General features: G+C 41.1%; 11 protein-coding genes, 1 long non-coding RNA gene and 1 other non-coding gene across 39 annotated transcripts; 7 read left to right on the top strand and 6 right to left on the bottom strand.

The window, feature by feature from the left end:
- Positions 1-76,857: 76,857 nt before the first annotated feature.
- Positions 76,858-249,371, top strand: caska (calcium/calmodulin-dependent serine protein kinase a). 13 transcript variants are annotated; one of them, XM_026144181.1, is made up of 29 exons: positions 76,858-77,839; positions 136,243-136,355; positions 152,349-152,454; positions 157,017-157,094; positions 157,252-157,324; positions 184,215-184,317; positions 188,675-188,850; positions 189,871-189,993; positions 200,251-200,334; positions 200,462-200,561; positions 200,965-200,982; positions 201,764-201,885; positions 211,065-211,142; positions 217,054-217,101; positions 221,957-222,037; positions 225,936-226,124; positions 226,526-226,604; positions 226,988-227,073; positions 228,946-229,014; positions 231,113-231,181; positions 232,068-232,103; positions 238,418-238,459; positions 238,917-239,113; positions 239,792-239,907; positions 244,658-244,723; positions 244,804-244,884; positions 244,980-245,182; positions 245,263-245,346; positions 247,911-249,371. In XM_026144181.1, exons 1-29 carry the CDS (start codon positions 77,781-77,783, stop codon positions 248,085-248,087), a joined length of 2,856 nt encoding a protein of 951 aa, XP_025999966.1. In that variant the 5' UTR covers positions 76,858-77,780; the 3' UTR covers positions 248,088-249,371. The 13 variants fall into 13 exon arrangements, with proteins under 13 accessions (XP_025999966.1, XP_025999965.1, XP_025999972.1 ...); XM_026144180.1 differs by having other exon boundaries at positions 76,859-77,839; positions 244,643-244,723; XM_026144187.1 differs by lacking the exon at positions 231,113-231,181 and having other exon boundaries at positions 76,859-77,839; positions 244,643-244,723.
- LOC113007530 (uncharacterized) lies at positions 175,870-185,772 on the bottom strand. Of its 3 annotated transcripts, none has more exons than XM_026144195.1 (7): positions 185,749-185,772; positions 182,090-182,638; positions 181,506-181,998; positions 179,421-179,493; positions 177,430-178,253; positions 177,164-177,298; positions 175,870-177,073 (listed from the first exon to the last, which is right to left on the bottom strand). In XM_026144195.1, coding segments are annotated over exons 1-7 (2,319 nt in total). In that variant the 5' UTR covers positions 185,751-185,772; the 3' UTR covers positions 175,870-176,830. The 3 variants fall into 3 exon arrangements, with proteins under 3 accessions (XP_025999980.1, XP_025999981.1, XP_025999982.1); XM_026144196.1 differs by lacking the exon at positions 185,749-185,772 and adding an exon at positions 183,023-184,174; XM_026144197.1 differs by lacking the exon at positions 185,749-185,772 and adding an exon at positions 183,121-183,126.
- Positions 249,372-254,850: 5,479 nt separating the features above from the next.
- Positions 254,851-268,336, bottom strand: nyx (nyctalopin). The gene is made up of 5 exons (XM_026143825.1): positions 266,737-268,336; positions 266,475-266,539; positions 257,705-257,991; positions 257,120-257,424; positions 254,851-256,619 (listed from the first exon to the last, which is right to left on the bottom strand). Exons 2-5 carry the CDS (start codon positions 266,494-266,496, stop codon positions 255,791-255,793), a joined length of 1,443 nt encoding a protein of 480 aa, XP_025999610.1. The 5' UTR covers positions 266,497-266,539; positions 266,737-268,336; the 3' UTR covers positions 254,851-255,790.
- A 49-nt stretch (positions 268,337-268,385) lies between these two features.
- ddx3xa (DEAD-box helicase 3 X-linked a) lies at positions 268,386-284,609 on the bottom strand. 10 transcript variants are annotated; one of them, XM_026143817.1, is made up of 23 exons: positions 284,261-284,609; positions 283,454-283,505; positions 283,116-283,163; positions 282,207-282,266; positions 281,241-281,297; positions 281,042-281,134; positions 280,876-280,947; positions 277,620-277,727; positions 277,096-277,231; positions 276,590-276,694; positions 276,410-276,509; positions 276,186-276,321; positions 275,917-276,014; positions 275,738-275,836; positions 275,497-275,657; positions 275,245-275,389; positions 275,007-275,151; positions 274,670-274,720; positions 273,390-273,571; positions 273,104-273,221; positions 272,870-273,023; positions 272,533-272,651; positions 268,386-271,592 (listed from the first exon to the last, which is right to left on the bottom strand). In XM_026143817.1, exons 1-23 carry the CDS (start codon positions 284,303-284,305, stop codon positions 271,507-271,509), a joined length of 2,370 nt encoding a protein of 789 aa, XP_025999602.1. In that variant the 5' UTR covers positions 284,306-284,609; the 3' UTR covers positions 268,386-271,506. The 10 variants fall into 10 exon arrangements, with proteins under 10 accessions (XP_025999602.1, XP_025999599.1, XP_025999601.1 ...); XM_026143814.1 differs by having other exon boundaries at positions 277,554-277,727; XM_026143816.1 differs by lacking the exon at positions 281,241-281,297 and having other exon boundaries at positions 277,554-277,727.
- A 14,427-nt stretch (positions 284,610-299,036) lies between these two features.
- On the bottom strand, positions 299,037-304,735 carry nup35 (nucleoporin 35). The gene is made up of 9 exons (XM_026145892.1): positions 304,416-304,735; positions 303,646-303,813; positions 303,404-303,540; positions 302,686-302,743; positions 301,408-301,516; positions 301,261-301,330; positions 299,574-299,702; positions 299,334-299,462; positions 299,037-299,241 (listed from the first exon to the last, which is right to left on the bottom strand). The coding sequence occupies exons 1-9, from the start codon at positions 304,426-304,428 to the stop codon at positions 299,164-299,166; spliced, it is 891 nt and encodes a 296-aa protein (XP_026001677.1). The 5' UTR covers positions 304,429-304,735; the 3' UTR covers positions 299,037-299,163.
- Positions 304,736-306,895: 2,160 nt separating this feature from the next.
- Positions 306,896-322,782, top strand: dnajc10 (DnaJ (Hsp40) homolog, subfamily C, member 10). Its single transcript, XM_026145489.1, has 25 exons — positions 306,896-307,129; positions 308,090-308,346; positions 308,464-308,626; positions 308,778-308,828; positions 309,985-310,067; positions 310,304-310,435; positions 311,097-311,190; positions 311,342-311,419; positions 311,621-311,664; positions 313,023-313,088; positions 313,540-313,605; positions 313,686-313,775; positions 313,907-314,017; positions 314,100-314,214; positions 316,179-316,306; positions 317,718-317,834; positions 317,926-318,027; positions 319,441-319,501; positions 319,993-320,087; positions 320,781-320,914; positions 321,097-321,150; positions 321,281-321,428; positions 321,617-321,739; positions 322,219-322,326; positions 322,401-322,782. The coding sequence occupies exons 2-25, from the start codon at positions 308,137-308,139 to the stop codon at positions 322,410-322,412; spliced, it is 2,385 nt and encodes a 794-aa protein (XP_026001274.1). The 5' UTR covers positions 306,896-307,129; positions 308,090-308,136; the 3' UTR covers positions 322,413-322,782.
- Positions 322,783-329,623: 6,841 nt separating this feature from the next.
- On the bottom strand, positions 329,624-358,412 carry frzb (frizzled related protein). 2 transcript variants are annotated; one of them, XM_026145188.1, is made up of 9 exons: positions 357,964-358,412; positions 349,250-349,498; positions 341,722-341,757; positions 340,835-340,885; positions 335,917-335,982; positions 333,440-333,644; positions 333,061-333,124; positions 332,250-332,310; positions 329,624-332,015 (listed from the first exon to the last, which is right to left on the bottom strand). In XM_026145188.1, exons 1-8 carry the CDS (start codon positions 358,166-358,168, stop codon positions 332,266-332,268), a joined length of 921 nt encoding a protein of 306 aa, XP_026000973.1. In that variant the 5' UTR covers positions 358,169-358,412; the 3' UTR covers positions 329,624-332,015; positions 332,250-332,265. The 2 variants fall into 2 exon arrangements, with proteins under 2 accessions (XP_026000973.1, XP_026000972.1); XM_026145187.1 differs by having other exon boundaries at positions 329,624-332,310.
- Positions 358,413-367,564: 9,152 nt separating this feature from the next.
- Positions 367,565-376,272, top strand: dusp19a (dual specificity phosphatase 19a). 2 transcript variants are annotated; one of them, XM_026144514.1, is made up of 5 exons: positions 367,565-367,790; positions 371,106-371,354; positions 372,366-372,412; positions 372,567-372,719; positions 375,877-376,272. In XM_026144514.1, exons 2-5 carry the CDS (start codon positions 371,129-371,131, stop codon positions 376,075-376,077), a joined length of 627 nt encoding a protein of 208 aa, XP_026000299.1. In that variant the 5' UTR covers positions 367,565-367,790; positions 371,106-371,128; the 3' UTR covers positions 376,078-376,272. The 2 variants fall into 2 exon arrangements, with proteins under 2 accessions (XP_026000299.1, XP_026000300.1); XM_026144515.1 differs by lacking the exon at positions 367,565-367,790 and adding an exon at positions 370,997-371,024.
- Positions 376,273-384,060: 7,788 nt separating this feature from the next.
- Positions 384,061-430,852, top strand: LOC113007690 (phosphodiesterase 1A, calmodulin-dependent). Its single transcript, XM_026144513.1, has 16 exons — positions 384,061-384,858; positions 400,827-400,853; positions 411,035-411,148; positions 411,239-411,421; positions 417,353-417,419; positions 418,793-418,909; positions 419,009-419,149; positions 419,470-419,570; positions 420,061-420,186; positions 420,857-420,958; positions 423,160-423,280; positions 424,253-424,334; positions 424,937-425,057; positions 426,075-426,259; positions 427,467-427,631; positions 427,708-430,852. The coding sequence occupies exons 1-16, from the start codon at positions 384,128-384,130 to the stop codon at positions 427,758-427,760; spliced, it is 2,436 nt and encodes an 811-aa protein (XP_026000298.1). The 5' UTR covers positions 384,061-384,127; the 3' UTR covers positions 427,761-430,852.
- Positions 430,853-455,384: 24,532 nt separating this feature from the next.
- On the top strand, positions 455,385-503,721 carry LOC113007639 (SH3 domain-binding protein 4). Of its 2 annotated transcripts, XM_026144366.1 has the most exons (5): positions 455,385-455,671; positions 478,609-478,830; positions 479,605-481,961; positions 500,387-500,575; positions 500,991-503,721. In XM_026144366.1, exons 2-5 carry the CDS (start codon positions 478,707-478,709, stop codon positions 501,213-501,215), a joined length of 2,895 nt encoding a protein of 964 aa, XP_026000151.1. In that variant the 5' UTR covers positions 455,385-455,671; positions 478,609-478,706; the 3' UTR covers positions 501,216-503,721. The 2 variants fall into 2 exon arrangements, with proteins under 2 accessions (XP_026000151.1, XP_026000152.1); XM_026144367.1 differs by lacking the exons at positions 500,387-500,575; positions 500,991-503,721 and adding an exon at positions 482,192-485,644.
- LOC113008544 (U6 spliceosomal RNA) lies at positions 467,273-467,374 on the top strand. The gene has a single exon (XR_003270036.1). It is a non-coding gene; the product is annotated as a U6 spliceosomal RNA (small nuclear RNA).
- A 28,766-nt stretch (positions 503,722-532,487) lies between the features above and the next one.
- On the top strand, positions 532,488-534,157 carry LOC113008406 (ADP-ribosylation factor-like protein 4C). The gene has a single exon (XM_026145781.1). It carries the CDS (start codon positions 532,934-532,936, stop codon positions 533,510-533,512), a length of 579 nt encoding a protein of 192 aa, XP_026001566.1. The 5' UTR covers positions 532,488-532,933; the 3' UTR covers positions 533,513-534,157.
- A 13,802-nt stretch (positions 534,158-547,959) lies between these two features.
- LOC113008539 (uncharacterized) lies at positions 547,960-554,490 on the bottom strand. Its single transcript, XR_003270032.1, has 3 exons — positions 554,273-554,490; positions 548,897-549,060; positions 547,960-548,780 (listed from the first exon to the last, which is right to left on the bottom strand). It is a non-coding gene; the product is annotated as an uncharacterized LOC113008539 (long non-coding RNA).
- Positions 554,491-576,716: the final 22,226 nt, after the last annotated feature.

A 576,716-nucleotide genomic window follows, 5' to 3' on the forward strand; every position in this document is an offset into this window, starting at 1 on the left:
ATGTCTCTTCCACGATGTTATTTCTCTCCCCAACAACGTAGGTTACAATTAGATTAGCATGACCAATTATGCAAATTAGGCGATGACATCATTTAGCGACTTCTAGCAACTTTTAGAACAGCCAATAGCGATTTTCCTTACTGAGGAGTTGGCAACACTGTACCCGTTATGTGTCTGTGAGCGCGAGGAGGGAGAAAAAAAGAGAGTGGGAAAGTAGGAGCTGTCATCCAGCAGAAAGGGGAGCTGGAAGCATGTAAATATAACTAGAAAAATTTGCATTTCCTGCGAAAATGCAGTGTGGATGCTTTAAAGCTGAAGCTGTATGCAAAACCTAGCTGAAAAAGCTGAAAAGTTGCAGAAATTGTAAAAACTTTGCAGAAGCAAAAGAACTTTGCTAAAATGTAATAACTTTGCAGAACTGCAATATCTTAGAGGAAACATAATACCTGGCAGAAATACAATAGCATAGCAGAACTTAGCAGAAATATTGTAACTTGCCAGAAACATGATAACTTCTCAAAAATACAAGAATTTAGGAGAAATAGTATAAGATAACAGAAAGAATATATATTTAGCCAAAAATACTTAAACATTACGGAAACACTATGATTTAGAAAAATAGTACAACATAGCAGAAATACTGTGATTTACCAGAGACACTGTGATGAACTATGAATATTGTAATTTTAAATTAATACTATGTTTCAGCACAAATACTCTAGTTTAGCAAAAATATTACAACATAGCAGAAATACAATTATATAGCAGAAATGCTATATTTAGAAAGAAAAATATAATATAGTAGAAATACTATGATTTAGCAGAAATACTACAATATAGCATAATAACAATGATTTAGAACAAATACTATTGAGCAGAACAGTAATAACTTAAGTGAAAATACTGGAAAAGTAAAATGACAAGAAATAAAAAAAAAAAAAAGAAAAGAAATTCAGAAATGTAAAGAGAGAGACACACACACAGGGTCTATGCCAGTCAGCCATTCTGAATATATTATATTTTTATCAAACTATGAGATGCTGCCCTAAAGAGGGTCTTTCTCTCTCTCTCTCTCTCTCACTCACTCACTCACTCACTCACTCACACACACACACACACACACACACACACACACACACACACACACACACACACACACACACACACAGGGAGAGAGAAGCAAGTTTCTAGGTCAGTGAAGCAGCCTCGGAGCTGCTGAATTTGAATCCACCAATCAGAGAGGCTGTGTACTTTTCCCCGCCAAAACAGGTGTACACACGCAGCACAGAGAAACAGGATTTTTGTAGTCTATTTCTCATAGTGAGGATTCCCCTCAAACAAATGGCCATAATTACCTAACTGTTGGGGTTAGAGCGGTCGTTCTTAGATCGTTTTGTTCAGAAGAGATGGGGAAATCGTCAAGTGTTGACAATTTATCATTAAAATATGAATTTTTAGAGATATATGACATGGATGACGGGTTGGTTTAGAAGCCACGAAGACCCCAATATGCAAATCTGAATGCCTCAGCCCACATATATGATTGGCTGGCTGGGAAGCCGTGCAGGCCCTGATTTGTAAATTTGAATGTCTCATTCCTAAGATATGATTGGCTGGCTGGGAAGCCGTGCACGCCCTGATATGTAAATTTGAATGTCTCAGGCCTCACAGAGGATTGGCTGCCTGGGGACCTGGCAGTAATATATAGAAATAGTATGATTATGCATAAATACTACATTTACTAGAAATACTATGTTTTAGCACAAATACTATAAAAAGCAGAAATACTATATTAAGCAATATAAATATCCTATAAAAATCCTATAAAAAGCAAAAATACTATACTATGATTTGGTAGAAAAACTATAATTATTCAGAAATACTATATTTGGCAGAAATACTATATTTAGCACAAATCTTATAAAATAGCAGAAATAGTATGATTTAGCACAACAGTAATAACTTAAACAGAAAAATTGGAAAAGCAAAATGGACAGCTGAAAAAATGCTGAACATGCTGAGGGTCCCTCAAATATACTTGTTAAATGAAAAAAATCAGCAAAAAAAAATATAACAGCCACACAATCACAAATATGTACACATAAGGAAACACACATGCACAGAGACACACACACACAAGATCCAATTCAGTCAACCAGTCTACATATATTGAATTTAAATCTTACAATGAGATCATCCCATTAAAAGGCTTTCTCTCTCTCTCTCTCTCTGTCACACACACACACACACACACACACACACACACACACACACACACACAGGGAGAGAGAAGTGAGTTTCTAGGTCAGCCTGGGAGCTGCTGAATTTGAATCCACCAATTAGAGAGGCTGTGTACTTTTTCCCGCCAAAACAGGTGCATCTTTTTACACACGCAGCACAGAGAGACAGGATTTTTGCAGTCTATTTCTCATAGTGAGGACTCCCCTCAAACAAATGACTATAATTTCCTAACCGTAGGGGCTAGAGCGGTCATTCTTACACCGTTTTGTTCAGAAGAGATGGGGGAATCTTCCAGTGTTGACAATTTATCATTGAAATATGAATTATTAAAGATATTTGACTTCTAATGCACCATAACTGAGTAGAGCGAAGCAAAAACTGCCTTGACTTGCCCTCAAAAAACGCTTTGTAACTCTAAATCTATTTGGCGTATCGATATCATTCTTTCACCGTAAGAGACAGCAGGCTTTGGTGAACAGTCATGAAAATTTTCAGGTCGCTGTGGAAATCCAACAAAAAGTTATGATGAAAGAAAAAAGTGGTTCATTTCCAGAGTTTGAAATCTGAGCGAAGGACGAATTTCCTACTCTCAAACAAGTCCAACTCATTTCAGAACGGTAATAGGTGAGAAAGAAATTCTTGAATTGTGAGCGTCAGGAGTGTCTGAAGATATACGGGGACAAGCCTCATGTTTTAACTTCGCTTCGTTAAGGAGATATGACGATTCGAAAATGCCTCTCATTACAGAAATGCAGCGGTGATTTTGAACAAACTCCATTGACTTTATATGGAGAGTTTTCCGACTTTGTGTTGGTCTGAGGAGATTTGCCAAAATTCTATAAATCCCACAACAATGATAGTGACATTTTCTGAAAGCCAGCAAAAATACCTACTTTTTGATGTATAATTTGTGGAAGTTGAGTGAAAATTGAGCAAGTAGCAAACAGTTGTTCGGACATGAAGAGAAGACTGCAAAACCTTCAGTGGCACACTGGAAGCCAAGAGCATAGCAACCATAACAACGCATGTATTTTGTGAAAAATCACAATTTTGCAACTCAAGACTTTAAGAGGCATAAAAGTAAAACGGTAAAAGATTTGAAAAAGCTGATTTATACCTGAATAGCCCAATAATTTGAGAACATTTTAAAGTTTGAATGGTTGTTCTAGGTGAAAATATGAGGAAGTAGTTATATTTCAAAAACAAGAAAATTTTACCAGAATTGCAGAAGTTTCCCATTCATTTCAAATTAAAGGAAAAAAGCTTAATATTTTAAAAAGTATAATAGTGAAAAATACCAAAAGACATAGCCGTCATTAGCAGAAATAGCAGAATAGTTTAAAATTTGAACGGTGAAAATAGCACAAAAATTGTGGAAGTAGATCCACGGCGAAAAGTGTACGGAAACATCAAGAAGGAACTCAATAGTGTGGATGCTTAAAGCATCCACACAAATAACCACTGCAGCCAAACCACTGCAGCCAAGAAGAGTGCCTGACAGCCCAGTTGTAAGTAAGCTATTAAGACTCGACTGTACACCGTGTTCCTGTTTTCCTCCGGAACAATAAGTTCCGTTGCAGCAGCCTTTCAACGCCTCTCTCTGTCTCAAACTTGACCCAGACAACAAAGTAAAGCTATTTTTCGGCTACGAGCCCGACACGAACCCGACGTATTAGTCAGAGGTCCCTTTACTACGGTTCGGAGCCGTGGACCTTCAATAATAGTAATAAATCACACAGCAATAGTACATTCATGTAGTTGTAAAAAGCATGATAACATATTAAGTAATCCAAAGTATTCAGAATACGTTACTCTCATTGAGTAACATAACGGAATATGTTACAAAATACATTTTGGGGCATGTATTCTGTAATCTGTAGTGGAATAAAATTTAAAAGTAACCTTCCCAACACTGTTCGTAAATAAAACCAGAATCCAATGATTTGCAAACAAGAGAACATATATGACATATCAAATGTTTAAGCTGAGTCAGTGTGCCATTTTAAGAAAAATAAAAGCTCATTTTGACTTTGATGGCAGCATCTGGTTTAAAAATAGTTGGACTTCATATTTAGACTTTAATGACACTCCCGGAATATCTGCTTCTGTTCTATGGGAAGCAGGGAAAGCTGTGATGAGAGGTAAAATAATTTCTTTCTCATCACACAAAAAGAAAGAAGAAAACAAAAATATTCAGGAATTAGAAAAAAACATCAAATCACTAGAAGAAGCCTACGCGTGCGACCAAGATCAGGAAACATTGAACAAAATATGCAAAACAAAACTAGAATTAAATGAAATTATTAATAAAAAAACACAATTCCTTATACAAAGACTTCGCTTGCAGAATTTTGAACACAGTAACAAATCAGGTCGATTTCTAGCTAACCAGCTAAAAATAAATAAAGAAAAAACAACTATATGTGCTGCTAAAGATTTATCGGGGAACATAATATATGATCCTGGAAGAATAAACAACATTTTTAGGGATTTCTATGAAACTTTATACTCACCACAAATAAACCCATCTAAAAATGAAATTGATCTGTTTCTTGACAACGTAACTCTTCCAAAATTACTAGATAGTCAAGCAATGGAACTGGATTCGCCACTGACGCCAAGTGAACTCCAGGAAGCCCTGATAAGTATGCCCAATAATAAGGCTCCAGGTCCAGACGGCTTCCCTGCAGAATTCTACAAAGAATTCTGGATAATTTTGGCACCAGTATTCCACGGCATGTTGCAGGAAATCGAGGAAAATGGCAGACTACCACCAAATAATCAAATCAAATCAAATCAAATCACTTTTATTGTCACATCACATGTGCAGGCACACTGGCACAGCACATGCGAGTGAAATTCTTGTGTGCGAGCCCCACAAGCAACAGAGATGTGCAAACACAAACGAGCAAAATACAAGAATGGCCAACCTGAAACTAATAAATATATGTACAATATATAATAGTGTATGCATTTCTGGATGTGTATACTAAATATTTTCCTACGTGTGTGTGTGTGTGTGTGTGTGTGTGTGTGTGTGTGTGTGTGTGTGTACACATTTTTACAAATTAAATAGTAAAAAAAATAAAAATAAAATAATAATAATAATAATAATAATAATAATAAAATATATAAAATATACAGAGTTGAATATGTGCAAAACAAGTGGCATTTATATACAGTATGGAGTGCATAATGTTAAAGTTCCAGTAGTGAAGCTGAGGTGTCTATGACGTGTTCAGCAGTCTGATGGCCTGGTGGAAGAAGCTGTCTCTCAGTCTGCTGGTACGGGACCGGATGCTGCAGAACCTCCTTCCTGATGGAAGCAGTCTGAACAGTTTATGGCTGGGGTGACTGGAGTCCTTGATGATCCTCCCCGCTTTCCTCAGGCAGCGCTTCCTGTAGATGTCTTGGAGGGAGGGAAGCTCACCTCCAATTATCCGTTCAGAGCACCGCACTACTCTCTGGAGAGCTTTGCAGTTGTAGGCGGTGCTGTTGCCATACCAGGTGGTGATGCATCCAGTGAGGATGCTCTCAATGGCACAGTGATAGAAGGTCCTGAGGATGCGGGGGCTCATGCCGAATCTTTTCAGTCTCCTGAGAAAGAAGAGGCGCTGCTGCGCCTTCTTCACTGTTTTGTTTGTGTGTACTGACCACGTAAGATCCTTAGCCAGATGTACTCCAAGGAACCGGAAGCTGCTCACTCTCTCCACAGCAGCGCCGTTGATGGTGATGGGGGTGTGTACTTCTCTGCACCTCCGGAAGTCCACTATCAACTCCTTTGTCTTTGCGACGTTGAGGGTGAGATGGTTGTCTTGACACCAGTGGCTCAGGGCGCTAACCCACTGGCCAACATTAGTCTCCTGCTAAAACCAGGCAAAGACCCTTTATTTCCCTCAAGCTATCATCCAATTTCTCTTTTAAATGTAGACCTTAAAATAATCTGCAAAGCTCTCTCAAAGAGATTAGAGAAAATGACCCCCCTCTTAATTCATCCTGACCAAACTGGTTTCATAAAAGGTCGGCACTCCTCAACAAACACTCGTAGATTACTTAATTTAATAGACTACTCATACGATAAAAACATCGAAACCATAATATTATCTCTAGATGCAGAAAAAGCATTTGACAGAGTTAACTGGAAATTTTTATTCGCAACTTTACACAAATTTGGTTTTGGAAACTCTTTCATAAACTGGATAAGAATATTATACAATTCCCCAACAGCTCGTATCAGAACAAATGACCAGACATCCTCCAGCTTCTATCTCCTGAGGGGCACCAGACAGGGATGCCCACTCTCCCCTTCACTTTTTGCAATTTTTATCGAACCTCTAGCAGCAGCATTTAGACAGGCTACAACAATTAAGGGCATAAAATGTAAGAACATAGAACATAAAATCAGTCTCTATGCGGATGATGGGTTGCTTTTTCTGCAAAACACACAAACCAACCTCTCTGAGGTAATTACTTTAATAAACTGGTTTTCAAGAGTTTCAGATTATTCAATTAACTGGCCAAAATCTACAGTTCTCCCCATTAACTGCTCCTTCCATAACTCTTCCTCTGCCCCACTGCAATCCGGAAATATTAAATATTTAGGTATTAATGTCTCTCCTAAGCTTTCAGACTTAACTAAATTAAACCACATCCCACTTCTAAAGAAAGTAGAAGGCGATCTGACTAGATGGAAATCTTTACCCATATCACTCATGGGAAGGGTCGCCACTATAAAAATGATGATCTTGCCAAAAATAAATTACTTATTTTTGATGATCCCTAACAAACCATCACAAGATTGGTTCAGATCTCTGGATTCATATATTTCCAAATTCCTTTGGAAAGATAAACCCCCGCGTATCAGCTTAAAAACGCTACAAAGAACCAAGGATAGAGGAGGATTAGATCTGCCTAATTTTCACCAATACTTCTTAGCCAACAGGCTTCAGTTCATCTCAGAATGGTCAAAACATACCTTCTTAGTTGAGCCCTGGCTAGATGTTGAACAGGCACTATGCAAGGATCTAGAGATTTCAGACCTACCATTTATTAACTCAAACATCAAAAGACATGAATGCTTTAAAAGTATCAACATCAGCTTTTCTCTGACAGCATGGTGGGAGTTTCTAAAAATAACGGAGTCTTCATTAATCCCATGCAAACGTACACCTATCTGGAATAACCCTGACATATTACAAAACAATAATATGATTAATTTCCCAGAATGGAGTTGTAAAGGAATTAAATACTTAGAACATATATTAGAGGGAACAGAATTTATTCCATTTGACAGACTAGTTTCACAATATGGGATCAACAAGACAAGATTTTTAGAATATCAACAAATTAAATCCATGGTAAAAAAGAAATTTAACCTCAGTCAAGTTGAATTACAAACACCACTAAGTGCGGCACATTTTCTTACTCTTAAATCCCCCAAATTATTATCTAAAATATACAGAACACTTTCTAAATTAGATGAATCAATATCCCTTCCTATTGCAAAGTGGGAAGCAGATTTATCAGTCAGCTTAGACCAAAACTTCTGGTCTCAGATTTGCTTAAAAACCTTTAAATTAATTAAAAATCCCAGTCTGCAATTAATTCAATACAAAATACTACATAGAGTGCACTATACAGGTCATCGGATGTTCAAGATGGGCTTTACATCTTCCAACAACTGCTCACACTGTCAAGGCAATACACCAGACAATTACATCCACGCTCTTTGGTTCTGTCCACCAGTGCAAAAGTTTTGGCGCGAGATATGTGAAGACTTATCAAAGTGTCTGAAATGTAACATTCCAACCTCCCCCTTAGTGTGTTTACTGGGCAGCTTAGATAATGTCACTTCAGAAAAGAATATAGCCCATATGATTTTCACTGCCCTATGCATAGCCAAGAAAACAGTCCTCATGAACTGGAAAAATAAAAATAATCTTAATTCTAACCAATATAGAAATTATCTATTAGATTACATTAGTCTTGATATAGCCTCTGCCACCACATCAGATCAATTGCTCTGGACTCCTTTTATCAGCTCCATCACCTAGTGGGGGTGGGGGGTCATAATTTGGTCCCACCTTCACTGTTGTGATTGGTGTGGGGGTAGGGACAGGCTTAGGGCGTCGGGGGGTTCCCCGGAGGCATCTTCCTTGGGGGGCTCAACCCGGGGTAGCGGTCATGTCCGGTTGGGGGCTCTGTTGGCTCTCAGGTGACTGTTTCCTCGCGGCTGCGTGCAGCGGGGCTAGGGGAGGGTCTGTGCTGACGGACGTGAATTACTGACCTGGTAGCCTGGCTGGCCCTGGGTGGGTCCGGGATGGGCGTGAGGTTCTGGGGGCGCTCCATCTCTGGGCTGGGGCCCGGGCCGGGCCTCGGGGGCTTGGATCCTGGTTGGTGTGTTGCCGGGGTTGTGGGCGGGTGGGTGCATGGGGGCCCGGCCCTGGAGCAGGGTGCCGCCGGTGCGTCGAACCGCCTGGGGGGCTCTTCAACTGGTGGGGGAGATGGTCACATCTTGCAGGAGCTTTCCTCTCTTCAGGAACTCTCTCTGCAGGAGGGGGAGATACAGAAGAGGTGGAGGAAGATCTCAGCCTGGGCGTTTACTGTCTTATGTAGTCTGGAAGATGAGTGGATGGTGGGGTGGGTGCAGTTTTCTCTGTGGTGGGGTTGGGTGGACTGTCCCGGGCTCTGTGGGGCCGGGAGGCGCTGCTGCACTGGGCTGGATGGGCCTGGGCCCCCTTTCCCTGGTGGGTCGCAGAGTGTGGGAGTGCCTACTGGGGTCAGCGGGGGAGCTGGCCCCAGGGAGGGGTTACCTGCCCCTCCCTTCCTTCCCTCCCCATCTCCAGCTGCCTCTCTCTTCCCGCTCCACCACAACCACCCACACATGCAGGGCCTTGGAGTAGGGGTATGTCACCAGGGTGCAGAGGAGGCTACCCCCCCCCCCCCCCCCTCTGTCCCCTTCTGGCTGCCTCTGCCTCAATTTTATCCCACAACTTAGACATTCACATTATTCATACTCTCATTACACATACATATAGGATCTTGGGGGTGGGCACAATCACGGAGTCCAAATTACCATCAGGGTGTACACCTCACCCCTGGCGTCGTTGCCCACCTCTCAATTTTAAATACACTTAGACATTGAGGGCTATCAGGAGGGACTATGCGCTTACCTGCTGCTCCTTGGCAGGTAGCTCCATGTCCTCCTGGGTTTTAATTGCACCTTAGAACACACATGCATCAACACTACAATGAGCGGGTGGAGGGAGGTTTGGAGTCTTCTCCCACCCCCATTCTCTGCGGCCTGCTAGAGCGGGAGGGCTAGGTGGAGTTGGCCCTCCGACTGCGGTCTGGGGTGTGGGGCCTCCCTGCTGCTACGGAGTCGGGGTGGTCTGCCTCTCCCCACCGCAGGGAAAAGGGTAACACCACCTGGGTCTGGGTGCAGTTCCCCCCTCCAGGGTCAAGGGTACCTAGACCCGGTTCGTAGAGTACGCTTGGGGAGTGTGATCGTGTGTACAGCGTCTCTTTATGTCTGTCTCCACGTTAGTTGAGTGTGGAGTGAGTGCATATGAGAGCATGAGGGGGGGAATGGATGTTTGTGTCTGTGTGTGCCTGTATGTCTGTGTCTATATGTCAGGTTGGGTATCAGACGCCACCTCTCTGGGGACACCTCAGGCCCTCCAAGGTTTGGAGGCCTATCTCCCCCTACCACCACTTCCCCTGCCAGTGGCGGACTCCCTCGGGTGTCGGTGCGTTGGTGGTTCCTTGTGTCTGGGGGTGGGCGTCCAGGTACACACCGGCTCACTCCTTGGCGGCCGCTTGTCGGGGCCTGGAGCCTGGGGCTCGCTCGGGCCCCTTCGGGGGTGGGGTGCCCCCGGCCTCTCGGCCTGGGGCTCGGTCACTCAGGCACAGCTGGCGGCCGGCGGAGCTCACGGGCGCGTCACTGCAACTCCCCCTGACTTCTGCTCCGCGGCTGCTGAGTGACCCCTCATCTGGGACTCTCCTCAGCTCTTTCTGGGACAGTGGCGCGGCTGCCCCTCTGTTGGTCTTCCATGGTTTCTTGTGTTCTGGGGGCCTCTGGATGTCTGGAGTTTTGATCTCCTCCATACCTGCTTCACACCCTGGAGGACGGGGCTGTGGCCCCCCCACACTCCCTAGCAGATCGTTACATGGAGAAACCTTTGGAATACAAGCGCGCTGATCCACACAGGTATGCACACAGGTGTTCACTGCTCGTAGACCCAAATTACACCTTTCTTGGCTGCTACTTCGAAGCACATCTGTCCTGCGTGCTGCACAACAACATTGAATATTTAGTATTTACTGCTGTTTACACTTAGCTAGATTAATGCGATGGTGTTGTGTTTAGTATGTTGCTTTGTTTTGTTTTGTTTTTGTCTTTTTTTGCTTGTTTTCTATTCTTCTCTCAACAGGTGATCCAGGAGATTTTTATTTTTTTTCTCCCCCCCTTTCTCACTGTCCCTCTCCCCTTCTGTTTTTCCTTTCCTTCCTCTTTCTTTCTCCCTTTCCTATCTCTCACTCATGTCTGTCCCGTCTGTAACATCTGAAAATAAAATATAATAAATAATAAAAACAAAGATCGACCAAATGGACCAATACGGCAATGCCACGATGATCCATTTGGCAAAGTAAATCCATTGGGTATCCTTGTTGGTCTTCAGACAACAATTCTGATGGCTAAAGAACCAAATGGGACAGGCGAAAAGAAAAAAAAAAAATAGTTGAGACGGGGCAACAAAAGCCAGGAAAAGTAGGTAGTGCTAAAAAGAAGGTTAGGTTAAACAGCATCAGATCAGTAACATGACTGGAGTGTAAAACGAGCGTTTCAGAGGAGCAGAGCTTCTCAGAAGCAAAGGTGGATGGAGGTTTACCAATCTGCAAAAACCTGCCTGTACAAATTATGGAACAATTCAGAATAATATTCCTCAACATAAAATTGTCTGTGTGTGTGTGAAGGGGACAAGTCTGACAATCAGTATTGGATGTCTGTGATCTTTGGGCCCTCAGATGGAGCTGAAGTGAAAACAGATGTGGTTCTGTCATGAAATTCACTGCATTAGCCCCAAAACACAGAAATCACCCGCTATGAACACTATGTGTCGGTCGCTAACGAAACGGCTCAGACCCAGCTTAGAGCCGGGTCTTTGAAGTGAACGACGCGAGCCTACTCCTTATTGGGACCCATGGTTTTTTTTTCTTTCTCTCACCCTCTCTCACTTTTTTTCCGCTTCACTCCGCACACGAGCCTTGTGCTTTGCGCTGGGAAGACGGGGGAGGGGCGGTATTTACACTGGCAGTAGCACAGGAACAGAGCAGGAGGGAGAGAGAGAAAGGGACAACAACGTCACATTAGAAAGGTATAGTAATCATCCACAACTATTTTCAGTTGCGGATGATAAAGGATTCAGAAAGTTTATTCATGCAGGCCCATATGACAGAGAATATGCATCTTCTCTTCCTTTGGAATTTGAATGTGCTTTGTCTCTAGGGGCCACCATATATATTTATATATAAACACATATAAATAAAACCACAGGTTTTTTTACATTAGTAATTCTTTTTGTGCATAATTTTATATTACTGTTAATAATAAATTAATTAAAGCAACAAAACAACCTGAAGAGCCGGTTGGGAGTCGAAAGAGCCGGCTCTTTTTAGTGAGCCAAGCCGAAAGAGCTGGTTCTCTAAAAAGAGCCGGAAATCCCATCACTAGTGAACACAGTTCACTGTACCACCCACAAATACAGGCTGAAGCTCTACCGCGCAGAGAAGAAGCCATACGTGAACATGATCCAGAAACACCACCATCTCCTTTGTGCCAAAGCTCATTTAAAATGAAGTGACGTAAAGTAATTAGTCAAACTGACATTTCAAATTCTTTTATGGGAAACACTGATGACTCCATAAAGAGGGACCATAAGGTTTATTATCAGCACACAGTTCAAAAGCCAGCATCTGGTATGGTGTGTCAGTGCCTGGCAGATTGTACATGTAGAAAGGCATGATATGTGCTGAAAAAATAACAGCTCCCTCTTGTTAAATCATGAATTTGCTGTGATTAACCAAATTTGTTGGAAAGCTGAGTTTAATTCTACCAGCCACACTGAGGCCTGATTACTGCCAGAGCTGCTGAATAAAGAAATCATCTGACAAAGTGAAGCAGGTTAAAAGTTCTCAAAAAGCAACACATGATGTCACGATCTAAAACTCAAGAACAGCTGAGAAAGAAAGTCAGTGACACCAGTCTGAAAAGAGTTACAGAGCCAGTTCCAAGGCTTGTGGGAGAAAACTTGGAACATTGGTCAACCTTCCGGGGAGTCGCCAGCCTACCAAAGCACATCAACAACTCATCCTGGAGGGTTGCAAAAGACCCCAGAAAACCATCTAAAGAACTGCAGACCTGCATGCCTCGGTTAAGGTCAGAGTTCATGATTCAGCAATAAGAAAGACAGAGGGCAGAAATGGTAACGTTCTAAGGAGAAAACCACCGCTCACCAAAAAAGAACACAAAGGCTCATCTCACATTTGTGTGTTGCCTCCTTCAATGGCCAGTGAGAGTTTGAGGAAGATATTTTGTGCACTTATGAGACAAAAGTTGAACTTTTTGTAAGGTTTTAGTCCCGTTATATATGACTTTTTGTAACTGATGGAGCCATGAATTCTGCTCTCTACCAGAATATCCTGATTTTTATGCCCTGAAGCTCAAACACACATGAGTTATGTATGAGTTATGGTGGTGGTGTAATGGTGTGGGGGATGTTTTCTTGCTATACCAACTGAGCATTAAGTCCCACAGCATTCCTAAAAATTGTTGCTGATCATGTCACTCCCTTTATGGCCACACCTGTCTTCTAAGCAAGATAATGTCAAATCATCTCAAACTGGTTTCTTTAACATGGCAATAAATTGGAAACATCTGGGTCCACACCTCAAAGCCCGTACGGCCCTGATAGGGCCAGGCAACGTTGCTGAGAAAGCGAAAGAACTGACACACACACATGTTTCACTGACAAGTGGGTAATTAACTTACTGGTTTTGGAAACTATAACCAAGGGCACTGTTGAGAGAGCATGTTTAAACCCAAATGCATTCAAGCAAATAATATAATCCTAAAGGTTGGAGCACAACTGGGGAAACCAGGAGGCAGACAACTGGAAGAGAGACTGACAAACCAACAAAGTTTGAGGGTGAGATGGAACTAGATATACACTGGGGGACAATGGAGACAGAGACAAAGGTGGCACCATGAAAGCAGCAGAGGAATTAGACATATTGTCTAATGAATAAATGCTTGAACAAATCCTACAACCTTTCATGAATGTGAACAAAAGTTCCTGGTAATCATCTGAGTGCTGTAAAGGCAACAGGCTTCAGTGTAACAACAAGTGTAAAAGAAAGAAAAAGGAAAAATAAACTTGCTCTGGGAACAATGTGTGCAAAAATGGCAGTGAACACTCTGACCAGGTGGTGGAGCTATAGGACAAGTCAGTGGATCACAAGACATTAATTTTCATCATCTGGAAACAGTGGGTGTTTGTGCACAAATTTGTTGCAGTGTTTTATTATTGCTGTTTTGATATTTCATTTCCAGGTGGTTGACAGAGGAGTTGACACTTGAGCCAGCACGGTAGCGTGGCTGGAAATATTCTGGCCGCTTTCTTCGTGACAATGTCACAATAAACAGAAAGCAGTCAGCAGCCAAATTACTGATAAAAGGACTCAATAACAGATGGATAAGTGTTTAGGACTTTCATTTAGTGAAATTTTAGGCCTCTAGCTTCTCGACTGGAATTCTCTGTAGAGTGTGTATTTGCATAAACCAAATACCATCAAGATCTCAGCAGGACCCCAGGAGAGCTGAGGCTCAGAGAGTAGTGCTGGGGTGGAGCAACAGAGGGAAAGAGTTCATCACGCAAGAGACTAGACCAAATCTGGGCCAGGAGGGCAAGAGAAAGGGTAAGAGTTTGAGGCCTAACAATACCACTTCCACTTGTCATAAATGTCATACACCACATAGACAACCTTTACTTCTAGGTTTCGCAATACAGCCTGCTTTTTGAGACAAAACACACTGTAGCTTATCTTTTTCAGGCCAGTCTTGTCCCCTCAGTGTGTGTGTGTGTGTGTGTGTGTGTGTGTGTGTGTGTGTGTGTGTGTGTGTGCCTGCATGTCTTCATGCCAGGACTCTCTGCAGTGATAAGATGCCTTCCTCTTTTATCTCTTCAGCATTTAATTGAATCTTCCACTTTGAGCTCCTCACTGAGGGCTCCTTCAGACAAATTCAAGAATTGTAAAATCGGGATAAATCACCACAGTGCATGGATGTCAGTGCTGAGATTATTTAAAAAATTCCCTTATGAAGTGAGACACACAGAGTAGCAACTACCAATGCGTTTATTTTACTTGGAAGGAAGCATGTAAAAATAGTAAACAAGAAGAAGTGCTTGTGTGAATTGATGAATGAGAAGTTGTCTAAAGTGCTCTGAGTAGAAAAGCGCTATGTAAGAACCAGTCCATTTACCAGCTTGCATACACATTGAAAGCAAGTGCTCACCAGGGCAATACTACAAGATTAATTCTTCCAACACTGTCATGGGAACAACCTTAATGCTCTTATAATTATATAGAAACAGCTACATGATGTACTCGTACATGATTGTTACTGTGCGGTGGATCACAGATAGCAGAGGAGCTACGACAATGCCTGAGAAAAGGACAGATTAGTGGGACAGAAAGGGAAAGATTCATTCAGAGTGTACCAAAAAGACTGTTGCATAGCTTTAATTTTAGAGTGTTGCATAACTTCAATAATTTTCTATTAGTGCTTCTGCTGCCTTTTTCTGTTCAGTCTCATTATGAAGTCCAGCATAGAAGCAGTGTTTTATTATTGCAGTTGTGCGTTCTGCCACTAGAGGGCAGAGAGAAACCACTAATGCAGATTCAATAGAAACCAGTAAATGTTGTCATTCAAGCACATGTCATTTTTGGATTCATTTATTTTTTTCCACACGTGATGCCCTCGTTTGGTGTTTTAAGAATTATTTGCATGCACACAAGACACATGGGGGGTGGTCTTGCTGTCACATTAATCCTGAACTGGGGTTAGTCATGTTGTCCCTGGGCTTCTTTTGCTGGTTGACATATGGCACTTATGTTGCTTTCATCACTCCATTCTGAGCTGTGATAGCCAGAGGCTCATCCAGTCTCGGATTGACACACCAGGCTTAGTCACTGTAACCACTTTCCAGTCCCACGCTGCAAGGCTCTGACAGCGTTTGCTTTCCAGTCTACACAAAGGTTGTGTAACTGCAGCATGCACCAGATCAGCTGCATGGGAAGTAGCAGCACCACATCTGCTGTGGGGCTGCTGTTTTTGCTTTATTTTACATAGGTGTCAATGCAGGTGTACACACGAGCACACACCCATGCTCCAGCACCGCCACCTTTAGCCACACCGTCTCTCTCTTTATTAGACTATAGCTCTGCTCCTGGCTCCACTGCAGCTCGCTGTGATATGAAATCTGACACTGTCAATTTACCTCCCAATCCGTCAGACTGTGAATTGGATTCAGATGGCAATGTGGTGGGGACAGGGGACTTGGAGCTGTGGCCTTGGCAACCACTAGCCATCCATCCGTCCACATCCATATCCCAACAAGTTCCTTCAACGGTGAAATCGTTTGCAATCTTCCGTTAAATGTTCCCACTGCATGCTCGGTGTTAGATTGTTTGTTTGTGCTGGGGTATCAGGGGACGTCGGTTTCGACTCCACCATCGACTGAATGTGAGTATGAATGGTTGACTGTCTGTCTATGTTAACCCTGTGACAGTCCAGGGTGTGCCCTGCATCTGGGATAAGCCTCAGTCCCCCTGTGACCCTGATAAGAATAAACGGAAGAGAATCGAGGGATGTTATTGAATCTCTTTTAAAAGAAACCCAATCAAGATCCATTACTTTTTAGCAGCTACAGTGGGGAAAATAACTATTTGATCCACTGCTAATAAGTTTGCTCACTTACAAAGAAATGAAGGTTTCTCATTTTTATGGTAGGTTAATTTTTTTGGAGAGAGACAGACTAACAACCAGATATCCAGAAAAACACACATCAAATAAACGTATAAATTAATTTGTGTAAAATAAGAATTTGTTTTAGCCAGAATTCTGACTCCCACAGATTGGCTGTATGCCGCTATGACACACAGATTACTATCTATCAATAAATTACAAATTGAAAGTTTGATTTGAAGTTGTAGACCTGCACAAGGCTAGAATGGACTACAAGACCATCAACAAGAAGCTTGGTGAGAATGTGACAACTGTTGGTGTTATTATTTGGAAGTGAACAAATGTGGATGTCTTCCAGTGTGACAATGATCCAAAGGCAACAAAAGAGTGGCTAAAGATTGAGCATATTAAGGTGATGGAGTTGCCTAGCCAGTCTGCAGACCTCAGTCCTATAGAAAATCTCTGGAAGGAATCTCCCAGTTACCAAGCAGCAGCCAGAAAACCTAAAGGATTTAGAGAGTTTCTGTAAAGAGAAGTGGTTCAAAATCACTGTCTCCAGTTGTAAAACCTCACTGGATCGTCTGCAGCTTGTACAAAATACTACTGCAAAGCTCCTTACCAGATCCACATCACACCCCTCACACTGCACTGGCTCCCCATTAAATTCAAAATTCAAAATGGTCACTGCACCCATTTCCCATTTTTCTAACAAAATATAAAGAAATTAAGGGAGACTCAAGGAGAGTGAAAGGTACCTGGAATGCTGACTTAATTTGAACAATTCAGCTTTGAGGAAGTAATGAAGGTAAATAGGGAGATGCATTTTGTTCTGGTTTCACTGACTATCTATAATCTTAACACAAATAAATACAGCTTCCAAGAATAGGAAGAATTAGAAAGAACAACATTGTCAACATGTCTGTGAAGGTTCTCAGTCATCCAGGTCATCGTAGTCAAAGGAGCTTGGAAAGAAAAGTGTCTGGACTTCTTTAAGTTACTTGAAGACGTTTCACCTCTCATCCGAGAAGCTTCTTCAGTTCTAAGGTCAAATGGTGGAGAGTCCCAGATATAAACCTAGTGGGAGTGTCCCCCCACAGAGGGACAAAGGACCCCCTGATGATCAGACACCAGCGAGGGAGGATAAGAAAGACAGACGCAACAACATTGTCATCCTCTATGTAGCCGGTGTATCGGAAAAACTCAGGAGAGTTTTCTCCAAGCACGACATCCCAGTGTATTTCAGACCCAGCAACATGCTCAGACAAAAACTGGTTCACCCGAAAGACAAAACGCCAAAACACAGACTTAACAATGTGGTGTATGCTGTACAGTGCAGCGAGGAATGCCCAGACCTCTACATCGGAGAGACCAAACAGCCACTTCACAAGCGCATGGCACAACACAGAAGAGCCACCTCCACAGGACAAGACTCAGCAGTCCATCTGCATCTTAAGGATAAAGGACACTCTTTCGAGGATGCCAATGTGCACATTTTGGACAGAGAGGACAGGTGGTTTGAAAGAGGAGTGAAAGAAGCCATCTATGTCCACTGTGAGCGACCATCTTTGAACAGAGGCGGGGGTTTACGACACCAACTCTCTGCCATCTATAATCCAGTTTTGAGATCCCTTCCCAGACGCCTTAACGCCCACTCACATCCTGGGCCATCTGACCTCAGGAATTCGCATGATAAGGTGGGGCCAGGTTTCACAATGAACTCACCCGAAACTCTGGCTGATTGGGACCCACACCCAGTTTCACACCTTGGCTCAGGCGATTAGAGGATCATCAGGGGGTCCTTTTGTCCCTCTGTGGGGGGAAACTCCCACTAGGTTTATATCTGGGACTCTCCACCATTTGACCTTAGAACTGAAGAAGCTTCTCGGATGAGAGGTGAAACGTCTTCAAGCAACTTAAAGAAGTCCAGACGCTTTTCTTTGCAAGCTCCTTTGACAACATTGTCAACGTACCCAATGTACTCGATTAGTCACAAGTCAGTCCAATTATCAATACAAAATTAATAAAGTATTTCAGTGATACAATGTTACTACAGCCTGGGATTAAGAATCCTCAGCATTCCTCTTCATCAATGGAGCAATCGTTTTAAAGTATTAGCAGTGTTGGGAAAGGTTACTTTTAAAATGTATTCCATTACAGATTACAGAATACATGCCCTAAAATGTATTCTGTAACGTATTCCGTTACCTTACTCAATGAGAGTAACGTATTCTGAATACTTTGGATTACTTAACATATTATCATGCTTTTTACAACTACATGAATATACTATTGCTGTGATTTATTACTATTACTGAAGGTCCGCGGCTCCGAACCATATTAAAGGGACCTCTGACTAATACGGGTTCGTGTCGGGCTCGTAGCCGAAAAATAGCTTTACTTTGTTGTCTGGGTCAACTCTGCTAGGGAGAGACAGAGAGAGGCGTTGAAAGGCTGCTCCAACGGAACTTATTGTTTCGGAGGAAAACACGAACACAGCGTACAGTCGAGTCTTAATAGCTTACTTACAACTGGGCTCGTCAGGCACTCTTCTTGGCTGCAGTGGTTATTATTATATTTACATGCTTCCAGCTCCCGTTTTTGCTCGATGACAACTCGTACTTTTCGACTCTCCTTTTTCTCCCACCTCCCGCTCACGGACACATAACGAGTATGGCAGTCCATTCTCCCTGCAGCACGGACTACACTGCCCATGAGGCTACATTCTGCATTCTGCCTATTAGCTTAGCACAACAACAACAAGGCGCTCTCTCACCCAGGAAACACACAGAGCGAGAGCGTCACCCTGTAACCATGGCAACCGCAACACTGCCGCCTGGAACAACAGAACGTAGCTGTCAAACAAAACCCAAACAGTCCTGACCCGCCACAATATGAAACAGGAAAATACCGCCGTGTAATCCATTTATTTTAACAAAGTAACTGTATTGTAAATACCACCTTTTTAAACGGTGACTGTAACGGAATACAGTTAGTCATATTTTGTATTTTAAGTACGTAACGGCGGTACATGTGTTCCGTTACTCCCCAACACTGAGTATTAGCATAGCCAAAACTCCGGCTCCTCTGTGAACACAACTAACAAACACATTAGGGTTTTGCTTGCAAACAGATTCCACCACTGTTTTGTGTTTTCCTCTTCAGGGAAGCCACATAAGCATTAGGGAAAAAATCGATACTGTGTAGTATCGTGATATTTTGTTTGCTAATAATGTATCGATACAGGGACAGCAGAAATCGATATTTTGTTACAAAAAAGGTTTTTGTGCTCTGACTTCAGAGCATGTTGATCCTTTTTCTGAGCAAGAATCCTGACATTCCTTCACTGTCCAAATGTGTTTAACTTTTTTTATGGCAGCAATAAAAATGACAGTTTACTTATTTTAATTTAAGACACATTTTATTTTAATTAAGTTTAAAACTTTTTTATTTAATGTAAAATTATATTTTGTTTTAATTTACTTTCAAATTCTTCAGTTGCTGAAGGGGCTGCATAGTTTTCATAAATTGCATAGTTCAGAATAGCTATAATCAGTGTTGGGGAGTAACGGAATACATGTACCGCCGTTACGTATTTAAAATACAAAATATGAGTAACTGTATTCCGTTACAGTTACCGTTTAAAAAGGTGGTATTCAGAATACAGATACTTTGTTGAAATAAATGGATTACACTGCGGTACTTTCCTGTTTCAGGACTGTTTGGGTTTTGTTTGACAGCTACGCTCTGTTGTTCCAGGCGGCAGCGTTACGGTTGCCATGGTTACAGGGCGACGCTCTCTCTCTCTCTGCGACTGTGTGTTTCCTGGGTGAGAGAGGCCTTTTTGTTGTTGTTGTGCTAAGCAAACAGGCAGAATGCTACAAGCATAGCTCTAAAGAATGTAGCATCATGGGTAGTGTAGTCCGTGTTGCAGGGAGAATGGACTGCCATACACGTTATGTGTCTGTGAGCGCGAGGAGGGAGAAAAAGGGGAGTGGAAAGGTACGAGTTGTCATCGAGCAAAAACGGGAGCTGGAAGCATGTAAATATAATAATAACCACTGCAGCCAAGAAGAGTGCCTGACAAGCCCAGCTGTAAGTAAGCTATTAAGACTCGACTGTACACTGTGTTTTCCTCCGAAAACAATAAGTTCCGTTGGAGCAGCCTTTCAACGCCTCTCTCTGTCTCTCGCAAGAAAAGTTGACCCACACAACAAAGTAAAGCTATTTTTCGGCTATGAGCCGACAGGGACCCCGCCGTATTAGTCAGAGGTCCCTTTACTACAGTTCGGAGTCGCGGACCTTCAGTAATAGTAATAAATCACACAGCAATAGTACATTCACGTTGTTGTAAAAAGCATGATAATATATTAAGTAATCCAAAGTATTCAGAATACGTTACTCTCATTGAGTAACGTAACGGAATACGTTACAGAATACATTTTGGGGCATGTATTCTGTAATCTGTAATGGAATACATTTTAAAAGTAACCTTTCCAACACTGGCTATAATTGTACCAGATGGTTGCATTCAGTTAAGTTGGACTAGACTGTAATACAAACCGTTCAGTTTGTCAACAATAAAACTAAACTGAAATGAGAGAAAGACTGAGTGTGAGACTTTGATATTAGATAAAATGAATATTGATAAAGTTTACCTTTATGTACAGAATCTGAATATTGCAAAATATTTTTAAAAATTGCAATAATATCGTATCGTGGGATGTATGGTGATTCCCACCTCTAATAAGCATCACTTTAGATTTATGATTGAAAAAGCATCTTCGAGAGCAAAAGAGCAAAGCTTTCATAGCCAGACATGTCAGTGTGTGTGTGTGTGTGTGTGTGTGTGTGTGTGTGTGTGTGTAGTACAACAGCTTGCAGTGTGATACTGACCATCCCAAACCCTTGTGCTTTTCTCTAGGTGAATGAAATTCTTGTTTTATTAGTCTATTACTTAGACCTAATTAGCAAATATGTGTTCTCTGTGTTTCACCTTTTACAATTTATGAATGTATTCATAAACAGGTGGGTGGGCATCCTGCTCAGGGCCAGACCTGTAGCTTTTCCGACAATGACAATATCACTGAACATTGAAATAACAGAAATGAAGGGAAAGAAATTCTTTTTGTTATAGTTTATTCTTTGCATTTGAAAATACAACACACACACTCATGCACACATGCACACACACAGGCAGAAAAAATGTGAATGAATGAGACGTGTTGTATGAAGCACTTTAAATGCTCATGTAGAATAGAAAAGCACTGTATAAGAACTGGTCCATTTACCAGTTTGCGCTGTAGTGTTTTAGTGTTTCAGGATGTCCTAAAACTCGCTGAAAAGCCTTCAGCTAATCCAAAATGCTGCAGCAACAGTACTGACAGGGACTAGAAAGAGAGAGCATGTTTCTCTTGTATTGGCTTCCCTTCACTGGCTTCCTGTTAAATCCAAAATTGAATTCAAAATCCTGCTCCTCACGTACAAGGTCTTAAATAATCAGGCCCCATCTTATCTTAATGACCTTGTAGTACCATATCACCCTATTAGAGCACTTCGCTCTCGCTCTGCAGGCCTACTTGTTGTTCCTAGAGTATTTAAAAGTAGAATAGGAGGAAGAGCCTTCAGTTTTCAGGCCCCTCTTCTGTGGAGCTAGCGTCCAGTTTGGATTCGGGAGACAGACAGTATCTCTACTTTTAAGATTAGGCTTAAAACTTTCCTTTTTGCTAAAGCATATAGTTAGGGCTGGACCAGGTGATCCTGAATCCTCCCTTAGTTATGCTGCAATAGATGTAGGCTCCCGGGGGATTCCCATGATGCATTGAGTTTTTCCTTTCCAGTCACCTTTCTCACTCACGTCGGGGTGGCTGTAGCTCAGGCGGTAGAGCGGATCGGAGAGTTGGTGGTTCGATTCCTGGTTTCCCCTAGACTGCATGCCAAATATCCTTGGGCAAGATACTAACCCCAAATTGCTCTCCGATGCATCCATCGCAGTATGAATGTGTGTGTGAATGTTAGTTAGAAAGCACTTAGAAAATGTCCGTGTGTGAATGGGTAAATGCACAAATTGTGTAAATTGCTTTGAGTGCCCAGAAGAGTAGAAAAGCGCTATGTAAGAACTATGTAAGAATTTACCATTCACTTGTCCCTTATGAAATAAATTTGGTCTAGTTACTCTGTAACTTGTAGTAGTTAAAAAAGGGTCAGAAATAACAGCAGTTTGAAAACTATAACTTGTCTCCAAGAATACCTTCTAACTGCGCTTTAGTATATTTATTAAACATTAATTAACTTCAAAATCCTGAACTGCTAACCCAAAGTCATAGGGTTTCAATTTCTTTAAATACCAAACAACTATCCTTCCTTCACCGGCACCATCAAAGAACCTTGAGTCCTCAGTTAACCAGGGAACAGAGCCAACGTTGCCTCTCCTGACTTACAGAGCTGGTCCTCTATGAAATACTGGGGCCAGGATGGAGCTATCCCAGCCGGCACTGAGCCTGCGGTCTTCACCGTTCTCCTCATCTCACTCTGCTATAGGCTTTCTAACTTATTGTCCAGGGCTGGTGGGACCGACGCCAGATTTATTGCAAGATCCTCAATTGATTACAGCATCGTCTCTTGTCAGACATTTCAATTTGGTTGGAAGAGGAAAAAAATGAGCTTTCCAGTTGTCTGCCATCGTGATTTATGGAATGTGTTTGCAGGTATGTTGTCATGCACGGAGAAAGGAAAAACTGACAAATCTGCCTCCAGGTTAGAGTAGCATTGCTGGGTTTATAACCACTTAAAGGAGTATTATGTTTAATTAAGAATATCCCATTCTGTTTGGTATGATGGATATGACTTTACTCATAAGGGAGCCGTGACAATGGATTTTATTACCAAAGGTCAGGATTCACAGTACCAGGGTTCAACATACATATAATAATCATAGTCCAAAAGTATCTCAGTATTCTTTTAATATTACCCAAAAAAGTGTTTGTAATATCCAGGAGCCGAGTCTGTTGCTTATTTTTACTCTAGAGTTCCACAAAGATCCCAGTACCTAGCAGGACCATTAGCCTCACAATGGCTTCTTGGTGACATTGACAGAGCACTGAGGAGAATTTCCTCTGATATGGAGCCATCAGAGCCTAGTAATGATCAACATCAGTCACTCTGTCAAAGCACATAGACAAAAGAAAGTGAGTGCGACAGGAAAAGTTAGTGAGAGGTAAGATCTTTAGAAAGGTGAGAGGACAAAGGAGGTGGCAGTGCAGAAACATTTAGAGGAAGTGAAGAAGAGAAAAGGGAGAGAACTGGACTTGTTTTCTTTCTGACAGGAGGAACTTCTTCATAGTTTGGAAGGGGTGTTTTTTTAGCTCTTACCTTAGGGTAGATAACTTCCCAGCACAAGAGAAAGATCCAAACTGTAAAGAAATACTGTTTGAGGTTCAACATTTTATTTTTTTAAATATATTTTTTGTATTTTGAAAGAGAGAATTGGTTCATTATATTTAGAAAGTGTTCTGCTGGAGGAGAGTGAAAGTAAATGACACAGCTACAGGATCTCTTAAAAGGACATTTTCTGACAGGTGACACAAGAACATCAACCCAAAGCAGCAACACAGAGGGCTCTGCATCCTCTCAGCTTCCTCTGATGGTGGGTGAGAGAGTAGTCAAATCAAATTATACGAGCTCGAGAGTTTTAATTCCAGCTGTGGCTGGTACGTCACTCTCTCTAGCCCTGCAGGCCTTTCCATCAGCACTCTAAAGTGATAAATAAATGGGGTAAATAGTAAATCCACCAAAGGCTGCAGTGGGAAGGAGGAGAGGGAAGGAGAGTTGGGGGAGGCTCTCTGAGTCTTAATCCCTCGAGTGAAATAGCTGCAGCACAAGTCGAGCCCTGGAACCCAATATAGTTTATTTCACTCGCACTCACTCTTGTTTTCTCTCTATATACAATACCAGCTCTACTCTCCTGTCTCCTGCACATGTAGGTAAATGGTCCATTACAGTGAAAGCAGAGAAATAAACACTCAAGTGCAAGACTTGAGGAAATCAGCAGACATTGTCATTTTCCCAGCTGGTTAAAATGTGTTCCATTTTAAATGCGTAATGCCCTTGAGGGTGGAAATAGCTAATCACAACTCATTCTAAATTAGTCTTGACAAATGGCAACCTGGCTTAATCATATCGGAACGCTAACTATGTGGAGTGTTATCAGATTATTCTACCTCAACGAAGACCCAGCGTGAGAGCTCACTTCTGCAGGGGGAAGTTGGGATTTGTTTGCGCATACATGGAAATGCATCATTGTGCAACGACGCAAGAGCATGATCACATTCCATCTGCTCACCTGTAGAGCCAACATCACAGGGTGGGAAAGTTTCACAACAAGACCAGGAAATAATAGGAAGAACGTGTCAGGGTATAGAGGCTGGGCTCTATCACACCAGGCAAGACCCCAGGTGCAGGCTGTGTAAAGATGCCCCTGAGACAATCCAGCACATAACAGCAGGGTGTAAGATGCTAGCAGGCAGGGCATACATGGAACGCCATAACCAAGTGGCCGGCATAGTGTACAGAAACATCTGTGCCGAATACGGCCTGGAAGTCCCGAGATCAACATGGGAGACGCCCCCAAGGGTGATGGAGAATGACCGAGCTAAGATCTTGTGGGACTTCCAGATACAGAGGGACAAAATGGTAATGGCTAACCAACCTGACATAGTGATGGTAGACAAGAAAATGGCCGTAGTAATAGATGTAGCAGTTCTGAATGACAGCAACATCAGGAAGAAGGAACATGAGAAGCTTGAGAAATACCAAGGGCTCAGAGAAGAGCTTGAGAAGATGTGGAGGGTGAAGGTAACGGTGGTCCCATGGTCACAAGGTGCGGTGACTCCCAAGCTAGGGGAGTGGCTCCAGCAGATCCCAGGAACAACATCGGAGATCTCTATACAGAAGAGCGCAGTCCTAGGAACATCCAAGATACTGTGCAGGGCAAGAGGGGAATTTATATACATTAGTCCAGACATTGTTCAAGAGGCTTCGTAGTAGGCCGTGCTGTTGTGTTCCTTTTAAAAAACAGAAGAGGCTTCCTTCTGGCAGTACCTCCAAACAAGCCATACTTGTTTGATCTGTTTCTAGCTCTACTGTCACGAACTTTAACATTTAAAAAGCTAATCGAGGCCTGAAGCCTCTGACATGCAGCTCTTGGGCTTTTTGGAGTTTGACTGAGCACTGCATGGAATGACCTTTGGTTGAATTTCCTGGGACGCCCACTCCTTGGAAGATTGGCAACTGTCTAAAACATTTCCCACAATTGAATACTCTTTCTTACCATAAAATGAGCAAACCCTGAAGTGTTTGGAAACAGCCTTATGATGTTTCTTACTGAAGTGTTTGTGTAAGGTCATTACGCTGGCTGGGGCACCAGAATGCTCCAGACCTGAAAACATCTGAAACCTGAGCTTCTGTGGAGGTTAATCACCAGTTAATCAAGTACAGCAGCACAAGGCTGTTAGTTTTCTTCTTAATTTCTATGGAAGTAGTAAGGGTGTACTTTGTTACTCTGTATTTTGCTTTAGTTGGTGCATTACTTGCGTAAGTGCTCAGAATGGGACTCGCAGGTACTGACCTGAAGTCAGCAGCAGCACTGGAAGGGGCCCGGAGGTGCACAAGGAGAAAACCATGGAGGAAGATTAGGAAATTTAATCAAAAAATCAATTTTTGCAGACAGACCGAATGATTGAACGTTAATATACAAACTGGCAGAACCCATAAAGTAACTGAACATTTATCTTTGAAACAATATTTTCCGTTGTTTTGGAGTTTTTAACACAGGATGTCATGCTGCATTCTTTGTGTTAATGTTGTTGTTGTTTTTGTTTTGTTTTTACGAGCTTCCCGCTATTCACTGAAGCCCATTAATCTCAATCTGAGTGCAGCTGAATGCGAGTAAACCATTTCTACACAAACCTTGCCAACCTCCAAGTCTCTCTTTTGTTCCTCACACCTTTGTGTTCTGTGCACCACTCCACCCGTTTTAGTCACCAAACAACACCTCAGCAGGGCCGCGCATTTAAGGTGTAAATGCAGCTCTGTGTGTGTGCGAGTGTGCGGTAGTTTCCCTGTGATTAGCATCCATTAGCATTCAACTTGACTGCAATTATATGCTTTCATTTTCTCTGTCACACGAAGAGTCATTGTTTATTATTATGGCTCCGTTGCGTGCCTTTGTGGCGCTGCCATATTCTCGTCATCAATAACGCTGATATGCCAAATGGGGCAATGAACTACTGTCACCTCACACTTTTGGAAATACAGAAAGATTGGAAAATACTCCTCAGCAGATTCAATTTTTTTTTTAAATGTTGCTATGGGCCCACTGCAGCACTGGCAACCTTCAGCTCTCTGTGTTTCATACTTGATGCTCAGACATGATGACAAGTCTGTGAATGTTACAAACTTGTATGTCTTGATTTTTCTTATCATCAACATGGATTAATATAAATGTAAACCCTGGCAAGGACGAGTGAGTAGAGAATCTAACATGACGAAAGTGCTTGTAGAAAAGCAAAGCCTCGGTGCTGGCCTAACTTAAAATATCTGGATTCTTATTTAAGGAGTTCCTGCAAGTTCAAAAGAGTGTGATGCATTTTTCACAGAGGTTTCATCAGGATAGGTAAAGGAAAAAAACACAGGCTGTCGTGACTGAAACCAGCTCCCAATATTTTTTGCATGATTTTACCCCCTTTCAACCTGCTGATCAGTAATGCTTCCTCTTATGTTCAGGGCCCATTGTTCCCCTCTCACCCTGCAGAGCTCCCTGTTGTTTCTGACCTTCAGCCATCACTTGACTCAGCCACATACACACCTGTTCACAATTCCCTTTTCAGTTGCCTGCAACTCTCCCTTAGCCACTTACATTTTCCTTCCTCTTTCCTGCCTCTCTTGCTGTACACACACATGTATGTAGTTTGTATGTGTTACCAGTATGCATTGAATTAATTCTAATCTATAAAAATGCCAAAGATAACACAGGTTAGTAGATATGAAACAGTATTTATGTGTAGTATGCATCCCAAAAACCTGGCTTATGGCTGCATGGTGTGCAGTGTGTCCTAGAAAACAAGTGGAGGACAAAAGATGTTGTGGTAGGTATGAAAATAACTGTACAGCAGATGAACAGGATCTGAAAGAGTAATTAATATAAATGCTTTTTACTTTCCTTCCATTTTCCACTTTCAAGTTTCTTGCTTGATCAACATGTACTGAGGAGATAAGGAAAGTGGAAGGAAAGTAAAAAGCGCTACATCAGACAGAGCAGAACAGAACAGAATCAACTTCCTGGGATTTCCTTACCTGGATTATTGACCATGGATCAATACATCACTTGCAAATATTTCCTAAGTAGCACTAACTAGCAGTAGGAATGCCATTGGTTTTTCAGGCACTAAAGTTTCACATCAGTTCATCCTGATTTTTTACAGTTTATCTTAAGAAGCATCAGTGAACGTCTGTACCAGATGTCATTCAAATTGATTCAAGGTACTGATTCAAGATATTTGTATCAGTAGAACAACATTGCCATCTGTTGACTCATGTTACTGCAACACATTCTCACTCCTAGAAACATGTAGATTACAATACTGAAAAAACTAGTCATATTTTAAAGCAGCATTTACCTTTACCATCATTGTCCAAGGCAAAGGGATGGCCCTTTGGGATCTGCCTTCAAGGAGAAATCTTAAAAAGACTTGGAGAGGAGTAGCAGATATCCAGTGGTGGCAAAAGCACAGATACATGTTTTAAAATCATAAAACGTTGAAGTGCAGATTCAACAGATTTACTCAAGTAAAAGCAGAAAAGTACAGGCTCTGAAAGATACTCAGTCTAAGAAAGCAGCTCTTTGAATGACGTATTTTGTGCAAACCTCACTGAAACTTTCCTATAGTGATATACTAACATTAGTATGTGGCAATGCAAACTTTCTTTCAGTTTGCCAAATCCAGGAACAGAAAAGTGAACACGATCAGGGATTAAAGAAAGATTTGGCAGTTTGGGGAAACAATAAGATCATGTAAGAGTCAATATCTGTGAATTTCCCAACACTGATACAAATCTTTTCTTAAAAAAAAATCAGGAAATTACACATAAGCTTTAAATTTACAGTTTATCAAATGCCACTGAGCAGTCCTTACCTTTAAATCTAACATCTTTTCTTTCTCTCCTGTCCTTTTACTTACCTCTTTCTCCATCTTTAAGTGAAGTTAGCGCTCATTCTGTTTCTCTCCTTGGGAAATATAACATCTGGACCTTTAGCTAGCAACACAATGGGTGACAAAATGCACACAAACACAAACGCTAGATTTGGAATGACCTGCCACTTAAAAAAACGTTACTCCCTTTATGTTCACACCTCTTCAGTAACACCAGCTAGATACTGAAGCACCTCAACCACAACCCATGGACAAAAATGCTGTTCAGTCCAATTTAACCCTGAGTATAGCACTATAAATTATGCATACATTATATGATTTTTGCCTTTCTCACTCCTTTGTTTGCAATAAGTAAGTGATTAATGCACCAATATGACTTCTCTGACCTTTGATTACCATCGTTAGACTTCCTGTGATAGTGACACCAATACAGCAATTTTGCCTGTGGTCTCATTGCTTGTATTTCAGAAGAAGACGGGCTCCTGTTGAAATCTGTTGCACATCCAAGTAAGCTGAAAAATGATGCTAAAGGGGGTTTTGGTGTATCACTTTGTGTGTTTGGAGTAAGACCGGGATAGACGCTAGCATTCTGTGTATTCAAGGCAAACCTCTAAAAAGTTAAACAGGAGGCATTTAGGTAAAGAACGCAGATAATACTCAATAAACAGCACAATTAGAAAGGAAGAGCTTCATTTGAGGTGCTGAAAATATAATTACTACACTGGTGTATATTCATCTTCATGTCATTTTTATACACACAAAGGATACTCTGGAGATCTGTTCCCCCACCCACGCTGTGAACCCAATTGAATTTTTTTTTTAAATTCAGAACCTGTGAGGAGAGGGTGAATGAATCCATTATCCTGCTAATTAAATTCAAATAGTGGAAAGCTGTTGAGTGAAATCTTTTTTTTTCATTCATATCACGTTTATGCTGCCTCTCATCATGAAACAGTGATAAGAGACATCCATTTATATACAAATGGTCTGAGGTACGCTGTGGAAAACAGAATAATCATTGCACCAATCAAAAATGGATTGGAGGGGCCACCTCATCTTCCGCTAGCATTTAAGGAAACGAATGTCAAATTTTATACGGCAGCAGAAGAATGCACACTTCCACTTGCTCTTGTAGACATGCACGAGCACTGCTTCCTCCTTTAAGCATGTGGAGGAGGGACAAACAATCAAGAGGCACACTATAGGCCAGGGGTCCCCAATCTCAGTCCACGAGGGCCGGTGTCCCTGCAGGTTTTAGATCTCACCCTGGGTCAACACACCTGAATCACATGATTAGTTCTTTACCAGGCCTCTGGAGAACTTCAAGACATGTTGAAAAGGTAATTTATCCATTTAAATCAGCTGTGATGGATTAAGGACACATCTAAAACCTGCAGGGACACCGGCCCTCGTGGACTGGGATTGGGGACCCCGGCTACAGGCTCTCAGATTTATTGCTGTTGCAGTGGAGACAGCCTCAGGAATTGTTATCCCTCTCTTCCCTATTCACGGATGGCGGCTTCATTCTCCATCTCCCATCTCCCAGGCATGACCCCATTCACACGCTCCACTGGCTACTTGCATTGTGGGCAAACGCTGCTGATAGCTGCGCTGCAGAGCCTGGTGAGAGGCTGACCTCACCTCTATCGCTGACACACAGATGAGACTCCAAGAGTGGGAGGGTGGGCTGTCTACGTAAGAGAGAAGGAGGCAGCCACTGGGATGGAAGTGAGAAGAGACAGTTGAGAGAAGTTTAGTGATAGGTGTAAATCTAACTGTATGAGTAGCTTTTCTCTTGACCTCTGTGGTGCAGCATGCAGTCTGAATGACTGCAGCTAGCTTTAGCTGGCTGTCATTACTGTAATCATGACTGTTATTGTCACGGACCTGGGTTTGAGGGACACAGGGTTATTGAATATGTTATGGGCATGTGTATTTTTGGTGCTGCTGTCCCTCGTCTTCCTGGTTTGTGTGTGTGAGGGTGTGTGTACAGAGCGCCGGTCTACAGGCCTGGTGGGTGTGTTCAGCCTGCCGGATTGTTGCATAAGACTCCACGTCAGTGTCTTAGCTTAAGTTAAAATCAGTTTATACATACCTGCGAGAATGTGTGTCTTGGCGGCTGCCTCTGGTATTTTTCCCAGGGAGCACACCAGTGGCGTCGTTAGGCCTATTTTAGGGGTGCTGAAGCCTCCCTAAAATATTCTTAAGCCCCCCTAAATAATTTGGTGGGGGTTTTTTGGGGTTTTTTTTTTTTTTTAACTTATTCGATTTTTTTTTTTACAGAACTTGCAGACAAATTCAATATAAAGATGCAGGAATATGAGTTTAAAGAAATAATAATATAAACCTGTCGCTATTCACACAAATATGATCATAACTCGGTTGGTCCCTTTCGCTTTACATTGTTAAGGTAGCGTCAGTGCTTCGTTATCCAATCCCTTCCAGTTGTTCACAGGGGACATCCACATGACTGAAAATCCAGTCCTCGTTTTCACTGCTACTTTACACTCCGCTCGTATACACCTGCGGACACACTAGCGTACATGTGGCAAACGGCAAGAAATCATGGATATACGCAAGTTTTTCAAGAAAGTAAGTCTTCATCACTGGCTGGTAGTAACAATTAGTTAGCTCCAGCTAACAGCAGAGAGTCCCATGTAAATAATGAACCAGGTGCTCCCCATTTTGTAAATAAAAACCTGGCTAGCGCACTAAGTTAAATTGTTAGCATAATTTTAATTTCTGTCACTCGTTTTAGCTCTGAAAAATCCAGCTGAGCTCATTCAGGTATGGTTATCATCAGTGGAAATAATAATAATCACTCCATCCCCATTAACCTGTAGGAGTCAGGGCAGAGGAGCACAGAGAGGCAGAGGGGAGAGATGTCTGCTGGAGAGGTGAGTCAAAGGATGGAGTCATTTGTGATGCAGACAGTCTGATTAGAATTTTATGGGACTCAATATGAATATGAAATATGAAACATTTCAGTCACGGTACAACATATAAGACCTGTTTAACTTGAGCTTTTATTTAGGAGAGTCAAGGTTAGAAAGTGGAGAGAGCAAAGAGAGAGAGATATATATAAGTCAAATTAGCCTGACTCACATATTTTTGAGGGTTCTATTTTAATATTACTTCAATTCAAGTAATTTAGTAATATTTTTCAGGGCTTTAAATTGCAACCATTTTAGTCACATGCATGCTCAAAATATAATGTTTGTAACTTCAAAATATTTGGGAGCAACAAATTACTGTGGAGCGGGAGCAGAAGTCATGATATTAGCAATTTACATTACAATTCAGTATGTTTTAATGTATCTTGAAGGGTGAGGCAGAAGGAGTGGCTGAGGGAGAAAAAGGTCAACAGGCAAGTTCAAGTCAGAGAGAGCAAGGAGAGACAGAGGAGCTGCAGCAAATGGATCGAGAGGCAGAGGAAGATCAAGTTATTACAGAGAGAGGAGAGCAAACAGGCCAAGAGAGGGAAAATGATGAAGCAGCTGCAGCAACTCATTCTACTACAGGGTTTGATTTAGGTGACAAAGACACAGGGCCCAGACAGGTGAAGCTGAAGAGCTATCCACATGATACGTTTGGTACACAGAAGCGAGCATTTAACCACAGCTGGTTTGAAAAGCACAACTGGTTAGAATATTCAGTCAACCAGAGTGCAGCTTTCTGCTTCCCATGTAGAGTGTTTGGCAAAAAAATCAAACATGATAGTTTGGTCAGTAACGGTTGCAAGAACTGGAAGAAAGCTTTAGTCATCTTTGGCAAGCATGAGATGGCACAAACACATAAGGACAGTGTTGTTACATGGAAAAGCTACCAGGGAACCAGCAAACAGGGAAACGTTGCACAGATGATAGCAACTGCAAATGTGAGTGAGATAGTCGAAAGAAGAGAGTATCTCAGACGAATTGTTGCAGTCACCTCTATGTTAGGGAGACAGGGACTCCCTTTTCGTGGCCATGATGAAGGTGAAGACAGCCCAAACAGAGGGAATTTTCTTGCATGCATGGAGCTTTTGAAGGAGTTTGATCCTTTTCTTCAAAAACATAATCCCCCATAAAATGCACAGTATATCTCACCAACATCCCAGAATGACATGATTGACTGTTGTGCCCAGGAAGTTACTAGTGTCATTGTATCTGAAATGACAAAGTCTAAAGTCTATTCCATCATGGTGGATGAGGCAAGGGATAAAAAGGCAGAGCAGTTAGCTGTTTGTGTCAGGTACGTGTCAGAGGGGGCAGTGAAGGAGCGTTTCCTTGCACTTGCAGAGATAAAATCATTTGATGCCCAGTCCATTGCAAATGAGATTCAGCAGCAGATCCAAAACTATGGTCTTGCAGAGCTTAAGTGTGTAGCACAAACATATGATGGTGCAGCCGTTATGAGTGGCTCCACTGGAGGTGTACAAGCACATTTTAGAAGGCTCCATCCTGAGGCTATCTATGTGCATTGTTATGCTCATCAACTCAACCTGGTTTTGTGCAATACTTGCAAGGCTGTCCCAGAGGCTGTGGAGCTTTTCAGCTTGTTGGAGTGTGTGTATTCTTTCTTCAGCACCTCCCTAGTCAATCATCATAAGTTCATGGAGACTCAGGCAAAGCTTGGATTGACAAAAACTGAGCTTGTGCAACTTTCAAACACTCGCTGGGCATGTCAGTTGCGATCAATCAGTGCAGTTCTTGAGACATTGCCTGCCATTTTGGAGTGCCTATCTGCAATTGGATCCCCCATAGCTGTTGGTCTCAAAGCAAAGCTCTACAAGTTCTCAGCAGTCTATGCACTACTGATGTTTCAGTCGATTCTGTCTGTAACCGAAGGACTCCACAAATTCCTGCAGAAAGAGACTTTAGACCTGGCAGAAGCTTTTATCTGCAAACAAGCTGTGTGTGACACACTTAAGGGCAAACACTCAGATGCATTTGCTACAGAGCTGTATGAGAAAACCAAGGCCCTGTGTAACACCCACAGTATCCCTGAACCAGGTGCCAAGACAAGGCACAAACAGAGGAAAATGGAGGATTTTGTCCTGGAGGCAACTGTGGGTTCACGCACTGAATTGAACAACTCAGACACATTGAAAAGAGAGTTACTTTTCCCTTGTGTGGATCGGATGGTTGGCGAGCTTGATCAAAGATTTTGCAGTGTAGATGCAGGGCTGCTAAAAGGCGTCCAGGCATGCAGTCCTAAATCTGAGAACTTCTTGAGTGAACCACACTTGAATGAACTTGCAAAGCACTACAGACTTGACCTGAAAAAAGAGGAGGTTCTGGTGGCCAGAAACTTTCTTACCCGGAAAACAGAGGCTGGATGTCCACCCAAAAATATGTTGTCTGTGTACAACCTCCTTGATTCAGACATGTTTCCCTCTCTGAAGGCAACCATCCAAGTTGCCCTAACAGTGCCTGTCAGCAGCTGCTCGTGCGAACGGTCCTTTAGTGCACTGCGTCGGCTGCACTCCTGGCTGCGTCAAACAATGGGTCAGAAAAGACTTCACAGTCTTGCAGTCATGTCTATTGAAAAAGACACGCTTCAGCATCTGAGTCAAAACAGAGTGATTGACCGATTTGCCACTCTTAAAAACAGACGTCATTCTTTGATGCTTCCACCCACCAAGTAACTGGTGATTGCAGCCAGAAAAATGTACTCCTCCACTTGGGGCAGGAACTCATCCCCGACCCGGAGTGGGCACTCCACCCTTTTCCGGCTGAGAACCATGGCCTCAGATTTGGAGGTGCTGATCCTCATTCCCGCTGCTTCACACTCAGCTGCGAACCGTTCCAGTGCGAGCTGGAGGCCCTCACCCGATGAAGCCAACAGAACCACATCATCTGCAAAAATCAGAGATGAGATTCTGAGGCCACCAAAGCGAAAGCCCTCCGCCACTTGGCTGCGCCTAGAAATCCTGTCCATAAAAACTATGAACAGAACCGGAGACAAAGGGCAGCCCTGGCGGAGCCCATCACCCACCGGGAATGAGTCCGACTTATTGCCGGCAATGCGAACCAAGCTCTTGCAACGGTTGTATAGGGATCGAATGGCCCATAGCAATGGGCCAGACACCCCATACTCCCGCAACACCTCCCACAGGACACCCCGAGGGACACGGTCGAATGCCTTCTCCAAGTCCACAAAACACATGTAGACTGGTTGGGCAAACTCCCATGCACCCTCAAGTATCCTGGAGAGGATAAAGAGCTGGTCCAGTGTTCCGCGACCAGGACGAAAACCGCATTGTTCCTCCTGTATCCGAGGTTCGACTAGCGGACGAACTCTCCTTTCCAGCACCCTGGCATAGACTTTCCCAGGGAGGCTGAGGAGTGTGATCCCCCTGTAGTTTGAACACACCCTCCGGTCCCCCTTCTTAAAGATGGGGACCACCACCCCGGTCTGCCAGTCCACAGGTACTGCCCCTGATCTCCACGCAACATTGCAGAGGCGTGTCAACCAGGACAGCCCTACAACGTCCAGAGCAACTAAACTCCTTAAGTTTAATAGTAGCAAATGTGTCATTACTGGCAAAAGCACCATTTTATGCAAAATTGTGCAAAAGTCTTGAGCCTTGCATGTTCTTCTATGCTAGGATGCTTTTATTACATTGACAGCGTTATTTGGGATTATTGTCATGCTTAAAATAATACCAGTGAGAGGCTTTCCATCCAGTACTGCAAAATCTGATTGTACTTTTCTGCATTCATAATTTCCCAGCAAACCCTAGGAGAGCCTCCACCATGTTTTAAAGATGGCTGTAGATGCTCACTGATGACCTGCTCTGTATCTGCTGGCGATGGCTTGAACCAAAAAATGTCTGGGTTGGATTCATCACTCCAACACCCATTGACTCTGATATTCAGTCCAGCTCTTATATAACTTGTTGTGCCTCAGCCCTTTCTCCATGTTATCCTTCCTTAAGAATGGCTTATTGGAAACCACCCTGAGGCTTTTCTGATGAGGGCAACAGTAGATGGATGCCTGGGGCCAGGACAGCTTTTTAAATGTAACAAAAAAAAAAAAATTACTCAGTATATCTTTTATGATATTTAAATTAGCTTGAGCTGAAACATCAAAGTGTGACAAATTCTTCATATAAGAAGAAATGAGGAACGGGACAAATACTTTTTCACAGCAGTGTAGGTGGGTTAACAACCCCTGAGAGAGCGTTGGAGTTTATTTACATGCCTCTGAAAATGGTCCCGTATAAGGACTGAACTGAAAATGAGTCAAAAAGCAGCAAATGAAAAATTTTAAACTCTACTTTAAAAATTAAAAGTCTGACTTTTTAAAAGAAAAATTAAGACCTACTAAGTACCAGATGATTTGTTATTAAATTCTGAAGCAAAACTTCAGAATGGGAAACAGTACGTTCCTTTTTCATCCGACTACATAAACAACTAAAAAAAAATACACGTAATTAAAAATACAAATGCCCAACCAGAAATGGAGCTGCAGTAATAGCATTAAGCACAACCGTGGCTTCACTCACCACAGCCAGACAGAGAGGCAGCATCTGTGCTAGCAAGCACAGGCATTTGAAATTAGTAATGAGCGATAAACACATCATGTGAAATGTCAAATTGTCTGTAGTTTGTGGAGAGCAGACTGTTCATTTCTGCTTAACTAAAGCTCACTACTTACCTGTTCTCGTTTATAAAGTTTATAAAACTACACTTAGTGTCTGTGAATAGTCGGACATATAAAAAATTGGAATCACTTCATTGTTAGTTTTGATTCTTGTGTGGACCTTGACACTTTAAGTAACTAATTAAATTCCTCCAGTCGTATTTCAGAGGTGAAAAGCACTGTTAGTGCTATTGAAGAAAGAGGCACCACCAGCGCAACACCAAACACATTCTGTCTTCTCTTTATCTGTTTCATACAGTCACAGTTATGCACACACACACACACACACACACGAACATTTTTTTTTCATAGCTTTAAAAAAATTGGGTCACTTGCATAACATCAGCACTTAAGAATTATTACCTATATTTCTAACTTGGAAGTGTAAGCAAATCCAGGCTGTGCATAAAAAAAAGTTGCTTACCTTTGTGATGAAAGTGTGATTTTAAAAAATGGGTGACTGTTCCCATTTGTGACACAGAAAAGAAACTTTGATCTTAGAGCCAGCCTGATACGGCAGTGGCATATTTACTGTATTACACCCATGCAGAGAAAAATCCTCCACTTAAAAGTCTTTTTTTACTCTGTGTTCTCTTTTTACATTTACTTTGAAGTCCTCTTCAAGAAGGAAGAGATGAAAACCAGGTGTGACGTTAGGGTTAATTAAAACATTTTTTGGGGGAAACTGCAAAGCTTGAATCAGTTGCAGGGAACCACACTGAGCTATTTTACCATGCTTGGTTGTGGTTCACATTAACGGAGTAAGACAGCAGATTGCTGCAACAACATTTGACCAGCTTCATGTCATGATTGCTTGTCCAATGTACAACCCTAATTTGCAAAAAATGGGACGCAGTGTAAAATTGAATAAACACTAAATTAAATAATTTGGAAATCTCATAAATGCATATTATATTTATTGTACACACCAGGGGAAATGTTTGAACTTGGAGATTTTACTCTTTTGTAAAATATGAGCTCTTTTTGAATTTAGGGGCAAAGGCACATCTCAAAAATTTTGTGACGCTGGAAGAAAAAAAGGCCAGAAAAGTAAGTGTTGGTTAAACAAAACAGCTGAATGTAGCAATCAGGTTTATTTGCAAGAGGTCAGGAACATGATTGGGTATATAAAGAGCATCTTAGAGAGACAGAGTTTCTCAGACGTTAAGATGGGCACAGGTTCACCAATCTGAAACGAACTGTGTCTACAAATTGCGAAATAATTTCAGAATAATGTCGCTCCGTGTAAAACTGTGAATACTTGTCATGATGTCAGTCCGTAATCCTCCAGTAATGGATGCCTGTGATCTTTGAACCCTGAAGCAGCACTGCAGTAAAAACAGGCATGAATCTGTCATGGAAATGGCATCATGGGCTCAGGAACACTTTGAGAAATCAGTGTCTGTGAACAGTTTACTATGCCATCCACAAATGCAGGTAAAGCTTTATCATGCAAAGAAGCCATATGTGAACATGATCCAGAAATAACGGCATCTTCTCTGAGTCAAAGCTCATTTAAAACAGACTGAAGCAAAGTAGGAAATCCGTTGTGTGGTCAGATGAAATTTCATTTGGAAAACATGGACACTGGATCCACCACATCTATAAAAGCACCATCAATGCTGAAAGGTATATAAAGGTTTTAGAGTGACATGAGCTCCGACACAGATGACTTCTCTTCCTGAAAAGGGATCGCATATTTCAGAATGACATTCCTAAAACTCCAAATGGCTTTGTAGTAAAAGAGTTCGGGTGCTGAAATGGCCTTGCTGTAAGTCCAGACCTTTCATCAAGTGACAACATTTGGCACCTCATACGATGAAAAGTACAAGAAAGAAGACTCAAATATCAAACAAGAACATTCCTCTCCCAAAAGTTTAGCAGCTGCTCTCCTCAGCTCCCAGATGTTTACAGACTGTTGTTAAAAGAAGAGGAGATGCTACTCATCAAACGTTTTAAAATGTACCGTTTAAAACAAAAGCACTGTGTTTTCTATGTTCTATTGTCAACTTCTCTTTAAACTCTGGAGAGCCACTAATGGACCTGCTAGTCTTGAACTCACAGGTTTAGGTGATGTACTGAAAAAAATACAAGATTTATTATAATTTTTAAATGTTTTTAGGTTTTCTCAGATCATTAAACTGTCTGTGAGAATTACTCCCTGTATCTGTGGAGTTTGGTCAGAGAATAGGTGCCGTTAAATGAGATACGAGGTACTACTGTGTCACACCTTTGAAGTGTTAAGCAGGAAGACTTAAAAAATGAACAAAAGTCAGTGATGGGATTGGGGCTGCCATGCCTGGCCTGAGCAGCAATCTTTCTCAGTAACACATGTGGCCTCTTGGTATTCCGGTCCTCAACGGCAAAGACTCAGCATTCAGCCTGATTCATCGTGCTCACCAACAAACACCACTGGCCATGTTTGCAGATTCTCAGCCTTCCCACCCTTGTTGCCGCTCTCACTGGTGCGTCCACAGGGACTGAGGCCAAGGAGTCTGAAACAGTCCACTGTCAGCAGTAGCAACAACACAGAGCCACTGCCATGCACGTTCATCCTGGGTACACAGCCCTCAGCGGCCATCCTCAATCTCCACCTGCAACGTCTGACACCCAGATGTTGTCTCATTCAGCTTCCACTGCCTAAAGGCTCAACAGCAAACAACCAGCTGCTGATGCCTTCATTTCAGCACGCACCATTTACCAGCCAGTCTCAGTTTTGGCTTTGCTGTCAGGAGGAAAAATGTGATTTTTTTTTTTCTCTTTTAAATCTGAGTGTGATTGTTTTTAATGTGCAATTAGTCGTATTTAAGTTTCATTTACAATTTTGTTCTTTGGTTCCCAGCAACTATTAAAATAAGATAATTGGGGTTGAAATGATTATTGTGTCACAATCTGTTTTGCAGTGATGTTCTCTTTTTGCATTTCAGATAACAAACTTTCTTCTTAAATCCACTCCTCACCAGGCTGTGGCATGTTTCGTTTGGGCCATGAGTCATTCTTTCTTATTTCATTAATTTATGTTCAATTACAGTGAAAGGAATATATAAGATAAATATTTTTGTCTTTTAGTTCAATAAATCTGCTGTTTTTACACAGACTGACCAATTATGTTAAAAGATTGTGATCTTAACCTTGAATAAACTTGTTGTGATTATAGATTTGCCGTGATCAACCAGTCCTGCTTTGCTGTGACTAACTTTGCTCACCAGAATATTTTCATTACAAGGACTTCGTCTGCTTCAAACACTGCAATTTTATTACAGGGGTTTTGTAGTTTCTTCCACCATATTGTCTTTATACATTTACTGAAGGCTAGAAATCATGAATGAATAACGACAGCTGGATAATTCACACTTTTCGCCCCACGAGCTGCTCTTCAACACCTCAAAAGAGAACAAGTTATTGTGTTTGTTGGCTTTCCAAATGTTCTTAACAATCTACCTTCACCTTCCAAACAGATAAATGTTAAAAACTGAAATAAAAACATCATAATTTGGCCCTAAATGGAAAAAAAAAGTGCTTTTCTGGTTGAAAAGTGTCTTTAAGTTCAGTGGTCAGATGATTCATGGTTGTACCCAAGCATAAAGTTCTGAAGGAGCTGTGTCTCGTGCACAGTGACTGAGGCAGGACACAGACGGCCACCTTTGATCTCGAGCTCTGTGAACTCTGTTTTCTTGGAAACAGATTGACAGATAAAAGAACTCAAATAAAGGAGGCCTGAAACATTTACTACAAGCCACTATTAAATACCTACCTATGGCAAGATATTATTAGATATAAGATATTATTCTTTTAAGTGTGTCATGCCACTGTTGATGTCAACTTATGATCATATAATCCTTGTGAGCGGCCAGTATGCGCTCTCTCAGTTATAAGACTCCTATCTGAATCTAAAAGCAAAGACGCCAGAGCCAAAGAAATCTTCCACTGAGTCTCCCCCACTGAAGCCCCAGGCTCATTCATTCATCAGTTTCCAGTTCAAATACTCTGATTCATCAGTGCATCATTACTTCATCAATTTTTTTTTCTAATTGGACTCAGCTTTCCAACATAAAAAGACTTCCCAGTGTGCTCATACCCAAATTAAAGTTCCTTATTGTACATTTAGAAGTACAGCAGCTTGGAATTGGACCAGTCCCCACTAAGGTATTGGTGCTGTAGCATTGACATGTACTTTGCAGCTTAGAGAGGTCAGCATTGAACCTCTGATGACAGTTTCTGCACAGTCAGAGCAAACTGAGCACAGGGAAAACTGTTCCTGGCAAATTCAAACCCAGAAGCAAATACAATACAGCTAAAGAGCTGTAAGAACGTATTAAGTGCTTTACACTTAATATAAGGGGAAAACATCTAAGAGAAAAAATTTATAGTTCAACTTTATTGGACGGTTCCAGCAAAGGGGGGAGTATACACAGCAAAGGGTAACAGGTTAGACTCGAACCCATGCTGTTGCTCTCTGGCCATGCTGCATGTGGTCGCCTGCTTACCTGCTGAGCTCAGCCAGCACCCTGTTGGTCGCTAGCTGACAGAAAACAGAGTGTATCCTGCTTTTGCATTTGAAAATGAGGGGTGGGAAACTCCTTTTTCTACCTTTTCTGTACTCAAAAAAATTACCTTCAGGTCCAGTAATTAGTCCTAGGGAGTATGTTTAACTTTACACAAATGGACTTTTAATGTACCCCTATTCCTGAGAGTGCAACAGTATGCCCACAAACCCTAGATAATGTGCTGCAATGGGCTGATGTACTATTTCTCGAGGTACCACTCATTTTATTTGTCCAAAATACACTCAGCTGTTTGTTTATTCAAGCACTGCAGCTTTGTATTTCTGTTCCCCATTGTCCTTTAGTGTGTTTAGTTTTAGTTGTAGCAGTTACTAATTGCTGTGTTTTTCACTAGAGCATTAATAATAGCAGTCACATGTAATCAGAGTGTTTGTTTGGTTGTTTTTTCCTTTCTCTATTTTCTTGGCCTGAAAGAAGTTATTATTGTTACCATTTCAGCATCGTAGATTGCTCGTGTTAAAATAAGTGCTAAAGAGTTCCATCCATTCATTTCCTTCCATTAACCCAGTTCAGGGGGGTTGGAGCCAATCACAGCTGTCATATAGCAAGAAGCATAGTGCACCCTGGACATCCTTTTCCTAGACAGGTCATCAGTCTGTTACAGGGCTCTGCTAAGAGTTGAAAACCTGAAAATTACTAATAGAAGCTCTACAATAGCATATATTTTCTCTCTGCCAGCTCTTTGGGGCTGTTTGAATAACTGTTTCCTCTGTATGTTGACCAATATTATCAGCAGAAACCTGTGGTCAGCGTTGGTCTGTCTGACCCCTCTCCCTATACCATCCCCATGTTTCTCGTTCTCTCTCGACTCATTGCCACTGTCTCTTCACCCCCCTCCATGTCTCTCCCCTTTCAGTTTTCGCTTCTCCATCTGCCTCCCTTACAATTTCTCTCAGTGCCAGCTCAGACCTGACATTTGGTTTCGTGCCGCAAGCAGCAGGATAGATAGAGAGTGTGATAGGAGACTCAACGTGAGGAGGAAGAACACGGGGGGAAAAGTGGTGCTACTAAAAAGCCTTAGTAGAAAAAAGAGGTGATAATGAAGAGATAACAATGAACGTGATGAATGTATGGTATGAATGAAGGTAGAAAGATGCAGGATGCAGGAGCCAGACCAAAAACAACTGAGGAGGGGTGAGATGGAAAGAGGGAGGGAGGAAAGTAGTTTCCATAGTAACATGTAGTTGTGCGAGTCTGGGATGAGGTAGGAGGAGAGAGAAAGGTGGAGGGAGAGACAGAGATAGAGAGTTGTGTCGTGCTTTAATTGCTCCTCTCCAGTCTAATCTCCTGTAGGCCCAATGAATTTCTAAAAGCCTCCTCTGTCCACAAAGAGGACGAGACTCCCCCTAAAAAGCTGTTCGAGCTACAGTCTGAGAACAGCGTTTCTAAAGCTTATAAGCCTATAAGCTAGACCTGCTGCTCTCTGAGGTATATAGTGTGTATTTACTGATGACAGATAATGTACAGAGAAGAAAAATGAGACAAATGCTTTATATGTGTTAAAGGGCAACACCAGTTTCTTCACATAAACACATAAACATACCGAAGCCTTACTAAACTTAATCTTCTATTTACAGAAGGCTTCAGTGTCTTGATTATTGGGTCACTTCACCTCAAAAAGAGCAACATCTGCTCGACCATCTAATTGACTTTCATGCCGTTTTTCTTTTTCTTGCACAATTTTAAATCTGAGGCAACCTTTGAACACGTACAGAGTTTTTCTTATTATTAACGTGAATCAGCATCTGTTGAGATAGATGCATCATAAATTGTCTGAGTATTGGCTAGCTCCAATATTTGAGCCCACGTTATTAGAGAAAATTCACATGGCAAAAGACAAGTAGTGACTTCTGAATGGTATATAGTTGAATTTCACAATAACGCAAACTAAAGCTTGTAGAATACTTTTCAACAAGAAATTCAAGAAATGTGTTTTACATGAGTAGTTTTTGAATGTGCCATGTGCATATAACATAATTGGGGAAGCTAGTTAGCAACATTCAAAAACATCATTTAGTTATATAAAAAAAATCTATACACTCCAGAAATTGGTTCAATTTGAATTCAACTATCTGCTGATGTTTTTGTTTTTATGGTACAACTTGTCATATTTGCTCAATCCAGCATTTTCTTTGTTTTAGGAGTTAAAAAGTATTCTACATGCTTTATTTTGCACTATTGAGAAATTCAGCCATTCAGAAGTTGTCACTAGTCATCTTTTGTAATGTAAAGTCTTTTATTAATGTCTGCTCAAATGTGGGACTTTTTGGGGATGCTGGAATTCTTTTTTCATATTTTAATAAATCAGTAGCCAATGCTCTAACTTTTTTTAATGCATCTGTCCCAAGATCCTTATTCCTTTTGATGGTAAGAAGCACCAGTGAAATATTCAGGCTTTTATCTTCAATAATTTTTGTGATATTAATGTTCAAACATTGCCTCAGATTTCAGTGTGTGGCCTCAAAGTGGGTCAATGGACCATCTTTAGAAAAAAAAATTGTAAAGTTACTGGTATACGAAACTAAAATTTCACATCACTCATTTAAGATCATTTTTATGCAACTCTCAGCTATCTGAGCAGAGGGTCCATGTTGATTTAAGATGGAATTACTCAGTAATGCTGTTCAGACCTCTAAAGAGCAAAATGTTAACTTTTCCCTTTGCACAAGCTTGGGAGGTTTGTTAGCAGAAATGTAGTTTGTTCAGTTTGTTGTTTGTCATCCCTAAGCTATACTCTTCATTTCCCTCTTTCCCAGAGCATGGTGGAGATCATATAACTATGATGTTGAAGGATCTTAACCTTACAATATAAAGGTAAATATAAAGTTTATTTTAAGAATGTTGCCTACACACTTGGACAGGGTGAAGTTAGACAGGGCTGCTAAGTTTCTTTGGTTGGTCTGTAGCCTCAGTGAAATCTGGTTCTTTCTAGGTGGATTCTGTTTACTTTAGCTCATGTCCAATACTTCCAGCTTGTGTACAAAAGCCCAGCTGGCATAGATGAGAAGGATATTATTTAGCAGTTGCTGACTTTGGTATTTCTCAAAATGTCAATCTATTCTTCAGAGTTTAGGGAACAACTGGCCACACACCCTCTTTTCTCAGGGGTGATTCTGCCACTTCCTTCAAAAGTATCACACAGTCTCGTACCAGTAAAACCATAAAAGCTCTTATTTTCCATTTTCAGGAAGAAGAAGAAGACCGACTGCTGTGTTTTTAGCAGTCCTTTCTTCTCCTCTGCACACAGTTACATTTACAGTTATCAAGTGTGTGGCATTGGGCCCTTGCATTTCTGCCAGAAAGCATATGAGCTAGGTCCAAATGTGTTGCTCTCTTCAGAATCTGGCAGTGGTTTGAGGTGAGTGTATGAGTGTGTTTGTATTGATGCACCGAGTGTGTATGTGACCTGTATGCACAACTGTGTGCATGCATGTGTTTGGTTTTTAATAACCTAATTCCCTTCAGAGGAGAGTAGACAGGCAGTGGCCCAAGCAGCTGAGGAAGATAAAGCTCTCCAAGAAGGTTCTACTGCAGCACACACCCTCAGCACCCAAATCCACTCCTCATTTATCGCCCTGCTCGGCAGAATCTGTAAGAATATTCCAAATATTCCAGTGTGGGGAATCTCCTTAGCTGCTGTTTTTGCTGGCAATCCATACTTGCTTATGTTTTCGGCTCTGTGATTGACCGGTGTGCAAAATGACAGCCGTGTGTGTGTGTGTGTGTGTGTGTGTGTGTGTGTGTGTGTGTGTGTGTGTGTGTGTGTGTGTGTGTGTGTGTGTGTGTTCAGTTTACACACAGATTTGTGTGTATGCGTTGTTTGTGAATCTGGCCCACTCGCCCATTTTTACTGCTTTCACTGTCGTCTTCTGTGTTCTCCTTTATGTCAAACAATGTGAATGTGGCTTTATACTTACTAGACATGGAGTGCAACTATAGTGGGCATGAGAGTGGAAGCAGATGGAAAACCCTGGTCTTCCCCTTGTCCAAATGTAGCTAAAGCTACCCGATGCTAACTAACTAACTAACTAACAACTTATGTTGTTTAGCTTGTTTATTCAGCACATAGAAGTCCAAATATGATATACAGCAGATATAAACAGATCATATGTCACACTATGTATTGGACCAGTGTAGCGAGATACCATTGTTTTGTTGTTGTTTTTTTTACTGTACCTCTGGTGAGTATTAATCTTACCAGCTATGTGGAAACAGGACAGGAGATCAGCAAACGTCAGCACTGAATTGTTTGAGTCTTCAAATCGTTTTTTCCTTTCTTCCTTGAATTTCTCTCCAGCAGTTCCCACAAAGACGGAGGTTTCTGGTGTCTGAGATGACCAATATTTCAAAACTAGGAGACGGTTGCTGGCTGGAACTTTGACCTGCTGCACGTCCTTTCCAGCTCATTCTCTCTGCAAACTCAGTTTTTCATTGCCTTTGCCAACTCTCTCTTTCCTGTGCACCTTGCCTCCCAGTACTCCTCTCTTTCTTCATTTCCCTGACTAATCCACCTTTTCTTTGATAACCTCTTCCTTTAAGTATCTAACTTCATTTTTTCATTCCACCACCAAGTCTACTTGTCCTTTTTGACCATACACCAAACACCTTCTTGCCAGTTTCTCTGAGCACTACAGCTGTACTCCTCCAATCATCTCATCAACTCTTCTCCACCAATCAGAGTTGCTCTTATCTTCTGCCTAAACTCTGAACAATGTTCATCCTTCTTTAACTTCCCGTACTTAATCCTTGCCTCTGCTTTTACTTGCTTCCTCTTTTTGATGCTAAACTACACACTATCATCCAATGCTGCCAAGCTACCACGTTGCAGTCTCCTATCTCCTATCACCTTCTGTGTGAGTTGTTCACCCGTCTCCACCTTCCTCCATTCTTATATGTTACCCTATGTTCCTCCCTCTTCTTAATTTATATGTTCACCACGCCCATTTTCCATCCTTTTCCCAAAGTCCACTACCATCTGTCCTCCTGCATTTCTCTCCTTAACACCATTCCTACGTAACACTTCCTTAATTTTAGCTGCCGCAAGTGTGACTCCACACAGAGTTGCAATGTACATATGCTTACTGGAATGGAAGTGTGGATACATGCCTTATTGTCTTTGGCTATATCCTCTTATGCACAGGTATCTCTTTTGTTTTGTTTTTTGTTTGTTTTTAATTTAGTTTTTGTTTGTTTGGTTGTTGTTTTTTTATTCTTTCCATATGAGCACTGTTTTGTCTCAATCCATATGAAAGTGCAAAAACACAACGTCACGTGCTCCTCACAGCATGTGTTTGTCAAGGTGGGAGGCCAGCAGCATTTTTCTGTTCCAGTCTTGGATGGGAGTGTACCAGGCAAGCTGCTGGTGGTACTGAGATCAGTTACCATCTGTGCTTTGAGTGGTAACAGAGCTAGCATCAGCAAGTAGGGAAGGGAGTCGATAAGAATTTAGTAATTCTGATTCCATTATCGACATCACTTATCGATTCGATTCCTTATTGGTTCTCACTGGCTGCACTTTGGGAGACACCACAATGTGCACGTTATTTGCACGCTGTGTGGTTATATTTCTGTCAGGCTCAGGAGGGACTCGGAGGCAGACCGTCACTAAGGTTCACAATTTATTTACACGTAGACACCCATCCACGAGCCGGGCGGGCGGAGGGGGCCCGGAAGGAGGGCACAACGGGCTGGAGAGCACGGGCTTGACCTGGGAGACATGGAAAACATTATGGATACGCATGTTGCGAGGCAGCTTCAGACGGACAGATACTGGATTGACCAGGGCCTCAATCTCGAACGGACCGATGAATGCCGGGGAAAGTTTCTTTGACTCGGCACGAATGGGAACAAAGCGTGAGGAGAGCCATACCTGTTGCCCGACTGTATAGGCAGGAGCAGGGATCCGGCGGCGGTCGGCGAACACCTTATTGCGCTCCGCCGTCCGCAGCAGAGCGGCTCGGGTGGACCGCCAGGCCCGGCGGCACCTGCGGAAATGATGTTGCACTGACGGGACGGTATGCTCACCTTCCACGGCCGGAAACAGGGGTGGTTGGTAGCCCAGCGAGGCTTCGAACGGCGACAGTCCAGTAGCTGAAGAGGTCAGGCAGTTGTGGGCGTACTCAATCCAGGGGAGCTGCTCGCTCCAAGTGGTCTGGTTGAGAGAGACGACACAGCGGAGTGCCGCTTCGAGCTCTTGGTTGGTACGCTCGGCCTGTCCATTGCTCTGAGGGTGGAAGCCCGAAGAGAGACCGACCGCGGCACCGATCTGCATGCAGAACTCCTTCCAAACCCGAGAGGTAAATTGGGGTCCCCGGTCGGAAACGATGTCCATCGGAATGCCATGAAGCCGGAAGACGTGGGTGGTGAGCAGCTGGGCGGTCTCCAGGGCTGTAGGGAGCTTCGGGAGGGCGACGAAATGAGCTGCCTTGGAAAAACGATCAACGATAGTGAGGATGGTGGTGTTACCTGATGATGGTGGGAGCCCCGTAATGAAGTCCAGCGCTATGTGGGACCAGGGCCGTCCTGGCGTGGGGAGCGGTTGAAGAAGCCCGGCGGGTGGTCGGTTGGGACGTTTGTTCCGGGCACATGTGGTGCACGCCATAACGTACTCCCTGGCGTCCTTGTCCAAGGAGGGCCACCAGAAAAACCGCTGGAGGAAGGTGATGGTGCGGCGGGCTCCTGGATGACAGGTGAACCGGGCAGTGTGGCCCCAGTGGAGCACCTGAGGTCGGACAGCACTAGGGACAAACAACCGACCGGGGGGGCCTGTGCCCGGGTCGGGGTCAGTATCCTGGGCCTCGTGCACGAGAGCTTCGATCTCCCATGTGACAACACCAATAACACAGGTAGCTGGAAGAATCGGTTCTGGATCGGGGTCTCCCTCCGTACTGGAAAACTGACGGGAGAGTGCATCGGGCTTCACGTTGCACGACCCTGGTCTGTAAGTGATGGAGAAGTTGAATCTTGTGAAGAAGAGGGCCCACCTGGCTTGTCGTGAATTTAGGCGTTTGGCGGACCGGATGTACTCAAGGTTCTTATGGTCGGTCCACACGATGAACGGGTGTTCCGCGCCCTCAAGCCAGTGCCTCCACTCCTCCAGGGCCAGTTTGACCGCTAGCAACTCCCGATCACCGATGCCATAGTTCTGTTCTGCGGGTGAGAGACGACGAGAAAAGAATGCACAGGGATGGAGCGTACCTTCAAATCGCTGCGACAGAACTGCTCCCATTCCAGAGTCCGAAGCATCCACCTCCACCACGAACGGTTGCCTGAGGTTGGGCTGACGGAGGATGGGGGCGGTAGTGAACTTCTCCTTTAGCAGGGAAAAGGCCTCCTGAGCAGAGAGGTCCCACTGAAAAGGAACATTGGGGGAGGTAAGTGCAGTGAGAGGTGAGGCAATCTTACTGTAGTCCTTTCTGAAGCGTCGGTGGAAGTTGGCGAATCCTAGGAACCGTCGGAGTTGCTGGCGGTTCGGCGGTTGAGGCCAGTCCACCACGGCCCGGACCTTCTCGGGGTCAGGTTTGAGGTCCCCCCGAGAGATGATATAGCCCAGGAAGGCCACCGTGTCGACGTGAAATTCACATTTCTCCGCTTTCACGAACAACCGGTTCTCCAGGAGGTGCTGCAGGACCTGCCTCACGTGGCTCTCGTGCTCCGCCTGGGACTTAGAGAAAATGAGAATGTCATCTAGGTACACAAAAGCACATCGATCAATAAAATCCCTCAGAACATCATTAACTAGGGCCTGGAAGACCGCGGGCGCATTGGTTAAGCCAAAGGGCATAACGAGATACTCATAGTGTCCAATATGCGTGTTGAAAGCGGTCTTCCACTCATCTCCCTCCCGGATTCTCACCAGGTGGTAAGCGTTTCGCAGGTCTAGTTTGCTGAACACCGTGGCCCCCTGGAGTAGCTCGAAAGCAGAATTCAGGAGGGGAAGAGGGTACTTGTTCTTTACAGTGATCTTGTTGAGGCCGCGGTAATCAATACATGGCCGGAGCGTCTTGTCTTTTTTTGCAACAAAGAAGAATCCTGCCCCCACGGGGGAGGATGACGGGCGAATTAACCCAGCAGCCAGAGAGTCGTTGACATATCTCTCCATGGTTTCCCTTTCGGGCTGTGTGAGGCTGTAGAGGCGGCCAGAGGGGAGAGGCGCTCCAGGGAGAAGATCAATGGCACAGTCATAGGGCCGGTGTGGGGGAAGCGAGCCCGCCTCATCCTTACTAAAAACTGCTGCGAGGTCATGATAGACGGAAGGAACCAAAGATAGCTCTGGCGACGTTGAGGGCTTCCCGGGGGGGGAAGAGGGAGCAGACGGCGTGGCGGCCCGAAGGCAGGTCATGTGGCAGCCCATACCCCACCCCATAACTTGCTCTTTCCTCCAGTCGATGTGTGGGTTGTGTTGTGAAAGCCATGGATAACCTAGTACAAGCGGGGTCACTGGTGCCTTAAACACACAGAAACAAACGTTCTCAACGTGGTTACTGGAGAGAGTGAGTGTGACAGGTAGGGTGATGTGCGTTATGTCAGGCAACCGGTGACCGGACAGGGCGGACACGCGGAGAGGATGAGGCAGTGGCCGTGTGCCAATGTTGAGCTTGGAGACTAGCGACGCATCAATGAAATTCTGTTCTGCACCAGAGTCAATTAACACAGAGAGGGAATGGGACAACGACCGGAGGGTGAGTTTTGCAGGCAGCAAGAGACGGGGAAGAGGCTTGTTGCTGGACAGGTCGCCCACCAGTACCCTCTCAATTTCTGGCGGGCGCCTCCTTTTGCCAGCGCCGGGCAGGCAGAGATGAAATGCCCCTTGCGACCGCAATACAAACACTCACCCGCGGAAAACCGGCGTTGTCGCTCCGCAGGAGGGAGTCGAGAACGTCCCAGCTGCATGGGTACCTCCTCCTCAGTTCCAAACGCTCCAGCCTCCCGTGCGTCGGGTTGGGGCTCCCGAGAAGCCAGAGGCTCGCGAAACTGCCGCCTTCGTGAGCTCTGGCGCGCCCGCAGGCGATCATCCACCTGAATACACAGGGACATTAATGCATTCAGAGAGGCAGGAAGCTCCCGCATCATTATCTCATCCTTGAGCTCTTCGCAGATATTATTTAACAGAGTGGTCTTCAGAGCCTCAGGTCCCCATTTGGTCTGTGCAGCTAGGGTCCAGAAATCAACAGAAAAGTCAGCCATGCTTCGCCTACCTTGCTTCAGATTAATCAAACGATAGCCAGCTGCCTCCGTACTAGAGCCTTTATCAAACACCGACTTGAAGCGCGACAGGAAGTCGTCATAAGACATTCCGGGGCAAGCCTGCAGCTGGGCCTGGGCCCAGGCCAGGGCTCGATCACGTAGTAGCTGGGTGACGTAAGCGATCTTAACCCCGTCAGAAACAAACACATGGGGCAGTAATTGAAAGTGCATAGAACACTGCAACAAAAATCCCGCACATTTTCCATTCTCCCCAGAAAAAGCCTCAGGTGAAGGCAAAAGCTTATCCAGCGAAACCGCGGAGGCTACTGACGCTACCGCGCTAGCAGCCTGGGTAGCTGTGGCTGTTGTAGTGACGGCAGGAGCGTGCGTTACCTGGGGAGGGGCCGAGGGAGGCTGGTCCTCGGCCAGCGGAATCCGTTGGGCGAAGGCCTGCGTTAGAGACGCCACGTCTCCGCTGAGCTTCACCAGCATTTGTTCGTGTCGGTGCAGAAGCTCCTCCAGAGACATGGGGGCTGTCGCTGCTGAGGCTGGGCCTGCTGAGTCCATAGCGGTGGCTGGATTATTCTGTCAGGCTCAGGAAGGACTCGGAGGCAGACCGTCACTAAGGTTCACAATTTATTTACACGTAGACACCAGGTGCGAGTATATACAAGTGAGGGGGCACAGGAAGAGGGTCTCCAGGGAACACAGGCACGGGAAGGGAACGGCTATATACACAATCCACTGAAGCTCAGGTAGCTCGGGCTCCGGTCTTTAGGTCACCGAACGGCGGTCCTCAGGCTGGCGAGAAATCTGGCACAGAGAGGAAAGGCAGGTAAGTAGTGGCACGACAGAAACTCGGAAAAAAGGCTCAGATAGGTGATGACACTGACGAGTGTTACACAATAATCCAGCGAGGAAGCACTCCCAGCAGCTGCCTTAAGAAGTGAGTGGGATGATTGTTTGCAGGTGTCCGAGCCAGGGGCTGGAGCCGTCACGACTCCGCCCCGGTAGAGCGCAGTGCGCGGAAGGGGAGAGAGGGAGATGCAGCACAACAAAAACACTTGTAGCCATACAGAGTCAGCCGAGAAGGCACAGGGTCATGACAATTTCCATGCATGTTGGAGGTGTTTCCCCTCTTTGTTATTACAAGTGTTCAGGTCCTTACACCCTATGTGTAAAAAAAAAGCTTAATATTACACATATTACAAAGGACACTTTGCCTAAAAGTAATGTATTAGTTTACTTAATTACTCACCGGAGAAAGTAATTAGTTAAACCAACACAAGCCAACAAACTGCTTTCATTTTTCATCAACATTTTTATTATCCTAGAAAGTATTGACGATATTAACCATGTCACACACTGCTTACGCTGATTTTTTGTTATTAATATATTGTAATATACTTTTATTTTGATCTGAGCTCATTAACAGCTACTTTTTAGAAACCTATGTTCCTCACTGGAAAGCCACTACAAAGATGATTTTATGTATGAAGAGTATGAAGGGTTTAAATGAACGCCTTGAACATTTGCAGCAGTAATATTAATCCATATAACACTGGCTGTCCTGTCCTGCAGAGTAATGTCCCTCCATGCGTCACAGTCCATAAGCTTAGGTTCAAAGCTTGTATGAGCATGAAAATGGTGGAACAACCAAACAGCTGTCCATCCACCCATGTTCTGCTTGTTATCTGGATCTGTGGGCCGCAAGGCAGCAGCCTAAGCAGAGAAGTTCTGGTCTACTGAAAACACATGCCTGAAACAGCTCATCTAGGAGGCATCTGCCTGACAAAACCAAAAGAACCTCATCATCTGGAAAAAGCAAAACCTCTGCTGTTTGGATGGTCCTGGGAATTCTTTCCAAAATAGCTATGAACAGAATCAGTGACAATGGGCATCCCTGGCAGACTCCAACTATTACAGTGAACAGGTCTAACAACCATTAGCTGGTCAGTGTGGTTGCAAATTTTGCAAAGTGTGAACTTTCAGGAAACATTATCTTTGCAAACGAAAGGAAACTAAACACATTATTTATACCTGAAGGATACACAGAATGCATTTAGGCTAGAAATACAGAGTCTGCTCTCTTTGGAAAGAACCTCCTCTGAGTTGTCAACTGAGCATTTCGAAAGCTTACAAAAGAGCCTGAACTCTTACGAAAAAACAGTTCTTTGTAGAATCATTTACCAGAACTCCACTATTAAGCTGTCAGCATATTTGTCAAGCTGTTGTCTTTTTAAACCCACCCACCCGACTAACCAGGTCTGTTTCTGTTTGATGTGAAAAATGAACCATCCTTTAGATGAGTAAGAAGAAGCCAGAGGAGGAGAAAATGAAGTCATATGGTGAGTGTGATGGCAAGCAGTGGGAAGAAAGGAAAAGAGAGGGTGAAGAGCTGCAGGAGGTGCATCCTTGTGGCCCGAGGGTGAGATCATGGGGAATGAAAGTGATGAGCTCATTTAAAAACAGCTTCCTCTGTTGTTTGTACCACATAAGGAGTGTACTACTAAAGATGTGGAGCTCAAGGTCCCCACTGGGCTAAAATTTGGCATCTCCACAGGCAGATACTGTCTTTATCAAGATGTCAATAATAATGAGAATCCTCTGCGGTGTTAATCATCATTTACCGTACAACACGCGGGTTCTTGAAGGATATGATAAAGAAAGCAGGTCATATATGAGCAATCGATGGAACTCATAGAAAAGATATGGACACAATAATACAGTACTGTGCAAAAATCTTGATGCACCCCTCAATTCTTTACTTTATTTACAATTTATTGAAACATTCATGAAAATAGAGCATATAAGTGAAAACTTGACTTTGTACAGTTGTAATGAGGTTGAAAGTCAAAGAAAAACTGAAGTCGTTACAGCTGCAAAGGGTGAGCTAACATCATATTAAACACCATGTAAGGTAATAGCAGTAGCAATAGCACTTTTTCTGTAGAGCATCAGACATGACAGCTTCTATCCATCCATCCATCCATCTTCTTCTGCTTATCCAGGGCCGGGTCACGGGGCAGCAGCGTAAGCAGGAAGCCCAGACCTACCTCTCCCCGGCCACTTCCTCCAGCTTGTCCGTGAGAACGCCAATGTGTTCCCAGGCCACCCAAGAGATATAATCTCTCCAGCAAGTCCTGGGTCTTTCCCAGGGCCTCCTCCCCATGGGACATGCCCAGAACACCTCACCTAGGAGGCGCCCTGGGACCATCCTTATCAGATGCCCAAACCACCTCAGCTGGCTCCTTTCGATGTGGAGGAGCTGCGGCTCTACTCTGAGCCCCTCCCAGATGGCTGACCTCCTCACCCTATCTCTAAGGGAGAGGCTACCCACCCTTTGGAGGAAGCCCATTTTCTGCCACTTTCATCCACGATCTCATTTTTTCGGTCACTACCCACAGCTCGTGACCGTAAGTGAGGGTAGGGATGTAGATTGACCAGTAAATCGAGAGCTTCACTTTTACACAGGCTTTATGACAGGTTCCTTCACCTTTAAAAGAGGGACAAGTTTTAAAATTCGCATTATGCTGAGCTCATTTATCATATAACATGTGAAAATAATGTATAGATGTAATAAATAGTTGGGAAAGAAAGTATTATTCCATTAAAGTACTGCAAGATTATTATGGTCAGTACCTGAAATAAGCAAGATAGTAGTAAGAATGCTCACTATTCACCATATAGACATACCGTCTAACCCCTTGGTGTAAAATATTTATTTCTATTTGTATTTTAGAGTCCCAGTTAACCTCTTGGTTAGGTAATGAGTAATGTGAATCAGTCAGAAACTGACAAGAATTTTACCCCTTCGTCTCCCCATGGAGGTTAATCCTTGAAATGGATATAGTTCCATTTACTCACATGCTTTAAACTGGCTCATTACTTTAAATCTGCTGAGTGCTATCCCAGAGGCCCATTACCATTTCACAGGTCGAGTCCTGCTGGTGTAACAAGGGCACATCTCAGTGTGACGTCCTCCTCAGCTTGGCCTTTTATCCACTTACTGTACGCCACCACCTACATCATGAAAGGAATGTCAGCTCCTGGTGTATGTGCCGTTTAATTTTCTCTATTTTGAGAACATCTTTCAGTAATCTCTTATTCAGGTTCCTTGCTTGTAGCTTCCTCCCATCTTTGCATCAGTTTTAGCTCATTCCCTGATGCTACTGGTATTTCAACCAGTGCCTCCTTCATTAAACCATCAGCATTAACCGTTACATATTTATGTAAGTAAAGTTAGCATCATTAAACAGTTTATTACTTTGGACTTGGGGGTTTTATTAGGAAGATATATTAATAGCATGCACAAATAGAACCTGGTGCACTCACTCCTTCTCTTATCGATGTGGACGTTCAAAACACTAAATGAAACCCACTAAAAGATTTCAGTTATGATCCTGCGGTGCATATGATAGCTTAGCTGACAAATGAATATCAACACAAGACAAACCTTTCAGTGTCACCATGTAATTTACATCTCTGTATCATCAACATTGCTGACTTTGAGGAATAGAGGGCACTTTCTGTCTCTACTTTATCTGTAGTTGTACAGCTTGTTAAAAAGTGACAGTAAGGTTTTCAACTCGCAACAGCCTGGGAAGAAAAAAGAAAAGAAACGCTCATTGCTTTAAAGACTTTCAGCTGCATGTGGCAATCATGCCATTTTTAGCATCTTGTAAAAGCACGCCACTACCGTTGCAAACGATTGACAAACAATAGCCTGGCTGAAAATCCAGCTTCATACTGGAGGCAGGCATCCACAATCAGATTTATGAAACGTGTACATCAGACTATTTGGTTCTTAGCAACTTACGTGAGTCATTCTAGATGAACAATTAATGCTTGCAGGCCTACAGGCCGCATTGTTCTATACAAGGGAGCACGTTTACCTCAAGGTGAAGTGGAGAAAGCAGTGATGTTACTACCTGAGCAATACTAAAGCAAAAGAGCAGGAAAAATATCCAACTGAAGAAACTGAATCAATGTTGGCTAAGGAGGAAGGAATAAAAATCACACTTTTGAAGACAGTTAAAAGAAAAAAAAATGTTACAAATAATGCAAAGCTTCAGGTGATGATGGATATCAAAACAAGCAATGATATTATGTCTGTGTTTAATATATGTTGTTGTTTGTGCAGCGGCACTTCAGGCTAACTGGAGTGTGACGTCATGCATGGTTATAAATAAGAGTTCATCAAACAGTGATGCTAATAGCGTCTATAATAGATTACTTTGTCTTATACAATGAATATATTGTATGTCTTTTCATTACCACAGAGGCTGTGTTTTTGGTAGCGTTTGTCTACAAACATGGTAGCTCGAGTGGGCTCATCTTAACAATCGATTAGAGTCTTACATCCACCCAAGGTCCTCAAGGTCAACTTCATGATTTCTTGGTTGAAACTTGGCAAAAAGGTTTAACTTGGAAATTATGATTCTTACAAGTTTGGTGCGTACTGTCAACATATTGAAAGTACTGTATAAAGATTTAAAATATCATGTCACATCTGACCTCTGACCTCTCTTTGAAGGTCAGTAGATTGACCTGAAGGTCAAAGTGATAATAATGTTATAGAAGCTTTTCAATACCATAACATAAAGGCATACAGGGAATGATATGTGGGGATGGCTTTCAGGTGTGTGTGTGTGTGTGTGTGTGTGTGTGTGCAACCTTTGTATGTTCACACAGATTTATATGTATGTGTTGTTTGTGAATCTGGCCCACTCGCCCATTTTTACTGCTTTCACTGTCATCTTCTAAACAAATTTAACAGAGAGAACCTTTTTGTGGCTGGTGGAGCGGGTGTGTAGGTGTGTCTCAGACGAACCAAATGCAAGAGCAGTAAAACAGGTTTCTGAAATCATGACAAAAACTGGAAAGTACCTTGTTTTTTATGGCTCACTTTCCAGCACACTTGTTTTTCAGTCTCTTGTTTCTTTGTGTTTCACTGTTTGCACCACTCTTCGCTTGTACTCCATGGATACTGTCAAGTTAGTAAATGTGTTTTTCCTAATCTGTCTATTTTGCGTCGCGCAGTGCGCCGGGCTCTTGAGGCCACTGTTAAATTGTATCTGCCGAATCCAAAACACACTCAGTGTAGCAGCGGTAAAATAATAAAAAAGGTAATGGACTCATTTTGAGCTTGATTAAAGTAGTGAATGACAATCAGTTTATGTAAGCTAGAGAAGGGTTTGTGTTTTTGTATAAATATGTAAACCCCGCAATTGAATGACTGCCCCACTGAAGGTCTCGAACATTATTGGATTTAAATGACACAGAGACAGCACACTTTAGGGAACAAATCAGAGTAAATGAAATTAAATAACTGGCCTCAAATATTTCCTCTTGCAGCTGTACCACTGGGTCATGATGCCTCAAGGTCATCATCACCTGAGTGTTTTCCAGCTGGAATGTGCAGTAAACAAAAAGTGTGAAATAACTCAAAACACGTTTTAGATGTTAGATTCTTCAGACTCTTTACTTTGATAACTGTTTTGCACACTCTTGGCATTCTCTCAATGAGCTTCATGAGGTTGTCACCTAAAATGATTTTCCAATAGTCCTGAAGGAGTTCCTAGAGATGCTGAGCACTTGTTGGCCCTTCACTGTTGCCTTCACTCCATTTCATCCCAAACCATCCCAACTAGGTTTAGGTCAGGTGACTATGGAGGCCAGGCCATCTGGTGCAGCACTCCATCACTCTCCTTCTTGGTCAAATACCCCGTACACAGTCTGGAGGTGTGTTTTGGGGTCATTGTCCTGTTGAAAAATAAAATGATGGTCCAACTAAACGTGAACTGGATGGGATGGCATGTCGCTGCAGAATGCTGCGGTAACCACGCTGGTTCAGTGCCTTCAATTTTGAAATAACCCCCAACAGTGTCACCAGCAAAGCACCCCCACACCATCACACCTCTTCCTCCATGCTTCATGGTGGGGACCATGTATGTAGAGACCATCTGTTCACCTTTTCTGCATTGCACAAAGGCACTCCAGTTGGAACTAAAAATCTCAAATTTGGACTCATCAGACCAAAGCACAGATTTCCACTGGTCTAATGTCCATTTCTTGTTTTTCTTGGCCCAAACAAATGCTTTCTGCTTGTTGCTTTTCCTTAGTAGTGGTTTCTTAGCAGCTATTTGACCATAAAGGCCTGATTTACACCGTCTCCTCTGAACAGATCTGTCTGCTACTGGAACTCTGTGTGGTCTCTAATCGAGCATACTGTTAACCTGCGATATCTGAGGCTTGGATGGATTTATCCTCATCAGCAGAGGTGACTCTTGGTCTTCCTTTCATGAGCGGTACTCATGTGAGCCAGTTTCATCACAGCATTTGATGGTTTTTGCAACTGCATAACTCCACACTGACTGACCTTCAGTTCTTAAAGTAATGAATGATGGACTATCATTTCTCTTTACTTAGTTCATTGGTTCTTGCCATAATATTAAGTCTAACAGTTGTCAAATTGGGCTGTCAGCTGTGCACCAACCTGACTTCTGCATAACACAACTGATGGTCCCAACCCCATTAAGAAGGCAAGAAATTCCACAAATAAACCCTGGCAAAGCACCTGTGAAGTGAAACGATTACAGGTGACTACATTATGAAGCTCAGTGAGAGAATGCCAAGGGTTTGCAGTGCTGTCAACGATGTAAAGGGGGGCTATTTTCTGGAATCTAAAATATAAGACATATTTAGAGTTATCTATCTTTTTTTCTTTGCTACATAATTCCATATATCTTCCTATATTTGATGTCTTCAGTATGTATCTACAATGTACAAAGTAGTAAAAATAAAGAAAAGCCATTAAATGAGAGGGTGTGTCCAAACATTTGACTGGTAGTGTATGTCAGATTGCACCAGTGTGGTGTAAATAAATCCCCCCTTGAATGAAATAACATAACACTCACTATGTGGTGAAACAGCTACGCTATTCTGACACGGAAAGCATCTTTGCTGTAATTTTCAGAAGTAAGAATACTGTGGAATTCACACCTTATAGTATATTAAAGCAGCATTAAGTGACAATTCAATTCAATTTTATTTATATAGCGCCAAATCACAACAAAAGTCGCCTCAAGGCGCTTCATAGATACAGAGAAAAACCCAACAATCATATGACATTTGGTAACAATACGATGTTCTGTTGGCTTATATGCAAACAAATGAATTCATTACACAGTATTATTGGAAAACAAGAGTTATGTTTGCACCTGATTTCTTGGAAATCTCTTTAATTGTGTCGGCTTGTGTTGCGAGGAAACATAACAATAGACTTGCATCACGAAACCAGGGAGAAAAAGAAAACTGCCACTCCACTCTACCACAAGATTCAGATGTCAAACACAGCTATTTAAAGCAATAAACTAAAAAGGTGGGGTCTTTTCCACAAGTCCATGCACTCTTTTAATGATATCTTCCTGGAACAGCCGTGTTGGGAACAGGAGATTTCAAAAAGGCATTAGTCATTGTCTGCCTCGCTCTGACAAAGCCTTTAGACGTTACAGGTCTGACATTAAAGAGGCTCAGGCAATGAGTGCAGTAAACATTTTTACCAAAATTCCAGCTTGCTTCAAGAAACAAACATGCTCAGACAAAAGCTAAATTGTCAAGGCGCTGAAAGGAAACTCAATACTCCAGGAACAGGGTGCCTGAGCTTCTGTCGGCAAAGTGTAAAGAAACTGGTGGCCTCAATTTACTAGTTTCATCAACTTGAGAATGCCAGGAATATGGTCAGATGGAAGCAGATCATCTACTGTGGTAACCTCTCACAGGAACAGCCAAGGGAAGAAGACAAAAAGTATATAGTCATCACTGATTATGAGCAATCGAGAACAGATACTGGTTTTACAAAACTTATTCTGCAGATTACCTCATTTTTATTGATAGGTAACACAGAGTCTGGAAAATGATGTTTTTTTTCTGGATTGTTAGAAATTAACTGCTTTGTGTCTCTCCATAAAAAAGAAGTATATCTTTGATAAAAACTGTTCACTATGAAACTACAAAGCAGGTGCACCACGATGGCTGGGTTACCATGGTGACATAACCCACTTACCACCAAGCCACCAACCTCAGACACAAGAAGCCGAAGCTAAAAGTGCATCTGACTTCACCATGAAATGACATTACTGGGAGACAGATTACATCACAACCACTACCAGACTTTCTTTATGTGCTTCACCAAAGGATGAACACTACATTACTACCCCGTAATGTCATTGGTGCGATCACTTTTGCAGTGACTGAATGTTAAGTGATCAGCCAGTTGTCCAAAAAGTAAGGAGTGGGTTCTAAATGTTGAGACTGCAATGAAAATCTGTCTTATTTTCACAGAACCCTGGAAATAATCAGTGAAGAATATTTTCACACAGAAGTTATGACATTGAGGACTATTGAGGTTCTGCTTTATCTCTGTGTCAGTAGTCAAACTGAACTGCCCTCTGTTAATTTATTTGTTCAAAAGGTCACACTTCATTGAGCAGTACCCTTCCAGTGAAGCAGCACTCAGAGGGATTAGATCAACTGCAGAGGCAGCTCACCTGTAACTAATATAGATGTTAACTCCACTGAAATCAAAACTATGCTTAAGTGTCAGAGATCAGAATCAGTTGTATCCAAATCAGGATCAGGAAACGCAAACATGAAGGTCAGTATATTACAAAGCAACTTCATACACTTGCATATACATATAGGTTCTGTAGGGATCTCAGAAGACGCTGTGCCACTTCTTAGGAGAAAAAACAAGCATTTCACAGAGGCAGAGAACCATGGCTGTGGTATTAATCCTGGGGGTGTTTTACTACTACAGGACCAGTCACCTGCTGCAAATCAACTCCACCCTGACTAAGGAGAAGCAGCACTCGATTATTCAGAGACATGCTCCACCCTTTGGTTTGCATGTGCACATTGGAAAAATTCACAAACTCTTAGAATGTTCAAAAGTGTTTTTAAGCTGAGAAAGATGCTGCCTGAGGCTGAGGTGGTGTGCAGTGACAGGACGTCAGCAGACAGATTTATGGAGGAGTGGGTTTCCAGGGAGAAGGCTGACTGACTGGGATTTAGAACACAGACAGCTGAAAGTAAGTACAGAAAACAAAGCAAGCAAAATGACTGAGCTTGAATGTGTAACCACTTGAACTACTGTAACAATCAGTCAGATAGCCCTTAAGTACTTCAGATGGATGATTAGCTGTGCATATGGGGTCAATCAAAGATCCAGCCGGGACTAGGATTCTCACAAGACCTGACATCCTCAGGAAAACCTTTTCACACACAGATACACCAGGCAGAGTCAAACAGAAAGCAAGAGATACAGAGACAGAGGAAAGGAAGGAAAAGCAGAGGTCCACTAAAGACAAGGGGAGACCATGGCAAAAGAAAGAAAGAATATTAATATAAATATTCTGCAAAATGAATGAGGAGACAACAAAATCTGGGATCTATTTTTTCTTCTTCAGTGTGCCACAATAAATACAACTATATTCTGTTGATAAAATTGTAGAAAGAGAGTCCTAGATGCCTACATTACAACTATACTCATGTATAGAAGCAAAGCTTGGAAAATAAACAAGAAAACTGCAAACACCATCAATGCAGCAGAGATGTGGTTCATCAGGAGGAGGATGAGAATATGGTACACCAACAGAATGACTAATGTAGAGGTTTTAAAAAGTATCAAACACCAACAGATCACTTTGTAGGAACATTGGACAGAGACAAGCAAGATTCTTTGGACACATTATGAGAAGAGGAGGGTCGGAATGTGACGTTACATGTGAAAAAATCCAAGGGAAAAGAAGCAGAGGCAGAAGGAGAGAACCCATCAAAATACCAAATTTGGTTACCAAGAGGTATTGCCTCTTTGAGAGATAGGGCGTCTTGGAGGACCATTAACCCTAACCCCATTCAGCAAGACTCTTAAGAAGAATATAATCCTAAGCTCTGGATCATAGAAGTAAAACAACACAATCCAAAATTCTGCCAAATAGACTCCCTTTCATGTGTCTCACCTTGATTTGGTTCACTAGCTTCCTTTCCTTAACTTAACTTAAAACAAAGGATGTGTAAGACATTGTACTTTACAATAAAACATGTTTACAGTTTTACCTAGGCTGCAGTTTTTAGCTTCATCGCCTCACTGTGAAATCTTGCGCTTCAATGTAGCCGTCACACGTCCTAGTGAGTGTTTATGGTCCCATATTAGTGTCTGCATGTGTTGCTGTTTGGCAGTCAAACGGTTGGAGAGGCTATGGAGCCACACTTACATGCCAAAAGCCAACAGTGTGTACCCCGAATAGGCTGAAACTCGAGTGTCACTCCTGAGTTGAGTATGCCATTCATGCATCAGTTTTGTTTTTGTGCATACAAACACACCTACTGTTTGTATTGAGATAGTGGACTCTTATAGGTACCTGGGTGTTCACCTGAATAATAAACTGGACTGGAGCCACAACACTGATGCTCTTTACAGGAAGGGTCAGAGCAGACTCCACCTGCTGAGGCGGCTGAGGTCATTTGGAGTCCAGGGAGCGCTTTTAAAGACCTTCTATGACTCTGTGGTGGCATCTGTCATTTTTTACAGTGTTGTATGTTGGAGCAGCAGTTTATCGGCAGCTGAGAGGAAGAGGTTGGATAAACTCATCAGGAAGGCCAGCTCTGTTCTGGGATGCACCCTGGACCCAGTGCAGGTGGTGGGAGACAGAAGGACTCTGGCCAAAATAACATCTCTGATGGACAGAGTCTCCCACCCCATGCATGTTGCTGAACTGCAGAGCTCCTTCAGTGACAGACCGCTGCATCCTCGATGCATGAAGGAGCGTTTCCGCAGGTCCTTCCTCCCTGCAGCTGTCAGACTGTACAATCAGAACTGCTCCCAACAAACAGATGTTTACATCTGCGCTGTAATTGCAATAAGTTAATTAACCGATTCGTACTACAACCTGCTTTACCTCTTATCTGTAGTTATTTTTATTTAATTTAATAACTGTACAATACTCTCTGTATATAGTAACCATTGTCCTTAATGTAAATATGTAAGAAAAATTGTGTATGTTTCTGTTCTGTGTCCTGTGTACTGTTTGTTTGTATATGTGTCTTTCTGGCTGCTGTTACAACCAAATTTCCCCTTGTGGGACAATTAAAGGATTATTCTATTCTATTCTATTCTACTCTATTCTATTCAGCACTGCCATCTTGGATTGTTAACTCCGTGTTGGTGGGTTTGCTGCGACTTTCTGAGTTGGAGCTGGAACACAGCATTAATGCATGTTTATGGAGGCAGTAGGTCTGTCCACAATTAAAATCATCAAATGGATGAAGTGGTTATGTTCAATATTTATATCTGATTGAATTTTCTGGTTTTCTGGATACCCACCACCCCTGTGCTACCCATGTAAAGTCCTGGAAACACCCCTGGCATCAGCAGCATAATAGTCTCAAACACAACTCAAACCAAGGAGTCCACTGAGGATGTCCAGAAAAAAATCACCACCACTAAAATGCCTGGGAAAGCCGAGCACAAGAATCTCTTTGACACGATGTTAAAATCAACATCAATAATATCCGAACGCAATAAAAATCTTGTAACGGCATCTGATTTCTGAACCTGCTGAAAATTCTCCCAACTGCTTCAGACAGACGTGCGCGCCTTCATGGAAGAACAGGCAGAGTGAATAATTGTGTTTTCCCCTCCTTCGTCTCTGCCGCCGAGCAACAGCCCATTAAAATGTGTCCATTACATTTCTTCAGCGTGTCTTTCAACTCATCTGTCTGGGGACAAAGTACCGCGGGGCACATGAAATTGAGCAAACACCAAAAAGAGCTATTTTTCAATACAACATATTCACTTGGTGGTTGCCACGCCACACAGCAGAGCTGGAAATGCACACATGAACACAAGTGCAACGATTAATTTCTCTAATAGTTTTTTAAGATGTAACATGAGCCTGCCCAGCTGATTAAGTGCATGTAAACACACATGTAGATGAAAAAAAGGGTGGTTTATGTCCTTTGTTTGCCCTCTCTCTGGGAAGAAACACCAGAACGAGTTTACTCAGGTAGGCTTTTGTGTGTCAGACCCCAGCAGGCAGCATGTGATTATCTGTGACAACTAGTTTTTTTCTACTTCTTCTTCTTTGTGATTTCATTAAGCCGACTACCCCTATGAAGATGAATGCCTTTGAGTAAAACCTACTCAACACAGTACCTCGTGTTTGGGAGTGAACTTCAGGAAGAAACTGAGGTGAAGATTGTTCTAAGGCCATCGTGAAAACAAACCAGAGGAACATGCTAATTCAGCCTCAGGCTTCAGCAGTATGTCGTGTCATGAACAAGGCCCAGTGGATTAAAACCTTGTGCGGTTTTGAGCCTTCAAGTGCTTACTTGTGCTCCTTTCTTTGTGACGTTATCATGGGACATGTAGACTCTCTGGGCAGCAGAGAGTCTCGTTTTTGTTTTTTGTGTGTCTTTTTTTTCACTCAGAGACACCATTTGCCATTCATCTCATACCTCCTCCTCTAAGCCCTTCTCACCGCCTCTTCCTCCCCGCCTCCTCCCCTGTCCCCGATAAGCACCCTGCAGACAGCACTTCTGCTGCAGCCAGCTAGACCGATGAGCTTCCTGTTTCTCTTACTCACTCACACACAATTATAAATGAATGCAAAGACAAACGCACACATCCACACACCTTGGTTTTGATTCATTGTGTCAGCCCCACCGGTAACCAAATTATTCATCTATCCTGCAGGCTGTGGTGTCTATTGATCCGTCCCATGTAAACCATCATTGATTTCTCCTTTGTTAATAACAGATGAGCTGTTGTAGTCAGTATGAGGACAGATCTTTGGACCAGGAAGGCTAATAATGATCGCCTCCTGTGTGTTGCTTTTGTTTGCCCCAGGGACAAGATGAAACGTAATTAGTCTCAACTATACAAAACAAAATTTGTACGCCAATTACCATTGGCAGGTTTTGGGTCGGCACGGTAACACAGTAAAAAAAAAAAAAAAGTGTAGCGTTCTTGACTCTTGAGTGCTGAAACACAACTCATTGATCAAATTTTGAATTTTTCGGGTCAAACTCACAGAAAGGAAAGATACAAAAACATTAAAAAGTAAGACCGCGTGTTTTTGTATGAAGACTGTAGAGTCAGATGGAGAGACTGTGGAGCCTTAAAAAACTCCTAAATGGATTCCTGCAGCAAAAAGGATGATGCATTCCACATGCAATACTTTTCCTAAAGCCTCCTAGTGGGGGAGTTTGGTTTACTCTGCTCTTGAAAAATGGAACAAGCTTTGCTTTAGACTCAGCCAGGGGCAAGACTTAATACTCCAAAACCCAAAACCAGCAGAGGATATCATTAAGCAACACTGTCATGATGTGCCTGTGTGATGTGTACCAGTGTGCTTCTTGGGGCTGCATACAGTGTTTCACACATCAGAATCAGTCCCCAGCGACGGGCTGTTTAAAGAGATGTGTACAGAGCAAATACAGTTAGTTCTGAAGCAAGTAAATTAAGCATTAATGGACTGTGTCTGCCAACAATTTGAGTCATAAACCATCTGTTTTTGAAAGCTAATCTCACATAGTACATTCAAAATTTGCTTGAAGTGCCTATATTAACATTTCTTTCTCTTCTGTCACAGACTCCTGCAGAAAGAACAGAAAAAAAAAATCAGTAGCTTGTAGAGATACCTTCAGCAGAAGTAACTTGAAGCAATCATTTTCCACATGACTTTATCAGTCTGTCGAGTCTTTGTGGAGGAATTTTGGCCTGATCTTGTTTACAGTGTTGCTTCAGTTCATTGAAGTTGGAGGGTATTTGTTTATGTACCGCTCTCCTAAGATCCCACTACAGCATTTCAATCAGGCTAGGGCCTGGACTTTGACCGGACCATTCGGACCACTTTGGCTCTTTTTGTTTTTAGACATTCTGTTGTACATTTGGGATCATTTCCTGTTGGAGAAACCAAATATATCGAAATAGAACAAAATTCTGAAAGATGCAGATGGTACTCTGATTATACCTCACTCCCACTAATCTCAAATCATCAAATTTGTTGAATATTTTCTACTCCAGCTTCACCAATTTGTATAAACATTTTATGGTTCAAACTTATACATTATATAATGATTGATGTTCATTTTAGCATCATATATCAAATTCCTTTTTAAAAGGCCTGTCAAGCCACTTTCATAACATTTTTCTAACACATTGAAATCTAAGGCAATGTTTGAACATGACTATCAAATACTATACATGTTTTAGGGGCTGTAGTATAAGACAGATAACAATAATTTTGAAAAGTGAGTTTTGAAAACGTAAAGTATGAGGCAGTGTTTTAACAGAACCAAAATATCATGAGATAATCTAATTTGAATAGAACAAAACTCTAGAGTTTTCTGATGGTATTTTAATTATAACTTGGGAAATAATTTGGTTAAATATCTGCATATCTTTCATTTTCAACACCTGAAAGTGGCAAATCCTCAGATTTTTAGAACAGCTTCTGTTAAACCATCTCCAATTTGCTTAACATTTTTCTGATCCACAGTTTGAACATATATAATGAGTGATGTGACATTTTAGCTTCATATATCTAGATATTTTTTAGAAGCCAGCTAAGCTGACTTTCAGGGCCCCCCTTATTTCGCCTACTTTGAAATCTGAGGTCATGTTTCGCAATATGCGACAGACTGGCGACCTGTCCAGGGTGTACCCCGCCTCTCGCCCTATGACAGCTGGGATAGGCTCCAGCACCCCCCGCGACCCTGAAAAGGAGAAGCGGAAGAGAATGGATGGATGGTTTGAAAGTGGGTCAAAGGACCATTTTTCAAAAAGATTTGTCTTGAAAAGCATTGGATATATGACATTAAATTTTACATCACTCAGTCAAACTTTGTCCCATGAAATTTGTATGCAAATTGGAGAAGGCTAAGCAGAAGGCTTGGGTGATTTGAGATGGACTGACTCTACTTTAATCTCTGGCTCTCTTCCACAGCATGTCTGTCATCCTGTCATCCTCCTCTCACCCCAACCAGTCGCGGCAGATGGCCGTCCCTCCCTGAGCCTGGTTCTGCCGGAGGTTTCTTCCTGCTAAAAGGGAGCTTTTCCTTCCCACTGTTGCCAAAGCGTTTGCTCACAGGGGATCATATGACTGTTGGGTTTTTCTCTGTATGTATTATTGTAGGGAGATCTGAATGCTTTTCTTACTTTGTATGCTTGTGTAGCCCTAATTTAGGGTTGTGCACATCACTTCCTTTTCCCTTCTGTTGCCCTAATTCAGATGTCATCACCGGGTTTCATTTCAAACAGGGACAACAAACAAAGAGGAATGTCTGCTGTCCATGTGCAGATTCACATCGCTCTCGTAAACCATTTTTAGCAACAGCAGGCAGTGTGTACAGTGCACACTCAGCACCAAACTGCAGACAGAAAAGGAGACTGAAAGGTGTTTAAATTGAACCTATTTTGTTTATCCTTTCTGGAATATATTTATATACAGTCATAGGCGTGGGTGTTCATCTTAAATATGGGAAGACTTGCAGTATTGAGACTGTCTGAAGGATGTCTGAAGGTAAGGCATCACATGACTATAAACAATTTTCCCCTAACTAACTAATATTCTAACTGACTAATATTTATTTTAAAACATTTACTAAAATGTCAGTTTAGTTATCTTAAGTTGGTTGGATTTTACAAAACCCACTTTGACCCAGTGTTCTGTCAGTGCTGGCCTGAATATGGAGAATAATGTGAACCGGCAAATTATTATTCTTTTAGCGCAGTTAAGCACAGTCTGTGTGTGCTTACATGGAAGAGTGCAGCTACCTGCAGTTTAACTGAATATGTGACACAGCTTACCCTCGGGGTCACCATCTTGTTTATGTACTGGAAGGGAGGACCAAAAAACAATATTCAGCCAGTAGAAAGAGGATATGTCACACAGTACTGATAGTGACGCTAATGCTAGCTTAGTAAGAGCAACAGATTTTTACGTAGCATTAATGTTACACATGCAGTGAATCTGTAGTCTTCGGTGTAACAGAAGAGTAGTATTAAGTGGTTGGCTGGATGACAATTAAATGTAAATTTTGGCAAAACAGCGCTACAATTAAGCCTTGATACTCAGTTCCATTAAGAGCACATGCTGTGTTTAATTTGATACAACAGTACCCAGTGGAAATTCCCTCACAATGCAAATAAATACAGCATGCAGGTATGAAAGTGTACCGACAGAGGTATCATAAACTGAGGAACAATGTATGACTATGCAAACTGTGTTCAGTGTTCAAAACATTCAGTGAATCAGCCACAAAAAAAAAAACCAACTAAAAATACACCTAATTTAAAATTGTCTCTTCCTTTCAGGATTACTTTGTTACGCACCTCTTTGTCACTTTTAGTTCACTTCCTTTTTAAGGTCACTTCCTCCTGCACTTGTGGCTCTGCATTGGATCTCCTCTGGTATGTCAGAACATCGTCCTCATTGTCATGCACCACAGTGCAGAGTGATTCTAATGAATGTTCTCCCTCAGACATTGAGAGTCTCAGGCTGAGGGACAAATTCACGCTGCAAGGCACAGCGAATGGTGGACGAATCACTCCAGATCATGCGTATTCCCGCTCAACTCTGGACACTGTGGACTGTGACTGAAATATGTTGAAAACAGTTCAATTTTTCTCTTCAATTCAATTTTATTTGTATGTCACCAAATCACTACAACAATTACCTCAAGGCGCTGCGGAAATCCAGCACTCACCACCAACATTCACAGTTCAAGTAACTTTAAAAAGAAATTAACATTTCTTTCTCTGTGCGTGTTTAATAAACGTGGTGAAATCAGAAGGAACAATCCAAGTGGTCACAGCAAGGCCTCCAGGAAGCAATGAGGGAAGGGAACATAAGAAGGGTTCAGATGATTATGGGCTAGTTCCAAAAACGTTCTGGTCACACTTCTCATACTGAATAAGCAAACCAGAAGAATGACGATTCATGTGATGATTCGTGGTTCATTGTCAACAAAGAAACAGAGCTACAATTACTATAATGACTTCAAACACAAAGAAACGAACGCAGTCAAATTATGATCTCATGAAATAAAAAAATCTATATACATACTTAAGTGTGCTTCCTTGACAGCTACGCACGGAGTGCTTACTCTGCTCTTTATCATAGAAAATTCATAGTTGAGGGCGAGGAGGAGATCTAGGAGTGAATAAAAACAGATTGTCAGCAGAGTTTATTGAGATCCTGTCACTGTTCAGCAGACGCTCCAGGGTAGCTGATGACTTCCATGAGATCACAGGAAAGCTGAAGACTTGAACACAGTCTCTGATCATACCTCCTCACATCAAAGGAATCACACAAAGAACACACACTGTATTCTTTATACTCACCCTCACTCAAAGTCTTGTCATTTTTACAGCCAGTGTTTTAGAAGTGATGTTACCGTCAAAATTACTTCTTCTTTTTTTTTACACATTCTAAGTCAATAATGAACTACTCACATCAACACAACTCTGTGTAACAACAGAGCACGACATGTATAATATATACAGTCAGGTATATAAGGTATATAAGTTTGTGGTTTTGCCTCTATACACCACCACAACTGATTTAAAATCAAACAGAATAAGACTAAAATGCATATTTTCAGATTTAATTCAGGGGCCTAACAAATGTTATGTATTGACTTTGTAGAAATTTGCAAAACAGTCCCCCATTTGTAAAGGCTAAAGAAAGTTAGGTAACTGACTGACAAGTAGTTTCATGACCAGGTGAGGCATGTTCATTCATTATCATGGCAAATTAAACAGAGACCTGGAGTTGATTGAAGCTGCATTTGGTAGCTGCTCACGGGAACTCTCAATAAGAGGTCAAAAGAAATGTCAGTACAAGGGAAGGAGGTCATTATTAGGATGATAATCAAAATAAACCTATCAGAGAGACCTCAGTAAAATCACATAATAGGGTGGGGCTAGGTTTCACAATGGTTTCACCTGAAACCTTTGCTGATTGTGACCCACACCTGTTTTCATACCTTGGCTCATGTGATTAGGCAGAGGATCAATAGGAGTTCCATGTCCCTCTCATGGGGACACTCCCATATTGCTCTTAGAACTGAGGAAGCTTCTTGGACCAGAGGTGAAATGTCTTCAAGGAAGCTTAAAGAAATCCAGACACTTTTCTTTCCAAGCTCCTTAGACTACGATGACCTTCACAGACACATCAGAGACATACTAAAAACTTTAGGAGTGGCCAAATCAAAAATCCAGTTTATTCTTTAAAAGTATTAAGTCACTGCTCAACAATACCCAAAGCACCAGACAGTTGGTGTATGACCACAGATTTCTTGCCTTGGTCAAAAAAATAACTGCACAACATCTAGTAAAGTCAAGAACACTCTCAAGTAGTATCACTGTCAAAGTCTGCAATCAGATGCCTTCATGAATGGAAATGCTCACAACAGGAAGGCAACGATATGGCAAGAGTATGGCTGCCAGTGACAACAGGCTACGACTGTTTATTGATGATGTGACTGCTGATAGCAAGTAGCAGCATGGATTCTGAAGTGTACAGAGCTATACTCTCAGACTGTGCTTCACAGTGCAAATGCAATAATATGATTATTATCAAAATGTGATCATTTGCATAATGACCCAAAGCATACTGTAAAAGCACTTGGCCATTCTTCAATGGCCAAGTGCTTTTTTATTGAATGCAAAAATGCATTCTATTCATCCTATTTAAATGTATGTTAGTCTGTCCCATTAATTTCGAAGTTGAAATACAAGACTGTAAAAAATGGTTGTAATTCTTAAAATACTAAATGGAAAACTTTTATTAAAAAAAAATCTTGAATCAAAGCTGAAAGTCTACGCTTCATATTGTCTGATTTAAAATCCACTGTAGTGGTGTACAGCATCTTCTCTCGATCAGACTGTGTAATGCCAAAGGCTTTGAAGCATCAGTTATCTGTCACATGCACTGTTCCCTGAAACATCACTTTCTAGCTTTGCTGTTTTGTGCTTTTAATGGAGACAGTGATCAGCTTCCCTCTGACCAAGATGGATTAGAGATGACAGTCAATCTGAAGACTTCAGTCCTTGCAAGAATGCAATTTTGTGAACAAATTTTCAAAGTAAAGATTCCAGAGAATCTCCACTGTAGGAGCGAGCAGAGCGGCTCCTTATCAGTGACTGAGAGATCGCCATTGGCAGGGCCACCAAAACTGCAGGGCCACCAAAAATGACCATAATCTCACAACTAAGTGGGAAATAACTGGTTAGTGGGCCTTTAGCTTTATTGGCAGTGATTGTGTAAACTGCTTTGTGCAAAGTAGGGTGAAAAGGTGTCTCAATTTACTAAAGAATTTGTACAACATGTCCCACATATAGTTTTTAAAAGTTAATTCTACCTTTTCCTAAAGTCAGGCTTTTATTCAAAAACAGATCTTGGAAAAGCAGAGAAGACAATGATCACAGGTGAACTGCATGTTAAAGGGTAATTTTGCTTGACCCAATGGAGAAAACTTCAAATCATATACAGACTTCTGCAGAATAGGAAATGGAGCGTCAATAAATAACTGGGCGAGGCCCGTACAAAGCAACTCTCACAAGTCTTTCAATTTCACACTACGGATAATATGATGTGGAGTCCTGCAGGACATCTAAATCTCACAAGAAATGAGATGTGGTGATCTATGGACTAGCTCAACCTAACCATGACTGATTGCAGTGGAATGAGCATTTTAACAGATGTGATGAAAAAAAGAAAGCATGTGAGAAGGATAGCAAACAAAGACTGTACGAAGGTTTTTTTTAGCTATCTCACTAAGATATTTACTTAGTGATGAAGTTGGGAAATTGCATTAATGAAAATAATATTTGTCCTTCACATGCACAGGTTGAAAAGGTAACATGTAGTTGGCTTTTTCTTTTTCTTTTTAACTTTTGAAAGAAGTGTAAAATGTCCCACAGCACCCATACAAATACAATTGTTGTTCGACATTGAGCTCTTTGGGCTTTGGTCACTTAGCACACACTGAAATGCACAGCTTTGGCTCCCCAAAATACTGCAACTCTAAATCAACAGCTACAATGTGTCAGACAGTAGGACAGTAAAGCTGTGGTAATACTTGTTTCTATTTGATATGTTTTCATACTGAGAGCCTGCAATTCAGAATCTTACAATGGAGCACTGTAAGAAAACAAAATCCTATACATCAGTTTGTGTGTGTATGTCTTCAGATCCTCTCTGAATCATGAACAGTGACTTCTGAATATTTACATTTTTCAAAATATTGTTTTTATTCCATGCATTTCTTTAGCTTTATTTCTTCTGATTCAAAAACCGTCAGCACTCAAGAAACAAAACATTAACTCAAAAGGCAGTTTAAAAACTTTACTCCCTTGGAAACACAAATAATCCAAAAAGTAGGGATTTCAGGGAAACGTGGAAGAAGGAAACACACTACTTAGAAGGACATGACAAAGCACACTGGGAGACTAAGACAATAAACACACACCAAGTAACTGGGAGATGGGAAACACTAGGGAACACTAGATATCAATAATATCATCAGGATAATCAGAAAAACTAGAAAGGGAAGGTGAAACTGGATACCAAACACACAAGACAAAGGCTACCAAAATAAAACAGGAAATAACTGAATTAGTGAATGTCACAGTTGGAGATCTGACAGCACACTGGGAACAGCGGGAAGGTAATCTGGGAGAAGGAATATCATATCATAGCCATAACTGGAAGCAAAGTGCAAAGTACAAAGTACAAAGCAGAAAAGCACAACAACTTAGAAACAATTCAAAGATAACCCATCAACGAATCTCACAAGTCTAAAACACAAAACCTTGGGTCAGTGACCCAGGGAGCATGACACCAAATGCTGATTGTTGAGGCTAATGTTTAGAATGTCAGTAAATGCATAATTCCAGCAGGTACTATCATGTGACATTACAAACAACATCTGTTCAAAAATATATAAAAATGCCACTAATACACAACTGAAAGCCACTTCTAATAAGATAATGGACAAAGGTACCATTAAGTAATAGACCCCAGCATAAAAAACGTATAAAATGTTGAGACTGGTATCAGTAAACTGTTCATTGACAGCATACAGTGATCATGCTGCAACATTAAAACCATGTGTATAATATTGCGCAAATACTTCTTGAGTTGCCAGAGCAGGTTCGACCTGTTAGATGTTAGAGCTCTGTGGGTGTGCTGAGAGTGTCTTGCACATGGAGGTGGGAAGCTTTGGGTTGGGCTGCTCTGAACTGGCCTTGATCACATTGAGATGTTTCTCAACCTACCCCCGAAATTTTTTAAGAGTCTTGATTTGGAGAGGTGTAAGTGTGCTTCATGGCTCAGTTAACAGTGACCTTAAATCTGTGCTGTCCACTAACCTTATCCAACGATCTCTTGTTTCTTAAGCACTTATTTCTTAAATCCAGCTAGACAGACAGTGTAACATCTATGTCAGTTTTTGAGAGCAGGGCTCAGTGGTGTTTATTAGCCTTTATACAGTATGTGCAGCATTTCATGTCCCCTTTAAGGCTAACCACACATGGGAATCAGATGGGAACAAAGACTTTGCATACCTGCACCAACTCGGATCGTTGGTTCTCACTGGTATGAATTAATCTGACTGCTTCATTGAAATTTTAAAAAATAAGAACAAAAAAAACCAAACCGTTTTATGACAAATGTTCTAATGAATATTCATATAGTACACACACAAAATGTAATGATCTCATGCACTTTCACCTGCAGCCCAGAGGAACACATACCAGCCTTTAGCCTCTACAAACAGTGATGGGAATTGTACACCCTGGTTTTTGGTGGTTGTCTGTGTGTATGTTTCTGTTCTGTGTCCTGTTTACTGTGTCTTTGTTTGTATATGTGTCTTTTTGGCTGCTGTTACAAACAAATTTCCCCTTGTGGTACAATTAAAGGATTATTCTATTCTATTCTATTCTATTCTAAACTTTAGCATAGCAAGTTGTTTTTGTATTATTATTATTTTTTGGAAATGCAATACTGAATTGGTTAAGCAACACTTCCAGTAAATATTGAAGTATTTTGACTACAATAGCTCAGCATGTGAGGTCCCTTGGCTCTATAATGAGCTGGTGTAATTAGTGATACAATTGAGAAGAAGTCTTTCATCGGCTCTGAATTGCTACACAAACTGAAAAAAAAAGCCAGCTCAGTTTGAGTGTCAAGATTTGTGTGCACGTGTACAGTAATTGTCATGTAACGATGTATGGCAGGCAGAGGTAGGACATGGGAACAAGACTGACTGGGGAGACAGAAAGGGAACACCGAACTTGTAGACAAGAGTTAAACAAACATGAAGACGACGCTGACAAAACATGGAACATGGAACACAGGAGACGCATGGAAACAGAACCTAAAGGCCAGATGACAAAACTAAGAGCAGAAACTACAAATATAACACAAAGCAGAAAAACAACTCAAAAAACCAGAACCTGGAATATGCAATATTAAATAAACCAAAAACACTGGGTCACAGACTCAGTGCCATGACAGAAATACTACACCGTCATTCAGCAGAAAAAATCTATAATACATCAGCTTCAGGTGTAATTCTTTCTTTTTTTAGACTGGTGAAAGAGTCTGAAGAGCATCAGGTAAACACACACAAAAAACCCCGCACACACACATACAACTGCTGCCCCACCAGCCGAGTCTAGAAGGGTGTGTTGGTTAGAGATAAGATTTCCTCTGATGTCCTGATTTCTCTTATTCCTAAGCCAAATTGCCTCCTGCTCATCACCTCGCAACATCCTGACTTCCTTGCCTGCACACACAGTCTTGCGTGATCAGCAAGGGCACTTTTTGAAAAAATTATTTTTATTTTATTTATTTTTTGTCAAGACCCACACAGAAGATTTTAGTGCAACCTAAGCAACCATGCACCAAGGGAATAAAACAATACCTACAGTAATTGCTCTGGGGCTCATTTAATTACATCTAGTCCTTTTTGTTGAAAAACCATAAATAAAAGAACAAGCTCATCATCTTGGGTTTACTAACTCTGCTTAATTATTCACACGGCATTAATTAGGCAATCGGCTGGCAATGTATTTATCCCACCAGAGCCCCATGAAATATGAATAGACAGCGCTTGTCTGTATGTTGTGCCTAGACACTAGCTCAGTTTCAGGCTGTATTTTGGTGGTAGCTGATTAAAAAGCAGTTTAAGATTATGAGAACTGCCATGACAGAGGATAAAAGGGCAAACTGATATTTTATTTAAAGTGTGTCAAATTATGATTGTACACAGTGCTTGAAACTGTGTTTAGAGGTTGTTACTATATTAAGTTTCAGTCTTTCTGTTGTTACAGTATAATGTTGTGATGCAGTTTTCACTATAAATTGCAACAGCTTCTCTCCATATAGAAATGAAGCAGCTGGAAATGTGTACTCATGAACTGTATCCTTGCATCACCATTAGCATTTTAGTAATAACGTTACCCCCTATTATAGCAATCACGCGATAAGCATCTATGCGTTTCAGTTTCACAAAACAGATCTACTGTCATTGTGGATGTTAACACTAATGGTTGAACTAGGTGTTTTTATAAAAGGGACTGAAGTGAGACCATTAGTGATGTGCAGCCGGCAAACAAGCTAATGTTTGATTTGTTTTTTGTTTTGTTTTTTTGCTTGACTGGTAGACCAAGTAGTCAGTTCTTTTGATTACTAACTCTTATCATTTGCTTATGCAGGCCATGTAGAAGAACACGGCCTGCATAATGGTAAATTTAGCATTGTTGAAGATTGCAGAATGTTACTTAAGCTTTTAAGATAATGACTATTTAAATATGTGGATGCATTCATTAAAATGACAGACACTTAATAGACCATTGGCTATGAGGGTTGGCCAAACTCATATATTGAGACTTTAAAGTGGATTCCCGCTATGAGGGGTTATGAATGTCCTGCTATCAGGCCATAATGATAATAATAATAATGACAGAAAAGTGCATTTATGCAGACTTTGTCTAATAAGGGAATTACTCACAGTTTATAGATCTGTGATTGGGCCGCAGGGTACGATTTGAAACTTTTAAAAAACAAAGCAAAATAAAAACAGTAAATAGACAGATGGACTGACCAACCTAGAAGTGATAAGAAAAATAATGAGGTTTGCATGAAATCAGTGGAATGTGGCTTGTGGATTTTTACAAAACAAGTTTATTTTATTTTATTTTTAATAAAGTCTTTTGTTGATCTTTTTTACAAAATGGGTAACTTTATTACTGAATAATTACCTCAGAAAGCATTTTCTTTATGTTCCTTTATTTTTATGTAAAAACATAAATAAATAATTCCACACACAATAATAAAAAATACAATTCTGTGTCATCAGGTTACATTACATCATTTTCATATCATTTTGCGCCCCTGTGAAATCACACATAGACATGATAACATGTGAAGGAAAATTCACAAAGACAAGACAAGACCTTTATTAGCAGAGCAGGAATTCAAAACAACACACACTGACCAACGTGCTAAGAAGCAGCTGGCTTCTTTTGATACTCTACCTGCCTCATGTGAGTATCTGGAATGACCCAAGTCTGAAGGCTAACGAAGCCAAATGAAAATCTAAATATATACATAAACCAACACCAAACCAAACTACAATAGAAAGAATGAATTTTCGCATATATACAGATCTCTGTGAATAATTAAATAACACATTTAATCAGTTGGATATTAGAAATGTTTTGTTTAAACTCCTCTAACCTGTTACTTTGGTTTGCCCCAGGGGCTCTTAATAAGCAAGTGATTGAACTTCTTTTACTCTTTTGCTCCACATCCTGCTGAAAACCAGGAAAAGGTGAGCACTGCTAACATCTATATTAGCACAGTTTTTTTTAATAAACTATGAAATGCTAACTGAAGTTTAACAAGCCAAATAATTGTCGTGAGCAGTTCTGATTAAGGTTTTCTTTTCAACGCAGGAGGGCCAGCCACACTCTGTTTGTCCACCTTCCATAATCTGTCAGTGCAATAATGCTCAAAAGAATCAACTGAACTCAATAAAGAATTTCTCAAAAAATAAATGTGTCTGTGATTAGACTTTCTGTATTGATTGTCCATAAACTAGTAAAAAAATAAAGGTCAATATAATGGAACCCCTGGTCTCATTAGATTTTGATCAGTGATTTCTGTAAATACTATCATGGCTGCCACAGTGAGACTTGGGTCACTTCATTCAGTTAAAAACCGTTTAAGCAAAGCTATTTGAAAGCAGTCCCAGTCTGTGGTGGCCATACCTCTGACTACTGCTGAGCAGCAAGGTTAGATAAATGTCTCAGGACAAATGGGTTTGCATTTAGACCACCGTATTTTAAGGATACTCAATAGGGTGAGAATTCAAAGCTATTTTAACTTGGTGAGTCTCCAATAAGTGATTACTTGTACGATTCAAATTGGCACAAAAGCTTTGTCACATGTTCCCAGGACAATTTCTTTTTTGTCCAGGCAACAATTCAAAAATCTAAATATTCACTTACAATCTGCAAACTAAAGAGGCTGGATCCAGGAAACAAAGATTCATGATTTGACAGAGGATAATTCCTCAAATATGTGGGCTGTTCATACCTAGAGCCCATTGTAACTTCAGGGTCTTGTTTTGTACAGATCCATTCATTATGTAAAACAATTAGGCACAGGCTCAGCCCGGACAACTAGGGAAAAAAGTTAGATTTTTTTTTTTAGATGAAAATTTGTTTCAAAAATAGTTGCTGATTATTCTTTGACAAATTTAAGCTTTATGTACCTTTAATCATTAAAGAAAAAAGTTAGACGTGACTTCTTGAATACTCAACTTAAATAATATACTTCCTAACATTTGCGAACATTCTTCATTCATACTACTCGCTTCCGGGTGGGAACTCCATTGAAAAAGTCCAGAGGAAACTGCGGGTTTAGAGAAATCTTTACGGCGCCACCGGTCCGCCATATTGGCTCAAAGCCTATTAACCTGACAAGGGAACCGTGAGGAAAGGCTTGGCGCCAAGATGGAGGGTAAGGGAGCAGTTTCATAACTCCCGTGTAGGAGGAGCTTGGTTTTCTGGAAGCTCTGTAGAGCTGAGCGTCCGGGCCAAACGGGCGATAGTGGGAAGAAATAAAAGGTAAACCAGAGGCTGCAAAGTCTTGTCAAGCCGAGGTAAAAGACGAGGAGTGCGACGCGCGTGGTTTTGTACGCCAAGGACTTGAACCAGGTCGTCCGTTACACTACAAGAGGACTCTGTGTATATGCGCGCGCACACCCCCGAAAACACTGAAGAGTAAACCCGCAGCTGTTTGGGATGTGAAGATAACCGTAACCCACCTGGTTCAGCGCTGTAACCCGAACCTGATGCACAACACTGCCTTACCGGCTCGTTTCGCCCTCTGTCAGCACAACACTGAAAACGGTGACCATGTCTGCGTCGTTACGGGGATTGTCACGCTGGTGAAGTAGTTTACTATGTTGTTTGACAACCCTGTGAGGTTTGCTTTTTGAAACGGGGGGGCACGATACCGGGAAAGGCGGGGCAGAGCCCTGGAATACGCAGCTCTTCCCTGTGCCGGTTCACTCGCAGCGGGGGATTTTTATTTTTTGGGGGGAAGCGGGTACAGGGGGTCGACGAAGGAGGCAACAACTGGGATTTGGAAACCTTTCTTTGCAACTCTTTCCCGACTTACCCTGCTGCTGGCGACACGAGCGGCGTTTTGTCAGTTATTCCTGACACTGTCGTCTGCCCGTAGCACTCCTTTTAGGACCATAAATTGAGGTTTGGGACGCATTTCTTTTTCTTTTGGTGGGGGGGGGGGGGGTGGATAATTTTTCCCCAACCGGGGTCGGACTATGGCGGACGACGACATTCTCTTTGAAGATGTGTACGAGCTCTGCGAGGTCATCGGCAAGTAAGTGTTGCTCTGCTGCTTTTTTTGTTGTTGTCATTTTGCAGTTTTTCTCGTTGGCTTTCCGATTGCCCCCCTCTGATGTTCCTGAAGATCTGGCACACGCGCTCCTGCACGCGCAGCCTGAAGCGTCCCCGTGCGCGCCCACAACAAGCGTGGCAATATTTGTGTAGGAACTAATGGCGCGTCCTTGGTCATCAGAAGTGAACGTAAACAGACCCTAATCCTACTTTTGCGCCCTATGTAGCACTATATCGTTCTACAGAGGCGCAAGCCTCCCCCGAAACAACTTATCACGGGAGATGTAATTGTCTCTTTATGATGCCACGAGCTCATAACACCAAGTTTTATCGCCCTTATTCCCAGATGAAGCTAAAGAGCCGTTGTGCCTGCGTGGGTTGTGTGTTACAGTTGCCCATACACGCACTACTTGGCTACGCGGCTGTGCTTTGACTTGGTGGCACTTGTCAACTTGCTGCAGAGATTAAAGGGCAGGGCACACACCATCCATGAGTCATGCTGTCCGCACATCTGGCGAGCGTTAGTGACCGAAGGTCTAATCCAGACTACTTGGGAGTAACATTCCCTGCACGGGTAAGCTGATAGCAGTGCATGCATTTTGGGAATGTTTTTGCACAGAGAAGCTGTATTTCTAATTACCCTTCTGAGGAATGGGATCCAATATTTAAGAGCCGTTATGCTCACACTATATTAATAAAAACTGCGAGGCTTTTGTTGCATCTTCTGGGACTGTTACAGTCGCAGTATAAATGAGCAGTAAGACCACTTTAAACTCTCAAGATAATATCTTCGTTGTTAAATGTGGCTGGAATTTCACAAAGTTTGGTGTAATTACTTTTGTGTAATCCTGTTTGGCTGTAACAAAGCTGGGTATATCATTAACCGTTATCCCTGTAATTATAATCTGTTGCAAACCAAGCAGAATGTATTGATGGTATCAGTGTGTGAAGGCAGGTGTGGCTGTGAATGTTTCCATGCTGCTGTTGAAATTACTAATAACCAGCTCTACCCACCAAATAGATGGTCCGGTTCTTTCTTTTCCTCCTCCAATCTAACAATCTGGATTCTGTAGTCCTTAACCTTCATGGTCTTTCAGTTTCGCTTGTCTTAATGGCTGCAGCACTTAAAAGCATGCCTGGGGCTTCCCAACTTGTCATTGCAGCGCTTCATAAAGGAACTGAGGATGGTAAGAGAAGAGAAGCGGCTGCTTTGTTTTGTTGAGTAGTGGGAATCTGAGGGGAAAAACTGTTTCTGCTCTGAATAACTGAGTGTGTCATCCAAACGTCTGGTGCTGAATGAAGCACTTCATTGGGCGCACAAACAGAAGCTCCGTGTGAATCAGTTGCTTGGCAGGCCCAGGCAGACGTAGTCAGTCAGTCATGGCAGGGCTGACTGGTTATGGGACTTCTGCTGTGTCACAGAGATGGTTGGCTGTGTGACGGGGTGATAAGACCTGCAGCGCATGCACTACATGTTTAGGCAAGCCTGAAAACACAGAGTGTGTTCTCTTTATCCCCATACAGTCACAAGCAATTTCTCCCTCACTCCCCCCCCCCCCCCCCCGAAAAAAAAAATCCTCCTGTCCTCATGTAAAAAATACAATCATTAAAAATCTTGAGCCAGGATCTGAGACAAGCGGCTTTGAGTCAGCCGCACATAGACACACTCGCCCCCAGTTTTGCAAAGCGCAGCCCTTCCTTAGTGTTTCGGACAGTCTGTGATTTACAGTTTGCATGAGGAGAGACAGCGGCCCTTTTATCAGCCGACCTGCTGTTCTCCGTGTGGAGGGCTGCTGCAGCCACAGCTTCTTTTTAAGTCTCCACTGAAGCACCAATTGCGGCTTGTCATCCTGAAAGAGACGGGCTTGACCGGAGGAAAACCCAACCAGATGACGACACCGCAGTCAGCAAAGGCATGACTTTTAAAAAGCCTGACACCCTGGATGCTCGTGTGTGTGTGTGTGTGTGTGTGTGTGTGTGTTTGTTTTCGGCAGGGTTAGACCCACATACAATTCAGAATAGCCTAAAAATAGGCTATTCTGAATTGTGCTCAGATAACACTGTGTGTGTCCCAGATCGTGTGCTTTGTTAGGTTTAGGGATGGTCTGGAAAACGTGCATTGTTTGAAGAAAATTTTGTACCACGCTTGTATTTCATTTTATTTTTTTTCTTAAGCATGCTGACCTCGGACAAAAGCCTGTCACCCACGCGTGCGTGAGTGCATTGTGTGTACATCTGTCTTGTTGCTGTCACATTGATCCCGCCTTCTGTGCTACTGCATTCTGAGGCATAAAAACAAAAGGATGGGGCAAAGGAGGGAGTAAATAGAGTTGTTTGGGGCTGGAAGACGAGAAGGAGCAGAGGAAATTTGGGTTGGAAGATGAGAAAAGAGAGGCTGCGTTGGAGATGGGATGAGCGAGGGAGCAGGCGAGGGCAGGGGCACAGTAGACGGAGGCAGTCCATTAGTTTGAGTCACACATTAAGAGACATCCTGTGCCTTCGGGCCGTGCTCTTTCCGAGTTCATCCTTGGAAGAAGTTGTCCGTGTGTGCCTGTATTTCTCATGGCAGGGGGCATAACACAGCAGTGTGCATAAAACAATGGACTCCAAAGAAGAGGCTATTTACCATTGTTTTGTTTTTTTAAATCCTTGCAGCTCTAAACTGTACTGCAGTTAATGCTTGATGACAACAGAAACATGCTAATTTCAATGCATCCAGCCTATGATGTCATGCTGTAGCTGCACGGTGTGGTCTGCGCTGTATTAACAGCACCGATGCCACAGTCACAGGCCATTGAGAGTTTATGCAGCGAACCATAGGGTGTGTGTGCTCTGACATCTCCTCTGTTAATGAAGCCCGAAACAGGAGCTAATATTACCCAGCTGAATTGATCAATGGGCTTCCTGTCCTGAATATTTGGCCTTGCTGTGGATTCAACAGTGGATATTGTTCTAGAACATACATCACCGTGGAGCCGATCCGCTCCACTGTGAATAAAACAAATTACCCTCCATTTGCATACCTCATAGCCTAGGAGGACACTCGGGGGTGCTGTACAAAGCCTGAATGTCATTATAACTCTCAGCCCAAGGAGGTGTGTGTTAAAGTTTGTGTGTGTTTGGTGCCTGTTGTCAATTCTTGCAGTCGTGTGGTCTTATGTGTCCTTTTTTTTAAAAAGAGGTGACAGGGAGTTTTAGCCCTAAGGCCTGGCTCCATCTCCTGTGCATGTGTGCCATTCGCCTCATGGAGTGAAGTGCCACTGCTCTGTAACCCACAGGGAATGAAATACCTGCTAGTTCACTGTTTTACTGAAGACCTTTTCTGCTTCATGTGGAAGGAATTATGGTAATAACAAGGAGGTCTGGTAAGTCTCCCTTGTCCTTGCACTTTCCTCCAACTAACCAGATTACTTAATTACATATTTTAGAGGCTGTGTTTTGTGGATTTTTTTCCCCCCACATTACCCGTGTTAATTAAGCATGTGCAATGCTGACCTAGATCAGGACAGACCCATTCCCTACAGGAGTTGAGTTGTTCGCGGCCTTGCGGTTGGTTTTATTAAGTGGTTACAATTGTGGCTAGCTTCTGCTAGCTAATGTTGAGAATGACCGGTGGGCAGTATTAGTGTGGATCAATGAATTGGCCAGAAGGGTATGACAAAGAAACAAACACAGTCATGGCACTGCAAGGCCCATGGGCTATGAGTCAGTAGGTCAAACGCTGCTTCGTTTACATTGTCAGAAAAATTGCATTTCAAAAGGCATCCTTCTAATAATGGGAATTAATGGCACTTGGGTTCACAGTTCAAAGATTATTCCCCCAAAGTAAAAAAAATAAAATAAAAAAAAATAAAAATTGCTTGTATTACTGTTGACATGCTTCCCAACACAACAGCTATTTGCTATGTGTCACTTCATTGAGTTTAAGTTATTGAGTGAGACATTAAGACCTGTGTTTGAAGCATATTAATAGAATAATTTGACAAAAACTGAGCTGCTGTGCAGTGCAGGCAATCCAAGGAGTTTACGGCCAAGCTTTCCCAGATGAAATTCTAGCGTTTAATTCTTTTAGCTGGCTTTAATTAGAAGGATTCAAGTTGCATAGTCCAGAGAGAAATGGGTGATGCCACAGTTGCCTCCCCCCCCCACAGGGTGTTTGCTGTGACTGTTCTTTAGCACCTTTTCCATAAATCCATTTTAATTGGGAGACAACAAAAGGTAGAGAATAACATCAAATTACCAAAAAAGGTCATTTTGACAATTTTTAAATAATGTGTCAACAGTAATGGTTGTGACTGAATTGGGACCATGGCCTTGTGGGAATACATTCATAGTGTTGTCTCCAGGGCCTATGCCTGCTGCACTGTTTGTGTGTATATGCAGGCAGCTTGTATTATGTGATCTTTGCCTCTCTGTCGGGTTTTGGAGGGAAATATCTGCTGAAAGGCTGGTTCCCGCATGCACAATTAAACATAGATGATTTAACAGAGATCTTGCTCTGAACCACTAAAACATTTATCTGTCTTCATCAAGCTGGGGAAAACACCCTTAGCAGATCCTAGCAGCTCTACATGTGCAGCCCTATGTAAATAAAACTACATTTGCTATCTTGTTGAAACCACCCTCACAAGAACAAGGTTTCTTGATGTCACACAATGGCTGCCTCCTGGAGAATGCCTAGTTTGTGGTCACAGGTATGGCTTTCACACTGAGATGTAGAATTTCTTCGAGTGGTATTCCTCTGTTTGAGAGTAGGGCTGCCACGATTAGTCGACTAGTCACGATTACGTCGACTATCAAAATCGTCGACGACTAATTTAATAGTCGACGCGTCGTTTGAAGCTTTGTAAGATCCCAAAAGACGCAGGAATAAGTAGTAGGATTTAAGAGTGTAATAACGGACTGAAACAGAAGATGGCAGCAATGCATGTACAAGGATGCCAGCTGCCGTTAAACCCCGAAGAAGAAGAAGCTGTGTCCCAGAATTCATAGCGCAGCCCAGCTCAGTTTCCAACAATGGCGGCAGCTAGTTAGTTTTAATATTACTCTTATTATTCTTTCTGGGTCACAAAATAAACGTTTAACATATTTTCAGGCGAGAATGTAGCTGTGTAAACCTCAAATATCTGCTCAGTTTATCAGGACACCACATATTTTAAAAAGCGCTCTGACGTTTTCAGAGACGTCTGTTACCCACTAGCTCGATAGCGAGCCGGGGGCAAGGCTAACTAGAGCCGTGAGAACACCGGACTCCTGGCAAATCGTTTTCAAACCCACCGCTGTCTTTCGCTACTCAGGTTAAACATGATATATAAGTCACTTAGATAACTTAACAATGTTATTGTTTGGCTTTTTTTAGTATTTTATTTGTTCCTGAGTAAATCGGTTTGGCTGAGATTAAAGTTATAGTTTTTACACAGCTGAATAAACATCAAGCAGACAGCTGATTATCAGAAGTGTGAGATGCTCCAGAATTTACTCCGGTGTCCTGTTATATTTTAGATAGCAAGGAGTTTATTAAACTTCACCGAAACAATCTGCAAATTTCATTAAAATTTAATAAACTATCATCTTGTCTTTATTTTTAGTTAGCACAGACCTTAAACACTTAAAGCTGTAAGCTAATGATAGTTATATTAGACCAGATGCTGCTGGTGCAATAAGCTGTAGTTTTACGTCCAGTGGATGATGATCTGATTAGTCGACTAATCGCAAAAATAATCGGTGACTAGTCGACTATCCAAATAATCGTTTGTGGCAGCCCTATCTGAAAAGATAAATGGATCTTGCATATTTCAGTGTTGCATTCCAGGCTTGTGTTTCTAAAAAATAAATAAATAAAAATGCTTTTTTAGGGTAGACACAACCTATTCTCTACTAAACACTCAGTCTGACAGGCATGGATGGAGTCACAGGTTCATTTTAGGTTAAATACAGATGTTTTTTCACATCACTGGGGTGTCATGTATGCATAGCAGTACTTTAGTGCAGCATAAATGAAGCTGTTTTCTAGGGACCTCTTTGTACTTCTTGTTTCCAGATGTTTGCATAGTGGGAAGGGAAAAAACGTGCCACCTGACCTTTTTACTAATAGAGCAATCAGTCATGTTCTTGAGATGACACGAAAGAGAGGCCTGTTTTTATGTGGTCACTTTCACTGTTGTCAGATTGCAAGAGTATTTCACTTTCCTTAGCAGTTGCTTTTAGGACTAAAACATTCATACAGGCTCATCCTCCTGCCGTGCCTTGAAATTTGGATTGAAGATCTCAAATGTTTCTATAACTCTTGGCTCCTGGCTCGCTTTACAAGTGACATGGTAGCATGTTCTGCCTGGAAATGGTCTAAAATGGGAATTTAAACTTGCTGTCAACAGTTATTTAATTTGCTTGGCTTCAAAACATTGGATAATTTCCTTAGTAGAAAGACGTGTGTTTATCATCACAGACACTGGTATTCAAGAAGGAGGATGATCATTTTCAGTGCAGTAAGTGCCTAGATTTTGCACACATTACTAAGGTAAACTCCTTTTCTTGGTTTCCATATTTCCTAGTTTGTGTCTTTTCTTCATTCTGGAAGGATCAGCTGTCTTAGCGTGTATCACTATAACCCCAATACCAAAAAACCTGGGACATTGTGCGTTCTGTTTTTAATTTACATTTTTCAAAATGTAATATAGAAAACATCAAATGTTTGAACTGATAAAAATGTACAATTTGAAATTGATGGCAGCAACATGTCTCAAAGTTGTGAACAGTTTTACACTTTGCCTCGGTTCCAGTCTTTTGTTACTCCTGTCCCAACTTTTGAGATGTTGCTGTCATCAGATTCAAAGCAAACTAATATTTATCATGTAATAGTAAATATTGGATTTGTTGTTTTCTGTGTTCTATTGTGAATAACATAAGGGTTTTGAGATTTGCAGTTCTGTTTTTATTTACATTTTAAACGCTGTCCATTTATTGGACTTGGGGTTGTATATTCATAGGCTGTGTTCACACTCGTAAAAGAACGCGTTGAAGAGCCTGTTTAAGTGCCAAAACATGCTGGTTTGAAAGAAGTATAGTCGGAGCCACCAAGTCAATAACCATTCACATAACAGACACTTTTACCTCCCGTGGGGAAAAATGAACTGTTCTTACTGCAGTCAGCCAGCTTTTTCTCACAAAGAAGAAGTAGACCTTAATCTACCAGCCTCCAGTGATATAAAAATAATTTTACCTGGCAGAACACAGAAGTTGTTCATTTGCTGGTGCCTTGATTGGACAGTTATTTTGTGGTATTTTATAATGGGTGATTTTTGACCCCAAACGAATGCAATAAAATCTAAAAGTCCCACAAAGAAGAAGAAGAAAGAAGAAAGTGTGTACATTATTGTACTTTATTGTAACCCCCATTTTCTGATGGGTGAAAATGTCAACTTTTGGTTGTAGTCTGATGCTGAAAACAGCAATTTTTTTAACATGCTTCCAGAAGCCAATAAACTGTCAAGTTAGAGCTCTTATTCATTGATGGGCAACGTTATCTCTCTCGCAAAAGAACTTTGAAAACAAGTTTGAGGCACAGAGGTACTTGCATAAACCTTTACTAAGAAAAGATGCACGTATCAGTATAAATGATATAATCCAATTCTGTATCCTATTTGAAAATAATGATACAATTTAAAGCATTGAGCAGTATTGGCCTAGAACTCCGTAGGAAATTGCTGGTAGCAAATTGTTTGACTTTTGGAGTGATGAGGATTGTTTTTACATATTGTGAAAGGGTTTAATTTTCTTGGTAAGCATGCCGACCTAATCAGCTCCAGTCTGGTAGGAGTATCCACAGAAAATCAAACAGTTAAGTCACAATTAAAGACAGTGTAGAAAACACTGGTCACTGTTTTTTAGCTTGATGGGACGCCTGTACCTCACAGACATATTGCACAGAAAATAGTTGCATTGAATAGAATAGCTTTTTATTTATTTTGCCACTTTGCAAAAAATTAATTTGTAAAGTGCACGGCAATTTCTGTTAGATGTTTAGACTCTTACGTCAGGAAAACCGTTTTAGCATCAGCACCATAATATTCCATGCGCTCTCTCTGGACATGGGCATAAACCTCATGACCAGATTTGAAGAATTCACAAATAATAATAATGATCTGACTTTCAATGAATATTTAACAGTAAATTAAAAAAAACAAACCCTGCTATACTAGCAGGAAGTTGTTGTAAAGCGATTTATGTTTAGTTGAGAGAGGGCCCTCAGTGTTCAACCAGCTGTCTTGTCCCTCATACCTGCCCTGAGTCCCAGATGAAGGGCACTGAAGCATGGCAGGCAGTGCACACAGTCACATAAGACGTACCCACCAGTTAACATGTGCACTGTTTTGTATGTGTGAGCACATGTGCCTCCAAGTCAGGAGTTTGCGGTCACAGCAGGTTTCTGTTGGCTAACAAGGCTAAAGTGGCTTCATTAATGCATTATTAATGCAATATCATTCAGCTGACCCGCATGTCCGAATACCCTCCCACAGAGCTTTCATGTGTGTATAATTAGGTTTAACAGCAGGTTATAACACACAAAGGTTCATTTACAGAGGTGATGACATTCTTTGGAGTTACCAAAAGCTGCTGATGCAGTAAGTGATATTTCAGAGCTTTACCTTCACATCCTTTCTTTTGTTTCGGGTTTATTTTCACTGCCCTCGTGTCAGTGTTGGGACCTCCTCAGTCTAAACCAGTTTCCATACCGTATGCCAAAGCACACACTGTCACCCGAGTTACAGCTGAGCCTGAAGGAAAATAAAACACCCACCTTGTAACACACAGGGAAAAGGCATTTCTGCTGTTTTTGTAGGAGTAGCAGAAAACGGTGTTCATTCTTTGAACCAGCACAGACTATCAGAAGCCACTGGCTCAAAAATGTGTTTACTGGTTTCTTGCAGCAGCCAAATGAGAGCTGTGCCTAAATCAGAAAAACTGCTGGGCTTAATGTCTGACATGTGCTCTCAGTGACAGTTGGTCCTGTTTGTTCAGTGGAGGAGGAAGGAGGAAAAAAAATGTAGGAAGAGAGAGGTTAGACTTACACACTCGAAGCGGGAACCCTCCTGTGCTAAAGATGGTTTGCAGATGTTGAGAGACTTTGCAGTGATTTCATCTGTGTTCACTTTCATCTCTTTCATATATGACACAAAAACACAAAATCTACCTGTTGCATAATTCAGGCTAAGATGTAGTGTCTTGCCACACAAAGAAAAATTGCACAAGCTGAGGACAGTTACAGAGGTCACAAATAACAGGTCTGCATTATGTGTTTACTTTCTGGGAGACATAACAAGAATCACAAGAACCTGGAATGTGTGCTGTGTCTGTGATATAATGAGAGCTGAGAGGTAGAGCTGTGCTGGTCACGATGTAAAGCTGTGCTGCTGCTGTGTTTAAGTACCTCATAGTGTCTTAGCATGCATATTAAAGGAGCTCAGAGTCATGTGATGTGCTCAAATATCGTGGTTCTGGTTAGGATTATAGCAAAACTAACCAAACTATTTTTGTCAAGGTTCAAGCATTAGGGGGATTACTTAAGGGGACAGTGTAGGGTGGTGGTGGGGGAGGGGGGGGCTGCTTGGGAGAGATGATTGTGCAAAGGCTTTGGATTGTATTGGAGAGAATAGTAGATGCTAACATATCCTGTGGAACTGAAGTGTATTTGTGGCAGGGGCTTCTTGTGCAAAGGCATATTGATGCTTTATTAAATAAATTCATGAACGATATGTGTACATCATGACAATAACAGAGTAATAATCAGCAACTCCCTCTCCACTCAGTTCATTATTCTGTTGATGGATTCCAACACTGTCGTCTCATATTGTGAGAAGGACTGCAGACCTTGTGTTGCTCTGTAGCCTCAGTAAGCCAGTCCGTGCTCACTGCAGATTCTGCTTGGAGTGGTCTGTTTATTTCACAGTGGACTTGTAGAGAAGAACAAAACCTACACTCTATCTGCAGTCCACAGTTGGAGAGCTTTGTCCAAACATGGCTCAAAAGACTCTAGAGAGTAGCTGACATCAATGACCACTCAAAATAACATTGTAGATGAGCTAAATAAAACTTTGACAGTATTGCTGATAGATTAAAAAGTAAGATTTTTGTTTAAACCTCTTTATTTGTATCATCCACTAATATACTTCCAACTGTTTTATCAGCATTAAACAAAAATACAGACATGCTGAAAGACTAAGAAGGCTGCGGACATTTGGCCCTTTAGCACACATACTGTAATTTTACACTCTGTGTGATATCAGAATTTAACACCATCTTTAGATAAGTGGTCGTATGAATTTGCACTGAAAAAGAACTGGACCTAGGGTGGATCCCCGAGGCTTGCCAGGCTCAGTTGCAGCAAACTGCTGAAAACTTTGTCAAGTGCACAGCAATTTCTGTTAGATGGATAGAAGTCAAACTGTTTCCTGCCTTAAGGCTTTCTCTTCTTAGTGGCAGGCCCGTGGTTGATGGAGATGGACATGAAAGCCTGCTGATATACTGCTGTTATACATGAGGTTTCCCCCCCTGCTGTATTAAGCTAATGCTCTATAAGTGTTTCTATAGAGCTACATGACTAGAAACAAGAATTACTCATTAACTTTACGGTTAAATATCAGCCCACTTTGCTCCTTATGTGCTTTCTGTCTCTCAGATCCTTCTGTTCTTCACACTGTCTCTCTGATGGCTGTGTGCAAAATGCAGGTTTATTTAATTAACCTCTATTTAGCGAGGCAGGTCTATTAAGAAGAAATTTATACTTTCAAGTCAGGTGGAGGTGGAAAACATTTGCATTTCTCTTCTTCAGTGAGCTGGTGCTGTGTTGATTCATTTAAATGTACTGTGTGTCTCAACACTTAACAGGATAGAAGTGGTGATTCATGTATCTGTCGTAAAGTGAAACAGAAAAAGCTGTTGCTAAATGGCTGAATTGTAAACAAAGAATTACAGGGCTGCACCTTAGTGTAGGAATGACCTTTGGCAACTGATAATTCATTCTTTGTTGGATCACTGTTGATCAAACAAACTCAGATCCACCTTTTATATGTGTTTGAGTTTCATTTAAGATGAATGTCCCAGGCGAGCATATATTGACATAAATTCAGTATTTTGACAAGGGTTGAGACAAAGTTTATCATTTAAATGTGTTTTCTTAATAAGCAGGAGAGTGGCCATGAATTTCTTTTTAAATCATTTGAATAGTCAATGTTTTAAAAAAACAACAACAAACAAACAAAAAAAAAACTGGGAGAGTTTTTACCTTCACAGGTGGGATGTAACACTTCCACCAGAAGGTGGTGATTAGTGTACCTACAAAGCCCCAATCAACAATAAGAAAAGAAAGTGAATTTGCTCTCACTACCAGGCCTCGGGAAAACTCACGTACGCACAGGAAAAACATGGAAGACCAAATACTGCTGCAAAAGTTTAGAAATTCATTCAGAAAATTACTCAACGTTCAAAGCACCTGGTAAAGCTAGCTCATTGCAGGTCTGCCACTATTATGTGTAGTCAGATCCTGGAGTCTGTTAGTCTGACACTTAATTCTTTACAAACCTATAAAGACTTCTAGGCTCTAACAAGTTACTACTACATTAAAACTGTTAATTGGACAAACACACACAGAGCTACCTTGCTTTGCTGCCCTGGGGGATGAGTATGAATTTGTGTCTAAGATCTACATAGCCGTTAGTTAAAACATTAGCATTTACCATTCAGATCAACCGATTTTCACTTCATATTTGATTTTGTGATGGGCCTTGTCACATGAAGCTGGTTGTGTTTACTTTAGTGCATCCAGTTGTTCCAGCATCTGGCTTAAATGCCAATTTAATTTGTTTACACTGTAGCCGATTCATACCTGACTACACACGCGCGCGCGCGCACACACACACACACACACACACACGTCTGTATAGCTACAAGCTGTGTTTGTGTTGTATGTGCGGCATGTTCACATGCCTGTGCTCTGTGGCTGCATGTGCAGTCTGATACGTTCTGATGGTGGCCCCAGTGTAAATGAGAATAGATGAGCTCCATTTATTTCATTCAATTAGTCTGTGTTGTTTCTGTGTTTAGCATGCTTTTGTCTGAATGGTAATAACGGGCACCTGAGAGAGGAAGTGCTTGTGTGGTTGGAAGAATGAGAAACCCTGATCACACTCTTGCCACCCTGCCACCCAAACAATGGTGGATATTGATTAGATGAACATTGAAGATGAAAGTTGACTTGAAATGCACAGACAAAAAGGAGGCAGGATACTTTGCCAGAACTGCTTGTCAGACGGTACCTTTAAAACCACCCTGCTCTCACATATATTTCCATATCAGATCGGAGGAGAATTGGGGGTCTATTCAACCACACATCCACGCTGGCCTCATATTGTGTTAACCAGATATGAAGAGTAGACTGCTTAAAACCAAAGAACATAAATATTCAAGAACTCCTGCTCTTTGGACTTTTGTTCTATTTCTACTTCATAGAGGAAGTTTATAATGGCTGGGTTCTGTTTAACCACATCCCCAAAACGTGCATTTTATAGGGTAAATTGTTTTCTTCTACAAAATGTCATTATGTTTTTAACAGAAAGGGTCAATACACTTGATAGTATCAAGGATGTTATGGATGTATGGATGAATGTCATTCTGCATTAGGGATGTGTTACTTTGATTTCACATATTAAAACAAATACAACTTTTTATAAATACATAAGTTTCTGTTTTGATTTCTCTGTTCTTCTAATGGTTGTTTTATTTATCATTTGACAAAAGGTGCCATCAAAGAAACTATGTATAAATCTATAATGATTACCTCCTCGCCATGCTGTTGAGTACGGCTTTCGTGAATCACCTTGAATTCCAATACTTGGAAGCGCCTTTTATATATGCACGTTCATAAACACTAATTTTCCCACTGGACATCACCCTGTACCCGTTGACCTGTTGTAGCCCATGGCTGTGGTGTAGTTTAAATTTAAGTTTAAATATTTATAATGGTGGAAGATGAGATGCAGTTTATGGTACACGTGGTTGTCAGGCACAGGTAATGAATATTACATCTTTAGATTTCAGCGTGTGTCTGTTTTATTCAGCTGGCTGTATATTGGGAAGATGTTTAGCAGTCAGCCGCTGAATGTGGCTGCACCCACAGAAATCGGAAGAAAATGAAAAGAAACAAGATGGATGAGAAAGAGATGAAGGTAAAGTGATAATGTGGAGGTTAGGAGGCTTTTAATATTTGGAGGAGCAGCAATGTGGAGGGTCTTAACGGGCTGCAGCCACATTTAGCATGGGGTGTTATGGCTGTGTTGACATATTGTCTGACAGATGGGTGACACATGCTCAGTGTCCCAGCCCCATTGTAACTACAAGGGGGACTTGGTATCAGAGGCACAGAGCAAGACTTGCTGAAGGGAGCCTGGTGGAAAACCACATTGTCTTACTTCAAGCTGCCACAATCTCACAGTACAGTGCACAATTAGCACCTTAGTTACCCCTTTATCTGGCTTCCTGTTCAGTGTCTCTGCTCTCAGGTAAAATGCCACTTCAAAATCAGTAAATCCTCAAAAGCCAACAAGTGTGCACTGGCAGCATGTTTCCTGTTTTCTGTCTTTGTGCTTTATACGTAAAAATCGCTGAACCACAAAATAATACTACTCTGGAAAGTCCAAACTCTGGTGTCATATTTGCATCAGTCTCGTCTGTCTCCTTTCAAGATGGTCAGCCTCGAGTTTGAGTAGTAGGTGGCATGATTCGGCTGTCCCACTCAGGATGATAAATGGATTATCAGGAAGCTCTATTCTCTTCCTACCTAAAAGCCACGTGATGTGTACTGAACCACACGTACACCAGCACTCCACGCACCGTGGGCTCTCTGACTCTTTTGTGTCACTCCCACTGCTGCCCTTGTGTGGTGTCTCAGCTCTTATTTGTTCCCTTTTTCTCTGTCTGTCAGTAGCTTAAATGGAGCTGTCATTACTCATCCCTTCCATACAAGTGCTCATATAACTCCTTGGAAAGGTGGAAAAGAACGGCACCACTGTCATTTTTTTTGGCCTTCTCTGCCCTACCATCTGGAGCATGATGGGTATGCCCTGTGAGCGGGTGCGGTGAGGAAATATGCTCCAAAATATCTCTCATCTAAATCTGTCAGCTAAAGGCGCACATGCACAGCAGCATGAATGTGACAAACACTCAGTGACCGTGTTCACCTTCTCCAGGACTAGTGTGCTCTTCATTGTGAGGAGCCTGTAGTGTTAAATCACTGCTTATTTGTTTATTTTGTCCATCCATTATGGATGCGTTTGTGCTTCGTGGATGCATGCGATCGTGGCTAATGAGTTGGCAGTTCGTCTTGTAATCGGTAGGTTGCCGGTTCGAGCCCCGGCTTGGACAGTCTCGGTCATTGTGTGCTTGGGTAAGACACTTCACCCGTTGCCTACTGGTGGTGGTCAGAGGGCCCGGTGGCGCCAGTGTCTGGCAGCCTCTCCTCTGTCAGTGCACCCCAGGGTCGCTGTGGCTACAATGTAGCTTGCCATCACCAGAGTGTGAATGGGTGGATGACTGGATGTGTGGTGGGGTCCTCGCTTTGGGGTCCTCAGGGACTAGTAAAGCTATACAAATACAGTCCATTTACCATTACAGAGGAAATGGACTGCTAGAGATTCTCATTCACACACATTCTCAAATATTTGCCCTCTCTTCCGGCCTCTGACTATACCTCCTAGTAGAGCAGGGCGATATGGCCAAAAATATTTATCACGATATATATTTGAAAATTTGCGATAACGATATAACCGACGATATAATTGATGCGAGACAAAATACAACTCCACAACATTACTAGCGCAAAAAGACAACCTTCCATTTATTTTCACTTAAACAAGAAGCTGGTTTTTATGTACATTAAAGCTTTATAAAAATGTAACAGTGCAAATGCAAATTCCTTGCTGAAAGTTTAACCAAAAGGCATTTCCAGTAGAAATGGGCTGACATATACTGAGCATAACCATGTATAATATCCACTGAAGTTAAAAAGAGGTGCTTTGCAACATTAAACTGCAGTGTGCAGTACGTATTTTTCGCACCATAAGGTGCACGGGATTATAAGGCACATTAAGCGAAACAAAGCAGTCAGATAAATCAAACTTTATTAAACTCATTCTTCTTGCTTCCTCCACTTCTGTACCATTGATTCATTAATGTTGAATTCTCTGGCAGCTGCTCTATTCCCATGTTGTTGCAGTATATTAATGACTAACCTCGTATTGTGGATGGATTATCTCAGTTGTTCTCCTGACTGAAGTTTGGTCCGTTTACAGCATCCTGCCATGCGATTGCATTTGTCTCTAACCATGAAGAACCTTCACGTTAACTTTTATAAGTGGAAAAGTGTATAGTGTTCGTCCTCCAGCTTCACTGTTTATGTTATGCTAACATAGCTGTGTCGCTAGCGATCACGTAGCACATCATTATATACCAGCTAGCCCAACTTCAGTAACCCTACAAACGTCACTGCTGTTTAGTTTCCTGTCTTCATTTATGTTGGAAGTGATAGCAGAGCTGTACGTTTTAATTTGTTCAGAAATCTCTCAGTCAGAACATGCTATATCATGCTTAGGTAACTAGCGAAACTAGCGAGCTAACTTCCGCTAGCTTCCTGCTAACTTCTAACTCCATTAAATGTAATAACTTTTGTTTTCATGGATGCCTGGAAGTTAAACTTTATAGTTACACCTGGTAAAGCAGCAATGCTGATCGTTTTACTAAAGATGAAAGAATTTAGACAGTTTTTAACTCTCAGTGATGCTGCAGTGTTGTTTGACCTGAAGCATACGGAGTTTAGGACCCAGATTACTCCCAGATTTAAGAGCATTTTAGTCCGACAAATACGACAATAACAACGGCCGCTTGCATGTTCTGCAAAAAAAATGTGCTTTGTTGTGTATCTGACGGACAAACACCAAACCAGTTCCACATCACGGAAGTTGCACCATTTTTACAAACCAATTCTGGTTCATCTGTTTCACTCAACAATCAGCCATGTGCGTATGAAAACAAAGGCACTGCGCATGCGCGCTTTACTCCCATTCTATCGCGATATTTCATTTTCCTATCGTTGCCTAACATTATACCGGTATTACCGTGAACGGTATAATATGGCCCAGCCCTACCTACTAGTTGTTTGCTGCTGGGGCTGGTTGAGCGGGAGTGATGAGAAACTCAGTTGAGATCAGGTGAACTCTGGAAGAATGAGTCATTGATGGGAGGAGGAGTGGGGAGGAGGATGCCTGCGTGAGGCATGATTACACCAGCTTGTTCTCTGGTCGAGGACAGCAGTGTTGCAGCTGCCTTTAAATCACCTGCTGAGATGAGAGAGGGAGTGTTAGCTAGTGTTATCATCATGGATTTTAAGGAATACTGCCATTATAACTATAAGATTAAGATTATGAAACAATACAGTTGCTATAATATAAATCTAATCAGTGGTGTAAAGTTTAATTGGGCCATACCTCGGCACCATGGGACAGGGTGAGCATGCAAACGCTGCTCAGCCAGAGTTCAAACCAAGAAACTTCTTGCTCTAATACTTCTTTCTAGTCCACAGAGTTCGTGTGAAGGATGCATATGCATGTTTTTTTTGTTTTGTTTTTCCCCCCCCCATTTATTTAACGGGTTACACTGAAGTAGTGGGTAGTAATTGAAAGGCAGGGGGGTGCAACCGGAAAGCTGAAGCCCCTTTTCCATTAGTACCTACTCGGATCAACTCGTCTTGGTTTGCCAAGGTTTTCAGAGTTTTCCATTAGGTCATAGTGCCTTGTACCAGATACAGTCTTAGTACCTGCTTGCCCGGGGTTCCGAGCAATCTGAGTAGGTACTCATATGTGACAGCATCAGACTGCATGCCACCGATTGGCTGGTCAGTAGCATCACTCAGTAAGTCATGAGAACGTCTCATTTATGAATTAGGAATTTTTTTTTTTTTTTTTTAATTACGCCTTTTTTTTTTTTTTTTTTAAACCCGGCAACGTGGGAACTGGCTAAAAAAAACCCCAATGCTGTATTCCCTGAGTCTGACAAAAAGCCACAGACCGAGCAGCTGGAGCAATCATGCTTCGACGTCCACCTTTTCTGTAGTGTTCGTGTCGCATATTAATTACATCATGGGATGTTCGGACGTGTTCCTATGATGACAACCATGGACGTCAGGTTGTACCGGAGGAAAACCATTTGATCTATGTCGTGGCGAGGCGATCCGAGTAGGTTATAATGGAAAAGGGGCTTTAATGACCAAATCCACCTATTTCTATTTGTGTTTATGGGCCCCAAACCTTCTTAAAAGGAAGCTTTTTTTTTTTTTCAAACATAAGGACATCAGTCCATAAAAAAATATGCCATGTTTAAACAGACAGAAGCTTCTTCATTCACACCTCTGGCAGAGCTGTTCATCTGCCAATAAGGTAGTTGGTAGGTCAATCCCTGGCTGCTCCAGCCAAAGTGTCCTTGGGCAAGATACTGAACCCTGAGTTGCTCCTGATGCGTTCATCAGTGTGAATGTGTGGAGCACATAGAAAGAAGTGCTTGTATGAATGTAAATGGTCTGATTCTTATATAGCGCTTTTTTTACTCTCCCAGAGCACTCAAAGCGTTCTATACAACATGCCACATTCACCCAATCACACCCATTTACACAAGCACTTTCTTCTAAGCTAAGCTTCAGTGCTTCCTACCTAACATTCATACTCTGATGCATGCATCGAAGAGCAACTTGGGGTTAGTATCTTGCCCAAGGATACTTGGCATGCAGACTAGTGCTCGAGTAGAGTAGAACAGTGCTATATAACAACCAGGCCATCTACCATTTACCACATACAGCTGTCCAGCACTGGATTAAGGGAGTTTGTGTCCAATTGTGTGTCACATCCACATTAGCTGCCAGCTGTGCAGATGTGAGAAGGGACCCAAGATTTCGACCCCCTTCAGTGCTTCTTTCTTCCTCGACAACAACAGTTTTAGCAAACTTTAATGTGAACAGCTGAACACTACAGTACAAAAAACTTCCAGGAAACAGCAGGCCAAGCTAAGCACTAATACTGGCTCTTGCTGTGCTTAGTGCAACTTTACAGAGGGAACTGACTGCTGTGTTTTAGTCAAAACAAGAAACAAAAACCACAAAAAGCTGAAATGCTGCTGTTGAATGAAGTCTTCAGATCCATTTCCCAGCGCCAACGTGTTCTCAGTTTTGCATCTCTGGTCTGAAACTACCCATAGAAAAACTGAGCCTGCAATTCAGAAATTGTTTTATTTTCCTTCCACCAAGTGGATGCAGCTGGAACTGCTATTTATAGACAATGTGCAATGAATGACTGCACACATGTGGTAGGCTGCTTCATTTTGTTGCCTCTTCCCAACATGTGCAACAACAGAAAAAGTGATGGGTTTAGCTATACTGGGAGAGTGCCTGCTCATAGACTGTGTAACCCAGGAGCTAACATTTCCAGATGTTCCCTGCAGACGTCACATGCAGGCAGTTGGAGAATTACTGTGATGAAGGGGAGGACAGAGCTAAGGATACACTCAGCTTTCTGAGAACCGCTCATCTAAGCATGAGTGAGTGACTGAAGTGATTTGTCATGGGAAATGGCAGAAAAAACTAAAATGCAAATATCTCCAGCTGTCTTTGTGAGAAGCAGTTTAAGATTTGGACCATTAAATTATGGAACTATATAAAAGTTCGTGCTCACACTGGTGCTGCCAATATATAATCTGGTATTACCTGTGTTGGTAAGCTAATATTAACTACTTGCAAATTTAAATTAGCCACAATGGGCACTGCTCCCCCCCCCCCCCCACCCATGGATTTCCTGAAAAGCTCTGAACTCACCTCTGCCAAAGCATCTGACCAAGCGGTGCTCCTGGCTTGTTGTGCGAGTGTGTTCCTGGCACATGCTCAGCTGGTGTCAGGTAAACATACTGAGGACTGGCATTTGAACTGAGAGGAGCACATGCTGTTTAAACACTTTGCTTCTTCACAAGCCCTCTGTTTGGTAAACAAACATCGCACATTCCTGAGTCCGCTGTCACACACACATGCATACACATATATACATACACACACACATACGCACATTCTCACTTACATGCTCACAAACTCCATATGGTTGGCCAGACAGTAAGGCAGGGTTTTTGCTCATCTCTCAGTAGCGCCTTTTCTGCCATATGTGTGTGTGTGTGTTTGCTAAAGCACTGGAGGAGGAAGAAGTGTGTGCTTGTGCAGGCTGATGTCTGTGGCTTGGGTTTGTCCCCAGTCATGCCCACTGTGTGATAGTGTTTATACACATTGAGCCAATAAATGTAATTGTATCTAAATAGCACTCAGCTATATTCTCATTTCTGCATAAAACAGTTGACGCCTTAGGCCCTAAACTTACAGGAAGGCCCACGCTTCTGTGTAGACTGTGACCTTCAAGGTTCTGTGAAATTATGCACATTGAAATACTGTTGAGAAAAACGTTCTCACATCCTCACATTTGCACATTCATACAGTTTCACTGCATGACATTACTTAACACAAATTAAGAAAAGACCTGCAGGGGGGGCATTCACAGTTTTTTTTTATCTCTTTTCTGTCTTTCTGGTTTTCCCTTTCTCATCCCACTGTTCTTTAAAAAAAAAAAAGAAAAAAAAAAGCAATAGTAAATGATGCAATGATGATGTAGATGCTGAAATTAAAGGAAGGTCTTCTGCTGCTGATGTCCGTGTAGCCAGAGATAAAAGTGGGGTTGTCTTTAAATGCTGCAATAACTCAGTGAGTACAGGAATAATAACCAAGCGGCTTGGATGGCAAGGAGTTGATGAGGAAATCAGTGATTCATGTATCACAAACTGCACAAATATCCTACGTCTCCGAGATTTGTTGTCATGTTTGCTGCAGACAGTAGCAGTCTTCACTTCACCTGGCACTTTCAGGCAACCTGCAACCTGCCATCCTGTCCCACCTGTCAAAACTCCTTAAGTGTCTGGGATTGGCCTGTGGCAGATGAGCTGACATCTATCTGTCACAGTCTCCCTCACACTAACACACTGGAGATATTGTTAGGTTCTACACTGGGCACCTGTGACACTTGGAAGTGCTCTTACAGGTCACAGAGATTTTATTAACGCTTTGGAAATATGGTTTTGAATTAAAGGGTCCTTTGCTGATCTAGCAGCTTGGTGTGAGTTGGGTTAGACTCAGCTTCCTTCTTTTTGTTCCAATCAGACTCAGTCACCTTATGGAGGGAAATGTAAGATAAGATAAGATAAGATAACCTTTATTAGTCCCACACGTGGGAAATTTGTTTTTTCACAGCAGGAAGTGGACAGTGCAAAAATTATGAGGCAAAAATTAGAATACAATAAGAATAAATACAGTACACAACTGTACAGAATAGAATAAAATACTATATACAGTAGAATAAAATAAAATAAATATACAATAAGATAAAAATAGAATACAAGTACAAATACAATATACAACTGAGTAAAAATACAATGATGACAGAAAGGATTATTGCACTTAGTATTATTGCATATGTATGGATGTGTGTGCTTGATCAGTTAAAGTCTTTATTATGGAGTCTGACAGCAGTGGGGAGGAAAGACCTGCGAAATCTCTCCGTCCCACACCGTGGGTGCCGCAGTCTCCCACTGAAGGAGCTGCTCAGTGCTGTCACAGTAAGTTCATTAGCTCGCATTAACTTTAACAAGGCCCGCCTTCAGGATTCTGAGATCATGTGCTCCATTCTGGCAAAAACTGGCCTAAATAGTCTCTTTAAACATCTGTTCGTTCCCCTCTTCCACTTGCTCATCAGCACTACTTCATGTTTAGCCATTAAACTTCAGGAGTTTTTCAAAAAATGTCAAACAGAATTACCCAGAGTCCAACCAAAATGTTTTAGCCACAGTTGCGTAACACAGAGGAAAATTAAGGCAGCAAATCCTCAGGTTTGATGAGCTGCAGCCAGAGAACGAGGTGCATTTTTCTTGATTAGTGACTCAATTAACTGAGTAATTTTAAGAAGTACAGCAACCACTGCACTAACTGAGTAATGGCCTGTTCATTTGAAAATAAAGAGGAAAAATCACTGCATTCATTATGTTGTTTCCCTATTTAGTGTTTCTGTTGTCAGGCGACTGAACCAGCATAAAACACTTAATTTAATCATGGCATGTTAATACCTCTTAATCGCACTGAAGGGCAATTGTTGCTCTGGGACACACATTACTGTTTGGTGATTGCCAAGCAGCAACTTTAGGAGCTGGAAAGTTAAACCAGCTCTGAATTGATAAATACAGTTAGCCAGACTAACCAGGCTAGACTGGCTTTAGCTGAAGCTTGGCACCCCACCTTGTTCAAATATGTTTAGTTCTTGCTAAAAACAAACAAACAAACAAACAAAATGGGGGGCAAATGTCATCAGTGTTTTTGTTTTTCCACCCTGTTGGGTATTTTTGAACAGCTCTGATTATACATGTAGAAACTGCTGGCTTACTGCGGACCTACATGCATTTTGATTTTGCGTGGATAAAGTCTGTGCGGTGGACTGTGAGAAGAAAATTGACCAACTCTTAGTATTAATATTTGTCTTTATGTGGTCACTTGGCTGTGTGAAGTATGTATGTGAAAGACTCGGCACTATTGTCCCAGCTGAGCGTCGACACCACAGGGTGTAAACTGCTCTCTTTCACTAAAGTAGCCAGAGAGAAGAAGCAGAGTGCTTGGGTTTGTGTGCATGTGTAATCATGTGAGTGTAAGTTTGTGTCACCCTGCGTTATGCAAGGCGTATGTGGTCTGTGTGTGTTTGAGGGGGTGTATGTTCATATATGTGGGCTAATCTTAGCTTTAGCTTTGGATTAAGAGTAATAAGCACATGGTGAGTCCCCCTGGACATGGCTGAGGAGCTGCAACAAGCTATACACCAAGAGGCAGACCTCCGTAGCATGAAAATTTCACCTAAACATTTAAAGGCATCCAAATAATTAAGGAGTCATACATACGAGTAGGGATGGGTACTGGTATCCGGTGCCATGATGGCACCCGTTCTGACATAAACGGTAGTAACCAGACCAAAAAGCAGTGCACATTTCGGTGCTTTATTTCGGTGCTTTTTTTCCCCTGAGCTGTGATACACTTTGGATTCTAGCCAATCATTTTACGTTTCCGAGGATAGTAGGCGGGCCCAGGTATGTACGTCCTTTTAGAGCAGAGCTACAGATTAAAAATGCCCAAGGCGAAGCGGTCAAAAGTCTGCCTTTACGTCACAGCAAAATATGCAAACTCAGCAGCCTGCAACAAGTGCTTTAAGCTGATACTGTGATACTGTCAAAGGAGGTAACACCTCAAATCCGATGAAACACCTGGCAACGCATAGCGTTTTTTTAAAAGCCGAAAAATGCGCTGTATTTGATAGCTTGCTGCGAGACCTCACACCGAGCACATCTACTGCGGGTGTGGTGCCTGTTATCGGACCCGGAGTTAGCAACATCCCCCAAGAACCCGAAGAGGAGAGTCCTGGCCCCTAGCCCTGCCAGTGCAGCAGAAATGATGACGGATAATGATGGCAGCAGCAGCCGTTCTTCTCTGCGTGAGTAGCTTAATGTTGTTCATGTGTAATTTACGTTGAGTAGGCTAATCACGTTATTACATTAATGCATGTAAGGTGAACTAGCAAACATCATCATAGCTACATGCGGCTGTCTTCTTGTTTGATGGCAGATACTCCCTTCACCCTGGCCAAAAAGGCTAAAATGACCAAAGAAAAAGTGGAAAACAGTTAAACATGAGAGGTTTTTGGACAAAGTGTGTGTTTATTCCATTGTTTAAGCACTGCTTCCAGCCAAGAGTGATACCATATATGCCCCATAGCTGCAGAAAAGGCTAACATTGTTATCTTTTTACAAAAAAACAGCTGAACATGAGAGGTTTTTGGACCAACTTTGTGTTCTCCATTCTTTAAGCACCGGTTTGAGCACCATTTAAGCACCGGCACCGTTTCAAAAGTACCGGTTTCGCACCAGTAATGGATAAAACCTAAACGATACCCATCCCTACATACGAGCATTCAGTCACCAGACCTCAATGTGAATTGTTAGCTATTTTGGATGGGCATGTTGGCAACATCCATCCATCCATCCATCTTCATCCGCTTTGTCCGGGGCCGGGTCGCGGGGGCAGCAGCCTAAGTAAAGAGGCCCAGACCTCCCTCTCCCCAGCCACCTCCTCCAGCTTATCCGGGGGAATACCAAGGCGTTGCCAGGCCAGCCGAGAGATATAATCTCTCCAGCGTGTCCTGGGTCTGCCCCGGGGCCTCCTCCCGGTGGGACATGCCTGGAACACCTCACCCAGGAGGCGCCCAGGGGGCATCCTTGTCAGATGCCCGAACCACCTCAGCTGGCTCCTTTCGATGTGGAGCAGCAACTGCTCTACTCTGAGCCCCTCCCGGATGGCCGAACTTCTCACCCTATCTCTAAGGGAGAGGCCAGCCACCCTTCGGAGGAAGCTCATTTCTGCTGCTTGTATCCGCGATCTCGTTCTTTCGGTCACTACCCACAGCTCGTGGCCATAGGTGAGGGTAGGGACGTAGATCGACCGGTAAATTGAGAGCTTCGCTTTTACACTCAGCTCCCTCTTCACCACGACGGACCGGTGCAGCGTCCGCATTACTGCAGCTGCAGCCCCAATCCGTCTGTCGATCTCCGGCTCCCTTCTCCCATCACTCGAGAACAAGACCCCGAGATACTTGAACTCCTCCACTTGGGGCAGGAACTCATCCCCGACCCGGAGTGGGCACTCCACCCTTTTCCGGCTGAGAACCATGGCCTCAGATTTGGAGGTGCTGATCCTCATTCCCGCTGCTTCACACTCGGCTGCGAACCGTTCCAGTGCGAGCTGGAGGCCCTCACCCGATGAAGCCAACAGAACCACATCATCTGCAAAAATCAGAGATGAGATTCTGAGGCCACCAAAGCGAAAGCCCTCCGCCACTTGGCTGCGCCTAGAAATCCTGTCCATAAAAATTATGAACAGAACCGGAGACAAAGGGCAGCCCTGGCGGAGCCCATCACCCACCAGGAATGAGTCCGACTTATTGCCGGCAATGCGAACCAAGCTCTTGCAACGGTTGTATAGGGATCGAATGGCCCGTAGCAATGGGCCAGACACCCCATATTCCCGCAACACCTCCCACAGGACACCCCGAGGGACACGGTCGAATGCCTTCTCCAAGTCCACAAAACACATGTAGACTGGTTGGGCAAACTCCCATGCACCCTCAAGTATCCTGGAGAGGATAAAGAGCTGGTCCAGTGTTCCGCGACCAGGACGAAAACCGCATTGTTCCTCCTGTATCCGAGGTTCGACTAACGGACGAACTCTCCTTTCCAGCACCCTGGCATAGACTTTCCCAGGGAGGCTGAGGAGTGTGATCCCCCTGTAGTTGGAACACACCCTCCGGTCCCCTTTCTTAAAGATGGGGACCACCACCCCGGTCTGCCAGTCCACAGGTACTGCCCCTGATCTCCACGCAACATTGCATCCTCCACGACAGTCCCAGTTTCTTATGTACTTTTTTAGGGAAATATTATTTGTCCACCCAAATAGGCCTTTCTTCATTTCACTTGCTGTTTATTACTAAACATTTAAATTTGCTAAATGATAAAATAAATGCTACACATGCTAATGTATTGATATAATTAAAAATAATTGTACTCAAACTGATGTAAAGTGTATTAAAATGGGTTTGAACAGGGCAAAAAAAAAAAAAGCGTGCACGTTGCACTAGTATATAGTATATTTAAAAAGAAAAGAAAGTCAAATGAATATATAGAAGATACAATACAAGAGCACATAATGTTTAGTATTGGCAAACCTTCCAGGCACCTTTTAATGGCATCAGTTGGAGATCAGCATCACCAGGTCACAGTAGTGTGTAGAACTGCACTGTTACTTGCCAAATTCCTCAAAATTCTGCTTTTTGATAAATATTTGAAAATTAGGATACCTCTGTTTTAATTGCAAAACATAAATAAAGATGAGAGATGCCCAGAAATGTTGATATACACATCTTTCTGGTCATCCTTTTAAATCTGGCCTGTAATTGTCACAGTTGCACAAATTAGTTTAGGCTTGTTGTGGTGGTGTGTGCCTGAACGGTATAATTTTCTAAACAGCATTGCTACTGTTATTAAGCTATTTTCTGAAAACCCTCAGAGCACTTATTGAGCCCTGCTGCTGTTATGGAGCACCATTTTTGATTAATGACAAACGGAAACAAAAGCTCCATCCACAGTAATAAATTGCAGCTTCAAGTGGGAGGAATCCACGGTAATGTCTGACCATACGTCTGTGCAGGCAGTGAAAACGGGAGACAAAGCCGCGGATAATTATTCATTTCAAATGAGCGGTGAGAGACGAGCGGTGACATTTAGCAGGAAACGCTTTAGAAAAACAAAGAAAAGGCAGATGGCAGGCTTGCACTGGCAGCCAGTAACAAATGGAGCTTTTGCCAGAACTGCAGAACGCAAAGTGGACTGTCCAAGGTAGGAAGTGCCAAAGAAATGATGTCACCACAGACTGATAAAAATCAGAGAAAAATTTAAATGTTCCTCGACCATCCACAAGGATTTTAAGTAAAAGTATAAAAATTTTAAATTTATAAACCTTTAGAAATGAACACATTGGTATAAAACAGAACATTTGAAAGTCAGGCATATTTAAAATGTGAAGAAATGAAATAATAAAACCAAAGAAATGCAATGCATTAGCAAAGTATTTACACCCCTTCAATTTTTGCACTTTCCATGTTGCAGCCTGTTTCTAAATTAATTAAATATTTAAATGTTGTTCCATTCCTTGCTGAAAACCTGTCAATTAGGTGCTGTTTTGCACACTTCAGACAGGAATTTTGTGTCTTTTAAGGAGGAGAATTTTCTGTCCATGATGTTGTAGCGCTGCAGTAATGTTGATTATGGAAGTTTCGCCCATCTTCAGTGTCCCTGGAGCTCAGCCAGAACGGCCATTGAACTGTTGATCATTTCTCTTACTGAGGCCCTCTGGATGGCTACATGGATGAATGCATTTATTTTCTCGATTTATGTCATATCATGTTTCTGTAATGTTTTCTATTAAATATATAAGCTTCAGAGGAAACCTGCTATTTTTATTTCCAATATTTTTATTTTTTGTGAAATCCACCAGGGCGCCTTTATATGAGTAGCAGTAAAAAATAATGCTTATTTACATTACCCTTTTTGCTGACATCATACCGACAGAAACGATGTTTAGAGCAGTCTGAAGCGTTAGGATTAGTTGTGAACGCACTGACATGTTTAATGTGAGCAGCACCAACTGCATCTGTCTGTCAGTCTGCCTGTCTATAACACAGTGGGAGTAACTGATGAGAAACTGAACCTCGTTACAGTTTCATCATCAACGCTGAGCAGCTTCTCTCGTCATCACCATCTAATCCTTTGACCCTGCCATAGCTTGAAGGAGTGCGTGGGCTTTGGGTTGTACTGAAGCTTTCACACTCCCACAGATGGTGAAACATGAACAACGGTAAAGGTCAGAACTTTTCTTTTCACTCATAGGTCTTGCTAGGGTGGTCAGAGGCCGAGGCACTTCGGTCTGTTTATAGTGCAGAGAAGCTTGTTCGTTGAGACGGGGCTGTAACCACAATGCACTAAGGATCAGAGATGGCCTTTACAAGCACACAGGAACTTATTGTGGTCCAGAGAAAGGCTTTGCTCATAGCTTTCTGCTGAGTGTCGAGTTCCTCACCTCTGAATACACACACAGACACGCACCCATTTTCTCTCGGACTGCGCTCTCAGACAATTGACCGTGTTACATAGATTTTGTGTATTCTGTGTGGAGTGCTGATTGGGCCCGGGCTCTGGAGAAGCATCACTGGCATGTAGATCAATGCCCACTTGCACAAGAAATCAGATATGTCCCTGTGCCGTGTGGCTCTGCCTTTGACTGTGGGAGGAGAGCATAGAAATGTGTGAAATGTACATGTTGAGGTCAGGTTGTATGTCAGGAAGAAGATTTAACACTGAGCAGAATGAAAACGGCATGATAAGAGAGTGTACAAGAAGGTGGAGTTAAGAGGGAATACCGTAAAGATGCAAAACAAGGTCACTGTGTTGCACTCAGTCCAGTGGTGCAGCGCTGGTGTTTTGATGAGATGGTAGGTGCTGACCATTTGTGACCTTTCACTTGTCCCCTGATAAGGAAGCAGACCACAGAGGAAGCTGTTGGATATAGGCAAGCACTGCAGATGTAAAAGGGTTGATTGATCTTCAGGGTTAAACTGCATTTCTTTTTAAGTTACTGGTCCTCAAAAGACATTCTCTTACCTCTTTTCGTGTAATTTTACTTTGGCTGCTTTTCTTTTTTCCCTTGTTGTTCACCTTGAAGACTACTAAACGTTTTGTTAAGAAAGAACAGAATGGCTACTTTCAGGTCTGTCTGAGAACTTGGAACAAACTAGCGCAGTGGTTTTCACAGCCTGTGGCAGGCCTGCTTAGTCCTGGAGAACTTGTAGAGTTGGCAGAAAACTGTGCTCAGGAAAGGCTGATGCTGTTCTGAGTATAATGATATTGTGGATGACTCAAGCCAGTGCTGGAAATGTAGCCAGAACCTTCATTTTCATGATATACTGAAGCCATTATTTAGGTTATTGCCCAATGTAGGTTTCGGACTCTTGTATTAAAGCTTAAGTGAGTCAGTTGTAGTACCACATCTCTTCTATTCTCATATACTGACTTGCATTGAGAATATTTGAATGAACAAACAGGCTTTTATAGTTAGGACTGCAACATTTATGTGGTTCACAGTAATGCAAGGGGAAACAAGGTCAGAGGATGTGGTTTAATGGGAACCTGATCAGACGTCCAACCATTTTTCCAGATGTGTTGTGGTTTGGTGTTTGCACATACCAACACGTATGAAAATGTGACTTATTATAGGCCGGTTACAGTTTATGACAAATCAGTGGTGTTTATGCTGGCTTAGAACTTAAGCAATTAGAGCAAGGAAAAAAAAAAATTTAAAATTATGGAACAGTTGAGACAACAATTGCATTACAGGCTAAAATGTAGCTGAGTGACTGTGTTCCATGGCTAACTGTAATTACAGGCGACTAAGATTTATTAGCTAATATGTGGTTCTGTGTTAAAAATGATTTTAAAATTATAGTCCAAGGTTTTTCCTTTTTTTTTTTTTAAAACTTGTACTAATAGCTTGCTGAAAGTGTTAGCTAATATACCTTAAGCACTAATAAATAAAATTATAACACTGCGCTCTATGCTTACCATTTCTTTGTACAAATGAATAATTGCAACTGAGCTAATAAGATATTGACTATATTGCTATATCAACACACTCTAGCAGGCCTAACACACAGAGACAGACATCCATTTATACCTACTGTCAATTTAAAATAACCAGTTAACTCTATTTGCATGTCTTCGCACTGTTGTAGCGTAACCAGAGGAAATCTATGCAGGGCTTCTTGTTATGAGGCAAAAGTGTTAACCAACACTTTTTTGTTTTTAATTCTTTATTATAAAACAAAAAAACCCCACTTAATTTAAAAGATTTCTCGAATTTCTTGACTCCTCCTGTGTACCAGTGGGCCGATATTGGCTTATAAAGATGTTCAGGCAATGTATTGGAACGTCTTTCCCACTGTTGGGCTAAAACAAAACCTACGTACTGCATCTCTCTCTTTTTTTCTTTTCTTTTTTTTTTTCTTTTTAAGTGCTGCAGCTGCAAATAGTCTTCAGTACTAACAAATACACAACCATCAATTTTCTTTGATATCATATAGGCACAGATGGGGAGTGAAAGTGTCATATATGTGATTATTTATTTATCTTTCCCATTGTGGTTCAGACAGTGTGTGAACAGGAACCTATAGAAAAAAACATCACCAGTTTTGACTTGCACGTAAACATCGGTGTAGAATAGCGTATAGTGTGACATCTGTTTGCATTGCTGCTCTTTCCCGGTTCAGAGAGCGCTCTTCCTGTTATTCACAGCACAGAATGATGAGATCAATTTTCCCCAAGATGAGCTTGTTTGTGTTATCATGCCTGCTCTAGATTACCATACATCTCTGTCCCTCTTCCTTCAACGGTTTTTCAGTTTTCAGCATTGACTGTGATGAAACATAATGATTCCTCGGTGCTTCTTTAACATCCAATGCTGCCATGCTTTCTTTTCATTAGTTTCATTAGTTACCTCATCCACCTTTTCTTCTTCCCTTTTGCTCCTCTTTTCTCCATCCTTTGTTCCTTTCCTAATTTGCTCAACCCTTCCTTTACTCTGCCTCTACAATGTGAGGCCACAGTATGCATGTTTATCTTTTGCCACCTTTCATTCTTGTTGCTTTGTTCTCGTTCGGCCCTAACACGTCTCCTTGCTTTCTCTTTTAGGCAGTGCACTAAATTAGGTTCAGGACATCGGCAGTCACATAGAACAGTGATTACTGACCAGTGAAATGATCCTCATGGCCCAGTGAATCATACACACACACACACACACACATATTTGTGCACAGACACCGCAATCTCTGGCAGCTCAGGGGAAGTTTGGGAGCAGTGTTATGTAAGGAGGCTTACAAATGAAGTGTGTGTGAAATTTGAGGAGACAGGGAGGAAATCTCCTTCCCCTGACTCATGTGAGCCCTGAAAGACAGGACTGCGAGACTCTGTGAAATGTTTGTTTATGTGTGGGAGGAGGATTAATGGTGCACGTGTGCTCATTTACATGTCTCTTGATTTATATAAACACACTGAATTGTATGCTTGCTTGGGGTTTTTTTGGGGTTTTTTGCGTGCCCAGTTTTAGATCAGTGGGGCCATTAATTTTTATAGACTGCAGAGGATATGGCAGAGCCAATATGCTGACCGCTGTGCAGATTCACTTCAGAGAGGACTCAAAATGCACACGGACGCTGTTTTCTCTCTTCGCGCTCAACCCTATCTGTCTTGATCCTGATTAATAGTTTGGAGAAATAAGATTGAACCTTTAATCAGCGAAAAGACAAATTCATAGGTTGTTTTGTCAGTCGAAATTCAGCAGCTTTTCTGTTGCACTTCACTCCCCTTTCATCATTTAAATGCACCGCAGTGTTAATCAAAAGTTCGATTGATTTCATCGATCGCTCCATGCCGACACTCTGCAGTGGGAGCCATGTTTTGGAGTTGGGCTCGGCATGGGGGAGGGTGTCAGAGTTTCCACTCCTTATTTCTGAGGACCTTGTGGTCACTTGAGTGCATCTGAGCAGCAGGCTGATGGCTGTGGTTGGGTTCCCAGTAGAGGAGCTCCAGGCTCCTGGGTCTGGCTTAGTGTAATAAAACCTTTAGAATGTATTTCTGCTCTGCATACAAGGCCGGGCAGCTGTCCACTGTTTTAATGCTGTTTTGGTGCCATGTGCAGCACCACCCTAAATATTAACCTGATCGAGCAGTGACCACAGAAGCCCTGCATCATGAAAAATAAAGTTGGAGAAAGTGTTGGATTTTTTTGTTTTATTACCTCACTCTTCATTGTGATTAGACTATGACAGCTTTATAGCCCTCTCGAGCTGTTTATTATTGGCATAATTTACTTTTTCCCTGCTCTGCTTTTGATGCAAAACTATTCTGCACTGGGAATGCTCCCAAATTAAATCAAATGAAAAACACAAAGCAGATAATCAGGCCTTCTGTCTAAGATTTCACAGCACTTTGTTAATGACGTTGGATCAGCAATTGATTTAAAAAATAAGATTAGTTTTAGTTCTTTGCTGTAACGGGGTCTTTAAATTCTTAAATAGCACTTACTATTTAAGAATTTAAAGACCCCGTTATAGTGCTGATATTCAGATTTAGTTTTAATTAGTCAAACAAATGAGGCCACGGTGAAGACAGAATTTATTTTAGATCTGGATTTATCTCATGCCTCTGGTTTGTTTGTGCCAGTGCTGTCTGGATAAAGAACACTTAACCATAAATTCCTCTGCTTCCTGTAATTAAGATGCCTCTTCGTCAGCTGAGAGTTTTCCAATTTGTTCTACTAAAGAGGGTAAATATTTCACTAATGATATTTCTTGTGTTTTTCCACTCCAGTCTGCCACACAAGAATAATTTCTGAAATCTTGAGCTCAAAACCATTTCACTAAAACTTTGGTGGAATATGTCATCAGCATCGAGGGAATTATTATTATTATTATTATTTTTTGAATAATAACTACATTGGAATATTTGGTCCAGTAAAATGTGAAAAGACTAGAGGAGTTCACAATTTATATCCTATTCCTATGTAGAAGGAGGCAACGAGAGGTCTTAAACATCCATGAGTGTGAAACAGTGTTGCATTCGGTTCGAGGGCTAACAAGTTACCAATTCAAAAGTTCTTTTTAGAGAACCGGCTCTTTCGGCTCCCAGCCGGCTCTTCAGGCTGTTTTGTTGCTTTAATTAATTTATTATCAACAACAATATAAAATTATGAAAAAAAGGAATTACTAATGTAAAAAAGACTTAGTTTTATTTATATATGTTTAAATATAAATATATACAGTAGCCACTACAGACAAAACACGTACAAACTCGAAAACACATTGCTAGATCACTTAAATTACACAATTGAAAGCATATGTGTATTATATATTCAAATAATTTAAAAAAAAAAAGTTAATTTACCTGTTACTACCACACACCAAATCCGGTCGTTGGTACTTCCTGGCTTGTGTAGCCACTACGTGTTTTGGAGTTTGTACGTGCTTTGTCTCTAGGGGCAACCATAAATATACTTTTATTTATTTACGCCACATAAAATGTAATAAATAAATTATATAATACAAAAGCCAACCATTTACATTTTCAGCTTTTTCCTTTTAAACTAATTTAAAGTGAAACAACACAAAACACTGCAAACCACAACACAATTAAATATAAATTAAAATATAAAAACAAAAAGAAGATGCATATTCTCTGTCATATGGACCTGCATGAATAAACTTTCTGAATCCTTTATCATCTGTAACTGAAAATAGTTGTGGATGATTACTATACCTTTCTAATGTGACGTTGTTGTCCCTGGCTCTGTTTCTCTTTCTTTTGCTCCGCTCTGTTCCTGTGCTACTGTGAGTGAAACTACCGCCCCTCCCCCCTTTGAAGCTTGGGGAGGGAAAACAATCTGTCATTTCATGAAGTCTTATTTGCAGATGGCTTAAAAAAATGAATCGGTATGCTCATTATGAGTGGGAAATCATTAGCAAATGAGCATATCCTTGATATTCCTCATGTCTGATACCTAAATTACAAAAATTTACAAGGTACACTTGATGTTTCAAAGTATCATCTGAAATGAGCATTTTCCCATAGAATTTTATAGCACCTGATGGATTTTTGTGTGTCACCCCAAACCTTTTTTGGACTGTGTACGGCATCTGAGAGAGAGAGATCTCCAAACCACAGATACAGTGGGGCAAAAAAGTATTTAGTCAGCCACCGATTGTGCAAGTTCCCCCACTTAAAATGATGACAGAGGTCAGTAATTTGCACCAGAGGTACACTTCAACTGTGAGAGACAGAATGTGAAAAAAAAAATCCATGAATCCACATGGTAGGATTTGTAAAGAATTTATTCGTAAATCAGGGTGGAAAATAAGTATTTGGTCAATAACAAAAATACAACTCAATACTTTGTAACATAACCTTTGTTGGCAATAACAGAGGTCAAACGTTCTTGCACAATCGGTGGCTGACTAAATACTTTTTTGCCCCACTGTAGTAGGAAGCTCCATGCTGTTGTTGTTGTGGGCAGCTCTCAGATTCTGTACCTGTGATGGATGTAGATCCTGGTTAAAAGGTTACATCATGTTATGCTATCGTGTAAATACCTGTTCCGGTCCCCTCTCTGACCTGGAATACATCACTGCGCTACAAGTAGAACCAAAACACCCCGAGGCAGGAAACTCGCTTTCAGATTGTGTTTGTGCATTTTTTCAGGGAGAGCCCATGTAAGTACAGTTGTGTCAGTGTGCAGTGTGGTTTTGATCCCAGCACATTATGAGAAGGAAGAGTTTGTTCAGGGATCCTGGCTGTGTGGGCACAAACACACCACAGACATATGCTTGTGGGGCTGTGAAGCCTTCTGTGGATGCTGCAGGATGTGATCATAAACATGTTCCTGACCTGAGGAGCTTGCCCTTTAATGCTTTCTTAATGGGCCCCTTCTGATCTCACAATGGCCCTGAAGCTCATCAATGATTTACCAGTGGGGATGATGGTATAGGACTAATGGTGCATCCTCCCCATTAATGATGCAACACATGCACAAGAAGATCATGACATCAGGCAGTGGTTGGGTTTTTTTTTTTTCTTCCTTTCTTTCTTTCTCTTTTCTGGGGACATCTGGAGATTTTCAGTAATTTTCACCTCATGGAAATGTGTAGCTCTTTGGTTCTCTTTTATTTATTTTTTAAAGCAATAATTTATAACAAAGTCAGGTTTCACCTTTAAGTTCTCTGAAGTTCTGTTGTTTCTCACCCGAAATGCTGCCAGTAGGACACATGTCTGCTTTAATATTTGTCATAATCCTTGATATGGTATCTTTAATGGCTTATAAGCCATTGAAGATAAAGAAACTCCTCTGTGGAGTTTTCCCCCCACAGAGGAAAACTCTGAAATCAAATGAGCTTTTGCAGTTGTGAATAGGTCCACATAAAACCACTGGAGGAGCTGCTAGTGAAAAGGTGTGTAATTCTCTTCATAAACCTGTTTTGGTGGTTTTGTAGTACCTATAACCTATAACAAAGTAAATAATGAATCAAAATGGAAGTCAGGTTTAAAAAAACAAAAACAAAACTAACAGCAAGAATAAATAATTAATAATAAATATGGAGTTTGGCACCTTGTGCATGTTGATTGCTAAAATAGTAGTGACTGGAAACTGGAAAGAATGAGCTTAACTTGCTCTCCTGATCAACAGAAGCCTCTGCTTGAAAAGCTTAGGAGACTTGGCAAAGGGGTGTGATAGGTGTGAAGTGTTAGGACCACAGTGCACCCACTTACTGTGGGTCATTCAATAACATTCAATAACAGTAAGTGAATCATTCAATAACACAGACTATTAGAGTAACAGGTATGTAGCATCGCTAACTAGCTAGCAACAAGCCCCCAACACATTGCGTATGCTAGCGGCTAATCTAGCAAACGAATTAACAACAGAGTGATTTTAGATGTTGTAGAACTATAAGATGATAAGCTGTGCGTCTTTTTCATAACAGTGACGTGGTTGTATTTACCTTAACTTAACGAGTCGCCAGTCGCAGTAAACCCATCAGCAAAAAATGGCGCAGCCGGGCTACGTAAAAAGTGTAAGGGGACGTGTTTGCGGTCATGTCCAGTGGGTGTGTGGGCGGGAGCGTGATGCAGTCCCTCCACCTCAAGTCACTACTGCGCAGACTACAGCTGTGTCCAAAACGTCGGCTGCATCCTTCGGAGGACCCAGCCTTCGCGGTCTACGTGGGCCGGGTCCTTTGAAGACCGAGAAGGCCGGAAGTGCGAGGCTGTGAAATGGGACGGTCTAGCCTTCACGTCTGCGTCACCGCTGTGTCGGTGGAGTTTAATAAACTCTGCCGTCTGCTCCTTGCTATCTAAAATATAACAGGAGACTGTCGTAAATTCTCGACCGTCTCACACTTCTGTTTAATCAGTTTTCAGTTTAACGTTTATTCAGCTGTGTGAAAATCCCGGAGGAACCCACCCGATGGATTAATGAAGTTGTATTTAATCTAATAATCTAATAACTTTGATCTCAGCCAAACCGATTTACTCCGGAACAAATAAAACACCAAAAAAAGGAAAACAATTACATTTTTAAGTTATCCGAGTGACTTATATATCATGTTTAACCTGAGTAGCGAAAGAGCGGGGGTCTGAAAACGATGAAGCCGGGAGTCCGCTGCTTTCGCCGGCTGGAGTGACCATTGAACCCCCCGGCTTGCTATCGAGCGGGTGGGGAACAGACATCTCCGAAAACGTCGGCACACTTTTGCAAATATGCGATGTCTTGATAAACCAAGCAGATATTTGAAGTTTATACAGCTACTTTCTCGCCTGAAAATATGTTAAAAGTTTATTTTGTGACCCAGAAAGATTAATAAGAGTAATTTCAAAACTTAGTAGCGGCCGCCATTGTTGGCAGCTGAAATTTGGCTGGGCCGCGCTATGAATTCTGGGATATGGTGGAGACTTGGGTAGCGACAGATGGGTCGGGTGTGTCCTTCGTGGCGAAGGACACACCCGACCCATCTGTCGCTACCTGATCCGTACCGGAAACCCGATCGGTACCCCGCATGCGCAAATCTTACGTCGCTTCCTCTCTTTGCCAACATTGTGACATTCATTGGTCGTGTCCAAATTCATGGGCTGCATCCTCCTGAGGACCCGGCCTTCGCGGTCTACGTGGGCCGGGTCCTCAGATGGTCGGGTAGGCCGGAAGTAAACGGCCGTGAAATTGGACGGTCTAGCCTTCTGATTAGTGTCACCGCTGTCTCGGTGGAGTTTAATAAACTCAGCCGTCTGCTCCTTGCTATCTAAAATATAACAGGACACTGGCGTAAATTCTCGACTGTCTCATACTTCTGTTTAATCAGTTTTCTGTTTGACGTTTAGTCAGCTGTGTAAAAACCAAGGAGGGGGATTAATAAAGTTTTATTTTATCTAATTTAATCTAATAACTTTAATTTCAGCCAAACCGATTTACTCACGAACAAACAAAACACTGAAAAAAAGCCCAACAATAACATTTGTAGGTTGTCTAAGTGAATTATATATTACGTTTAACCCGAGCAGCGAAAGTCCGCGGTGATCTGAAAATGATGTGCCGGGAGTTGTGCCGTTCTCGGCCGCATCAGTAACCCTCGAGCTCCCGGCTAGCTGTCGAGCTGGTGGGTAGCAGACGCCTCTGAAAACGTCGAAGCACTTTTGCAAATATGCGATATCTTGATAAACCGAGCAGATATTTGATGTTTACACAACTACTTTCTCGCCTGAAAATATGTTAAAAGTTTATTTTGTGACCCAGAAAGATTAGTATGAGTAATTTTAAAACTTAGTAGCGGCCACCATTGTTGGAAACTGGAGTTTGGCTGGGCGGCTCTATGAATTCTGGGATATGGTAGGCCACGAAGGACACATCCGACCCATCCTTCAAATTCGGGGAAAAGGAGGACGCATTTGTCGGCTACATTCGGAGGAGTCTACGAATTTGGACAGCCTTCGGCGCGTCGCTGTGACGTAATCGGTCTACAAATGCGGCCTCAGGAGGATGCAGCCCATGAATTTGGACACGACCATTATATTTGAATGACATGGTTGGTGCCCAGTTAGCTCTTAGCATTTCTCAACAGCTCTGCCTCCTTTTTGACTACCGGGACATTTAAAAAATGGATAATCCGTATCCGCAACAAATTTTTGCTTTTCTCCTCAACAGAGAGCGTCCCCCGATTGAACAACAGCGCTGTAAAATAAGAAGAATGGTGCCTAATGACAGAGTTAATAATACAGATTTTGTAATATGTCACGTGAAGATTCAGCAGCCAGATGAAGTGTTTACTGGCAATTGACAGTGATAGCGCACATCATCATCACTATTCCAACAATCCTCTCCACACAGACAAGCATAAACACACTCGACTATCACTAAATCAAATTTAACACACGTTTGTAATGACGCTAATTCAGTTTACAATAGGGTTCATTCGCTCAGTCAGCAGGTGGCGGTATCCTCGTACACTGGGGAGTAAACTGCCATTAAACAAACAGAAGAAGAAGAAAACCCCTGCAAATGCGTGGTACGGATCGGGTAGACCCGATTTGTACGGTCCGACTTTGCACATGCGCAGTAAGGATCGGGAGTCTATTTTTTTGTTTTTGTCTACATTATATTAAATGTTTCATTATCGGAAACATTTTAAGAGATACTTGTTATTCTTAACATCTTAACAGATACTCTGACCTGTAACTCGTAAAATGCTTCGACCGGAAGTAGACACCTTTCGCGCATGCGGGGTACCGATCGGGTTTCCGGTATGGATCGGGTAGTGACACCATCCTTCAAATTCGGGGAAATGAAGGACGCATTTGTCGGCCGCATTTGAAGGAGTCGACGAATTGGGACAGCCTTCGTCGCCTTGCTGTGACGTAATCGGCCTTCAAATGCGGCCTCCAGAGGATGCAGCCGACGTTTTGGGGACACAGCTTCTGGCTCCAAAAATGCAAGATGGCAGCCTCCACAAGCGGGATATTTTGGCTTTATTTTTGCACAATGGGAAGAGGTGCTGTCACGTCGTCCATGTTTTCTACAGTCATTGGTTCTTCATGTGTGTAAAATGTAGAAATCCACATAAAACGTGGCAACCCTACCTTCTCTTTTCAGCTTGATGCTTTGATTTTGTGATCATCTAGCATGAACTACTTCCAATATACTATAAAGAATGGGCCCTTCTCACTCTACTGATTAGGTACTTACTCAAAGTTAGGCAACAAATCAGCCAGTTAATCCAGAGAGTGCCTCCCTCCCTCTCTCTCTGTCTGAGGGCAGCCTCGAGACAGCATCCGGCAGCAAATCTCACACTTGGCTCTCGACCCAAAACACACAGGGAATTTGTACAGGAGGATTTTCTTTCTCCTGTCTTGTTTTAGTTTGTTTTCTTATTCTTTTTGGTTTCTTCTGTTTCCCTGCCTCTTGTGTCCTCGCCATGTCCCCTTCACTTTTTTTTTTCTTTTGACGTCCGCTCACTCTTCTGCTATTGTTAATATTCTCACATCCTTGTGGGGTTTTTTGGGTTGTGTTTTTTTTCTGAGGCGTCATTTACTCCTGTTCATTTAACAGAATGTGAGTTTGCACTCTCACAGTACTGTGTGCAATAGAGGGCACGAGCTATATATCACTGCAGTTTCGTCAGCAGTTGCTGCAGGCTATGCTTGACCAGATCAAATGGAGCTGGATACAAAGGTATCATGGGGACGTTTCAAACTGCAAACACAAGTATAAGCATGATGGCCCTGATGTGAAAACGCACATTTTACACACTGTGGGGATGGAGCTGAACCTTCTAATGTACAAATACACACCGCAATAGTTAATATCACATCCTGTACAGAGAAAATAACCAAGTCAGTTTGATAAAAGGGGCACTTGAATGTCAACCATGTATACTGAATTAGTGTAATATGCTGGAATGCTTATAATTAGACCGATTTATATTCATTAGAGCTATTTTGTGACTTTGTAATATATTGTATGATTGAATTTAGTTTAGTTAGTTACTGTTCTTACTGTCTTTTTGTACACAGCTGTGACCACATAGGTTCCTCAGGGATCAATAAAGTGTTCTGGTTTAGAAAGCAACCATGTAGCTGAAAATACAGCCCAACCTGAAAAAGTAACTACATTAAAATGTGTGTTTTTGGCAACATTTCAGAAAAAGTCACTTCAGAAATTATGATGCAGATGGCATATTTTGTATTTTTTTTTTTTTTTTAAACCTGACTAAAAAACAAACAAACAAACAAACAAACAGGTTTTTGGGGAACAGACCAAAACAGAAAACACAAAGGCAGTTTGGGAAACTATGCAACAAAGCCTAAATAAATAAAGCATCAACAAATTGAAAGCCATAATGTGGAAAACACGACAACTACGATGGCAAAACCAATCCTGAAAATGCAACAACACTTTGACATTGTGAAAAATAATGAATTTTCAAAACTGGCAAAAATGGCTAATTATATAACTCTTATATAACACTTTTCTTTTCTATTAACCTCTTCGACATGTCAATGGCTGTGAACAAAGAGAAACTTGTAAATAACTCATGAAAGAATAAAGTTACGTTGAAACCAAGCACACCATTGTTTTTCTTGTGACATTACCAGTAAGTTTGATGTGTCACATGGCCCTCTTCCTATTGAAAAAAAAAAAAAAACAAACGTTGTATCCAAGATGGCCGACTTCTAAATGGCCACCATGGTCACCACCCATCTTGAGGAGTTTGCCCCCTCACATATACTAATGTGCCACAAACAGGACTTTAATATCACCAACCATTCCCATTTTATTACGGTGTATCCATATAAATGGCCCACCCTGTGTAATGAGGGCATATAATTAAAGGAATGTTGTCTTTTTCTGTAACATGAAATGTTTTTAAATGTTTGCAGCTCAAATCCACACTGTAAGAATGCAGCAGTCAGAATACATTAGCCAGAACTGTGTTAATAAACGAGTGCAGAGTGGTGCTGATATAAGGCATCAGATGGCGAAATTTGAAGAACAGTCTGTCTGATTAAAAAGTCAAAGAAATGCAAAGATCAGTTTAAGTTATGCAAATTAATTCAGACTGAACTTGCTTTTAATTCAGGCTGAATAAATCAACGGTGATTGACTGAATCGCTCGTCTTGTCGGATCAGTTAGTGGGGATCTGAGCTCAGGATCAGAAATCACTGAAAAGGGATGGGAATATAAGTGAGGTCCTTTTCTGTTCAACCACCTGGCAACTGCTGCTCGCTCATTCATCCACAGCTGCGTGGGAGGATGAGGCAGGAAAGGCCTTGAACTGCAGGACTCAGACCTGTCACTTCTTTCTTCTTCATAAATGTCCAAAACACATACGCACAACAGAAAGAGATTGAACAGGGATATTTGTTCCCATGTTTTGTTTTTGTTTTCCCGTTTTCTTCACAATGAAATGCAAGCCAATGACGTGCCTGCATGAGCCAGTCATTAGCTGTTCTGTGCACTATGGAGCTTGAAGTTTCCTGGATGAGTGAGGACAAGTAACGCTACATTAAAAGACACGTATGCAACAAAATTAGAATTTTATTTTGATGTTGGTTAAGAGTTTGTTCCTAAAAAGCAGCTCATCGTCCTTTGTTTGGAAAGACTTTGGATTTAGGACAAGTGACGCTAACAGAGAAGAAATGATTGGTCACATCAGCTCAGACATCCATGAAAGCAAACCGATACAGCTCATCAATATTTCCATCAGTCTCACAAAGATCACATTTCATTCATTTGGACAAATATGTGTCCAGTAAACACAGTGAGCAATAAAGGCTTCAGGGAAAATGGTCAATAAACTGGCCAAAAGATGTTATCCCCTTTTGCAATTATTGTTCCACAGTGAAAAGTCTGTGTTGTTTGCAAAACCTCACAAGGGAACTGGAGAGGGGTCTCACAGCTACGAGTTTACATCAGTCATACAGATACAATGAATGGAGCCAAATATTTTTCTTTTAAGAGATCCAATAAAAAATTTTTTTAATGAATACTTGTGATCAAAATCATTTTGATCATCATTTTGGCCATCATCGTGCAGATCTACCTGTGGTAGAGCAGGGGATTGCAAGTATTGGTTGACAAGGCAGGCTTAAGATAAATCTGTGATAGGTGACCATAGTCGGACGTCCTGTCGTGAATAATCCTTCTCCTCCACCTCCCCTCACCCCTTTTGCTCTTTCATTTGCTCTCTCATCCTTAGATCCTGTGTTTCTGTCCTCCCTGTGCTTTTTTTTCCTCTGGGTCAGGGAGCAGGTAATGTGTGCAGTGCGTGCACACACATCCTCATTTAGAATACATTTTGTTTTTGATGGGCCTCCCAGCATGTGTTCCCGTTTCTTCCTAATGTGTGTAGATTTGTTGCTGCTTTGGCCTTCTTCCACAGGCCAGCACAGCCTCAGCCAGAAGGAAAGCAGAAAAGAAAAGCCTTGGCTCACAACCACAGGAGGAAATGCTGTGGTTCTTTTTCCACAGAGCTCCTTTGGTTTTGGAGCGTAGTTGGGTCGGTTAAAGGGCCGGATACTTGGGAGTTTGAATCTCAGTGAACACAAAAGGGGACCAAGGCAGGGTGCTGACATTTTCCACCTCAATTTTACTTTCTTTTCTCTCCAGCTCCATCTCCACTCTCCTGTTTCTCCTGGGTATTTGCAAGTTATTAGCAGCTAAGTCAAAGCTGTTGCTCAAGTCTTCCACTGGCTCTGTGGGTGAAAAGGGGAAAGATGAAAATACAAGTGGAAAACCCAAAGCTGGAGTTAGGGCTGCCACGCTTAGTCGACTAGTCAGATTACGTCGACTATCAAAATTGTTGACGACTAATTTAATAGTCAACGCGTCGTTTGAAGCTTTGTAAGATTCCAAAAGATGCGGGAATAAGCAGTAGGATTTAAGAGTGTAATAACGGACTGAAACAGAAGATGGCAGCACTGCATGTACAAGGATGCCAGCTGCCGTTAAACCCCGAAGAAGAAGAAGCTGTGTCTGGTGTCGTAGCTGTGTCCAAATTCAGGTACCGCATCCTACTGTGCCCGCATTTGTAGGCTGATTACGTTACAGCGACATGACGAAGACTGTCCAAATTCGAAGACTCCGACAAATGCACCCTTCATTTCCCCAGATTTGAAGGATGGGTCGGGTGTGTCCTTCGTGGCCCAACCTATCCCAGAATTCATAGTTAGCTAGTTAGTTTTAATATTACTCTTATTATTCTTTCTGGGTCACAAAATAAACGTTTAACATATTTTCAGGCGAGAATGTAGCTGTGTAAACCTCAAATATCTGCTCTGTTTATCAAGACACCACATATTTTCAAAAGTGCTCCAACGTTTTCTGAGACGTCTGTTACCCACTAGCTCGATAGGTAGCCGGGATTCAAGGCTCACTAGAGCCGTGAGAACACCGGACTCCCAACAAATCGTTTACGAACCCACAGCCGTCTTTCACTACTCAGGTTAAACATGATAAATAAGTCACTTAGATAACTTAAAAATGTTATTGTTTGGCTTTTTTCAGTATTTTATTTGTTCCTGAGTAAATCGGTTGGCTGAGATTAAAGTTATAGTTTTTACACAGCTGAATAAACGTCAAGCAGACAGCTGATTATCAGAAGTGTGAGATGCTGGAGAATATACTGCGGTGTCCTGTTATATTTTAGATAGCAAGGGACAGACGGCTGAGTTTATTAAACTCCAATGAAACAATCTGCAAATTTCATTAAAATTTAATAAACTATCATCTTGTCTTTATTTTTAGTTAGCACATACCTGAAACACTTAAAGCTGTATACTAATGATAGTTATATAAGAGCAGATGCATGCTGGTGCAATAAGCTGTACATTTTACGTCCAATGGATGCATGATCTGATTAGTCGACTAATTGCAAAAATAATCGGTGACTAGTCGACTATCAAAATAATCGTTTGTGGCAGCCCTAGCTGGAGTATAAACCTGCTCTGCATTTAGGACCGCGACTTCCCCAAGTCACCTTTGAAATTACAGGCAGAAAATCAGAGAACCCGAAGATGTAATGGCGAAGGAGCCGTTTTCCTCTCCTGCATCTGGGTGCGTCTTTGTGCCGACTCGGTAAGAATTCTAATGTTTCCATCCCTTCCCGTTTCCGTTCATTCGATCTGTCATTTTCTCTGTGATCCCACATTAACACATCAGAGCTGAGAGCTGACTGACACTGTGCACAGGAAGCAAATCAGACTTAGCATTTTGCATTAGCTGTGCATCACAGTGGCAGCCTGAACTCTCGTAACCACTGTAAATAAAACTCTTTGGCACTCTCAGCAGGGCCTTGTTTTCTGCTCTGAACTTTGAAGCAGCTTTAGGCAGACACTCGCAGAATCCAAAACAGAGCAAATGAAATATATTACACCTTAAAATGTACTTACTGTCCTTAAATACATTTCTCTCATGAAAACGGTTGTGTAAATGATCCCAGCCATACAGAAGCCTTTGACGTCAATTGTAGCTGCAGCTGATACTGCAAAATCAAAGTCGAGAGCATTAGAATGACTACCAAGTGAATTAACAAGAGTGAAAAGGAGTCTTAATGAAATGGCTGGGTTGGCATGTAAGTGAGAGTTGTAAAGGAGCAGATGAATCGAGTAGATGCTGAAGCACAACGGCTGCTCTTGGGGAAAAAGATTTAGACTTGCAGCATTTTGTTCCTCTGATATTTTTCTTTTTTGCCAAGAATAAAACCCAATGGTCTCTCTCGCACAAGTTGGGTTTGTTTTCATCTCTGCCCCCTGTGCCTGTGCGCAGTTCTCCGTATAATGTAGTCTTGTCATTTGTTGATACAACTCGGGAGCACTTTGGTTTGATTTGGCAGCTCTTCCTGTTATTATTCTCCTTGTCAGTGTTTCTCTCACTTGCATCTTTTCTTTGCACTTTCAAACCAAAAATCTGAGGAAGACGTGAATCAAGGTTACATTTTGAGAGGACCTGGATGTCATTTGGTCTGTGAGCTCAAACAGCTCTGAGCCATTTTTGTATTTGTACGTTAGTTGTACGTACATTATCTGGTAATAACCCTAACTAGAATTTGTGATTAGTGTTTTAGACCAGTAAATGTGCAAAAGTTGTCTGGAAAATAGCAATTGTTTATATCATTGCACACCAAACTACAGTTTCCATTTTCATCCATCTGCCAGTGGCTGGAATCATACCCAGATATAAAAGGTTCTCTCCAGATGTAGTTAACCTGCACCGTAGTGTACACCATACTTTCCACACCTGCATCACCATGATGACACACTAATAAATAAAGGGTTTAGAATAAACGGCAATTGTTTTTGGCTTCCTGACAATGCATTACAATAACCAGTAATCTGCAAAAGTGTCAGTTCCTAATCATGTTTATAGTTCTTATTGCAGTATTTTATTTTATTTTTCAGTTTCCCAAAGGGGCAAAAAATATTGTACTAAAATTGCTGACACTATGAAGAGTCAGCTGATTGTTGTTTAATAACTTTGTCATCAGTTTATTAAATATGCTAATGTTTACATGTGAATATTTTCTAGATTATTGGCACTTAGAGTACATTTTTCCCCACATACAAATTTCAGGGCTGAAAAATACACATGTCCTTTTATGAAAGAAAGATGGAAATCAGATGGGAGTTGTAGAAATGGATCCAGCACCTGGAGAATTAACAAAATACAGCTCCCTGATATCAGGAATATTCATAACTGATACGGAGCACTGCTAGAATAAACATGATCGAGTCCAGGCTGCATTCACTTGTACCTTTTTCTACAGCAAAGCCCCGTACATTCACCAACTATCATTACATCACACATCAGAAAACACACTGAAATATTACGTCATTGTTGTGGGGAATGTTCCTTGGCCTCTTACCTCAAATGCAATTTATCTAAGCCCAGTGGCCTGCTACTACTCCTGGCACTGCATGAGTACATCGAGCACACAAGTATATCACACCCTCTGACTAGCCTCTCTGAGAGGGGGTCTTCAGGAAAGCCTGTCACCTGTGCTGGTGTGTGTGTGTGTGTGTGTGTGTGTGTGTGTGTGTGTGTGTGTGTGTGTGTGTGTGTGTGTGGACTGTGAGTGAGCATTCAGGTGCTGGCATGTCCAGGCTTCTGCCTAGTCCTCATGGGAGGCTAAATAAGCTGCCCAGCTCTACTTCCTTACATACCCACTCTGACACAGACAGGAGGGAGAGATGACAGCAGGAGTACAGTTAGAGGAAGATGTGGATGTATAGGTGCAATTTCTTGATTTCTTTCTTTTTTTTTTCTTTTTTTTTTAAACCTTTTTTCCCCTCTTTTCATTCCCTTCCTGTCACGCTCCATCTGGCTACACTTTCCTCTAACTGCTGCACTCCTCACTCTCTGTTGTTCTTCTGCACACTTTGCCATTTCCCTGTGTCTGTACTCTGGAGCTCCTGGGTGGATGCTAGGAAATAAAATTTAATTGAATTTGTAGTGATGCTGAATCCACTTGAAGTGATCGTCGGCAGCACACAGCAGTACTCACTTGTTGCATTATTGGTAGCTACTCCAACATGGAGACCATGGACACCCAGCTATGATCAGAGACGCAGTTGTGCTGTGAGTTGCTGTGTGTATGCGTGCGTGCGTGTGTGTGTGCGTGCATGCGTGCGTCAGAACATATTCAGCAAAGCTTTGATTTTCAACAACTGTTCATTAGCGTTCTTGTCTCACTCAGCTGCTCATGCCTAGCGGAAGTCTGCATCCTATTCAGCTTAAACCATCAGCGATATCAGGGTGGATAATTATTTTGTGCAAGGCAGAGCAACCTACATTTTTACAGCTGCATCATGGGAGTCAACTGAATACGATGTCAAGAAACACTTGAACCGTCCCTCCTCTGTCAACATACACAGAGAAATTCAGTGTCGCCTCATAACAGGAAAAAAAGAGAAGCGTAACCATTCTTTAGAACTTTTTGGGCAGTGCAGACAGTGTGGACCAGCATGGGTATGCATGGGTCAGCTTTGCAGGCATGTCATCATGTTGGAGATCAAAGCATTTCAGAAGCGTGCTATTTCATATGACTGCCCTCTGTCTTTGTTTCCACAGCTTCCCATCACAGTGAGGCACCATGTCATCTTAGAGCTAACATTGAACATTTAACCACATTGCTTTAGCCAGCTAGTCGTTAGCTAGGGAATTTAAACAAATCATCTGTCCCTAGTTGGCCGCTGCACAGGTGCCTTACAAAGCTATAATTGAACTGTAGTCAGGACACCAGTGTGCTTATATCACAGGTGATGAACTAAGCATGTTTTATTTTGGATTTTAAAAAAAGTCCATCTTAGTTAACTTGGTTAAGCTGTAACTAGGCAGAGGAGCTGGTAATAAGGTCTTAAAATAAGAGGCAAAGTCATTAGAGCAGTGGCTTCCCACCTGCACGCTCTTTATTGTATCATGATGCTTTCTTCAGGATGTGAGGCAGATTAGGAGGGAACAGGGGGAAGGAACTCTTTCAATAAGATGGCTTATCTGTGTCATTTTAACATAAAGTGCTTAAAATGCTGAAGAAAAGTTATCTTAAGAGGCCTTAAAGGCACATCAGACTTCTGCTCCCATTCATCAGGCTCTCTCTCTGTTTCTCTTTATCATATCACCAGTGAAATGAAATCATCATGCTGGGCAGGAGGGGCGGTGGGGAGGATTCTTTGAAGTGGGGTTGTATGAGGTACTTAACATAGTCAGTGTGTTGCCTACAGTTGATGGTGCCCCCAATTTGGAGGAGCAGACAGTAGGAGCAGCAGGGAAGCTAAGAAATGTGGCGCCATAGATGGGGTCAGTAGCAAAATGAATTCTAGCCATATTTAAAAAGAGGCCCAGTTGTACAGTGCAATGAGAATACTTTCACCAGTTTACCCTGTGATCAGAGAGGCCGTTACATCCATCTGTGACGTCTGCAAAGCCACCAGACTTCACTGGCATTTTACTACAGCAAATCCATGAGCTTCTAGACTGCTTCTGCTAGTTCGTGGTCTAATACAGCATATATAGATATAATGGCTTTAATCCGCATTGGAAATTCCAGTCTGAAGGCCGTAAGGGTAAAATTGAAATGTTATAAATGTAGAGTACTCTCGCACTGTGTAGATTTATTTATTTATTTATTTATTTTTAATATTTTGCAGACATTCTGCTTTTTATAAACCAAGTAGGCAGTTGTTGCTGGTGTTGAAATATCAAGGGTACCTGCATGATTTTCTGCCATTGTATCAGACTTGCCATCACACGTCAACTTTTTTGGAGAAGACCTGCGACTGGCCAAAATCTTCTTTCCCCAACTAGATTTACTAATGCCTAAAAACAGAGTGTAGAGGAGGAGGTGCAGGAATCCAATTTCCTCTCTGATTGCTTGATTTAGAATATGCTGAAAGGTTAGAATCAACTTTTTGCACAGTCATGCCAGATCATTAATCTTCATAAGGTTCATGGTAAAGCACTACAGTGGAGGATATGTCTGAAAATGTGCAATGTAATACCCTCCTTTAAACAATTTTGTGACTCGAGTAAATAAACTTGCTCATTAGCACTGTAGTGTTTCTAATATTCCCTAAACCAATCCCCAAGCCCACAGTCACCTATACAGTATAACAGACAGAGCACGAGCCGGCAAATATTATGTGCTAACTCCTGTGTGAGATATAGGTCAGTGGTTATTCTGTAAATAATTATTCTTCACTGCTTTTGAGAGGCTTGTCCCTAACAACTGAAGAGAAATCATTACCATCCCGATTATTCACACATAATCTGTCGTTGCATCCGCCCTAAGGTTATACCTTTTTCTCTCGGGATATTTGCATTCCGCAGCTTTCTTTTTTTCTTTGTTTTTGTACCTCCCTTGCTTTGGGAGAGGTGGAGACTTGTATTTTTTTCTTTCTTTTAATGTTTGCTGTGCCTCTGCTTTGTTCACCTTAAACTGCAGACTCAGGAGTTTTCTCACAACACACCACCAGTGCCTCTGTTCTACGTCCCCATTGTACTTAGCTGCATTAGTGTCTCATGTACGCTGTTTTTGCTCCAATTTTTTTTATCGCTTTACCATAACTTCTTTTTATCAGGATCAAATGCCCCAGCGGCAGCTGAGTGAAGGCTGTCTGAAACCTTGCTAGCGGCAGCTGAAGCATCTGACTGGCTAAGCTGTCAATTACATGCTGTTTAACAATTCCCCCAGCATCAAGGGGGACCACTCTTTGGTTTTCCAGGATGGAACGACTGGGGAGAATAATTGGATGGCCAGTCAATCTGGTTTCTCATAGCTTGGCATCAGATTCCTTGGAGAATAATTTCTCATGACCATCTTGCCTTTCAGCTAACACGGTCTTCATCTCATTTATCTGTTGACCAGCCTTTTTTGTAAAAACATGGTAACTAACAGGAAAACAAATCTTCAAAGAACAGATAAAAGTAGAGGCCCTAATCACCAGACATCCCACAATACAATATTATCATGATATGGAACTGAAAATCATGTGAAATCAATTCTTTTTTTCTTTTTCTTTTTTCTTTTTTTTTTTGCTGCTAAGTGAGATTGTCAAGCATACCAACACACACGTCACTAAAATCTGCCATAAATGTTTCCAGTCAGTCAGAAATTCACATCACATTCGCGCTCATCAACCTTCCTGTTCTTCAGAAATTTAACCAGAATGCAACCAGCTAGCAGCCAAGTGAGTCGAGCCCCCTCGACTTGGGCTTATTGACAGCCTCATTCAGACTGATGGCAACATGTTAGCAAGTTCTCTTTATAAATTACACCGCAATTATGTACAGACCTTTGACAGGCTCTCTGAGAGTGATTGCAGTCAGTCTGAGTCAGAAGCTTTGCCTCCTATCAGACAAAGTGAGCCCTCTTGTTTATAGTATTCCCAGACTGTTTTAATTTACTTAAAAAATATGAAATGATTTAGATTTGGTATCCCTGTATCGATACAATATCACCATGCAAAATATCATGATACTATGCTATATACTGATAATTGCTGATTTAATTGCTGTTAAAAGGTTCAGTATAAATATTGAGTAGTATCCCTGCTGCCGAGCCCAGACAATAAAGGGGTTAATCCTTCATACCGTGGTCCCTGTGGCCTGGATAGACATTGCAGCAACGCTGTGAGTTGTCATTTACAATAAGTTTTTAATTTCAAGTTTCTAAGTTTGAAATTACCGTAAATTTTTTATGAAGAAAAATTTACTTTCAAAAAAGCAATCAGAACTAATGAGACAAAGCCATTGGGCTTACATGCTGAATTATCTGATGGAAACTATCCTGAACCCTAAAAGAGGGTCAACAAAGGGATTTGACAGAGAAGCAAGAGAATACCAGGTTCAAACAGAAAGACAGATATGAGTGCCAAAAATGGATTAGTGGCTGTCACACGGCAGACTTTGCAAAAACATTATTGCTTTCCCATTTCCACGTTTCCCACAGAAATGGAGAAAGTACTTCACACAGTTTCTTAGATAAACTGATAATGGAGCAATAGTAGTTGCTAATCAGTTCCTCATCCCCTCATTGGACTCAAATTCCACTGTCTTGAACTGTGGGTAATGAGATGGTGGTCCCTGGTCTGTTCTACAGAGTCAATGAGCTTCAGTTAGCAGCACATGACCCAGTTTACGAACTGCAGCAGGTCCTGTATGGAGTGGTTCTTTAGCTTTAGTCGGCAGCTCCACTTTCACTGTGCACATACAAGGTGAACAACATTAGGTGACTTCAAGTCACTGCAGGTGAAATGAGGACTGGCAACGAGAAGTGGGCAGGGCCTTGACATAAACTTTTCTCAACCTCCAGGCAAAAGTGAAGAATACCACCGAGATTTGACCGGGTAGAAAATCCATTTGGTTACCTCAACGACTGGAGCCTGGAATGTTTGCAAGCAGTCGGCCATCAGCTGCAAAGCCTCATGCGACAAGCGAATCATTTCTAGTATGGACGCAGACCATAGTGTCCAACCTGTCAGTACTGAATCGCAACTGAGCAGTTTTTCCTTCCCACTGTCACCAAGCGCTACTCATCGGTCTGTGGGTTTTGGAAGTTTACCTCACATGCCTTCAGGCAACTGCTGTTGTGAATCAACGCTGTATAAATACAACTGATTTGAATTACTTTCAAAGTTTTTGTTTTGTTTTCTGCTACTTTGCATTTGCCTGCAGAATGACCAGCATATGATTGTTCCATGCAGGCCTCAGCTGTAGGTCACAGCGTGCGTCACAGTTTCCAATCCAAAAAACCCCCCACTGAGTGCGTTACTTTATAGTCATCATCACTGGCAGGCCTTTAACAGTACATGGGATTTCTCAGACACATGCCTGCATCTTTGTGTGCCACTCCCTCTCACTTATCTCTCTGACTTGCCCCTCTCCTGCGGCTCTGTGGGAGGTGTAAACATGCTAATGACATTCATTTACTGTCGATTCTCTTTAATGTTTCCCCCAGGCTGACGTTTCATTATGGCTCCTGATAACATGAAGTCAGATCCAGTCCTAAGCTTTTCAGTTCCTCTTCATTCTCCTCAGATCAGGCTTTTGTGCGAATAAGGATGTGATTCTATACCTTTGCAGGAATACACAGGCTGGTTCTACTTTGTCTGACGATGGCATTATTTAGCTGTATTCACATTATTTGTGCTGATTTTTGGGAAACAGATCAGTCAGCTGAAACATGAATCGACACGCTAGAAGTGGCAGGCTAATCTAATAACGCGAGAGAATGTGACTGTCATCTCCAGCTGAGAAGAGCAGCCCAGTTTAAAGCAGCTTAGTGCTACTTCCTCTTTTGCTGCTTCCAGTGACCTGCCTGACTGACATGCACACATGCCAGGTTAGAGTTGGGTGTAAGTGATGCCGTAAACTTGTGTGTTGTAAAGCTGGTGACACTTACAGAATAAGACACAGGGTGATTGATGCACTATATGAAGTCGGGGCAGAGTACAAATCACCTTTTATTACAGTAACACACACACAAAGATGCAGATGGATAGGGTGCCCTATATTGCACACCATCTTTTTGATGTTGCAGTAAATTTTCCATGGTTACCCTGAGTTGGATTGCAGTGAATGTTTCTCTGTTCCAAGGCTTTCCCCCCTCATCCTCTCACTCAGTCAGTTATTGTATGAGCAGAGTAAGACTCCGGGCTACCTGTGAGGTCAGCTGAAGTGCAGGGATTAAAGGTCGGGAGCTGTTGTACAGTCATTAAGTGCTTATGGCTGTGAACTGTGGGACTAAAGGTCACACATGTTTGGAGCCAATTCCCTTTGCTCGCCCCCGCATCTAGTTAACCCACTTTCTCTTTCACTTTAGCTCATGTGCTACAGCTCTATTTGAACACAGTTGGGCAACCTTACACAGTGAATTTAACCCCGATAAGCTTTGGATTTGTTGGCTCAGCTTTCTTTTACAGTATAAAGGCAAATTTTCCCAGAGAACTGCACCTCACTGGATATTTTCCTTTTTGGTCTGTTCTTTGTAAACCCTTCAGATGGCTATGTAGGAAAACCCCAGTAGTTAAGCACTTTTTGAAAACTCAACCCTGCCCGTCTGGCATCAACAACCACGCTATGTTTAAAGTCACTTAAATCAGCCTTATTCTTCATTTTTATGCCTTTGAAGCAGGTCGTGTTGATCTCTTATGCTCAAATGCAGTGAATTACTGCCATGTGATCGCCTGCTTAGATATTTGTGTTAATGAGCAATTGAACAATTAGTTTTCCTGGTTTTCTTTTTTACTGTGTAACTTTTTGTGTTTGTCTGGCTGGTGATTCTCATCCTCATCTGTAGCTGCTGACTGTCATCAGGAGGCAGTGTTCAAAATGTGTTGAACAACTGGTAACTTATTTTTTTAAGCTTTGGATTGTTCTGATCAGCTTGTGGTAAAGTGAAACCAACAATAAATGTTTTCCCATTTCAGTCTGTTTTGTTTTTTTTTGTTGTTGTTTTTGTTCGTTCTCACTCCCCTCTCCTGTTCTGCCATTTTTTGAGCCAATAAGCATTTCACCTACTCAGTGTCATTACGTCATGCCTGTGTTCGAATACAATGCAATGCAAAAATCCTACGTTAAGCTAATTGTTTTCAAATTAGATTTTAAACTTGAACTATTCTGGGGTTTTTTGTTTTTTACAATTCTCTAACATACACACAGTTAAAATGAGGGTTATATGAAACATTGCCAAAGTTTGAAATATTGGGGTCAGTGTATGTACAAGTATTCCCTGTGAGCCAAGCTAAATACACTGTTTCAGATTTTTTTCCTTCATACTCTTGAGTGTATGTACAGACAGACGATGCCCCTATTACGGTTATCCAGACACTCGGGTGTGACAGTGAGCTGTGGACCTACTGTCCAAACCTTTTAATGAGGGGCATCCAATCAGAAGACAGCTGATTTAAAGAAAGGGGAAAGGAAGCTAAAAGGCTTGTTGTAAACAGAAGCTGAACTGAGGGGGCTGCATTAAGACCCAGAATAACATAAACAATAATCGTTTTTAACTGTGAATCATGCAGTGCTACTCTGGTGGAGTCCAAGATAAATACACAGATCTGGGTGTCAGCATAATGACATTGATTTATTTTTGAACGTGGTTCTTATAGCATCTGTTTTTACTGGCTTAGTCCCATAACAAAAATAAATGGCTCTGCCAAAGCTTTGCATACGTAGTTGCTCATCTTTTAAAAGGTAAGAGTTACATTTTCAGCTGCAGTAATCATCACTATAATCTGATAAGTGGGTAAACAACATGTTGTGACCCTGAGGAACCCACTGTGTGTAAATACTAATTGATAATGAGATGATGAATCATAAATGCAGGGAAAACCAAAACAACATATTGCTGTAATTACATTTGAGTGACCTTGTTGAACCTGTCCTCCATATATTCTAGTGTACTGGTATCTAATGGGACTTCATGTAAAGCATGTTTCAGTAAATACTTTACTGAAAACGCTGTGTTACAAATGAATAAAGGTGGCATCCTCACCCTCTCACTTTTCCTCTCCTCTTCCTGTCCATGCTTCTCTTCTTTCTGTCTCGACACCACCTCCCCCCTTCGCTCTCATCCTCTTCCTGTTATTTCAATGAGGGTGGATAAAGTGCAGGAATCATCAGAATAGCCCATGTGCAGCTGACTTCTGTTCAGAGCCATAATGCCTGACACTGCGTGCAGCTGAGCCCCATTCAGAGCCAGAATGTCTCCTCCATGTGCAGTTTGACTTCTTCCAAGACACCCTGTTCCGCCACTTCAGCTGTCTGTAGTTCAAAGCCAATGGATGAGCTATGTCTATATATGTGGAACTCTTTATTTGAAACTGTGTTCATGTTTAATATGAATATCTACCAGTAGTAGTACACATGAGAGTAGTTAAGTCATTCAAAGGTGAATTTCACACTTCAGAGATATCAGCTGTTCCACCAAAGTGAACCTGCGACATAAACATGGGGTAGAGTGAGGGCCTGATGGTCATGTAGTCACATAGTTATTAGAATGGCAGCTGTCCCACAGTCACCTACTGTGAACATGGTGTGGAGGCACATGGAAATGGAGCATCGTCACATTGCACACATGTCAGGATTGGCAGAAAGGGAACAGTAGCTTTAAAGTAAAAAGTAGTGACTTTTGCCAACTGGATCGTGAGCCCTGCACCTGAATGCATCATTTATAGACACCAGTGGAGGATACAAGCTGCTGCTTATAATTAAATAGACCTCCAGAGCTAACAGGCTAAGCGCAAGTACATTACGTCTCCTGCTGTGGCACTTCTGGGTAACGTTCAGATTCGTCCTATCATGAGTCTCAATTTTAAACCCAAAGCAAGTACACGGCTGAAAGGCTGAAGCCAATCACTGAAAATGTTCAAGTCTTTAAACGTCAATCCCTAATTACTGTTTAATTTTCTGTCAGCTGACTAATGGTTGAATGTACAGCTAATTTCAGCTGTAATTGTTAAGTGATGATATTAAATGAATTCTCAGAGTGGACTGCATTTGACAAAACTGTCTGCAGCTTAGTTGTGATAAAACATGAAGATGCTCCTGCACTGTTTTTGAGCTCTGCTTGCGTCTGATGAAGTGTATATTTGAGCAAAGCAGGGCATGACACAAACAGCTGGAGTTGATGAAAGAGATGAAATGATTAGAACGTGATGGCTGAAGATCAGGGTCACTTCCTTGTGTTTTCCTGGTCCTCTTGGGACGTTTTTCCCAGTTCATGTTATTTTTATATTTCCTCAAGTGAGCTTTTTTCTTTTCTTTCTTTTTTTCTTTTTTTTTTTTTTTTTTTTAAAATCACATGACGTCCCATCTCACCTCCTCCTCCCGTGTTCTCGCTTGTTTTTGTCCCGGCTCCTCTGGGGCCTCTCGTTCGTGGCTGTGTAGAGCGCAGCCTTGAGCGAGTCTTGACATTTGAGGCGCTGCTTGCAGAGGCGGGTGGGGCAGAGGTGAAGTGACTGGACTGTGGCGCGGGGGGACGATAAGGCAGACGAGGAGATCCCAGCTGCATTACTAATGAATTGTCTTTTTTTTTTGGACTTGGTGCACCTGGTCCAACAAAGTTGAAACTCAAATGCAGTGTGCCAAACTTCCAGAAATGGAGGAATTCATTGTTTGCGAGCTGTTGTTAGCTTTTAGTTGGAAAGGTAGATTTCCCCACAGAGCCAGTCAGTTCCTTTCAGTCCAAAAAGCTTTAGAAAAAAGCTGGAAGAAAGCCATCATCTTATGTGTCATTCTGTCCTCTCTTTCAGTACACCCTGTACGCTGACAGTTAGGAAAGCAGTGAACAGTTTTTATATTAAATAATTAGACTGACACTTTGCTTCTTTAGGGCGAACAGGCTAATCACAAATGGTGCATCTTTCTAATTAAAACTATCAGTCATCAGCAGATAAGTGAATATAGTGATGGGCAAACACATGGATTTTAACAAGTGAATGTGGAATTTACCACCTCGCACCTCGTGTGTCTTGCTTAATTGCATTTAGAAGCGCCCTATAAAATAAATGACTATCATGGGATGTTGAAGGGAAAAAGAAACTGAGGAATGTTTCTGTTCACTAAACCTGGTGGTGTGTGTGTGTGTGTGTGTGTGTGTGTGTGTGTGTGTGTGTGAGCGTGAGCATGCTGCATGCGTGCACCGAGCATATAAACATTGTACAATCATTCAGGTCAAAGCGGCGGTTTATTCAGCAACACTGCTCATGGTGTTTATTTCAGTCTCAGTTTGATCTATGTTTACACCGCTTGCGTGCACAGAAATGGAAGTGTGTGTGTGTGTGTGTGTGTGTGTGTGTGTGTGTGTGTGTGTGTGTGTGTGTCTGCATGTTTGGGCGCCGTGCCGTCCTACCTCACCCTTCTGACGCTAAGCTGCTTTAGCTTGATCACCATCTGTTCAGCCAGTCTGTGTTTGTGCACAGAGACTCACACTCTTCTTCACCCACTTGTGTGAACACACACAAACACATACACACAGACAGAAAAACTGGAGCAGCACCGCTTGCGTTCAGACCTTAGCCAGCCGCCCCGGTGGTGCCTGCTGCAGAGACAGCGTGTTGTTTAGCTGTGAAATGGGAGTTTTCACATTACTGCTGAGGCTGTGCTGAGTGCAATTTGCTGTGGGATGTGTAATTCACAGAAGGCTGCTGCAGGTAGTGAGAGTCATACTGGAGGGTAGCAGTGTCGCTAGTTAAAAGCTGCTCTTCTAGTGAACCCAGCTGACTATTGCATTTCCCAGTTCACCCACAGGACAGTGTGGAAAAGATCAAAAGCCACAAAAACATGCGGTGGTGCTCAGCAGTGAGCTGTCATTTTTATCCAGTCAACTTCAGACTGGCTCTCAAGCCATGTTTTGTTTTTTGTTTACTTATAGTTTTTTTTTTTTTTATATGTGGATCGTCTTTACATGTGCTTTCAAAGTAGCTTGAGTTGGGGGTATTGTAACCAAGGCAACAGATGGAAGATGACAATTTTTCAAAATCTCTATTCTAAAGTTGGGTATTAATATTCAAGCAGGTTTTAAGAAAAATGGCGTTCGGTATGGCTGATTCATTATGACAGCATTGTTGATCATAGTTATTATACTCAGTATTGCAATCTCAGTTATTTAATATGACAAAATCAGGCCTATTCCTACATTACTGGGGATATCCTGCAACCTTAGATGCAACTGAAACAAGAAGACATCTGAGAGCTCCGTGAAGGCAGCTCACTCTCTGGGCAGGATTCACTTTCAAGGAAATCATTTAGTATTTTGTAAATTTTCATGCATGTCAAATATCTACTTAGATTACAGAAGTACAGGATTAGAGAAACCTTCTGAAGGTTTAAGTGATGGATAATAAGTATGATCTGTAAATAACTGGATGAATAACTTCATTTTATTATTTAATATTATACTGCAGTATATTTCTAACTAGGCAGCTCATTTTCTTTCTTTAACGATAGAAAACATTGTGAGGTCAACCTGAAAGAAAGACAGATTTGAAATGCAAAAGTGAGGTCAGAGGTCAGATCTGTCATGATATTTAGATGCAAACTATAATGTGATGTTTAGAGTCCCCATATACCAGTATCAATTCATAAATGCTTTTAAGTGTAGCTTGAAAGATGAGACATTTCATGAAAGTTTGACCTTATTTGACCTTGAAGAAGAGGTCAAAGGTCCAAAGTAAGCAATATTTAGAATCCCCATATATCATCCGCTATATTCCCCTATATATGACACCTATATGGTGTCAGTATAAACAATGGCATCAAGTAACATAGTTTTAAATAGCTCTGTATAGTATTATCACTTTGAGATTCATATCAATCTACTGACCTTGAAGGAGAGGTCCAATGATACTTAAAATCCACTCTATATACCTACAAAGATTTATTGTAAGGAAAACAACAGTTATTTGATGATGTTTGTATGTTTATTTATTTTTTGCTTTTAATGAGAAATGCCAGATTTAGACTATTTACCAGCTGCAGAAATTCTTCTAAACGAGAGAGGGAAAAAAAGTTTTGAGTAAAAACATGTTTTATTCTGATTTAGTTCCACAGTGAAGACAAAAGGGGACAATTTGCATGTAGAAGGAATCACAGTTGGTAGTTTTTTGTTTTTTAAATCCCAATTCTCATCAGATAGGAGAAGAAATATATTTGCATACCTCCACTAATAAAGGAGGTGTGCGCAGAACACTCACCTCCGTCATTTTGCTGCAAAACCTGATGGAAGATCAGCATAATTCATGCTGCTTCTCACTCTCTGTGTGGTTATACGTACATACACATATGATTACATCACAGTCTAAAAGTCCAGTTCATTACTTCTCATCCTCCATCTCCTTTAAATACCACCTTACTAACAGCAGTCAGTGGACCTCGACTGTGTGCTCCTGTTAAACTTGGTGCATCTGGGGACAGTTTTCAGGGCTAATCAGACAGAAAGAACGTGGATGGGACTATGCTCCACCATGACTATTCTTATACATTCTTACTCATTGCTTCATGTGTTTGAATCTGCCTCCACTCTCCGCTGCTAAACCTTATGCTGTCAACACGTTCGCTTTTTAATCACACATCGATACACATTATTCTTCAGTGTCCGGGTCACTTCAAACCTATTACCCAGGCGCTGTGAGTGCACCTGCAGCCAGGCGCTGTATTTAGCCGGTGTCCTGCTGCTGTAGTGCACTGTAACCCTGACCTCCTGGCTTGTTAAATCTGAACCATCGGTGGTAGACCTGTGTTTATCCCAGTGACTGAATCGGATGATGCACACGCTCTGCAGGAGGGATGATTCATGGTGTGGACCTCAGCGATGAGAGCCATAGTCCAGCTGTGGCTTAATTGCATGTACTGATATTCTGCTGCACTCAGTACACTCCCCTGGGGTTACTATTTCAACACTATTTTATTTCTTTTGTGTTTTAAAAACAAAAAAAACCCCATCCTTTGTTAAGTCTTTGAGCTTGTCATCACATAATTTTGTAACAGTTCACTAGCAGAAAATTGATGTGACACAATAGAGGCATGGGCTTAATGGAGCCTTCTTTCCCCTTAATGCAGCTGGCATGAAAACTTTTAAATTAATCATGCATCAAATGACTGTTTGTATATAATGTGGTCACTCACGGTAATGAACACAGAGATTCATCACATGACTCTGAAGCCCCCCCTCTCTGGAGTATTCAGCTCTTCACTTTGCTGGTTTTGGTTTTACATCCCGTGTTTTCAGTTGCACAGTAACAACAACTGCAGTTTTCTGCACTCACTTAAAAAAGCTACCTTTGTCTCCTGGGCACAGCATAAAGTAAGTATTTAGTATCTACAGAGCAGACATTGCCCTCTAGAGTTGCTGGAATCCAAAACAAGGTTTACTTCAGCACAGAGTGCCAGCTCTGGATCTTTGTTGGTAGCCTGCAGGTGCATCACTGTGCTCTGGAGAGCCATATGTATGTGGCATCTTTAGCTCAGCCTCAGACGAAGAGGAGCTGTATTTGTAAAGGAAGTTCCTTGTAGATAAAGTGAAACTGTTTGTCCACTGCAGCCGTTCTCTCTGCTTCTCATGCATGCTTTTTGTTGCAAGCCCCACTGTTATTCTGTTTTCTGACAAACTCAGCTTTTTAATAAATCTCCATTAGAGACGTGCACAATATCTGGTTGTCAGGCTGCAGAATGGTGCTACTTTTCCAAAGACTGTACACAAGTGGCTGCATGTAGGTTGACAGCCCACAGTCCCCTTTTCTTTGTAGCCAAACACAAGCGCAGGGCCACAACTTCCACCTAAGTTTTAAGTGTGTTACATAGTCGTGAATCGAAAATGTGATGTGGCGACAGCCCTGCCGTGCACGCTGAAAAGTGACACTGCTCATTGCAGCAGTGTTTGAAATACGAAGCTTATTTCTGCTGCCACCATGTGCCAGTTTTTGTTCGCTTAATGGATTTTTGTTAACAAGCCACGTGTTCCCTTTTTTCTCCATGTGTTCTTCAGGGGTCCCTTCAGTGTGGTGAGGAGATGCATCAACAGAGAGACGGGGCAGCAGTTTGCTGTCAAAATCGTGGATGTGGCCCAGTTCACCTCCAGCCCTGGTCTCAGCACAGAGGGTAAGAGATCACTTTTCTGTCATCCCATTAGTCACTCTCTGCTGTTTGGGCTTGTTCCTCAGTATAGCTGGAGGTAAGTGCTTTTATTTGCCTTGCTTTGTTAAATACTGAAAGTTGATGCAGAGGAGAGGTCAGATGCTCGCCCTTGTTTGCGTGTGTGAGTTTTTTTTGTTTGTTTGTTTGTTTGTTTTGTTTCAAACAAATCCTCTGAGCACACTTGCTCTTCTAAACACTGCCCTACTTTTCATTCACTTGGTTGCTCACAGCCACACCAGGGAGATTCCCAGTTCAGTCATAGTCGTCTGATGTTGTCTTTGGGCTTTTACCGCTGAAGCAGTTAATTACTGAGCCATTCTGAGGGCACCTTGAGAGTGATTGTTCAGGAACGACGTGTGCTGTCTCCACTGTTCACTGCCTTTAGCTTTGATTTTAGTGAAACTTTCCAAATCAAATGAAACACGATTTTCATACCATTGACCATATTTTTAGCTCACACTGGATTTGTGGATTCAGATGGTAAATTTATAGTTCATGTGACTGTTAAAGTAACAAAAATGTTTTAAAAAAAAGCATTATTTGCATCATTGGCATATTTATTACTTTAATGTGTTGATGTAGTGTGGCTCCAGTCCAGGAAATTCTAAAGTCTAAACAAAACATGCAGGTCTTATCGGATATCTCCCGCAGGCTGAAGGAGAGGTGGAGGGAAGGGCTGAGAGAACAAGAGAGGAGGAGAGATTGAATTAAAGATATTTGTAGGGTGGAGTTGAGGTGATAAGAAAGAAACTATTAGGTGAACTGAGAAAGGAGAGATGGTAGAAAGAGAATCCAAGTTGTGTGTGTGTGTGTGTGTGTGTGTGTGTGTGTGTGTGTGTGTGTGTGTGTGTGTGTGTGTGTGTGTGTGTGTGTGTGTGTGTGTGTGTGTGTGTGTGTGTATTTGGAAAGGAATAAAGAGACCTGCTCTCTTCCATGATGTTTGCTTATGAAGGTGCTGGATGGAACAACACTATTTAGCCTATTAAGAGACAAGCAGACAAAGAGACAAAGAATTTTATTCACTCAGTCTTGTGTTTAACCCTTTAAAGACTGAACCATGAAATAATTGCTGGAAATTTTTAATTTTCATATTTTAGTTTTTCATTTATTTGGATTGTTTATTTAACCTTCTGACATTTTTTTTAATCACGCTAATGATGTAGGAATCTCAGAAACTCATGTATGAAGTATGATACACTAGGCATTAAGTGGTTCTTTAGGTCAATACCGGTCCGTGAGTTGTTTGGTACCGGGACGTGAGAGTTGAGGCTCGGGTGTGAAATTTATGGTTTTCAGGGTTTTTATTGTTAACTCAGTTTCCCTGAGTCTTTTCCTGTGTGTTATGAATACATTTTCTATACATTTTCATGTACTTTATATTTGTTTTGTAGTTGTGTGTCTTATTTTGAAAGAAATATTTACACGTTACCATAGTGACCAGAGAGCATTAAGATGCAGAGAGGAGGATGCTACTCTCAGTGTTGTTGGAGGACGCTGCTAGTAAAGTTACACAATTACACAGTAAATTCGTGTTTATGATATTTACAAAATACCACAGTTTTTGTCTTGGTCGTATCGTTTTATTTTGTTGTATTATCTGCAACACCTTAAAGGCCGGTCTGTGAAAATATTGTCTGACATTAAACCAGTCCGTGGCGCAAAAAAGGTTGGAGACCGCTGCTCTAAGCGATCAGTGTGAGCAACGGGCAGAACGATTACATTCTCTTCCACTAGAGGGCAGTACTACTACCTGCTCTAATAAAATGGGTTGCCAACTGCCAGTAAAACAGAAGAAGACAAAGTGGAAATTACATAATAGTCATGCTGTGAGTCAATACAATGCAAAATAGCAATAGATAAATATTAGAAAAGAAAAAGTAGTCAATCTGACCTGGGTCCTGGAGAAAATTCAGGCTGAGATGAAGGCCCTAGCAAGAGTAGTGGTCAGAAGCAAAAAAGGTATACTGGGGACAAACCGAGACAATTCCACTATGCCTGGTGTGGGGGAAAAATTGTCTATATGCTTTTCGTGAGATTTTTGTTGGTGCCGTGCCGTGTGATTTTTCTAATGTGAAATATGTGGTATGGCTTCAAAATGTTGGGAAACACTGTCGTAGAGGATGTTCTGATTGTTCTCTCTAAAATTGTGTGGTCTTTGTGAAGTGGCCCTACAGAAATATGAATATGAAAATATAAAACTGAATTGAACTGGGTTATTAATTAAGGTTAAAAGTGTTGCGTGTGCTTTGTAACTGTGTATTACTCCATATATTGCCACTGAAAGAGCTGGCAAGTCTTTGATTGGCCGTGTGACCGTGCATATATGCTATGCTCTCGAGACAATTAATGATTCTCAGAGCGGCTTTACTGCCACATTACGCAGTAGCCTTCTTTACCTCGTGTAATTCATTCTCACTGATCTGTGCTACATAATCCAGCGTGAGACGCTGTAGTTTAGTAGAGCTTCAATACAGCACACATAACATGCTCAGCCAATTGTGCAGTGTGACTTTAGAGTGTGACTTTTAAAGTGATGTCTACAGAAAGCTGCAGATCTCACTTTAAGCAACTGCATATTCCAAGTCTGCGTTTGAGTCTAGTTTTGTGACAGTAACGCATAATAGGTTTAATAAACCTAAAATAAATAACAATAATCTAGCAAAGTGAGGAAACAATGGCAAATCTGAGAGATTTAAAGAGAGAGCAGTGTGTAGGTCTGGTCTCCTAATGAGAATCTCACATCCTTTTTTTTCATGTCTCACCCTCTTGTTTTACATCTAAACAAGTGTTACTTCAGAAGAAAAGATAAAGAGCTTTTTTTCATGTTACTGACTGAGTACAGGCCCTCTGTTAAACTCAACAAAATTATAACACACATCTAATTGAACAGTTAGTAAGTCTTGCAGCCAGTTAGAAAACAAGCCCCACAATGAGATTAAAACAATGGAAAACAATGATTTTAAAAATTAATTTCTGTTCTACAGTACTGTGCACCAATTTTGTTACACTAATATATCCACACATGCATATGTAAAACGTATCACAACTTAGCTCTAACACTGGTTGTTTGCTGTTAGCTCTTAAACTTTGCATATTTCAGTCAGGTGTGCAGTGTATTCACTGAGGCCAAATCAGAAATACTTTCAAGAAGCCATTCTTAAAGAAGAGAAATGATGACACGCCAAATTACACAAGAATTGGACTCAAAAGCAGTGACAATGGGTCTTTTAAGTCTACAGCTATCTGTAAAACACGTTGGACCCCCTATCCGGTCGTTAAGTGATGACGTGACGAATCCTACTTCCAGGCCTAAAGTAGTCTGCGTTTAATATGGCTTTTGTGTTGTTAACATGTTTAATGTTATGTATTTTCTTCTATTTGATCTCAAAAAGCTCCTAAAACAGTCACTGATCACTGTTGACCTCCCTCGGCTTTTATTACTGCTAATCATTTATTTAAGCTCAGTTTTTAAAACCTTAGGATGTAACTACAGCCCAGCCCATGCAGCAGTATATGAATGACTAACCTCGTATTGTGGATGGATTATCTCAGTTGTTCTCCTGGCTGAAGTTTGGTCCTTTTACAGCATCCTGCCATGCGATTACATTTGTTCCTGACCACCGAGAACACTCCCGTTAACTTTTGAGTGGAAAAAAAGTTAGCTTGTTTATATTATGCTAACATAGCTGTGTCGCTAGCGGTCACGTAGCACATCATTATATACCAGCTAGCCCAACTTCAGTAACCCTACAAACGTCACTGCTGTTTAGTTTTCTGTCTTCATTTATGTTGGAAGTGATAACAGAGCTGTACGTTTTAATTTGTTTCCAAAACCCCGCAGTCAGGACATGCTATATTGTATTTAGATAGAAGCTAGCGAGCTAACTCTGTTTTTGCCTTACATACTATACTATTTGCATTTATGTTTGCATGTCTAAATAAAACACAGCGTAAAACCTTTGCACAGCACTGTGCATCCCCAGCAAACTTAAAAAAAACAAACAAAGCATATTTCCAGACATAAGACAAAGTTCGATAATTAAATATCTGCCTGCCTTGTTTGTAGTTACACTTCTTGCATGAATATACGTCCTCCTGCCTTCTATGTAAATAAAATGGTTAATATGCAATCCTGCCATCCCCTCCTTATTCTAATATGACTCCATGACTTTAAATGCATTCATGAGCTGTTTAGGAGGCAGCTGTTCTTGATTTGACCTGCTATCTCCTTCTGTGCTTCACCTTTGAGCTTCTCTACATTGGTGCTGGCTGGTAGCTAAATAACTGTCAGCTTTCACTGTTGTCTTGAGCTGCTTCACAGTCCATCAGATTTTTCAGCACCAGCTGCTTAATTGAAGGTCAGTGCCTTCAGAATGTCAGGGCTCTTTAGTCTCAATTAGGTTGTTTCCACAGTTCTGCAAATACAAGTGTGCCAGGAACAATAAAGAGGAAGGCGGACAGATTCGGAAATAGAAAAAACTCAGAAAGCAGTAATTTCATGGCAATTAATAGTGTTTGAGCATAGACAGCCAAGGTCTTGATGCATTCTCAATCATCCAGGAAAGTAAATCTCCAAAAAGTTGATTCTCTTCATCTGGACGTAGCGTTTTGTGGGAGAAATCCTTCATCACTCATCCAAATGACTTCTTCAGTCTCAGCTGACTGCAGGTTTCCCCAATCTTATAAACAGTACATTTGCATACTGACTGAAACCAGCCCACTGAAGGAACAATGGGCTGGGAGGTCGGTTCCTTAACCTCCTAAGACCCGAACTCTTCCACGGCATGCATTTTTAATTTCTCTTTGATATTAGGGCTGATTGGGACCTGATGAATGTAAAAACGAAGAATTAGTATTTTATTTATTTTTTACCTAATTTTTGTTTCTGAGAAAAATGAGAGCCACTTATGAGGATATTCGTTTAAAATTTCGATAGAACAGTAGCAATATAATGTCCTCGTAAGTGGATATCAGGCCCTTGTAGAGCAAAATTGAGTATTTTGGTCTAAATAACCCAAAATGTATGGAAGCCCGTTTCCGCCACTAAAAAAAAAAAGGATCCATAACTCAAAATTTCGAGTTATTTTCTCGAAATTTCGATTTATTAACTCGAAATTTCGATTTATTAACTCAAAATTTTGAGAAAAGTAACTCGAAATTTAGAGTTAGCGCTGCCAATCAGTAATCTACGTGAATGACGTCATTTCCTTGTTACCCGGAAGCTGAAGCCCTCAGCTACAAACGCTACAGCTAAGCTACCGGTATTACATCCAGTCGTGAATCCACAGATTGCTGAGTGTTTTCAGCCTGGCTTCACAAATGATGAAATCCCTGTGTTATTAGCTGAATCACATGGTGTTACTATCAGCAAACGTACTCGCGAAAGCGCCAATTTGTTGGGATCCGTTTTTGAGTGTGCGTTCCTCTGCGCCATATGCTTCCGGGTAACAAGAAAGCGACCTCGTTCACGTATATTTTTGATTGGCAGAGCCAACTCGAAATTTCGAGAAAAGTAACTCGAAATTTTGAGTTATATTTCTCGAAATTTCGAGTTACTTTTCTCGAAATTTCGAGAAAAGTAACTCGAAATTTCGAGTTATGGATACTAGCTTTTTTGTTTTTATTTAGTGGTGGAAACGGGCTTCCATAAAAATGTGATGTCCACATATGTGGACGCCAGATCCTAGGAGGTTAAACTTAATTATGCAAATTCTCATGACCATTGATCAACAACCACTGACCAAAACCCACTGATCAAAGACCACTGATCAATGGCCATGACTACCAGTCACAGAGAGTTGGGGAACTGACCTCCCAGCCCATTGTTCCTTCAGTGGGCTGGGAGTGGACTCATGGATTTTTGATTAGCTGTCTATGAAGTCATAAATTTGAAATACCAAAAAAGTAAAGCACAGTGAAGCTGAATGAAATTATCACTAGTATTCAGGATTTAGTCAAACTGTTTGTGGTACCAGTGGTTTTATTTTGTTTCACTGCCACTTTGAATATTGTAGAATACTCTCTAGATCATGTCCTGCTTTCTCACCTGGCACACGATTGAACTAAGTTGGTTTAAATCATAATCATAGAGCAGAAGCTTCTCCGGGAGCCTTGTTATGTTTTTACCTGCCCTGTGGTATCCCACAAAGGTCCTCTTCTTTTTTCGTCATACCCGTTCACACTAGGATCTAGTTTTAGATGACGCAGCTTCCTCTTTCTTTGCAATGAGGATGGCACCTGGTTCTACCATTGAAGTCCATTAACTCAAAGTCAAAGTGGTCGCTGTGAACTTAACATGACCTAAAACCCTGGATGTCCTTAAACCTGCACAGGAGCAAAACTGAGCTTCTGTTATTTAATAATTGGTGACGACCTGTGCCACTGATTTATACTTTTACATTTAATCTCTGGATTTAATTTAGACTGTGTAAGTAGTAATAATTAGTTCAGTTTGTAAGGCCAGTTTCTGTTACAGCCAGGTGGCCAGTGTGTCGTGTGGGTACAACGACAGACAAAACATGGAAACAAACTTAAATTTAACCAAGGGTGAGATGTTTATTATTTAGGCTTAACACAAGGATACAAAATAAGGGAAAAAACAGAATGCAAAAGTAACCTAAACTGTGAAAACTACACACACAATAAAAACACACGAGGGTGACGAAGGCAGTGGAAACACACGGGGAGCACAGCTGGGATGAATAGACTAATGACACAAGAAAAGGCAAGACTGAACACACTGAACACAGGATGAGAGACTGTCAAAATAAAACGGGAAACACGCAGACACACAGACTTGACAATGGGAACATGGAGACGAAACACAAAGACATGACCTGGGGAAGAAGGGAGCGAGGGACACGGAACGAGAGTGAGATGACGGGCTGGGCAGAACACATGAACAGACGGGGGAGACATGAAATGAAACATGAGGACAGAAGAAGGAGACGATACACAGACATAACTTAAGGAACATACGAAGAGGACACTACAGACTCGCACAGGAAACAGGGAATGACACACTGACAAGAAAACACGGATCATAAGTCTAACTTAACTTGGAACATAACCAGGACTAAACTCCATACTAACTGTAAACACTAGAACTTGAACTTTTCCCAAAAATACCAAAAAGGGATCAAAAGTACAAAAGACACTCAGATTTCTCGGTCAGTGACCCAATACACTGACAGTTTCTTCATGCTCAGGTTTCCAAGATGAAATCATTCCTTTCTTTTGAAGACCTGCGGGCAGTTGAGCTGTTTGAACTGTGGGAAGAAAACATAGCACAAAAAAGCTTTGTTTTTTTTAATGTCTGTGATGTAGAGTAACAGAAACGAGCGGTGTCTCATCTTAAAGCCATGATTCCTCCTTTGACAAAATAATTTTCTGCACAGCCATTGATGGGCGTAAATGGACCGATTCTTCTCTGTGCCGTTTTTCTCTACTTGAGCACTCTAAGCACTTCATACAACATGTGTCATTCACACACACATGCATACAATCACTTTTTTTCACTTTCTACCCAACGTTCACACTGATGAACGCACTGAGAACAGCTCAGGTAACATGCTCAAGGGCACCTTGTCATGCAACCTTGTATCAGTGATTGAAGATGCAAGTCCAGTTTACCCAGTTTGCTAAACTTTAGAGAGGGCTTTTTGATTGCAGCATTAAGTGCAGTGTCGTGTGACCCAGGCCCCTCTGCATGCTCATTGCATAGAAAACCTAATTATGTGGCACAAGATGCTGTCTGACAGAAAGTGGGACATCTTGTCACCCTAATAGCTTCTGAATAGACCCACCTATCTGCTGCTGGTCCTCATATGGACCATATGTAGCTGATGTTGGGGGGCATAAATCACAGCAGATAATTGGACACCATCTTAATCAAAGTTCCATCAAAGGATGAGCTACCTGGAGTTTTCCCATGTGTTTCTATCCTAACATGACTCCACGATGCAGTGGGAGAGTGGAGGGTTTGGAATGGTGAAGGGCCTCTGTGTGATTCCCTGAGCGTGCAGCACTACTACAAGATGCTCTGCAGCGAGGGTTTCTGTGGGGGAGGTTTAGCACAAAGCTGTAGCCTTCCCCTTTATCACAGTCAACTTATTTTTAAACTGAAGATGTCTTGTTAAGCTCTGAAGGCAGCAAGGGTTTCTGCAAGTTCTGCTTTTAATGCCACTGGCAGCAAATAAATCACTCATATCCAGCACTGTGTTTCAGACTGATGATTTAGAAACTGGGGGTATGGTTAGCCATTGTCCTATTCTTCATACACAGCATCTGCTACCACAGTTATGGCATTCACATAGTCAAAATAGATCCTTTACATCAAGAAAGGTTAAGGAGGGGGAGGATTTATTTGAGAGATCGCCCATTATCAGGTGTCATTACTCAGCACATGCTCTCTTCTTTGCCATCTCTCTTCTAACTTTTACTCACAGAAGTGAAAAAACCTGGCCTAAACGATCACTAAAAAGTGTGTGCTAGCTTTCTGTCTGTGTATGTCTGCACTCTTACAGTATAATACATGGTTAGCACGCTCCCTAGTCATTCATATCCAGTCGCAGCCTCTCCCCTGCACTGCTCAGGAATCCATCAAATACTGCGCTCCCTCCAGATACCAGCCGGCTGTTCTCATTGTTGATTTGTTTTTATTCTCCCCCCATCCCACTCCCTCGCTCTGTTGCCTGTAGAAATCAGAGCAGTTTCACTTGAGCGGGCGTCTGTAACACAGCACCGCAGTAATCAAGCCGCCTCGCACGTACACGCACGCAAACACCCTGCACACAGCTCAGACCAAGGGAAGTGGGTCAAATGGTTCGTGTCTTGGCAATGGATTGGTCAGCAGAGGCCTGTACAAAGACACACACACTAGCACACTCACACACACACAAGCTTATTTCTCTTCAGCCTGTCCGGAGGTCTGTCTGATGAATAGGTCAGCCCTCTGAGGGGAGGAGAGAGAAAAGCAAGCTAGAGAATGAGCAAAATTCATCATGTGCCATCGCCTACTCACTTCCCTCCACCTCCTTTCATTTTTCCACCTCCCTGATTCCTTGTCTACCCCCCCCCCCCCCCCCTCTAATCTTTCTCTCCTGTCTTCCTTATCAATCATAACAGCTTCAGCACTGCTTGTGTTTTGATTTTCTTTCCCCTTTTTTCTTTCTTTTTTTAATAAATCGCCGTGACTTCTTGTCCTGAGTATCTGCAAATGCGCAGTTGGGACTCAAATGATGCACACATGCTCACATACACCTACTACTCTGTGTGTTGTGATAGCAAAGCCTCTTTTCGATGTAGACTTTGACTCCCAGCAGGAGGAACAGGGGTCACTGAAGATCACATCTGTTTATCACCTCCTCTTTCTTTTTCTTTTTTTACTTGGAAAAAAAAGTCAGTCAGTCCACAGCTAGCAGCAGTTTGTGTGCGCACAGGCACTACATGTAAAACTGTGGGAGTAAGATGCATTTCCCGACTGTAGGAAAAACATTACTCCAAATGTTTTTCCAAATTTCCAGTACACTCAGGCTCAGGGAGGGGCGGCCATCTACTGCGACTGGTTGGGTGGAATGGGAGGAAGACAGGACAAAGACATGCTGTGGAAGAGAGCCAGAGATTAATAATAACTATTGATTAAATGCAGAGTGGTGTCTGATGTACAGTGAAAAGGTGAGCGAAGAAGCAACTGACAATGCATCATGGGAAGCCCCTGTCAGCCACCAGCATAGGTGTATTGGAGCGTAACAGAGAGAAATCAGTCACTAGATCCAGGCCTAGATATGTGCTTTGTCAAACAGGAGAGTGTTAAGCCTAACCTCAAACAGATGGTAAACAGGAATCATTATACCCACCTGCTGGTGCGAGCCATGCTTTTGGTGGTTGTGACTGGGTGTGGTTTGTGGTGTAGCTGCACCTCATGGACCAGGTGCTGCATCCACACAGTCATCAGCGAGAGACCGGTGATCAGCATCGCGGAGCACGACGTCCGAGCGGCATTGAGGAGAGTGAGCACAAAGAAAGTGGCGGGGCCAGACGGCATCACCAGCCGTCTGCTGCGCTGCTGTGCTGACCAGCTAGCAAGTGTGTTCACTTCCATCTTCAACGAGTCCCTGGCGAAGTCCGCAGTCTGTGGTCCCCACATGCTTCAAAAGATCCACCGTCATCCCTGTGCCCAAGAACAGCAAACCCTCATCCCTGAACGATTACCGGCCAGTTGCACTGACCTCGGTAGTAGGGCGATCGTGGCTCAAGAGTTGGGAGGTCGCCTTGTAATCGGAAGGTTGCCGGTTCGAGCCCCGGCTTGGACAGTCTCGGTCGTTGTGTCCTTGGGCAAGACACTTCACCCGTTGCCTACTGGTGGTGGTCAGAGGGCCCGGTGGCGCCAGTGTCAGGCAGCCTCGCCTCTGTCAGTGCGCCCCAGGGTGGCTGTGGCTACAATGTAGCTTGCCATCACCAGTGTGTGAATGTGTGTGTGAATGGGTGGATGACTGGATATGTAAAGCGCTTTGGGGTCCTTAGGGACTAGTAAAGCGCTATATAAATACAGGCCATTTACCAGGCCATTTAATGAAGGTGTTCGAGAGGCTGCTAAAGAGAACATCATCTCCTCCTCCATCCCAGACACCACAGATCCGCTCCAGTTCGCCTACCGACCACCTACGACAACTGAGGAAGTGCAGGGTCTCTCCAGAGATCCTCAGGATTTTCTATGCAGGCGCTGTTAAGAGCATCCTCACACAGAACATCACATCCTGGTTTGAGAACAGCTGTGTGAAGGACCAAAAAGTTCTTCAGAGAGTGATCTGTACAGCTGAACGCTGCTGCAGAATTGCTCTCCCCCCGCTTCAGGACACCTACACCAGGAGATGCCGGACTACAGCAGCGCAGATACTGAAGGACCCGTCCCAACCTGGCAACAAACTGTTCCAACTTCTGCAATCCGGTAGAAGGTTCCGCATCATCCGGGCAAGGACAGAGAGACTCAAGAGGAGCTTCTATCCCCAAGACCCCCCCCCCCCCCCCCCCCTTCCCAGCTGTTTGTGCACCTATGTTTTTGTAACCTGTCCGTGCAGCAAGGCCAGCACGGACAGGTTGAAAACCTCAGTGCACGTATGATCGTATCAGTGAGATCAGTGCAGGAGCTCAGAGGTTCCCCTGGATTACGGGGGGGGAGGAAATTTACTGCTGATGCAGAGGTTTCTGAGTGAGCTACGTTCATCTACTGCAGCAAGTGACACCCGCTGCTATAGATAGAATAGCATTTCACACCAGAATATGGTGTGAAATGAAGTGGAGCTGATGCATTGTTTGGGAGGTTGTGGAGTAGCTTTAAGCTGGGTTTGCTGTTTATGGTATAAGAGTCAACCTCAGCATAGAATGCCCTCCACTGCTTTTTCATTTCCACACAGTACTTTATTTACAGCTGTCCACATGAACCATTTTAGCTCTTGTGGCCTGCTAAGTGTGTGCTACATGAAAGGAGAACTTCGGACAATGCCCCCACTGATTTTCCTACCACTTCACTGAGTTCATGTTTGGGGAAATAGTGTATCTATTTATCTGAGGCGCTGGAAGAAGCTTGGGAGAGTAATTAAGATGGGTTCAGGAGTTTCATATGCCATTGATTTTAATTTCAGTATGTTTCCATAGGCCCACCCTGTTGCCTTTACAATTTTCTACACCTTATCTGTAGTCTTATCTTTCCACTCTGTTTTTTGGTTTTTGTTTTTATTTTTACATTTTAAGTCATTAAGTCTTTTACTCTGTCCTGCCTCACGTTTACACTTTGGATCGTTTAGGATCGATGGCATTGTTCCACCTTGCATATGCACGCACGCACGCCAAACTTAACGAATTAGAAGTTTCTTCCTTTAACTTTTTTTTCTTTGAGCTGGATAAAACTGGTGTGACAACAGCTGTTCATTTGTTTAGGCAACTTCTGCAATCTCCAGCAGGAGTTACAGTGCCGGGCATGAGCAGCCCAGTTCATCAGATGACATTAAAAGTGGCGGACCGCATTGCCCTTAAGGTAACACTTATCCCAGCTTTAGCGGCATTAGCATCATGTTAGAGCTAGCTGACGCGTCGCGCCTGTCCTCCAAGGGTTGGCTTAATGTTGGTGCTCAGGCTCACGGCAGCACAAGTGGCTTGTGGCTTCAGCTCCGAGCTTAATTAAATGTCACTGGATACATGACGGAACAATACGCTAACTTTTTGTCATAGCTGGGGTGTGTGGGTGTGTGGTGATTGTGAGCTAGCTCATGACATCTTACCAGAAGCATCTACTCAGCCTCGCCTTTTTCACCATATAGTCTTCCTGTCCATAAATCACCTCCAGCAGCCACAGCTGGGGAAATATCTCACTGGGGGGAATATTTAGCTCTCGTATACCACATACTCGAGTGTTTATATATAGGCTCAGCTTAGCTGTGCTTCAGTTAGAGATGGATCTTAACAGTTAATACAGTTAAGTGCTCTTGATTGAGACTGTGCTCATGCAGAAGGGTTACGTACATCATGCATATTTCTCTGGTTGGCTTCAACCTTCAGAAGCTCTCAGAGCAGCTGCCAAGCATGACTGAATAGATCAAAGGAGCGGGAAACTGAATGGAGGGACGAGAGAGCGAGATAGAAAGAGATGTTCAGATGTTCATACTCAAGGCAAATCCCCATTGTGTGTCAAATCCAATTTCATAACCTGCAATGGCAGAAACAAGCGGTGAACAAAACACTGACGTGTCACGTCACCTTTTAAGCTGATACAGCGAACTTATTAGCAGATGATTACGCAGCCAGCGACACTGCCCACCTGATGAATGCAAATGTTCCCTCTCTTGCCTCTCACTGTGTCTGCGTGAGTGGCTTTGTGGGGCTTTTTCACTAACGGCAACTATACAGTGATGTTGATATTTATTTTCAATTTGCCATCAGAACCTGAGCAATTCATGTCCATGCAATTTTGGTAGCTTAGCTGATGAGAGTTTTTAGGATGGATACAACGACACAGTGTTTTAAGGCTGTTATTCACTAATTGCCTCATTTAGATTCATGATTAGGCAGAAGGAAAAAGGGGTCATTAGCGAAAAAGCCTAAGGTTGTTCATATTTGCCTCACAGATTTGGAGCTGCGCCTGATTTGAATGGCACTGGGGAGGGGGGTGGGGGGTCCAAAAAATATCTTCAGGCTAATGATGATGAAGGGAAATGAAGCAGGGAGAAGGAGTGTGTGAGATGCTTTTCAGTAGCCACTGTGTCGTTTAGTTTTCATGCAAGTCCCCTTTTGTCCGCCGATATGCTGCAGATTCATGTCTACCTTCCATCCTTGCTCCATCCCATCTACATGACAGAACCATTTTCATTTGCAACAGACACAGTGACAGAATATTGATTGTCTGAGCTGTTTTTTCTCCTCCCTGTGCGCATCATTCTTGTCAAAGCTTCCATCAAATATCCAGTTGTCTTTTTTTTTTTTTAGCTGTTCTTAATCTCATGAGGAGGAGGGATTTGTATGGTTGTGGGGGTTTGTGGGGGTTTTCTTGTTTTTTGGTTGGCTTCTTTTTGTGTGTGCATTTTCTTTTGTCTGTCATCTCTCCCCAGCGGTTCCTCTAAACAGCCAGCCCGCATTGTTCTTTTCAGCTTCAGTAACCCTCTCCATTAACCCTCCTCTTCATTAGGAACCAATTAAAGTGGTAGATGCTCATTGCCAAGCAGCAGTAAGAGGATGTAAAATAATGGGATAGATACAAACTGCACTGCACTTGAACCAAAGGAGAGCAGAGACTTACCAATTTGCCAATTTCTGGAGTTCAGGCCAAATGCAGCAATGCATTTTCTATGCATTTTACACAAGTTAAGCTACATAACTTCCTCTGGGATTCTGAAACCATGATGTAGACAAGCTCACGTCGAATGCTGAGGCAGAGAGACGGGAAAGGTTCAGTTACTAGATTAATGTAAGACAAACAGCCATACGTGTCACAGAGATATGTGGTTCATAAAAGGCATCTCATCCCTGATAAGAAACGTAGAACAAAGGGGAAAACACATCCTATACATTTCTCTCAAAATGCTGCTAGTGGCATTGCTCTGCATGCCAGCAAGGTGCTGGAGTAACCAGATGAGATGGTGTTCACTTTTCATGGTGAAGCCAAAGCAGGCAGAAGAAAACAATCAACTGGTGACACCATAGCACCTTCACACATTGCAGCTGTCACTTTTATCAGCGTTCAAGATAGAGCCATATGTGAGAATGCACATGTGCACTTCAGTGAGATCATATCATCAATCTTTTAAGCCACATGACAACAGAGCAGCTAAATGTCCGAGCGAGCTAACGGTGACTGGCGTCTCCTGTGCGTTCTGTCCCGACAACAATCCTATACCAAACGGAGTATTTCCTTTTGAAGTTTCTAAGGAGTTTTTTGAACTGGAACATGGATCCAACTCCAACTTCTCTGAGCAAGTACTTGGTGACAGTGGAAAGGAAAACCTCTCTTTTGATTGGCAGAACCGATAGAGGAGGGGCAGCCACCTGCTGCTCACATCAGTTGTAACTACACTGATGCCACCTAAAACTTGGAAATGTTTAATGAGAACAGTCACCACTCTAGTATTATAAAAGTGACAGAAAATAATAAAATATATCCCGTTTTTTAAGACTAGGTTCTTCTTAAATTAGCGTGGCCAGAGGGCAAAATCTCTTCTACTTAAATGGTACTTCTTAGGTAGTACAGCTACTCCTTTATTTTCCATGAGTCGACACAGAAGATGGATCTGCATGTTTGATTTGACACAGTTTTTACATCTAACACACGCCATCCCATTTATCCAGGCTAGGTGTCGCCACTCAGACAACACCTTCAAACCATTTTTTATTTTATTTTAAAGTTTTAAAAAAATGTATTAATTTTTTTAATTTGTAACCACCAAGACTGCTTCAGAGAATTCTGTCTTCTGTGTTGATGTGCCATCAAAGGAGAGGTGGCAGTGACTGTGGATGTGACGTCAGTTATAAATTGGTTTACAGTCAACTTTGTCACATGGTGCCGTTCGCCAGGCCCCACATGGCAGTTATAATGGAGCCCTCAGTCAAGCTCAGGCACCCACAACAAAATTGACTTCATCAAGAATGCAGGCTGTGCACATTCAGAAACGGGCTTGTCACGGGAGCTAACACCCACGCCTGAAACACGTAATTGTGAGGATAACTGGTGTTAATTGGGAAATGTACATTGCGCATCAGTAGGATGTGCAAAGTCAATAATTGTTGGTCTTTTGTTTTGTCTTTACATATTTAGATATGTAAAGTGTTTAAAGAAAAGTTTCCTATCAGTCACATTGACAGAGAGATCCATGTGTCCATACGCAACGGTCTCTGTTTTTAAAGATCATCATTTGCTGCATGCTTTTGATGTTAGAATCAGCACACCAGCAGAGATCTGGAGTCGTGGGCAGGAAACACAGGCTTCAGAAAGTTTCTGTGCAGCCTGTTGAGGGCAGAAGGTTAGGCTGTATATTACATGTGAAATATGTGATCAAAGAGTTTTTCATTTTTACTTTTTAATGAAAACCAACACCTACTGAGTTGTCACTTTCAGGCCTGTGAAAGGGCAATATGAGACTTGATTTACAAAATGCTTTGATTTTACTTGAGGGTACGCAGCTGACTGGTTGGATGGAATTGCACGCGAGGTGGTGTAATTTTCAAAGGAATCACAGGGTATCAATAAGCTGAATACTGTGTGTCTTGCTCTTGATGCGGGGGGTCTAATTTCCCCGCTCAAGTTGAACCCAGTGTGGCCTTTAGTGAAATAAAAAGAACACCCCTGTCCTAAATGCACAGTTGTCTTCAGCTGCAAAAAGTATTGGCCTAATGTTACACTCTGTATACAACACTGCACCACTTCTGCTCATCTCCAAACTCTCTCTCTCTGTCTGTTCTCTGTGTTTTCAGATCTGAAGAGGGAGGCCAGTATCTGCCACATGCTGAAGCACCCCCACATTGTGGAGCTGCTGGAGACCTACAGCTCAGATGGGATGCTCTACATGGTGTTTGAGTTGTAAGTCCCAGGCTGTGATTCAGCAAACACACACAAAATTCCTCACACCAACACATATGTAGGCTGAAGATAGGTAATGGGGGACGGGTGTCACAGTGGGGCACATCTGTAAGAGAATGCGTAGTGGGGATGGTACAGAGGAAAGAGGACACAGAGCAGAAGGATGACAGTGTGAGGAGGGCGTGGAGAGAAAGTGAACCCTGCAGTGGTTTTATGTAATCAAAGCTGATATGAAAAAGCTTGTTAGATGAGGGGTTTTTTGTGGGGGGGCAGTGTGCAGAGGATGAGTGCAGTCTATATATATATGAGGGGAGGGGGGAGAAAAAAAAGATGAGATTAAGATTTCACACTTGCTGCTACTTCCAGCTTTTCCAAGAGCTGCATCATCCCCTGGAGCTCCTCCCAGCCTGCTCCGTATCTTCATCTTTCTCCTCTTCCAGAACTAATTCCTTTATCATTTAATTCTGTTATCGCTGAGCAGGCGAACGCTCGGGTTTCGTGCGTAGTTCTATCACATGGCTTGGTGCACCGGGAGAAAACTTTCAAGGATATGCAGACGAGCGCCATTTAAAGAGATTTTCATGGTTTTTGGAGCTCATTTGCACACACACACACACACACACACACACACATACACACACTGACACGCTCATGAGACCACAGGCAGATATCGGAGCGCTACGGGCCTTGGAGAGGGGAATGGATATGGGAGTAAATGCAGTGGATAAATGTGGAGGGCCTCGTGCCGCTCTTTTTCTCAGGTCTCACTCCTCACTAATCACAGAGGCTAAAATGTGAACGTGGTGCGTAATAGGAGTGCAGAAAAATATGGATGTGCTGTAGCCAAGTCCTACATCAGAGTCCTGTTTAATTGGCACAGAGACTAAGTGACAATAAAGAATAGGCTTCCAGTAATTGGGAACAGAGCAATTATGAGAGACGGGATCAGCTGTGGCTAAATGGCCTGGCTGCAATTGTGTGCGAGTTGTGTGCATTTGATGATTGTCATTCCATCATCTGTATATGTGTGTGTTTTTTTTTAAAACAGCCACCTAAGGAAGACTGAGCCTGTGCGCAAAGGCCTAATTGCCTTAAAGTCTGCTCCCAGCAGCTTAATGATCGCGAGCGCACCGCTTTCCTGTGCATTGAGACGCTGTGGCCGGAGCCTTGTTTCAGCTCGGTTGAGGAGCGGTCGTTTTTAGAGCCGTGCTGTTATTGTGAATCCCTCCAGAGGGCTTTCATGAATGCATCACCATTACAGCAACAGCTCCTCCTCCTGAACACTTGGATCATAGTGGGGAGCTCCATGCAAATGCTATCATCACTGTGAAAAGAACATGATTGCTTATGATTTACAAAACTGAACCTCGCTTTAGCGTGTAGACTATAAAATTAACCGATTTTATGTGACAGTCAGCAAAAATCCTTCATTTCACTCATTCCCATCCAAATTCATTCAAGAGAATGAATGTGCACCAATATGGAGTTTTGCCTGTTTTCTCTATGCATAAGCTGCAGAACAAGTCTAGTCTTGTGATGTCAGAGCACGTGATCTAACCTCTTGTTCAATGGGAAAATCTAAGATGCAATTTATTTATACCAGATTTTGGGAAATCGTTTCAATTATTGGAAATAATTTCCCCGTTCACAAATTTGGTTATAGCAGATTAAAAAAAAAAGTATAACAAATAGCTTAAATATGCTGACCAGTATGTAGCTCAATAAATTAGAATGCAGTGTGGCCAAACCAGGAACTAAATCTAATCTAAACTCTAAATAAATACAAGGCAGTAAAATCAGAGTAAAAATATTAATGTATTTCACAGTTAACTAAGCAGAAACAGAATAAAAATTCACTACACACACCCGTGTAAGAGTCATTACCTCCTCCAAGGACGTATTCACTGTTAGGCTGCTCGACATGACTGAATGTTTTTGGTAGTATTTGTTATTATGTCTGTAAACATGAGAGCTTAAAAATGTTTGAATGAATTCTGATCAAACTTTGTAGGTGTGTAGAGTGGGCTCATGTTAACAATCTATTTGTGTGTGCATTACATCCACTGAGATCTTCAAGGTCAGCTTCATGATTTATTGGTTAAAAATGGTCAAAAAAATATTATAAAAACTATGATTCTTGCAAGTGTGGTGTTGACTTATAGAATATACTGTATAAAGTTTGTCTTTAAACATAGTGTTTTTGCCTAGTTAGTTAGAAACATAATTTAGTGTAATATTAAATAATAATAATAAGTTATTAGTTATTGGCATCCAGTCATTTACAAATCTTTACCTATTATTCATTACCTACTCACAAACGTTTTTCTAAAAGTAAATACTGTTCAGAGTGTGAGCTGCATTGGTGGAAGTTCTTGTTTGATATTTGTTAGAGTTGTTCAATGAGATATGAAAGATATTCAGAAGCCTTGAATCAGTTTGTTAGAGAACGTGCTGACTGTCCACTGAGTGGTGTAGAAGGCTGTCAGGACTATCCGTGATGGATATCAGTTTGTTCAGTGTCCTCCTCTACATCTCTGCTCTGATGCAGACTCAGCAGACTACAGCAAAGTGTACGCAGCAGTTTGATGGAAAATCTCTAACATTTTCAAGAATCTTGACTTCTTTAGGAAATCGAGATGGCTCGTCGCCTTCTTCTGTACAGTCTCTGTGTTAGTCTTCCAGTACAGTGTGTTGATGTGCTGTCCCAGGATAGACGCAGGCTGTTGTGGGACAGCTGATCACCATCTCTCTGGTAGTTTTTACATTTAAAAATATTTCTGCTACACCACGCCACCAGTAATGCTCTATATCCTTCAATTATACGTCTAGCAAGTTGTTGTTTTTCCTAAGTATTTGACAATCATAAGTTTTCTTATTTTCTTATTGTTGCTTGAAGCTTATCAACGTCATCATCCAGTCACTGATCCAAACTACCTGAGGCCCAACACTGATTGCGTAGAATTTGCTCATTAGGTACAGTCACCAGAGACTGTCTGCTGATGCAGACATGGACAGACTGCTCGTCATTCCTCTTATACTTTCTAGTGCAGTCTCTCCATGGAGAAGACAAAGAAAAGAAAACTGGCAGGCACAAAGTCTCCTCAGAGCCTCGTGCTTACCATTTGAAGATGAAATTTAAGTCACTTGTGGAGCGTAGCACTCACTAACATGGAATCCATGACACGCCTTGAATTCTTAGTCTATATGGCTATGGGTTTAACTGATAGGGCAGCTCAACATGGCTTAGGTGGAGCTGAAATCCCTTATTGGGACAGGAGATTCAATCCAGAGGCTCCTGAAAATACAATTGAGTTATTTATTACAAAGCGGTTTGTGAATATTTGCAGTGGAGCCTCTTTATATTATATTATTTAATTTTTATTTATTCATTTATTAAAGAAGTATGTCTTGTTCAATGTTACAAAAATCCCTGACATCAAGTAGAATTCTAATATTTGGATAAACACTTACAAACATTCAGAAAAGTCGAGTACTACAAACAGAAGACGTTCTACACAGGAAAAAGTAGGTGAAAATACAGCAAAAACGTAGACTGTATTCAAAAGATGGACATAGCCACCACAGCATCATTCAACGGTCATTTTAAACCGTCAAGTTTAAAGTTTATATGAATCAGATGTACTAAGTGTACGATGTGTCTGACTGAGAAACTCACAGCATGCTCATACGTTTGCAACCTGTCAGTCAAAAAGTAGCCAGGCGACAAATCACGACCTGCTTCACTTTCGTTTTAGTTTAAATAGGACATCGAGTGATAGATACGATTTAAAACTGGTGAATGAGACCATAAACAAATCAGGAAAGTCTTCACCGAGTTCACAGGTCCGATTGTATAGCTGACTACATCTTTTATATACTGTCTGTACTTGCTTTGATGTTCTTGGTGGGGTACTCTGACCTGCTGAGCTAACCTTTTTTCATGAGATAAGATCGGCTTCATTTATCTCCGTATTTATCTGTTTATAGTAATATTTTATGGGTCTTTTTTTGTATTTAAATATTCCCTCAGGGTTTCAAATAAGGTTTAGGTAAAATGTTTTTGTATATTTTATTAATCCCCTGTAGGAAATTACTCTCTGCATTTAACCCATTCACTCAGTGAAGCAGAGTATAGGGACGGTACCTTGCTCAGGGGTACCTCAGGATTTGAACCCCTGATCTTCCTACTGAGCTATCTCCTCCCCCAATAATGGTGCTATGAAATACACTTTTCTACTTCCTAACTCTTAATAGTTTCAGAAGAGAATGCTGAAGCATAGCAGAGGCTTACAGAAATATTACCAGCATCATAGCAGCTTTTTTTGTGCTACATGTAGGCGAGCTGGTCCAGCTGTGCCTACCTCAACTCGCAGACGCTAAACACAATTACTGCTACTGACCTGTTTCTCCCATTTCACCTTCACAGCCAATCACAAAGAAGCGCAGCACTTGAAGTTTTAATAAGAATAGCCTTTCCTTCTTACTTGTATTTGTGGCCTGACCTTCATGCTAGTCTGACCCTCTCTCACCGTGAGTCTCTTTCTAATTTCTGTGTGTGTTAGTATGGATGGAGCGGACCTGTGTTTTGAGATCGTGAAGAGGGCAGACGCTGGCTTTGTCTACAGTGAAGCCGTGGCCAGGTGAGATTTTATGGCTTTGATTTACTTCCCTGAAAGGCTTCCTGATGCTTTTTTAAAATTATTTGAATCAATATTTGCAACCATGATTTACACAAACACATAACTCTGATGTAACAATGACCTTGCACTTTCTCCCCCCCCCCCCCCCCCCGCTTAGTCACTACATGAGACAGATCCTCGAGGCGCTACGCTACTGCCACGACAACAATGTCATCCACCGAGATGTCAAGGTATTTTTCATCTGCTTAGGTGTCCAACTACGAAGTGCAGCAGCCCACATTTGAAAGTTCAGTTGTTTCTGTTGTCACGTGTGTTTAAATGCAGTTTATGTTATTACATTTTCCTGCATTTTGGTGATGCATACTAAGTGATTAGACTTTTATCTAGTTTTGTCCAGTTTTGCTGTTTGCTAAATTAGAATTGTTGTGGCTCTGGATTGGCTTGTCTTAAATTTCCAATCCAGCTTAAATGGCCTGTATTTGTATAGTGCTTTACTTAGTCCCTAAGGACCCCAAAGCACTTTACACTACATTCAGTCATCCACCCATTCACATACTGGTGATGGCAGCTACATTGTAGCCACAGCTGCCTGGGGCGCACTGACAGAGGCGAGGTTGCCAGACACTGGCGCCACTGGGCCCTCTGAACACCACCAGTAAACAACAAGTGAAGTGAACGGGTGAAGTTTCTTGCCCAAGGACACAACGACCGAACCGGCAACCTTCCGATTACAAGACGAACTGCCAACTCTTGAGCCACGATTGCCCCGCTAAATACTTTTTGGATTGTTGGCCACGCAAAACAATTGGGTAGGTTGGGTGGTTGTACAGTTGACAAAATTCTTGACCTCCCCAAGTTTATTGAATCCTTGCAGCGCGGAGGCAAAAGCAAACATTTTCTATAAATGGGAATGGTGCAACATCAACTGTTAAACGTGTGACCGATTTATTTTTTTTGCCCATAAGTAAGTTTGCTAATAATGTTGGTTGAAGCTAAGAGAAGCAGTCAACGGAAAAAATAATAGCGCTGCTTTAAAACATTTTATTTAAATTTAAAAAACCCACAATGGTGGCGAGGGAAACAAAGAGTAACTGGCTTCTTTTTCACAGGCCGTTTCAGTGTTTATCTGTCTCACACACTCGACCAAACAACAAATACAAAATTAAACAAAAAGGTAAAAATCAAAATGTCTCTTCCAGCAAACATAAAATTAAAAAAAATCTCTGACGTAAAGTTAAGTCTTTTGTGCGCATCTCAAATAAATAAATGAATAATCCAAAAAGTAGCTATATTAATACTGAAACAAACAAGAAAAGAAGGTAAAATATTCCCTCCAAACAAAACGTATAAATTCTAAATGTGCAAATCAGTTTATATCGCCTGTCGTCATTTACTGGACTGACAAATGCCGGTTGGAAAATTTTTAAATATCGCCCAACCTTAATCCTCCTACAGTGTTGGTCAGGTTGTGTACGTGAAACACATACACAGTAACTACATGGTGGGTCTTCACCCAATTTTTGCTTAAGGTCACATTTGTTGTTTTACTGGCTCTTTTTGTACGTTCACATATATTCAACCTTTTGGTGACCGTATTTACTACTCACCACGTAGTTTTTATACTTCTGAGTGAAAACACTTTCGACTGGTGGTGAATGACATTAGTTTCGTCCTGGATTTGACTGTTTGTCACCCATGTCAACTTCTCAATACACTTTCATTTTCACAATGACAAGCAAAGTTTCGCATTCTTTTTTGTACTTCACACTAGGGCTGGGCGATATGACCCAAAATTCATATCTCGATATTTTTTAGCTGGATGGCGATATAAGATATATATCTCGATTTTTTTTTTAAAGCCATAAGTTAAGAACAAAAAGAGAGTTCTTAGTCACACTGTGTCCCAGATGTCACACGGGCACTTTTATTTACATACAGCATAGATGTACATGAAGAAATTACTCAAAAATAAATTATCAGCATTTATTAAATAATCATGGTCCATAAATAAAAGAAAATGTTGTTTTTGTGCATAACAAAAAGCTCACAATTGTGCAGTGAAAATGTAAACTAATAGACGCTGAGCAAAATAACAAAGAGACAGATTTCACAGCTGCACCACGTCTCTAAACAGGTGCCATTTGTGGTCCTTATACACACACAGTACGTATCACTCCGCGAGGCTCCTCCCCGGTAGCTGTAATCCTCCGACAATCCATCAAGCGGTGCAGCTCCGTAGCTTAGCAAAGTCATATTAAAAATTTTTTTGACAGATTGCTGAGCGCTGTGTACCACATAAAATCGGTTCGCGGTCAGTAAGCACAACCAGAATTCATACATAAGGCGCACTGTCGATTTTTGAGAAAATGAAAGGATTTTAGGCCGTCCAGCCCCTCCGGGCTGCATGTCGTTAGCGCGGTTAGCTCGCTAACACGTTGACGCCGTCCAGCCCCACGCACGGTAACTCGCTAATGGAGATTTTCCGCTTTCATCTTGTCATTGCCTGCAGGTGAAGCTATGGGGGAGGCGGAGTTGTGTTCAGTGAAGGAGAGGCGAGGCCGAGTAACGTTGCGTAGAGACAAAAGTGGACGAAAGAGGCAAACCTGCGGCTCCACAAGTATAATCATAACGTAACATAGACTATATCGATATAAACGATATTGTCACATTTTATATCTCGTATGAAAATATATCGATATTTTTAAAAAACTCGATATATCGCCCAGCCCTACTTCACACAGTTCATTAACCTGTAAGTCGTGGTGGGTCATAATCTGGGTCAGCCGCAGCATTATTGGCATTCTGGTTAAGTATGCTGTTTTGACAGCGTTTGGCTAGCTGCTTGTTTCCTACTACCTATCAACAAGCTCTGTAACCATTTCAGACCGGACGAGCCATTTGCTCGAGTTTTGAAAGCTAAGAGACACGCTTTATCCTGTCTTCCTTTGTTCTCTCCAACCAGTTGCGGCAGATGGCCACTCCTGACCTGGTCCTGCTGGAGATTTCTTCCTGTTAAAAAAAAAGGGTTTTTCTTCCCCACTGTCACCAAACGTTTGCTCATAAGCGGTCATATAATTGTTGGGGTTTTCTCTGTTATTATATATTATTGTAGGGTCTTTACCTTACAATGTAAAGGGCCTTGAGGTGACGCTTGATGTGATTTGGCGCTATATTAATAAAATGGAATTGACTTAAATGTTTGTCCATTTTTGCTCAGTAAAGGAGTTCAGAAGCTTAATGACACAAGTTCTCCTTTTTCAGGTTTTTCATTTCGTAATGCACCAAAATTTAAATGGATCTGAATGTGCAGGCGGCCACTTTAGAATCTCTTCTATGACAGAGCCATGTTGTTGGGGTTCATGCAGAATGTGGTTTGGCATTGTCTGGCTAAAATAATTAATGTCTCGCCTGAAAGGTGTTTGGGTGGGAACATATAGGTCTGCAAAACCTACGTATACCATTCAGAAGTAAATTCACCTTCCCCTGGTACATTCGCAGATGCTGGTGTAAGCCCACAGAGAACAGCTATGATTTCTAAAAGGAATCTTTAAAAAAAAAATGTATTGGTTATCGTCACGGACAGTTTTTCACTTTGCTTAGTTATCTTAAATAAACTCAGGCCCACAGAAGATGTGTTTCTGGCTCTGATTTATCCAGTCTACTTTTACCTTGCAGTCATGGATGCATTAAGTGACGTTCAATGACGGTGAGTTTTTGAGCACATGGTGTAATTTTAAGGTTGGAATTGTTTTCGGTCAATGCTATAGGCCACAGTCGATCAAGTGTTTCACAGCCTTCATTACAGAGTTTGGGTATACTTAATATTTCATTGATGTTATATACCGGAGATGATGAAATCCTCAAGTTTTTTTTTTGTTTGTTTGCGTTGATGAACCGATTGTGAGATTTTCCACTATTTGTTTTATCAGTAGTGCACAAGCAGTCGTACCCCTCTCCCAGTGAATGCTGGTATCAAATTGGAAATAAGGAAACATTTTTCACGTTTTAAACGTTTGATACGTTGTCCTTGTATTGCTTTCAAGTACATTTTGGGTTGTTATATTTTCCAAAGCATCCCAGTTTTTTGGGGATGGGGTTGCACCAGTTTACCACAGTGCACTTCCACTATTATTCCCCCCCCCACATTCGAATCATTGGGGCAGTTCAACAGTGTAGAGCTGTTAAATATGAAGCAACAACAGGAGTAAAGGTTTGATTTGTATTAGCCAGTCACTTGACACAGTTTCCAATATGTTTTAAATCGAAAAAATTAAAGTTCAGTTAGAACTAATGTTTGAAAAACCGTAGTCCTTGAGTACATATTTAGGGTTGAAAGAATTTGAGTAACAAATGGACATGTTTTTCACTGCAGAAGACACAGAGGGGAGGAGATTGGTTGGCTGTTGTTGGCTCTGGTACCAAGCAGGTCCACAGCAGTACAGCTCTTCTGCGTGAGGCTGTAATGGAAAAGAATGTCAGCAGGGCTTCTCTCGAAACACTGCGGCTAAAGCTGACATAACAAGCTATGAAGGGAAACTCTGTGGATCATTTGTGCTGCTGCTTTTTTCGCTCACGTCAGACTATGTAGAACTGGTCTGACATGAGTGATGAATGAGTGAGGAATGTGTGATCGAAAGTAGATCAGTGTATCATTCTGCTTATGATGCCTTTTGCATCTAAAGTAGTCTTCTGTACTCTCTCAGTTCCCTGTCGTTGTGTGGAAATGAGAAACAATAGAGTTGCTAGTGGGTGTGGTTGGACCAGTGTCACACTGATTCAGTGACTCTTAATGTGCTTAAGCAGAGAAAGCTAATGCTATTACTGTTTCAATTAGTTACATGAGGGTTGAGTTATTCTGTAACATGTCCCGACATGCAGTGACCAGTATGCCCCTTTGGCTGCACTCTCTGACACACTCCCTATCGTAAAGAGGCTCTTACTGCTGGCCGTGGGGGTCATACTTTTAACATCACTCTGGGTTGTTTACTGCTAGCTTTGGGTTAGCTGTCTGTGCAGTTGCTTGCAACAGGCTGATGTATTATCAGCAGTTGTTTCTGGCCTGGACATAGTCTGCACTTACTGTCGCATTCTCAGTTTTTCATTGCTTCACTATTTTCCTCCTCCCTGAACACAAACTGAAATCAGCTGACTACGTTACATGTGCACAGCGTGGAAAAGGCATGCATGATTTTTTTCTCTCTCTCTCTTATTGTGCAGATAACTGAGGAACCTTGTAGCACAAGTAATGACACAACTGTAACTATACTGTGACTACAGTAAGGGAAACTGATCATGTACTTTAGATGTCATCACGCTGCTAGATGAGGACAAATCAGCATCAAGGCTCCTCCACCGGGATCACAGTCAGACTTGGTGTGGGATATAAAACGCTTTAATCAGATGTCATGTATACAAAGTGAAGCAACTCGTAGTGCTGAGTGTTCCTAACGAAGCTCTGGCTCCAGCCTGCTGTGTGATACATGGCAGTAAACAGTGGACTGGCAGCTCCTCTATAGTTTGTGCAGTGCAGTGGTAAATCTAGATGTCGTGATATGCCGTGCGATTGATATGTAATACCTTCTCTTACGTTTCCCGTCAGTATCTCTCTAACACCGTCTGCAGCTATTTGATTATGTGCGTGCCTGTGTGAAAAGGTCAATGTAATCGCTTGCGTCAGTGTGTCAGTTGTTTGATTGCACGTCAGTCTTTGGTATTTGTGTGTGCTGCAAGCAGTAAGTAGCTATTGTGTCAGCTTAGGGAAAAAAGAAAAGAAAAACTGTTTTGCATTCACATACCCTGCTTCACATTTTTCTTTAGTGTAAAAGCACTAAAATCCCCTCTGCAGTTAGTGAGGTTAATGCTTTTACGAGATATTCACAGAGCTTAATTAGAACACTTTAATATAAGTACTTTACTGAGTTGGACAAGGCCCATATGCATATTTTGTCACAGTCAGCTCCCAGCTGTTGTATTACTATCTCTCTCTTCAGCATTGTGCCTTGGTATTAGTCATCATAGTCTATATAGTCATATCTCTGTCTTCACTCTGCGGCGCCCCTACATGGATCCCTGCTGAATCACCGGCTTAGTCTTATTGTCTTGATGTGAGCAATACCAGCCTGTGAGTTTGGAGGGGCATAACGAGATGATAAAGCTGCCTGTTTGCAGTGATAGTATGTGTTTCAGTGCCATTCACTGAATTACAGCCTTTTTTATATACTGTCCACACATTTCAGCAATTTAGAACAGAGTGAAATCATTGCCTAAAAACTGTATTTTATAATGCTAAATAGAGTGGTTACTACTACTACTACTACTCTACCTGAGCACTTTATACAATATCCCTTATTCAGCCATTCACACCAACATAAGTACATAGTACTTTCTGTCTAACATCCACACCCATCCAGTGCATAGGAGAGCAACTTGGGGTTAGCATATTTGGCATGGAATCAAACCACCAACCTTCCAGTTGAGCTACAACTGCCCCCCTACTACTTTTACGTCCTTCTCTGTGATCTGGTTGTATTTGTGACAGAGTAGTTATATATTCTACTGACTGTTTTATTTCTGGAGTTCAATGAACCCGATTATTATCCAAAATCCTGTCAAAGTCCTTTTCATTTTATATTTACATTATTACTCATCGACATCATTGAGCATTTAATCTGAGGAGCATAAAAATGGTTGCTCAGATCCTGCCATGATGTTTCAGATGTCAGAGTTAGCTTTTAATTTCACTTTTGTCGTTGTTGTTGTTGTTGATAATTTTCCATCTGATGTGCAGCATCTTAAAAAGTTTTAATTACTGCACTTCATTTCTGTGGTAAAAACTTGGTTAAATACCATGTTGGTATGTGTATCGCAGCCTCTGTGTCAACAAGTTTTCTCGTATGGAGAGTACAGAGTAGGTGTTACCGACACTGTGCTGGTGATCAGCATGTTTGTCTGCGGACGCATTTAAATTCAAGGCTTGTTGTTTTTTGGCCTTGTATAATGTGTATATCTGTATAACGCTGTTTAAATGTAACACAGTGACCCAGACCGCTCAAACTGAAACAACAAATGGAACTCACTTCCTCCTGCTTGTTGTTTCACCTATTTGTAGTCTCATGTAAAATGTCTCACAGTAAAGGCGGAGAATTTCCTGGAACTGAAAGATAAGTTGAGAGTTCAGGTATATATTAAACATGCATGCATGCTGCTGTAGCTTAACAGTTTACAAATAAAGCTTAACAATCAAATCCACGTCAATACTAACCAGTCAGATAAAAGTCATTGATCACATTGGTCCTTTATTTTTATTTAAGAGTGTTAAATGTTACCTCCAGCTTGTCATTTGTCAGGATTTACCACTTTTTTGTCTCATAGTTTGTTTTGGTATTAATGTGTGAATAACAAAACTGTATGTCTCAAAACCAACACGAGGAGGTCGCAGCCACCACAGACATCTGATTAAAATAGACAAGTCTAGCTCATCACTCTAAAATGGCTCCATCTATTTAACTGCAGGATGTTGACTTGTAATCAGCTGCATCAGCACAGACTTGCTATGATCAAGTTATCAACACAGAAACAAATTAACTGCAGTTACTAGTGATCAATAAACTTGGTGATTTTACTGAGTTGTAGTTGACTTTTAAATGTGACACATGAATTACAAATAACTAGTTTGTTATGTGATGCAGTAACTATGGGATGGTTGATGACTGAGTTACAGCCCCTTTAAGATTCAAATTTCCCAGCTGTAATGTCTCGTTTTTGCCTTCGACTGTGATGAGGTCAGACTGGAGCTTTTTCTCAAGTTTGACAGATTGTTTTTTCTTTTTTTAATGAATTGATGCAGTTGTTGTCACCAGTGCCTCCGAGCTAAAAAAACAACAACAAAAAACTAAAAATACACGCACGTAATGTTATTTAATTGCATTAATTATCTTTACTTTCATGTGACTAATGAGTTTAGTTCTCTAGAAATCTGCCTCTGATACACAAATTTGAGCAGACATGCTTTCAGTGAGAACAGCCTCACAGCTGCTACTCCAAACAGTAATTCTGATCACAATTTAATGCATTTAATGGGAAGCCTGTGAACTGTAGCTCTGAACAAAACCTGGTTTACATGCTTCCTAAATAGTCACTTGTTGGGTTAAATGCTGGTATTTGTATAGACAACCAGAAAATGTTCACCTATACATGAAAAAGTCAATTTTCTCCAGTCGTGTTGCTGCATTACATAATAGACATAAAAATAAACATCCTCTACTACGAGAGCTTAAAATGAGCACTGCTGTGATGATGTGTGGCGTTTCACGTGGCGTTCTGTTGGGTAATTCCTAATGTCAGCTTCACTTTGCTTTAGGCAGCTGTTGCCAGGTTGTCAGCTAGTTCCCCTGCACTAAAACTATATTTAGTCATCGCTGTTTTAAATGGAACATCTGTTAATATTTGAATCTAAAATTAGCCAGATTATTAATCCCTGGATTGAAAGAGCAAAACCCGTGGACTAAACTAGTCAAGTCATTATTGTGGAACAGACAAAGCAAAAATCAGTTTGTCTTTATAAAGTTTTATTTGTCAGATTTCAAAACGGATGCATTTCAGATTTTGAAATACTTTGATTACACAATACTAAAGCTAGCACAATATCACACTATACATATAGAGGGGGAACATTAATGGAAAATTAATTTCCTCTCCCCTCAGTTGCCCTTCACAACTGCAATTACAACAGACTTAATGTGCTTTAGAGTTGATTACTCTGCAGCAAAAAGGAGCCATCATTCAAGCCCAGCTGTGCAGCACCAACATTTTTTCACAGATTTAGGAAGACAGCAGTTGTACAGGATAACTTTGAGATGGCTTCAGGACGTGCATCGTGTTGTAAAATCATCCCCCAGATATGGTCGCGCGTCTTGTTGTAACCTTGCTGATCTCTTCCACCAATTCGGAGACGGGGGTCTTCCTGCCAAGTAGACGGCAGCATGATGTGTGCTGGACAGACTCGGTGAAATCTTCTTCAATTTTAAGTTCAGTGTCCTGCACAATGTTTTAAATTTCAGTCGATTTCAGATTTAGTTTCATTACACAACAGTAAAACAAAAACAATATCACACTGTATATAGAAGGGGAACATTGTACATCTAAATAGGAATTGGTGGAAACTAATTTTCCACTCTGCTCTCAGTTGTCCTTCGCAACTGCAATTACAACAAGCTTGATGTGCTTTAAAGCTGACGGCTCTGCAGCAGCAGTGGGGTTTAGATCCATCTCCTCAAAGAAGCCCTCGTCAAGGCCCAGCCGTGCAGCAGCAACTTGGTTGGGTTTCTGAGAGCGGCGTTTGTCCAGGATTTCATGTAAGATGGTTTTAGGACATGCATCATGCTGTGAAATCATCCCCCAGATGTGAAGTTTGATGACACGTCCCGGCTGTGGTCGATCGTCTTGCTGTGGAACTTCTGTGCTATCATCCCAAATCTCCCCAGACTCGATCCTCTGGAGAACTCGTTGTAATCTTGGGTCATTGTTGATCTCTTCCGTCATTTGGGAGAAGGGAGTTTTTCTCCCAAGGAGTCGTCGAGCGTGGCGTACACTGGAGAGGCTCAGTGAAACTCCCAGATCTTCCTCAATTTTTAGCTGAATGTCTTGCGCAGTCATCTTGTCATTGCTTTTTGTTATCTCATCAATGGCAGCCAAGATATTGCTGTAAAATATTAATAAGAAACAAGAAAACATTAGACAAACAGAAAAGCAAAAGTTATTTTCTGCAGGCTACCATTCAGTAATCCAGTCCTTTGATTACTTACCGACTTTCGCGGCAGGGTTGTCTCTCCTTGTAGTGAACCCTTGCAGTTCTCACTGAAACTTTAATGCCCAGGCTGGCGAGATATTGCTTGAAATCGTGTACTTGTCTCATTGCCCTCATGAGATGAGTCTCCTGGGATTCCTCCTTGCTGATTTGTGCCATGTCTGCTGTAGTACAGTATGTTGCGATCGGCAGCTTGGTAAATAACAGGAGCTTATCTGCTCTCATTTATATAGTTCAACTGGGTGGGTTCCAGTAAACTTCTGAAATACCCCATACTTGACCTAACCAATAGGAGTTCATTTACAATCTCTGTTCAGCAGAAAAGTAGTCAATCATGTAGTGTGTAAATTGTGGTCCTTAACGTGGATGACAAGGGGAGGTGTTAAAATGGCACGCCCACCAGGTGCAGGCAGAAAGGCACTGAAATGTTAATGATGTCTGGCTTGTTTTAACTGCCAGACAAAGAGCTCAAAAAGCCCCAATCAACTTCAATCAACGACTGACCCTTGACTAGGCATCACTGTCGTTGATGATCCGATATGTATGTGAAAGAAACTGCTGTAACTGACAGAAGCTGCAGTTTCAATGGGTCCCAGGAGCAACAGCAGTGTCTATACACAGTGAGCCAACAGCTAATGGTCACATGATTACTAACGATACTTATACAGAAATCTTACATGTGAACTAAAATACATGGGCTTGTTTGTTACCAAAAAAAAAAACTGCCCGACGAGGCATTGATGGACATGTTTATTCAGACTCTGGATGTCAATAAGACTGCAACTGCTTTCAAAACATTATTCATGTGTTTTATTGTAATATTTTTACTGATTTTCTTAAATCTTTGAATCTGACATGTGCCCTCCATAAAATAATTAATAAATTAATAATTAATAAAAAATTAACACTAAATCTAATAAAACTAAACTGAAACAAGAACGCTCACTCTGGACACTAACTGAAGCTAAACTGAATTTACAGTTAAAAGTCAAAAATGAAATAAAAATAAAAACGAATTATAAAATATTAAACTATAATAACTCTTGAAACTCTTGACACTTGAAACCAAGGACCAGCTGGACATCTAAAGTTGAGCCCTGCAACGAAGCAGTCCAAAATCCATACGGTAACGAAATAGACTGTTATAGTTCTGAGCGGTGTTATGACTCAGACACGAATGTATGAAATTGTCCTCATTTTAGTCTTGGACCCTTAAGTCTTAGAATTTAGAGGGGCCCTAAAAGTGTTGACCTTTTACCTTTATTAAATCTGTTTAGAGAACGTTTGAGAAGTTTTTAATCCTGTCACTGAAAAAAAATTCTAGCATAATGCAACTGTCATTAGAGCCGGGCTATTTTTGGAACAGGCCAGACTCTTATCCACGCTCCAAGCTATACCAGCGAGAAAATCACGATAAACTGACTCAAACCTGCAAGTGATTTAACTTGCTTATCTTATTGAATATAAGTGTTGAGTTAGCAGCTAAATTGGTAAATTTATATCAAGTTATCACATTTGCCTGGTTCTTTTTTTAATTCCTAGAACTTCCTCACAGTTCAGTTAACTCCCTGAGGCTGTTTTCATCAGAGTTACAGAGATACATTACATAACTTACAGCATATGGCTAAACCTCTATGCTTGGTCTGGTGAGGGAGTTAACTCAGACCAAACCTGTTAGTCAGTCTGATGATTTAGTTTTATTAAGTCAAGCTTAGTGGACTGCTGGGATCATGAGGGAAGCTTGCCAGCCACACTCCTTTATGGTTAGTAAATGAATAGTAAATATTAAAAAGGCACCTTGTGTTAGAACAGTGAGGTAAAAATGCAGCTTTGACATTGTCCCACTGTTAGATACTTCTGTTATCAGTATCTAACAGTGACTCTGAGCCCCTGTCTCCAGCTCATTAGATGTACTGCTGAGACGTATGCCCTTTACAGGGGACACAAACAAAATAGAGCATACACATGCAGAGCTTCGGCAACAAAACTGTGCTTGTTGAATATGGAACAGTGTGAACGTGCCACAGCTTTCCATGCATAAAAGTCACTGAATTCATCGCAATCCTCTTGTTCATAAATCACCATGATGGCTGTGTATTCATCTTCCCACTTGCTTCACCACAGACCTCCACCAGTGACAGCAGCACAAGCGCGCTTGTATGTCTATTTTTGTGGATCTGTGTGTTTGTCTTTGGCCTCTCTCACTGCTACAGATTGTGTGCATGCAAATGCACCGCAAACAGCAAGGCAGGATGAGTTTATCTGCGTCAGCTTTGAAAGCAGAAGTTGAGAGATGAAGAGAGAAGCCAGCACAAGATTGAAGGTGAACTTTTGTGTTGTGGGACTGTTCATATATCTGGTGTCTGTGCTATACAGCCAGCTGTTCTGAAATAAAGTCATGCTGAATGTTGAATCTGCAAAGCATATCCGGGCTCTGTGTTGAGCCGTCTGAGGAAACCATAAACACAGCAACACTTTGATGTAAACCTGAGGAAAGAGAGTGTGGTGCCGACACAGACCTATACCTTCGTTTGCAGCAATAGTATTTCTTCATTCTCCAGGTGCGCTAAGGTGAGATCTGCAGTCAGATCTTCTGAATGTAAGGAACAGGAAGTGTTCCCTCTGTAAATTTTATAGTGTCCATGTCTTGCATATAACATTGTGTGTCTGCAAGAAAACATTGCACAAACTTCACGCTTCAAGCCTTCTAGTTAAATTTGTGCTCGGTCAGACTCTGTTTGTGCTTGTCCCTTGTTGAGCTTCTGGTGGTCTGTGATAGGTCAGTTTTTCTTACTGTGTTGTAAGTCTCGAATGTATACCTGTGGGTAATATCTGCAGAAAGAAAGCAGCATGTTGGACAATCTTGAAAGTAAAGATGAGTCTGTTCAGAATACAAAATATAGGAACAGTGAATGTGTCTTTAAATGTTGCTGCGCTATTATCTGCATGTAACTCTATCCATTAGATTAAATGTAGTCATTCAGTCAACTGTTTAGTACGTAGTCGGCAACACACATCTGACAAAAGCATGTGTAATATCGCTAGACCCACATTAAAGCTGTTTTTACTGAAGCTCTGGTAAAAAGTGATAAAGTATGGTGCTGCACGGAGACACCGAATAGCGATATTTTATTAAGTAAATAAAATATTCTGGGAATACTATAAACAACAGCACAAACACCACAATGCTAAGATAGCTTTAGGTGAGCAAACTTCTATTAAATCAGCTCAACTGAAGTGTGTCAAACACTGGATACACTGATTGTGAATGAAGTATTGTGATTAGAGCAGGGCGATATGACCAAAAATATTTATCACGATATACATTTGAAAATTTGTGATAACGATATCCTCAGCATAACCACGTATAATATCCACAAACTTAAAAAAAGGTTATACACACAGAATACGGTAATATTACGTTGAAGCACAGTACGTATCACTCCGCGAGGCTCCTGCCTACGATAGCCGTAATGCTCCAACAGTCCATCAAGCGGTGCAGCTTTGTAGCTTAGCAAAGTCGTACTAAAACATTTGACAGATTTTCGAGCGCCTTGTTCCACATAAATTAGTTTCGAGGTCAGTAAACACAACCAGAATTCAAACATAAGGCACACTGGATTATAAGGGGCACTGTCGATTTTCAGAAAAATTAAAGGATTGATTTTAAGTGTGCCGTATTTTCCAAAAAACACGTTAATAACGATGGCCCGCTAGCATGCGCTACCAAAAATAGTGCTTTGTTCTGTATCTGAGGGACGAAAGCTAAACCAGTTCCACACCACTGAAGTTGCAGCATTTTTAAAAACCAATTCTGGTTCATCTTTTTCATTCAACGATCCGCTTTCGCCCTTCTCATTCTCTGTTGCCGCCATGCTTTTTCCTCCATGTGCGTATGAAAACAAAAACACTGCGCATGCATGTTTTACCCATATTCTATCGTGATATTTCATTTTCTTATCATTGCCCAACATTATACCAGTATTACCATGACCAGTATGATATGGCCCAGCCCTTATTGTGATAATCTGATGATATATATTGTTTATTGGGGTTTTCTGGTCATTTGCACCTCGACTCTTAATGCAGCAAAACTAGAGGCAGCGATGGCTGCTACTTTTCAAAGGACAGGTTTGTATTTCCTGCTATGGCATCGTACCATTTATATATTCAAGGCAATCACTAATACTTTAAATGTTTTATTATTCTGATTCTGATTATTACATTTAAACATCTTAAAATGTCAGTGACGCACAGTTTTGTAAATATCTCAGCTTACTGGTTGCTAGTTTCAGCCTGTTTACTGGAAGACAGACTGAGGTGATACAGATATCTGTCTGTCACTGTGCTTACATGTTAGACCCTATTCTCGGCTTTATTTGGGGTGGCTTTGAAGCAAATACCACTTTCTACATTTGAATGGGGAAGTGTGATTGATAGGAGACTCATTTCCCCACTGACTGCTTGTCAGTGACTTGAATGTCAGCTGTTTTTACAAGGTAAAACGGTCGTTCTCCTCTCGGACCTCTTCGTGGTACACTTGGAGGACTATTAGCAGCGTCGTTAGTGCTGTTTGTGTGTTGATGGGTGGAGTGAATGGCTTTGTTAATGGCTTTCAATGGGCCTTGAGGTGTCGACCATGAAACTCAGTCATTACAGTTTCACAGTTGAGCACAAACGTGCACAGTAATATGCATGGGACGTGCACTGCTGCTTTTAATGTGTCTGTGTATGATGGCAAAATAACACCTCTGAGTAGCCCAGTGCTTGTCAGTTTTTCTTATGAATTTGCAGCTACATTTGTTTGTTTGTCTAATCTAAACGGAGATGACTTTAGTTTCCCCTACCCCGTGAAACGTGCTGGGAGATCAGTTAAATCAACCAGTCCATATATATGTATAAAAACAACGCTGGTTTCCTTCAACTTCAACAAAGTGGGAATCAGTCCAAGATTGTGTAGTCAACCAGGAATAAAATATTTTTCTCTTTCCCCTGTCCCTTCGTCCTCTCACATGTATAGACACAAATTGAGTAACAGCAGAAATTAAAAATTAGTGCGACAATAAAACGATTGCAGGTTGCTGCTAGTTTGCAAAGTTCACCTTATGTTAAGCCTTACAGCTGATTAAAATATAAGGAACATCAGGTGTTGTATTAATGGCAGTACATAGGAGCTGCTTCATTTGAACTTTGACTGTTTCATGCAATTCCTGTATGAGGTGCGCATTCGAAAACCTAAAGACTTGCAAAAAAAACCCCTAAATAAAACAAACCCCTGCAATCTTTACTACAGCTCGCAACTTTTCAGACATTAGCAGCAGAACACCTCCTGAAGCTGCTGGCAGTAATGCACTTTTGTGTCCGAGTACATGTTGCATGAGCCCCACAAAAGGCATAAGAAACCACAGTCACAGTCCTCAGCAGCAGCAGAGGAAAACCACAGGAAATAATACAATGTCTGAGGAGACCCACAAACAATGCACACACCCTTGTGTAAACAGAAAGTGTATACAGATGCAAAACACGCAGAGGTCTTTTGTTGATACTCCCTAATGCAAACCTCTGGCGTTTCTAATGAAGCTGAATGATTGGGAGAGTGATGTGAATAACATTGGCAATCAGTGGGCTGCCACGGGTTAATGGGGGTAAGTAAGTGTGACTTCATTTATTTCAGCTCCCCTTCTTGCTAATATATTTCAACTGTTAATTGATAACAAACACAAACGAATACACAGGAAAACGAAAATAACCTCCAGCCATAATATTACACCAGACCACAAGTCCTGACCATCATGTTATGTCATCACGGAATGTGTTTTATTACAGAGGTTGGCTAAAGTTTACAAGTTTACACGTCAGCCATACGACTTCTGTCCCATATAGCCTGCAATAATTGCTCATTTTTTCTAACTATAGTCTGCGAGCCACTACAGCTAATGTGGCTATCATGTAATTGCTACTAGTTAAACGGCTAATGTTAGTGTGTGTGCCTTAAAGGTAATTGAAATGGGAAATCTCTTAAAATTCAATGTTGTGAATGTCCCAAGTATGAGCGACAAAACAGGAATATGTAAGGCTGGGTGGTACTGTTAGTAACGGGCTGAGTGCATCTTTTATGCATGGAAAAAATTCAAAATCTTACCAAGTACATTTGTCTAATTTCTAGTCCAAAAAAATCTTATGACACTTAAAATAAGACACAATCAGCTACAGAGTAACATTTCAGTGAGATGTTTGAACTTGTTTTAGACAGTGCATCTTGGATATGGAGAATTTTCATTTGTTCCATTGGCACATTTTTTTCACTTACTAAAAGATATTTTTGCTTGAAATAAGTGAAAGAAAAATCTGCCAATTGAGCAAGTGAAAATTCTCCAGATCCAAGATGCACTGTCCTAAAAGTTCATCTATCTCACTGAAATGTTAAGATTTTGAATTTTTGCAGTGTGAAGGCCTTCCTCAACACAACACTTTTAACCTAACAAGAACAAGAATTCCTGTTCATGCTATATTTAAACCACACTGGGTTGTTTTGCTTTTGTTTTCTGCTACTTCTCTGTCTGTTTCCCCTTATAGAGTTTTAGAGATGTGAAAGACCCCAGTTAGCACTCATGTGTCAAGGAGCCCTTGCCTTTGCAAGCTTAAATAAGATGTGTGAGGTGTCCAGCTATAAAGTAGAAGAAAGTATTTAACAATTCAAAAGCGATATCTCAGCCGGTGTAGTCACCAGTTACATGAAAACCTTCACTTATTTTCCGGCTAGCAAAAAGCTCCAAAAATGGCCTGCAGCTGAGCTTAGCACATCTCCACTTGTTATTTTCCTCTTCTTCCAACCACCCCCGACTCACTGTGAATTCCTTCTCTCCTGGCTATGTTTCTTTGGCGTTGATTTATTTACTTATTTATTTTTTTCCTCTGGCCTGTGCCTGTCTGTCTGTGAGTATTTGGGGGAGAGCACACTGGAGGGTATCTGATACTCTCTGCTGCCTGCTTCAGTCTGAATAGCTACTGCGGCCCCTGGGGGCCAGGGGATACACATCTGCAGGAGCCACACTTCACAGAACATTGTCTTCTTGAAAACTCCCTCAACACACTCTCACACAACATCAGCACAAACAATAGTGCACAGTCTAAACCCTCAGAATCAATGGACACACAAATACTGAAAAAGACTTTTCACACACAGGCATCAAACACTGATCGCTTGTTGTTGCACATGAGGACCTCACTACAGACATTTTCATGCATGCACGAGTGCAACACCATGATGTCACGTCACAGCATGTGAATCAGAAAGAGAGAAGAGTGATTTTACCATTTTACCACTATTAAGTAATTTGTATTTGTAATGACTTGTACTTTCAGTTTACACCTGAAAGGATATTTCTTTGTTGCAATGAAATACTATCTACTGTACTACCTTTAAAACCTTTATTTATCATATACATTTTTTATTATTTAATATACCTCAAAAATAAACTACGAAAAATATCTGAGTCTTTCTGTTTTGACTGTTAAGTCTGTTTTATTTATAGTCAGTAGCACATTTAAACAGCAGAAGCTGACCTGGCCTGTGCTTTAGAGACGGGCACATTTACATTCCAGGTCTCCAAAAAAGCCTTTTTCACAATACATGAAAAGCTTAACGGTGGGTTTTGCTGTATTAACTAATTATTATTAGTTAATTTTTATGGAAAGTGAAAATCACAGTGATCATTAAAATGTGTTCAGAATTAGCAAATTATTATCATAAGTCATGACACGCTGCTCTCCCCTATATAAGCTTTACTTAGTATTAGATCAATTCCAAAGTTTGTGGTATCAAACAGAAATAGGTAAATGGCAAATGGCAAAAGTGCTGTATTTACATAATGTAAACAGTTATTGATGTCAAAGTTAAAGAAACCTGAAACATCAGAATAGATAACAGAGCAGACAAATGAAATGCGTGGAGAGGAATACAGCAGAGACCTCCAAAAGGACAAAGCAATACAACTGTGGGTAGGAGCTTTAAGGTTTGAGATGAATCTCAGATATAGAAATAGTAGCAACAACAGAAAAATAAGGAGTTGATTCAAAAGTAAAAACCTACTTTTAGCTGCAGTATTTCTCTTATGGATTTTCCTTTTCTTTTTTTTTTAAAAAAAAAAATTGTTTTCATGACCGTAGAACAGTCAGAGGTGTTTGTCAAGAATTCAAAAACTAAGCTGCACTTCGGGTTTAGAAGTGTTGTTTCTAAGCTCTTGACTGACTAATCTTAGATGTTTCTTGCCTTCTTTTTTTGCAGCCAGCCTCAATAAGTTGAGAAAACCATAATTCCTAATGGTCCTCTAAAACACAAAGATTTAAACGTCCAGAATGTTTGAGCAGAAATCTTGCTTAGATGCACCTGGGCTGGTAAACTCCAGGGGCAGACAAGCACAAATCTATTTGTTGTTACCTTAAATGCATATTTAAAAAAGCAACTTCCCTAAACACAAGACATCAAAGTTTTCCCGAAACTGAATTAACACTGAATTGTCAGAGCCTCGCTGCGCATACCGAACTGTTGCCTGGTGACTTTTTCTTTTTTATGTCGCAATCAATGCAGTTCCACCGTACACTGATATAGAAGACGGTAGCAGTTTTACCAGGATGCAGAGATAGAAGTGTAAAAATTTTTAAAAATTTCTCGGAGGAAGTCCCACGCTCGCTCAGTCCTCAAGTGAAACCTACACTATTGTCTACCAACTGCAAGGTCGGTGGTTTGATCCCCATGTGGCGACACATGCCGTCCCAGTGTAGGTTTCACTTAAGGATTGAGCGAGCGTGGGGCTTCCTCCAAGAAACACATATTTTACCCCTAATGTATTTATCTGAGTGAGTGTGTGAACGTTAGCTATAAATATAAGCACTGTGTGATTGTGTGGTATGTTGAATGGGACTGAGAAAATGCTGTGAGTATATAGAAACAGACAGAGCACAAAGTGATACAGGACATACACATATTTATTGCATGATATAAAAATAACTTTGCAACAGTAGCGAAATGTAAGTAGGACCAGAGTGTGAATGTGTAGAAGTGGTTACAGAGAGAGAGGGAGGGAAAGAATGCAGCTGGAGGCACAGAGTACTTTAACTTCAATATACTGAGACTTCATTTCAAATAAACACAAGTAAGGATATCACAAAGCAAAGGAGTGTAATTCACAGAGCTTCACAAACAACAGTAACACCACAACCAAAGTATCCATATTCAACTGAAAGCTACTTTAGGCTGCTCCATTGTCACAGGTGGTCCAACCTGATAATACAGGAAAATGAAATTTGGAATTTCTTTAGTTTATTCCTCAGGTTCAACTAATGCGTGTGTGTATGCGTGCAGTTCTTTTAAAGTCTTAACTTTTTAAAAAACATTTCTACATTTTAAGTTTTCAGGGACTGACAGTCTGACATGTTCTTGGTGCTCTGTTATCTTAGTGCAGTCCTGCAGTCTCACAGCCGAGCAATGGCTGAAGCACAGCAGGACAGAGCACGTGTGGCCAGTGGCGAGTGCTGATATTAAAAGATCACTGCACAGAGGACATTGAGCTTTAACTGTTAACGTTTGGTCAGCGCGTGTCTGATATGCTGATTTCTTTGTGAAGTAATAAGATACTCTCAGACATAACGAGGACATCATTTAAATGAAAACTTGGATTAAAGCTGCACGAGAGAGAAATTTAGACTGTGAATGCAGTCCTGGTGTATTTGGTTGAAACTGACCGTGTTACTCAAACTGACCAAGAACTTCTTGCTTTGAGTTGTAGTAATGATACAGACTTGTGAAAAGGGAAGTGTTGTGCCACTACCTTTCTCCTACTCACTGCTCGAGTTTTTTCATGAGCTGCTTTGTAAGCAGAAACTTGAGTACGTTTGCTTTCCCATGCAGTCAAAAGATGAGTATTATTAACTATATAACACTTGCATGACTGCACTCCACAGTGCCACAAACTGCGGTTTCCTCCTTCTGCTGTTCGGACTTCGGAGTGGCACTTCCTGTACCTGAGCAGAACACCTGCAGTGTTGTGGAGTTTTTCTGGTTCCACCTTAAAATGTTGAGGGTTTTATTGCGGAATGTCCTGTCCAGCACAAAGTACATGATGGGGTCAGTTGAGCTTCTCAGTGCAGCAAGAAGAAACAGGCAGTTCTTCAGCTAGAGAGGGACAAGAAAACCATCATCATGTCAGATTTCCACATACTGTGGGACATTTTTACTTTCAATTTGTATATGAAAAGCAGTCACCTCGATAATGCCGGAGAATGGGTGGCAGCTGGAAGTTTCTTTGGTGGGGGAACATTGAAGGGGAGTTTCATGGACCAGAGAAAAGAAGATGGGTTTGAAGATATGGTGCGGCAGCAGGCAAACAGAAAGAATGACCTGTGTGGAGTTGGTTTTTTAAAATTTAATGAAATATGTGAAGTATATTGGAAATTTATTTGGCTCAAGAGGAGGGAATTAAGTGACTAAACAATAACATTATTTTAAAGTATAAAATTACTCATAGCCACCTGGATGACCACAATGTTTCGGAACACCCTGCTCAGCAGTCTCTGGGAGGTTGTGACTGGTGTGTTGCGACGTGAGCGCCGGATATGCCTCAGCACCGTGACGTAGGACAGCAGCACCAGCAGGTACATAACAAAGAAGAAGGCTGTAATGACCACAGTGGCAGTTTGAGACATACTGCCTCCGAGTTCCACAGCAGGGCTGTAGCATACCTTCCCACGTCCTGATTTGTCACTTTTGGTGGTTTGGTTCATAGCCTCGTGCACTGCGTAATAAGCAGTCACTGGCACTATGCTCCCCACTGACATTAGCCACACAGTGATGCACACGACGTTGGCGAAGGACACTTTTTTGAGGCTAGCAAAGAAGGTGTGTGGCAGCAGGGTGGTGCAGGCGCTGGGCCTCGAGGCGTGGGTGTTCTGGATTAGGGACGCAAAGCGGCTGAGGGCCACCCAAGTGAGCATCATTAAGCTTATATAGATGTTAACGTGGAGCACCGGGGTAATGCCGTGCAGGACGAGCTGACACAGGACATCATTCAGACCCCAGACCAAGCCTTCGGCATAGTAGGCTGCGAGGAAGGGCGTGGTGATGGACAACAACACATTGGATATACTCAGGTGGCACAGATACATGTGGATGGGGGAGAGGCTGGAGATGCACCGCAGGAACACCCAGAGAGCGAGTGCATTCCCTGGGAGGGCGGTGAGGAAGAGGAGCGCATAGACGGAGGGAAGGAAATATAACGTTGCAGCAGTCGGGCAGAGGGAGAAGTTACAGGTGGTGGACGAAGTGTTTTCTGATGGAAACGTGCTCTCCATTTGATCTAGAACACAGAAGCTGGCTTTTAAATCTTGTTGACATCAAGGCTTCCTGAACTGTCAAAACATTTTTATTTACTTATTTTTTAGCAAAATCAGACTTGACCATTACTTCAGAATGTCTATGAGGAACTTTGAGTCTATTCAGTGACAAAGCTCCAAAATCAGCAGCTCAGATAGTCAGATGTTGTAAATATAGACTTGACCAGAAACCCTTCTTAACCGTACACCGTAACCTGACGTGCAACTGAACGTACGGTGGGCACAGCCCGAACCGCTCTGAAGGCTGCAGCACAGGGTTAAAAAGAGTTTAAGGTTTCCAGCTGAGAGCATAACTCAGGCACAGCATGTGTCCGAGTGTGAGAGGTGTGGGATCATGACAGTTCATGATATCTTAGTAACCCACTGCAGGCTAGCATGTTATTGTTTTAGTTTTTTTTTTCTGGGTGAGAAGCTAACCTCTTATGTGTTATGTGCATGGCTTGTCAGTGCACTGGTGTCTGTGGGTGCAGAACTCCTCAAACCAACATGTACTTTCTTTAGTTGCATAGTTTAACTTACTCTTCTACAGTTCTGCTGTGCGTAGATGTAGCAAATATTATATAAATTAAAACTAAAACATGCAAAATTAATTTTGAATAACATTTTTTTTAATTGTCAGGAGGTTAAACAAACACTCCATTTTCAAAAACAAAAACTTTGAATTTTCCATCAATTATTTTACAGTTCAGGCTTTAAAGGGTTAACCTGAGCTTTGCAAGCAGTCTAACTAAATTTGTCGTCTTATATCAGAGTTGTATGCTTAGAGAATGGGCAATACCGAAGTGTCAGGCTTGTAAAATAGACACATTTTAATGCATGTTTTACAGGGATGACTGGAGAAACTGATATGCTCCTGTGTAAAACACCATAAAGTATTTAAAGAAGTAGGTCACAGAGATGACAGTTTCCTGTAGGTTTAACATTTGATCGGTGAGGAGATGATGATGATGCTCTCCAGTCTTAACTTGAATGTCCAGCACTTCTCAGTACAAGTTGTTGGAAAAGCAACAAAATTGTCAGCAATACTTTCTTTCTTTCTTTCAAAGTGATAAAATGTAACATTTAACAAATTAAGTGCACTTGACTAACACAACATTGCTCAGAGATGCGTTTGGCTTCATGATACATACCAATAACAGGTCCTCTGAGATGTTTCAATAAAAGGCTGCAGGCATCAGATGACACTGCCCCATGTGAAGTATTCTGAGGGTAGAGTAGAAACGGTGGTTTTAACAGCAGGCATGACACGCTGCTTCTCTGCAGTGTCTTCCTTGTCGAAGTGGCGCTTTATTGTAAATGGCAAGTTGTCGGTGGGGTGTGGTATTTTCGTAACTAGAATACTATGTTTTGTCTAGCAGGCTTCCTCATTTGGTTTCAGGGTATGCTGTGTATGACTTGAAAATAAGGAGCAGTTGTGTGTTGCATGTTAAGCGTTCAAATCAGTGATTCAATTTGATATTCACTTTTAAATAAAAATAAATAATTTCTCTCATTCAAATTAGTTTCCATCTTTCTGCTTATTTACTCATCCGTTCATCTTTTCTGCACACAATGTTTGGCTTGGGTTGCAAAAATGTCTAAACACTGTCCCTTTTCTGCCTTGGGGTGGCGCTGTTGTTCTAGATGAGAAGCAGAAAGAGTTGTTTGGTTCCTACACACACTTCCCTTCCATAATAAGGGACACACTGCATGATAAACATTGATTAGCACAGGACTATTTATATCCTACTTTATTTCGAAAAGCACAATTTGGCACATTAACATAAGCTTTATGAAATAAATCACACCAAGATCCAGAACAAACTTTGAAAACAGACTTCTGTAAATGTCAGAGCTTTTCTTAATACGTAAAAGGCATTTTGCCCTGTGAGAAGTGGTATTTAACAGTGAAGCCCCATGCTTTCACCTCAGTAGGCGTTTCCCTGGGTTTTTTTTCTAATGCTGTTATAAATATCATAAAGTTCAGGCTTTGATCAAATCTGCAAAGTTCCCATCACCTTTCCTTCACTTTGTCTTCAGCGTGTTTTGTTAGTGACATATGGCCATCTGCAGGGTCACACACACGTTTATATTTAAACAGTATGTGACAAATGTTTTGATAAATGCAGTGAGGGGAAGAGTATTGACTTGTTGTCATGTTTCTATCTGTGTAATTGTGGTTTGTGTCTCTCGTTTATCAGTGCTTATACTAGATTAATGCAGCATATGGGTGTGAAAGGAACTGCTCAGTCCCCGATTAAGTTCACAGTTTCACTCGAGCGGTGTAGTATGAAAACATCAGCTTATGCAAAAAAAAGCATTAAAGTCCAAGTGGTCCTGCCTTTGATGGACTTAAGTATTTTTATTTTTGCTTTTTTACTGTCACATCTGGCAAAGTCAAACACCCCTAGCTCTCTCTGTGTGTGTGTGTGTGTGTGTGTGTGTGTGTGTGTGTGTGTGTGTGTGTGTGTGTGGTGAGCGGTTGCCCTACTACTTTGCCCTCCATCTTTGAAACTATTTGGATTCAAACATCAAAACGATGCTGATGATGAAATCTCAAAATGTCTCATGGCACACAAGTACATTCAAATTTCTCTATAATAAGAAAGGACATATTTTTTAATTTGCAGGATTACTCGTAACATTAAGGACGGATTTACATGAAAAAAGTTTCCAGAGGTGGGTCTCAGGAATTTTGGGGGATTCTTTACCATCGAAGACGACACATCTACAAACCCAGTTACAGACTGGGTTTGTTACAGAAAACAAAACCCACAGTAACTTGCGGGACCACCAGCTTCAGTGTTCCTTGTCACTGCGTGTCCAAGTTTCTGGTGCAGATAGATATTCCTCTGTCGTTCCAAGTCTTATATATTGAGGCTCAGTGGAAAGAGCCCACTCCCATCATGACACAAATGTTTGATCACAGGACTAATCATAGGCCCTACAGTGTAACAGAGCCAGTACTTTTCCTCTGCATAAAATAATGCGAAGTTGTCCTAAACCTTTTCAAAATAAGCCTTAGTTCAAAGGTTTTTCTTAGGTAAGCACCAAGTAAAGGCGCACAGGCAAGAGCAGCAGCTGCCCTGTCACGCTCCTCTTCTTCTGCTGGCTTCTGTCATATTTACGTTTACGTCAGTAGAGTTATCGCTCTGCTGTGTGGGGATTTATAAACCGCTTTCTATCTTTGTATTACTAATTAGACTGGTGTTTGGGTGTTCTCTGTCAGTCCTTACATTTCTACTATCCATCTCAGCAGTGGAGCTGCTCCCACTGATGCCTGTAACATCTCTTAAGCAGATCATGTTGTTCACCAAGCGCAGCACCTCCTTCCTCACTGAAGAGGATAACAGGAAGTACATGACAGGGTCCAGGCAGCTGTTGAGGGCAGAAAACAGCAGAGCCACCTCGTTGGTTTTGTCAGCGACACACATCCAGAAACACGAAGTGTCTGTGATCTGCGTTTTTATGTAAAACACTCTGACCACGTGATAGGGCACAAAACAGATGCAGAAGAGAAAGAGGATGAAGAAGGACTTCTTGGCCGTTCGAGTGTAGCGAGTGGAGTTGGGCAGATCTGGATTTGCTTGTGATGTCCTCAGCAGCTTGAGTGCGATCTTCCCGTAGGACATCATGAGAGAGATGAAGACTAACCAAAAAAGAACCACCATACACATGTTGATGTAAGCCTTCCACTTTGTATTATCCAGCTTCTTGTAGTGGAAACACCTGGACACAGGAAATACATTTTGTCACACAAGTTGGCCACTGCAGATCTGCAGTAAGGTAAAAAAAAAGAAGATTTAAAGGTTTTACCAACCTGCTCACATGTGGAGAGTCATTCGTTGATGACACCATCACTGAAATGATACAAGTGGACACAATCCAGACGATGGCACACAGGGCGAAGCTGAGCTTTGTGGAGCAGAGTTTGCGCTGCATTCCTACACTTTGGTGGATCTTAAAGTAGCGATCCACACTGATCAGCCCTAACAGAGTGATGCTAATGTACATGTTCATGTAGAAGAGGTGTCCCACTACATTACACACGGTGGGATCCAGATTCCATTTGTCACCTTGGCTGTGATAGAGTATCCTGAATGGCAGACAGACCACCAGCAGCAGGTCTGCCAATGCAATGTTAATGAGAAACACTCGAACAGAGTTCTTCTTGGAGTGGACGCAGAAGAAAACCCACAGAGCCACCAGGTTCCCGACTAGACCCAGGATGAAGATTATAGAGTAGCTCACTGCCAGCAGGACCTGCAGTGTGTCGTCATCTCCACACGGGTCAAGGGTTAAGTTTGTTGTTTGGTTCTTACAGGAGAAGTTTTTTGCCATGGTGTCTTTTTTCAGGGGATTGACAGTCCTGCAAACAGATGAGGGGCACACATGGAATAATTTGCATTTTGGGAAAGGGCTTTCATACGTACAGGTTTGTGGGTGTGAGCATTAATCTGCCCTGCAAAACACAATCTTACCATCATAACCTCAGGAACTGGAAAGCCCTAGAAACATGTGAATAAGCTGTTCAAGATTTCTTTGGTATCTTTTGCACATTACCGCAGCCAAGCAGTTTTAAAATGATGTGTATGTGCTCAGTCAGTTTACTTCAAGAGAAGTATATCAAAAGATCAGTAAATGAAATAGCAGTAAAAGGAAACTGCTTACTCAACTCAAAGGTCAGCGCGATTGTGTTGCACACAGTGTGAAAAAAAAAAAGAAAAAAAAAGGAACTTTTCAAAACACTCACCTAGTTATTGGAGTTCATTAAAAAAGAAGTATGCGTTCCTTTCTTTGTGTAAAGGGCTGTGTGAACGGTGAGGATCAGTTCCAACCTCACACACTTACAGGTTTTGCAGTCTTTTTGCCTTCCTCTAAGGTACTCCAGGATATCCCTGTAAGTTGAACATGCAGGAAAAATCCAAATTTGCCGCTCTGAAAAAATGGAAATAGTTCCTTGTGTCATCTCATGTTCGATTTTCTCCTGTAGTCCAACTCGCGTTGAGCAAATACTATCATCGTCACAGAATAGTACTGTGTAGACTCAGCTTCAGTTTTTTCTTTTTTTTCTTTTTGGCTTCCCTAACTGTCCTATCTCACTTTCAAGATAAGCGCCTGTCCACAGCTGTGCAGTCAGAAATGCTGAAGTGCAGAATGCGGTAATGTTGCACAGAGGAAATTTCATACTGTGGTCACCCCCCCTCTTTTCTTCCGAGCACCATACAGAAGCAGAGAGAGAGAGAGAGAGAGAGAGAGAGAGGCCTTCTGATTATACATATGAGGGGAAATACTCACAGGGCATGCTTCACTTGTGTACAGTATGCTTTCCACCTTGGACTCTGGCTACTGTGGTAATCCCCCCCCCCCCTTTTCAAAATGGTATTTAATGTCCTCACGTAAGATTTTTAGAAAGAATTTAGAAAGGTCTGAGCAAAAGCAGAAATTTTAATACTCCGTTCAACAGCTACCGCACGGTAAAACTGTTTCTGTCTGCTGTTTTTCAGATCCGTATCAGTCCACATTAAACCACAAAGTAACACTATATCATAGAAAGGATGCTGCAGATGACCACAAATGTTAATGAAATGAAATGTGAATCTAAATAGGTGTTGCCATGTGCAAAACTGCTCGACTGAAATGTTGTGGTTGCATTACTTGATGCTTTGGGAAGAAAATAGCGATCTGTGTTTTCATGGCGTGTGACGACAGCATGATCAAAAAAAGCAAAAGTCAACGTTGTATTTAAAATAACTGGAGTCGTATAAAGACACTACAGCAAACTTCCTACTCTGATCTTCCCACACTCTCAGTTATTTGTGTGTGGCCGTGGTGGGTGGTGGTTTGGGGTGTGTCTGGCTCGTTTAATGTCTGTTATTTATAGGAGAATTTCACTCTTTAATTTGCTAAAATCTCTGTTTCCTTCTCCATTCTCTCATTCTCAGCCTCACTGCGTGTTGCTGGCATCTAAAGAGAACTCGGCTCCAGTGAAGCTGGGCGGGTTCGGAGTGGCGATCCAGCTCGGAGAGTCAGGACTGGTGGCAGGAGGTACAGTAAACACCACAACACAGCGGGATTCTCCCTGCATGCCTTGTCACCATTTGTTTAGGGAGATTTTTATTTTTTCTGACTTGTGGGAAAAGTTCCACTAAGATGGGATCAAAGAGACAGAACACGTCTCTGCTCCATAATTGAACTTATTGTTGAAGACACCATTTAAACACTTGTGACATAAGGGACACAGGGTTTATGACTCTTGTGACATAAAGAAGAACTGAGAAAAACACATAGTTATGACGCATATCGATATAATTTAGAGTGACTTTCCCAGCATATTATATATAAATACTTTACTTGAAATTATAGAATATGATATTCATGATAACTGAGCGTGTACATTCATCAGTACATCATTAATAGGATCTGCCAAAAGCTTACTGGACATATTTTTTGCTTCCAATTTGGCTGACTGGAAACAATTACAAGCTGGAAACCATTTGAATTGTTTATTCATGGATTCCAGTTCATAAATGAACAACTTAAAACTACAACAGGCAGAAACCTGTCCTGAGCCCCAATGACCATTCACAGAGACAGTGCACTCCCCTGGGTGAAAGTCATGCCTTTAAGTCATTAAGCTACCACATCTCACTGGTAAAGAAGACTTTGGTTGGAGTGAAATAGTCAGTGAGCAAAAGTGAAATGACCAAGATGCTGTAGTATAAGATACAAGATATTTTAGCGCCTCCTTCATGTTCTTGAGCAGAGGATACTCTGGAGCGTTCTTTATATAAGGAAAGGCGATGTTGGCAAGTCAATTCTGTATTACTGTGTTACTCTTATGCATCGCTAATATGTGGATATTTTTTTAAATCTCAACAGCTGTTAAACCCACAGATGATTTGTAAAGATTATGGAGCTTCATTAGTTGTGTCCTGTGTGAAACACTTTGTAAGGTGGGTTTATCAGAGTGAATTAATGATTATAGTGATTATAACTCTTGGCAGCACGGTGCCACGGTGGTAGGGCTGCTCAATTAATCGAATTTTAATCACGATTACGATCTGGGCTTTCAACGATCATTAAAAATGACTGAGCCGATTATTAGCCCCTCCCTCATTTATCCGCGACACCTTAAAGGCCGGTCCGTGAAAATATTGTCGGGCATAAACCGCTCCGTGGCGCAAAAAAGGTTGGAGACCGCTGATTAAGAGGACCCGAGGGAAGCTCGGAAAGCTAAGCAGAAGTTATTTTGAGAGGAGAGTGACTGCTGTTGGTTGAAAAGACAGGTTAAAAAAAACTTCAGTGGTGTTGCACACTATTTTATATTATTTTTTTAAAGTCATTGTTAACCCTTTAAAGCCGTCAGAGCAGCACGCTCCGTTTTGTGTAACTATTTTTTAAATCCCTGTAGAACCTGAACGCGTAAGCTAGCGCAATAATTTGTTTTGCACATGAAACCGGAGGAGTTGTACTTACATCTGATGCCATCAGCTTGTCCTCGGTCACGGTTTCGTTCCACATATAGCTTTGCAAAAATTGCATAAAAAGCGCTTGCAGGAACAAAAACATAATATTCCAGAAACACGCTTTGCCGATCCGACCAGCTGTTCGTAACACTTCCCACAGTGAAACAGACACTATCACATGTCCGCCATTTCCTGGCCGAAACCGGAAGTGATGTCATTTTCGCGGAAATTGTAGTTTTTTACTTGTAGGCCTTAAACCTATACTGGTCATGTTTGACTTTTCTGAATAGTTGCTGGGATGCTTAGAACTCGAATTGCACTGCTGGAAATAGTTTATTTTGATGCACCTGCTGTTTTCTTTGCAAATTTGCATCATAGGATTGTTTTTTCGTTTTTCCTGCAGTATATAAAAATTGGTGTATCTCCAAAATAAAACTATGAAGACACTCAAAATAAATTTCCTGTTGTTGTAAACTATTTCTTGCAACTTTTTTGTATTTAAAGCTTTGAGGGATAAACCTCTTAAATTTCTCCAAGTAGAAATATATGTACAAAATACAAAAAACGATTTTCAATTTTTTTGTAGTTTATTGCACTTTTTTTGCAATTAATGTAGTTACTGTGGACTTAATGCATACATATTATTAAAATATGGGCTATAACAGTTGTATAGCAACTTGAAATGCTCCCACAAATGGCACTACAACATGTAAAAAAATAATATAAGCTCTGGCGGACTTGGTTCTATGGTAGGTCTTAAGGGTTAAATAAATATCGTCAAATAATCGAGATCTCAATTTCAGTGAAAATAATCGTGATTATCATTTTTGCCATAATCGAGCAGCCCTACACGGTGGTTAGCACTGTTGCCGCACAGCAAGAAGGTCCTGAGTTCAATTCCACCATCAGGCCGGGGTCTTTCTGTGTGGAGTTTGCATGTTCTCCCCGTGTTTGTGTGGGTTCCCTCCGGGTACTCCGGCTTCCTCCCACCGTCCAAAGACATGCAGCTTGTGGGGATAGGCTAATTGGATAATCCAAATTGCCACTAGGTGTGAATGTGCGAGTGAATGTGAGTGTGAATGGTTGTCTGTCTCTGTGTGTTAGCCCCTGCAACAGACTGGCGACCTGTCCAGGGTGTACCCTGCCTCTCGCCCTATGACAGCTGGGATAGGCTCCAGCGCCCCCCCGCGACCCTGAAGGAGAAGCGGAAGCGAATGGATGGATGGATAGTGATTATAACTCAATTTATATAGTTTTCTCCTCATTTTGGTGTTATTTAGAATTAATTTCACTTCAGAGATCCTAAATGCTTTAATAAAGGCGAGATTTAAAGTGTTTTCATCTTAATGATGTTAGTTAAAGCACAAAAATATGAGGGGACTGCAGAGTGGGTAATATTTGTTAATATAATAATGATATTTTTAAGTTGTAATGAATGAATTGAAATGAATGAATGCTAAATGAGTAATGGGGGAGCTAAATAGCTTGCAAAAGACAACACATTGAGAACACATGGATTTCCGTGGTGCATCTTTAGGAGATCATACTTTCAGCACATCGTGCTTTCAGGCAACCTGGGTAATTTCAGTCAGGAGCTGAAAGTCCTTTCCTTCACATCTTTTCTTGACTTTGTGATATTTTCCTCTAAATTTCAAGTTAAAGGCTTTTATGAAAAGAGATAGCATGCAATTGTTTGTTTGCTTAAAAGCAACCTCTCTTTTTAGGCTACCTCACCTGATCCAACCTGAAAGTGTACCCAGTCACAGCCCTAAAGCCTTAAAACACAGGAGGAGGTGCAGAATTCCACTTTCGGTCAAGAGCACTTAATACAGTTTAACACTCATGACACTGTGTTAAGATGGTATCAGTGTTTGTTCAATGATGCCAGAAACTGACAGCCGACTTGACTTTTAAATGGAGAGCTGTCACATGGAAATTTAATAATTTTTGCTTTTTAAGAATTCATCGTCAATCTGTACACACTACGCTTAAGGTATCAACTTGGTGAAAACATTGTGTACCATACCTCAGCTAGAAAAAGAAAATCAAGTCTGAGTAAAGCTCAAACTTTCCATGTGTGGGAGTGCTCATGGCAGAGGGAGGCTTCCTTTGTCAGGAGGTATACTGGCAACTTCCTTTATAGACTGCTGATCACAACCACATCTTGCAGATTTGGAATCAGTGTGTTGGTGCTGTTGCTAATTCTGACCAGACATTGGTTTTTGTGCTGGTTATTTCAGTTATTTCTGAGTCAGTAGTAACTCCCATGCACAGTAACTGATGTCCCGTACAAATGAAGTACCCGTTTTATGGGTCAGATTTTGTTCAGCATCTGTCAAATGCAGATGTCTAAAAGACTCACAGTCTTAACAGTTGTAGAATTTCTTAAACCTTTTAAATTAATTCATTTTAAATTAAAAGTCTTTACTTGGAGAGAAATGCACTGCTCAGCTGGCCTGTTTGACTGTTGAAACCAAAGTAATTAAACAGTTTTGCAGCATTTAAATTGCTGCAACTAACTTGGGATAACATCATAATTTTAGTTTCACTCTAATAAAGGACAGATAAAGTAGTAGACAGTATCAGCTACTGAGAACTTGTAAGAAATGTAAGAACGCTGCACATTAGAAACTGTCTTAGTTTTAAACCTGGATGAAAACCGTGCGCTTCCTAGTTTGCATCAAAATAGGAAGTCACCCAAAGTAAAGTATCATTTCCTCTTTTCACTTGATTGTGAGACATTACTTTCTGGTAGTTGGTAATTAGGGAAAAACAAAGGAAATAAAACTTGAACTACTTCCTTTTCAATTTCAGCAAACATAAGAATCGAAATGACTGGGGAACCAACAAGGAAGTTTCGCTGTGCGTGTTTTATTGTCAAAATGTTATTATTTTGGAACTGTTACCTGACTTGCACGCTCTGTTTGTAACTCCAGGTCGCGTAGGAACTCCCCACTTTATGGCCCCAGAGGTGGTGAAGAGAGAGCCGTATGGTAAACCCGTGGACGTGTGGGGCTGTGGCGTTATCCTCTTCATCCTCCTCTCGGGGTGTCTCCCTTTTTATGGCACCAAGGAACGTCTGTTTGAAGCCATCTGCAAGGGCAAATACAAGGTCAGGGTCTATTCAAAGTGCGGCCACAGTCTGAGCGCCGCTGTGTGTTCCTTATAAATCCTACAAAGACAAGAATCACCACATTAAGAGCAAACACTGTAGAGGTGGATTCATGCCTTATCTGGTAGATGTTTCAAAGTTCAGTCTCCTATTAAACTGCTCAAGAGCATTAATACTAACATTCATTACACATTCTCTTTAATAACAGCATTATTAATACTGGATGGAGCAGATGGCTGGGTCTGCTGAAGGTGTCTTCCTGTTAAAAGGGAGTTTTTCCTTCCCGCTATTGCCAAGTGATTGCTTCAATTTAATTCAGTTCAATTCAGTTGTATTTATACAGTGCCAAATCACAACAACATGGCCTCATGACCCTTTATATTGTCAGGTAGACCCTACAATAATACATACAGAGAATAACCCAACAATCATATGATGATTGCTTATAGGGCATCATCTGATTGTTGAACGTTTCTCTGTACTATTGTAGGGTCTTTACCTTACAAAATAAAGGCGACTGTTGCTGTAATTTGGCGCTATACAAATAAAATGGAATTAAATTATTTTTATGGAAACTAATCCTGTACCAAACACCCAACTTCTTTTAACCTGGAACTGTTGTCAAGTTGTGCATAATAATACGAATACCACTGAATATGATTTTGGCCTTTAACTTCTATCTGTTGGACTATTCACCTGTTTCTTAAAATGTTTTTTATGCCTGTGAAGCAACCTAAACCTTTATGAGATACTGGGCAATACAAATACAACTGAATTATATATATATATATATAATTCAGTTGTGTGTGTGTGTGTGTGTGTGTGTGTGTGTATATATATATATATATATATTTATATATACTATCACACCCCACATAAATGGCCACTGGAGGGATTGCAGTATTTGGCTTCATTTATTATCCCCAGAGACTGCTGTATGTATAGCACAGGGACAAATGGACGATGCCAACATGACACTTATGATTTCATATTCCTGTTTTGGTATTTTTGTGTGTGTAGATGAATCCCCGCCAGTGGAATCACATCTCAGAGAGCGCTAAGGACTTGGTGAGGCGTATGCTGATGCTGGATCCCGCCGAGAGAATCACAGTCTACGAGGCTCTTAACCACCCCTGGCTCAAGGTACTGCAGGGCACTGAGAAACATCCCATGGTGGTTGGTGTTGTGAGATCTTAAAGTCTTTGTGTCAAATCTGATATAGTTTGACCATTATGCTGGGCTCCATTTTATCCCTTTGAGGAATAGTAAGCGTGCACTGACATGTATCCAAAGTTTTGACTTCTGTAAAACTTTTAGCCTTTTTTTGACACAAGTGGAATACTAATGCCACGTCGCCTGAAGTTGACACGCAATGATCAGTCAGCTATTCAAGCAGGAAAGCAATGACAGGAAGTGCCAGCTCAGTGGTGTTGGCGCTTGTCATGTGTTGTCAGAGGAAGCTTTTATTGTGTCTTCTTCTGTGGGCAGGGATGGAGGGGTACTTAAAAATGATTTCTTGACAATTCTGCCAAGGGACTTGGAATTCATCTGGAAGTGGTCTGACACATCAATCAAATCTCTGAGTTTTAAAGGACACCCCTACTTTCAGCGTTGCACTTTACTCCGTTATAGGTGTCCCTGATTTGCTAAAGTTTAGACACATCAGTGTTTGTCTGAGAGATCGAGCTGGAGCAGTGCAAGACTCTGTTTAGTGTTGATTGCGTTCCCCTTTTTAACAGAATGTCACACAAACCCACACAGTTGTGCAGTCCATGAAACCTAACCTGAATTCTTCTTTTTACCAAATTACATCAGAGGCAGAGAACCAAAAATGTGGCAAAACTCCCACTGCAGCTTTCTGACAGCCTGACGGCAACACAAACACTGTGAGGCAGCGCCATGTGGCTAATTAGCCAGAACCACGTTACTTAATAAGGTTCTGGCATAACGTTTTTGTTTGCAGCAGCCTGCCTGCAAGTGATGTTACTTTGTGTGATTTATTGTTCTCATCAGAACAGTACCTGATAAACATGCTACAGCGTTTGTTTACTTGTACCTTTAACCTGTTTCCACATATAATCTGGAATATAGATTTTAAAATGCACATAGGTTTTTACACCTGAAGAGTTCTTTTTGGAAGTTGCATCAGAAAACATCCAGCCACATTTTGCCACTTATACCCTCCAAAGTCTGTCGTAAGATGTTGAAGACATTTAATTACTCTCAGTTCAGCGATCTGCTCCTGCTGTGCATCTGCCATCACACGTAGAGTTTTCAAATCAAATCAAATCAAATCAAATCACTTTCATTGTCACATCACATGTGCAGGTACATTGGTACAGCACATGTGAGTGAAATTCTTGTGTGCGAGCTTCACAAGCAACAGAGTTGTGCAAAATACAATAATGTAAACAAGCAAAATACAAGAATGGCTACATCTGAAACTAATAAATATATGTACAATATATAATAGTATATGCATTTCTGGATGTGTATACTAAATATTTTTCTACGTGTGTGTGTGTGTGTGTGTGTGTGTGTGTGTGTGTGTGTGTGTACACATATTTTACAAATTAAATAGAGTAAACAATAAATAAAATATATAAAAATATACAGAGTTGAGACATGTGCAGAACAGTGGCATTTATATACAGTATGGAGTGCATAATGTTAAAGTTCCAGTAGTGAAGGTGAGGTGTCTATGACGTGTTCAGCAGTCTGATGGCCTGGTGGAAGAAGCTGTCTCTCAGTCTGCTGGTACGGGACCGGATGCTGCAGAACCTCCTTCCTGATGGAAGCAGTCTGAACAGTTTATGGCTGGGGTGACTGGAGTCCTTGATGATCCTCCCCGCTTTCCTCAGGCAGCGCTTCCTGTAGATGTCAGTGAAACATAGAAAAGAAGAACAGAGTGCATATGTTAATAGAGCAGCAAGCATCATAACATATTGTAACATAGAAGTGATCGAAGCTGTAACAGGCCACATTGCTGCAACATGTGGCTTTCTTGAAAGCCTAAGGTTTGACTGCAACCACATTACTTTAATTCATGCTTTAGCCTTTAACTGAACTTTCTGTTGCAGTGCATTGTGGGTAATGTAAGTGCTAGTTTTGGGCGAGGAAATGTTTGGAATTTTTGGTGACTGTCCACCACGAGTCTGGGAAAATTTCAAGAGTACAAAATTAAATTATTGGACAATTTTTATTAGATTTGCAAGAGAACATGGACAAGCCTTCATCTTCCCAGGTGGATTCTTTATTTCCTCAGAGTATGAACACTGTACAGATTGTGTGATCTGTGGGTTAGCTGGTCTTGCTTTGATCCCAGTGGATTTTACTACCATTTATATCTGCATAACAGTTTGGGGGGTTTTGTTCCTTGTCCTCCAGGTACAGACAACATTTTAATTTCAGGTGTTGTTGGGGGAAAACTCTGTAAAAGACCCAGGAGAAATAAAGACACAATGAGACAAAGTTACTTTCTTTATCAAACGTGTACACGGGTGAGCTGCTAAGAACAACTCACACCATGCACAGTGGCTTGGTAATTTTTATAGGAAAGACAGTGAGAACAGGATAAGAAAATACAAAACAAATAAAATAAACAACTCCATATGTGGCGCTAGTCTCGTCAGCAGAGAGCTGGGAGAAGGCTGTGAGAGATAAAACAATCTAAAACAATATGTCCCAAAACAGTATGTCTTTGCTGAGAAAGTCTAAAAAGATAATTCTAAACTAATCTAACCATAGGCAAAGGGCAGACAAAAGGCATCTTTGTACATTTAAAAGAAGGTAAAGAAACATAGAATCATTTTTCCTGTAACATTCCCCCCTGTTTAACTTATTTTAAATGTATACAACAATTGTCTATGAAAATTATTTATTAAGTATGTTAGGCAATTTTTAATTTCCAAAATCTTCAAAATGTCATCATAGCAGAAATGGCAGTCATTTGGTCTAAAGAATAAAACAAAAGAAAATAATAAAAAGAAAAACATAGTAAATGAAAATCATAGTAAATGAAATAACAAGTGGAATAAACAAGAAAAAATAATAAAACTAAAACTACAAAAAATAAAAGGATGAAAACTAAAATGAAAACTTCAAAAAATACAAGGATGAAAACCTTATATTTAAAATGATGCAAACCTTAAATTGAAAACTTTATATGTAAAATAATGAAAACTTCATATTTAAAATGAAAACTTTATGTTTAAAACTGAAGACTTCAAAAAAAAATAAGAGTATGAAAACGTTATAAAAATGAAAAACTTTATGTTTAAAAGTCAAGACTTCAAAAAAAATAAAAGCATGAAAACTTGCATAACCTACTAATGTGTTAATCAGTGCGTGATCACTTGACAAGTCATTTTTAATCACCACGTCATTTATTAGCAGCTAGTACAAGTTCTCCTCTAACAGAATTGCAACGGGATGTTGTTCTTCTTCAGGCACGGCAACATAAGCAGTCATTGTAGTTGTTATCATCTTTGAAATCATTACTCTTAGGCATGGCAACACACACAACACTACTATGAGCAGTGCTATCATGATGAGACCTAGAAGAAAAAATGGCTTTGCTACAGCAGCCAGCCATGAACCGCTGAACAGCCAGTCAAGCCAGCCTTGTGCTGTAGCTGCTCCAGGTGTGTGGTCAGTGACATATTTCTGCAGAGCGGTCAAATTCTGCAAAGCTTCATAAATGTCTCCTCCAGTTTCGTATCCATCAGGGATAAAAGTGCAACATGTTTCCCCGATCAGCTTGCAAACTCCTCCTTGTGATGCTGTTAGCAGGTCTAGTGTCAGTCTGTTCTGCAGCACCATCGTTCTGATGGCCTGCTGTTCTCCTGCTAAGGCAGTTCCCAGGGTCTTAGTCAAGTTGATGTGTCGTAGCAGAGCATATCGGTTGATCTCCACGTGATCCCGCACCTCGGCAACTCCAATGCCGGGGATCAAGCTCTGTAAGAATTTCACTCCTCCTCCCCAGATGCGAAACTCTCCCGGCACTCCAGTGTCCACGGTAATGCCGAAAGAATTGGGGGAGGCGATGTCCACTTCACGTCTCTGCCGGCTGCTTGGGTGATGTGCAACACTTTGCATGAAGAAAACGTGATCTGATAATTCCACCAGGGCGCACAGACCTCCCCAACCTTCAGGGAGTGACAGATAAGCCTTGTTGCCACATAGGAAGTACCAGTCAGCCAAAACTCTGGTTCCTCTGCTGCTGGGTGCCGTCCGTGCACATCCTGTCTGGTACTGAGTCTTTGTTTGTAGTGGCATTCGGTAGCTGTAGTCGGAGCGACAGTTTAGGCCCATCAGCGTCGTGTTACTGGCACAGGTGGCGTTGATTGAACAGGCCATACACTTCCTCTCGTTCCTTGGTGGGCAGAAAGTGTATATGTGCTTACATAGGTGAGTAGGCAGCTCCCCCACTGCCCGCGAGCCATTGTTCATCACACATACTGGCAGTTGTGATGCGTTCAGTTTGTTCAGTAGAATTACATCAGGCAGTGGGTCTGAGACTTGGGGCCAGGTCAGTAGGTAGGTCTGTCCGGAACAGTTCACATTTGTGAGTGATGATGACCTCCAGGTTGCTTTTGCTGGGATGCTGTAGTTGGCTTTGGACCAAAGAGTACCGTAGCCTGGATGTGTTGCCAGGCCCAACAGACACCAACTGCGATCTTCAGGTATGCTGTACGGCCACAGGCCAGACGTCTGCGAGGATAGGGGCATATGGGTACATGCATAGCAGTCAGTTTTGTTATTCAGGTGAGCTGTAGTGTTCATAAACTGCCACCAGAAGTTGGTGGCGTATCCATGGGGAAACTTGGTGTACTTTCCTTTGTCATACAGTGTCTGCCTTTTCTCCATGTAGCGTGACTTGTTGTCCCTCACGGAAGCAAAGGTGAGGAGCCCGGCCATGGTCAGGGCCGCTGCAGTTGATAAGAGCCACCACCTCATGACGACGGAACACACCCTCCTGTCGCGAGTAGACCCCCCGGCCAGGAAAGCTGACCCCTCCACCGGGCGAGATCACAACAAGCGGGCAAGCCTGCCGTCAGCTGTGTTTAGATGGCTTCACTGACACGCCTGCAGTGACTCTGATGGATCCAGGATGGTCGTTCCGCAATTTTGCAAGCTCCAGTTTTTCCTTTGGAGCACTTTGATCAGAACCCAGTCACCGGGCTGTGATCTGCAAGACACTTGATAGACATCATTACATTCTTCGTCATTTACAATCATCTCTTTATTTTCCTACAACTTAGACATACATTTTGCTACTGAAATTGTATCTGCCTTTTTCACTGGGTAGATTTCTGGCCACTTTGAGAATACATCTATAACCACTAGGGCGTATTTTTACCCTTGGCATTCATTTAGCTCAATAAAGTCCATATGGATTGTGTGGTCTCAGGTTTCCCTGAGCATTATATTTTTGACACGTCATGCACGTTCTGACAAATTGTTTTGCTGAGGTTTCAAAATTTACAGTGTAGAAATGAGAGTTGACAATACTGGTCAGTCCCCCCGTTGACAAATGCGTACAGCCATGAGTCACTAATGCCGCCATTTTGTGGAGGAATTTTTGGCAACACTGGCTTGCCATAACACATCATTAAGTCGTTTGTCAGAACTGCACCGTGTTTTAGCCATTTTGCCTGCTCTGCTGTGCTTGCTGCTTTTTGTTCATTTTTCAACACATCCAGTGGAATCTGATGTGTGTTTACTGCCATCAATGTGATGTTTGCCTGTTGTGCCGCCTATTTTGCTGCTCTGTCAGCAAAATTGTTGCCTGTAGTAATGAAAGAGTCAGTAGGCGTTGTAAGAGGTTGGCATGCTGGTTTGCCAGTTGGTGTAATCATTCCTCTGTTATGCCAAATTTTTTGCAAAATGATGCACAGCAGAGAAAACATACTGGCTGTCTGTATGTATGTTTATTAGTTTGTCTTTGTGTATTTAGCTTTCGCGTATCACAGCTATCAGCTCAGCGCTCTGTGCAGGACATGAAGAAGAAAGTGGTTTTGCTTCTATTATTTTACTATCTGTGGTTACTGCGTAACCTACACAATTTCGGCCTGTGCTGTAAGGTCAAATGCTGTTCTCCTAGCTTCCACACTTGCTGATCATAAGGTGGATCTGGGCCTGGAGTTTGTTTAAATCTCAGAATGTTGTGATACTCGGTCGGTTTCTGGCACTCAGGTGTAATACCAGAAAAGAATGGCATGACTGCTATCTTAAGTTTTGTCAGAGCGTCTCTACCTAGCAAATTTACTGGACACGATGGGTCATATATGCATTTAATAAAGCACCTGCGGCCACTTGCTGTGTGTACTAGTTCTAAAAGGGCAGTTAATTGTTGTACAGTTGTGTGGCCTGAAGCTGACTTTACAACTAATTTGTCCTCTACTCCTACAATCTCGTGGGAAGTGACCTTCCTCTCCACGGTTCTAGCAGGCGTTGTCTCTATGTTATCTGCTGTTTCTGCGTGGCTGTCTGCAGCCTTGGTGTTTGTGACTTTGCTCGCCTCTCTGTTCCTGATAGCCACCTGCGGATTAGTGTTTTAGTCTATTGTCAACAGTCAGCCTTATTTTGAAGTTACAGAAAGCTTCTTCTTTTTTGTTTGTCTTGGTTTGGGAGAATAGATGCAACACTACATTTTCACTTAAGGCAGTTTTGAATAATTCCTAGTTTTTCAAACAATTCATGGATCTCACACATTTCAAACTTTCAAGTTAGGGTTGTTTCCCATTTATACATATATATATATATATATATATATATATATATATATATATATATATATATATATATATATATATTTAACTTTGCATAGCTCACAGCTCTAAACCTAGGCATTTTTCAATCATATGCCTAATCACTATGTGTCACTGTGATTCTCAAGTATTGTCACAAGTTCGTTTAAATTCGTTTCCAAAACCAACAAAATAATCAAACAAAAACAAAAAACATAAACGTGTCAGGACACAAAAGAAAAAAGAAAAATGCTGCCACCCGAACAAGGCAGAAGTCTGCATATGTTGGCTTGTAATAGCATGCAGCTTGTAACATGGTAGACTAATGTGCCTGTGTTAATTCAGCTCCATATTATTGTGTGAAGTTGCACTGGGCTGGGAGTGGTTTTGTGTGTGTCACATTTTTGGTGAGCCAATGGCTGGAATGAGGTTGGACTAATTAGAGGCAGGTGTACTTGATTGCACTGATACACTGGTCTACATATAGCCCACACTACAACCACTGCTGTTTTGTTTTGTCTCTCTGTGCAGGTATGTAATGTGATGAAATCAGATATGTTTGGGATGGACGGGTTTTGCGCTATGAATTTTATATTAAGTGTGTCGTTTTGTCTCTCTGTGCAGTCCAGGGCCTATTATATGCCACAGCCTAAAGGCAGCAGAGTTGCAGAGGCTTGAGTGACCACTGACTATATGCTTGCAGGGTGGTGGGTCTCCAAGGACAACTTCTAACCCTGTTAAAGGCAACATGTGGAGTGCAACTTGGCTGTGTGGCATAGCTGGCTCTGGCCTTGGCACTGTGTGTTTTTATACAATTCTTAAGTGGGACACTGGACTGTTTTATCTGTTATCTCTTGATATTTTTTTTTGTCAATAAATTATCTTTTAGAATTTTATTGACTGACATCTTTTTGCCCACGACTGAGACGGTTGGTCAGACCTAGAGTCTTTCTTTTGGTGTGTTACAGCAGCTTCTGCTCTAAAAGAAACAAATAAATAAAAAGAAAAGAAAATGTGGAACATGTTCATCAGCTTAGCAGTGTCTACATATTTAATTCAGCTTCTCAATCCTGTAGTTTTAGCTGTTGTCTACAGGGTTTTGCTTATTGGTTGTTATTATAGGTGTGCTCTATCTCAGCAATGTGTCATTCTAGGATGATAGGTTTCAAGCTGGTCAAGTGCCTCTATGCACTTCATTAGTTTAGTTATTCTCTGTATTGTCTTCATCTCACATGTCATTACACTGAGTTTCAGCAAACCTTAAGCTTGATGCAGACTACTGCTTAACAGTTATTCACCTCACATCATAACCGATTAAGGTGCCTCTTCATATTAATATTATGTCATTGTTAATATTATCCTCTTTGTCTTATATAACAGCAATAGCATATTATATTTTATCAGTGTGTACCACTATACTACTACTGAGCCAATTTGATAGTTAGGATCATCTTATTTAGCAAACAAATAATTTTGAATTCATCCAATCTGCGGTCACATTTGTTCTCTCTGTTGCATGGTGGACCAGGCAGTTCTATTATAATATATTATTTATATTTTATTTTGTATCCATCAAGGGCTTCAGATGACCTGCAGAATCATCCTTTTCCCAGGGTGGAGACAGTTACCTTTTCACACACTGTCCTTGGCTGAACAATGACACAGCCTTAATATACCTTATTAAAATATTTGTGTGAATTATTTGCTTTATATTCATTTTATACATGCTGGGCATGGTCATCATGCCAACTGTGTTTCATTGTTGATATCACTTTACAGGTTGTTATCCTTGCTATTATTAATTTCAAATACTCTAAAGATCATTTCTACTGTAATTTTCCCTTTGTTCATCTTTATTTCGTACTTTTTATATTTATATCTACTCAGTGGGGTCTGTTTTCAACCCTTTTAAACTACTTCAAACTACTGTGATCTCTAGTTTTCACTTAATAAGGGATTATTAAGTTCTTCCTGATATGGGTGGTGCTGCAGATGCGGCTGCAGGAGTGAGTGATGGTTTACTAAAAGGATTGTGGGAACTGCACAGTGTCTCGTCTTCTGGTTTTACTAAACTGGCAGTTGAGTTCTGTTCTTCTGACTGTTTATATTTTGTTTTCTTAAATCTCTCAGTTTACAGACACTGTTTTTGTCCGGCGTCTGGACTTTTCTTTTCTCACCCCTGCTCGTCAGCAGGAGTGAGTTTTAATTTCACTTGCGTGATTACCCATCTTATTTATGTATTTACTTATTTTTGTTTAAGTAATATATACACAATACAGCTGCTATCACCTTCGCTGGTATTAGAGACGAGAGCGGTTGCTCACACGCCCTTCTACTTTCGGACTATTTCCAAAAGCGGTGTGAACTTTACGAGACGGAACTCGACCGTTCTCTCAACTCACCAGCACGTCAGTGAATAGCAGTAAAAGAAAAACACAGTAGGAGCAGCTCAGTCTCTTATTGGACCGTGAAAATTCAGCTTGCTCCATTAATTAAAACAATACACACACACACACACACACACACATTCACAGCTTCGACGCGCGCGACCGGAACCCTTATAATAAGGGGAGCTCCCAGAGCTACTTACTCCCTAGACCCAGTCTAGACCCAGCTGGGGGAGCTACCCAGAGCTCCAAAGCTACCAGTCGACGAGCTTCCAAAGCTTCCAGTCGACGAGCTACGCTACCAGTCGACGAGCTCCCAGAGCTACCAGTCGACGAGCTACTTCCGCTATTTTAAATTCCCTGAATTCAAAATGCGCTTTTACGCAAGATTGTGTCAGTGTGTCTGTATCTACCGGGTCGGTGTCGCCGGGTCTGGTCCACCTCGATCGGGTCCCACCACCGTGGGTCGCTTTCTAAGACGTTGGCCAAGACCCGAATTTAACGCTCCTGGTCTTTTTCCACACACCTGGTGTGTGGGCTGTCGACAGGCGAACAACGTGGACTGGTCACGGAGATGGGACACGATGGAGGTGATCCGGCTGTCGAAGGACCAAGAAATGTTGGGGGAAAACTCTGTAAAAGACCCAGGAGAAATAAAGACACAATGAGACAAAGTTACTTTCTTTATCAAACGTGTACACGGGTGAGCTGCTAAGAACAACTCACACCATGCACAGTGGCTTGGTAATTTTTATAGGAAAGACAGTGAGAACAGGATAAGAAAATACAAAACAAATAAAATAAACAACTCCATATGTGGCGCTAGTCTCGTCAGCAGAGAGCTGGGAGAAGGCTGTGAGAGATAAAACAATCTAAAACAATATGTCCCAAAACAGTATGTCTTTGCTGAGAAAGTCTAAAAAGATAATTCTAAACCAATCTAACCATAGGCAAAGGGCAGACAAAAGGCATCTTTGTACATTTAAAAGAAGGTAAAGAAACATAGAATCATTTTTCCTGTAACAGGTGTGAATGAATTATTTAGTCCATACATAATGCATGTCCTTTAACACACCCTTTTTCATTTGACCTTCTCTGACTGGTAAAAGCCCACTGCTTTCAAAGTGTAGTGTCCAATAAATGGTCCATGCTATAATGACAGTGCCAAACATGGCTCAGCAGAACTCAGTAGAATCATCCCAGTGTAAGAAGTCAGTTTAAGCTCGTGTAAGCAATTTTCCTCTCTGTGTTTTCTTTCTAAGGAGAGGGATCGGTATGCCTACAAAATCCACCTGCCGGAAACCGTGGAGCAGCTGAGAAAGTTCAACGCCAGGAGGAAGCTCAAGGTTTAATATTACACTATCATATTGTAATATTCAAGACTTCTGTTCATGATATCATCTCAGTGTGTATTGATGATATACGTAGCTGGGGCCACAGATGCACGTGCTCATGTTCCTGCTGTGGTTTCAGGGGGCCGTGCTAGCTGCAGTGTCCAGTCACAAGTTCAACTCCTTCTACGGAGATCCACCCGAGGAACTCCAAGACTTCTCCGATGATCCCACATCCTCAGGTAGACAAAGACACAGAAGTCAAACTCTTCTTTGTTGTCTTTTTGGCTAAATAATCACACGTTCTCCGTCTAATTTCCTTCCTCTTTTTTTCATGTTTGAGTTCTCCTTTCTCTGTAAGGCCCTGTGCAGGTTGTTACAAGAAAGTTTGTGCAACAAGCTCTTAAATATACACCAAAGACAAGAGCTGTAATCAGAGGATCTACTGAGTATCTCTTTATGAAGATTAAGTCTCATACAGATTCCAGCAACTGAAAACACAAATCATTTCCAGTTTATCAGTGTTAATCTCAGAGGCACTTGTGAAGCAACTGCTTCTGAATGTTTAAATGTTGATGGCAGCATATGCACAATGCCAATGTTTTCATTTTTTGTGTATTTTTCTTAATGCTTCCCACATGCTAGGACTGCTAGCAGCAGAACGTAGGTACCTGTTTGTTCTCTCTGTGCTGTGCTTTGTAGTAGTTTGTGTAGCCCTGTCACCATAACTGCCTTTGCTATTTGATATGTTGTTTCACATTTAACTGTTAAAAGCAAGTTTGTTGTGGCCATTTTATGCCACCTAAAATAAACGATTAGATGTTGTGTCCTGGAATGGTAGTGCCAGTCCTGCTGTTTATTCTGGCACGATCCCTGAAGTGTAGTTATTTTTATATTACAAACCCACACTTAAACACAGGAGCTGTTATAACAGTTTAGAGGTCATTGCCCGTGTATGAGGAGTGATCACAACCTTACCTGATATCAAATTAGTCTCTTTTTAAAAAATCTTCTTGTGCCCCTCCTCTAAGGCTTGTTCTGTCCCATTGCACATGTATGCATTGTGCGCTGTGTAGTAAATTCAACTTAAGTCTTGTAACTCTGATAAGTAGAAGAAACTAAATTAGATTCTGTTTTTGAAATAGATATTTTCTCTAAATGAGCTGTGCACCTGCCCACTACGATAATCTCACGCTGAGGGACGAGTTCACACAGACAGCCCTGATGATCTTAAAGTAGAGATGTGCTAAATTTAAATCGGCCAAAGTTTTGGTGGCTGAGGAACTGAACTGTAGAACAGTATTGAAAAGAAATGGAGGTCATTATTGTGACAGACCTAATCGAAAGTGCAGCCAGGCTGAATAACTGAGAAACTGTTTTGGCGCTTGAGAGCTGTGCAGATTGGCTGAGTGACTGATGGACTTCTGACGTGCGTGCTTTGCAGGTGCTGTGTCTCAGGTGTTGGACAGTTTAGAGGAGATCCACGCTTTGACGGACTGCAGTGAAAAAGATTTAGATTTCCTCCACAGTGTTTTCCAGGACCAGCATCTACACACACTGCTCGATGTAAGTGTCACACAAGCAAATGAGCGATTGTCAACACTTCACTCTAACAGCTGGAACAGTGGGAGATAGTGTGTTTTATTTTTGTTGTTGTATTTTTCCATTAATAGTTTTTTTTTTTTTTAAATATTATTTATAAAAAATGAAACTTTAATATCATTTTCTGGTATTTGGTTTACAGTTGACTGTGCGTCGTTAACTGTAAGGATGGGAGTTTTGTGCAGATCGCACAGTGATGTGTGAACTGCGTGAACTGAGCCTAAGCTAAAAATAGACATTGAGAACTAGCTCTGTTCCAGGTCATTGTCACTCAGATGATTATTCCAAAAGCATGCACAAATGTTAGATGTATAGCCAGATGTCCATTTTATTTCAGTTGCATCCCCTTATTTTAAAGAGTCCACTGTGGTTGCCTTTCATAGCCTACAAATCCAACGTTAGGCTGTTGCAGTGCACGGAAACTTCTGCACCCATTCTATCGCACATGAAGCTTGATCTAAAGATGTATTAATAACCCTGTAAATGTCAAAGGAGCTTGCAAAGAAAAGCGTCTGGACTTCTTTAAGTTGCTTGAAGACGTTTCACCTCTCATCCGAGAAGCTTCTTCAGTTCTAAGGTCAAATGGTGGAGAGTCCCAGATATAAACCTAGTGGGAGTGACCCCCCACAGAGGGACAAAAGGACCCCCTGATGATCCTCTAATCGCCTGAGCCAAGGTGTGAAACTGGGTGTGGGTCCCAATCAGCCAGGGTTTTGGGTGAGCTCATTGTGAAACCTGGCCCCACCTTATCATGCGAATTCCTGAGGTCAGATGGCCCAGGATGTGAGTGGGCGTTCAGGCGTCTGGGGAGGGAACTCAAAACTGGATTATAGATGGCAGAGAGTTGGTGTCATAAACCAACCGATCCGTAAATCGCGGATGAGAGGTGAAACGTCTTCAAGCAACTTAAAGAAGTCCGGACGCTTTTCTTTGCAAGCTCCTTTGACTACGATGACCTGGATGACTGAGAACCTTCACAGACAACCCTGTAAATGTGTTTTTCGATACTTCAGTAAATATGTGGACCTGTTTTTGTTTTTCTTCTTTACTTGCATTGTACTTGCTGTAATTTTACTGGCTGGCAGAAATTCATTGTTCTATCCTTTCATCTCCACTTTAAACAGCTGTCAAGCAGAAACATTAGGGATTATTCCACTTAGTGCTTTTAAGGAATCTTAGGTTTACAAGAAATCCTTTAATACACTGCTCTAAAAAGAATTCAGGAACACTTTGAAAACACATCACATAGGGCTGCTCGATTATGGCAAAAATGATAATCACGATTATTTTCACTGAAATTGAGATCTCGATTATTTGACGATATTTATTTAACAATAACAATGTGTTGAATAATGGCTTTAAAGATTGTCAAAAAATAATACTGATAACAGTGCAAATGTTTGCAATATAAAAAATAAATTAAAAATGTAAACATCTATGTTTAGTGAACTTTGCAGTGTTGCTCTGTGGTGCAGCACGACACCGTAGCAAAGTTTACACACGTCTGACTCCACGAACCCATAATGTTTCCAACCACTGAAGGTTTTTTTTACCTCTCTTTTCAACCAACGGCAGTCACTCTCCTCTCCAAATAACTTCTGCTTAGCTTTCCGAGCTTCCCTCGGGTCCTCTTAATTGTTGTGACGCGTGTTCGAAATGCAGAGAGGTGCGCTCGATTTGCCACACGGAGCAGCGCGAGAGTAAAGCACGAGGGAGGTGCTAATAATCGGCTCAGTCATTTTTAATGATCATTGAAAGCCCAGATCGTAATTTAGATTAAAATTTGATTAATTGAGCAGCCCTAACATCACATGTAAAGTACAGTGTGTTAATACACAGAAACTGTTGATAAGCCCAGCTGCTCCTATGAAATCGTCACTTAATACTACAGCTCTGTTTTACTGTGAAACAATTTCCACAGCCTCTTCTTACAGGTGTTGTTAACAAAGACCTTTTTAAAAATATGTGTTTCTTACTGCTACATAATCATGTGTTATAAACTTTATTACCTCTTTATTCTGCTGCTCGTCTGTGAGTTTGGTTTGGACAGAGCAGCCACTCTTTCTGCAGCGAGGGGATTTGGAAGCAGCCTCACGCATGAATATTAAAGCCTTTTTCTGCTCATTTCCAGCTCTGCATTTTTTTTAACTTTGGCCTCTGATAGTGAAGTTTTGCATTATTCATAGTTCAATTTAATGTTTTAGGGTTGAACAGCAGGTGCGTGCAGCGTCTGTGGTCAGGGACAGTACTGTATTATAAAAGGGATAGGTCCTCTCGGTGATATCATACACAGGTTAGTGTAGAAAAAAAGTGTGTGAAATGGATCATTTAGAGCAGACAGAAGCCTGAGCTTTTGACGTACAGCCATAACTTGTACAGCTATGGCTTTCAAACTTTACATGTTTAATATAGGCATGAACTTTTGTAACAATAAATAAAAGACAGAAAATAAGGAAAAGCCTAACAGGTCCACTGTAAACATGCTTTGGGTTTTAGGAAAGCATTTAGTGCCCCCATTCCACTACTGTGATGTACCTCACAACCAGTGTTTTTGGAGGGGGCACAATGTCTTTGTGGAAATAACCCCTTAATAAGATTCAGTCATTGCTTGTGATATAAGGCATAAATAGCATCTTTCCACACACGGGGATGCTCTTTCCTCTGGAGGCATTATGAAAAGGTCATGTTGTTTTTTAAGATGTGTCCTTAACACAGCAGCAGCAGCAGCAGCAGCTCGCTTGGACTTGACAAATGGTCCGGTTGCTGCTTGTTTCCGTGACTCAGGGATGTTGACAGAAACATCTGAGTCGTAGGTGACAGCAGCAGACCGTGACCTACAACTGGTGCGCCACATTCAAACCGTATTGGGTCACAAAATCGCAGCACAGGGGCCAGACCACATTTAAGATTTAGTTGGACTCCGAGCACATCATTTTGCCTTTGAGGCAGCTGTGCTTTCTCTTCCTTTGATCCACTTTGTTTAGTCTGATTTCTGCGCTGTAGTTTGTTAAACTGAAAAAGCCGGTGTGAGCGGTGTTTTTATAGTAAATGAGGCACATCATTAAGTGAAAGATAATTACAATGAATATGAGCAAATGCCAGTTAATGTGCTCTGTGTTGAGATTTAGCTCAGCTACTTTAATACACATATTTCTGCATTTAAAACAAATTGGTTAAAATCAATGGGAGAATTTAACTTAGGATTTGACTCAAAGTAGGATTGATTGGTCAGCTCTCAGGACTGTTTTGGCCAATTATGTGTTTAGTTATTTTCGCTCTAAAGTACAAGTGTGGACAAATCTTTAGATACACTTCATCATTTAAAAGACAAACTCTTGTAACTAATGGTATCCCCTTAATATTTTTCCATATTTAGCATGGACACCAAAGATGGTACCCTTAATTTAATATCTTCCGGAGAACCATTGAACTTTTATGGGGATTTCCTTCCACTTTGGAGCTAAAAGAGGCCACCCAAACACATGAGATATCAGTGGAAAGCCCAGGATGTCCTCTATTTAGTACATCAGGACTTAGTAGGATAGCTCAAATAAGTCAAAAGATATAGACCAAAACCAAATGTCCACAGTGTGACATAAATGTATAGGCTGGTTCTCGGGAGAATATTTTGTAGGACCACCTTTTGCAGCAACTGCTCAAGCTGTCTCAGCTTTGAAGGCCAGCGTCTCCAAGCTCCAGTTTTCAGAGTATCAGAGTAGGCATGGTGTTCTTTAATTTTTTCCTTCTGTAAACACAGAGCTCATCTGAAAGGTCAAAGGCTCCAGTTTCATCTCATCTGACAAAAGGACATCCTCCCAGAAGCTTTTGGGCTCATCAGCATGCATTTTGGTGCATTCCTGTTTTTGATGTTCATTAGTGTTCAAAATTAAACAGATGGTGTGATCAGAACACACTGGTTCGTTGGTTTTGGATGATTTCGTTGCTCTTGTTCAATCATCCAGACCATGCTTCTGATCAACCTGGTCTTGCATTTCCTCTTGAGTCCCAGGAGGTTGACCACAGTCTCATTAACCTTCTAATTTGCAATACTATTGTCAACTTTGGTCACAAGAACATGAAGCTGCTTGGAGATTGTCTTATGGCCTTTGTCTTTAACATTGCTATCTATAGAACTCCTCAACCAGCTCTCTCCTTTGCTTTCTCTCATCCATGTTCACTGTACACAATGATATCAAACTACAGTTGCATGTTTTTGCCTACAAATAGGCCGTACAGCAGCATTTGTTTTGATAATTGTACTCTATTACATCCCAAAGATAATACAGGTATATATTTGATAACTGCTTTTAACTGAACCATTTTTCAGGAGAAATGAAGCATTGTTTCAATGACAAATGACAAATTTGTCCACATCTTTGAATATACAGTTTCCAGTCAACAGTGCCAAGCCCTTTTACAAACACTCTGTGTTGTAAGCAGCTCAAATACAATAACATGAAACAGTCAAACATGCATCTCTCCTGTTCACCCACACTTTCACACCCCAGCCCTGCTCTGAGGAGGGGGAGTCAGGAAAGGACAGAGCATCACAGGCCAGCCTCGGTCATTGAAAATAAACAATGGCTGGTATTGTCAGGCCTCAGTGCCATTCACAGCAAGCGCACCCTTCATCACTGTATGCGCGGCTCAAAGTCGCCTGCACATCGAGGGAATACACAAAATCCTGAAGACTGTGAACGGATGGAGCCTCCTGGCTTACAAAACTCATGTCTGTGTGTTTGCGATCTATTGGCTGTGTTTTTGTGACACTACACTTTCTGTCTTTTGGGTGAGTTTGTTGTCTTCCGTTTTTTTTCCCTTCATCTGATGTGTTAGCACAAAGAGTTTTGTCAAGACATGCCTCAAGCTAATTCGAAGTCAACCCGACATCCCCCAGTGTGTGTTTCTGGTGTTTGACATGTATAATGAGGCATTTTAGTCGAGTGCATTTGTATTTGTATTTTTCTTTTTTCCTCGTGTATCCGAAACTCCTCAGGCTTTCGAGCTAATGGAGGCGAGGAAAAAGAAGTTACCCTCAAGGAACTGATGTCTGCATTTACTTGTCACTAATAAGAAATGAGGAAATCGCACTGTTTCTCATCATAAAATAAGAGCCGTCGCTTGTTTGTCGTGGCTGTTGCCACATGCACACGCCGTCACGAGATCATGATCGAATGTGTGCCTGTGTGTGACAGCTGTAACAGTGAAATCTGCATCTGCACATATCTTTGAGTGTCTCGTTGGTTGGTTTGTCTTTTGTTACCCTTAATTCAGACTTCGGTCTTTGCTACACTTTTATGTAAAACTCCATCAGAGGTCAGCTCACGATTGCTTAACACTCAACAAAACCAGAAAGATGTTGAAAGCATGAGGACATGAGCGCAGTAAATATGCGTAAATGCTCAGTGGCTGCGGACGGCGTGTGGCACAGCACGCACTCGTGGTGCCAACCGCCATTCAGGTTTCCTGAGGAGTGTGCTGTTTGTCTTTTGAGGAGTTTGTTCAAAAAGAATTGGATACAAATGCACTCTTGAGATGTGTGCGTGCAATCTGTGTAGGTTTCTTTTGGGGCTTTTTTTTTTCCTGGCGATGTCAGGTTGTCACAGCGGTACAGGCATTGGAACTCTACCTAATGTTGTAATCAGCATCTTCCTCCCCAGTATACTGCTATTGACTCGCAGTCCCTCCTCTCCTACGTCTCTCTTCCTTTGTCTGCCAGCCCTCATTCCAGTTTAGAGGACTGATGTCCATGTGTGGATGAACCATTAGAAACTTACAGGAATGTACCAGATGTGTCTTACAACTCATTCCTTGCGATAGCTGATGTTTTCTCGTTTCCCCCTACAGCTCTATAATGGAAAGAAGTCACTGTTCCCTTATCCAGAACTAAAATTAACACTGCATTCCAGATTTGTGTGTCATTACTGAGCCTCACCAACGCTACAAATAAAGGCTGTTCTTTATTAATATGTATGTGGAAACATTGTTACCCTGTGCATAAAAGTGCATATGTAAAATTGGATTTATGAATCATGCACACCAGCTTGTTGTGCCTACCCAGGCTTTTCTTAACCACCTGAACCAACAGGTTTGTGCATTCAGTCTACATACCATCTGCATATTTCCACACTTCTATTTCTCTATATAAAAAAAAAAAAAAATTAACCTGGAGGTGAAGCAGAAACAGTGATGATAATGTTGTAAGAGAGAAGGCTGCACCGCTGAGACAGGAAGGCAGGAGAAAGTCAGACTGAAGAGACTGAAACAATTAAGTGGATGCCAGAAGAAGCACAGCTTTGTGTTCCCACTGGAGCCATGGCATTTGAAACCAAAAAATAAGGCAAGGCTCTGGTTGAAACAAAGCAGATCTCAATGTTGTTTCCCCTGAGAAATACTCACTGTGGCTCAAGTGAAAAAGCCAAAAGTTCGAGCTTCATGCTGCTCTAAGTGCTCCAATTCAGACTGGCTCTATATCATCATCTCAGGTGCAGAGCTCTGGCTGTAAACATGTAAGCCCCGCCCACCTGTTAAAATCTTTAGTCTACCTGGGATGGCCAATCAGAATCAAGCTTGCTTAAGGGAAGAGGAAGGGAGCTAAAATGGATCATTTCAGACAGAGGATGAACTGATGGGCTGCACTAACACCTGGAATTAGGTAAAAAAAAAGGATTATTTCAAGCTGTGAGTCATGCAAAGCTACTCTAGTAAAGGCCATGTTAAAATATGGAGTTGAAATGAGCATAATGGGCTCAATTTAAATACAATTAGAACACCAGCCAAAGAACACCTGCATGTCTTCCTGTAAATTATTCAGAGGGAAATTAGGATTGTCATTGTTTAAAAAATATTTTTTTTAGAAATATATATATATATATATATATATAAATAAATATAAATATAAATATTTTGGGGCTTTTTTTGTGATCGTGAACCAGAAAATAAGAATCTGGGGCAGCCGAGTATTTAGTCGCACAACTTCAAACTTCAGTTTTGGGCATGTGTAGCACCACAGACGACTTCTGTTTGTGCATTTCACCCCCTCCACGAAGGCACGCTTTTCTTAAGACAGCTGCAGACACTTTTGATTCAAACTAGAAGCAAAGTGAATGTCTCAGTGCAGTGAAACAGCAGCTACATGTACTTGGTGTACAAAATGCAAAAAGATTTTTTAGGTTAATGTTTATCATTGTGCGCTGCATGATGTCGTCTGCTGTCGTGTTTGTAAGAGGGAGAACAGAGCAGCGTTGAGTCTAGGGCTGGTACAAACACAGTTTGTCTGTGACTCTGTGTCTGCCTCCGAGAGTGCTTTTCTTTGTACACATTATGCAGCCCGCTCATGCACTGCAGAGCAGGTTAAATGAAAACTACAAGTTGCTCCTCAAACATCACATTGTTGTTGCTTTGTATATGATTAGAGCTGCTTTCCACAGCTGTGGTTGTCTGTGTCTTTTGTTCCAAAAAGCCACCCTCTGCTTTGATTTGAGCTTCAGCTGCTGCTTTTGTTTGGACTGTGTCCAGGGCCACTTTTCTATCCAGACATGCAGTCTCGTTAATAAACATCGGCGATGCAGAGCAGTGCTGTTTATTAGTCACAGGATTTTTATAAGCTTGTGTCTGTTGTCTTTCAGTCAGCGTGATGAGGAAACAAGGTTGTGGCGGTTTTAGGACGGGGGGGGGCAAACTGTAAAAGTGGCATCAGCACTCAAGCTTACGCTTTTTCATAGAAACTGCTTTAAGTTTAAGTGTTACATCAATTTTAATTTTGTGTGCACTTGATGCAGCCAAAGAGAGAGATGTGGTTGTTGTTGCTGCTGAAACCTTGTGAATTTCTACTCATAAAACTTGGAAAGGTGTACTAGTTGAGCAGTTTTGTGCACATACGCACATTGACCGTGTTCTGATAAACATTAAGGCTCTAACCATTTTCTGGGTTTAAATATAATGTATATAATGTGTTTAATATAATATATAAAAGGGAAAAACAGCCTGAAGAGCAGAGTAAGGTGTTGGGCCACCGCCTACTGTCAGAATGTCTTTGTGCTCTTGGTTATTAGTGAATGAAACATCAATGTTCCTAAAACATCCCCCTCATTCAGTGGTTTGTTGAAGGAGCTGAGAGCAAATCTAACGGTCAGAGGATGGAAGTGGTTGAATGGTTCTAAGGTGCCACACATTATTTTGCAAATGTGTGCTGTTCTTGTGGATTTCGCCTCTGTCAGTGCGCCCCGGGGCAGCTGTGGCTACACTGTAGCTGCCATCACCAGTGTGTGAATGTGTGTGTGGATGACTGACTGTAGTGTAAAGCGCTTTGGGGTCCTCAGGGACTAAGTAAAGCGCTATACAAATACTGTTTCGCTTAGCCTTGGCCACAGAAGACATTATTCAAAATACATTTATCCATTCTTATTTGGTCTTTGAAGAGTTTTTCTTTTTTGTTGTCGTAGTGTTTTTTTTGTTTTGTTTTTTATTAATATAGTTTTCTCTCCATATCTTATGTGTCTCTATACACTGATCAGGCATAACATTGACAGGTGACGTGAATAACACTGATTATCTCTTCATCATGGCACCTGTTAGTGGTTGCGTTATGTTAAGGATTCTCTTGTCCTCAAAGTTGATGTGTTGGATGCAGGAAGAATGGGCAGGCGCAAGGATGCGAGCACGTGTGGGACACGGGCCAAATTGTGATAGCTGGACAACTGGGTCAGAGAATCTTAAAAAGTGCAGATCTTGTGGGGTGTTCCCAGTCTGCAGTGATCAGTGATTAAAAAGTGGCCCACGCGGTCCGATCCAACAGATGAGCTACTGTAGCGCAAATTGCCAAAAAAGGTAATGCTGGGATTTTTGTTGTGGTTGTTGCTCTTTGTTGGGGTTTTTTGTAACTCGTATATGTATATTAGAACTCAACCGTGAAAATAAAGTGGAAGCATGTACACATTCCCACATTTTCAAATGTGTTCAATAAAGCGATATTGATGTAGCATCAGGAAGTTACTATGTGAATGTTGCAGCCATGAACAGCTTTGTCTGATATAGCAAATATGTAGAAGACGTGTCGTTGGTCGTGTTGACCTCAGTGAAAACTCATTTCTGGTCACAGTCTCGCTGTCCAGCTCATTGTCCTTGTGCTTTTTATCTTTCAGCTCTACGATAAGATCAACACCAAGTCATCCCCACAGATCCGAAACCCCCCCAGTGATGCCGTGCAGAGAGCCAAAGAGGTGAGAAAACGTGCATTATTTTCCTCCCACGCTTACATTCTTCACATCAACACTTGCATTCATGCGATGTGTGTGATGAATTTAATACCTCGTATGGATGACACACTTACTGCTTTTCTCTTGTTCACCACACACTTCTGTTTCTGCTCAGGCTGCATTAATCCTCTTGCTCACTAAAACTCTCAACTCTTCACTGCCATCGATTGCTCTGCTCACCTTTAAAGAAGCTGCTGTTTGTTTGTGGGTCTTGGCACAACCAGGGGTCCTTAAAGTGTGTCTGGGGTGGCCTTAACAAAATTGAAAATAATTCCCTATGATTTTCTTGTTGCTGTTATTCTAATAAGACATTAAGCACTAGAGTCTATGGAGTCGTATTTGTACTTGAGGTTCTGTTTCATTAAGGTCTGTTTATTTAAAAAAAAAAAAAAAAAGAGAGGGGAAAAAAAGCACCTTCTGTTCTGTGAAGGAGAGGAACGAGGTACAAAAATACAGTATATTTTCCCCCCTTTGTTTACATGTGATTACATATGTGACACCTGCACTGATAGCCCCTGTCGTCTTCACAGTTATCCCTTAAATATCGGCTCTTCACGGAGTGCAGCTGTGTGGTGGGGCGACTTGGTGCTGTACTTAGTGTCTCTCCTTCAGGAAAAATCTCTCTCATACTACCAAACAAGAGCCTAACCACCAGCACCCTAGTGCATGACAGAAAAGACAGAATGAGCCACTGAAGGAGCTTTCACATCCAGCTGATAGTCGCTCATAGAAGGGCCCATGAGGTTGCCATTCCCCTGGTAGAAAGTGCTTGCACACCCTGAGGCAACAAGAGATCTTTGGTACTGTAAACTATAAAGATGGCCTCCACAGAACGAATGGAAAAGCCTCTGTTTAGATAAAGCTTTACATTTGGCTAGTAAAACAGAAGAATATTGCCTGGTATGTGTGGAGCATGGTGACAGACCTCATGATGGAGGCACTGAAGACTGAAGTCTAATAAATGTTGTCCACCTGAGATGCAGTGCTTAGACGAAAGACTTTAGAAGCCACCATAGGGCCAGATAAGCAACCAGGCACAGCTCAATATGTGTTCGGTTAACTAAGCCATCTTCCACCCCACCGTCCAGGTCCAGTTACTATCCATAGCAAGGCACAGGGATGTGGGTAGTCACTGATTTGACCCTTGTAGAGGCTGGCTCTAAAACAAAATCCGGGAACAGGGCCGCGTGTATTTTTACAATTGTTAAGGGTAGGAAGAAAACCCTGAAAACCAGTGGAGTATGCCACTCCACCTGCAGCTTCACCACTGTGTGGCAAAACAGAGAAAACAGATATGTTGTCTTTCCCAGCACTTCCTACACAAATGTCACCCGTCTTCCTCAGGGTTGAACGCTAGAGCTGGTGACAAAACACATTTTCTTTGGGTTCAGTCAGCATTCTGCTAGTGTTGTAGACCCCAGACAGGCAGGGCATCCCTCATGCTGTTTCTTCTCATGTAAAGAGAAATAGTATTGAATAGAAGATCTCTTCATTTGCTTCAATTTGATAATAATAATAACTTTATTTATAAAGCGCTTTCAAACAAAGTGCAGAATATACCAAAATATTGAGCATGTCCATCCAAATAAGAATGGATACTACTGCATGGAAGACTTGAAATGAATGCTTCACAGGCAGCCTATGCCCCATCTGAAGAGCAGTGGCTAACTTCAGCACTGTCAGCTTAGCAAACTTCATATTTGTTAGAGGTTTTCTGAGGAATGATTGTGATGACAGCAGGATATATGCTGGCAGGGTTTCATATATGTCATCTGCCTTAAAGGGGTGAATATACGTGTTTTAAGATAGGAAACCCAGTGTTCCTTCTGATTGGCTACCAAACAAAATGTTTAAACAACAGGTGAGTGGGCTGTGTTTTTGGATTTCATGCAAAGCAAAGAGTAGAAAAACTGTCTGACACCAAGTGTTTAGAGCAATCTGAGCTGTTGGCTCACATAGATTAATTATACATACACTGACCTCATTATTTGAAACCTTGACCTTGTTTAAAATGAACATCGACCATTGGAGCATTATTTGATGGAAAATAAGTGAAAGCATAATAGGAGGAGCATAATAGCTTCCTTAAAGCTGCTAAGTGTAAATTTGATTCTGTTTGACCTGCAATCAAATCAGTCTGACAGTGAATTATACTTGATACAAGGGTGTAATGGCAGTCCAGCCATAAACACCCACAGCATCAACTTTACACGTTGATAGCTTAGTTGCAGATCTTACATTCCTAAATTTAGCAGCGGTGTGCTTTCACACTTTTCTGACTATTATTAAGCAACACTGGCTCGTCTTATGTCGTCAGCGACATTTCTCTTGTAAAATTAAAGTAAGTATTTTTTTTATCAGCAGCAGCAAGTGACAGGAGAGTTATCTGTTATAGATGCCAGTGCTGTACTCTCTTATTGCTGGAAGATGAACCTGCAGACACAGTGTAGATAATACTATAAAATCTATTCAAATAAATAAATAAATAAATAAATGCATGCTAATATGTAGAGCATACATAGCAAAACCTGCATAGGTGGCCTGTAGCTGGTTACTGTAATGCTGAACCTTTGGTCATCAGATTGCCCCAATCAGAGTAAATAACAGTATATTATTAGTGACAGTATAGATTATCTGTGAAACCACTGAAAAGGTATCTTAGCCTATTAACACTAGCTAGCTAGTCAATGGCACCATGCTACCGTTTTCACTTATTGACTACATATAAAAGATTGATATGCCCACTATGACATCATCCACCGGTTTCTGGTCTCTACAAGTTGCATCCATAAATTGTGTGGGTGCTACACATGGATGCAGATACCTGCTAATCAGTGCTAAATAACATATAGACACAGTACAATAATGTCACTTACCTAATCTGGAACATATGTGTACCACACAGCAACCCATATTATTTGTCATAGTTCACTTAAAAATAAACATTGTTGAGAGGCACAGTATAGTAACTAACAATTGTGGATGTGAAGAGGAGAGCAATCTGCTACATTGGTCTATGTTACCACATCAGCCAGTCGTCCCTTAATTTAAGCCTGAACAATATCCAAATGGAGAAGTTTAAAGTTAGGTAGTTATTTTATTTTGTTGGCTTATTTGGGGCATGGGGTCTATGGTGATTGCTTTTGCAGCCATCCTCTAGTGGGATTAGAGTAATTCCATTTTCTCAGTGAGCTGCTGTCATTGATGACACATTACCTAATCTGAAGTGTGAATGTGTTCCAACAAGATGCCAGTAGTGGCAGCATTATTGTGCAATAGTAAATCTCTACCTGCTGCTATACCTGGAATGTTGGACCTTGGGTTGAGCTTTTTAACCAGCTACTTGAAGCCCTGCGTTTTCGCTGCATAACCACATGAGTTATTTCCAGCCACTGTTTCCTCTTCCTGTCTTATGGCGTGCAGCTAGCAATGCTTGGTTAAATCATTTACTTTTGATTTGCACATATTTTCTAGTATTTGGGTTTGAAGGAAGTTGGTTTGGAAACATATTTGACAATGCTTTATCTTCTGCTTTGAGTTTGTGTGGGAGCCCCATCAAAAACCTGTCCATTATGCTAGCTGTGTCCAAGTTTGTTTGTTTGTTTTTTAATTCATACCGCACCCCCACTGCAATTGCTCTGCGTCTCGGCTCAAACTCCACTGAGCTCGTGTGTGTTGTTAGCCCAGGCCCCGCCTTAAGAACACACTGGCCTGTGTGTTTTTAAAAAGAGACCTACAGCGTCTGTATTTGACCTTCCTCATTACACTCTGCTACATGAGGCATAGACACAAAAACACTAACAATGATGGGTTTGTTAATGCTCTTAGTCTGATTTTTCTTATAATAGTCTCCAGCATCTGACGGTGACTATGATGAGCTGACAAACATGCAGTTAGTCTGGCCTCACCATCAAGCAGGATGCAGAGAGAAGCTGCTGCTTAACAAGAAGGCTGAAAGAACAGGGAGCATGTGAGAGGAAAGAGTGGGACTGTGGTGTGCATTGTGAGTAGTTTTCTGAACAGCCATGCATGCAGGCAGCTGCACAAAATGTTGCTGTGTTTACGTGTGTGTGCTTTGTTAAGGGAGCAATTAAAAAGTCCGACAACTGAGAGAGTGGGCGAGGGCTGGCGTTGTAAATCCCAAAGCTCTCCAGACGGGGAAAACCATTTACTGGGAGCGGGGCTCTGTTTTTATGTAGCTTTGGTTCATGTCAAAGAGATCTGGCTAATTAACGCAGCTCTGTGTCTGTGGACTTCATTTGGGCTTATAGATTCTGGTTCACATTTTCAGAAAATGGATCAAGAGTTCGCGATGAAGCCACACCAGATGCAGTTAGTTTGTGGGAATAAAAACAGCGTTTTAGTGTTGCTGTCGCAGACTTTCATCTGTCTTTTATTAGTTTTAGATCTGTCTCTACAGAAAACCTACTGTCAGATACTTAAATACACACTAAATGGTGTCACCAAACTTTTTTTTTTGTACAGAAGTATCCTGTCTGCTTATATTATTATTAAGCCATATAATTTGCCTGAGCCAAGAAGTGCAGTATATGGTGGTTTGGTGCCCTTACACCAGTATATGTGGAAAACACATGTTCACCATCGATTTATTGTTTTTAATTTATTGAATGATGGTTGTTTTGATTTCAGAGGAATTGGTCATGCTTTTTCTTATGAAAGTGTCATGTAAATACTGTTACAATGGTGCATGTTCATCCCAGCCATCATAGGGCAAGGGGCGGGTACACCCTGGACAGGTCGCCAGTCTGTCCCAGGGTTTTTGTTTTTCTTAATTTGAAACTCTGTTGATTACTTTGACCCCAAGTCAACTTAGTTTCTTTCAGCTGAGACTTAAATGGCAACAAAAAACTTAAAATAGTCCATTTTCAAAGACTTTCATATGATGATATGATTGAAACTAGGGTTTGATATTACATGGATGGATAGATGGGATGAAAGCAAACCGATAGGAGTTGGTCTTTGAATGATCAACGATCAGATCGATCACAGAAGATCGATGTTGCTGATCGTTAGTGGGATGATTAGATCTTTAATATATGACCATATTGCTAAATGGATGCTGCTGTCTCTGGATTATCTCTACCTTCTCTCAGATTTTCAAACTGCTTTGTCAAGTGAAGACTGATATGTTCCCCCTAAATTGGCAAGTTGGGAGCTACTTTTAGTCTTGATTTGTGAATATTGACGATGGTATTTAGTCCTAGACCTGTTCATGCTCTCCTCCAATTTGGCATTTCCTGACTGTATTGCACTGCTGTGCAAGGGAATTTTTAGTTCAAGTAAACAAGTAAACTTGTACTGGCCTCTAACTTCTCCAGCATAGTTTGACCTCAGAGTAACGTATTGTTTAATCTTGGCTGTGCTTTCAGGGACTACCCTGCCTTCCTCCTCTGCTTCACCTCTGTCTCTGCTGATTCACTCTGGCTAACGCTGAATTGCTTTGAACCAATCAGACGGTAGCTTCCAGTGGGCTCCTGTGGGTTTCTGCTGCAGCAGGGCAGTTTGAAGACTATTCAAACTTCAGCAAAGCTTTTTCTTGCGGGCTGCACTAATACGCTCCTTTTTACCTCTACACTGTCATGTCTAATCAGTAAAATGAGTTTTGTTGGTGTAGTTCTGGAACTGTTCTCTCTCAGGAAGGGAAGGTTTCACTTTGGCTGTTGATACTAATCTACACACAAACTACCCAGATTTACAGCCTGTTTAAAAAGCGGCTTGTACTGATTAAAGGCAGGGGTCGAACTTGATTTAACCCGACCTCTGTCATTACTGACCTTTAACCCTTTACCTGTGAGTCCTGAAAACAAGAGTCAACAGCTTTTATAATGCTTCTTTGTGTCTTCCTCCACTTAAGATTTCCTCCCAAGATGGAGCCTGTGGCGCTTTGAAACTTCTGGAAGATGTAAGACCTCATTACACTACTGCAATGTTCACTGGGCATCAGTTAGAAGTAGTTTCCTTGGCTTTGAAAGTGTTACAGTATTGGATGGAGTTTTACTTAAGCGTGACTGCTGCAGTTTTGATCGGTGGGTAAATGATCACTCTTCTTCAAGTCCACATAAATATATTTTATAATCAAAATTTTAAGGGCAAACATTAAGCCACAACATTCTGTAATAGAGGATATAACCTCATAGAAAACCAAGGTGAACACTGCACTAAATTTAACTTTTCATTTTCTCACATCGGAGCTGTGTACCATATAAAAGATGATGTAACTTCACTCATTGATTGGCATTCAGTGTTAGCAATCTGACTGCTGCCATGGAGCTAGACGCTACAACATACAGATGAAAGACTGGAGTCTTAAATTATTAATTAAGGGTATCTAGCTTGGTTAATTTTGTAACATATTGTAAGTATTGGTTTTAAAACAACAAATTTTGACATGAGGCTATGAGGCTTGACTCCTGTCCAGGCAGCCTTAAATGGAACTGTAGTTTCTGCTAATTCCACATTGGCTCAGTATTTCCGCTCTGGAGGATTGCCCCTTGGCCTAAATACAATTGTGACATGGGGTCAGAGAAAATGACCTTCTGCCTGTCATTTGACAGAATGTATGAGAAATGATCCTCAACTTACACTGTGTATATATGTTGATCCATGGATCACCCCGTGCTTAGTGAGGCCCTCAATTTGAGGTTATCAAGCCTCAAACCGGGTGTTTTGATTGTCCCCACATTAGCTTTTTAAAACCAGTTTGACTGAAGGGCACTGCGTGTGACTTGTCAGTCATTGTGTAGGCCTTCTCTGAAGCATCCCCCCTTTTAATTTTGATGGGGAATATAATTACTGAATAAAACGAGTCTTATTTTATTAAGAACTAAAATTGGTGATTGAGATCATAAACTCATCAAAGGTCATGGGTCAGAGGAAGCGATGTGCACTTCTCTCATAGACTTCTAAACCATCAGAAACTGTATCTCTTGCCCTCTGCTGGCCACGAGAAAGTATGCAGGTTTGAGTCACTAATGCAGTGGTTTCACTTTTTAGATTCAGAAAGGTTATCCATATTTGTAATCTATTATCCTGGTATTACTCCAAAGCTGAAGACAACTTTTAAAATATAGATGATTCTCACGTAAATTCATAACAAGAGCTAAACATGTGATTTAGACTAAACTTGCCACATGTTTTCTCTTCAGCAAGTAAAAAAATTTAAAGGTCCACCGCATTTAGCCCAGAAAAGAACATCTGGTGCCTGGTGGGTGTTTCTAATTTCTATGGACATTTGTTCACCGTTGACATGGGAGGTGACAACACTGTTGGGGTTTTTTCTGTTGTTGTTGGTCTTTTTTGTTTGTATGTTTGTTTGTTTTTTAACTCGGATTCACATAACTGTGCATTTGCCTCAGCTTTTTCTCTTTGTCCAGCTGGTGGAGTTTTGTTTCTCATTGTAACTGATGGCCTCACAGTGATCCCTGGTGTGTAACTAATAGAGATGGACCGATCCGATATTACGTATCGGTATCGGTCCGATACTGACGTAAATTACTGGATCGGATATTGGAGAGAAATAAAAAATGTAATCCGATCCATTAAATATCAAAAAAGCACCTCACAAAACTTGCGACATGGCATAACTCAGCTCATAACCGTAGCACGTCGGAGCAGTGTGCTCACGTGATAGAGCGGCTGTGTGTATTTGTAGCCTTGCTACCAATCCAGCATTTCATCTCCGAGGAAGTTATCCCAGAGAGCAGTAAAGCAAGTGTGTGAGTTTATCTCTGAATGTTTGTAAAGCATTCCCACATTAAGCTTAACAACCGATATATGGAGCGACTGCCTCTCTCACTCTCCTGCTGCTACTTCAATGGTGAAACTGATCAATGATCAGCTGATCGGCTTTTCTGTCGCGAGTCCGTCTCTCTTGTTTGTTTTTGGCCCACTTTGCACCAGAAAGAGGAAACCAGCGGCTGAACAACAGCAGCACGTTTAAGCTTGATAAGCTGTTGTTAGAATTTATTTAATATTACTTTCTACACCTGGATCTTTTTCTACGTCGCTGACGGCTGGTAACTGTGCAGGGGCGGATCTAGCAAAGTTTAGCCAGGGGGGCCGATAGGGCATGAACAGGGAGAAGGGGGCACAAAGACCTACTTTTCTTTCTTATTCTCATTTAAAATGTCTAGCTTTTAATAAATAATTATTTGAATCTTACACCCAAAGTTTTAATCTGATGTAAAATGTATAGAAGTCCGTTACTGTATATAGTAACTATTAAGTCTAATATACCCTAGTAAGCTATAGTAGGGGAGACCGGGGATAGTTGTAACATTTTTGACATTTCTGTCTGTAAATTGGAGCTCTTTTAAGGTAGTGGATTCAAAATGTAATGCAAAGTATTTACATGTCTCTGCTATTAAATAGTGCAGCTATTTTCTCTGCAGCACAATTACCCATTGCATGGTATGGTCTCAAACACGAAGAGTGAAATGTTACAATTAACCCCATAGTCTGGGTTAGTTGTAACATATCCTGGGGTGAAATGTAACACAATGAAATAAGGGTACTAACAAAACATTAATGTGTAATCTTTGTTTATTCAACACATGAATGCACTTAGAGCCATTTATGTAGCTGTGTGTGTGTGTGACAGAATGCAGAAATCTAGCTTTTGAACATATTCCAGCCCCCCAAAAAACACAAATTATGGAATTTTCTGCAACTGAATATTTCATTAACTTTGGTTGGTCTTCCTTGGGTTTGGCCTCATTGGCTCAGTGGGCATTATAACCTACAACTCTTGCACCAATTTTGAACATAACAATGAAGCTGAAAAATTGTAGTTGTGCACCAGCACCGCAATTCCATTACTTTTTATCATGGCTTACCTTGGTGTGGTTTGCAAAGTGCTTCAGAAAGATGAGGAAATCTGTTTCTTGCACCCATCCTGATTTATTTCCACTACCAGTACTTCCTACTGGTCCATCTCTGACACAGTGGTCTGCATAATGTATGTGTGGGGAACACAAACAGTGGAGGAATTGTGTTGCCAATGGCATTAACCGCATATACAAATGCGACCAGTGAACCTCTCTCTGCTGATGTCGTTGCCCCAACTTGTTTAATATAAGTTAAAGTAATAGTGTGGTAAGTTTTAACATCTGCATTATTGTTACAACTAACCCAGACTGTTGCTGTTACAACTGACCCAGACTCCTATAGCCATGAACTAGCTAACATTACAGCCAACGGCTAAAACATTAGCACTAAAGACCTACACAGAATATATCCCCATAGACATACAAATAACATAATTTAAGTTTGATGAGTTTAACTGCAAAGCAGATAATGCTATTACAAATTGAAATAAAGTAGAAAAACTTACTTTTTGGCATACAAATTACTTTTTTCATGTTAAATTGTCTGTGTTCGACAAAATGTGCTGATTTTTCACATGTGATAGCAGAACTGAATTGGGCATGCACAGGATGAGTCACATCATTTGAAACTTAGCCCTGATTGGAGAAATTGAAAGTGTTACAACTATCCCCGGTCTCCCCTACTTTTTCCTTTGGGAAGGTACCATCTGTGCAGTCTGCAACTCTGTTGAAGAAAGATGTTGAATCTATTTAATTATTCTTGAAAAATAATTTATTTCTGGGCTTTTTTTTTTTCACACTGCATCAAATTGATTACGTCGATTAAGCATCATGAGGTGGGGGGTGGTTCCTTATTTTTTTTGCAGGGAGTTTTAGAACCCTATTAGTTAGGGTGCTTACTCTTTAAAATACCAGAATAGGGAGGATGGAGTAGGTTTAAGTTTATTAGATTGATCAGTGTTGCTAAACTATGAAATATTTTGGGTGCAGTGTATTTTTTGCATACAGGTATAACAGAATAGCTTTAGTGTTTTGTTTTGTTTTTTGTTTTTGTTTTTTAACTTGAGTATAAACTTATACAAAAAGCACCAAGATATTAAAATAACAGTTTTATTGATTAAAAAAACATTATATCGGATTCATATCGGTATCGGCTGATATCCAAATTTATGATATCGGTATCGGACATAAAAAAGTGGTATCGCGCCCTAGTAACAATTAATGGATGCAAATCTATCTATCTCCGTACACACATATTTTTAGTTCAATTCACTTGCCAAGAAACAAACAAAACACAGGGTTAAAGGTGAACCTGACCGTTTTTCCTCTATAGTTTAAACAATAATGTTGTCCTGTAAAATGTCCATGCAGTTCTCTTAAGTGTTGAAATAGCATCCATATCTGGCTATTACAGAGGAGATGCGATTTTTATCTCATTTGGCTGTACTTGTGACTTAGTTGCTGATGTATTAATGCATGTTGCTTTGACATGCCAGTAAGTGCCAGCTCTTGAGGGTAACAAGTAAATGTGATTATTACAGTGTAGTGATAATGAATACCTGGACCCCATGCACGTTCGTGAACTAAACACTGCTGTTTGATATGGAGAAGTACATTGAAACTCCTCAATGCAGAGGCCTCACCTCTACAATGCCACATTCACCAGTCAGGCGCAACATAACTGGAGCTGACATCAAGCCAAGTGGCTTCCACAGGGCAGGAGGAGGAGCAAAAGCTTGACCAGATTCTTGACTTGCTGAGTGGTGTCCAAAGTTGGTCTCGCATTAGGAGGTGGTGTTGGAGAGGAACTGTGAGTGTTGTTGGTCTGCGCTGCCTACGCTGAAGTGGCCAGGTCGCATTGGAAGGAGGGATTTGGGCATAAAGAAGAGCTACTGAGGCATAAATTAAACTCTTCTCTCTGTGTTTCCTCAGGTACTGGAAGAGGTCTCTTGCTACCCAGAGAAGCACGAAGCTAAGGAACTCAGACGGATAGTAACCCAGCCACATTTCATGGTGAGTGGGGGGAAAAAATCCCACAGACACACATTAGGAGGTTCTCATGTCCATTTCTTACAGAAATGTGCACAAGGCCCTTTAACGAAGCATTTAGAGTCCAGATATAACAAATCAGAATCTCTCTAAATGTTGTAAATAGCACTTTTACATGGTCTTATTGTTGTCTGCACAGATTAGATAGGACTAAAAAGAAAACATGCACAAGAAAGATGGAGTGCGTCGCATTGGTATTGGTTTATTTAAGTGTTTAAAGATCAAGTCATCTAACATGAACTGTGTGGAAATGGAAGGGTGTTTCAAGTGTCTGCGAATGTGATATATATACATAAATACATCTGATTTTCATCACTGATCAGTGTTGCTCAATATCACGTGGACAGACCGACAGAGAGAGGAGACGTAAAAAGAAAAAAGACAAATCGGTATCAAAATGAAGTGATAGGGAGAGCAAAGTTGAGGAAAAAGATCAGTAATCAAGACAAATGGAAGGAGAGGGTCCTGGCTGTGAAGTGAGAGAGGAGGGCGGGCGTAGACGGAGGTTAGTAAGGCGTGTTTGATGCGATGTGCTGTGTCGGGTCAGAGGCCTGGCTCCTTCATGGTGCTACAAGAGCGTAAACTGACGTGTTCCACATTCCAACAAGTTCAAGTGAGAACTGAATACAGACGATGCCCACGGATCCATGCCAGGATTTTGACTCGTCTAGCTCTGATGTACACACATGAGAGTAGACTTGACTTTCTTTGTAGGTTATTTTTAACAAAGTAAACCTGTTACTTTGAGGTGTAGGGTTTCAGAATTAGTGTTCAGATGGTATTTGAGGTATAGAAAAACATTAGCAAAGTGTAGCTAAAGTTTAGCAATCCTCCCCACATGGCTGCTGCCCCTTTTCAGGGAATATTTTTGAAACTGAAATGGTATTACCTTGGCCTCCAGCAACAGTGTGATAACTCTTAAAGTTGTTTTTGACCAGGAAATGTCCTTCAACACATACATTAAACTAATATGTTTTGAAATGGCACTTTCATTGCTATGTAGATGATACCCAGCTTTATTTATCTATCAAGGCAGATCATTTAAATAAACTAGTTCAAATACAGACATGTCTTAAAGAAGTAAAGACCTGGATGATCTCTAATTTCCTGATTCAATATTTAGATAAAACGGAGATTACTGTACTTGGGCCTAAAAATCTTGTTGTCTAACCAGATGCTTGCATAGATTACCTTGGCCTCCAGTAACACTGTGAGAAATCTTGGAGTCGTTTCGACCAGCATATGTCCTTTAATGCACACATTGAACAAATATGTGAACTGCCTTCATGTTTTTGCCAATATCTCAAAAATAAGAAACATCCTGTATCAGAGACATCATCAGAGCAGAAAAACTACTTTGTGCATTTTTAGCTTCTCAGATTATTATCAGGTCTCCCTTAAAGCTTCCTGAATTTAAAATTCTCACATACAAAATCTTGAACAATTGTATCACAAAGTTTAAAAGGTTTAAGACTTTTCTTTTTGATAAAGCGTAGAGTTAGAGCTGGATCAGGTGATCCTAAAGCATTCCTCAGTTATGCTGTAGCAATAGGCCTAGGCTGCTGGGGCCTTCCCATGATGCACCGATCACCTTTTAATGTCTAAATAAAGAACAGGATCTGTGTAAGCTCACGTCATCTTGTTTGTCATTTGAGTGGCAGTGATGCTGACATGGCAGAATCCCCACAAACCCCACAGTCCAGGACATTATTTATGAACTTTGCACTGAATACCGCATTATTTATTCTTTTTCTTTTTTTCTTCTTTTTTTCGACATGGGGATCAGTTTAAACAGCTTAAAGCACTGTCCATTAACTATCTCAGTCTAAAATTTTCTCGTTTTAACCCTTTAAAACCGGTCGGAGCGGGCACGCTCCGTTGTGCATATCTATTTTTAAATCTCTGTAGAACTGCAACCACGTAAGCTAGCGCAATGATTTTTTTTTTTTTTTTTTTTGCATATGAAACCGCAGGCGTTGTACTTCTTATGCATTCAGTTTGTCCTAAGTCACAGTTTCCTTCCACATATAGCTTTGCAAAAATTGCGTAAAAAGCATTTGCAGCAACAAAAGCATAATAATCCAGAAACGCGCATTGCCGATCCGATCAGCTGTTTGTAACACTTCCTGTGTCGGAATAGACGTCAGCACGAACTAGGGCATGTCTGCCATTACCTGCCCGAAACCAGAAGTGACGTCATTTTTGCGGAAAATGTAGTTTTTTACCTTCAGGGCCTGATAAGCCTATACTGGTGTTTTTAAAAGTCATGTTTGAATTTATGCTTTTCTGTGTCGTTTCTGGGATGCTTAGAACTCAAATTGCACTGCTGGAAATTCTTTGCCAATTTGCATTTAATATTTATTTTCGTTTTTTCTGCAGTATATAAAAATTGGTGTATCTCAAAAATAAAATTATGAAGACACTCAAAATAAATTTCCTGTTGTTGTAAACTCATTTGTGCAACTTTTTTGTATTTACAATTTTGAGGCATAAGCCTCTTAAATTTCTCTAACTAGAAATATATGTAACAAAACAAAAACGATTAAAAAAATTTTTTATAGTTTTTTTTTTTTTTTTTTTTTTTGCATGTTTTTGCAATTTATATAGTTACTATGCACTAAATGCATACATATTATTAAAATTTGGGCTATAACAGTTGTACTGATGTAAAGCAACTTGAAATGCTCCCAAAAATGGCACTACAGCATGTAAAAATATAAAGATAAGCTCTGGCGGACTTAGTTCTATGGTAGGTCTTAAAGGGTTAAAGCACACAGCATGAAAGGACCAGTTGAGCACTTAACCCTGTTTTCATTAGGGTGCACAAACACACACACACACACACACACGTACTTGCACCTACAGACACACACAGTTTTCCTGCAAGTTGTGCAACATGAAGTGTCTTCTGCGTGTGATGTATTTTGACACTGGAGTTAGAGAGGCTGCCGCTGCCTTTGTGTCTCTCCCTCTCTGATGTGCTCTCCCTCCTCGGGTGCGTGCGCTTGTGTGTGTTGTTTGCGTGACGCTGAAAGAAGACAGTCACAGGTTTCCCCCCTTTGTTGGGCTTTGATTGCTGTCTTCTGAAGTTCAGACGGGTTTGTTAAAGTGCCACTCAAGGGAAGGGCCTCTGCGTCTGTCAGACAAGTGGAGTCTAACACTCTGTGGGTGTGAGGGAGCAGCAGGCTCGTCTTGTGGAGATGCAGAGCTCAGACAGATGCAGGGGCTACGGACTAAAGGCACCTGTGCAAAAGGAGAAATATCTTTGTAATGTGTGGCAGAGCAGAGAGTCAGACAAAGTCAAGAAGCAAATCCCTTCCTGCTCTTCAGAGCTTGAATAAAATATTGTCCATGTTATTTTTAGTGAGATCATGTCTTGAGGGAGTTCAAGAACACTGAAGGCTTTGTCTTCTGTGAATTTACCATAAAAAGAGTGTGGATTGCAAATTTTTAAGCTGAATGACGTTATTTGTACTGTTGGAGTCATACAGATTTCACCAATTCTTTGTATATGCCAACTCATAAAGCAGTGCCCAACAATCACTTGTTTTCATAAATGGTTTCTGGTGAGAACAACTAGCTAGCTAAAGAGTATTTCTTCACCAGATAAGACAGTGGTACTCATATTCAGTCCTAATTCGTCTGCTGCCACAGGAAAGGGGGAAACTCTTCCTCAACATCCTGTGGCCTTGCCTGTACCTCATCTCAGCCTCCCTTTTACTTTGGAAGAATCGCAGATATTCATGTCAGTGATGCCACCAGAAGCCGACAGTAAAGTTCCATAACTGGTGCACTCTTGTTCACACAAAATGTGCCTTTACCAAGAAGAGTGAAGTCCTTTATGGAGTGTGTGTGTTTACAGGCATTGCTGCAGGCCCATGACGTAGTGGCCCACGAGGTTTACAGTGACGAGGCTCTGCGGGTGACACCTCCACCCACCTCACCCTTCCTGAACGGAGACTCCCCCGAGAGTGCCAACGGAGACATGGACCTGGAGAACGTCACCAGAGTCCGTCTGGTCCAGTTTCAGAAGAACACAGATGAGCCAATGGTACGCCCTTTGGGATTTTGAACAATGCTGAGTTGAAATGAATGAAATGAAAGTGAGGATGCTTTCAGAGACATGCCTATTATTATTTATACTTTGTTTTAGCATTTAAAGGTAACTTGCCACAGTTCCTCTCTGGTTTTAGTCTTCTGTCTCTTCATGTCAGCTCACACTAACTGTATAATGCTGATGTTGGGACTCTTTGGGGGCCATGCCGTCTGTTGGAGGCTTGTTCTACTTGTGGCTGAAGAGAGTTCTTCATGATTAATCGAGATGCATCATAATTCACGGTTAATGATCTAAAGAGTACGGTGTTGTATTCACTGTACTGATATTTGATCTGGGATGACATTGGGACTTTTTACATGGTATCAGTAACCATTTTCAAATTTATGCGTTTGCAGGGTATCACATTGAAGATGAACGAATCAAACCACTGCATCGTCGCAAGGATAATGCACGGGGGGATGATCCACAGACAGGGTACTCTATTCCATCTTCTGACTGACGTCAATAAGCGACATTATATAAATCTTGCCCACAAGACTTTGACTCATTTGTTAAAATATTCTGCCTATTTTTTGTATACAATACTCTAATTTCGTATTTCAAGTCCTCAATAAATATTTTTACTGTTGTTACCTGAAATCTTTAAAGAAGAGGAAGGTTTTAGAGCTTTTTAAATTAACGGTGAGTAAAAGAAACTCCTCCTCGATTGTTACAAAGGATGCCACACTGTAGTCGCTGAAGAATCAAACTAGACCGGAGGACCTCTGCTATGGCTGCATCTCGGATGCCTCTGCAATTAGAAAATATTTTACGTTTGTCTTTCTGCTTGTTTCTCTTTTCCTTTTTCCTACGTTCAGGAACATTGCATGTTGGAGATGAGATCAGGGAAATCAACGGCATCAGTGTGGCCAACCAGACTGTAGAGCAGCTGCAGAAGATGCTGGTGAGTTTTGCTTTTGTGTTTGTTTGGGAGAGGGGTTGTTTTTGGAGTCACAACTGACTATATTTGGACAAGAGGGTCTTGACAGGTGTAGTTAGCATGAACTGTACCGAAGCAATTTACAGAAGAGAATTAAATGAAATTCTCAAATGTTTATACACCAGAGAAAACCTTTTTTTCCACTACAGTGGGGCAAAAAAGTATTTAGTCAGCCACCGATTGTGCAAGTTCCCCCACTTAAAATGATGACAGAAGTCAGTAATTTGCACCAGAGGTACACTTCAACTGTGAGAGACAGAATGTGAAAAACAAATCCATGAATTCACATGGTAGGATTTGTAAAGAATTTATTCGTAAATCAGGGTGGAAAATAAGTATTTGGTCACCTCAAACAAGGAAAATCTCTGGCTCTCACAGACCTGTAACGTCTCCTGTAAGAAGCTTTTCTGTCCCCCACTCGTTACCTGTATGAATGGCACCTGTTTGAACTCATCATCTGTATAAAAGACACCTGTCCACAGCCTCAAACAGTCAGACTCCAAACTCCGCCATGGCCAAGACCAAAGAGCTTTTGAAGGACACCAGGAAAAGTATTGTAGACCTGCACCAGACTGGGAAGAGTGAATCTACAATAGGCAAGCAGCTTGGTGTGAAAAAATCAACTGTGGGAGCAATCATCAGAAAATGGAAGACATACAAGACCACTGATAATCTCCCTCGATCTGGGGCTCCACGCAAGATCTCATCCCGTGGGGTCAAAATGATCATGAGAACGGTGAGCAAAGATCCCAGAACCACACGGGGGGACCTGGTGAATGACCTGCAGAGAGCTGGGACCAAAGTAACAAAGGTCACCATCAGTAACACACAGGGAATCAAATCCCGCAGTGCCAGACGTGTTCCGCTGCTGAAGCCAGTGCATGTCCAGGCCCGTCTGAAGTTTGCCAGAGAGCACATGGATGATACAGCAGAGGATTGGGAGAATGTCATGTGGTCAGATGAAACCAAAGTAGAACTTTTTGGTATAAACTCAACTCGTCGTGTTTGGAGGAAGAAGAATACTGAGTTGCATCCCAAGAACACCATACCTACTGTGAAGCATGGGGGTGGAAACATCATGCTATGGGGCTGTTTTTCTGCCAAGGGGACAGGACGACTGATCCGTGTTAAGGACAGAATGAATGGGGCCATGTATCGTGAGATTTTGAGCCAAAACCTCCTTCCATCAGTGAGAACTTTGAAGATGAAACGAGGCTGGGTCTTCCAACATGACAATGATCCAAAACACACTGCCCGGGCAACAAAGGAGTGGCTCCGTAAGAAGCATTTGAAAGTCCTGGAGTGGCCTAGCCAGTCTCCAGACCTCAACCCCATAGAAAATCTGTGGCAGGAGTTGAAAGTCCGTGTTGCTCGGCGACAGCCCCAAAACATAACTGCTCTCGAGAAGATCTGCATGGAGGAATGGGCCAAAATACCAGCTACTGTGTGTGCAAACCTGGTAAAGACCTATAGTAAACGTTTGACCTCTGTTATTGCCAACAAAGGTTATGTTACAAAGTATTGAGTTGTATTTTTGTTATTGACCAAATACTTATTTTCCACCCTGATTTACGAATAAATTCTTTACAAATCCTACCATGTGGATTCATGGATTTTTTTTTTTCACATTCTGTCTCTCACAGTTGAAGTGTACCTCTGGTGCAAATTACTGACCTCTGTCATCATTTTAGGTGGGGGAACTTGCACAATCGGTGGCTGACTAAATACTTTTTTGCCCCACTGTATCTCTGCATATGAGAGAAAATCTCACAAGCTGACGTGAAGATGAGACAAAACTCACTATATTTCTGTGTCTGTGTTTCTGTGTGTTTGCAGCGAGAGATGCGCGGCAGCATCACTTTCAAAATAGTACCAAGCTACCGGACGCAGGGCTCATCCTGTGAGGTAACAACACCTCTTCCTCCTCCTCACTACTTTTTTTGAGCTCTTGATCTAGTTACTAACTGCTTGCCTGGTTACTGAAATCAAATCACAAATCAAATCACTTTTTATTGTCACATCACATGTGCAGGTACATTGGTACAGCACATGTGATGTGAAATTCTTGAGTGTGTATGTGTGTGTGTAACCTGAGTAGGTTGTGTGTACGGGGTGTGCTGTGTGTGTGTTTTGCTGGGGCTGGGCCAGATAATCAGCACACCAATTTCACAACCAAGATACCGGAACTCCCTCTTCCCTTCTCCGCTCCGGAAACAAGCTACACCTCTCTGTGTATCCCATCCTGCTCCTGCATATAGAACAACCACTACACCTACACACACACGCCGTACAGACGTGGATGATAGTAACCTCTCGTGTCATGCTTCAACTTAGGCCAAGCTCCAGCTCATGGTGGCGCATGAGATGTTTCAGGATGTTGCTGATGTTTAGATGCTGAATTGTTATACAACTGAAGTTGCCTCAAGCATCTCTTGAACAGCTAAAACTCCATCTTCCTTCATCTATCTCACTACATGAGAGCCGAGTTTACAGGAGAGGATGTAAAGTCCAACACAGGATATTGGGTACTGCAAAATACAATACCAGTATACTAAAACTGAATGGAAGCCAGTAAAACTCAAAGCTTAATTGCTCTTTGTCGTGTGCTATGGGATGCCAACGAGGGCTAACTCAGATATCATTTGCCATAGATTAGGGGTGTCAATCATGCGGTCCAGGTGCCAGAATCAGACCAGCAAAGACTCCAGGTCTGACTGACTGGTTGACTTTTTTTGCACAGTTTTTTTTTGCTTGTAAGTTTCACAGCTTTTCTTGCTGAAAAGGAACTCCCCTGAAAAAATCCATGTTATACACGTAACTAAGTAACAGATTTAATAACAAAAAAATCCTGTTGTTTTGCGATCTGTTATTGAAACGTCTGGTTTTTCAAAATTTTTCAAATTTTTTTTTTTTTAAAATTAGACGATGAAATCATTCTGAGATAAATGTAAAGCAAGTGTGCAGTATTACATTTTCAGAGTGGCAAACAACTTAAGGGTTTTTTTTGTTTGTTTTTGTTATATTATCTTTGTAGCTTTTGAAGCAAGTAGAGCAAAGAGCTTTCCAGTGTACAGGAAGTAAAGTCCAAAAACAATATAAGTAGAAACCAGCAGTTCAGACAACTACAATACCAGCATACTAAAACTGACAGAAAGCTGGGGCACCAATACTTTGGACCAGCTAAGAAAAGCTAGACCAGCAGAGCTGTGAGGGACAAAAGGAAGTTATACATACATTGTGGTATCCAGCCATCTAAGACCGTACATGTAATTAGTTAGATCATTTTAGAACACACTGAAACCAGTGCAGAGGTCTAAAACTAGAACAGCATGGTTAATGTGGTTGTTTTTAACAGAAACGAAAAAAAAAGGGAGACTTTATTTTGAAAAGTCGTGCACGCAAACCACAGCCCTGCTTTGATTTAGGTCATTTTTAGCTGAGAACAGAGAGACTAACTGAGACATTACAGACTGTTAGCTCACTTTAATCATTATTTCTGCTTATAATTTAGCTTTCTCTGAACAGAGCCTTCATATTTCTCTCCATTTCCAGTTGATTTTCACAGTAAAACCTATAACATTGTTGTATTGCTGTCACATTTGATAAGAAGTCATTAAGTGTTCCATTAAAAGAGAAATGTGACGGCGATTTCAACTCTTTTGGTCCTCCAGCACACGCTGTTCTGAACACTGACACAGTCAGGACTTTTGAGCTCTGACAGCTTCAGTTAATGATGACTTCATGCTGATCAGACTGGCATCTCGTGTCAGTCTAGCGCCTCTATGTGGTTATTTAAGGCTGTGCATGCTAGAGTTCTGCTGGTGCTGCTGTCTCCCATGTCTTGTTGACGCATTTCATTACGTCAACTCTGTGGTGGGTCTCTATTGTGTTCTACAAATACACCCTCCATCTCCTACAGTCAACCCCAGAAGTGTGTGAATGTGTGCGCTTGTGTGTGTTTGTGCGCCGGCTGTGCACTGCTGACCTGTGTGTCTTATTTCAGAATGAGTCCCCCACCACCTCCAGGCAGTCCCCTGCCAATGGCCACTCCAGCATTAACAGTTCTATCTTGGTAAGGACCCCCACCCCAACCATAGAAAAACAAAAAATCCCACGATCAGACTACCACCCAGCCATTTCCTCCTCCTTTTTTTTTTCTTTTTTTCTGTCACGCTGTTGTGTCATGGTATTTCTACATGTCCGTGTTGTTACATTCAGTTGCTGCGTGCGTTTCTCATGAGTTGCTTTCATTTCATTTTGCGTTAAATCGTGTCACAGTAGTGGTAGCAGTAGGATTAGATGTAGACGGGTGATGCCGTAGGCCTCAACTCACTCCCGTGTCATTCTCCCTGTTCATCTGTTTGAGCCAAAGGCCCCCCGTGTCCGATATCTCAGTTCACAAATTGGTGTGCCTCACAAAGCCTGCTCCGTTGCTGTGCCTCATTGCTGACAAAAACACACCGAGGCTCCAGTGGTCACGATGGTGCGAGGAGATGTGCTCCTACTCTGCTATTCTACTAAACCCAATCAGGTTCCACAGTTTCCCCTGCCAAGGCTCCAGACAGACATGTGGTGGTGCTGATGCTGCAGCTGCTTCGCTTGCTCTGTGCTTGCTTGGTTGCTCCACAGCCAGATCTGCTTTAACAGATGAGAATGACTTTTTTTTTTTTTCTTTTTTTTTTACATCTAGATTGCATGTAAAAGTTCTCAGTGTGTGTGTGTGTGTGTGGACAGGTATCAACATCTTCATGGGGACTAAAAATTGGTAGTTTACTATACTTGTGGGGACCAAAATCCCCATCCCCATGCGTTTGAAGGTATTTTTCAGTCTCTCTCTCTCTGTGTGTGTGTGTGTGTGTGTGTGTGTGTGTGTGTGTGTGTGTGTGTGTGTGTGTGTGTGTGTGTTGTAGTATATTTCTTAACCTTTTCTTTCTGTCATCAATGGGTCACTTTCACAGGACCTGCCATCTACCATCCAGCCCAAGGGTCGACAGGTAACTAACAATCACTCACTAGCTCCTTACAAATGCTTGCATCACACTCCTTTACACAAAAGTGTGTGTCTGAGTTTCTCCCAAACTCCCTTCTGCTTCATAAAACTCATCAGTGTGATTTGGTTGCATGTAAGTCAGGCTGTTTTTATCTGTCCCAAACTACTGATGGACAAGGATTTTGTGTGATTACAAAGCCTGAAATATTTTATTTTTGTGTGTCGGTGAGCTCCTCCTGCTCATACTGGGTGACAATTTTTTTTCATTAAATAAATACACTGCTCACTAAAATTAAAGGAACGCTTTGAAAACACATGAGATCTCCAAGGGAAAGCCCAGAATGTCCTCAATTTAGTACATCAGGACTCAGTAGGATAGCTCAAATAAGTCAAAAGATATAGACCAAAAACAAATGTCCATTACAGAGGACATTAATGAATAGGCTGGTTTTCAGGAAGATATAGCTCCAAATTACAACAGCAGGTGCCTCAAGGCACTTTAAATTGAGTTTTATAAGGTAAAGATAATACAGAGAAACCCCCCAGCTGTCAGACAACACGCTATGAGCAAGCAGGAGGACACTACATCATTTGATGGAAATGAAAATTATCAATCTACAGAGGGCTGAATTCAAAGACACCCTGAAAGTCAATTTCAGTCAAGTCAATTTCCTTGCAGCAAATCAAAATGGTACTCGGTGGTTTGTCAGACACGTTTGTATGTGTGCCTGATGATATTGGAGCATGCTCCTAAATGAGAGCCTGGATAGTGTCCTGGTGTCTCCTCCCATATCTGGACCAGTGCCCTGCTGGAGGTCATGTTGTAGCTCTGGCAGTGCTCATCCTGTGGCAGTGCTCATCCTGTTCCTCCTTACACAAAGGAGCAGACACTGGTCCTGCTGATGGGTTAAGGACCTTCTACTGTCCTGTCCAGTTCTCCTAGACTAGCTGTCTGTCTCCTGGAATCTCGTCCATGTGATTGAGATGGTGCACTCCAGTTTCTGTAGAAATGGGTAGCAGCAGGTTGTGGTGGCTGAAGGTGACATCAGGATGCTGTTGTAGAAATTGCTGCTTTTCACTTCATGACTGCAGTTTAAGTAGCTCATTGTGCTGTCATCTCTTACAGAGAAGTTTCACTGAAAACTGTGTTTAAAAAAAGAAAGAAAATCTAATAATTGAGCATACGTGACTATGTACTGTATCTAAACTCTCCTAAGAATGAGAATCTCTGCTACTGTCTGGCCTGTGTGCAGACCTACCGGTTACAGAAGTCTGCTAGCAGGTCCGTCTCTAAAGGCCACTTTATGAAATGTGCAGCACGGTATTCCCAAATGGCGCAGAAGGAAATTGGTGCAGCAGCCAGAAAATCCCTCTCATCGTTTCATAGTTGGACCTTTTCTGTTCCCGTTTCAGTACTCGTTTCGTACTCATCCAATTTTATTTATACAGCACCATATCACAACAACAGTCATATAAAAGTACCCAACAATTAGATGACCACCTTGGCAACGGTAGGAAGAGCGGCCATCTGCTGACCATCAACCATCAGGGGAGGGAGACGGGGAAAAAGACACTGTGGAAGAGAGCCAGAGATTAATACTACTGCTAATAATAAAAATAACAGTAATAATAAATTGCTGTTTTAAGTGTAATCAGTGTGTATTTGCCACACCGTTCATATTTGTGGTTTTTGTGGTGGTACTTGTCTACATACACTGATAATCAAAGTTTATATATTGTAGTGTAAAATGATTCTTAAAAGAGGCTTATTTTCTCAGTTGAGACTATTCTTTAATAATTTACCACCCCATATTTTGTAATAAAGAAACCTGGGAAACTGTGCCTTGATGAAGCTGCATGGCACGCAGGAATTAGTGGAATCGTGCTTTGGGTAAACAGAGTACTTGGTAATCATTTATTTCTAGTAATGAAAATATCAAAAATCGCCGGCCTCATCCTTTAAAAGAAGAAATATAAGATTCTGGAGCCAGGCCAAAATATCCCATTTAAATCTATAATTTACACCAAAAGTAGTGTGCAGCTGTTCAGCTTTTATCAGGCTGAAGACAGGAGTGGACTCAGTGCATCTGAGCTTTGTCTGAAGAGTGGGCGGGGAAATTGAGTTTTATTGATTTGGAGAACATAATGCTTCCCTTTGAGTCAAAGAGGGAAACTGTCATTCTGTGTGATGTGAGCAACAAAACTGGTCTGCATCACTGGCTTACACACACAATTGTAATCCTTTCATCCGTGCCCACTAACAACCACAGCTCCACAGACAAAACACATGAAAGGGAGGTCGTACTGCAGTGGTCACTCAGTGCTGGACAGCTACAGAGTGAAGAAATGTGCCTGTAGTTTGGCTGAAAACCAAACGAGACCCATGAAAAAACTGGATCTAAAAGATGCCTTAAACTCAGTTCAAGTTTAAGCAAGTCCAGTTAGCTCTGATGATTTGAGCCACATCTAAGCACTAAACAAAGACTTGGTGACAGCTCGTTTTGAAGCTTTTCTTTTAAAAAGCTGTACAAGCTACAGCACAGTTTCTGGCTTTCTCACTGTGATTTGTGTTTATCCAGTCAGGATTCTGCGTCATTGATCAGATGTGATGCAAAATGTGTCAAAATCCACAGTGGGAGAAGGGAATCTTATTTTTTATATGTAATTATATAGATAGATAGATAGATAGATAGATAGATAGATAGATAGATATATGAGATATAATTTCACCAAGTAGTTAAGTGCAGTTTCTTTTTTTGTCTGAAGTATCAGAACTTGTGAATAACTGCAGTGCCCTTCCCATCCTTAAGAGTAGCTGCCACTAATTTGGATCCAGCTGGATTCTTATCCCATGTCAGGGTTTTACTAGAAGAGCATTTATGAAAAGCTGTGACCGCTGCTGTCCTCAGCACTTCACAAACCTCTTAACAATCTCTGTGGTAACAATGGCACAGGCATTGTTGAGCCTTAAAGAGCACAAGGATTCCCCTTAACCACTGGTTCCCAGTCACATTAATTCATGCAGTAACATCTCATGCGATGGTTATATCGCTGTGAGTACAGACACTATGAGTGTCATCTATGAAAAGCCAACTAAAACACTGTCCTTCCTAATGGTCTCCTTTAACCCTCATCTAGTCACAGTGTTATGTGTGTGTGCGCCTTCCTGACACATTATTAATCCCCTCTGAGGTAATCCAACATTATTTATCCAGAACCATGACTGTCACACGATTTTGCAGTTTTTCCTCAGTTGCTTTGGCACATTTAACCCTTGTGTGGTGTTCGTATTTTTGTTACTCAGCCAGTGTTCATGGGTCTGGTGGACCCGCTAGAGTTTTGGCTTTCCAAATTAACACTATCAAACAATTTTATGTTAAATTACTCAACAGATGTTTACTTCATCCCAATTACAAGACATATGAACAGCAAACATGATTAATTTTTTCCCTTTCCCTTTGTTAGATCACATTTATGAATGAATGTGCTTCTCGGGGTTTTTTTGTTGTTGTTTTTTTTATAAAATGTTATAAAAAAATAAATCAGTTATAATCAAGTGGAGTGAGTGGAAAGACACAACACATTTACACGTGAAGCAATATGTTTCACAACTAAATGGGATCAGCTGCTCATCAATGGTGACATTAGGCCCAGGGTTGTAAAACAGGGGGAGGTGGTGCACATACTTATCCCACACTGCCCTGATGGCAGCTAGCTCGTCTCTCTGCCGTCGAGCTGGTCTGTCGTCTCGGTTATCAAAAAGGAATAATCCTGGAAATTTTGTGGAAGTTTTCCAGAGACATTGATGCACGGAAAGGTTCTTGCCGGTTTCTGCACCCCACAGGGATTCTGTGGATTCCCCTTTGGACCTGAAAACTCCAGCAAGGATAAGAACCCCAAAGTAGGCCTTTGGGGTTCTTAGATGAATTTGGTCCATCTCATTCCACCTCTCTCCAAAAACACACCTTCCTTCTAGATTACTGCAATGCAGAAAAAATTTCTGGATGGAATCTGGGATGAAAAGCTCAAATGAAGACTTGATGTCCTGCACATGAGTAACTTCAGCCGTGTTGGCCCTGGCTTATCACAGTAACAGCTCTGCAGGGTGGCTCATTTCTTGGGCAAGAAGACCATTCAATGTCACCAGTTATTGACATCCATATTTCTTCACTTGCTGTCTGGTGGGCTTGTTCTGGTCCTGGAGCTGGCTGCAGATGGGGTACTCGTCTTCGTTTTGTTACTAAATGGTGCTCAACCTCATCCTCTTCTTCAAAGTCACTGTCAGACTCTGAATTTTCAGAAATGTGAAATATTCTGAAACCTCTTTGTCAACATCATCATCCGAAGCCCCTCTCTCTTCCAAAATCAATTGGATGGCCCTCGCAGTAGATAATCTTTTGCCATCTTGATCAGTTGTCATAAAGAACCACACTGGCAAAGTCTTATTTATAGTATTATGCCCCTAATTTGCAGGTGGGACAGGTTATGAGAAAATAAAATTTGGATCCCTCAAGAAAGAGGGTAAAATGTGCGGGAATGTCAGAGCAGACGGTGTTGATGGTTGAATTTTCAACAATGTTGCAACTTTGTGCGGAGCAGGAGGGGAAGAAAACACTATCAGCAGCACCAGAAAGGAGGAAGACAGAGTGTGGGAACACAGGACCTACACTTTCAACACTTTTACTAGACCTGGGTCCAGTGGACCCGAACACCTTGTATGTAATGTAAATGCGTGGGGGGAGGTACAGCATTCGGTCATTGAAAATTAGTTCGGATTTATGTTCTTCACAGAAAATAAGCCAAAGCCAATGAATTTCAGGTTGAAAAAATAATTCATTGTTTAATTTTTCTCTTGAGAAAAACTGAAAACGGGTCTCACAGACCCGAACACCATACAAGGGTTAAAAAAAAAAAAAATGTAGCTCATCCGGTCAAAGGGCCGATGACCTCATGCCATGACGAGTTGTCCATGGCATGAGCGATTGAACCCTCCAAGGTTCAATCAGTGTTCCTCGTATGGCACTGATTTTAGATTTTAACTTGTGCACAATGATAATATAATGGATCTTCACCCAAACTGTGCTCAGGGCCAAGGATAACGGACTGCCCCTGTGAATCACAGTGATACCATTTAAATACTGATCATACACTGAGCGCTCACATTTGCTTGGATTGTGTTTGGGGGGGATATGTACTCTTGTGTACCTGCTTATATTCTGTTGTCTTACTCTTACTGTACTGCCTGACATCCTTAGTCCTATTCCAAGGACAGACTCTTGTCCATAAAATACTTTATCTGAGCTGGCTGCTCTAATTGTATAAAACGCTATATGTCGGTTTCATTCAAGTCTTAAAAATATATTTTCCAGTACTCATTCTCATCCAATTTTATTTATACAGCACCATATTGCAACAACAGTCATATAAAAGTACCCAACAATTAGATGACCACCTTGGCAACAGTAGGAAGAGCGGCCATCTGCTGACCATCAACCATCAGGGGAGGGAGACGGGGAAAAAGACACTGTGGAAGAGAGCCAGAGATTAATACTACTGCCAATAATAAAAACAATAGTAATAATAAACTGCTGTTTTAAGTTTAATCAGTGTGTATTTGCCACACCGTTCATATTTGTGGTTTTACTTTGGCACGTTATGCTATTAGAGAAAAGCTGCCATAGAAGTAAAAGGTATTGGAGAAGATAAAGTCAGATTAGCAATGAATGCAGTACAGAGGAAGTCGTATTTACAAAGTCGGAATGATGATCAGTCTGCCATGGTGCAGATTCATCATGACTGTCATATGTAGGCTCAGCGGAGCACGTGATGCTTTGCACAATGAACTCATGTAGCATACTTGGAATAGTAAAACTGTTCATGACAGAATATTATCTATTTTTCTGATGCATATAAAACCAAAATTAGTGTAAATTGTGGGGAGTTGTTCTCAGTAGTTTGACTAAATGTTCCGGAATAGCTTCATCTATCATTCAAGAACCGATCCAAAGCAACTGACAAAAACTTCAATGCTGTGATAGAAACTCAAAGAAAAGTGGCATATAAAGGACACACCAGCAGGGGGCAGTGGAGACCACAACATACGATGCTGTATTGCAAGCTCAGCAGCCTTAGAGCTGCAGAGCTTAAAGGCCACTGAACTGCCTAATAATTTGCCACATTAATGAGAAGTAAATGTCTAAACTCTGCTATTAACCCACAACCTTCCTCCCTGCCACCGGCCTCGGCCGCCATACTGCTGTTTTAGACGTTACCTAGCCGTTTTTGCTGCATGATGTATGTGATGCTTTCAAATCCTAGATTGTATCCAGACCTCCAATCAAGGACAAAATGTCAGTGAAGGTAAGAGACAGATTTCCTCTGCCCCCCCAACTCCCCCAGAAATTAAAAAGAAAAAACACCTGTCAAACACTGCCTCCTCACTTTCCTCACACACTGTGGAAAAATATCAGCTGTGTGCTTAGAAAAGTTTTAAAGCAGGATAACGACTTGTAGTTTGATCTAATGGACACATAAACAATGCCTGTGTTGTAATTACCAGAGAGTTGAGAGCCTCATTAATAGCCCAGCAGTGTCTGGGTTCATCTCACTACAGGAAGTCCTCTCAACAGTACACCCCACCCCGTGATCCCATGCCCCCTGAGAATCCACTGCTCATTACTCTAGGCCTAGTTGTCATGATATGCAAAACAAAGCACATCATCTAGACACATTTACCCCCCCCCCCCGGTCTGCGTCTCTCCCACCACGTCATTCAGCTTACATACTACCCGTCTAACATCTGTGCTTTTCACCGCAGATCTACGTGAGGGCCCAGTTTGAATATGACCCCTCCAAGGATGAGCTCATCCCCTGCAAGGAGGCCGGCATTCGCTTCCGTGTGGGCGACATCATCCAGATCATATCCAAGGATGATCACAATTGGTGGCAGGGCAAGCTGGAGAACACTAAAAATGGCACAGCCGGCCTCATCCCGTCACCAGAACTACAGGAGTGGTGAGAAGAGCAACGCAGTCTCTGATAGCATGATGGCAGGAAGATAAAAGTTCCCACTAAAAATTTAAAAAGAAAAAAATCCAGGACCAATACAGTAACTGTAAAGATGGAGATGTCACCCTGGTTTGTGAATTACTGTTTTTGAACTCTTTCGGAAGTCCACTTCTCCCTGCTTTATTGTGCACTCTAAACGGGATCATACTCTACAAAGTGGTGTATTGAAAATAACTTGTAACTAGCTACAGTGATCATCTACGCTTTGAGAAAGTTTTCACTAAGCTATTAGGAAAAAAAATGCAGACATCTTAAAAACGCAGTCTATAAACCAATATTTCACAATATAAAAAGTAATTACCAGTTCCTCCAGCCCGATCTGTTTTTACTCCAGATTTCAGATTTCCGCTGCCCGTCTCTCTGCTTAGTTGTATTATCTGCACTTTGTTCTAGTTCTGTACCAGTTCGTCAGAGACTCTTTCCCCCCAACTTTGTGTTGCATCAAAACACAAGGAATTAAAAAAACAAGTTGGAGTTGTGTGTTTTCAAATAGCAGTTGGTAAAATGCTGGGAAGAGCCCCTGATTATTCTGATGGCAACATGGCTTTATTGTCTCTTTACAGCTAGAATGCTTCTGTCCAGCTTTAATTGTAAACTAAGTTCAGTTGTCTGTCTGTGTGGTAGGCGGGTGGCGTGTATAGCCATGGAGAAGACGAAGCAGGAGCAGCAGGCCAGCTGTACCTGGTTTGGCAAGAAGAAGAAGCAGTACAAAGACAAGTATTTGGCAAAGCACAACGCAGGTACGCAATGTACAATCACTCACATATCTGTATTCATTTATATGCATGTGCACACAAAGCAACAAGCTGCAGACTGTTTGCATGCATGCATCTGCTTTTTTTTTCCCCACCCTGTGTGTGTGCACACACTTTTCTCTCAGATTGTTTGTGCCGGGGAAACTTGTATGTAACAAGATCTTGTAATATTCATCTCAAGTAGCAGAGCCAGGAATGACAGGAAAAGCTGCCAGAGCAGCAGAAATCTTATATGAGCACAGAGGCAGTTGAGGGAGATGTGGGCAGCTTGTGGATACAGACTCTAGCAGATCTCTGCATTATTAGCCATATTTTTAAATGGCATTAGAGGATGTGCATGGGCATCTTTAGTACGCGTGTAATAAAGAGGTCCTGAAAGAGCATTATTAGCGGGGGAAATAATATCAGTTTAGACGGCATTTCCAGCCTTTTAATGATTGCAGTATCATTTTCTGCTCTGCAAATATATTATTTACCAACCACAAATTAACTGAGTCATAAGCTGTCTCTTCAGTGTGGCTGCCATCCTGCTGGGAAAAGTAGTCCTTATTCTGCTTTGCTGTGTCGAACAGAATACACAGTGTAGCAGCACATGAATCAGTTCTTCACACACTGCAGGCTCTGGTTAGCGTGATCCCCAGCTCACAGCAGAAGGACTACAGTCACCAGCTGCAGTCCGAGATGATGGAGCTGGAATGAGTCCAACCACAGGACACAATCCTCTGTCCTGAAGAAAGGAATAATGTCAACGACCACTACAATCAGGACTTCTGTAGCATGAAAGACACTGAGTGGCTAAACTTGCCTTTACGTAGCTTTAGTGTGTGACGTCAACAAGCAGCAAAAAAGAAACATCAAAAAGCATTTGCACAGTAAAAGATGAGAATAAATCCAATTTTAATTAAAAATAATAAGTCATATTTGTTCTAATCATGTGATCAGTCATGATCAGGTTGTTAGAGGTGAACAGGATCTGTTTGCTACACAGTGGAATTGTTTATTCTTGTCCTTTGATTTCAGAATGATCCGTTTAAAAAATATATTAAGTGATTTTAATATCGTGGCTATGAAGTAGCTACATAAGTTATTAGGGTGAAACAAGGGGGGCGTTTACAGTGTGGTGCACTGTGGCCTTCTCTGTCACTTCTGATCTCAAGTTTGTAGCTCAGGTAACTAGAACTTCACATCCCCCCCGTACAAACACGTGCATGTAGCCTCAGCTGTGATTGATTACATGTGGGAACTTGGTAGTCTATATTGAGAACCAGTCAGTGTCTACATGTCCATGTTGAGCTGAACAGAAGTCTAAAGAAGCTGCATGCTTATTATGATTTGTGTACTGCTCCTCTGGTTTTCTATGAACCACAGACTGAGCCCAGAGAGAGTCGAGTAGTAGTGTACTGAGTAATGAGGAAAATGTACTGCTAATTCATTCTTTATTGTATGTCACATCTGTGCAAACAGTTTGTCTCAAAGGATTATGGGATAAGATAAGTCATGCTGATAATGTAACCGAGGGTGCTATAGGGTGTGTGTGTGTGCGCACATACGTGTGTACAGTACAGTGTGTGTGCATCTGAAAATCCACTCTTGTGAGCATGTCTATAAATCCGTGCACTCGAACACCCTGAGTGACCAATATGAAGGACGGAGACACAGTATTTTCTGTCAGTGCCAATCAGAGCTCTTCTTGTGCTGTTGTCATTCCTTTGCTTCAAATTTGGCATTGAAAAGATCCTACCTTGCTTGCTTTTAGGCAGTAATGGGGACTAAAGTCATTTTGTGAAAGAAATGTGTTCTAAAGTTGACCTGAAGCTGCAAATTAACAGAGTAAAGATCTGTTTTTTCCCCTGTGAACAGTCTGTTTTTCAGGCATTTCTGTGCACAAAATGAGGACTTTGTTCCCATTCGCTTCCATTCAAATGGAATGTTTGGATGTTTTCTTTGAATGGACAGTATGAACAAAAACCGTCCAAGGTCCTTACAGGCACATGGACTTGTGAAGCCGTCCTGTGAAAGAAATTGTCTGAACAGTCCAAAGCATGTAACACACTAGTGAATGCATGGGACCCACAGTTATCTGCATGCCATCATTTAGTGATTAATTCAAAATAATCAAAACAGCGAGTCCGCTGTAACTCCATCCAACATTTTACTGATAACAGGTTCAACAGTGTGTAACCGTTTGGTCAGAACCACTACAGTCAAAAACAATTATTATTTTCATCCTCTGTCATTTGTTTTTGGTGGACTGCCCCACCTTACATACACATGCATAAAGCAAGCAGCAGCAAAACCCCCTGCAAACAACACACCATAGATATGTTGCTTAAATCACATACAGCATGACAATAAAAGCTTGGGGGGGTAGGTGGGGGTGGGGGGTTGCAGTAATAGTAGGCAAGCCAAAGCAGCCTAAATGGTGTATCCAAAATAATTAACCAGTTAGATCAGCTGATCTCTTGGGATCAGGGATGAGCTTCGCTCGGTTTCATGTTAGAGACCATGAGACTAAAGTGTCAGTCAGATGCGTTTCCGGTTATTTCCCAGGAATTGTTTTCCTTGTGAGGGAGCTATTCTCATGACAATCACTTCATCACATTTACAAAGACGGTCCGCATGGACTGACTTCAAGCTCTGCTAGTTTAGTCCATTGGATCACAAACTTTTTCCTGCTATGCTCCATTTCAGAAGCTGAAAAAACGCCACGTCCCTCAAATAGGTTGAATTTTAAGAAAAATAAAACTATGTGTGATGACACCACGGAGCTTAGTTTCTTACATATTTCTCCCTCCCTCACCATTTACACTCCATCAATGAGCCTGGCTTTATCACTGCCTAATCTAGAATCATTTTCACAGACAGTAGAGTAGAAGGCCCACATTCAACTATTACATTAAGTTAACATAAATGTTAGCAGAAGATATTCCTTGTTGTTAGTCCTGTGCTGTGTATCTCAATGAGATGGACATGCAATGGCACAGCTTTGACAATCAAACAGAAACATCAGACTGTTGATGGTTGAGCGAGAATTAACCTGACGCTGTATCCCCAATCAAACAGTCAGGCCAACGTTTCACAGGCAGAGCAACAGGTGCACAAAACATTAGCTTCACTGCCAACATCCAAAGACGCACTGAAATGCGGAGAAGCGTTCGTAACTGTCCCTTATAAATTCATATATCCTGAAATAATGAGCAACTCCTGAATTCCTGGAACTAGTAGCAATCACGTTATCATCAGCAACACATTTTTAAACATCTAGATATGGTAATCACTGCAGGTCCTGGAAAACACCCGATTGCACAATTCTGTGTGACTGCTTTATTATTATTTTATATAAATCGTCATCAATCATCATTTATAGCTGGAAAACGGGGTGACAGATTCCTGGGAAGTACCCACTGCTACCCCTCGGACAGCTGGAGGCAGATGCAGGATGCCTCCATAGTTGGATGCAGCCGGGCTCTGCTGCGCTGCTTGTGGTTGTTGGTGACCATCACCACCAACCACCCCCAACCCACACGTCACCAGTTAGTGTGAATAAACTCTCTAACAGCAACAACAACAGTATCCTGTCTGCATCCATCTCCGCTCGGCACTGTGTGCTGCTGCACAGCTGCCCAGATGTTGTATCTTGCTGTTTTGCGTTCTGTAATTCTGCTGTTGTAACCATGTTATGACCCCTGCTGTTCATCTCTCTCGCTTTCTCCTACTGAACGGCCTCTCTGCATGTAAGTAACAACCAGTGACAGCAACCAACTCCTCCTCTTTTCTCTCGCTCTCTTCTTCTTCTCTGATTAACTGTGTAGATTAGATCAGCTGTCACTGCCAGCGTTTCACTTTTGTTTCTGTTGACAAAAACAACAGAAGGCTGAGGCAAAACTGAAACCGTGTAGCTTACTCTGTGTGTTTTTAGACACTGCGTGCTGTGATGGTGACCCTAACCTGTCTTCTCATTCACGTTTGGTGTAGTGTGTTCATCTACGGGTCCACTAATGTAACCAGTCCAATATAATGTCGCTGTCACAGTCACCGTCAGTCTGAGCAGCAGCTGCTGACTTGTGGGTGTTATATTTCGCTTGTCAGCAGGCTGAGATGTTGGCTGCACAGAGGCTCATGTTTCAGAGGCAGAGAGCACGTAGCACAGTGAGCCGCTCAGCTTTAACACGCGATACGCTCTGCAGCCCAGACATTCTGCAATTTCCTTTATTTAGTCTACTTTCTATCTGAAAGTAAGCATAACAGGTGTCCTTTAAACCTCCACCAACAGCGAGTAAAAAGTAGAACTGAAAGCTCCGGTTCAGGTTGAACAGGTTTTTTGAAATATCCCAGTTTTCCTGTGTAGCTGCTGACTGAATGAGCAGCAGAATAAATGAGAAGCTGGCCTGCATTTAAAAAACCATCATGGAGAGATCAAAGCTTCTTTTAGAGATTCATTTGCATTTCAGCTTAACAATTATTATTCGAGCTGGGCAGTGGATCTGTCTCTCTGAACCCAACTCTAGTTATTCCCACCCACTGTTTCCTCATCAGGCCTTTTTTCACTGAGATTTTTAATCTGCTTTGGTTTGTCTTCACCTCGTAGTTAGCGGATGTGTTAGATATTCTCTAGCCTCCTTGCTTCCCTTACACTCTAGTTTTCTAGCTGTTTTTATCCCACACAGTTCTCTGCACATCCTCCTAATCTGCATCTGTCTCTGGCGTCTCTCGTCTCCAGTGTTTGACCAACTAGACCTTGTCACATATGAGGAGGTTGTGAAGCTTCCTGCCTTCAAGAGGAAAACGCTAGTTTTGTTAGGTGAGTAACACCAAGTGCAGCAGCAGGACACTAGAACAGCTGCCGTGGCCTCGCTGACCGTCTGTGTTTGTCTTTGTCAGGCGCTCATGGAGTGGGCAGGAGACATATTAAGAACACACTTATAACCAAACTCCCTGACAGATTCGCCTACCCCATCCCACGTAAGACGCACAATCGACAGTCTTTACGAGCGCTGCTGTGCATGTAGGGAGGTGTAATTCTCTCACTTCCTGTGTCTGATCCTGTGTGCTCACAGACACAACCAGACCTCCAAAGAAGGATGAGGAGAACGGCAAGAACTACTACTTCGTTTCCCATGACCAGATGATGCAGGACATCAGCAACAATGAGTACCTGGAGTATGGCAGCCACGAGGATGCCATGTACGGGACGCGCCTGGAAACCATTCGCAAGATCCACCAGCAGGGGCTCATCGCCATACTGGACGTTGAACCTCAGGTGCGTGCTTATGTGAGGGCACCAAGTCTTCATGCATGGAGTACGTAAGGACACTGAACCCTAACATGTGTTTTCATCAGGCCTTAAAGGTCCTGCGGACGGCCGAGTTTGCCCCGTACGTCGTGTTCATCGCTGCACCAACCATCACACCAGGCATTAATGAGGTAGGAAAATGACTGACGCACTCAGCACAAGGCTGGTGATGTTCTCCATCTCTCCTGATGTTCATTAAACAACCAAACCTGACTCTACTGTACTTTGAAATGAGCATAACAAATCAACTTCAAAGACAAACTGCATATTTTATTTTTAGACTGCAGGAGACTAGCTTTGCTTAATTTATATTTCCAAATAATCATTATACATGTCTTATATTTTTATACTGTTGAAAAAAATTAAAGGAACACTTTGTAATGGGACTCTCAGTATCGGGGGGGGGGGAGACTGGCTAATGTGTCCATAACTAAAAGATGCCATATGGAGGGCTGAAAGTCAAGGTGAAAAAATAATCCGGCAGGTTAGTTCATTTAGCTGAATTTCATTGCACCAACTCTAGATGTTACTGAGTGGTTTGCCACACATGTTTGTATGCATGTCTGATGACGCTGCACATGCTTCTAATGAGTGATGGATGGTGTCCTGGGGGCTTTCCTCCCAGACCTGGACCAGGGCATCACTGAGCTCCTGGTCTGGATAGATATGGCCCAAAAAGTCTGAGTTACAACCTGGTAGCTTCAGATGGACCAAAACATTATGTCCCAGAGTTTATATTGGATTTAGGTCAGGCAAGTGTGGGGGCCAGTCAATGGCATCAGTACCTTCATCCTCCAGGAACTACCTGCATCATCTTGTTGCATTAGGCTGGGCATCATCACCGTACGGCCTTAGGAAGTCTGTTTCTGATTGTTTAGCCAGAGCATTGCCCTGCTGAGGGTTATGTTGTAGCTCTGGAAGTGCTCATCCTGTTCCTCCCTGTACAGAGGAGCAGATAGTGGTCCTGCTGAAGGCCCTGTTCAGCTCTCCTGGAGTTAACTGCCTGTCTCCTTGAATCTCCTCCATGTTCTTGAAACCGTGCCTTGAGATGCAGCAAGCCTTCTGTCACTGACACATATTGATGTGCCTTCCTGGAGGATTTGGATTACCTGTGTAATGTGTCTGTAGGGTCCAGGTGACCTCCACCGTACAAGTGGAGGACACCTGATACCTGGACCCTACCTGGACCCCTACCCTACCACCTGGATACCATTCCTGTTTTGGGATTGTCTCATTCTTGCCCCTATACTGTATCTGTTGTTAAGACCAAGCAGCTGAAACTGATAACAACCCGCTCTGCTAGTTAACTCACCAGGTCAATATCCAACAAGTTTGACTGACCTGATGCTGCACTCTGATTAAAAAGTGTTCCTGTAATTTTTTGACGTGTGTGTGTGTGTGTGTGTGTGTGTGTGTGTGTGTGTGTGTGTGTGTGTGTGTGTGTGTGTGTGTGTGTGTGTGTGTGTGTTTTAAAGGAGATTCATAATAAGTCACCTTTTGAAATTGTGTGCCACTGATTTCACCCAACTGTGAGACATGTTACTGTGTATGTCTGAGCTGTGTGTAATACCTGAATTATGCTTCAGGAAATCTACATCTTCCTTTAACATAACCAGAAACCGCTCTCAACCCTACATCCTGACCTTCCATGTAACCTGTCTTAAAAGGGTTCCCGGTTATGTTGTAAGTTAGGACTTAGATTTCCTGCTGAAGTCTGAATCAGGCTTGAGGTTTGAGTTCGCATGCTGCTCCTCACTCGTCTCTGCACTCGTCTTTTTGTTTGTTTTGCACGCTGCATGTGTTTGTTTGCATGGCACTCCGCTCAGATGCCCAGGTGGTGTCGAACACTGCCAGTAAGTAAGACCTGACAGAGCAGATGCTTTAGTGTGTGTGTGTGTGTGTGTGTGTGTGCGTGTGTGTGTGTGTGTGTGTGTGTGTGTGTGAGTGTGTGTGTGTGTGTGTTCCATGATTCTAGTGATAAGTTCTGCCAACTGTGTTTTACTGTTTTCTTCCTCCTCTGCTGGCTGTAGGCCAACACGCTGTGTGACACAGCCATCTTGCAGGTTGAGTGCATCACTGTGGGTCTAACACGGTGAAACGCGTACAGTTCAGTGTGGAGCCTGTTCAGTGCTGTAGCAGACACAGGGTTGGGCTTTAAAGTTGGCGGGCAGTCTGGTCTGCTGTGCTAACTTCCTGTTCCATATTTTAGTCAGCCTTTCAAGCCAGAAAACCATCTATGGCCAATTCATTAGGTTCTGTGAGTTTAATCTAACACAGTATATAAAACCTTGTTTCAGGAGGGATGCAATGCAATGCACTGTAACTTTGGAAATGTTCTGAGTATGAAGGTAAAAATCTACTAAATATACTCATGAATTTTTTGCTCCTGTCCCTAACTGAGCCTCAGCATTTTCCAATTAATGAGCTCTAAAAAGGTCTTAACGTGGCAGTGTATCGTGAGCCTGCAGTGGAGGCTCCTCTCACTGATATCTTTAAATGTTGTGGATAAAATTATGGAAACTGAAAATGAGATGGTTAGTTTTAGGTATAAGAACCTAAAAATGTGGAAAATCCTGTGATAGACTTTACATCCCACAGTGTGTAGGGGCCCTAAGGATTTCTTTTTTTTTTTTTTTTTGGTCCTGTCTTGCTTTCACCTTTTTTGTCATTTTCACTCCTCCTGCTCCTCCTTCAGGACGAGTCACTCCAGCGGCTGCAGAAAGAGTCGGAGATCCTGCAGAAGACCTACGCACACTATTTCGACCAGACCATCATCAACAACGAGATTGATGAGACCATCAGGCACCTGGAGGAGGCCATTGACCTGGTGTGCACCACCAGTCAGTGGGTCCCTGTGTCCTGGGTGTACTGACCCGTAACATCTCATCCGCCTTCGCGCTCTCTCCCCCTCTTCCACTTCCCGCCAGCAACACCTCGGCTGTCTTGCCCTCTTCATAACTACAACACCGACACAGAAGACTCTAATAACAGAAGCCGACAGGGCAGCCCTCTCTACACTGCACTCGATCGGAACCGACTCAGCGTACTGTGAAAGCGTAACAGCATTCAAGCGTCGGACTCTTGCCCTCGCAGATGACCTAGTCTCATAGTGTTGTATAAAAACAGAGTAAAAGTGAATATTGTCATGTCTGTACTAGCTAGGAGGCAACATTTTTGTAGATGTTTGTTTTAAAGAGACAGTACTGCGTCCCGTCCTCTCATGTTGGTGCACCTGCAGTAACCCTCCCATCACGGCTGTTGGAGGACACTGTCTGCAGATGCAGTAAAAGCACACACACTGCAATGTCTTTCATCTGTAGATGTTTTTTGTTTTGTTTTTCCCCTCTCCAGCTGTTAGTGCAGTCACACGCACCTTTGGACTACTGGGTACTGTCTCTTCTAAATAAATCCATAAATGGTTTTAGAGATTTGAATGAGGTTATCATGCATGTGGACATTTGCAAGCTTCCATGCTGTCAGTCAGTGTTCCCCGTGTCCCTCTGTAAACCCTCCGAGAATTAAAAGAAGGCAAAATATATATATTACCAGAAAGAAATTTAAAAAAAGAAAACATTCCAGCTCTTTGGAAAAGTGAACTCAACCAAAAGGAAAACAAAAATGTTAAAAATAAACCAAGAGTGACTGAGCCAGACGTTGACTTGACACCTATGCACATCCCTTGCATTTCAGGTGATGTTTCTAAATTTCTAGAATTATCGACCATGTAAGTGAGATGTGTTTGTATTTAAAAAAAAAAAAAGAAAAAAAAAAAGGAAGAAATCTAATAAAAGTTTTGATTTTTTTTTTCTCTTTTTGATTTATCGTACACCTAGTTCAGCATTTGCCATTTCCAAACTGTGATGTCCAAGAGTGTGTTTCAATCCAGTTTAAAAAGCAGCGATAGATGAGATCTGTCTTGAAACTGTAACCGTGTGCGGTGCAAGTGCACGCTTTACTTTGTGCAGAGCTGACGGCTTCAGAGGATGAGGAGGCCGTGCGTGCCGCTGAATAACCACATACAGTATATGAATATGACTGCCCCTCGGGTGTAAATGACTCCACAATGATGCAGGTTCTTCGGTATGAACAGTTTTGTTTTTTTTTAAAATATATTTCCTTTTATGTGTTGGAAAATTAAACTTGAAGTGTCTCTTCATTGCGTTCTTTTTGCAGCGTCACATGAAAAGCATCTCTTCTAAAATCTGGCAAAGACCTGCTCAGGGTGGTGCTGGTCACGCTGTACGTGTATCATTTAGTATTAAAAGCCACAAAAATGCACTAATGTGTGACGTTCACTCAGAGATGGAGAAAGATGTAAGGAAGGGGTGAGAAATTGTTTTCATAGATGGGGACTTCTCACAAAGTGATGGTCGATAAGCTGGAAAATCAAAGGTCACATGTAATGAAAAAATGGATATTCAAATTTAATAATAATAATCTTCAGTTTCAGTTGCCAGCTTTATGCTGGGTTAGAGGCTGGAAGATAGCCATGATAACTCTAGTGTCTGCTCATATATTGGGGAATGTGGCTCTTTGCCAAAAAGCAGTAAACCTCGGAGCACTCACAGCACCAGCAGCCTGTCCAATTCAATTTTATTTGTGTAGCGCCAAATCACAACAAAAGTCGCCTCAAGGCGCTTCATAGCGTCCACAAAGAAAGCAGCTCTTGTAGAGTTCACAATACAAATGACTTTTTCTGAATGGGTCATTCTAAGCTGATATTTGGAAGCCCATGAACTTTATATTACTTTTTTTTAAGTATTTTCCCCGTTCCTTAGTTTTTAAATGATTTTTCCATTGTTTGTTTGGGTTTTTTCACATGCTTCAGATCAAATACATTTTAAAAGATAACCCCAGATAAATACAATATGCAATTTTTGATTGATGAATTCATCTATTGAAGGAAAAAACCTATTCATACCTGCATTTTTCATTGAGCCAGGCTAGTTGCAAAATCATGTTCGTATAGATGTTTATGTCTGCGTCTAACTTGGCTAATATTTACATTTACTGAACTTTTACTTTAGTTACCTCCAAACTCGCTGACGTAAAAAGTCCAAAATGTAGGTAGTATCTTAAGACCTGAACTCTCCCATGGCATGCATTTTTAATGAATGTGGAAACAAAGAATTAACCAGATTTTTTTTTTTTTACCTGGTTTTTGTTTATGACAAAAATTAGATCCACATATGAGGACTTTCATCTTAAATTTCATTAGAACAGTGGCAGCATAATTTCTTCATAAGTGGATATCAGGCCCTTGTAGAGCAAAATTTAGTGTTTAGACAACCCAAAATGTGATGTCCACATATGTGGACGCCAGGTCCTAGGAGGTTAAAAAAGGGATGGGCTAACTGCCATTACACACCAAGTGTGTAAAAACGACAGAAAATTAAGAAGTTTTTGCATCCAAACGTATGTTTCAGTGTGGAAAAAAAAAAAAATCAGTCAACATCAAGGTCCTGGTGTCCCTGAACAAGAAAGGGAAGGCCCTTTCTTGTTCAGGGACAAGTGAGCTTCATCCAGTTCTCACCACAAGACACCAGCAGGGAGAATTTTGAGGTTGATTCTGGAGCTAAAGCTGTGTCATGACCGCTTTCATACATATTTCAGGATGTCAGTGACGCAGTTTGAACTCTTGTTAACAGCGTTGGGAACAGAGAAATCGTTTCAGAGAGCCGCCTGCTTCTGAGGTAAAACAGTATTGTTTCATTATTCCCAGATCCCTGTCTGTTTAGTACAAGTGTGTGTTTTTGAGCTACGAGCAGATTTTCAGACTGGGAACATACGTCCATCTTATTTACACAGTAAATAGTCCAAAGGACCACATTAAAGTTGGTTTCCTGTAAGAAATGCTTTGTGCACATCCCTCCAGCTTCAGCACTGCCTGTGAGTAACTGCAGCTCGATCCAAACCAATGAATGCAGGCGGGTGCTTTCTGGGCTGATCACATGTTAGTTTTATTGCAGCATAAAATCAAAAGGTTCATACTACACTTTACTGCAATACTAGATTTTTAATTCACATTTACTACGTTTTGAAGTAGCCCAAAGTGAAGCCAGCTGCAATTATTTACTATGATTTTAGGTCGTTTAGTGCAGTGGTTCCCATCTAAAGCTCTATGGACAAATCTGCTTTTAGTTTTAAGACTTTTGTCTAATCCTGGTTTCGCAACTACATTTGAACTAAAAATGCTCAAATCTTGCTCAAATCATCTGCCTAATTATAGAGGTCACCTTGTTCTGCCAGAGCCGTTCTCTTCCATCAGAGTCTCAACGTGCGCCTCAGAACATTAGCAGGAGATCCTTTAGTTCCTGCAGGTGTGCATTCGTTGGATCAGCCTGGTTATGGTGAGGTCAGACCGGGAAAACGTGTACACATAAAGCAGAGAGGCGGTACCAGCAGCAAGGGCAGATGAGGCAGACCACAGTGGATAAAAAAAATATAACGGGCATGGATTATTGAGGCCAGATAGGGTCATTACACACACACACACACGTCCATCTATCCAAGTTTCATACTGGCAAACTCAGGAATACGTTGATGGATATGGCCCCAAAAGCCTCTTCTTAACTCATTAGATTTTGGTGGTTAAGGCCAGTGTGAAAAGGTTACACATCATTGTAATGTTCTGCAAAACCACCTTCTGGCCTTCATTCAGCAGCATAAGTAGGGAATGGAGGAGGAAACAGCAACAGGAAGCTGTGTTGTTTCACACAGCATGCATTCACGCTGCACTGCAGAGAGAAAAACGTGTTATCTATTGCATTTCCCAATATATTTTTCATATCAAACAACTGGCTAATTTAAATGTTTCAGATGCAAATGACCTTGTTACTCTTCACCTTGTGGCACATATGAAGATGAAGTTAATCATGTATTTATGTGTGTATGTGCATGCATCGTTCCACCAGAAAGAAAAGCCAGACTTTTAGTTAAAGTCACGCATAATAAATGGAGTCCAGCATGTCATACATTCCTGAGGCTTATATACCTCAGGTGAATGTGCATTAAGCTGACCTCTCTGTTGAAACACTGCATTTGGTGATTTCAATCAATGCAAGTGAGCGATTAGAGTCCTCCAGAGCTGAAACCTGTGGTTTGCTGTTGAATAATCCCATAGCATTAACGTCAGGGGAAAGAAAAACAAGGAGCAGTTGACAGGACAGCTGTGGTTGGTTTTCTTTTTTTTATTCATTTTTTATCAGGTATGGATGTTAAATATCTCACAGTTGATGTGTCTAAGCAAGAAGAAGAAAAATAATTGATTTTTAAAATCTGGCTTCTTCACCTTCTCTGAAAGCCCCACACTGATTTATAGAGAACAGCCCTGGGAGTCGGGAAAATGTACAATGACCACGATCCTCTCACACACTTTTATCACTGAGGTGGAGGCAGAGATCCAGCTTGGATCAACAGTGAAGAACGTGAAGATTTGTTGAGTCTGACACAGAGAAATAAAATATTAACATTCACTTCATGCAGAAGTTTTGATGTAGCTTTTTTTTGGCACTTTAATCACCACAGGGCAAGTGTCATCTGATTTTATTAAATGCAAGAAAACTCACATGAAAATATTTTAGATGGATGTATTGCTAGGGGAAAAGTTTCCCATTTAAGGTGATACAACTTTGTGGCAAATTGTTGCTTATATATTCAGCATTTACAGAATATACCGCTATAACCTTGGTTCTCTGAGTGAGAGATGGCAAACTTTGTTCACCACTTCAGGCCAACTTTAAGAGTGAGCCATCACCAACATCTCCATAGACCTTCATATTTAAATTACCAGCTGACACACATGTGCAAGTGTAAACAATAGCTATTCATTGGGCTTCACATTTTCTAACTGGAGTCACTGAACTTGATCTTATACCCGTATGTACCATAAGGGATTATTTTAATATAGTTATATGGTTATGTGGTTACTAACAGACCTGTGAGTTTGGCTTTCAGTTTTGATGAGTTGCACTGATTAGCAACTATCTGTGTCTGTGAAAAACAAAATACAACAAAGCTAACTGGCTATAGCTGAAATTAAAAGAAAAGCAAAAGAAAGTGCTACAACTGAGATTTCAAGTCAGGACACTGTAGTGGTGAATTAGAAATGAGGTCTCCATTTGTTGTGTATCATTGCCACCTTTACAAAGTCAGTGTGTTTTTGGGCTCCACCAACTCCTGAGGGAACTAGCTGCTGCTTTAGCTGCTAAATGCTCATTTCGTTGGTAAGCTAGTCTCTAACACTATCTATCAGACTGTTGGTAATGCACTAACATAGTATATAGTCATTATGTGATTGCAAGAGTCCTGACTTTTCATTGACAATCCCAGTTATTATATCCTAATAGAGCATTTTGATTGATAGGCTGCAGCTCCACCAGGCTTCCCTTTAACTTGCTGAGGTCTGAGTCATCATGGGTGACAAACTGTACTTTAAAGAAGGCCAAAACTGTCTTTTTTTGTGTCAGTTAGTTTGTGATTGCCATGACTTTGGAGAATATTTTAATAAAAAGAAAATATATATATATATTCTGTTTCCTTAGGATTAGATTAAAGCTGAATGCTGTATGGCAACAGAGGGTTAAAGCTTTAGACATGACAGTCTGAGTGCATAATTCCCAGATGACTGCTGTTTATCTTCGAGACCTGGGCTGCTTTGTTGATTTTGAATAATAATACAGTTGAACTAGAAGATGTACTTAATCCTGTGGTCTGAGACATCATCAGTGACATCTACAACCCTATGTCACTACAGTTTGTATTAAACTGTTTTCTAAGTCTTGGCGATCGGAAAATGAGCAAATTAATCATTCTAATTGGCAAACACGTGCCCTTCTCCAAAATACAGGGTTAGGAGAACGTTGGCACCTATGATGACTTAGACCTCAGAGAGCTAAACAAGCATAGCCCTGCCACCATGCACAAATATGACCACAGGTAGTAAAATATTCAAAGCATCAGTAAGTAACAACACTCAGTGCATTATGGTGCAGTAAAAGTTGTTAAGATAATTCCAACATGTTATATGTTGAGAAGTAAATTTAATCTCTAAATGTACTATTCTATTTGCTATGATTGTTATGTGTGCTGTACTGAACAATCCTGCTACTACATCACATATGTTACATGATATGTCCATGAGACATGCAATAATGTTTCTAATCTTCAAAGCAGAAGGATTTTCCCCTTGATCACAGTTTCTGTTGTTTCCAGTTCATTTCCTAGAAAGGTTTAACATGTAATCATAAATTCTTGGAAAGGCGCCTGGAAATTCCACTGACTAAAGATGATGTTATATTAATTAATGCAAGTCTGTCATAGCTGTTATCACATTAGAAATTTGTTCAGATATGAACCTTTGCAGCCCTGCGACAGACTGGCGATCTGTCCAGGGTGTGCCTCTCCTCCCGTTCCCATGACAGCTGGGACAGACTCCTCCTGCTCCCCTGTGACCTGGAATTGGACGAGCAAAAGAAAATGTTGAGTGCGAGAGGGACGAGGTGCGACATCAGCCTCCTCGCTTGTCTTAGTCCCAGCATAATCCCACATTAACAAGCCAAAGAGGCCACTGGGCGGATTAAGTGAAACGGGTCAACCCCTCGACTGATGCTGAAAGGAGTCACTGAACCAGCACATTGAAAGCTTAATTATTTATTTTATTTAGAAAAATAGATTTTGACAGAGCATTGTGTCTAATAACAAAACTGAACTGCACCACAGGCTGTCTGACCAAATTACTCACACTCACCGGGGTAGAAAGAAAGCAGTCGCCTGTGTTATGGTATGTCAGCCACACAAAGCACAACAGTGTAAGTGTGTACATATGCATTAAACATGCTTTGACACTGCCCCCCCCTCCATCCACAATATATGGCAATGACTCACCACAGTCCCTGTATAGAGAGAGATTATACCCATGCACTAGAGGCAAAGATAAAGTCCGTCTGTGTTACTTTATAGCACACACAAGCAGCGACGACACCGAGCTGCATGCGGTAAGAAGATTAATGCATTTGTGGAAAAGCTGCAGAGCCTACACACAAAAAAGAGCGGACATGTGTTTAGGAGATAACTACAGGAGCTCTCATCTCCTTTAACATTGTGAATGAAAATACAAAAACAAAATAGTCGGACTATGTAACGCTATGAATATTACATCATAATTAAAATGACGACTTATGCAACAAAAAAACTAGATGTTAGCTTACACAGTTTGAGTTTCATTGCCACTGCAATTGCACAGATGAATCCTGCCGCTGTACAGATTTGTATATGAACGAGGAGGAGCATGATCACATATGAAGTAGTATATATAAATCTTTAATCTATAACCAGTATGGTAAACCACATCCAGTCCTTCTTACCTGAAAATATTCAGTTTCCCCTGTTTGCATTTTACCAGGGAAACAATCCCAAAATCCTACATCAGAGCATTAACACACGCAAACATGAATAGCAACCCTTTTATATTCGCATGAGTAAATAAAACCATCTTTTATCTCGGGAGCATTTTTTTTTAAAAAGCTTCCCATGTTCCTCATGTGGGTCATGGAGCAGATCTCATCTCCACTGTTCTCACGTGCAGTACAGAGAGAAAAATAGATCTGACTGGCCAATCAAACCCAAGCTGAGCCACATCACAATGAAGCAAAAAAGAGACTCGCTTGGCCAGGCCCGTTGACCTGTGACCCCTGCAGAGAGCTGCCCATCCTCGCTCTCAATCAGGGTCCCGTTGCGGAGGCTCTCTGTGCCGTTCCCCATCTGATCCCCGAACTCCGGGTGGATCAGTGTGAAAATGAGGCTTTTGAAGCGGTTCTCTGTGGTGGAGGTGATCTCCGAGGAGGCCGTAGTTAGGTTGAGGTCGGCGGGGTCCACACATGTGCCGTTCACCTTGGCGAAGACCACCTCACCGAGGTCCAGTCCGGCCACAGAGGAAGGTGAAGCGCAGGGGATGTCCCGCACCAGCTTGTAGTTTTCCATCCACTCCTTCAGCCACTCAAGGGAGCAGTCGCACTCCCAGGGGTTTCTGAAGAGGTAAAGCCGGCCCAGGAAGTAGATGGGCTGGAAAACAGGGAAGGGAAGGGTGGTAAGATTGTTGCTGTTCAGGTGGAGCGTGATTAGGCTGGTCAGGTTCTCAAAAGTGCCCTCCTCGATGTATAGCAGCTGGTTCCTGTCTAGGTACAGGACCTCCAGCTCCACCTGGTCACTGAACCAGGTCTTGGACAGGTTGGTCAACTGGTTACCCCCGAGGTTGAGCATCTTGAGCCGGCTGAGGCCTTTGAAGGCGAGCTTGGGCAAATCAGACAGCAAGTTGTCATTGAGGTAAAGGTTCTCCAGCCGTGTAAGGTCCTGGAAGGCCTGCTCATGGATCACGTTGATGCGGTTCTCCTGGAGGTTCAGGTACCTGAGAGAGATAAAGATGTTTGAAAGAATGAACTGGTTTACACAATAAGAGAAGATCAGTGGCTGTGTTAGATTTAGACAGCCTTTCTTTGCTACCAATATTCAGTTTGTCATGCTTTTGTTTCAGCACAGAAAATCGCACATGCTACCTTAGGCACTGCAGACTCACACCAGGAACCACACCTGCACAAAATAACTTTGTTCCATGTCATCTGTAAAATCTCTGAAAACAGGATGGGAGCAGTGCATGAACTAAGGATGAATACACAAACTTTGAACTGCTGAATGCTTAGTTCAAACAGAAGATGAACTGAGCGTGCAATGAGACCCTGCATGAGATAAATAAGCAGTATTTTGAACTGTGACTGTGCAATAAAAATCTGTAGCTGGAAATAAGCATAGCAGGTCTGCTTTAATAGTTTATGCAAAACCTCAGTCAATAAATGAATGCCTGGTTGTAGCTATGTGAGTTCATGCATGAGCTTGGGGCCTGTGGCTTACTTGAGGCTACCCAGGCCCAGCAGGGAGTTGTAGGCCACTGCCTCTATCTTGTTTCTCTCCAGATAGATGTGAGTCAGGTTTTCCATGCCTCTGATGGCCCCCGGGATCCTCCTGAAGTTGTTTTGGAAACAGAGCAGCTCCTTCAGTGCCGTTTGCTCTATAAAGATACGATCGGGGATGCTGAACAGGTTACAGTCGGACAAGTCGAGGTGCACCAGCTTCTTCACCCCTGTGAAAGTTCGTGTGTGAAGGTAGCTGATGTACTCGTTGTGCGCCATTTTCAGCTCCACCAAGTTCGAGAGGCCCTGCGTGACAGAAACTGTTAGTCAAGTATGAAAACTCTAAAAATATAAAAATGAATTTCTAGTAAATCTAGTAAAGATACAGTAGTGCTTGAAATTGTAGATTTTTTTTGTATTTCTGCATGTTGATGGGTTTCCTCACATGATCATTCAGGCAGTTTTTATATATATACATATATATATATATATATATATATATATATATATATATATATATATATACCTGTTTGTTACGTGTTTGTATTTTTGGTTACAAAATCCTTCAGCAGAACATTCAGCAAACCTTAAAGGCTCCTGGGGTAATGAAGGAGATGTTGTTGTGGTCCAGAGAGAGAGACTTGAGGGAGGGCAGAGTACCAAAGGCCCTTTCTGACAAGAACTTGAGCCTGTTTTTGTCCAGGTTGATGGCGGAGGCCTCACACGGAAACTCTTTGGGCAGCTCAGCCAGGCCGGAGCGGTCGCAGAGCACGCTGCAGCTCTTCTCCTGCGTGCAGGTGCAGGATGGTGGGCAGGCGCGAACACAAGCCCACCGTGCCAGCACCTCCTGAGGCAGCAGGCAAAGCACAGAGACTGAAAGGAGGACAGGATGGGTGTTATTTCAGAGTGTGGTGGTACTTTCAGTATTTTTACAGGAATTGAAAAGCTTGTTCTACACATGTGGTGAAAGAGTGTTGGAGGCCTAATTCTAACTAAACAAGTGCACTAAGTAAGAAATGTGAGCTAATGCATACTAAATGAGCCACCAAAAAGTCAACTGGTGTTAATATTGTTGTCTATGATGTCATCTTATGTACTATTAACAATATTTTCTTTTTTTATTAATCAGGTCATCGGATGATTTGAAATTAAAAGTGACACAAATATATACATTGTATAAATTTATACCATGTTGTTTCTTTATTTCATTTGTCTACTCTTAGTCTTTAACTAAATATTTAGGCTGCAGTGTTTTTCATAACTGTTTTTTAAATGTAGTCAATGAATTTAAAAAATCACATTAAAAAATGTAATGAAACAAATAAAAAAATAAATAAAGGACAATAAGCTCTACTTGTTGCAATATAATCTAGTTTAGAGTTGTGAAAGAAGTTTTAGCAGCAGATTTTCATCACCCTGACGACGCACCTTTCTGTAGTATGACCCTTTTCAAACTACAGGGCTTTACCACATCCCCTTATATCAAGCACTATTATAATTATTATTATATAATGCTTCAGTTTCTCTATATCAAGACAGAAAACCTTTCACACTCCTGCCCATTTAAAAAAAAAACCATCAGTTGCACAATGTAACAAAAGGAGTTGGGCTCATAACTTGTTGGAGCAACTTTTTGTAGTTTTGTCATTATACACCATCACAATCAACACATGAATGGTTGCAAACCTTCAACTTTAACTGAAAGGGTTTTACAAAACTTTTCCATGAATTGTTCTGGAATTGCATCCCCTATTTCCAGTCAAAAATTGACTGGAAAATTGCCTAACAAGCAGTTTCGTGGTCAGGTGAAACTGTATCATGACAAATGAAGCAGACATAATATCTGAAGTTATTTTATTTTATAGCTTTTCGTTGTAATTTTAAATATCAGGCCAAAAGAGATGTTGATAAAAGTTAGGGAGGCCATCATTACTGACTGGTGTAGAGTCAACAACCTGTCTCTCCCCTCTCCCCTCCATCATGGACACTTTTAGCACCCGCTCCATCCGCAAAGCCACCAGCATTATGGAGGACCTCACACACCGCTCACACACACTCTTCACCGTGCTGCCTTCTGGAAAGAGGTACCGGAGCATCCGGGCCTCACTACCAGACTACAGAACAGTTTCTTACTCCAAGCCGTCAGACTCCTGAACACTCTGACTGGACTGACACACGTGCACACCTTCATACATGTCACTACCAAGCACTTATCTGCAGTATCTCACACTCATACACACACACACCTACAGACAAGAGATGGCACGATACCACTTTTTTATGTCCGATACCGATACCGATATCATAAATTTGGATATCTGCCGATACCAATATGAATCCGATATAGTGTGTTTTTTAATCAACAAAACTGTTTTTTTTTAATATCTTGCTGCATGTTGTATAAGTTCATACTCAAGTTTAAAACAACAACTACACTAAAGCTATTCTGTTATACACATGTGGTGAAAGAGTGTATGCAAAAAACCTGTATGCAAAAAAAAAAAAAATATTTCATAGTTCAGCAATACTGATCAATCTAATAAACTTAGACCTACACCATCCTCCCTATTCTGGTATTTTAAAGAGTACTTAGCGTAAATATTAAGCAACCTAACTAATAGGGTTCCAACTCCCAGCAACAACAAAAATAAATAAATAAAAAATAGGGAACCACCCCTCACGCTCCACCTCATGATGCTTAATCGACGTAATCAACCTTAATTTGATGCAGTGTGAAAAAAAATGCACAGAAATCAATTATTTTTCAAGAAATATTAAATAGATTCAACATCTTTCTTCAACAAAATTGCAGACTGCACAGATGGTACCTTCCCAAAGGAAAAAGTACTATAGCTTACTAGGGTATATATATTAGACTTAATAGTTACTATATACAGTAATTGACTTCTATTCATTTTACATCAAATTAAAACTTTGGGTGTAAGATTTGGATAATTATTTATTAAAAGCTAGACATTTTAAATGAGAATAAGAAAGAAAAGTATGTCTTTGTGCCCCCTTTTCCCTGTTAATGCCCTATCGGCCCCCCTGGCTAAACTTTGCTAGATCCGCCCCTGCACAGTTACGTCAGCTACATAGAAAAAGATCCTGGAGTAGAAAGTAATAATAAATACATTCTAACAACAGCTGATCAAGCTTAAACGTGCTGCTGTTGTTCAGCCGCTGGTTTCCTCTTTCTGGTGCAAAGTGGGCCAAAAACAAACCAGAGAGACGGACTCGCGACAGAAAAGCCGATCAGCTGATCATTGATCAGTTTCATGATTGAAGTAGCAGCAAGAAGAGGCAGTCACTCCATATATCGCTTGTTAAGCTTAACGCAGGAATGCTTTACAAACATTCAGAGATGGACTTACACACTTGCTTTACTTCTCTCGGGGATAACTTTGTCGGAGATGAAATGCCGGGTTGCTAGCGAAGCTCCAAATGCTATCCAGACCACCGACAGGTCCCGCATGCCACAGCCGCTCTATCACGTGATGCATACTGCTCCGACGTGCTAACGTTCTGAGGTGAGTTACAGCGTGTTGCAAGTTTTGTGAGGTGCTTTCGTGATATTTAATGGATCGGATTACATTTTTTATTTTTCTCCGATATCCGATCCAGTAATTTAGGTCAGTATCGGACCGATACCGATACGTAATATCGGATCGGTCCATCTCTACTACAGACACCAAGTTACTTTTGCACAATACTCAGCATTTTGCACATTTCCACTGCACTGTCTTGTGTCTGTATCGTCCTGTTCTGTCTAGTGTTGCACTGTCTTAAATCAATGATCTGATACATTGTTTAAAAAAAGAATAAACTGACCAGCTCAGCAGCACCAAAAGGCCTGAAACATTACAGAAGACAACCAAAGGGCGTGATGACAGAATTATTTTCATGATTAAGAAAAACAACTTCTATCCATCCATCCAACGATCTTCATCCGCTTTATCCGAGGCCGGGTCGCGGGGGCAGCAGCCTAATCAAAGAGGCCCAGACCTCCCTCTCCCCAGCCACCTCCTCCAGCTTATCCGGGGGAACACCAAGGCGTTCCCAGGCCAGCCGAGAGATATAATCTCTCCAGCGTGTCCTGGTTCTGCCCCGGGGCCTCCTCCCGGTGGGACATGCCTGGAACACCTCACCCAGGAGGCGCCCAGGGGGCATCCTTGTCAGATGCCCGAACCACCTCAGCTGGCTCCTTTCGATGTGGAGGAGCAGCGGCTCTACTCTGAGCCCCTCCCGGATGGCCGAACTTCTCACCCTATCTCTAAGGGAGAGGCCAGCCACCCTTCGGAGGAAACTCATTTCCGCCGCTTGTATCCGTGATCTCGTTCTTTCGGTCACTACCCACAGCTCGTGGCCATAGGTGAGGGTAGGGACGTAGATCGACTGGTAAATTGAGAGCTTCGCTTTTACACTCAGCTCCCTCTTCACCATGACGGACCAGTGCAGCGTCTGCATTACTGCAGCTGCAGCCCCAATCCGTCTGTCGATCTCCGGCTCCCTTCTCCCATCACTCGCGAACAAGACCCCGAGATACTTGAACTCCTCCACTTGGGGCAGGAACTCATCCCCGACCCGGAGTGGGCACTCCACCCTTTTCCGGCTGAGAACCATGGCCTCAGATTTGGAGGTGCTGATCCTCATTCCCGCTGCTTCACACTCAGCTGCGAACCGTTCCAGTGCGAGCTGGAGGCCCTCACCCGATGAAGCCAACAGAACCACATCATCCGCAAAAATCAGAGACGAGATTCTGAGGCCACCAAAGCGAAAGCCCTCCGCCACTTGGCTGCGCCTAGAAATCCTGTCCATAAAAATTATGAACAGAACCGGAGACAAAGGGCAGCCCTGGCGGAGCCCATCACCCACCGGGAACGAGTCCGACTTATTGCCAGCAATGCGAACCAAGCTCTTGCAACGGTTGTATAGGGATCGAATGGCCCGTAGCAATGGGCCAGACACCCCATACTCCCGCAACACCTCCCACAGGACACCTCAAGGGACACGGTCGAATGCCTTCTCCAAGTCCACAAAACACATGTAGACTGGTTGGGCAAACTCCCATGCACCCTCAAGTATCCTGGAGAGGATAAAGAGCTGGTCCAGTGTTCGACGAAAACCGCATTGTTCCTCCTGTATCCGAGGTTCGACTAACGGACGAACTCTCCTTTCCAGCACCCTGGCATAGACTTTCCCAGGGAGGCTGAGGAGTGTGATCCCCCTGTAGTTGGAACACACCCTCCGGTCCCCCTTCTTAAAGATGGGGACCACCACCCCGGTCTGCCAGTCCACAGGTACTGCCCCTGATCTCCACGCAACATTGCAGAGGCGTGTCAACCAGGACAGCCCTACAATGTCCAGAGCCTTCAGGAACTCGGGGCGGACTTCATCAACACCAGGGGCTCTGCCACCAAGGAGTTGTTTAACTGCCTCAGTGACCTCGCCCCCGGAAATTGGCGGGTCATTCCCCTCATCCCCAGACTCTGCTTCCTCCTCGGAAGACGTGTCAGTGGGATTAAGGAGGTCCTCGAAGTATTCCTTCCACCGCCTGACAATTTTCTCAGTCGACGTCAGCAGCGCTCCACCAGCACTATACACAGTGCAGGTAGAGCACTGCTTTCCCCTCCTGAGACGCCTGATGGTTTGCCAGAATCTCTTCGAGGCAGTCCGAAAGTCTTTTTCCATGGCCTCTCCGAACTCCTCCCACACCCGGGTTTTTGCTTCAGCCACTGCACTCTAACTAACTGAAAAACATTCTCAAAGAGACAGGAGTCCACTGTCAAAGTTTACAATTAAGATGCACTTTCATGAAAGGTAAAATAAACAGTTTACGACTAAGTGCAAACCACCGGTTCCACTCACTCAGATTAGACTTTGCTTTAATGTGTGATTGTCAGCCTAGCTGCTGTGTTTTGGACTATTTAAGAACTACTTTACATGCAAGTCTAAACAACAATCTGAATAACTGTGTACTAAGTTTTCACAGAAGTTTGATTTTTGCTGTGTTTCTTGGATGAAAGAAACAAAATTGGATGAGCTTCGGGATATTAAAGGCATTTCAAAGGCAGATAATCTGATTTTGCTTGGAGCCCAGTGGAATGACTGACCTTACATGCACTTCACTGTTCATTCATTGAGTCATGCGTTTCTTGATCATGTGTTCTAAGTACATTTGGAAATTGAAATGTGTAAACACCATGAATGGTACATGAATATGACAGCTACAGTGGGGCAAAAAAGTATTTAGTCAGCCACCGATTGTGCAAGTTCCCCCACTTAAAATGATGACAGAGGTCAGTAATTTGCACCAGAGGTACACTTCAACTGTGAGAGACAGAATGTGAAAAAAAAATCCATGAATTCACATGGTAGGATTTGTAAAGAATTTATTTTCCACCCTAATTTACGAATAAGTATTTGGTCACCTCAAACAAGGAAAATCTCTGGCTCTCACAGACCTGTAACGTCTTCTGTAAGAAGCTTTTCTGTCCCCCACTCGTTACCTGTATGAATGGCACCTGTTTGAACTCATCATCTGTATAAAAGACACCTGTCCACAGCCTCAAACAGTCAGACTCCAAACTCCGCCATGGCCAAGACCAAAGAGCTTTCGAAGGACACCAGGAAAAGTATTGTAGACCTGCACCAGACTGGGAAGAGTGAATCTACAATAGGCAAGCAGCTTGGTGTGAAAAAATCAACTGTGGGAGCAATCATCAGAAAATGGAAGACATACAAGACCACTGATAATCTCCCTCGATCTGGGGCTCCACGCAAGCTCTCATCCCGTGGGGTCAAAATGATCATGAGAACGGTGAGCAAAGATCCCAGAACCACACGGGGGGACCTGGTGAATGACCTGCAGAGAGCTGGGACCAAAGTAACAAAGGTCACCATCAGTAACACACTACAACGGCAGGGAATCAAATCCCGCAGTGCCGGACGTGTTCCGCTGCTGAAGCCAGTGCATGTCCAGGCCCGTCTGAAGTTTGCCAGAGAGCACATGGATGATACAGCAGAGGATTGGGAGAATGTCATGTGGTCAGATGAAACCAAAGTAGAACTTTTTGGTATAAACTCAACTCGTCGTGTTTGGAGGAAGAAGAATACTGAGTTGCATCCCAAGAACACCATACCTACTGTGAAGCATGGGGGTGGAAACATCATGCTATGGGGCTGTTTTTCTGCCAAGGGGACAGGACGACTGATCCGTGTTAAGGACAGAATGAATGGGGCCATGTATCGTGAGATTTTGAGCCAAAACCTCCTTCCATCAGTGAGAACTTTGAAGATGAAACGAGGCTGGGTCTTCCAACATGACAATGATCCAAAACACACCGCCCGGGCAACAAAGGAGTGGCTCCGTAAGAAGCATTTGAAAGTCCTGGAGTGGCCTAGCCAGTCTCCAGACCTCAACCCCATAGAAAATCTGTGGCGGGAGTTGAAAGTCCGTGTTGCTCGGCGACAGCCCCAAAACATCACTGCTCTCGAGAAGATCTGCATGGAGGAATGGGCCAAAATACCAGCTACTGTGTGTGCAAACCTGGTAAAGACCTATAGTAAACGTTTGACCTCTGTTATTGCCAACAAAGGTTATGTTACAAAGTATTGAGTTGTATTTTTGTTATTGACCAAATACTTATTTTCCACCCTGATTTACGAATAAATTCTTTACAAATCCTACCATGTGGATTCATGGATTTTTTTTTTCACATTCTGTCTCTCACAGTTGAAGTGTACCTCTGGTGCAAATTACTGACCTCTGTCATCATTTTAGGTGGGGGAACTTGCACAATCGGTGGCTGACTAAATACTTTTTTGCCCCACTGTATTTCTAGTATAAAATAAATGTATGCTGTTTTATCTGACTTGTCATACTGCTCAGCCACAAACCATCCATCCATTCTCTTCTACTGCAACAGCCTAAACCAAGGGTGTCCAACTCCAGGCCTCGAGGGCCAGTGTCCTGCAGGTGTGTCCTAACCCAGTAGGACATGCCCAGAGCGCCTCGTCCAGGAGGCAGCCAGGAGGCATCCTAATTAGATGTGCAAACCACCTGAACTGGCTCCTTTTGATTTGGAGGAGTAACAGCTCTACTTTGAGCCCCTTCCAGATGGCTGTACCTCATCCTTTTTGTGAGCCCATTCAACCACCATTCAGAGAAAGTTCATTTCCAACACTTGTATTCATGATCTGAACTTTTTTCACCACAAAAGATCAAGGCACTGTCTGCAGTGATCCAATCTGTCCTGGCACTTGTGAACAAGACCCAAGATACTTGAGCTCCGCCACTTTGGGTCAGCCACCTCACCTTTTTCTACTGAGAACCATGGCCTTGGACATGGAGCTGCTAATTCTCATTCCTGCAGTTTTATACAAAGCTGTGAAGCACTCAAGTGCAAGCTAGAGAACGAAATCTGCTGAGGACAACAGAACCACGTCATCCACAAAAAGTAGAGACGAGATCCTGAGGCCACCAAGGTGGAATCAACAAAAAAACCCAAAAAACTTTACAGGTTTTCCTTTTGTTGCTGTTGTTGTTTGTTGACAATGAATTTAATTTTTTTTTTGGTTTATTAATTACAGAAATTATTTTTATGCATCCAAAAATTTGTCAGAAATACTGTGACAGATTCAAACAACAGACAGGAGTTTTTAAAAAGTGCTTGACTAAGATACAACATAATCATTAAAAATATTATAAGAGGCAAAACGACTAACCTTGAACATAAATTTTAATTATCATTGTTGAACAATAACAGTAATACACTATATAATACTATTTATCCAATCTGGGAAATTCTGTATATGTGTACCCCACTACAAGCACATTTCATGATGTGTGTTTCATAATATTTCCTTTATTTGTTATTTCTCCGTATTACTGTACATGAAAACAATATTGTTTTCGCAAGTTTTTGATGTTTTTGATTCATCAAATCCTTCAAAGTCTACTATCATCAGTAAATAAAAAGATATAATGAATTAAAAATAAATAAATACATCTTTGATATTAAAAAGATTTTGCATCCACAGCAGGACACTGCTGCTTAACTAAAGACTAGATGTTTGAGTGACGTCGATGTGTGGCCCGAAGGCTAAACTGGCCGTTTGAAACGATGATGTGATTAAGAAAGACAAGCTTATATCAGAGATTAGCTCCACAACAATAAGTATTGTCTGCGCCTGTGCTTTCACTCTTGATCTGGTTCGCATTAGCTCGAATTCAGCCCTGCCTTGCAGTTTGATCGGTCAGTCTTTGATGGAGCCACAGCAATTCTGAAAGCAGGAGAAGAAACTAAGTCAAATGAGCCCAGAAACAGTGGAAGAGAGAAGAGATTGAGACTGACCAGTGAAAATGATGACAGTCATTACTGTAGCCGCTCATCTGGGACATGCCAGGATTAACGGAGGTCTGAAATGGCACAAACAGAGATCTTAATGATGAACAATTATGAGTTATACAAATGCTGCTGGAGATCTTTAGATGATCTAGTGTGGTTGGATAGTTTTATCTGTTAACGGCAGGAAACCACAGACAGTCGGTCTTTACAGCGATGCTAAATTTACAGCAAATCACAGAGGAAATCCAAGAAATTCAAAGCAACATACCTGTAGCTCTTTCCAGAAAGTTGCATCCATGTGTACCAAACGTCACTGCCCAAATAGTCATGCATGTGTCCATCCCATGTCAGTCCACAAAGGGCACCTTCAACAGCATCACTGAGTGAGCTGAGCAGAAGCTTCTGCCTGCCACGGTTCCCCAACAAAAAATGCTGCATGTTTTTACCCTTCATCCACCCCACTTCACCAAATGCGCGTGCGTGTGCCTGTCTGCGTTCGTGATGGAAAACACACATCAAAAAGCCATCTCTTAATGGCAGTCAAATCCCCTGGGTAGAGTGGAGTGATGGAGAGCGGATGGCAGGATTACAGAAGTAAAGTGAACCTCTGTCATATCAAACTGCAGAGACAGAGCAGTGAATGTTGGATGTCAAACTTATGAAAATAATGCAGATGCTGAAAGCGAACAGATATTTATCGAGTCGTCACTGCTGGGTCGGAGAGAAGCGATTGAGAGCAGTTAGTTAAATAAGGCTGCCTGTGCCATACAAGCTTCATGGATCAGCATCTTTCCCCATATCTGAGGCTCTTAAATGACCCTAAAACCTCATTCTCACAACATGACACAGAAATTATACAACAGGCTTTCAATGGGTGTCACTGACTCAGTGGTTATGAAACCTACTCAGCACATTAGAGACCATGTGACCTTTTAAGAGTAACATGAAAACCCCTGGAAAATTGGACTGAACATGCTTTTCATGTAGGATGAAAGATATATATTTGTTGTGTGTCCTGACTGCCTAAAAAGCTGCCACAGATGGCCAAAGTAGAGACCATCTGTAGAGGACTAAAACACAGGTCAGTTTTTTTTCTTCTTTATTTTATTAGAATGGGTTTCACTAGAAAGTTCTGCACACAAGCTTCCCATGCTCCTTGAACATGTGGTTCTCCACAATAGGTGGAGAGAATATTAGCATACAGGGAAGGGCAGCCCTCTGAATCTAGGTCATGCCTGAGATTTAAGTCACATGTCTTGACTGAATTCAGCGACCTCATTGCTGTGCACTGGCATGAAAACATAACCTGACTTCGTCTTTGTAGCTGCGAGTGAGGTATTCAAACTTTCTTAGATGTACTGCATTCACACCATGTGAATTTGCTCCTGTATACCACTACACTGGATATTAAATCAAGTGCAGACTTAACTGAGGGGATTTTACAAAGAATTACATAACCTGTTTAACAATTAGACATTTTTACGCATAGTTACCGTTTGTCAAAGGCTTGAAATTAATTGGAAAATTGATGGACAAGCAGTTTCATGACCACATGAGGCCTGTTCCCTCATTACGGCATTAAATCAAATCGATTAAAGATCAGGAGTTGAAATGTTATTTGTATTTGGTCACTGGAACTCCAATTAAACCTGTCAGAGACAAGAAGCTTTAAAGGAGGAAGGCATATCCACTGTCAGTCTACAACAGAGACCGCTTCATGAGTGGGAGCACCGTTCAGTCCTCTTAAATGTGTGCAAGCTGCCAGAAACTTGAATATTTGACTAGAAATGCGCAGTAGTTAAGTAGTCACGCACCTGTGATTAGACTGAGAATAAGCTGGAATCCCAGCAAATACAAAAGCAGAGGTGACACACTGAGCTCAGCAGAAAAACAAAAAAAATAAATCAACTGACACAGTTTAATTTACAAATGAAATCTTTATGTAGTTTCTTCAAAAGAAATGAAACCCATCCATCCAATCACCATTACTAAATTGAATTTTGCAGGCCGTTGGCCACAGGCTGTTTGCTACAGGTTTTCTTTGCATGTCTATGTCAAACAAGTCTTCGATGAAACATGCTTGATTTATCCAGATACTTTTGCATTCAAACATTTTATTTTGGTAAAAATCATACAATTTGCACAGCTGAGTAATTCCCATGCAGTGCAGTTACCTATAAGCTAATACAGAAAGCAAAGTCTACACCTAAAGAGCTCAGAGGTTCTCCGCAGACCGTGGAGCAAGTCTCCGGGTTCTGCCTGCAGTCAGCATGCACAGAGCCTCCTGTTAATCCCCAGCAGCCCAAAGAGCTGCCGTGTAAAAGATCAGCGCTGCAGACCTGCTCCACGTTCCCAGAGAACCCCAGAGGTGTCATATATGCAAATACAACAATGAGAATAAACCACATGTTTGTTTCTTTAAGGATTGCCATGTGCCAGACATTCACTGGAGAAAAATAATCATCAGGTCAAATTAGAATAAAGAGTTATTAATGCACACAATTGGAGAATCTGAACACTTTTGCACTGATATGCTTAGGACATTTATTTGCTTTTTAGACAGCATTATACCAAACCTTGGCATGTTTGTTAAGATTCTGTTTCAAATTTCGTTGACCAATTAGTATTATCTAATAGAGATGACTGGCCCTGAGGAGGCCCTGAAACAGCTGTGGATATTATTTACTGAGTCCAATGTATCTTCGACATTAAAAAGCTCACACTACCCCGAAATATATAAATTTCACGCATACAGGTGACATTCAACATTCAAGTGCCAGTGTTTTTTTTTGAACTGTCTTTTGGTCAAGTTTCTGAAACTTTCAAAGAATCACTCTGAGGCTTACAAAAATAAATATTTGTCAAAAATGCTTAATAAATTACACAAAACTAGCAGCAAAAGTAGAATCTAGAAATCTGTGCAAATGGCTAAATTCCCCCGACTGCTAAATCCCCTGGTCCCAAATAAATCCTGGTTTTTAACATTGAGAACCCTTCCCCTTTGTAAACAAGCTGCGTTATTTTTCTCCTCCTCTGTCTCCTCACACAATATTTGGAAGCTTAAGGACACATATCCAAGACATCTATATAAAACTCTAGATGTGCAATAAAACAACTTTCGTAAAACTCGATGGGCACAACATACGAGGGCCTACACACCTAAATCAAGTAGCACCATTCAATCTCAAGTTCTCAACACTGTCAGTGCATCCACTTTTATTTTGATTTCTTAAATAAAAAAAAAAGTTCAAGGCACAACAAACCCAATGAGAAAACTGGGAGCATTTTGAGGTGAAACGCCCCATGCGTGTCTTCCCCTCCTCTCCACGGCTGCTCCTCTTTAAGAGGAGAAGCACCTCTGGCTTCACGAAGCCACAGATTTTTTTTTGTCTTTATCATTTTTATACAGTTCTGAGCAGATGAACTCCCAGAAGACCTGACAGTACTTAAATATTTCTTAAAGGAAGTAGACACCACCCCTCCCAACCCCCCCAGTCTTTGGCCACATCCACAGTTACAAAACGCAGCGATGGAAACCAAAGCCACTGACAATGGCGGTGCACTGAAAGCTGCGCCCATCGCCTACAACCCCCCCACCCTAAAGCCCTAACCCCAGTGGTCGGAGTGTTCCTCTAACCTGCATCTGTTCCTTGCTGTTTAATTGAAAAACCTCAGTGATTATTCAAATGCCTGTCTCCTTAAGATGAACCATGCCTCCAACGCAGCTTGAAAAGAGAAAACGTTTGTAATTAAGTTAAGCCTGCGACTCAGTTCACGTGTCCTTTCTCCTTGACCAAAAAACAAAACACTTGCAAGCGTAGAATACCGTGTGGGCCTCGTGATTGCAGGTCGATTCAGGTAAACACTAACACTGCGCTATGCCCCCCCGATGCTGTGGTCCTTTATGCAGCCATTTTGAACTTCACTTTCAAGATGGCAGGCATTTTTGTCTTGTTACACATTTGTAGAGAAACTATTCGAAAACAAAAAAACAAACAAGAAAACAAAGCAAAACCTGACTCAGTTTTTTAAACTTTTCACGCACCTGCATCAAAAAGGTCTCACGCAAAAAAGGAACAAAACACCGAAACACCGCCCACTTAATGTAGCTAGCACTTGGTAACATACTAGCTGCCGTAACACTGTCAAGTCAATTGAAAAGCATGGAGTAACAAGTTCCAGCATTTATTATTCTTGCATCAACCTCAGCAATTGTTGGCACTGAGCTTAATGACTTCTGTGTTTCTTAAGATTACGATAGGAATGGCTATTTCAAAGACTACCATTTCCGTAAAAAAGGAGCCTGTCCAGGATAGAGTGAGCAAAAAAAGAACACAAATGTAACTTTGTCTCTTACGATTAAAATACGGTCACCTCACAGAGTGGCCCAGTTTGTATTAGATATAGTAATGGCTCCATTAGCTGTTTGAGTATAGAAAAGGCTACATGATGTTCCTGTAATAAATTTGAAGTTCAAATGGAGTCATGACTCCTGAGAGCCACAACACCCCAGTGTTTGCCAAGGTTTGATCAAATCCAAGCTTATTTTACCCTTTAATATTTTTCACCAAACAAAGTCATAGTAAAACAAATTTCAGCTCTTGGCCAGGTTCATCTGGTGAAATGAAAACATAGATTTCCTGTTTAAATTCAAAAGGCACAGTACATTAACATACAAATGATCCTCAGGCTACTCGGTTGCGTTTCCCCCCCACAAAAAAAAAACCAAAAACAAAACAAAAATAGTTTTAAAGACGAAAGTCCGAGGTTGCTGTCGGACAATGCATGTCAGCATCCATGCTCACTCTGAGGTGTGCGAAATCTCTGCGGTCTCCGGCGTGCTGCACGTGCTGGTGACGCTCCGTTGCTTCGTGCTGCACTTCCTTTTCGAGAAGCGAATGGCAGAGAACCAGGGTTGGTAATGTACTGTGTGTCAGTGAAGCTACACAGGGAAGGTTTTTTTCTTTTTTTTAATGGTCTGGCTTAAGTCAACATGTGGTTTCCATTGGGTTGGCATGGCAACCTATTCCTATGGTGACTAGTTTCCCCACCAATCCACGCTACCCGAGTGGCTGTAATTTCCTCCGTAGCTGTCGCTGCCGTAGAAGTTCCCACCAAATCCACCTGTGAAGGACACCAACTAAACATTAATTGACGGCAGAGTGAGGTTTTTGTTTACACGCATTTAGAAGAAATTGATCAAACATCAAGTTATTATTAACTAACTTCCCCCAAAATTCTGGATGGAGCGTTTTCAGTGGGAGAAAGGTTTCATCGCTGATCCTTCTTTATCGACTGAAGAAGTCACTTTGATCTCCAAAAGCTGATTCTGTTCATCTGGATGTAGCGTTTTGTGGGAGAAACGTTTTGTCACTCGTCCAAGTGACTTCTTCAGTTTCCAGACTGAAGACTTCTCTGGTGGTTTCGGAGCTAGAGACTGAAGACAGTCACTTGGACGAGTGACAAAACATTTCTCCCACAAAACACTACATCCAGATGAACAGAATCAACTTTTGGTGATTTACTTACCTGAAAACGCTACGCCCAGATGTCCAACTTTTTAGACATCTGCACGTGGATGCTGCAATTCCTTGATGCATGCTCAATAACCAAATCCCCACCAGGTGCCCACATTAAACAGTTCCAAATAACAAGGTTTGCATGTGTAAGTAATTCTCTTCTCTAGAAAACATTTGACCTCAAAACACTTTTTTTCATAAATAAGACTAAGCTACTTTGAAAATGATGAGCACAGTTACAGTCAAGAGGGAGGATAAACATGCCAGACACAGGCCATCTGCTCCACACTCATGTCTGGTTTCAAAAACACTGGATGTATCCAGTGTTAACCCCTCAGGCTCCAAAATCTAAAAATCCTAGGCGATTTTCAGAGCTGACATCTGACCTTGAGTTCAAATTCAAACTTGTTAGTAAATTAACCTATATTATGAATTTCACATCAGACATCACCTCATTCTCAAATCACATTCTCCCATAGTTTTCATAACAGTTAAAAAAAAAAAAAAAAAGCTGCAAAAAACCCCTGTGCGAATAGTTTGCTTACCTCCACCGAAGCCACGGTTTCCTCCATGGCCTCCAGCGCCGCGCCCTGAGCGGTTGTTACTGAAACTTCCAGAGCCAGGCGTCTGACGGTAATCTCGAGCTCCGAAACCACCAGAGAACCTGAACAAAACCAAAACAATTGGTTAAGTGTTACAGGTTAGGCATTACATAAAAAAAAACAAACAAACAAAAACCTCCCACCCCCCAAAAAACCCCAACACCTTAACAAGTATAGTGCTCAGATAGCTCAATTAATTTACAGTACAAGTCAGGAAACACGTTACATTTTGCAGCACAGAACTAAGATGAATAAGACAGCATTTGTTGTTTCCATGTACCTCTTAGAGCGCCCACGATTGTTGCTCTTGTGCTGGTGCTCATAGGCCAGGCTCTCAAGCCAGGAGGGAACCTCCTGCTTGGCCTCAACCAGAATGTCCAGCAAATCTTTGGTTATGTTGCTGTTTTTGTCGTTAAAGAACGACGTGGCCAGACCTGCACACAAAGGTCAGAGTACACAGTCAAAAGACTGTACACCAACAAGGAGCAAATATTCTTTAAAAATCAGTTCATACCGAGGTTGCCCACACGTCCCGTACGGCCGATACGGTGAACGTATTCTTCAATGTCACTGGGCAAATCAAAGTTGATAACGTGCTTCACATTGCTGATGTCCAGACCTCTAGCAGCCACCTGCAAAGGACAATGGAAAAAAAAAAAGTTTAACATTAAGCATCTGTAAAAATGCCACATGTTATATTTCACATTCTTATTGGCCATTAGTAGCAAAGTTTGTTGGTTCAGTGTGTGCCACAGTTCCCTCCCCAACCTTGAAGATTAAGAACTTGTCAGAATACTTACAGCTGTAGCCACCAGGATGGGGCAGCGTCCAGACCGGAACTGATGCAGAGCCTCCTCTCTGTCTCTCTGGGATCGATCTCCGTGGATGCTGGTGCATGCATAACCCTCGCGGTAAAGGAAGTCCTCCAGTGCATCGGCTCCTTTCTTTGTTTCCACAAACACCAGAGTCAGGGAGTCTTTACCTGAGCAGCAAGAAATTAAGAAGACAAAAAAAAAGAGGAGCAGGACAAAAAGCATAAGAGAAAAATAATTATTACTTTATGCAAAGCTACACGTGAATTTGAAAATTAAAAAAAAAAAACAAAAAAGAAAAGAAAAAAAAAAGCAAAACTTCAAAACACTATCAGAAACAGCTGGCAGTTGCAAGACCATGACTCACAAAAAAAGAAAACAATCAAATACCAAAATGACAACTTAGAAATGGAGACAAGTGGTGCATTAAAAAAAAAAAAGCTTTAAATTTACTGACAACCATTAATTGATAACAATGGCTTTGGTTTCTCTGAATAATTATTTCAATGACTTTAAAAAAAAATTACTACATCTGGAGTAATTTGTTTATATATTGGGCATTAATTGCCATCAGAATAAAAGCTCAAGATAATCAACATGACAGAGGTATTGGGGTAAGACAGGCCATTCCACGTTTTGCATTATTCACAGCTAACCCTGCAATAGTTTCGCCAACAACAAACAACATTCCTCAAAACTTGCAAGTACCTTCAAATAAAACAGATCAGCCAAATCCAACTGAATGGTTAACGTGGTACCATGTTCACCATTTTTTAAAACAACTAAACCACATTTTTGGTGGTAGCATTAAGTCACCATGGAGGTGGCATGTTGCTTTGGTGCCTAGACATATAATCGAGTGATGGCTCATTCACCATTAAACCCTAACCTGGTCCTATTCACTGTCATCTATTATAGCCATTTAGGAGCTCTAACCAAGATTAACAGACACACTGTTCACTGACTTCACAGATCAGCGCCATTAAATTTGTCACAGCCTTCCGACTTTCAGAAAGAGCCAGCTGATCCTAGTTCCAAAACTAAACACACACTAAAACACTACACTGTCTAACATTTCACAGGGGAGTTTTAAATCAGTCTATGCACTGCTTGGCAAGTGTTACCACTTATTGGAAATGAAATTTGAAAGACAAAAACAAAACTAAACTGAGGCATGTCAGCTGCAGCAGAGCAGAGGGAACGGGATGAACTGTGGGATGTGATGTTTCTTGCGTGTCAAAGTAAAGTTATGGTATGTTAACACTTACCCGTTTTCTCTGGGGCTTCTGTCACATTTTCCTGAACCTCACTGGGAATAACTAAGATAAAACCAAACCGGCCAGTAAACGCAAGGCTACAACAGCTTTAGATCATTGTGAGAAGCTAACCCCTTAAAAACACATTCAAGTGGTTTTAGTGCCTGCTCACCAAATTGCATCAGATCATTTTTACATTTCACTTTTTGATATAATGACAGATTGTTAGAAATGTAGCAAAGTCAATATTAGCTCGGTATGGGGCAGACAAACAGGATGAAGGGTTAGAGCCCAAAGCCCTTTATGGGAGGGGGAAAAAATAAAAATAAAAGTGCATGTGCAATCTCACCAGTGGCATTGAGCAAATCAAGGAGGAAGGACCTCTTGTCTGTCTCCTCTACCCAGACCACCTTTTGGGTGATGTTTTCTGAAGTGGAACCAACACGCCCCACGGCAAGGAAAATGTAGTCCTCCAGGAAGTCACGAGCCAGGATCTACAATAAGCAAGTTCAAATATGAGTATGCAAATATTTATATTGCACACATATGAAATATGGTTTTGTATACCTGCCAGCAGGCCGACGTACCTGGATCTCTTTGGGAAAGGTAGCACTGAACATCATAGTCCGGCGGATGCCTTTTGGTGGCATTGTGTCTTGTTCCACAATACGTCTGATCTGTGGCTCAAAACCCATGTCCAACATGCGATCAGCCTCATCCACAACCAGGTAGCTGCGAGTACATTTAATAATTAGCAATTATAAATAAGGGAGTCAGACATTTCCATTAAAGCAACATTTCTTCCCATGAAACCCAAAATTGTTCTGTGTAATACTCACTGGCAGTAATCCAGCCCGATCTTGCCCCGCTCCATCATGTCGACCAGACGTCCAGGTGTGGCCACCAGCAGGTGACAGCCTCTCTCCAAGTCCCTGATCTGCTGGCCAATATCAGCACCACCGTACACAACGCAGGGACGCACCCTTGAGCGGTAGGCAAACTAAAGGAGGAAGGAAACAATTCAGCTTGGCGAGTCAATATTTTGGCAGACCAAGATTATGCCAGACGTTTCTAGCTCACCTTCCTCGCCTCATCATAGATCTGCAATGCGAGTTCTCTGGTGGGAGCCAGGACAAGGGAGATTGGGTACTGCTTACGGCGTCCATACCTTCCATTCTCCTGAGAAGACAAAACATGTTTATGAGAAAAAGCCAGATGTTTGTTTCGTTCAGTTATTGTGCCGTTTCTGTCCACAGCACCTGTCCACTGTTCTTGGCAGCCTGCAGAGCGTCTCCTGGCCCTTCCGTGTAGATCTGACTCAACACTGGCAGTAAGAAAGCAGCAGTCTTACCAGAGCCTGAAACACAGCAAGGGTCATACAGTGTTATTTTGGCGTACTAACATCAAACTACGGACCCAAAAAACAAGCCCTCTCTAGGGTTATTTAAATATTACAACAGAAACAAAGTTCATGGTTACCAGTTTTCGCTGGTAGTCAAGTGAACGCAGAATATGTAGAGATACTAACCAGTCTGGGCACAGGCCATCAGGTCTCTCTTGGACTTGATGATTGGGATAGCATACTTCTGGACAGGGGTGGGGCGAGTGTAGCGACTAAGGTTAATGTTCCCCATGATAATCTCGCCCATTTCCACATCATGGAACTACAAAAGAATAAAGTATGCCATATATAAACATATAAACAAGCCATTTTTATTTTTTAAAACAAAACCATGAAACTAAATCACTTACGCTTTCAATGTGGGGTGGGCAACTGCTTCCAGTAGCTTCCACTGGAATATCATCATATTTCTCAAAGTTTATGCCGGTGTTGCTTGCAGAGAAAAGCTCGCTAGAAGACAATACAGAAAAGTTTAGGTTTTGGATAACCACGGCTGTTAGTTTGCTATAGGTGAACGGAATCTGTCTTACTGTTCCAGACGCTCATTGGGAGCAGTGGGCTTGGACCAGTCATCATCTCTGGACTCTTCTGCCCAGCGGCTATTTCCTCCACCAGCAAAACCTCCACGCTCGTATCTGTGCACACAAAGGTTATTTAAATGAACTAAATTGTCATGAGACTTTGAAATTAGATAAAAACAAGCTATAACCGACAGTTCTTTTTCCAAACTCTCAGCACTATTTTTCCATACTCTCTGCAATAATAGCCATGCTGGGATTGTATGGTACAATCAAAAACATTTCTGCTAATCTCTCTGCTGTTCTAACAGTAAACCAATTAGTGAGGTCAACGCTTCACTAATTGGTTTAAACAATCAGTGAAGCCAGACTGGTTGGGTTAATTACCAGATGGAGAAACAATTTCACATAAAAATGAACAAATGCAAATACTATCAGGCAATACAAGACTTTGCTCTCGGGACATGTTAAAATACCAAAATTATAAACAGTACATTACTGAACGCAATGACACCCACCTTCCTCTTGAGCCTGCCCCGCGGTCGTTGAAGAAGGCAGACTTGGACCTATCAGAACGTCCCCCAAAGCTGTTGTAGGCCGCATCCCTGGGAGGTCCTCCCCAGCCAGCTTCTTTGTTTTCGTAATTGCCAAACCCTGTAATAAAAATATATTGGTCAGTGGCAATATTTGTACCTTTTTTGGAGCGGGCAAAAGAGCGGTTACAACCGACACCCTTCTTACCAACAGCAAAACACACTTGTGTTTCCCCTAAAGCAAAAATACCATTAAATGTTAAAAATCTAGTTACTCTAACAAAGTGCAAAGTTAATATTGCAAATAACAACTTCCAGTTTATACAGAGTAAATATACTGTATTAAAAATAAGGGGTGGGGGAGGGTAGACTTTACAATGGAAAAACTACACTACGACTAGGGCTACAGCTGGACATTTTTAAGGACAACAGGTTTTTCCCACCTGCATTTTGCAATGGCTGATTAAACGAACCTCCACCCCTGTTACCACGGTAGGCACCACGCCCACCTCTATCATTGCGAGGGGGTCCACGCCCTCCAAAGCCCCCGTTTGTGCGGTTGTCGTGGTAACCATTCACAAAGCCATTGGTGCGTCCGGAATCCCAGCCAGGTGAATCTTTATTGGGCGGAAAAAGAAAAATTGAAAAAAATAAATAAAAATATATTAAATAAGAGTTGTTAGGAAAAGCAGAAAGCGGCATGTTACTTATTTGTGTCAGTAAGCCAGTACACACGTCTGCGCTCAGTGCTGTCTATCCATGAGCCTCTCATTACTAGTTGACCTATTTTTAATCTGAATTACTGGCAGTGGATATAAGCAACTCAATTACACTAAAACCTGGGACTCAAGTCTCAAGTAAAGCATCACCACCATTAGTGTCACATATTCATATTATCTAAGTTGCATAACCATGTACTTGATCTGTACAAAGGAATAGCTGTGGACAAGTCAATGGTGTTTACATTAAATAAAAAAAAAGTTTAAAAGAAGTAGTGACTACTGAGGTGTTGCCTTATTTTATTTGGTTACACACAAGTTGTTCTACAAAGACCAGCTGAACCTCGTTTCTTCCTATATGGGACATTTACCACAACGATCTGCCCAGCTTTGGACACTGGCTGTGTCATCATTCCCATCGGTGGCCACACTGTTACCAGTGTGGGCTGAGGATGAGGCTGGTGGAGGGGGACAATGGTAGTTAGTGCTGCCATACTGAAAAGCTCAATCTATGCCACAGCAGTATCAAGGGGCAGACCAACCACAGACCTATTCTTCAAGTAGTTTGGCTTTAGGGGAGGGAAAACAAACAAACAAAAACATTCAGCCTAAAGGTCTAATTAAACCTGCCCTGGGGCTTTTCATTTCCACCACTGCGGCAGATTTAAACACGTACAAACAACCCCAAAGATTCACAAGCACTGGCCAATCTGTCTGTGGGTAGTGAACCAGTAAATTCTGTCTTGATACAGATCTGAGTCACTAAAGAGAAAAAAATATTTTGTCAACAGAACAAAAAATATAATTTTTTTTTACAAGCTGAATATTTGCCATTTTAAGGTACATTTCAGACAGACAACCAACTCTGCAAACTTTAATCTTGCATATTTAGAAAAACATGTTCCGACTTGACTTTAACAAACATACATAAGCCAATTTTAAATTGAGTATGACACATTGCACGTAATACTTGTACTATGAAGCAAGACTTATCTTGATTTTATCTGGGTTTTGAGTAGTACTTTGGCGCTTCACTTCTTACAAGGGTACATCACCATGGTAACCCCGCCTGTTCTGAACTAAACAATCCTTTTGTCCATTTAAAGCACCGAAAATCTTTGTACTGATAAATAGATTACTCAATTTTTTGACCCAAGACCCCCCAACCCCACCACAAACACACACAAAATTATTTCAAACATTAATATATGATCTTTGTATTTGCTGACATATCAACTTTGCAAGCAGACTCAGCCTACGTTTGAATTCTGTACCAAAAGGCACCTCTAGGCTGCAGCTGAAAGAACAAAAACATATCAAATATTACCCTTGTAATTTCCTTTCACATCTGATCTTCTGCTGCATACAGACCTGCAAATGTTGACCAGATGCTTCCATTGCCACAAGTTCAACTTGTCATGTGTAAACTTGTGCATAGCTAAAATAATGAGCACGGGGTTGATTTACTGAATTGTTAACCATCTAACCACTACTTAGCCCGTTTGCTGATGTTAGAGATATTGAAGCCAAATAACAGATATTCCAGGTATGTTGTAGCTTTGTATTGCAGGGTCCAGGATTTGAGAGATTTTAGTGACTCAGAGTGGCATCAGACCCAAAAATACATGTGGTAAAGCACAGAGTGCAGCAATGTTAGAACCTGATGTTCCGAGACAGAGTCCAGTGGACTTCAAACCAATAACCTACATAAACCAAAGAGAAAATTCACAAATTCATCCATAAATACTTACGCAAACAATGCAAGCTACAACTAGAGTTGAATTTTAAATAGTTTGAATAACAAGTCAAAATCCCCAGCCAATGTTTCCCATAAAACTGAACACAGCACTTTAAGAAAAAGGGAATCCACAAAACATAACTAAGGATTACAAAGAGTTAAACATCCATGACTGAATACTTGGCAGTCATTAAATCATACAATACACACAAAGGTATAAGGTTTTACCATACAAGTTCGAGTTATAATTCATCTGGTGATTCTGGACAACTTACAGAAAACAGCACTGTGTCCTTCTGCCCCATTTTGATCATGCCACAAAAAAAAAAAAAAAAAAAAAAAAAAAAAAAAAAAAAAAAAAAACCACAACAAAAAAAAACATTCAACAGCAAATGTATGGCATGTTCTGGAGATGCTTGTAGACCACATGCTCACAGTTTTCTTTTTGTTTATAGAACACAGATTTACACTGAATGGAAGTTTGGCTGCCATGCTGTCCAGGCTATGAAGAATTAATTCTGCTCCATTACCAACTGGAGAGATTAAACAGACTCTAAAAAGCCAAACAATGATGCCCTCAGTCAACTATTTTCATTTAAATGCAAAACAAAAAAAGGCCACGAAGGACAACTGTTAATCAGTCTACTTACAAAACATGAGTTTAAGACAAACACACACACAGATCATGATTCAATCATGTGTCAAGGAGGTGTTTGTATGCAGATTTCTGTTCTAACGGTCAACTGCAGATTGCACTGGACACTGACTTTACACCACGTAAAATAACCAAGGAAATCACCTGAGGTTATCAGCTGGAACACAATTGTGCGTGCAACCAGGTTATCAGTGCTGTATTCAATGGCCAATCCTTTTAAAAACATAAAATGTAAGCAGATAAAAAGCTGTGAAGTCAAAAAAGAACCCAGAACTGCAACTGAGAGGCTCCAGCTAATAAATATTGTGAATCCCAATAATAATTCAGTGTTCAAATAACTTGACCACAAAAGTCCTACTTTGACTTAATGACTGAGGCTAACATGGTGTAACGTATGCATGACTGGACAACACAAAAGTTGATATCGTCTTGTTATTAGTAAAACAGCCACACTAGTGATGCAATGCACTTAAAAAAATAAAATAAAAATGCATCATTAGCAACTCTGTTTGCAAGCTTTGAAAAATGCAGTGTTAGGCCCAGATTTGTGCTGCTTTTTTCCTCCAAGTGACCACAACAAAGCAAGGGCACACTGACTAAGCTACATACACTAAGAAACTCTGCATGGCATGCAGGTAGAGGTCAAAGTATACCACATTGGTTTCGCCAATCCCCACTGTAGGCATGGTAAAAGGCAAGCTCTTGAGAGGCCAGTCTTGGGTAACCTGAGCAAAGGTAGGGGAAGCAGGCTATAAAAAGACTCATGAGTACTGGCTCATGCAGTATGAGTGTTGGGCTTGACTTCACGCTTATAGTTACCAGTCTGACAGTCATCCCATCCTGAAGTATAGTTATTTCTGTGTCTTTGCTGACACACTGCCTGCCATGGTTGGGGGCACGGCTTAGAAGAAACTTGGGGCACACAGCAGGTAAAATATTGGCTTTATTATACAGTGGGAATATAGTTCTAATAAATCGAATATATTTTAACTAACTACAGTGAAGAAAAGCAACGAACCAACAGGGTGATGCTTAGATTCCTCTCCCCCCCCCTCAAAACTCCAACCAATTTCAACTGCAAGCATTCCAGCATAGAGAAGCACATCAATTAAACATGAACTCATTATACTTTTACAGTGGAGTTAGGGCTGTGCGATATGACCAAAATCTCATATCCCGATATAAAAATTCCATCGTCCCGATAACGATATAAATCACAAAAATGTAACATTTTCTGTAAATTCTGTGAATCTCGACTTGCGGGAAGCGTTTCCAGCTGCGCATCATGTAGCTGGAGTCGAGTGTTTTAACCGATGTATGAAGCTATACATTTTTAGACATAAGTTGTAACGGCCGCCGTTTTCTTTGTGAGTATTTATTACACGGCGTGCTGCGGAGAAAAGCCTGTTCTAACGTTTGAGGCTAAGGTTTGTCTATTAGCACCTGGCGGCTCTTTTTTACTTCTCATCCGTAAATAATCTGCTCTTTCACGTGATTCAGTTTATTTTTGAAAATTCTCAACAGGATCTTGAGCTTTATTGTGAAAGGTTTATGTGGAACATAAACAAGCGACACGCGATGGTTTTACCGTCGTTGTTGCTAACCACAACGCATAAAAACAGGTGCTTGTCAGTCCGTAGTGTGGTTATATTAAACATAAGAGAAAGAGAGAACTTTAAGAAATTAATACAGTCACTACAGTGACCATCAAAACGATGAAAAAATATTGCCGTAAACAGTTTATTTTGCGACACCACGAAACAAACGATAGCGTAAAATGAAACTATAGACGTTTTTATATCGTCATCCGATATATATATATATATATATCGTTATATCGAACAGCCCTAAGTATAGTGTATGGATCTAACCTGACCCTCCCTTCACACTGGCTTTGCTGGTGTGTACAAAAAAAATGGCTATTTCATGCATCTTTAAAAAAAATGCAAGTTGCCCTCAGCAAAAGCAGACAGAAGGGACTTACAGAAATTTACTGGTGCCACTGAATAACCGCACTGTCTACCAGCGGAATAACCATTTCCTGCTGTGGAATAAGAAAACAGTACAACGAGAAAAAACGTCAAGTGTGCAATGACACAGGAGTATGATTCCAAATGTTGCCCTTTTTTTAAGTTTTAATGTCAGTTTTTGACTTACTATGCCAGGCATGACGTATGTGGATTTAAGGCCTTTAGCAGAGCAAATATGTACAGAAGGAAATTATAATAATATATATAAAAAAATAAATAAAAAAAACTCCTCAGCCACCTCACTCTGGCTACAAAACCAAAATATTACCTCAGTTTTAAAAAAAATAAATCAATAAAACACCCCCCCCCACACACACACAAACCCACCCTCCCTCCACATTCCCCTTTATCAGAGCAGCCAATAGCTAGCACTCCTCTTTGTTCACATGCGATACACTGTACCAACCAAAGAATACGAGTCAGAAAAATTGCGCATGAAATTACTCGAACCAAATCAAAACTTTTGAAAATTGCCATATTCTCCTACTTATGAGCAGTCTAGGGTGAAAATACAAAGCCAGAGCTGTAATACAATACCACTTGCCCTACTTTTGCAGTGCCAAAATAAGTTCTCATGCAAAGATGCAGAAAGCCCAATTGACATTACGTTGTCCTCAATCTCTGCCTAGGACAAATGTTCCCTCATTTTGTATGCTCTAAAATGCTGCAAACACTGCACAACTACCAATTTTTTGGTACGAATGTTTTAGTCGAGATTATAAGATGCATCTTCTTAGAGCCTCATTTCCCCCCCTCAATTGTGCTTGCTTTTACCATGCTCTGATGGGCATTTATCATCAACAAAAAAGACAAACTGGTGTTGATGGGCTAACAGCAGATCGGCAGGTAAGTGTTAAACTTACCATTTTTGGGAGCATCTTTGTTCCTCAAGTGAGGTGGAATGTAACGTCCTGGATAGAGGAGAAAAAAAAAGTTTACCAAAATGTATGAAATCTGGCAATATTAGTGATTATGGGTACAACTGTAGATTTAAATAATGCTTAGGGCTTAACCCACCAAGCAGGTTTTAAAAAGTTTTATTATGAACAAGGTTTTTTTTCCCCCCCTTTGTCTCGAGAGCCAAAGAACTCCATGAAAGTTGTACCACACTGTAAACAACGTTACACAAGGCTTACGCTGATAAAGCAGCGTTATCGATTTACATTTACCACTGACAAGTAAAATCTGCTTTATTACTTACTGCCAGTTCCTCCACCTTGTCCGTCAGCCGAGTTCAAGTCTAGGGCAGCAAGCTATAAATTACAAAGAAAAAATAAACATAAAGAAAGGTAAAAAACGAACTAGAACACACAACTGCTATATTTGAAAACCATTACTTGACCGGAAACACTGGTTAGCCGCTTTTTTGAAGCGGGACAGCTTCAAGTGGATTTCTAAATAACCGAGGTTAGAATTTACGATCATTGAAGTTAGGCCTAACAGTAAAAATAAAACTATATATACCGGAAATAAAAATATGCCCTCTTAATTTCGCTCAATTTCGACTCCTAAATATATATTCCAAGCGACTTAAAAAATTTAGAGGATTACATTTCAGAAATAACTGTCGCTGAAAAACGGTGCCAACATTTTTTCCTGCGCCACGTTTCAGGTTCAGAAGGCCTCACTCTAGCCGGGCTAACGCGGTTGGATACCGGCCGGGTGGTAAATGTTAGCCAACCCTGTATATTTCCATTGGTTACAGTACGTTTTCACCAGTCTGTTCACTTGCTGTACTTAACATGGCTTGGGGCGACAACTTGTCGTATTTTAAGGTAAAAACTTGGAAGTGTCCGAGCTTGTTAGTGCCAATTAGCCATCACAACGCATCGGCAAGCGTCGCCATCACAAACGTCGTCACCTCCATTTTAGCAGCCGCAGCGTTAGCCTAGCATCAGGCTAGGAAGTGGGCTAACGAAGCGCTCAATTTCTCCTCGAAACTACAAGTGCGTAATGGAAAATTCCAAAATTTCTAGGAGAACAACAGAAGAACAAAATAGTTTCTTACCTGCTGATCTAGACCGTGTGGATTATCAACGACCACATGACTCATAACTAAAGAGAGTAGTGGGGGATTATTTCTGAAGAGAAAGGATTTTCTTTGTTAGCACAGCCGGCTATTCCCGTAACGTTAAAGCTTTTTTTCTGTACAAATTACGAACTTGAATCGACAGTTATCTATAAAGTTCCCTTGAAGATTATATTTACTTTAAATAAATAAAAAGACGTTATTTATTATAAATATAAATGCTGATCAAGTTTCCGATTGAAATGATCGTTGCGGAGCTGTTCAGCAAAAAACCCCTCCCGGTAGGCTTGACCGTGGTGGAATGAGACACCGAAGGTTGAGGTAGCGCGAGATATCGCTTTTGGCACCTCAGGTCGGCGGGCTACAAAGCAAATATCGCGATGTTTCCTTTAATCTCTGATTGGTTTAGCCAGGGAAACATGAAACTCAATCCCTAGTGTGTGTACTGCCACCGAGCAAATCGACTGCATTTTGCCTTGAAAAAAATTAAGAAAGAAAGAAAAATATGACTGAAACCTAAACAACTGTAAGACAGATGTTATATCCCGCTATCAGAATCATCTGTATTTAGCCAAGTTTGTGCACACAAACAAGGAATGTCACTCCACTTCACATTGTTCTCTTCATGCAAAAAATAATTGTTAAGGAAAAAGTGTAAATCTGGGTAGTGCAATGTGCATATGACTTAAATGATACAACAGTGGGTTATTTTACAGTGTTCAACAGAGTTGAAGACAAGAACTAACAGACTTAAAAACTCCTTTGTCCCACACGCCATCAGACTGTTTAACTCCTCTCTGGAGGGGAGAGGGAGGGGAAACAGGAAACAGGAGGACAAAGGAGGGGGGAACAACTAAGCTGTAGTGCCTCTTCACCTCACTGTACAATACCTTGTGCAATACTTTTTGTAAATAGTCAACAGTGCAATAGACTCAATACTTGAAATGTGCAATTCACTTGTATTTTTATTTTTTATTCCTATTTATTCTATTTATCCCCTTTGTATATTTTATTTATATTTGTCTCTGTATTTATATGTGTGTGTGTGTGTGTGTGTGTGTGTGTGTGTGTGTGTGTATATATATATATATATATATATATATATATATATATATAACAATTCTGTAACTGTAACTTCGGTCGTTGCTGTGCTTTTTTTTTTTGGAAGTCGAATTTCCCAGAGGAACCCACCCGAGGGATTAATAAAGTTCTATCTTATCTTATCTTAGTTACAGACAGGGGGAATAAAGTCTCTCTTTGCCGGTTTGAGTAAACAGCGCTCTGTAGTGCCTGCAGTTTGTACAGTCTGTGTCCAGGATGTGAGGGGTCTGCAGAGATGTTTTCTACCCGTTTCCTGACCCAGGACCTGTGCATGTCATGGATGGAGGGAAGATCAGCACTGGTGATCCTCTCTGCAGACCAGATTGACCGTTGAAATCTGGCCCTGTATTGCTTTGTGGCTGAACCAAACCACAGAGTGATTGATGTGCAGAGGACAGAGTGGATCATGGCACCAGCAATTCCTTTGGCAGGTTTCCTGAGTTGCCACAAGAAATACAACCTCTGCTGGGCCTCCTTCTGTAGAGTCCATAAGGTGGACCATTTCAGATTGCGTGAAAAGTTACATCATAGGAATCTGAAGTGAGCCACATTGGGGGCATGTGTTGTTTAGGAATGTGAGGGGGAGAGGGTGGGGGGATTTCTCTGATAGTCCAATGTCATTTCCACCGTCTTTAACAAATTCAGCTCTAGGTGGTTCTGACTGCATCAGTGGACCAAGTGGTCCATCTCCCATCTGTACGCGTACTCGTCATTGTTCTGGATCAGACCAATGACCTTGGTGTCATCCGCGAACTTCAGGTGTTTCACAGATTATTCTCCTAAGGTACAGTCGTTAGTGTAGAAGGAGAAGAACGGCGGGGAGGGCACAAACCCCTGGGGGAGGCTAGTGCTGATGGCCACTTGTTGCTGCCTGTCCGTCAGGAAGCTGGGATCTACTGACAGCTGGAGGTGGGCACAGTAAGCTGGTTGAACTTTCGGTGGAGGATGTCTAGGATTACAGTGTTGAAGGCCAAGCTCAAGTCCACGAACAGTATCCTGGCGTACATCCCAGGTTGATCAAGGTGGTGCAGGATGTAGGGGGCAAACTGTAGGGGGTCCAGCAGGGGGTCTGTGATGTCCTGTTTCAACACCAGTCCTTCAAAGGACTTCATGACCACAACGGGCCTGTACTCAATTAACCCTGCAATGGTGGACTTCTTTGAGACCAGGATGATGAGAGAGAGATGAGATGAAACTTTATTAATCCCTCGGGTGGGTTCCTCCGGGAAATTCAGTTTCCAGTAGCAAAGCACCGAAAGAAGTTGCATGTTACAGATACATTAAGGGGAATGAGAGTAAGGATATAAGCATAAATACACCATATATACACATATATAGATACAGAATATACAATATGGATAAATAGGATTGCTCATTTGAGTGAGTATATTGCACAGTGATTATTGCACAGTCAAATATAAGAAAGAGACAAAAAACAAAAAACAAATATTGCAAATATTGCACCGTGTAGAAAAGCCCCTACAACTCAGTTGTTCCCGCCCTCCCTTGTCCCCGTGTTTCTCCTCCCTCTCCCCTCCAGTGAGGAGTTAAACAGTCTGATGTTGTGTGGGACAAAGGAGTTTTTAAGTCTGTTGGTTTTTGACTTTGGGAGAAGCAGCCTGTCGCTGAATAGGCTCCTCTGATTGTTTACGACCGTGTGCAGAGGATGCCCAGCATTGTCCATAATGTCCATCAGTTTCTTTAGTGTCCTTTTCTCTGCCACTGTCACCAGAGTGTCCAGCTTCATGCCGACCACAGAGCCAGCCTTCCTGATTAGTTTCTCCAGTCTGGATGAGTCCCTCTTTGCTGTGCTGGTCCCCCAGCACACCACAGCATAGAAAAGGACTCCAGCAACCACCGACTGGTAAAACATCCTCAGGAACTTCCTGCAGATGTTAAAAGACCTCAGCCTCCTGGGGAAGTACAGTCGGCTTTGGCCTTTTTTATACAGGTGCTCTGTGTTGCATGACCAGTCCAGTTTATTGTCCACCCACAGCCCGAGGTACTTGTATGTGTTGACCACCTCCACCTCCTCCCCCTCTATCTGAACCGGCAGTGGACCTTCTCTGGACCTCCCGAAATCCACAACCAGTTCCTTAGTCTTTGAAGTGTTGAGTTGCAGGTGGTTTGTGTGACTCCATGTGACAAAGTTCCTCACCAGACTTCTGTACTCCTCTTCCTGATCATCCCAGATACACCCCATGATGGCTGTGTCATCTGCAAACTTCTGAATGTGGCATAATTCAGAGTTGTAGCAGAAGTCAGAGGTGTACAGGGTGAAGAGAAGAGGGGACAGCACAGTTCCCTGTGGTGCTCCTGTGCTGCTGACCACAGTGTCCGATGTGATGTCCTTCAGCCTGACGTACTGTGGTCTGTCAGTGAGGTAGTCGGAGATCCAAGCCACCAGGCAGGGGTCCACCTGCATCCTGTTTAGTTTCTCCTGGAGCAGACAGGGCTGGATTGTATTAAAGGCACTGGAAAAGTCAAGAAACAGGATCCTGACCGTGCCTTTTCCCCCATCCAGGTGTGAGTGGGCTCTGTGTAGGAGGTACAGGATGGCATCCTCCACTCCGACACCTGCCTTGTAGGCGAACTGTAGTGGGTCCTGGGCATGTTGTACCTGTGGTCGGAGGAGGTTGAGGAAGAGCCGCTCTAGAGTCTTCATAAAATGTGACGTCAGTGCCACCGGTCGGAAGTCATTCAGCTCATTGGGCCGGTTCTTTTTGGGGACCGGGACGATGCAGGATGTCTTCCATAGGGCGGGCACTCTCCCCAGTCGCAGACTGAGGTTGAAGACTCGTTGTAGCGGCTCCCCAAGTTCAGCAGCACACGCCTTTAGCATCCTAGGACACACCTTGTCTGGGCCTGCTGCCTTTCTGGGGCGAAGCTTCCTCAGTTGTCTCCTGACCTGATCCACTGTGACACTGGGAGATGATTGGAAGGGGGGGAGAGAGGCTGTCGTGCTGTTTAGAGAGGGGTTGGAGAAGGAGGAGGGGGGGGATGTCATAGTGTCAGGGAGGGGGGGAAGCGAGGGAGGTAGGAGAGTAGGGAGAGGGCTCTGTAGTAAAGGTGAGGGTGGGGGGGTTGTGGGCCGGTCAAACCTGTTGAAGAAGTTGTTGAGTTCGTTTGCCTTCTCCACAGTCCCCCCCACTGTGCTTTTCTTGGTGTTGTGGCCTGTGATGGTTTTCACACCATTCCAGACCTCCCTCATATTGTTCCTCTCCAACTTCTGCTCCACCTTCCTCCTGTAGGTGTCCTTTGCTTCCCTCAGGCAGCGTTGATGGTGGAGCATTTGAAGCAAGAGGGCACCTAACACAGCTCCAGAGGTCTGTTAAAGATTCGGGTGAAGATGGGGACCAGTTGCTCTGCACAGACCTTCCAGCACCAGAGGCACACACCAGTCTTCCTGGTCTTCTGTCTCTGGGTCAGAGGGGAGGGGGGTGAGGGCTGCAGGTAGTCCTTTTGTTTAGGTGTGAGTTGAGGGTGAGCAGATGGGAGGTGTGAGTGATGGTCTTTCAAATCTGCAGTAGACGGTGTTAAAGTTGTCAGGCAGTTTGGGATTCTCTTCAGGGTGGGGGGATGGACTCCTGTAGCTGGTGATGTGCTGCAGGCCTCTCCAAACTGATGCAGGGTCTTTGGCTCAGAAGCTGGTTTTTAGCTTCTTAAAAAATGACACAGATGGATTTGCGGCCTTGAATCTGGAGTTTGGGGTTTACATTAGTGTTATTTGTATTTTTTGTTCTTTACATTTATCTTTAAAAATAAACAAGCACTGGAGAGTGGTCAGAACATCAAATGGGACAATACTGAGCTAGACTGTGTACATATACGTGACTGGATTGGTTTGTTTTGCCTGCTGAACAAATGCTAGCCTGTCTGGCTTTTTTGGGTAGTGAGAAAAATCAAAATGCAAAGTAAGTCAGATATGTTGATGAATTTCTAATTTTGGAAGGGTGTTTGGTGACAGAACACCTCCAACATGTCCGCCCCTCTCTGAACCTTGCTCTACCCAAAGTTTCTTCTTGTTAAAGAGAGTTTTTCCTTCCCACTGTCACTAAGTGCTTGCTCACTTGGCGTCCTTTGATTGTTGGGGTTTTCTTTGTATTATTCTAGGATCTTTACCTCACAATATAAAGTTCCTTGAGGCAACTGCTGTTGTGATAAACTGAATTAAATGACAGCCAAAATTAGACAGCAAGTATAAGTTTCTGCTTTGGATAAACAAAATGTCAGTATAATTTGAATAATGTGAGCACTGATCCAGGCAAATATACAGCAACTTCCAGTGCAAGTTTCCACCCAGCGTCCTCTTCACCACAGTGACAGTGGAAGGACGACACATACTCAACTACAGTGCTCACATGGAGCTAAAAGAGAATTAGATAGATCGGAGAAGTCGGGGGCGCTAGCGAGCCAGCAATGGAGTAGGACGTGTTTCTGAAGGCTCCCGCTAACAGAGTTTCAGAAATAGTTTTTTTTCAACCTACAAAGTCTCATTTTATGTCACAGGGGAAGCTAACAGTTTTATATACTATATTAAAGCTTCACTCGAGACAAAATGGCATCGAACCTAAGGAAATACAAGTACACCGGAGGAACTGCGGCTAGGCCCGGCGCATCCTCGGGCGAGAATACCAATGGTGGCCCAAGGGCGGCGCCCGGCTCAGCGACCACTGAGGAACGGGCTCAGCAGAGCGATGGGCGCTTTGTGGACACTGATGCCCTGAAATTAGAGCTTCTTCAATCCATTAAAGATGATATCAGCGTGGTGTTAAAAGAAGAACTCAGGAATGCACTGAAAGAAGATTTTGATAACATTAGGGCTGACGTGCAAGAAGTGAGAAATGAGATTGCTAACAATACGGCGGCAGCGCGCGCTGAAATGGATGGAGTTAAGGCCACGGTGAAAGAAGTAGAGGACGGGCTGTCAATGTGGAGCGATGAGGTGGTCACCTTGCAATCTACGGTGAAGACTTTGAGGAAGGAGCTATCTGACCTGAAAGATAAATGTGATGACATGGAAGGCAGGATGCAGAGATCCAATATCCGTATCATGGGGGTCCCGGAGGGCCCGGATTCGAGCTCCACCACGGCCGTATCCGCGCTACTACGTGAAGCGCTGGGTATGGATAAAGATGTTATTGTCGACCGCTCACACAGGAGTCTGGCCCCGAGAAGGCCGGGTGGTAACCCGCGGGCCATCATAGCCAAGCTTCATTACTACCAGGACTGTGTGGAAATTCTACGCCGTGCCAGGACCCAAGCTCCGCTGAGGTTCAATGGACAACCGATTGCAATATTCCCGGATTTTACGACCTCGGTGGCCCGAGCTCGGGCTGCTTTTACAGAAGTCCGGAAACTTCTCCGTGAGCAGGAAGGTATCCGTTTTGGGATCAGGTTCCCAGCGCGACTTTGTATCACGCACAACGGGGAGGAGAAAGAATTTCTGGATGCGGCGAAGGCAATGGAATATGTTAAAGAACATATTATCAACGTTTGAGGAGGCTGCGCCTGTCGCTCTATGTGGGAGCGCCAGTGCTACGGTTGGTTGTCTCAGTTACGGCTGAGTGTACATGACTGTTTGTTGTAGCGTTCGCACGGTGATGAAAAGCTTGAAGAGACACTTCTTGTTCAGACATTTAAACTTATTTCATAAACACATTTTGGTTCATTTTATTTCATGGCAATACCATTGGGTTTAGAAAAGTTCTATACTTTGTTTGGATGTCGATATATGTATGTGTATATATATATATATATTTTCTTTTTCTTTTTCTATTTTATTGACTATTTTTCTTTGTAGGATATGTTATGTCAAGCGGCCAGCGGGAGCCTAAGAGTCTGGCTTATAGTAACCCAAACAAGCACTAGGCTATATGTGTGGATCTGTTTGCAGGGGGTTTGGCAGTCACCATGTTCGATCTGGTGTAATTGCTCATTGTGTTCTTGGTTTGGGCTTCAGCCAGACATGTTTATTTTACTTATCAATGTGTTTTTTGTTTTTCCCTTCTTTTTTTTTTCTTTCTTTTTTTTTTTTCCTTCTTCTTCCTCCCCTCTCTTTCCTCTTCTCCTATGCCTGTTGTGCATCTGGAGCTTTCATATTTTACTATTTGAGCAGGGATGAGCACAGCGCGATCATTTAGTGATCGGGTGGTAAATTTTGTAAGCTGGAATGTAAAATCACTCAACCATCCAGTCAAGCGGAAAAAGGTTATTACTCATTTACAACGACTTAGAACGGATATAGCATTTCTCCAGGAAACGCATCTGCGTACCTCTGATCATCTTCGAATCAAGTCTGGATGGGTAGGCCAGATATATCACTCTAAATTTAATTCTAAAGCTCGGGGGACAGCAATATTGATAAGCAAAACTTTACCATTTATAGCCACAACTGTAGATGAAGACCCTGCAGGCCGTTTTGTTGTAGTTGTAGGACATTTATATGGTTTCCCCTTGATTTTAGCGAATGTCTATGCCCCTAACTGGGACGATCATAGTTTTTTCACTAATGTCTTTGCACGGCTTCCCAACATGGCAACGCATAATATTATTCTTGGTGGGGACCTAAATTGCTCATTATCTGCTATGGACCGCAGCTCGCACAAATGCACGCCTATTTCAAAATCAGCACGTGTTATACAGCGTTTTCTTCATAACTACGGGTTAGCTGATGTATGGAGATTTCGTAACCCAACTTCAAGTCAATATTCTTTTTTTTCTAATGTCCATAAAACATATACTCGTATAGATTATTTCTTTCTGGACAAAAAACTCCTCCCTTTGGTGACAGACTGTGATTACAAGGCCATGGTGATTTCAGATCATTCACCTGTTGTTCTTTCACTGCGTATTCCCAATGCCTACTCCAATTATCGGCCATGGAGGTTCAACCCCGTATTGTTAGCAGACGAAGAGTTTGTTAATTATATTAGGTCTCAAATAGATTTCTTTCTTGCCATCAATCAAACTCCAGAGATGTCACCATCAACTGTTTGGGAATCTCTAAAAGCATATCTGAGAGGCCAGATAATCTCATTCTGTGCGAACAAAGGGAAGAGGGATACTGAGCAACTCTCTCTATTGGCTGACGAAATTACTAAACTAGACGCTGTATATAGCCATTCCCCTGACCCGGTATTATATAAACGTAGGCTGAAATTACAAACTGAATATAATCTTCTATCTACAAAACAGGCTGAGTATCTAATTTCGAAGTTGCGTAGCTACTCGTATGAGCATGGAGAAAAAACAGGCAAGCTGCTAGCTCATCAGCTACGACAAAGAACAGCTAATCAAGCTATCCCTGAGATCCGGAATGACCAGGGAATAAGATGCACGGATAACCAAGGTATAAATAATAGTTTTTTTAGATACTATCAGACTTTATACAGCTCCCCCCCGGCTAAGGATGACTTGGCTCTAGAAAATTTCTTTGAGAAACTTGATATCCCTTCCTTAGGAGAAGATGCGGCCACCAGTTTGGAGGAGCCCATTTCTGATGCTGAAATTGAAATGGCCATACGGAGTATGCAGTCTGGAAAATCACCTGGCCCCGACGGGTATCCTTCCGATTTTTTAAAGAAGTTTTCTAACCAATTGAATCCATTGTTAAAATCGACTTTTGAAGAATCTTTCCTCTCACAATCCTTGCCTCCAACAATGCGTCAGGCAGTGATCTCCCTAATTCTAAAAAAGGATAAGGATCATTTAGATTGTGGCTCATACCGTCCAATATCTCTGCTGAACACCGACACCAAAATCCTTGCTAAAGTGTTGGCCCGCCGTTTAGAGAAACATCTGCCCTCCATTATCTCACCTGATCAGACAGGCTTTATCAAAAACAGGTACTCGTTTTTTAATATTAGACGTTTATTAAATATAATCTATAGCCACGTCAAAGGTACTGTATTGGAAACTGTTATTTCACTTGATGCTGAGAAAGCGTTTGATCGGGTGAGATGGGACTTTCTTTTCCATACGCTTGAAAAATTTGGCCTCGGGAGTAATTTTGTATCCTGGATAAAAGTATTGTACTGTGACCCTGTAGCGGCCATTCGGACCAACAATAGTCTGTCCCCCTTTTTTCAGCTTCAGCGTGGCACACGACAGGGGTGCCCTTTGTCACCTCTCCTTTTTGCCATCGCAATTGAACCGCTAGCTATTGCTCTAAGACACTGTGTTGAGGTTGAGGGAATACGTCGTGGGGATATCGAGCATAAAGTCTCTCTTTATGCCGACGACATGCTCTTGTTTATTTCCAACCCTTCAAATAGCCTCCCTAAACTTTTAGATGTACTTAAGGAATTCGGGACAATTTCCGGATATAAGGTGAATTTCGGGAAAAGTGAGGCAATGCCTTTAGGTACAATAACCGGGGAACTTTCGTCTATTTTAGCACCTTTCAAGCTCAGCTATAACAAGTTCAAATACTTGGGCATTTGGATTACGCAGAATCATAGAGACTTGTATAAAACTAATTATCTTCCTTTATTGTCTAAACTAAAGGAGGATTTTGGAAAGTGGGAGTCCTTGCCTCTTTCGCTGGGTGGTAGATTAAATATCATTAAGATGACTATATTCCCTAAATTTCTATATCTTTTTCAGTGTCTTCCAATTTTTTTAACCAAGTCTTTTTTTAATAATCTAAATAGTCAAATCTCCTCCTTCATTTGGAACAAAAAACCACCTAGGCTGAAACAGAGTGTATTACAAAGACCGCGGCGCGCAGGAGGCTTGGCACTCCCAAATTTTCTGTTTTATTACTGGGCAGCTAATATAAGAGCATTATTGTACTGGATGAAAGACCATGATAATTTATCATCATCATGGGTAACACTGGAGCGGCTATCGGTGAGTCAATCCTCCCTGGTGTCTTTGCTATGTGCCAGATTACCTCTGGCGAGACCGATCTCCAGCTTCACCACGAATCCTCTTGTTGTCCACTCACTGAAGTTATGGTATCAGCTCAGACGGCACTTTAAACAGACTGAACTCTCTCTTAATGCACCACCGCATAGACACTGCATGTTCTCCCCATCCTTGACGGACGAGGCATTTAACATATGGACAAAGCTGGGAATAACGTCAATGGCTGCTCTTTTCACGGACAATATCTTTTCCTCATTTGAACAGCTGGTGAACAAGTTCAAGATCCCTCAGTCACACTTTTTCAGGTATCTACAACTCAGGAATTTTGTTGCTTCTAATACTGACTGCTTTCCGTCCTGTCCACCACCATCCCTTTTGGATGATATTTTTGATTTTAAGCCAAATGCTAAGCGGGTTATAAGTGATGTTTATGTGCTGTTGAGTAATTTTAGGCTGTCCACATTGCAATCACTTAGGGAACGATGGGGAAGTGATCTTGGCCAACGGATTACAGATGAGACTTGGCACAAGATAATCAATAGCATTTCTTCATCATCTATTTGCCTTAAACATGTGGTGATTCAGTTCAAAGTTGTTCACCGTCTCCATTGGTCTAAAACTAGACTGAGCAAAATCAAGGATGGGTTTGACCCCACATGTGACCGGTGCAAACGAGAGCCTGCTTCCCTATTTCACATGTTCTGGGCGTGTCCAAAACTGGGTAGCTTTTGGAAAAGCATATTTGAAACCATATCCAACATATTTGGTGTTCCAATTGCACCCTGCCCGTTTATAGCTATTTTTGGAGTGACGCCTTGTGATGCCAGTCTTTCCAAATCACACTCTGATCTTCTGGCCTTCTGCACTCTTTTGGCCCGTAGAATGATATTATTGAAATGGAAAGAGCCACTTCCACTTGTATATGGGCAATGGGTTAAGGATGTCATGTACTATACTCAGCTGGAAAAGATCCGCTACACTGTAAAAGGTTCGGTTCGGCGGTTCTATGACACATGGCAACCTTTTCTTACTTACTTTGAAAGATTAAGTCCGGATACTATTGCTTAATGTGCGTGTGAGTGGGGTTTTTTTTTTTTTTTTTTTTTTCTCTTGCTGTTGTTCATTTATTTTATTATTTACTTTGTATCTGTAACTTTATTTTATTTTATGTTATTTTGTCTCTCCTTTCCTCTCTGGCTGGGTTTTAGTTACACTGTTCTGGGGGGGTGGGGGCACAACTGTCTGTTAATTTTGCCATAATTGTTGTTGGAAGCAATTCTTTGTTCAATAAAAAGACCTTGATCAAAAAAAAAAAAGATAGATCGGAGAAGTCTGCGCAACATTTTTCCACAATTTCTAGAATCAGAATTTCAACATTGGATTGAAACATTGCATCTAGGGTGGGTAAATCTCACTTTATCTTATGGTATCAAAAGCCTTTTGTAAACTCAGAATAAGGTCAAGTATAAGCTGAGTCAAAGACTGCCCCTTCTGTTCTACTCTTAACCCCCTATCTGTTGTTAGCCTAGCAGCGTGCCTTCTGTCTGCACTCAGGGCAGGCTGTTTGGCCAGGTCTTGTTATTTATCCCTCCTTCTCAGTGCTCATGTACTAGTTAGAGTGAAGGAAGCCTTGACCATATGCTGCTGGGATAAGGTGTGCCACAGGTAAGTGGCTACTAGAACAAAGTTCAAGTGGTAAGAGGTTTTTCCAAGATGACATGCCATAAATGAAGCTGATAGTGAGGGAACCCTTCCTTTTTTACCTTTTACCAAGATGCCACAACGAGAAAGTATAATTCACAGTCTCTTTCACACCACTAAGCCAAGGCAGTGGTTTGGTAACTTGTTCTTTCCTTGTGCTTTCAGGTGGCACAGGGACTATGGCCATTTGAAAGCTGTTTGAGCAGTAGTCTGTTTTAATAGTAGCTGCACTGAAGCAGACTAAGCCACAGTCTCATTACAGCATCAAATATGATTGATTCTGTTAAGCAGCAGAAGTAAAGAAGAGTTTATCACACATTCTTTGTACCTTTTCGAAGTGAAGGAGTTAAAGAGTGATAGGCATTGGACTAAACCACTGCCGGGGATATGAAGGGCAGTCCGTTTTTTAAACACTTATAAGATATAAAACCCACATTTATTCCATAATCATCACCGCATTCATTTTAACAGGGGAAAAATAGAAGAAGATTAAAATTAAAATTGTAGCTCTTGTTGCAAAGTGCACATAAAGAGCAACAATATGGCTAGAAAATAAAAACGATATTTATTTACAATTTCTCATAAATAATAAAAATCCATTTTATGCCCTATCACCAACCCAGGCCCATCACACAATTCAGAAGCATTAACAATGTCTTAGCCCTTTGCTCTAGACCTGACACATAACGCTCTTCACAGCTGCACATCAGTCTTCAACATTACATCATAAAGAATTGTGTAATTGTTGTTTTTGTATGCGTTTCCGTTACGTTACAGACTCTCTTGCTGCCTGATTCACCTGCTAAAATAGACAGCACAGAGTTGGAGCTTCTTCTTCGACTTCAGCATGGGATCCTAGTACTTCCTGCACCACTGCTCTTTAAACAGGAACATCAGCTCATGCTATGTTTGCACCTCTCTGCTCCATGCCTCAGCATTAGTCATCCTCTATTACTCATGTGGCGTGTATTTGCAAACACACCGGGAGAGCACCGAAGAGCTCCTGCCTACTAAAAAATGCAGCTTAACTTGATACAAAAGTGGTCAGGGTGTGGGTGCCACAGAGGACCATTGAATTCTTTGTGTTTGTGTAGCTTCACTCTCGGCAGTTCTTTTCCTGTTCTTGGAATCATTTTAATTCTGCGGGATTTACTTGTCCCAGTTAAAGTAATCCAAACATGTGGAGTATCAGCGGTCGTTTAATTCCTCAAGCTGGCAGGTTTGAGGCTTGTCTGGTGGAATTTGTGACTCCATCTGCTGGACAAATTCTGTTACATGTGTCGGAGTTACAAAGGCCACTCTACTGCAGACTCTTTGGGGTGGCAGGAGCTGATTATTTTACACCAAGTTGAAATTTCTCCATCCATTTTCTTTCGCTTATCCAGGGCCGGGTCGCGGGGCAGCAGCCCAAGCAGAGAAGCAGCCCAAGCAGAGAAGCCCAGACCTCCCTCTCCCTAACCACCTCCTCCAGCTTGTCTGGGGGAACACCAAGGCGTTCCCAGGCCAGCCGAGAGGTATAATCTGCCCCGGGGCCTCCTCCCGGTGGGACACGCCCGGAAAACTTCACCCAGGAGGCATCCTTGTCAGATGCTCGAAGTTGAAATTTATTGTTAACCTAAATACTTTAAATGTCTTTAAGCAAAAAGCCCCACCTCTTTCTGCAGCAGCACTTTTTGGAGCTTATTTACACATCATTAAAAAATTTTTTTATTTAAAACCTCTCATGGAAACATCCCAATGCTATTGCTATTAGCTAAAACTGAGGAAGACACCGACGGCCTTTACTATATTTATGTCCATTCCTGAATATATCTGCCAGCATGAAAGTGTAGGACATTAACTATGAATCTTTCTATGTAACTATGAAGGCCAGGTTTTACTCGAAACCCTGGCTGATTGTGACCCACACCCGTTTTCACACCTTGGCTCATGTGATTAGGTAGAGGATCATCAGGGGGTCCTTTTGTCCCTCTTTGGGGGGAAACTCCCACCGGGTTTAAATCTGGGACTCTCCACCATTTGACCTTAGAACTGAAGAAGCTTCTCGGATGAGAGGTGAAACGTCTTCAAGCAACTTAAAGAAGTCCAGACACTTTTCTTTCCAGCTCCTTAGATTAACTATGAAGTCTTACTTAGTATTGCTGCACAGTTGCTTGAAAAGAATAACACAGCTAAACTTTTACTTTAACATATTTGGAGCTTTTTTTTTTGCTGATAATTTTTGCTGGCATGACGCAGATGTTACAGTACAAGTTTGCCATGTAAACAAACTGTAATGATTAATCTCCAGACACCAGGGGGCACTGCAGAGAAGCCTGACGACAGTTTCCCAATGTCTGCAGTTTTTGCTATGCACTTTAGCAAAGTGGACATTAAATATCCTAATTAGAGAAGTGAGTTTTCTTGAATGCATTCTGGCAACAATTGGAAGATGTGTTAATCTATTATGGGTTTTTAAAAAATATATTTTCTGCTCAAATATGGCAAAAGTTTTAAATAATGGTGATCAGTGTGTGTAGATGTAATCACTGTGAGCCTAAAGCTTAGATTCAGACTGCTCTGAACACTTCCTTTTTTTGCTATGCTTGTCCACAGATGGCATAAGATAAATATACCTGGCAGATCTGAAAAGGGGAGACAGCATAGATGTATCTTAAAACTGGATTCTTTTTAACTGCCTGCAGACTTCTAGTTGTAACAGCTCAATCACTAGTTTCAGATTAAAAAGGAACATAAATAGGAACAGTGACAATACGTGTGTGTGATATCGACCCCTTGTTTGTCATAACAGGTCTTCATCATACAGCAGGTGATACAATGATGGCCACATCCTTCATACCGTTTAATACAGCCAAAAATCCTTATCTACTTGACAATGTGACTGTGGTGAACAGCCCACTCCTTGGCTGCTGGAAGAACATCTCTGAATGAAAACGATTTCAATAAGTTAAAAAAAAAACAAAACATTTTTATTGAGACAAAGATTAAAAAACATTGAAACACTGATTATAAAAGAAGACAGCAAGAAAAGATCCTACATTTTAACACACACACACACACACACACACACACACACACACACACACACACACACACACACACACACACACACACACACACACACACACGCAGTGTAGTGAATCAGTTCATCTCTCTTCCCACCACTTGCCCTCTCTCTCCTGAAACTGCAGGCATCCTTTTATGCAGCGTCACCAGCCAAACATGTACTCCATCGCCTTGGAAACAAAGCTGTCATCCTTCCTGGGTGTCTGTTTGTCTGCTACCACCTAAACACAGACACACATGCATTTATAGTCGAAGAAAAACAAGATGTCAACTCTTAAAGTTGACCAGACTAAACTCTTGGGTAACAGTTCACCTGGTAGTCACTGCCTGAGTTCCTGTAGGTGGCGCTGAGTGGTCTGATTGCAGAGCGAGGGGTGGTAGGGAGCGCGGAGAAGGAGGAGGAGACAGGAGTAGAGACAGCCTCAGTGCTGTCCATCACGCTCTGAGAGACAGATAAACGAACTTCATTGCTCCTTCAAACTCAGTTTAACTTAGTGTGGACAATCGATCACAGCTCAGAGAGAAGATCAGACAGGAGCAGCAGGAACCCAACCTTGTCTATGCAGGGTTTGACTCCCACCATGATGGAGTCACCGAACACCTTTCCATCTTTGGACAGTGCTTTCCTGGCCTGAAGTCTGGACTGATACTGAAGGTGCATCCAGTTACCAGGAGACGCCATCTGTCAACACGTCATCAATAGGTTAACTTAGTTCACAGCAATACACCTCAAACTCCAGTTGCTTCTCTGGTTGGGCTGCGACTAGAGCTGGGCTCTAAATCACAAACACCATCCAACACTGACTCAGGGCTCCAACAGCCTGTCTGTGCTCTGATTTCAAGGTGTTCAAATACACTGACTGTCCGCTCTGGACCACAGACAGCATAAGAGACAGATGCAGCTTCCAGGTCTGAAAAGTGAAGCCAACAATGAAGCAGTTTTAAACAGTATGTGGTTTCACAGTCAGACTCACTCATTGCACCTGATTTCCAAATACCAATACTGTGATTGTAAACAGGTGCAATCATTTCACAGATGATTTGTAAGATTTATGTGGATCAACTCTCACCGGTAACAAACAACTTTTACACTTTGGTCACTGACTCAACTTTGAAAGATCTCAACAACCGAAAGATCTGAACCATCAGAAACTTTCTGCTACAATGTCAGACTTCATTTAGTCTGTTGGTGCTTGTTCAGAGCCAATACTAGGAAAGCCATTAGGAAGCGATGCAAAACCAGCAGTCATAAAATGTTTTTGATAGACGTTTCATCCGTCTGTAGGAAATGGCAGCCATCAGGGCCTGTGGTGGCCAAGAGGTCAAGAAAAACCGCAGTGACTTAAAAAGATTCAGGCATGACCTTCAACGATGCTCAGTAGGAAACCTTTCCTGCATCCTCAGCATGAATTTGAATGCCTAACGTTTAGAAATAAACATCCAGAGGCGTGCTGCATTTTGGAAACATGTCCTGTGGACTGACGTCATTGAAACAGATGTTTTTAGCTCAACAAGTGTTGGTTGGTAGTTGGGGCCTGTGCTGCAGTCACTGGCACTGAAAATACAGTTAGGTCCACAAGATGTGACCATGCATTTTGGTCCCATCTCGACTGTTTGATTTAAAGTCCTCTGTGACTGTATTCAGATGCAAAACGATAAAAAAGTGTCACCGTCCATATACTTATGGACTTAACTGTATTTCACTGCTAGCAGGTATAATGGATTCAGTTAAACACCAGAAATGTCAGGAAGCAAACATGTTATTCTGCTCTCTCTCTTATGTACTGTGCCCTGCAGTCATGTAGCCTGCTGCTCTGCAGCTAGTGATGGTGACCTTGTTCTGTTCTGGAGGTCTGCTGCGATCCGGAGGGACAGGCAGGTCATTCTCGAGCCACTACAGCAATTTCATCCATGGGACGATGGACTGACCGGAGAAGTAGCTGATTATATTACGTAACAGAGTTTTTGTTCCTATGTATTGGGTGGATTTCTTAGGTGTATTTTATCACAATTCTTTTCCAGGAGGACTGGGATAAAATCCCATGAAGAGTTCCCATTCTTGATTTTCACTACACCTTTAACTCTGTTTTAGTATTTGTTTTTACTACTGGAACACAGCTCATCTTTACTTGTTTGCATATTAACGGTATATAGTTAATATGCAAACACTATATGATATAGTGCCCGTTTGATCAGACACAAATATCCTGCAGTCTGATAATGATGTGCGAGTGTCTCACCGTGTGTTTGAGGATGTTTCCGTATTGAGCGAACTGGAGCAGGATGTAGGAAGCCGAGGCTGGAGGGAAGCTAAAACACACAGACATACCCTTAATGTACACAGAGTGCATTTAAACTGAAGTGTGATGAAGTGTGAGCATAAATACCCAAACACTGTGACCCAGGTCTGGTCCAGCTGGTCGTCAGATGACAAAGACTCTCCCTGAGTGTAGAAGGGGTCCACCTGAGCTGGTGACAGACACATCTGCTGCATGCCTGTCGGGACAGATATGTTACCCAGTTAATCCCCATAAACCCCACTGTGAGCAAAAGAATAAACCTTTTCAGTGCCAACACAAACAAAGCTTTGTGCACTGATGTGTCAGTATCTGCAGCTGCAAGTGTTATCAGGTTTTACAGCAACAAACAATGAAAGAATGCAGGTAAGCTACTAGCTACCAATTCTCCTAATGGTTCAGTAACAGTAGAATGAAAGTAGGATGGAAACCTTGTAAACTAGAAGATAGAGAGGAAAAATACTAAACGTGGCTGTCTAGCGAGTTAAAATCACGTTCTAGTTATATTCCCACATAAAAGAAAAGTTGCAAAGTGTCTGTTTTGCAGTCTTATCAACATCCAGCAGCCACGTCACTATTTGTCTTGTCTATTAACACAGAAAAAATGATCACAGACAGACTTCATCCGTTTTGCCATCTCGATGCAACAAAGTTACTTTGAAGCCAGCAACTGACTGCGAAACATCCCAGCCCTGCCACCCGTCTTTGAAGCAACCAGCCTAAAGAAAACATGGCCTCATATTTGTTGCACACTGTCGCAATAATTATGGTTGTGCCACAGTCTCATACCACCATTTCCCCTTAGTGTCACTGTGATCAAAATGCAATCTAAATCTAGGCTAGTCAAAAAGTAAGAAAAGAGTAACATTTTCTAATTAGTGCTACAACCAACATTCTGCTTCCCTTTATAAAACCGAATATGCTTTTGCAATGCCACTGACCATCAACTGTCTAGATAAAAGTACCACCAGGAATTCCACTAAGGGCAAAAGCATGATGAGTGAGAGGATTTTGGGCTGCTCTGGATATAGATCTGTCACTCCATAACTGAGCAGTGAACCAGTGCTACAAGTGACAGTAATAATTAGTCTAACCAACTTCATATTTCTGCTCCCGTCAAAGTTTGATTGTTGACTTAGCCGGCTAATCCCTCACTTCACTAGCTACAATGACTTCTGTCACCAGCTGCTCTTTTTATTTATTTACATTTTTTTAAAGTACTCTCAGGAAGCCACTGTTTTTAAATGTTTCTACAAAAAAAATTATCCTTGATGACTTCTAGCCATTGCGACGCATAACACGAGCATTACTGTTAGAAGTTGTTGTCAAGTCACTACGAACAGAGTAGTCAGCAGTGTCAGTGTGTACCTGTTCCTGGAGTGGAGGCCTGACGTGCTGACAGAGGAGACTGCATGACTGGGAACGACTGTAGAGAGTTAATCAGACAGAGGAACATGTTTTTAAAAAGCCTTTTTCACATGTCACCGTGAACTTTCATCAAACACAAGCACTAGCCAGTCATCTGGCCTGTAATGAGCCTTGTCACGCTGGGTTTTTTTTTGGTTTGCCTACTTTATGTTTACTTTCATCATGCACCTGCTCAGGAATCAATTGTGTGCCATTCAACCACCTGTATCTATTCCTGAACATCTGTGAACATATGAAAATTATATTGACCATGCATGATGATGTACAGAAATTAAGTCACCATGAAATGCTATAAGGCCTCCATGTTTCACCACCTTACTGAAGGTAGAGGCGTTGCTGTTTGTGAAAGATCCCAGGAGTTCTGTCCCAAACTAGTCCGGGGTTAGGTGCTTAACTAAATGTGATTCAAAAGACACCTCTGTGAAGAAGAATGGCACTTGTGTCACTGGACACAAGGTGACTGTGTCTGACCTGGGGTCGGGGTTCATTGGGGAGCGTCTGATGGCAGAGCCTTCACCCATTTGCATTTCTTAATTCAGTCTCCCTCTCCAACCCCCCCCTGCTATCCCTGCTATTGTCTTGGTTACAAAACCAGGAGGTGGCAGCTTTCATGTGAAAATAGGCGGTTTAACTCACTTTACCGTGCATGCTTACCCACCTGTCTGTGTGCAGCAAGAGGTGTCGCTACAGTAACCAGGTCGTCATGGATACTGCGAACAGGTGGGGCTCCACTCTTGTCTTTGGGTGTGGGGACAACAGGCTGCATGGCAGAACCTCCACCACCACCTCCTCCTCCTCCATTTAAAATAAGTTAAGTATGAATATGAGTCACTAATTAATCTAAATAATCTAAAATATAAGCTTTAGACAACAATCAGGTATGTCTCTTCTTCCACTCACCTCGAAGTGTGCTTGTGCTATCTGCAAGTGGTGAGGCCAGGCTAAAAGAGCGAGGCTGTGGGCTTGCTGGAGCTGGCAGGTCACCCATCAGGAAACCGGGCAGAAACTGAGCCCCAGAGGTTGGCTTAGGAGAGGTAGGAGAGCCCAAGGTCATCGGCTCTGAACCCACTGAGAGACAGGGATAATTTAATGACAGACGGTCCAAAACAGCCATTAATAGAAATACAGCTTTAGAGCTTAGATGCTAGTATATTATTATGAAGCTTCTGACAGCATGTCTTCACTCTGACAAGTGGGAACAAATGCCCCAAATCTAGGTGTTTATTATCAATGTTAAATCTGGAGATGAACGCAAATTGGTGTATATTTATTTGAATGATGCTCTGTGTAGAGGAATCTTAGTTACTGAAAAAACGAATGTTCTCATGGTGTGAACTTTATTGTGAGCCATGAGCATATTTTTTTTTTTAACTTATTCTCTTGTCTTAGGACATCCGCAATTTATAAAAATCTTAACTAATGATTAAAGTATTCATCTATCTATCTATATAAAGAAATACTAAAATACAGCCACTTGTGGTCGACACATGGGCTTTTTTGTAGTGCTTTACCTTCTACCTTCTTCTAAAGCAAGAAAATTAGCACCGCTGCCCCAACACAGAGTTGACAGATGACATATGACATGCTTGCCTAATAAAGCCATAAATGCCGAATAGCTAATACCATCAATCAGAACGCAACGGATTAACATTTCTAAAAGTTTTCCTTACCTTGTAACTCCATCTCTGTTTCTTTCCTTTCTGGCCGCGATTTTCAAAAGTAGGAAGTGACGCTCGGAAAAAAGGATGGCAGCCGGCTAACGCGGCTAACAAAGCTAAATGATGTGTCACAATATCTCACTGTTACTGCACCGTAAACGCGACTAGGAGTCAGTGTTGTTTTTAAGGACCTAAACTGTTACAGCTGACCGATTTAAAATCTACTCTTTCAGTCCGCCACGGGGTGTTTCTGGAGTTCAGAGGCACTGGGAAAAGGCTGACGCTAAACTGGAAGTACTACAGCTTACTTCCGGCGAATTTAGAAAGCGTCAATGTGATGACGCGTTCAATGGCCCTGCGTAACGTCGTTCCTTTGTATTTTTCTAATGAATGAAATGAACGTACAAAGAAAAGAAAATATCTGAGGGCTTTTATTTTCTTACACTTAATTTTTTTTTATCAACAGGCATACTAGGGATCTGTTTTTAATGATTCTTCAATCTGTTTATTTTTGGCTTAACCGAAAACATTTAAGGGACTCAATAAAATCTATATACTATAGACTGTACTACACTTTTTTCTTTTGCTTCATGCTGTAAGTGCTCCAGTTGTAATTCCTATTTTAGATGTTTCACATTCTGGGTAAAATCTGACCCAGTCACATTAAACGAGGGAAAACCTGGCAACCAAGCTCTGTGGAAAAAGGGTGTTTCTGTACATAGTCACAGGAGAAAACTCTTGACCACTACAGACTTTATTCCTGTGATACAATCTGCTATTTGACGGGGAATCAGTGTTGAATGATAAACAAACAAAGATGATCCAGTGTGGCCAGTTCTTAAGGGAACTGCTTTAAAAATAAGATTTTTGTAGCATTATTAACCCCTTGGTATGGCCAAACGAGGATTTTTAATGAAATCACTACAACCTAAGTACCTGAAAAGTCTAACGTAAATGAACTTTTTAATAGCTTCATTTAAACATCAGCATTTTAGCATCACATTAATAACCTCTTTGGGACCTGTACTGACTGATGGAGTAATTGCATCCACGAAAAATCCATGAAAAGAAAAGCACTAGTAGAAAGAACAAACAAAACAATCCTTACAGGTCGTTTACATATAGTGTAATAAACACAAGGAATGCTAGAAAACAAATATGTTGTGAAATATTAGAAGGTTGGATTGCTGATCAATTAACCAAAAGTTCAAGAATAACTAAAATGCATTGATCTAGTAATTAAATCAACGTTTTTTAATTGAATATTATATATTTCCCCCATTTGGTTACTTTATTTTAATTATGCATAAGAAATTTTTATCTCATAATTCTTTTCCGGACACTGAAATTCCAATTGGAAGCATTGGGATCGCACATCCACCGACGAACGAACACACCATTTGCGTGAACGTCATCAATATGTGGCAAATACTGTTAAATATTTGTCACTTATTCTACAGAAAACCAAGAAGTATCCGGTAGCTAGAGTTCTGTTATCAAAATAAAATTATAACGCTAGCTGGTGGGTGGAACAGGCAGTGTTGGGGAGTAACAGAATACATGTACCGCCGTTACGTATTTAAAATACAAAATATGAGTAACTGTATTCCGTTACAGTTACCGTTTAAAAAGGTGGTATTCAGAATACAGTTACTTTGTTGAGATAAATGGATTACACGGTGGTATTTTCCTGTTTCATATTGTCGCGGGTCAGGACTGTTTGGGTTTTGTTTGACAGCTACGTTCTGTTGTTCCAGGTGGCAGCGTTACGGTTGCCATGGTTACAGGGTGACGCTCTTTCTCTGAGTGTTTCCTGGGTGAGAGAGCGGCTTTTTGTTGTTGTTGTTGTTGTGCTAAGCTAATAGGCAGAATGCTACTCTAAAGAATGTAGCCTCATGGGCAGTGTAGTCCGTGCTGCAGGGAGAATGGACTGCCATACACGTTATGGGTCTGTGACCGTGAGGAGGGAGAAAAAGGCGAGTGGAAAAGTATGAGCTGTCATCGAGCAAAAACGGGAGCTGGAAGCATGTAAATATAATAATAACCACTGCAGCCAAGAAGAGTGCCTGACGAGCCCAGTTGTAAGTAAGCTATTAAGACTCGACTGTAGGCTGTGTTCGTGTTTTCCTCCGAAACAATAAGTTCCGTTGGAGCAGCCTTTCAACGCCTCTCTCTGTCTCTCGCTAGCAAAGTTGACCCACACAACAAAGTAAAGCTAGTTTTTGGCTATGAGCCCGACACAGACCCGAGGTATTAGTCAGAGGTCCCTTTACTACGGGTTCGGAGCCCTTCATAAATCACAGCAATAGTGCATTCACGTAGTTGTAAAAAGCATGATAATATATTAAGTAATCCAAAGTATTCAGAATACGTTACTCTCATTGAGTAACGTAACGGAATACGTTACAGAATACATTTTGGGGCATGTATTCTGTAATCTGTAATGGAATACATTTTAAAAGTAACCTTCCCAACACTGGGAACAGGCCATCATAAACAGAATAACACAATGAAATTAGATTAACGAGTGGCTTTCTGAACATACATAAAGTTTTAGTTTTGTCTGTGTGAGACTCAGAGTGTACCGTTTAGCTGCACGACCTTTATTGTGAAGCACAGTAAGCGGAAGCAGCTTGGGCTGTTGTGTGCAACTTGATGCCGGGTCCGAGCCGGACGCTGATGCGGATCTTCATCTCCAGACTTTTGGAAGTTGGGACTCTTTAAAGGTAACAAAGCCGACGCATTAAAAATTAATATTGAAATGTCTGCTAAATATTACATGAATATTGGCTTTTGCTTCACCAATAAGACAGCAAACAGCTCCGTGTCGCAGTGAAGCTAACGAGCTAGTTAGCTGAGCAAGTTGTAACAGGAATAACCACAGGCGTGTTAACAATGCATGTACTTTGATGTATCGCCTTTTTGGCTTCGTCTACTGTATCAAGAAAAATATTTTTCACTAGGCTTGTTTTTCAGAATCTTCTGGAATTTTGATTAAAATATCTAAGTGCTATTATTGCTATTTATTTCTCCCTTAATCTCGTAAACAGTTCCCAAATCTACATGGATGCTCTGTTTCTGATCAAGAATAGAGAAATGGAGGCTTTTACTTTGAAAGCTACCGTTTATCAAATGTAATTACCATTTAATTAAAAGGCAGCTTCGTGGAAGCAGATGCAGCTTTCATTTAAATTTTTGTTTGTGTAAGATGTAAAATTAAATATGTTGTAGTATGTTCATTTTTCTCGAGGAAAACTGTTGTACCATAAAAATAGGCGATCCTCCTGGAGTGACCCTGAAAACAAGGAAGAAATCTGCGGATATCAAAGCAACTGTTTGAATAGTTCAAGGTGCAGGAAACTGCAATGCAAAAGACAACGGTGTAAAAAAATGCTCCTCTTTCTTTTATCTGCAGACCACTTGTCCTTCCAAAGCCTGAGGCCATATAAAAGTAGAGATAATGCTTCCATCCTTTAAGCCAATCCAAACAGGCCACATATGTAAACGACACTCCTAAGGTGACATGCTGGCTCTCCTGTAGTGACTGTATTTGTTTTTTTTTCTTGCTGTGGAAAGAAGCTGTTTGCCTCACTTACTGTGATATTAGTGAGGCAAGGGGATGGTAATGGCTACAGGGTTGGGTGGACAGGGTATTTAGAACTGATCTTTGTGTCTTTCTGCCCCAGTTCCTTTAGTTGCGGCTGCTTGTTGACTCATTGAAGGAACATTCCCGATGGCGCACAGGGTTGCCTTAAGGGCCCAACACCCTCGGTCCATCTGGCTTATGGTGCTGCCGATGCTCCTCACCGTCCTTTTGGTGGCAGTTTGGGCAGAGGGCCAGGACTACTATGAATTGCTGGGAGTCAGCAGGGAAGCGACGACCAAAGAGATACGACGGGCCTTTAAGCAGCTGGCGCTCACCATGCACCCTGACAAAAACCCTGTGAGTTACACGGACAAACCACAATCCAGAAACACAAAAAAATGACACAGTAATTCTCTGAAATCTGTCGCGTCTCTATGAAACCCTGACAAAACTGATGCTTATCGACTATTTCAGGGTGACCCCTCAGCCCACGAGAAGTTCCTGCAGGTCAATCGTGCCTATGAAGTTCTGAAGGATGAAGACCTGAGAAAGAAATATGATAAATATGGAGAAAAAGGACTGGACGAGCAGCAGGACGGACGCTATGAGAGCTGGAACTACTACAGATATGACTTTGGTAAGTAACCAATGGGATGTTACAACACTTGAATGTTTTTACAATTGTTTGTATAGAAATCGTTTTATGAGGATATTGTAAAAAGAAAAGAATAGCTAGCTCTGCTGTGAACAAAGAGTTGTTCAGTATTTAAGTTCGTCTTTCTGTCCAGGTATATATGACGATGATTTGGAGATCATCACGCTGGACAGTGGAGACTTTGGTAAGATATAAAACATATTCTGTTTTTTGCTTTAGTGTACAAATGAGAAAAACCTTCATCCTTTTTCGATTGTTTGATGTTTTCCTTTCAGAAAAAGCCAACACGTAAGAACTATGTAAATTTAAAGATTTCTCAAATTTATTTTGATTGGCTTTTGAAATCTTGTTGTTCTTGTTTAATGACAGACATCATACATTGCATAATTAACTTCAGAGGTGTCAAACACATTTTAGTTCATTGTCATACAGAGCCTGAGCTAATCTTAATTGTGCTGGAACAGAAAAACAGTGCAATGGCCCCAAACAACCAATCAACCCACCAAACAAACAAACTGTTTGTTTGTTCTTGTATAAAAACATTTTAGCACATTCTCAAATGTTCACATTTAGTTATCCACAATGAGCAGTCTGAGAGGACTGAAGAAAAATTATTTTGTCTGAAAGACAAAACACAGTACAAAGTCCAAAATCTAATCTGTAGTTCTCGCCCCTCAGTCTTATGTTTGACATCCCAGACGCACATTTATACACTTGTAATTACTATGTGCGGTTCCACACATTGTAATTGTAATAGTCCTACCCACTGTCACATAGACATCAGGTTCCATTCTTTCATGACGGATGTCTTTGTCTTCTTCTGATTTCAAATTCTCTGCTCATGAGTGAAGAGGCTCTCAGTTGTTTGTCTTGCATGCTGGATTGGTTCTAAAATGTTTTTTATCCTGAACTTATTTCATATCTTGTCATCAGACACAAAGAGCCTAATCTGGAAGTAAACCTGTCAGCAGCAAATCAAATTGAAAACACAAAGGGAATGTTTAATGGTTTTCTTGTTTGATTTTAGTTTTGGGTGAGCTGCAGGGTACAATTCAAACTTTGAAGTTTGGGAATGGCTGGTCCAACTCCAGAGTAACTGCTATTTGCTGTCTGTTTTTTTTGTGTGTGTATATATGTGCCGTAAACCTTTTTTCCTGTAAGTCTTCAGACCTTAGCATAAAGCAGAACAGCTGTGCAGCTTTCTCCAAACTGTAGTTTTACCCCACTCTTATCAGTGGGAGCAACAGTAAAAGGATTTCAAAGGCACCACGACACAAACACCGTGTGAGAAACAAGAGCGTAAACAGGTAGTGACTGACGTGTCTGTGTGTCTGCTTCAGAAGCAGCAGTGAACTCTGGAGAAATCTGGTTCATCAACTTCTATTTCCCACGATGCTCCCACTGTCACCAGCTGGCTCCGACGGTAACACTACACAAGAAACACACTAAACACACATCCTCAGTCTTGCACCCTTTTATGATTTTGTTTTCTTCTGTGTTATATATGCATCTGTTAGAAAAACATTCCTGGTTTTGTTAGTTTCTTGCTCAAGTTGTAACTTGATAATAATCACATAGACAGAGTTAGACTCTGTGTCAGACAGAGTGAGTTACTAAAATATGTACGTGTCTGTTTGCTTTGACCTTTGCATGTCACAGTGGAGGGATTTTGCCAAGGAGATGGATGGTGTGATCAGGATTGGAGCGGTGAACTGTGGAGACAACAATCATCTCTGCAGGAGGAAGGGCATCAACAGCTACCCCAGTCTGTACATATACAGATCAGGACAGGTGTGTTTGCTGCTTTTTGTAGCAAAAATGGATATAGCTCAACTTTGAAAAATGAATGTAGTACATGCACATACTGAGTTAGCTCAAGCACCTGAACACTACAAACCTGAGCAGGCACCAAGTAAAAGTTTCAATCGAACGTCGATAAATGAGTTTAACAGACTCATCAAAGTAATGACAAAAGCTTGAAACCAGTTGTATACAGTTACCAGTGTTAGTCCATAATTGAACTTTTCCTATGATAGGCAAACAGCTTATTTATCCTTTGCCTCCTTTGTTTGTTTACACTAAGCAAAAAGTGCATGTTAAGGAAAATCAGTGAGTACGTTCTCATTCAAGGGTACATTTACTTCAACTACTGATGCTGTTGGAGAACCGTGTATAGCTTTGATTGCACTCTGTTGTGGATGCGGAGACAGACAGATGGAGACCCGACAGCCGAGTGGTTATTTCTGTTAAACCTCTTTGATGTTTGCTGCTTGAGGCACATGTTTAGTTGGTGCATTGTAATGTCACTTTTCCGCTGATGAGTTTGTGCATTCACACATTCACAAAGTAAAACCCAGACATAAAAGTTTGCGCTCACTGTTTGAAAGCTTTATTTAACATGTTCCATGTTTTGTTTCTTATAATTTCTTATCAATTCTTTGCATTTCTGTAGAGACCAGAGAAATTCAATGGGGAGCGCAATAGAGACAACCTGGTTCGCTTCTCCATGCAGTTCATCACTACAACCATCACTCAGCTCTGGCAAGGTGAACTACAACCTGCGACCACACTGAGATGAGCTAACTTTGTGTTAGCGAGCAGTCTGGCTAAACTTTCAGTGAAATACAGTCTGTGGAGAGTTTTTCTGTTGTTCGAGTTTATTCCTCATCCTATACGTACTAATGTTTTTTTTTCCAGGTAACGTGTTCAGCGAGATAGAGAGCGCGTTCTCGTCAGGGCTTGGCTGGCTGATCACCTTCTGCTCTGACAGTGGAGGTAACACATGTGCACAGTCAGCTTTTTTTTTGCATGCTAACACACACATACACACACACATACAAGACTCTTTATGAAAAGACAGGCAGATGTGTCACAAATCAGTCTACATAACCATGTGCTCTGATACGTGGACACACAGAGTGTACTGGTGTTATCAAGCTTGTTGTTTAAAATAAATGGTGTTTGTCTCTTTTTCAGATTGCCTGGAGCCAAGAACGAGACAGAAGCTGGCAGGAATGTTGGTGAGACAACAGCAGTAATGTTTTTACAGCTGTTTATCACAGAGACATGCTGTGTCTGCTGAATAAATGAATTCACTTTAAAGATTTGAGCCAGTAGAGCATTTTATAAAGCCATGCAGGGAGGGGCACGCAGCTTTGGTTTTCAGTCTCCCACACCCATGACTCTTACACCTGAAATACCCACTCAGAGAAATGCTTAAATCCCACCAGACACACTGCAGTGTGATTCAGAAGAATCCCTGAATCTGCTTTGTGCGCCACATCACTTACATAAAATATTTTTTATGGAAGTTGCTTCAAGCTGCACGGAGCAGATAAGGAGGACAGTAAATCAGGCATAGAGAGAATCTAGTCAAATTATAAGGCCTGGTGCAGACCACATGCTCTGCTTCTAACGATCATTCAGATTTTATGTCATTTGAAGCTGTGTGAAGAACAGAACAAAACTGCTTTAGAGATGTGATATCACAGACACACAGCAGGTGTGTTTTATGGGATTGGTTAAATTGGCCCTGGATGGATTTAGAAATTTTCAAACACTTGAAGAGGTCATTTTTTTCCTCTAAAGTACTTGAGGAGAGAAAAGTCAGAGAGAGAGATTTTGAAATGACAAGGAGCAGGGGCATCTTACTACACGTAAAACGGCTGCAAAAAAAAAGATGTACAGGCAGAGCACAACGGTCAGCACAGCACAAAATTTGGGTCCTTCGCTCTAGTTAGCGGTCAGCGCAGCGCATGTCGCGTCCTATGTGAAAGGGCCTTGAGGATATATGTCACTAATAATGTTAACACTGTCCTACATGAAAGACAAAGACAAAAAAAAAGGCTTAAATGCTAAATTCTACTTATGTGAATGTGTCACCAAAGAGACCGTGTGTCTAACCACAGTGTTGCTGTGTGGCTCTTTATATTTTTCAAATGATAAGCTTTATTTGGGGCTGATGAATGACAGGCAAATGTTTTCTCTGAGGGGTTGTGTGTCATCTTCATGCATTTGTCCTCTAACCTTTTGAAGTGAGGACGTACTTTGGATTTCCAGCTTGTCATTCCAATCTAATAGCTGCGAGGAACAGCCTTGTAAACGATGTCTGTGTGTGACCGACAGACCTATGACAGTTAGTGTCGTCTAGGCAATTTGATTGAATCCTATAAAGGTAGCTCACTATCCTCAAGTTATGTTTCATTTGTAACGTACATTGTGTAATGTTAAAAATCTTTTAAAAAAAATCTAACTTTTATTTGTAGTTCTATCATGACAAGTTTATTAGTAGCTGTGATGCTGATGTATGTGTTGTAATAAATACTACAGCGCCTGTTTGATCTCTTTATAACTGCTAAGTGTTTGTGTCTGAATGTAGGATGGTCTGGTTAAGGTGGGATGGATGGACTGCACAGCAGATGAACAGATCTGTGCAAGTTTCCAGGTAAGGGTCAGAAGTACTATAGTAATGGTACTTGCATGAGATATCTGTGTAGTTGGGTTTATATACAATGTAAGTGGGAGTATCATCTGCAAAGATGGGGGTAAATGGTTTCTACATAGTGCTTTTCTACTTTACCTCAGCACCCAAAGCACTTTATACAGCATGCCTCGTTCACCCTTTTTTCCACACATTCACACTCCAATGAGACAACAACGTGGTGTTCAGTATTTTACCCAAGAATAGTTTGACATGCAGACTGGAGCAACTAGGGAACAAACCAAACCTTCCAATTAGTAAATTAGTAGATGACCTGCAATACCCCCTGAGCTACAGCCAGGAGGGAGGATGATATTTTGTCAACACATAGTACTCTGCTTAGAACTGACTTTAGACTGATTTAATTATTTCCAGCAGTATCACCTGCTTGGCTAATCTTTCTGTTGTGTTTCAGGTGACCAGTGGAGCAACTGCTTTATTCCCACCTGGAAGTGCTTTGAATAAACCAGACAGTGTACTTGTAAGACGAAGAACACACTACTGTCTGTGCTAATACTGTGTATAGTACTGGAATACTGACTCTATGTGTATGTGTTTCAGTGGCTGAATACTCTGGACAGTAAAGAAATTTATAATCAGGTCATCAACCATCTACCTGATTTGGAACTTCTCACCAGCGACAGTTTCCAGGTATTCTGACTCCAGATGCACAGTCCACCTGTGCATAATACAATTACTTGTATTGTATTACAGCGCAATTCAATATAATACAGAAGTACAATGTAAAATTGTTCTGATGCAGTGTAACTTGTTTCGTCCAGAGTAAATTGGCCCATCATCGCTGGTTAATCAGTTTTACATTTGGCAACAAAAACTCTGCCTCCAACGAGTACAAGAAGCTACAAGCTTTCCTCCGAAATGACCACATACAGGTATCTGTCTATCTGACTGTCTGTGCGTGTCTCTGCATGTATCTGTCTGCCTGCCTGTCTGACTGACTGTTTGTCCTTCCAGGTTGGCAGAGTGGACTGTATAGCGGACTCAGAGCTGTGTCAGTCTCTTTACATTCATAAACCCTGTATGGCTGTCTTTAAAGGACTGGGAATCCACGACTTTGAGATCCACCATGGTCAGTACTACATTTGCATTGTACTGGGCTCAAAATGTGGTCATAAATATTTTGTACTTGTTAAAAAGATTTGTATGTGTAAAAAAAAATTTGTGCATGCGTAAAAAAGATTTGTGCGTGCGTAAAAAAGATTTGTGCGTGTGTAAAAAAGATTTGTGTGTGTGTAAAAAAGATTTGTGCGTGCGTAAAAAAGATTTGTGTGTGTGTAAAAAAGATTTGTGCGTGCGTAAAAAAGATTTGTGCGTGCGTAAAAAAGATTTGTGTGTGTGTAAAAAAGATTTGTGTGTGTGTAAAAAAGATTTGTGTGTGTGTAAAAAAGATTTGTGTGTGTGTAAAAAAGATTTGTGCGTGCGTAAAAAAGATTTGTGTGTGTGTAAAAAAGATTTGTGCGTGCGTAAAAAAGATTTGTGTGTGTGTAAAAAAATTTGTGCATGCGTAAAAAAGATTTGTGTGTGTGTAAAAAAGATTTGTGTGTGTGTAAAAAAGATTTGTGTGTGTGTAAAAAAGATTTGTGTGTGCGTAAAAAAGATTTGTGTGTGTGTAAAAAAGATTTGTGCGTGCGTAAAAAAGATTTGTGTGTGTGTAAAAAAGATTTGTGTGTGTGTAAATGTGCGTGCGTAAAAAAGATTTGTGCGTGTGTAAAAAAGATTTGTGTGTGGACTTAGCCAAAAAAAACCCTGAAAGTTACAACTACGAATTTTGACCCTATTTTTCTTCCTTTCATCTGATTGGTGAATGTCATGTCAATCACAAATGTAACAATCCAATCAGAGAACAGATGGGTTTGGCTGTCGGAGGGGCGCTTTTTTTGAACTGCAGGTCTTTGAAGGGAATAAATGCCCTTTTACATGCCAACCCAGCGTTTTCCTTCATCACCACGAAGGAAAACAGTCTGTGGTCGTCCGAGTTTGGTGATTTTTGTGTCACAGGACTACGTGTTTAATACAGGGACTTCCACAGCCTTTTCAACAGCGCTGCGGACGCAGGGGGGGCAGTGTTTTGGAAATGACAGTCTTCATTACAAAGCTTTCTTCGTTATGAATTACCATACATGTTTTTATTGAACATTTGAAGAACTAGCAAAAAAACCAGAAACTCTTGTAGAGGACATAAAGTCAGAGATAGAAAAGACAAGGAGCAGGTGCATCTAGTACAGGTAGAGCTGCTGCAAAAACCCACAGAGCTCAGCAGCCAGCAACAAATTCTGGATCCTTTGCTTTTAGTTAGCAATTAGCATTAGCAGCACATCCTGCGTCCGATGTGAAAGGACTTTTATGCTGCGCACTGTGACTCACAGCAATGGTCCTGGGTCAGCCCTGACTTTGTGCTAAACTAATCCTAAAGTAATAATGGTATTTCTAACCACTGACATACCACAACTTTATCCTTTCAACAGCTGCTGAAAGTTAGGGGACCTAACTGGTATCGGATATTTATATAGAGATTACCCTTCAAGGACCTGCAGTTCAAAAAAGTGCCCCTCCGACAGCCAAACCCATCTGTTCTCTGATTGGATTGTTTAATTTGTGATTGACATGACATTGACCAATCAGCTTAAAGGAAGAAAAATAGGGTCAAAATTCGTACTTGTAACTTGCAGGGGTTTTTTTGGGCTAAGTCCACACACAAATCTTTTTTACACATACAAATCTTTTTTACAAGTACAAAACCGATTTACAAGTACAAAATATTTATGACCACATTTTGAGCCCATACATGTTGCTCTCCACTTGCATTTTATTTGTTTAAATTAGTTTGAATATCTCTGCATGTTTGAGGAGGACATGTACGTCTTGTCCAACTAGCAGTTTGTTACAAGGTTACAAGGATAGAGGAGTTCCAAAAAAGGGCTCATGTTATTATTTGAGGAGCCAGTTTGCTAAGGTTGGTTGAACAATGGCTTATTAAGTTAATCCGTTCAGAGAAGGTTTGCTCATCTGCATTAACTCGTGTGTTTTGTGTAGGCAAAGATGTGTTGTACAATATTGTGGGTTTTGCGAGGGACAGCGTTCGAGCTTTTGTCACCACTCTGGGGCCGGACAACTTTCCTTCAGACAGAAAGGAGCCGTGGCTCGTCGACTTCTTCGCTCCGGTTTGTATTTGACTACTTTAATCACAATTATGATGTTGTGCTTTATCTTTTGGTGGCAGATTTTCAAGTAGGTGGTTATTTTAGTGGTTAAAATGATTTATTAAGCTGTGACCTCAAAAGTGAACAACAAACTCTTCCTTTATTTATTTATTTACATTTGATTCACTACAAAAGAGTTTGTAGTTGTTGCATCTAAATCTTTTAGTTTTAGTTGATTAAATATTACGAGATTATAGTAGACTAAACCTAAAGTTGCTTCAGTGACTAAAATACAAAGTGTAAACCACTTTGGAACAACCAGTAAATAAATTGTAAAATATATCCATACTGTTCTCTTTCTTCTAAGCGTTGATATTTATGTTATATTTGGCTGAATGCGATTGAGAAGTTACACACAGCTGTGATAATGTGACAATTGACTGTAAAACATTGATAAAAGCCAATCGATGAGGCAAGTTACTCTTATCAGTCCAGATTGACTCACATTGATTGCATTGTCTTTTAGACGGAGTTATTTGCAAAGCTTTGGAAATCTGTCACAACACAAAATCAGGATCAAGAGTCTGAAAGTGAAAAAAAATAAATTTGAAACCCAAAAAAAGAAGTTAATGAAAACAAATAAATTATTTAAAATAAAATAATTATTAAAGAAAAAAATTGTATTTTTTTATTTTTTAAATATAAAAAATATCAGAATTTCACTTTGAAATAGCTTTTGACCCTGATGTAGCTTCACGTGACTGCATCCAGTCTGAGCTGGACTGGGATCGTTTGGAGACACGTCTCCCACCAGGCGAGCTATTTGTGCATTCTTCAGTTGCAAACAATATTCAATGCAATCACTGTTATTTTTTATTTATTTTATAATTGCAGGGTTTGACAGTTTAATACTATTTTTATTCTAGTGTGACTGAGCTATGAGCTAAGGGACCAAACGTAGCACAAGAGTAATCTGCTGGTTGCACCAAATGTTTTTGGCACTGATGATGCAGCCAGTCAGAGTCCTTGTTTAACTTCAGGGCTGGTGGTGGTGCTACACCTACAACACAAACAGTCACTAACTCCGAGGCAGATATGGACCACTTTGTTGGGAGCATTGTGAGCTTGTAAGAGGCAAGAAAGACCCTGAAACACTGAGAACGCTGTGTGAACAAGGGCTAATTAATCAAGCTTTGTCAACCGTAGTAAAAACATTAAAAACCAAAAGTGAGAAAATGGGACTTAAAATCAGTTTTAATCTATTACCACTTTGTGAAAACTGAAGTTTGTAAATAGCACTAGTTAAAAACCAAACTACTGACGTGATAACGACCACCGACAGCCTAAATCCTTGGTAGCTCAGATTTGAACATTGGGTAAGAATTGTCATTGCTACTTATTAACCTCACAAACATTTGGCTCTTGCTTGCAGTGGTGCCCCCCGTGTCGAGCTTTACTGCCGGAACTGCGAAAAGCTTCAATCCAGCTAGCTGGGCAGATGAAGTTTGGCACTTTGGACTGTACCATCCATCACAACCTCTGTTCTAGAGTAAGCACACACATCCGTGTATATTGTTGATTTTTAAGCTTAAGGCTAAAATGTGCCGACCAATTAGTAATTTACTTTTCTCTTTTTTCAGTATAATATTCAGGCTTATCCCACCACAGTGATCTTTAATGGTTCTTCTGTGCATGAATATGAAGGCCATCATTCAGCTGATGGCATCCTGGAGTTTATACAGGTACTACATCAAATACAACTGAAATGGCTCCTCTTTGCCTGGATTTTTGTCATCTGTACACCGTTTGGTCAAAATGTACCTTTAAGAAATTTACAGCTCCAGCTGTAATGAGTAATCTTTTTCAAATGAATCAGTAATCTAATCAAGTAATCGGATAAGAAATACTTGAGTTTCATTTATGAGCAATAATAAAAACTCAAAAGAGATTACAGGTCTTTCAGAATGAACTGCTCATTGGTTTCCATTTTGGAAATTGCAATATTTTAAAGTTTCACTGCATGTAAAAGAAGAAACCCAGCTAAACCCTTTAGCTGTATTTGCATACCATATTAATTTCATTTTTTTTAAGAAAACGCTTTCTTAAATGCAAATATATATATATATTAAACACATTTTTATTGGCTTGTGAAAAAAAGCTTTTATTTTTATATATTTAAATATTAGTGCAATTTAATTGATACAATATTTTATATTATTTCACTTTAATCTGAAATGTTTTATGAAAGCACTTGACGTTTATATGGTTTTTTACACCCCATGTCCCCCTTTAGACTGATCCCTGTTTACTGCAGGTATTGTTTCCATCTAAAATAGGACGGCTGCTGTCAGCCTTCAGAGAGCTGAACACGGGTTCGGACGAAGTTAACGGTTCATCTGAACATTTTAATACAACTTCTGGAGATTTACTGCAGATTTTTCTGTGTAAAACAAACAGCGGTGGACAGAGCAGCTACAAACTTTGCTTTTCTTTACGTCAGAGTTTGATGATCGTGTGTTTTGATGAAGGACTCCCGCTCGCTTTCCCCCACTAAAGATTAATGCCTTTTACCATTGGTGATCACAGGAACAGCCCTGCTGTTTACGTCACTAGAAACATTTTTCTTTCATTCTACCTGAGCTCAATGTCTCAGTAACGGCTCCGTCTCTTTGCTCTTTGTGGTGTGTAAACAGACTCCGGGTCCACGTTAAACTGCCAGCATCATCATCATTGCTGCTGTTGTGTTATCAGTGTTTTTGTTTAAAACTGAGGCCTGAGTGGGCTGAATGTTGTCCGACTTTTTATTCACACGCTGCTCCTAAACACATTTATTCTGAAGGTTTGTTTTAGTCACACCTGTGTTAAGCGCTCACGTTTACATCGTTTAACACATCAGTGCAATACAGAGCCGTGCATTAACCAAAGCATCGAAGCAAAGTTTGTGTTGAGAATTTTTTTATGATCAATTTTTTTTTATTACTCAGTGAATCATTGCAGCTAAAGGGCTCATCACCACTGTCAATATTATTACAAAATAACATTTGATGCATAGTATAATTTTTTTTCATTGCTGTTTTCCTTTGGTTGCCTTTGGTCTCAAAGTGGAGTATTTAAAAGACAGTGAGATCACAAAGGGCTTCTTTCTATCTCTGCAGGACCTGGTTAATCCATCGGTCCTGATTTTGGATCCTTCAAGCTTCACAGAGAAAATTAAAGGTAAAACCTGCTCTTGACAATAATAATGGATTGCATTTATATAGCGCTTTTTGAGACCCTCAAAGTGGTTTACAATTCCACTATTCATTCACTCTCACATTCACACACTGGTGGAGGCAAACCACTGGGGCAGGCTGACAGAAGCAAGACTGCCGCACCATCGGCCCCTCTGGCCATCACCAGTAGGCGGTAGGTGAAGTGTCTTGCCCAAGGACACAACGACCAAGACAGACAGAGCTGGGGATTGAACCGGCAGCCTTCCGGTTACAAGATGAGCTTCCTAACCCCCTGAACCACGGCCGTGACAATAAACTGCTTCTTGCACAAAGGGCTAGTTGCAAAGACTTTGAACAGCACTGTTGTAAAAGAACTTGACAGCTGCAATTGCTGTTTTATGAAAACTACCCATTCCCATCTTTCAGTTTAAAGCACCATAGAGGCCGGATTATTAAAGTTAAAGTCTAACACAGTGGTCTGTTTCTCTGCTGCAGGTCGAGATGAAGGACAGATCTGGGCGGTAGATTTCTACGCTCCCTGGTGTGGTCCCTGTCAGGCTCTGATGCCTGAATGGAGACGCATGGCCCGGGTATAACTCACTTTACATGTGCCATATATAGACCATAGACACAAAATGAAAGAACACAAGAAGGAGAGCTGTATAAACTTTAAAGGTCATCTAGCTGCTTCACTCTACTGTCACCTGATCAGTAAACTTCAGTAACCCTGAGCCACTGGAAGCTCGAGCCATGACACGGCCTCCAGCTTGTTCTGCTGTTGTATGCTTTAGATGAACCTTAGTAGACACTTTTTGTATTTTGTTTTCAGAATGTACAAAGGTCTCAATTTGCCATTTATAATTTTCCTGCTCTCTCTTTGATAGATTTGTTTCTGCAGCATGACCTGTCCTTGACAATTAATGGCATATTTCTAAAAACTGAGCTGAGATTCTTTCCTTTAAACCCATATTTATTGTATAACATAAGCTTGAATGCAATTTATTAAACAGTTAAAATAGCCAAATTGTGCCCTGGTCCAAAAATATATGAACCTTAAAGGAAAGAAATTCAGTTTAGATGTCAGTTTTAAAATTAATACCTATGACTGAATCTGCACAACTCCACAAAACAGTGAATTTGTGAAGAAAACCAGGAACATTGGGATTTTGTTTATGAACCTAAAGCAAGTGACAGAAATCAGCAGATGAAAACAGAGGGTCAGGACTCAGCTAGCAGAAGGAGAGAGCAGCCTCTAACCTGACGCCGTCTTGGTTTCCATCCAGCTGCTTTCAGGTCAGATCCTGGTCGGTTCGGTCGACTGTCAGCGCTTTCAGTCGTTCTGTCAGAGCCAGAGTGTGAGAGCATACCCAGAAATCCGCCTGTACCCTGGAAACAGCCGGCAGCCAGATCGCTATACGTATGTAACTCACTTTACATGCTCAGATGTCGGGAAATGACTATTCCCAGGAGATGAGAATATGGATATGAGTTTCATCACAACATCTCAGATGATCAGAATTATTTGTTTTACCTTCTTACATCTTCTTTTTACTTAGATTATTGATTACTGATTTCCTTTTCGCCTGCCTGTCTCTGTAGGAGTTATAATGGTTGGCACAGAGATGCCCATTCACTGAGAACATGGGCACTGAGGTGAGATGCAAGTTGCCTTTTCTTGTCTTTCTGTATTTCTTTAGGGTTTTTCTTTCTTTCTGCAGTAAAAGAACCAATGAAATGGGACGTGTACAGTGTTAATAGTTGAGTTATTCTCTTGTGTGTACAGTTTTTTACCCAGAGCCTCTGTGGACCTTACTCCAGAGACCTTCAGATCTCTGGTTCTGTCAGGTCGGGATCACTGGGTCCTGGACTTTTATGCCCCCTGGTGCGGACCCTGTCAACACTTTGCCCCGGAGTTTGAGGTCCTAGCTCGGGTGTGAAAACTTTGCTTCTCTGCATGAATCTTGTTGCTTTTTTTCTGCAGTGACTGATGAGACAAACCGAAAGTAAACTTCTCCAACAGACTGTGGGACGAAGCACAAATTAAGAGTTTCTTAAAAGTATGGTTTTCTTGTAGTCAAGAGTCCTGCAGTCATGCTTTTTGTGTGTGTGCGATTGACAGATGCTTAAAGGCGAGGTCCGGGCAGGGAAGGTTGACTGTCAGGCTCATTATCAGACCTGTCAGTTAGCTGGTATCACCGCCTACCCAACTGTCAGATTGTACCCATACCTGGGAAAAAAGAGGGTAAGCACACACACACACACACACACACACACACACACACACACACCGTGACTAGCACTGTCACTTCAGAGTAAGAATGTTCTAGGATTAGACTTCATGGCTGTAGCCTCTTTTTATTTTGTAAAAGTTGTGTTGCTTGCCATGTTTTTCTCCATGCTTCAGTTTTTTATGTTTGTTTTTATTTTGTTTTGGTGAATCTGTCTTCTCCCAAATATTTTTGTTAATTAGGAATCAACTCCTGATTTTTCCCCATTCTAACATTTTGTCCATCAAATACCATTTAAAAAAAAGTAAAAGCAAGGTTTATAATCTAATGTTTTATATTCATCACCAAAAAAAGAGCTCAGTTTACTTTTATAAAACAAAAGAAAAGCAAAAAGCACAGCCTTCATCATCAGATTTGATGGGAAAGAATCAGTTATGGATTGACTTAATAGTGGAAAAGATTATAATGTGTGTGTATGTGTGTGTTCTGACAGCATGAACAGAGTGGGGAGCATATCAATAGCCGAGACGCTAACGTGATCGCTGACACCGTCAGACAGCGGCTACAACAGCTGTTGCCACGGTTACACAATAAGCCAAAGGTAAGTGCCGGTTAACTTCAAGCACAAATCAACCCAGCCGCTGAACTGGAGTCTGACACGTTTGTATGTTGTAGGATGAGCTGTGATGGAAGCGGGCGGTACTGTGAGGAAGATGAGTCACCTGATTGGTCAGGTAGAGACAGAAGTGAATTTGATTGGCCCAGCAAGATGATCAATCGGTCAACACTCCTTTATAGAAGCTACAGCTGGAACACTGGGACCGACTGTTACCTGCTGTGCTGAATGTACTGAACACTTCTGCCTTGTTTATGTTTGGTTTATAATTGTCTCCATTGTTTCTATTTACTCTATGAAGTAAAACTTTGGGACACTGTGTATTGATCATGTTACTGACACATACACACACACTCACCGATCCAATTGTTGACATAGTGTTGTATTTTATTGCTCATGTAAAAACAGTTTGAGAATAAAACGGTTCGTTTCTGTTAGATGTGTGTGCATCCCTGTGAGTTTTACAACCATCCCTGCAGGTTAAATTCAAAGTATACAAAGATGTTGACAAGATTCAGAAAAAAGAAATAATCACAAAGTATTAACTCTTTCAATTACTTTGTTTTTTTCTCAAGCAAAAGTGCCATGCATTTCAATCTCATGGTTTCTCAACACTGTTGCTTTTCTGTGTGTCAAACTGAGTTTTTGGGGATTGGATAGGGGTGCATCCAGAGGGACATGAGGTGGCAATAGCCCCGCTGAAAACATGATCGTCCACCTCAATGCTCTGTATGGACCCCAGAACGTAAACACACAGCTGTAGATGTTTTCTTAGTTATTCACACTTTGACCAGCAGGTGTCACTGTTCACTCACTGTTCACTCACTGTGTCATCTGGCTGAAAACTGTAGGAGACAGGAGCTTAAGAAAAGTTGGATTGACAAGATAAATACGTGCAGACAGGGTTTATAAAGTCTCTGAAAAGAGCTCAGAATATATCAAGGATTGGGTGCCCGCTGAAATCCTCAGTAAAAAAAAAAGGTTTATACTGTTAATGCGTTAAAGTTAATTAGATCATTAATTACTTGTTATATGTAATATGTATTCCCACAGAAAAAACAAACAAATAAAACTGATGCATTTATCTTATGCTCTTGGAAATTTTACACAAATAAAAAACAAAACAAAAGCAACAAACTGTATTGAAATAATTTGGAGCTTTTTAATGGTTTGTAATGGCTGTGTATCTTAAGAAGGGCAGCAGGTGTCACTGTTGCTTCTCTGTGCAGTGACTTCCCCAGAAAAGAGTTGATCAGGAAACAGAACCTGTGCACTGATTCAACTTTTGGAACACGGGCTTATCCACAACCGACCTGAGTCACATTACATTACCATGAGAACATTACATTGTGTCACGGTTCTGTATTATGTGGTCTGAAGAAAACTAATCTACTATACTCAGTGTTGGGGAGTAACGGAATACATGTACCGCCGTTACGTATTTAAAATACAAAATATGAGTAACTGTATTCCGTTACAGTTACCGTTTAAAAAGGTGGTATTTGGAATACAGTTACTTTGTTGAATTAAATGGATTACACGGCAGTACTTTCCTGTTTCATATTGTCGCGGGTCAGGACTGTTTGGGTTTTGTTTGACAGCTACGTTCTGTTGTTCCAGGTGGCAGCGTTACAGTTGCCATGGTTACAGGCTGGGTGAGAGAGCGCCTTTTTGTTGTTGTTGTTGTGCTAAGCTAACAGGCAGAATGCTACAGGTATAGCTCTAAAGAATGTAGCATCATGGGCAGTGTAGTCCGTGCTGCAGGGAGAATGGACTGCCATACACGTTATGTGTCCGTGAACTCGAGGAGGGAGAAAAAGGCGAGTAGAAAAGTACGAGTTGTCATCGAGCAGAAACGGGAGCTGGAAGCATGTAAATATAATAATAACCACTGCAGCCAAGAAGAGTGCCTGACGAGCCCAGTTGTAAGTAAGCTATTAAGACTCGACTGTACACCGTGTTCGTGTTTTCCTCTGAAACAATAAGTTCCGTTGGAGCAGTCTTTCAACGCCTCTCTCTGTCTCTCGCAAGCAAAGTTGACCCACACAACAAAGTAAAGCTATTTTTCGGCTATGAGCCCAACTCGGAACCCGCCGTATTAGTCAGAGGTCCCTTTACTACGCTTCGGAGCCGCGGACCTTCAGTAACAATAATAAATCACAGCAATAGTACATTCACATAGTTGTAAACAGCATGATAATATATTAAGTAATCCAAAGTATTCAGAATACGTTACAGAATACATTTTGGGGCATGTATTCTGTAATCTGTAATGGAATACATTTTAAAAGTAACCTTCCCGACACTGACTATACTATACTCAATAAATTAAGCTGTAGATAGCAGCTGGTCTGCTAACCTTGTGAACTGAAGCCTAAAGTTCATCCATGCCTTCGGTAAGACAGAAAAAGGTGGTGATATTAATGTTTCTGTGCATATAATTTTCATCGAATCTGTCTCTGATGATCACACTGGGAAACTGGCCAGGTTCACATTAAAGATTTCTTGATGATAATGAGAAACTCTTCTTTGTCTTCTGTAGCAGTAGGTGAGAGTCTACCTCAAAAGTAAAAATCTACTAAGCAGCAGTGATGCTTATATCTGGCTAATTTGCACCATAGTGTAAAAGATGAATGTAGCCTCTGGCTCTGAGAAGCAAAGCCAATTCAGGTAATGCCTTTTAATGGCCACCAGGGGGGGGATACCTGTTGCATGAAAAACCCTGTAGAAGTCTTTGGGGAAAGGGCTCTCAGCTCTGACTGCAGTAAGCACTTTCCTGATGGGCTCACTCATTTTGGTTCATACCTAATATAACATTATTTCCATTTTATACATTTTGGTCATTCTAAGAGTCAGAAAGCAGGATTAACTGGATATACGTCTTGGCTAATGACTCATGATTTTTAAGTTGTTAGCTAACAAACGTGCTTGCTGGTTCCAGTTTGAAAACGCCAACACTGTGATGTGATGACAGTGAAAACTTTCTTCTCAAGGAGTTCACAAACCAGTGACGTCACAGTAGCTACACCCATCTAAATCCATGTGATTCGTGAAGATTATTCTTGATTTTGCTGATAACCTATTTGTTTGGCAACAAATCACATCTTGGGCATAACCAACAATTAATCTCATCCCAGTGGGAATGCGAATTTCGCAGTAATCCATCCAGTTGGTGTTGAAAACAGAAAAAAGGTCAAACATAGTCCTGTGAAAAAAATATTTTCCCAGGGCTCTGTGCGGCCCTGTGAAAGTGCATGCCATGATTCAATTGTTTGTAGAACCACCTTTAGCAGTAATTATAAGTAAGTTGAAGTAATTGCTTCTGTAGGACTTTATCAGTCTCTCATTGTTGAGGAGGAATTTTGGCCCGCTCTTCTTTACAAGGTCCCACTACAGTATTTGAGCTCTGGACTTTGACTGGGCCACTGCAACACCTCGATTCATTGATTTTTCAGCAATTGTGTTGTAGATTTGAGATGTGCTTGGGATAACTGACCTGTTGCATTACCTCATATGGGCCAAGTTTAGCTGTCAGACAGATGGCCTCACATTTGACTCTAGAACACTTTGGTTTTGGTTTGGTTCATGGTCAACTCAGTGACTGCATGGTGCCCAAGCCCTGCAGCTGCAAAACAAGCCCAAATCATCACCCCTTCACCATCGCCACTGACAGCTCCTATGAGGTGTTTGTTTTCGCTGAATGCTGAAAATGTGTTAAGACACCTGAGAATGCTGCACACCTACAAACTGCCAAAACTTCTGATTTTATAGAGTTGTTTTGATTAGCAGGACCTGGTTGCTACTTACCCTATGCGGTAGATGAAACGTGAGAGGATCACTGAGGTTAGCGTGGTTCATTTTATGGGGGACATGAAAATTAAATTACTTTATGTGTCCATGTGATCAGTGACACCTATAAAAAATATAATGCTAGGCATTTGTGTTTCAGGTCTACCTTTAGTAATTCACCTGTTACACAAACCTTACACATTATACTGTTGGACAGCATCACGTCCCTCTCTATATAAATCTGTATATAATTACATACAAGTGTAACCATCAGACATAGAAATTCTCACAGTCTGGAAAAGACCAATAGTTAAAATGTTCTCTATTACTGTAATTACCTAAATGACCTTAGATACTTTCCACTTGAACATTATTAGAGGAGGACATTTCTATGTAGTCCCCCCCTTTACCTCTTTCTCTCTCTCCGTTTTGTGGGCAGTTGGAGGTCAGCATTGACGCAGCACTGCTCCATAAACCACTGGAATCACTTACTGCGTGTGCATTCTATTGTTTCATTATGTGAAATGGAGCAACAAGTTGGACAAACACTCGCTGAGTTATTGTGGGAACCGACCTGGTAGTCCTGTGCGTGTGTGTTTTGATGATGATGTCAGATTACTTTCCGTGTTGGACGCTTGGAGATTTGGCTGGCCATATTTGAGTTGGAGAGCACCGCTTCCTGTGACGCTGTGTGCTGCATAGAACAAACTTTTACATGCCTTATCACAATGATTAACACACAAGAGAAAATCCTGCCAGAGTAGCTCTGTGTACGTTTAAGCTGTTTAATTTTAGCATTAAATAACATCATTAAGAGAAAAAAGATTCCACATTTCCATAATCATTTGTTGATGTTGTTAACACTGGAGAAATTTCATTTAACCTTTAACACCACCAAGTGTTAAACAAGACCCTGAAACCCCTATTAGCACAACTCCAAGACCACTAAATTTAAGACAACATCATGATCTGAAACACAGGAAAAAAGGATTGGACAGAAAAAACAGGGCATATATCAGACCAAATGAGGGATATGTATAATACTGGAATGAACTATAACTGAAGCACTGGTACTGGATGAAACCCTGTTAAAACTAGTGCCCCAACACCAACAAGAAATAGTGGCCAAAAAAATTTCAGAGAAGGTGGCTAACAAACAGATATTTAGCCAACTATGCCAAAACATCACAAGATGGAAACACACTAGGGCTAAAAATAATAACTAATCTGAATCAGGACTGCAACATCAAAAGGTTAGAAGACCAAAATATGGCAAATACCAGACTGAACTGGCGACAAAGCATCAGTGGATACTGGCTCAAATCAGGGTTTGAATTATACTAGGAAAAACATTAGATTGGAAAATATTGAAAGAAAAATTAATAAAGGCAGCAAAACAGAAAAAAGGACTAAACATTATGTCATAACTGACCAAACTAGGGCTTAAACCCCCCAAAACACTAATACCAAGCCCTGGCCTAGAAACCTAGGTCAGGATATCAATGGGATATCAATCCCTGCTAGGTGACTATGGTTTCAAACCACGAGTCCAAAAACTAGAGCTAAAATGTAAGGTGATAACATATAAAACTCCTAACACATTACAAAATTATTAAATTGATTTATAGATAGAGATATATAGATTAAACCCTGGCTAAGACATCAGAGTAATTCTGACCAACATGTGAAACAACATAACCAAAATATTGGATTACACCTGCTACAGAGACTCATTAAGCAGGGATGTCAAACTGTATGTGGGCCACATTCAGCCCACTTTGATCTTAATGCGGGCGAGTGAAACTGTTCTTTCTGTCATCATAAAAATCTTTAATTAACATATTGAATCCCTGAGATATCCTAATATAAAACAGAGAAAAGCAATTTCTACAGCACGTCTCAGTCTTTTTACATGATAATTTGTAAAATTACAAAGTTCTGGTTGCTCACTGTCCAGACTGTCCTGTAGTTTCAAAACAAAATTTTTGTTGATTGAACTGAAATATCTAAATTAGAAAGTAAAACACAGGAAATTTTCTGACATTTAATTGTTTGTCTATTATTTTCTGTCTATTACAGTTTCGGTGTAATATGAATGGCTGTGGGGGGGGGTCTTTATTAGCAGAAAAAAGCTGTAAAATGTCTGATAATATAACTTAAAGTCCAAAAATGTATGTCCTCCATCATATTTTCCAAAGCTGTCTAGCGGGCTGGATTGGAGTCTTTGCTGGGTCGATTCGGGCCACCGGGCCTCATATTTGACACCGTGCATCAGAGAGTCTGATAAAACCCTAACCCATTATTGTTGGGTCTTTACCTTACAACCAGACCCCAAACGGTCCCAGTAGATGGCCACCCCTCCCTGAGCTTGATTCTGCTGGAGGTTTCTTCCTGTTAGAGGGTAGTTTTTCCTTCCCACTGTCACCAAATTCTTGCTCATAATATAATTATTGGGGTTTTCTTTGTATTACTGTAGAGTCTTTACCTTACCATACCAATCACCTCGAGGCAACCACTTTTGTGATTTGGCACTATATAAATATTATAAATACTATATTATATTGAATGTTGATAATATTGTATCAGTATCAGTGAAGCTATAGGAAAAGCTAGGGCAAAAACACCCTAGGATATGGCAATATACCAGACTACATCAGATTCATGTTGCATAGAAAAAAAATGAAAAAGGGTTAAAACATTGACGAGAAAATTGACCAAGCTAGCACTGAAATGTTGTCAAGTGCTCTTACAAAACGGGCTGAAATACAACCAAATATTTGACAGCACCAGATGTGATGACACATGAGAAAAGCCAAAGAAACATTTCTACTTGTGCTTTTTAGTTTTATTTCAATGAGTGTTTAAGAACTTGATGAACAGATGTTGGGGGGGGGGGAAAAAAAAAAGGATTTAAAGCAGCTTTAACTTCTGTCAACAAGGTCGGCCGGTGTCAAACTCTCTGCTGTGTCAGCACTCAGGAACATGAATAGAACCACTCAGCCTCCAGAAACAGACTACACCTTATCCCAGCACCAGGTGTGTTTTCAGTCAGGCAGTCAGCTGAAGTCAACACGGAGCACAGACCAGAGAGGACAAGAGCGTGGAGGACTAAAGCGGAGGAGGATAAGGAGGTGTAATGGCAGTAAATCCATGAAAACATTTTCTCTTCCCTCTCATGGAAACTGCAGCTGAGAAAACACTGCTGGAAATTAGTACTCAGGAACTACTGGAAGCAGTACAAACACACACACACACACACGCACACGCACGCACAGTGGCTAGTTCATGCGGCTACTGGTCTGCTTTGTTAAACTTTACTCCCATCAATAAGAAACACTGAAATTCTGAGAGTTCAGCTTTATTGCTTTTAATCTGGTGTAGTTCAAGGTGGTGAAGCCCTATATGAGCCTTTATGGTATGAATCAGCCTCAATTTTAAGGCCGATTTTTAAAACAAAACAAAAAACACCCAAAAACAGACACACTCCAGCTTATCTTGTCTAAATGTTTAATGGTTCACACTGCTACGAGAAGTCCAGAATTCAACATATCAGGGTGTTAGTACAGAGTAGTGTGGCACTGAGTGTTAGTGTGTTTACATGAACAGAGTTACTGTGCGATAATGAGAATACTGTTTATTTGAGGCTGTGTTCAGACAGCAGCAGCAGCAAATTGCAGTTCAATTTAAAAAAAAAAAAAGAAAAGAAAAAGACTTTGCTCACTGATCACATCTGTCAGAGTAGGGACAGCACAGGTGGGAATGGTAACAGTTTGGATGGCTGCTGTGACAACAACAACAAAAAAAGTTTTTCAAATGACTTTAAAAGTAGAGGTGATGCTCATACATTTTTCAGATGTAAGAGATTAACATCCAAGGAAAAGTCTGCAAAGCCTGCCATTCCTCTGAGAAGAAAACCACAAAACACACACACAAAAGGGAATGCTTAAGGCAAATGACGCCAACTTACCTTGGTCACACGACCAACAGTAGAGTATTTTTATTGTCAATCTGTGCAAAAGCCATTATTTTATATGCTTCATCATCATTATATCCATTCCCCAGATTTTGTGGCCAACCCAACAGCACATTATGTCAAGGTAATGCACTTCATGTGTGCTACATGTCAGTATATAGTATGTGAATATCATAATGGGAATACGTTTTTACTTTGCCTCTTGCACAAAGTCAATGGCTGCGTCCACAGAGAACTCCAATAAAAGCCTAGAGTTTAGTCGCAACAAAAATAACGTGTTACAAAGTCCCTTTTTTAATATCTACCTACAATTTTAAACGAGAAATGTTAAAACTGGTTAACCATTCCGTTTTCTAACATTTCCAACATGATTTTTTTTTTTTATTATATTTTTGGATTCTACTCAGTTAGCTTTGGATGATTCTCAGCTCAAGATAATCCTTATTTTTCTTGGCCTTGGTGCAGTCTATTTTAGCTCCCTTCGCATGCCATTCAAGATCACCTTCTTCTGATTGGCTGCCCTTCATAAATAGGTTTGGACATAATGTTGGTGGAGCTTTTGTGCTCCACAAGAGATATGTACCAATACAGGATCCATGTAATACAGATTAATATTACCGAATTTAAGAGAAATGCAACAAGCACACATTTAAGGACTTTTTGTCTGCCATCGTGTGTGTTTTCTGACTCGCGACTGTCATTTTATGAATTTATCACATATTCATAATTTTTTTTAGTCAAATGATGAAAGACCCCTTGCAAATATAAAAAAGGTTTTATGGCCCACAGTTGGCTTTCACATGTACTGAGATGTGTATGTAAATGTATGAATATTTTTGGTGCAGAACGTCCAGTTTTGGATATATCAGACATAGAAACATTGACACTACCAACACTACAGTTCTGACGAGGGTGACGCCATCAGCGTTTACATCCTGTCACGAGCAGACGCAGGCATCCTTATGCACGGTGATATGGTGGATTACATTTTATTTTGGGGTGAACTCTCTCTTTAAGTTACGGTCACATTCCTCTTCTATTTAAAATTTTACTTAGAAAAAAAAAAAAGTCTTTATTGGTCACGGTGTGGGTCGCACAAATATAGTACTAATTTTTAACAGGTACCAAAACAGTAAATTCATGTTAGAATATGTTTGCTGGTCAGATTTGAGGGGAGAATAAACATTTGTTAAACAAAAGCATAATGGAACTGATGTCCTACATCTGCCCCCCACCCCCATAATGCCCACGTAAACCATCAGCCAACAAGAAATCATAATACTGAATGCCATATCAAAGCAGTAAGATTTTTGGTTTTATTCTTTACGTACAACTGCTTTAAAAAAACTGTTATAAAAAGCTTTACAAAATGTTTAAAAATGTGTTATTCATGTCTAACAAATTTGCAAAATGTGAATTTTACAGGCAATTTTAAAAAGGGCTTTTCTTTTATTTAAAACAGTGCCACACAGAGTTTTGATAATTTGTATCTCTTTATATGGTTGTTAGTCTTCAACTTGTTATCCATATCTTTGCAGTCATTTACTGTCTTTTTACACATCTATGTGACTGTTTTGAAGCACTTTGCAGATTTTAAAGTTGGAATTTGCCAAAACAGAAGGCTGTGACCTGTGCTCATGAGGCCCATTCAGTAATCCATTGATAACTGGATCTAATGATATTCAGGAAAACAAGTTTCTGCTGCTTTCTACTCACACTGCTGTCTGAACAAAGCACAGATATCCACGTTTCATTTTCTTAGGAGCTCAGTGGAAGGCAGGTCATGGCTACAGATGTATTCAAAATGTCCAAGTCCAAATGGCTTTCGTATCATTCAAATGTTGTCCATCCCATCACCATGGTAACATGGCCAACATCCAGGATTGATAAAAACTGTAACCATGAAGAGGAGCTGTGTAGCCAACACAGCCACCGCAGGGGCGAACACACACACACACACACACACACACACACACACACACACACACACACACACACACACACACACACACACACTAATTGATGTTTGTGCAAAGGAAGTAAATGACAAAACTGACTTCAAACAGTGGCAGATGAAGAGATGAACTACATTCAGCTACAACAGCCTGTAATAGTGCAATATCTACACACACACGGTCACACGCACACAAAGTCGGAAGATCTCAGTGGCGACTCTGAATTCTCCTGTGCAGCATCTGGTTCCATCTCTGGACAGAAGGAAAGACAGAAAAGTGAAAGATGATCAGCCCCATCTTTGGAGACAATAAGCAACTAAAAATACAATCCCTAATAAAGATCCTTGGTTGCTGCTCTTCACCATTGGATTGATCACTATCGCTGTCAATGTTACTTTTCTAGAGAGGGTACTACAATCAATGTATTAGTCACTGATCGCAAAGTGTGACAGCATTGTAATCATTTATGCTCAAGCCTATGGCGACTAACTTGCTGCAATCTTCCCCTAAATGATACACGTTCAAAGAAAACAAAAAAGGTAGTAAAAACAGAAAACAAAGCAAAACATGAATCTTTGCTTTTAAAAGGTTTCAGCAGAGCTGTTCAGTTTTTCCAACTGTTGAAATCTCCCTCTAAGTCTCTGGGGAATCCCGATGCTCCTGCTCTGGTACATTTCAAACATTAACAACACTACAGTGCGCTGAGCAGTTTCGGTGCATGCTGCCATGTGCAATGACAATGATGGGCGCGTGTTTCACCACAGTCACAATGCCAAATCTTCAGAGTGTGAGAAAACAAGAGCTGCAAGCCTGTTCCAAAGAAAACTGATGATTTATTTTAAATTGCTGACTCAGTTTTGCCTGAGTAGTAATTTGCTCATAGTTGGCAGAAGATGGGGGAAAAAAAAGAAAAGAGTTGAGAGCAAAGGGTCTGAAACCAGTCAGCACTAGAGACTTTCTATTTTAACCCAAAACCAAAATCAGGTATATTTAACTACGCACCTTGACCTTCCTGCCAATTCTATCCTTCCACTTCTGAGCAATGGACCTGTCAATCAGGAGCAACCTGCAAAGACAAAATTTTAACAATGTTTGGCATAGTTTAACAGCTAGCAAAAGAAGAAACTAAAATATGACTTTTTTGAAAAAAAAGGAAAAAAGTAACATTTGGCTGTGATCAGTAATTTATCACAATAGCACCCTGCAGAGCAAAGGGACAATCGGAAGCTGTCTCAGAAAGTCTGACAGCATACTGGTTCTACGAGTGAGATTTTTCTCTAGATAAAGCACGGGCCCAGTCTCAACAAGTTCTGGACTTCTATCTTACCAACTTCTTCTTGTCAATAACTATATTATCAGTTATATCTTCCACTGCCCATACTTTGAGGTTTCACCGTCCTCGTAGCCCATAATGATGTAATCTTCTCCAGGAGTCAGCTTAGGACACAGGCAGGAGGATGAGTAGTAGAGTGTCAGCGTCATCTTGGGAATGTTGACCAGAGAAGACTTGATCACCTCCTTCACGTCCACCACAGCAGTGGGCTCCAGACCGCGATTCCTCACGTCCTTGACCCTTGCTCTGATCACTGCAGAACAAAGGCACCAGCATGGAAACTGAATATGAGATATTCAGAAATTCCTCTTACCAATGCGCACCAACCCATAAAAACACACCCTTTTGTTATGTTTTTTTAAATTCCTGGTTTAAGTGTGAATCATTATTTAATTTTTCTTGGCCTGGTACCAGACCTTATTAAACACATGCATACCACATTTTACTCGTGAAAACTTTACTGGACAGCACAGCGTGGGTAAGGAAGCTAATGGCATTGAGCAATTTGTCCAAGTCAGCAAGCAAGAAACTCAAACACTGACTAATGAAGCCTGTCTGCCTGAAAAAAAAAAAATTAAACTCCGGGGAACCTGAGTTATGGAAGGTAGTTTGACTTTGGATATCAATGCTAATGCTGAGCTATCGTTTTTCTGCCTAATGTTGGCTAATGTGGCGCCAGTGTCCGGCAGCCTTGCCTCTGTCAGTGCGCCCCAGGGTGGCTGTGGCTACAATGTACCATCACCAGTGTGTGAATGTGTGTGTGAATGGGTGGATGACTGGATATGTAAAGCGCTTTGGGGTACTTCGGGACTAGTAAAGCTCTATATAAATACAGGCCATTTACAGGCCATTTTACCAATGTTAGCTACTGTAATACTAGCATCAAAGCAACTGCAACCCATCTTACATTGGAATATAGCTACACTGTACAAATCTGGCTAAGTTATAGCTAGCTAGCTAACTGTATCATTTTTGCTAACATTATCACTAGCAAAATGCAAGTGGAGACAGTCATATAATGGTACAAATCAAAAGATATAAAACTGATATTTGCACTTTCTAAACAAATAACCAGCTCAGGGCAGTTAGACAGCTAGCTATGACTTGGGTAAGTTGACCTAAATGTTACAAAACTATTAAAGATACATTTAATATTATATATCAGGGGCTAACATGACCAGGACTCCAACTGGCATGTAGTATGCAACATATGTGGTGTTTGCATGTTGATGATATACAAGTTCCCAACTTTTCTGTTGTGCATTTTATTTTATTTAAAAAAAAAAAAAGACTTGACATGCTCACATTAGAAAATCTCAAGCGCTGACACATGAGGCTAATAGAGAGACAGTCAAGAAACGGATCTTCCAAAAAGCCCTGTGGCCTATTTTTCACAATTAAAACGTGTTTATTAGACTTACTGATTACAAACCCGTCACTTCAAAAGTAAAATAAAAAATGTATATATTAATCATCCAGCAGCACCAGCCCAGAGCACGGAATTTGCTAAACTGTCATCCTAACAAAAACAAACCTATGCAGAAGTCTCAGGGTTAACATACCAAAGAATGCAACTAACGCAGAAAAACAGACATCACTGTAAAGCAAAAAAAAAAAAAAAAAAAAAAAAAGAAGAAGAAAAAGAAAAAGAAAAAGGCCACTAAATGAGGAAATGGAAGCTACACAGATGGATGAGAAGTAAGCAGAACCAGCACGGCAGGTTGGATTCCAGTGTAATATCAGAATCAGTGTTAATTAGCAAAGGGAGAATGCAAGCAGTAAGATTTATAAAGACCACCTTGTGCACTCTGGCATGCTACCAGGTTTACTAAACTTCTCTGTTTCAATTATATCGGACGGTTTTGAAAGTGGGCTCTTGTTTAATGATTGCTTGGAAAAAAATAAAAATCTAAAAGCTTTCCCAAATGGATTTTGTGGCCAAAAGCATTAGTGAGGACCACATGGAAATCTCTGCTGGATTTGCCAAATCAAGCCTGCGTGCTGTATTCATCAGGAAAAGCCTTTCTGGCCTCAAGCATTTTTGTCTCCAATTTATTTCTAGTTGGAGCACAGAATTGTTTTACTTTTATATTCAGGGAGAAAATATCTGTGTACGAGGTTGTTAAAAACCTTCTTGCGGTTAAGGTATAAAGCAAGTCAAGTACTGATTTTACAGACTTGTGAAAAGGAACAATGGGATTACTCAGATCACATTACTTTAAAGACACTGGTTCATTATTAGTGTCACCAATAGCATCTGAGCATCAAATATGATACAAGATTAGCCACCTGATGAAAGCTAAACAACAAATGACACTCTCTCTCCATAATATAGGCTTTTCCAGGTACTAAACATGAAAAACAAGATCCCAAAATCATTTCAGAGCATCCGATCTGACTTGTATCTCAGTAAAATTATACACACATATATATGAAAATGTGACCTCAAATAAATTATGCATTTACATTAAGTGTAAAAAAGAAAAGAAAAATAATACTTTAAACAAAAACTTCAGATGACTCACCATAGTTGTAGTTGTTCTTCTCATAGGTTCTCATATTCATTCTGACTGACTTACATCTGCATCTATCTATGGACACACAAATTACAACTTTTCAAATAAGCACTGACAAAGGAAAGTTTCTTCCAAGCTCCATCTTAAAAATCCACATTTCCCAGTTAAATTTGCAATGCCACATTTGAGTGAGCCAAGAAAGATCATCGTTGCAAGTTTAAATCCACTCAAGATTGTTGCTTGTCTGAGGGCATCTATGAATTTGGTTGTTCTTAAAACATGGACTGATATGACACATTCAAATTTGTTTACTTTCGTGGCCATTTGGACAGCACCCAGCATAGCTGTTGCCTCATGTTACCAATTTTTATACTTCCAATTGGCCAAATGTGGTCTGACTGTAACTATTAAGCTACACTCAGGGCCAAATATAAATATTATCAATACCACTGGTGCAGAATGATGTAAACTACACCAAAGGTCGGACAATATCTAATCTATCTGTGCTGGCCAAAGTTCTTGAAGCTCTTGTGTGTGAGCAGTTAAAGGAGTTTTTACACACCAATGCCATTTTATCTGAATATCAATCAGGCTTTAGGAAGAATCACAGTACTATCACAGCTGCAATTAGAGTGGTAAATGATATTACTATTGCACTTGATAAAAAACAACACTGTGCATCCCTTTTTATTGATTTGTCAAAAGCATTTGACACTGTTGATCACTGTATTTTAAAACTTAGACTCTTCCAGTCAGGACTCTCTGAGAGAGCAGTGGCATGGTTCTCAAACTACCTCAGTAACAGGACTCAGTGCATTAAATCTGACGGTCTATGTTCTGACTTTGTTACAGTGCACAATGGTGTGCCACAGGGTTCTGTATTAGGTCCCCTTCTATTTATCATTTACATAAACAATCTTAGTCTACATGTGCCAGATGCAAACTTGCACTTCTATGCTGATGATGCAGTTATTTACAGCTGTGGTTCAACTCTTGTCCAAGCCATTGACTCCTTGCAGAAAGCCTTTTCTGCTGTCCAGCACTCATTACTTCAGCTTAAACTTGTTCTCAACGCAGACAAAACAAAGCTCATGCTGTTTTCTAAATCAAGGAGACGAGCCCAAACAATCCCATCAGTAACCACTCTTGAAGGTAATAAAATACAGTTGGTTCACACCTATAAATATCTGGAAATCTTAATTGGTGACTCGCTCACCTTCAAACCACATGTAGAGAATCTTGTAAAAAATCTGAAGTTAAAACTGAGATTTTATTTTCAAAATAAGTTGTGTTTCTCTTTTAATACAAAGAAGCGGCTTGTTGCTGCAACATTCTTGCCTGTGCTGGATTATGGTGATATTCTACACTCAACAAAAATATAAACGCAACACCTTTGTTACTGCTCCCATTCCCCATGGGATGGATGTAGAGACCTAAAATTCATTCCAGATACACAATATAACCATCCCTCCCAAACAGTGGTCACAAATCAGTCCAAATGTGTGGTAGTGGGCACATCTGCCATATTGAGATAATCCATCCCACCTCACAGGTGTGCCACATCAGGATGCTGATCTGACATCATGAGTAGTGCACAGGTGTACCTCAGACTGCCCACAACAAAAGGCCACCCTGGAATGTGCAGTTTTGTCTCACAGCAAAATGCCACAGATGCCACAAGCAATGAGGGAGCGTGCAACTGGCATGCTGACAGCAGGAATGTCAACCAGATCTGTCGCCCGTGCATTGAATGTTGATTTCTCAACCATAAGCCGTCTCCACAGGCATTTCAGAGAATATGACAGCACATCCAACCGGCCTCACAACCGCAGACCTCGTGTAACCACACCAGCCCAGGACCTCCACATCCAGCAGGTTCACCTCCAAGATCGTCTGAGACCAGCCACCCAGACAGCTGCTGGAACAATTGGTTTGCACAACCAAACAATTTCTGCAAAAACTGTCAGAAACCGTCTCAGGGACGCTCAACTGCATACCCGTCGTCCTCATCGGGGTCTTGACCTGACTCCAGCTCGTCGCCGTAACAGACTTGTGTGGGCAAATGCTCACATTCGATGGCGTCTGGCACGTTGGAGAGGTGTGCGCTTCACAGATGAATCATGGTTCACATTGTTCAGGGCAGATGGCAGCTGAGAATGTCCCAGTTCTTGCATGGCCAGCATACTCACCGGACATGTCACCCATTGAGCATGTTCGGGATGTGCTTGACCGGCGTATACGACAGCGTGTACCAGTTCCCACGAATATCCAACAACCTCGCACAGCCATTGAAGTGGAGTGGACCAACATTCCACAGGCCACAATTGACTATCTGATAGACTCCATGCGACGATGTGTTGCACTGCATGAGGCAAATGGTGGTCACACCAGATACTGACCGGTTCTGGGTCCCCAGACCCCCAATAGCGCAAAAAACTGCACATTCCAGGGTGGCCTTTTGTTGTGGGCAGTCTGAGGTACACCTGTGCACTACTCATGATGTCAGATCAGCATCCTGATGTGGCACACCTGTGAGGTGGGATGGATTATCTCAATATGGCAGATGTGCCCACTACCACACATTTGGACTGATTTGTGACCACTGTTTGGGAGGGATGGTTATATTGTGTATCTGGAATGAATTTTAGGTCTCTACGTCCATCCCATGGGGAATGGGAGCAGTAACAAAGGTGTTGCGTTTATATTTTTGTTGAGTGTATACAGTCAGTAATTTGCACCAGAGGTACACTTCAACTGTGAGAGACAGAATGTGAAAAAAAATCCATGAATCCACATGGTAGGATTTGTAAATAATTTATACGTAAATTAGGGTGGAAAATAAGTATTTGGTCACCTCAAACAAGGAAAATCTCTGGCTCTCACAGACCTGTAACGTCTTCTGTAAGAAGCTTTTCTGTCCCCCACTCGTTACCTGTATGAATGGCACCTGTTTGAACTCATCATCTGTATAAAAGACACCTGTCCACAGCCTCAAACAGTCAGACTCCAAACTCCGCCATGGCCAAGACCAAAGAGTTTTCGAAGGACACCAGGAAAAGTATTGTAGACCTGCACCAGACTGGGAAGAGTGAATCTACAATAGGCAAGCAGCTTGGTGTGAAAAAATCAACTGTGGGAGCAATCATCAGAAAATGGAAGACATACAAGACCACTGATAATCTCCCTCGATCTGGGGCTCCACGCAAGATCTCATCCCGTGGGGTCAAAATGATCATGAGAACGGTGAGCAAAGCTCCCAGAACCACACGGGGGGACCTGGTGAATGACCTGCAGAGAGCTGGGACCAAAGTAACAAAGGTAAAAAGGTAAAAAAAAGGTAAAAAAAAAAAAAAAAAAAAAAAAAAGGTAAAAGGTAAAAAAAAAAAAAAAGGTAAAGGTAGGTATCAGTAACACACTACAACGGCAGGGAATCAAATCCCGCAGTGCCAGACGTGTTCCGCTGCTGAAGCCAGTGCATGTCCAGGCCCGTCTGAAGTTTGCCAGAGAGCACATGGATGATACAGCAGAGGATTGGGAGAATGTCATGTGGTCAGATGAAACCAAAGTAGAACTTTTTGGTATAAACTCAACTCGTCGTGTTTGGAGGAAGACGAATACTGAGTTGCATCCCAAGAACACCATACCTACTGTGAAGCATGGGGGTGGAAACATCATGCTATGGGGCTGTTTTTCTGCCAAGGGGACACGACGACTGATCCGTGTTAAGGACAGAATGAATGGGGCCATGTATTGTGAGATTTTGAGCCAAAACCTCCTTCCATCAGTGAGAACTTTGAAGATGAAACGAGGCTGGGTCTTCCAACATGACAATGATCCAAAACACACCGCCCGGGCAACAAAGGAGTGGCTCTGTAAGAAGCATTTGAAAGTCCTGGAGTGGCCTAGCCAGTCTCCAGACCTCAACCCCATAGAAAATCTGTGGCGGGAGTTGAAAGTCCGTGTTGCTCGGCGACAGCCCCAAAACATCACTGCTCTCGAGAAGATCTGCATGGAGGAATGGGCCAAAATACCAGCTACTGTGTGTGCAAACCTGGTAAAGACCTATAGTAAACGTTTGACCTCTGTTATTGCCAACAAAGGTTATGTTACAAAGTATTGAGTTGTATTTTTGTTATTGACCAAATACTTATTTTCCACCCTGATTTAAGAATAAATTCTTTACAAATCCTACGTGGATTCATGGATTTTTTTTTCACATTCTATATGAATGCTTCTGCTCAATGTCTTCGAATGGTTGATTCTGTGTATCATGCTTCTCTGAGGTTCATCACTAACTGTACCAGACTCACCACTGTGAGTTATACTCTCAGGTAGGATGGCCTGCTTTGGTAAGTCGGAGGAACTCTCATTTATACAGTTTTATATATAAGGCGATACTTGGGTTGCTGCCTTCTTATCTATGTTCCCTGCTTGTAATGAAACATGCTGGTCGGTATTCTCTTCATCCGCATGGCTACTTGTTGCTTTCTGTTCCATTTGCCCGAACTGAACTTGGTAAAAGAGCTTTTGTCCATTTAGCGCCCTTGGCCTGGAACAAACTGCAGAAGGAATGGAAAATGACTGAATTCATTTCATTAAGTGCTTTTAAGTCTAAACTACGAATCCTTGAGGCCAAGTCCATAACATGTAACTGTTTCAATTAGATTGATTGTCATTTTAACTGACTTTTTTATTTTTATTTGAATTTTATTGAATTTTATTGAATTTTATTTTATTTGTATTCTTTCACTTATTGTTGCATGTGTGTTGTTGCTGCCTGTGTTTGAGTAATTTCTGTAATTCTGAGACACCTGCTGCTGCCTATCTTGGCCAGGTCTCCCTTGAAAAAGAGGTTTTTAATCTCAATGGGATCTTCCTGGTTAAATAAAGGTTAATAAATAAATAAATAACATTAGACAGAAGTTACCTCCATCTGGTCCTCTGCAGTGAAAGTCCATTGACAAGTCTGGACTGGATTCTGTCAGGGGAATCAAACCCAGGAAAGACACGCTTTTTAGTAAAGTATTTTAACAGGTTCATAGTTAATTCATACCAGTGGTTTTCAAACTTTTGGGGTGGGACACAGAGATCTAGATCCCATTGTGCTGACCTTTTACCCATGTTGAACTAATTTTAAAATTGGTGTGTCAGATTTTCCAGCTTCTGAGGTGCGGCAGAAAACGTTTGACAACTACTGACATCGGGTAGTCTAGTGGTCAGAAAAAAAATGCAGTCGTTTCCACACACACACACACACACACACACACACACACACACACACACACACACACACACACACACACACACACACACACACACACACACACACACACCAATTCATCACCGTTTGGTGTAATCTGGTTGTGAGGCCTCAAGGTCAGTTTTATTTTCTACTTTAGCCAACTTGAGGTTTTGAAACTTGATGTGATGAACGAGGGGTGGATCAGACAGAAATCGAGGGTGACAGCTGAACTCTTTAACACAAGCAGTCATTGACTAATGATCATATCCTGGATAATGCTGGATGTAATACTGACATGATGAATGAAATTTTTTTTTTATAACATTTAGTAAAGATTTTATTCAATAATGACCCAGAATGAGACTGTGAGCCCCAAAACCCAAGTGTTTACAGATATAAGGGTCATTTTCACAGATTTCATAAGACTAGATGTTTTGGGTTTTTTTTGCAACCCTCAGGTGTTGCCCACTACTGACCATCCTGTAGGCTTAAGGCTTTGCTTTTTAGGCCCTGGAAGATATTTTACATACAGACCATGTTAAGAAAATGGAAATGTTAAGGTTTAGCCTTACCTGGGTTACACCTGGCTGGGTCCTGGTGGTATGGATCTATGGATCAGAAAGATGGCAGTCAGAAATGAAAGAAACTTGTTCTTTTGGTTCGTGATTAAAAATGGTGGTCTTATCGGAATACAACTCAAACAGGTGGATCATTGAGCAGTGTCAGTAATGCACAAACTGCACAGAACAGTCATTATGACTTTGATATTCACTACTTCACCCCCAAGCAGAGAGGTTTCTTTCTGTTAAAAAGGGAGTTTTTCCTTTTGTGTGTGTGTTTTAGAAGCATCATAATTTTGTTAATGTTGCTTCAGAACCAACAGGGGAAGTTTACTTTCAAAAGCTTTTGAGAAAGCACTGAAAGACAGTTTGGATTTTAATGAACCTTTTCACAAAAGTATATTTTTATGAAACTGAAAAAAAAAAAATAGAAATTGTAAAAACAATGACAATAACAACAACTATTATTATGACGATGACAACTTTATACCTAAACCTAAGTCATCATTACCCCATTGGTTGTCACATGACATGAACTGCAGTTTGAATGTCCATCTCAGTCCGCTTCCTACACCGACTTTGTTGCACATTATCGTCTCGCATCGACTTTCTAAAGCTGTTGTGGGAGCAGATTTTGGTCTTTTTTGCCTAGTTGCAAAGCTATGACATCACCACAATGTGATTAGTCAGTTGCAATAAAAGTTCCTAGAGCAACATTATTTATAGTGTATGAATACCAACAGCATTGCATATATCCTCAAGCCTTAACCTTTTAACCAAGGCACCGTCGACTAAAGTGAATAGCCCTCAGTTTGTTTTGCTTACCCTTTGAGTCAGACATCTGTTACATGTGTAAAGCGAAATTTCCTCCCTTTACACAGAAAGAAGCCAGTAGAGGTTGCTTCAAGTAGGGGGTTTTGTAGTGATATTCAACTGGAAGAAGAGGCTGGAAATTTGCGTCCCACCTGACCAGAAAAATATTTTCAACAAGAAGCTTGTGATCACTGTTACCATTGTGATCTGGACCTGGGCAAAATGGATGGTTAGACTGTCCTGGAGGTTGTGGGAAAAGGTCCAGAAGGAGGGAAAATTAACTTTGGAGATATGTGGGACTTTGGATTTCTTTATTATTATCATTTTTTTATTTATAAATGCTGCCTCCTGCAAGGTACATACGGGCAGCACCCTTCTATAAACCAAACTGAACATTTTCATCCATCTATCTCATCAGAAAGAGCAACTGTGGAAAACGTCAATGTTTCAGAAACTTCCAAAGTTGCTCTGTAAAAACAGGCTTTAGCCTTGGCATCTGTATCGATAAGCCAGGTTCTTAATACAGACCTGAGATGCTACAATAACTTTCTATCTGCAGGGTTTCTGCACCCCCCCCCCAAACAAACAAACAAACAAACAAAAAAAACCCAACAAGGTTATTTGGCCAGTCATTTTTTTTTCTCCTTTTCCCCCTGATATTGTAAAAACTAGATCATTATGGCAGATTAGCACATTAGCCTGTGGTGTGGCATTTAACTGCTCTGGAGGAGGTGAACTTAAAGAGATCAGACTTAAAAACTGCCTGAATGCCTTAGCCAGATTGGCCAGACAACTGCCAATACAGAGATATGTATTGCAGTTACCAATTTTTTACAGTTTACAGTTCTGCACAGAAAGTATGCCACCCTGGTGGCTGCTGTGCTACATCTATATAAGTCTACAGGGAGTGCAGAATTATTAGGCAAGTTGTATTTTTGAGGAATAATTTTATTATTGAACAACAACCATGTTCTCAATGAACCCAAAAAACTCATTAATATCAAAGCTGAATGTTTTTGGAAGTAGTTTTTAGTTTGTTTTTAGTTTTAGCTATTTTAGGGGGATATCTGTGTTTGCAGGTGACTATTACTGTGCATAATTATTAGGCAACTTAACAAAAAACAAATATACCTGTATACCCATTTCAATTATTTATTTTTACCAGTGAAACCAATATAACATCTCCACATTCACAAATATACATATCTGACATGCAAAAACAAAACAAAAACAAATCAGTGACCAATATAGCCACCTTTCTTTGCAAGGACACTCAAAAGCCTGCCATCCATGGATTCTGTCAGTGTTTTGATCTGTTCACCATCAACATTGCGTGCAGCAGCAACCACAGCCTCCCAGACACTGTTCAGAGAGGTGTACTGTTTTCCCTCCTTGTAAATCTCAACCCGAAAAGGCCCCACAAGCTCATCTTTGATGATACCAGCCCAAACCAGTACTCCACCTCCACCTTGCTGGCGTCTGAGTCGGACTGGAGCTCTCTGCCCTTTACCAATCCAGCCACGGGCCCATCCATCTGGCCCATCAAGACTCACTCTCATTTCATCAGTCCATAAAACCTTAGAAAAACCAGTCTTGAGATATTTCTTGGCCCAGTCTTGACGTTTCAGCTTGTGTGTCTTGTTCAGTGGTGGTCGTCTTTCAGCCTTTCTTACCTTGGCCATGTGTCTGAGTATTGCACACCTTGTGCTTTTGGGCACTCCAGTGATGTTGCAGCTCTGAAATATGGCCAAACTGGTGGCAAGTGGCATCTTGGCAGCTGCATGCTTGACTTTTCTCAGTTCATGGGCAGTTATTTTGCGCCTTGGTTTTTCCACACGCTTCTTGCGACCCTGTTGACTATTTTGAATGAAACGCTTGATTGTTCGATGATCACGCTTCAGAAGCTTTGCAATTTTGAGACTGCTGCATCCCTCTGCAAGATATCTCACTATTTTTGACTTTTCTGAGCCTGTCAAGTCCTTCTTTTGACCCATTTTGCCAAAGGAAAGGACGTTGCCTAATAATTATGCACACCTGATATAGGGTGTTGATGTCATTAGACCACACCCCTTCTCATTACAGCGATGCACATCACCTAATATGCTTAATTGGTAGTAGGCTTTCAAGCCTATACAGCTTGGAGTAAGACAACATGCATGTAGACGACGCCATCAACATGGCTCTACACTTCATCCTGCAGCATCTGGACTCCCCAGGAACCTACGCCAGGATCCTGTTTGTGGACTTCAGCTCTGCCTTCAACACCATCCTTCCAGACCATCTCCGAGACAAGCTTTCCCAGATGAATGTGCCTGATCCCATCTGCCGGTGGATCACTGACTTCCTGACGGACAGGAAGCAGCATGTGAGGCTGGGAAAGAATGTCTCGGACTCCCGGACCATCAGCACCGGCTCCCCTCAGGGCTGTGTTCTTTCTCCTCTGCTCTTCTCCCTGTACACCAACTGCTGCACCTCCACCCACCAGTCTGTCAAGCTAATCAAGTTTGCAGATGACACCACCGTTATTGGACTCATCTCTGACGGGGATGAGTCTGCCTACAGGAGGGAGGTTGAACGTCTGGTGTCCTGGTGCAGCCACAACAACCTGGTGCTGAATGCCCAGAAGACAGTGGAGATTATTGTGGACTTCAGGAAGCACACAGCCCCACTCCCCCCCATCATCCTGACTGACACCCCCATCACCTCTGTGGACTCATTCCGCTTCCTGGGTACCACCATCACCCAGGACCTGAAGTGGGAGCCCACCATCACCTCCGTCATCAAGAAAGCCCAGCAGAGGATGTACTTCCTGAGGCAGCTGAAGAAATTCAACCTGCCAACACGGACGATGATGCAGTTTTACACTGCAATCATCGAGTCCATCCTCACCTCCTCCATCACCGTGTGGTACGCTGGAGCCACTATCAGGGACAAACAGAGACTGCAGCGTGTTGTGCGCTCTGCTGAGAAGGTGATTGGCTGCAGACTCCCATCTTTGCAGGACCTGTACACCTCCAGGACATTGCGGCGTGCAGCTCGGATCTCAGCTGACCCTTCTCACCCTGGACACAGTCTGTTTGACCTGCTCCCCTCAGGCAGGAGGCTCCGGTCCATTCGCACCAGAACCTCTCGCCATAAGAACAGTTTCTTCCCCTCTGCTGTTGGACACATGAACAATAACCATATGACTGTTCCCACCACTAACACATGACCCTACGCTGTGTCACTGCATCATTCTATGTTTGGCACTGATCACCACCTGCACTCATGTATATATCTTTCTACGTAGCACTCTTAATTCTTATTCTCATGTATATATCTCATGTATATCTCATGCACATATCTTTCCACGTAGCACTTTTAATTCTTATCCCTCCTTTTATTTTTTTCCATGTCTATTTAAGTGATATTTATGACACTATGTTTGCACTGAAGCACCGCAGCAATTTCCTAATGTTGTAAACCTGCTCAACATTTGGCAATAAACCCCATTCTGATTCTGATTCTGATGAAGAGGATGATGTGGACAAAATACTCATTTGCCTAATAATTCTGCACTCCCTGTATATGAACCACCTTTTTAAGCTCACATCACAGAATCTCAATCAGATTCAGGTCAAGACATTGACTAGGCCACTCCATAATCTTAGTTTTGTGTTTCTTAAGCCATTCAGAGGTGGACCTTCTGCTCCTTTAGGATGTTTTGGTAGACGGCATTGTTTTATTTACCACAACAAGTCTACCAAGTCCTGAGGCAGCAAAACAGCCTCAGACCATCACACCATGACCACCAAATTTTACTGTTGGTATGTTGTTCTTTTTCTGAAATGCTCTGTTACTTTTTTACGCCAGATGTAATGGGACAGACACCTTCCAAAAAGTTAAACTTTTGTCTCGTCAGTCCACAGAGGAATTTCTCAAGATGTTTTCTGGCATAGCTGAGACAAGCTCCTTTGCTCAGCAGTGGCTTTCGTCTTGGAACTCTCCCACACAGGCAATTTTTGCCCAGTCTCTATCTTATGGTGGAATCATGAATGCTGACATTTACTGAGACAAGTGAGGCCTGCAGGTCTTTGGATGCTGTTCTGGGGTCTTCTGTGACCTATTGGATGAGTTGCTGCTGCTGCACACTTTTTCACATTAATAATAAACACCTTAATTTAGAAACTGCATTTTGTGCTTTCTTATGTCATCATTGTCTAATATCTAAATGTGTTTGATGATCTGAAACATTTAAGTGTGACAAACATACAAAAAAAATCTGGAAGGGGGCAAATACCTTTCCACACCACTTTATGTGCAGCTCTACCGAAAAATCAATAGAGGATAGGGAAAAGAGCTATGTGGGGTGGCATCCAATCACGGGAAAAGCATAATACACTGATAATGACCTGGGAATTAGCTTTATGGTACAAGTCTCTGTTCTACTGCATCCATGTACCTCTAGGCGTGCAAAGGTAACTGGGGTTGTGAGCTGGTGTTTCAATACACTGAAAAACTGCAGCTGCTTCTAGTTGTAGACATACTTCTGTAAAGCAACATGCAGACCAGAGTCCCACAGAAAATCACTGGAATGACTTAAATGATTCACCCCGACAGAACCTCAGCAAACCAACAAATTACACCAAGGGAAAATCCCAAAGCCCCGCTGAGCCAAGCCAAGCTGGGGCAGAACAGAGATATGTGGGTGTATCGTTATGGAGGTCAAGGGGATTGAGATGAAGGTTTTTTCTGGACCTGCTGGTCCTGGATCTGTTTGAAGGAGCAGAGGACAGTGAGGGTTTTATTGAGTGTAAAATGAGTGGGCCTCCTGTATCAAGGAGCTCTTTGAGAAAGTCTGTGGGAGTGAAGTTGGACAGGGAATGACTCATGTTATCTGAGAGGGAGCAGAAACAAACTGCTGAGAGTAGTATAGCATGATAGAAAACACTGATATATACTAAAAATTGCAGTGAGCGATCCTCGTCGGAGTTAGCCTCCATGTTGAGACTCTCGGGAGGAAAAAAAGAAAGAGTGCAGTTCATACCATTTAAGATGTCACTGGTTTTACTATGCAAGAACTGGAGTACGAGTCATTTTCATGTTGTCATAATTCACTCTTAAAGATATCATACATGGTATTATTTATGTGGATCACCTTTGCTATGGTTATTGCCAATGTATATATATTGTACTATTGTAAACCTACAATAACATGGAGAAACCCCAACAATCAGATGAACCCCTTATGAATAAACACTTTGGTGACAGTAGAAGACAAAACTCCCTTTTATCAGGAAGAAACCTCCAGCAGAACCAGCCACATCTGCTGGTCATGGAACATAGCTGCTCTTTATGGCACTTATGTCACTAATCTGCAGAGTCATTTTGTTACTTAATTACACATTCAAAATCAAAAGTTGTGTTGAAATTGACAGAATTCCTAAAAATATCCTGAAACTATGTTAAATAATGAAAACCCAATGTTTTAAATTAAACTCAAATGCTACAAATCTGTGAGACTGAAAAACGCTTGTGTTTAATAGCAATGAAGGGCCATCACGTGAACAAGCTCCCTCTTTGTCTTCACAAAGAAAAATATTTGCTCTTTTTGATTCAGAAAAATCTCAATAGTGAAGCAATATCTGTATTCTGAGGAGACACTCAGAATATCTTTGGTGAAAAGGCTAACCTTCCAATGCAGATAGTCCTTTCATTACTACAGACACTATGAAAGACGGACATAGCTTTCAGGTCTGAAAAATAGAAACCAATGCAAAGCAATTTAAATCTGTCTTCTTTTCTACAAGGGTCGGTGTTTTAGAAATCTGCAGGAAAATTGGCATCAGCCCTGACCTGTATGAACACTTTTCTGAGTTTATGGTTTGAGTCTCTCATTCTGAGTGATATGGAATAAAACGTCATGTCCACTTTGTAATTTTGGTCATTCTAAGTGTTGGAAAGGCAGGATTATCAAAGTCACCCCTTTCTTATCACATCTGGTCTCAAAATACTAAAAAGGCAATGGCAGAAGCAATCAGGGGCTCATGTTACTGTAGCTACATCCATCTTTCACAGTCTTTGGTCATGCTGACAGACACTGGTATGTGGTATTAGTAAGAGGTTAGAGCCTGCTACATTTTACTTCAGTGGTCAAATACATGAATTAAACAGTGTCTGGCTTCAAATAATCATCTTATGAACTTTTTATTCACAAGCTGATGTTCACTGTCCAAAAAGCTTAATAAAGATTACATTTTAAATTTGAATCAATCATTTGGTCATGCTCACTCACACCTTCATTCAGGACCTCTAAAAAGGAGCTGATTTTAAAGTTTTTTTTATAATGTTGTTTATGATGTTTTTAATGTTTCTGCACGTCAGCCAGAGTCACTGAACAGCTTCCTGTTACCATCCTTTTACTGTCTCTTGCACTTTTAAATGAAGGACATCCTTCAAGTACCAGCATGAACATTAGCATTGGAAATAGGTCTTATTAGTTATAAAAAATGGTGATTACTTGCTTAATATTTTTCCCCCCTCTTTGGATTTTGTGCTTTTTTTAAAAGATTTTTTAATAATCTTTGTCAACGTCAACATCATTTTTGTGATGGTGAAACAAAAACAAACAAAAAACAAAAATACAAAACAAAACAGAAACATAAGAACAATTTCCAGAATTAGGCTGTCTCGGGTCAAAATTGGCAGCCACACATATAACAGCAATAATACAAACGAATGAGTGTACCTGGTCCGTCTGCCTTGACGATGGCCTCAGGAGAGATGCAGACTCCACGGTCATAGAGTGGCAGCTCGCTGCAGGCCAGGTTGTCGGGCCAGCTGTGGTTGTAACGCTTCATCACCGGCTCACAGCCGAACTTCGCCCGCTCGCACACTGCCTTACAGGGCTTGATTGGCTCATGCTGGAAGTCAATAGTACAGATTGGCGCGTACATGGCACATAGGAAAAAGAGCAAATCCGGACTGCAACCAGTACCTTGAAGAAGAAGGGAAACATAGGTTATATGTGCAATTTCATTAGAGGGCATAAATGATGAGCAGCTGAAATGACAAAATAGAAATCAGTGGGGTGGCAGCTATTGAATTTAGTCCACCCGCCCTGGAGTCACTCCCCCGCCCACACCAGGTGTATCATGTACACCTGGTGTGAACTCTTATGCCATTGTACTGTTTTAAGTAGAACTTGAGATTTTGCCAGGTAAAATAAGGTAAAATAAGGTCAGTGTAGTTTCCCACTCTCACTCTGTGTATATGAGTTCCGTGTACATCCAACACCCTCCCTCCATAAACTCAATACTTTTGAGCATCCAAGCAATCAAGCGGTATAAAGACATTTTTCCATGGATTCGTATATAAAGGCAGAATCGGTGGAAAGATGTCTTTTTGCAATAAAAATAGCTGCAAATAGCTCTAAATACAGATGTTTTGCTAGAGGCAGCTGTAGTCACAATATTTATGGATTACAGCCCACATGTAAATATGCAATGTTACTCAAGAAAGTTACACAATATCTTATATGGTTAAAATAAATAAATAATGAGGACAAATTGGAGCACTTAGGAAAATATGTTGTGAACACCTGCAAGCATTTAAAAAACAGACATTTTTAGCAAATGGTGTCCATCCTGGAAATATCTTTTTTATTTTCTTTTTAAATCCATGTGGTAGCAACACAAGTCATTGGTGATGCTGACTGGAAGCTCCTGTGACTCCTACTCTGGAGAAAGACGAGGGCATCCAAAAGTTCGCTGCTCCATTTCAAACAGACCCATTAATAAAGTGACCTTCCACACTTTCCACTAATAGTGAGTCAGTTAGTACAATAACTCGTACTACTAGCTAGCATGACGGAGTTTCTATACAGCTGGGTGGGTGCTATGATGTTACTGATAATGAACTTTATTTTATTCATAAGGTTAGTTAGTAGAGTTGCCAACTGTCCTGTAAAAAACGGAATCGTCCCGTATTCAGAGAAAATATTATGAGTTTCATATTGAGCTGAAAAGGAACACAGTTTGTCCCGGACTTCAGCTAGAATAGAAAAAGACATAGCTGGAGTTATTCAATTCAATTTTATTTATATAGCGCCAAATCACAACAAAAGTCGCCTCAAGGCGCTTCATAGATACAGAGAAAAACCCAACATTCATATGACCCCCTATGAGCAAGCACTTTGGCAACAGTGGGAAGGAAAAACTCCCTTTTAACAGGAAGAAACCTCCGGCAGAACCAGGCTCAGGGAGGGGCGGGGCCATCTGCTGCGACCAGTTGGGGTGAGAGAAGGAAGACAGGATAAAGACATGCTGTGGAAGAGAGACAGAGGTTAATAACAGATATGATTCAATGCAGAGAGGTCTGTTAATACATAGTGAGTGAGAAAGATGACTGGAAAGGAAACACTCAATGCATCATGGGAATCCCCCGGCAGCCTATGTGTATTGCACCCTGAATCCTCCCAAACTAAGGGAGGATTCAGGGTCACCTGATCCAGCCCTAACTATATGCTTTAGCAAAAAGGAAAGTTTTAAGACTAATCTTGAAAGTAGAGATAGTGTCTGTCTCCTGAATCCAAACTGGAAGCTGGTTCCACAGAAGAGGGGCCTGAAAACTGAAGGCTCTCCCTCCCATTCTACTTTTAAATACTCTAGGAACAACAAGTAGGCCTGCAGAGCGAGAGCGAAGTGCTCTAATAGGGTGATATGGTACTACAAGGTCATTAAGATTATTCTGCGTCTTTACGTTGTACAGCTGCCTCTTCTTCTCTCATTCTCTCCCCCTCCCTCTCCTTTTGCTGCTTCAATCATGAAACTGATCAATGATCAGCTGATCGGCTCTCTTGTTTGTTTATCGCCCACTTTGCGCCAGAAAGAGGAAACCAGCGGATGTCGCGTTAAACAACAGCAGCACGTTTAAGCTTGATCAGCTGTTGTTAGAATTTATTTCATATTAATTTCTAGTATCAGCTGATGTTTGCTGGAGCCACAGCTGTAAAGCTGCTGGTCATGATGTCGGTTTGGATATGTGGTGAGAGGGAAACATAAAGATGAAACCAGGAGATGTCCTTACTGAATCATCAGAGCTGAACAGGTGATGGAGAAACAGGTTTACCTTTTAGGTGATATAAATGAGTTGAAGGGACGTTATGAACGGTTTCTGAGAGACAAATAACACCAGGATCCTTTTCTAAGTAGCTGACAGCTGGTAACTGTGCAGGGGCGGGTCTAGCAAAGTTTTGCCAGGGGGGCAGGTAGGGCATTAACAGGGAGAGGGGGGCACAAAGAAATACTTTTATTTCTTATTCTCATTTAAAATTTCTAGCTTTTATTAAATAATTATCTGAATCTTTCAACCAAAGTTTTTATCTGACGTAAAATGTATAGAAATCATACATATACCAACAAGATTGTACATCACTGTCACAACAGCGTTTGTTTTCATTCAAAGGCTTTATGACTTTTCCTATAATACCTGGTGGGCCGGTCTCTAGTTAAAATGCCCGGGCCGATTTTTGTCCCAGTCCAGCCCTGGGCACGACCGGTTGGGGTGAGAAAAGGAAGACAGAGAGGTTGTCACCAAGTGCTCATCCACTGGGAATTCTTCACCTTTTAAATGGTATTTCAGAATTACCCCATATGGAAAAGATATATATAAATCTTATAAAGTTTGTATCTGTCTTGTGTGAAACTTGTATGAAAAGCATATAAGAGTGAAAACAGATATAAGATCCCTTGAAAAATTATATAATGAAACTTGTATGTTTTGGATACTTACTAAAACAATATATGAAGGTAATGAGAAAGTGGCCACTTTCATGAGTAATCACTTATAAGTTTTTACTATTTCTTTTCCATATGGGACGTTACATGCTATGACCAAGAAGCTTTCATATCCACACTTGTTGTAGAAATATTTAAGGACGGTTGTTCAGTCTCAGCTCACTTAATTTGAGCCCTCTAGATAGACTCATGTCTTCTTCATGTCAGTGAAGACATGGTGCATTCAGGGACCCCTGGCTGAACAAACAGTGGACTTTTACCATCTGCCATCCTGCTGCATGTTTCAAACAGGATGAGACCAGAAAGAGTTTAGCACTGGGTAGAGGATGGATCAGTGCTTTTATTGCAGAGTGGGTCTGAGGTTTGGCTGTACCACTTCACAGCGAAGTCACAGAAATAGCTTGAACTTGTGACCTCAAACTGCTTCCTGGTTGTTGGCCCAGAGCTCTTTCATTAGGACATTTTTCTGGTTAAAGCAGAGTCCTTTTTAACCACTTTTTAAAATCTTCATTCCGCCCACCTCAGCCAAGCTCAAAGTTCAGCCAGCACCTAAATGTATTTATTGAAGACAGACATGGATAAATTATGAACTAATATGGCAGGAAATGAGACTGCAGAAACCTCAAATAGTGAAGATTACTGATGAATGTGACCACATATGCAGTTATCAATGCTTGTCTCACATGGAAATGTGAAACGGTCGCTTATTACAAGTTAAACGACTGGGAGAAATGATCCGATTAGAGAAAAAATAAGAATGAACACCTATACATATTTCAAATTTAAATCTACCTTAGCAAAGAATACAAAATATGGTTGTAGAAATGAATTTAAGTCAAACTGCTGGTTTGAAGTAAGAAAAAGGTTGGCTTTTACAACAAGGACGTTATTATACAGCCCTACTTTAAAGTATCTTATTCACCATTTTAAGTTAGCAAATTTTAGTATGCTAACACACCAATTGTGTGTGTGTGTATACACACACACACACACACACACACACACACACACACACACACACACACACACACACACACACACACACACTTTATCATAAAACAAAAAGTCTTGAGCCAGCGCATATTTCTGTATATTTTGAAAGATTTTCTTTGCACATTGGCTACCTTTTTCTCTTCCACCACTGCTCTATCCTCTTTCCACCTCATGTCTCATTACCTACACAGTGGTTGGGGCTCTAACACATGAAAATGTGCATGAACGGGTTTATTTATTCTGATGTTGTCACAGTTATTTCAATGGATTCTCACGTGATGACAGTGTATTCGCCAAGTGTGCAAGGATCCAACAGGCTAACAGCAACTAACAGCAGCAAGAAAGCAGCGTTTACTAACAGAAAAGGTCAGGAAATCCTCAACCACTCACACGAGTTGTCTGTCCCACAGCCGCTACCTTAGCTTCAATTAAGCACTTGAAACAGAATTCAATTGACTGCAATATACTGACATCTAGTGGTGACATTTTACACACAGTATCTCTTAAATAAATAATAAAAGAAATCCAGCCTGACACAGAACCTGAGAGCTGCATCTGGCCCTTCCACTGATCCATCTAATTCAGGGGTCCCCAATCCCAGTCCACGAGGGCCGGTGTCCCTGCAGGCTTTAGATCTCACCCTGGGTCAACACACCTGATTCACATGATTAGTTCATTACCAGGCCTCTGGAGAACTTCAAGACATGTTGAGAAGGTAATTTATCCATTTAAATCAGCTGTGATGGATCAAGGACACATCTAAAACCTGCAGGGACACCGGCCCTCGTGGACTGGGATTGGGGACCTCTGATCTACTGTTTGGCTCTTTGAGGCATCATCATAACCGGTCTCAGTAGAAGGGTGGCTGTCAAGAACCCATCCTTAAGGAAAGGGAACAGGGCAAAAAAAAAACCCAAACTGAGGCACGGAAAATTACCCAAGGCCTGGACTGGAAATCAGTGGCAACAGGTATAGTAGAGTAATGAAGACTCTTTGAAGCAAAACATTTTAATTATGGAGTTAATATGTAAGGAGTAGGTCAGGAGAGAGGTACCCTCTGAAAGTTTGGAATTTATGGTTCAAACTGCTGTTAGTATGGATGGAGGAGATCAGCCAAAGTAACCAAACCAAACCTAACTGTGGCAGCCTGCCCAAACCTTTAATCAGAACTCATATTTAGTTTAGTTAGTTTATTTTTAACCAGACAGTGATGGCATGTGTAGAGAACGTGCAGGATTGAAAAGCAATGTTACTTGCCAAATCCTACAGAGAGATAGTAATATTTGATATCCGCAGATATGCTCCGAGGCAGTTCCTGTTACAGTTTACTTAATAAATGTAAATTTTATGCATTTTGACTGAGGCGATTCTACTTCCACTGTCCTCTATAATGACCTATTCCACTTGAGTGGAAGGAGAAAAGACTATCTAAATCTAATTTGCCTAATTGTATTGGTCTGATGGATTAGAAACTTTTACTTAACTGAATTACCACATACATCAAATGGTAGTGAAAATAAAATCATAATGAGGGGAAAAAAGTTAAAGCTATTTTTTTAAGGAGCTAACTAGCCTTGATTAGCAGCTACAGTAAAACTGTAACATTTCATGTGGTTGAACTATTTTTAAATCATATAATGCAAAACCGATGTAAAGTCACCTGCAATAAAAATAACGTTTTTTGTTAACCTGACTTGCTAGAATATATATGAGTGAAATAAGTAGTGAGACGTGGCAATTTCAAAAGACAAAGAATCAAGAATAACTTTTTCTTTAATATGCGAAAGGAACCAATCCTATTTATTTCCACTGTGGGGCTAACTTATCAGGCAAACAGTCTCCCTGATGGGAGACTTTTAGATTTGGAGTTGAACGGTTATTATGTGTGGCTAAATTATTCCAGTTATCACTATTATTATTATCATTAGTAGTAGTAGCAGCAGTAGTAGTAGTAGCCTTAAAGGCATGCAAGCTAGTAGGGCGCGTTTTTACGTGAACTTAAGCACTGCCCCGACATTCAAGTGTAAAATGAATAAGGATTATTTTGTACTTTGAGCCGCACAAAGCTACTCTCATGGAGTCTGGAAATAATAACAAAGGAGCATATCAGTCCCCTTCAATGGAAGAATACCTCCTATTATATCTAAGTAAAATTAACAGGCCCCTTTATCTTAAAAAAAACAAACAAAAAACAATCCCATAATCCTACAGTTTTTACAGTTTTGCTCAGGATTTATAGCTCAACAAGCCACGCTTAAAATGAAGAGAAGGTGGTCATTTAAAATAAATGAATAATAACTTCTGTGCCATTTTCCAAGGTTCTCATTATTTCTAGTTCTGAAAAAAGATTTCTGCTCAGAAAACGCAGCACTTTCAAAACTATGTGTAAATGAGTGTTATCGGTACAGACGGCCATACTTCTAATATTTAGAAACATGAGGTCAGAGGTCTAAAGACTAAAATTTGCCAATTGGATGCAATAGGTGACCAGCTGATGTCTGCTGGCATTAAGGTCAGCTTACCTGCTAAGTGTGCAGACTCCACGGCCTGCCAAAGCTAAAACTTTTGAAAAGTGAAAGCCTCCCGGCAGGGTTAAGCATGGTCAGAACTTGCTGTCAATTACTCCACTGATTATGTTCCTGATTGATTTTTTATTTTTGCCTACAATTTACTACCAGACAACTAACATGGCCATCAAAAGTTCCCACAGTCTAAAGTGACATGTTCACAAGTCTTGTTTCTTCCTACAAAGCAAATGGACCGACATTTTGTTCACAGTGTTACAAAACAGAAAATGGAAAGAGACGAATTGTTTTTGCACTATTTGAATGAGTGTGGTTGTGTTGTTTTGTTTGTGCTCCTTGGTCATTCGGTTATATGCCCTGAATATGGAAGAAAGACAGAAAAAGGATTAATTTAGCCGACTGATTAGTTAAAACCACGAGTGTTTGACAGCTTTACTAGAAAAATGACTTTTGCCTCAGGTGTATTGTTGGTTGAATAAAAATATTTAGACTACCATCTTATTCAAAACTGCAAATAATACATAATTACAAAGATGTTTCCATCAGAAATGCCAGATACATGTACACAAGTTTGAACACTAACGCACTGGTTTAAAAATCAGTCTTTTGTACTACAAGCTTCTCAACCAGTTAAAAATGATGCCAAACGGGCTCATTTTCAAACTTTATTATACCGCAGGTATTTTCCCCAGAAAATGGAAACAGATTTTTGTCAAGAATTTTTTAGGAAATACCAGGAATTCAATTTCCAGTATTCAAACCAACTCATGCTATGATTCTTCACGGTCAACTGGCTGGCTAATTAGAAAAAAATGGAATGTCATCCCTTGCGGCGAAACAATTGAAATTCCTGTTTTTCCTGGACAACGTCCACAGCTCGGAGATCATTTCAGAATCTTGAACGCTCTTGTAACCAAATTCATGTGAACCCAAGAGGCTGAAAATGCTCAGGTTCCTCCTCCTGTAGCCAGCTATAATTCTGATGTGTGCTGTCTTGGATTAGTGCTACAGTCAGACCAGAAAGTGGGTTGTCACTGACCAACTGTTCAAAATATGGTTGCTCCATTACAGGGTACTGCTACAGCAGCCAAAAAAGAAAGGCAGAAAAAGGTTTCCATAATCTCTAAGTGAAGCGATGGTTTCAGTGATCAGACCAGATCCAGCCCTGCTCCACCACAAAACGTCCTGACATTTTTCCTGCAGATCTGCTGGAAATACTTGGCAGTAGTTAGTATTTTATTAGTTTATATTTGATTAGCATTTATTACTAGTCAACATCTGGGGGTGAGAGATCTAAGTCTGAGGGTCAGGTGGTCAACAGCTGATATAAAAATATTACTGAATCCCAATTACATGCATATTTAAGAAGAAAGAAGGTAAATAAAGCAAAGTAAAGTATTTGACACTGATTATACCTACCCACTGCTGTGTATATAATAATAATAATAATAATAATAATAATAATAATAATCATTATTATTATTATAAAGACATCAATTTAGTTCATGATAACACTCACTAATCAGTATTTTGAGATGTGATCATCTGTTATTGCACAGAAGAAAAACAATATTTATGGTTTCCATAAGTACATTGGAAGGTTGGAAATTTGAATATATCTGATTGGGGGCATATGTCCCCTCAAATATATATGATGATTACGGCCCTGGAAAAAAAACACTTGGTAATTTTAGAGAAGTGACCTATTCAAGTGTCTGTTCTTCACTCCACTTTCTGTATGTACATTAAAGCCTCCTTACTTTAATTTCATCATTTCTGAGTTATGTGCCAAATAACATTACAGAGATGTTATGAGTGGTCAGGTGTTTATGTTAATGTCAAGGCAACGTGCAGATGATAAAAAGGTCATCCCAGGCTGTTTCAGCCTTTGCCCGACTTGTTAACTAATCTGTGTGCCCTAAAATAGCGCTTTAACTGCTTATTAGCGACTTCAAAAATCAAAAATCGTGAACAGTAAGTTAAAACTAAAGTTGTGGGGAAAACGTTTACATGTTTTCATGAGAACCTGAAAAATCACTGTGCGATTGCTTCTACGGTCAGTTAATTACACACCAGGTTCTTCAATGACTTAATTAACTGCCCAATTAAAAAAAAGTTTATTAGGGCACTGAGGGGCAGTAACTCACCCAGCAGCCCCTCAAACTGCTCGATGGCCAGCACCGCGTTGTCCTGCGTGCTGTGGTGGAGATGGTTCGGCATCTTGGTCATGTTCCAGGGCATGGACCGGCACAGCGGGATCCGCACAGTCTCGCAGGACGCCGCCCGGACCGCAGCCGGCCACAGCGCGCAGGACACGGCCAGCAGAGACACGGCGAGCCCCAGAGAGAGCATGTCGGTCGGTTCACAGAGGGTACGGGGGCACAGTGAAGTGAGGGCAGCGCAGGTCCGTGCTCCGGTGAAGACTCGCTCATTCACTTCGAGTTAAATCCCAAATTAGACGCGATTTTCCTGCTGATTGGTGCTTTTCTGCTGCTGCCGTCCGGTCCGCAGACAGCGGGAGGGAGGAGCTGCTTTCTTATGCACACTTCAACGTCCTCCTCTTCCTCTATCCCTCCTTCTCTCTCCAGCTTCCCTCCTGGACTCGTCTCACCTCTCCTCCTCTCCTTTCCCCCTTCTTATCCTCCATACTAAAAGATAGATTCCTTTTAGATGAAAAATAAACACGAGTAAAGCCGTGAAAAGCTCGTAGATGTGTGTGTGTGTCACTGCATTTTACGAAATCGGTGGCTAGACCTCATACAGTTAACTTTAAGAGAAGGTAAGAGCGTGAGAAAAGTAAAATCTGTCTTTTTTTTTTAAATATTAGAAAACACTTGAAGTGTTATCAACGCCATCTACTGCAGAAAGTGATGTCCGTAACAAATGGGAAAATCCTTGTACCTGACCATTTTCAGACGGTAACGCCAACTTTGGATTTTGTGCTTCAGATTGCTGTCAGTATGTAGGGAGGACGCATACAGCGTGCAGCTGTCAGTAAAACACGGTGGAGGCTCTGTCATGGTTTGGACTGCATTACAGCTGATAGTGTTGTCACAACTGATGATATTATGAATGCAGATTTTGATCCAACATGCCATGTAGCATGTGAATGGCAGTGGCTTCACCTTTCAACATGTCAGTGACCCCAAACACACTGCAGTAAAACCTTGTTTAAATACACATTTCTCAAACACTCTGTAAATATAGTAAAGGTACATTGGAATAGAGAGACACAACAGAACGCTATCAGGACCCAGACCTCAACATCATTGAAGCAGTGGTGGATCATCTTCACAGAACTGAACAAAAGGCAGGAAACGTCCAAAGAAGAGCTTTGAAAGTCTTTCAAGAAACCTGGAGAACCAGTGCTAAAGACTACTTAAAGAAATGAAAGCTGCTGAAGAGAGTTCAGGCTATGTCAGAGAATAAAGGCGGTCATACCAAATGTTGACTTTTAGGATAGTTAAAAATGAACAAACTTTATTTTTGTCATACTGACTGTTCATGTATGTTTGCATATGCTTCAATAAACTGCTGCAATGTCTCAAGACATTTGAATAGTGTCATTTATAACAATATCAAATTCAAACAAGAACAAACAAAGACAATTTCACAAACTAATCTATACTGATATAACTTTCTGAACCCAGGCATTACATTTCCTGCTATGTTTGGAGTTTAGAAGTCTCAAAGTGCTCTCTTTTGAAAAGTAACCTGTGACAAAAGCTATCATGTAGGCGAAGCAAAAATGTTTTCCTCTGAGGTAAAGGGGAATAGAAGCTGAAATGATTAAAAATAAAAAATATGCATTTAAAGTACAAACACAGACACATCTTATCACAAAGTCTACAACTGATCAAGACTAGATTACAAATTGTCCACTGGAAGAAGTCTCTGTAAAACAGATTCTGTATCTGCATATGCAGAACAGATCGTCACCAGTGCATGGGCACAGAAGCATAATCTTTATGAAAATTCAAAATGTTTACAATGAAAAGCTGAATAGAGTTTGATCCAGCTCTTTGGTGTGAGCTAAACTGTGACATCCCCTCATTTGTTGTAGATCAGAGGGTGGAGTGCTACGTTATCATCTAAAGGCTACCAGGTTGAGTTAGAAAGCTCTATGACTCTATGGACACTGTTAAGTAGTACCAAAGGCCATATTATTTGTCAGACAGCACCAAAGTCAAGCAAAGTGGCCACATCCCAAAGGAAAAAAAACCCCATACAGTTATTATGAAGGAGAAAGTTAGCTATAGAGACCTGCAAACAGCCTGCTATAAAGTTTGAGATTTTGGGGACTGATTTGCTTTTGGAGCCAGACCCAGGTGGTCGTTTGAGGAACCACCCGGGTCACTGCACCTTTTTTTCAGCCCTGGGGGAGCTACGGTTGGTACTGCGAGTTAATGAAGTGTGTGAGAAAACAATAACAACAATACAGAGAAGCTTCCAATAAAAATAGGGATTCCCTGTGGAATAACTAAAGGAAACAGAGAGCAAAAGTAGGACCCACACCTGAAATTAGCAAAAAAAAATGAATAAAACAAAATTTCACATTCTTTCACGTGGTTGTAGTCTTACACTGTGCTCTTACAGTTGTTGCAAAGACAATCAGGCACTTGATACGACCTGCTAACAGCAAGTACTGGGGACCTGTAACTGGTTCAGTGGTTCACTGGCCGTCGACCTTTGACCTCCGCAGGCTTGTTGCATTAACAGCTCTGTTATTGGTCCAATAAAGCTGAAAATGACGCAGCAAACTACAGCAGTGTGTGTGTGTGTGCATGTGTTGACAGCAGTAATGGTTGTCAGATGTTGGAGGAGCTTCCCATGTTAGGGTTGAGTTACAGCCAGCACGCACACACATGCACACACACACACAGACACACAGACACGGACATGGTCTCTCTGGGTTTTGTGACTCATGGATCAACAAGCAGATAACTGAGTCAGCCCTTTCCCTTCTATCCTTCCTTCATTCCTTCCTTCCTCCCTTCTTCCTTTCCACCCTCCTCTCACTATTGCTTCCTTCTTCTGCTTTCTCTCCGAAGTGTGTTTTTTCTTCTGACATAAAACCCCTCTCGCATTTGGCAGGAAAATCTTATCAGAGGAATGAACACACACACACACACACACACACACACACACACACACACACACACACACACACACACACACACACACACACACACACACACACACACACACACATTAACTGTTTCTTGCACAGTGAATGCACATTCCAGTGAAAGTGAAAAAACCCTGCTCATTTTCTCTCCTCTCCACTGTCTGAGAAGCAAAACAAACCCGCAACCTGACTCCGTTGCGTGAATGTGTGTTTGCACCTCTGTCCTTGTGGGATCCAGTGTAAGTTTTGGGACAGACCTCCAAAGGGGTTCAGGTTAGAATGAAGTTTAGGTGCGTGGGAATGCGCTGCTGTCACCGATGGTCCTCACAAAGATAGCCACACTAACATGTGTGCTGAGGGAATGAAAATTTCAGCCAAAAGAAAACTCTTTCTCTCTGTATGTGGACATATTCTTGGAAACTACCAGAATCTTTTCCAACAAAAATAAGACTGCAGCTGTCCACACACACACACACACACACACACACACACACACACACACACACACACACACACACACACACACACACACACACACACACACACACACAGTACAAGGACTGAAAGTAATCTGGAATGATTACTGATTTTGCTACAGAGCCTGAAATTGGAGCTAAAAACGTGAGTATTGCCCTGAGGGTGGTGTTTAAGGAGAAGTCACGGGGGCGTTAAAGGAGAACTGATTTCACATCGCACTCCCATGACACTGTCAGTTTCATGATGGATAGTTTTAAAAAGTAACTGCAGCAGAATCAGAAAAAGTGTCCTTTTTGCTTTCATATGATCTTCTTCCTTGTTGACAGCATTGCCTACATTACCCACAATGCAGTTTCATCTATCAGTGAGATTTAGTCAAAGTCAAATTTATTTATATAGCAGATTTACAGTTTTTTACAGACGCTAGGACACATTTCTCAATACTTAGGTCACTTTTGCAAAACTCTTCACATATTTCTCCTAACTGACCCTCAGCCTGGCAAAGCAGTTCATTTCACATTCAAAATGCACTACAACTACCAAAACACTTCATTCAGGTCTCAAATGAACACATTCCTCCAGAACACTAGCAAAGGTTGACAGCCGACAAACACACTTTGTCACCCACAAAACAATGACCTAAAAAACACTAACAACATGTAGCATTACACAGTGTTTTCCTGTGTAAAACAAGGACACATCTCTGTTTATAATTTCAATATATGTTACTGGAATGAATCAGACATCATGTATTTATGTTTATGTATTTTTATTTTTTTGCACTAAGTAATCCCAAAATACAAGAATTTGTATACACACCATCCACTGATACACATACAATAGTAATGCTAATCTACTCGGTCTCCTCCATTTGGCCACAGGTTCTCATCCACATCACATCTTATGTCATCTAGGGCAACACACCTAGGAAAGAATCTTCTGGCATGCCAGAATTGAAGGAGTTGAAAAATTGAAGGAGTAACATCTGTGTAGATGTTCATCCACAATGAGAATCAGCTGTGGCTGGTTAAACTGCATTGTTAGATTTAAAATATGTTTCAATAAAATATTGCTGTTGGATTTTGCTGTCTTTTCAAGTTTTGCATTGTGTTATTGTTTTGGCCATAAGTTTAACAGTTTTGAAAACAGTATGTAAGCACATGCAAAATGTCCTGTACGTACAAAGCTTTTTGGCAGTTGTTGTGTCTGAGTGAGAAGATGATTCATGAAATTTGAGAGATGTAGTCATTGAATGCATTTTGAGCCAAGACAATGATAACTGGTCCTCAGTTTAGGCCACATAGACTTCTGTTGTGCTCACTGTGTGAGGAGTTTTGCAAACGTGACCTAAGTATTGGGAAATGTGTCCTAGCGTCTGTAAAAAATTGTAAAACTACAACTGTTGACCGAAGTGCTGTACATTTAAGACAATCAAAAATATAAAAACATCCAAGCCACAAAATAAAAGTGGGTTTTCAGACAGGTTTTGAAAGTGTCCACTGTTGGGGAGGTCCTGATGTGAAGGGGCAGTTTGTTCCACAATTTAGAAGCAGTCACAGCAAAGGCCCGATCTCCTCTCTACTTTAATCTGGACCTCGGGACAGCCAAGAGCATTCGATCCGCAGACCTCAGTGATCTTGCAGAAGTATACGAATTTAAAACATCAGAAAGGTATGAGCGTGCTAACCCATGCAACGCCTTAAAAACAAATAATAAAATCTTAAAATTAGTTTGAAAACTAACTGGCAGCCAGTGAAAGGATGACAGTATGGGAGATATGTGGTCTCGCTTGCGTGTGCCAGTTAGTAACCGTGCTGCAGCGTTTTGGACCAGCTGCAGTCGGCTAACAGATGACAGACTAACATCAGAGTAAAGTTGCAGTAAACTGTCTCTTTCGCTGGAAAGTGTAGGCAACACCAAAGAGCCAAAAACCTTCTTTATGGCTGGTAGACAAGCTGAAAAAGCAGTTTAATGTTTAATGTAAGTGTGAAGGAGGGCACACATTTTGGGATTTTATCCGTACTTTTATATACTTTAGAGATGTCCTATAGGTAAAGATGTCTGTGAAGGTTCTCAGTCATCCAGGTCATCGTAGTCAAAGGAGCTTGCAAAGAAAAGCGTCTGGACTTCTTTAAGTTGCTTGAAGACGTTTCACCTCTCATCCGAGAAGCTTCTTCAGTTCTAAGGTCAAATGGTGGAGAGTCCCTTTACATGGAGGAAGTGGAAAGGAAGGCTCTTGGCTCTTTCAAAGGAAGAGTACCCAGCCACTGGTACAGATATGTCAAATGGTGGAGAGTCCCAGATATAAACCTAGTGGGAGTTTCCCCCCACAGAGGGACAAAAGGACCCCCTGATGATCCTCTAATCGCCTGAGCCAAGGTGTGAAACTGGGTGTGGGTCCCAATCAGCTAGAGTTTCGGGTGTGTTCATTGTGAAACTTGGCCCCACCTTATCATGCGAATTCCTGAGGTCAGATGGCCCAGGATGTGAGTGGGCGTTAAGGCGTCTGGGAAGGGATCTCAAAACTGGATTATAGATGGCAGAGAGTTGGTGTCGTAAACCTCCGCCTCTGTTCAAAGATGGTCGCTCACAGTGGACATAGATGGCTTCTTTCACTCCTCTTTCAAACCATCTGTCCTCTCTGTCCAAAATGTGAACATTGGCATCCTTGAAAGAGTGTCCTTTATCCTTAAGATGCAGATGGACTGCTGAGTCTTGTCCTGTGGAGGTGGCTCTTCTGTGTTGTGCCATGCGCTTGTGAAGTGGCTGTTTGGTCTCTCCAATGTAGAGGTCTGGGCATTCCTCGCTGCACTGTACAGCATACACCACATTGTTAAGTCTGTGTTTTGGCATTTTGTCTTTCGGGTGAACCAGTTTCTGTCTGAGCGTGTTGCTGGGTCTGAAATGCACTGGGATGTCATGCTTGGAGAAAACTCTCCTGAGTTTTTCTGATACACCGGCTACATAGGGGATGACAATGTTGTTGCGTCTGTCTTTCTTATCCTCCCTCGCTGGTGTCTGGTCTTCTTTTCTGTGTCTCTTTGCTGACTTTAAAAACGCCCATTTAGGATAGCCGCACGTTTTGAGTGCTTCCTTTACATGTGTGTGTTCCTTCTTTTTTCCTTCAGGCTTAGAGGGAACATGTTCTGCCTGGTGGTGTAGGGTCCTAATTACTCCAAGTTTGTGTTCCAGAGGGTGATGGGAGTCAAAGAGGAGGTACTGGTCCGTGTGTGTGGGCTTCCGGTAAATTTTGATGTTGAGTTTGCCGTTCTCTTCAATGTGCACGGCGCAGTCCAGGAAAGGCAAACAGTTGTCCTTTGTGTCTTCCCTGGTGAACTTGACATCACCGATTTAGGTTATTTTAGTATGGAAATAGTTTAAAAGCCACATCTGTGCGTGTGAATGTCAGATTGTTGATTTACTGACACACCTGCCTACAATTTGATAAAATGTACACAGACAGAGTTTTGTATGTTCAGCTGCCACACATCAGAAGCATTCTGATGTCTTTATAATATGCAAGGCCATGCTGTGTGAAGCAAGACAACAATGAGCTGGAGACGGACAGGAGCTATATTATTTCCATCATAGTGTAATATGTGCTCTGTCACATCACTATAATTAACATAAAAATACTAAGCCAGGAGGTCTCCTCTCTTCAGGAACTCACTCTGCAGGAGGGGGAGATATAGGAGAGGTGGAGGAAGATCTCAGCCTGGTCATCTATTGTCTTATGTAGTCTGGAAGATGAGTGCCGGGCTCTGTGGGGCCAGGCGGCGCTGCTGAACTGTGCCCCGGTCCGGATGGGCCTGGACCCCCTTTCCCTGGTGGGTTGCAGAGTATGGGGGTGCCTACTGGGGTCAGCAGGGGAGCTGGCCCCAGGGAGGGGTCACTTGCCCCTCCCTTCCTTCCCTACCCATCTCCAGCTGCCTCCCTCTTCCCGCTCCACCACAATCACCCACACATGCAGGGCCTTGGGGTAGTTGTTGCCCACCTTTCAATTTTAAATACACGTAGACATTGAGGGCTATCAGGAGGGGCTATGCGCTTACCTGCTGCTCTCTGGCAGGTAGCTCCATGCCCTCCTGGGTTTTAAATGCACCTTAGAACACACATGCATCAACACTACATATGAGCGGGCGGAGGGAGGTTTGGAGTCTTAACCCCCCCCCCCCCCCCCCCCCCGTTCTCTGCCGCCTGCTGGAGCGGGGGGGCTAGGAGGAGGAGTTGGCCGTCTGATTGGGGTCTGGAATGTGGGGCCTTCCTGCTGCTGCGGAGTCGGGGCGGTCTGCTTCTCTCCACCCCAGAGAAAAGGGTAACACTACCTGGGTCTGGGTGCAGTTTCCCCCTCCAGGGGCAAGGGCACCTAGACCCGGTTCGTAGAGTACGCTTGGGGAGTGTGATCGTGTGTACAGCGTCTCTTTATGTCTGTCTCCACGTTGGTTGAGTGTGGAGTAAGTGCATATGAGAGCATGAGGGTGGGAATGGATGTTTGTATCTGTGTGTGCCTGTATGTCTGTGTCTATATGTCAGGTTGGGTATCAGACGCCACCTCTCTGGGACATCTCAGGCCCTCCAAGGTTTGGAGGCCTATCTCCCCCCACCACCACTTCCCCTGCCAGTGGCGGACTCCCTCAGGTGTCGGTGCGTTGGTGGTTCTTTGTGTCCGGGGATGGGCGTCCAGGTACACACCGGCTCACTCCTTGGCGGCCGCTTATTGGGGCCTGGAGCCTGGGGCTCGCTGGGGCCACTTTGGGGGTGGGGTGCCCCCGGCCTCTCGGCCTGGGGCTCGGTCACTCAGGCACAGCTGGCTGCCGGCGGAGCTCACGGGCACGTCACTGCAACTCCCCCTGACTTCTGCTCCGCAGCTGCTGAGTGAGCCCTCATCTGGGACTCTCCTCAGCTCTTTCTGGGACAGTGGCGCAGCTGCCCCTCTGTTGGTCTTCCTTGGTCTCTTGTGTTCTGAGGGCCTCTGGATGTCTGGAGCTTTGATCTCCTCCATACCTGCTTCATACCCTGGTGGATGGGGCTGTGGCTCCCCCACACCCTCTAGCAGATCATTACATGTAGGAACCTTTTAAAAACAAGCGCGTTCATGCTCACAGATGTACACACGGGTGCTCACACACACAATCTACACCCTTTTTTGGCTCCTACTTTAAAGCACACTGTGTGCTGTCAATCTTGCTGCACAATAATGTTTAACACTTAGTATTTACTGTTACATTCCAATAGATCATCATGATGTTGTTTATCCCTTGTTAAATGCTTGTTTTCTTTTTTCTTTCTCAACAGGTGATCCAGGTGATTGATATATGCATTTTATGTCTGCTTATTTTGTTGGTTTTTGTTTTTTTCCCTTTATCCCCGTCCCTCTTCTCAGCTGTTTTTCTTTCCCTCTTTCTTTCTCCCCTTCTTTCCCCCATTCAAGTCTGTCCCGTATTTAGCAAGTGAAAATAAAATAAAATAAACAATAAAAGGTGAATCAAATAGACCATTACGGCAAGGCTGGGATGGTCAATTTGCTAAAGTAAATCCATTGGACATCTTTCTTCGCCTTTAGACAATAATTCTGATGGCAAAAGAGCCAAACGGGACAGGCAAAAATAAATAAATAAATAAAATAAAATACTAAGCCTTGAAAGACTTGTGTTTTATGTATTATTCATTTGATAATTCATTCTAACTGTAGCTCTTTATTTTAACAGTTCGTTGGGCGCTGCAACAGATTTGAAGTAGTTTTTCATTAATGCTGCTTAAGAAAAGCAAATATGTGGCTCCCTCTAGTGAAAAAGTAAGAAACAACATCCAACACCAACACAACCAGTCCTTTACTAATTTCCTTGAAAATATTCTGACATTACTTCTGTAATTTTATCATATAATCATATAGAAAAGCATATATTTTGCCATTGTGCTTTAGCTGCATGTGCTCTATATTAAAGTGAGGCAACAAAACAGGAAAGAGGATTTATTCATTTAGTACATAGGAAAAATGAAAAGGATTGCGCTAAAGTCTAAGTTTTTTTGTTTGTTTGTTTTTTTGTTTGTTTGTTATGCACTTGGTAAATGTGTCATTGTTAAAGTGCACAGGTGAAATTCAGACAGGCAGCAGGTTTCATGTTACACAGCAGCAGCTCACCTCCAGCAGAGTTCCTGACCTAACGGCAACCAAGTTTAGTCGGTATTAGGCATCTGAACCACACTGCATGCCTACTGTGAAAAAAAAGATGACGAAGGGACGCATCTGTTTTTCTTCTGCAAACTGAACCGGATCCTTCGCCTTCTCTGGTTTCTGGCATTTAAGCTAGACTTCCCTGAGAGAAACTAATACAAGCTGAACTGAATTACAACAATCACAGGAAACAGGTACTGTATAAAGATAGTGCATGTTATTACAGAGCATGTATGTGCTGGTTGTTGTTCCAAGGTGAGGAAATTAACATTATGATTAGGTCAGGTTATCCAAAACAAATTTAAGCTACCTAATAAAACAAGGTGGACAGAACCTAAATAGTTGATTTTTAAAAATGATTTGAATTAGATAATAATTTGCATATTTAAATTAGATGTGTTATTTTGCTTATGAAGATGTCAGGGTAAGGGCAGGTAGTCCCTGTGAGCCAACAGCACAGATGGATCTGAGCACTCTCATTTATGTGAGTGAGAATAGGTCTGCATGACCTGCCTGGTCTTCTCTGACACATAGCTCAGGCTGTTTTTAAAAATAAAGCTGGAAATTAAGAAATGGATCCTCTTTAAAAGATAACTAACATTTTTTTGTTCAGCCTGATAGGGAAATTTATTTCTTAACCAAAAGTTTTGACCAGCTCCTGTTAGATGATATGTTCTATCCGGGGCATTTTTTTTTTTTTTTTTAGATCAGAAGTCATGCAGAAATGCAAATGGTGATTCTAAAGTCATAGTTGGGTTTACAAAGTTCAGGGACTTCAAAGCCACAGTCACAACTTTGAGTCTAGGCTGCAGAGCAACTGGCAGATTTTGATATGATAGCCCCGACGTCCTGATGGAGACATAATGTTAGAAGTAGCTCTCTAATAACTGTCCAGCCACACTTAATTCTAAAAGTTATCACAAGAATTTTCCATTTAATGTGTGAAAATTCAATTCTCCAAAAGATGATTCTGTTCGTTTGGACGTAGCGTTTTGTGGAAGAAACATTTCTTCCACAAAACGCTACGTCCAGAATCAACTTTTGGAGATCTAATTACCTGGATGATTGATCATGCATCAAGATGCAAATTCAATTCAATTCAATTCAATTCAATTTTATTTATACAGTGCCAAATCACAACAACTGTCGCATTCAATGTGCTTTAAATTGTAAGGCAGACCCTACAATAATAAATCAAAAACCCAACAATCATATGACCCCCTATGAGTAAGCACTTTGGCAATAGTGAGAAGGAAAAACTCCCTTTTAACAGGAAGAAATGTCCAGCAGAACCAGGCTCAGGGAGGGGCGGGCATCTGCTGGGACCGGTTGGCCTAAGAGAAGGAAGACAGGATGAAAGACATGCTGTGGAAGAGAGACAGAGATTAATAACAAGTTTGATTCAGTGCAGAGGGGTCTATTAACACATAGTGAGCAAGAAAGGTGACTGGGGAAGAAATACTAATACTGATAGTGCATCATGGGAATCCCCCAGCAGCCTATACTTTTTGCAGCATAACTAAGGGAGGATTCAGGGTCACCTGGTCCAGCCCTAACTGTATGCTTTAGCAAAAAGGAAAGTTTTAAGCCTAATCTTAAAAGTAGAGATAGTGTCTGTCTCCTGAATCCAAACTGGAAGCTGGTTCCACAGAAGAGGGGCCTGAAAATTGAAGGCTCTCCCTCCCATTCTACTTTTAAATACTCTCTAGGAAGAAAAACTAACCCAGCAGTCAGAAAGCAAAGTGCTCTAATGGAGTGATATGGTACTATAAGGTCATTAAGCAACAGTGCCTTGCTGTGAGGCAAGAAGGTCCTGAGTTCAATTCCACCATCAGGTTTGCTTGGATTCTCCCCTGAGTTTAACTAATTGGTGTGTGTTATCTGGCTTCACGGATAGATAAAGTTGAATATCATCTGCATAGGAGTGAAAATGTATACTATGTCTTCTAATGATGCTGCCTAAGGGAAGCATGTATAATGTGAACAGAACTGGTCCTAGCACTGAACCCTGTGGAACTCCATAATTAACCTCAGTGTGTGAAGAGGACTCTCCATTTACATGTACAAACTGGAGTCTATTAGATAGATATGATACAAACCACTGCAGTGCAGTACCTGTAATACCTACAGCATGTTCTAATCGCTCTAATAGGATATTATGGTCGACAGTATCGAATGCTGCACTAAGGTCTAGCAGGACAAGCACAGAGATGAGTCCACTGTCAGAGGCCATAAGAAGATCATTTGTAACCTTCACTAAAGCTGTTTCTGTGCTGTGATGAGCTCTGAAACCTGACTGAAACTCTTCAAATAAACCATTCCTCTGCAGATGATCTGTTAGCTGTTTGACAACTACTCTTTCAAGGATTTTTGATATGAAAGGAAGGTTGGAGATTGGCCTATAATTAGCTAAGACTGCTGGGTCTAGAGATGGCTTTGAATCATCTTCAACATGTGAAGATAAATTGAACAGGATGCAATGACAAAACCAGCAAGGTCACACATAAGGACACAAAAAGGAAATTACTAGCTTTCTGATTTTTGACAGCATAGAAAAGATAGTTTAGCCATATTTGGAAAGTGAAACAGACGTGATAACACCTCTCAAACTGTACCTCTGCAAATTATGTGCTGAAGAGGAAGCAAAATAGGACCCATAACAAAGCCTTGAGGCACACCACACAGTCAAAGTGAGTTGGTGAAAGTATTGTTAACCTGAAATCCAAAGATGGAGGATGATCCATCCAATCACAGCCAGAGTCAATGATGTCAATGTGAACCAAAATGGTCCAGAGTTTTAAGTACACAACTGAATTTAAACTGGACCTTTCTGGGGCATAAGGATCAAAATGGACAAAATAATGAACCAAATAAAAAAATTTAGAAGACAAAATAAATAAAATGAAAGATGAACTGCAAAACAGCTGCTTCTTTCTATTCAGTAAACATCAGAAACTGGTGGTGATGTAAGAGTATTGGGGAATCATTGCATGATTGTGCAGTGCTCCGTCAGCATGATTATAGACTGAGTTCTGAACCTGATGGGGAGACAGAAAAGAAATCAAGATCAGTGTCACATGAAACCTCATAGAGGACCTAATTAAAAAGCTTTACAGCAGCTATTAAGACCACTTGTAAGTGATCCAGGGGTTTCTTGTTAAGCCACAGTGTTACATTAATTAAAAATTAAAATTCAAAGAGCTTATTTATGATCCTTAGCTCAAAAGACACGAGCAAACTTAAGGGGAGGTGCTTTCTTATTCAGCTAGTCTGTGTCAGTACTTTCTGATCTTGCTATCCTCTCTGCGCTCCCATTCCGTGTCATCAAAGATGTAAACCCTTTAAATGGCTTGGAAAAATGTGCTTTCTATTCTTCTAAAATGATGCAGGAATTTTACATGACAGCTTGCCTCAGATCGCAGGAAACTGTAAGCCCGTTCGTACACATCCGGTTCTCTAAACAGATGACATGGAGTTATTTGAAATATTCATTTACATTTATCTTTCAGGTGCAGTCCAGGTCAGTCTGAGCATGCAGTCCTTGACCGAGGAGATCCACAATTTCTCTCGGACGCGGCTGAGGAAGCAGTGCACCCGTGTGACCTCACTGAGTGGCCGTCGCATTATCGAGACTTGGAAGGGTTCAACAATCACTGTGGTCGAAGACCCCGCCCCCCCTTCAGAGAAGATGCTGGGATATGTCCCTGACACTTCCTGGGACCTGCAGGTTGGCATTGTCAAGCCCTTCCTTCTACTGGGTGAGTAACCCAAACAAATAACGCTTGTCTGAATACCTGGAAATATTGAAGAGTATGACCACTGTCAACCACTAGGCTGTGATTTCATTTGGTTAAAAGGGGTTCAGCATTTTACTGGCATTTTCCTCTGTTGGACAGCCAAGTGAAAAGCTGAGGTGAGTGGAAAACATGGTGATAGAGGAGGATGTGTTTGGAGGATATGGAAACAGACAGAGATTTTGTGTCTCTTTGGAAACATGTGATTATTCAGCTTGTGCCAAAAAAGTGAGGAAATTAAAAAAACAAAACAATTTTAGATGAATCAACCATCAGTGACTCTACACACAGAGAGAGGTTTAGAGGACAGAAACAGCAGCTAATTTAAGCTGTTCCTATACAACTACACCTGAGTCATAAAGAGCTTCAGCCACATGAAAGACAAAAGTCTGGTAATGGATAATGTGGCCTCCGGCGAGCCCTGATTCAACATTGTAGAGCCAATTTTGGATTACAATAACAGACACTAAGAAAGACTAAATCCACATAGGAACTCCTGGAGACTGGAGCAACACAAAGGCCAAATAATTTGGAAAAAAAGTACAAAGGTACTAGGGGGAAGTGCTCCCCTTTTAGAGGCTTTGCTTTGACTGAAAATTACAATGTATAAATACAAATATCCTCAATATTTATTATTAGTTTTTAGCACTTGCAGAACAAACACCTAGATATGAATTTAGGAAGTACAAAAAAATAAGCAGATGAGCCCATCTCCTCTCCCTGTGTCTCCCTGTCCTGTCCTGGATGTCCCCTTCAGCCCAGCAGTGCCGATAACCACTGAGCTCGTAACATGAGCCCCTACATGCGAGGGACGGGAGGAGACGTGACCCCGGAGCTCACTGATTTAGTGGGAGACCATTGATGACCCCATGACCTGCAGTAGATGCTGGGGCATACACACAGCAGGTTTTTCATTCGGCACCCTGGAGAGAGTCAAACCACACACTAACTAGTTTTATGTATGTGTGTGTGCAGGTTCTCAGGATGCTGCACATGACTTTGGCACGCTGAGAAAACACAAGGTGAGCTTCTTTTCCTACAAGCAAGGAGTTCGTTTCAGTCACTACTATCAAAGCAAAATTATGTTTCTGTTCCTGTTTCTCTGACTGTGTAGTCATAGGTAAGCTTCATTTTATGAATATCAGTATTGTGATAGTGAAACATTATCCTCCTCAGGTGTCTCACATCCTGAATGTGGCCTTTGGGGTGGAGAATGTCTTCCCGGACCTGTTCATCTATAAGACTGTCAGTATTCTGGATCACCCCGACACCGATCTCCTCCCTCACCTCCAGGAATGCTGTGACTTCATCCAGCAGGCTCAGACTGAGGTGACATAATTTCTTATGCATGTGTTTATTATTAATGTTAATGTTAAGTTACATGTGGATTTATCTAAAGGATAAATCCATAAATAAATGTATCTATATAAAAGGTGAATTAAAACTAGTATTAAGAGGTGATTAGTAATATTGATTACATTTATTTCTACTCTGAAATTTATTTCTCCTATAATTTCTCCCAGCTGGGTCACACATTGGCCTTAACACTCATATGACTGGGTAGCGTTAGCAAGATTTAAGATTGCATGGGCCCCATGGGAGTTTCTGTTTTTTAAGGGGGCTGCAGCTCTCTTGACTTTGGGAATGGCTGCTATAGACATTAGTATGATAAACATAAATGCTAAAGGACATAACTAACATGTGATCTCATTGCTAACTAAATGCTGTCTGTCTGTGGCTTTTACACTGCATGTTTTGAAAACTATTACAGATGATTAAATAGAGAGAAATAAATTTTAAAAAGAAATATTGACGAATAGGCATGGTCTACATAATAAATGAATATTTATATTAATTGTCTATTAAGCAATATTAACAGCAGAGCTGGGTACTTTTGCCGAATGAAGTACTTAGCAAACTAACTAGCTTATGGCAACAAGCAGTCAGATGTAAGGGTTTTAAACTGAGGGATGCATTAACATGCTACAAATGTTTCAACACTTCTTCCTCTCCTTGTCACCTCGTTGTGTTTCCTCTCCTTGTCGCCTCATCCTTGGTTTTAAATAATAGATGGTTAGTTTTGGTCATGTTTTATTCAACTGCTCTCAGATCAGATCTCAGTGTCATACAAGCTTTTAGCAGCGAAGCTCACGACTCACCTTAACATGACACCCCACACACACACTCACACATACACACACATAGAGTCATTACAAAGTCATTAGAGGTGTTTGATTACAGGAAGTCTATGTGTGTGTGCGCGTGTCTGTGTGTATGCGTATCCTCATAATGATATGTTTCTGTGTGTGGTAATTCCAGCTCTGATAATCAAACTGATGCTTTTACTTTGAAATGCAGACTCAAATTACTCGGTGGGCCATCTGGCTGGTAATGACGCTCGATTATGGACGCTGTCATGACGACAGCAACAGCCACAAAGGCATCATGTGACGGGGTTCATGACTGCAGGACAAATATATAAATTAATGTAACTTAATTGATACCAACTTTACTTTAGAGTTTGCATTATGACCTTTATTTTCTGAGAAATTCCTTTTCAAAATTATCTCAAATTCATCATCTATGATGATCCCAAACCCCAACCCGGAGAAAGAAAATATTTTTTTTGCATGCCAGAGTGAGTACTTTCTTTCTCCCCTGATTGCTAATAATTTGGAGACAATATAAAATATCACATATTCTGATGATTTATATTAGAATAATAATCCACATAACGCACCACTGGGTCATCAAATCATACTTTAATGACTGTTTTTGTAATTTTGTACCTGTTTAGAAATCTTTGTTCAAATTTGGTTGATAAAGAGGTCAGCTTTTTACAACATTGTTGAATGTGTAAAAAAACTGAAATAATCTTAATGGAGAACTGCAACTTTTTCTCCATAGCTCTTATTGTTTCTCTGCACGTTGGTCAAATCAGCTGATTTGACCAGTGAGTGCTCAGCCTGGTAACTGAGACACAGCTTATGGTGTACACCTTTCACGCGAAGGAAGATACAGACTGCAAAAGAGAAGCTAATGTGCATCCACAGACACAAACAAACAAACAAGCCTATTAACTAAAGCGCTCGTTGGAGCGTGAAGATCAGCCTGGACATCCTGACGTCAAAGCAAAGGCTCTGATCCGCTGTTTTGAATGTGGTCAATCAGGAAAAGTCAAAATTAAATATTATTAAAAACAACAACAACAACAAAACAGCGAAAGAACAGGCAGAGAGAGATGTTTAATTAGAATTATATTCTGTCAGTGAATATAATTTAATATTAATTTTCTTGTCTCTAATGCAAAGAATAAGGTGCCAAGATTAAGTTCTTTCTTTCAAATGAATAGATTTAAATAAAAAAAACAATGACATAAAATTTCAATTCTGTTCGTTAAAGTTAATGACAGAAAAATTACATCTCACTTTAGTTTACAGCATGTTACATTAAATACTTTAAGAACATGAGATCATGAAACAAGACGGGGGTCTGTGGTAATGAAACTGTTATCGTGGCCCTTTTTGTTGCCACCATGTCCAAGTTTACAATACAAAAGCTTTTAGAAGAAGTTATAAGGAGAAAACTGACCAGGGATCTGTCTGTGAACATGATTCACTGGTGTTTTTAAGTGCAACAGACAAACAAACATACAAACTAAGGATTAAGGGAAAAATCAGACACTGGGTTGCACTACAGGCATTATTAGTGTTGGGGCAATGGCCCAAACAAAGCCTATTTCTCCTACTGCTACTAGAAAGTGCTCAACTCAGGTGTGACTTCACTTCCAAAGGTAAAAGCATTACAGCATAAGACAATTTTACACCGGTTTTATTTTTTTAGACCTCAAGCTTGATCTTTTCCTGATTGAGCGATTTGGGACCCCTCCTGGACCACTCCTGTGTGACTTTTTTCAAGCATGTTCCACCAGGAGCAGGGCCTGGGGTAAACCCAGAAGATGTTGGAGAGATTACATCTATCGGCTGGCTTGGTAACGCCTCGCTGGCCTTAATAAGCTGAAGAAAATGAAAGGACGAATGTAATATTGATCTTTCATAAATAGTCTATAATGTTCTTTGTGGTAGGGGCAAAGAACCAACAACACCACAAAGTTGAAAGAGGAACACACAATAAAGATTGTTTCACTGTCCCAAGTGAAAGTAGACAGCAACAACATGTGGATGTTGGCCTGTAAAGGTCTGTCTGTTACCTAGGGATTATGAGAACTACTTTTTCACAATTAGATACTAATCAAGTAGTTTTTAGAAGCTAAACTTAACCAAGCTGTGGGCAAAGATGAAAGAGTGTCAAACAGGAGCTGTGCCTTCATCACCCCACATGCCTATGGAGGAGGACTGTTACGAAATAAGAAACGCACAACATGACCTTATTAGGATATTTTGCCCCAAGTGGCAAAGAATGGAATATTGATCTTTTATAAATGATGTGGTTTTAATATTATTATTTTTGTGCGTATCTCCATTAGAAAGGCGTGGTGTTGGTCCACTGCAACGCTGGGGTGTCACGTGCACCCGCTGTGGTCACTGGCTACCTGATGTCATGCGATGGCCAGTCTTTTGATGCTGCCCTCTCATTGGTCAAATCAGCTCGGCCCACCTCCTCACCAAACCCCGGCTTCCTGGAACAACTGCGGAATTACAAAACACCAGCAATGAATGGGTCCTGAAGTACAAAGACAAAATGTTACTTTAATTACAATACTTTAGTATAAAAATATATTTGGGATAATTACAATGTATGGTCTGTTTTTTTTTAAGGAGAAGAGGGGTGGCTTATACAGAGGTACCATCCAATTAAACTTATAAACTCATTATTCATCAAAATTTCCAGCATGTTTTCTCTCTTTCCTCTTCATTGAGGCATGATTTACGTCTTTGTGTTTTATTTTTGAGGGCGATGTCTTTGTGCTTGAATGCTGTCATTTAGATTTGTATCTCTGGGGGAAATTTATTTTGACCCATCCTTATTGTTTCGGAGTGGTGGGCAGCCACAAACTCCAGAGTGTTATTTCTAACCAGAATTGAAAATAAATAAATAAGTGAATACAGATGTCAATGACTGAAACAGAAATGCTTGTTGTAACTTTTTTGCAGTTATGGCTTTGAATATGGAAGCAACAGTAACAATTTTTTTGTCATACCTGTAGAAAACAAAACTGAACTAGAGAATACAGGAAACTAAACCAATTAACAGAGCACACAGCTGAGTACGAGGGAGATTGCAGACATAAATACACACAAGGGCAAATGAAGGAACACACCACAGGAGGGAACACAGCTGAACGTGATCTAACTAACGAGATGGGGAAACAAAACTGAACATGGCGCACACTAGACAGATGACACGGAAGCTGGGAGGCAAACAGTAGCCTTTGTCTACTGCAGCATAACTAAAGGAGGATTCAGGGTCACCTGATCCAGCCCTGACTATATGCTTTAGCAAAAAGGAAAGTTTAAAGCCTAATCTTAAAAGTAGTCAGTGTTGGGAAGATTACTTCTTCAACAGATTACAGAATACATGCCCCAAAATGTATTTTGTAACGTATTCAGTTACGTTATGCAATGAGAGTAACGTATTCTGAATACTTTGGATTACTTAATATATTATCATGCTTTTTACAACTACATGAATGTACTACTGCTGTGTGATTTATTACTATTGCTGGAGGTCCGCGGCTCCGAACCGTAGTAAAGGGACCTCTGGCTAATACATCGGTTCTGTGTTGGACTCATAGCTGAAAAATAGCTTTACTTTGTTGTCTGGGTCAAGTTTCAGACAGAGAGGCGTTGAAAGGCTGCTCCAACGGAACTTATTGTTTCAGAGGAAAACAGGAACACGGTGTACAGTCGAGTCTTAATAGCTTACTTGCACTCTTCTTGGCTGCAGTGGTTATTATTATATTTACATGCTTCCAGCTCCCATTTCTGCTCGATGACAACTTCTGCTTTTCCACTCTCCTTTTTCTCCCTCCTCGCGCTCACAGACACATAATGAGTATGGCAGTCCATTCTCCAACATGTATGACGTTGCGGAGCCTTTAACTCCGCAACGTCATACATGTTGGCCAAGATATAAAGTAAGAGGCAACTAATTTGTTACAGTGACAAATCAATGACATGCAGCTTTCAGTGGCTTCAAGAGGTTTTAAGAATTTTTATGACAGAACACAGTTTTAGATGAAAGGAGAGGGATTGGTTTCATTTTATGTCTTAAACGATGCTTATTTTTAGATTTCATTAGACAAGTACTGCTTGCCTTGCTTGCCCTGACCTGACGCCAGCTTGTCACTGTGTATACAGATTTATACCCCCAGAGCTTGAGTAATACAAAAACATGCACACATAAGCACACACACACACACCAAGGACCCACTTGCTTGAAAGGGTAAACGATCTCCACTCCCCCGAGAGAGTCAGTGAGCTTAACAACATCTGGGAAGAGCTACAGAGCAACACTGAGCAGCATGTGGATGAAAGCAAAAGGAAGATGTATCTACAACAGGTAAAAATATATACACAGCATCCGTGTGTTTGGAGCCTCCTCCCTCCTCCTGCTGCTTCTGTGGTTACTTCTGACAATGGGCTCCTTCTGCTCGGTCCTGGACAGAAGGACGGCTGTGACAGTGATGCCTCGTGATGGCTCGCTTGTTCAGCAAGCTTCAGGTCAGACAGTCATTTTCTAGTTCTCCATACCTCCTCCATACCATCCTCTTTAAAAAACTAAATTATAGATCTTTTTAATTATCTATGTGATGAGTATGAAAAACTTTTATATGTCAAACAGAAAATCCTTTAAACATAGACTTCTTTGGATAGACTACTGATAAAATGTTTGGGTCACAAACTATGCTGCTGAGTGTAATTAGATAAACTTGATATTTAAGTATTTCTTTAAAACAGAGTGTTAGTAAGACTTGTCATATTTAGTCTTTTGTATGTTTGGTGTGACTTTATAAGATAAGTGCTAAAAAGATAGCTGTCAGAGCTTTCTTCCTGTTAAAAGGCTGTTTTTCCTTCCCATTGTTGTCAACGGCTTGCTGGGTTGTCTGATTGCCGGGTTTTCTCAGCCTCAGTACAAAATACACTGAGGCAACGTTAGTTGTGAGTTGGTGCTAACACTGAATTGAACTGAACTAAATAATGTTCAAAAAGAAAAGAACTAAAAATTACTAACAAACTTAAGTGTGCTACATGAAATCAGTTATCTCTCATAATTTTCTACTAATAGAGCAAAGGAAAGTCAACACAGTGCAGTTGGGTTCATAGGTTTTTGGATAGTGAGACAATTGTTGTTTGGTTTGCCTCTGTAGACCAACACAGTCGATTTTAAATCAAAGAATCAAAGTGTGACTGAAGTGCAGACTTTCAGCTTTGATTCGAGGGTATTAACAAAAGTATTGTGTTAACATTTTATTTTATTAATTGTTGCCATTTTTATATGTATCCCCATAATCCCCTTTTTAGAGGCTCAACATTATCTGGACAAACTAACCAAATACTGTGTTTCCTCTGAGATACTCTGCTAGGCCTTTACTGCAGCCATCTTCAGGTGCTGCTTGTTTGTGGGTCCCTGCATCTAGTTTTGTGTTCAAGAAAAGCTGTTCACCTGGGTTGAGTCTTGGGCGATGTTGCAGTTTTCTTTGGCTCATCATCCATTTTTACTGTGAAGTGCCATCTGATCAGTTTACAGCATTTGGCTGAATCTCAGCAGAGAGTACAGCTATCACATCATCAGCAAACAGCAAGTTATCAAATTCTACTGGCAGCTGCATACATGTCCATATTATAACCTTGCCTGCCTCATGTTTTACAGATGATGTGTTATATTTCAGATTATTTTCTTTCCTTCTCCACACTTCCTATGGCTGTGGCTCAGGAGGTAGAGCAGAGGTTAAAGGCTTGTGGTTTGATCCCTGACTGCTTCATTCTGCATGCCAAAGTATCCTTGGGCAAGGTACTGAACACTGAGTTGATCCCGATGTGTTCATGAGTGAGTGGGAATGCCAGATAGAAAGCTCTTGTATAAATGTGTGAATGAGATGTTCTTGTGTGCTCGAGTAGAAAGCACTATATAGGAACCATTCCATCCACCTATTATATACATAGATATGGTTTAATCTGGGTTTCTTGTTCTTGAGTGTAATCAGTGGTGTATTTGCATTTATTAAACAGTCTTTTCCACTTGCATGGACATCTATTTGAACCTCACAATGAGAGTTACAGTGAATGCATACCACATAAGAGTTCAATATTTTGAATCAACAGCTTTCATCTTCTTAGTTTGACATGGAATAACTGGAAAAAATGCTTCATCTGGCAATTAAACTGCAGATCAGTTAGTTGTCTAAATGGTTTTGAACTTCTGAAAATGGACTCTGTATAAAATGTCTGTAATTCTAACAGTTATAAAAATACTGTTATAAAAGCTGCTGACAGAAAAACTGAAGTCTGCGCTTCAGCCACATCTTGATTGTTTGATTTGAAATCCCTTGTGGTGATGTACAGAGGCAAAGCTATAAAAATTACTTTATTGTCCAAATACATATTGATGTGATTGTAAAAAGATCTTATGTAACCTTTAGTGACTCCACATCTTTGCTCCAGCTTTATCTTTCTTAAAATATTTTTTTATAAAAAACATAAAGTTTTGATAAACAGAATCTATTTTTAAAATCTGAAAGTGACCTTTAAGGTCCACTTAATAAAATTCAGATGGTTTATTTGTCAAAGTGTCTGTCTGACAGTTAATTAACATGTTGCTCAGCTCTGTTTATGAGCTACTTGTTGCCTAAAAAGCCTTTTGACAAACAAAAAGCTGAATATATTACTGAAACACACACACACACACACACACACACACACACACACACACACACACACACACACACACACACACACACTCCTCCAGTCGCCCACATGGTCATCTTTAATTGTCTGTTTAGCGTTGGTGCTTATAGTGAAGAAACCATTAACAGTCAATTAGCCAGCTGGCCAATCAGAGGGAAAACTGTTACCCTGAGGGCTTGTTTACAACCACAAGAGCAGCTCATTTGGAGAACATGGACACAGTTATTATAATCCTACCCTTCACCTCACAAGCATGGACAGACTCTAAAACAACAGGATTCCACTTAGAAACTCTCTGTTTAACACATTTTTAAAGTATAAAAAAATCTGTCAAACTCAGTATTTTCAATATCACCAATGGCTTTTAAAGCAAACTTCTCCTTTCTCCCCCTCATCAGGTCACTCAGCTGTGAATCGGCTGCAGAATCAAATGAGGAGCGGGTGCAGTGTTGAAAACCCTGTCTATGGACCCACCAACCTCTGCATTTTGAAAACCCACAACACCTGGTAAGAATGTTGTTGCTGCTGTGTAAGATGCATGCAGGGATGAAAAATGAACCTGTTGCAGACATTTGGGGGAGAAGAAATCCTACTTAACAAACATAGTGACTTCAGTGACAAATTCTGGCTCTAGAAACAAAGCTATAGCTATTGCAGTTCTTCTATTGGCCACTTGAGACTGTCATCCTAACCCTAACCCTACCCCATTCCCAACAAACTCCCATGTTAAAAGACTCAAATTAATAGATGTAATAAATATCTTTATGATTTTTTAAATTCTATGTCATAAAGACATAGAGTGAATTTAGTGTAGAAGACGTGGTGTGGAAGATTAACCTGCACAGAGTCAACCTGAAAGAAAATCTCTGGGATAAATTAGAGTGGAGACTTCTCGTCCACGTCCAACATCTGGAAGAATAGTAAAAAATTCCCATAAACGACTGAAGGTCACAGTACTTCAGCATCTAGCTAGCGCTACAGAAGAGGGGCAAACATTAAGGGAATAACATTTTGTAGCAGGTAATTTTAGATTCAGCATTTCTAAATTCAACAAACATCAGCAAAAACACAAACAAATTTGTGTGCAGTTGTCATACAGTGTGTTGCTAGGTAAAAGTCCAGCTGATGCATTTCACAGGGAGAGAAAAGAGAGTGAGCTCATTTCAGTCAGCGATGGAGAAAGATAAGAAAGACAGGACAGGAGAGGAAGGAGAAAGACTTGATAAATTGGAAATTTAAAGCTTACATGTAAGTCCTCATGTTTTTAAATCAGATATTGGGTCTGTATGTGTCACATTAAGTTTTTTCATATTGCGAAACATGCTGTAAATCAAACTGAGGTAGACTGACTGTGTTATATGAAGGTAGTTATACTCTGCAGGTTAGTGCAGGATAAACAGGTTAGTTTGCTGTACTGTGATGGATTTAAAGTGTGCAATTGGTGCACAGTGGCTGTGGTTTCATGGTCAGAGTTAGGTTACATCACGTTGCTTAGATTCGTTCACTGAATTCCATCTTCAGACCAGCTTTATTCAGTATAATGTTAAAAAAAATTCTGTTAGTGGACAACTTATAACTTACATCTCCTTGAATTCAGTTTAGTGTAAATCTACAAAGCGCAGTAAACCTCAGACCAGCAGCAGCAGCAGCAGGTCAGCTGATCTCAGTCTGTGCATTAAGAAAATCTACTGGAGTGCTGAATAGAAATGATCGTGAGCTGTGATTCTTTTCACCATAATGAGCCATTACAACTGATTTTAGGGTTCCTCCACCCCCACCGTCATTTTGCTGTTTAGACACAAAGTCACTCTCTACAGCGTAGGCAACAGAAAATAGAGTTACTTTTATTTTCCGTCTTTTTCTTTGCTCATGTTCTATTTAACAAGTTCAAGCTCAGTACAATTAGAAATAAAAATTAGTTTAAATTAAAATTTGTATTCCTATCTACTAATATTATTTTATTATTACATTAATATAACACAAGTTTCGGTTAGCTTTACACAAAAATAGCTGGTAGAAACGTCCTTCAAGGAGCTACTTTTTACTTTCTTTATTTTTAACATAGGTATCTGTACTTCTACTTAAGTACAGAATTTCTGTATTTTTGCCACCCCTGCTGCACACTATTACACAATCCACCAAGCAGTTTTGGTGCCTGTGGTGGAGACTAGTGCTCAATTGAGGTGATCAATGTTTGCTTTCTAAGTAGCTCTTTAACTTGCTTGGCACGTTAAGACCAAGAAGCAGCCATAAGGGTTGGTGAAATTTCCAACTTGATTTAACATACATTGTACAGCCATGGGGTGACTGTAGCTCAGGAGGTAGAGCAGGTCACCTACTGATCGGAAGGTTGGTGGTTCGAACCTCTGGCTCCTCCTTGTGCAAGAAACATCAGTGAATTTGTGTGAATGTCGTCAGAAAAGCACTCAGTTTAGAGTCAGTGCTTGTGTGATTGGGTGAATGTGGCATGTTGTATAGTAGAGTAGAAAATCAGTCAATTTACCATTGTGGCTAGACTTCTGCTTGATTATATGGTTAATTATGTCACATTATGAGGGTATTTTGCCGATTATTTGACCATGACCAGAAACTTTGATCTATCGTGATCACATAATTCCCACCAAATTGCCACTGGAACACTTTTTTAGGAAAATTGATTTGGATAACAAATTAAACGTGAATTCATAATATTTGATCTAATTACACTAATGCTATACAGTTATTGCAAAATCCCATGTCACATCTGGCCATTGGATTTTGGCCTCCTCCTCCAGGAAACTGTTTGGGAACCTCTGTTAGAGATATTATATATACTGGACACATAGCTTAAGGGCCACTCAGAAACATGTCCTTACATTTGTGTGGCTAAAGACAGAGGAAAGATTGCTGTTTTTAAAGCTTTAAAATCTTACATCCATGAGGAAATTATGGCTGTAATAATCTTTTCAGCCTCTAGAGGGAGCCATTAGCACTTTACACCGACTGTGAGATTGTACCACTTGACTGGAGAGGATTTGTGACTCTCATTTTCAGGACCATTACATCATCACTGTTTCAAAAAAAAACCAACAACACACACACACACACACACACACACACACACACACACACACACACACACACACACACACACACACACACACACACACACACACACACACACACACACACATCTCACTGTACAGTCTTTCTGGCAGGCACTGCGGGTGAGTGAGGGGAGGACAGATTAATGTGCCTCTTTGCTGTTTGTATCTGAATAGAGCGTAAAGTTATGTGCATTTGAATTTGGGAGGGGGTGAGGTGGAGGAGAAGCAGGAGGAGGAGGAGGAGGAGGGCAGTCTGTCGGCTGCAGAATTCCATCACTCTTGGCAACCGTTGTTGGGTTACCACGGAAACGCACTGCAATGTTCTCTGCTTCTCTTTTGTACTCCTCCATCACTCCTCTCTCTCTCTCTCTCTCTCCCTTACTCTATCCCATCTTTATTGCTGGTCGGCTTCCTCCTTGCGTTGCTACGGCGATGCTCTGGGACATTCAGTGGGATCATTTTGTCACTGCAGTGTCGGCGCACAGAGCTGGCACTGCGCTCCGAGATCTCTGTGAGACGTGTTTTGCTGTTTTTATGCTCCCTGTTTTGTCTCCTTCCAAATTCTCGTGACCTTTAACCCCTCCACTTCCCTTACCAATCAGTCCGAAATCAGCGCTTTGGACTGGCCGGGCTCATCAGGTGACACCACAGAAAGTTGGATGAAGTTTCGCTGAACTGAAGGCTCCGATCAGTGTTGATGTTTTCACGACTCTGTCGGACTGAGAGACGTCCGGACACTTCACAGAGACTGAACTCTGCTCGGTGAGCTCTGCCACAAACCGAGATGAACGAGGACGCGGAGGAGGCGCAGCTGCCTGAGAAGTTGCTGGAGGCTGAGGAGCAGGAGTTGCAGCAACAGGAGGGAGAACATGAGATGGAAGATGAAGTGAAGGACCAGGAGGGAGAGGGAGAGAAGGAGCAGGAGGAGGTCCATCCGCTGGAGGAAGACCTGGAGGAAGAGAAAGTGCAGCAACAGGATGGAGATACTGAAGATGTGTATGGGCAGGAGGAAGAGCTAGAACAAGAGGAGGTTGCAGCGCATGAGTGGGAAATACAAGAGAAGGTGGAGGAGGTTCTGAAGCAGCAGGAGGACGAGCTGTCTGAGCAGATGCTAAAGCCAGAAGGGGAACAGGGCCATCAAGAGGAGCAGGTACAGGAAGAAGAGAAGGAGGAGGAGGAGGTAGAGATCAAAGAGGTGCAGGAAAGTGAGCTACAGCACCTTGAAAAGGAGGAGGAGGAAGAGACTGAGGAGATGCAACAAGAAAAGGAGGTGCAGCAAAGTGAGGTGTTACAACAAAAGGAGGAGGAGGTAAAGCAGACTGAGGAGCTGCAGCAACAGCAGCAACCTCGAGAGCAGGAGGAGGAGGAGGAGGAGCAGGAGGAGGTGCAGCGTGAGGAGATGTCACGGACTGAGGAAGAGCAGAAGGAGCAACAGCAGTCTGAGGAGGTGCAGGACTTTGGGGACGCTCTGGAGCAGAATCACAACAACCAGGTCCTGATCCGGCTCAGAGGAATGTGAGTAAACACAGATCACGCAGTCAGCTGGCTGATGATGTAATGTCAGTGTGTTGATGCAATAGCACTATCGATAATTGGTGATCACGCTGTGAGGATCCGTGAGCTGCTGTAAGACTGACAGCCTCGGGGACGGCATCAGTGCGGTTGACCGGTTGCCTTGGTGATGCTGGCACGGACCGACGATGGAGGGGAAGACAAATGACAGAAAATGAGCGGGCAACGGTGGGCGTGCAACATCACTTAACACGGGAGAGAGAGCGTGTGTGTGTGTGTGTGTGTGTGTGTGTGTTTGATGAAGTCACAGCTTCTCGTCTGTCTGTCTGTCAGATTCTTTCTTAGCAGCTGACTCCTACGCTGCAGCGGAACAGCCTCGCCACATCTGTTTGAATTTGAGGCGATCACACACAAAAAACAAATCAAAAGCAGCAACAACAACAACAAAAAAAGAGCCCAGTGTGTTTTTTTTTATTCTCCATTGTTGCCATGGTAACAACTGAGCGTTGCGATGCAGCAAACTCTCAGCAAAGAAAGACACATCAGCAGGGAGATGGACGAAAACAGAGACAGAGATGAAGGCAGGGCATGCGAACACAAAATGTTTGAATGTCCTGTTGATGCTTCAGTCTGTGAATTACAGCCTCATTCATCACACTACGCTCATCATCACTCGCGGATCCTTTCTTTGACAAATCTGACAACACACTTTGAAATGCTCCTAAACTGAGCATTTCAAACCAGTGAATGCCCTGTAGGCATGAAGCAATGAATCCTAGTAGTCCAAGTAAGGATTTTAAGTGACTGCTGTTTAAAGTTGCCAAATTGAAATATGTACACTTTTGTTTTAGATGTGTAAATCGTCCATATAACACACAATAAACATTTTTATTATTGTAATATATAAAAAAAAAGCTATGTGTTTAAACACATCTTTGCTATGGCAAGAACTGCAACTCGCAACTGCTGGTTTGAGCCTCCTGTTGAGCTGTGATGAGTTTGTATGTTCTCCCTGTGTGGCTTTTCCTCCTAGAGTATATAGACAAGCATGTTAGGCTAACTGGTGACTGTAAATTGCACCCCTTGGTATGAACATAAGAGTTGGCAGTTATCTGTCAGTCTGTTTTTATGTATTACAACATAAGATAAATTTTCTACTTCTTACTAGATGTTAAAATGAGGTAAATTCAAGCTCAAATGAACAGCAGCACAAAACATGTCACACAGTGTCGCTGCTGTTTTAACAAAAGCCAAAATTCAGTAGCTTTTAGAATTACTCTTCTTTACCATACTCTTTCAGTTCACTGAAGTTTGCCGGCACAGTTTTGATTATAACCCTTCTGCAGACGGTGGCTGAGTAGCCATTGCTGTTATACTTTTTTTGAAGTCTGCCTCCACAGGCCCATGTGCAGTTGTCGCACTGTATTGTAAAGTCTATGTGGATGGGTACACATGGTCTCAAAAACAGTGGCAGGCATTCAGACATCGGCACAGACCTTCAAACTGATTATCTGATGATGGAATTTCCGTCACTCTGACCTGAACGGACCCTTGTAGGCTCACGGATGCGGAAAGTATAATCAAAGCTCAACGCTTCAGCTGCATGATTTCAATCAGGCTGAGTTCTGGACTTTGACGGAGTCTTTGCAACACTTTGATGCTTTTCGTTTTCAGTCATTTTATTGTACATTTGCTGCTGTGCATGGGATGATTGTCACGCAGCATGATCCAGTGTAGGACAAGTCTTAGCTGTTGGACCGAGGACTTCACATTTGACTCTAGAATACTTTGGTAAACAGAGGAGTTTATAGAGTAACTGACTCAGTAACTGTAAGGTGCTCAGGTCCTGTAGCTGCACCACCACCTTGCTTGACCAGTGGTACGAGCTGTTTATGCTGATATGCTGTGTTCTGCCCCGATGCTCCAGACCAGCAAACTACTGTCATGTTTTGTAGCTCATCTGGGGTTTTATTTGCCTAATTTTAAGATCTGCTGGAGACCAGATTATTTTTATTGTTTTCTTGATATGTGTTTACTTTCTTTTTACCTTGAACGTGTCTTGATCAGCATTCACGGTGCCTTCACAGACATCCAAATATCCGTGACTGTTACCACTGATGCATAATCGTACCGTCAGATCAGGCTCTGATGCATGCTCTGGATAATCCTGCTCCTCTTCAGCCTGAAGTATGCTGCTCCTACCTTTTCCAAAAACACAGAAGGACATAATTTTCTGCTTAATTCATCCAAAATGTTTTTTTTAGTTGAATAGATGGCCAAAAAATCATAAGTATTCACATCCATTCAGCATTACTTTCCAATTTTGTAACTCCCACACAGAAACTCCTCAAGCTTCAGAAACTTAATGATTTATTGACGGCAGATTACAAAAGAAGTCGTCAAATTCTTCGCAGTTTAGTTGTGACATGCTCCGTCAAGAATTAGTTTGGGTGTTTTTTTTTTTTTTTTTTACATAACTTTCCCAGTCTTTTGTGTTTGTTTGCCTGCCGTCTTTAAAGGAAGAAAGCAGCACATAAATGTGTCTAAGACAAGTGTTCTTCTTGATTTTTTCAGTGACTCGCAGCTCACACGTTCAGTCTTCGACTGCAGTTTCACCAGAAACATTTGTCACATACAAAATATCTGGACAGTGCTGTGTTCAGTTTAGTTATAGCTCTTCGTCTGGTTTGGTCCACTTAAATCTAAGAACTTTTTACACATTTAAAGTAATAGTATAGACTAAAAAGAGTACTAATGCATATGTTTTAAAAGCTGCTGTATCTCCAGAATGGCATGGCATGGCTACAAGTGGAAAAAAAAACCCAGGTGCGTTGTGCTATCCTCTGTGAGGTTTCATTCCAATAACGTAGGTCCCCAAGGAGGAATAAATAAGAAATAAGGAGGAATGAGGAAATGATAGCTCTGTTTTTTTTTTTGTTTAAACTGGTCATGTATAAGGTCAGTGTGGTACTCTAAAGCATACACTGATGTTTTAGTCAACAAATCCGTTTCCCAGCAGAGATGCTGACTTGTCACAGTAGGAAAAGAATTGATGGACCCGTTGTATTAAAGCATACCTTTACATCTCCCTGTTGTGACAAGTCTGTATGTCTGATTGAAGTGGTTTGTCCCTTTGTCTTGGTTGCATGACATGCCCATGACAGGCAGTCAGATCTTTTTCAACCAGGTCACTTTTTCCACCTTAAGCTAGTTAAAATTCTAAATCGTTTCAGTTTCAGATCTTCCTTTAGTCTAAATGGTAAATGGAAATTTTCTTATATAGTACCTGAGCACTCAAAGCACTTTATACAGCATGTCTCTCTCACCCAGTCACACACAAAATCACTTTTTTCTATGTCTAAGTGCTTTCTATCTAACATTCACACACATTCAACCCCAGTGAACACAGCGGATGCAACTCAGGGTTCAGTATCTTGCCCAAGTGCACTTTGACTTGCAGACTGGAGCAGTCAGGGATTGAACTGATTAGTAGATGACCAGCTATACTTCCTGAAGCACAGCCATGGTCATTCTTTCTAAGAATTACTAAAACTGAAAATGTCAGTTTGTTTTTTTTCCAGAGGCTTTCTGATATTTGTCAAAGAGGTTTGGAAATTAAAATAGGGATTTGTTAGGAAAAGCTAGCTAACTTATGATCCAAGTATCCACAAAAACATCCAAGCAGTGATGCAATCAAGAACAACCAGACTTCCAATATTTCCTGCATTGGTTGTCTTAACTTCACTGCGTGCAAATACCTATGCATGTCTGGAAAATGTAGTTTATTAAATAATTTCAGCAAATAAATAGCACATCGACCAGGGAGATGGACTGTCTGTTCCATCAGCAGCGTCCTGCCCCCCTGAGCAATGCTGGTGACTCTTCTGTCTTTAGCCTCTGGCAGTAACAGTGTGGATTGTGACTGAGCAGTGGTGCTTTGATCAAAAGTTGAATCATTTACGAACATGCTACAAGTGAGCATTTAAAAGATAAGATAAGATAACGTGGTGCCAAGGAATTTGCTACATCTATTCAACAGAATAAATATATAGAACAGTAACAATAGAGATTATTATCAAGAGATTATATAAAGAAGGAAACAGAATATATACACATTTTACACATATACAGTGGTGAAATATTGCACAGATGACATTTGAATCATTATTAAATCACAAAACCTCACATTAACAGACACTGTTTGACATCTTCAGTTTAATAAATAGTAATCTAACAATTTTGAAATTGTAAGGAACACAAGGTAAAAAACAAGAACATTTTACACTTAGGTCTGTTTCTTTCTGACTTTTCCATTCTGTTCGCAAATTAGATTAGACAAAAAACATTTAACAACAAAAAAGGAAAATATATACAGTGTTGGGGAGTAACGGAATACATGTACCGCCGTTACGTATTTAAAATACAAAATATGAGTAACTGTATTCCGTTACAGTTACCGTTTAAAAAGGTGGTATTCAGAATACAGTTACTTTGTTGAGATAAATGGATTACACGGCAGTACTTTCTTGTTTCATATTGTGGCGGGTCAGGACTGTTTGGGTTTTGTTTGACAGCTACGTTCTTTTGTTCCAGGTGGCAGCATTACGGTTGCCATGGTTACAGGGTGACGCTCTTTCTCTGCGTGTTTCCTGGGTGAGAGAGCGCCTTTTTGTTGTTGTTGTTGTGCTGAGCTAATAGGCAGAATGCTAAATGCTGTAAAGAATGTAGCATCATGGGCAGTATAGTCCGTGCTGCAGGGAGAATGGACTGCCATACACGTTATGGGTCTGTGAGCGCGAGGAGGGAGAAAAAGGGGAGTGGAAAACTCCGAGTTGTCATCGAGCAGAAACGGGAGCTGGAAGCATGTAAATATAATAATAACCACTGCAGCCAAGAAGAGTGCCTGACGAGCCCAGTTGTAAGTAAGCTATTAAGACTCGACTGTACACTGTGTTCGTGTTTTCCTCCGAAAACAATAAGTTCCGTTGGAGCAGCCTTTCAACGCCTCTCTCTGTCTCTCGCTAGCAGAGTTGACCCAGACAACAAAGTAAAGCTATTTTTCGGCTACGAGCCGACAGGGAGCCCGACATATTAGCCAGAGGTCCCTTTAATATGGTTCGGAGCCGCGGACCTTCAGTAATAGTCATAAATCACAGCAATAGTTGTAAAAAGCATGATAATATATTAAGTAATCCAAAGTATTCAGAATACGTTACTGTCATTGAGTAACGTAACGGAATACGTTACAGAATACATTTTGGGGCATGCATTCTGTAATCTGTAATGGAATACATTTAAAAGTAACCTTCCCAACACTGAATATATATCAAGGAAATACATTGTAATATGTCATCATTCAAACCCAGCAAAGAGGACATTACATAATAACCAGAGGTGGAAAGAGTACTAAAATATTTTACTCAAGTAAAAGTACTATTACTTTGCTGAAATTTTACTCAAGTACAAGTAAAATTACCTGTCTAAAAATGTACTCAGAGTAAAAGTTACATAGTTACTTTTTTGTCAGCAGGAGGACAGCCTCTTCTGAGTAGTGCAAAAAAGACAATGGGATAAATCTCAAAGTAGTTGTTTTTTAATTAAAAGAAAAACTTTACAAATTAAAGCTCAGTGGCAGTTAAACTGCAAGTCTATACATCAAAATGGATAATGGTCACCAAACCAACCAAACTGTCAAAACCATATAATTCTTTTACATGAGAATGTGTTCTAAACTGTCAAATAAGAGAACAAGTACTGAATTGAGCTGTACGGCAGCTGCTATAAAAATGTGTTTTCATTTTTTAAACTTGGCCCTGCTCTGTTAATTTTGAGGAGCAATTCAATTCAATAAAACTTTATTGATCCTGAAGGTTGACCCCGAAGGAAATTGGGTTAAGGCTGCCGACCTTTGCCAGCGCCGACTTACCCTTCTGACCATACATACAGTACAGGGAGTGGAGAATTATTAGGCAAATGAGTATTTTGTCCACATCGTCCTCTTCATGCATGTTGTCTTACTCCAAGCTGTATAGGCTCGAAAGCCTACTACCAATTAAGCATATTAGGTGATGTGCATCTCTGTAATGAGAAGGGGTGTGGTCTAATGACATCAACACCCTATATCAGGTGTGCATAATTATTAGGCAACGTCCTTTCCTTTGGCAAAATGGGTCAAAAGAAGGACTTGACAGGCTCAGAAAAGTCAAAAATAGTGAGATATCTTGCAGAGGGATGCAGCAGTCTCAAAATTGCAAAGCTTCTGAAGCGTGATCATCGAACAATCAAGCGTTTCATTCAAAATAGTCAACAGGGTTGCAAGAAGCGTGTGGAAAAACCAAGACGCAACGTAACTGCCCATGAACTGAGAAAAGTCAAGCGTGCAGCTGCCAAGATGCCACTTGCCACCAGTTTGGCCATATTTCAGAGCTGCAACATCACTGGAGTGCCTAAAAGCACAAGGTGTGCAATACTCAGAGACATGGCCAAGGTAAGAAAGGCTGAAAGACGACCACCACTGAACAAGACACACAAGCTGAAACGTCAAGACTGGGCCAAGAAATATCTCAAGACTGATTTTTCTAAGGTTTTATGGACTGATGACATGAGAGTGAGTCTTGATGGGCCAGATGGATGGGCCCGTGGCTGGATTGGTAAAGGGCAGAGAGCTCCAGTCCGACTCAGACGCCAGCAAGGTGGAGGTGGAGTACTGGTTTGGGCTGGTATCATCAAAGATGAGCTTGTGGGGCCTTTTCGGGTTGAGGATGGAGTCAAGCTCAACTCCCAGTCCTACTGCCAGTTTCTGGAAGACACCTTCTTCAAGCAGTGGTACAGGAAGAAGTCTGCATCCTTCAAGAAAAACATGATTGTCATGCAGGACAATGCTCCATCACACGCGTCCAAGTACTCCACAGCGTGGCTGGCAAGAAAGGGTATAAAAGAAGAAAAACTAATGACATGACCTCCTTGTTCACCTGATCTGAACCCCATTGAGAACCTGTGGTCCATCATCAAATGTGAGATTTACAAGGAGGGAAAACAGTACACCTCTCTGAACAGTGTCTGGGAGGCTGTGGTTGCTGCTGCACGCAATGTTGATGGTGAACAGATCAAAACACTGACAGAATCCATGGATGGCAGGCTTTTGAGTGTCCTTGCAAAGAAAGGTGGCTATATTGGTCGCTGATTTGTTTTTGTTTTGTTTTTGAATGTCAGAAATGTATATTTGTGAATGTGGAGATGTTATATTGGTGTCACTGGTAAAAATAAATAATTGAAATGGGTATATATTTGTTTTTTGTTAAGTTGCCTAATAATTATGCACAGTAATAGTCACCTGCACACACAGATATCCCCCTAAAATAGCTAAAACTAAAAACAAACTAAAAACTACTTCCAAAAACATTCAGCTTTGATATTAATGAGTTTTTTGGGTTCATTGAGAACATGGTTGTTGTTTAATAATAAAATTATTCCTCAAAAATACAACTTGCCTAATAATTCTGCACTCCCTGTACATTACACAAACATCACATGGGGAAGACAGGTCAGAGAGGCATAACAATGGAAAATGCACAACATGAGGAAAGATAAGGAGAAAAAAATAACTCCCCACAGACTGAGCTCCAACAGGGAGATCAGTTTGAGATCAGAAAAAAAACACCTCTGCACAAAGCACGTTATTCTTTTGCCTGCAGTGTGAACATATGTGGGTTAAGTAAGAAAGTAGCCGCTTCTGTCTTCTGTCTAATTTAACTATTTCTTTAAAATAAATTATTGTTATTAACAAACAGGAAAAATGTATTTTCTTTTGGCAATTTACCGATCCTGTAAAAAAATTAAATTGCGTGGACAACAACGTGCCCAATAACAGCTTATGTCTTAATGTGATTAACTTGAGCACAGCCTTTTTGCTAAAATAAATGTACAGGTTTCATTTAACTTACCTCTACATGCTTGCGCAGGTTTGATGAGGAATTTTTAAAAGCTGCTAACTCGGTCTCTCTGGGCAAACACAGCTTACACTGCATAATAAAGCTGTTGCCTTACTTGCACTTGAAGCCGAAATGGTCCCTTAAATAAGGCCAGGGGTTCACATCGGTTTCCTCGAGTTCAGGGTCAGCATAATTCGACAGGGTTTCTTTTTTCGCTGGATCCGTACCACCGATGTCAGACTCATCTTTATTGTGACCCAACGCCAATTTGTTCTACTACCCATCATTCCCTGCAGTATTTCCGAAGCGCAATGTTGGTTTTTTTTTGTTTGTTCTTTTAATTTACTCAGTAACGGGTGTGATTGAAAATGTAGCGAAGTACAATACTTTTTAAAAAATATACTTAAGTAAAAGTAAAGTTACCGACTTGAAAAATGACTTTAAAAAGTACAAATACACAAAAAAACTACTCAATTACAGTAACGCAAGTAAATGTAATTCGTTACTTTCCACCTTTGATAATAACCATGGTAGCTGCTTCATTCAAAATTTAACAGCCCATTATAGCTAATGGGCAAATACAGACTGATGCATTTGACTGGTCTGTTTTTCCAGCTTCTCACATATGGTGATAGTTACAGAACGCTAACTTAGCATTCTGTAATGCTATCGTAGCATTAGTGAAGCCATACTGGCATATTTTGAAACAGCTGACTTTTCATCTGCCGTTAGTGTTTGTTTCAAATGGGAAAATTATGTCCAGAAATAAAATTAATAGATTTAATGATGTTAAGAGTACGTTTGCCATAGTATTTTTTTGACAGCTAAAGTTAAACTCTCCTTTATTTTATCAGCTTCTGTTCACAAAAACATTTAATAACAAGATTCCCATTGTATTGTGTATGTCTGTGATACTTCTTCTAATTCACTATCTTATGGAAGACCAGGCCACCACCAGTATTTGGTTTACTGACAGTATCTCTCATCAGCAGTTAAATGAAATGTGCACGGCATCATTACCATTAAACACACACATTTAATTTATGCCCCTTGGCTACTCTTGCTCTGTTTAACAGACCCTGCTTGCTATACAGCATCTTGTGTTGGTAACCGGCTGGCAACAGAGGAAAATATAACAGAAAAAAAAAGAAACAGAAATTTATCAGCAGAAGTTGGTGTGTTGGTTGAAGAAACTGACGCCAAGACAAGTGTTTCGTTTTTGCCAAATCCTCTAATAAACATTGGCAAGTGAATGTGTTCTCTGTCAACAGTGAGAGAATGAGAAACGCTAGAGGTGTAAAAATAAAGATGCAGAATTCAGCTTGTCTACTAACCTGACAAGACTGAACTCCGAGGTTAGGGGAACTCCGTCACGGGGAGTGAACACACTCCGAGGTTTGTTTAGTTTTCCGGAGGATTCTTCTGCTCAGTGAGAAAAGGTCTTAGATAAAACAACAAAGCTGGTTTTATTTTGGGTAGTGAGTAATGGCAACAGGCATCTGTAGTTTGACAGTAATGCTGCTTGTGCGTAAGCAGAAGCTCTGCATGCCTATGTGTCCCCCCTCAGTGCCTGTGCACCTAGTAAATAGATCCCCTGCTGCACCTGAATGCTAATCACACTCAAGAATTGTTGGCACCTCTGACCTAACAACTTGTGAGGCATAGTTGTAAATAAAGTAACACTCTGGGTTGCAAAGTAGCAGTGACTAAGGAGAGACCATTTGAATGAACAGTTCTCAATATGGAGCTTGATTAATAATTGTTTGGCAATTAGACTCCGATCAGTCTTTGTAGTAGAACAGAGTCCAACGCTGGTAGGAAGGATGGCAGCGAGGTGAAGCAGGTGAAGACTTGGAGGATCTCTATTCTGGCGAGGATGAGGTGGAGATTTGGAGGAGGCTGGTTGCACGAATGAGGATCTGAAAGGCAGAAAAGTAGTAAGATTTAAAGCACACAGGACAGAGCTCGCAGAAGACAAGCAAGAAAATGTTTGGGCCAAAGTGATGACAACAAAATTAAGTTTGACGCCACAGGAAAGTGGAAGTAATGTGAAGAATAGACTAGCAGCGCCAAACCCCGAGGGATGCAGGCAGACGAGTGGATATGGAGCTTCCCCATTGAAATTAGCATAATCATTATTATATGTTTCAGTCTGTTGAGTGGTGCACCACAAATGGAAATATCTCAATAAGTATGGGCTGAGAGGTTGTGAAAAACTCTATGGACATTCACGTCACATTCCTCCCTGAATAACAGTATTATTAACCTTTTCCTGGTTAAATAAAGGTTAATAATAATAATAATCTCTGAACCTCCTGTCTCCCTCCCCTCAGCCCTAAACAGTCATGGCAGATGGATGCCCCTCACTAAGTCTGATTCTCCTGGAGGTTTTCTTCCTGCTAAAATGGAATTTTTCCTCCCACTGTCACTAAGTGCTTGCTCATAGGGGGTCATGTGATTGTTGGGGTTTTCTCTTTACCTTACAATATAAAGGATGTTATTTATATATATATATATATATATATATATATATATATATATATATATATATATATATATATATATATATATATATATATATATAGAATAGAATTAAATTAAGTTTGACTTAGTTCAGACAGACCACAAAGCCAAGCTTACCTGCAATCCATATGCTATAGGAAGGGTGGTGAGGTTCTCAGACAAGAGCCATGCAACCGAATATAAACAAACGAAAAGACAATCTGCTTTTGAATATAGTCGTTCTGACTTTGAGTCTCTTCATATGTGCAGTTACCAAAAATGAAAAGAAAAAATAATATAAAGAGAAGCCTTGTTGTTACATTTCTTTTTCATAGACTGCAAATTTTTGTTTGATTTAAAAAAAAAAAGTATTAAGGTTACTTCATCATGTTACTGCCAGGTACATTTGTATCGCTATCATCAGAGCAGAGCAGAGCTGCTGTTCCATTTATAGACATTCTGCCTGCCACTGTTGACCTTTCCAGGCACAATCCTCCCTAAGTTTGGGGACTCTGTATTTAGAAGGGCCTTGTGACATTGACTTCTCTATTATAACCTGTGACACCTGTTAAAGCAAGTTTCTGAAATGTACAAATTATCATAAACTTTGTCCAAATTAAATAGAGCAAGCATGAATGAATACAAGATTAAGACCCATTCAAGTGGTCACAAAACCAGCTGTTTCTTTGTGTGAGCGATTGTGTCTTTGTGTTCATTACAATATTATTTCTTCCTGGCAGACATAAAGTTCATCCATAAATTAATCACAGAGCTTAAAGCTGTTTGACAAGAAAACAAAAAAGTGTGGAGATATTTATTTATTCGTTTATTTTTGAAAATTTCCCCCAGTTTCCGTGGTAACAGCAGAACATTTCGATGCAGTAAACTAGAAAAGGACAAAAAGAGAATAGAACAGCTTTTCATTTACTTTTGTTTTTTTACACATTGAGATGCATAATTTTTATTATCAGTAGGCTTTGGTGAGAAGCTGAGTGGAATTACAGAGGAAGTGTAAAGTGTAAAAACAAAAGCAAAAAATAACTTTTTTGACACATTAAAGAGCAGAAATCAGCTGAGAAAGCTCAGCTATGAAAAAAACGTTCTGCCATCTGAGGATGTATTAAAAGAAGTACCAGACTGTCCAGGTCAGATTAAGCAGAAACTAATCTTTATAATGGTTTTTGCATGTCTGGCTTGTTGTCATGCTTCAAAAATTAAATTTAGGACCAATCTGAAGCCACCCTGATGAGGTGGTTAAGAAACTAAACAACAAAAGGCTGATACTGTGTAGTGTGTGTGCACTGCTTCAATTTAATGGAGGTTCAGCTTTTTTCTCCAGGACACTTGGTCTAGACGTGGGCGGGTTAGATGGAGTTAACCATCTCACACACACACACACACACACACACACACACACACACACACACACACACACACACACACACACACACACACACACACACACACACACACACACCCTGCAGTGATGCATTGCAAACAGAACAGTGCACGAAATAAAATACATTCCACAAGCTCAGTGTTAATGATGCAGAGAAGAAAATGTGTAGGTGAAATCACAAAACAATTGGTACAAGGACAAAGAAAAAAAAAAGAGGTAAAGACGCAAAATGCAAATTCTTTCGCTGAAGGCGTCACCCTGTAAAAGTCATGATAGGGAGGTGAGTCATTCTCCAGAAACTCTCTGTCCTCACCTGTCACTATTGCTGCTGCCGCGTGCTGGAGAGTTTTCTCTGACTAAGAAAACAATGCAGCGACCTGGCACTGATCAGCGTGCCTTATACAGCTTTGTAATTCAGCTCTGATCTGCCCACGCAGGCCGGCGTACAATTACCATTCGACCATGAAATAACAGGTCTCTACAGTCGCATTTCAAAGCTGAGACGTGTCAGAGCTGTGATTAGCTGCTGGGGTCAGATTCCAGAGCTGTGACTGGCTAATTTCAGACCAAATGGAGCGTTTAGATCGTCGTCATCTACTCGTGGGGTAATCTGCTGTTCAAATTTACATTCCAATAGGTGTTTCGGTTCGGTGACGCATGATTTAATGCTTGCATTTTGGTGACATTGACTTTGTTTTGCATGGTTTTAATAGTAGTAAAATCAGGTCTATTTTGTCCCCTTTTTTCTGACCTCATAACATGTAATGAAGTGGTAACACTTTCCAAATTGGATTTGGGCATATTTATCAAAGGTGAGAAAACATGTAAATTAACATTAAAATCTTACTACTTCACCAGTACCACCTCTTTGGCCTGATTTGGAAAGAGTGATGTTGTGTAAAAAGCCCAAGGATATTTGGCATGCAGACTGGGGGAGCCAGGGATCGAACCACAAACCTTCTGATCAGCAGATGAAGGATGTATGGACACCTTTAGATTTATTAATCATGTAAATTTCCTGTACCTGTTATAGATGTCCTCAGTCCAAAGTTCAAACATTGAATGTCATATTGATGGCCAAAGTGGGTCATGGCTGGACGCCCAAATTGTGGACTTAATTTGGACGGAATTGGCTATGGACCAATGGACCCAATATAGATCAGATCTGCATGTCTATCCAACGTCCAATGTATAGTGGGAAAAAACTAAAAAGTGACACAAAAACACTTCAAAAAGACATAAAATGTCTACAAAGGGACAAAAATTTACTGCAAAGTAGCACAAAACAACTTCTAGGAGACATAAAATGACTAAAAAGTGGCAAAAAACAACATCATAAAGACACAAAATAATTCTTTGAAGGAGACACAAATATGTAATATGACTTAACCCTCTCAAGGCAGGCGTTGCCGATTTGCAACAGTTAAAAACTAACAACCTGATTACCCCACATACATATTTTATGAGTTTTCTTTTACTCAGAAGTACCACTGCAGGACTTGGTTGTGCATTAGTAACAAAAAGTTTAATTTGAGCCTGAGAGGGTTAAAATGGTGGCAAAAAATATCTGCAGACTCACGAGACATCAAAGACAAACTTTAAAGAGAAGGGAACCGAGCACAAAGAGATATAAAATAAAAAATGAGACACAAAATGACTGCAAAAAGACACAAAATAAGTAGAAAAATGACAACAAACAAACAGCAAAATAGCTAAGAGAGGCGAAAAAGAAAGAAAAGGGACCTTAAACTTCTTTTTAAAAAGTCAATATTTATTTAATATGTGTTTCCATCCCATCATGTCAAATACTGCTTGTGTTCTGGTTTCTCTCCCTGCTCCGTGTGCTTTAGTCAGCAACACGTACTTGGTTTAATTTAGGCAGCAAAAAAACTTACAATTTGTCCCCTATACATCATTGACCTTGTGTGGTGAAAATGTAACAAAGGTGATCTTCCATACATGACACATTAGTTGTAAGAGAGCTTTTTCATTATTGCCAGAAATGTGTGTATCTGTCAGATGTCAGCATTTATAGGAATTTGGTCATTTACTTGAAAATCCATCCCAAACACACATACAACATATCATATGTTTCTTTACATGTGACACAGCTTTAACCTGCACGCCCAATATCACGATTGGAATGTTAGATTCTTTAACCTTTCATCGCTACAAAAATCTGCAGACTAATATTTCATCCAGCAAATCATTTGTCAGTACAAAGTTATATTTAGGCACCCTGTTCATTAACTTGGCCTCTGTCTTTATCAGAGAACAGTCTGCATGGACTGGCTTTGCTTTGCATCCTTCACCACATAACAGCGGTAAAATGTAATCATGTGCTTCACAGTTTCACAAAATTAACAATAAATCATTTAACAGGTGCTGCTTCCCCAGATTGGACCTTACTATGAGGCATCTGTGTTTTAGAGGGAAAGGGAAAGGTTGTCTGCACTAGCACATTTAGAAGCTTCCAACCACTTTATTGATGCAACTTTTTGGGAAAATATTCCCGCCCCCTTTGGCGTAAGACAGGAATCAACCTCAGTGAATTCAAATGTTGAGCTGGAGGCAGTGACATCATTGTCAGCCATCACGCTCAGAGAAATGAATGAGAAAAATGGAGTCTGAAATGGAGTGTGACACTAGAAATATATTCAAAGAAAAAACAACTTGATAGGGTATGTGCGATCCCTGGTTGATGTAGGACAGAAAAAGCTGACAGTAAACCCCTGAATCCCTTTTAAGTCATGATTATTCTTTGTGTAGGGTTCTAATAATTTGGGGTTTTTTGGTGATATAAACATGAATTGTGTTGTAACACAGAGTCAGTCATTCACTTAAACTGCTGTAGTTTTTTTCATTGTTAGCAGTCTATCTGCAGTTCTTCTTTGGCATGTGCCTATTACAAAAGGAAACATAGAAATGTGAGGATTCTCAGGCTGCTTATCAAGATGACATATTCATTTATGATGCCTGCAGAATATGCTACTATCCTCCGTACACTGAATCTAAAAGGAGGTGTATCATATCTATGTGTTCATATTTGGCTGTGTTATGACTCATAGGAAGCTCCATGTTTGATGCAAATTGCTGCAATCTGCTACTAACGGGTTTAAAGTACCTAAATTACCTCCATGAGCCACTGCTGTTGCTGGAACCTCTGACAGTGTTGAAAAGCAACCAAATCAGCCACCAATCTCCACAAAATACCCAGCATTCATGGGTTCCTTTCACCTCCGCTCTCCATGTTCAACTCTTTGACACCCTGCTGGGACGGCTCAATTCCCAGAACGAAAACCTTTGCTCCAGTGCTTTGGAGTGCTTGTCTGAGCCACCCTTGCACACAAAATGGGTAGAAAACATGATTTGCTAACCGGTCTCTTTCAGACTTTTCAGATTTTATTGGAATGAGGGACATTTTAAAAGACTTAACACAGAGGACAAACAGTTTTTGAGTATGTTGGCCATGTATCATGTATGTATGGTTTAGCTTTATGTGTCTTCTAAGCCTTTCGAGGCAACAGCAGTTGCCATTTTTGTTGTGTAACGCTCCCGTGGTTGCATGTCATTCTCATCTGTCTCGAGGTTAATGGAAATGACAGTTTGCTTTTCGCATGCAGTGTTTGAGTTTGCTCTCTGTTATGCAGCCCCCTGACTGACTTCAGTAAATCCAAGCAGCATTTCCACCTAACGCACTGACATTAGTGCAGGTAGCTTTGGTGTGCACTCATAAACTGTATATAAATGATGGACGTGCCATCAAGGTCTAAAACGTGAATCCAATGTGCCAAAGTACCTTAAGTACCTTCTGATGGCCACTATAGGAGCAATCTGGTCTCGTAAAAAGTCTTTTAAAATACATCATGTTGTTAATTTAATGAGTAGTTCAGTACAAATGAAATATATCTGTATATACCGATATAGACATTTATTCAAGCTTCTGAATACTCTGTGGTTTATTTATTAATTCCAATGTGAAGATGTGTTTTTGTTGATGAAGATAAGACTTTATTCAGAGAAGAAATATCTTTGTTAGTCTGCATGTTTGTTTCAAGGTGTGCCTTCTAACCTAGCCTGAAACTCACCATGTGAGTGGCCGATTTGATTAACTCTTGTTTGTTCTTGTTTGTTTACAGGCAGAAATATAAAAGTACATCGCAAAGGTAAGGCACGCACTGGCACACACATACACGCACAATTGTTTTTATGGAGAGTTGAAACAATTAGTTGTATTCTTGTGTATTTGTTTAGCGGAAAATCATTGTGACAACTGACAAGCATGAATGAAAAATTAAAAATACAAAATAGAGAAAAAAAATCAGCTTCTCTAAACTGCAGATGTTTTTGCTTTTTTCTTCTTTATAAAAGTGTAGAAGTGAAAAGTGTAGATATTTAATAACATTCCCTTGGTCTTTTGGTCTATGAAACTTACACTACCAGTCAAAAGCTTGGACACATCTTCTATTTTATAGGTTTTTCTTTATTTTCATGACTATTTAGATTGTAGATTCTCATTGAAGGCATCAGGACTATGAATGTGTGTGAATTAACTCAAAACAAGTTTTATATTTTAGATTCTTCAAAATAGCCACCCTTTGCTTTAGGTCAGATGACTGTGAAAGCCAAGCTATCTGGCGCAGCACTCCATCACTCTCCTTCTTCTTCTTCAGCATGTATCTATGTATGTTGAAAGTAGTAAAAAATAAAGAAAAAATATTAAATGAGAAGATGTTTCCAAACTTTTGACTGGCAGTCTATATTTTCTGATTCATGATTAAATCCTTTCTGCAGTTGTTTTGAGTAAGTCTTTGATAATTAAGTGCACAAAGATTTTTTTCACCATAAAAGCACACTGAGCTCATTATGCATCATAAAAATATGAAAATGAATTAGCATGTTATTTTAGAATTGTGGAAACCATCATCGACACATAAAAGGTACTACTTGCTTTACCCTGAAATTTAAAAGAAAAAATAACTTTGTCTTTGTCTAAAACAGATACACTCCCAGAGGGAGGCCTTGTTTGACGTGCAACACTAAAACATGTTTCAGCTCTTTAAAAAGACCCTCCCTATTTCTTTACGTATTTTGTGTAATTTTAAAACAAATCTGACTGTAAATGTGTGTGTTCTCAGGGGATATTGCTTTTAGCTTTGAGACTGTAGACTGTAAACTTAGGCTACATTCACACTGCAGGCGAAAGCGCGTCAAATCCGATTTTTTTTGACCCTATGCGACCCATATCCGATCATAGTGTGACAGTGTGAACGGCACAAATCCGATATTTTCAAATCCGATCTGGGTCACTTTCGTATGTGGTGCTGAATCCGATACATATCCGATGTTTTAGAAAGCGACTGCTGTTTGAACGGTCATGTCGCATTAAATCCGTCTTTTACGTCACTGACACAAGACAGACGCCAATTATCAGCGCCGGAGAAGCGCCCAATAAGACATCGCGAACGCTTCCTGGCCATCCAGCGTAGATGTCAGTGAAACTGTTGGGAAGACGACGTTGGAGAAACGTGAACATTTTATTTGTACTGTATAATCTGCAGATTCTGACAGAAATCTGCAACTATCCTTTGAAGCACCGGAAATGGTTATTCATGCTTTTACTTCATCTCGCTTAGATTATTGTAACAGTCTTTTTCTTTGTTTGAGCAAAAGGAATCTTGACCGTCTCCAGTTAGTCCAGAATGCTGCTGCAAGGCTTTTAACTAAGACACGAAAAAGAGAGCACATTACACCAGTGTTACATTCATTACACTGGCTTCCAGTACATTTTAGAATTCATTTAAAAATCTTGATACTGACTTTTAAAGCTTTGAATTGTGATGCCCCTGCCTACATTTCTGATCTTTTAGAACCCCACGTTCCCTCGCGCAGTCTGAGATCATCTAATCAAAGGTGTTGTTAGTCCCACAAACTCATTTTAAGACCAGGTGATAGATCTTTTAGAGCGGTGGCCCCCAGGTTGTGGAATGCTCTCCCTCCATCATTACGTTGCCTTGATTGTATTTATTCTTTTAAAAAGAAGCTTAAGACTCATTTATTTAGATTGGCTTTTAATTAGATTTGTGCTGTATGTTTGATTATTAATGTATTTTATGTATTTCTGTTTTATATTACTGTGAAGCACTTTGTGGTTTTTATTCTGTGAAAAGTGCCATATAAATAAATTGATTTGATTTGATTTGAAGTAGCAGGCCTAAAAAACTACAGCAAATCTACAGCAAATGAACTGTATCTGAGAGTCATGTCCTTGGGCAAAGACCTAATACAGGACCCGACAGATGCATCTGGCCTGGCCTTTCAGTTGATCTACTGATTGCCAAAGGCTCATCAGATCTCAGTGGAAGGGTGGCTGTCAAAACCTGGAATTATGAATGCAGAATAGTAGATTTTGATCCACCAGGCAATACCATCTGGAAAACTTGATGAATAGTATCAACTACTGCCAGTGGAGTAAAAGCATAACTGGATAGAAAACCACACATTAGAACAGTATCAGTCATGGATTGGCCTCCCCAGAGACAGGACGTCAACATTACTGAACCACTTCTCTTGACAGAAAATAGAAGAAAAGGCAGACAACATCCAAACAAGAGCACTAATTGTCTTTCATGAAGCCTGGAGAGCTTATAAGTGCTTTTAAATGCTTATAATTAACCTCTAATGACTTTCAAACAGTTTGCACAAATTCTGTTTCAATGAAGCCATTAGTTTGTGATATGTAACTTAATCTGATTTCATCATTTAAAAGTAAGTCATAGGTCATCCCATCTGAGAACTTTTCAAACTGGCATAAGGGCACTGTTGGCTGGCAAAGACGCAAGGAAGATGCACTCTACAAGGCAGCGTGTTTATTTCCTGGAGGAGACTCCAGTCGTTTTCTGTGGGTGTCAGCTGACTGACAGGAGGCAGCGTGTCATGTGTCCATCTGGAGGAAGCAGATTTTCATGTTCTGGTTCTGTGGTGTGAACAGGACAGCAGCTGTGTGGGTGCTAAGAATGAAAATCCACCAGTTAGCAGGTGTGTGAAGACTGCAGGCAGACTAAAAGCATATCACTGATGTCGTGAGGTGCAGGATATCATACACATATACATTATATGTACATTTAAATCCAGTGAAGTACAGTATTTAGTATAGTAAAGCAGACGGAGCGTTACACGGGTTTTGAGTGATGCACTTCACGTTAACAGACAGTTTATTAGCGATAGTCATTCTGTATCATTCACAATACTGTTATAATGTAGGAACTACATATCTGACAACACAAACAAAATTCACCCTGATTTATGGCATACAGTTCAATTCATTTTGATTAAGTTTTGTTTAAATGACACCAATTTACAACTACAATCACCTCCAGGGGCTTTATATTGTAAGGTTAAGATCCTATAGTTTTAGAAAGAACCCTAACTATCACACAGCCCGCTATGTTCATGCCCTTGGTGACAGCAGGAAGGAAAAATTCCCTTTTAACAGAAAGAAACCTCCAGCAGACCCAGGCTCAAGGAGGGGCGGCCATCTGCTGCAACCAATTGGGGGTGATGATTAAAGATATGCTGTGGAAGAAACCAGAGATTAATACTAACTGATAATCAAATACAGACTAGTGTCACTCCTGGCCCTTCATATATAAAACACATGGTGAGTGAAAAAGGTGAAGGAAGCACTTTGTAAGTGTGCTGCCTGCTGTAACCTATAATTTCCTTCGGGATTAATTGTTAGGGTTTCTGGGTCGGTGACCCAGTGTTTTGTGTTTTTGGTTATTTGATTTTGTTATTTCTTTATATTCTAGCTTTGCTTTACGGGTTTTTCTTAAGTTAAGGTCCTCTGGGTGGGGTTTGGTTAGAGTTTTAGTGTTTTGGTTTTCTGTCTGTGTTCCTTTGTTGCTGTCTTCCCTGTCTGCTGTATTTCCACGTCCAGTCAGTGTCTGTGTCTGCCCTGGTCCCACGTCTCTGTTCCCTTTGTTTTAGTGCTTGCCTGTGAGTCTGTCTTATGTTTCCGGTTTTACTTTGGAAGTCTATGTCTGATGTTAATGTGTCTGGTTTTGCTTCCCCTGGTCTCGTTAGGCCTGATTTGCCCCAGCTGTTTTTCCCTCCTGTTACTCATTCCCTGATTGCTCCCTCTGTGTATTTAAGCCCTGTGTTTCTCTGTGTCCATGTCGCGATCTACCGTTTATTTTGCTGTGTGTTTTGCCAGTCCACTGGTGTTAGTTTATTTTGAGTTTTTCCCAGTTATGTTATGTTTGCGTTCAGCATTAAAGCTGTTTTGGTTTAAATTTGTCTCTGGAGTCTGCATCTTGGGTCCTATCCCTGTCCGCACACAGCCGTCATCTAACAGAAGATCGCGACCAGAACATGGACCCTGCAGACTCCTTTTCCTCGGAGTTCAACGGCGAGATGAGGCGGATGGTGAGTCTGCTCGACCGCATTGCCCAGTCACGGGATCTACGGACTATGGCAGTTGGGCTGAATGCAGTGGATGCCATCATTCGCCATAACCCTCAGCTGTTTCAGTTTGCTAAGGACACTAAGTTGGACGACACCATTACTGCCTGGAGAGAGCAAGTCAAGGCTGGTGAGCTTGCTCTCTCCGAGGGGCCCGTTCTGCCCCCTGTCTCCGCTGGAGGGTCCGAGGGGCCCATTCAGCCTCCCGTCTCCGCTGGAGGGTCCGAGGAACCGCTTCAGCCGTCTCTTCCTGCTGGAGAATCCGAGGGGCCAGTTCAGCCACCTGTCTCCGCTGGAGGGTCCGAGGGGCCCGTTCAGCCACCTGTCTCCGCTGGAGGGTCCGAGGGGCCCGTTCAGCCACCTGTCTCCGCTGGAGGGTCTGAGGGGCCCGTTCAGCCACCTGTCTCCGCTGGAGGGTCTGAGGGGCCCGTTCGTTCAGCCACCTGTCTCCGCTGGAGGGTTTGAGGGGCCCGTTCAGCCACCTGTCTCCGCTGGAGGGTCCGAGGAACCGCTTCAGCCGTCTCTTCCTGCTGGAGGATCCGAGGGGCCAGTTCAGCCTCCTGTCTCTGCTGGAGGGTCTGAGGGGCCCGTTCGTTCAGCCACCTGTCTCCGCTGGAGGGTCTGAGGGGCCCGTTCGTTCAGCCACCTGTCTCCGCTGGAGGGTTTGAGGGGCCCGTTCAGCCACCTGTCTCCGCTGGAGGGTCCGAGGAACCGCTTCAGCCGTCTCTTCCTGCTGGAGGATCCGAGGGGCCAGTTCAGCCTCCTGTCTCTGCTGGAGGGTCTGAGGGGCCCGTTCGTTCAGCCACCTGTCTCCGCTGGAGGGTCTGAGGGGCCCGTTCGTTCAGCCACCTGTCTCCGCTGGAGGGTCCGAGGGGCCCGTTCAGCCACCTGTCTCCGCTGGAGGGGTCCGAGGAACCGCTTCAGCCGTCTCTTCCTGCTGGAGGATCCGAGGGGCCAGTTCAGCCTCCTGTCTCTGCTGGAGGGTCCGAGGGGCCCGTTCAGCCACCTGTCTCCGCTGGAGGGTCCGAGGAACCGCTTCAGCCGTCTCTTCCTGCTGGAGAATCCGAGGGGCCAGTTCAGCCTCCTGTCTCCGCTGGAGGGTCCGAGGGGCCCGTTCAGCCACCTGTCTCCGCTGGAGGGTCCGAGGAACCGCTTCAGCCGTCTCTTCCTGCTGGAGGATCCGAGGGGCCCGTTCAGCCACCCGTCTCCGCTGGAGGGTCCGAGGGGCCCGTTCAGCCACTTGCCTCGTCAGCTGGGGGTCCGGGAGGACCCAGCCAGCACGTCCCAGTGTCTGCTGATGGTTCTGGCGAGGCCGTTCAGCCACCACCGGCCTCCGAGTCTGCAGCTCCGCCCGGTCCGGCCCCAGCCTCTGCAGCTCCGCCCGGTCCAGCCTCTGTAGCTCCGCCCGGTCCAGCCTCAGCAGCTCCACCCGGTCCGGCCTCTGAGTGTTCAGCTTCGTCTGCGCCTGGGGTCCCCATGCCGTCTGGTCCTGCTCGTCCTACACGTCCTGCTCGTCCAGTCTGGCCTGCTCGTCCTGTCCGGCCTGCTCGTCCTGCACGTCCTGTCCGTCCTGTCCGGCCGATGACTGAATGTCGTTGCCGTCATGGCCGGCTCCTTGACCTACGTCGCCGTCATAGACGGCCCCCTGAACTACGTCGCCGCCAGTGCCTCCCGCCCGGCCGGCCTCCTGACCTGGGCCTCTGCGCCTTTCATGGGCTCTTTTGTTTGTTTGTTTGTTTTTGAACTATTCCTGGGCCTTTGTGCTGTTGTTTTGGACTTTGTTTCCTGTGTTTTGGTTTCTGGTTTGATGTGTTTCATTTGTTTCGTGCCCTCCGTCCTGTTTCCCCCACCGCCCGCCCTGGTTGGGTTGTTTTTTGTTTTTTGGTGTTCTGGTTTGGGCTGTCTGGAAGCCAGCCCTTTAGGGGGGGGGGTACGGTTAGGGTTCCTGGGTCGGTGACCCAGTGTTTTGTGTTTTTGGTTATTTGATTTTGTTATTTCTTTATATTCTAGCTTTGCTTTACGGGTTTTTCTTAAGTTAAGGTCCTCTGGGTGGGGTTTGGTTAGAGTTTGTGTTTTGGTTTTCTGTCTGTGTTCCTTTGTTGCTGTCTTCCCTGTCTGCTGTATTTCCACGTCCAGTCAGTGTCTGTGTCTGCCCTGGTCCCACGTCTCTGTTCCCTTTGTTTTAGTGCTTGCCTGTGAGTCTGTCTTATGTTTCCGGTTTTACTTTGGAAGTCTATGTCTGATGTTAATGTGTCTGGTTTTGCTTCCCCTGGTCTCGTTAGGCCTGATTTGCCCCAGCTGTTTTTCCCTCCTGTTACTCATTCCCTGATTGCTCCCTCTGTGTATTTAAGCCCTGTGTTTCTCTGTGTCCATGTCGCGATCTACCGTTTATTTTGCTGTGTGTTTTGCCAGTCCACTGGTGTTAGTTTATTTTGAGTTTTTCCCAGTTATGTTATGTTTGCGTTCAGCATTAAAGCTGTTTTGGTTTAAATTTGTCTCTGGAGTCTGCATCTTGGGTCCTATCCCTGTCCGCACACAGCCGTCATCTAACAGAAGATCGCGACCAGAACATGGACCCTGCAGACTCCTTTTCCTCGGAGTTCAACGGCGAGATGAGGCGGATGGTGAGTCTGCTCGACCGCATTGCCCAGTCACGGGATCTACGGACTATGGCAGTTGGGCTGAATGCAGTGGATGCCATCATTCGCCATAACCCTCAGCTGTTTCAGTTTGCTAAGGACACTAAGTTGGACGACACCATTACTGCCTGGAGAGAGCAAGTCAAGGCTGGTGACCTTGCTCTCTCCGAGGGGCCCGTTCTGCCCCCTGTCTCCGCTGGAGGGTCCGAGGGGCCCATTCAGCCTCCCGTCTCCGCTGGAGGGTCCGAGGAACCGCTTCAGCCGTCTCTTCCTGCTGGAGAATCCGAGGGGCCAGTTCAGCCACCTGTCTCCGCTGGAGGGTCCGAGGGGCCCGTTCAGCCACCTGTCTCCGCTGGAGGGTCCGAGGGGCCCGTTCAGCCACCTGTCTCCGCTGGAGGGTCTGAGGGGCCCGTTCGTTCAGCCACCTGTCTCCGCTGGAGGGTCTGAGGGGCCCGTTCGTTCAGCCACCTGTCTCCGCTGGAGGGTCTGAGGGGCCCGTTCGTTCAGCCACCTGTCTCCGCTGGAGGGTTTGAGGGGCCCGTTCAGCCACCTGTCTCCGCTGGAGGGTCCGAGGAACCGCTTCAGCCGTCTCTTCCTGCTGGAGGATCCGAGGGGCCAGTTCAGCCTCCTGTCTCTGCTGGAGTGTTTCTCTGTGTCCATGTCGCGATCTACCGTTTATTTTGCTGTGTTTTGCCAGTCCACCAGTGTTAGTTTATTTTGAGTTTTTCCAAGTTATGTTATGTTATGTTTGCGTTCAGCATTAAAGCTGTTTTGGTTTAAATTTGTCTCTGGAGTCTGCATCTTGGGTCCTATCCCTGTCCGCACACAGCCGTCATCTAAGATTAATAAAGTATTCTGATTCTGATTCTGAAGAAGAAACGCTCAGTGCTTCACAGGAATCCCTCAGCAGCCTAAACTTATTGTAGCATAACTAAGGGAGGATTTAGGGTCACCTGGTCCAACAATAACTATAAACTTTATCAAAAAGGACATATCAACTTTTTTTTAAACCAAATCTTAAAAGTAGAGATAGTGTCTGTCTCCTGAATCCAAACTCCCAAGCTGTTTCCACAAAAGAGGGGCCTGAAAGCTAGAGGCTCTGCCTTGCATACTACTTATAAATACTCTAGGAACAACAAGTAGGCCTGCAGTGCGAGAGTGAAGTGCTGTAATGGGGTGATATGGTACTATAAGGTCATTAAGATAAGATGGGGCCTGATTATTTAAGACCTTGAACAGGATTTTCAATTTGATTCTGGATTTAATAGGGAGCCTATGAAGAGAAGCCAATATAGAAGAAATCTGCTCTCTCTTTCTAGTCCCTGTCAGTACTCTTGCTGCAGCATTTTGGATTAACTTAAGTTCTTTTCAGGGAGTTTTCAGGACATCCTGATAATAAGAAATCACTAGTAGAACCAGACTCAGGGAGGAGAAGGGGAAACAATTCCAGAATCAAACATATAGAGAAACATGGTAATTGCAGCTGGACATCTGCACCCTGAACAAAGAGAAGTACCACACCTTTCACTGAGACACTTTGGAACTAGGCCTGAATGATCGGGTAATTAAAAAAAAAAAAAAGAGTCATGATGACACATAATTTCTGATTTCAGCTGAGAACAGACATACCGAAAGCTACCTCCTAGCTGATAAATTTAGCTCCACAGTGATAAAAATAACTCAAGTTGACACTGAGAGAAACAAAAAAGCAAAAATACTTGAAAAGAGGCAAGAGTACTTTGACAGTTCTGCAGCACAAACTACATAGTTCCGGAATGTTCAGAATTCCAGAATGTTCGGAATTCCGGAATGCGCCAAAGTTCCGGAATGTTCGGAATTAAAGCAATGTCCAAACATAAAACTGTTCAAAAAGAGTTATAAAAATACGATCTTCTCGATCTATAAAGAAAAGGAAAATATTTAAATTAAGTGAATGTCTCTATTTAAAAACAAACAAACAAAAAATTCGTGATGTGATATTATAGTATATAGTATATCAGAAATCTGTTCACTATTTTTATTACAAATTATATCAGTAAGGAAGCTGACTAAATATTCACTGATAATTTATGGGACAGGGGTGGGATTAAATAAGTGTATACTTCTTCCCACTCCCTTTCAACATGTAAATTAATCAGAATGTTTTTTTGTATGTAATTTGTATAGTATATTTTTTTTTCTCTCATTTCTTTTCTAAATGTACTTGTATATTGTTCACATTTTGAAATAAATTACCAATCAATCAATCAATTCCAGAATGCACCATGGTTTCGGAATGTTCAGAATTCCGGCATGCGCCAAAGTTCCGGAATGCTCGGAATTCCGGAATGCGCCAAAGTTCCGGAATGTTCGGAATTCCGGAATGCGCCAAAGTTCCGGAATGTTCAGAATTCCGGAATGTTCGGAATTCCAGAATGCGCAAAAGTTCCGGAATGTTCGGAATTCTGGAATGCGCCATGGTTCCGGAATGTTCGGAATTCTGGAATACGCCAAAGTTCCGGAATGTTCGGAATTCCGGAATGCGCCAAAGTTCCGGAATGTTCGGAATTCCGGAATGCGCCAAAGTTCCGGAATGTTTAGAAATGTAAATATGCTGTAAATATGAGGAATGATATCCACAGCAGCCATGAAGAAAAAGAAGATACCTGACTATATTAAAGTATAAAATCAATGCCATATAACCGAATTAAAAGTGCTTATTGTGTTTGTGACTAAACTGCATCTAACAGAAAATTGAGCATAACATTAGTTCTGTCAGGCTGGACAGTAAAGCTCAGCCTGCAGTTCCATCAGATCAGCTGATGCCCAGGCTGACATTCTTCAATTTATTCTACTCACTAATATTTAAGATGCTTCACCTTCCATACAGATACTGCTGCCTCTGCAAGCTGCTTCGCAACCCAGATTCCCTCCAGCTAAAGCGTTACATGCCGTTAATTAATGCCATATGTTTTCTAACCGATGCCTGCTCTGCTGTGTTAGGGGCCTTTGTTGCATTCTTTTTACCTCTTAGCTTTCAGTGTATGCACATGGACATACAGAACAGAACTGTACAGACAAATATGAGTTACTGCAGATATAGACAACAATCTCCTTTCAAATAAAGTGGTCCTGACAGGATTTTAAATGTTACCTAGCCCTTTAACACTGGGCGTCCAACTTCTGAATAACTTTGCATCATTTACTTGTTCTTCTACTGTTTGCTCAATTAGTATAATGCACTGTATATTTGTTTGTGCTGTCAGGCTGAAGGCGGTCTTGGAGCAGATGGACCGTGGTATGGTGGACCTGCAGGAACTCCGGAGGCACTTGGAGCTTGCAGCTGCCATGCTGGATGCTGTTTACACTGATGAGACCAGGTGAGCCTGAGCAGGCTGTTGAATGAATGGCTGTATAGAAAATAAAGCTTTATCAGCAGTTGCCAAAAATGTGACTGTTTCTCTCTGCAGGCGCCTGCTGGACACTGAAGATGAGCTCAGTGACTTGCAGGCAGAGTCGGTGCCAAGCGAGGTGCGTGACTGGCTGGCGTGCACCTTCAGCAGGAAGATGGGTGTGGCCAAGCGTCGCCCTGAAGAGAAGCCAAGATTCAGGAGCATTGTTCATGCAGTGCAGGCTGGGATATTTGTAGAGAGGTAAATGTTGCTCTGATCAGCTAAACAGAAAGCTTGTATTCACTAATAAGCATGCTAGAAATACTGCACGGAGTGTGAAGAAAAGAAATTCACAAATTGTTTCAGTCCCATAATTTCTCCAAAAGCCTGCATTCAGGTTTTGTGAATTCAAAATAAATGCTCATGAATAGAGAAAGTGTCTTCGCAACTGCACCAGCAATGAGATTCTCACTCTAACTGCTGCTAATGGCCATTAAACATAGCAGGCATTAGTTAAGCTTTGTAAATCTCATTTTAAATCATTGTTCAGTGTGTATAAAACTGCAGAAAACTTTAAGTACCTCTGCTTCACACTCCATTAGCTGTTAACAGACCTATTCAAGGATTAAAATGGCTGAAGAGCTTGGAACGAATTTATATACTGACTCACTTTCTTCCTTTATGTCCTCCCAGGTGCTCTGACCTAGAAAATAATGAAGTAACTTTGACATCGCCCATTATCTCCTTATATAATAAGACTGTTACAAAAAACAAACAAACAAAAAACATATTATGAACATGAACTGAGTCCTGCAGGACAATTCACAAACCTTTACAATATTAATAATTTGCTGCAACTTCTCAACTGATATTCGAGTTTTATGTAAGCATAACAACCCACAATCCACCCATTCATTCATCGGTTTTCATCCACTTATCCAATTTAGGGTCACAGGGGAGGAGTGAGTCAATTCAGAGTCAAAAATGAATGTTGAATTGTAAATAACTATAAGTTTTATACTTACTCAGGAAGAGACTAGCAATGTGAAAAGAGTCTGGAATGTCAATGCTGCCATTAAAACTCACCATTAGCAACGTGAAGTGCAAGGGACTCAGGCTTTCACGTTTGGTTGACCCATCAGTCCACCCTTACCTTCTCCCTGATTTCCAGAAAAATAATTACGATGAACAGTATGCCACACTCCACAAATGAACTTCCGATAACTATACTCTCCACTTTGGGTGTTTTTGTGTGTTTGCTTGTTTTTTAAAATGACCTTACTTTACTCTTAACCCTCTCAGGCTCAAATTAAACTTTTTCTGCAGTCCTGCAGTGGTACTTTTGAGTAAAAAAAACCTCATAAAATATGTATGTGGGGTAATCAGGTTGTTAGTTTTTAATTGTTGCAAATCAGCAATGCCTGCCTCGAGAGGGTTAAGACTTCAACATACAACCACACTGTAGACAATACTGATCTTCTAATTGCACTCGCCCCTCGCTAGAACCTGATCATCTTTTTGCACACAAAGCCAGCTCCAAAGTGAAGTGGCTTTCCTAGTTTGGTTTATAGGTCCTGAACACCAGGGGATGAGTTCCAGCACTGACTGTGACTCAAATCCAGTTCCACAGCTGGACCTTGTGAATGCTCTTGCAGGTACATGTGGACCAGATTCAATGTTGAGGGATTCATATGATTACATTTCATAAAAGTTGGGTCTGACTTAGAAACTGAGGAATTCTACACTCACCCTCATACTGCAGCAACTCGTCAATCACACAGTAAAGCATACCCCATTTTATCCTGCTGTGTGACTCTAATGGGGACCATAATATTGTGCAGGCGGAAACTATCCATAGAGCTAAATGAACTAAAAACAGCTTACCATGACAGGTAATTATTAATAATTGTAGGAGCACAGAACTGTGCACACTTTGCCTTTCTCTTGCTATTGACATTTTTCTTTTGTAGTCCAGCACTTGGAGAGAGCTTTCTGGAATATTCTGACCCTGAAGGTAGAAACGATTGCGGCTGTCTCGCTGGCAGGAGGTGACATTTTATTGTATTAAACCGACATTTGATCAGAAGTTAAAACAAATAAAAACCTTTTCAGTCAGAGCTCATCTTTTTCACAGCTCAGAACCTTAAACAGAAATTGAGAAAAAAACAAAAACAAAAGAAAAATTGAAAAAAGGCTGTAGAAAAGTACACAGGTAACAAAGGCAGGGAAAGAGCAATCTGAGAAGAAAAACAGTAAGGTGGTAAAGGAAGATAAAACAGTCAAATGACAATTTATCCTGCTGTTTGACTCTAAAGACTTTTGTACTTTTGCACAAATATTTTGTGCATGAAAATATTTTTTGTACTCACCTGTACTTACTGCAACCTTTCACACTCACCGTATCATTTCACTGAATATAGAGTATTTTAGCATTTATTTTTTCAAACCAAGCTTGATTCTTGCTATTTCTCAGCTCCAAAATAACAGATCTGACCCAATCAGACCACTGTATGTGGTAACAAGTGTGCTCGTCGCTCAAAGTAGGCACAGGTGCAATTATATGGTAATAGTAAAATAATACTAACCCCAGACACACAGCTAGACACTACTCTGGCCAGTCGGCTCTCTGAAATGATTTCTCTGCCTCCTCAGAAGTTGTTTCCAACTCTGCCAACAAGAGTTAAAACTTCCCCACTCACATCCTGAAATATGTGTGAATGCGGTGGTGATACAGCTTCAAATCCTGGATCAAACCATTAAATTCTCCCTCTTGCTGCCTTCTTGTGAGACTTGGATGAACCCAGAATCTTTCTTTCTTTGTTTTCTTCCTCAAAATTTAACACTTTCAGTGTGTAACATTTGGACATATTACATTCAAATATTACATATCTTCCTAGTTTTGTCATTTCTATTTCTAGTTCTTAGATTTGTGTTCATTTAGTCTCCTCCCTTTCATGCTGTGGTCATCTTGGTCTTGTCTGTGTTCTCCCCAGTCCGTCATGTCTCTCATCCTCTCTGTGTCCTCATTCCGTCTTGTTCTCTGCTTCTGTTTCTCCCCTGGTCCCAGTGTCAAGCCCTTGTCTCTTAGTCTGTGTCTCAGTGTCTTTCCTGTTTTATTTTGACAGTCTCTCGTCCTGTGTTCAGTGAGTTCAGTTTCCCTTCTCCCTGTCTCATTGTGCCTGATTACTACCAGCCGTGTTTCCTCCTGTTTCCTAGCACCTCATTAGTCTTTGTGCATTTAAGTCCCCTGTCTTCCTCTACTTGTTGTTGTGTTGTCCATGTTGCTGTGTGTTCTCCTGGGCTCCTCGTGTCCATCACTTCCTCGAGTTTTCTTCCAGTTTCGTGTTTTCATTTTCCAGCGTTAGGTTTTGTTTTTGTGAATTTAGTATCTGAGTATTTTGATACAACACATAAAAGCTGCCTCTTCTAGTTATCCCTTTGTGTTTGAGTCCTGCGTTTAGGTCCTACTCCTGCCTGCCACACAGCCAGCATTGACAGATCTGACCATTCAGATCATTATTTGGCAACAAGTGTGCTTGTAGTTCCAAGTCTGTAGAATGAATTTTTCACAAAAGCGCAGCACATTGGTGTGCACATACTTTACAAGACAAGTTTATGATGTGAGCAGGAGGTCAGGCAATTGAGAACAGTGAGTAGTTGCATTTCTGGGGAAAGAGTTTGCAAGAGGACTTGGTGGATTTTACCATGAGCCAGCGTCTAGGGCAGGGGTAGGCAACTTCAGGCCTCGAGTGCCGGTGTCCTGCAGGTTTTAGATATCACCCGGGTTAACTTAATCAAATGATTAGTTCATTACCAGGAGAACTTCAAGACATGTTGAGGAGGTCATTTAGCCATTTAAATCAGCTGTGTTGCATCAAGGACACATCTAAAACCTGCAGGACACCGGCCCTCGAGGCCTGGAGTTGCCTACCCCTAGGAGATTGCACTGCGGGTAAGTTTAATCAGAGACTTGGCAGGAGAACAAGAGCCACAATGGACTGTAGTTGACGGGCATGACCTGGGAGATGTGGAATGTGGGATGGATGTGCATGGATGCTTGAAGCTTGAGTTTAACCACTGAAAGGCTGATGACAATCTCGATCTCATATCATCCAATAAAACAGGGAGCGAGCTTGCAAGAGAGATGGCCTTAAGATGAATATCTTTAGTGGCTAATCAAACCTTTTGTCCTAGTTCATATCTGAGAGTGGGTGTTTGGAGGCAATCTGCATAGTGGCAGTGCTGATCGACTGTTCGGAGTACGGCCTCTGGGCCTAAATGCGCTATCTGCAGGTGGTGCTAGATGGAAAGAACAGATCTGCTTCTACAGACAGGCAGGTGGTAACCTAAGGATACGTTGAAAGGTGAGAGACAGTAGCAGATAAGGTGAGTGAGTTGTTCTGTACTCTACTCATGGGAACTCTGAGGACCAGATGGCTGAGTTTTGTGTCATAACAAAACGGAGCCAATTCCAACTCTTGATTGAGCCTCTTGGTCAGGCCGTCGGTCCGCAGGTGAAACCTGGAACTGAGGCTGATGTTGGCTCCCACTGCAGTGAAGATCTTCCAGACCTGGGAGGTGAACTGAGGACCCCTGTCCAAAACGATCTTCAGCGGAATGCCATGGAGCCTGAAACATGATCAATGAGCAGTTGGGTGGTTTTGGTAGCAGTGGGTAATTTCTGAAGAGCAACAAAATGAGCGAACTTTGAGAACCGGCCTATTATGGAGAGGAGATGGGTAGCCTGGTAATGAAGTCCAAAGTAACTTGGACCTGTGAGGTGTAACTAGCGGTTTGAGTAAACCTGAGGGTTGCTGGGAGTTACTCTGACTGCGTGCAGAGATGGAACAGTTGGCTACATAATCCCTAACATCTCTTTCCATAGATGTTAGATTGAAGATGAGAGAAGGAGGTGAGCAATCAGGGCACATAGGTGGACACAGGAGAACACAGGACCCAAACAGAAAAACACCAGACATCACTCAGATCATGACAATATTTAGTCAATGATTTTTATTCTGTCACTGATAAATTAACAAACTTCTGTGAAAAAGTAGCAGGAAATGCGCATTAGGAATTTGAACAGGCCAATCACAATATTTAGTTACATTTCTAGGGAGGTGCATGCCAAGTTATGCCATAGGTTACAGTGCAGGGTTTCAGAGTGCTTGCAATTACAGCTAAACATGTGAGCCTATGAGGATTGACTCACTTTTGGTTATTTAGAAGATCTGCAGTTTATGACACGTTGAATTTACTTCATTTTTCAGCCCTTAAATCAACTAAAAACAGGAACCCAAGCTTACCATGACAGACCTTTATTGATAAAGGACTGCTGAGAAAACAGTGCTGTGCAGACTTTAGCCTTTTATTGCTATTGACATTTTTCTTCCATAGTCCAGCACCTGCAAAAGAGTTTTCTTGGATATGTGAATTGTTTTTATATGATGTTGAAGAGCCATAAACAACATGAAAAGTATACTTTTTAATGTAACTGTATCTTATCTTTACAGTAACGTCATAAATGTATTCCCTGCCACTTCACTGACATGCAGAGGTTTCTCTTAACCTCTGAGCCTAGTGCTCTATATGTTAATTTATCTTAAAACTTGTTATACATGTGCAGAAAAGCAGTGAGGCATCGCAGAATTCTGTCAAATGATTGTTTCAAAAGAACACTTTCAGATGTTTAGTCATTTCAGTTATTTTTATCTGCAGCAGAAATCTGGAACACCTGCAGACAGAACAGAGAACAGTCACAGATTTTCTTCAAAATAAACGGCAGAACATCCGGCTGACTCCACCGCAGATGTGATTAAAGGGTCCAACATGAAGTGTAACAATGTTAGCCTGCAAGAGAGCTGGGGATGGAGATCATATAGGGAAACTGTGAAGTCCACTATTATTATATTGTAAATGACTCGCAGTGATAGAACGGTATCAGTTCATCTGCTGCAGCTTAATGACGCATGAAATCAAAAAATATCTGCTGCACCGAAGCAGCGCTCATTGTGTGTCTGTGTGTGTGTTTAGAATACGGTTACCATGACAACAAACAATCCATCCTGGTCACAAACTGTGGAGGAGGGTGGCTGGAGGGGGTCTGTGCGGGGAGTGTTTATATGCATGCCACTGCCTGTATCAATGTGTGAAATTAGTGCGTGATATTTTTATCTGTGTGTGTGACAACAGGATGTACAGACGGACGTCCAACATGGCTGGTCTGACCTATCCTCCCACAGCTTTGACAGCTCTGAAGGTAAAAATTACTGCTGCGTTCCCACTGGCAGCAGGTGACATTTTATTGTATTAAACCTGCGTTTGATTAGCAATTGAAAAAAAACAAAACCTTTTCAGTAAGAGTTCTGAGTTCAGAGCCTTAAAAGGAAATGAAGGGAGAGAAAAACAAAAAATGAAACAAAATAAAGAATGACAAAAAGACTGGGAGAGGTAAGAAAGTGTGTAAGAAGGTAGGAAACGCAGGGAAAAGCAATCCAGGATGATGAAAAGAGGAACGTGAGAATGACAAGGAGGGTAAAAAAGTAAGGTAGTTGAAATGGAAAGGAGGCAATGTGAAAAGAAAAGAGGAATGAATGAGTGAATGAGTCAGGGAGGACTTGGGAATGGGAAATAAGAAATAGACAAAAAGGGGAAGAAAGTGAGAGGAAAACAAGAGGAAGAACAGGAAGTAGGAAAGAAATACGAATTGCAAAAAGGAAAGGAGACGCTAGAGAGAGACTGAGAGGGGTAATGATAAAGGAGACAGAGAAGGAAGTGAGGACCTGGTTGGGAGGAAAGGAATGAAGTAAAGATATAGCAATGAAAGGAGATAAGAGAGGACATTTGGAAGAGAAGAAAAAGTGGGATTTGGGAAGAGTATGAGGGTAAGCACAAGAAAAAGGTAAAGCTGTAAAGGGAAGGCGGAAATAAAAGGAGCTAATAAAACATCCATCCATCCCGCCAGCTAGCCAACCAGCCAGCCAACCAGCCTTTTTAAACCCTTGTCCAAGTCAGGATTGGGGGAGGGTGTTGGAGTCTATGTCCTAGCTGTCAAAGGACAAAAGGCGAGGTACAGCCTGGATAGCTTACCAGGGAAAAAAGAAAGTAAGATAAAGAAAAGAAGGGTGGAAAAACCAAAAACAGTGACTGAAAGCAGGAAACAGAAGTGCTTTGGATAGTAAGAGGTTATTAGGAAGGAAGGCATGAAAATGAAATATAGACAAAAAAATGAAGCAGAGAAGGAAAAGAGGAGATAAACAATAAATGAAGGAAGCGGAGAAAGGCAAGACACTGTGGTGAAGGACAATGTAGATTTAGTACATTAATGATATATGTTTCCTCCTCTGCACTTCCTTTTGTCTACAAACTTAGAAAAAAATTGAATTATTCTAGTCCACGCTTCTTGCATGATGCAAAGCACGACCCAATGAGAGGCTTTAAATGTAATTGTGTAAGTAAATGTGATAATTAATCTGAGTTTTAGATCCTTCCTGTTTGAGCAAACATTATCAGGACAGTGCCCTCTACTGGCAGAAATCTTCATTTCACTAAGGTCTCACCAGCTTTATGTCACACCCCCCTGCTGTAATCATACCTTACATGTGAGATGGTATTTGTTGATGCATTTCTCAGGAGGTGGATCAGTGGTCCTTTGATGTCTTTGCCTTCCACGAGGCCACAGGAGAGCACGCCCTCAAGTTCCTAGTCTACGACCTTCTGACCCGCTATGACCTCATCAACAGGTTCAGGGTACTCGCAGTTTAATTTTGTTCAAATCTGGTGGTGGGCGAACTTAATACTGGGGAAAGTACATTTAGTCTTTGTGCTAACTTACAGTTTTGTGTTCAGATTCCTGTGCAGGCTCTGGTGCAGTTTGTTGAAGCGCTTGAGAACGGTTACAGCAAACACAGGAACCCCTACCACAACCTTATTCATGCCGCTGATGTCACTCAGACTGCCCACTTTCTGATGCTACACACTGGACTGATGGTAACACACACACACGTGCACATCTTTTTGTGGGGAACCTCTGGCATCCCTTTACACTGCTGTTAAAATAAACCAGATTCTTAAAAGCTGAATCCTCAAACAGTCTTTCCTAGGACCACGCAGCATGTCCTCATTTTCCAAAACGTTGCTGATGTCCAAACCTTAAATTAGCCCACACAAAGACAGAAGTAGATTTTCAAAAACACCTATGTGGATATCATTTTGTCACAATCTTGTTGTGCAACTGTGCTTGCCTGCACATGGCTTGCAAAGACAGTTGTCTATAGAAGCTAACTAATGATGTGTGTGTGTGTGTGCAGCACTGGCTGAGCGAGTTGGAAATTCTTGCAATGGTTTTTGCCGCAGCAATTCACGACTTTGAACACACAGGAACCACCAACAACTTCCACATCCACACCAGGTAATGTAGATGGTAACACTTCATGTAGGTTATCAGGGGATCTGATTTGACAGGGACAGTTTTTCTCAAGATAATTAACTTAAGGTAATTGATATTTGACATTTAACACTAAACACAATATAAAGTTAACAATATAAAGTTTGTCACGTAGTACATAACATATGAATTAGGCCTGTGTTTAAAGACTCATGAAAAACATCTTTATCTTACATAATAAAACAATGGGAATCTGCCAGTTCACTGGGTGAGTTGTGAATTCATCCAACAGAGTTCCAGATGCTTGATTCAAAAGCATGGTGACAGGTTTAAGGAGGCGCTAGGAATAACACAGTGGGATTCATCTGGAGTCCCCCCACCCTTCTTTTTTTTCAAAAATTTCAGCAAGTGTGGTGAATCTTAAGTAGGGGAACAACAGGAAACCTGCTGATGTTGCGGCTTCTGTATACAAACTGCAGAAGATATCTGATTGGATGTTGTGTCTGTCTGTCAGGTCGGAAGTGGCCATTCTGTACAATGACAGGTCAGTGCTGGAGAACTATCATGTCAGCGCTGCCTACAGGCTGATGGCTGAAGAAGACATGAATATCCTGGTCAACCTGAACAAAGATGACTGGAGGTTTGCCCTTACTGCCAATTCTTGATGTTTGTGCTTCCATCTCAATGCACCTAAATGCCCTTACCCTGAGCTTTGACATCACAACTACATACAAAACTCCACCTTGTGTCCTTTGTGTTGATGTACAGAACTCCTTCTCTAAGAGACAAAGAAAGGGCTATTTTAAAATACTTACTGTTCTGATGACATTTACAGAATTCCCAGCAGATTCTGTAAAAAAAATATTTAAAAAAAATTTTTTAAATATGTTTCCTTGGTTAAAGTGTTTTCTATACAGCTAGTATTGTTTTCAGAAACAGAGTTTTCATCACATGATGACACAGTCCTCATGTGTTAGTGTGAAGTCTGGTTAGTGCCCCAACCTGGCATGATATATGTGAACACACACACACGCACACACACACACACGCACACACTGTGTGTACTCATATCCTTGTGGGGACATCTCATTGACATAATGCTTTCCCTAGCCGTTTACCCAACCCTAACCAAAAATCAATGCCTAATCCTAAACTTTAATTATTTACTTGACTTGTTTTTTGAACCCAAAAGAAGTTGAGTTCCCACAGCGTCTCGACAATGTCAAGTTGACAAACTTTCAGAGGTGTGGGCTCTTTGATGAGAACTGATGGGTGATTACTGGATGTGTTTGTTTATTTATTTTTCATAGGGAGCTGAGGTCTCTGGTGATAGAGATGGTGATGTCAACAGACATGTCCTGTCATTTCCAGCAGATCAAGACCATGAGGAATGCCCTAACACAGACACACAGGTCAGAACTCTAGCCATTATTAGTGACCTTTGACCTTTGTAACTGGCTATCATTAGATCAGTGATAGCCAATGATACATTATGTTTTGTTAACAAAACATAATGTATCCATGCCTTTGTGTACTTTTCATATTTTCCACAGCTTTATTTAATAAATAAATATATTATTTTGCATAAATGTATCATTGTGACCAAACTTTTCCAGTTCAGATGGAAAAGTAAAAAGAAACGGATTCATTCTATCAGTTTATTTCCACCACATGAAAATAACGTCATGTCCTGCTGTGGCCACAAATGTTGTGTAACTGGCAAACTGGAAAAAGTCAATTTATTGTATTATTAAACAGGATATTTGCAGATCCTTAATATCTACCACATGCAAAATTGAGGCCTTGATTGCCAATAAAATTGATTCAGGAGAGGGTCCTGCTAGCAGATAAGATATTATAGATAATGTTTTTGGTTAGTTTGTACAACATATTGGTGACTCCAGATAATGTTGGCTCATATCACTTTAGAATGTCTGCAGTCTGTCATTGGAAGAAACGATAAACCTGAAAGCCTTTAGTTATAAAATCGTGCCGTGAAAAATATCACTTATTTGTTGGCTTAGGTTTGGTGGAGGAAAGCGCACGATAACGGTCGGCTTACAGCTGTGAAAGCTAACACTGCAACAGATGTAGCAGCTAATTATGTTTAAGATGGTGCTGTGTCGATGGCATGAAATTAGTTCCTGTGTTAGCAAACAGGTGCCACCATCATGTCACCCATTTGTTAGTGAGGTCCTGTCTTAAAACCTCCAGCTGAGCATAGTAACCAAGACATACTGGGCACACATGGTGTAGTAGCTATTACCAGTCAATCACTGGGAAGTCACACTGGGAAGTAAGGCATACTCTCCTTCATCCCCCTTTCCCCTCTGATGAAGTTGATAATTTACAAAATGAACATCATGTTGTATTCAATATGTTGCTAAACTATCAAGCTGAGACTGTAGACTGATAAAGTGAATAAGAGAACTCATCTTTTTCTCAGATTTCCTTTTGTGACCAGATTTATGCCCTGAGCTGGAGATTAGAAAGATTAAGTAAGGCTTGTTGCACATTGCTTTGAAGCTGACAGCTGGTCGCCTGCAGATGCTCCGGCTGATGTATGTCAGTCAACAATATTTTTCACTCTCACTGGTAGTCACTTTAGTGGCTCACTATAGAGGTGTAGAAAAGGTTTTTCTCCAGTAGGCCCACTTCTTGTACACTGATGGTTGTTTCGGCCGTTGTCTCTTGAAGTTGTCGTTCGCTTTCCATTGTCTCAGGTCACCACATTGTTTTATATTGAGCCTGTGGCTAATTTAACCCTGAACTTTGTAAGACTTCTAAGAACCTTTTAGGTAAATAAAATTCTCTAAGTGAAAACATGTCTTTCTGTCTTTCTTACGTAAATAGACTTCTTCAATTTCATCTTAAAAATCTAATATTTACCATTTTTAAACCCGCTGATACTCTGAACTACAAATACTTTTCATTCTTCACACAAAAATGACTTTTCCCACTCAAACATGTAAAATTAGATTCCTCTGCAGTTTCATAAAAGATTTTCCGGCAGACTGTGCAAGGCTAGTCTATCTGACAGAGACGACCAGATCATCTGTGGGAGTGTGGTGAAAAGGCCCAACATAAGCTCCTGCAGGCTGCTGGACCAGATTGCCCTGTGCGTTCCTGTAGGAGCTATCACAGGAATAGTACCAGAGTCCAGTATCTCCTCTATGTTTGTCAGTCCTGCTGGACCTGCGGAGGTGTGTCCATGTGTATCTGTGTGTCTCTGTGTGTAAGCGTGTCTGAGTGTGTATGGAGGGGGTGCTGGCAGCTGTCGTGATTCTCAGCTCACGCTTGGATGGATTTTGGGGGAAGACGCTGTCATCAGCCTGTCAACACGCTGGTTCTGCTTTTGTTGCTGCAGCAGCGGGCAGAACTGTACAGTCTGCACAATATGATCAAAATACAAAAAGGCACAGCACTGTTCACATAACATATGGGAAGCTGTAGCAGAGCAGTTTCTTTCCTTCACAAGTCATTCTCAAAAGACATTTTTGCTGATCTTCTACAGGTCCAAAAATGTAGATGCTCAGTTTTTAGTCAAGGTAATATAGTTTCTTTTTGATTGATGGATATTAATGAAATGATTTTGTTTCCTTTTCCTTTCCAGTATAGACAAAGTGAAGGTTTTGTCTCTGATGCTTCATGCTGCAGACATCAGCCATCCAGCCAAAGCATGGCCACTGCACTACCGCTGGACCCACAGTCTGATGGAGGAATTTTTTAGACAGGTACAAACATCTGTCAGTGAGGGTTCTCATTTGTGAGGATGCTCGTGGACTTTAAAATCAACTATCAAATCAAGCCAAGGAATCATCCTCTGTAAATCAATAAAACACTAAAAATCAGTGTAACACAGGCACTGTCACTGGTTGTATACTTTGTAAAAGTGTTTTAGTAAACCCTTGACTGCCATTTCCCATCATGGCTTAGCAACAATTTAGAAGGTTCTTTAAAACAGGATTTCTCCATATAATAACACAGAATTCTGATACCCTTCTCTTTCCCTCGCCTCTGTCAGTGCGCCCCAGGGTGGCTGTGGCTACAATGTAGCTTGCCATCACCAGTGTGTGAATGTGTGTGTGAATGGGTGGATGACAGGTTGTGTAAAGCGCTTTGGGGTCCTTAGGGACTAGAAAAGCGCTATACAAATACAGGCCATTTACCATTTACCATTTGTAATGCCTACTGCAAAATTAATTCGGTGCCATGTTAAAAATAAATCAACCAGTAAAGAAAAATTAGCTAATTGTTGCTGCATTAACAAATAAAGGCAACGTTAGCCTAATTAGCCATTTAGAATTAATAAAATCTTTTTCAGTTGTCATAGCCGACATAATTGACATTATTACTAGAAACTGTATGAGCTCTGTAACAGTTACAGGTGATGACCTGGGTGCTGCAGAGCTGTTTGTTTTGTTATACAACACTTAACTTTTTTGAGTCCACCCAACGAATTCCAGTCAACTTGTATCGGTAAGAATACATTTTTGTGTTATCACTGAAGCACTCTGAAACACTGAAAGACTCTATTGCCCATGTTGTAATGATGAAGATATTTTAGCTTATTTCCATGAGGAGGATGTCTCCATTGTGTTTTATTGTTTAAGGCTCAAGCAGAAACTGAATGCAAATCCCATAAAGTTAACTTGAGTACTTGAAGACACAGTGTTATATTGTCCCACTTTCTACATTGTTTCCAGGGAGATAAAGAGGTTGAACTTGGGCTCCCCTTTTCTCCTCTCTGTGACCGTAAAGCTACGATGATTGCCCAGTCTCAGATAGGTAAGAGTCACAATGAGAAAGGACTTCATAAACTTGTGCTGGATTTGCAAACAGCTGTTGAAACTTTATTCTCATGTTTACTATCTGGTAGTGATTTATTATAAGAAAAAGAACCAGTATTAAGTTATTATTAGTAATGATGCTGTTACGTCTCCTCGAGGGCAGGAGAGGATGACACAACGACTCTGGAAACCTGGTACAGGTGTTATAAAAAAAGTTTAATGGCAGCGCTCTCACAAAATAAGTAACCCAAATTCAAACAACAAATGTGGGGGAGAAAGGGACAGTTAGGTTGTGCCAAAAAAACCACCAAAAAGGCAAAACCAAAACTTAGCTGAGCTATTATCCTAGAAAAACAAAAACAGGGGGGAAAGACCCTAAACCTCAACTCAAAACAAGCTCAAAATTACATGGGTGGCATCAACCTACTTACCTAGTGTTTCTAACAAAAAGACATCAGCCTGCAGTCTGCGTACCTAAGGGAGTGGCAAACAAAAGGAGAGGGAAAGACAACATGCAGCCTGCAGACACGTAACAGATGCGCTTGTTATATATTTTGCTCTCTCTTCTTCTATTATCCTAACATTTCTCTTGGGATTCAGGTTTCATAGACTTCATTGTGGAGCCAACCTTCAGTGTACTGATTGACACGACAGAGAAAGTGATTGGTCCTCTAATAGAGGAGGACAGGAAGGCCAGAGAGACTGGAAACAGGAGATCCAGGTACTGCTGCTATTACTGCTGTAAGTTCAGTGACTTATTCAACATGTGTATTAGACACAAGGTTTTTAACATGAACGATTCCTCAGTGAATAACCACAACAAAAGAAAAGCAACAGACTTGATAACAGCTGAAACTCTTAATCCACATCAGAACAAGTCTTTGGAAGTCCAGACCTCAGCCCGATTGAAATCTGTGGTGGCACTGTGCATAAACAGATGCCCACAAACCTCAGTCAACTAAAGCAATGTTATAAAGTATAGTGGACTCAAATACATTAACAGCAATGTGAGAAACTGATAAAGTCATACAGATAATTATTACTGTAAGTTACTGCTGCAGAAGCTGGTTGTACAAACTTGTAATTGTTTTTACAACACTGCATAAAGTCATTTTTATTCATACTTGATGATTTTGGATGAAAAATCATTGAAAATAGGCTGGTCTTAGACCAGAAACTGTGAAACCCAGTCTAATCACTCAATTGTACAACTACTTATTCTTTTCTTAAAAAAAAAAAAAGATTTATTTGGGGTTTTTTTTTGTTTTGTCTTTATTATACAATCTTTATTAGTACAGAGAACTGACAGGAAACTATGGAGAGAGTTGCATGCAGGACATGGATGCACACCTGTACATAGCACGATGTACAGATACATGACACAAATAGTAATTGGTGTTCTTCAAGACCACATAGTGGGCAAAGAGGGTAAAATATAACTTGTTGGTACAAGAACCAGTAACAGTCCCAACCTTAAATCAGCTAAATGTCCACAGGAAATGCCTCGACTACAGCATATGTTGATCGGTGTGTGAGGGCAGGTCATCACTGCACAAAATCAAGTAACATTGTTTTTCTCATAGAAATATAAAGTTTTTGGCCATGTAGAAAAAAAGTATTGCTCATTCACCAGGTTTTATTCAATCAATGCAATATGGAATTTTCCTTAATACATTAATACATCCAAGGTGGAAAAGGCAGTCCCTCTCATCGCTTTACACCTCTCTCTCTGTTTCAGTCTAACAGGAAGCGGTTCAGTTACCGTGGAGTCAGTGCAGAGACACAGTAGTGTTCGCCATGGGAACAGTGATGATGGACAGATGGACTTTTCCCTGACAGCCATTGATCTGCTGGCACTGAAGCTGCACCTCTCTGGTGTCATTACCAGCAACAAGGACAGATGGAAAGAACTATCTGTGCACGGTACACATACAGTCACAAACAAATATTCAAGAAACTCAGAATCATTCGAGGTAAAGTTTCTACAACCAAATTTAGAAAAAAATTGTTTTATTTGGAGTGTTATTATTTTGTTTTGCACTTTTGGACATTATAAGACAAAGCTTCCAACAATCTATAAGTGATTTCTCAAAAAACGAGATGTTTTTCAGTGTAACAAATGTCAATTGTTCAATTCTCCCAATTCTTTTGATCTTTGGGCTGAAGGAAAGACAATACTCGGTGTATAAATGCTCAATCAACAATCTTTTATTCCATACAATTCTTATACCTCAGCAGTATAATGCATCATAAAACAATATCATTCATTCACAATAAATCAGCAGTCTAATGTAATACAAATCAGTTTAATAACTGTAATAGTTATCACCTTCTTCTAAGTCAAGAGAATAATGCAAACTAAAACTACATAATGATTTCACAATCTTTAATTAGGGGTCTAACGTGGCAGATAATATAATAATCTCACACTCTTTGGAGAAAATGTTTGTCTGCATTTTTATAAAACATGCTCTTGAGAAAATTGTACCCTTATTTTAATATAAGCTACCATCTTTGTGCTTTTAGCCTTGTTGTGCTTGTTTCACACACTCAGCTGTGGACTGCTGTAATTTGTAAGACAAAAAAATTTAATAACGGTGCTGCCGATAAATATCCCAACAAAATCGATATTTTTCCACTGCGAAGTCATTTTTTCCTTGTTGACATGATCACAATACAGTGAGAGGTTAAATTGTTGAACTGAGATTTGTCCACCTTTTTCTAAAGTTTTGTGCAAGTGCCACCTGTTTACCTTTGGGTAGTCAACATTTGAGTTAGGTGTGATTTTTGGCTTAGCACCACATATCATATCTAATATACTGGGAATGTAATATAGTGGGAAAGTGTCTCATCTTCTGAGATAGATTCTGATATTGGAAACATTTGCCAGTCAGGTTGTTGTGGTGATGTATCTACACACAAGCTTTGCCATTAATGTAAATATCCACCAAATATCAGATGCAAAAAACACTGAACTGAGTGTAAACTTCTCCAACACTAGTCCTAGAAACAGCTAAGAGTCTCAAACCATCAAGGGCCCAGGCTTGAAGAAGATCCCCAGATTTGATGGAACAATTTTTTTTTCAGTTGCAAATTTGTGTATTTTCCTGTGTTTGCCTATTGTGAACAGAGCTAGCCAGCAAGGCGCAAGAAGAAAAAGAAAGTGTGGACCTCCAATCACATGCCTCAACCAGCCATCGTACTCCTGATGGACCCGCTGCCGATCAGCCACAGAACTCTGACTGCTCACCTCCTGGTGAATCTCATGACAAGTCACCAGACCAAATGTTGAATGGTATGAACTTGACAACAAACATAACTTCCTGACATTTAACCCTCAAACTCACCTTTAGCTGTGGTAACCTTTACAGGGGAGGCCCCAGAGGAGGAGAAAGAGGAAGATGAAGTGCCTGAAAACGCCTGACTGCCCTCTGCCAAACGTACCACTGTATTTGACTGTGGCAGACGACCCTGGCAACAGGGCGTTGCCGTGCAGAGTTCACACTCTCTGTTTAAACACAGCAGCTGACTAAGTGGTCCTTCAGTGACTGAAAAGGGCCACTAGACCTTTGTTTTTTTGGGGATTTTTTTTTACAACTGACCATGAAAATATCACATTCAGAGTGAAAAGATTCATTAGATAACAGCTTCTTAGCAGCTTCATGGCCCATTAACAGTGGTGAAAATGTGTTGTGATTTTATTAGAGATTCAGAGGAATGCTGTCTGTGAAATAGATGTCATCATTTAAATAAAAACAGAGGCAGGCAGGTCAAAACCAAAGAGTGTGGAGCGGCTTAAAAACCCTATTCAGGGAGTTGGGAGACTGAATGTCTGTTAGGAATAATAATTAACTGAGCTGTTAAGAAGCAGTTGTCGAGGTTTTGTTAATGCAGCTGAGCACAACAACAGGTGTGATGTTTTAAACTTATAATATGAGCGTGAAAAGTGATTGCTGCTCTGTTCTTTGTTCCTACTCCTTTTTATCTCACACTTCTACCCATGATGTCAAACAAAAACATGTTGGATGATGTTGCAGCAGTTGTTTATCGTACCGCCTAAGTAGCAAGCTAAATGGGGCCAATTGCATATTGGCATAATTGACTATGCTGAGATTATTAATACCATACAGGATTATTTCTTCTGGCATGCACGACTTAGGCTATTTTTTGGGGCTAAACCATACCTGGCCATTACGAACGCTTTTGGGGCAAAAATGTTAGCAGTTATTCAGAAAACTGGAACCTCTAACTTTTGGTCTTGCACTAGCATCGGCCGAGAAACTTTCCAAAATGTGTGCCAGGTGGTTGATGCCCAGTACCCCTCTGCAAGTTGTGCTTAGTGCTAATTAGCAAATGTTAGAGAGCGAAACTAAGATAAACCATAAATGCCATAAACCTTAAGCATTACACAAACAAAACTTATGTATATTACCACTATCACTGACAGCATATTAGCATTCTGATAGCATAGCTGATGGCTATTAGAGAAGCTGTAGACTACCAGGTGTGTAAAATATCCCAGCACTTTGTACAGAAGACATTACAAATGTTACATTGTAGAAAGTGATGTACAAGTTATGAAATTTTTCAGTTTATTTGCAAAGGAAAAATCCATGGACCTACTTGCATTGGTCAATTTACAGTGCTAACAAGTTAGCAATATATACCAAATGGAGGTCTCCTGTATGCAGTCTTTTAACGTAACATAAAAGGAGGCATCTACAGACCTGGATATAGTGAATATTTGCAGTCCTGGTTACACTGTAATATTTGTCCTAAATACTAACATGCGACAGAGACAGGAAGTGTTGTCAGTCACGATGCTTTTTAAATGCACAGTATAAAAATGTAATCTCAAATGTCAGTTATTTATGTTTTGTCAAGCTCAGTTTGGTTATAGAAATCGTACCACAAGCTTAATTAGCTTAGTGTTAAATGTAGCTAAGCAAAAAACCATATAGCCCTTGTGTAGAAGGACAGAGTGTGGATGTTATTCACAGCTTGTTTACACCATCAGTGATGTATTTGATTCAAGAGCATTTTATTGAAACCGAATCACTCAATTCATTTTCTTATCAAATCTCAATTACAACGTGATGAATATTATGATATAATATTCATTAACCCCGCCCTGACTTTTTCTGCTGCTGTCTAACATGCCTCCTCAAAGTAATACAAATTAAATTAAACTTTGTATTATATGCATAACTAATGTTTGCGTGCACAATGTAGTGAACATTACCTGCAGGTGACCTAGTTGCTGCTCTGCTGCAGTTCACAGATCTCACAGATCACAGAATATGGTTTGACAGCTGTCATGAGCTGCTGCTCAACACTCGAATAATCTAAAATATCACATGTTCTTGCTTTCACATTTGACAGTATACATTTCAACAAATTCTAGTTTAACATTAAACAATATGCCATTAATACACTACATGGAAACGGCATGTAATTTATTATTTCTTTTCCACTTTTGACATGAGGCTGATATTGAATTTGCTTATTTAATTAGTATCTTTTTAAATGTTTACTGGTTAGGTAGAAGGTGAAGGGGGGAGCTGTACATAAGAAAGCTAATAGAAAGGATTAGCTCCAAGGCAAGAGGCTTGGTAACTAAAGATTAACAAAGATTTAATGAGGGATTTTCTGGCTGCTAAGCCTAACCAAGTACTTTGCAATCTCCAAAAAAGACATCAGAGCTCATCTGTAGGATCAAATCAGAGTCAGTTCTGTGTTACAACTGATTGTAATAAATGGTTGATCCCAAATCTGTATCTGAGCCCTGACCGAAGAGTCTGTTTCACTTGAAAAATGTTACATACGGGAGCTAAAAAGCTATGACTGCCATTCAGCTGGCTTTACCTTTTCCATGGCTAATAGCAGTAAAAATCCAAACATAACACAGTGGCAGTTTGAACGCACAGAGAGCAGAGCAGCAGCAGTAAATCGGTGTGAATTTCTTTACATGTGACCTTTTTTTTAAAAACAAAACATAGGCCATCTTATCGTATTCTGGGCCAATATACCCATAGGATAGCATTACACTGTACTCTCCATCGTTGTAGAGATTGTGGAGATGATGGAAAATGATAATGAACACTGAGTCCAAGGAAGTGTGATCATGAGTAAATAAATAAGATTTACCTTTAAATCGACAGGAGCCCAGAGTTCAGGCAGCTCTTGTTGTTCCTGTGCTGGGCCCCTGTTGCTCCACCTGGCTGTGAATAAAGAAAAGTGCCATAGAATCAACATGGTGACAAGAGAAACACCAGTTTCTATAGCAATGGACAATGAGTCAAAGGCCGGAGCCAAAATGGCCGAAAGTCAAAGCTCTTTAGATTCTGTGAGCACTGTGTTTGTTAATGCAATGTGTGCTATAGTTATTGTGTGCTCTTTGACTCTGTGTGTGGATGAGATTTTGAGTGTGAGTTTGTGTGAGAGAAAGTGTAAGAGTGTGCACTGTATACTGTACAGCTGTTTTCTGTATTATTGTATTAAACATTCACAAATCTGGCTCTGTCTTTGATTTTATTCAGTCTTGTTGTTTACATTTGGTGGTCAACAGACCTGTATCTGAACTTCTGGTATCTGCTTTCACTATATGGACATTCTACAGGAATGCCATTTCTGTCCAGTGCATGCATATTAAGTGACTTCAAAGACAAAAACAAAACATAATACTAAAGTAAAAAAAGATTTTAAACTAAAGATCCACTAAATCAACCTATTATACTTTCCCTTATTTTCTAATGTGCTGTGAAATTTTTCACCAGTCTCATTTCTTAGTCTTTTGTCAAACTTAAATGTTAAAACCAAATTTTAACATTAGACAAAGATAACCCGAGTAAATAGAAAGTTAAAAAGTAAAAAAAAAAAATCATCTGGTGTAAAACTACAATTTCACCATCATACAAGAGTCTAACATGATGTGGTAGTGTGATGGTCTGTGGTTGGTTTGCTGCTCCAGGACCTGGACAACTAGCTAAAAGAAAAACCTTATGGAGACCATCCAGCCACCAATTTGTGTCCTGAATTTCAGGTACAGTTGGATGTTATTGCAGGACAATAATGTGAAACACAGCAGTGAGTCCACTGGTTAAAAAATGGGTCAAAAAATAAAGTAAAATGAGGGTTTTTGGAGTGGCCTAGCCAAAGTGTGGACTTCTTTGCCATGCCCTTAAACAGGCCGTCCCCCTGTATCGAGATGCCAGAGAGGTGACATTCCACGATCCAGGACCTAATTTCAGTAAATGAGGACTGGACCATCAGACCACTGGTTGCTGTCTGAGTCACGTTGCACCCAACCCCTACAGCATCTTCTGTGGGTGTGGGACCACAGGATGGCTGTACCTGGCTTGGCCCAATAGGGTAAGACCTGGCCAACAAGTGTTCTCCTATGAGGTGAGGGGCCTCGTCAGGGGAGTGGCTGCGGTAACCCTTTTCAGGGTATAGGTTAATCATGTACCATAGTGTATTCTTCATAGAGCTACTGGGATTTGCTCTCATCTAGGGCAGCATAGCTCCCGGGACAACAACAGTGCCCCTGTACTAAGACTCCATACATAAAAATTAAAACAGATGTACACTATAATGAAATGCATTTATTACCTAATCTTCTTTTGTAAAAAGTGTGCACCTTTGCCTTGAACACAAAGTTTTGGATCAGTCCAGAAACCTTTTAAGAACTTGAATTTGATAGCATTTATTAGAAAGCAGCACTCATGACCTTACTCAGGTAAATATTGCCGAAAATGTCGCAATGCAATCTTTCAATTTGATGCACTAAATTTGTGCTGCCAGCAGAGAGCACTGTGACTAAACCAAATTTGTGATGTTGTGGGGATCTCATTCTATTGTTGCACAACAAATACCGGCCACCAGAGGGTAGCAGAGAACCACTGTCATTAACAAGCAGTCACACTAACACTTACCGCTCTTTATTCATTGATTAGTGTTGTGTAGAGACACTTAAGGTGTCTTCAATCACATCCAATCAGCTCTCTGACTAACAGCACCACAAGAAGCTACAGAACATGCTATTCTTGCACAAAAAGTGGCACGACTAAACCGTAACAATACATTGTGTTTCAAGGTAATGTATGACTAACGGATGCCTTAAAATGTAAGCTAACAATCTGCAAATTGCACTCTCAGCACCACAAAATGTTAGAATTTCTTTTGAACACTTGCAGCTCTTGTTAGTTGGATTGTAGACAGCAATATGGCATCCAACAGGAGACAGATAGAGACAACATGGTAAACATTTCGCAGAAGAGACTGACATTTTTCAGAGCTAAAATAGATTTAGTAATGCCATTCTGCTTTTCATATCACCTAATACAGGGGTGGGGGAACTCCAGGCCACACAGGCTGGTGTCCTGCAGGTTTTAGGTGTGTCCTGGATCCAACACAGCTCAACATGTCTTGAAGTTCTCCAGAGGCCTAGTAATGAACTAATCATTTGATTCAGGTGTGTTGACTCAGGGTGAGATCTACACCGGCCCTTGAGGCCTGGAGTTCCCCACCCCTGACCTGATAAGACTGCTTGCAACTTTTCTTTCTTTTTTTTTTTGCAGGTTCACAGAATTTACAGCAGATAGGTGTAAGAACACACGACTGTCATAGTCAAAGATGATTCACATTGAGACTCTGGCATGATCAAAGCTGATAGTTAGCCTATTTATAATAACTGCACCGTTAGAGTCTGTTAGTTATTTGGTGGTGTAATAAATGTCGACCTGAATCAGCAGAATTTCCCCAAAAAGCTTCTGTGAATAAGTAAGTTTCACTTTCTGAGTTCAAAGGGTCAATTTAATGGTTTACAACAGCCTTTGAAGTCTGGCCAAGTTCATTCTAATTGGGAGTACAATTCTGATGGCAGCGGTTGCCAGCAGAGGGGCCTGTGTCAGACCATACTTTTGCCAACTTAATTTAAGCAAGTGGCATAGGGTCTATCAGGGTCTCAGATCGCTTTTTGAAATTCCTAAATCTACTGTATGTTTTGGCAGACTTGCACTGATGCGTTGACTGGTTTTACTGATCCCAGAGTGGAAATTAGGTTACTGCAGCATCCAACATGCAGGGATGTAGTTTGTGACAAAGTCAAAAATAAGAGTGATGAAAAAAGACGCATAATAAAATATACTTGCTATCTAATCTCTGTAGATAGTAATGTACATCTGTGTTATGTGTTGTGTATATGTGTTGAAGCAATAGTGCGTATGTTTGTTTGTTTTTTAACTACTAATTTTGTACAACTGTCCGAAACAGCACAGGTAGTAGCTGAAATTTCAGTGAACCTCATTAACCAAAGTAAGTGTGCTATTTAATAGGACACAGGTTTAAATTGCAGTCACTTTTACCACTGTCTATTTCCCTATATCCAGATCATTGGGTCCAGTTCACTTCACCTCACCTAATGACATAAAGCAGCAGTTCCTCTGCTGAAAGAGTAATCAGTTCCATCACTGCCATGGCAGGAATGAGAAGAGGAAAAAAGCAGAAGATGCAAAAGAAGAAGAAGCTGAAAAAATATCACTGTTTCTGTGTTCTAGCACGTGTTCTCAATATCACCCTACATTTAGTCGTTTTGTATTTATCCTATTTCACTTCTCTCTCCTCAGCAAACTCAGTATGTTGGTTTGGCTTGATCAAGAATCATTTCAAAATCAGAAACTTCTATTAGAAACATGTAGCAAACTAAACCAATTGAAAACTGATGGGAAATTTAGCTCCACTGATTTTGGATGAGTTTTAATTCAGTGTGTAGCAAAGGTGAAGCTGAGGAAATGCAAGGACTGACCTCGAGCTTCTCAGGACCTGTGCTAGCCAGGTGTGTGTGTTCCTGACAACCTGACTCTGTTTCACATCGCTTCACTTAGCACCAGTTCATATAACAGTTACCTCAAGGTGCCTCAAGGTGCTTTATTTAGTGAAGTGAACAACCATATTAGAGGAAAAACCCCAACAATAACTGGGCAACAGTGGGGAAAAAGGAAGTTTTTCCCCACTGTTGCCCAGGGCAGCCATCTATAATGACTAGTTGGGGAGGTTTGGGGAAAGAGAAGAGAAAAAATGAGAACATGGGGAGAAACAACAAAACTCAAACTTTAAGAGAGAGGAGACAAAAGTTAATGAATGTTGTAGTGGAGCATAAACACATGGGAGTGAAAACCAGTACCTTCATCACATCACATGTGATGCCATGGCAGGACCACAGGTGAAAATACCAACCTCATCTTTTAAGTGGATGATGTAATCATCTGCATGCTTGGATGTATTAGTGATGGGCTGGAGGAGAAGTACAGAACACTATTTGGTTATTATTTTTTGAGTAGTCTTGAAGAACTCATGACATGGTGATCAATTTCAGAAAGAAGAGCAAGCCTCTGAGGTCTGTACTTTGGGCCATTGCAGCACCTTGGCTCTTCTCTTTTTCAACTTGTTGCTGTGCTTGGGATCTTTGTTCTGCTACGTGAGCCAGCTTAGGCCAAACTTCAGCTGTTAAACAGCTAAATATTGCATTGAAATAAAGAGGAGTTTGTTGTTGACACAGTAACTGTGAGGTTCCCAGGCCACGAGGCTGCAAAATAAAAAGAACCCAAATTAAACTACTGTGCCTGACAGCTGGTATGAGGTGCTGATGTTGGTTTGGTTTTCTCCACATGTAGTGTTATGGATTACGTCCAAACATCTCCATTTTGGTCTCATTTGTCCAAAGGACATGGTAAATGGTAAATGGAGCGGTTCTTAGCTAATCTTAGCACTTAAAACACTTCATTGTCTCACCCATTCACACTAATTCATACAAGCACTTTTTCTGAGCTTTTTCTATGTAAGTGTTTTCCATTTACCATTCACAAGCATTTATACTCCAATGATGCATTAAAGAACAACTTGGGGTTAGTATCTTGCTCAGCGATATTTGCCATGCAGACTGGAGCAGATGGGGATTGAGCCATCAACCTTTTGATCACCTGCTCTGCCTCCCGAGCTACAGCCATCCCTCGTTTACCAATATGTGTGTGGAAACATTTTTAGTCTGTGCAAAAAATGAGTTTTCATGAAAAATTACTGTCAGATTTATGACGTATGCACCAGGCAATTTTGTTCTTACCGCAGTGCATACGTTGGCAACTCAGACTCATTTTAAATCAGCAGGCTCATGCTTGCTGCCTGCAGTTCGAATATCACCACCTCCATACATCCATTTCTCTGTATAAGGAAACAAGTTTACCTCCAGGTGAGTGAGAAAAAGTGGTGAAGTTACAAAAATGTGGCGAGTAAAAGAAAGCAAAGTTTTAAACACCTTTACTACTGAAGAAATCGAAACAATCGTCTCTGAGGTGGAAGCAAAAAAAAGTTTTCCATACTTTTCAAAAGTGTTTCTGCAGGTGTGACGATGGTAAAGAAAAATGAAGCTTGGGCTACAATAACAGAGACTGTTACCATTGTATCCTCTGAGACGCAGACTGTGGCTCAAGTTAAAAAGAAATGGTTTAACGTTAAAGCCAATTCAAAACAGACACAGCTAGAGTACAAGGGCCATCTGATGTGTCAGACATAAATGAGAGACCTCCAGCATTTATTGGGCAATCATACACAGTGGGATATCACCCAGACATAAGGAGGAAAGTGGTGACAAAGACTTTCATCCACAGGCAACTTTTTCCTCATTTGCGATCTCCAATTATTATTTTTTGTGTAAATAATGATCAAAATTCAAAGACATGCAGTCAGTGGGGACAGGTTAATTGGTAACTCTAAATTGCCCATAAGTGTGAATGTGAATGCAAATGGCTTTCTGTCTCTATGTGTTAGCCCTGCGGCAGATTGGCAGCCAGGGTGTACTGCCTCTCGGTCTGTTAGGAAACATATATTTTCTAGCGCTTATTTGCTGTGTATTTTGTTTTATGCATTTAATAACAGGCCAGTATATTAAAGGCCACCTTTGAGTTATAAAATGTTTCATAGGTCATTAGATTGTTTTGCAAGACTGAAAACTGAAAACATTTAAAGGATTTAAGATATCTCTCAGTTCTTTGTTTGCAGGATTATCTTTCTGTCACTTTATGTCCTTTACATGACTCAAGTGACGTTGGGGGAACACATGCCTACAAATGGCTGTCCTTCAGTGGGACGTGGATAATGTCAACTTGGGTATTTCACACAGGCTCTTATTCATGTTTAGCTTTCGTCTGCTAACCTTGGAGGTCACTTGTCCAAATGAAACCTCTTGATGTAGTTAAAACTTGACAGCTGAGGACGGACAAATGACATCTGAGTGGTAGGAACTTGGTAGAAAGCCTGGTAGAAAACTTGATTAAACCCAAAGGGACTTTACCATCAAAAGGGGAGAAAACAAAAAAGTCCACAGTGAGTCCAGTTTATAGTGTACAATTAAAGACTAATGCCCTCAAACTCACATTCATTGAGCTGGAATATCGACTGAGGTACCTCTGAACGGTCTGAGAAACAGCTAAGAAAAAACCTCAAAAACATTCAGCTCCACTGCGCAAACATCCTTCGTCTAAAAGAGAACTATCACTCCTCACTCCATACAATAAAACTTATAAATATTTCAGCAATGCTGGATTCATTGTTCCTTCATGAATTTTTGAGTTAAACATCATATTGATCCAGAAAATATTTTAACAATGACCTGATGGATTTCTGTGAAATTTGTTTCTCGCAGGGTAACACACTGCTAACCTATAACGCTCTGTTGCTTTTTCCTATTTGGAGTTTAACGTGTTGTATTGATCTGTATCACAGTGAGTATGATTTGCCATTTCTGTTTTCTTTTCCCCAGAAGTAGATTAACCAGTGTGTCCAAACCGGCATATTAGTCACTCTTCTCATTTTTAGGTTTGATTCCATTTGAACAGCAAATATTAAAATTTCTTTGATCGAAAAAGCAATGAAACTGGCCATGAAGAGATTACAGTTGCTGGGCGGAGTGGTAGGGTATTTACACAAGTACTTTTGGCTGTGCTCTTATTTCCCCACAGGTTTTCACGGTAGATGGATGCAGGCAGTTGATGTGGCACAGATTTTATGCTGGATGCATTTCCTGATGTTACCCTCACGTTTCTCTGAGCTTGGGGTCAGTACTGGGAACACTCTAGCTTATGACCCCCCCAAGGCTGGCTTTGTGTCTCTGAACCAGGGATCTTCTGCATGTAAGTGATAAATAAATTCTGCATGAAATCCAGATATTCAGAATCTTCTTATGTTTACATGTAGACTCAAAGGGATAAGTACTGAACAAATCAAATCAAACTCATGGATATATGGTCAAGTTAGTTCTATTGAATGTGCACATTAAAAAAAATCATATTAACAGATGAAAGATGTTGACTCTGTCTGTTTCCATTAAATGGACCTTCTTAGACGTCCTACACAGTGTGTGATGCTGAGACATGGCAAACTGGGATAGTAAGATCTTAACTGTTGCTTCAATTATTTAAGTGAGCTGGCCTTGAGAATGAAACTCGGGGTAAAAACTGGCTCCGGTTCCTTCCACATAGCAGTTATTATAGCATCCAAAAGAAGACACGTATACATATGCAACACATTCTCACATCCGGTGTTATGACTGTGCTAATGCTGGATGGCCATTGTGGAAACAACTATGCAAGAAGAAAGTAGTTTAAAAAGATCATCAGGAGCTATCAGAGAATGACTCCTGCTGGTTATGTGAATGAAGGGCCTGTCTCACTGTTGACGCTCACCATTTCTGTTCTTTATATGGGCTAATGGTGTGACTAATGCCATCAAACTGAGAGGGAGGAAAAGGGCCTGCCACACTGAGGTTCATAATAATTGGATTTTGAATAGAGTCTTCTGGTTTGTTGCTGAAAGAGAATGTTATTCACTGTTTCATCACCCATACTTAATCCTCATTGCTCACGAACAAAGTGGTGCACCTGCACAGAAATTACGCTCATCAGGGTAAAATGGGAATAGGAAAGCGTTGAACTGGAATTCATAGAAAATTAATGTACTTTTGCTCAAAAACAAATTGTGTATTTTTCATCACCTCTCAGTGGAAAATCTACCTAATGAAGATTTAGGGACCTCAGCCAGAATGAGCTGTACTACAAGAAAGACTCCCGTACATATTCTTGTATTGATACATTTATTTATGTCCTGCACAGTAAGCACAACTAGGTTACATAGAATGGGCACTGGGCTGATTTATATTCCTTGTCCTCCAGCCTGTTTTATTATCTTCTGGCATGACACTCTTTTCTTTTGACATCAGCTATACTGGTGTTTCAAACAAACAAGAAAGACAACAATGCCAATACAGAAATAACCAACTGGTGGATCCAGTATCTAATAAGAGTAGGGAAACCACGAATGAGTATTCCCTTTTCTGACACTTAAAATCATTAAAATTTACAAAATGGGTTAATTTTTTTAATTCGACTTGACCCAAAATGAGTGATCTAGCCCAAAAACTAATGAAACTATTTGAAACTCTAAAGAAAGTGTTTGCTGAATTCAGGGCTGACAGTTGTTTCCCCATAGATTTCTATTTCATAGATGTCTTATTGCAACTACAGCCATCACCCCCTGGTGGCTACTAAAGAGAATGCTGCCTTGTCTTCACATTTCAGACCTGTAAGTTATATTCATCTTTTATACTGTCTATGCTCATCATACTCTGTTTCAAAATACCAAGATAGTGTGTGTAAAAATTCTTATTGCAAGGCTTCATAATGGGACATAAGCAACAGATTGCTACATCTTTACTGTCTGTGGCTGGGAAAGATGCTGTTTACCAGTAATATAGAGTGTGGGTGCCGGGGTATTAATCAGACTGGATCATAGTTGATGTCAAATCAGAAGCTCAACAGAAGATTTGTAGGAAAGTAAGCCACAGTGTTGGGAAGGTTACTTTTAAAATGTATTCCATTACAGAATACATGCCCCAAAATGTATTCTGTAACGTATTCCGTTACGTTACTCAATGAGAGTAACGTATTCTGAATACTTTGGATTACTTAATATATTATCATGCTTTTTACAACTACGTGAATGCACTATTGCTGTGATTTATGAAGGGCTCCGAACCCGTAGTAAAGGGACCTCTGACTAATACGTCGGATTCCGTGTCGGGCTCGTAGCTAAAACTAGCTTTACTTTGTTGTCTGGGTCAACTTTGCTAGCGAGAGACAGAGAGAGGCGTTGAAAGGCTGCTCCAACGGAACTTATTGTTTCGGAGGAAAACACGAACACAGCCTACAGTCGAGTCTTAATAGCTTACTTACAACTGGGCTCGTCAGGCACTCTTCTTGGCTGCAGTGGTTATTATTATATTTACATGCTTCCAGCTCCCGTTTTTCCTCGATGACAGCTCGTACCTTTCCACTCGCCTTTTTCTCCCTCCTCGCGCTCACAGACACATAACGTGTATGGCAGTCCATTCTCCCTGCAGCACGGACTACACTGCCCATGATGCTACATTCTTTAGAGTAGCATTCTGCCTATTAGCTTAGCACAACAACAACAAAAAGCCGCTCTCTCACCCAGGAAACACGCAGAGAAAGAGCGTCACCCTGTAACCATGGCAACCGTAACGCTGCCACCTGGAACAACAGAACGTAGCTGTCAAACAAACCCAAACAGTCCTGACCCGCGACAATATGAAACAGGAAAGTACCGCCGTGTAATCCATTTATCTCAACAAAGTAACTGTATTCTGAATACCACCTTTTTAAACGGTAACTGTAACGGAATACAGTTACTCATATTTTGTATTTTAAATACGTAACGGCGGTACATGTATTCCGTTACTCCCCAACACTGGTAAGCCATCAGTAAGTATTATGACACTGGCAGCAGTGATGACATATCAAAGCTAGGCTAATTGTCTGCCTGCCACCCTAACGTTAATCAGAACAAGAAGCCTTTTCTGCAAAGTTAGTAGCCTGATGTGGTTGTTATTTAATTAGTTTCAGTCTGTTTATACTGAGCTTTTGCACACATGTTACCGCTAATCATGTGACGTTAATTTGTCTGCCATTTTGGATGAGTGACAATCGTGGTGACATTGTAGGATCAAGTGTATAAAGCCCCAGTCATGCAGACCTACGGACTGATCTGTGGAAACCACATGAGTGGAAAATGAGTGCTCCCCAACCTGTTGCGATTGGTTGCTGCAGGTTAATCGTGGTCACTGAGAAAATCATTTTCAAAGCCCATAAAACCACCTGCAGACTAGTCACTGGCCCATTGTAACCACCTGCTGGTTGGAAAAAGACTCCTTGTGACTGCTTTGGTCACCAGCATATGTTGTCATAGTTTGAATGGAAGTGATGGACTTGTCTACAAACACTGGCCAGCTACGTTCCAGTGTGACACACACTGGAAATGGAGACCGTTTGCCTTCAAAGTAACAATTGTGCCCTTTGAAACCTGTGGGATGCAAAGCTGAGGTACCAGTCTTTCTATGAAGGTGAATCATTTCTGGTTTACATCATACTTTAATCAAGATGTATTAGTGCTCAGTAGTAGGTAGGGAGTATTTGCTGATTTCATCCAGCAAGAGTTAGCAACCTCCAAGAACCATTGCCAACCAGTGGGGAAAGACACAAATTTTGTCTAGCAGCTGGTGGTTGTATCACTTCCACTATGGCAGACAACTTTCGAGCAATGTGCCTCAATATAAGGTTCCATTAGAGTATTTTATCTTATTATCTTATGCAAAGAATTTGTAAAGACACATTCAGTCGTACCAAATCGAGACCTTAACTCAAATGTGTGTCATAGTGTCCTCCTTTATTTTGAGGTGCATTTAGAGTAGTGCCTTTTGGCTACCTGGGCTACAAATGTCTTGTTGTCTTTTAAGAGAAACAGAAACATCAGCATGTCTGTGAGGATATGTTGCCATGTTTGTGATTGAATGTGCACAGCATGCAAGCAGAAATGCATTTGTGCACACACGTGTGTCTGAGCATACCTGTTGTGTTCAGAGGAGAGAAAGAAAAAGAATCTGTCTCTGTCTCCGCTGAGAGCACTTGAACTCCGGTGCTTTCTGTTGCTCTTCAGATTCACCTGTGAGCTGAATTTTAATGCCTTGCAGTCTGGTGCTAAGCTCCCAGGCATGTGTCATATCACCATTCAGCATGCTTATAAGTTTAGAATGAAGAGATTCTTGTGGGAGTAGTGGCTGTAATGGGTATATGGTGGATACAGAAGATATGTGCATTTACAGACAGACTGAGATTTTATATTGAGGGTCATGTTGAATTGCATTTCTGATGGGAATAGATGACACCTTCATGACAGAGAAGTCTGACATTAACATGCTGCAAAGCCCATCTGTTTTATGCTCCAAGAATACAGTGGATTTTCTCATTAATCTCCTTAATCAAATATTTATTATCTTTCTCTTACTTGCTCAAGTCCCTCGCGAAATGGAGAGAAGGAGTCATAAGCAGCTGATTGAATTTGTAATTTAGTTTCTATCTTGAAAATTTGATACGCCTGTGCAGTATTTCGGACTGTGTTAATGCAATGAAAATATGCAGCATCTCCCCCAGAGTGTTTGCAAGTTCTCCTAATAGATGATCTGTTTGTTTCTGCCGTGCATGTGTGGACAAAATAACTGAATACATCTTTATGGTGACAGGGCAAGATGTGGTCGTCAAACCTGCTATTTCTTTAGATTTTCTGATTCCCTGTTTCGTGTTCTTATGCTGATCATAAATCAATACTTTTTCCCAACATTTATGGGTGAAAAAAGTTTAAAAAGAGTTCAATTTCGGTAGGTTTCCTGACAATTTCTTTTCACCTTAAGGGTTAGGGTTAAACCCAGACAAGGATTTGGGTAATGAATCAAATCAAGAGAAAAGTCAACCTAGTGTTTGCTACTTACTTATCTGCACTGTGTAGGACAGTAGCATGCTTCCTTGCCTTGCATCTTTGCACCCTTCAGAACAGGTTTGAGCAGCCACCCAGCCCAAGTGACCAGCATAAGTCCTGTTATTTACACATTTAACCCTATAGTATACTTTAAAGAAATTTTAAAGAAATGCAAACATTTTTTGTCTCGAAAAACGTCAACAGTTTTTAATGTGCCATAGAATAATTGCAAGTTTTTATTTTCTAATTAAAAACGTTTATTTTCTCACCAGTTATTATTTTTTATTTCATTCTGACTTTTTCTTAGTTAAGTTTCATTTACTTTCCACAGTGAGTTCTCTTGTTTCAGTTTAGTTTTACTTTAGTTTTTGTTAGCTTTAGTGTTAGTTTTAACATTTTTTATTTTCATAACTTTGACTCACAAACTTGTAGACATCCAGGTCTCAAAAAAGCATCCATCAATTCCTTTTTAGCTACAAGTTAACCAAATGTTTTTCACCCTGTTTAACAGGCCAATGAGGTATCGGATACACAACTTTGTAAATGCAATAACTCGAGAACGAGCCGACGTAGGATTTTGAAATTGATACCATACTCAAAATCTTGGACAAGGTCAAGGTCAGAGGTCAAGTTTTCTTAAAATCTTGTGAATGTTATATGTCAAGTAGAAACTTACATAGGTTCTTTTCACATTTATACCATGGGTAGATCTACTGGGAGGCTGCTGGGTAGTTAAGTTTTAGTTAACTGTAACAATCTCGCTGAGAGGTCAGCAATGTGGTGATGACCACAGACAAGGGTCAGGATTACAGAAGTGGCAGTTTTTACATCTACGGTGTATTTCATTATATGTAAACTCAGTGTGCTTACAATAGAAAATGTAAACATAAAAACCTGTGTAGGTTTACAAGTCCAAGCAGAATAAAACCTTACACACACACCTGTGCGAACAAACAGATTTTTAGTGCGTTTTTGAGAGCTGGCACAGAATTATTCCACACATGCACGAGAGGGACAAAACCGACAGAAGCTGGCAGCGGACAGAAAAGAAAGATGATGTTTTCTCCTGAAGCATGGGGAGAGCTACGACAGAAATAAATACCCTAAAGTTTTCAAAAATTACACACTGTCAGGTTGGATTTTAGGGCAGTGCGCAAAACACGACAAGGCATTCAGAAAATGAATGATGCAGCCATAAAACAAATCTCAGGGGGCAACAGGATGATACTGTGCACTGATGTTATTGCACATGATGATTTTTCTCATCTTCAAGCTGCATAAGAAGGAATTAAAGAAAGTACCTGAATACAACAGTGAGGGGTTAATTGCGGAGAAGTGCAAGTCAACTGCACTTTAAACTAATCAAACAGTGATTTCTCTGCCTGTTTTCTGTGTGCAGACGTGGGCCACTGCTGAATAAGGAGACCTTAAACTGAATGCTCAACAAGACACATGCCTGCTGCTTCCTCAGGTGGTGTTTGGTTGTAAGCAGCGGGTGTTTTCTGTCTCCTGTCTGATGGCGAGGACAGAATATCAATCATTTGGTTGAGGAGTGAAGCAGCGTGTTTGATAAGCTACAGAAAAGCTGATGTATGAAATGCAAAAAAAGGTGAAACCAGCAGCTGGAATATACAGAGAAGAGAAGGAGAGTTTCATCTCTGCTTTACAAGTGTAAAACATAGCTGTGAAATAAGTGGGAAAAGTCCTGAAATGTTCAGCAGGTTTCTTTATTAAACTTTATTTTTGTGATATTTTTATTTATGACATTCTCATTTAAACAATAAAACAAATAGCAAAAAGAACTAAAAAGTAAAAAATTGAGAATCTAATAATAATTTTACAAAGACTGGGACCCAACACGCAGTTTTAGGAGTGTTTATTAACGCTGCACACATATAGTTTTCATGTTCATGCTCACGTTTCATGTTCATGGCACCTCGTCCACCAATGTTCCAGCTGACTGTACGCACTCCTCCTATCTGGTCTCCGGCTTCACTATAAAACAGCAAAAGCCCCCTTGAGCTCATTGCACCACCCCTCCCCTGCAGCTGAGTCAGGGACCACACCTCCGCCACATATTTATACCCAGATAACTCACATTTACTCTGTTAGTTCTTCCTCATTAAAAATAAATAAATAACTAAATGCCTTAATCCTCTGAGTTGGCGATGGCCCTAACCTCCTAACCTTCACTCTAACCGTATATTTTGGAGAAGGGGAAAATGGCCATGGGAAAGAGTTTTTGATCTATTTCAGTTATAATAATTTTCTTCTTTTTATTTATTTATTTATTTTATTTTCTTCTTCTTTTTATTTATTTATTATTTAATTTTATTCTTAATGAATAATCTAAAAAACATAAATTACATATTATGATAGTTTATGGTTAGAGTTCTTTTTCCAAGTGTTTGTTCTGGAAAACCACCTTCAGGCATGTTTTAGAAATGTAACATTGTCTTCTCTGCTTTTGAGATTTCTACATTGATCAAAGAGCTGATGCTTCTGGTAGTGTTTACATTTGTGTTGTTCAGGCTGTAAGCATGATAGCTTGAGAAATGTTGAATGAATTCTAATAAAACTGTAGGGGTGTGGAGTGGGGTCATGTTAACAATCCATTCAAATTTGCCTTAAATCCATCAAAGTCTTTAAGGTCCACTTTACAATTTATTGGATAAAAAATGGCAAAAAGCCATAGAAGTGTGGCGTGTACTGTCAACATATAGAAAGTACTTATAAAGATTTAAAATATCATGCCATATTTGACCTCTGACCTCTCCTTAAACATTAATAAATTGATCTGAAGGCCAAAGTGATAATGCGATATAGAGATATTCAAAACTATGTTACTTACTACCATTGATTGTATTGTATTGATAACACATAGGGAATGATATGTGTGGACTCTAAATATCTTTGCATTATGCCTTTATTATGTACATTAAGAGGCTATGACCATTTATAGCAAAGAAAAATGTTCACTTTATAATTATTACTAAAGATTTAAACAATGAAATTAATGCCACTCATGTAGTGTATACACATATATTAAAAAAAACCCCTCTAACTATACTTTATACTAATACGACGTATCTTAAGAACTTTCGTTTCTCTAAAGATAAGCTGAGGATATAATACAGCACCAAGTGATGCCCTTACTCGGCCAGTGTTTAAATGATAGATTCAGCTGAGCTTGTTTAAAGCTGACAGAGTTCTTTGCACGAGATGCCTAAAGACACAACAGCCCAACTAGCTCATTTATCCAAATAATTATTTGAAGCTTTTTATCTCCCAAATATTGTTTGGCTATCAGGCCTTTGTTTTGACACATATAGTTTATGGTATAGATGGATGTATCCACGAAGATGGAACAGTGAAGCCGGAACAGTACCACTAAGGTCCTGGCTGCTGTGGTTTCATATTCAAACAGCATCTGCTTCTCTCAGGAAAATAAGTTTTTAAGATTGTTTCCTAGCCTGATGAGAGATCGGGCTAGGGTTCGTTTTTGAAAAGAAAGCCCCACCAATTAAATATTAGTATTCAAATAGAGGTTTCCCAAATCAGCTTTGGAGTTCTACTCATGAGACCCACACTTTTGTCCAAACAAGGTGGCGAGGGCAAGGGCTTTTTTTGTTGCAGTGAAGTGAACCACCACTGGGACAAATCTGCCAGAGGGGCATTTTAAAGATGTTTTTTGTCCTTTTAGAGTAACACATTCACTGGGACTAATTACTGAGGCACAGTGGATGTGTGTTCAGCAAGAAAACACTTAAATGTTCCACAGAATGTACTGCATTTGTGCAGCATCAGTCCCCGTAAGGGACGAAATTTACATTGCTATTCATCATTATCTCTCCCTAACTTAAAACCAAAGGCTGAGACTGATCGACCTTCAAGTCAGGCTGATTTCACTGTCTTTTAGGCCCATTATCAGCGGTTTTAAAATACCAACTTGGCTCTTATCTCCAACTTTCACAAGCGCTGCAGCTCCGTGTACACTTATAACTGGTATTTTTTGATGTCATACAGTAACTGTTGTGCAAGCATTTTTTTCTGGAAGCTACATAAATCTTAAGCATGACTGCATGAATTACAAGAAGAGACAATATGAAAGCAGGGCTGTAATTTTGCTCTCTGACACCACGGGGATGATTGCTTGTGCCGGTTGACCTTTGAGAGACCATCTAATTTGGTGCAGTACAGTTCAGAGTAAACAGCAGCGTGGTCAGCTAGATTACATGCTTTGAACACTTTGGTATGAGACACAGAAGTTTTTTGGGTTTTTTTTGTCACAGCACACATTTGGATTTGTCACGCACAGGTATAACTAACACTATCAATGACTGCTTTCTCTTTTCACCTTACGCTTTCAAGGACATTGCATTGTACCAGCTGGCTCAGTGTTATCACTGCTTACACCTGTGCTTCAGCTGCTGGGGTAAGTCAGCATGTGTGCTGTGAGAATTCATGGCAATTTTAGCGATTTCCAGGAAAAATGATTCAATTCGAAAGTTTGTTCAGCAGTCAGAGCCAATGTTTAGCATCAGCGCACCAAAGAGGACTTTGCATCCAAGCAGCTTGTTTTCTTTCGCAGCTTTTGTCTCTGAAAGCACACTGTGTCTGTTTCCAGCTTGCATTATGCTTTTTCAGTTTTCATTGCACACATTGGACAACGGGACAATGAATAATGAAATCGCTGTTTTCACCAAAGGTGACCCAAAGAAGGTGTTTTAACTTTGTTATTGAAGAATGACTGTTGTCAGTATTTATATTTGCATAAGTAGCCATTATACAACTGCAAACCAACAGTGGACCAGGAGAAGAATTTACCTACAGGTCGGTCCATAGGCTTTTTTATTTATTTGTAAAATGACATTTTTTAATAATAATTTTTGCCTCTGCTCACCAACACAAAGGATTTTTAACCAGCATGCAGGATGTGATTGCAGATGATCAGTTTTAATTGAAAGGGATTAACAAAAGCATTTTTTATTTTTTATGAAATACCCACATTTTTATACATAGCCCCCACTGTCAGAGGCTCAAAAGTAGGGCCTGCCCCCTCATTATTTCATGGCAAATTAAGCAATTCTAAGATCTGGAGCTGATTCCAAGTGAATCATTAAGTTGTATTTGTTGGTAGTTGTTCACTGGAGCTCTCAATAAGAGATGTCAGTGCAAGTGAAGGAGAGCACCGTAATACTGAAAGACCAGAATAAACCTATCAGACAGGAAAACTTTAGAAGCGACCAAATCAATAGTCTGATACTTTGTTAAAAAGAATGAATGCACTGACCAGCTCACAGACGACAACTCAAGTTTGAAGAACAATCTTGCGTAGGTGCGCACATCCTTTTCAAGGTCTGCAATCAAGAGATGTCTTCACGAATGCAACAAGGTCCAAACAAAAGGTTACGCTCAAGCCCAGAAAGGCCTGGTGAGATTGAACCAGAAAACATCTAACACATTAATTTGGAGCCTCTGACAGTGACTGACTATGTAAACCTGTGGGTAATTCATAAACAATTAATGCAATACTGCTGTTAAACTGAACATCGGCATGCCAGTCACATCTTGCTTGTCTGGTTTAAGATCTGCTGTGTTAGTGTACAGATGCAAAATTAGAGAAACATAACAAAAATGTATGTAAGTCATCCACGTGTTGCTCTTTCTTTCTGTGTCTACCCAGATCTTATGATCATAGGTGACAACAGAACAAAACTGGTAAAGTCAGACACTCTTTATAAAAATCAACCTGACTCTTCGTGTCGGTCAACCCAATAAGAGATTCGTAAATTCGAGCCTAATCTGCTGGTGTTTTTTTCTTAATTTGTCAAAAATACAAACATTAATAATTAGTCAGACTTTCTGTTTTGACAACAGTGAGTGGTCGACTTCAATCAAAACATTAATCGGATCTTTAGAGAGAAAAAAAAGAGTCTTTAGGCCTGTTCTTCACCCACGCTGTGAGTGAACGGGAGTCTCAGAGTGTGTTTACACTTCCTTTACCCGACAACAGCAAGACTGATGGCTCAAAGATGATTCGTTAAATATTTGATGCTGTTTTCAGAACGTTCCCTTTCATGCAGACATGCCGGCTGTACTTGCCGCTGTGATGAGAAGTTCATCTGTGGAGTCCTGTCTCAATTAAAGTTTTTACACAGCCTCCCAACTGCAGGGTTATTACAGTCTAAGTTTTTCCTCACAGGAATCACTGCTTTGATCCAGAGTATGTACTTGTCTGTCCTACAGCTGTGCTAGTTTGTCTCTTAACTTAGTGTGAGGATTTAAACCCAATGCTACCATCAAGTCAGCTGATATTAGTATTTCAGAGTCATTTTTTTCTAATTGAGCTGAAGAGAAGAATTTCTCCTTTATAGTCAGAAGAAATTGCAGTCTTACGTACAACAAGGTGCCTTCAACATTAGATGTAGATGACAGATTACTTTTTGACTTTACAGCTTAAAAGTTGTATCAGAATTCTCTGATAGAGTAAATTTCACATAAAGGATCTTTGCTGTGCCCTATTTACTGTGCAGGAAACTGTTCTGACAGGTGAAGAGCTGGTGAGCCCGAGGCAAAATCTTCTTCCTGGACAGGGACTGAAGAAAACCACAGAGCCCTGGAAGGGACATAGAGGAAATAATTATAAATGTCAAGAAAAAGAAAAGCACTCTTTATCTCACAACAATATAATAACAACTCTCTAAAGTCAGGTACCATATGGTAGGGCTACACAGCCCAGTATAATGAGACAGGATGTGGAGCTGCAACTCTTTCATATCCATCCATCAGCCCAGTGTTCATTTCCTGGACAAAAGCTGACCCACATGAAGCCAAGAGTAAATACAAACGGATGTTGTAGTTTGTCAAGAAGCCGAAGGATGGCTTAACAATCTCTATTGGTGACACCATTCGAACAGCAGACACATGTTAGGAAATGAGCTCTAATTCAGGTTTGGTGGGAAGTGGAGGTAAACAAAGTTTGTTACATGTCAATAGTTGCTCAGAGGTTGGTTTTCCTTCTTTTGTTCAGCTACTTCCAGCATTTCTTCTAGAGCGACAGCTGGAATTAACATCTCATGGAGAGTAGGAGCTGTGCTACACTCTGGCGAACCGCAGATTAATTTGCTAGTAATGACCGGGTTAAATGACTTACTTAGTTTAATGTTCATCTCTTAGTAATAGTCAGACTCCAGACGTTTAAGACCCCTAACCCTAAATGGAGCCATGAGACACCAAGAGGAAACAAACAGGCTTTCCAACAGTATGAGATTTATTGCCAAGAAGCACTGTTACAACAAAGAAATAAACCACCAAACACAGTTTTCCTTACTTTTGGTATTACATTTAGACCAAGGATAGTTACCTCTACATACCACAAGATAAAACTCATATTGTGTCGTGTGGTTCAGGATAAATGAGTTTATGGATAAACCTCAAACAGGTCTTGTAACCAAACTTGCAATAATCAGAAAATAAATAGTTATATTGCACCCTGTATCTTTGAAAGTGCACTACTTCACCTCAGTGCACTTTGCAATATAAAATGAACAAATGATCAGACGCCTCCTCTATGGTATTAGTAACGGCTATGAATTTAAACATCCAAAGTGCCCAAAACTTTTGCACAGCAAGTTCTGTATATAATAAAAGCTAATGCATTTTTTCAGTTCTACCACTGAATATAATTAAAGGGATTTTTTTGGTTTTACTCTTGCTGCTCACTCATAGTGAAGCTGTTTGTGTGTTTGCAGAGATAGAAGTCCGCTTATTTTCAGGTCTGTGAAACATAACACAATTTGTCAGGTGTTGTTAGCGATTATGTAAATCAGCTGTCAGCTCTATCGTGCTGAGTGTAATGTAATCTACTTTCATAGGCATGCTTTGGCTGCCTGCTTTTGTCAGGATGTGGCGACAGATAGGAACCCAGACTTTGATATATTGCAGACAGGAGCCTTACATTTCCACTTTGTCTTTAATCGCATTAATTGAAAGACTTATATTGACAATAAATACGTTATTTTTTAAAGCATAATAATAGCACTATTTTAGGGATGGCAGTGTTGGTCTGCTGTTGGTCCAGACAGAAACCTCTGTCGAAGCTAAAGTAAAGATTTCTCACCTTTTCTCCTCCAATCATAAATTATTCTTTCAGGCTTTTGGAATCTGTATCTGTACTTAGTGTCAATGTCAGACTTCCTTACAATTCTGTACAATGTGATGGTACTACAGTATATGGCTAACATTCAGGCTTGTCTGCTTTGTGCATTATGTCAATTAAAGTCATAGATGCTGATGCAATTGAACTTAAGATAGAAGCTGCAGTGCACCTTACAGTCTAGACTGTGATCTGTGGACTGGCACACTGTACGAAACATGATGCCAATACGTTTTTAAACCATGGGACTGATCAACTTTTGATTTTTATTTGAATCTGTGCTGGTCATTCCATGTTTTCAAGCTTACCATCTTGTTCTTTTTTCCTGATGCAGTTCTGGCATAGCTGGGACTTGTGTTTTAGGTCATTATCCTGCTGTAGGATGAACCCCTGACCAACTAGGCGCATACTAGAGGGTATTGCATGGCGCTGCAGAATACTGTGGTAGCCATTTTGGTTCAGGGTGCCTCTCACTCTGTACAAGTCACTGATCCCGGATCCAGTAAAACAGACACAGACCACCACACTTTCCTCCATGTTTGACAGTTGATGGCACACACTCTGGAACCATCCTTTCGCCTACTCAACTGTGTAAAAAGATCCTGAACCAAAGATTTCAAATTTTGATTCATCAGTCCATAATACTAGTCTTCAGTAGTCCAATGGTGGTGTTTCATGGTCCGGCAAGCCTCTTTGTCTTATTCTGATGTCTTAGTAATGACTTTCTTGCTGCAACTAGTCCTGTCAAACTTGCAGCTCGAAGTCTTCTCTTCACAGTCGAAGCTTAGACTTTCTTACTAAGACCACTATTAAGCAGTGATTGCTGTTGTCCTGTGAGCCGCCTATCAGGCAAGTTGTTAACTCTCAGAAACTTGACCTCTGATTCAGTTGTGGCTTTGGACCTGCCAAACCTCTTCCTGTCAGAGTTTAGTCCAGTTTCTGAGTGCCTTGTGATATAGTGAAGGAAACTGTACTCACTGACACCTTGACTTTCTTTCAAATTTCTTTGTAGGAAAGACCTCCATTGCTGCAGAACAGTTTTAAATTGTTAACCCATTTTGTGGTCCCTGACAAAGGCCTTCTTGTTCATTCTGAAATGTACGTTATTTTTCTGTTTTAGGTAACCTTACCCTTTTTCAACCTCTGGCAGTTCACCATTTACCTTTTTTACCATTTCAAGCTATTCATTGGACTTAAATGACTTGAATTGGAATAAATAACTGGGAAAATTGGGGTTTTCTAAAACATTTGACCGCTAGTCTGTATATACATTTTAGTTGTGTCCTACTTAAAATGATTATTTCATGTTTATTGAGGGTGAAAATCATATTTGAGTGCAATTATGGACGGTGAATTTGTCACGGCTGCGCTGGCAGCCCATGCAGATGAGGGAAAGGAGCACCCAAATGCAGGACTCTTCAATGCAAGCAGTACATTTATTTACAGTGACGTAAATAATACACAACAATAAATCCCCGTGCGCCCCAGACTCCCATGCTGTGTCTTCTTCCCAGTGTCCGTGCCCTGTGTCCTCGTTTCCAAGTGTCCATGCACCCCGTGCTTGCTGCCCTTTCGTTTCCAGTCTCCTCCTGGGAAATAACAGAGGCAGACGTTAGACACTTTCCAACTGCGGCAGGATTGCACTTACTGATATGTTGAAAACACTGACGGGTAGTCACATAATGATCTAGCGTTGGCGAGAGCTCCACCACACTCCTAAGTAGCTCCTCCGATGAGGCTTGATCAGCTGTGGTGTGTGATGATCTTCAGGTGTGACCAACCACCTGGCAGGGCCACACCCACCAGGCCTGAAGGTGCCTGTCACAGCCGCACCCACACAAGCACACACACCTGCCTATATACACACAAGCGTGAACAACAGGGACAGCAGCACAGAGCAGCAAAAACACATGTAATGTGACACAAGTCCATAAGTGCTCAGTGACCCTGGGTTGCTCAGATCCAGGTCCCTGACAGAGTTAAAGAACAACAATTAATTGCTACTATCACGTTTAGATGCATATAATTTTTTTTCTAATCTTTTTAATTGATCTGAATTAATTTAAACCTCTGAATAGGTTATAGGTGATCAGTTTGAGTCTTGTTTGAGTCTAGCTTATACTCTGCTTGCCTTTTGGCAAAAGCACAAAGAGGAATTCAAATGAGGTCAATTCAATTCCAATCACAACAACAGTCACCTCAAGGCAATAATAGTAAAGAACCTGCAAGTGAGGAGGAGGGATGGATAGAGAGAATAGGAGAGAAAGAGGCCAGATCACACATGGATGGATCTCCAGCTTCCTCTTACAGTGGTTTGCAAGTGTTCGACCCCCTTGAACTTTTCCACATTTTGTCACATTACAGCCACAAACATGAATCAATTTTATTGGAATTCCACGTGAAAGACCAACACAAAGTGGTGTACACGTGAGAAGTGGAACAAAATCATACATGATTCCAACAATATTTACAAATAAATAACTGCAAAGTGGTGTGTGCGTAATTATTCAGTCCCATTTGGTCTGAGTGCAGTCAGTTGCACATAGACATTGCCTGATGAGTGCTAATGACTAAATAGAGTGCACCTGTGTGTAATCTAATGTCAGTACAAATACAGCTGCTCTGTGACGGCCTCAGAGGTTGTCTAAGAGAATAATGGGACCAACAACACCATGAAGTCTAAAGAACACACCAGACAGGTCAGGGATAAAGTTATTGAGTAATTCAAAGCAGGCTTAGGCTACAAAAAGATTTCCCAAGGTGGGCGAATCTGTCCATGGGACAACTATTAGTCGTGCACTGCACAAAGTTGGCCTTTATGGAAGAGTGGCAACAAGAAAGCCATTGTTAACAGAAAACCATAAGAAGTCCCGTTTGCAGTTTGCCACAAGCCATGTGGGGGGACACAGCAAACATGTGGAAGAAGGTGCTCTGGTCAGATGAGACCAAAATGCAAAACGCTATGTGTGGCGGAAAACTAACACTGCACATCACTCTGAACACACCATCCCTACTGTCAAATATGGTGGTGGCAGCATCATGCTCTGGGGGTGCTTCTCTTCAGCAGGGACAGGGAAGCTGGTCAGAGTTCATGGGAAGATGGATGGAGCCAAATACGAGGCAATCTTGGAAGAAAACCTCTTGGAGTCTGCAAAAGACTTGAGACTGGGGCGGAGGTTCATGTTCCAGCAGGACAACGACCCTAAACATAAAGCCAGGGCAACAATGGAGTAGTTTAAAACAAAACATATCCATGTGTTAGAATGACCCAGTCAAAGTCCAGATCTAAATCCAATCGAGAGTCTGTGGCAAGATCTGAAAACTGCAAAACAGCTCCAGCTCAGTCAGATTAGATGGACAGCGTTTGTGAACAGCAAAGAAGAATGGGCAAGGACTTCAGTCCCTAGATGTGCAAGGCTGGTAGAGACATATCCTAAAACACTGGCAGCTGTAATTGCAGCAAAAGGTGGTTCTACAAAGTATTGACTCAGGGGGCTGAATAATTACGCACACCCCACTTTGCAGTTATTTATTTGTAAAATAATTTTGGAATCATGTATGATTTTCGTTCCACTTCTCACGTGTGCACCACTTTGTGTTGGTCTTTCACGTGGAATTCCAATAAAATTGATTCATGTTTGTGGCTGTAATGTGACAAAATGTGGAAAAGTTCAAGGGGGCCGAATACTTTTGCAAGCCACTGTACTTTTGCTTTCAATACACAAATACTTGTTTGCTTTATTTATTATCAGATTGCATGTTACAATCTGGTTTAATACAGTCTATGTGTGGCTGACCAGAGGTGGCTGGACACACACTTAATTGAAAGAAAGTAAACAGGAAGTCAAAGCTCAAGAGTTATAATTCTTTTTTCGCCATATCGACTGTGTGAACGCCAAAACTGATCTGAATACTGTAACTAATAAGAGTATTGATACATTATCAGAAACTGTTGCATAAATTTGATTGTGCTGTCGTTAACGGCAATCTGTTTTGGTTTGTTTTGTTTTGGATGTTGCAGAGAAAGACAATACTGCAAAGAAGAGAGGCAAAGCTACGCAGAGAGACAGCAGAGATCACACCCAAGAGATGAAACTGAGGCACTTGTTGCCACAGTAGCAAAGCACATCAAACTAGGGAAAAAAGAAAAACAGTGTCTGCGATGTAAAAGAGAATGTTTGTGACCCAAACTGAGAGAAGTTGTCCCAAAAATCCTCAGTGCAACTTTGGATTTAATAGTGATCCTTCAACTCTAACTGGCTTAGAAGCTTTTGTGGTTGGAATCCACATCTAGAGATGCAGCTTTTCGTTTTTCATTTAGGATGTTTTTGGCAACAGCACTTTGTAAAAAACTGGCCAAACACTTAAGCAGAAAAAAATAAACACCTGTGTATAAATCAAACATTTTTTGTGGGCACAGTTTTAAATTCAGAACAGCAAGAAATCAAATTCAATGCTGTTGCTGAACAGTAATACTCTGAAATGTCACAGACAGAAGAGTATATTAGTCACAATGTGAATATCACACAATTCTTAGATATGCAAAATATTTCCTGGTCACGATGTATCATTGCAGCCATAATCAGACAAATGTTCTAGTGCATCAAACTACTCTTCCAGTCCTCTTTACACATTATATTTATCACCTCCATCTGAAAATGGGGGAAACCACAGATATTGTCAGTGAATAATAAAGAGGCAGGGATTTTTCCAGGTGATGAAGACACTGAGTATTTTTATGTGTTAAGTTTGGCTTAAGTCAGCTGTAATAACCTAAAAGTCCTTTTAAAATATTCAAAGACAGACAACGTCATAGTTTGATGTAACAATACTAACTCCGAGTTAAAGACAGCATCAGTGACGCTAAAAGTAAGCAACAAGCATATAATATCAACACTACATATATACATGAAGATAAAAGCATAAAGTGACACAACAACAGTCACAACAGTTTTTTAACAACAGTTAAAAAAGCACTTGGGCTTAGCCGTTTATTGACTCTAACACTGAATGCTGAATGTGGCTGTAGATGTCATTGTTGCTTCTTGCTGCTCTAGAAGAGTCATTTAAAGCAGCAACATCGTGACATCATGTCCTTATGGAAATGTCTCCCGGTGAGGCCCCTCCCTGTCCGGGTGACATCAGCCGGAGCTCGGCTGCTTTCCTCCAGGAGTCCTCGGTGTAACCGCACATACACGTCCAGCGCTGCCACCGGGAGAGCTCGACGGAAAGGGCGCCTGCTCGGCTTTTCTAACCGCTTTTCTTCATGGGACAAAACAATATTAATACTCCCCTGCCAGGTAAGCTTCCATCTTTCTTTCGTCTTCGTTTGCCTCCGCGTCAGTTAGAAATGATTTTTAAGAGACAATTATGCTCTACCTGAGGGCGGCAGTTTAAAAGCAGCAACTTTTTCTTCTTCTTTTTTTATGAACCTCAGCGTGGAGAGTGGTGCTTACATTTGGGCTGTTAGGGGAGAAAACGGCACTTTCTAGCTGGGTTTTAATTCCAAAATGTTCTCACTTAAACAGTTACACGGCTTTATTTGGCTTGTTCTCCCCGTCTCGCTGTTTCCTATCTGTGAGTGCAACTCTATCATACCTGCCTAATAACTACAGTAACGGGTCTTTCCGCCGTTCATGTAGCGGTTCTTTTGCCTCGTTTGCGCTGCTAAAAGTCATGTGTGACTCGTCTTCAAGTGTAAATCCGTCTGAAACACAGCTAAAGCCTCGGTAAGCTGTAATAACTGTCGGATAGTGAGCTGTAGCAGTGTTACAACCTGACAGTCTCACTGTATGCTAATGTTTAGTTCCTAGCTCAAATAGGGCTGTGGGTGCGTGTACTGTGGGTGGTGGTGGTGGTGAGGGGGTCACACTGGTTTCCATGACAACACATTAACCACAACACTGATTGCGACTGAAGATTTGACACCAGCACCTCCACCACAATCAACTACAAGTTGCAGTTTTCTGGGTCAGAGCTTTCACACAATGCACACTGGGTCATCAGCCTTGCTCCTGCATTGGCGTCCCTGACCTCCAGGGCCCTACGTGCCCCATGTATCATTCCTCCACCTACTCACCACCTGGACCAGTAGATCAGAGCTTTACTGGCCCCCTTAATTTTCACTGGCCCAAGGGGAGAAAAATCCACCCCATCACTACAGAAAACATTTGACTGTAATGCAGTCCTAGCACTAGCCCCACTCTAGAGCTCCCATGGGTCATTAGAAACTCTTTTGTTTGTATAATTTTGTTGTATAAAATGTAAAAATGCTGCGTTTAAGAAAAGCTCATCACCAGTAGGATTCATTTTATTTATTTATTTAATTTTTAGAAAGAGGGGCAATACATATTAATGAACATTTTAACAAATGTAAATATGCCACATTATAGCCTTGGGCTAATTTCCATCTGCAGACCCTCTGGCAGGTTGGTGTTAAACACAAGTTAGTAAAAACATACAGAGACACTATTTACAGGTCATGTGACAAGGACAAAAACAGTGATCACATTATACTAGAACAAACAATGACAAGGAGAGTGGACGCATAGGATAGTATAGATAACAATAACGGAAACACATCAATTATATTGCACAAACCCCAGTATTGTACATGCCCTGACCATCGTGATATTGCGTTCACCCATTGCACTAACAGTTGTTTCCCTTTTTGTAAAACACTAACTCTTTTTCCCTTCCAATATAAAACATGATTATTAAACATGATTACATGTTTGTGTGTCCCTCAGCCGCCCTTTTAAGTGACTCTTAAAGATGGGTAGACTTGTACTTTCCCTCACTGACAGTGGAAGACTATTCCAGAAGCTCACTCCCTGATATGACAGAGCATTCTGTGAAAAGGTGGTCCGCCTGAATGCCAGTTCACAATCACCTCTAACAGTGGCTCGAGTCAGTCGAGACCCGGCAACACTGCTAGACTTTTGTTTAATAAAATCACTCATTGGTGGAGGCGCCAGACCATGTATAACTTTGTATATTAGACAGGCAGATTTAAATAATTTGAAATTAGTAAAATTTAAAAACTTGTATTTTTCTAAAATTTGACAATGGTGATATGAAAAAGGTTTTTTATCTAATATTTTCAATGCTCTTTTGTAGCATTTGTACAGGTTTTAAAGCTATGGCAGTTTCTAGATACTTGCTCAATGTTGTCACCCTTTTGTTATCTGCATCTAGTGAAGCCAGTAGGTTCTAGGACACATACAGGCAAAATATGTCCTGTGCAAATCTCAGTCTGATGTCCAATGGAACAAAAATGAACAACCCACAAAAACATTAGGTGAAAAGCAGAGTTATGTTATCTGAATTCCAACAGAATTTAGATAACATAGTGCTGAATTCCCCACTTGTGTGTTTCATAAAGTACTTTATTTATACAGTAATGCAAGTCCATCCTGCAGTGGATCCTACACAAGTAAAAACAGTTTGACTGAAGTATTACAGCAGTAATAACAAAACAGAAAATAACTGGAGTTCATTCATATATGTACAGTATAAAGGATGGGTGTAGTTTCTGGGTATTAAAAGTAAAAACAATATGAAAGTGCCTTTTTAATTGCCAGCCGGGCCATGGGCTGTGGTTGTTTTAGTTCTCTATGCGTCTCTATGATGGACCTCAGCCCTGACTAGCGTAACCTCATTTTTTGTGGTCACCATTATTTCCGATCATCTTAAATAAAATGTGTCAACACTTGTTGAGCATCACTTCGAAGCTGTTTGGGAGTCATCTTGTTCTTTCAAAAATGCAGTTCGAATAAAATGCTTCTCGGGGAGTCCAAGGTTAGCTTAAGTTATTTAGCATCACAGGTGACTTTGTGATCATAACTGGTAGAATAATTGCTAACTTTACACATATTTTATGATCTCTTTGCTACATTGGGGCATTTGTTATCTGGAACCCAGCCCTTACCACCCCAGGTAAAAGTAGCCTAATCTTAATCTTGAGAAATATGTAAAGAATCTTGAGATAATTTAATATGCCAACAAAAACAGCATGCTAGCTTTTTCTGATCTCGAATCTGTATAGTATTAGTGAAAGACTGATCATCACTCACTCAAGACAGCTGAACAGACTTAATTGTCACAAAAATAAGAGATCTGTTTCTGACAGCTTAGACAATTACATGAAAAATAGATTCAGCGCTAAAAAATAAGCAACTACAGTTTACTAGCTCATACTTTAATAGTTAATAAAATAATTAAACTTTGGCAAATATGCATCCCAAAAGTCTCTGTAGAGAATTATTTTTGTTTTTGTCATTTTCTCCGTGTATACACAGTATATGAGAGCATATAAGGTGGCATGGTGTGTGATGTGTACATATATAAATGCACTGAGTGTGTAAATATTGAGCTCTCTGAGCTGATTATTTAAGCACACCTGGTGTGTAATGGGTTGATGTGGCACAGTGTGCTATTTACTTCTCTGTGCTGAGAGTCCGATCAGCTATTTACATTTCCAGAGTCACTTTGTCTGTGTGGTGTACTGGTGGTGGCTCCTTGACGTTCTTAACAAATGCCACTTTGTAGAATCACTCTCTTTTTTTTTTTTGCATCTTTAGTGCTTTTCCCTTTTTGTCAATAGGAAGGCTGTTTTTTTTTGTCAGTGAGTCATGTTTCAAATGAAATCAGATGATTCTTTTACTGGGTTGAAAAATCGCTACAAATGAATTAACGCCCACTTTGGATTTAAATAACACTTCAGAGCAGTCTTTCTAATGTTCTTTTGTAATCACTTGTACGTCACGTCTCAAAGCGCAAATAGTGTTTTACTCTGAGTGTGATTTCCTTGTCATCTGTTGACATCATGAAAATATAGTCAAATTTCATTCACATCTCTATTGCTTTGAGCGTCATACCTGCTGATAAGTTGATATAAAAATAGAGCATGAAAAGATCAACAGATTAAAAGAAGTCCGCAGAATAGCTCTGTTACGAAAGCTTGTTTTCTTTTTTACATATTTGGTTAATCTGTGAGCTGCTGGTACATGGATTTTAAAGCCAGTTGCCTCCTGTCTCCTGCTGTAATGTTCTCTGTGTAAGGAAGGGAAGAGGGTAAGTTTATTTACAAGTAAGGTTACAAGTTATAGTTTTTACACAGCTGAATAAACGTCAAGCAGACAACTGATTATCAGAAGTGTGAGATGCTCGAGAATATACTCCGGTGTCCTGTTATATTTTAGATAGCAAGGAGTTTATTAAACCGAAACAATCTGCAAATTTCATTAAAATTTAATAAACTATCATCTTGTCTTTATTTTTAGTTAGCACATACCTTAAACACTTAAAGCTGTAAGCTAATGATAGTTATATAAGAGCAGATGCTGCTGGTGCAATAAGCTGTACGCTGTACGTCCAATGGATGCACGATCTGATTAGTCGACTAATCGCAAAAGTAATCGGTGACTAGTCAACTATCAAAATAATCGTTTGTGGCAGCCCTATTTACAAGTGCATTACATATTGCATTAAAACAAAAATTGCCCAAAAATATGAACTTTTTTTAGGACTGATGTTAGTTTACGAGACAGTGTTCATTGGGGCAGATGGGTTCCCCTCCCTGAACTGGGATCTGCTGGAGGTTTCTTCCTGCTAAAAGGGTTTTTTTCTTCCCCACGGTCGCCAAAGTGGTTGCTCACAGTGGATTGTTTCATTGTTATGGGTTTCTCTGTATTATTGTAGGCTCTTTATGTTACAAAATAAAGTGCTTTGAGGCAGCTGTTGTTGTGATTTGGTGCTATATAAATAAAATTGAATTGAATTATTCAGACTGCTACAATGTTTGAAGTTTTCTTTTTTTTTCTCCATAGTTAACAAGTACAATGAAAGCACAGAATCCAACAGCGTATCAGTCCATCTTTAAATAGTCACTGACTACACTGCCCTGTCTGTAACTTTCCACTCCAAGCATACCACTTTCCCCTTATACACATTTCTCAGAGCACAATATAAAACCTTTATAAATATATAAAGCCAAATGATCTTTGTTGCTTTGATGAGAATATCTACCATTTTACTGGGGACTATTTTGAGTGAGGGATTAATGCATCTTTGTGACAACACGATGGGGTATGTGTGATTAAGTCAGAATAACTACTCTGTGTGTGTGTGTGTTTATCGTAATTAATGAACTTGTCACCCAGTGCAACATTATGGCTCACTAATGTATTTTTAATAGTTTTTGGATGATAGTGGAGGTCTGTTACACAGAGAAATAAGATATGCATGCACAATATTTAAGTATAAAAAGAGACATTTAGAATATTACCAGAAGTTTGAGAGGTGGAAAACAAATCTATGAATTAAAAAGGACATTACTGAAAAACTAAATATTTCTGTAATGTATTTGAAGTGTGCGGCTTACGCAAAACTAAGTAAACAGCATCCTCTACAGCAGCTTCTGAATCCGAAGCGACCATACCACGTGTGTTATTATTTCATTCCAGGCTACCCTTCCTTGTCTCAGACATTTCTGTGAGCCACACTGCAGATACACCAACAGTCATATGGCTGATTGCAGTGTAAATTTGATTTGTGGTGCGTGACTGAGGTTGACGTGGCTCAATGTCGTTTTGTTTGTTCTGGACATTTCACCCGGAGCAAAACTTACTTCATCTTTCTGTCACTGGGAGGCCCGGTCTTGTGTTTCAGCTGGACTTGTACGGACTTCATTGTGTGAATGAATACATGTGATTCCAGATAAGCGTCACCCCCACCCCTCCCCTCCTTCCCTCTCCCCTCCAGGGGTGAACGTGCGTGTCCTGGTGTCGCTCTAGCTCAGTTCCAGCTGATTACAGCATGAGTTATGACAGCATGGGCACTGCTGCTGTTGGCATCAGACAGGCAGCTGGTCCTCACCTCCATCCCCCACCCAGCAGCACAGGGCCACCATCATCAGCTTTACTTGTCAGGGATTGAAGCCAGCCTTTATATCAGGGGTGAGTCATACTGGAGCTCGGTCTTTTCCTAACTACCTCCCCTCTTTTCACGCTCAGCATCAGCTGGCGCTTAGAGTGAGTGTTCCACTGCTGCACGAGAGTCATCGCCACCTGTTATCAAGAAGGAAACACAGTGTTTATCAGATTGATTTTCTTCAAGGTTTTTAAACCGTGCTGTATGACAGTCTGTGTGAACATCAGTGTCCCTGCAATATTGTTTGGTATTCAGAACTGCAGCACATTAGAGGTGACTCCAAGGATGGCAGTGTCTGATGGTCAGACATTTGTGTTAGTTCTGAGAGGAGTGTGACATTTCTGACAGGAATTCAACAACATGTGAGGTACATGGCGAGTGTACAGAGATCTAAAACACCCTGTAAATCTGTTTAGATTACACAGTACTTTGTCTGATGAGATGCTAATTGGGCCTCATTAGAGTGACAAACTCTGTGTGGCTTGTTGATTTTCTAGCCTTCCTGAGTGGTTATTAAGACTGTAAAAGTTTTGGAAACTGTTCTTTTTTGTAGGAGATAACATGAACAAATGTTTTTCACAATAAACATTTGCTGTTGGCTTAATGGGACTTCACACAAGAATTGACTAGCAGCGATTTAGTGACCAGAGACCTATGGCCCTATGGCAGAGCTTCCCTGGTATGTCCTCTTTTCTTCCCGATATAAACTTGCAGACCTGCAGGGACACGTGAGGTGGGCTAGATGGTCAGAAACGCCTCATAATGAGGGCACGCCACTGTCCCTCATCATGACCACATATTGTTTTCATTTGTATGTGTATATATTGTATTTACACATATATACAGCAAAAAAGCTCCATGGCGGAGTTTGGAGTCTGACTGTTTGAGGCTGTGGACAGGTGTCTTTTATACAGATGATGAGTTCAAACAGGTGCCATTCATACAGGTAACGAGTGGGGGACAGAAAAGCTTCTTACAGAAGACGTTACAGGTCTGTGAGAGCCAGAGATTTTCCTTGTTTGAGGTGACCAAATACTTATTTTCCACCCTGATTTACGAATAAATTCTTTACAAATCCTACCATGTGGATTCATGGATTTTTTTTTCACATTCTGTCTCTCACAGTTGAAGTGTACCTCTGGTGCAAATTACTGACCTCTGTCATCATTTTAAGTGGGGGAACTTGCACAATCGGTGTCTGACTAAATACTTTTTTGCCCCACTGTATCTTTTAATATCAAATGACCATATATACATTTAGTATTTATACTGTTTGTATTTATAGTACAAATACTGTAAAAAAATAGAAATTACCATACAGTATTTGCAATATTTTGGTTGAATTCCTTTTTAGTTAAAGGAAATTCTAATAGCCACCCATTTTGCAGTTTACAAGTGGACCCTGCTACAGCTAAGCAGCACTTTTTATTTAACATGCACTTTTACAACTATTTTTAAGCTACATCCATAACATTAGTAATTGTATTACCTTAGCCTGCTGTTTTACACAGTCTGGCCAGTTAACAGAGTTAGAAAATAGCAAGTTTCCTTGTCATTGTTTTCTAGCTGAAATTCTTAAAGTATCACCTCTCCAGGGACCATGGAATAAGTGGGAAATCTACACTTTAGCTCCATCATAACCACAACCCCCTATGAAACCCTACAACACAACCTACAGTGTAGAATGTAACTGTCGCAGCCTGCTAGTATTGTGATCGATCTGTTCAGTTCATCAATTAATACTGTGAGTGGGAAACATGACCAAACTAATAAACGATCATGGTGGACTGAAGGACTGTTTGACGTGTCCATCAGTGTGATTTTTAGGATGTGTAATATAGATTCAAGCTTCACAGCTTACATATCATTGGCTTCAGTCTGTGGACTTGTTAAAGAAAGCAAAAGGGAATGAAGTGTGTGTGTGTGGGGGTGTGTGTTGGGGCTAGGGTATATGGGTTTGTGTCTGTGTGTGTGCTGCCATTGTATTCAGGATCGTGACAAGACTGGTAACACTGAAAACAGCCCAGTGAATTTGCTGGTAAAGGCAGAGAGTGACAGTTAAAGCGTGATCTCTAACCTCGTCTTTGTCGTCAGAAGAATACATTTTCCTCTTTTTCTCCCTCCTCCTTCACTAGAATAGTGCATGATTTCATTTGAAGCTTGGCATTCCTCGCATTCCTCCATACTTTTCTTTCCTGCAGCTCCATTCCACCTTGGTGTGTTTATATAGTGAAGTGAAAGACTGGATGATAGAGGCATCTGCTGCAGCAGTGACACATCACACAGAATACTTTTGTGGTGTCAGAAGAAAACTGAACTGGTATCTACAACTAATCTTTATCCGTAAATATGTGCTTAAGAGAATGCACCCGGGACTGCCAGAGACAGAGGAGTTTGGAGTCAAAATATTCAAACATGCACGGTCATCATCGCAGTACTCTAAGGAAAGTCTGTGAGCCAGCACAATCAGGCAATCAGGAGTTCTGGCTTGGAGAGTTCTGTTAGTCAAAAAACAGAAATAACAAATAGAGTTCATAAAACAAGAGTAATGACGGTATGAGACACCTAACTCAGTGCAGGCTCAATGAGTTGAGCAGATTCCTTCTTTGGTTTTTAGGTGATAGCTAAAACTGTTTCCAGACAAACGCTTTACTGCAGTTTGTCTGTTAATCAGCAAGATTGAAAGAAAACTGCCAGGCTGAATTTCTTTCAACCTGGTGGAGTGGTGGAGCATCGACAAGATGAGAAGTCTGAACCAGGGATGGTTCTAAAGTCTGAGTGCTGATTAGATCATTAAGCCGTTGGTTAACAGGAAATCCATTGACAGCTATGTATTTACTAGTAATTTGGTCATCTTCCTGGTTCCAGGAATTGCGTATACAAATTTAAACTAAAACAAGTGAATGTCAGGTATTTCCATTTCCGTTTCCATTTCTGCTCCACCTGAAAATCCGTAGGCAAATTAGATACCAGCAATTTTCACATCAGGAGCCAGAATTATCATGGTTTTTCCTCTGTGGTGTCTGATGCCTTTGAATAATGAATAAAACAAAAGCAGACTGTTTACTCTTGGCTTGTGCAGTATCTGCTAATGAACATTACTGCAATGGAACATAACTTATTTCCTCTTTTCAATGCTTTAACTTCACCCCTTCTTTTTCCTTGTTGCTCATGCTTTCCTTTTTCTCCTTTTCAGCATACATTAATTTTTTTGTATAACTATTGCTATAGATAGCAGTACGGCTGTTCGATACAACAATATATATTGGATGACGATATGAAAAAAGTCTTATTACTTCATATTATGCTATCGTTTGTTTCGTGGTGTTGTAAAATAAACTGTTTCTGGCAATATTTTTTCATCGTTTTGATGGTCACTGTAGAATTCCTTAAAGTTCTCTCTTTCTCTTATTTTATATAACCACACTACGGACTAACAAGCCATATGATGCAGCTTTCACACATTCACACATGTTTTTATGCATTGTTGTTAGCAGCAGCGACGATAAAACCATCGTGTGGCTCCACCGTCCACTTGTTTATTTTCCACATAAACCTTTCACAATAAAGCTGAAGAGCCTGTTGAGATTTTTCAAAATAAACGGAATCACGTGAAATAGTATGCAGAGTGTTTACGGATGAGACGCTAAAAAGAGCCGTCAGGTGCTAAAAAATAAACCTTAGAACAGGCTTTTCCCCACAGCACGGCATGTAATAAATACTCACAAAGAAATTTGCGGCCATTTCAACTTATGTAACACTCGACTCTAGGTACACAACGCCCAGCTTAAAACACTTCACGCAAGTTGAGTTGCCTGAGATTCACAGAATTTACCGAAAATGTGAAATTTTTGTGATATATATCGTTGTGGGGAAATGTCTTATATCGGGATATTAGATTTTGGTCATATCGCACAGCCCTATATATAGGAATGGGTATCATTTAGGCTTTATCCATTACCGGAGCGAAGCCGGTACTTTTGAAATGGTGCTCGAACCGGTGCTTAAAGAATGGAAAACACAAACTTTGTCCAAAAACCTCTCATGTTCAGCTGTTTTTTTGTAAAAAGATAACAATGTTAGCCTTTTCTGTAGCTATAGGGCATATAAGGTATCACTCCTGGCTGGAAGCAGTGCTTAAACAATGGAATAAACACAAACCTCTCATATTTAGCTGTTTTCCACTTTTCCTTTGGTCGTTTTAGCCTTTTTGGCCAGGGTGAAGGGAGTATCTGCCATCAAACAAGAAGACAGCCGCATGTAGCTATGATGATGTTTGCTAGTTCACCTTACATGCATTAATGTAATAACGTGGTTAGCCTACTCAACGTAAATTACACACGGACGACATTAAGCTACTCACCCAAAGAAGAACGGCTGCTGCTGCCATCATCATCCGTCATCATTTCTGCTACACTGGCAGGGCTAGGGGCCAGGACTCTCCTCTTCGGGTTCTTGGGGGATGTTGCTAACTCCGGGTCCGATAACAGGCACCACACCCGCAGTAGATGTGCTCGGTGTGAGGTCTTGCAGCAAGCTATCAAATACGGTGCATTTCTCAGCTTTTTTAAAAACGCTATGCGTTGCCAGGTGTTTCATCAGATTCGAGGTGTTACCTCCTTTGCACAGTATCAGCTTAAAGCACTTGTTGCAGGCTGCTGAGTTGGCATCTTTTGCTGTGAAGTACAGCCAGACTTTTGACCACTTCGCCTTGGGCATTTTTAATCTGTAGCTCTGCTCTAAAAGAACGTACGTACCTGGGCCCGCCTACTATCTTTGGAAAGGTAAAATGATTGGCTAGAATCCAAAGTGTACGACATCTCAGGAAAAAAAAAAGCACCAAAATAAAGCACTGAAATGTACGCTGCTTTTCGGTCTGGTTACTACTGTTTATGTCAGAACCCATCCCTACCTATATAGCAGCACTTTGTCCTAATTTCAGTAGCACAGAGCACTGCTTACACTAGTGTTATTACTGTATCTTTAAGCAGATTTCTTCGTGTGATGTAAATTCTAGTGGTCATTGTTACACCCCGGCCTAGGCAACCGGCGTGCAACGTATGAAAATAAAAATAAGAAAAAAAACACACGAGAAAAAAACTAAAGCTCTCCACCAAAATCCCAAAACGAAGGTGTCTCAAACGAAAATATTAACAAACCCATTCACAGCTATTTACAACAGACTATTTATTTACAACAAAACACCAAACTATTTACAACACGGGGGAGATCACGACCATGACCAACTGACACACAGGGCTTAAATACATAGAAGGAGCAATCAGGGAATGGACCACAGGAGGGAAACACAGCTGGGGCAAATTAGACCTGACGAGACAAGGAAACGTAAACTGAACACTCTAAGATAACAACAGACCTTCAAAGTAAAACAGGAAACACATGACAGTCACGCAAAAACAAAACACTGACAACACCGAAACGTAACAGTCATTTACTTTTTTACAACTATACTGAAAGGTACCAATGCAACGGTGACACATAATGGACTAAAAAGTTGTACATGAACAAACATCTGTCCTAGGTGTCCACACCTATCTGGATGTTTTCTCTTGCTTTGGGCCTTCCCATGTCAGCAACTTTTGCCTGTCATTGAGGTGTAAAATGTTAATTGCACAGGTCGCCAATCATTAGAGAAAAAAGTTTTTGTAACAACTGTCCTTTTTTTACTTGTTTCTATTTTCTATTTAGCATTACTCTTTCATTCATTTGACAACTGCATTTGTTTTCATTCAGAGTGAATTTAATCCTGTTTTAATTGTTGATGGTTGGTTGCCTGGACATTTTATCACCTTGTGGCTACTATCTATTGCCACTTGTGAACAATGTCGCACATATTTTTCTTTTTCTTTTTTCTCTTCTTCAGAGAGTATGGAAATTATAACATATCTACAAAGAACTGTACTTGAGTAAAACTGTGTTAAAAATAAGGACAAAAAATAAGGACACATGTTACTTCTGTAGCACGTGTCCTTATTCGTACGATACAGAGAAGATTAGCATGGTCCCTGCGCAAGGTTGACACGCAAATTTGCGAAGCGTTCCTCTTTTTTTTTTTTTGGGCAGGGATAGCTCAGTAGGTAGCTTGGTGGCCCCATGATGGGAAGGTCGGGGGTCCGAATCCACTGAATGGCTACTCTGAGGTAGAGCAGGGCAATATGACCAAAAATATTTATTACGATATACATTTGAAAATTTGCGACAATGATATAACTGACGATATAATTGACACTAGACAAAATACTTTACAACTCCACAACTTTATTAGTGCAAAAAAACCCATCAATGTATTTTCACTTAAACAAGAAGCTGTTTTTTTTATGTGCATTAAAGTTATATAAAAATGTAACAGTGTAAATTCTTTGCTGACAGTTTAACCAAAAGGCATTTCCAGTGGAAACTGGCCGACATATCCTCAGCATAACCATGTGTAATATCCACAAAACTTAAAAAAAGGTTATACACACACAATACGTTAATATTATGTTGAAGCACAGTACGTATCACTCCACGAGGCTCCTGCCTACGATAGCTGTAATGCTCCGACAATCCATCAAGCGGTGTGGCTTCGTAGCTTAGCAAAGTTGTACTAAAACATTGGACAGATTTTCGAGCGCCGTGTTCCACATAAAATCGTTTCGAGGTCAGTAAACACAACCAGAATTCATATATAAGGCACACGGGATTATAAGGGGCGCTCTACCAAAAATTGTGCTTTGTTGTGTATCTGACGGACGAAAGCTAAACCAGTTCCACACCACTGAAGTTGCAGCATTTTTACAAACCAATTCTGGTTCATCCGTTTCATTCAACGATCCGCTTTCGCCCTTCTCATTCTGATTTGCCGCCATGTGCTTATGTAAACAAAGGCACTGCGCATGCGCATTTTACCCATATTCTATTGCAATATTTCATTTTCCTTTCATTGCCCAAAATTACTCCGGTATTACCGTGAACGGTATGATATAGCCCAGCCCTACTCTGAGGTACCCCTGAGCAAGGTACCGTCCCTACACACTGCTCCCCGGGTGCCTGATTAGTGGCTGCCCACTGCTTAACTGAGTTAATGGGTTAAATGCAGAGAGAGTAATTTCCCCATGGGGATCAATAAAGTATTATTATTATTATTATTTTACCTTTTCTGTTAAAGAAATGTTTTTAACCACTCACCATTCAACATTCGACTCAATGGACAACGTTTCTTAGCTTCTGTGTTGATTGAGAGCTACACAGTGTTTATTTCAGCTGGAACCAAGATGCCCTTTCTTTTGTCTTGGGATTAATGAGCATCTCCCACTGGTTCTGGTTTTGTATGCTCACTTTTCTGGAGACTTTTCTGGAGAAAATCTCAGAGAAACAAACTCAGCGATTTCTTTGCCTCCTGTTTCGATGAGTCATGCATGCCTTCAAATGCCAGCATAAATGGGCTATAGTGATGTCATGAGTATCTTGAGACACAACCAATGCAATCGCCACAAATTAGGGTTGAGTTGTTGTTTGACTCTCTGCTTTTTATTGTTGTGTGTGTATGATGTCCCATGGTGGCAAACACTGGTGTTAACTCCATACCAGAGCATCCCATGTCCTCCACTATATTTATCGCTTTTCAGCCCCCCCCCCCCCTTTTTTTTTTTGCAATTGTTTTCCAGTACCTAGTTTGAATATTTTTAAGGTGTAGTTGTGACAGCGAAGCATGACTCTCCAAATGCACAGAAACAGGTCTCCCTGACAGTTGTGTATACCCTGCGCCAGAGCTCTGCCTCGCTGCGGGACATGAAATACCGGAACTTTGTTTCCGCACACTCAAGGCCTCGGCAGTGTTGACTCAGTATGAGAGTGTTTGTGTTCTTGCATCTCTCGCAGGGCTGCTGCCTGCAAACACAGCAGCTGGGTTTCTCTCATTATCTCATGAATTCACAAGTTAATTCAAGGTCTGAGAGCTTGTTTAACAGCCAGCGCTCGTCAGCTGCCTCATCCTCCCTTGCTGGAGACACACTCAGATGGCTGTGCGTGTTAGTGGGTTTAAATGTGACGCAATGGTGGAGTCACTGTTGTTTCTGTTCAGTCCGTCTTTAGTCAGAAAGTAACTTATACAAGAATGTTTTGTTAACATTTCGAAATAAGAAAAAGCTTTGTGTTAGGAAAACCATAATATGATGCCCTTTTTTCTGCCATCTTCTTTGTTGGTGTGTCCTGAGGATCTATGATTGCAAGTGAGCAGATGCTATCAATGTATTGAAGGCGGCTCTTTGAAGGAAATGCAACAGGCAGGGAGAGTAAGCAGAGATCTGGCTGCCTCTCATCACAAAGGCATTTCCTCCTCAGCCACTTCCTGCTAAGGAGCAGTCGCCCTTAAAATCACAGCAGAGGCCCAGGCTACGCTGACGGTCAATATGAGGCCTGTCATTTGGTCATCGGGCTCCTTTTATTGCTGTGAGGAAAACATCTTTAACCTTGTACAGTAGGTGGTTTTATAGCCCAAAGCATCATTAGTGGCTATCCACTGCAGTCCTGTTCTTTACAAATGGTGTACTCTCCTTTTTAAAGTAACAGCATAAAAGGAAAAAAAATGATGAGCAAGCAGGAAGGCAGGGTCTGTTTCAAGCCACAATCTGTGATCCAAGTATATTCAAAATGCTAAATCCAATCTCACTGTTAGTAACAGCAAAACCGGATTTGATTTGTTTTATGAAGCTGGAATTAAAGAGTCACAGAGTAGTACACAATACAGACATTTCACCAGTCCAATGGGACATTTCATCTGTAATATGAATTGATTGGTAACTGTTCAAATCCACCCAAAAACGTGGGGCCAGAAAAATAATTTCCTACGGTTTTGTACTTGAAAAATAAAATAAATGTGTCATTAATGTAAAATCACAATCTGTCATAAGTTTAATTTATTAGCAGGCTTTGTGCCCAAGGCGAAGTCGTGTTTAATTAGCTCACCGTGCACAGGCTGGTGTTGGGATTTTAAAACCCAACACAGAAGATCCTGTTACCAGTGGTACTTGTAAATATGTGCACCCAGACGTTCTGAAATATTCATATTTTGTGACAGTAAACATCAAAGCAATAATCAGCCCTGTCTCTTTAGCCTTGGTTCTGCTTAACATTTAGTGCTAATTAACAAACATCAGCCTACTTAAGGTTGAGTCCACTCATAAAGTCACTCACGCACTTGTTGTCATGGTTTTGAAGCAGATATGTTGTTGCTAGTGAACGTGAAGGTGCCTTTGGAACCAACTTATATGTTTCCAAGTAAAACAGGCAGTGTTGGAGTTGATATTAGTTAATGTACCTGTCCTCTTATCCAGTGGTTGATTCGTCTGTTATCATTAACACTTGCTGCATTTCTTTGTCATTTCTGACAGCTCTACTAATCTAGGAAACTAATTTAAAATTACACATGCATAATTAGCATACTGGCATGGTCATTTATAAAGGCAAACTGTACAGGATTGAAATTAGTTTATGTTGCAGTACAGACGCTTGCTTAACAGCATATGATAACTCCACCCCAACTGCTGTGCAGGAAATGGATGCTGACACTAAAAAAGTTGTTGTGTTGTTGTTTTTTTATAGGTTTAATAACATTTCTGTATGCTACAAATGTCATATGGACATTAAAGTTAGAGAGTCTGGGAAAAACAAAACATTTCATAACTAAGAGTCACAGGGAGAGCACATTATTTCTAAACTGTGGGTTTTATCTATAATGAAGATGCCCACTGTGCCTTATAAGCTGTTCAAAGGCTCTTTGTGATTTCCCTGTGAATCTGTAATAAAAACCAGTTGGCACCAGCATTTTCCTGAGGGACATCCACCCTACAGGAAGTGAACGGCTGAATAAAAGGAGTGGCACGGTTGACAGCTTTGCAGAGCACTTCCTCTGCAGGGACCGTGAAGGAAAGGCTGAGTGACTTGACTTTTTCTTCAAGCTGAGATGTTCTCCCACGGCCGCTGCAGTGAACTGAAGTGTGGAAATCGGCTTAAGGCGCCTCAGCAGGGTCAACTATCTGCCGTTCCTGCTGCCTGCCTAAATTGACCACCTCACTGCCCTGACAGGAAATGAGAGCAGAGGTTGGAGAATGACGGATGTGATTATTATTCTATATTCATGGCCTTGGTTTGCATCGGAAGAAATCGTCTCACGCTGCAACGCAGTTAACACTTCCTTCTCCCACTCCCCCTTCTCCCACTCCCCCTTCTCCTCCTCTTAGCCCTCCTTCTGCAGACAGTTTAAAAGACAGAGCAGCAGACAGCCTGAGGGCGGCTGGGCTTTAACTGGGCTGACAGTGGATCAGTACCATTAAACAAGTACGCAGAGAAAGACAGCAAAACAAAAGATATGACCAAATTATCTCTCCTCGCTGCCTGCAGTACAGTCCACTACACCAGAGTTTATTGGACGATTTTGAACCTGTTAAATGGGATGTGTAAATAATTTAGAGTTTATTGCTTGTTGCTCTGTAAAGATGTATTTTAAGGATGTACATTTTAAAGCTAGAAGCTAAACAGTAGTTAAAGGCGACAAGAAGTCTCTTTTTGGACATTTACACTGGGGGAAATAATTAGTTGATCCCTTGCTGAGTTTGTAAGTCTGCTCACTTTCAAAGAAACGAATAGTCTCTTATTTTTATGGTAGCTTCATATGGTAGCTCGGAAATATATTTTGGGTCATTGTCATACTGGAAGGTCCCCCAATGACCTATCTTAAGTGTTCTAGCAGAATGAAGGAGGTTCTTCAACTCCAAACTGGAGTTGCTACTAAAGTTTCATTGTATTCCTGATAAACCTTTCTTTTGGTCATTTGGTCTGTGCAATCACAATTTCTTAAATTCCAAAAAGCTAGAGTTTTTTTTAAACCCTTGCAGGGTCCTTCTGTGTGTGGAGTATGGGTTTTTAGCATGTTTTTTCTCAGGGAGCTCCGGTTTCTTTCACCTTTAAAAACATGGTAAGTTAATGCTGTCTGTCTTGTCCCAGGACACAATCTGAAGTTCATGTCAGGAGTTTAAACTTTTCAGGTAAATGAAAGTTAAAAAAGGTTCCAGAAATTAGAAAATACATTGAAAACTGAATATTCTCACATGTATTTCATAGATGATGTAATACTTGCTGTAACTTTAGACAATAATAGAAAATGTATTTTTAAATGTCAATTAGATGAACAAAGCTGCCAAATTTGTTGAAAGTCAAGAACAGCCTGAGACTGTATACCCCCACCAAGGCTGGAAATAACCTCCACTCTAAGCATGAATTAGTCCCTGGATCCAGATACTCTTGATATTTTCTTGGAAACTGTCTCCCACTTTTTCCTATTTCGGATCTACTAACTCTATTAGCTTGCACTCATGCAGCTTTCTGCTCATATACTGTACATCTTCATCAAGTCTTTATTTGCTCAAGTGTTTCTGTCCACACACTTGGTTTGTGTGCATTACTCTTTTCAGAGAGCCTTATTTAGCTGAACTGCCTCCACAGTCAGGCTTTAGGTCTTTACATAAAATTCTTCACAATCGATGAAAATAAAAGACTGTTACTGTGTGTTCTCTGGTCACTTGTTCTGCATTCATCTGTGTTTGTTCTACTGTGGCTTAGAGGAGAATACCAGCCACAGCTTTCCTTTTTGACACAATCCTCCCAATGAGAAACATGAAATTGTGTGAAACTGTTATGGAAGTCAGTTAAAGCAGTTACACTTTGCAGAAATGTTATTAGAAAAAGTCTGGAGGGAGAGTTTTTGACATGTTGTTAGCAAAGAAGCTGTCTGAGCCTCATTATGGCCTCTCCAAGCGCCTTATTACCAGGCAGCATGTTGTGATTTGCATGAATAGAGTCTTCTTGTTGCGCTTTCTCAGATATACATGCCAGAAGGACCTCGCCCACCATTGTTTTACAGTGTTAAACAGTGCAGGGTGGTCCGGCTGAGGTTTGGATAGCTGCTGCTGCAGACCACCCAAAGTTTACATCTGACCTCACCTCACCCAGGTCTTCCCACTCATTTCAGATGAGATCCAGACAATATGCCATTGAGCAGAGCATACTAACATTGGTTTTGAGTTAATAGTGAGAAAACTGTCTTTAGGGCTGGACTAATGAGGATTATAGTGATATTTTTGGATTAAAGCTAATTTTTTTCTTCATGAACCTGTTTGTGCAGTGGTTTATATTCAGAAAGGAGCTTTAAGGATGGCTGGAAATCCAATAAGACATCAGATAAAACAATAAATGGGGACACAAGTTAAAAAAATAATCAAATTAATGGTCAAAAACATGAAGCTGTACTAAAAGAGTGGATTTAAAATATGTATAAAGCTGTCACTACACTCTACTCCTCTCAGAGCCTCATCAGGCTGTTTCAGCAGCTCAGAGCTGCCAAGCAAAAATGTGCCCCACCAGAGGATTTTGGCCTGAACGTTGGAAAACCTAAAAACGGCTCGTGCAGATGACCCAAGGGACCCACTTGCTTCATCCAGCAAAAAACTCAGACATGGACTATATTTTGGCACATGAGCATGTAGTCTTGTGTAAAGTCATAAGAGGCATTCTTATAGCCGATACAATTACAACCAGTGCTACAGCTTTAATATTGGTGTAATGTACATGAGTAATCATCTTAATTAAAATTGCCTCAGAGCTGTTATTTTGGCCACTTGTGGGCAGCAGAAGTGAATTATGATAGCAATATTATATCACCTTTACTGGTGGCAAAAATGCTCATGAATGGGAATCTGATACTCACTTCATTTGGTTACCTCCAATACCAGAGAAAATACTGAAGTGTTTAGCTGGTCTACTGGCAGTTCACCTGAAAAATGTCTTTTAAAAAATTCTGGCCAGCAGAGGCCAAAAATGAATGTGCTAGACCTGCGTAAGGCTCCATTCACACAATTCTAGAGACTGGCTGGCGTGTACCTGGTAGGGTCGTAAGTATTCCTCAACTGCTTGCTGGCAGTTGCCGTGAAATCAGTTGTTAAGTTCCAGTCACACAGCACTAGAAACTAGTCAATCCCCCAGTAACTACCATTCATTAGTGAAAAATGTGTATTCCTCGGTAAATGTTTGTGGGATGTTGCTTGCTGTCACTTGGTGAAGTGGTCACCAGTAGGGCTGCAGCAGTTCGTTGCCAATATCGATGATGTCGACTATGAAAATTAGTCGACGTGAAATTTTACTGGCGACACGTCATATACTATTACCACGTAAATGTATTAGTATATAGTAGTTAATATTTTTTTTTCTGATGATCCTATTGAGTATTGTTAAAAACACATTTGATTATTTTCACATTCATATGTTTCCTAAGTCATTAATTTAATTTGCTGTGAGACGAGACAACAGGGTGATATTCACAGGTGGGCAGACCTGAACATGTGAGGCACTGGAGCCTAGAACAGGAGGTTTGCCCGCAGGATGAGAGTTATTGAAATGATCGTTGACTAATTGACTAATTGAAGAAAAATTGGCAGATTAGTCAACTACCAAAATAATCTTTAGTTGGAGGCCATTTCTTTAGATGGAAGATATCTCCAAACACTCCATTTCGTGCTGTGCCTCTCTGAATCATGAAGTGAACATGCATGTATAAGCTGCAGTACCAGCAGGGGAGATCATATATTTAAAGCCAAGAAGCTCCTAGCGACCAAAGATAGTATGAAGTACAATCCTTCTATGCTAGTAACGATTAAGCTAGGCGGCTAATATGTATTTATATGTAAATGTGTTAATAATGTCTGTTTAAGCGCTTTCCCTTGATAATTTTCATTTTGGTTTGAAATGAAATATTTCCCTCTGCTGTTACTGAGCTTACTCAGCTTCTGCATGCGTGACTGTGTTATAAATAGGCACAGTGGACTGATGTATCTATTATATGCTTGACCTTAATACTGGTTTGAACAGAGACCGTTCATTAAAAGTTGCACATTTAAAATGTATCTGCTGCACCAGTGAAGTGTCTCTGTTTCTAGTATGTGTCACACTTTTTCGAGTTTCACTTAGGTTAGGTATGTAGCGAGTGTTTGCAAACAAGTCAATATCTTCCATGCAGTCTGCTAGTGACTTAAACAATCTCAGGGAGGGTTTTGGTGCAGCATTTTAATTCTGATTGTGACTCAGCGATGACCAACAGCTTCTAGCAACCACTCACCAACTGGTTGGAGAATGCACATTTTTTCCAGAGACTGCTAGGGAGTTTCCAACCATTGTAAATGAGGCCCAAGCTAACAAAGAATATAACATTTGTGGGCCAGACAACTAAAAGAGGCTAAAAATTCTAGTTAAAAAAAAGAAAAGTTAAAAAATCTATCCTAAATTAACTTACAGTCAGTAGATATGGTTACCTGTATTTGCAGCGCTATATGCACATAATTTCCATGTACAACCTTCCCACAGCAAACTGGCCATATTCTTTGACAAGTAATTTATCTTGTTGAAAACACTAACTAAACAGTCGCCCCACAAGAACGTGTCAGTGTTTAAACTAAAGACAATAAAGTAATTTTTATGACAGTAGTGATAATGGCCTTTGTTGCTAATGTGCCTTAGATTCCATTGCCCAGCCTGTGCTAATACTGAGAACATGGCACACAGATACAGTTTTAAGGGTTATAGCACAAAACAAAACCATACTTAATGTGCTAGAGAGTAATGAAGGTTAATCACGCACACCTTTATGCATTGCTACAGCTATAAAGTGAATCTTTGTCTCCCAGCAGGATAGAGATTAATCATAAGCTGGTATTTGTTGAGCCTGTTAGGACTCAGAAACCCTGCATGTGGTTTTATGGGGATACTATAAAGTAGCTGATGCTGCAGCTTTTATATACCAAATTAATAATTTTGCTTCAGTGAATGGGCTGTTAATGGTTTCCAAAGCATAAGACAGTAATTTCCCCTGATGTTCTAAATGTCAACAGCTGACAGTGGGAAGCTGTAAAGCTGTGACTTCTTGTTTTGGAGCTAAAATCAAACTTTAAAAGCAGAACCTAAAGCAGAACAGCTGTTTGTTTGAACCTCTTCCTATCCCCTTTGTGTCTGAAACAGTCTGTATATCTATGTTTTATGTGAAGCAACAGAATGAACTGAACTTGAATCTTTAAATGCTTCAATGAGTGTGATGTGAAACAAAGAACATACATGTCCTGATTGAACAAATTTAAACTGGAGCGCTCAAACTTTAGAGTCCCAGTTTAATTAAGCAGTTACACACATGGTGCACATAAGATTCAAAGAAGCCTGTAAAACTTTGGCTGCAGTGTTTTTGATCTAATGTTTGGTGTACGTGTGTGAGTTAGAAGCACACCAGGGTTGCATGCAGCTGTCTAAGAGGATCTCTTGCTGTTATGTGATGAAATACCCTCAGTCACCTTTTTCATTGCACATTGTATAGGTTTCCATAAACTGTATTTGTTTTCCATTAGAAATTCTGATTTAATTCAGTAGATCAATCAAAATAGTTCAAACTAAGATAACTGTTAACAAAGCAGAGAACAGGAAATTGGCTTTACCAGATTTTATGAAGGTGAATATTAACATCGTATTGATGTTAATGATAGACAAAGTGTGTCTGACATCTGCCAAAGTTAGCTGAAGCCAGAATACTGAAATGGTTCATATATGGTGCTTTTGTACTTGAGCAATCGAAGCACTTTACACAAGCTACACCTAAGTGCTTTCTATTTAACATTGTCACGCAGATGAACACATCAGAGCAAGTTCAGTATCAGGATTCTTTGGCATACAGACAGGAGCAGCCATGGATTGAACCACTAACCTTCAGATTAGTAGATGACCTGCTAAAACTCCTGAGCTACAGCCCAGTGAAAGACTGGATGTTTGCTTGTATAGTGCAGTACAGCTGCAAGTCTTCCTCGGCCTCTTCCTCCTTGCGCTTTATGCCATCTTTGAGCTGACTGTGTTATAAATTATGGATTACAGTGAAATGCCTGGTGTCTCTCAAACTGCTATGTTCCACTGACCCATATCTGCTGTTTGCATTTCTTCACGCTCCTGTTCTTTAAGCCTTGTGTTTATATTGACTGCAGTGGGTTTAAAGTCTAGTCTGATTCCTGGCAAGGACTGCAAGAGCAGACAGAAAGTTATACTAAACGTCGCATGATGCATCTACAAAAAACAAGAAATATTACAATGTGTGGAAATATGTGCCACGTGTAACTCACAAAGAGAAGATAAAAGTCCAATTATTCTATCCTAAAACTATATCAAGAGACATTTCATTCAATATTTGGTATTGCACTAAAGGATGTTGAACACAAGCTATGTTGTATCGTTCACATTTCCCTGTGTGAAAGTATAAACTGCTTCACAGACAGACACACAGTTACTACAGCAACTGAGCTCTTAAAACGTCTTTTTTTTTTGAAGCACCACAGACAAGCTGGAGCATCAAAGGTGAATGAATCAGTTTCTGTTGTTTCCACCTGTATAGAAATGCTGTTTACAGAATAGTTTCAGTTTTAAGATGAAACTATATTTGTAACAATTTTTTAAAGATTTGTGTCTTCAGCAGGAACCAGACAGCCTGGGGCTGAGAAACTAACATTTATTTGTTTTGGTATTTTTGGAGGATTTATTAATAGAAGGAAAAAATACAGACTACTAATCTTAACCTTTATCAGTGTGATAGTAATCACTTTGGAGGAAACACTGATCCTGTGTTATATTTATGTCTTTTAGTTAATTTGAATCCAACAGCTAAGAGTGGACAGCAGTGTGAGTTTGCCTTCTGTTGACCAAAGATGAGGGAATATTTTGTGTTTTAACTTGATCATATCTGGCAGCTGACTTGTCCCCTGAATATAACCCTTCTGCGTTTTAGATTTTAGAAGCTCAAAAACAAGATAATCTCTTTTTTCTTTCGAGTATGTTAATTATTACAGAAATAGTCTTATCACTAAGGAGAAGATTAGTCTGAATAAATAAGATAACATTTATGAAGATTAATTGCTATCATCGCCCAGGCAGCCAAAACTCATGCGTGTGCTTAATTTTGTATTCTACTGATGTTTATTTTCTGGGCTGAATCTGTACATGAATATCCTGAACTCCTGAAGGATGCATCAAAGAGTTTAGGAGACTTTAATCATCCAAATAATTTTGAACATCCACTATAGCTATACACACTGGTGTTTAGTTTGTCTTAAAGAAGACAGAAAACCAAAAACATTCAGATTAAAAGATTAAAAATCTTACTTTGAGAGGACGCATTGGTATATTCTAAATAATAATTAATAACTGCTGACTCAATATATTCTCTGTCTTACAGTGATCATGGGAGGCTGTTGACATCTGATCTCCCCGTTAGCTCAGAGGACGCTAGAGTAGCTCGAAAACACCGCCGGGTGTGCAGTCACTGGTCCAAACATGGCTGCCCATCGAATCAGAGCCACGACGAACAACAACGCTTCCCTGCCTCGCTGCAAATCAGAGGGAACGCTCATCGATCTCACCGAAGGAGTGTCAGAAGCCAGTCTCACCGATGTCAAAGGTCAGCAGGCCTGAAAAGCGTATTGAAATTAATGACACAAGAGTCATTTATTTCTTTTTTTCTGTTTTTCTCTCAGGTTTGAAGTACTTTACTTTAAATAAGCTGATTACAATTTTTCAGAGATAAACTTTGATAAATACTACTTTTAAGTGCTTTTTAGGGTAAATTTTTCAGTATTGTTAAAACTAGGAATAAAGTTTAAATAAACCCCAGACTCAGCAGTGAACTTCTTTAGATGCAGACTCTGTTTTGTAGTTGTGTTTATGGGGATTATAGGTACTATCTTTGATAATTGTAGAGCGCTCTGTAAAATCCTGTGTAAAGAACTCCACAAAGAACATTCTAACTCATTCCGCATTGAGCCATCATTCTGCCATACATATTGTTGTTAAGTGTAGGTAAGATACACAGGAACCAAACCCCCCCCCCCCCCCCCCAAAAAAAAAAAAACAACAACAACAAAAAAAACAAAATAGGGGCATGAAATAGTGAGAGAGCTTTCCTTCCATGTCTGCACATCTGGTAGTGACACTCCATAGCTGAATATAAATGGCCCAGGTTCTGCATATGTAGACAAAAAATATTTAGTTCTTGAAATAATTTGTAATAAATAAAAATTTGTTAAAGCCCTATTTCTAGAATTTTAGAAGTTAACCCTACTTCTCTATAGAAACACTGAAAAGTTGATGACTAGCACTTGCCTTATATACATAATGATGTATTTCACCACAAAAATATCACACTTTCATGTTTTATTTATTTATTTTTTTCCAGTGCCTTCTCCCAGTGCCTTACGACTGGACACAACTGCCTCCTTTGGCACTGCCAGGGAGGTTGTTGCCATTAAGGACTACTGCCCGTCTAGCTTCACCACCCTGAAGTTCTCTAAAGGAGATCGCCTCTATGTTCTGGACTCGTCAGGAGGAGAGTGGTGGTATGCCCACAATAACAAAGAGATGGGTTACATTCCTGCAGCATATGTGGAGCCCATTAACTACAGAGACTCGTCCTTCAGCGACAGTGGGATGATTGACACTGTGGGAGACTGCAATGAGGAGGCAGCCAAAGAAATGGACCTTCTAGGCGAGTGGGCAGGAGTGATTCTTAAACCAACCACCTTCCAAAATGGAAATCCTTTTGCAACTAACCATACCTCTACAAATCCCTTTCTAAACGGGGGTCCCCAGAGCTCACTTGATCAAAACAGTAATGAAAAATCAGTTGATCTTCTTCTGTTTGATACCGTCACTCCATCGTTGCCCAAGTCCACCAGCAGCACTGTTGACATTAATGGTTTTGGCAGCGGTGTTATCAGTTTGAACCCTGTAAGTCCTGTGGGGGTCGGTCAGGTTATGCGCAGAGACAACCCGTTTTTTAGAAGCAAACGTTCCTACAGTCTGTCGGAGTTATCCATCCTGCAGGCACAGTCCGATGCTCCTCAGGCCTCTGCTAGTTTCTTTGGAGGCCTTAAAGCACCAGCACCAGAGCAGTTTCAGAGCAGGGAGGATTTCCGGACTGCATGGCTTACACACCGCAAGTTGGCCAGGTCCTGCCATGATTTGGATTCCCTTGGCCAGAACCCAGGCTGGGGCCAAACGCAGCCGGTGGAGACTAACATCGTATGTCGACTAGACAGCTCAGGCGGAGCTGTCCAGCTTCCGGAAACCAGCATCAGCATCCATGTACCAGAGGGCCATGTCGCCCCTGGGGATACACAGCAGATCTCAATTAAAGCTCTGCTAGACCCGCCGCTAGAGCTCAACAGTGACCGCTGTACCACTGTCAGCCCTGTGGTGGAGATTAAACTCAGCAACATGGAAACCAAAACCACTGTTACCCTGGAGATGAAAGTGTCTGTTGTGGTAAAAATGGAGAGCAGGCAGACTACTGAAGTCTTGTGTGTACGAAGTGATTGTAAAGAGGGACCTTACACTCCTGTTCCTCAGGCATACATGTATGGAGACACAGTCCAGGTGTGCCTGGATAACCTTGAGCCATGTATGTACGTGTGTGTCGTGGCTCAGGCTCAATCCTTATCTCCAAATTCCACAGTTTGGGAGCATGTGGTTAAGAAGATAACTTTGGGAGTGTATGGTCCCAAACACATCCATCCATCCTTCAAAACAGTGGTGGCTATGTTCGGCCATGATTGTGCGCCAAAGACACTGTTGGTGAGTGAGGTTGGCAAGCAGGCCCAGTCTGCACCACCAGTTGCTCTCCAGCTCTGGGGCAAACACCAGTTTATCCTGTCCCGACCGCAGGACCTTCGTGTAGGAGTTTATTCCAACATGGCCAATTATGAGGTAAAGGCTAGTGAGCAGGCCAGGGTAGTTCGAGGATTCCAAGTTAAGCTAGGCAAAGTCAGCAGGCTTGTCTATGTCATTGCATCACGCGCAGACGATGTGTCGGATTTCACCCTAAGAATCCAGGTCAAAGATGACCAAGATTGTATACTGGCCCAGTTTTGTGTCCAGACACCAACACCGCCACCCAAAGCAGGCCCAAAGACATCAGCGCAACGGCGATTCCTGAAGAAGAAGGAAGTTGGTAAGATTGTCTTGTCTCCTCTTGCCATTGCCACTAAGTATCCTGTTTTTCAGGACAGGAGAATAAACAACCTGAAGTTTGGAAAGTTAATCAAAACTGTCATACGACAAACAAAAAATCAGTACTTGCTTGAATATAGGAAAGGAGATTTTGTAGCTCTGTTAAGTGAGGAGAAGATCAAGCTGAAGGGCCAGTTGTGGACAAAAGAATGGTACATTGGATATTATCAGGGCAGAATGGGACTTGTTCATTGTAAGAATGTGCTAGTGGTCGGCAAAGTTAAGCCAATTTACTTCACTGGGCCTGACCTCACAACCTCATTGTTACTTGAGCAGATACTGAAGCCCTGCAAGTTCCTCACATATATTTACGCCTCTGTAAGAACGATATTGATGGAGAACATTGGCAACTGGCGAGCATTCGCAGATGCACTTGGATATGTCAACCTACCCTTAACGCATTTTTGCCGCGCTGAGCTGGACAGCGAACCAGAGAGGGTTGCATCAGTGTTGGAGAGGCTGAAGGAAGACTGCAACAATGCCGAGAGCAAAGAGAGGAAGTCCTTCCAGAAAGAACTCCTGACAGTAAGTTACTACCTTGGCATCCTCCTCTGTAGCAGTGACATAGCGTTTTCTTTGAGCAACCGATTTGAAGAAATGAAAATTGTTCTTTTCTGTTTTAACTTTTCAGTTTCATTTCGATACATTATGGCCTTCATTGGTCCAATTAGAGGCATTATTTGTTCTTTATCCCCTTGGTTGGACACTTGTTTCTTAAAGCATAATTATCCCTCTGCTGTGTTATCTTCCCACAGCTGCCTTAGGATTTAGGCTGTGGTCCAGTCTACTGATTCTGCTGGGAGTGCAGTCAATAACTGCTGTGTAGGCATCGGGGTCTAATCAGGACCGAGGAGCTATGCAGAGCAGCAGAATACTTTGTCCCCATGAGTATGCTGATCCTACAAATCCAATAGATAGCATAGACTGCACTTGTAATTTTTTTACTTTATGTGCAAATAAATCAAATACCAGGAAAGAAAAAAAAGTGTTGAGAGCTTAATGAAACTGGCTCTTACTCTGGTATGTACACTAAGACATTTCAGGAATGGAAACAACGATACTGAATTAATTAATTCTGTGAGGCTAACGTGTGATTGATGATGAGAAGTAACCCAAACTCTATTTTTTGGTGAAAAATGCATGTTTTTCATTTGTGTCAGTTCCAATTACTATGATTTTGACCAGTGGTTGTGACAACTTGGGAAACAAATCCCGTATTCTTAGGTTATCATTAGGGGTTAGGGTTAGCGATACAGCTCAGCCAGTTAGAAAGAAACACAGGTGCTTGTCAGCTCATAACAAAAACCCTTTTCTTTACGTCTCTTTTTTCAGTTGGGCTTTAAGTAGAATATCAAATGTGGAACGCTTTAGCGAAGTTTAACATTTTTAGGGATTTTACTGGGGCTTTTCTTCTAAAGTGAACAGATGTGTCTGAAGCCTGGTCATTATGCTTATGTATTGTGTTTTTTTCTTTTCAGTGCATTCAGCCTTTTTTTTTTTCTCGGAGGGGGAAAGGCCAAAATGCTGAGCTGTGCTCACTGTAAATGTGCAAACCAGCTCTGTCTGGCACTCAGTTATACATCTTCTGTCATGGAAATGTGGATTTTCGCCTCAGCGCCTCAGGCTGTCTGGATATCGAGCCTCATCCTTACATGCCTAAACACACTGTTTGTGGAACTGTGCTCCGTAAAATTTGGCATTTTTCATTTTACGACTTACATTTTACATGTCTGTGTGCCCCTGAAATATTACTTTTTAGTGGGCTGTCTTCCCTTTTGACTTGAGGCACTGTTTCTACGCTTTGTTTCTGTATCAGTACATTATCCTCCTGAGAGTTTCTCGGAGGTCACAGACATCTTACAGCTGAAGTAATGCCGAGCAGAAACACTGTAATTTGCACAGGGTTGTAAACACTAGTTAGAAACATTTATAGACAGAGAAACTGCAGTATGGAAAAGAACATAATAAAAGGTGGTGACTGAAAATATGCCCTGCTTGGTAGTTTGAACATAGGCCTGTTTTTATGTTATTCCTGTCTGGATTACACATAAACTACTGGTTACTCTCAGGACAATCAAAGCACGCAATGATCACTCAGATTCAGTATCACGAACGGTTGTTTTACCAGCGTACATATTCTCGTTTGACCGATGTGCAAACACTGCTCCCCCCCCACCCCCGAAAGCAGAATCATTTGCATGATCAAATCTTCCCTCCTCTGGAAATTGAGCTATTTTCTGTGTCGGGGGGACATTCTCCAACGATTCGCCTGTGTGCCATTTGACGTGCCATTTTGAAATCTATTTTTAGACGAAAGAGAACCAAATCAAAAGCACTGTGGCTGCACCAAAGAGCAGTCTTTGTGTTAAAATGTATGATGCTTTTTTAGTGTGCTTTGATTATTAGTAGAGAAAAGGAACATTGTATGTATATATGCACACATCCAGTCCTGCAATACATCTTCCTTCGCAACGATTATGAGATTCAGTTTAAGCTGCACCTGTATTGCAGAGGCACAAAAGGTATTATGTTATGAGATGATTATGTTATGTGCTTATATTGTAACTTGGCCACTGATGTATGCTGTGTTCCAGAGTCTGTGCTTAAGGTGACATCTTTATAAGCCATGTTTTGGTCCACCAACCGTCCAGAACAAATTTTCTGTAGTTTAGAACAGAAACTGAGCAAATCTTCACACTGGAGAGGCAGAAACAAGACAACAATTTGAGACTTACTTCTGCCATGTGAGTAACTTGCAGATCTTTTATAAACCGTAACAGGAAGGCAGAACAGCAGGGAAGTCTGTCACTCAGACTAATTCCCCATACATCTGCATGATGTTTTATTCAGGAGTAAAATCAGTAGGGCTGTACTGCTGTGCTCATATTCATATAAATCCATCAATTCTTTTCTTACATTTTTTAATTTCCACAACATGTTGGAGTGTTTATTACACTTCAAACCAATTAGCTGGTTTCAATTTAAAATATTATTTCTAATATTACGACAACCGCGGGTATTTTCTGGCGCCACCATCAGGTCAGGGTGTTCTTACACTAACTAACTTAGTGTAGCTAAGTTTTTCGTTGTTGTTGTTTTTTTAACAGTAGTCAGAATACTAAACTAGGATTAAAGTGAATTTTTTTTGGTTTGCTGAGAGTGATTTTCAAAGAGCAATACAGTGCATTCTAGTGTTTTTTTCCACAAGGTTTGTTTATATCAACAGGCAGGGACAAGCTTGACTTCTCTGTCGATACCTTGGGAGTACAGCTGGAGATTTATTTCAGCTGTCTCTGTGTGACTAACTGGAGTCTGTGATTTTTTTCAGTCATTATGAAAAAAAAATCTGTGTTATAATGCTGTAAAAATGTCTCATCTAAACAAAATAAGCATTTTCTTTCTCATAATAACACAGCCATAGATGGTAGATGTTTTAAAGGAAGTAAAGGGGAGACATGCTGTGGACTACATGAACATTTAGCATCCTAAACAGTGTAATAAATGGGGAGTGATTTCAGATTTATGGACAGCTCAGTTGGCAACAGAAAAATAAAGTGGCATTATGTTAAAAAAAAGAAAGAAAAGCATTTACACCATTAATATACTTTCCCTTTACTTTGTCTACAAACCATTTATTTGTGGAGCAGTTTATACTCCACCAGTAGACGGTAAAAACACCATCATGAGGCAAACTCACAGGTTAAATCTCAACACACTTAAACTTGATGTTAATGGGGTGTGTTTATTATTATGCTCAATTTCACCCTTTTAGATGCTGCTTTGAGCTTTAGGGAAGTTTTAAATTCTAAAAAGTGCTAGACTGTTATTTCATTTAATACATCTTTTGTGGAATTGTTTCAGTGCGTAAATACAAATAGTGGTGTGAATATAGCTTCCATCGCACACGTAATAGTTTGGCCCTGCAGGACAGTCAGATGTGAGTTTTGTTGGTATGTAAAGAGAGTTTTGTTGTTGTTGTGGATAATGGAAATGATCCAAGTTATGTCTGTTGGATCTCAAACCTGCAGATGTTTCCTGCCTCATTGTTCCCAAACTAAACAGAAGATGCAGTTGTGGACTAGTAGGCGCCTGCAATCCATGCGACCCCATTGTCTTCCTTGACCCAGACCCTGCACATAGGACCAATTTGAACTTGTCTGAGGCAGGTGGATGATGTCTATGAACAGATTAATATTTTAACAGTAAAAATGAGCAACTATGAGAAATCACTCATCTTTGGAAAAGAGAGTTTATTACAGAGAAATGGCTCTTTCCAAAATAAAAGCTATACTATACGCTTCTTCTGGGCTATATTCTCAGCAGCATATTAAACATATCAGGTCCCCATGAGGAGAATCATGTGCTAACGGCTGTCTAAATGACTCGGGTAAAGTTTGTAGCATGCATGATTGTTGTTTTTGTCTGCTTCCACTTGTCTTTGCACTAGGATGATGTCGGCGTAAATGTGAAATCATATTCGTTGTGTTCCCACTAGTGCTGTCAGCATTAATCTGAAATGATGTTAACGCCACAACACGGCAAATCTCCGTTAACGAGCTACCGCGGATCGCCCCGTGCGTGGGGCTGGACGGCCAACACGTTAACGAGCTAACTGCGCTAACGCAGTAGTTCCCACCATGTAATTGAGCATTGCGTGGCACATCCGACATACTGTTTTACTTTTGTCCATGACGCGCTTACCTTCAGGGTCATACGTCACATGAAGACCAAAATAGTTCCAAAGGCCAGATCTGAATGCGGGTGGGGGAGGTTCAATTTGCCATGTTGCAATGAGCTTAGCTTCTGTCTTGCTAGCTTGCCCTGCGCTCAGTGGATCTGCGCTCGACAGTGCAGCCTAGGCGGAGTAGTCGAACGCAGATCCACTGAGCTCTCAACACAGACAGCAGTTGATAAAATAAATTCAAAATTTTGTATTGTTCGATACAAATGTGTACCGAACCGAAAGCACTGTATCGAGCGGTTCAATATCGATACGAGTATCTTTGCACCCCTAATATGTATATATATATATTTCTTTGGGGTGAAACCAAAAGGAAAGGCTAACCTAAGCACCCGGCATTTTACAAAAATCCTTGCACACCTTAAATGACTGACCCTCACAGTCTGAATTGGTGTCATTAGGAATGCTGGGAAGGTGAAAATCATGGTGGATCAATAAATTACCTATCTCTAAGCTGGTGAGCAATTTAGAAGGTGCTTTGAAGTGGAAAGATTTAGAAAATCTTAGACTTCAAGGATTACTGTATTCCCTTCAGAAGGACAGTAACAAAACCTATTCCAATGTAAGGGTTTGTTGGTAGGGAGGCTGGGCCATATCATACCGTTCATGGTAATACTGGTATAATGTTGAGCAATGATAAGAAAATGAAATATTGCGATAGAATATGGGTAAAACGTGCACGCGCAGTGCCTTTGTTTTCATGCGCAAATGGCGGAAAAAGCATGGCGGCGACGCAGAATGAGAAGGGCGAAAGCGGATCGTTGAATGAAAAAGATGAACCAGAATTGGTTTGTAAAAATGCTGCAACTTCAGTGGTGTGGAACTGGCTTAGCTTTCGTCCGTCAGATACAGAACAAAGCACTATTTTTGGTAGAGCATGCTAGCGGGCCGTGGTTATTACCGTGTTTTTTGGAAAATACGGCACACTTAAAATCAATATTTAGATTTTTCTGAAAATAGACAGTGCCCCTTATAATCCCGTGTGCCTTATGTATGAATTCTGGTTGTGTTTACTGACCTCGAAACTATTTTATGTGGTACACGGTGCTCGAAAGTCTATCGTAGGCAGGAACCTCGCGGAGTGATACAACATAATATTACCGTATTTTTAAGTTTTGTGGATATTATACGTGGTTATGCTGAGGATATGTCGGCTAATTTCCACTGGAAATGCCTTTTGGTTAAACTGTCAGCAAGGAATTTGCATTTGCACTGTTAAATTTTTTATATAACTTTAATGCACGTAAAAAACAGCTGCTTGTTTAAGTGAAAATGCAGTGATTTTTTTTTGCACTGATAAAATTGTGGAGTTGTAAAGCATTTTGTCTAGTGTCAATTACACTGAACAAAAATATAAACGCAACACTTTTGTTTTTGCTCCCATTCCCCATGGGATGGACGTAGAGACCTAAAATTCATTCCAGATACACAATATAACCATCCCTCCCAAACAGTGGTCACAAATCAGTCCAAATGTGTGGTAGTGGGCACATCTGCTATATTGAGATAATCCATCCCACCTCACAGGTGTGCCACATCAGGATGCTGATCTGACATCATGAGTAGTGCACAGGTGTACCTCAGACTGCCCACAACAAAAGGCCACCCTGGAATGTGCAGTTTTGTCTCACAGCAAAATGCCACAGATGTCACAAGCAATGAGGGAGCGTGCAATTGGCATGCTGACAGCAGGAATGTCAACCAGATCTGTCGCCCGTGCATTGAATGTTCATTTCTCAACCATAAGCCGTCTCCACAGGCGTTTCAGAGAATATGGCAGCACATCCAACCGGCCTCACAACCGCAGACCTCGTGTAACCACACCAGCCCAGAAACCGTCTCAGGGACGCTCAACTGCATGCCCGTCGTCCTCATCGGGGTCTTGACCTGACTCCAGCTCGTCGCCGTAACAGACTTGTGTGGGCAAATGCTCACATTTGATGGCGTCTGGCACGTTGGAGAGGTGTGCGCTTCACGGATGGATCATGGTTCACATTGTTCAGGGCAGATGGCAGCTGAGAATGTCCCAGTTCTTGCATGGCCAGCATACTCACCGGACATGTCACCCATTGAGCATGTTCGGGATGTGCTTGACCGGCGTATACGACAGCGTGTACCAGTTCCCACGAATATCCAACAACCTCGCACAGCCATTGAAGTGGAGTGGACCAACATTCCACAGGCCACAATTGACAATCTGATAGACTCCATGCGACGATGTGTTGCACTGCATGAGGCAAATGGTGGTCACACCAGATACTGACCGGTTCTGGGTCCCCAGACCCCCAATAGTACAAAAAAATGCACATTCCAGGGTGGCCTTTTGTTGTGGGCAGTCTGAGGTACACCTGTGCACTACTCATGATGTCAGATCAGCATCCTGATGTGGCACACCTGTGAGGTGGGATGGATTATCTCAATATAGCAGATGTGCCCACTACCACACATTTGGACTGATTTGTGACCACTGTTTGGGAGGGATGGTTATATTGTGTATCTGGAATGAATTTTAGGTCTCTACATCCATCCCATGGGGAATGGGAGCAAAAACAAAAGTGTTGCGTTTATATTTTTGTTGAGTGTATATTGTCAGTTATATCGTTATCGCAAATTTTCAAATGTATATCGTAATAAATATTTTTGGTCATATTGCCCTGCTCTAGTAGGGTCCAGAGGTTATAATTGATCTGATGGGGGTTGTAGGAAAGATTTATTTAAGGCATAGACCGAGCAGGCTGACACATAAGAATAAACCTCCCTTTCCAGAGCAGACCATCAGAATGTTTGTTTAATAAAGTTTCTGGTTCAACTCACTCGAGGCTGGCATGCAAATCTCACAGCATTGAGCCCATTGGATTACTTGAGAGTGTATGGAGGAGGGAACATAAAGACAGTTGGGAGGGCCTCCTCCTATGTCTGGATCATGTTGTCTGGTCTTGGTTGACTGTGGCTTCATGTCAGTCTCTCCATGTTAGTTCACCCATATTTATGGGAGGAGCATCGGGACATTCTTTGGGAATCTGTGTCTGGTATTACATCCCTGGATTTCAAGCAATAGGTAAAAGGAAATTTAGAACACCCACAAACAGTCCCTACACAGCATGACAAGGACTCGACCTCTTAGAGCTGGGGTGTCAAGCTCCAGTCCTCGAAGGCCAGCATCCTGCTTGTTTTTAAGATATCCCTGCCCTACCTGCTGCTGGTTACCTGGATCAGGTGTGCTTTGCCAATAAGAAGGAACCAATGTTTCCACTCCCTCTGGGGCTAGCTTAATGGCAACATCGTTGTTCTTTTCAGATGAAGATAGACAGGATGTAGCTTACCATCTGAGCCAATGTTCTGGGAGATTGATTGAGTAAGGGAGGCATCTACATCAATAATCTAAAAACCTGGGGGAATAGACAGGTTTGGAAGTCTGTATCGGCTTCTGGAGACCAGAGAAAGGAGAGAGTTGGTGTGGTGAGCATAGCTAGAGGAGCCAGAGTTCTGCTGTTGTTCTGCTGCAGGAAAGCAGGGTAACTAACTGATAAGCAGGCAGGTAGGTTGATAATCAAAGTCCAATTCCAGTTTAGCTTGGAAGTCAGTTGTGAATTCTTCTTGGGGGCCACATGGGTATGAAGCACACACTAAGAGTTTCCTAAAGATGAAAACAGCGGGTATGTATTTGTGAAAAAACCAAAGCATGAAAAGAAGAGTCTAATGTTACAGCTACTGAAGCTGAACTTGCTGGGGAAGGTGGATGGGAGAAACCTGCCTTTAAAAGCACAGAAGTGTGATAAAGAATGGGCATGAGGTGTGTGCATCCAGCTGCTTCACAATCTTATTAACTTCCATGCACCAGGGCGGCAACCTGCACACACACGAGAACACTCTCCAGAGCAAGAGAGCGTGACACTAAGGGTTTTGTGACAAAGATATGTCGGGGGGAAAGATTGAGATGTAGAATGAAAAATGTCTGACACAGTGTAAAATCACAGATTTCTAACTTTTCTGATTTTTTTTCATGAAATCTGCAATTAGGTCCAAGTATAATCAAGTTTCTGTTAAAGGTTCTATAAGTGAGAATTAGAAGCCTGATATAATGTAGCGGCAGCTAGTTTTTTCCTATGAAAATATATACAGGAGCAGAGAATGAAGTCACTCTCCCTCTGTGTGTGTGTGTTGTAATCTGAGATTTTTTTATTATATGTTTTGGTAGCTAATCTGTGTGTGCATGTCGGTGCATGTGAGACCCTCCCTGTGAAACTGTTATGGAAAAGCAAAGAGAGAAAATGATGTGACGTGGTTTCATTTTCAGCTCAGTGTTGATTCTGCTGGTGTTTTCCTGTGCTTCACCCACAGCAGCAGGAAAACCTCAGCAGACGATTTCATAGTGTCGGGCTGGACACCAAATTCATTCAGTGTCATTTGGTTGCATTCTGTTCACGAAGAAATTAGATTAAAAAGGAATTTCAGCAGCTTGAGAGTTTCAGTCTTGTCATAAACTGTAGTTGTTTCTATTAATTTTTCATGCTTTGTTTCAAATTGTACAAAGCTATTATCAAGCAGCACTTCTTAATGTTCAATAAAATGCTGTAGATGCCATGCAAGCATTCAGATTTAATGTTTTGGGAGATACTACTGCTGTGAGCCTAAGAAAAAGAGCAGAAAAGTTGAATTTTGACATATAACCTAAATCATTTTATTTTTTAAAGTTGCAATGCTACTTTTCTAGGGCGTTGCAAGGGATTCACATACTTCAGACACATTAAGGTTTCCTGATAACAGTACACTTATATCAAAGAGCGAGACATCTCCCTCAGGGGTTAGTAGAGACCCACCCATGTCAAAAAATTGAACAATATTTATTGATGTTATAAGAAAATTACATGATTTCAACACTATGTTGCCCTAAACCGAGTGCTGTGTGATTGAGAAATTCTGGACAAGTTTTAACAGGCTCTCTCGGTCCTGCACTCCCCCTGAAGTTTCTTTTTAACTCACTCCATTCCTCTCCCCTTATCTGCTCATGGCCTGTTGTAACCTCAACATGATGTTTGGGCACGTTCAGGTTTTTACACTAAACTGTAAACCTGCCTGCTAGATGCTTACTCACTCGCCAACATTGATTTGCCTTTGCAGTAATAGTGTGCATTTTAATGGAAAATAGCTAAAGCAGTAGAAATATTAGGAAAATCTCTCTGCAGCTAAATCATAAAAGTCTGAGGGAATAAACTTGTAAATGTTTAATGTTTTTCTGACAAGTCAGTGTCATAACCTTTCTGTCTTTCTCTTCCACACAGAGGTGGAAACTGATTAAATCCAATTTTTATGATAATTTGCCAGCATTTGTGTTAGAAATATAAATGACAATGACAAAACATGTATTATTACAACTATTAAAATTCTTTTGCAAATGCAGTCATTTTATGTTATGACAAGGATTGGATGGTTAAAGGGAAATGTATAGACACCTAAGTCTATTACTTAAACACATTAACCTTACGTCTGAAAGACCCCTGGCTTGATTCCGAGGGGTACAAACAAACCCAGCCTGACTGGGTCTCACATTGCTGTAGTCCTAGTCCTTCTCCCAAGCCTGAGTAAAATGTGAGGAAGAGCAAAAACATGTGGCAAATCAACATGTGGATACATCCACTGTGGTGGCCTCTTGGGAAATAGGGGATCAGCTGAAAGTACCTTCTGTTGATGGTCATTTGCAGTAGTAATGCAAGAGTAAATGTAACAGTGTTACATGCCGTTATCATCAGTGATCACTTTGAAGAAAGTAGTGGAGTGTGATGGACCTCCTGTGGTGCTCTTAAAATGGGTCTTTAAATGACTGAAAAGACCAACTCCACAGACTTTTTCAGTGTGGACACTGATGTGAGTGTGCTGTGGCTTTTCTGTGGCAGCTTGTTCATTTTCATTGAAAGAGTGAAAAAAAAAAATCTCCTTGCAACTTTGTGAGGTATTCCCAGTATGATGTGTAACATTTTTTGAGGTTTCTCCAGATATCCTCTGAGCATCATTTAAGTCTGATTAGGCTTTTGTGTTTCGATCTCTGTGGTTCCATCTCGATGGTGGCAGGTCAGTGCTGGCTTCCTCAGTAACACTGATGTTAGTTTTCTTTTCTTGTCAGTGGATATGCAGGACTTTCAAATGCATCTCTGATATTAGGATTCAGGGTTGCTCTGTGCCTGCTCAAAGTAATTGAGGTCTCTGGACCATATCAGTCTGGTCAAGATAAATGCCTCATAGATGAGTAGGGTACTTCCATACAAACTCAGGCAAATCTAAAAATGGAAAGAGTACAAAACTATTCAGAATCAGTTATAGTGAAGTGGCTTCAGTATATTTAACGAAGCCATGCAAAATGTTATTCTTAATACTGTAAAATTATAATGGCTGAAAAACATATTAAAGCTGTACAACCAAATAAGTTTTGAATTCAAGTAAAAAATTCAAGTATTGACAAAAATTCAAGTATCACAATATGGTAATATTATCGGTAATCTAGAGATTTTTTCAGGTCTTTTTTTTCTACATCCATTCACAGCAACATTGTCAAGAGATATATCATAGTTTCAATAACAAAAACATGACACTGGTTTCTATTACTGTTTGACATAGAGTAACAGAAACCAACGTCCGTACTGTGGTGTGAGAAATGATCAAAAAGTCGAAAATTTAAGTATTCTGATTCTGAATTTCATGGCTTATGAGAGCATGTGGGATAGGTGGTTGCTCAAAACAATTTATGGTATGCGAAAGGTCTTTGATGCCACACACATCTTCTAGCTTTCAATCCTTTCACACAGTACACAAAAATACTGAATTCCCACCACAATCAGTCCTTTATGATTTCATATGTTGGCCAGAGGGGCCGATGGCGCGATATGGCAGCCTCGCTTCTGTCAGTCTGCCCCAGGGCAGCTGTGGCTACAACCGTAGCTTGCCTCCACCAGTGTATGAATGTGAGAGTGAATGAATAGTGGTATTGTAAAGCGCTTTGGGTGCCTTGAAAAGCGCTATATAAATCCAATCCATTATTATTATTATTATGTCACTCATAATATTAATATTCTAAACATCCATCAGTCTCTATTGTTAACTAGTCCAGTGGGGATGAAGTCTGTCCCACCTGACTCTTGGTAAAAGGCCAAGTACAGCTTAGGTAAGTCCCCAAAAAGTCAAAGGACTAGATCAGGGGTCCCCAACTCCAGGCCTCGAGGGCCGGTGTCCTGCAGGTTTTAGATCTCACCCTGGGTCTACACACCTGAATCAAATGATTAGTTCATTAGTAGGCCTCTGGAGAACTGCAAGACATGTTGAGGAGGTAACGTAGCCATTTGAATCAGCTGTGTTGGATCACAGACACATCTAATAACTGCAGGACACCTGCCCTCAAGGCCTGGAGTTGGGGACCCCTGGACTAGATGAACCGTCTGCTGTGCAAGTAATCACTGATCAACCTGATCTCTGAAACTCTATGTAAAGCAACAAGGACTTTTGTAAAATAATTAAATTATGATGCATGTCAGTTTGAATGATTACTTTGCTTGCCCCCTGATTTCCAGACTTTGGAAGACCATGAGGGTTACGGTCACTTAGAGGTCATAGGATTAATCGTTTAAGCTCTAATTCTGACCCAACAACAGGAAAATCAAAAGAAAAGTTTCCATTGTTTCAACATAAAGCATCAAATACAAAGAGAATTTTGTATTGGCTCACTAAGTTTAGTATGTAATAAACACATTTCCTTCTGTCACCCTTAAAAAAAGACTGTGAGCTTTGCTCTTTCAGCTGAATGTCTTCTGTTCAGCACCAAAGAAACCCCACGTCCTGTTCTTCCTTTCAGTCAGATGCCGGTGTAGAAATTCCACAAGATCTTGAGGCGTGGGACCACATGGGGGGCGGGGGACCTCTGTTGTATCTCAGAGCTAAAAGGGGATTTTCATTTCAAAGCTCTCACTCAGTTCTGCAGCTGAACATCTGACCCCACTGAATTACTTGCAGTGAGATCAGTGGAGCAAATCGAGCTTGGGAATAATAATAACATCCTATTTCTGGAGGAAGGCTCTGAAAAATGGCGAGGCCCATTATATGCAATTTGCGCTCTGCTATGCCATTTTTGTACACAGATCAATCTAGGGTTTTTTTCCCCCATCCCTGGCCTCCTTCCTCTTTTTTTTCCTCCCTCCACTTCCTCTTCCTCCCCCTCCTTCAGTGGTTGGGTGTGGTGAGTTGCTGCTTCTGGAATAACTGTCTGAACAACAGCTCGCTTACTCTCAGGAGATTCTGCCTTTTTGGGGGGAGTTACTTAAGAATTAGGAGAGTTCAGATGCAGGGTAAAAACCAGCAGCTGGGCTCTCCAATCTCTCCAATGTTTTAGTTTTTGAGGCTGATACCACTGCTCGCAAAGTGGTAAAGAGATGAGAAAGAACAGACAAGAAAGAAAGAAGTGTGCCAAAGATAGAGCACAGAGGCTGCAAATGGGTGAGGTGGAGGAAGTCAGATGGAAAATGAAGATGGGATAGAAAAATAATAAAGAGGAGATTGAAGTGGAGAGATTGACTGTCAGTTTTCTAGGTGAGGGGAAAAGAACTGCAACAGGACAATGGAAGAAACAAATCATTTATCAAAATTGTCATTGCTTTAGTTTGGTTGTTTTCTACAGGTCTAAAGGCACCCTCTCTCTCTCTCTGTGTTTGTGTGTGTGTTTTGGTGTGTAACAACAGACACCGAAACCACCCGCTTCGTTCGTTTCCACACCGCCGTTATCTCTGAAAATATGTCTGGAGGAATTTTCTTCTCATTTTGACAAGCAGATGATTTATGCAGCAGGGAGAGCTGCAGGGCTTCAGAGCACTGATTGCTGAGCTAGTGAAACAAACTCGGTGGCATTTAACAAACACACACACAAACATTCAGAGAGTCCTATAACACATAAAGCAGCTGACATTTTGGAAAAACGCAGCACAGTAGTTGATTCCTCTATAGAGGCAGAGTATTATCCCACTACATAGAAGCTTTTTAAATGGCAATAACGACAGTGTGCCCAGCTCGGCCTTCTGCAGTGCAATTATTAGTTTAGAATCAGACTCGGTGACTCGTGAGGGAGCCACGCTCTGTGATAAATACTTTACAACACGCCATCAAAAATTTACAGCAAGGAGAAGATTTCCAACCACCAAGACGCTCCAAAAAGAGACCAAAGTGCGGATCCACAGAACATCTTCTTTAAACTCAAACAGTGAAATAGACCTCATTACTGCAGGGAAAAAACATTCATAGAACCTGTACTGTGTCTGGAGCTGCTCCAGCATTACAGATCACATGTAAGATAGGGTTTGTAGCATGTTTACTTAAAATGCTGGTTTTTGGCTTACCAACATAAAACTTTGAAGCAGCAACATTCAAGTTTTACTTAAAATAACACTTAAAGTTTAAAATGTAAAGCAGAAAATCCTCACAGACTGAAGGATTACTGACCACTCAGTCCATTATAGGCATGATAATGCCTGTAATGGACCGGGTGGTCATTATAAGGACCATTGCTACAGCCGACAGTTATTACACCACTGTGCTACTACTCTAGAAAAGTGTGATAAGGTCTATCAGGTGGCCAGTAACCTGTCTAGTGTTAGATTAAGGGTTTTATTGTAATGCTGGAGCAGCTCCAGACACAGTTTTATTGGGTTTTATTGTTTTAGCAACATGCTAAATAGGCACATTTTCAGAAACTAGAAGATGTTGCATTTTGAATTAAGTTTCGGACTTTTAAAAAGGGGTGGTTGTTAAAGAAACCCTACCTCCAACCCTAACACATACTGGGTCGCCAATGGTAGGGAAGGTAGCACCAGCAGGTAGGCTGCTTCAGTCATTCACATTCAGTTCAGATGCCCCTGTGGAACAGCAAGTGATTAGCTCACTCAGCATTGCTTTGTAGCTGATATGTGGTTGCTAGGGGACAATCCAGACATACAGTAAGCAGCCTAGGTAACCCCCTAATCTATATACCAACCTTTCATATGTCAATCAGCAGTATCCTTTACTCTTGTTGGTAGTTGCTTCAATTACTTGACTTCAAGCTATGAAAACATTAATTCTGGAGCCGCCCACTTTGCGCTGACAGCAGTTATTTCATTCCCTGAAGTTGCGAAAGCCTCTTTTCCATTAGTACCTACTCGACTCGGATCGACTGGTTTTCCATTACAACCCAGGAGTACCTTGTTTGCATGCTTGTCTGTGCGTCCCGCGACACAATAAATGTGCAAGATGAACGCTACAACAAAGGTGGATATCGAAGCGAATATATACCTGCTGCTCAGTCTGTTGCTTTTCGTCAGACTCAGGGACCACAGCGTTGTTTTTTGTAGCCATTTCCCTTGTCGAGTTTCAAAATTGGTTTTCGTCAACGAGACGCTCTCATGACTCATCGAGTGACACTACTGACCAGCAGAGATGGGCAGTAACGCGTTACTTGTAACGTGTTACTGTAATCTGATTACTTTTTTCAAGTAACGAGTAAAGTAAGGGATTACTATTGCAAAAACTGTAATTAGATTACCGTTACTTTCCCGTAGGAACGCTGCGTTACTGCGTTACTAAAACCGTGATTTTTTTGCGAGAATGTCTCATGACAGTGACGTAAGCGAGTGCGCCGTTAGTGACAACAGCTGTGTGCAGATCAACAATGGATCACATATCGATTGTGGGAGAGAGTATGAGCGTGCAGCGTTTAAAGCGTGGAAGTACTGACCTTACTTTGAGTTTGATTCCATAAAAAGTGCGCAACGACGTAATGGGAAACTCACAGAGAAACTCGCGGATTCTTCAACTGACCGCGGCACACCTGCACCAGGGTAAACCTCCGCCTACCGCAGTCCTGCTTTACAGGTGAAAATAGAGCAACAGGACCGCTGAGTCTTTGACTTTATTTATTTCCTGCTGTGTTTTACGTGCATCTATTTGAAAGAGTGAGTGTAAACACAAAATTTTTTTTATTTTATGTGCTGGAATGTGCAGAAAATAGGTTTAAATGTTAAACTAATTTATTCAAGTCAGAGAATGTTGCATATAATTAAATTTTTGCTTGATGCATAAAGTTAAAAGATTAAAACTGATAAAACAAGTTAAAAAAAGAGACTTTTCCATTTGATTACATTTTGTATGATTGATTATGTAGAAAAAGTAGAATTGGGCTGAAAGATCTATCGCTTTATCACCTATTCAGGTTGTAAATCGTGTTTTTAAAAAGTAACTAAGTAACTAAGTAATTAATTACTTTTGAAAATAAGTAATCAGTAAAGTAACGGGATTACTTTTTGGGGGAAGTAATCAGTAATTAGTTACTGATTACTTTTTCAAGTAATTTGACCAACACTGCTGACCAGCCAATCAGTGCCATGCAGTCTGATGACGTCAGAATTTAGTACCTATTTGGATTGCTTGGAACCCTAGCTGAGCAGGTACTAAAAACGACCTCGTCCCAGGTACTGTGACCTAATGGAAAACCCTGAAAACCGTGGCGAGTTGATCTGAGTAGGTTCTAATTGAAAAGGGGCTTAAATGTCGCTGACTTGTATGGTGTGTGGTCACCACGTCACTGCATCAAGTCATCCTGTGTGAGCGCCCCTTTAACCCTTTCTCCACAAGTAAAGTCATTTTCTTATTAGCCATTGCTGTGTAGCTTATATTTGGTAATAAAGTGACTGTTGGTGACCCTGTTGTACTGGTAGTTGCTTCAAGCTTGCAACCTCAAAGCTGAGATTCGTCTAACTTGTGAGCCTTCATTGGAATTCCTCGGTCCCTGGTCACCGCATGGCTGTGTGCTCTGCGGCAGGACACAGGGTGGTGTGTTAGCTCATTGTTCTTGGTTTTTGTGCTGTTGCATTTTTATCTTTTTAGTGACCACTCACTTCTTTTTATATTTATTGTGTCATGTGTTTATTTTCTGTTCTTGTGTGCTTTCATAAAGTTCCTTGTCCAGAGTGGGAATGCTTATTCTCTTTTATTGGAAATACGTTAAAAAGTTAAACATTAAAATACCAGTATACAGCAAAATAATAACATCTCAGTTAAACTCGCCTTGTTAATAAAATTAAAAACTCTGAACCTACGAAATACAATAAATATGTGTTTATTTTCCTAATGTTTGCTGGACTTTGTCAGTCCAACAGTTTCTGCCTCAGTAAACAAATTCTAATATTGTTAGAGACTTAAAGTTGTGTTGAGACAGGAAGTGTTCTCCTTTATTTTGGCAGGAATTTCCTGTTGTTATCTAGCAAGGAAACAGGTGCTTGTATTGCTAAAATCCTCTTCCCCTTAACATTCACAAAGATATCCAGAAAAATACCAAACAAACATTGCGTGATTCTGTCTGTCACTCAAAGTCCAAATCAAACTTTAGCTGCAGATTTTGTCCAGAAGTGTCTGATCGACTCAGTTTGCTTCTCTGTCTTTGATGTAATGTGGCGACAGATCAGCAGAACAGCAGAACAGCAAAACGCCGTCTGATTGGCCCCCAGCTGCCGCTATCTCATCCTCTGGTCTTCTCTCAGAGCGAGAGAGGCTGCTGGAGCATGACATCTGCATTCCTTACCCCCCCCCCCAGTCTCCCCCCCCCCCCCCAATATCCTGTCGTTCCACACATTCCTGCACATCCAGCTGAGGTCCAAAGTGGAGCTTTAAACTCACCTACGCTCTGTTGAGCCTGCAAGTCAAAGGCTGCATCCGAGTGTGTGCTGACACTTCTGTCTTTGTGAGGACACTCAGAATAGAAAGTTTTCGTTCCTCATTTGGTGATATAGTCTGAAACAGTTTCCATGCATTTCTATCAAAAAGAGATCAGTGTTGTTGGCACAAACCTGGAACCAGCACGGCAACATCAAACTGTTGGGCCTAAAGTTAATATCAGTGCTGTTGGGCCCTCTAGCTTCTGTAAAGGGCAGGATTCAGACTTAGTTCTTAACTTGCACTGCTTGAAGATTAGCACTCCAGGTGTAAACCCCCCCCCCCCCATGTGGCGACCACATGCCACACTGCTGAGAGCGGCCCGGGTTCGAGTCCAACCCGTGGCCTTCTACCACATGTCTTCCCCTGCTTTCCTGACCCTTCTTCACTGTATCTATCAAAATAAAGCTGAAAAAACACTTTGCAACTCATTTTATGAAAATTTCTTCATAAATGGATATAAGCCTCTAGAATACACTGTCTTCACAAGTGTACTCATAAAGTCAGCACACATTAGTGGAAATGCACTTATTTGCATGAGATTCATTTGGATTTGCAAATCTGCTCTGACGTGCTGCAGGTCCTCTCCGCCGTAGGAACACAGCGAGTCTCCGCAGTCTTTCGTTTTCCCACAATCACCAGTCATCTGGGCAGAATTGACAGAGACAGAGAGGTTGCAGGGGCTGATGGGAGGGGCCGGGCTCCTGTCCAAACCAGTTAAATTCAAACAAACAGGAGTCACTTTAGCATCATGCATTTTTCTTTCCTAGTTTGTATTCTCTCTGTCCTCAGTTGTCCTATTTTTGGTTAGAAGAAAGTCAGATAATTACTGTTCATTTAGACCCAACTACATCATGAACGTGGTAAAAGACCAGAGACATTTTTGACCAGACTGGGGAATTTTGTAAGAAAATGTTGGGACACTTTGGACATCAGACATTGTTGTGTACTGGATCTCATATTGGATCCTGTGTGTATCAGTTTTGAGCTGCTGCATTCCTCATGTCATAAATATGCTACTGAAGCAACACAGGGTTCTTACTTCTACATCCAACACGAAGTTCGTAAAAATTGCACAAAGCTGAGATTTGCAGTGGTTTAGAGAGGCCAGCTGTGGAAAAAACTGAAACCTCTAGATGTGCATTTATTTATTAATTGTATCTTTGTAAAGGGTGACTTCTGTCTGGCGTCTGGTCACTTTGCACCTTAAACAGACTTTTTGTGAACACACTGTATGTATGTTCATGTTGTGTGTATTATTGTAGGGTCTACCTTACAATATAAAGCGCCTTAAGGCAACTGTTGTTGTGATTTGGCACTATATAAATAAAATTGAATTGAATTGAAATGAAATGAAATGAAATTAAACACTGATTCCAAACCAGAATTCTTCAGAATCAGGAATTGATTCTGAATCGACCTCCATCACTCAAAGGTGAATAATTTATTTAGAACCCACATCTGAAATCTTCTCCCTCTCCTTTCTCTGCAGGCCCTGTTGAAGATGGACTGTCAGGGCCTTGTAGCCCGACTGGCGATGGACTTTGTCCTGCTCACCACTGCCGTGGAGGTAGCCGGCCGCTGGAGGGAGATGGCCGAGAGGCTCGTCAAGATTTCGCGCCAACAAATGGATGCTTACGAGGCACCACACCGTGACAAGAACGGGGTGGTGGACAGCGAGGTATGCGTGTCCTAACATCCCAAAAAAAGATTTCACACAACAACAACTTCAGTTGCAACTGGCAAAAACAACAAATCCATTCTGTACAAGCCTGATCAGCTTTATTATGTTTTAGGACTGAACATTCAGTTATTTGCTTGTCTGTTTGAATCTGTAACATTAAGACATTCATGTTTCTCAGAGGATGAAATCAGCTGACCTAAGCAGCTGAAAGTGTAGGTGATTCCTGACCTGATTATTGTGTTTTAAAGGAACAGTGACACATCTTGAGAAATACAAATGTTTCACTTTTCCCTTCTGTCAAAATCACAAGTGGGCCGAGTGCATCTGTATCATTCTGTCAGCCGGTGACAGTTTTCCGACATGTCAGTGTCACAGGAGATCATGACACGTTTGTTTCTCTTCTTGTCTGCAGGCCATGTGGAAGCCGGCATACGACTTCCTGGTCACGTGGGCAGCTCAGATTGGCGATAGCTACAGGGATGTGATCCAAGAGCTTCACATGGGCCTGGACAAGATGAAGAACCCCATCACCAAACGCTGGAAGCACCTGACCGGCACGCTCATCCTGGTCAACTGCTTGGATGTCCTGCGGAGCTCCGCCTTCAGCCCCTCTGCTCAGGATGACTATGCCATCTGAACCCAAGCATTGCCCCACACCAGCACACCTTGCTCTTCAGGAGCAATTTTTTTTTTTTGAAATTGCAACGTTTGAAATGCTGCATATCAGCTGTTTGCTCACTCTGAATGCCACTACTGCTGTCGTTCCTGCAGCGTTGCCTTCAGCTCTTCGTGCCCAGGGCAACATCACCAGACAGGCCCCACGTCCCCAGCAAACAATACAGTGCTCTATGGAGCTTGCAGTATTCACAGAGACTCTTTTAATAGCTTCAGTCTTGCACAGTTATGTATTTTTGTAGTCTTATTATGGCACAGCAGTTTTTTAAGCAACCATTTGGTTAAGATCTGTGGATTGAATGCCAAGACAGACATTTTTATTAAGAAAAGACATTTTTAGATATTGTATCCTCGTATCCTCATGTGTCAGATCTGTTCTATTTATTTATACATTAAGAAGAAGAAGCATCACCTTTGGTCTGTCTTCAGCTTCTCCCTCACTGCAGTCCTTCAAATTTCAGTGATCCAAATATTTTGGTGTCCTCTATTTTCGAAGATCTGAGACTGAAGATTCTACACTCAGTTTTACACTGAAACGCGCAGTGTTTTTGTAGAACATGAATCAATGGATTTATTAGATTTAAACTGATAATTTAGTTTCAGCAAAATTTAAAACCCTTGTGTCAGTTTTAAATCATCTTTTGAGTTTTGGCCTCCTAAAAAATGTTATATTGTTTTCTGATTAAATTTATTGTAACAAACTTGACCTTCTAAACATCAATTGATAAATCACCCTCGACCTGAGCCATACTCACTTTGTTCTAGTTCACTCAACTTGTCCCAACCTTTCCAAAACTCAGAATGTCAGACATGGACATCCACAGTCCATGTTTGACTTAGAATGCACTCCCGTTAGGCAATTTGAGCATGCTTAACCCGCCACAGTCCAGTTTGTGTGAGGAGTGTGAATGCATCGTGCCGGCCTGTGGGAGAGAAAGGTCTCTCAAAGAGTCCTGAATTAAAATCTGTGCAAAAATTGTGCAGCAGACAAGATGGTAGTAGAAGTCAAACTGTGGCGGGCTGTTTAAAACATTATTTTCGGACAGAATCAGACAGAATCATTTTTTAAATCAAGTGGGTAGTGTAGTGTTTATTCCCTGCAGATCATTGAAATCTAAGTTAATTTAGATAATCCACTCAAATCTTATGGATCACCACAGCAGGTCTTTTGCCTCTATCTCACCCAAATAAGTGCCTGGAGGCATTTCAAATGAATTGTTAAGTTATGAGACTCTCTTTTAAAGGAACTTTGACAGGATGCATGTGACTTGCATCTGAAAATCTCTGTTTCAGAGTGGACCTCATTTAATTTCAAGTAGCATTTCGTGAGTTCATACATGGCCTTTCTGCAGCCCCTCAGTTCCTCCTCTGTCTGAAACAAGCTACTTTTGCTCTCTGTTCACCTCTTTAAGCCAACTTTCCTCTGATTGGCTGCCCCTCATAAAGAAAGCATGAACAGCAGATAGGTGGAGCTTCTATCCTCATAGCCTGAGATGTGAGCATATGACATTAAAAAAGCACCAAAAGTAAAAATAAAATGTCTGAAAGAGTATTTAGAGTAGCATGACGCCTGAGCTTTTGACACACAGGGATTCCTTCTACATATGCTGACCTCATTATCTGAAACCTTGGCCGTGTTCATTGTTAGTAACGACCACTTTCAAAGAAAAAAAAAAGGGAATAGTATAATTGGTTCACCTTAAATAACTGCTAGGTTTGTGAGAGCAAACTTTGTAACTTTGCTCCAGAATGACTCAAAACAGAATAAATTTAATGAGCTGCATTGCATTGTGCTTTGGGAGAGTGCTTTTGTTCTACTAAACGGTAGTATCATGATGAAGTGTGTGGTTCTGCAAGTGGGGTTTAGATGCTAATTTTATTTCAGGATAAAGTAAAGTTGAGGAGAAGAGCACTGGCGAAATTATGGGGAGAAAAGTGAAGCATGTTTAGCCCTAAAAGCACAAAGTAGAGAGATGGAAGGGGGACAGTGGAGATGGGGCATGATTCACTGTGTCCTGCGTAATGCGGACCTTAAACTGACTGGCTGAAATATGGGTCACAGTAAACTAAACAATCAAGAACACTGACTGAGTGTTAGGATTGGTCCATCAAGGATTTATGTCTTGATTAACGATTACCTTGAGCCTGTACCTCCATATAGTAACCAAACTCGCACCTCTTAGTTCTGAACTCTCTCATCTTTGTTATGCAAAATCTGTTTTTTTTTTCTTTCTGTGCTTTTTATAAAGCTTGCCAAAAATAAGTAGAGCTCCACACAAATAACCATGTACAATGTTGAGACCACTGTTGTAATGACACTGTCTATCAAAGCTTCTCTAGCTTTCGTCCCAGTGCTGCATACTGTATAATGTGCTAGTGACACAGCCAGTGTTGAGTTGAAAACCTTTTTTGTGACTGCATACTTTTACGGAAGAGACTCTAAATAAAATGTAAATATTTGTACACGACATTCGTGAGAATTGACTTGCTGCTGGCTGCGCAAACAACCCCCTCACCCCCACCACCATCACCAACAAACGGCACCACAGTCAGGAAACTCCTTATCTGAAGCATGGGAGACAGGCCGTCATGTTTCAGGTGTTATCAGTGCTCTGTTTGTGGAAAAAAAAACAATGGCTGAGAAAGTGTGCAGTTGAAGGTGGTGGGGATGCAGGAGAGATTCTGGGTAGTTTCTGGCTATACATTGCAAGACCAAGAGAAACTAGAAGGGAGGCTCAGGTAGCATGAAAAAGGGTCGATGATATGTACCAGTCCCTGTTCTCATTGTTGAACTGCTCTCATTATACTGTCCATTTTCTTAAAGATGGAGGCTGGAGGTTCTTGATCACGTGCATAGAGCAAATCACCAGTGTAGATGACCAGGAAGGCTTTTATAGTTTCCACAACTGCAAATTTACTGGGGTCCACTTGGGTCAGTATGAAATGAATTTTGTCATCAGTTGATGAGTGAGTTTTAGCAGCCATCTGTGAAAAGACCATAGTCTGCAGTGACATGCCCGTCTTGGTAATCAAGTGTAGTCCCCACCAAATAAAAGACTATCTGGACTGAGGATTTTAACTAGAGACTTTAAAGGAGAGGCATATAGAACTCAAAAATTCCTCAACATAAATGTACTGGAGAATACTGGAATTTTGGAACGGACGGCACAGACTTTATAAGTATAACTTCCTGGAAAGTTACTTTGGTGGTAAAGGTAAAGTTTTTTGATTTTTCTGCCTTTTGCTGTTTTACGTCTCTTTGACATCTGAAACTTAAGCTCATTTTGATAAACTGCTCAGTCTTCCAAGAATGGTAAGATTCTTGTCTTGAAGAAAACTGACAGGCCTGACAGCATGTGTGCAAAAAGTTGGGAGAAGATGGCTAATGCTAAAATGGTGCATGGCAAAGCTAAGTTCTCAGTCAGTCAGGCCTAGATCTTTGTGTTACCAATCTCATTCAGCGACAGCACACAACCTCCAAAACCACTTGCAAACCAGTTGGAGGAATGCAGTTTTTCCCCCCTAGCAACTCGTGGTGAATATGGGGAGTGTCACTGATCGGTGCATGACTCAATTAGCAATTAATTTCATAGCAACCATGAGCAACCACTACATCTGTTCAGGCAATACTTAATTTTGCCTTGCAACTGGTGGTAGCGAGGCAGTTGCCAACCAGTCTCTAGGCCTGTGTGATTGGGCTTAAAGAGTCTCTTGGAAACTGGCATCTCCTTTGAGAGAAACTTTATGGACTTTAACCCAGAAACAGCAAGAGTGATTGTGCCAAGGTGTTTGATCAATTCTGTGAATTGGTGACAAAGAAATTGCAGCTGCCTTGCTAGACCCAGATGCCATAAATGTGCTGTCAAAAATATAATGTTATGCAGAATATTAGACAGAAATAAAGCAGTGCCTTTTAGTTTTAGTTTCAAAGCACATCATGTGCCTTGGGCACTATACTTTTCTAGACAACCAGCTTCTGTGTCTCCAAAATTCACAGGTCATATGTTACTAATCACTTGTCATATATAGTAGTATAGTAGTGTTATGTTGAGTTAAGACAGCTAATTATAGAGCAAATAAGCAAAGAGCCACCAGATCTTGACTAAGCAAAAATGAGTGTCTCTGCTTCTTTACTCAGATAATTGAGAGGATTTCCATATAAAAAAAAGGTCTGTAACTTTGTATCTCATTTTCTCTTTCCATTCCTTTCTCTACCCCTTTCTCTGTCTCTCACTCTCTGTGCCGTAAAAGCAAGCAGACATTAATTAAATACACAAATTAATGGAGGATAAAAAAGAGCCAAAAGGAGTAGAATTAATTACAGTAGGGTATGGGCTGACAGGCTTCAAATCCCTGCCTGGAGTGCCAGTAATGAGCTCCCCAGGGTGACAGGGCTTACAGAACAGCACACAGCTCTGTACTTAGCTTCAAAATCCAGGGATAATCTGTACAAAGAGACGACTCACTCGACATGTTGACTTTTTTTATTGTCTTTTCCGACGTGTCCGAGATGTTCGTTCGCTGGGGTTTAACATTTTTAATCATTGCACGCAATAGGCATAAAGCTTTGGTTTCCAGAGAAACATTCTACTGTTGAATAAGTGGATTATAGTCTAAGCCTCATAAATGCCTACAGGTTCCACAGTATGCACAGGTACGAACCAGAAAAGACATGTTAAAAGCAATGATCTGCTCAATTTTTGCACACTTTGTACATTTTCACTGGGGTTTGAGTCTTTATGTCCTTGCCTCTCTTTCTGCTCATGCTTGCTGAATGATATTTCCATTTCCATAATGCTGCTTCTAAATTTGGACCCATTGTGGTGTGGCGCATGATGCAGGAACTCAACGTTCTCTAAAAATGTAGAGAAGCCATCCATTGCCTAAAATCAGAAATCTCTAACCCTTTTTTACCACCAAAAAGTTGGGACACTGTGAAAAATTTAATTAACTTATACACAGTAGAACATAAAAAACTCATTTTGAATTTGATGGCCAGCAACACATCTCATGCAGGTTGGAAGGCAGGGAAAGAAACAGCTGGAAAAGTTAGTGGTATTAAAAAAAAAAAAAAAAGCAATGTAAATATACAAAGACTGAGTATCTCATCATCTACAGCAGCGGTCCCCAACCACCGGGCCTCGGAGTCCGTGAGTCGTTTGGTACCGGGCCGCAAGAGTTGAGGCTCAGGTGTGAAATGTATGGTTTTCAGGGTTTTTATCGGTTTCTAGCGTTATTTTGTTATCGTTTTTATCGTTAACTCGGTTTTCCTGGGTCTTTTCACGTGTGTTATGAATAAATCTTCTTTTTTTTCGTGAAAATATTGTTGGACATAAACCGGTCCGTGGCACAAAAAAGGTTGGGGACCGCTGATCTACAGAACATAATGTCATCAAAAGATTCTGAGAAGCTGAAGAAATCTCTGTCTTCTGAAATCAGTGGTGGATGTTTGAGATCTTTTAGGTCTTCAGGCAGCACTGCATTAAAAACAGACGTGATTCTGTATTGGAAATCACTGCATGGAATCAGGAAACGTTCCAAAAATCTGAAGTAACTGGCCACGAACAGAGACGTAAAGCTATGAAGATGAAGCCATATTTGAACATGATCCAGGAACAACGCTGTGTTCTCTCGGATAAAGCTTAGTTAGTTAAAATAGACTGCAGCAAACTGGAAAATTGTTCTGTGGTCAGACAAATCGACACTTAGATGGAATCTGTGCTCTTCGGATTACAGAGCAAAGCTTTTAACAAACTTGCGGCTCGCTATCAGCTCTTATTTCAAAAGCCTGCATCTCTGATTATAAGCTGCCAGTTCAATACAGCTTTTCGAATGGGCGGCTTGCATTTGTCTAAAAGCGCCAAAGGTATGTACAGGTTTCAGAGAAGCATGTGCTCCTATCCACACTTTGTTTTGTCTTGTGTATTTCAACAAGACCATGTTAAACTGATTACTGCATCTATTTCAAAAGCATGGCTTCATAGCAGAAGAGTCTCATCATAATATTGGGAGCATCATGACACCAAACATATAACATAGGTGACCCAGAACTGTTAAGCAGTTAGAATCCCATATCAGAAAGGAATTGGACAATTCTTGGTCCTAACTTTATTCAGACATGTGGCTGCCACAAAATTCATAAAATGGGTTAATGATCTTTCAGTCAGATAATATTTTAGAATTCTTTTATTTTATTTATTTATTTTTTAGAAAGAGGGGCAATACATATTAATGAACATTTTAACAAATTTAAATATGCCACATTATAGCCTTGGGCTAATTTCCATCTGCAGACCCTCTGGCAGGTTGGTGTTAAACACAAGTTAGTAAAAACATACAGAGACACTATTTACAGGTCATGTGACAAGGACAAAACCAGTGATCACATTATACTAGAACAAACAATGACAAGGAGAGTGGACACAGAGGACAGTATATCTAACAGTGGCTCGAGTCAGTCGAGACCCGGCAACACTGCTAGACTTTTGTTTAATAAAATCACTCATTGGTGGAGGTGGAACATATATAACATTAGAAAAGCCAGTTAATAACATGAACCTAATGCCAAAGCTTTACACTGCAGCCTTATTTAAGAAATGAGAATGTTCTTAAAATGCACATTGAAATTCAGACAGCATGAAACACCTATTTACTAGAAGAAAGAAAGTGTACTTTATTGGTCCCCGTGGGGAAATCCCTCTCTGCATTTAACCCATTCACTCAGTGAAGCAGTGGGCAGCCATTGGGCGCCCGGGGAGCAGTGTGTAGGGACGGTACCTTGCTCAGGGGTGCCTCAGGGTAGCTGTTCAGGGGAATCGAACCCCCGACCTTCCGATCATGGGGCCACCACTCTACCTACTGAGCTATCCCTGCCCTGCCCTTACTAATGCACCAAGACAGCTCAGTCGAGACTTACTAGTTCTTGATAGACTTGACAGTTGGTGGGTTTTCCTTTGAATCTTTAGAAACATTTTCATTAGATTCTCTAACTGGTCACAAATTTTTTTTTCCTCAGCTGAATGTAAACAAAGAAGTCAAAGACTGAGTCCAGCCATCTCTGACTACAGCGATTGTGCTTTTTTTCCCCTCGCCTTTCCATAAAGTGCGACGGCTCCTTCTGTCAACAGCAGCGGCCAAATGTCAGTTTAACTACAGCTGAGTCTGTGACAAAGGCTTTGACGTTCCTGCCAGTTGAAGAGGAGCTCAGTGTAATTCGAGTCATTTTTTATCATTGTGCTGTCATTTTGCTGTGGCAGCTATCAAGAGCATCAAGGAAAGGTCAAGGTCTGAATGAGCCACTCAAACAAGGCTCTCACAGAAGCTTGATGGATCTCTGTTCTTGTGTATCTAAATACTGAGTCATGAAAATGAGGAGTTAGCTTTTAGTTTTGTCCTGCTGTATGAACCACAGTTCTCTTCTCTTATTTTAGAGGTAAGTTTGTCTACGCTTCTTAAACTGACAAACCTTCACGCAATGCAAAGTAAAAGACTGTTTGTTTAGATTTTCCGCTTTCCTTTACCATCTTGCAATAAATACCAAAGCAAATGACAGATGTATAACCTCTTGCATTTCATTGTGACAATCGTGTGAATATACTGGGAATAGAGATTAGATACGTTCTGCTGTCTCAGATCTGTACATAAGAAAGTGACTGTACAGAACTGATACTTTCACCACTTTAGTTTCAGTGTTTTGATGTGTCACAGTCATTTTAACTAAAAAATTACTTACATGATTTATTAAAGTTGTACCATCGGGCCTAGGGTCCTGGGTGGGTTATGGGGGACTCTGTTATAGCAAACATCAATCAAGATTTTAAATCATAATGGATTAAAAAATGGTACAAAAAAGGTAAAAATGGCAAAAAAGGTATGTTTACTGAAAATTTAGGTTGTTTGCCTATGCAAGGTCCTAATAGATTCAATGAATTAGGTTTTAATTGTCAGCTTAGTTCAGAATAAGTTACATCTAACTTTAATGATGGCCTCCTGTTTTTCCTCCTCACGTGCTGCCATCACTGACAAAAATACATGCAAGAAGTACTAAAATCTGCACAACCAGTTCAGTACCCACGTTTTAGCCCTGAGGATGAATCCATTTTCTTTTCCTTCAACCAAAACAAAACAAAAAAAATGGTTTCCATCTAAAAGCATTTGAAAACACATTTGATGCCACAGAAGCTTAGACATGCTATGTGGACCTATAATCTATGATGTTGTCAGGACATGAACATTGAATGCCACAAAATGACGTGCCTATTTTGGTTATCTGGACGTGAAAAACTGAGAAGAAAAAATAATTTAGTATACTGTGATTTTTACACATGTAGTCACCCTGACTTGTTCTTTACACATGAACACGTAACTTAGATGTAACGTCACTGTTCGTTCTGACATCACTTACCAGACATAATATATTTAATAAGAAAGGATTTCAGTGTTATAAAATATTTCCCAAAAGCTATACAGATGTTGTCCTGGTACCCAAAATAGTTTATATAATTAAGTTTCATCCAGATTAATGTGTCTAGGAGGATTTAGGGAAAAGCCATTCAGATATATTTTATGATCATCATAGTTAGATTGTTATTATTATTATGATAACAAACTTGAAGTAGAGAAAATCATTTCTGACTTCAGAGACCTAATGCTCTGCCTTTATATCACTCAGATAGGGATGAAGGCTTTTTTAGGAACATAAAAGTCATTTTTCCTTTTTATTAGCACTGGCCTGTGGTGGTACAATCCAGTACAGCTGAAAAATCATTTACTAAATTGATTACATAACTTCCTTAGGGATTAATAAAGTATTCTGATTTCAAAATGTGACTTGAAGTTGTGCACTCATGGACTGCTTTTTCCTGCTCTACTTTTCCCTGTTTTTTGGTGGAGATTTCAGGGTTCATACGTAAATAAAAGGTTGGCCAGCATGTTCACAAGCGTCGGTACCGCAGCAGGAGTTTGTGTCTTTGCCAGCAGGAACAGAACAGAAGTCTGTTTGTTCTCATAGTAGCTCTCTGATGAGAAAGGTGAGTAAGATCGAAACCTGGAAGGGAGGCCGAGGCTCTGTTTGCTCGGCACCCGTCAGCCCCTTCCACAAACCAAAGCCTCTTCTGTTCACTCCCAATCCTTATGTGTGTGTGTGTGCTCGCTAAACACAATCAGGTTTTATAGTTTGAAGGGAGATTGGGAGCAGCAACAAACAGGGAAGAGAGCAAAGAGAAAGATGCTGACAGATTAGACTGCATCAGAGTTTAGAATTAAAGGTAAGTCACTTCTTTTTACGTTTTTTTTTATTATGTGCCCCAAATATATTTTGGGTAAGTTTTTAAAAATTATATTCCTGTGTGATACATAAAACATACAGGGTATCATTTCTGTTACTCTACATTATGGACATTAAATTGGTGCAGTTATGATATAACTATCCTGCAATACTGGTACTGCTATAGAAAATTATTATGCTGGACAAAAGCAAGAAACATCTCAAACTGATTTGTTTGCAGTTTTAAAACAATTTAAATGGGCTCTTCAACCCTTAAATTTCATGTGACTATCTCTGCTACTTATCAGAAGTCAAAACCCAAGCATTGTCTTCCCTGAATATACTACTGTTATTGTGGGGTCCACCTATTGATTTTGAACAGATTGAGCTCTTTGTTAACCCTCTACTGCATGACTTTTTAATTTTTTGGGAAAAAAATATTTCTCCCTATTTTGGGGCAGCTTTAGGGCCCCCCCCCCCAAAAAAAACAAACAGATATTGGTTTGTTGCTTCAAGGCAACACTGTGCGACAAGGGTAGTAAAATGCCAAGTTATCCTATAATAAGTTGTATTAGTACAACAAGGATGAACAAATAAATAAACAACAAATAAACAATGTAAACATTTCACAGAACAATAAAACACCAAAATACATCCAACATTTGACCCTAACCCCACACGCACACACACACACACACACACACACACACACGCACACACACACACACATGTTGTGTTTCAATCACTTTTGGGGACATTACATTAACTTACATTCATTTCCTGGAGACTTATCCTGACTCTACCCATCACAAGTCCCTGCCTGAACCTTACCCTAACCCTGACTCAAGCCTTCACCCTAAAATTAAATGATTTACCTTGCAATTTGTCCCTATAAAGTAGGCGAGACCTCACAATGGGAATGTGTAAACAAATTTGTGTCCCCACAACAATAAGTAATACACGTCCACACACACACAGCAAAACTGGTATGGAACGGATCTGGCCCACACAATGTGCTTACACATAGCCCGCATACCGCAAAGAATGACAGCCCCTTGGTGGCCCAGACCTAGTTTGCCAGTGGTGGCCCACACATGGGCCAGTACAAGGCCAGTTTCAGACACACTGGTGGTCCTGTGCTGGCCCATGTGTGGATTACATCTGGCAAACCTGATCTGGGCCACCAAAGGGCCGTCATTCATTGCCGTATGTGGGCCATCTGTAGGTGGTGTGCAGCCATGGGCCAGTTGCAGACACACTGCTGGCCCTGTGCTGGCCCAGAACGGTTTCAGCTCTGGCCCCAGATGTCAGCCTAATGTGTACCTTAATCAAGCCATGTAATAACAACATGCGCCGGAACATAATAGTGCAAAAGTAACATGCCGAAACTCTGTTCAGACAGTGAATGGACTGATTTTTATATAGCGCTTTTCTACTCTCCCAGATTACTCAAACTGCTCTATACAACATGCCACTTTTGCTTAACTGAGTGCTTCCTAACTACATGTCATGGTCCTGGGTGGTGTGACCCAGGGTTTTGTGTTTAACCTAATTTTGATGATTATCGTTTATGGTTTGTTTAGGTTCACTAGGTAGTCCAGCCAGTTGTATATATTAAGTCTCCCTTGCCCTTCGTGTGTTTATGTCAGTGTGTCTTGTATTGTCAAGGTCATGCTGTCCGTTATGTCATCTCCCCTGTACTACGTCTCCCCGGGTCATGTGTCATGTCTAATCTCCATGTTTCCTGTTTTACTTTGAAAGCAAAAAGCAAATATGCTTCTTAACATATTCATGCACATACAAGTATTTTTAATATACATTTATTTCACTATAAACATGTAAAATAGTGATCTTTATCTTGCCTCCTAATGGAGATGTCCCTCATGTAGTGCAGCTTGCAGAAAGGGGTCCCCCCCAAATGAAAGGCATACCACCTTCAACTCATCATTTTATTGGAAAGAGATGTGTCTGGTAGCATTATTTGAAAAAAAAAGTTTTTTTTTTGAAGGGCCAGTGTAAGGCATGAAAATGTGGTTTGTTACCTCAGGGCAACGCTATGCTAAGCCCAGCTTTACAGCAACTTAAATATATTTACAGCCGCACTTACAGGGTTTGGTTTCCATAAGAAAGTTTATTGGAACTACTCCAGTCTACAAATCTTTGAAAGTCTGTGTATTCAGAGGAACAGCCATTTAATATAGAAACAGTTTATCACTCTAAAAAATAAAAAAAAAAATAAGAAGAATTAAGACTTCTAGGGTGGACTATTGTAATTCAAAAGTTGATGTAATGAGATCACTGATAGGGATCGGAAACACAGAACATATTTCTCCCACATTGGCTCCTTGTTAAATCCAGAATCAAATTTCAAATCCATCTCCTTTTGACTAAAACCACCTTATCTTAAACACCTCATAGTACCGTATCACCCCAATACAGCACTTCACTCAGACTGCTGGCTGTGAAGTGCAGCCTCCCATTCTACTTTTAAACATCCTGGGAACGTTTAACGGTAGAATGGGAGGCAGAGCCTTCAGCTTTCAGACACCTCTTCTGTGGAACCAGCTAGCCTCTCCTAGATACGATGCTGGACGATTCCCACGATGCACTGAGTGTTTCTTCTTCATTCACCTCATTTGAGTCTATCTGGTCATTAGATGGCTGCCTCTCGCTGAGCCTGGCGCTGTTGAATAAATTCTTCTTGTTAAAAGGGAGTTTTTCTTTCCCTCTGTCACCAAATGCTTGCTTATAGGGCTTTGTCTGATTCTTTGGGTTTTCTCTTAATTACTGAAGGCTCTGTTGTTGTGATTTGCTGCTACAGTATACAGAAAAATTGACTTAAACAGAATACAAAATGAGTTAAGTTTGTATTATGTTACATGCTATTATTCCTTCTCGCCTTTAGCACGTTAATTAAATTACACTGACATCACTTCTGATAATTATGTCCATGAAATGCTTTGCAGAGCTGGAGGGTATTGACTGGATGGAGGTCTCACCCACAGGTTTGAACCCTTGTTGTTTTTGGGGTAGGATTTGCTGTTAAAACTCGTGAGGGTAAAATGTAAAAGAGGTCAAAGTTCTGACATAATGGTCAGAATATCACTCGTTAAAGGCATCACCTCTGTGTCAGACAGTGTACTATAGCAGCTCAGTGGAGCCTGCCTTTTTCTCTTGCCATTTACTTTCTCTTTTCTCGTCTCCTAGGAAACCTCATCTGTGTAAAAACCTACTTGGTTTCAAGGAGGATACGTTTGCCAGAGATAAAGGCATTTCATCACATTGCACCGGAGACCAGGTTCAAGAAACTGCCTTTTATCAGCAGACAGCAACTGAGCTGAACATTTCTCAGTCTTCATATATTAACCTTATTTTTCCCTCCAGTCTTTGAGTCGGGAGTGTGTTTCTAGTATCTGATTGTTTGTATTTAAACCAGGATGAAGAACAGTCAGGCTCTCGGCAAACAGAATAAACTATTCTTTGAACTTACACCGAAACAGGGAGGAAATCTTTTGGTGCTATTATCTAAAAATGTGAAGTCATGTTGAGTGTTAAAATAGATTCGGATGACTAGCCTGTTCTCTGTGTCCCTTCTTCAGACTCTCCTTTAATGTGCACCACAGAGGGCAGAATTTTTAATATACAGCTTTGAAAAGGGAGACCAATGGTAAGATGTTGTGATAAAACTGAAAAATCATATATTCCTTATTATGCAGCTATAGCTCAGCACAATGCTGCTCTTTTCCTTTGAGTATCCTCATTGGCGCTCATAGCCACTTCAATGATGCTTTCAACAGGCAGATCATATCCATAAACCCACGCCTTTCTCCCCTCACTATCAGTCTCACCCGCGTCCTCCTCTCTTTCGATGTCAGTCATTGCGATCCATTTCAGGAGTCTGTAAACATCCAGCAGTGTTCAACAGCCGCAAACTTAAACTGCTTCATTCTGGTGGGGGCAGAGAGATCACCGTGCCAACAAAACACCGGTAAACATTGGTGCCATGACAACCTCCAGAGTGCAGGACGCAAATCTCCATGGCAACCTTTGTGTGTGTGCAAGGGGGAGATGGAGCCAATGATTGAAAGACGTCAAGACGAATGATTATATTGTCAGCAAACAGAAAATATATTTATCAATGTGCTAATGCTACAACTCTGACTGCAATATCCAGGAGATGAATAATGTGAGAACCTCAGGGCAACGAGGGGTAAACAACAACCGCAACACAATTCCCTGATGGAAAACATCTCTGACAGATCTAATCGCCGCATCACTTTTCATCCACTGTGAGGTTTACGAGGTAATAAAGGACTACAGCCAAAGCACAGAACTCAATTTCGTAAGGACTTTATGCTTCATAGGAAAATGACTGAAGAAATTCAACTTTACTTTTTACCCATCAGCCATGAAAGGCTGACAGGCTTTTGTCATCACCCTGCCAGGTGGGTGGTGTGGATACACAACTTTTTGAACATGATGATGTTGGATTTTCAAATTATAGGTGCATCTACAAAAAGTCTCAGATGATTTAAATCATGGTTAAGGTCAGAGGTCTAGTATCTTGTGACTCTTTGTGAAATCAAGAAGAAAGCCACCTAGGATTTTCACACTTATACCATTAGTGCATCTATTCAACTCATTTCAGTTTTATTCACTGTTGTTGTAAGGTAGACCCTACAATAGCCTTGATGTGACTGTGGTTGTGATTTGGTGCTGTATAAATTCAATTGAATTCATTTGAATCATATGACCCCCGAAGAACAAGCACTCTGGGACAGTGGGAAGGAAAAACTCCCTTTTAACAGGAAGAAACCTTGGCAGAACCAGGCTCATGGAGGGGCGGCTATCTGCCGTGACCGGATGGGTTGAGAGAAGGATCTACTAGAAGACTGTGGGGTAGCACTGATGGCTGCCAGTGTTTTTGGTATTGCCATCAGTTCCATAGTCTTTTCCTGTTGTTGTCTGTATCATGTATCTGGATCTGTTCTTAGACCATCTTGTAGTTAACGTTAACTCCTCCTGCAGCCTTCTGTGTTTTTACTTCCCACTTTTGTTCCTTTTCCCCGTCCCCATTATTTTCCTGATTCACCTGGACCTTACTATCCATCGCCCTTGGTGTGTGTATTTAATTTGAGAGTTCTCCCACAGTCTTCATTGTGAAGACAGATTATTCTGTGTGGGTTCTTTTACTAGATTCTCTTCCTATGTCTGACTTCTAGCCCCCCTTATCTGCTCTGTGCAGCGTTTTGCGGTATTCTTAAAAATATAGCCCAACACTATTCTTAGCACCCTGCTTCTGAGATGCAGAATCTCAAGTATTGCCTTGAGTGGGCACAGCCAGGGTCGGATTCAGAACACTGGCGCCTCTGCAGAGCCAGTTCTTCCTTGGTGCTTTTTGAGAACCAGTCTATAATTAGACTGGTTTGGAAACTGAACATTGTCTGGGGGAAAGTTCGAGTAATTATTTTGGGAGGAAATCATGCTGGATAGAATCTGAAGGTTGCATCTGCAAATCACTGGTTTATTGCTTGCATTGGTCCGTCACATGGTCACTGATGACAGTGATTGACACTTTCTTGTTAATGCCAAAAGAAATTCAAAATTTGCTGGACCTATTTTCTTTCTTTTCAGTGGGAATGCCTGGAATTGGATCAAGATCAGGGAGCTGCTTCTGTACCATGTCGTTGTAATCTAGTTGTAAGAAAATATTAAAGGTGTTTTTGGTTATGACCTGGGATGCTGCTTAATATTCTGAAAAATGTTGCAAATTAGAGCTAAATAACTTTGTGTAGTCAGTTGTGCTTCTGGGATGCAGCAAGGTACTATATGTGCAAAGGTCTGTATGGGCTACTAGCCATAAATTCTCTGTGTTCTCCAATAGTCCATAAATCAGCTCCTTCTTCCTGTATTTACTTTTGCCTGGCTAATAAGCAGACTGAATATTCCCACGTCGTGGTTTGTAGCGACACATTTTGGTTCGCTTGGATATGATAAATATACTTCATTGTCCCCTTTGGAAAATTTGTTGTGGACTTAATTATTGTCACAGAAGTTGCCTTCACAGAGTCAACGGATTAAAAAATGTTCACTTGGATTTTTCTCTGTGTGAAAAGAAACCGAATCATGGGAAAAAGCTGCAAGTTTACAAACTCATCAACTGATTTGGACCAGAGGAAACAAAGTACAGGTGTGAAATCGCTCTCACAATACCCCAGTCTCTCTGACTCCATCTCCACCTCTCCAGGCTCTCTTCTACCTGCTCTAAATACACATCACATTGTCTTCCATCTGTTATCTTGCTGTGCACCTCACCACTGTCTCCCTGTCCTCACCCTGACATACTTCTCTGCCACTGAACTTCATCATGCACTATCACAGTTCCTCTCTTGTTACTATACCTTGTATTATCTCTGTAACACAGTTCAACCTGTTCTCTATACTTCTCTATTAACAAACTGAAAGTAAATACTGCATCTGTAGTTCTCTTTCTCAGCATGAAACCATACTGCTGCTCGCTGATCACCACCTCTCTTCTTAGCTTGGCTTCAACAACTCTTTTTTTTTTATCTTCATGTCATATAGTTACTACAGTTCTGCACATCATCTTTGTCCTTAAAAGTTGGTGTCAGTATACTGATTCTCAGGGATCCTCTGACTCTACGAGATTGTGTTAAACAGTCTGACCAAAAAGTCCGCTGCCCTCTCTCCTGGACATCTCAGGTATGTCATCTGAACCATCTGCCTTTCCACAATCCTCTGTATTTCATGATTCACTAACTTTCCTCCATCTGTCCTCCTTTCTCCCTCATTCACTCATGAACTCCTCAAAATACTCCTTCCATCTTCCCAGTACGCTCTCTTCACTTGTTTACATATTTCCAACTCCTAAATCACCCTAACCTGTTGCACATCCTTTCCAGCTTAATATCTCTATTTAAAAAATTGATACAAGTACTTTTCTTTGTCTTAAGTATCTAGCCTCCCATGTAATTCATCATGTCTTTTTCTTTAGATTTGCCACCTCTATCTTTGTTGTATGCCCAGCCTCCAAGCCTAGCCTCCTTCTCCTTTGAATGCTTTCCTGCATTTTGTCATTCCACGACCAAGTCTCCCATTTCCTCTGTCCAGATGATACACAACACCTTCTTGGCAGTTTCTCCTCCCACTACACCACAGAAAGGGCAGTGAAATGTACAATATCATTTCTGTTTTAAAAGAAGAAACAAAGAAGAAACAAATTATTTTAACATATGAAAAGTAGTCTTGAATTAACTAGCTCACCAGTTCTCAGAGTTAGTTCCTCTAGATCAGCAGTCCCCTAACCTTTTTGGCGCCATATCTGACAATATTTTCACGGACCGGCCTTTTTTAAGGTGCTGCGGAAAAATACAACAAAATAAAACAAGTACAGCAACCAAAAAAGGAAGGATTTATTCATAACACATGGGAAAAGACCCAGGGAACCTTGAAGTCCCTGAAAACAATAAATTTCACACCCGAGCCTCAACTCTCGCGGTACCAAACAACTCACGGACCGGTACCAGTGGTCTAAATTTCTTCTTTAATGAGATGGTGCAGACCTATTCATGTGGAACCACAACTTGGGTGCACTGACACTTGCTGTAGTTACAACCAGCCACCGTCTGCTGTCGCTGACACTTCTCCACGAGTAAGAGGAAATGCAAATGTTACTCTAAGCCAGTGCAAATTGTCAGTTCATCCAAAGTTTTGGACAGTAATGCATAACTTTTTGCAAAGTAATATAAAAGGTAATACCAAATTCTTCCAATTTTTAAAATATATTTTTCTCATAATATTTTGAAATCTGTTATTCATTTATGTTTAACTTGTTTAAGTTGACAGCTGGGATAGGCCACCTCCACCCTGAACTGGATAAGTAAGAAAATGGATAGATGGATGTTTAAGCAGCCCTACTTTCTCTGGATAATTTGAGTGGATGTGGTGACTGTTCCTTTATTAGCCCAAACACCCAAATATACATAAATATATTTTGACCAAATCCCAAACACACCTTCGTTTCCCCCCAGATATTCACTACCAAATGATTCATTCACTGTGGAAAAAACATCACCAACTTCCTGCTTTTTGTTAAAAGTTAAATCATCCTGTTGCAGGTAAACCGTGACAGCTGAGGGCTGCAGGCAGTGTAGGCAGTTTAATAAAGCCTCAACAGATGGTTCAACTCATTGTTGACTTTTGTCTATGAAAAACAGGGGGAAATATACAACATGCAACAACACACAGTTTTACTACAGGGAAGGGATGTTCGTAATTGCCTGCAGGTTTCCAGAGGCTGTGACCTGCAGCTTGTAAATTCACTGTTACATCATTTGCATCAGTTAGTGTTACTGCAGGGACTTACAAGCCAGCAGATTGCCAGAAGAAAAAGTGCACCTACAAACAACTGAGTAAGCCAGAGATCATGTAGAGAACCCCTGCAAGCACAGGGGGAACATAAAAACTTCACACAGGCCAGCAGGTGGTTTTGAACCCAGGACCTTTTTAGTGAAGGGAACAATGCTAACTGTGTCACCAGGTTTTCTCCCCAACAGATATGGATACAAATGACACAATAACTGCTAGTTTGGCTTAAATGGAAAATCATTTAGGTAAAGCAACTTAAAACAATATAGTGCAATAACAATGTCATAAATTATTGAACCTACAGAGAATTTTTAGTTAAATCTGGAGCTCCTCTGAAATGGCCTCCTTCTGCAGTGTCATTTTTTTGCTGCACCAAAAGTCTCTTATTAGAGAGACAATATGCTAGAGACTGAGCAGAAAACAGCAAGATTATTAAGCAGAGCCAGTGGTAGTAAAAACCAAAAACAGATCTAAAAGAGCCTAAATACTGGACATATATTTACATAGAAGTGCCTTTAAAACACATGCAGTCTGAAATTTATTAAAGCAGAGAGGCATACAGTGAAGGAATTAGATAATATCCTCTAAATTATATTAAGCAAGTAGAAAGTGGATAAAGCAGATAAATGAATCAAATTGGCAACAATTAAATGTATCAACAATCTTTAAATGAAACAAAACAGAGAACATTAAAATGAACGAGTGTAGGCTTGTCTGAGTTTGAGCAGCAGTCTGCCTGCCTGGTACAAAAATATACTTGTACATTTGCACCACAAGGTCTTGTACTCTTATCACAGATGGAAAACTAGGAACAAAGATCCATTTACCTGTTTTCCTGCTTGTTGCCTCTCACTCTGTTAAAAATTAACTGAGGAAACAAGTGTGTGGCTTCAGTCAGTAATGGATGGAGAGGAAATATACTGCACATGTCCACTAGATAAAATCAGATTTATGTGGTCATTTTACATAGTTAGAAATGGTGGTTGATTGATGATAATGACCTGCCCACAGCAGCTTATTTGATTAAATGCAATCTTGTCATTACTACATATACACTGTGTAGGAAATATCTGGAGGGAGGAAGCTATTTCCCTCAGTCTGCCAGAACAGTACACTAGCTTTTCTTATTTTTATGTATAGAGACAAAGTAGCCTAAATTGGCATAAGGAAAACAACTACCAGTAGAAATCTGAATATTTGTGACTGAAACAGAATTAATAAATGTGTGGATGTGACAGTTTTAATTATGAATGATGACATTTATTGACACTGGTCACCATTACTTACTTAAACACTGCAGACCAAGCACAGCTTGGCAAAGCAGGTTCATTTGCCCTTTGGCAGAACGGTGAACTCCAATTGTCCCCAGTATGTGCATGAATGTTAGGCAAAGTACTTTTAGACTAAAGCACCGTGTGACTGGGTCAGTGATGCTTGTGGTAAAAAGCGCGTTGAGTGTTAAATTAGAGTAGAAAAGTGCTACGTAAGTACAGCCCATTTTACTAACCACACTCACTGACAGCAGCACCTTATCTTAGGAGAACATTTTGACACATCAAAACCACAAAATTGCTAAGGAATGGCTCGAACAGCACAATAAAGAGCCTGGATCTGAAAACTCTCCATTGTTCAGGAACAATACTCAGAGGCTCTAGTCTTTAATCAGTAAAATCTAACTTTTAATTCAGCTTTATTTATCTAGTGCCAAATCACAACAACAGTTGCTTCAAATCACTTTACATTGTAAGGTAAAGATCCCTGATAAAAGTTTACATTTGTTGGTGATTTAATTTTTTCTTGTAAAACATTATGTAATGCATTCATAAATAAACATACCCCCTTCCCCCCCTTACACAGAGAAAATCCACTTACAGCAGCAGACAGGAGGTAATTGGCTTTAAAGCCCACGTACCAACAGCTCTAAAGCTCACTCTGGACCCAGCTATTCAATACTAAAAGCTTTAAAAACCCAATGCACATACAGTTAAACGTCCAAAATGTATGCGCTCATTCAGATTTTCAAAGGCTGTCCAGTCTTTGTCGGCCTGATTCTGGCCCTCATACTTCATGTTTGACACCTCTGACCTATGAGCAAGCCCTCTGTGACAGTGGGAAACACAATCTACCTTTTCACAGGAAGAATAGAGGACAGACTGAAATGAGGGGAGTGAAACAAAAACACTCAGTGCATCATGGGAAGCTCCCGCAGCATAGACTTATTGCAGCACAATTTAAGGAGAAATTAGGATCACCTGATCCATCCCTAACTATATGCCCTATCAGAACAGGACGTTTTAAGCCTAATCTTAAAAGCAGAGAGTATCAAACAGCACAGGACAACCCCAGAGGTCATGTGGACCTGCAGAGTCATAATCAGGTATTTTTGTTTATGTCAACCCTGTGTTAAAAACAGGCAAATTCAAAGTCAGATATCTTTTTACTGCAGCCTCTTTCCTCTAAACATAATCAATTTTGACCACTCTCTCAAACTGCTTCAAGCAAAGTCCTGAGGAAACCCTTCATCTCATTTCAGCCCAGTCCCAATTTAAAATGCTCTGTTTTTTTCTCTTCCCACATTGATCTTTATTTGTCTGAAATAAACGGCTCATGAGATAACAGTGAGATTCAGGGAAAAAAATGATTGCTTTATAAATGACCAGACACAAAATGAGAAATCGGTTACATTCCCTCTGAACTGTGTATTTTATTTCTGCTGTATTCTTGAATAAAAAAAGAGGTTATTTATTTCTTTGGAGACTGAGAAAGGGCTGTTACGAGCAGCAGAATTTTCCTCTGGGTAGAGAGAGAGAGGAAAAACAACACTCCACTTCTAACAAAAGCACTCGAGTTGAGATGTGAAGCATGAAAGTCGAATTCAGGCCCTCTCTCCACTTTCTCTGTCTTTTTATCTGAATGGCTGCTAGAGTCCAGATGCTCTCTTCAGGGAGGTGAACCCGTCTTGTCGGCTTCCATTATTCCATTCTGCTGGAGGCACATTTGATATCGAGAGCTTCTGGCTTTATCTCCCCACAGCAGGTTGAAGGAGCTGCTAATACAGAGCACACTTGTCTCACGTTGGGTAACAGAAGACATGCAGTGCACCTTGCAGCTACAGCAGCAATCAACCTGCTCCACCGACAACCGCCTACAGTTTACAATGTTTCCATTCAGCTGGAAAACAACATGTAGCACCACTTCTGGATATAAAAAGCCTTACCTATGAATAATGAAAGTTTTCTGCTTGGGTCTTTAAAAAATTGGCAAGATGATCTACATTTAAAAAGGTGATTCATTCAAGCTGCTAAATTTAAAAGGCAAACATTCGGATTTCTGATCCTGCTTCGCTGGGAAGCTCAGTTATGTTTTGTAAGAAAATGATCACAAATACTTTTAAGCAAATATTAGTAGTCTAACTATAACTTCTCAAATTAAGTACCGCAGCTACTTCTGTTTCATTGGAACCATTACTCATTACATCTTGTGTTTATGGAGCCTCATATTCTTAGAATATTATCATTTTTATAATCAGAAAAAAACATCTCTTAGCACTCTCCTACCTTTAACTATACAGTCTCTGTAACATTAACAGAGCTACCCAGTTTGCTCACAGGGTTGCAGCTTTTCTAGTCAAAATGAAAACAGATTAAATATACAAGCCAGTGTGACAGAACATGTGTAATATTTTAGCTAACATATTAGGAAATAAGGTTAGATGGAGGCAGATGAATGTGCTGTGGTGACCCTTAAAGGTAGTACTTAAAAGAAGAGGAACCCACTGTTTTTCATTTCAAACTGGGAACTTCACATACCCACTCTGGAATGTGTTATATTAATGGAGAAGTGCATTTCATTAAAGTGGGAAAAATATTTAAGTCGGCAAAAGTAGAAATGTTCAACATTTTTTAGCTAGTGCAACTTTTTTTTTAACTGCTGTTTGGTGAGCTGTGACTAGCTTGGGAGGTGCAAAAGTCCTAAATATTCTCAGAGTTTGGTTTTACAGTGGAGAGTTTCACTAAATTTAAAAGGGAGCTCATATCATACACATGAGTGTAGAGACATTTCCTGATATGCTCCCTTGGCAGAGCTTTGAATAAAACCTGACATGCCCACGAGTCATTTAGCACGATTTCGCAGTCAAACACCTCTCTTACATCAGTCATCTTTTATGGCAGCTGCAGTCTGATTGTCTACAGCCTTTCTGACAAAACCAGACAAAGAAGAAACGTTTCAAACACCAGCGTCATTAAAAATGGCTGGAAGTGATAGCCATAGCCTTTGAAGCTGATCTGACATGTTTTACCATGTCTTCATGGACACGGATCCTGTTTCATGTTTGTCCTTGAGAAAAAGTCCAACATTCATTTTATCTTTATTATTCTTTCATAAGTTCGTTACTACGCGTCTGTTTGCAAAGTGGTAGTTATAACTGTGAGGCAGCTCCACATCATTCATTTGAAAACATTCATTCTCTGTATGCTGCTTCTACCCATGTGACCCACTTTGAGCCTTTTATGCGAATGTTTAATATCCTCTCGCAAATCAAAGTTATGTTTAGTAGAAACACAAGCATCAAATTAACATAACTCTGCGGAGCTGTAGCCGGTCTGCAGGAGAATTTTGACACACCCATGAAACACTAGATAAACATACCAAGATAGATACAAAGTAGCCCATCAACTCCCACCGAGAACATGAAAGTGTTTCTGAAAAACATTTCTAATGAAGTGAAAAAAATCATGATTTTTAACATTTGGTGCATACACATGTGGGCCCTTTGGATGAAAATCCTCTTTTACTTAAAAACAAGTAAGTATGTGCTATAAATTCCAATGTGATCAATAGATTCCTGTCAGGGTCCGCTGAGAGTGTGAAAGGCAGCTGGCTCAGAGAGTCTACTGAATAAAATCATGTCTGGAAACAGAAACAACATGAGAGAAGTCCAGCTAGCTTAGCTGGCTATAAGAGTTCAACCCACAATACCAACTTACTGCTTCACTGTCATTTATACTACACTGGAGCTTTCTACAACAATATTCAAAGAAAAACATTTTAACACAACAGCTATTTAGAAACAATTTGATGTTATGTATTTTATTAGTTTTTACTTAGATTTTAAATAGTAATATTTTTAAATTTTTTATATCTTTGATATCTATCTATCTATCTATCTATCTATCTATCTATCTATCTATCTATCTATCTATCTATCTAACACACACACACACACACACACACATACGTGTGTGTGTGTGTGTGTGTGTGTGTGTGTGTGTGTGTGTGTGTGTCAGATAAAGATGTGTATTTTGTGCCCTTAGTTTAAAAGAATAGAAACAATGTGGGTGTATTATCTGTATGTAAACACTAACAATGGTCAGTGCTCCTGCACAGCAGGGTGACTTTGTTTTCTCATGTGTGGGTGCTGGTTTAATGGCTCCACTGTGCTCCTGTGAAGATAACGATATCCAGCAACAGGAGAGCAGATATATCCTGACTGTCATTTCAGTTTTTTGAGAGGCTGCAAAATAGAGTTTATTTACCTCCAGTATACTCCTGGTGATAATGTCCCAGGAAATAAATCAGGCTTCAGGGAACACATGCAGTCAGCAGAGGGCTCTACCACATACAGTAAAATGACAAAGCTTGTGTGTATGATTTGTGTATGTGTGAGTAATGTGTGTGCATTTAGAGAGAAGAGGAGAGGTGGAGGGCGGGGCGCTTCTCCTGCAGGTATCCTCTCTAGAATACAAAATGAAGGGGCTGGAAAACGTGTATGCACATGTTCCCTGGCTCTTCTAACATTTAATGTCCGTTTCGTGGAACTGTGTGATGTGTGTGTCCGTGTTTTGAGCCACCTTTATTTAAAGCTGCTGATTATGAGTACCCTGGGCAAGAGGACACTTTATTTTGGTGACTTTTAAATATGAACTATTTACTCTTCCACAATCACTAAGTTGCTCTGACCACCAGAGCCTCTCTGACCTATGACAAATTTACCCATTCTGTAGTCCAGCTATGTTACATCCAGGCTAATAAATTGGTGAAAATGCACTAAAATAAAGATTAGGCAACATTTTACTTGATATTCATGTCACATCTCTTGAGTCAAATATGTTTCATATGAAATATAGATATATGACAGCTGACTATAGAAGGAAACCTCTTCACAAGTTTTATTGTTGGACTTTGCCATCTAGTGGAAGAAGTCTGTACTGCACATTGTTATAAAATAGTATATTATAAAAAGCGGCATTCTGTTTCTTTTAAGATTTTTTTAAACTACCTGTTAGGCATATTGGTATACATATAGATTTATCAGAGAACCTTTTTGCTACAGCATGTTTACACAGGCTATTACAGGCCTGTACACATATGAGTTACAGTAAGCATAGCTACAGGTCTTACATAAGTGCTCAGATTCTATTAAAAATTGGATGACTGACAGTCTTCTTCAGCTTAATGAAGAAAAAACAGAGGTCCTTGTTTGTGTCTCCAGACAGATTTGTGCCAAAGGTAATGGACACTGTAGGCCCCCCTTTGCCACATTTACTAAATCTTCTATCAGAAACCGTTGGGGGCAACTTTTTAAGCAGCGTTCCTTTTAGATGATCGTGTTAAATCTCTGGCTCACTCTTGCTTTTTTCTCTTAACACATCTGTTAAGAGTGTGTGTAACACATATCACACTCTGAATTAGAAATTGCTGTTCATGCCTTTATTTCATCTTGTCTGGATTACTGTAATTCCTTGTTCTCTTGTCTTGACTAACCCTCCTTGGAACATCAGCAAATTGTTCAGAACGAAAATGCAAGACTTTTAACAAAGTCTTCTAAGTACTCTCATGTCACACCCTTGAACATCCAGACGCAGGTCCTTGAGGTCTTGTGATCAGGGTCGGCTGGCTGTGTATCTTACAAGGCTGAAAATTAAGGAGAACAGAGGTTTTGTCCAGATTCTGGAACTTTCTCCATTTGAGCCTGAGATCTGTGGACCACATAGTGAAAAACACATCTTTTAAAACTTGTTTTGATGTAACAATTGCAATGATAATTGTAATAATTCTTCTTTAGAATTTCTTGTTGTAGAGCACTTTGTGATATTTCTTGAAAGATGCTATGTCAATAAAACTGATGTGACAAGCTACTGTAAATCAAGGGAGCAGCTGAAAATTGTTGTTAAGATGTAACGGGGGTGGGCAGGGTTTTGTCCACAGGGGGGAAACAGTTTTTGGAGAGCAGTGTCAGTGTTTTTTTGCACATGCCCAAGTTCGGTTGTTACATCCTGTGAGGCTGTGGGCATGGTGTTGTCCTCTCCCTCTCTTCCTCCTTCTCTGTGCCCCTGCCTTCTCCTTTAGGACGCACCTGCTGCTCATCCGCCCTCGTTTACCACCAATTACCCTCCAGAGGTGATATAAGCTGGAGGAGCGCAGTGCGGGTGTGGGTGAGGATTCTGGTGGATTTCCTCTGTGCTGGTCAGTGTGTGATTCTGGTCTAGGTGTGGAAAAGGCCTGGTGTGTGTGTGTGTGTGTGTGTGTGTGTGTGTGTGTGTGTGTGTGTGTGTGTGTGTGTGTGTGTGTGTGTGTGTGTGTGAGAGTGAGATTATAATAAAGATTTATTTTGTGTTAAACACCTCTGCCTGGCATCCTATTCATTCCAATCCGGATCCAATTGTTACTGTCCCCCACCTTCTTCGCCTAGCTTTTATGTGGGGACGTAACATCGGCAAATGAAGAAATGACTGAGGTCTTCCTTATTGCACAGGATATCACAATTGTTTTTTTGTTGGGTTTTTTTTTTTTTGCACTGTAGTGACACTCCTTACCACACGGTGGCGGTAGTGCATCATGGGCCACATATGTGTCTGCCGGGACACAAAGCAGGGTAGCCAACATGCATACAAGTGGCCAGCGTCAATACATTTATACTTGTGCTGGTGCATTATACGTTAAGTACCTTGTGGTTGTGTCAAAGTGCTATATAACAATAGTTGGAGTGGTTACGTTTCTAAGAGGTGCACGGCAGGTTATGCCCCCCTGAAACCCTACAATGTAACGTATACAGGAGGGGTTTCTGGTGTTCTGGCAAAAATTGACTGTGGGAAAACTAGTGAGAGATGTGTCATGAGTGAATGACGTAGCTGAGTCAGGAATTTTAGTCTAAAAGAAGTTAATTACTAGAACTCTGCACAGGAATGAACTGTGGGGTTCCCGACCAGGGGCGATTCTAGGATCAGAGCTTTGGGGGTGGTGAGCACCCAGAGAGCTGCCCAGCCAGGCAAGCTAAACCTGTCTCTGTCAGTCCCTGCATCCTTAAATGTTGTTCCAAGTTCTCTCTGACTGTCTCCTTGGTGCATTTAAACCCCTGTTCCTCCCTGTCCTCATCATCTGTTGTCTTCAACTCCGTTATCAGTCATCAGAATTTTACCATCTCTGTGCACGTCTGCAAATTTCTTTATTAAATCATAAGATTCTTAAATTCATCAAGTCTCTCTGTGCCTGGGTCCTCGGCACAAAACATGACATCACTGTTTTGTGCATTTTAACACAATTTAATCCCACAATTGTGAAAGAAAAGCAAAACACTTTTTCAAAAAGTCTGTAACAAAACCATCAAATCTGATAAAGATTATTTAAATGCTGCCAAAGAAGAATGGATTGGAATAGAAAAAATACATTTCCTAACCTTAATTACTGGAGGAGAATAATGAATGATGCTCATAGTGAGTAAAAACTGAGTGCATTTTTTGGACAGATTCACTTTTAATGTGTATCTATAATATAATACAGATACATAAAAAAACACTCCCAAAACAGAATAAATTATTACAAATAAATTATTACAAAATATTAATAAAAACTATAAAAATGGAGGCAACTTTGCCTGTCGTAGAATGTGAACAATGTATGAAAAAATCTTTATTGCAGATACTAATTTTACTAATTTAATAATAATAATTTTGTGTTGTAAGATTTATGACTTTCATGTATTCATAGTGGTGCTTGGGAGAGCTTGACATTTTTATCAGGTGGTACACACTGTAAAAAGTTTGAGAAACACTGATAAGTGTGTGTGTGCTTTTGGAAAACATTTAAAGCTGCTGTACAGAATCTTTGAAACAAGCTTAAAACATTTTTAGAATATAAACAGAGCATCTGCTTCTCTTTACAGCTCCTCACTCCACCAGGGCTGTTTGGCTCTTTCTGATAGTGTGCAAATGTGATGTAGGTACTGCACCAGTCATACAGACAACTGGACGGTCCAAAAGTTGGCCTACCTATTACTGACTGAGGTTTCAGTAGAGTTGTGGCTGAACCACATAAAAATATATCATTAATTGTAATCTCCCCAATGATAATGTTATGTTGGAATGTTGTTAAAGAGGGTCAAAAATGTTTCAAACCAGTTTGTTTTGCAGATTCTGTATAGCAGCTTTAATATAGGGAGAACACAGCTTCCAGATTATATGAGTTTTTTTCTCTTTGTCAGTTTAACAGTTTCTGTTGTGCCTGTCACTGTTCCCTGTCTGTTTTCTTAACTGGTTCTTCCTGACCTTGCCCTTTCTCCTCATGTTCCCCTCTTTCCTCTCTCCCTCTTTGGACTGACAATCATACACAAATAGATTGTATTCAATTAGATGAAAAATTACATTAATATGAAAAAAATTATATTAAGATCACTAACAAAAAGTCCCCTCTCAGTGTACTTTCAACCAAAAGGCAGATAACCAAATCACATGAACATCTAATACAAGATATAAATATTGAAACATTGATCCAACATTATTCTTGATTGACGGATCATTTGATTTTACACTTTTACCTGAATGTGGCTCCTTTTTTTGAAAAAACGTCCTCATATCCATTATGAACCTGGCTGTCTCTCTGTGTACACACACACACACACACACACACACACACACACACACACACACAACCGGAGTTATAAGGTTAATGGGCATTCAGTCAGTCAGTTAGTTAGTATCCATTTCAAACAGGACAATTTAAAGTTTTAGATTTTAAATAGGCTGTATACATTTCAATGGGAGCAACAGGACGGTCAAATGTCGCTGAATTTACTACAGAGCAGGACGGATTGTAGGGTAGCAAACATTGTCGGAAAATTTTCAACACTGCAGGTTACCTGGTGTAATGTTTTTCAGCTAAAAAGAAACATGGCCTGACTCCTACCTAATTATATAAAGAGTAACTGAAGGTTAAATGTAGCTAATATGTCCTGTTTTAAGCCAGACACTTACACCTCCACTCTGCTGAGTCTCAGCCACCATTGCTGTAGCAGCAAGAGCGCTAGAGCCAGAGCAGGGGAGAGCCGAGCTGGAACAAAGCACTTTGGGAGCGAGGGTTATCTATACTGTTGTTGTTAAAATGTTACGTCTCAAACAAGTACAGTACTGTATGCTTTTTATATTTTTAGTAGTGTGTCACACAAACAGCAAATATTGTCAAAAAAGTAAGAAAACTTTTTTGTAAGAAAGTAAGAAAACTTTTGGGGGTGCCTCCAGAGAGGGGAGAGGGAGGGGAAACAGGAAACAGGAGGACAAAGGAGGGGGGAACAACTAAGCTGTAGTGCCTCTTCACCTCACTGTACAATACCTTGTGCAATACTTTTTGTAAATAGTCAACAGTGCAATAGACTCAATACTTGAAATGTGCAATTCACTTGTATTTTTATTTTTTATTCCTATTTATTCTATTTATCCCCTTTGTATATTTTATTTATATTTGTCTCTGTATTTATGTGTGTGTGTGTGTGTGTGTGTGTGTGTGTGTGTGTGTGTGTGTGTGTGTGTGTGTGTGTGTGTGTGTGTGTGTGTATATATATAACAATTCTGTAACTGTAACTTCGGTCGTTGCTGTGCTTTTTGGAAGTCGAATTTCCCAGAGGAACCCACCCGAGGGATTAATAAAGTTCCATCTTATCTTATTCAAAATCGCCCTGTTCCCGACCAAGAAAATCTAAATTTCTGCAGAAGAGAGACCTTCAAGCCAGACTGAAGTATGGTAAGGACAACCTGGAGAAAGATCACTTATACTGGAAGTTCTCCCTTTGGTCAGATGAGCTGAAAGTAGAGCTTACTGGTCACACTGCTTATATTTGGAAAAAGCAAGGAGAGGAGTACAACCCAAAGAACACCGTCCCTACACTAAAGCACGGTGGAGGGAGTATTACAAGATATCACAGCAAAGCTTGTAATACACATGCCGGTCCACTGTGTCCATTTCATGCTTTGCCTCTCAAAAACCTTAAATGTAAGTTGCAGTAGGCTGCAGTAACAGCAGAGGTGTCATGGTCCTGGGTCATTTTGACCCAGCGTTCTTAGTTTTCTTGTGTTTTTGTATTTTGTTCTCTATTTATTCTATGGTTCCTAGGTTGTTTAGTTTATTAGAATTCCCCTCATTTCTTTATCCCGTGTCCCCCTCCACGTATCTGAGTTCCCGTGCCTCGTTTCTCCTCCTTGTGTTTTATTTCATGTTTTCCCCAGCCCGTTTTGTCTGTGCTCTCCCCATGTTCTCTCCTCCCCTCCTGTCTGCGCCTCTGTGTACTTTCTGTTTTACTTTGACAGTCTCCCGTCAGTATGCGTCATGTTGTGTTTGCTCCTGCCCTGTCATGTTATGATTATCTGTGTCAGCTGTGTGTTCCCTCGTTAACCCTCTGCGTATTTATGTCCCACGTCTCCCTCAGTTCTATGTTGCGTTCTCCTTGATCGCTGTGCGTGATTCACCCTGTGTCTCCTGGTGCACATTGTAATTAGTTTTTCCCAGTTTAGTTTAGTGTTGTTTGTATGATCTGCTTTTGGGTCGTTTGGGTCCATCCTGCCTGCCACACAGCCGAATCATGACAAGAGGGAGATACTTTATTTCAAACCAGCATGAAAATAATCACAGGAAGGTGTTAAAGCAAACATTATTAAAATATTTACACGTATGCACATATTAGCACATATTAACCTTAATCGTTTATGTAATCTCCATTTCCTGCTTTGAAGAAGCAAAGCAGGAAATGGACACAGTGGACCGACAGGTCTATACTTTGCTGTGATGCTGAGTTGAGTATTATGCTGTGAGGATTCTTCAGTGTGTCTGGAACTGGGAATCTCGTCAAGGTGGAAGGATCATAAAGAGAGGACTATGTGAAGATTTTAAAAGAAGACCTCAAGCAGTCAGCAGCAAAACTGGGTCTGGCTCGACAGCGACCTGAAATACATTTCTCCTGGTGAAGAACTACCTCCAGAAGACCAAAGGGAACGTTATTGACTGGCCTGCACAAACCTCTACAGCACAGAAGGAGGGCCTGGAGGGGTCAGTGATGAACATGAGGTTATGCAGAAATCAAACTGCACCCACGAAACCAGGGAGACTGAAAGCAATAACACATGTTATAATACTTTTGTTCATGTTAAGTGATAATGGCATTAAATGGCAGGTCATTAAGTGTAAATATGCAATACTTCAATTTGCGATTTTGTCATTTTAAGTAAACAAACAAAGAAAAAACTATAATTTTCCACGAAACCATGGCACAGATCCTTCAAAGGAGGGTCAAAGTCATTTCAAACTGATGTGCATAACAGCAAACAGCACAGCTCGTTTGTGCTCACACTCTTAACCCAAAGGTTCAAGTACAAGTGATGATAAAAGGGCTTCCTGTGAGCAGTCTAGTCCTGTAAGTGACACAGAGGTGACCTAGGTCTCTGTGTGAGTAAGACTTCCTCCTTTTAGGGTGGAGCCTTATGGAGGCCAGTGTTTGAGACCAGGTGTAAGAAAATGTGTTCTTATTCTGTTTTCTGAAAGCAATGCAGCAGACTATAACTATGTTCACTCACTTACACCTCTGATGTCATGGAACATCATCAAATTTCAAGAAATGAACAGATGACAGATTAATAACTACTGTTGTATTGTTTATTTTTTCAAGATCACGTTTAAAGAAGACATTTTTAATGCCAGTGAGACTTTTTAGCTGGACAAATAAATAAATTCTATATAAAAGTGACCTTTCCAAAAACTTCTAGCAGCTTCTACTTTGTGATGGGAAAGCTGTTTGTGGCTCAACATGACTTGTATGGAGTATGTTTCACATATTAGAGCCAACAAGTCATTTACACGAGCTTAAATACGGGCAACCTTTATTATTTATTTATTTATTTTACACAACAGGAAATCTTTATTAACGTGAGACTGAAAGGTTTCCTTTCAGCTTTTGCATGCCTCCTGTGCCTCCTGTGTTTCACCAGAAGGTGGCGCACCTGACTATGACTGTTTCCATGCGATTACTAAACTACGCCCAGTTTCTTTAACATGTTAACGCCGTTGATCTGCACACCTTCCTGTTTCATTCCATCCATTTCTGCCTGTTTGTGTTTCTTTCAGTCAGCCTGATAATTCAAATAAAACAAAGCTTCATGCACAAACACTCCTCCACGGCTCTATGAACGCTGGCTGTGCATGTTTGTCAGTCTCGCGTGTCTATAGTAACCCGATCGCCGCAGAGGCTCGCCCTCTCATTGGCGCATGTCCCGGGTGGGTGGAGCGTAGCGGGGCGCTTCTGATTTGTCCGCCTCACACAGCCTCACAAAACCACGGCCACGGAGAGCGTTGCGGGTGTAGGAGTGTTCTCCAGGAGTGAGTGAATTAAACGGTGGATGTTATTTTCTTCCGCACAGGTGCGGACCGCGGAGCTGTTTGTGCGCAATTTCCAGAGAGATCGTTGGGCTGTTCGGTGTCATCCTTGTTGTCTCTGGAGTGTTCTTACAGCGCAGCTTTCCTTCGTCGCCAAATGGATGCGAGTGTGTGAGGAGAATACTAATGAACGGAGCTCTGCGTCCTCTGCTGCTGCTGCTGAGGGCCACAGCAGAGCTCATCGGTCATCCACAGCGCACCGGGGCTTCTCCGCTCTCCACTATCCCAACCTAAGGATTTTTTTTACCCGTGAAGTGGAAGGCTCTGAGCTTTAGGACTGTTTTCTTCCCCTTGAATCGGGAGATAAAACCAGCAGCTGCAGAATAAATGCCATAATGGGCAACAGCGTTTCCAGCATCTCTGCCTTCCAGTCTCTTCACATCGTCATGCTGGGTTTGGACTCTGCTGGGAAGACCACGGTTCTTTACAGACTTAAATTTAATGAATTTGTCAACACGGTCCCCACGATCGGCTTCAACACGGAGAAGATCAAGCTGAGCAACTGCACTGCGAAGGGCATCAGTTGTCATTTCTGGGACGTGGGGGGGCAGGAGAAGCTGAGGCCCCTGTGGAAGTCCTACAGCCGCTGCACTGACGGAATCATATACGTCGTGGACTCGGTAGATGTGGACAGGTTGGAGGAGGCCAAGACTGAACTGCACAAAGTCACCAAGTTTGCGGAGAACCAGGGCACGCCGCTGCTGGTCATCGCCAACAAGCAGGACCTGCCCAAATCCCTCCCGGTGGCGGATATCGAGAAGCAGCTGGCCCTGCACGAGCTCACCCCCTCCACCACTTACCACATCCAACCTGCCTGCGCTATAATAGGCGAGGGGCTTCACGAGGGCATGGACAAGCTGTATGAGATGATTCTGAAAAGAAGGAAATCCTTAAAGCAGAAAAAGAAGCGGTAACAGCCGCCGGACATTACTGCAAGGAGTTCGGGTTTTACCAGTATTGCCCTTAACAGTGACTTTTTTTTTTCATTTTGGAATAAAGCTGTTCAGCCACTGAAGTCCTGCTCAGATGCTTTTGCGGGCAAGAGTATGTAGGACAGAAAACACACAAGGATAACCAAAATCAAGACAGGAAACTTGACTGGGCTGTTTGGAGCTGCAGCACTGACAGAGAGAGAGAGGAACAGATAAACAGGCTGGCCCATTTATCTGTGGCTTTATCTCAGACTTTGAACACGCTTTAACTGAAGCTTTGGCTCACCCTGGGCTCTTTTTTTTATTATTATTATTTCCACCCACAGGACATCTTTGTGGAAACGAGTTTGATTTTGCACGTGGCTTGGGTCACTCGTGCCCCTGCTCTTTCTGTCTTGAACACAGACATCTGTAGGATCAAGGTTTGATCTTGACTGCTTTTGGAGCATTGAAGTAGCCTTTCCTCTGCGTGGTGGACAGAAGACAGAGTCCACTACTTTGCACTTTTCATTTGCTAACAGACAGTAGAGAACTACACTGTATTATTAGAGGAGCAGTTTCAGGTGATTCATGTACTAAGAAGCCAAAATTGAAGTATTTTGTATATTAAAAAGATTTTAAATCAAAGTTTTGGGTCACGTTCTTCATTTACACACTGCTGAGAAGTAGAGGTGATGTGGAGGTTACGGTGGCAGCAGGATGTGTGGTGGGGAGAAAAAAAGGCGGACATGACTGCTGACAGTAAGTCAGAGATAGTGATTTCTTCATCAAGATACAATCACAGGTGGGGGTCAACGATAAGTCCGGGGTCACAGAGTTCAGGCAGAAGCTAATAACAGCCTGACCTCAGATCTTTGTTTTAATCATCTGCACATGAAATAAATGTTTGGAGGAAAGCCGGAGCTCGTTTGTGAAATTTATGGATCTGCATTGCGGTGCTCTGTTTACAGCAGCAAGCGGTGATCAAATTAGGCTAATGTGCCCTAGGACGGTATAGATTTCTGTCCCAAATATTTCACATCACTCTGTAACTAATATGGGCATTTATCTTGTAGTTTATTTAAATATTTCCTCATCATACAAGTCACAAATTGTGGGTGGATGTGAGGTATTTGGGCTAAACTGTTTGAAAGTAACTGTTTATATAACTGATTAATCTGCTCATTATAAAAATACTTTGCTCATAAAATGTCCACCACATTCAAAGAAATATCTTCATATATGTGTAATTCTTCTGGATATATCTAATAGCTGCTGTAGAAAAACTCATGTTTGAACACCTGTGATCGGTAACCGGAAGTACTGAGTGTAAAGAAGAGCAGAGCACACAGGAGAAGAGGTGCTTTTTGCAGAGAAACGTTCTGAAGACCAGGCCACCTTTTTACAGTGCTGTGCACTGTGATGCAAAGAGATGCATAAATCATGTAAACAAACCCTGAGGAAGATATGAGGGGCTTCAGTTTCAAACTGGAAACCATTGAGGTAAACTAGAGAAGTATGTAAGTGAGTGAGTGTACTTGAGTAAAATATCTGAATCCACCGTGAGTCAGTCTTGTGTGTTTAGAGGTTTTCTGTTCGTTTTGTGTGAGTAAATTACTCCAAAGTTAATCACCTTCCATCTCTGCAGAACAAGAACTTCATTACTAAATAAGGCAGAAGCAAACTGAGGACTCTGTGAGAATAATGAGAAAACGTGCGAATATTCTTTGTACCGCGTGCTTTTTCACTTTAAACACAAAACACATGTCTTACCTGAATCTATCCAAGCTGCATGGTAGCTTCTAAATGCATCACACTGTACATTGACTGTGTTCTTGTTATGTTTTAAGCAGCAGCATTTCCAGGACCAAAAACAAGACAGGGAGGGTTCATAAGAGAGCAGAATGTTTGATCAGAAATTCATACAGGGTAGGAAGCTGCTGTCGAAAACACTGGATATCGTTTTAAGACTCATTTGAAGCCCTGTGTTATAACACTGATAGCACTGCATCAAACATGGCGCCGATGAAGAGTTTAAATGCTGTTTTGTACTGACTAACTATTTTACTCTGTGTTAGATGATAAACGTTCTAATCCTAAATCTTTAAATAATTCTGGGTAGCTTTAAGAACAATAATGCATATGCATACTTTATATTTCTTTTTAAGTGCATTAGAGAATATTAATATTTGGAAATCTGCAAAATTTGGAGCAGGAAGGACAATATTTGCTTCCAAAATACTGTGGAGTGCATGCAGAAAATATAACGTTTAATCATTGTTGAAATACCTAAAGTGCATTCAAACTGTGTTTTGGAAAGTAGTGTGTGCAGAGATGTTTGTGTGTGTTAGTTACAGTTACAGTGTGTTACAGTGCAGTCCTGGACCAGAGAAACACTATAGATTTAACAGCAATAATTACAGACATTGTGATTCACTGTGATGGATTCTCTAACACAGGCTGAAATGGAAAACCCTTAAACTACAGGCAGCCTTTGAACAGCCTCAGGGACACAGAGCTTTTAGAGTGAATGAGCCAAAAACATCCCCAAAACACTCGTTGAGCCTAACAGGACATTTTACTGTACAGATTTTTCCAGTTAAAACTGGAGGAACTGCATCTGTGGTTGATGCAGACTTACATCCCTCCTTCGATTGCCTGATAATATGAATCAACACCTAAACGATTTAGTGACTTTTTCTTTTTTGTGTGATATTTCTGCTTTCTTTTAATTCCATTCGAGCCCAAAGAAGCTACCTAGAATGTAATAAGTAGCCACATAAGACTCATAACTACATAGTATTTGTATTGAATATTTATTTGACAAACTGGATAATAGGTGTATTTCCTGACTGCACTGCACTGTCTGCTCTTTTCTTTTTCAAAAACTGAAAATTCATGGCTCAGTAAAATGTTTCTCCATGAATCCAGACACTCATAAAGTGGCAGACAGTAACTATAAAGCGCTATGTAGTAAATAGAGAATAATGACTGTCTGCTGTAAAGATGGGGAGTCTGGTGAAGGTTTAAGAGCAACTACATGTACACTTATGTGGCCTTAAGTCATTGTGTGGGTATCTCTGTTGTAGCTGAGCTAAGTCAAAACTAAGACAAAGTATCTCTTCATAGGCTGAAACAGTCACAAAAACACAAACTTCAAGCACAAAGTTCTTGGCTTGCTGATAACTGACTTTTTCTCTCAGAATTTTGGAAAAGAAAAAAAAAAAGACGTGCCCACTTTTTGTTTTTTTCCAGTGGCCCTAATCCTCTTCCGTAAAATTCACGCAAACAGCTGTCTGTCGATGGAATAGTGTGAGACCAGTGATAGGATGTGATGTGACGCTGCCCATATGCATAAGGTTCCTCGTGCATTTGCATCAAAGCAAACACCATGGACCAGCGTTTGTGAAAACATGGCTCTGCTGTACCACTGCTAGTCAACAAATCCTCCACACATTGCTTTTACACTGATCTGCTTCTGATCTTTTGTGTATGGAGAGTTTTTATTCATTGAATTATTTTTACTAGTTACTGTGTGATTACTTCATTTACAGCCTCGAGGAGGTTACTGTTCTCACGTTTCCTTCTTTTGGCAGTAGCCAATGTGACGTCCTGATCTAAACTCCAAACTGTGGCTTTCCTGAGTTGTTTTGTCCTTTTTCTTCTCTTCCCGGCAAATCTCTGATTGTCTATAAATAGAGAGAGAGAGAGCAGTACGTAGATGTGCTAAACGTCCTCATTTGCATTAACAGAATGGATCCTGTTTTAAGGCTGAAAAGGCCACATAAGTTACTACTGAACTGTGCCTCTCAAAAACAGTAGAGAGACAGTTCAGTGACTCAGATTAGTGAAGAGGAGATCTAGCAGACAGCTAGTGACTATAACGTCCTGTGTTGGTACACCTGTCGCTCATAACAGTGGAGCGGAGTTTAAAAGACCGAATTAAAACAAAGAAGCAACAAAAAGAAATGGAAAAATGTACTGTAGACGCCAAAATCATCCCTTGTAACAGGAGGTAAATATCTTACTGCTATAAAGCTGCATTTTAACTAAAGAATCTCTGAGCACTGACCTGCTTTTTGAGCAACGTCCAAATGAATGTTAGAGGAACTGCAGTTGTTGGTGCTCATTTATTAAGCACAAACATATCAGTATGTTTGTGTTGTGCTTCTGCACATGAATAAAACAAAATTGTGTTCTGTAAAATTGAGCATTTCCTGTATTATAAATTTTTTTTAAAGCTGTGGTTTCCATCTTTTAGCAACACATTGAATTTACAATTAAAGAAATAATACACATCAAACTTTCAAAGCTAAAATTAGATTTTAAAAATCAAAATTTTAAAATCAGATTTTTAAAGCCACCAGTGTTTATATGGTCCATCCATCCATCCATCCATCCATCCATCCATCCATCCATTCATCCATCCACTGGTTATCCAATTCAAGAGGTGGATGGCCTAGTCTATCCTAGCTAACATAGAACACTAACTGCATGTCTGTGGACTGCAGGACGAAGCCAGAGAGAATCAGCTCACACACAGTGAGAACATAAAAGTCCACAGAAACGGCAGCACTTTTTTTTTTTTAAAGGATTACACAGCACAAACTGAAGTGTAAAATCTTGGTTTTGTGTTGGCTAGCTAACATGATATACTAAGATGCTAAACACAGTGAACACTGCACCCTTCTCATTTTCACCATGTTATCATTATGACTGTGGCACTCAGAGCTGACAATAACTTCAGAACTAAACATGGCTACAGACTTGATTTTATACTGAGGCGGCACTGGCAAAAAATAAATATTTTATTGGCACTATCTATGTCAGGCCTAAAATAAACATCTGTGTTTCTGCCATCAGCAGATGTTGCCTAGTAACAGCTGAAACTAAAAGCTTCCAGCTGTGAGGATTCATGTAAGGAAAGATGATGATACACAAGAACTGCAAGGTTATCTATATATAATGAAGAGCCACCAGCCAATCAGAATGCAGTAGTACCCGTGGCCACTGATATTTTCTAATGAAAGTTTTTTTTCTCTCTATACATATTTTAGACCAAGGAATCTCACACTAATATATATAGTTTGAGACAAAATGAAATGTCACAGCAGCAGGAAAATCTCTGTTATTAATATTATAATTGTCAAAAAAAGAATTCATGTGTTCTGCGCTTTCAAATTAAAGTCTTTTCTAAGACTTTTGGGCTTAAAATAGATAAAAACAAAAGCTAGCATGTTAGAGTTTCACGAACATCCTCATTATAAAGCTCACTTTGAGAGAAATGTGTTTGATTCTTTTTTGATGTTCAGGAAAACATCGAGTGGTTTCCCACAAAAAAAGGAAACAGGCAGTCTTGTCATCTCAGGATTACCCTTCACCATAGCAACAGTATACCACAAAGAACCCAGTCCATCTACAGCGATTCACAAACACAACAGATTTCCTGTCTTGTGTTTGGGGTTAACATTTGTTTATCATGACAAAATGGCATAATGCTGTGTTATTCCTTTAATGTGCCCTGAAATTCGTTCAAACCCAGACAAAACCCCCAAAACATTCAGTCCTTTTGATAACATTTTTATATTCTGGATCATCTTGTTGCAGCTCTTCTTTGAAGCTATACAATGTTTACACTGAGTAAAATATTTAAAAGCTGCAGTATTCTACCAAGTACTCTAAATACTTTGAACATAGTTGGGGCCCAAATTTTAATAGCTTGTGCTCAAATAATAATTACAGCTTATTGAGCTGACAGTTGTTCAGACTCTTGACTGCAGTACTTTATACATTAAGAAGCCAACAATAAGAAAGACTTCAAGAAAACCAATCTGAAATTGAAAAGACACGTGGGCAGTTAGTGGGAATAACACTGTGAGGTTCTGTGAGGATTTGTGACATGTGTTTTTTTTTTCTTTCATTTCAGTGAGACACATGTCTGGTTGGCTTCCAGGTTTAGTTAATCATTACAGCAGTCTGCATTTACCTACAGTCTCTGTTTGCTCTTTGCCAGCAGGGTTTGGCTCAAGTTCAGCTTTCAGAATGCTGTGGTGTGAAAATCAGTGCGTTACCTCTGATATTATATTCTGAATGACGCTAACAAAGGCTCACACTTTTCTCCACAAATAAACACATAAAATATCTTTATATTTCAGCTGATGTAAATGATTAGTGGTAAGTAATCAGCAGGGAGCCAAGCATTTAAAGCAAAGCCAAAAGTGATGCCAGGAAGCCCAAAAAATGTACTTGTCTCCTTCTACTTGATGTCAGTTCACTGACAGTAGAGCCTCTTTTCATCTGACCCATTTGTCAGATTGAGACATGCTGAAGCTGCAGCTGGAAACATCTCTCAAGGCCACATGTGTACAACACATTTAGCTACACGAGTGGTCTGTAAAACCAGGCTCCTCCAAATAAGCACAACCCCCAGAGGAGGCTGTCTTTGTTTATGTTGAAGGGATGGCTTTATTGTCTACAGAAACCAGACCTTTGGTTAACTGTACACAGTAGTTGGAGAACACAAAGTGTGTCATCTTTTACAGTTTTAGATTGACCAACTGACCAATTGCTGACATGATTTATCAATCTGACTTCTTAGTGCCTCATTGAAGCCCAATACCTCAATCAACCAAAAAAAATGAGTGCTAAAGTTTTGTTTTAGGTATGAAATATATTACTTTTATTGTGTGCCACCATGCTACATCTTATGATATTGTTATACTGGTCATCATTACTTTTGCAGAAACAGTCGTGTGGAAAAACTTTACGCACAAAGGAGGCAGCTGCTTTGCTTGAATATCCACCAACACCATTGTTCCAAAAGCTTGCCCCAATGGACGACATAATTTAATTCATTCTACTTTCTTTTTTAAAACCTGGAACCTCTGATGTAGAATTTCAGCTCTGATGTCCTCCATCATTCATTTTGAGACCTGGGTTTTGCAAGAGTACTTGAATTCCTTTGGTTTCTAATTGTTGTTCTATGCTCCTTCAGACGGTAACATTTCATTTCATTATTCCATCACTGAACAACAGTATATAACTGGAAACAGATTTTCAGTCATTTTTTAATTAAAAGTATAATGTGGCAGAAAAATTCTAAAAATCCAAACTGTCTTTGACCAACTTACCATTATCATCTATATTTTCTATTACAGAAAAACAGAAATTGAGCAAATCTTCACATCTGAGAACTTGGAACCTCCAAATGTTGCCAAATATTTCTCCAGTGATATTCCATTAGTTTTGTCAAATCTGCTTTGGAGTGCTTGTTGGGTGTTGTCTTGTGAAGTGAGACGGCACATGCATGATTGGGATCAACATAGCACATAGAAGTTATACCTTCAGGGCTTTCTGGCCAACCTCTCTCTGTTCTTTAACGTCATGCAAAGCCTTAAAAATAGTAAACAAAATTTAAAAAAAGGAAACAAACTTGGTTGGGAAAGATCAGGGCTTGGTATTAAATACAACCTTTCTAGAAGAACATGTTTAGCAAAACGACTTGAAGGGAAACTTCTCCTGTGTGCAGATCAAAAGGGCAAACCAATGTTTATCCAAAGACAGAAGGTTAATCCTACAGTTTCTAAAGCAATTAAAAAACTTATATATCACATGATATAATATCAATATATCTTCTTTAGAGTTGCATTTAAGGAAAGTGCAGTTAGAAGTCAGAATTGCCATCAGTGGTGAGATCAGATAGTTTCTAAGCAGTCAGATAAACTAACCCCCCCCCCCCTGCCGCCCCCCCCCAAAAAACAAAAAACAAACAAACAAAAACAAAAACAAACAAAAAACAAAAACAAAACAAAAAAACAAAAACAAAACAAAAAAACAAAGCACTAGGCAGTTATATTTTTCACACCTTTCATGTCCGAGCAGCATTTTAGTTGCAGTCTGCATTTTTATTTTTATTTTATTTATTTTATTTTTTTATTTTTTCTCAGATGTGGAGGAAGTAGCAGTTCTACTCTGAGTCCCTCACGAATGGCCTAACTCCTCACCCTGACAAAGGAGACAGACATAATTTCTGAAGTTGATTCAACTTGTTGACTGTCATTTTAAATATGAGGACCAAAGAGAAGTCAGTGCAAGTGAGGAAGGCCATCATTAGGCTGAAAAACCAAGGGTAGATATATTAAAGTTCACAATCAAGTGTTTTCTTCATGAATGGGTACAAAGCATTTACAACAGCACTCAAGAAGAGGAAGGTCACATTAGACTTTGCTAAAATATCTAAAAGAGCACTCACAGTTCTGACAAAAAAACAACCTTTGGATGAATCTGAGACGAACTTGTACCAGAATGATGGGAAAAGAAACATATGGAGAATGAGAAAAACAGGTAATGATCCAAAGCATATCATATGATCTTCTTTTTTTTTTTTTTTTTTTTTTTTTCTATTTGTACGCCATGCAAGAAATGAAATGAAATTTAGATGTACAGAAAAGGAAATGGATTAATAATGTGGTTTATCTTTAAGAAAATACATAAAGCCCACTCCTGTAATGCTACTCTCTCTACCTGGGATGGCTGTTGTGTGGCTATCCATAAATCCATTCATAAAATAGTTGTGAATGTGTAACATCTATTTAACAAAAAAACATTCATATAATTTCTTCATTGCAATATATAGAAAATGTATAGGTTCCAGAAGCCAATGCAGAAGTGTCTCAAATCTACAGTCATCTGGTGGACTTCATTTAGAATTTACTTAATAGGTGTATGGTTCCCATCCACATGTGGAAGTTTATGGTAAGTTTATGGTACGTTTGTGACTGCTTTGTTACAGATTCTAGAGGGAAATGTGACTTGCTGAGTGTGAACCACTGAGAAAAGGGGGATGAGTGAAGGGTTTAAGGTAACAGACAAATTTTTTGGTATTGCACTAAGAGCTCCGAATCATCCATCCAAAATGGCAATTACACACTCATTCTGATAGCATTTGCCCCTGACTGCTAGAAGCAACCAATACGGGCTTCACAACAGGCATAAGACATGCTTTTTCCCATATCAGATTTAGCACAATTTGCAGTAAATTGCATGCCACAAATATTAGTGTGATGAATGACCATCGAGCAGCCAGGCTACAATTATTGCAGGCTGGATTTAGAACAACCCAAGTCTTATTATTTTTATTTATGAAAGTTTTAATTTTCATACCTTAACAGCTCTGTGCAACACTAGTGACCTATATCAGCAGCAAATATAAACAGCGCTAATTGGGTAATTGGCAGCCTTTTATAGCTGCTGCTAATGAGCAGCAGGGTATAAAAGGCTCAAGAGTTAGGAGTTAGGAGTTCGCCTTGTAGTTCGCCTTGTAATCGGAAGGTTGCCGGTTCGAGCCCCGGCTTGGACAGTCTCGGTCGTTGTGTCCTTGGGCAAGACACTTCACCTGTTGCCTACTGGTGGTGGTCAGAGGGCCCGGTGGCGCCAGTGTCCGGCAGCCTCGCCTCTGTCAGTGCGCCCCAGGGTGGCTGTGGTTACAATGTAGCTGCCATCACCAGTGTGCGAATGTGTGTGTGAATGGGTGGATGACTGGATATGTAAAGCGCTTTGGGGTCCTTAGGGACTAGAAAAGCGCTATATAAATACAGGCCATTTACCATTTACCATTTACATAACATGCTGGGGGTATTTCCAAACTTCCTAAAAGCCATTTAAGCCCCGTAACCATTTATATATTAGAATTTATAATTAAAACTATCAGCCAATAGCATCTGTAAATCCATTTGCAATAAGACCGTGTAACCCTACAATTACCAAACGCACCCAAACTCTCCACGCATTACCCTGTGACAAAGTGGGTGAGAAGACCATTTGTCTATATTCTTAGTTAACATTCTTGCTTTGAGTTAACCATATTTCACATGCAATCTGCAATAGGCAAACATCTACTATCCCGGGTTTGTTTATGTTCTGCACTTTTACAGATTATATAATATAACATCTTGGTTTAAATCAATTCATACAAGTTTGTTAAGTTAACATGTTCTTTATTTCTTTTTTTTTTTCTTTTTTTTTGGCCTGTCCCGTTTGGCTCTTTTGCCATCAGAATTGTTGTCTAAAGGCAAAGAAAGATGCCCAACGGATTTACTTTACCAAATTGACCATCCCAGCCTTGCCGTAATGGTCCATTTGATTCACCTTTTATTGTTTATTTTATTTTCACTTACTGAATACGGGACAGACTTGACTGGGGGAAAGAAGGGGAGAAAGAAAGAGGGAAAGAGAAACAGCTGAGAAGAGGGACGGGGGAGAAGGGCAAAAAACATAAACCAACAGAATGAGCAGAGAAAAAAAAAATGCATATATCGATCACCTGGATCACCTGCTGAGAAAGAAAAAAGAAAACGAGCAGAACAGAACAAGAGTAATAGAATAAACAACATCACAATGATATATGGGAATATGACAGTAAATACTAAATGTTAAACATTATTGTGCAGCACATAAGATCAACAGAACACAGTGTGCTTTGAGGTAGGAGCCAAAAAGGGTGTAGTTTGTGGGTGTGATCACCCGTGTGTACACCTGTGAGCATGGACGCGCTTGTTTTTTGTTTTTTAAAAGGTTCCTTCATGTAATAATCTGCTAGAGGGTGTGGGGGGGGGGGGGGGGGGCCACAGCCCCGTCCTCCAGGGCGTGAAGCTAGTCTGCATTTTTTCACTCCCCACCACCTCCTTTAATTTCTCTTTCCTCCCTCTTTGGTCTTTGTTGGTGTCTCCCTCAGCTCTCCAATTATGTACTTAAAGCAGGAGCAGAGCTGTCTGCTGGTGCAAAACAAACTGCTGATTACAGAGAATCGTGTCTTTGTGCAGCTTCAGTCGCTACAGAAAATTAAAAGATAATAAGCTGACACTGTATGCTTTCAACAACAGCCTTCTTGACTTGTCTTTGTCTCCTGGCGGCACCATGAATACACACAGTAAACCTAATGTGGGCAATTTAACTAATGTTAAATATGATATAGATAATATTATAATTGTACTGTGATGGGAAAATCTTTTGACACTAAACTAATTTCATATTTCCGAGTCCAGTTTGTAATTAAAGTCAGACTGTGAGGTTAAAAAATGCCCTTTTATCTTTTTGGTCAGACCCCACATCCATCTGAAATGTAAAACCAAAAACCTCTTGAAATGGAAATATTGAAGGAACAAAAGAAAGACCATAAGTGGTCTTGAACTAAGTGTGAGGACTTGGTTAAATCACTGCTCTGGTTTCATGAAACATGTCGAGACTTGGACGGTGTAGGAGGATTCGAACAGAAAGCTTCTGTCTCTGGTGGATCATCTCTTTCTAGCTCCTGCAGCTGTTGTTGTGTGCTCGGGGGACTGATAAGCTGTGCATTGTTCAGATGTCCTGGGCATATATAGGTCATGCTCTTTGTTGTTCTTCCCCCTCCCCATGCTATATGTAAAGCATGTGTGAGTACTGTTTTCACAACAATATACAACACAGAGGGAATGAAGCTGCTGTCACAAGGTACCAACCCCTACAGTCTCCAAACAAGACAAAGTGCACACACACAACCAAAAGAAAATTATTGTACCTAACTTACAGTGTAAGTACCTGAACAAAATGAATCTTAGCATTAATTCAGCCAAGCTCACTGTAATCCTGGCAGATCAGCTTATTACACTCATTGTTATTCTACCTACCGACAATGTGAAACTCACATATCCCTTCTGTCTAACACTAAAGTTTTGAACACTACCATGAACGGCTAGTGTTCAAAAAACTTGCCATTCACGGGCGCTTTGAAATTGGATGATTCAGATTTAGTATCCATTGAAAAAGCTGTCCTTGTATTGTCTGGTTCCAAGAAAAACAAGGAAACAGTCCACAACTAGCTAGCTAATTGGTTAAACAAATTGGTTACTATTGTAATATTGTTGTTTAGGTTTAATCATATTGCATGTATTTCATTCAGACTTGCATCTTCTTGGTTCTCTGATAAATCAGGTATCATCATGAGGAATGTGAGCTGCTTAAAGAATAAGACTGATGAGCTCAGCAAGCTGACAAAGAACCAGAGGGAATAATGTGTGTGTAGTTTGATGCATTTCATGAGCAGTTGCCACACTCACATTTTCCAGAACACAGAGGAACTGTGCCAAGATTTTTTGAGAACAGACAGAGACATTGATCTCAACATCAAAAAGAAATGTGGAAGAATTATGTGGAATAATGTGGAAAAGTGTGGAAGAGGTTTTTTTTAGTTACTAGTAGTAACACTACCAAAGTAGTGTGATGCTGAAGGAATTTTTTTTCAAGTAATGGTGTTGCTGTTCAAATCCAGTGAATCAATACACTGGTTGGATGTTCCCATTGGTGGAGGCAGAGGTCATCAAATTAATATGGGAAATGTCTGCGTACAGTAAATAGGTGCGGACTCTGGACCACTGGGTTTATTTCAAATTTTCATTTCCTAAACTCACTTTTTCTGTTTCAGTTTCTTCTTCTTCTGTTTTGGTTTAGTTGTTTTTTAATCTTTCCCAGCTATATTTATTTATTATGATGTTGTATTTATTTGGGCTAAATTAAGATATGAATGTATGCAGTAGATGTGTGTTAGGTTGTATTTGATCAATAATGTACCATTGCTGACATGAGAGATTAAAGGCAGTGAGACAATGAGTGAGATATGGGAGGTTTTCCACACATTGCGCTGTGCTGTGTGTTGCTTTTATTCCCTTGTTCCTGTGATGTGTTCAGCAGCAGACTGATGAATGTGTCGTCGTGCTGCTGCAGTTTAGTCTGAGAGCAGAAACATGCCTCTATAAGGAGACGAGGCCTTCAGGGACACAAAAGCTCCTCCAGCCGCTGACGCTACCAGTCCAGACCATTAATCTTGGCACCAAGACTCATCTTCCCCCAGTACCACACACACATACACACAAAGGGAAATGGTAATCTATTCTTTTTGCTTCCTGCCTAGTAAAGTGAAGATAAATTATGCATTTTATCCAATGACAAAAGAGGCCTGTCAGACTTTGCATAATCAAACAGCAGCTCAGTGATGCTGCCAGTAATCTATCACCAGCAAGAAACATCACACATACATTGGTCAAGTTTTCTGATCATGTTGAACTGTATGGATTTGTATGTGCATTTTTATATTGAGACACTTCATTGAAACACTGCTGATGCTAAACGAAAAGAGACTTAAGGTACTCTTGCACACAGGAAAAGAATGCACCAACACCCAGACAACACATGCCACAGGTAACAGTCAGACTACATTTGAAAGGAGGGGTTCAGATATGCTGGGAGGAGCTCTTGATCAAAACAGCAAGACTGGACAATCAGTGGTAAGCAATCGGGTGAGCAAATGAATCATTCAGAGTATGCTGTAGAATGATGTAGACTACATTTTCATTTTTACTACATTAGAATAGATTAAAAAGGAATTGGAGATAGAGATTTATAAACTGTTGAGTTTCAAGAGCTACAATTTGAATGAAACCCAGTGTCAGCCTGATTTTTTCCCCTTTATGAGATCTTTAAATTGTGTCCAGTGACAAGTGCATTTGTAACTTTAAAAAAACATAATCTTTTGCAATTTATCAGCTTCACGTGAAAGACAAAAGTCAAATTATTTCTCAAGTTTGGTGGAAAAATGTTCACACAAATTCAATCCACCAAAAAGGTGCAGTAGCTACAAAAGCTAGTGCTGTAGGCTGTGAGCTGTGTCAGCTTACAGTTTGTCAAAAAAAGAGTGCCACTGAATGTGTGTCATGATCAATTCCTTTTTGTTTTATAATGAATCTACTGACATGTCGCTGCATTACTGCGATAGTGCATAAAAACGTACAGATGTGCAGATACTCAGGCAGTTTCTGAGCAGATGTATCGACCTTTGTGTTAATTTGCTTTTCATCGTGACAACAGACTGTACATAGAATATACAGCAGCCAGCGTAACATCACCCATTCAATTTCGGACTCATTTTAAAGCCTAAATATTAATTTGTTTGGCTGCTGCCATGTTGGGTTTTTTTTTTTAACCAGAAAAGATCACATCTGGACAAAATGGTCAAATGTTCAATTGTCAGGTAGGGCTAGCAAGCCTTGGTCATGCATCCATAAAGTGTATGGGTGCATTGCAAAGACAGGGAAAGGTGTCAATTGATGTTTGGTAACAGACTATTAAAATGCTATAGTTATTTTGGGAAGGGCTGTACCACACAGCAGGCTGTGCAATTTGTTAGTCATTCTATTAACAGGCACCGAAACCTCAAACACAGTTAACGTGTCTGGTTCTCAAGTGACTCGAGTGAAGGTGAAGCTAGGCAACAATCAGCTACAGCTCCCTGTGGTCACACAAATGGTAAACTATAAGTTATAGGAGGATCCAAAATTATCTGTTAAATATCAATAACTGTAACTGTTTCTTGGGCAGTGGCAATGCTTTTAATGCTTTAAAGACCGGAGTGTGTCCCAGTTTCCCACCACCACCCTCATATTGTTAATTTTCAATGAGGAATTTTTGATCCCAACAATGATCAGTATTTTTCCCAAGCCAGTGAAAAGTTCATCTGTTGACCTGTTGGTGCCCTTTTTTGTGCAGTTCCTTTGAAGTTCTTTTGCTTGTGGAAATTCAGCCTTCCAGTGAAAAAGGTTGTGATATAATTGGCGAGTTGAGTGAAGGAGCCACATTGGGTTGTTGGTTAAAAACCAGCGCTCATGTCTGCTTGTGTAATGATGCTGTTACACACTGTGGTTGGTTTGAATTTGAGTTAAATGTTTTCTATTTTTTTCTGGTGAACAGAATGAGGTCATTCATCATACATAACAGATGCTCGATAATGATCTCAGACTTCTATATAATGTCATCACAATTTTTAACATGCCTACAGGGCCTGAAAAGTGCAAGATGAATGGAAGATTTGTTTTGTGTAGGAATAAGTTTCTTTAGCTTTGAGGTGGTGACTTTGATGTTGGAGTGTGTGGAGGGGTGCTGGGGTTATCTGGAAGTCAGAGTGTGCATATATGGAGGGATCTTCTAGCTTCCCTGCTTAGGCTGCCCTCAGCAGACACCTTGAAAGGACATCCTTCTTCCACGGGAAACGTCTTTCAGATGGAAATGCAGCAGACTTTTTGTTGCCCCCGTTTTTGTTCACTCTCTGAGCCTCCTCCCACTCACCCTCTCTTTTTCTCCTGCTCTCATTTCTGTCATCCTGCTGCTTTCCAGAGACTCTCACATTATCTGTCATTTCTGTTTGTTCAATCTGTTTTTGAAAATGTGGCACTTAGCCAGCCTTGCTCTGAAAGAAAGAACGAAAGAAAGAAAGGCAACTGCTGGTTTCTACATCTTTAGACCCAAACTCATTTATTTATTGAGGAATTGTGAAAACAAATGAAAGAAAACCATAGATCTGACCTGAGGGATCTTACTGGTAGGGCACAACATCTGTTGTGGCAGGGTGTGCCATGATAGATGGTTAAGAGGAGCTTCTCCTTTACTTAATGTCAACTCAACCAACATAATGGCTCTTTGGAAGGATTCTCTTCATGCATGCATTTTCTTCCATCTATTGGGTTATTCTGTAGCAGACAAACAAACAAGATATTCCAGATGGCCATCCACATTTTCAGTTCCTTCTTGAAGATTCTGAGGCATTCCCAAAAAAAATGACATATATATATAAAATCTCTCCAGCACATGCTGGGGTTTGTTTCCCATGGCAGAACCAGAACCTTCTGGTTGTTTCTGATATGAAGAGACAGAAACTCTACTCTGAGCTACTCATCAATGGGCACCCCTGGATCAACATGATGTGTTATCATCCATAAACTGACTTAAATGATCGTTTCCTAACCAAGTAGCTTTATTGCCTTAATCTAACTTTTACAGAGTAAAAGAGGAAGTGAAAAGATTCAAAAATAGTATCTCAAGTTATTGCTAAACCCCCTTTTCACCTTACTTAGGGTTTTGTTGCTACATTAGGGAGAAAACACCCATATTTCTGTTAATCAAGGCTACATGACCACCACAAAATAAGCTAACAATTGTTAAATTAATATCAACAAATAATGGTTAATCAATGGCCTAAGGGAGATAACTGTGACTGCACCGCTTGGCGCCTCTAGCACCAAGAACTTAGGACACAGCACTTCTCTAAATATGCTTTCATACCATCAGAAAGTCTTTAAACTGTATCTAAATCTGTTTTTGTACACTGACTGCTCTGTTTGGATGAAGTCCTGCAGGTTTGGGTGGAGGCTGCCTAATGTGTTTATTGCTTGTTTTTGTGGTACAACTGGCTTTGTGCCCCAGTTATAAAAAAGACCTTTCCAGGTGTCCGCTTTACAACAGGAGGCGTGTCCTACTAATGGCTACCACAAAGCCTGGGAAGGTCTGCTTTTAAAAGCTTCATAAACCCTGAATCTATCCTTTGAACCATTGCGCTGTTTGGCTGTGAGATATGATATTTAAAGTGCTGGTCCTATTGTGATGCTACAAGAGTGCATCTGCCCTTTTTTCACTTGGAAATCTTCTTTCCTTAAATTTTTATTTCTTTATTTACCACAGTGTTTCAAAACTGGATTGCTATTTATATTTTTACATTTCCACTTTACCACTTCATTCTCTGTTGCTTAACAGATGAGATGGCTCCTGTGTAAAGTGGCTTTGACAGCAGTATATGAAATTCTGTTACTGTCTGACATGTGCAAAATCACTTCACAGAGGAATCCTTGTCGCAATCCCACCGCTGCCTCAGCATTCCCATTGCCAAATTAAACACTTGTAAACCTTTGATAATTGGTGAAACCCAACAACCTTCTTTGAAGATCTTTTTCAAGCAGGGAAAAACAACCAAAAGGAAACAAAGTAAACTGACTCACCTTGTGTCAGAATACAGGCTTCATGGTAAAAAGAAAAACTCTATTTACTATTCTGGTGACCCATTAAGGTTCATGTTATCTTGAATCATGAGCCCTCATTCTCACTAGCTACCTATTTAAAGATTTATTCATGCTATTTTGGTAACGTTTTATTTCAAAGACCTGCTGTTTTCCTGGAAATTCCCCATATTTCCTACAGATCAACTGGTATTTAGTATTTGCAACCTATCAGCAAATATTGATGAAACCCTGTTGCAGTTTAAAAATTTCAGAAATTATGAAAATTAAGAAAAAAAAAACACCCACGGCAGAAGTTCATTGTGCTACTGAGAGTAGTTCCCAGAAACACTAAAGCCTGCTGGCCAAGTGGGGGATGGGTGAGGTCAAATGTCAATGCACACCAGGGCTCAGCCTGGCAGAGTAAACACGAGCTGACTTTTACTGCTAACTCACAGCCACTCGTGTTTCTGTTTGCAGCTCTGGAGAAGCGTTGAACATTAACCGTTAAATGTTTCAGCAGATTGTGAGCTCGCCATCAAGGAGTGAAGAGCAAACAAGCGCAAGGACAAAAACACTTCTGTACTGCTGTGGGCTGTTTGAAAATTAACAACAAACTGTTTGGACTAATTGATGATTCAGGCTAATAAGTTCCAGGACGATTTCCACGTGCCCTTCAAAAAGGTCTGCTCTCTTGTAAAATCCATAAAATGTCAGCAGCTGGTTATTGACTTAATGAAATGCAGCAAGAGGAGCTGGTTCAGTATCGTCTAATCATGACCCTGTCATGTTCTTATGTAACAAGCAGAGCTGGGATCTATTAAAAGCTAAATGAGTGGGGCTGTTTTGAACTTAATTTCATTGACCAACATCAAAGCTAAAAACCAGAAGAAAGTCTTCGCAGCAGAGCAGCAGCTTCTCATCTTGATGATAAAACAAAAGAATTAGAAGATAGATTTGAACATCACATTTTATCCATGATGATGGCACCAAAAGAGTAATCATTTTTCTGAAGTTTTTTTCTGCTCTGAACGGGTTGTTAAAGATGGACTATTATTCTCAAATTGCCTGGTATATAGTTTTAGGACTCTGCTACAGAACCTTTACAAAATTAACTTTATTTACCTCGTATTGGCCTTAGATCAGGCTAAATGCAGTTTTTCTTTTTTGCCTCTGAGAGTCTAGACTGAATTCTATGTGAAGGCTGCTTGATGGATTTTTCATGAAAATTCAAATATTGTTATGTTCATGCCAGTTCCCAAGCACCTTGTCTCAATACCTCTCTCAACAATTGCGAACATTAGCCAAATGGGTACACTAATCACTTAGGTCAACAAGTGACCAGCTCCAAGCACAACACAGACTATAACAGAAACCCCACATAAGGACAAAAACTGATGAGGCTTTAGATAATATTTTCCTACTGGTAACGTCAGTACAACAAGAAATAACAAGCAAGATTAGCAAACTAGCTGCTACCCTGGTAGCAAGTAAGCTAATGCTAATTAACCTTAGCCAGAATAAAGACAATTTTATTGTATTAAGCCCTTCTTGCAAAACATGACTGTGACCGAGGTCAGGGAAAAACTAGGGATAGCATCAGTAGACCTTTACCATATTCTATCTGGCAGCTAGCAGTTCCTTATATCACAGTGGAAACTGACCAGAAAAAAAACAAACAACGTTTTTTACCCTATGACGTTTGTAACCCAAAAGCTGACCTGTGTAAATGCTGTCAGTGCTTTCTTTATCTGTAACCTTTATGTTTCTTCCTTTGAGAAGAATGTCAGAAGTGGAAATGAAAGTAGATGAAAATCCCTCTGCTTTTATAGGCCTACCAGTGTGACAAACTGTGATTTCCTTGATGACCTAATGTACTCACGAGTGGAGGCAAAGCTTTTACAAGAAATGTGTTTATGCTGTCTGAAGACTTGCTGGTCAGCAGCTGACACATGGAAACAACTGAGTCTTTGTTTGGTCTCACACTGACTGAGTTGCTGTGTGTATCTCTGGGTCAGTTTATCTGTGGAGAAACTAAACTCAGCTGCTATCCAAACACAGTGTTGTTATAGCAACAATGACTCTTTCAAAAAAATGACTCTTGTGAGTGTTCCAGTCTCTCACTAGCCCATGGTTAAAGTCTGATTCATTTTAGGAAACTTAAATTACTTAGTTATTGTTAGGTAAAATGCCTTTTTAACAATGATTCATCAAATGTCATCTGCTCACAGTTATTTAACCTCCTCACTCATGCTTCGAGGGCAGTGAAACTAGAACAGTAAAACCACAGACAGACGATCCACATGGATCGGGCAAAGCAAAACTAGCAAAAAACAAACGAACAAGGATTTAATTGTTCCAATTTGGCTTGGACAGAACCTTTATCCAATGCTCTAAATGATTATTTTTCCAAAAATGTGAATTTCAAACGCGCTGATTGGTGAGTCCAGCTTCATATCTTAGTGCACTGTGGACATCTGTAGGGTCTTTTTTAAATGTGCAGTGCTGACTCACAGAGTTTCTTCGGACACTCTTCATTTGTAAAATTGGCATGGAGACATTGTGGTTAAAAGTGCTCTGCTAGTGTTGTTACTGTTGCGCGACACATAACCATGGTAACCAAAGACATATACCCATGGTAACCAAGGAAATGTTGCAGAAGCTGGCTGCAGACGGGAAAACTTTGCATTATTTATATGTTTGTTTTACATATGTTTTACATGTTATGTTTTAAACCACCTCCTCCGAGGTCTAAGTTATCATTGTTGATGAACCCAAGCCTACCTCTGAAGCCTATTGCTAATTCTTGCTTTGGACAAAAAAAATAAATTTTTTGTTGGAAAAAAATGGAGATAATTCAGTTTAAATGATTACTTTGTCCTCCAGTTGCCAAGAATATGGAGAAAAATGAGAAGAAAAATTAAAATTTTATAATCTGATAGCACAGAATATGATTGTGATCATCACAATTTAGAGCTGACCTGATTAACACGATTCACCACCTAAATCTAATCTGGGTAGTTTTAATTGTGTAGTTTAATAAAACTACACAATTTTGCTATGTATGTACATTGACAATATAGGGCTATTCTATTCTATTATTAAAACCTAAACCTAACCAAACTGTGTCTTAGAAAGGTAAAACGAAATTGCAAATATTGCAGTGCATGCAGCATGCAAACCTGGATTCAAACTATTGAATCACACCATGTGATTGTAAAACCTACTACTTCACCTATTTCTGCTCATTGGTTTTGTTTTTCCTTACACTGTTAAATGGACTGGTTCTTATATAATGCTTTTCTACTCTATCTGAGTGCTCAAAGCGCTTTACACTGGAACACAAGGCGTGTAAAAAAAGACAATAAGAGCGTATCTCTAACCTTAACTTTGTGATTTTTATCTGTGAAATGTGCTACATAAATAAATTTTGCTTACTTACTTACTTACTTAAATGTAAGAGAGGAGGATTTGATGACATCAGGCAATTTGGGCACATGAGATAACACATAAAATTTTAATTGACCATTATCCCAATGGTTACAGAGCTGGAGAAAGAATATGAACTGCATTAAGGATAACATTAAAAAAAACAACAATCCTGATTAGGCCTGTCCACACTCTGGGTACAAAATCTGGGCTTTGTAATTTGGAGGCAAAGAAAACACACTGCAGTACTTTACTGGAACATTGACATAACTATAGTCAACATGAGCACTAGATTTTTTCCATATGAGTAGGTTAGAGCTTCTCAGACATGGCAAACCTTGCGTGTTGTGTCTGCAAACCATGACTCTTTGTTTTTTATAGCAAAAAAAAAGTTTGACAAAACGAGTACCCTCTGGTTTAGAATCTGTCTTTGCTAGTGGTCGACAATTGATAAATCAAACAATAAATCCAAAAAACTATTTACCTGTATTTGTCCTGCTAGCTCCAAACAAATCCACTGATCACTGTGATTCTGCTGAAGTTGTTCCAGTGCTAAATGCTAATGAATTAAAAACTTATTTGAACAAAGCTTTATGGAAAAACAAGCAGTTTATGGGAGGAAGAGATTTGTGGTTATGAAAAAGTGCCATGCTGTGAGGAGCTGATGCTCACTGTAGATAGAAATTTCCACTCTTGCCCATCCCGCTGAGGTGAAAATGGGAGCAAAGATGCTCATCAGAAGTGTTTACACACATCTTTACTGAGATGGGAATGGTGAGTGCGTACTCATTCAAGCAGCACACTGGCTTGCAGTTTACACTTGGAATGCTAAATACCCACATTTCATCCCCAAGTCTTTTCTCTGGATCTGCACATCCCTAATCTCATTTAAGTCTTTGTCTGTATGCTGACAGTTTAGGCCATTACCATGGTAACGTTCTGCATGTAGAAGAAGAAACTGGCATGTGAAGGAGGAAAAGCACATTAAACCATTCAGACATGTGACTCCAAGCTTCACACCTCACCGATGATATCAAGTAGTCATTATCACCTCTCAGTAGGAAGGAGGAGAGTCCGTGGAGAGAAAGAGATTATTTCCTTCTGCATGATCATAGAGGATTTCTGCTTCAAATATGTATACAGTGATAATCATACGCAGACTGTTAGCTGGATAAAAGGGTAAAGTCCAATGAATGGTCTCTTTTTTTTTTTTTTTGCTTTTTACATTTGTGTCACTGTAGGATGAATTGCCTACAATGTCCACTATTTCCTGGTCTCTGCACACCTTTTATGGCATCTTTGCATATTGAACAAAGCTGCTGTTTATTTCACCAAAACTGAAAACAGATATTAATCATGGCACAACATGTACACATTCAAGATAATATATAAGAGCTTGTAGTGTTGTGCTAATTGAGTTGGTTTTGTACCAGACTGTTGGATTATATGGCAAAAATCCAGTATGCACAGAAAGTTCTTTGTGAAATCAACAGGATTAACAGATAAAATGGTACCGTGAGGTGGACTGATCTCAACTTTGAGGTAACTCTGTTAAAAGTGACCACAGATACTGCATACTGGCAGTGTGGAAATCACATTAGTGGGTTATGCAACCAGAACAATGTTTTCTAGCTAACAGCTCTCAACTATAAATTGATGCAGACAGGGCCACAGTGTTTATGCCTTCAGAAATGATTTGTCTTAAGACATCTCACCTACAGCCATGGGCTGTTGGTAGTACTTGAAAGAATAAGATTGTGACTGTTAGCCCTCCACATTGAAAAGAAGTGTAACAAGCCTTTCCAACTGCGAGGAGACCCACTATAATATAGAAAATTAATGGTTGGATGGATCATTTTATGTTAATATTCTCAAGTTTCTATTCAACTCTAAATTAACGTTTATCACCACAGTAACCACCAGTTTCTGTTATATTAAAGCTGTAGTGAAAAGAAATGACTAGTTAATGAAAAATTCAGAAAGCCACTTCTTAAGGTAAGAAGTTCTCTCCAATGGCAGCAAAGAGTAGCTGACAGGAACTGTAGTGAAGTTTAGCAGACACCTTCAGCTCAAACAAGAACACAGACCTGAAGTCAGATTGCGACTTTGCTGATCAGCCAGAGCAGATGTGGATTGGCTACTGACTTGGTCACTATCAATTGTTTTAGGATGAAAGCAAAGAAAGGCGTTCACATAGCAACCGGTCAGGTGGTTCCTGTCCAGCTGTCTTTGGCTTTTCGTTGGATTGCTTCAGAAATACAGGAATGTCAACCCCCCTTCAAAACATCATAGGGACTGCACTTGTTTGGCAGGCGGCCATCCCCCCAATGCATTCACACACCAGACAAAGATGGACTGCAAGAGGAGCAACTGAGGGCAAACTGTTTAGAGACTATTTGTTCATTTGTGTCAGGAGAGGCTTGCTTTCCCTGCTCGTCTGGGTTCTGTCAAAATAATGTTAAATCATATCTAATGAAAGCATAAACTGTGTTTGCACCCCATCATTTTAACAAATTATTCATTAGTGCGGAAGTAATTTTTTGCTATAAGCTTTGATGTAGATTTGTGTGGTCAACAGACTTCTTTGGGGTGAATGTAAAAACTGGCAGTTTGCTGGATTTCCTGGGGCATGTGCAGCAAGCACTGAAGTATGTGTGCGCTTATGTGGTGGGTGTGTGTCCCTGCCACATTAAAAGTCAGTGCAAACATTTCGGTAAGATAGCAGGGTCTTCCACACACCATTGTTTCTGTTTAAAAATTGTTTAGCTATTTGTTCTTCTTTGTAGTAGTTTTAAAGAGTGTTTGAGATTAAGTAAAGTTGTGCCAGCTCACACTGGCTTGAAATAAAAGTGCTATTGGTATTTACAAAGAGAGCACAGTGTGCCGTGACAAGATTGTGTGTAAGCGATGGGAGCTCAGAGATTTTTGCAACTGAGCCTGTTGCATATGTATTTCTGGGAGCTCCTGTCTCAAGGCACAAAATATAAGACAATATTTACTGATTTATTAATATTTGCCATACACAGCTTACTGCTAATTGCCCCCAAACTGACTGCATCTGTGTTCAGAAAACGGCACAATCTTTTGTAAATTACACCTATGAGTGCCAGTTACGGGTTTGTGCTCACAAACTATTTTGCCCCATTTAGTAAATTTGACCCTTTTGCTGTTGGGGAGTTTACACATAAAAAAAATCCTTAATTCAGCTAGTAAACAATATAAGACTTCCTAACAGGCTTCTGATTGGTTTACTGATGCCTTTTATTGTTTATACCAAACTTTTTTTTAGAGAATTTGGCTATATTCCATTCAACACAGTGCAAATGGCTTGTAACTGAAAAACTAAAATGTACAAAAATGGTCCCAGGGCCTCAGAAGGGTTAAAAAAAAAAAAAAAAAATTCCGACCCCTGTATGAAGACAACACACAGAAAATGTCTTATCTGCTCTTTCTGTTTCTTGAAACCATTAAATGATTTAAGATTGATCTTCAGTTTTACTGTTTCTCAGGGGTTATGTCTTCAAGCCAGACCTGACCATGAAATACCTAAAATCATCACAACATTCATAAAAAATATCACACAAATAGACACAAAAGCTCAAACTTGCCGTAAATATGCAAGGTCATGACAGCACGCCACAAAATCTTGAGTGGGTTGATATCTGTGTGGTACTCGGTGTTGTTGAAGTGTCCTTGTGTGATATCAGGGCCTCTTGGGCGACTCATTAGGAATTTAATAACATGAGCAGCTGATCTGACTGAACTCACTGACACTGATATCACACACTAAGCTCTGTAAGCTAATTAATGGGAGGTTTTAAAAAGAGAATACAAGCAGGGGCAGAAGGAAAACTGTATGGAAAACTCATTTGTACTTTAAGCAGTGACATGTTGAAAGAGGTCATGCAAAGGTGAGCTCCATCCAGAGACAGAAGTGGGTGAATTAGTGTTTTTATAACCTTTGGTTTTGTCCAGCTGAGTGACCCCATGTTCTCTGCATGTCTCCTACTGCTGAAACCTTTGCCTTCAGGGTAAAATAGCTCTTTGCTTTCTTAGAATACACAGTTCATTCTGGATATGGATTGAGTCCTTAAAGCACTGCTGATAAAATGGTCTGAAAATTTAGGCTAGGCTTGCTAAGTTCTAAAAAAAAAAGAAGCTTGCAATATGAAAACATGTTACAAACACTGTGTGTGCTAGTGTTGGGTGTTTGCAGTGATCATTGTAAGGAAACTGTTTTTGTTTCCGTTATCAGAGCCAAGCAGATTAAAGAAACCTGTTTATCCAGGCCAGTTTTCTCAAGGAGAGAGGTACTGACTTAAAAGTCAAACCGGATTCTATCTAAGTTTGGTTACATGACAGCTTTGAAGCTTGCCCTTGTTTTTAAATACTATTCTGTTTATGACATTTAACTGATAACAGAGAAATCTGGTTCTGCTGATCCATTCATCAATTTCCTGTAAGTTTTTATTTTTTTGTCCTTTTTCTAACGAAGTACTTTTGCTTGTTCCAAAGACTAAATTCTCTGAAAATCAAACAGTCACAGTCTCAAGTAAAAACACAATCTTTTCCTGATTGTTTTTGAAGGTTAGGACCTTGTGAAGTAGGTGTTTTTAAAACTGGATTTTCTCCCTCAGATTTAAGTGAGTGTTTTGCTTGTCTGTAACTATCATAAGTTACTCCAGTTCCACGTTGTAGTTCCCACTTTGGGACTTTAGGGTAACACACCTGCCAGTCTCTATTGTGTGCCCACTTTTCCAAGAACAGTGACACAACCATGAAACACTGCCAGCACTGTTTTTTCTTTCTGTTGCATCACTCGTCTCAAGTCACTTCTTAACACGCAGTGTTGGCTTTAATAGAAAAAGCTGCCCTATGACAGCTGGAGACGGCTCCAGTGGAAGAAATTGAATGGATTCAGGCAGTAAATGGTAAATGGACTGATTCTTGTATAGTGCTGTTCTACTTTAACTGAGCACTCAAAGCACTTTACACAACTTGCCTAATTCACCCATTCTTAGGGGTCGATATATTTTGTAAGGTAAACATTATTTTCTTCTGACATGTCGTTACATAGAAGTATAAAGTGAAAGTATAGAATGAATTGGCGATATTTAACCAGAAGTAATGTTACTGGGTGAAGTAATGCAGTGTTAAGATAAAGGACTGTCAGTTACTCAGACATTGTTTAGGAATTACTGTATCACAATATCCCACTTAAGACAATCATAAGTTTTACTGCTGTGAGCAGCTGATTCACTGAGTCATCTGTTTGAGGTCGCTTTGTCAGAACTGATCCTGAGCCAAAGCCTTTGCACAAAACGCCCATCAGGAGTGTTTGGATAAGACGTTTGGGAAATGGTTGCACAGTTCATTTTAAAACTGTAATCAAAACTTGTATTTGAAGTCGTGGCTTTGAGACAGTGACTCATTTCTGAAAATGATGCAACACAAAAACAGTTCCACTGAAGCTCGAGCTACAATCAGATTTAGAAAACAGCAACAGTAAGGAGCTGCTATGGAGTTGCATTATATGGTGCGTGGTAAAAAAAAGTCACAGACCTTTGGCAGTGGAGCATGTGGTTTCGTTTAAATGATGATGTGATGTGCACGTTAGAAGCATGCTGGGTGAAGAAATGGGAATGCCAGCTGCTGTGTTCAGTGTCTGCTTGGTTTTAATATCACTGCTGGTAATTCAAGTCCTGGAGGAGAATGCAATTACTTAAACACATATTTCTACTGCTGATTTACATTATTACAATAACAACGTTCCAGATATGTGACCTTTTAAATAATAATGCACTCTGCTGTGAAATGATCATCTTAAGAAGTTTTAAAAAGTCTGATTCTCGGTTTAATAACAAGAAGCTGGATGTAAAAATCCTCAATAAGTTTATTTTTTTTTTATTTGTGTTCTGTCCTGAAATGTGAAACCATACAGGGTATGGCGGAACAGATGTGAAGCCAGCAGATCACTTTTATCAGCACTTTAATCTGGGGTTTGATACTGTTAGCTGGTCCTGAACATTAGCTGCATTGCAGATCTATAGGAGGGGAATTTAAAACACTTTTGAAACAAAAAGTAGCAAATTATCACTTTTTCAGAGGTTATAACTAAAGTTATGTGTTGAGGATAGTTTTTAAATTTCAATTCTTAAACAATAAATGTGCATTATAAATTTCCATGTCTGCAAATATGTGAGGGTCCATTTTGGCCCCAGTGACATCACATGTCATCATCTAAGGCGGGGATGCCAAACTTATTTTATGTCATTGGTCACATACAGCTCACTTTTATATTAAACGGGCTGAACTAATAAATTGCTCTGTTAGTAAAACATTTAATTACACATTTGTGATAAGAAAAAGAACGCAGCTTCAACAATATGTTCTTTTTACATGATAGATGTTGCTGTAGTTAAAATGAAAGAAGTCAGCATCAATAAATAAACGTATGAACTTTTAGAAAAATGGCAGGTAGCTCATTACAAAGACTGTGCTAAAACTAAAAGGTCTCCATAATTCACAGAAAATGTCATAACAAAAAAAAAACCCTGCTTGTCTGTGAGTCCACAAGCAAGTGTAACCTCAGCCTAAGCACCGTATAATAATGAAGAAAGATGTCTTGGTGCCTCTGGAGCCGTGATATAACTCAATTAGAGATGAGGGTGCAACAGCTACCAAAGACATAGATGTCACAGAGCACATATACCACTGAATCTTTGTCAATAGCCATGTTAACAGACTTGCTTTTGAACCTCTACTTAAACATCCTTTCTGCATCAGGAGCTTTTTCTAGTTTAACTCCATTAAAACTGATTTATGCAAAACTGGAACTTGCATTGTCTGAGTTGTCATGTTGGTGTGTACTGTGGTTAGTACTGTTGCCTAATAGTAAAAAGTTCCTGGGGTTGAATCTGCTAGCCAGCTGAGGCTCCCTGTGTGGTGCATGCATGTGCCTGCATGAGTTCTCTTTGATTGTCCCAGCTGCCCTCCAAAGTCCAAATTAGCTGTAAATGTGAGCATGAATGGCGATCTTTCGTTCCATGTTAGCTTTGCAACAGACTGGCAACCTGTCAAGGGTGTATCCCATCTCCCATGGAATTTTTCTCTAGATAAACAATTGTGTATTCTGACATATGAGCAGAAAGCCTTCCTTTCTTTCTTTCTTTCTTTCTTTCTTTCTTTCTTTCTTTCTTTCTTTCTTTCTTTCTTTCTTTCTTTCTTTTTTTTTAGCAATGCTTCTAAAAGGATAAAAGGACAAAAACAAAAGATCAAATGCAATTTGGAAGAACATGTAGAGTTACTATTGAGATAGTTATAGAAAAGCATGAATTCAGTTCTCCTTGACCTTGTTGATAGGAATGTATGATTTTTGAACTGTTTGCTAGCACATGTTACAAAGTGAGCTTGTTATAATTTAAAATTACACTTATACTGGAGATTGAGCAAAGCTTTAAAGTGTTCAAAATAAAGCTCTCCTCATTTAACATGTAAACCCTCAACCTCTAAACTATAGAATGAGCTGTTTTCCATGAATCATTGAGACATTTCACAAGGATAGCCTTCAAGCCATGAATGTACTCTGTCGAAAACCCTGCTTACCATCCCAACTATGTGTGGGTATTAAAATTTGTGTGCATGTAAGGAGGGCTGAGCCTGTAAAAAAATGCACACTGAGACTTGTCGTGCTTGAAAGCCCCTTCGCTGATTCAGTGAGGGGAAATTACAAGTCTTCAGCTCAGCTTCCTCTTCCTGCCTTTTGCTGCTTTAATCCCTAATCTGATTACTGAAACTGATCTTCTTTACTCCGACTCTCAGATTTATTGTATAGTCCTATTATTAAAAATACTCATACAGAAAACATTTTTATTACCATAGAAGAGACAATTGTTAAAAGAAATATTTGGTTTGGCTAACTTATCGTCATCCTACCATGCTGGTCATGGCAGGAGAAATCATATGAAAATTCAATAAGTTTAGTAGGGTTACTAAAATGATGGTGTCTTCCAGAATAATAATTTATACTCTATATTATATAAGCAAGCTCAGAGTCGACAGCTCTTTGTATACATAACTGACAGAATAATCATGAATTATCAGTAATGTGAGGTTTTAGTTCTGCTCAAACAGGATATCAGATATATGTCATGGTTCACTTCATTTAGAAAGTGAATTTAAACTTCTTGGTGGCACTGAGCAGGAAACCTGACCGAAATATTTGTAATGGTGAAATATTACTCCATTGCAGCCTTTATTGTCATATATATATCACCAACAAAGTTTTCATTTTAACCTTGATCCAGTCTCATGCAGCATACCGTGAGCCAATCTTAAAAATTTATTTCAAGTTGAAATTCATCTTTCCATTTGAACATTACAATAAAACCAGACATAGAAGGTCCATATTCTATCTACCCTTCTTAGCTTTTAAAAAATGATGGCAACCTTTAAAGAGAAGTGTTGGTGTCACACTCGGTTGGAGACTGAGTGAAGTCCAGCAGCCATTAGATAAATGGAAGAGCAGGCTGAAGACCTTCTAAAATTCACATGATGCCTGTAGTCTGAGAGCAAAAAGCCCAGGCACAAGTGCTCCAGCCTCAGAGACAGCCCTGACCCAAATGGGTAAAAAGTCTGCAGGAGCTAAATATAACCCGAAGTGACAGAGGAGATGGGTAGCAATAAACATTAACATGGAGATGGCCCTTTGATAACACACTCTCCTTGGAGTTTTGTGGGATTGCTTGTCACGTGAAAATCTTCCACTGTTCCACTTATTGTGGAAGGGTTAGTTTCACTTTCCAAGTGGTTTGTAGATTGGTTTAAAAACATAGAGTGTTCCCTGACTAAAGAAGATAGTTAGATTCATGTTTTTGGGTTCAATTCTTGTCATTGTAGCTATATATTAAAACATATTAAAGTTAAAGGTTATGACTTGGCTTAAAATGCCAACTTTTAGTGCGAATTTGCTGGGTTGAAGACACACATTGGATTAACTGCTGAAGAATTAAAGCCATTTTTATATACAGTAAAAAACTGTGTTCTTTCATCTTCGCTCTACTGCTAACTCTTTAACCAAAACAATATTGTTAATGCTAAGATATTATTGTTGTTGTTATCTATTAATTATCAATTTAGTGTTTTACAAAAAAACAAAAAAAAAATATACTAAATTACATTATTACATTTTTGCTAAGATGCATTCCTGAATAGACAAAGTAGTTAGCCTGTTGGCCTTAGCAGATAAATTAGCATTCGACTCCCTCATGTACAACTCAGGTCACTGGCTCCATGAAACCAATATGACAATGGACAAAGCACTAAAGCTGAGACTCTAAAATACAGAGTCCAAAACTAGTGGATAGCAATAGCAACTAGGGCCACCTTTTGTTAAAACTATGAATGAACCAAAATGATCTGTGATCCATCTTGTAGAGGTATTTATCATTAGTGGAAATGTTAGCTGGCACTGGAAATAAGACCAAGGACCTCTAAAGCTACCATCCCTCTCATCATCCTCTTTGCATCACAAATACTTGCACAAACAGTGAAGGTTATTTATCCATCAGTTGTTGAGAAACTTCCATCTGGGACACCAAAGTGAACACCATACAAGAAACGGGAGCCAGGCTAAATTGGAAAGAATTTACGTTTAACATTTTTTCCTATCATATAGGATCCAGACTGACATTGTGCTAGTTTAAAAAGTGCTTTCGGTTAAAAGTCAAATCTGTGGTGAGTAAATCTAGTCTCTTCTGTTTACTGAGGCTTTTTCACTGAGCTAAACCCGTGTTTCCAGGTCACATTCTACGTGTTCTATGTGATCTCAGTTTTTTAACAGTGCACTGTGTGAGTAATTTAGGGTATGCTGAATGTGGGGCAGCTAGTGTTACAGTAGAGCTGCTGAACAAACATGCTTTGCTATGAGGTTGCCTCTTTCAGCTATTGTATGAACTGGGACAGGTGGACCTGTCTTTGTTTCCCAAACAAGCATGGAGGTGGGTGGGGGGACTGCAGAGGTTGGTTCACTCTGGATTCAAATAACATTTATCAAGTATACAGTAGCACCATCAGTCTGCTGGATCGGTGGCCGCTACAGGTGGAAGATGGAAGAATTTTAAGAGAGCAGATAATGAGATGAGGGGGAGGAGGAGGGTGGTCAAGTAATGGCAGTAGTCCCTGTAGACCTGACATTATGGGGGGTGGGGTTGGGGGTTAGTTAAAGGGCTGAACAGTGGAAGAGAAACAACACAAAAGATCTGTTGTCCTTTCCCACTGGAGTAGAGGTTTCCCAGGAAAGCACTGCTATTCAGACCCAGGCCCTAGATAAGAGAATCCCCTCCCTTTGTGGCGTGGCTGTCGAGAGGTCAAGAGAGCTCAGGGGGAGGGAGAAGGTGGGAGGAGGAGCTGTCTCCAGATGGAGGATATAAATTCACTGCCAGACTAAACCATCTATGAATGACTCCTGCTTTTTTACTTAAAGGGAAAGCCTTTGTCATCATTAAGGATGTTATTTAATGTTACCAATTACAAGTACATGAAAAGTTTACTACTGGCAAATCGGGGCTATTTTTCTACGGAAAACAGCAAGTCTTCCAGCCTAATCATATAACTAGCTTGTTTGTGCCTGTAATCCATCACCCATGGGAGAATGAATGATAGATGTTAAAGAGAGGCACCAAAAAACTTTGTAATGTCCACAGAAGATAATGTCTTGGAGAAAAAATAAGTTGTCAAGTTGTAACCTTCATAATCATGGTTAAAATAACAAAGAACCAAATAGGGACATGAAACAGCCGTGGTACAAAGAAACTGGCTGACTGTGGCATAAAGCCACTATATCCTTTTATCTCATTATAACTACTACATCAATAGAAGATGAGATTATTTAAAAGTAAATCTAACTTTTTTGACTCTTTGGATTTCAGCTGTCATAGTGGAAATGAAATAACACTATAATAGTAACATTGTGACTTTAATGTCAGCTACTTAATGCACTAGAACTGTGCCATCAGCAGCGTTCTGACGTATGGATTTCTAGTGTGGTTCCCCAGCTGCACCAAGGCCGATCAGCAAGCACTCCAGCGGGTGGTGAAAGAAGCTGGCAGAATTATTGGAACAAGTCTGCCAGAGATCAGTAATATCTTCCCCACTCGCTGTCTGAGGAGGGTGCACAGTATCCTGCGGGACCAACATCACCCTGCGCGCCACCTTTTCCATCTGCTGCCCTCAGGGAGAAGGTACAGGTCTATACAGGCCAGAACATCCAGACTGGCCAACAGCCTGTATCCACAGGCTGTGAGGCTCCTGAACTCTCTGCCCCCCTCTCACGGACAATAACCATATCCAACTTCTTAATAGCAATGAACTGGTCTGCATTGGTGCATCATATCTTTATTCTCTTCCCCCTCCTGCCCCCCCCCCTCTTTCTTAAATAGATAACTATCATATCTGATATCATATCTCACAGTACAATAATATTGAATGGGTTGCATTTAGAACTTGTCCCTGAAATGGGACAAGCACACAACAGAAATGCTTCATCAAGAGAACAATACAATATCAGGTGATCTAAGTACTGCTTTCACCAATTCAGTTCAATTTTCAGTTCAATTTTATTTATAAAGCAGCAAATCACAACAAGAGTTGCTTCAGGGCACTTTATATTGGAAGGTAAAGACCCTACAGTAATACAGAGAAAACAGAGAAACCTCGTAAATCAGATTACTTCTATGAGCAAGCACGTCAGACACAGTGGGATGAAAAACTTCCTTTTAACAGGAAGAAACCTCCAGCAGAGCCGTGACTGGTTGGGGGTGAGGGCAGGGACACAGGACAAAGACGTGCAATTAAATAGCCAGTTTTTAAAGAAAAAACAGCAGTTGAGTAGTCAGTGAGTTGAGCAGCACCAACACTTGCAGGTGGGGTTTTAGCTAATTTATTAATTGAAGGAGAAATTAGCTAAAAACAAAAGACTTAAAGGGTAATTTAAGTACCCTTTATTTTAATACTAAAAGACACGATGTACAGGTGCTTCAGAGCTGCTTAGTCTAGGTTTTCCACATGTTGAATGTTTTGTTGTGATCTTGGAAACACATCAAAATCCACTTTGAATATCAGCTTAAAATATTAAGTTGCACGATCACAGGGGAATGAATCACGTATGTACAACTTCCCGTCACTCACAGTGGGTTTTCTGCTTTGTGACAGCTTGTAGAAATCAGGTGAGGCAGTGTTTTTTGGAACTCACAGCAAGCAGGCTTCTCTTTTACTCTTTTTTTTTCTCACATCTCTTCTGAGGATGATGCTGATGTTACAGGAAATTAGTAGTTGCGACACAGCCGAGTGCTGCGGGAAGGAAAGAAGTGATGACGCGGCAGTGAGCTGCAGCCACGTCACGTGAGGCGTGTGCACGCATGTGCTGGAACACGCTCCTGTCCTGACTTGTTTGTCTGTCAACACTCAAATCTTACCCAGTCCATAAAATGTGTTTTTTTAGCAGAACGTTTGGGAAAGAGGGTGTGAGTTAAGATCTGGGGAGGGAGCTGTCACCGTGATAAACAGTGCTTAAGAGAAGCTAGGCCTGTTCTTGAGAACTCACTCTTGCAGCCCACACATAACAGCTCACTGCTTCCTGCTTTACACATCGGCACTGCTTACTGGAAGGGGCAACCACAAAACGACAGTGAAGCACTGCTTTCAAACAAGAAAGCTGTTCACTGTTATTTCTCAGACAGCTGCAGTAAATTCTTAGTTTTTAAAAATGGTTGTACCGATGGTTGTTAAAGCAGTTTGAGGCACCAAAGATACATCATCTCTATGACATCAGAAAGACAGAAAAATGAGTTTTGTTATGTAAATATCTGCTAAGATAATCTGCGGTTTCCATCTTTAATTTCCATATCTTCATATATCACATTAAGAAAAAATATTTTGAAGTCTTGTTTATGTTTTATGTTTAGTTTTTTTATGTTTTATATATATTTTTAAAATCCATTTTTAGTTGTTCATTTTTGTGCTCCAGAAGAGTCAATTTTGATCATAATCACCTACATGAAATATTAAACGCCGCTGGTATTGTATCATGCCTCTATTATTCAGGCATCTCTCTCTATCTTGTGAGTGGTATTGTCAGAGTGGAAGTCTTATTTGTTACAGCTAAAGGTGTTTTTTCAGTGTTAAAGCGGGTTTCATGTTTTCACTGAATAAGATGTAATGTGACTGTATGTAAAGTAACACTTCCATTGTCACACTGTACAGCCTCATGGGGCCACAAGCTAGTGTATTCCTAGCTGGAGTCCCAAATCCAGATTAATGGGAGAGTTTCATCAGGAAGAGCAGCTGAAATAAAATCCAAATATGTAGATCCATCCCCTGTGGTGACCCCTTGGGAATAACGGAGCAGCTGAAAGTCAATTCTCTTTACATACATTACTACATGGCTTCATTGGTAAAGCCTTCTGTTTTTGTTTCTGGTGATATTCACAAGCTAAGGAAGGCGTATCAGTGCAAACGTGTAAAATCTGTATTCTTAGCCTATAACCTAACATCTTAAAACACGTGATGAAAACTGACAGTACTCATAAAAAGAAAAGCAAATGTGGTAAAGTCACATTCTAAGTCATCTTATGATGTACATTATTATGTATATGTAGACTATTTACAGTGTTACTGCTAACTTTAGAATGCTTAATGGCAATCCTGCCCTGGACATTTGCACTCATGCATTTGGGATATTAAGTTCAAACCAGAGCAGAGAGAGAACATCAGCTTACTGATACAGGATAAAGGTTACAACAAGGGTAGCTGTGGGAGACAGATCTGGGCACCGCGACTGGTTTCTCTGGGAAAGAGGAGAGGTGGTTAGTTTAGGTAAGTCCTTTAGCAGTGGTTTCAAAGAGCTATTCTGAGGTTTGTTTGTACGAGAGACTGCTTACTTGTGGATATGCTGGGGAGGATACGCAAGTGTGGGGGGATGGGCTATGGTTTGCTCTGTGGTGGTAGCTGCGATGAGTGCTCCAAGAGAAATGGACCAGCTCGCTGGAAACAGGTAAAGGACTTTGGTAAGTAAACTGCTCTTTGGACGCACTGGAAAACAAGGATTTTAGAGCCAAGTGTCCTCAAGACCGAAGGAGCGCTATAAAGCACCCTAATTACCATCAAGAGTGGAAGACAATCTAGCAGGGACTGTGTGCTGAAGCTGGTAAATACTGGCTGTTGATGAGGCTGGTGAGCAGCAGGTGAGATGGGCAATGGACATGTACCCCAGAGTCCACCCAGAGGTGGGTCCACAATCTGCCCAACCCAATCGGTTTTTGTTTCGGGAACACAGAAACAAAAACAAACCAGTGCAGGACTACTACAGTGAATGTATTTGACTTGTGGCTTGCACCTTGTTGCATTGCTCACAGTGAAAGGGCAGAGTTTTCTGACCAAATCAACACAATCTAGTGTCCTACTTCCCAGATTTGTTTGTGATTTAAATCTGGCAAATTTCAATCTTGTTCAAAATGAATTTTACGTTCAGAGACGAAGCAGAGGAGACTGTGAGTGTGTCACAAGTGCACATACTGGACTGACAGGAGCTCTGAAAGTGATGCAGAGGAGGAAAAGGAGATGATCTTGAAGCCTATTGTCCAAATTGAATGTGGATGAACTTCCTGATATTTGTTAACTGCACTCTTTAATTCCATCTAGTACATAATGATATTGGCTTACCTCTCATGTATTGATGCCTTGTAAATGTATCTCTTCTAAATAGAGTATGTTACATTTGAAATCAGTTTCATTGTTGATTATCCCAATTGTTACAAGTATTTCACAAAAATAAACAAAACATTACTAAATTGAAATTAAAAATTGAATTGTGCTCTTGCAGAGTAGCATACTATTCAGTTTTACTATATATCCACTATGGGATTAATCAGGATCTTTCATGACTCCCTCTGTGAGCAAACATGATTAATCTGAGAGCTGCTCTTAAACACGAGTTCTATAGTTGCCTATAAGGAAGTAATTTGGAGATATACAGGGATAGAATTAATATTAGCTGACATGGCCAGCAGTCCTGTGGAGCCTGAGGACAGGCTCTGCTGCACTGAAACGCTGTGGGTCATCATAGACAGGATAACAGAGATCCACTGGTCTAATTCCTAATCCAGGACTAGCCTTCTTCTGTATCCTGGGACTCGTGTCTTGAATCAGGGCCCATGGTGGATTCAAAGAGAAATGATGAAACAAAGTCAGACATCAATGCACGCTTTGACTTGTGGACTGAAGCAGTGTCGAGTTGTCTCATCCTTCCTACCCTCTGAAATCACCGACCATCACTGTCTGAAAGAAACACCCTCCTCCAGGGTGCAGCCTTGACAAACGCAGCAGCAGTGGTTGTTGCCAGCTGTCGTGCGATGTTTTGATTTGGGATGGGAGAGGTGGTCATGATGATGGACGAGCACATACTCAAGAGGCCAGAGAAGCTCACGATCCTTTACGTGCCTGAAATATTCTTCTGATCCTATAGATAGACTGTTGTGGAGGTTTGGAGCAGAGATATAATGGTATTTAATGAGGAGGGAAATTGCAAGAATTCTTTGGATGTTTAACCATAAAATATAAAGTCTATTTCTACTCTCCAAGATACCACACACTTAAAATACTATATTATATATCTGTACAACATACAAAATCTTCAGATCCACAAAAATGAGAAGAAAAGCCTTTCTCCTTTGAGTCAACGATTACTTAAACCCATTTAACCATGCAAACAAGCTACATTTCATTTTATTATAAGAATAAAATAACAAAATGAAGCAAATATTGAGTCAAAAAGTGTCTATACTGAGTGATTACAATTTTTTTCTGTAAAATTCAGAAGGAGATTTTCTTCTCTTGTGTCCTCGGGGAAGTGAACTAGATACTGAAACATAAAACCAAACCTGCCCTGTTTATTGTTGCAGTGTTCGATGCTGACAACAAAGCACGCTTTATTAACATTCAAGGACTGACTTGAAGGCAGCTGCCCTGGTGATATTTGTGTTGGCTGCAAAGACATCCTTTGGGGCCAGCCCTCCGTCTACTACCAACATTACAGAAAGGAAGCGTTCAAGCTCAATTTGTCCAACAAGAACCCCAAGAGGAATTATCCTCTTGGAATCACGAATACCCACAATTTAGTCTGTACAGATTGTTAGCTATACTTGCAGATGACAATATCAGACTGTTCATCACACTGATTCTAAATGAAAGATCACAATAAGGGATGGACCTCCTTTAAATGTTGTTTTAAATGAAATATTTTTACCAGAATTTTGACTGATTGTCATGAAATTTTGTGCATGCTTTCTTATTCCCTTTAAAATTCTATTCTTTGTGCATCTTAGCATGCTAAATCAACATACTAGGCACTGCAACCATTAAACCTCAGGTGTTAGAGGGCAAGTATGTGCAGCTAATGACGTGTGTGTGTGTGTGTGTGTGTGTGTGTGTGTGTGTGTGTGTGTGTGTGTGTGTGTGTGTGTGTGTGTGTGTGTGTGTGTGTTGTTTAACCTGTTTCATTTAAACTTTGCAGGTATGTTGGTGGGAACTGGAGAAAGAGCAGCGTGGAGTTTTAATTTCAAATAGCGGCATCTCAGTTTTTGGCCTTTTTTTCTATTCTGTTATATTCTTTGTGAGCCATTCAGTTCAATCTCAGTTCAATTCAATTCAACTTTATTTGTATAGCACCAAATCACAACAACAGCTATCTCAAGGTAGAGACCCTTAAGACTCTACAGACCCCCTATGAGCAAGAACATGGCAACAGTAGGAAGGAAAAACTCTCTTTTAACAGGAAGAAACTGCAGAACCAGGCTCAGGCAGGGATGGCCATCTGCTGTGACTGGTTGGGGGTGAGGAGATGAAAACAAGACAAAAGACTTGATCTGGAAGACATCCAGATATTAATAATAACTAATGATTAAATACAGTGTTGTATAAATACATAGTGAAAACATCTAAGTGAAAAAAAGGTTATAGTTATAAAGTTATACATGATGTTATAGTTTCGATAATACTGTGCAATCTCTTGCTTGACATGTGACTTCTCCAGTGATATCAGAGGTGAACCACTGACTGGGATCTACCTGTGCACTGCAGTGATACCCATTTGACCAGCTGGAACTATTATGTTTTCATTAGCTGAGCTCAAGCCCTTCACAGCCCCACAGGGTCTTGTTCAACTCTGCTGCTGCAGTGCAGTTCTGCCACGTTTCTACAGTAACACTGAGTAGACAAACCGTTCGCTGGCTCCAGAGATGACCTTTGGATTTTCATATTAAAGGCGATGGGTGAGGGGCAGTCCAGTGGAACCGCAGCACCAGATGCCACTAATTTCTACACACTCCTTGTCTAATGCGATAAACTTATCAGCATGAATCATGCCCAGAGTAGACATGACATATGGATTTTGCTTTTTAAACACCAACAAAGCTTCCATAAGCACTGAGATTTAGTCGAGAGCTGACTGATTTTTATAGCATTTACATCATGGTCGCTGTATTGAAGCCAGAATGTCACGTCCCAGCCCCATGTTTTTAGTTAGTGAAACTAAACTGGGCATCTAATAACCAGCACACTCCTTACACACGATAATCATTAAATTATAATTTCTTTCTGTCATTACTTCCAACTGAAATGGTTATTACTTTATTCAAATCTGATTGTGATGCTTTGATGTGTAATATAATTTCCATTTCAAAACAGCACTGTTGCTTTTGTGTTACCAGGATATAGTGACGTCGTGCTCCTAGACAAATCAGCTCCAGCTGATGAAAGCAAGAACAAAGGAAGAAGAGAAGTGAAAACACATGTTACTTTGATAGCTTGGGCTGTCAGTACACAGGCTTCACAGAAGATACAACATTGATTCAATTCTTGAAACAGCTTAAAGAAATCTCTCAATGTGTGAAGGTTTAGACAATGCCCTTCCTAATTTACAGACAACTGATGCAAAGTGAAGTTTCCTATGGGCTATAAAAATAATGATCAAAGGGGACTTTACAGCAGGAATACATTTATTCTTAATAGTCGTAATAAGCCCACAATAAAGCTGAGGTCATCTAAAGCCATCTGCTAATTAACAATTTAAAGAAGAGGTAATTCTTTTTTATTTATTTATGTATATATTTATTGATTTTTGCTTTCTTCCTTTTGGATTATGCAAAGATCATAGTCATACCTAGATAAACCTAGGCATTATCCACTGGTTTATTTTGAAACCTTGACTTTATCTCTATGGCCATCTTCATGGTTTTTAGAGCTAGAAATGCCCATATTTAGACATGAGTGAGCAGTGATAGAATGTCAGGTAACATTAGCGGTCTTGGTTAGTGAAGTGTTCCTGTCGAGTGAATCAGGGGCGTGAATCAGATCCTCCAAATTAGTGCTGAGTAAGACATTAATCAAATACTAGAATTTCACTCATGGAAACTGGAGACTGGCCTTCTTGGATAGACTTGGTTAGGCTTTGTCAAATAAGTGCATAAAAATACTTAAAAACGTACCAATATCACAGACAATGATTTATATAGGTGCAGGTGAAGCCAAACGGAGGGCCAGCACCTGCCAACCAAAACATCCATGCTTCTAATGAAGCTAATCTTAAGTGTAAAAAAGAATTAAATCAACGAATGATCAAGTTCTTTTTACAAAGACCAAAAGTCAATATAGACATCAAATGCATCATTTCTATTAACAGTACAGTTTTGACAACTAAATGGTATATTTGTTTACAGTTTTCAATAAAACATAATTCATTACTTATCCCCATATTTTTTTTCTTGTGACCTGCTTACTTAATGACATTTCCTCTCCCTGTGTTGACTTTAATGACTTCACTGTGATTTTTCTGCACGCACAGCAGACTTGCTGCTGAGGACATCTGTATAATAAGCACTGAGCAAAGCGAGGAACATGGCACCAAGATGAAAAAAGAGCTACTACTTTTGCTGCCAGCCCTCATTTTCTTCCACACCAAGCCTCCTGTCGCCACCAATCACACATCTGCTCTGCTGAGACCGTATCTGCTGTCCCAGGATGCACTGCATGTCCAGACTCAAGGAAGGGTTAATAATCATGTCAGACACTGCTTTGATTTGATTGAACATTTCAGGCTGTGTGTATCAAACAACATGTCACATCCAACACAGGCTGTATATGAAATGGGATGTGACATGCAGTGAATAACTGTGTGAATGCATAAAAGATGTATAGTCTGCTAAGGTGAGTCAAAGCTCTGTCAGCCTTTGAATATCAGATACTGATTAGCTCAGTGTGCAGGCAGAGCTGCTACCATCCAGAGGTTTCCCTTAACTGTCTAAGGCTACAGCCATTATTAACATTAAATGTAATGTCTCCCAGTTAGCAGTCAAGAGGGGAAAAAGAGAAAAGAAAAAATGCAGAATTCTAATTGACTGCTGTACTCTGATTAAAAAGTGAAAAGCACTGTACATTCACTTCTTTCCAATTTAGGAAGAATCAGCTCAGGATATTTTTTTTACAGCTGTGATTTAACACGTGCAGCACACATCAGGAAATAATCCACTTCAGCACTACTAGAAATAAATGGATAGCACATGCAAGAGAGGGCATCCATGATGGATGCTTGTTGAATACATGGAATACTTCCTGTGCCATTCTCCCTTCAGCTCATTTGTTTAATGGCTCTTTATGCCTTTGCACAGGTCCTATGCAGACCGTCATTTACATGTTGTAGCTGTTTAATAACATAAGTAACAGTGTAACATACAAGTGGCCTGTGGGCTTGTGGTGTTCTTGGTCCATTAGCGAGTGGTTTATATCTTTAATGTTTTTTCATTCTGACCCAACATGTCATCTGTGTTGAGTTATGTGCTGTTGGTTTCTGGAGGACTGCATGCAAACACATTATAATAGGTTGTGTAGGTCTTTGCGCAGTCTCTGCATAGAAAAATACCTACACAAAAACCCAAACACAGCACTGTATAACAAGGTTAATACTACAGCTATCATCAAACCCCTCAGTCTGAGTCACAAACATTCAAATCAAACTCGTGTTTGTCAAATGCAAAGATAATATCGAGTGCATTAATTAAGACAATGAAAGTCAAGTCTTAAGAGCAAGTCAATATTTTGAAACTTCAGCAGCAAATAAAACCATGCTTGTCTGCATTGGTGAACAATTTAAAACAAAATTAAATGTGTAATATGTGGTGTAAATGTGCAACTAAAACCAATAAAAATTAGATGTGTGAAGAGTCTAAATATAATTAAGGCAAACAGAACAAGTAGCATCAATGTAACTAAACTCCATGGTAACCTAAAACCAGAATCCATTATTGCACTGGATTACAGTAAGAGAGGCTAAGGAACGAGGGCAGGATGGACACAGAGGTCAAGAGGTTGATGGCAGGGAAAGAGAGAGAAACTGCATGATAGTCGAGGATTTGGGGGAGGGTTGGTGTTAAATGAATCACTGGCAGTAATGTTTGATTTCCTTCCAAAACTCCCTACAGCCTCCTGGGGACACAGAGCAGCTGCAGGGCTGGAAATCCCACCACTTGGATAGCTGAACTGTGTCAAACATGAAGAGCTGAGCTGAGCCAGCCTCCTCTGAATCCTTCAGTTTGCTGTTAGTTCTCTCTTTCTCCTCCCTTGATCACAGATTTACACGTGTGGTTTATAGCAAACTTGTGCAAGAACAAACAAGTTGTTTTTCTTTTGTTTAGAGCTTCAGTGAACACTAAGAAAAAAATATAGTTTACACTGATCAGACAGTCACATTTTAACATCACAAAGAGTCTGATGAATATCAAATGGAGAACCATCACATGAATCACACAGATGAAACTTTGGGGTTGACACTGCTGGTAAATCTTCACACAGGAAAATGAAACTTATGATAAGGTGTAAACTAGGCATATGAAATTGCTGACTTCAAAAGAAAAAAAACCCTACAGCTGTCATGACGATGCAGTTTTGACATCAACCATTGTTGCGTCTTTCCCACCGGTACATGTATACTCAGAAATAGCTTCAGACTAAAAGTCAATGTTCCCGAACATGCTGTCTGCACAAATCTTTCCCCTATTGTATGTACTTTTTCACCGGGTGATAACATATGTTTCCAAGCTTTAAAAACTACGTATTTGCACCACTAAGAGGGTCTGATTGGCCAAACTGAAAAATTAAATTTTTACTCTTTATTTGAAATTTTTAAAAAAGTAATATTCACAATGTCATTAGTCACATATCTATGTTGGTGCTGTACTCAGACGTGCTGCAGTCTTATGTAATGTGTTGTTCACGAGACACAGTTTTTGTTTCCTGACGTTAGCCTGCGAGGCAGCACCTCCTCCCTGGCAAAACAAGTTTCCTGGAAAAACTGTCCCAGGTCTGAGAAAGACTCTTTGCATAAAGGACTTGCACTGAACTAGCAGCTTGCGCACATGCAAATAACACCAGTGATTGTAGATCTTGCAGTGGGGTTGACTGCTCTGACACCAAGAGTGCTCCAATTTTGTTTATAGTATTAATATTTTATTTTATTTTTGCTAACATTTTTATTTTTATGTTACTTAATACTGATTAACAACTATCTGTATCTATGTATGCTACCATTAGCTGATAGCTTTGCACTAAATACTCTGTATGGACAAAAGTAATGAGGTTCTTAATATCTGAATTCAGGTCTTTTTAGACCCATCAAGCATCAAGCATTTGTTAAACAATGGGTCATATGGGTCATAAAACTAATAAACCCAACAGCAGCAATACTTAATTGAAACATTTTTCATGAGGTGAGTCACAAAAAAATGTCTGGTAAAGTTTGTGCATCCAAGTCTTTTTTAATTAATAAAAAAATGTTGTGTTTGAAGACTCGCTGTGTGTTCTTGCTGGGTTTGGTGAGAAGTGTGAAGTGGTTCAGTGAGAGTACAAACAGTGGGATTTCTTTGCATCCCTGCATGTTTCTACATGTTTGTCTCTGAAACAGCAGGCTCTCCAGGTGTGTAAACACAGGGCTTATGTGTACCTGCCTGAAGGAACCAGCTGGATCCAGCTGTGTATGACAGTCTCTCAGGTATGAGGACTGGGTGGTGTTTTATTTTTTGTTTTCTTAGGATTTTATCAGATTAACTTGTGAATTTGAAAAAAGCAGCTGAATGCTGTCACGTGAGTAGAAACTATAAATATCCTAACTCAACCCTTTAACGTTTCTCAATAATAATAAAAAAAGTGTACCATTTCTGCTTTTCAAAGCAACCAAACCTGTCTGGAAACAAAAGGGAGTGAAACCAGTCTCAGGTTCAAGAAGTATATTTGAAACTGCTCAAATAACTGCCACAGAACTGGTGGTTATATCTGTGCGTATGTGTTTGTCTGATAAGCAGTCATGAAATTGGACAGGCTGTGAGTTTTTTAAACAATTATAACTTTTAGTATGGACTGGACTTTTGAGTGCTCATCGACAGCAGCTCCAAGTACTGTACCTATAAATATTCCCAGATATTGCCATGCATAAAACGGATATTTTCTAGCATAAAACAACATTAGTGTAAAGTACGGAGATTGAACTGATTGTGCATGGTGGACCACCTTTGATCTTGAATGGATAAGACCAGTGGAACAGCCCTTTCTGTCAGTATAAAGAAATTGAACTGCAGACTTAAACCATCAGATATGTTAGTATTAGAAAAGAAGTAGGAAGAAACCTGTCACCATGAGTCTTTAGGCATAAATTGCAAGAAACTAATGTGTAACAACATTGACAACACTGTTGTCTTGCATGCAAATTTGAAAATCTAGTTATATTCCTTTTCCACAAAGGATCAGAATCAGAATCAGAATACTTTATTGATCCCTGGGGGAAATTATTTTTTGTTACAGTGCTCCATTTTAAACCAACATTAAGACAA

This window comes from Astatotilapia calliptera, chromosome 16 (assembly GCF_900246225.1).
Source record: "Astatotilapia calliptera chromosome 16, fAstCal1.2, whole genome shotgun sequence".
Taxonomy (NCBI): Eukaryota; Metazoa; Chordata; class Actinopteri; order Cichliformes; family Cichlidae; genus Astatotilapia; species Astatotilapia calliptera.

Excerpts from the sequence above, each read along its gene's own strand:
- ddx3xa (XM_026143814.1), bottom strand. The coding sequence starts at position 284,305 with ATGAGTCATGTGGTCGTTGATAATCCACACGGTCTAGATCAGCAG. Across the intron at positions 281,298-282,206 it reads AGTGGCACCAGTAAATTTCT|TTGAAATTGGTTGGAGTTTT; the intron begins GTAAGTCCCTTC and ends GAATGCTTGCAG. Across the intron at positions 280,948-281,041 it reads ATGGGATGACTGTCAGACTG|GTTACCCAAGACTGGCCTCT; the intron begins GTAACTATAAGC and ends ACCTTTGCTCAG.
- frzb (XM_026145188.1), bottom strand. The coding sequence starts at position 358,168 with ATGCTCTCTCTGGGGCTCGCCGTGTCTCTGCTGGCCGTGTCCTGCGCG. Across the intron at positions 340,886-341,721 it reads CCCAGCCAGGTGTAACCCAG|AATCCAGTCCAGACTTGTCA; the intron begins GTAAGGCTAAAC and ends TTCCCCTGACAG. Across the intron at positions 332,311-333,060 it reads GAATTGGCAGGAAGGTCAAG|AGATGGAACCAGATGCTGCA; the intron begins GTGCGTAGTTAA and ends CCTTCTGTCCAG.
- nyx (XM_026143825.1), bottom strand. The coding sequence starts at position 266,496 with ATGACTGTCATCATTTTCACTG. Across the intron at positions 257,992-266,474 it reads GACTGTCATCATTTTCACTG|TCTCTGTGCTTTGCCTGCTG; the intron begins GTCAGTCTCAAT and ends TCCTCCTTTCAG. Across the intron at positions 256,620-257,119 it reads CTGGGCCTGGGTAGCCTCAA|GTACCTGAACCTCCAGGAGA; the intron begins GTAAGCCACAGG and ends TATCTCTCTCAG.
- nup35 (XM_026145892.1), bottom strand. Across the intron at positions 303,541-303,645 it reads TAGCACAAGCACACTTCGAG|GAGGAGGAGGTGGTGGTGGA; the intron begins GTGAGTGGAAGA and ends TTTTAAATGGAG. Across the intron at positions 301,517-302,685 it reads GGCCTCCACTCCAGGAACAG|GCATGCAGCAGATGTGTCTG; the intron begins GTACACACTGAC and ends CTGTCCCGACAG.
- dnajc10 (XM_026145489.1), top strand. The coding sequence starts at position 308,137 with ATGGCGCACAGGGTTGCCTTAAGGGCCCAACACCCTCGGTCCATCTGG. Across the intron at positions 314,215-316,178 it reads CGACTTTGAGATCCACCATG|GCAAAGATGTGTTGTACAAT; the intron begins GTCAGTACTACA and ends TGTTTTGTGTAG. Across the intron at positions 318,028-319,440 it reads GCATCCTGGAGTTTATACAG|GACCTGGTTAATCCATCGGT; the intron begins GTACTACATCAA and ends CTATCTCTGCAG.
- caska (XM_026144180.1), top strand. The coding sequence starts at position 77,781 with ATGGCGGACGACGACATTCTCTTTGAAGATGTGTACGAGCTCTGCGAG. Across the intron at positions 226,605-226,987 it reads GGGGATGATCCACAGACAGG|GAACATTGCATGTTGGAGAT; the intron begins GTACTCTATTCC and ends TCCTACGTTCAG. Across the intron at positions 231,182-232,067 it reads GCATTAACAGTTCTATCTTG|GACCTGCCATCTACCATCCA; the intron begins GTAAGGACCCCC and ends TCACTTTCACAG.
- LOC113007690 (XM_026144513.1), top strand. The coding sequence starts at position 384,128 with ATGAACGAGGACGCGGAGGAGGCGCAGCTGCCTGAGAAGTTGCTGGAG. Across the intron at positions 411,149-411,238 it reads GTTTACACTGATGAGACCAG|GCGCCTGCTGGACACTGAAG; the intron begins GTGAGCCTGAGC and ends TTCTCTCTGCAG. Across the intron at positions 427,632-427,707 it reads ACCAGACCAAATGTTGAATG|GGGAGGCCCCAGAGGAGGAG; the intron begins GTATGAACTTGA and ends TAACCTTTACAG.
- dusp19a (XM_026144514.1), top strand. The coding sequence starts at position 371,129 with ATGCAGTCCTTGACCGAGGAGATCCACAATTTCTCTCGGACGCGGCTG. Across the intron at positions 372,413-372,566 it reads GCACGCTGAGAAAACACAAG|GTGTCTCACATCCTGAATGT; the intron begins GTGAGCTTCTTT and ends TATCCTCCTCAG. Across the intron at positions 372,720-375,876 it reads TCCAGCAGGCTCAGACTGAG|AAAGGCGTGGTGTTGGTCCA; the intron begins GTGACATAATTT and ends TATCTCCATTAG.
- LOC113007530 (XM_026144195.1), bottom strand. Across the intron at positions 178,254-179,420 it reads TCTCAGAGGACCTGTTATTG|ATCAAATGGAGAGCACGTTT; the intron begins GTATGTATCATG and ends TCTGTGTTCTAG. Across the intron at positions 177,299-177,429 it reads GAAACATTGTGGTCATCCAG|GTCATTCTTTCTGTTTGCCT; the intron begins GTGGCTATGAGT and ends AACTCCACACAG.
- LOC113007639 (XM_026144366.1), top strand. The coding sequence starts at position 478,707 with ATGGCTGCCCATCGAATCAGAGCCACGACGAACAACAACGCTTCCCTG. Across the intron at positions 478,831-479,604 it reads CAGTCTCACCGATGTCAAAG|TGCCTTCTCCCAGTGCCTTA; the intron begins GTCAGCAGGCCT and ends ATTTTTTTCCAG. Across the intron at positions 481,962-500,386 it reads TCCAGAAAGAACTCCTGACA|GCCCTGTTGAAGATGGACTG; the intron begins GTAAGTTACTAC and ends CTTTCTCTGCAG.
- LOC113008406 (XM_026145781.1), top strand. The coding sequence starts at position 532,934 with ATGGGCAACAGCGTTTCCAGCATCTCTGCCTTCCAGTCTCTTCACATC.